Source organism: Cercospora kikuchii, assembly GCF_019650295.1.
Source record: "Cercospora kikuchii DNA, contig_00001, whole genome shotgun sequence".
In the NCBI taxonomy this organism is placed as follows: domain Eukaryota; kingdom Fungi; phylum Ascomycota; class Dothideomycetes; order Mycosphaerellales; family Mycosphaerellaceae; genus Cercospora; species Cercospora kikuchii.
The window spans coordinates 77,976-548,796 of record NW_025408582.1 but is presented as its reverse complement, the minus strand read 5'-3'; the positions used below and the strand labels follow the sequence as shown (position 1 = coordinate 548,796).

Here is a 470,821-nt window from a genome sequence, read left to right as displayed (position 1 = left end):
AAGGCGTATAGCGCAGTAGAAGTAGAGGCGATAGGTAGGAACCAACCGAGTTGATTGTGTTAGTTAGTTACAGGTTGCATCTCACTCCTGAGATGGGGCATCAGCTTAGTCATGTGACCTAACGTCACATGACCTATGTCACCTAATATGCTGTCCCAAAGTGTCTCTCAGAATGTCCAACTGGACTGCACTTTCCAACATACTCCTATAAATTCTTATATTAGTATATAAATAGAGATAGATAATTCTTATACGCCGGTCTACCTCTTTTAACTAGAGTAAGCAGCACGCTCTATATAGTTCGGTCGAGGGAAAAGCCTTCGAAAAACCCTCGCGTTCTCTTTTACTTTGCAGTCTGCGTAGCCGCTTCCTTCGTTCCTGTTTTCCTTCGGACAATACTAGGTTTCTAGCGAGTCCTCCTCTCACCAGGTCCTATCCTTTCCCTTCTCTCTTCCCCTTCCCTCCTATACCTCTGTTCTGGCAAGTGAGAACTGCTCTAGGATACCTTCTTGGATTAGCCATTTGGCCGTAGCATGCAGTCCTCTTTTTGTGTTTGCTAGGTCCTTCCAGTTTGTAGATCCTCCTTCTTGGAACAAAAGGTGTCTTCTCTCCCTCCACCTGGGGCAGAATATGCATACATGTTTTGGTGTCTCATGCCCCTGCCCACATTCGCAGTCTGGTGTGAATCCTGGGACTCTCCTTTTGGTGAGGTATTGCCTCATCCCAATGTGCTCTGTCCTCAGGAGTGTGACCATTGTGCTCTCTGGTCTGGTAAGTCCTTTGTGCAGGCTTGGTCCTATGGCAGAGGAGGTGGTGGTTCTCCATGCAGGTGGCTGTTCTCCTCCTGCCCTAGCCCTTCTTTCTTCCTTGTCCTTCTCCCACTTCCTGTCCCACTGGTGTTTTGCCCACCATGCCTTGCAGCCTGGGTGTGTCTGCATTGTTGTCTCTTGGCCTTGGACCAGCTGGAGGATTTCCTCCTGTCTGGTTTGGGTTGGTGTTGCAGGGTTCCTTGTTCTCCTTCCTGCTTGTGCTTGCCTCTGGATCTCCCTGCACCTGTCTTTGATGTATTGGTATGCAGGTTGTGTTTCTTGCTTTTTGGATGCTTGTCTGGCTAGGTCTTGGGTGTACAAGTGGAGAGGAGCAATGTTTGCTTCTCTCTCTAGGACAGCTGTTGCAACTGACTTGTATGCTCCAGTAATGTTCCTCAAGGCCTCCCTCTGGACCTTCTCAATAGGCTTGGTGAGGTTCCTGCAGTAGCCTTGTGTGCCCTCTGGGCTGGACCAGACTTGGCAGCCAAAGGTGATTGCTGGCCTTACCACTGCTGTATACAGGTGTCTTGCCAGCATATAATTACACTCGTTCCTACAAACTTATGTAAGGCAGGTAGACAAAGTCTGCCCACGCTTTCCCGCTTAGGGACACCTCTGCGCCTTTATCGCTTCGAGGGAGAGGCCCCAGGCCAAAGCCCCTACCCTACGCTCCATATACTGTTTGCTCCTTAAGCCTTGGTTATGCTCTTTCGGACTTCAGCGAACTGAAGACCGGTCGCCTCTCTTCCAAGACCGACATGCGCGTCCGTCCTCTCGGGCTGAGCAGACAGTGTCTCAGTCGCTGCCATTGCCCACCACGCCCCAGGAGAATGACTCCCTTCGCGTTACCATACCGCATCTCTTTGGCTATGGCCGGCCATGTCTCGCAGGCTTGCTCGAGCGTCTACTCCTAGCCAGGCAGCAGTGCTCTTGCGTTTCCACCCACTAACCAATGTATCGCCTCCTCCTCGCCTCCTCACGCCTTGCACCCCCTCCTTCTTGCCTCGAGTCTTCCCTTCGGCTCGCCTCTCTGTGTCTCCTTTGCCTGCTTCTCTATGTGGGCCTTCCTAAGTTTCCGAGCTCTTCTAGGTGACTGCTGGACTAGGTGTCCTTCTTTGTAAGGCTGTGCCCCGGGCAAAACCCTCCTACTCGCACCTGAGCAATCGACAGGCCCCTACGGGCTTCGTAGCGTTACTCCGAGCTCCATTGCCCGCCAACTAACGCCTCCCTTCTAGCTCTTTCACCTCGGCTCTTCCAAGTGCATAACGCATCTGCTTCCGGCCTTAACAACGCGTACGCTCTCCGAGTCCCCTCAAAGCCTTCCAGAGGTAGGTGGTTCGGATCCAGAGACTGCATATTGGGTGACTTGTTGTCCTTTTGGCTCCAAATACCCTCAGCTGAGGATTCCTCCCATACACCAGAGGTGTCCTATCGACGCCTAGGAGTTCCGCGGCTCTTTCGCACGCTCACGATTAAGCGGACCTGTTTCTAACGCAGGTAGGTCGTCGTCGGATGGTTTTCAAAACCATTTCGGTGGTAGTCCTCTGTTCGGAGTAGTCTTGGCGAAACCGCACCGGATTTCGCACTCCACCACTCCGCTCCACCATGCCGTGCACTTTGCCAGCACGGTCGAGTTGCGAGCTCGACCGCCTGTTTCCGCCTGCGGCCGCGTGGAGGCGTGCAATCGGTCTTCGCAGGCATAATTATTATATAGAAGAGACCTATTCTAATTCTAACCTTACTTATAGATACTTATTATAAAAGACTAAGGAAAAACATGAACGCGCCCCAGCAGGCGACGACGACGACGGCGGGAGGCCTCGAGGCCTCCCAACACGCGACAACACCCCCCGACCGACACCGCGACGTCGCGAGCAGAGGAGGGAGCCCGGGAGAAGGAGGTTGCGTCTCCAACTCCCAGGCGACCCAAACCCGCCCGCAACCACCTCCCTCTGGCCCGCAAGGCCAGAAAACCACTGCTAACACCGATACTCTGAAACTGACCATCCAAAAGAACCTAAAGACACTCACCGAACAGATCCAGAGCCACCTCGACTCCCAGTCGACCCTTTCCCCCTCCCCGACCCTTCTCCTCCTCCAGCAGGCCCAACAGGCCCTCCTCCACCACGCCCTCCGCCAGGAAGAGTCCCAGACTCTTCAAGCGATCCAGAAAACCCTCCAGAGCCGCCCAACACCCACCACTGCCACCCCAAAAACATGGGCCCAAACAGCCCAAATTGGACACACAATGCCAAGGCCCCAGCCTCAGGCATCTATGACCATCTCAGTGAAGATGGGAAACCAAGAAGAAAGGGAGACAGCAAAGAAGATGAGCCACGAAGAGCTCAGAAGGAAACTCGGAGTGCAGCAATTTAAGGCTGTGCAAAAACTCCCAAGTGGAGACCTCAAAGTCATCCTCCACAGAGAAGGAGAGAAAAGCAGGCTGGAAAAGGACCAATCATGGCTCAAGGCTGCATACCCAGGAGCCCAGGTGGAAGTGCCAAGCACTCAGGTGATTGTACACAGCATCAGGACCTCCTGGAAACCAGAGGATGCGAATAGCTGGGTCCAGCTGGACCAGGACAACCTTACCTGGTTCCCAGAAGGACTCAAGATCAGTAAAGCCTTCTGGCTTAAGAACCAGAGGGCAAGGGAAGAAACCAACTTCTCCTCAGTAGTAATGGCAGTGCAGGACAGGCAGACTGCAAGAGAAATGTGCAAGAGGGGCATTACTATTGGTTCAATGTGGTGTGTGGTGGAACCATACCACCCACAGCAGAGGATAGTGCAATGCCTAAAGTGCAACAGCTTTGGACACATTACTACCCATTGCAGGGCCACAGAGGATACATGTGGGAAGTGTGCAGGGAAGCATAGGACAGACCAGTGCAAGGAAAAGAAGGTCAAATGCTGCAACTGCAGAGGAGACCACAAGGCATACTCCCTCCAATGCAGCTACAAAGCAGCTGCAAAGGCCAAAGCAAGAGCATTCTCAGAGTGGTTCAAAAAACAATGGGAGGCAGCCTCAGACCCAACACAAGACAAGGCCGTAGAACCCTCAATCCTCAAGAGGAAAGCCTCACCAGCTGAGCCCCTACAGAGGGATGTCAGGTACAAGGGCAGGCCCCTGGGCACCACGGCAACAGCAATGGCAGGCAGGAAGCAGGCAAGCAAGCTCCACTTTCCCACTACACAGGAGAAAGAGGACACCCAAGGGGAAACAAGCACCCCCCAAGAAGACATGGACATTGACCCAATTGAGCTCCTCTCCCAGGTGTCCCATGAATAACCAAACCCTGACAATCTACCAACACAATGTCAACAGGTCGAACACTACCCAGACTCTGATCCTTAACAGCCAAGCAGCAGAAGAGGCAACAGTAATAGCACTGCAGGAACCATGGCTAAACACTATAAATGGCAAGACCAAGACGAAGAAAGGATACTTTGCAGTCCTCCCACCCCAACAGAATCCAAGGGTTGCACTACTGGTATCAGACAAGATCAGGACGGACAGCTGGACACCACTCTTCCACAACACAGGTGACTTGGTAACCATTCAAATCCAAACACCCGCAGGAACTGTCTCTATCCACAATTGCTACAACCCCTCAGGGCCAACAAGCCACAGGCAAGAAGGGACTATCCCTGCACTCCAAGAAGCCCTCTCAAAAGCCCCAAAAGACACAACTACTAGCCATGTAGTAGTAGGAGACTTCAACCTCCACCACCCAAAATGGGGGGGAAACACAACCCAGACCCAGCACTATATGGCAGACAAACTCATTGCAACAGCTGCAGAGGCCCACCTGCAGCTGGCCCTAGAACCAGGGACAATTACATGGGAAAGACATATGGCCAGCTGCCAAACACTGGACCTGGTCTTTGTCAGCCTCTCCCTCCAGAACCTGATCCAGGAATGCAAAGCCCTCCCAGAGGAAACACACAGCTCTGACCACATCCCTCTCAGGACAACCCTCTGCATCAACCTCCAAGGGCCAACAGGAAGAGGCCAGAGAAAGCAGTGGAGAGCCGCCAACTGGGCCAGAGTCAAGGACCTTATAGCCCAGGACATTGACCAACTCAGTCAACTCCCACTTGACACAAGAGAACACCTGGACACCCTAGCCTGCAGAATACAATCCTCCATCCAGAGAACTATAGAGGAGACAGTTCCAACAGCCAGACCATCAGGCTATGCAAAGATGGCGTGGACCCAGGAGTGCAAGGATGCTACAAAGCTAGCAAGGAGAAGGAGAAGAGAATGGAGGAACAGCAAGACAGAATGGAGCCACAAACAATACCTTGAGGCATCACATGCCAGGAGCAAGGTTGTGAGGAGAGAGCAAAACCTAGCGTGGAGAAGACTAATGAAAGAGGTTACAGAGGACCCTAAGAAGATCTGGAAAATGGCCAAATGGGCAAGAGAGGGAGCAAACCAAGGGCACCAACTGCCACACTTCCCAAGCCTAGCTAACACAGAGCATAATGGAGACACCAACGAGGGCAAGGCTGCAATCCTAGCAAAACACTTCTTCCCAAACCCAAGGGAGGCAGACCTAAGTGACATTCAACACACACAACTGCCACCCCAATTCCAGATGGAGGTGGAGGTCAACCTAAAGGAGGTAGAAGGAGTCCTCAGAAAACTGCCTAGCAACAAGGCCCCAGGACCTGACCAAATACCAAACCTCCTGCTCAAAGAATGCAGGGAACAACTTGCCCCAATCCTAGCTAAACTCTTCACTGCATGCCTGAGGATGGCATACCACCCTAAAGCCTTTAAGCACTCTACCACAGTGGTGCTCAGGAAACCACAGAAACCAGACTACACAAAGCCAGGAGCATACAGACCAATTGCCCTGCTCAACACAATTGCAAAGGTCCTAGAAGCTATAGTTGCCAAGAGGATGTCCAAAGAGACTGAAGACAGAAAGCTCCTCCCAGAAGAACAGATGGGTGCTAGGCCTGGCAGGTCTACCACCTCAGCATTGGACCTTATTACTGAACAAGTAAGAACCATTTGGAAGACTAGGCCTGGAGCAGTTGCATCAATGCTCTGCCTTGACATCTCAGGTGCATTTGACAAGGTCTCCCACCAGAGGCTGCTCCACAACATCAGAATAAAAGGCTTCCCAGGACATATTGTTGGCTTCATCCAATCATTCCTCCAAGACAGGACCACCTGCCTGAGGCTAGGAGGGTTCATGGACCAGCCAAGGCCCCAGAACACAGGAATCCCCCAAGGCTCCACCTTATCCCCAATCCTCTTCCTCTTCTTTGCCTCTACCCTGCTCCCAACACTGCATGAAGGGAACACCTCAGCAATGGGGTTTGTGGATGACTCCAACATCCTCACATACAGTATGTCCACAGAGGAAAACTGCAGGCAACTGGAGAAAGCCCACCAGAAATGTGAAGAATGGGCAAGGAGACATGGGGCAGAGTTTGCACCACAGAAGTACCAGCTCATCCACTTCACCAGGAGCAGGAAACACAACCTCAAGGCTACAGTCCAAATCCAGGGATTTAATGGGGAACCACTGCCTTCACTCAGGCTCCTTGGGGTATGGGTGGACACCAAGCTCAAATGGGGCCCACACATCAAACAGGCAGCAACAAAGGGAGCCCACCAGATGCAATCACTCCAGAGGCTGTGCAAGTCTACATGGGGAGCATCATTCCAAAGAGCAAGACACCTGTATACAGCAGTGGTAAGGCCAGCAATCACCTTTGGCTGCCAAGTCTGGTCCAGCCCAGAGGGCACACAAGGCTACTGCAGGAACCTCACCAAGCCTATTGAGAAGGTCCAGAGGGAGGCCTTGAGGAACATTACTGGAGCATACAAGTCAGTTGCAACAGCTGTCCTAGAGAGAGAAGCAAACATTGCTCCTCTCCACTTGTACACCCAAGACCTAGCCAGACAAGCATCCAAAAAGCAAGAAACACAACCTGCATACCAATACATCAAAGACAGGTGCAGGGAGATCCAGAGGCAAGCACAAGCAGGAAGGAGAACAAGGAACCCTGCAACACCAACCCAAACCAGACAGGAGGAAATCCTCCAGCTGGTCCAAGGCCAAGAGACAACAATGCAGACACACCCAGGCTGCAAGGCATGGTGGGCAAAACACCAGTGGGACAGGAAGTGGGAGAAGGACAAGGAAGAAAGAAGGGCTAGGGCAGGAGGAGAACAGCCACCTGCATGGAGAACCACCACCTCCTCTGCCATAGGACCAAGCCTGCACAAAGGACTTACCAGACCAGAGAGCACAATGGTCACACTCCTGAGGACAGAGCACATTGGGATGAGGCAATACCTCACCAAAAGGAGAGTCCCAGGATTCACACCAGACTGCGAATGTGGGCAGGGGCATGAGACACCAAAACATGTATGCATATTCTGCCCCAGGTGGAGGGAGAGAAGACACCTTTTGTTCCAAGAAGGAGGATCTACAAACTGGAAGGACCTAGCAAACACAAAAAGAGGACTGCATGCTACGGCCAAATGGCTAATCCAAGAAGGTATCCTAGAGCAGTTCTCACTTGCCAGAACAGAGGTATAGGAGGGAAGGGGAAGAGAGAAGGGAAAGGATAGGACCTGGTGAGAGGAGGACTCGCTAGAAACCTAGTATTGTCCGAAGGAAAACAGGAACGAAGGAAGCGGCTACGCAGACTGCAAAGTAAAAGAGAACGCGAGGGTTTTTCGAAGGCTTTTCCCTCGACCGAACTATATAGAGCGTGCTGCTTACTCTAGTTAAAAGAGGTAGACCGGCGTATAAGAATTATCTATCTATCTATATAATAATTATACTTCGCTAGTACTATATCCGTCGAAAGAGCCGCCTTAGCCGACTCGATCTCGTATAATTATAGTTAATAACTATAAGAGCGTTCTATATCCTTAACGCGCTCTATAAAGACTCGCCTCTATTAGTAGGCGCTCAACAAGGCAGCTTTAGACCCTTCGAGTCTTCTTACTTAAGTTCTTCCTCCGGCGGTAGTCCTAGAAACTTCTCGGGCAGACGTATAACCACCTTTGCGGCTACCGAAGGCATAGCAGCGGCGAAACCCTGTCTTTGTTAGAACATTCGAGGTGGACGTAAAAAACTCCGGCGGTGGCACTAGAAACTCGAGCTTTTTCGAGTCATCAACACGGCGGAGAAGTACCTCTTCAACAACGACAGGCAGATGGTGAGGTCTATCGACTCGTGAGTTCGCTAACTCAACGCCAGGATACAGGCTCTTCCAAAGTATTGTCGCAGCGCAACGCGATCAGAGCGATCGCAGGCGTTCTTCCGCGATCTCCATGCTCGTCCGGAGGCGATCACCCTGGCAGAACAAGATTGGCTAATGTCCCCAAACGCCTTAAATGCCATGGCACACATTACGGCTCCAACTTTTTGATGAATCTCTTCGAAGCGATTCTCGGCCGACAGTCCCCGGACATTCAACAATTCGTCGTGTACTCCTATATCGACCAGCACAACGTGGCCATGGCCGAGATCGTCTTAAGCCGCTTGACCAAGGGTTACAGTGGCAACGCTGGCGTTTCAGCTTCTACCCCCTTAGTACCAGCGTGGAGTATGGATACGAATACTCGCCAGAGCAGTGGGAGGAGGCAAAGGTCTTGGCTTTCGATCATATGCTCATGCGGGAGAATCACACGAAGCGTAGACGGTCCTTATCGTTAGCAACGAGGAACTCGAACAGGCCGAGAAGGAGTACGGCAGGGTGAGGTACTATTTACATTGGCAAATTGACCGAGTCGAGTGCTAGCTCCCTTTTCTCCAACTTCTCGAGCAGCTCTGAGCTTTCAAGAGGGCATACGATGTGCATTGACGCAGCTCTAACTGCTAGAAGCGTATGTTGACTTCGTGTGTCTCTGCAAGCTCATTATCGGGCGCTCCAGCTCTTCTCCCGCTCTCCTCGCGTTGTAGCATATGCAATCTTTAGAGCCGGGGAATACTACATTTGGCTGGCTCCCTTCTCTCCGACTTTCGGAGCAGCTCTGAGCTTCCAAGGGTGCATAAGATGAGAATCAAGCCAGCTTTGATTGCCAGAGGCGCATGTTGACACCGAGTCTCTGCAAAATCGTCGGTGGGCGCTCCAGCTCTTATCTCGCTCTCCTTGCGTTGTGACAGGACCAATTCTTGGAGCCCATCGTCGTGGCTGAGCGCTCTTTCAACGCCAATGGCACTCGAGCCCCTGTAGATAGAGAGACGAACCCAGACCTCAAGCTCAAGATCCTCGTCTGAAGCCGTGATCAAAATCGCCAAGCCGGGTGGGCCCGCCGATCTTCATGCCGACGAATGTCGCCGCTCGCCTATCACCGAAGACAGGGACTACTCTATCTGTGAGCGAAAAAGATCGTGCGGCATACTCTAAGGACGATCCATCCAACCTGTTGAAGCATACTCAGCGACGACTGAAGACGAGCGAGAAGAGGAGGATGGCGGAACCTCCGGGAGACGGAGAGTATATCACCGTGCGCCCAAAACGAGTAGCATCGCACGGCACCATCAACTACCGGAGCCTGCATCGAGGCACGCACACCCTGAATGCGACAAAGTCTGGGGCAGCGGGAGAAAAGAGCTTGGACGTAGTAGAAGAGGGCAGGGATAGTATACAACAAACGACGGCGGCGGCTGGTGACAATACACCACAGAGACAAATGCTAGCACAGATGAAGCAAGCGGAAGAGCGAGCAAAACAAGCGGAAGAGCGAGCAAAACAGGCAGAAGAACGAGCCAAGCAGGCGGAAGGGCGAACCAAGGAGGCAGAAAAGCGAGCGGAACAGGCAGGAAAACGAGCAGCACAGGCGGAAGAGAAATTGAAACAGCTGGAGGAAATAGTCGCGAAGGTACCAACAATCGAACAAATTACAACTATAATACAAGAGCAAGTAGCAGTGAGCATTCAGCAGCAAGTAGCAGCGAGCATTCAGGAACAACTGGCTAACGTAGCCGTACCTACTAATGGAAGTCGCTCGTATGCGGAAGTAGCCCGCACACCCCCAGACAGTCAACCTAGCAACATCCGCAGTCTCACGATGAGCACAACTCCATCAGCTTTTACAAACTCCCTCTACTGCACGATCGACATCTCGAGAGCCGACGAGGCCGAGAAAGCGAGGACCCACCCCGGCGCGGTCAGGGAGTGTATAGAGAGAGAGATGCGAGGAGTCGAAGGACAAGAACGGTGGCGCTGTGTGGCAGTTACCAAGGACCCACGCAACGCCGACCGAATCCGCGTAGCTTGCAGAAGTGAGGGCGAGTTGGCACAGGTTAAAGAGGCGATGTTGAAGACCGCAGCCGCGACACCGGGAAGCCGCGTGCTACGGGACCAGCTCCACCCAATCAAGGTCGACAATGCTAACCGCACGGCCGTGATCACCGAGACGGGGGACCTCCGACCGGGAGTGATTGAGATGCTAGAAAAGGAGAACGAGACCAAAATCGCCAAGATTGTATGGATCAGCCGAAAAGAAAGTATGAAGGCATATGGGTCGATGATAGTCTACCTAACCCGAGGCAACGACGCAGCACGCCTGTTACAAGAACAGTACTTCCACGTAGCAGGAGAATCGGCATACACCCGGGTTTGTGAACCGCGCCGACGACCAATGCAGTGCTATAGGTGCCAGGAGATAGGCCACATCGCACATACGTGCAACAAACCACAGAGGTGTGCTAAGTGCGCGCAAGAAGGTCACCGCCACACCGAATGCGACTCCGAGGGTTTGGTTCCAAAGTGCATCCCATGTGGTGGACCCCACGAATCGTACAGCAAGAACTGTCGAATACTGTATCCTCCTCCTGTCGCTAATGCCTAGCCCCTTGAAGGTCCTTTCACTAAATGTCGGCAAGCGGCGAGTGGTGCAACATAGCGTAATGAATGATACAGACCTCGAGGACTTCGGAGTCATCGCATTATCGGAACCTTGCTCGTTTGTGAGAGAGGGCAAGGTGTTGACCGCGCCGCTAGGCCATCCACACTGGACCAAGATGATACCTACGGAAACGCGCGAAGGCAGACGGGTAATTGGAAGTATGCTCTGGATCCGGAAGGGGATAGAGAGTGAGCCAGTCCCGGTGCCCTCTCCCGATATTACCGCAGCGCTGCTGCATCTACCCGATCGGTCGGTGTTCATCGCATCGGTCTACGTGGTGCCAGCCAACCCGCAAGCACTCGCGGAGACGATACAGCTCCTGCGGCAAAGCGTGGACACTGCAAGGAGACGGGTAACGAGGGAAAGAATGGATATACTTCTAACTGGCGACTTCAACCAACATGACCAGCTATGGGGTGGGGACGACATCTCACCTGCCCGACAAGGAGAGGCAGACGGACTCGTGGACTTTATGAACGACTCTGCGCTACGCAGTCTCCTACCGAGGGGTACCAAGACGTGGCAGAATGGCAAGCACGAAAGCACCATCGATCTGGTGCTCGCCTCCGAGGAACTGGCCGCCGCGCTCGTCCGGTGTAGGATTTATGGGACAGAGCACGGATCGGACCACCACGCGATCGAGACCACCATTAATGTCGACATGCCAGAGCATATAGTCCAGCCACGACTGCTACTCAAGAATGCACCCTGGAAGGAGATTTGTGCGAAGATTACTAGTACACTCCAGCCATTGGCCGTAAACATATACGGGCATGTACTAGTGGATGTACAGACGCAGGCCGACCAACTCATGAGTGCGGTACTTGCAGCAGTCCACGCACTTACTCCTGTCGCGAAACCGTCGCCGTATGCTAAAAGGTGGTGGACACACGACCTTACTAAGCTTCGTCAGATCTATACCCGTTGGAGGAACAGGGCAAGGAGCTATCGCAGGGCGGGCACCTATAGCGAACAACTCGAGAAACAGACACGGATCGCTTCTAAGGAATACCATGATGCCGTCCGTCAGCAGCAGAGGAGGCATTGGGAAGAATTCTTGGACGACACTAACAACATCTGGCAGGCGGCGAAGTATATGAAGGCCGATACCAGCCTAGGCTCCTCCCAGATCCCGCCCCTTACGAGGAGGGATGGGTCGATTACAAGTGGTAAGGGAGAGCAGGCGACCGAGTTGCTATCAACATTCTTTCCACCCCTTCCGCCCGTGATCGAGGACGAAGGGCAGCGAAAGCAGAGGAGGCCAGTCCATATGCCTCCGCTCACTATGGACGAAGTTGAACGGAGCGTGTTCGCAGCGCAGTCGTGGAAAGCAGCAGGAGAGGATGGGCTGCCGGCGGTAGTGTGGAAACGGGTATGGCCGGCCGTAAAGGAGAGGGTTCTAACACTCTTTCGAACGTCGCTAAGGGAGGGTATACTGCCGGCCCAATGGAAGACAGCCAAAATCATTCCACTAAAGAAACCTAACAAGAGCGACTATACAGCTGCGAAGGCATGGCGACCTATTTCGTTGCTCGCTACGCTTGGCAAAGCGCTTGAAGCAGTAGTAGCTGAAAGGATATCACATGCGGTCGAAACCGCAGGCCTCCTACCAACAAACCACTTCGGAGCTCGGAAGAGACGATCGGCAGTACAGGCGATCCTCCTGTTGCAGGAACACATCTACAAGGCATGGCGTAACAGGAGGGTGCTCAGCCTGATCAGCTTCGACGTGAAAGGTGCATATAATGGAGTGTGTAAGGAAAGACTACTGCAGCGACTCCAAGCAAGGGGCATCCCCGCAACGCTAGTCAAATGGATCGATTCCTTCTGCTCGGACCGGTCGGCTACAATCGTAGTTAATGGCCAGGCATCGGAGCGACAAGCGCTACAGCAAGCAGGATTGCCGCAGGGGTCGCCACTATCACCAGTCCTGTTCCTCTTTTTTAATGCGGACCTAGTCCAGCGCAAGATCGATAGCAATGGCGGTGCTATAGCATTTGTCGACGACTACACAGCGTGGGTCACAGGCCCCTCTGCAGAGGCAAACCAAGGCAGGATCCAGGCGGTTGTCGACCAAGCGATAGAGTGGGAACAAAGAAGCGGTGCCACCTTTGAAGGCGACAAGACAGCCTTTATCCACTTTACGCGAATACCGTGCCGAAGTAGCGTCCGACCAGTTCTGGTCAAGGGACAAGAGGTGGAGCCGGTGACCAGCACAAAGATCCTAGGAGTGGTCGTGGACTCGGAACTTCGATTCCAACAGCATATCGCACGAGCGGCCACTGCAGGTCTTACTGCTGCAATGGCACTGAAACGACTGCGAGGGCTGTCACCATCTACCGCCCGCAGGCTGTTCGAAACAATGGTGGCGCCAGTAGTCGACTACGCATCGCCGGTGTGGATGTACAAGTGTAAAGGGCGACTTGCGGCTGCAGTAAATCGAGTACAAAGAATCGGAGCACAGGCAGTCACGGGCTGCTTCCGCACAGTAGCAAGAGAAGTGGCCGAAGCAGAGGCAAGCATGCGCACAGTCCAGCAACGACACGCAGCCAAAGCCGCGAGCACATGGGTCGATATCCTCTCGCTGCCTACGACCAATCCGCTGTCGAAACTCAGGGTTATACCGACCCGGAGGTTCCGCTCCCCGCTGCAACAGATGTCAACTACCTACAAGGTATCGACAAGAGGTATGGAGAGCATCGCGCCATACACAGTAGCACCGTGGCACCGGCGACTAGCAGCAGATGCGAAGGAAACGACAGAGGAAGCGGTGAACGCTGCCAAACAGAGCGCAGGTATCTGTGTCGCAACAAGCTCCTCGGCGAGGAACAACATTGTCGGCGCAGGAGTCGCAATACAAGACACCGAACGGGGAGAGCCCCCATCCACCGTCGTCTCGACTACAGTATCAGCAAGGACGGAGCACAACCCGTACACGGCGGCCTTGATAGCGTTGGCAGAAGGCCTTGCACAAATACCCCTATCTACCGTCTCGCGGAATATATATCTCTTCTCAGACAACCGAGCAGCACTACAGGCAGTATGCCGGCCTAGACAGCAGTCAGGACAGGAAACCATACAACAAATCTATAAGAGCGCGTGGGCCCTGCAGGGCCACAATACTGTCCGGTTGGCGTGGTGTCCCACTCCAGAGTTTGAGCTTGGCCAAAAAGCAAAAGAGGCGGCGAAAGCTGCAACGGAGCCAGGTCAAATACCACAGTCGACCCGGCCAGCAGCTAGATCGACTGCTATTAGCCACTTGAAAGCAGAAACGAGGAAAAGACGGCAGCCGATCGAAGGCGTAGGAAAGCATATACGACGAATCGACACCGCGATACCTGGTCCACATACACGGATGGTATACGATCGCCTCGGAAGCAAACAAGCGAGCGTGTTGGCACAGCTCCGGACCGGAATGTCACGACTGAATGGTTACCTTCACCGGATAGGAGCTGCAGAATCAGACCTGTGCGCATGCACGCAAGCAACTGAAACCGTCGAGCATTTCTTATTCCGGTGCCGTCTGTGGGATGATCTCCGACTACAGATGCTACAACATACAGACACTATGAGGGGCAACCTCTCCTTTTTTCTCGGAGGAAAGGCAGCATCAGACAACGAGAAGTGGAAACCGGCAATAGACGCAGTCCTGGCGACGATCCAGTTCGCTATGGCTACAGGCCGTCTCGAGAGCTCATCGTACCAACCTTCCCCTAGCCAGGTGACGGCCAACCGAGACACATAGAGGACACAACGCCACCAACCTTACACCTACTACTACTAACCGTTTCCCCCAACGCACCCTCGTACTATTAACAAGACACGCTTCACTCGCTGAAGATGGGACAGTGAACACTTGGAGGAGCGACTTCAAGAGAGCTTGTGCACACTAACCTAGTACGAGTTTCCGGCAACATAGGACAGAAGGAGCAGGAGAACTGAGATAGGACAAACCGAATGGGCTATTTGGAGTTCAGGAAAATTTCCGGAAGCAATGTGATGACGTAATATCCGTAGTGTGCCCTTTAACGTGTTTGATAAGCATGTGAATCAGATAGGCATGTGCATCAACTTTACGAGGTAGATAACTTTGATTCTTGATATCTTATGCTATAGGTGTCAGAACTACCTCAAAGATGGATCAATTGAATGCTCAGAAGTTACTCTATCTAATAGACAACCTCTTGAGTTGTGTCCTTGGACACCACACTTGCTGCAGGTTGGTTTGGCTCTTGGCTGTCTCTCAATCTGACTAACCAACTCCATTGCTATTTGAGCCTGTGACTGAGCCATGTCTCTGGCAGCCAATTCATCAGTGTCAAGGCCAAGTGTTAGCTTAATCTTCTTCCTTGGGGCTCTATGAGACTGTAATTCCTTGATAATAGTCTTCATATTGTCATGTTCACCCTGGAGTAATGTCATAGCAGCCTGTGACCTTTTTAACCCTCTTGACAACCTGTCCACTGCCTCAATAATTGAGGTTGGTGAGCTGTTTTGATGCCTAGCAATCCTAGCCTTGATTTTGCCTGTATGCCTCTCAATCTGCCTTGGATTCTGAGGGGTATTCTGTGTATCTGATGAACATAGTGGTGGTGGAGTTGGTGTTTTGTAACGCAGTGTCAGCTTGGACAGCACAGCCTGTGGATCGAGTGGTAACAAGCCTGAGCCTCTAAAGGCACCTCTGATCGTGTTTGGAGTAAATGCAGCTTCATAGGCAGGCCTGAGTTGTGGTAGGAAGTCTTCTTTGATCAGGCTGTAGTATCCAACCATGCCAAGCCTTTGGATTCTGGCTGAATATGCCTTCTTTAATGGACCAAAACAGCCAACATCCAAAGGCTGTAGCAAGTGAGAGGAGTGTGCAGGCATACAGAGGGTAATAATGCCTTGTTCCTCACAGAATGACTCAAACTCTGGTGTCATATGGCTGTCATGGCCATCCAGAATCAAGAGCCTCTTCTGACCAACAGTTCTGTGCTTGGTATAGTCATCAAAGTGCTGAATCCATGCTATTCCATGGTTATAGGAAGTCCAGCCTTTAGGACTAACTCCAAGCTTCCAGTTTGGTGGTAGGTGTTTGAACCAGGCTCTGTTCATTTCCTTGCCAGAGAAGATAACATATGGAGGCACTGACCAGCCTTCTGCATTAATACAGGCAATGACTGTGTGCCACTGCGTTGAATCAGAAACCAAGGCCTTAGGTCGTTGCCTACGCTCTGTAGCAGTAACAACTATGGTATTCTGACAGTGTCCAAGCCTGAATCCACTCTCATCAAAGTTGTATATGTCGTGCTCTGTAATTCCATGGAAGGCTATCATGTTTTGAACCAGTGTAAACCACTCTGAGATAACCCCTGGATCCTCATTCTTTGCCCTTTGGCTTGATAACCTCCGTGATAGCCTTGTTTCCAAGCCTGGATAACGATTGACAAAGTTATGAGCCCATCTTTGGCCAACCTCTTGTCCATTCCGTGCCTTGGTTATTGAGGACGCCCAGCTTCTGATTACAGCCTGTGTTGGCGAGTAACCACGTGAATCTAGGTCCAGAATCTTCTGATAAACTACCTCCTCTTCTACCGGAGTCAAGGCTCTGTTCGTTGGCGGTGTACCAGTCTTTGGAGCCGTACCATGGAGTCTGCGGTTGACGGTAGAATATTTGACTCCGTAGGCGGCTGCAGCGCGTCGCACGCTTGGAAATCGACCTGACAGGTAATCACGAACAGCATTCTGAATACACTCTTCGTTTGGAGGTGCCATCGCGTAAAATGGTGGAATAATGGACGCGTTTAGTAATGGTGGTGGATACGAGATGGAAGTTGATGCACATGCCTATCTGATTCACATGCTTATCAAACACGTTAGGTGCTTAGCGCCGGGCGGAATAAACTCCATCCATCCATCCATCCATCCACCGAAGACAGCGATGCCACGACCGTATAGATCGCACAAGATCCCCGCCTGTGATGCTTGCCGGCGACGAAAAGTACGATGTGAAGTGGACGACGATAGTGCGACCTGCAAGCGTTGTCGTCGGCTGAGTCGCGCGTGTCTTTTTCTTCCGCCAAACGCCAGCTCGACAGGAGAAGAAGATGAGATCAACGAATCGGCGCCTCCTCGCGTTCGACAGCGGCGACGGTATCTCCCACAGAATGCTACAGCGCATCCTGATGCGACGCCAAGTGCATCTTCGTCAACAGCCGGCCATGTTGCCGGCGATGTACCAACAGCAAAGACAGCGATGCTCGTAGGACCTGCAGTCGCCGAAGACGTGCGCATACTGGAAGACTTTCTCGACGCGCATGGACTGCAAGAGAACTATCTCAATGGCAGCGGCAACGACGTTGGGGCAGGTCCGCCACGCCCACGCCACGGGCGGGTCACTGCGTACAACACGGTCTTCTCCAGCAACGGCAGCGAAGAAGCAATGGTCTATGTCACGGTGCCGCCTGGTCACGCCGGCTTGGAGCTGGCAAGACATCCAGGAAAGACGCAACTGGCAGCAATGCAGCAGCTGCTCGACATATCGACACGAGATGAGCTCGTCAGCTTGTATTCTCGCTTCGTTCACCCGCATTTCCCGATCGTAGACATGCACGCCGTGCGCAGTAACGCCGATTCAGTCACGAGCACGCTCCTCTGTTACATATACATGCTGGCTCTGCCCTTGTGGCACAAGTCTCCACTACTGGCCGGGCGACAGCCACCAAATTTCGGCCGCGTTGTGAATCTTGCTACTGCCGCATTGCAGAGCGACTTTTTGGTGCCGACCACTTCTACCATCACTGCAGCGGTGTTGGATCTCCTTGGCCGACCTGTTCGCACCGTCACGACGAACATTCTGACTACAGGGAAGATGGTAGCACTGGCGCACAGCATGGGCCTCCATCGTGACTCATCTCGATGGTCAGCTTCGCAAGAAGAGAAATCCTTGCGGAAGAGGCTGTGGTGGTCGGTCGTCATACATGACTGCTGGGGAAGCTATGCTCATGGAACACCTCCCATCATTTCGAGTGATCGCTACGATGTAGTCGTGCTCGATCCCGCGGATTGGGCGCCTGTCCATGATGACCTCCGCGCGAGCCTGATGGCAGTGCAGAACACGCAATTCTGCTACTTGACACGTCACTTGAGCGACCTATTAGAACTCGTCCATGGCTTGAAGACCCGATGGGAGGAGGTGCCAAGGACGCTGAGGAAAATCGAGTGTGCTCTCGATGACTGGGAGGCAGACTTGCGGCGACTCTGTAGCATTGACCTGCGCAAAGGTCCTCCCAGTGGCCACAGCAGCATGCAATTTTGCTTTCTGTCAGTCAGGTTACTGGTCCAACGCCTATATCTTCGCGCCGCCACCGCCCAGACTGCGTACCCTATCGACACTGAGAAGCAATATCGCATCATGTCACTACGGGAAAGCGCAATCACTATCGTGGACTACGTGAACATGCTCACGCCCGAGCATTTCTCAGAGTTCTGGTTCGCGCACTCATCGCATTTCTTGGTCTCAACCATCATCATGCTGCTTCGATGCATGATCGAAAGTCATGATCCAGATCAACTAAGTCGCTGCACGTCTAAGCTCATTCAATTCCGACAGACCTTGCAAGACGCTAGAGCTAACTACGGCTGGGACATAGCAGACATGTGCTTGGAACGATGCTCTGATGCAATCGAACGGGTGACACGATCTTCTGCTTATGGCCCTCCCTTCAACGATCATCAGAGCCTGAATACAGGAGCGACCGAGATGCCGCCGCCGCCGCTGCCAGATTTCGACATCTTGGACGCGGACTGGCTAGCCCACTCTGCTTCAGGGCTGGACACACTACTCCCTACACAGTCGCTGGACTTGGTATGGGATCGGCAGTGATGTTTCTGGCAGGACATGCTTTGTGTCAGTACACAGGAATTGTCAACGTGGCCACTAGGAACCCTTCCGAAGAAAACTTGTCTCGAAATCCGGACTACATAACCCCATTCAGCCTGACACGGGATCAGCAGAGAAAACTCTCGCTCCTTAGCCCTGGCGCGCTTCTATGACGCTCAATTCGTGGTCCACGTCTCGCCGCCGAATATTGAATCCACCTCGCCATCCAAGCCATTGGGTCTCCCAGGGACCTCGAAGTGTTGTGACCGCGATTGCTGCAGCCAGAAACGCGATGTTGAATATGCCAGCTTTGGACCACCCTCCTATAGCGTAGAGCCGATTCCCGATACTTGTCCCGCTGAGCTGGCCAATAAACGCTGCCACCGTGTACGCTACGTTCGTACGGTTGCGAGCTTCTGGTATAGATGAGTAAATCGCAGCTCTGTACGCGACGCTTGCTGTTTGCACCCCGAAATCAACGCCGATGGCCTGAATGATAGGACCCGCGATGCTCAGCTCGGCCGTGAAGGTTCCAACCAGCACGCCACAGACCGCATACAGCAGCCCGAGCATGACCGAAAAGTTTGGAACGAACCGGTCAATAACGAACCGACTGTAGAATGGTACACAAATAAGTGGAGCGATACCGATGAGAGCGAAAGCGCCAATCTGGATCGGAGTGTAGCTGTAAGGAGTGGACGAGAGGAGCGCTGTAAGAGTTGTCCAGTAGGATGCAAAGACTGCATTGGAAAAGAAGACCATGAGACGGGCATATGCCAGCACTGGCTGCGTTGTGACAAGTTGCACAATGCTCCATAGAGCTGGGAAGTATCTCAGCTCAGCTGAAGCAGGCGCAGGATAGTCTGGCATGAACCACCAGAGCAGACCAAAAACGAGAGCCTGCAATCCGAGAGCAGCCCAGTAGATGTTTCGCCAAACAGTGAATTGTGCGATAACTCCGGAAAGAAACCTCGGCAGCAGAGATCCCAGCATCAATCCAGAGAAGACGATAGAGATGGCCTCGGCTCGCCTGTGAGGTGGCACCAAAGCGCTGACCATGGGGATCATGAATTGCGGTGTGACCGACGCAAGTCCAGTCACGAAGCTCATCGCGCAGAATGCATTGAAGTTGGTGATGAGGCACAGGCAAAGCTAATCCACCGCTGCGAATGTGATGAGCGCCAGTATAATGGGCCTCAACCGGTAGCGATCGCCAAGAGTACACAGAAAGAAGATCCCACTTCCGTAACCTGCTTGTAACAACGTGGGTACCAGCGCTGCATGTTCGTACGAGATCTCAAAGTCCTCGGCGACCTTGTTCAGGACTGGGTATATGTAATACAAATTCGCTGCTGTGATCGTGCTCGCGAAGGCGAAGAGCAGATTCAAAGGCAGCGGCAGTCTATCTTGAGCTGCAGGACTTCGAACACGTGGCGGAGTCCACGCTGCAGCGCCTATGTTAAATTTTGAGAGCATGTCAGGCGGTGTGTGTCGTCTGTCAAGGCGAGCAAAAGAGAAGGCTCAGGACTGCACCAATCGACGGCTTCCCCATATGAAGTAGAAATCTGAAGCGGGAAGGCGGGAAAGCTGTTCGGGCGGGTGATCGAGAGCGGACAAGTCTTGAGACGCCAACAATCCGCAGGCAAGTGATGCCCGCACAGCAGGAGCCCAATTGCGCTTCCGATGACCAATATCTATGTCTATACTCTATCGATTCCTTCGCGACACCTCCAATGCATCTCAGCACTCGACGTCCAGGTCAGCTGCTGTTGGCCGACTTCCGCTTCTGGAGCCATTGGTAGAATTTCCTCACACATGCAACGCCTCCCAGCAAACTACATATCCCAGTGTACACGATCATGACACCGTATGGACCTCCGTAGGCGAACCCTGAGTCAGTCCCTAGCCCATGGCCGTGCAGACCCTCGCTCAGCGGCCCACTCGCAAGAGATGCTACTCCCTTCGCGAACACCATCAGCGTAATTAGGAACATGGTATCAACTTTGAAGCCCTCGTTCTTCAGGTCAATGGCGAAACCTGCCCAAGTCGCATTGTACGCCCCGCCGGACGCACCGAAGGTGACTGCAAAGATATAGAAGATCGGTTGCAACGTCGACAAGCCCCAGAAGACAAAGACGGATATCGTGCTCACAACAGTGGTGATTGCCAAGCTGATAATCACGCCGCGTTGGTCCACGACCCAGCCTTGTACAACAGTTCCAATGAAGGAGGAGCTGTAGTATAGTGCGACACCAAGAGGACCAGCGAAGCCGGGAAAGTTGTAGTACTTGGCAAAGGTCGGCATCCACAGACTTGGTAGAAAAAACCCAAGGGACTGCACGACCGTTCCAATGAAGTACCACCAGAATGGCCGATGAGCCATGAAAGCGAAGTCTTCCCGTGACAAGGTCTTCCAGGATTGTGTTATAGGAATTCGTGGCTTGATCCACACTGTTGCTGGGCCGAGAAGAACGACCTGTAGGCAGAGATCAGTATTGAAGTAGAGGGCAAGGCAAATCTCTTTATCTTACCACGACCACGGCGTACACTCGAAGTGCGACTCGAAATCCATACGAGTCAAGCAGCCATTGCATAAGGAACGGAAGAACGCATCCAGCTAACGGCGCTGCAGCCCAGACCACAGCAAAGGCGAATGCTCGTCGCTTAATGAACCATTCATCGATGATTTGCATTCCAGGAAAGTATGCAAGGACGCTGCCAATTGCGTAAAGCACGCCTTGAGTGGAGATCAAACCCGGCACATTGTTGCAGAAAGACGCGCCAATCAACGCGGCAGCAGTGATAACCAGCCCAGCTATCATGCAAGGCGTCCTGGCGTAAGGGTAGCGCTGCATTGCGAGTGCTAGGAACGGCGCTAGGAAGTACATAAGACCAAGAGTTGTTGTACCAATAGCCGAGATCCCTGTCGGATTGTTCGAAACGGGCGGGTTGGTCAGATAATAGTCTTGGAAGACGCCGAATGCATATGGCCTTTGGGAATGTCAGTGTAGTCTTTGAACTAACAGCCGCGCTTCTTACAATCCCCAAATGACCGCCTCAAAGAGAGATATGGCGAACAGGAAACACCAAGCTTGTCGTCCGCCGTCCGCTGGAGGGAGTTGTTGTAAGGATTCGTGCTCATCGTTCCCATTCTCCAAGTCTTGGCGACGTGGTTCTTCTGCTTCTGGTAGTCCCATAACGAAAGTCTAGGTAGTTCTACTAGAACTCTAAATGCTGCAAGGATGAAATCTCAAACGGAGAAGCTTGACAACACCAGGGCGTTGATTGTAACTTATTTGTTTTAGAGCTCTTTCCCGCCTTTGCTCGACTTTCCCGCGCGCGGCAAACTTCACAGCACTTGAGTCCCGCTTTGCCGCTCTGGTTTCCCGCTCCATCGCGCCCTACCAAATCAAAATGCAGAACGCAACTGTGACTGCAGGAAAATTTGGTTCACCATGACGCTTTTACCTCGGATGGCACATTCGACCAAGCTATCTTGGATCTGCACTCTGTTCTACATGGCATCATCTGTCATGCCTCATTTCTCTGCACAACCCATCCTTTTCCTGTAGCGAGCCTGACCAGCGCACAATCCGAACTTCTAGATCGCACCTGCCCGGTCTATACCGCTTGACTGGGCATCGGCGCCGTGCTTGTGAAAGACTCTCCGTTCGAAATTGTCGCGCCCGAGCTTCGCCTAGTCGTTTGTGCTTGTGGCAGGCGAAGACGATATGGTATCCAGGAACTGTTCGACAAAGCTAGCAAGTCACGTTATAATCGCAAGGGCTCGTCCAAATGACCGCTTCGTGTGGGCATTCCGGACGGCGGTGAATTTTATCAGCCTCTCATCTGACGTCTGCGCCATCGTTCTCCGAGTGGAGTGCGTGGTAGGAAGGAGACCGATCGATTTCTTTGAGGAGAACAGTCGGAACACAGCTTTTGCTGGTAGCTGCTTGTACAATGCCTTCGACAGGAAATCCTTGGCTGCTTTGATACACTCACTCAGTCGGGCCGCGGCGAATGCATGTGCATCGTTGAGCTGAATCCATTCTGACGACCTCAAATCACGTTCTTCAGAGTCCCCAACAACGGAGGAGTCTCAGTTGCGTACTAACTATCGAATAATGCATTCACCCCGCAGGCATCAACTTCAACTCCGTCGAAAGGCAGAAAGCTCTGAAGATTGCCATGCCCCGCTGATGTTTGCATATTTGTCCGTAATCGCGAGGACACTACGAGGCGGCTCTTCTGGATCGTGCGACCAGCAGTATGTGGAACCCGTCAAGCAATAAGTATAATCGCATCTGTCCGTACGAAGCAGCGGCGTAAGATTATCGCACCACTTGGAACATCCGACTCGGCCGTGAGACAAACGGTGGCTGTTATGGCGCATCCGGACCCGTGTGCACAACTCGTATGACCTTTGTCTCCAACAATCGACAATCGGCAAATGAGGCCAATGGCGTCCGATGACTGAATGAAAATCGAGATAACCTCCCAAGGTGAGAATCGTACGGCTTTGACGGTAGATCATGGCGACTGAGTGCGCCGGAGGAGCCTTGTGCCGGATTCTCGAGCTCGTAACATGCTGTCGATACTACACGCTTCGACAATGGTGGACAGGGCTGCTTGCGGCTGCTAAACTTTCTTTGTTCAAACATGGAACGGACTTCAGTCGGTACTCTGGAGGTGCGGCTCCCACAAACAGCATTGCTTTGTTGTTTCTACAGGATCTATACACCTCGGGGCCCCTATGCAAAATTCTGTACACCCTTCGTTTCTGGGTGCACAGTAATCTTCTCGTCCTGCGAGCTCGACTCGCTCAGCTGGGCGTGGTCGAACTTGCGTCCAGTCGCATCGTGTACAGCATCCCACTCCTCGACTTGATCGTATGGCACCTTCACCAACATGTGCGACTGTGCACCATCGCCGAGGTCGACAATCTCTTGACGCACTTCGTATTTCTTGATCTTGGGGATCCAGATGATCCAGACAACATAGTACGACGCACAAATGAGCAATATGGCGATACCCACCACAATGTACGTTCCATACCAGAAACTGACATCTCCACCAGTAGCACCTCCATCCGGTGGATACCACGGCATGATGATGAGGTACAACTGGACGAAAATGTTGAACACGAGAACGACATCCCAGACCCGGAAGGATGCTCTTGGGAGACCCAACTTCTTCCGGCGATAACGCAGGATGTAGAGACCAAGAGCCATTGCCAAGTTGAAACACGACGAAGGATAGACCTGCAGATCGGTGATAAATGAGAACGCATCTCCAGCGGGAACAGCTAAGATGACGAGCACCGTAAGAGCCCATTTGACGAAGTATGGTCCAGCTGGGGTGCCGAATGGCTTGGTTGAAGCCCAGAATTTTGGCCATGGAAGCACTCCTTGACGTCCGCACTCTCGAATCATGCGCGAAGATCCGATCAAGACCGTGAGCAGATTTCCGAACGAGCTAAGTGCGATGAGGAAATTGAGACCTCTCACAGCACCATGGTTGCCAAAAACCTTGGTGAAGAGTAGTCCAGCAGCGATAGTCCTGCCTGCGATGATCTCATCCTTGGGAATTGCAGAAAAGTATGCAACATTGGCCAGGATGTAGAGGATCGTAACGACCAACACTGCGGCAAATCCATTGTTGCGGATGCTCTTGACCGGGTTCTTGACCTCGTTGACCACATTGAAGGCATTCTCATACCCAGCATCTGCGTCTCGGTTAGTACTCTCATCTTCAGACACAAGAACTTCACGTACATGCAAAGATGATCTTGTACATAGCGTTGGTTACGCCGTATGCAGATGCATCCCCCTCGAAAGCGTTTTGGAATTGCGCCGTCGGGTTCTCAACACTAGTGTGACCTCCGAGCACGACCAGTCCGACAATGGCGATGAATATCAATGTAACAAGCTTGATCCCACCAATCACGTTGCTGATTCGATAGGACCATTTGGTATTAAACAAGACAGTTGCCACTGCTAAAGTGTAGCAGGCGACTGCAAGTCCCTTCGTCTCCCAGTCCTTCGCTTCATAGTCGCCGATCTTGAATAGATAATTGGCCATGACGACCGAATTACCAGAACTGAAGGACAGGATGACATTCTGGGTCGCAAAAGCTGTCGGAAAAAACCATTTTGGGCGAGGATACGCTTGTTCCAGGTATGCGACTTCGGAACCGGACCGGGATGGGAAATATGCTGCATATTCCAGGTACACTGACAGGGAGGATGCCGAAGTGAAGAACCCGAGCGTCCACATGATCAGACTGAGCCCTACGGATCCTGTGCCGCTCAAAATCGAGGCAGCTGCAGCCATTTGTCAGTATCTCGCTTCTGTCATCCTAGGGTTGCTCACATACGTGTTGAGAAGATACCTGACATGAATTAGCGAACATTCTACCGATCATCACAAGTTTACTCACCCGTTCCAACCATCTTCGAGAGATTCAGAAAGATGATCGTAATTGGCCCAACATTGTATCCCAAGGGTGATTGCGTTTCTACTGGTGCTCCGCTCGCCTCTTGGTATCCAACAGCTGAGCTGTTACCGCCTTGTTCTCCAATGTACTTGAGATCTCCATCGGAAACCTGAACATTGCCGCTGGCCGTCACGGATTGCGTGGTAGATGCGCCTCGATCAGCATCGTTACCGGGCTTGAATCGGTTTCTGAACAATGCTGACATCTCGAAAGGGTGGACGGCTCACTGCCGTGTGAAGATGCTGTGTGACCCGACAGCTGGAGGAGTTGCTCAGCTCATACAAGGATCGTAATCACAAAGAGAGGTAGCGAATATAAGGCTCCAGGCACAGTACCAGACTTTGGCCAAGCTGACAATCTCGTGGTCTCGACTGGAAATTTCACCATCGCACGCCATACATATGGAGCTCGTCAAACTGCTAGCCGATGATCTTCAACAGGAGCAACATTTCCACGTTGTGCTGCTTCACCGAGCACGCGAGAGAGATCCGATTGCGACATTACCGGGTACCCTAGGAAGGCCAATGCCATGGCCTATCGCTTCGCACGACAGCCAATGGTCGCATTGGCGGAGTGCTTGGCTCAGTCAAATGCTACCAGAGGATGCACACGGCAAGAGACGGAACAAGGACTGCATACTGATAACGCGAAACTAGCTCTTGGAGACATCCGTTGAGCCCTAGGTGTGCTTCAACGTCCGATCCGATTCGACTTTCCCCCACAGCACATCAGAAGTGGAAACAAGGTTACGGGGCTAGGGTTTCTGTGCCATACTGCCACGTGCGCTGCATTCTACGCTCGCGGGACCACCAACATGTTGGGAAGAAGCTAGTTGTCGGGCTGCATAGGATGAACCTCTCTCGGTCCGACTTTCCATCGGGCCATCGCATAGACATGCGGCAAAGAGTGAACTATTCAAGAGGCTTGTTGTTGTTGCTCCCTGCGCTCGCACTCCGGATCTTTGGCTCTAATGGGAACACGGAATTTTCAGGTGTCACGCCATCGTATATGCCCCATCTCGACTTCAAAGCCTCAGGCGTTGGCCAAGCATGCTCAGGGTCGCGTAGCCAAAGTCGCACAAGGTGGCGTCTGTGCCTGGTCAGTACGTGAATTTGGTGCTATCGGCCTGGTTGCAAGACTCACTGCTGCTCTGGGGTGTCCTTAAAGGCGTCCCGCGCGTGGAAAATAGACAGATTATTGGCGTACTGCACATCACCCTTCTTGAAGCCAAGAGAGACAGCATGCTTCTCTGCGAGGAAATGCAGGGCGTCGAGAGCTTCTGCCTGGGCTTCAGTAATAGCAGGAATATCTGAAGACCTGGGCAAGCCCCAGTAGCCGGTAAATGTCCTCCTCGCATACTGAATGATCAGTCGCTCCGGGGTAGATTCAGTGCTGGGTTGATAGTGAAGCAGCGGCTTCAACGAGTACTTCTCGCCTCTTCCACTGAAACTGTGACTTTGGTCAGAGAGGGACTTCTTGCAGAGTGAACCACAACATACTTCTCGCTCGCCCACGGCTCCGCCAAAGTCTTGATAAGATCTGGTCGCGTCCTAGCCAGCTCATTATAGACAGTCCAGGAGCTGGACAGCTTGCTTTCGCCGCCCTCAGCAGCTGTCTCAAGACATGCCAATGCAATCACGTCGCCGACATCGGTGTGGAAGACTTGTTTGTCAGTAGTGTAGGCAGGTGCACCGATCTTGTTGGCATCTACGATGGCACTCAGATCTTTGATGTGAGCCAACACAACATCTGCTGGTTTGCCATCATATTGGTGGTCTTGACGCGCTCTGATTGGGCCGACGTGCGAAGAAACTCCAGCGTAAATGATGATGTTCTCTTCGCGATCATGCTTTTCGAATGGCAGACCTCGAAGAACCTTGAAGCCGCGTCGGTTGTGAACTTCATCCGAAATCTCGCGAAGATTGGCGTGCAGGCCAGGCAGCGGGAAAGTGTCCTGGTTGATAAAGCCAAGCGGCTTGTTCAAAGCTTCGATAACGTTAGAGTAAGCCCAAGTCTCCAAAGGGAGAGGGACTGACATTTAAAATGGACCAACGCAACTTCGATCTCTTCTAGGTCTTTGGCAGTCAACTCATAAACGAAATTGTACTCCTTCGCAATCGTGCTGCCGTCCCAGACAAGATCCGACTTCAATTCCTTCGGAAAGTCTTCTGGAAGCTCGTTGCCAAGCTGTTCGGTCTCCTTACGACGTGCAACACGAGCAAGGTATTTGTCGAGATTCGGGGCATAGTCGATATCGGGCTGTCCAATGGGACCAGGTCTAATCACTTGGGCGGTAGCCATGGCTGCAGGCGTATATCCAACAAAGTATGGACATGGCGACAGCTCTGCGCGATGAGCTTGATGAAATAGAGGAGCGGTTGTCGCGATCGGAGTTGCATGTGGCGTCAACTGACCATGTCATCGCGTACCGATTGCGTGATGTCAAGGTTCGGCCCGAAATAGCTGGGGTTGGATGAACTATTCATCCGGACAGCAAGTGAATTGTTCAGCACAATGCGCAATGTTTCACATCTCGCTACCTTCACACCGAGTCCAATCAAGTGTGATTGGTCTCTTCATCACGAGTGGAGCTATGCATTGCCTCTGAGCTGGCAAGAGGACCTGAAGGCTCATCACGAGTTTGTGTGGCGATCTATCACAGCGATGAGCGAGAGCTTATCACATCTAAGCAATAGTGAGGATCATGTTTCCAAAGGACTTCAATTGCGGTGGCCTGAAGTGCAACCTCGCATTGAAGTAGTGTTCATCTCGTTCCCTCTCTCGACCTTCTTTGGCGAGATCTGTTCCGCACTGCACTGACCATTCGCTACGCTGCATTGCGTGCCTACTAAGCATGGCGTGCTACTGGTAGACGAGGTCCGGCGAAAACGCTTGGAACTACTCAATGTGGGTCGTGGCCACGCAGTTGCTCCACTCAAGATACATTGACAGCGTGTGCGGCACATACCTTTTCTCGTAATCCTTCGATCACGAGCCACATGAAGCCTCCACGTCTGCTCAACTCCTCGGCTTTTGTTTCATGAGCTTACAAACTCTTGTTCACGCCCTAGGCACACCCTACGCTTCTCCGGTAGCTGGTGAGGAGGACTTCTCATTCTCGTTTCCAGCGTCTTGCAGTCTACCTGTCGTGTCTTTTAGGACCGCTTCGATGAACAACGACTTGCCGCCTGGCCAAACGTCTGTATTGAGAAAATTGCCAATGACCAGTCCAGAGTCCGGCTTCCACAGATAAACATGTCGTCCCGAGTCCTGCGGCAAGACCCACAATTCAATGTCCAAACCTTTCTCCTCCATCAGCGAGTCAATTGTCCCAGTGTCTGTTTTTTGCTCCTTCGCGGAGCGCAGAATGTCAACGAAGCTTTCTGTCATGTCAGCCTCCAACTGGATGTTAACTTTAGTGCCGAGAGAATCGTGGCTACTCTTGTTGATGAAGTCCAGGACGATGTGGATGTGTCCTTGCTCGAGCTGCTGATATTCACAACCCGGCTCAAATTCGTGTTCGCTGTGCACGAGCATGATTGGCGCTCGAAGGAGGCCCTGGGGTGCTACCTTGTCCTCGATCCTGTCTCTGCGGAGTTGGACGAGCAGAGCCTCACGAGCGTCCTTCTTTACGAGGCTTTCGAATAGAGGGTCGAAGACCAAGTCGATCTCTAAACCCTGATATGTTCTGCGTGGATTTATGTTGAGCAATGACAGGCAATTTCCCCACCCTCCAACGAGCATGCCATTGATGGACCAGCATGCAACATTCCAGTTCCTGTATTCTAGGTCTTGCGGTCCCGCTTCTGCAACAATCAGGCTTAGACAGGCTACCGTGCCGTCACCGGCATTGCCTATGTTCTGCTCAGTACGCCCGATCCGAACCATGAAGATTTGCTCCTCCCTCGGTGTACCAGCAGGGCTCTTGACTGGCATCAGATCTCTGAGATATGTCTGCTGCGAGATTGATACTGTGCTTTCGGTGCTAGACACTTGAACTGGATTCTGCACAGGTAAGGTAAGATCAGGTTGGTGTTCACTTTCAGTCTGCAGTAGATCAGATGAGGCCAGATCGCCGAGGTCGCTCAGTGATGATGATGATAACGCGCTGCTCATTCTGGAAAGTTGCGGCGAGCTTTGCGCAGATGTGATGCGAGCTGGATCTTTCGGGCGCTGGACTTGTTCGGTAGTGGAGTGATCGATCGGCGTCAGACCTTTGATGAGTTTCTGATTGGGTGGTAACACCGCATCGCTGTTGCTGAGGACTTCATGTATAGGTCGTGCAATAGGGATGTTGCCCGATCTGTCCTTGCTTCGTTTCTGTCTCTCAGTTGATTTTGTTTGCTGGGGACCAGCAGTGGCTTGTAGTGGCTCGCGCTTCGAGGCGATCTTCAGCATGCGCAGGGGCGGATTCTCAGCTGCCTTGCGACTCGGTCCTGCCTGCTTGTCATCTGTCGAAGGAATGGCTTTAAAATCTTGTGAGATATCACCAGAGCCACGATGCTGGGAGTTCGTTGCCGACTCGTTGGGCTTGACAACCGGAATGGCGCCATCCTTTCCATCCTTCCTGTCGACATGAACATGAAGGTGAAGAGCCTTTGGCCTGTCCAGCAAGTGGTACTGCCCGCCAGGTCTGAGATCTTGAGATGTCACAGTCACATCACACTGCCGGGGAAGGTGGAGCGTAACTCGATGCGCACTGGGAGTCGCGCTGAAGTAGTGGCTGACACTGTCGAGCACGTCCTGCGCCATATGTCAGCAAAATTTATGATAAACGTTACGATGGAAGTGCGGACACTGACCTGATAGCTGTAAGGATCGACGGATGCCCATCTTCGAGTCGGTGGGCGCCAGACGGTGTCGATGGGAGTCCCAGGATGGTGTGTAGGGCAGAGACTGATCAAGATATTGTGACGGAGTGCCATGTTGTGTGTGATCGATGTGCCCTCTGGAGTCAACCGAGTATGTCGCGGCAGATTTCGCGATGCGTTCTGATAGCAAGTTTCAATGTACGAGGACGAGTGAACCAGCAAGCAGATAGACCTGTGTCAGACGACTGTGCCAGACTCAAATAGTATTCGTAGCCTCGTTTGGATGCGACGGAGAGTCTTGTTTTGTGTCTCGCGAAGAATCAGACAACGAAACACGGTCTTTTTGTTGCTCCTCGTTGCTTGCAAGAGCCTTCTCGACCCTTCGCACGTATCTGCTGACACTCTCAGAAAGGCGTTCCAGCACAAACTCGGCCTCGCTCTTGTTGGCCATCATGGGGCTTTTATCTCCAAGCCAATCCCATTCGACTAGGTCGTCGTCTTCCGCCAGCTCATTCTCCTCTTTATCGGCTGTAAAGCGGATCAGGCGAGTGAACTCGACCCATTCTTCGTAAGTATATTTCTTTTCCTTTCCTTTTCTCGTATCTTGAGACACCTGCTTGATCGAGTTGGCAAGTCTTTGAGCGAGCTCAGCTCTAGTGGTATCTTCCGAGGCGAGCTCATCGATGGTAGGCTGCGGAATCCCATTCTCTGGCTCGGGCCCATACGGCAATCCTCCCCTTTGCCTCTCCTCTAGCTGCTTTCTATCTTTCCTGGCCTGCATAAAAGCGACCACTCGAGGTTGTCGGTGGAGAAGCCCACGCCAGATCCCCTTTTGTGGCAGCACAGTAAAGTCTGCAATTCCAGATGTACCCTGTTTGAATTGCCGAACAATCGTGTCGGAAAGATCGCCCACAAGAATAGTCATCGTTGGCACGGCGATCAAGCTCCAAAAGACGAAGAAAGGGCGTCCCGCATTGCTTTTCGGCGCAAGATCGCCATACCCGATTGTTAAGAGCGATACGTAGCCAAAGTAGAGCGCCTTGAAATATGTCATCTCGTTCGCAGTGCTCTTCTCAGCTTGCCAGAATACGACGGCGCCGATACACCAAAGAAATCCAAATGCCAGCACTGACATCAAAAGTCCGTACCATTTCTTGAAGCGAGAAGTCGATCTCTGTATGCGACGCATTGCCTCGAATCGATCCTTTTCTGCCCTCAGTAGCACGAGTCTGGACGGTCGGGACGGGAAAACCCGACGATGCGGTGCCCAGGTGGTGGCTCTTCTGACAGCGGTCTTGCTGTAATGTTGGCGAGAGTCGTCACACGCTCCCCCTTGACTACCATCATCAGAACCAAGTCTATGTGGTAGTGATGAATTTCCAGCATCGGAATTTGTTGAAATTGTCGTCTGGCCAGTATTGTCTGCCGTACGCATACATTCCAACTCTAACGATGTCTTTGCAGTCCGATCTATAGTCCTCGCTCGTGTCCTCTCTTTGTGACCTTTGACAACATTCTCTGTTCCCAATTCGCGAACGAAGGCAGTGATACTTGTGATCATCAGACCAAGGACCACGATCCCGCCAACGGAATAAGGAAAGACCAGACCCCTGCCCACATTACTCTGAGGATAAAAATCACCAAATCCAACTGTGAGGATCGTCACATCCGAGAAATACAACGCATTCACAAAGCTCCATTTCGCAGACTCAGTGCCATCTGACTCGTCGTCTGTCTCAGTGCCGGGGCCACGTTCCACCGCGGAGAAAATTGCACCGCCGGCAGCCAGCCATACGAAAAACATCATGGTTTGCAGGATCAAGGTTCGCTGACTGTCGGTCAAAGTGAAGCGGTGGGGATAATGCCCAAGCCAGAATCCTAGCATGTTTACCATAAGACCCGCTGCACAGATGAGGTACGAGGTTGCCGCGAGAATTGCATACCAAAAGCCTTGCGTATAAGTCTGCTGCGGTCGGGTGGGGGGCGCGTACATCTGCATGCTAGCTGTAATACCGATCAGTATACCAGTAGCCGCAAACCAACAGATGATGGTGCCAGGTAGTGCAACGACATATCTTATCCGGTTGGTGAAGTTGCAGAGCAGGAAAAAGTTGCCCACGAAGCCGAAGACTAGCGAGACAATGTTGAGATTGTAGCACCATCTTGGGTCTGCAAATTCTTGACCATTGAGCTCAGGCACGAGTGAGGCGCTAAGACTGTCCCACGCGCACTCAGAGGCGCCTTTCTCGTTCACTCCTCTGACCAGACACATTCTCCAGTACGTCACCAGTGCCGCGATGGAGAGCACATTTGCGAGTGGTCCCAGGGTTGCTGCCAACAGCGGAATAGCCGTACTGGCGAACCACCAAGTTGGTTCGTCGTCGTCATTCCACGACCGCAGACTTGGCTTCCAAGATGCTTTTGGATGGCTACCTTCAACTCTCTGCGGCGAAGCAACACGCCTCCACTTGAGTGCAGAAGGTCCAACACCAGAGCTGCGGCGTCGCAGAGCATCGTGCCGGGCAGTGTGATGAATGCTCGAACGACCAGGGCCGTGACTGTCCAGACTTTCCGCATCGTACTCGCTGTGTCCAACACCCTCTGTGTCCGGACTCCTACCAGCTCGCTGCCTGGAACGCGTATCACTGCTGCTCCTCTCGTCCGGCATGATTCGGTAGTTCTAGTTGCTCGGCGGTTGATTCAATGCATGAGCCTCTACGATATCGGATTACCTGGTTCCATGGCATTGATACCACCAAAGATAGTGCAAGATCTGGGTGTTGACCGATAAGTTGCCGCAGCATGGAGGCGCCACAGAGCGGCGACCTTCGGAAGGCGCCGTGGAGGCTTCAAGGTAGCAGCTCAGCTCTGAAGGAGGGCCACGCCACCAGTCCTCGCATCTTCCAGATTGCTATACCAACAACAGCTTCGTAGTAGGCGCCGTTTGGGTTCGGCGCTTGCAAGGAAGAGTTGGAAGTTGGCAGCTGATGTCGACGATCGCGGATGAAGCATCGCACGGGCCGGACCACGTGCACCTCATTTCCCACTTCCATTCGTGTTTGGATCGCCTTCTTCTCCCCAGAACAAGTCCAACTCCTTGCATCGCTTCATACAATTCGTACTGCAAAGCATTACACTATTACGAGAACCCGACGGCTTTAGCCATGCCAACCCTACAAAACATGCCTCTCGGAAGCGTACGGGCCGGCAACCAGGCAGTTCCTCGAGAGTCCATCCAGGCAAAGCGGCCGATTCTGCTCTTCACGAGCAGAGTACACGTCTGCAGGGCGTTTTGCGTGCCTGTGGAGGAGGAAAAGTCCCAAGAGAGCGGAAAAGCTTGACTTGGTGAGCGGAGCTTGGCCCGCCCGCCCGCCTTCTGCACGGCACAACAACGTCACCAATGATCTTCGAACTCTCCCTCCGGCATCGACATTCAACGTGATGACCTCAGTACTCGCACGCGTGTAGCACAACTCGGCCGTGTTGCCGGATGCCATGTAAGGAGTGATGCTTCTGCTTCAAACCCAATTTCCATCCTGTTCTTCATCAATCACACTGCACGGCCCTCACCATCATGATGCCGACAACAGGAATCTCGTTTCTGCTGCTCTCGGGCATCGCGCAGGCTCAAAATGCCACTTTCGAGACGCCGGCAGGCAGCTTTCAGACCAGACTGCGCGTCGACAACGGCACGTACGGGCCAGAAGTCGAAGAAGTCCACTACTACTACGATCAATGGCCAATCGGCATCGCAGTCGCTTCTGATGGCCGCCTTTTTGCGACATACACTCGTGGCGACTACGAATACACCCTAGGCGTGGCTGTGAATGAGACCGCGGAAGAGCCCTACCCATCTGCGGAACTCAACCTTCCTCCGGATCAGCTCAACACCACATGGAATGGTATCCCTTTCGGATCCGGCAATGCCTCGGCCTTCATATCTGTACAAGCAATCTACATTACTTCTGCTGGAGGCGGCCGTCCCGAGACACTCTGGGCTATTGACACAGGTCGACCGACAGTACACAATGCACAGGGCGAGCCCAGCATGCCGTATGCTCAGCCGGGCGGGCCAAAGCTAGTCGCAATCTCGCTCGACAACAACACCATATATCGGACATACACATTTCCAGCCGACGTACACTACCCAGATAGCTATCTCAATGATCTTCGCTTCGACTTTAATCCTGATCTGTCGGGCACCTCTGGCCAAGGCATTGCTTACTTGGTTGACAGCAGCAACGAGGGCCGTCCAGGCTTCATCATGGTTGACCTCGGCACCGGAGACTCCTGGCGTCGACTCGACCAAGACGTCTCGGTCCTGCGAGGCTTCAATGCCTTGCCATCCTATCAAGGTATCCCCAAGTACATCGTCCAAAAAGGCCAAGCCACAACATGGCAGAAAGAAGGTCTCGATGGACTCCAGCTCAGCCCACATGGGGAGCGCATGTACTACTCGCCACTCTCAACCAACTATCTCTGGTCCATACCCACAGCCAATCTCCGTGTCCAGGACTCCGAGTGCGCCTCCGCAGAAGTCTTCGCACACGCCAATGTCTCCTCTCATGGCGCAAGAGGCGGGAACGCCAACGGTTTCGAGGGCGACTCCAATGGAAAGATCTACCAGCTGATGCCAGAGCAAAACGCAGTCTACTACTTCGACCCCACAGACGGACTGACCAAGCCGTTCGTGAGAGACCCCAGAATCTTGTGGCCAGATGGAGGCAGTGTGGGCGAAGATGGGTATCTGTATATCAACATCAACCAGCTGCCTTTCCAGCCAGACTGGAACAACGGAACGGATCTGAGAATTCAGCCTGGGGCCATCGTGAGAGTCAAGTTGCCGGAAGGAGGGAAGAAGATCAATGAATTGTACGATTACTGATAGCGAGTACAATTGATAGATCCACGTGATGCAGCACCGCTTACTTAACTCGACACGCGCCTCTGCGACGAAGCCTTCACTTGCTGAAGGCACGACGAGAGTTGCAGTTGATGAGCTCTTCGCTACAGCGTAATCACGTAGCACCTTCTCTCGGCAGTCGCATGGAGGGGCAGAGCAAAGCAGACGTTGCAGCCTGCCATACCAACCAGTGGCTTGTGGATATACTCAGCACAAGCACACGACACAATATTGATATAGCAACCGGTCTCACACAGGTCAAGGTCTTGTCGATGTGTCCTCATCCCTATCATCTACGACTCTTGCAACTACCGAAATGAATTCCATCCGCTGCGCCGGTGAAACCTTGTGCAGTATGGGATCTCATGAACTCGTGTCTGCCTGACATGTTCACCAATCCCTGACTAGCATTAGGTTCTGTCACCGACCTCAGGCGTCCGCCACGGCACAAAGCGTTGCAGATGCTCGGGCTGTGCGGAGGATGATCGTGCTGTCTACATGCCATTCGACGAGAAGGAGCATCCTCTGAACCTCACCACCTCCATGTAAGTGTGAGCGATAGGGTACGTTCAACGGAACGACTGCAATGGATCATCGGTCTTCGAAGTGCGACTCTGAGTGTGAATAGTCGATCTTCTCACCACATGGTGAGTCTGTGCATACGGGCTCTTTGCTTCGTTGACACGTGCAGGGAATAATTACTTCCGCTTAATAAGGCAAATACATTGTCCGACCGACAGCCGATCATTACTCAGCGGACTTGTGACATTGGCCTGTCCCAAGGTGACACCCTGCTTCCCCAGTGGCAAGAAGAAGGTTTGACAACTCGATTCAAGGTCTAGAACTATTGCGACTGTTGTCAAGTTTCAGCTAGACCGCACTCAGGACCTCTTTCGCGACTTCCTAACAAGCTTTAAAGATTTCATTGCCCGAACCAGCCCTTCCGTGATGCCTGCTTCGCCTGTATCAGCAGAGGAAGTCCTTTACGCCTAGCTAATTGCGGTATGGTAGACTCTGTGTCCGATAGTACCTGGAATCGTTCAAGTCGGTATGGACTCGCATAAACATCGGAGGTCAGGAGTGGTGAGAACTGAGAACGCTTTGGAGTCATTATCTGAGCACTGGGTCAGGGCTGCAGCCATTGATGCACTCGACGGACTCTACTTAAGACGGCTCCATCTCACTCGGTCTCGCAACAATTGCTGCGGACTCCAAGCAGCGCCCACATTAATCAAACACAGACCTCTCCTCCAGCGGCCAACATGAGAATCTCTCTCGCCATCGCTCAACTCACGCTGCTATTTAGCGGAAATGCCTCTGCCCAGGTTCGTCTTATGTCCATTTTATTCCCAAGCACGACACTCTCATTGACTGATACTTCCTCATCAGACATGTATCGTTGCCTCAGGGTCACCCAGTGGGTGGTGCCAGGCCACAAGTCCAGAGGGCTACGTGCTGGAGAGAACGCCTTGCGCATCTGTAAGTCTGATCAAAGGAAGGAACAAACGCTGAACGGTAAAGAGAGCTGACTTGTTTCATTCCGTTCTCTATAGGCGCATCCTTGTTCTAAAGCAGGACATCGATGTACCCTCAAGGCCGAGGCCGAAGAGACTCAAACGGACGTTCTGGCACACTGTGATGTTTAGGATCAGCAAAGATGGTACAGGAATATCGCACGCTCGCCTATTGTGATGGCGAGATTGATAAGACCTAGATCTTCTTCCTTCACGTAATACTGTGCCTCCCATCTGGCTCTGTGTCTTCATCGCTGCGATGTCTGATGCTGACCGAGACCGATGTTGTCTAAGTAGGTTTCGCAGCACAACAAAGACTGAGAGACGTAGGATCTGGTTTAACGTCCACTGCCTCCGAGCGATGGATTTTGGCAACGGAAGCAGGAATAACAATTCATCGCGCAAGAGGCCAGCCCTACAATTTGAGACACATGCGAGAGAGCAGATGCCTTTCCTTCAGCTCCTCTAGCACTCTCCAGTAATGAGATACACTGCTGTGTCGTGTCCCACCAGATCTTTCGTGACGCTTCCCTCCCTGCATCCCAGATCCTCCCCAGTCCACACATCAACAACGTTATACCTCTCACCGCTAAGCTCCGGTACCTCGGCCCAAACAGCTTCCATTTCCATATTCGTAGTCAAAGCATTATATGTCGCAACAATTGTTCCCTTGCTGGACGCCCCGGACCAGAACATGGCAGGCACAGTGCTGTTGAAAGTCCAATCGGGGTTGATTCCCCACTTGTAAGGCTTCGCCGGCTTGCCAATGACTGGGTCCTGGTTGAAGTCCAAGAGATAAGAGTTCTGCAGCAAGCCGATTTGCTCGCGGTTGAGCTTCGTGATGTCGGTACCGATGAGAAGAGGGCCTTTCATGATGGCCCATAGAGCGAAGTGGGTTCGTTCCTCGGCGGAAGAGAAGCCATTGCCAATCTAATATAGTCGTCAGTTTGGACTGGAATTTGTGTCTTCGGTAGGTATGCACAGTATCTTACCTCGAGCATATCTGGATCATTACGTCCCCAGAAGTCAGTATAGTCTGAGAGGAACGAGTTCACATTCAGGATCTCAGTGACACGGTTCCAGTCGGCTGGAATTGTTCAGTCAGCACATTCAAGCTTGCACATACCGTTTGCTTGTGAGCGACTTACGATTGCCAAAACCAATATCGTTGGTCGTTCTCCAAGAGCTACCAGTCTCGTTGCCCCAAGTCCAGACCTGATTTTGACCTAGGTGAACAATTATGTTAGCATGATCGTGTACAATGACCAACAAATTCTGCCAACATACCCCAGTTACACAAACTGTAAAGAATCGTCCGATTCTGCTGCGCCAGAGCATCTCGCATCGCGTTATATCTCCCTGCAGTCTTGCTTGTAGAGTAGTCTACACCGTCCTCAGGGAACTCAGTGGCACAAAATGGCCTAGTCTCCGGCCACTGGTAGAATCTGGTCTGTGGTGTCTCAGCAGTGCAAGTGCCGTTGACTTTGCCAATGCTGTCGAAGTTCGGGTCTGCGTTACAAGCGACGCAGTCGTCGAGTGATTCAGCCGTGGGATAGCAGTTGTCATACTGTACGAGATATCAGAAAGCTGACAACGAACTAAAAGTAGCCCAACACTTACCTTCAAGTAATCAACACCCCACTCAGCAAAAGTCTCAGCATCGAGAAGTTCATTTCCCAAGGATGCAGGATAGCTAGCACAAGTCTGAGTGCCGGCACTAGAATACATGCCATACTTGAAACCAAGCGCATGGACCTTGTCTGCAAGTCCCTTCATGCCATCTGGGAACTTGTTGAGATCTGGCATGATTCGATTCGTGACAGGATCACGGCTTTCTTTGACTGCCCAGCAGTCATCGAGGACGACATATTCGTAGCCAGCATTCTTGAACCCGAGGTCGACCATTGCGTTGGCAGCTTGCAGGATCTTCGCCTCGTCCACGTCGCAGAAGTAGGCATTCTGTGCATTTCTTCGTGTTAGTACAAGGTTATCACACTGGTGCTTTGTCACTCACCCATGAATTCCAGCCCAAGGCTGGTAATTTTCCAACGCCATTTGGGCGCTCAATAGCCAGAGCTGCTGGCAGCACAACGAGTGCCAAAGTCGCAACTCGAGACATTTCTGTGTGTTGTTCACTGCGCAGAGACTGATCAAAATGTCTCACAAGAGCAGTGTGATGTATTCGATAGTGTTGTCGTACGCCACTGAACCAGGCACATTATATATGCCCACATACCAGAACCAACTCGTCAATCTGCCCTCATGTGCCGTCATTACACGGAAGAACTTTCTATCGCGTCTCCAATTCTGCTCCAACCTGCCAATAATGCCGGAGCCTTGGATTCGCCCAAAAATAAAGTGTAGACGTCGAGCTGCCGCGAAGCTATGCGCTTGGCAAGATAGATCATTCACCCTTTTAGGCAAAGCTGCCTTACACATAGCCGGGACTAAGAATACGAGAATGTGGAGGACACATGGCCGCCCAGTCGCGATCTCGAACTCTATGTGTATGGAAAACGTGGAGCCGAAAGAACAATACCGAATGGCGCTATGGAATGGTTCTCATTTGACGACGTGCGCTGATCGTGAGGCCTCGCTATGTGGACCGGCATGGCCGCAGAAATATGGCGATGAGCATTGACATCGTGGTCGTTAGTCTCTGCTGAAGTGTCTCAGCAGGCGATGTTGTCTTTTGGCAGTCGTGCTACGCACTCCTTCTCAAACACTGTAAGCTGCCTCTTCCTTTTTCACAGAACAGCGTCAATGTGACGGAGGGCGGTGCGGCCATGCGTAAACAGATCTCGTGAATCCTGCAAAGTCTCATGAGACAGTGACCGATGTTCAGAGAAAAGTACACAGCAAGTATGTTTGACCTCGATAGGGAGAAATCTGACCTTGGCGCTGGTGTTCACAGCTATCCTGAGGCTGTTGTCAGAGCGGGCAGTTCTGTAACAAATCCTTCGAGTGAAGAGAACCACAGCAGTCATTGCCGGCACAGTGACTTTCTCCGTGACGGATCTTGAGGTGAATTCCTCAAGGGGTGGCGGAGGATCCAAGCCAGTCAATTGACGATTCAGGCCCATAGAGATCTTCTTGGCAGCCAATCCAGCTGACACGATTCCATCGGAAGTCACAGAAATGCCGGTGCTTTGTCTCAATGGGTCCGAACGCTCTTTCGTGACACCATACTCAACATCTTAAGATACCTCAAAAGGTTCTGCTGTATCGTTCTTCCGTACTTCAGCCACATCCCAGCATGATGATCTTGAAAAGGTGACATATGGGTCCGCTATTTTGTTGCGGCTTGCCTCGTCTGACAATTTGATAGATTACGCATATACGAAGTGTCTCCGAGGTCCGTTACTCTGTGACTAGTATCAGCAAAACATGCCACAACCAAATACTCACGGGGCCAGCGAAGACTAGCGCAGGTCTGAGCCTCTTTCGTGATGACTACTGATTAATCCGTTCAAAGGCAAGTGATTACAGTGCCCTCACAAGCAAGAGCCATGTTCTGAAATACGATCAGTGAGTGCAGGTCGCAAATTTCCGCACACGTGAGCTCGAAGTGCTGCTCGCTGTCCGGCAATGACTATCATAGTTATATAACAGAGTTGCTGGTCCTGCCCTCGTCGGCATGCTGAACCACGTGTAGGTTGAGAAGACTGTTGCTAAACGATCATAAGATCCTCATACTCTTCGTTCAAGAATACTCGCCGCACAGCTTCGGTGTTCCCGGGCGTAAAGGAAGTCAAGATTGAGATCAGCGTGTAACACTGTGAGTGCGCTCCCTCCTCTCGTGAGCTGTGCTTCGCACGAATAACAAACAGACCCATCGTGAGGCTCTTCACTGGCTCCTTGGGATAGTACGGCATGATAAGTGCTTCTGTGAATGGACGACTATCCGCAATGGCGCAGATGATGTCTCCGGGCTGTACAAGATGGTTCGGAAACTTCCATTGTAAATGCGCCACATCTTCGCGTGAAGCCGCCACGCTTGTCCCAGTCAGGTTGAGGACTTCGCCGGAGCCCCCGAGCTGAGTAACCACTCTGGAGATAGCCCAGCCGTCCCGATCACGTCTGGGACCGTTTTTGTTATGCCAACCTGATATTATGTCCAGTATAACAGCTTTGAGGTAAATTGTCGATCGATCGCGTGCGACTCTCACGATTCCCATTGATTGGGCCTTCGACGGCATGGCCGTGCGTATCGATTGACCTATCAGTTGAGGCTGTGTCTGGCTGGACAGCATGGGATTTCTCCAGTCTGGTATCCATGACGGAAGTGAACGAACCTGTGCCGGATCTGAATCCGGTCGTTGCACCGCAGCGTACAATAGCTTCACCGCCAGACCGAGATCGATCATTCGAAGGGCAAATAGACTGTAGTTTTGCTCTGTGGTCAAGTCATAGTCGATAAACGCGACGCCAGAAAATGGGCTCCAGAGTCCCACAAGTGCTGAAATGATATCGCGAGGGTCTGCACATTGGAATTGACCTAATGTGTCCAGCTCGAACAATAGATCGCGAGCACAATTCTCAAACAGAGTGCTGCCGTCTGCCCAGTCATCGAGTCTTGCGCCAATGAACCGGTTTTCAGTTGGACCACGAAAGAGAGACGAGGTCACCGTCAAACGATATGCGGTCTGGTCGGCTTTCGTGAACAGAGGAGTCTTTCCTATATCGTTGAGTGCTGATTCAAATACCTTCCAATCCAGCGTCCATTGTCCACACAGCAGTACTGCGCGGCGCGAAAGACAGATTTCTTGAATCACCCACCGCCTACTGAACCATCTTCTGCAAAGAAACGGCACAATCTTGTCCTCGATTCCATTCTCCTTCAAGCGTTCCAAGATCTCTGTCAGTTCTTCCGCTTCAAATGTGTGGCGTTCTCCCCACCGCGTGGTGCGAAGCAAAGCAGTGAATTCGGACATACGGGGACGTGTTGGCCTCAGAGAAGTTGGTAAACATCGCATCAGATCGTACTTTACATTTCGAAATCTGGCCAGAGCGTCTGATAACACCTGTGTGTAATGCTTGTACTTTAGTCTCGTGTTGACCATGGTGAAGACCTGCATTGCGATCTCGGCTTCCCCGTCCAGGGTGTCTTCTCCAAGCCACACGATGGTCCGCTCGGCCTTGGCGTATATCACTCGCATAATGGCAATCTGCGCAGTTTTCTCCCGTCCATAGGCTTGATTGATGCAGACAGCATCAATCCAGACACGGCGCGTGCAATATCGATGTCGAAGTCGCCGCAGAGCATCACGTAGATGAAGTGCAATGGTGAGGGCGTTGCCATCGAGAAGCAGATCTTCGGGACTAATGTCTGTTCCCCAAGTGTATGAAAGTGCTTCATAGCGAGGCAAGAACGAGTTCAGAGGTTTGACTGTCAAGCTGCCGTGTAATGGCGCATCACGTTGCCTAGAGGGAAGTAGCGTCAGCAGTCGGATGTGTTCCCTATCGTCGCTGAGTGGGCTATAGATGTAGGCTGCTGGATTCGGCATACTGGCCTGACCCAGAGCTACAGACACTTGGTTGTGGTGGGGATGGAAGTCAAAGTTAAGTCGCGTGTGTGTATGGAAGCGGAAGAGGGCTTTAGGTTTCACTTCGGCAGTCACGTGCTCAGCCACATCTGGTTGCCTGGACCCTGGCGCAGCTGTTTGGCCTCAACAAAGTAGACAAGACGACAGCACCACTCTCGCATACTCCTCCCTCAATTATCTTGTCCACTGATCTTTGCGCAACAAAACCACCGAGTCGCAACCAAACATGGACAAATTCCGCGCCTTCACCAACACGATCGGGTCGACGGTGACACCGTTTGCGACGCGCAGCCAGCAATGGATCAAAGAACAGACGGGCAATGCGGGCGAGAAGACAGAGCTGCCACACGACTACGTTGAGCTCGAGACGCGAATTGATGCGCTCAAGCTGACGCACCAGCGCCTGCTCGCGGCCACCAGCCAATACGCCAACGAGGCCTACGACTACCCGCCCAACGTCAAGGAGAGCTTCCAGGACTTGGGCAAGAGCATCAGTGAGAAGGTACAGCACTCCCTCATGTCCCTCTTGTCCAGTCTGCCGCTCTCCAGCGGTTCGCTGATCAGTATATTCACAGGTCAACCTCCTCTCCAAAGCCGGCACCGCCGCCGAAGCGCAAGCCGCACTGACTGCGCCTCCTTCCGCCAAACCTCAGCCAAAGACCTTCTCTCACGCCATTGCTCGCGCCTGCCTGTTCGGCTCGCAAACCGTCTCGACCGCCACACCTCAAGGCAGCACGGAGCCAGACCCGCTCGCGCAAGGGCTGGAGAAGCTAGCGATTGCCTCAGAAAAGGTGGGAGAGGCTCGTCTGGATCAAGACGAGAAGATCCAGGGCAAGTTCCTTGCGGGCTGGAGCACAACCCTCAACCAGTCGATCAAGGCAGCGGACAAGGCACGAACCGCGGTGCAGAATGCCCGGTTGAACCTAGACGCCGTCAAGTCCAAGGCTTCCGCTGGCGGAAAGCACGAGGAGAACTACACCGAAGCGCAACGCAATGCCATTGAGGCCGCCGAGGACACATTTGTTGAGAAGGTCGACGAGGCCACGAGCATCATGCGAAATGTTCTGGACACTCCCGAGCCATTGAGGAACCTGGTCGAGCTGGCCAAGGCACAGGAAGAATACCACCGACGCGCAGCAGAAATCCTGGAGGAGACGCTCAAGAATCTGAGTGAAGTGCAGCAGGAGCAAGAGGAGAACTGGAGGAAGGCACGTGACGGCCAATGAGCGATTGTGACACAGGAGTTGAAGTGTTGACGAGCTTTGTGTAGGGGCTGATTGATCGCAATGCCCAAGACTTTGAATGAGAACATGACCCTCTTTGCATTGACATGGAAGAGCGGAGACATGGGGACGACGGAGTCCGGAGTACTGGTGGCACCACGAGGTGCATTGACATCTCGATAGGTATGAAAGAGCGTGACCCTCTATTCCTCCTTCGCGCGACTCGCCAGATCCAGATCCACATGCCTGTCCTCGGCCGCCTCTGCCGCGTCCCCTCCACTCCTCTGCTTGCCCGGGTTCTGCGCCCTCCACTCCTCCACTGCTTTCCACGCAACTCGAAAGCCTTCAATCCCTGCCGGCATTCCGCAATAACATGCAGCCTGCAATATCACCTCTCGAATCTCCTCTTCGCTCGCACCATTGTTCAAAGCGCCCTTCACATGCGTCGCCAATTCTGTTCCACGATTTTGACAGCACAGCATGGCGATGTTCAAGAATGATCGCGTCTTCAGTTCCAAGCCTGGGCGCGTCCAGATGCTGCCCCAGCAGGATTCCGAGACATACTGATCACAAGAATTAGCAAGAGCGTATGATACTCATCGATGCTGAAGGATTGGCCTACCTCTTGCATGGCTTTTGCAAATGGGTTGTTCGCCGCCGCGAGAGATTTGTCGACATATTCTTTACCAGCAACCTGGTATCGCATTTTGATGCCTTCGCTGTACAAAATCTCATGGGCACGCTTGACATCTTCGGGGCTGTATTTGGAAGAAGCCATTACCGCTGACGCTCGTGAAGGATCGGGAGATGATATGAAGCTGTTGGCGCAAGAGTGCTTTGGTGGCAGCTGACTCGGTGTGTATACAGGTCTAGAGGACACGGACAATGTGTATGACCACGGCTAAAGGGCGACATGCAACACAGAAGAAAGCAATGAGATTCGAATGCTTGCAGAAGCTACATCATCACTGCTCCCGTGCCTCTGAAGATCCGTGTTGGAGCTTGCAGCTCTCGCTGCGATGTCGGAACAAGCTTCAGCAGGAGCTGTGCCCGCTCGTCCACTCCAACCTTTGGAGTAGCTTCACACTGCCATCGTCATAGCTTACTCTTGACTATGGACAAGACTTTGCTGATATATGGATAGCGGGGAAGCAGCACTATTAGCTCGGCAAGCTAATTGTCGTAGGGTCTGGCTGTCTCGACTACAGCAGTCAAGGCCTGTTTAGTTGTAAGTTGGGTTCACTGATATGCTTACGATCAGACAGGGTCGAATCCACTTCACACGACAGAAATTTTCCGAGTTCAACGAGTACAAGCGTTCGAGGACGACACAGGAAAAGCAAATATGCCTACTTCAACTTCGCCTCTCCCACAAGACTCACCTGATCAGGCCTACGTGACTGTCTCTCCCATTGCTGGAGGCTTCATCACTCTCTCAGACCACTTCTTTGTTTCACCCGCCGAACCAGGCGCGAAACGCACAGTTCCCTCTCTCACATTTCTGATAACCCATCCGAATACCCCAGGGACATCATGTCCACATCTCTCTTCCAACTCAACCAAAAACAACAAACCAATCCACACAATGTTCGACCTCGGTCTCCGCAAATCACCAACGCTCTACCCACCAGCTCTACAAACCCACATCGAAGGCCGGAAACCTTACAATCTCTCGCCAGGCGTAGCATCACAACTCTCATCCGGAGGTCTCGAACCCTCCTCCATCGATCTCGTAATCCTCAGCCACGTACACTACGACCACCACGGCGATCCAGAAGACTTTCTCAGCGCGAACTTCCTCATCGGCAACGGCGCCAAAGACGTCCTAGAAAACGGCCTCAAAGGAATGGGAAGCCATCAACATTTCGATGCAACTACTTTCCCCGCTGATCGAACAATCGAGCTATCAAATCCAGAAGAAGCACCAGAATGGAAACCTCTCGGGCCCTTCCCTTCCACACTCGACCTCTTCTCCGATGGCACAGTATACCTAATATCAACTCCAGGCCACCTGCCCGGGCATCTAAATCTTCTCTGCCGGATAGGCCCCTCGAAGTGGAAATTGCTCTGCGGCGACGCATATCACGACAGACGGCTACTGACTGGAGAAAAAGATATCGGGACATGGGAATCTCCCGAAGGTACGACATTGTGTATTCACGTAGATAAAGAGCAAGCGGCAGAGAGTATCCGACGATTACGAGAATTCGATGCGGCAACGGGTGAAGAGTGTGAGTTGATTGCGGCGCATGAGGAGGATTGGTGGGAGAGGAATAAGGGCAGACAGTTTCCAGGCACGATATAGGCAGGACTGCAACTGGCGTTGGTAGAGTTTATTCCCATGGGTATAGGGTCGAGTGGCTCTGCGCGGCACTGCATGCGCGAATGCCTTAGGAAAGTGCATAGCCGCGCATTATCGCTTCACCGGTCAGAAAGGCACCAATGAAAGGAAAGATGTAACACAGCCTTCGAGACGACAGGGGTGGAGCTTCGAGCTCTTCGGCGATACTGGATATCTATTGAACTACAACTTCTATTCACTTAACTACAACTTCTATTCACTTAACTCAGAGTATCTCACAACAGCGATCTGAGACCCTGTGCATCAGTCGAGAAGGCGACACCATGCCAAGTACACATACTTGTGGGGACGACAGCGTGATCGCAACTCAGCCTTGTATTGGTCAAACTATGTCCTCGAATGACCAAGACGAAACGCAGCTCCTCAGTCATCCCGCGAGAGTACGTCGCACGCGCGAATTGATACGTGCCGCGGATAGCCCTGGCACGCCTGGAGGCAGACGGAGTCACCGACAATACCCACAAGCATTGAATGGAGTGCCCACTTCACAGCAAAGGTCTCCCAGGCACAATCAGCAAGGAGCGTCACTCGCGTTAGATCCAAAGGTCCAGGGTGCTCAAACGAAAGCCGCCACCGCAGAGCCTGTTGATTCTGCTCCAGAAATCAATGCATGCTTTCTCTGCTTCCGAGATGATCTACTTCATTGGACTGTCATCGTAGACTTGGCAGGGATATTCGAAGGAAGAGAGTCCACAACACCGCCCATAGGCGCTGAGCAGATGTCGTTGGACGATGAGCGTCTTAAACTGGCAAACTACGAGATCCATGCTATGCAAGCGATGCGAGAAGCCGCGTACAGGGTACACGGCAGATGGAAACGATGGTTACCTTGGTACGGAATACGTACCGTGGAGGAAGTGAAGGTGAGTTCACGATAACTGCTCCAAAATCAAATCCGCTAACAACATACGTGACAGTTCCATTTCGACGACATCAGTAAGAATGACCGAGCTCCGGTCAAGATTACATTCCTAGACGCAGAAGCCATACGGGAACATGCTCAGAGAATCCTGGACGATGCCAAAGCGATAGTCCAGCACGGATTAGCAGATTCTCAATGCTGGGGACCGGACGATCACACCCAAGAGTGCTTGGAGGATCAAATGCTAGGCAAAGTCTGCATTTTTGATCAGGTACCTGGAGCTACTAAGCGGCTTCGTGGGTATCGCACGCGGCACTGGTTGAAAGAATGTATACAAAATTCCCAGCGAGCCCAAGGGAGAGTATTTCTCGAGCGAGGCTTCCTGCAAGAAAGCTTTGTATACCGCCGCCAGGTGCGCTGACCTTACCAGGCATAATCGCCAGTCAACTAATCGAGGCTAGGCCATAGGATTACCAGTCAATGCCGAAGCATTGGGCTTTTCGGTGGAGATGCGCGGCATTTATGTGACCATGGGATGGAATCTGGGCCGCATGAGTCGCCATGTGCGGACTGGCAGTGTATACACATTGACAGGGCTGGCGATAGTCTGGCTCGCTTCTGTGTTGTGGGCGGGTCCCAAAGGAGATTGGCAGACCGCATGGGCGTTTGGCCAACTTCTTGTTGCCTCTCTAGCTATGATCCTGCACCATACCTAGAGGACCGGGATCGTACGAGTCATTGATATTTCATCCCTATATACTAACAGCAACATTCCTCCGACTCGGATATCATCATTCCTCATCTGGCTCCTGCTTAATCTCTTCTCCGAGAATTGACTGCTGCTGCTGCTCTCGTTCTTTCTGCCTAGGCGAATGTCTCGTCGCAGCAGGTGGGCTCAAGGTATCAGTAGATCTCATGTCGAAGCTGTTCTCCCTCGATTCGCCCCAATCCGAACTCCCAGTGCTGATCGTGCTGTCTCGTTTGGAAGAATGCCGCAAGGAAGACCGAGGTGAAGGACCAGGACGATCTAAGTTTTCTTGCAGGATATCTCGGCCATGTTCGTCGTAGAGCAGGGTTTCTGTTGCAGAGAGACGAGAGGGCTCGTTGAGGGACGAGAGCTTCTTCGGCCGTCGGCCACCAACACTGCTGGCCGAGCTTCCTCGTCTCGACCGCCCTTCTTTCGTAGCTGTTGATGGACGAGAATCGCCATCAGGACCGGGAGTGGAAGCTCGAGAAGTGTTTCTGCTGTTAGATGCACTTCTCGATCCTGGAAGTCCGCCGTGCAGCAGGGACTCTTTTCTTCGTCGTTCTCCGCCGATTCGTGGTCTGAGTGCTTCGGTGGCGATCTTTTCTCGTAGAGCTAGTCGTTCAAGTTCTTGTTGCCGTCTTGTCTTCCGTCGACTGAATGGATTCATGGTAACATTATGCCGGCCTCGCCAGCCGGTCCACCAAAACCATCCACCTTCTCTCTTGGCAACCTCTCGCTTCCGTGCTCGCACAACAGATCTCAGTTGTGATCTTCGCGCATTCTCTCGCTCCCAGTACTCCATCCTGAATGTGTCCCATCCTTCCCGAAAGTCGGGGGAGAAGGGTTTGGGCAGCAGAAGCACTCGCAGAACGTCGCCAGCAGGCGCGATATCTTCTTCCAGCAAGCCATACTTCGCCGCATGGGCATTCCAATGCAGCGTTTCTTTGCCACTCCCTTGACCAGCCAGACTTTCAATATCCCGCGGCACAATCTGGAAGTTGACTCTTTCCTCGCGAAACCAGCCAGCAGGGTCTAGCAAAGCAAGCCATGAAACCATCTCGCGAAGTAGACCACCTCTCACAACAACGACTTTGAGGTTAAAACCCCGAAGGCCGCGGTTGGTGGTGCTGATGAACTTTCTTGGCCACCTCACGCCTCGTTCGTACATTCCTGTTCCCCAAAACAGCAGCAGGGTCACGCAGCCCGAACACCAACCCATCTTCTCGCCCGTCTCGAGCACCCAGTACACACTGCCTCCCACACCACTGCCATCTTCTCGCGGCCGGAAGAAGAGAAGGTAAGTAAAGGTGACAGTCCAAGCTACCAGTCCAACAAACAAGAGCAAATGCAATCTCAGCCTGGTCCGTAAACTGATATACTGCAATCGGAGACTACTTTCCAGGATGAGTAAGTTGAGGTAGATTTGCGGTGGACTACTGGGAAGTGCATCTCTGGGGTCATTGCTGTATGTTGGATGGTTGATCTCTGGAGGAATTGGAGCTGTGACGGAATTTCGCTTGGAAGAAGATGCTCGAGCGTTAGCAGCAAGTTGTTCTGCTGAGACGTCTGGTGGCGGAGCACCTTTGACGATGCGGTCTATCGGGTCGGACATAATGACATGGTCTGAGCTTGAGCTGGTCTTGGAGTGTCCCTCTTGATGAGATGGACCACTTTCGGTCTGGATTGTGCTTCACAAGTGGGCCGATGTGTGACTGAGGTGAGGGTGTCGAAGAAGGAGAGGTGAATATTGGTGCTGTGGTCCTTTGATGTGCGTGGGCAGGCTGCTCACCGCCCGGACTTGTGGTGAGGAGGCTGGAAGTGGAGTATGCAGTAGCAGCAGCTGGACTGGCCTTCGGTGAAGCATGTGCGTTCTGTGCTGCTCTGCACGTGGCTGGGCACGCCGGAGCGGAGACCGGAACAACCACTCGGCCCGTCCTCGCCGCCGTCTTAACTCCGCCGACCGCTGTCCGTGTGGGAGGAATGCTTCGTCATTCGCCGCCGGCTCACCACACAGAAGACAACTTGCGCGTTTGGTGCTACTTCACTTCAATGCTGCTGCCTGCAGACACAATTGAAATACCCCGAGGAGCGTGAACGGGCGATCGTGACGAGCAGACAAAAGTGGCTGCAGTCGCCCGCCGGACAGCAGCAGGAGCACATCTCCTCGCCTGGCCTGCACCAATCCACTCAACGCTTCCGAAACTCGCTTTGTCCCGTCTACTATCGCCACCGATAGCCCTTGCACGCAGACAACACTCCACCATGGCTACGGCATCCTCAGCCGACGACGATCGCTCTTCCTACCAGCCCCCGACCGCGCCCACAGGCAACCTTCCCAAGCCAATTCTCGCGCGTCAACGCGCCAAACAGGAAGCTGAGATGAACGGCACTGCGCCTCCTCCGAAGGCCTCGTATTTTCCACTTGGATACAAGGAGGCGTATTCGCAATGGTGGGCGTCGCTCACGCCGGCAGTGACTGAGCACAAGGTCATGTCGTTCATTCCCTACCTGCAAAGCCCGCCGACTGTCGCGTCGCCCTCTGGAAGCGCTCCGGCGAGTAAGAACCCGAGTACGATGAATCTGAGCGATCAACCGGCCTCTAGCGTGGATGACGGGTCCATGCAGCGTACTGTGAGCTCAAAAGATCCTTATGGACCGCGGAAATGGCAAAGTGAAATGGTACAACTGAAGGGCAAAGATCGCTACCTGAATGAATTCAGCGTTGAAAGAATAGGCGAGAAAGTCGACAATAACTTGGTCATGCTGCATGGATACGGAGCTGGGCTGGGATTCTTCTACAAGAACTTCGAGGGCTTGTCACGATTGGCGGGTTGGAAACTCTACGCGCTGGACATGCTGGGAATGGGCAGGTCAAGTCGGCCGCCGTTCAGCGTAGTCAAGGCAAAGGATCGCGAGGGCAAAGCTCGTGAAGCGGAGTCGTGGTTCGTGGATGCGCTGGAAGAGTGGCGTGTGAAGAAGGGCATCGATAAGATGACATTGATGGGACACAGCTTGGGAGGATACATGGCTGTGTGCTATGCGCTGAAGTATCCAGGACATTTGAACAAGTTGATCTTAGCCAGTCCCGTAGGGATACCCGAAGATCCTTACGCTGTCAGCGAGGAAGCGGAACCGCAAACAAGCACGATGCAAAACGAATTCACACAGGCTCAGGGAGAGTCTGCTTCGCGAAGCCAGCCCGCGCCGCCAAAACGCAAGATGCCGTGGTGGCTGACCTCATTATGGGATGCCAATATCTCACCATTTTCAATTGTTCGATTATCAGGGCCTCTTGGACCGCGATTAGTGTCCGGCTGGACAAGTCGAAGATTCGCGCATCTTCCTGAAGACGAAGCTCAAGCGCTGCACGATTACTCGTATTCCCTCTTCCGTCAACGAGGATCTGGTGAATATGCTCTGGCTCACGTTTTGGCACCAGGAGCCTTTGCACGATCACCATTGATTCGCCGCATTCAAGGCGTAGGACGACAATATCTCGAGCCTCATGCCACTCCAGCTCCTGACAATGCGTCATCACGAGATCCATCGTCGAATGCTGCAGTAGGCGCAGATGCAGCTGCGGCACGGGTTCGCGAAACGGGAGTGCCCATCACTTTCATGTATGGAGAGAACGACTGGATGGACGTCAAGGGCGGACACGAATCTGTCGAGAAGCTGAACGCGGAGAAGAAGAAAGCTCTGGAGAACGCGACTGAGAAGGAACGAAAATTGGAGAATGGCGACTACAAAGTCATTATCACGAGAAAGGCCGGGCATCATGTCTACCTCGATGGATACGAACAATTCAACCGCGACATGCTTGAGGAGATGCGCGATGTGGAGAGGAGAAAGAGGAGACTAGCAGACTTGCAATGACAATGCACGTCGCGATCATCAAGGATTTGAGCATTGCTTCCAGCGTGGGCGTTTCGGGCATTGATTGTGCACATTGACATGTGGGAGCAAGATATACATTAGATACCAAGTGATGGCGAACGGCTACTTATGCTAGCTGCGCGAGACGACAGTTCCCCACACTTCTCAACATATTCGGCAGTTTATGCTTGATTTCTATCACTATCACCTTTTCTGCGGCAAGATCGTCCATCCAGAATATGAGCCACTGATCCGAGTGAATGGCGAAGTCCACTCACACTTGGCGTGCCAAGGCTGTCTCCAGTCGCTTCCCTCTCCTTCCCACAACCCGCATCCCCCGTCCTCATTACTCTTCACCACGGTTCCAGAATTCTGACGATCACAGCTCGAATTCGCCTTGCATTCCCCAAATCCGGTCCTCTAGCTCAAAACAGCAATGGGAATCAGCTGAGATGTCTCGAAAACGCCACAACGGGGAGTCCGAGGGCCGTGGCGCCCGCCATCTGCACGTGTCACTGGTTGGATTGGAACGTGCGGCCAGAGACTCGTGGATGCCACGTGCAGATGGCGTTTGTCGAGCTCTCGTCTGGCGCGACTGGCGTGATAGTTGGGGTTCGAGACTCGTAATGCTGCACGCCAGTCTGCTGCGAGGATGGGGCGGTGGAGAGTTGCGCATTGGAGGGGTTGATGAGAGGATGGGTATATAGGTAGCCGCATCGTTGTGCGTGAGCTGGAGGTATGTTCTCTTTTCGAGCGAGATATTTTTCTACGAAGTTGACTGAGTCTTGTTGCAGCTTGGGTGTTCGAACTCAACAAGTTCAGGTTTACAAGCATCACAGGCTAGCTCCAATCAATCATCAACGCAGTCACATCTCCACCATGGGCAAGCGTCTCGTCCTCGCCATAGATGGCACCTGGGTGAACAGCGACAATGGCTACAACGCATCTATGTCCGGTCCTGGAGCCAAAGGCAGACTGGCATCACCTTCCAATGTCACACGCATCTGCCGGGCTGTCCTTCCACGATCCCCAAGCGGCGTACAACAGCTCGTCTATTATCAAGGAGGACTCGGCAGCGACGCCAATGCCTACTCTTTTGTGGTCGGCGGCTACCTTGGCAGCGGAATTGACGAAGCTATCCGAGAGGCCTACTCGTTCCTCGCCATGAACTACGAAGAAGGAGATGAGATCTTCCTGGTTGGATTCTCGAGGGGTGCATTCACTGCACGATCTGTGGGATCTTTGATCGCCGAAGTTGGACTTTTGACCAAAACTGGCTTGGAGTCTTTCTATCCAATTTTCAAGGATTGGGAGAATCAAAATATTGCTTCCTACGAGCCTGGCTACGAAAGCGCGGCTTGGCCAATTGCTGGGCGACCAAAGTTTGGAGACAAAGCATACAATGAGCAACTTGCTGGCAAGAAGCTGACAAGACTAAATATTCCTATCAAGGCAATTGCTGTGTTCGGTAAGCCAATATTTGATCTATGCATTGTGTGAGATCGTGTCAGCTAACGAAATCTTTAGACACTGTCGGAACCCTCGGCGTTCCAGACGTACGACCCTTCGGCATCAGCCTCTACAACAGCGCCAAAACCGAATACTCCTTCGTCAACACCCAAGTAGCACCAAATGTCGAAAATGCCTACCAAGCCCTCGCTCTCGACGAGCAACGATACGCCTTCGCACCCACAGTCTGGGAATCACCACGAGACTCCAGCTCTCATATGCTGAAAGAACTCAAACAATGCTGGTTCCCCGGCGTTCATACAACAGTTGGAGGTGGTTTTCAAGACACAAACATCTCTGATATCACACTGGCGTGGATGCTCACGCAGCTTTCGCAGTTCTTGGCCTTTGACGAGGGCTATCTCCTTCGACAGCGCAAGCAAAACGGAGACTTTTACATCGAGAAGAAAACTCCCGAGGAAGGAAGAGGGTACGGCTTGGGCCTCATCAAAGCCTCAGATGGTGATCTCTTGAATACAATTCTGGGGAGAAAAGCTCGCACACCTGGCGAGTATCTCTTGACAGATCCCAAGTCTGGCGAACAAATGCCCGGTAAACCACTCCTCAACACTCGCGAATTCATGCACCCTTCAGTAAGATATCGCATGCACAATGGTGGTCGTCAGCCATCAAGTGATCCGGAAGCGAAGTTAGGTGAGGGCGCATACGCCCCGAAACCACTGGCGGATTGGACGTATATTGCTGCGGGAGAGGACACTCCTAAGGGTATCAAGATCGATGCCAAGTGGGCGAAGGCACCTAAGTGGGTGAGGAAGTCTACGGGGACGTACATTGTTGAAGACAAGATTGTGGATGGGAGCTTGGAGGCTGTCCTGGCGGAGACTTGGAGTGGAGTAGGGAATTGGTTGAAGTTGTGATTGGGTAGATGCAGATTCCAAACGGGTCAAAATGGTTGCTCGCTTCCCGGTGTCCCACTTCAGCTCGCAGTGGTCGAGATCTCACTCCTAAGTCTAGGATCTTCGGACGAAACAAAGTTTCTACTTCATTCCGCCGACATCCGCTCATGTCTCTACTAATATCTCTCTTTCTCGGCGGTGGGCATAGGTATCCTCTCCAGCTTCCAGTCCTCACACGTGTGGCACCCGCAAGCTCCTCCCCGCCTGTTTACTTCGCGAGTCTGACATTATCCGTATACTGCGCCGAGCTTCTGTTGATCCTCGAGAATCCGGTCTCGCTGCGTATGCCGAAGGCGGTCTTATTATGTCTTTCAACGCACCTTGTCCATACAGCTGCAAGGATGTGCTACATTGAGCTCCGCTTAAGTTGCAATGCCGAGGACGTCTCCGCGTCCGTACGAGAAGCTTGCTCTAGCATACACTCCGTTTTAACCGGCATATACGAATTCAAGGAATACAAGCTCAAACTCAAGGCCTTTTCCAGGCTCTTCTGCTGAGATAAGCGTCCCTGAATTGGCTGCGACTAAGGTTGCAAATGCCAAGGAAGTGAGATGTGTTCTACGAATCAATGCCCCAATATAACTGTACACGAGAGGTTTTGCAAGCATAGGCCTTGAGACAGTTTGAAGAGATGTAACCTACTAATCAATGCTCCAATATAGGTTATGGACTTTACACGAGAGGTCCGACAAGAATAGATCCCGACACAGGCGCAAAAAAACGTACATATATCTAGAAAGAAGGGAGCAGGTATCTCTCAGAATCACTCTGCTACTCTACTGCACACCTCTCTACTTCTTAACAGAATCATGCGTCCATCTATCATCATGATCCCGTTAGTACTGACTGGGGAAGTTTTCGCCCTAGTCAGAAAAGCGAACACATGTCTTGGCTTCAACGGTTCGTCATATCGCAGCTTTTGCCAGACCTATATCTGACTGCTACTGCACAGCCGTCTGCAATCCGAAGAATGACAAGTGTTGCTTTAGATCTCAGGGTCTATACTGCCTTCAAGAAGGCGGAGAAAATAAACATCACTGTCACCATTGTCAAACCAAAGGGAGTAAGCTAAGCGTCTACTAGTTGGTGGTGCCACACTAAAAGCGTTCAGAAAAGTGTGATAGGGGGCAGAAATGTTGCACTCCGATGGTATGCAATTATTGGGATGGATCAGGTCTTACCTGTAACGATCCGGTCTGATAGCGAGCGAGCGAAAATGTGTCCGGTTTGGGGGCGTGACATGAATGCATTTCTAACACGGACACATCGACCGTCGAAGCTAGAAATGGATATACTTCTAGTATTTCGATGTTCTTGTCGAAGCCAGTGAGCAAATTATCAGAGCTGCCGTCGCTCTCAAGTTCCTCGCACGAATCGATATCCACGATCATTTCTACGCCGTCCGCTATACTATCACCCAACTTCATTTTCACCACTGTTTCCAGTATGCTGCCGACTCCCGCGCACTCCTGGATGAGATTCTCCGGAATGGCTTGTCGATCGCAGAAATTCATGACGAACAGCAGAACCGCTGCCGATCGCCGCGTGTCATGGACACGTTTGAACGAGACCTGCCATGTCGCTATCTGTATGCTCATGTGTAAGGATTACCTTGCTCGAATTTTGGCTTCCATAGTCCTTTCTTCTCCCTGGTCCTCAATTGGATCGCCTTCAGTATCCCATAGATGGTCCTGAGAATCGGTGCAGGCATACCAAGTCGTTCTGCCTCTCGCACTGGTTCGCCAACGATATTTTCGACTTCGATGAAGTTGCCCTGTTGCCTGTTCAGTCATGTTCTCTCCGGTAGCACAGACCAATTCAATGTAAGCAGAGAGAAGCCAGGCGCATACCTTCGCAACATCTTGACCCATACTAGGCCAGAACTCCGTGCCAGTCGGATCAACTCTAATAATTTCCTCTTCCACTCCCTCGGGCAAATCAACACCAGCAGCCTTCGCAACCGCAATAATCTCCAACATAGCAGGCCTCACTAAATCATCAATAACACTAACACTCATCCTCATCCTCGGCGTATCCATCCCCACAATCGCCGAAACACTATTATACGAAGAATTATACACCAATTTTCTCCACCGCGTAAACCTCACATCCTCATCAAAAGACCACTTCACTTTTCCACAAGCATTGTACATTTCAATAAACCGATTCGCTTCGGCAACAGCTTTTTCAGGCTCGACGCTCTGTCCCTCAAAAGGCCCACACTTCGTAGAGTCTGAATCATCATGTCGTATAACACCATGCTCAACTTCTGTCGCTCCGATCAACGAAACACCAGAAAGTACAACATTCCTCGGAAACTGCTCAATAACCGGCTTCTCAATATTCAATCCATTCTGCAGCAACAGAATCGTTGTATGTCCCTCTGTAACAGCAGATGAGATGATATCTAACAAAGTTGGGTTTATATCCGGTATGTTCTTTGTCGAAGCCACGAGGTAGTCGTATTTTAGTCCTTCTGTCGCAACGTCTGGTACGGTATTTCGAAGGATTGAAGGTTGGAACCCAGTGATGTTATGACCATGTTCCATGGAGTCGATCGTAAAGCCATTGGCCTTGACAGCTTGGTAATTTGAGCGGCAAACTGCTGTGACTTCTGCTTGGCCTCCTTTTTCCAAGGCATAGGCGGCCATTGCGCCGACTCCGCCAGTGCCGACGAGGAGGACTTTTGATTTTGGTGGTGCGGAGCCCATTGTTCTTGTCATGTGGCTGACTGCGCGAATTTGAATGTGTTCGCTTCGCAGAATTCGTCTTGTGAGGATTGATGTTGACATGTCGGGGAAATGGGTCGTAGGTGATAGCTTGACCTACCAACGTGCCACCGGCCCGGGCACGAAAGTTTGAGCCTGGCGTCGAGCAAAAGGCTTGGCGACAATAGATATAATGCAAAATTACATGGTCGGTAAGCAGACAGCTTAGTTGTTTCTGTCCTGTAATTATTGCAACTGCGGTCTCCCGCTGAATGGTGCAACCTACACAGAATCAAGAGCGCACGAGATCGTGCTCAAACCTGTTGCTCCTGGAGTTGCTACAGGTGGAATCTTCAATTCATCATTCAACAGATGCTCTTTTTCCGTATCGCCGTTCTCACGCGCGCGATCCCATGCAGTCAGCCCAACACCATCCACTATAGTGGTACCTGCACCAGCAGCAAGCAGGAACCTGATATATCGACGATGTTCCGTGGATAATCTTGTACAGAGACGGAGCAGATATGAAGGCTCGGCAGGGTCATTGATCATCCGCAGCGCACCCTCAACTTCTCGCACCTTCCCCCAAATACAGCCCCGAGAGGGCCTTCCGTATGCTGCCTCGAGACTCTTCGATCCGAGTGTTCTGGAAAGATCGAGCGAAGGGCGTCCGTGAGCAGTGACACTGCTTTAGCTGTAGCACCAGCAGTGCCACAAGGTTGCGTATATTGATTGCCGTCAGTAGGTCCCATCACTTCAGCTTTCTGTGAGAATCGTCGACTTGAGTCCTAGAAGAACAGGGTAGCATGCGGATTGTCAACATCGATATCGCTCGAATGCCATTCGCCGCGAGGCACGACAGAGCTCCTTTTTTTCTTCAATGTTCAGCGCTTGTAGATGTGCGACCATCTTGTGTTTGCCAGTGAAGTGCACATGGGACCTGATGTGGCGGGATCACGCATGAACGCGGACTCTTTGTATAAGAAATGGGAGCAAGCACCATCAAACATGATCCGTAGTTAAATGCTGCTTACATCAGGAACCACACAGGTCTTTGATACCGAGGCTGAGGGCATACAGTAGCTAACTCGAAGCTTGATGTGCCGGCGGTACAGTATCATGCGTCGTCTCGACCCAATAGCTTACTCTGCCTCAGCAGGAACTCCACTTTCGGCCGATCGATCTTCTCCTTCGTCAGTTGTAGTTTGCTGATTTCCAGGGGCCGTCGCCAGTCACCAGCCCTCAAAGTCCCTGAGAATGGATCCTTTGCTGGGTCATGCAGAATATGCTCCCACCACGTATGAACATGATAACTCTTGATAAGTTCTTGGATCAAGTTGACCTCCACAGCGCACCAAGCTCTAGTATAGTAGAGATCATCGACCAAGCTTATCATAGCATCGCACTGAAGGACAGCGAACGGGAGTGTATCGATTCCTCTTTGTTGTAGCTCCGGATCTTCTTGCATAATACAAGCACAATCTAGCCACAGGCCTATATTCTCTGGTACCAAGTCTTTACGATATTGTAGGAGAGCCTCGACAGCATTGATCATCCGATTGTACTGGACTCCATGTTCGTCATCAGGACTATTGTTATTTCCAAGCCACCGGTATGAGAAGAAGATGGTGAACGAACGCTCGTTGACCGGAGATGACTCATTGTCGACCAGTCGCGTTGCAGTCATCTCTGAAGAACTGTGCCTGAAGTCGCCCCAAACAGGAAGTTGTCCTCGTGCCTTGAAGTCTGAGTACATTATGAAATTGAAATTATCGAAGATGGCGGCTTTCTGAGGGTCGGCGATCAGTAATTTCGCATATATGTCTCTTAGAGGAGCCACGGAGGCAAGGTCTTGTTTGCGCAGCTCCGGGCGGAAATTCTCTTGCAGCATTGATCGATAATACCGGCGGACATTGGCCAAACGTAGGCGCACAGAGACCCCTTCCTCGACTTGCTCTGTGACGATCTCATGATAGGGTCTCTGACCATTTCCGCCGGCGTTACCCTGAGATCGGCCTGCGCTGCGTTCTAGACGGTGCCGAATGGACGCCCGTAAAGCATTAGAGACGATTCCAACCATCTTTCTCGCATCCTCGCTGTCACTGAGGACAGTGTAGTCTAGAGGACTGAAGCCTTGCTCATCGTACGTATCAAAATCCACGCCCGCCGAAGCTAGTAGCGACAAGTAACCAACGGTCTCATCGGTTGGCTTTTTGCAGATTGAGTGCACAGCGCTGCAGACGCCGACTGGTGCGCTCCATACATGGCGAGCTTTCTCCTGCTGACCGTTGTGCCAGAGAGCGTTTCCGTAGAAGAACCGCGAATAACCAGTCACAGTGGGTTCCTCTTCGGTCTGTAATCTCTGCGACGCTTCGGCCTGGAGCACCGCTTCTGAAGTGTTACCAGCTGCTATATAGCACAGTGTAAGACGGTACATTCCTATCTTCTGCCAAATGAGCGAGTGACTCACGGATGGAGAATGAGAATCATCTCTCAACAGTCTATCGTGAAGCTTCTGTGCTCGCAACACCCGCGCTTCCAGCTTGTCAAAGGCCTCTAGCAACAGTTCTGGCCGGGTGGGCGTTGTGGACTGGTAGATATTATAGATAGCCATGCCCTCGTTCCCGAGCGCACGACACATCTCGGCTTCTCCGTCGATCCCTTGCTGGCTGGCGATAACGTACTGCTGCTTGAAAGTGCTTCTCGCCAAGTCATACTGGTTGACGTGTCGGTAGAGCACGCCCAGCTCACCGAGAATTTGTGCACGTTTCAATGAATCCGGGTCCTCACTGGCTTGTAGCGCTTCGTGTAGAGTGCATATACCTTCCTTATGTTGTCCGAACCGTCGGCGAATTCCTCCGACCTCGAAAAGAACATCTTGCCTGCGCAACCTCGTTTGCGGAAGTTCCGATTTCTCGCAGATCTCAAGTGCCGATTGCAAGGCGCGTAGCTTCTCTTGCCATAATGCGCTCTGGGTACACTTAGCCAGTCGTCAATAGTGGAAGGAAGAAGAACTGGACCTTGTGATAGTGTCGCGCTCTGATCATATGCAGTTCAAATTGAGCCACATTATCTATGGCCATTCTCGTACTCCTCTGGTGTATGCACTGAGGCTTGGATGGAACTACTGTTGTTTGGCAAACGTCCATCCGTGAGTGAGATTCCGCCATCTCACGGTCCCAGCTCAGCTGCTACCCACAGCCCACTAGCCCTCGCTAGAGTAGTCGCTTACTCCACATGGACACGGCACTGACGTCAGGATATATTATATATCACGAAAGAGCAGCAACAGATGAACACCAGAAATCCTTCAGGATTCAGGTCCGCTGGGCATCCGGGGAGGAATTCGAATCATGCCTCACTGACAACTTCTGGGGGCGTTTGTCATTAGTAGCACTTCAAGATCTCTGAACCGCAAGCGCCAACGTGGGATTTGACTGGAAGACTGGAACTCTGGTGATGGAAACGAAGCATCGACTGCGATTTTCTCTCTTTGCCCAAAAGCCGGAGGCGCGTCGCCAGTGGGATGACCAAAACCGATCCAATTTTACGTGCCCGTCGCGTGAAGCAGACTCGATCCAGCACTCCACCCTCCGTCTATGGTCAGTATCGTTCCCGTACTCCAGTCGCTTTCTATGAGGTACGCGACCGCCTTTGCGACGTCCTCGGGCGACCCATATCGTCCCACCGGATACTGCTTGGGCATGTCTTCTACAACCTTGCCCCACTCACGCCCAAGCTTTGCGCCTTGCCTGTGACACTTCTCCGTCATGCCCGTAGGAATGGCGCCTGGTGCGACCGCGCAGACAGAGATATCTTCCGAAGCGTATTCCAACGCAGCAGTCTTAGTGAGCCCGATAAGGGCATGCTTGGAGGCACAAAAGTTGGCATTGAATGGTAACCCAGCCGAGCCCCATATCGAAGCAATATTGATGATATGACCCTTCCGCGGTGTTTGGCCCAGCATGATGCGAAGTTGTTCCTGCATTGAAATGAAGACTGCCGTAACGTTGATATCCATAATCGCTTGAAATGTAGCGACCGGAGCATCTGCAATTTTGCCAGATGGCATTGATATTCCAGCCGCGTTGATCGCAACATCGACGCGTCCATGCAACAGAAAGACTTCGGCGTGTAGTTCGCGGATCGAGAATTCATTTGACAAGTCGCAAGGTAAGAAACTCGCTTTTCCCTCGGCTGACTTGATTCTTTCGACAATTTCGTTGCCTTTGCTAATGTTGCGAGCTGCGACGATGACAGTGTAATTTCGTTGCGCAAGATGTTCTGCGATAGCTTGTCCAATACCTCCAGTGCCGCCGATGACCAGACAGACTCCCTTCGACATTTCGCAAGAGGTTTCTTGCGCCTTGGTTGACTAGGCGTTCGTTGGTGGTAGTCTTATGGTATAGACTAAAAGGCGGCTCGTCCCAAAGCGGCTACGCCATAGCCTACTATGAGCGCTTCTCAGGGTAGCAGCGAGTAGAGTATCGGCGGTCGGAGCTTATGAAGCCTTCCACGTGCAATCTCTGCGGCGTTCTCCATGGTGATCGAGAACCCGACACTCTGGCGATGGTGTCGTCCGAGAGCTGAGTTGAGTCGTTTGGTAACCCAATCCGGAACCAGACCAGAGTCAAGTGGCACTGTGATAGGCCGGGCTCGGCAAGGATAGCATGTTCGGCTTGAAGTCAAGCACTGAAGGAACTAGTATGCCCCTAGTGTATGCACTCGTCATCCCAATCAACTGTGACATCGCTAGCTGTTATCACTAACAACCAACTTCATGGCAGACAGGGAGTGGCGAGAAGCTTAATGCGCCGCCTTGTTGATGAGTTAGGTCTCGGAACCCGAAGTGCCGGTCAGTCTGCATGAGACAGCGAAACCATGCCAGTATGCCATCTCGTCGAATTTGGAAATTGTGTCTCGAGATGGTGCAGAAGTAGTGTGACGTTCAAGCAGATGCGATCGCGATATCAACACATCAATGCTTGCCTGTATGGTGTGTAAGGTTGCTGCCAAGGCACGCAGCGGAAACACTCTGCTACGCTAGATGTCGAGAAGTATCATGATTCAACAGTCAACGGCTGCCAATTGCTTGTTGTCGCTTGGCTAAGGCCAGGTGGTAAGGCGTGAAGCTCGACTGTGCAGAGACCAAATCGCCCTTGGCCCGGTGGTCACGAGTCAGCGCAGACGCACGGCTTGTTATCGATACCAAGTCTCCCATTGACCGAGCAATGGCTGCTGATTGCAAAGCTTGCGGTCTGCAATAATCGTGCCCAATGAGTGCCTGTAGCAAGGCTCGATCATAACTGTGTTCCACATGCGACACTTCTCATGCAAAGATGTTCCATGACTTATCGTGGCTTCTCTAGGGTGGCATGGACCAGGTGGGCATGCTGGAGAACAAGTCCAGACTGTCACATTCGTCCCTGTCATACATGAGGCATTTTTGTCGTGCAGTGCAGTGCGATGCAATGTCCCACCAGCATGATATATTACCAGGTACCACTGCGCTGGTAAAACAGTTGTAGATCGTGGTCCGTTGCCGTCAAAGTTTGGATAACGTCCCACTAGTCCCCGCGAACATTCCAGGTGCGTTGAGATCGCTTTCTCAGCTCAGTCTAATTGGCCTGCCTCGCTTTCGCGTACTTTGACCTGTCTGCAAGCAATAAATCCTGTCATCGCTTAACCGCAGCAGATCTGCCTGAGTATAAATGCCGTATGCCGAGAAAGTTCCAGATGACATTCTTCTACAAGGCTGATCCAAATTGATCACGCGAGTGCGACCAGGGCAATGATTCATGACCTCGTCGTTGTTGAGAATCCACTAGTCGAAGCAGCACTTGGAGAAGAAAATGATATTATTGCAGAAGAGGATGTCGTTGATGAAGAAGTCGCCGAGGAGGAGGCTGTCAAGGAGGAAGACGTTGTGAGGGATGCAGAAGTTGTGGACGTCGAAGATGTGGTCGAGCTGTCGCCTCCACATGCGGTAGTATTGCACCTGTACTCCGCAATATAGAACATCGTGCCCAGTAGCTGTGAGCATCTTCGCTTGCTCTCATACATCTTTGCCTCCATGTATTCGCATTGACCAATGCGGTCTCCCGAATCATCCCTGCCCTTGTAAATGTCAAACGTGCCGTTGACACTGTTGGTTGTATAGTTTCGCGAGAAGAAAAGTGGCTCGCCGTCGCAGACATTGCCAGTCGAAGTGAAGTTTGTCGAGATCGAGGAAGCACTGTGCTTTTTGACATATGAATGATCCTGTGCATGCCACAACTTGTCACAGGAGAAAGAGGTGTTGAAATCGGTGCCTTCAGTGATGACCTGAACACCGTCTTTGCAGGCGTTCATCGGGAATGCGCCGTAACATGATGTCGTGTTGGCGATGATAAAGTCTGCCCGAACGCCCAAGCTCTGAATTCCAGCGACGAATGCTGCGATGTATAAGTAGCGCATGATGTAGGAAGAACGTAGTTCGAAGGTGTTGTGATCTGTGCTGTTCGTGGTGTTGTCATCTGCCTGTATATAAGGCGACACACCATTCAGCGAGCTGAAAACTCGGTGCACAAGTGGAGTTCATTGTGCGGACTGTACGCAAAGCACTGCCCGCGTCTTACCGGCGGAGCAAAAATAAATCTCCATCTGATCATTGCCCGCCGCGAGGGGAATGATCCTCTGGCAGGGCCGTTGTTCTCAGCCGAGCAAACAAACCTCGTGTGCCGGCAGCTCACACGACGCGCATAAGTAGACGCACGGAATGAGTGATGCCGCGTCAGGCGGTTATACAGTGTTACGAGGCAAAACCCGCTAGCAGCCAGGCGTGAGAGAAGCAATTGTACGATCCGCCTGGGACTGCCCAGCCTTACAACGAGTCCATGGGACTGGTGCAAAAGACCTCATCGGCCGAGGGTCAGCCTGGCTGCGGTCCATAAGCTGATGGGCACTGCATCACCCAGCTGAAAACTTGTCCTGCGCTGTGGAACCCGGACGCCTAAGCTGAGGCGTCAGTCTGACCAGACGCGTCAGTCTAAGCAATTGGGCTGTGCAATCCTTCGGCTGCAGTGGACATGTCGTATCATGAAGAACGCTCGAGCCGTATGCATGTACTCGGTTCGCCCATCTGCTGTGGAGGCGCTGTGCTTGATTTCTGTAACGTTTGAGTGTGTCGCAGTGTACGCAAAGAAGCAGGAAACCGTTGTCGAGCCAGTAGCGATGGACGGAAGCCATCCGCTAGCGCCCGCTCAATTCCAGCCAATCATATTGTGCTTAGGCACGGCAAACCTCGAACCGGATCTCTCTGTAACGATACCTCTTCCTCCAAGTGCCACACCCTCCACCATCGCGGTATCTGCCTTCAGGAGACTCCTCATGAAAGCCCATTCCCAGTTGTCGATGTCTTGCAGCTGTCGACGATGATCTGCCACCGATCATTCCTCACGGGTAGTGGCGGCAACATGACAACGTGGAGGGATCGCTGAGCTCTTGCGGGGCATTGGCGACGTCGGCCATTGCATCGGCAGTATGAATGACAGCTGCCCCAGACTGCACCTTCGTGTGTAAGTCCTGAGCCATGGTCTTCTCCTTACTCTGATTACTCGAAACCTCTCTGCGCGCATTTGTTTCACCTAGAGAAAGATTGTACAACAGATCTGCAAACATGTACACAGCATCATTCGCCTTCTTCGAGGCACTATGGGAGGTAAGTAAGCTACTCTTCGTCATGCTTACCCTCAAGACAGTTTCACGACAGGAGATCACATCTTACTAACCACGCTTCCTCTCCAGGCCGGCATAACCCACGTCTTCGTCAATCTCGGCAGCGACCACCCTTCCATAATCGAAGCCATCGTCAAAGGTCAGAATGAAAAGAAGGCGCAATTTCCCCGTATCATCACCTGTCCGAACGAGATGGTTGCCCTCTCTATGGCCGATGGCTATGCTCGCCTTACCAACAAACCCCAATGCGTCATCGTGCACGTCGATGTTGGTACCCAGGGCCTCGGGGCTGCAGTTCACAACGCCTCGTGCGGAAGAGCACCAGTTCTCATATTCGCGGGTCTGAGCCCGTATACTTTGAATGGAGAGTACAGAGGGTCGAGGACAGAGTACATCCACTGGATTCAGGATGTGCCTGATCAGAAGCAAATTGTGAGCCAGTATTGTCGATACACAGGGGAAATCAAACGCGGGAAGAACGTGAAAGAGCTGGTGAACAGGGCGTTGAGCTTTGCAGTCAGTGAGCCGAGGGGCCCGGTGTACCTGTATGGCGCGCGAGAGGCGATGGAAGAGGAGATTGAGCCTTATACGCTTGATCAGAAACATTGGACACCAGTGGAACTGGGAGGGCTGAGTACGAAGCAATTGAGGGCCGTGAGCGAGGCATTGGTGGGAGCAAAAGAGCCATTGGTCATCACAGGATACAGTGGAAGAAATCCGGGAGCTGTGGAAGCCTTGGTCGCATTGGCGGACACAGTCAAGGGGTTGCGAGTACTGGACACCGGTGGAAGCGATATGTGTTTCCCAGCGAACCATCCCGCATGGCTTGGGTTGCGATATGGCGTCGACGAAAGCATCAAAACAGCAGATGTCATTGTTCTACTGGACGTGGACGTTCCCTGGATCCCAACCCAATGCAGACCTCGAGATGACGCCAAAATCTTCCACATCGATGTCGACACACTGAAACAGCAAATGCCAGTCTTTTACATCAATGCTATCGCCCGATATCGAGTCGACGCCGAGACAGCCCTAACACAAATAACAGCCTACATCAACTACAGCATGAAGGAGAAAGTCTCATCACCTCGGTTCTCAGAACTGGCAGAAGCACGAAAAGCATCACATCAAGCAAGACTAGACACAATCGCAGCGCAAGCTGTCTTATCAGAAGAAGGCCACTTCGGATGTCCTTACCTGATTCGACAAGTTCGCGATGCTTGTCCGCCAGACACAATATGGGCTGTGGAAGCTGTGACAAATGCAGCGTTCGTAAATGACCAAATTCAAGCGACTTTACCAAACTCGTGGATCAATTGTGGAGGCGGCGGACTAGGATGGAGTGGTGGTGGAGCCCTCGGGATTAAGCTCGCAACAGATTTCGAGAATGGCGGGACGAATAAGGGCAAATTCGTTTGTCAGATCGTGGGTGATGGGACGTATCTGTTCTCGGTTCCTGGGTCTGTATATTGGATTGCACAGCGGTACAACATTCCAGTCCTGACGATCGTGCTGAACAACCAAGGTAAGTGAGCTTCATTGTACCAGACTTGGTAGAGCTCCCAGAAAGTGCTTATTTGCTAACGATTCTCTTTTCACAGGCTGGAACGCACCACGCAAGAGCATGCTTCTCGTCCATCCCGAAGGTGAAGGGTCGAAAGTTGACAACAAAGCACTGAACATCTCATTCGCCCCGACTCCCGACTACTCTGGCATTGCCAAGGCTGCTTCGGGGCACAAAGCATGGGCCGGTGTGGCCGGCAACGCAGAACAGCTCAAGAAGCTCCTTCCCGAGGCCGTGGCAGCTGTGCAGAGTGGCGTATGCGCGGTGTTGGATGCACATCTAGATGGGCCCGAGGGAAAATATCCTGGCCCTGAAGCCACGCTTGTGGGGTAGGGAAGGATGGGATGACACAAAGCAAGAACAACCCAACCTTGCTCGCTACCCTGTACCCAATGTTGACCAGCGTGAATCCAGGTGTTATCGATATTACTTTCCATCCCTACTCACCACGTGCTGTCTGTATTGACTCGAAGCGGTAGATTGACCAAAATGTATGAGCCGTCTACGGAGACGGCATTCCGGCTGGACGATGCCAAGGACCTTTTCGAATACGCAAGCGCAAAGTCATGGCAATCAACGGCCTGACACAAGCTTCTAGGTCACTCATCCGTTCCGCATTCTGATCGGCCACATCGAGCGGCGAATACTCAGCCAACACAGTCGCCGCAGAAGACGACGAGGAAGCTTGGGCCACCGCTGCAGTGAACAAGACTTCTGGTCTGAAAGCAATTGGTCGAGATGCAGTGTCTCGGAATCATAGATCGACTTGCCGTCCTGCGCCCGGATGCTGAATCATCTGGCCGCAGCAGGTACGCTGCTCTCGTCCTGTGGATCGCAACAAGGCTCGGGTACTAAAGTACCGCATGATCGTCGAAAGATCACGCGCGAGGAGCTGGACTGGCAAACTGAAATGTGCGCCATCTTGCCCAATATTAGTTCTTATCCGTGGTGGCGTAGCTGTAATGCATACTCCCACGAAGGCAGACACGACAGCTTGCTGATGGGCTTGCTGACGCCGTGAACAGCTTGAAGTCATTTGCACAGTCTCAACGTGCATCTGGCCAACAGTAACGTTACCATCACACAGAGCATTCACGAACGAGGTCGCTGCCGTTGCACTGCTACGCATGCAGAGCTGAATATCTCAGTGACCGATCGGGAAGAAGCGAGCCACACGATACATGCGATCCGAGATCACCGTCAGAGAGTTAACCTCGCTTCAATCCCATCGGAGTGCAGAGCAGCGCATTCTAGTCACTCGCATGTGGCGTACTGCGCCTTGATGGTATGGTGTCGTATATTCGGATGGTGGCTGCCGCCCAAGCTTGAGCTGAGACGCATAGGCGGGGCTCTGTGCCACCCCATGGGGTGGGCAATCGCACTCGGAATCGACATTGCTGTCGACGGAGAGCCTTATGTTCATTCTCATGTTCGGAATGTAGAAACGTGGAGAGAGAAGTCACGTCTCCGACGGAGGTCGATGGCAGCAGGAAGTCCCCAAACAACGGCTTCGAAACACTCAACCTCGCCTCCTTGGCTTCTCTTCCGGCTACGGTGAGCTTGCAGCTGCTCTCGAGCCTCATCAGGTTGTAGACAAACAACATCCCACAGTATTGCACTCAAGTAAGCGAGGTGCTTCAGCCTTGCATTCGCACATGTTGGTCTTACTCCAAACTGCGGCGCAAATCAGTCCTGAATGCAAGCCACGAATGCGCCAGGAGCTGAATGCGCCAGGAGCTGAATGCGACAGAGGGGCGTATATGCGTCTGCCACGGAAGGCTGCGTTGCATCTGGTGCGCAGAATCTCATGCAGGATCCAGAGGCCGCCCTCCCATCTATAGCAAGGAGTTCGAGGATCACCGTCCGTATAGACCGACCTGCTCTCGCACACCTTCGCAATATCTGGTAGCCTGACTAGTTTCTTTCACAGACAATGACTTCTCCCTTGCAAGGCACTTGGATGTGGAGACAGTGTGCTGGATTTGGCAACCACAAATGTCTAAGCCCCGACGCCTGGTTTTGTGAAAACTGCGGGCGATCATACTGCGATCGTTGTTGGGAGCTTCAGGGACCGCACGAGGACCTCATTTACACCAGCGATCGCATACCCCACGAAAAGATCGATCAAGGCCTGTATCAATTCTATAACGACGTATTCTCGGCGCGACGGTCAAGAGAAGAGTCACTCAAGCTACACCGGAATGATGTAAACTCCTTGTGGTTCGGTCAGCAATACTTCACACAACCTTTTGAAAGCGTGAAATGACTGGCTGACTTGGGCAGAGGTGACGAGAGATCAACATGAGGGACACAAATTCAAGGACTGGGGCACATATGCAACATTGATGGCCAACAGCCCGTCCACCACGCCCCCTGGCAAAAGAAGGCCACCAAAATACCCGCAACTGATCTCCTTCGTTGGAGAAACTGCTGCGGGAAAGAGCACCTTGATCAAAATTCTTATCGGCCGTCAAGCTATGAAAACCGTAAACGACATGCCTGACATCCACTTTCCGTCGCCAGTGGTAGGCTCAGTAAGGGACGACACAGTTGCCACTTCCGGAGATGTCCACCTGTATGCTGGGCCAGCGACTTATCATCAGGACTTTCCTCATCTATACGTGGATTGCGAAGGGCTCAATGGAGGCGAAGGCGATCCGATAGCAAAGCAAGCGAGAGCCCCTGAGATCCTGGGGAACAGAGCACGCAGAGGTAGTGCTGATACAATTCACGCGACCCTAATAACACAGCTATCACGTGGGCCTTTCCAAGGTCGGATCCGGCCGCTGATTTGGGCGACGACTGAGAAGCTGAGGATGCGCGAACATGCAGTAACGATACTCTACCCGCGCCTGCTTTACACCTTTTCTGACGTTGTCGTTTTCGTGTTGGACAAACCACGGTCGGTGTGCTTCCGTCCAATGTGACTTCCTGAAGCTGACGTACCTTTTGAGTAGGACTTTTGAAGCTCAAGTGCTCATCAAATTGCTCGACTGGGCCGCTTCGTCGCTCGAAAACTCGGTCAACCAGCCGACTCTTCCGCATGCTATCATTGCCCTCAATGCTTCGGATCTTGCCATCCATGAGAGTGAATGGAAGACGGAAGCAGCCACGGACAATCTTCTGGGTCAAATCGATAAGGTGTTCACAAATGCCCATGAACTTCAGGCGCACAAGGAAAAATGGAAATATACACCTGGCGTTAAGATCGACTCGGTGAAGGATCTTATTGGAATGTATTACGCCTCCTTCACCGTAGTCCGCATTCCCAAAAAGGGCCGGTATAATCGCATGGAAAAGCAGATTGCCATCCTCCAGGATACGATTGATGCGCAATGTCGAAAGTCCCGTGAAGAGAGGAGACGACAGCGAAGACTGTTAAACGACGAGGACTTGAACATGTACCTACAGGCCGCTTTCGACCACTTCGCTTCGATGGATTGGGATCTGCCATTCAACTTCGTGAAAGTTTCTCTGCTCAACAATCCTTTGCCGGAGGACTTTACGGGACATATTCTCCAGCTCCCTCGCGCCCTTCAGCGCCATTTTCCCGACCAAGGTGGTGTCTGGCTGTTTGAACATTTAGCAAAGATTGTCTCGTCCTACATCTTCTTTGATTGTATCAAGCATAGACAAGGTTTGTGTGAGACTCACTCTATTCCTCACGACGCTGATGTTGCAAAGGAAGTATTGAAGATCACTTCGATTCGTACAAGGAATACCTGAAGGATGCGTTCGAGGAATTTTGTCAGAAATATTTGCCTTGTTCGTGGAAGTACAAAGATACCAGGTGCGTCAATGTCAGGGTCGGCCACACGAGCAAAGGTCATCAGGACTCGAAAGGAACAATTATTGGAAAAGGTCTCTATGAAACCGACCTCGCTGCTTCTACTGCTGATCAGGGTTGGCTTGGTGACGTCTATTTCCAGCTTATGGCCCTTCAGGATGCACTTCGACAATCGCAGAGCCCACATGAAGATCTGGATGCGACGGCGATCCTGAACTTTCACCAACGGCATCTCAACAAGGCGTTCAATCAGGTTCAAGGCGCAGAGCACTTCGTCAGTCACACGACCTGTTTTTCCTGCCTGATGGCGATACCTGAGTACACATTGCCTTGCGGTCATGTACTTTGCTCTGCGTGCAGCCGCGCGTATGGCAAAGAAGTCAGGCCCCATATTCGGCTCCTATCTGTCTGTCCGTTGCATCACGACCGGCCATTTATTACAGACCACAGGATCAACTTCAAGCCGGAACACGCCGGCACTCGTGTATTGTGCCTTGATGGGTACGTATACTCCATGCTCCGTGAAATCCCTGGTTAATTGCCAAGTGCAGAGGCGGCATCAGAGGAATCATCGAGCTCGCAGTACTTGGTCTCATCGAAAACACACTTGGATGCGGTTTCCAGATACAAGCCTTCTTCGATCTAATCGTTGGAACAAGGTGAGAGCTCGAATTTCTGAGCCGCAGCAAGAACTGACATGTTGTAGTACTGGAGGTATCATCGCATTAGGACTTGGGGTCAAGCAGGGGTCCGTGAATGCGTGCACTGGAATTTTCTTGAAATTGTGCGACCAAGCCTTCACTGAGCGAGAGTTCGCAGGCTTCGTTGGCCTAGAGCAGTTGACCACGCTGTCACACGGCAGTAAGTACAAGACTAAGCCGCTGCGGGGGGCACTTCAGAAGAGTTTGGGCGACCAGCCACTCTTTGGGGACAAGGACAATGCTTCAGTGTTTCCGATCAAGGTGGCCGTAACGGCGACATCCGGATTGGGTGACAAAGCGCTGATATTTACCAACTACGGACGACAAAGCTCTGCCGGCTCCCTCTACGATTTTGTAAGATCTGATATGCCTGAGCTTGGCTTGAAGGTATACGAAGCAGCGGCGGCGACCTCAGCGGCGCCCGATTATTTCAGGGAGTACTTCCATGAGCCGACAAGTTGCACCTACCTGGATGGCGCGCTTTACAACAATAACCCTGCACAGTTGGCCAACGACGAGCGTAAACTCATCTGGCCAGACACAGCAAAGAGTCATCCAGACTTACTTCTCTCGGTTGGCACGGGCAGGTCACGAGCTGGGGATTATGATGCCGATCATCCAAGAGGGTTCGTAGCCATACTTCCAACTGGAGCAATGCGTGACTGACTTTTCCTCGACACAGGTCGTTCGATCACACGGAAAGGATCAAGAATGCGACAAAAGGCCGTAGAGGCGGGTTGTTCAACATGTTCCGAGCAGTCGTACGTCTCAGCAACAGTTTTTGATTCTGTGTGTGTGGGCTGATGGGTCGACACCAGTACAAGCGATTTGAAAACATTCTTGATGCAGAAAATGCTTGGGAGTCATTTGTGAGATCACTCGATCTCGATCCTACGACCGATGCGCAGCGTTACACGCGACTCAATCCTGAGCTTGGAGAAGACCCGCCACCCCTTGATGCAAAAAGAGATGTCTCCCGCCTACATGAGCTGGTCAAAGACAAGCTTCGAGCGCCGGAATTCCAGTTCAGTGCTGAAATTGTTGCGCTCCAGCTCATCGCCTCTTCCTTCTACTTTGTCACAGAACAAATCAAAGCTGGGCAAGGGGCAAAAATTTGTCGAGGTATGAACTTTTGAGATCCATGAAATTATGACTGACCGTACCGTCAGGGCGCATACATTGCAAGTTCGAAGACCATAACAACGTGCGAAGTATGCGTCAATGGCTCGGTCATCAGTGTCGAGACAGATTCCGCCCGCACGTCACTGTTTCTCATCAACAGTTCCCCCAAGCAAAACAATCAGTACGATGCGCCGTGTTCATGATCCGTTGCGAATGCCCTGCTAAGGATTCAGTAGTTTGCGATCGAAGTTCAGAGCATAATCAAGGAAGGAATATTCGAATTCCGCCCTATCGAGATACCAATCAGCAACCAGATGTCAAGTACGACCATTGCAATGCAACTACGAACAAACTGCGGTCGCGAGGAAGAGTTTCCAATCAGCGGTTTCCCGCGCAACCTGATGGCGGAGGACAATGGTTGGTTTGGAGTCAACTCACCTTCTTCAGGCCCCTAGACTAACACAGCTTGCAGGAACCGTGTTTCGGACCCCATCTAACGTTGCGCATGATCCGAGCAAAAGACGACCAAGGCCAACCCCAGCGCTCAAAATCACCACGGACACGCCGCAGAAACTTCCCACGCTGTCTGAGTCGAAGGATGAAGGCAATGGTCGCACCCCACAATCCGGCTGGTCCAGCAAGCTGTTGCCGAACAGATTGAGCAAAATATCCACATCGTCCCGCTCCAGCATCAGCCCACGCAGGTCAACAGACCAAGCGACTCCTGGTGCAACGCAAAGCGCCACTGATGAAGACAGAAATGAGTCGTTAGTGGACGAGGATTTGATCAAGGCCATTGAAGCAAGTCGCTCTGCGCCGCCTTTGCTACGGACCACGACAGCGGAATACGAGGAGCAGATGACACAAACGCTCAAGAGGTCTCTGTTAGAGCAGTAGCGAGCGGCGCACTCTTTTATCGAAGTACATCGCCTCAGCAAATCTTGAATTTTGAAGACTGCGAGAAGCGAGGACAATCATGTAGCCGCGTCGTAGTACTATGTGCATGCTTCTGCTTTTTGATTGGAGTCTTGTAACATACTTTCATTTGCCGTCCGTATCTCCCCAGATGCTGTTCCGCATGCCAAGCACGTGTAGTCTATAATCACAAAGCGGCTAATATTCCCCGGACACCACCAACCAGGCACTTCCACACAGACAGCATCCCGATCCGACGTTCGCCAAGCAAGGCATTAGTGACGATCGCGAAGACCACGGTGCCTGCATAGGGCTAATCATCATCAGCAAGGGGGAGAAGATGGTCCCTTGCGTATCTCACCTCATCCACTGCACGGTATGTTTCACCTTAGGCGACAGGCCGAAAGCGGATGGCATGACTTCTTCGTAGCGTGGCCACCACGTGCAGCCAGAAAGACTATCGATTCAAGAAAATGGTCACACCACTCGAAACTGGAAGCTGAAAGCAAAAACAAAACCTTCCCACTGGGGTATCACAAGTCTATCTACAGTACCTGATTCATCTGTACAATTCATGTCCTTTCCGCTGGGTCTTTTACAACATGTTGACTCCCAGCCGTGCTCGGAGACTCGCATCTCGCAATTCCAATGCCATCCGTCGCAGTTCCAATGCCATCAATCGCGATTCCAATGCCATCCGGATCAATGCCCTCTTCTGCTTGTATAGAATCATGCCGTTGCTCTGAAGATTTCCCATTCTTACTCTCCTCGCCAGCAGCCGCTGAAGACCGCAATAGCGTCACTTGCTTCTCTTCTTCCGGACTTGCTGTCCGAACATTCCTGCTAGGATCACGCCTTCGCGGGAATCGCATACCAGGTTTTCTCAGATCGCCTTCGCTCCTTGTGATCCGTACCACAGATTGTGGAGTCGTAAGTCCTTGGTCGTAGTACTTTACAACAGGTGGTTGTTTCGCAAATGGATCTCCTGGAAGTAATCCCGTCATGCTGTCCTTCCTGTTGAATACTTGCTGTTCCATTTCGCGTCCTTTGCTGCCATAGCTGATGGGAGGCGAAAGATCTGTCAATTGATCCCGAAACTCATCGTGGTGGTACGGATCCCAGGATGTGAACGTGTCAAGACCATGGACATTCTCTTCTTCGCCTTCGGGTGCTTGCATACCAAAGACGAGGCTTTGACGGGTCAGCGCGTACACAAGAACATCCAGCCAGCCGTTGCTTGTCATCATGACTCCCACAAAAGTGAGTTCGGCATAGCCCACGCTGTGTCCAGTCATGATTCGTAGCCGCGCAACAACTGCTGGTAGCGTGCAGATCACATATACCACCGGGTAGATGATGACCGAGCGAGCAGCGGATTCTGCTCGCATCTGATGTTGTGACGAGACGTAGAAGAAGTCCTTGATTCTCCGCTGTAGGACGACGAACATTGTCGTGTATAATCCGACGACAGCGAATTCGGCTGCGACAGAAGTCAGAAAAGAGAGAAACATGTACACTAGAAGACCACTCACTGAACAGGATCCAGACATAGTGTAACCAGAGACGTTCATGCATATATTCTTCGTTAATCCAGCACCTGCATCTCAGATGATCAGTTATCAATGAACGACAAAATTGCCGAGCTGTCGCAAGGACTCACCACATCCCAGCGCGCATGTAGAAATCTTGAGGATGCATTATTATGCCTGCGGGTAATTGTCAGCTTTATTCGAGCTCAGCAGTAGCTGACCGGCACATACCAATAGTTGCGAGGAAGAGAGGAAATGCCCAGACTCCGGCGATCGAGATGAGAAAAGGTATGCGGCTCAAGCGGTAGTCGAAGATAATGTCACCGAACAAGTGGCAGGCCATTGCGAGTGTGAAGACGCAACTGCTGACATCGCCAGAGTTGAGGAACCACGCCTGAGTCCAGCATGACGGAGTGAGCGCAAAGATGCCATTGTCTGCAATCCACTGTAGGCTGAGGACGAACCCTAGAGCTTGCTGAAGGTCGGCGAAGAGAAGGTTGATGAGAAGGATCAGATACTGGTGAAAGCGGGGGAATGTCGACTTGTCTCGGCGAAACAGGCGATAGACGAGATGTATGAACAGAATAGCGGTCGAGAGTAGTGACAGCAGACCGAATGCGGTGATGGCTGACAGGCCTCGATGGATGACCGGAGGGAGTGGCGAGAGGCTCTTGGCTCCATTGGGCGCGTGTATGGCATCGGACGCCATGGTCGTGTATTGAATTGATGGGGTCGATGTCCTAAAAAGAGCGTGAAGCAGAGATTAAAAGATTAATACGAAGTTTGATCATTGCCGGCCTGCGAACAAAGATCAGATGATGTGGAATTTTCGCCCTTGTTGATCGAGGTACAGCGACTTCCTTCCCAGAGGGATGGATGAGGACATCTTATGTGCATGCATCCCGGACGCATGGACAGTTGTGCGTACCACAGTGGCGGGTTCAGCACTACGCGTTTTCTGGTCAAGAGCTCTGTGGCTTGCGCTAAATGTGCTAGGGATATGAGCTGGAGAGGAGGATTTTCTGACCAGTAGCAAAAGTCTGACGAGGATGCACCTGGACGAAGGGCAGTGGTTGAGCTCTTGCGGCCAGCATGAGCTACCGAACGACACATTTGACAGCGCCTGATCAAGCATCATGGCAGCATGTCGGCGGCTCGTTTGGGCTGAACCTTCCAGTTCGATTGCCCACTTGCGGCTCATCATGAGAATGCCACAACGATGGAGAAGTTGTGAATGAGTACCCAGGCCAGGCCTTGAAGTAATGATCTGCGGTGCATTTGTGTAACGTGCTGGAGACCCGACCGGAGCGTTGCGATGGGCCCATTGGGAGTGGCTAGTAGCAGGATCTGCAATAGACGACAAACGACTTGTGCAAAAATTGGGTAAGCTCTTCATACCGTGCTCCAGCGAGGCGCGGAACCTGTCAATTGTGAGCGCGTGAAGCGATGTTCACCAAGACAGTGGGCATGGGATCCTGGACCTTGGGTGCGTTGGAATTAGTATCATCCCGGAGATGCTGGGGCACTTATGCAGCCTGGTCCTGGTACCCGGCACGCGAGCGTCGAGGCATGTTCGTAAGGCACAAGGACTTCGGCGTTGCCTGAGAATGGCCAAAAGCACGACACTTTGCCGTATCGGCCAGGAAATCCAGGTCGGACGGCGATGAACAGTTTCACAAGGCGGTATTTGTCGTGGATGGGGAAAAGGCAGAGAGGGAGACGAGGAGAAGTGGCGTGAGCGAATGTCGCGTGCACGGCCACTCCCGACAGACCCGCCATTGCAATTCCACTTTCTTCTTCACACAACGAACAAGTCACATCTTCTCCCTCGGCGCTCTCCAAAACGAGTCTGGTATGGCGTTGGGTATCATTCGGGATAGATCATCGCCGCCAGTCTCCACGGAACACGTCCAATCGAAGACCAGAAGAATCGCGGAGAAGCGAGGAAGCGTCAGCAGCTTGCGACATGAGAAACAACAACACGGCATCCGTGGACATTCAAGCTGAACCTGTGAACTTTCCTCCTCACCGACGGACCGATCTCCGAATATTGCCCGGTCGTATCAGAAGGATGCCTGTACGATGGCCATGCCCCACAGCCTTCCATGCAGAATTGGCGTTGCTCGAGTGACAGAGCAGAAGGCATCCTGCATCCAGATCCTACGGTTGCTGGAATTGAAACTTGCTGTGGCTGTCGTTCTGCTTCATCGCTTAGATGCTCGTGGGAATGCTGCCTCTGCGTTGCCCATGTGTCTGACGATATCCTGGCGAGGCAATGGGCGAAACTGCTGTCAAAACCCTGCTATCCGGCTAGCCACGCCAATGAGGCTCATGTGAGTATGCCTGAGGCCTCGTAGATTTGCCTTAGGCCTCAAGGTTGTCAGTCTGCCTCTGCCTTGGTGCCTGATGATCCAGACAGTGTTCCCGCCTGGTAGCTACGAAGAACGTAGAGTGAAGACTGATCTGGAGTGACGTTGCTCCCTCTCAGGCCTGGAGCTGAAAATCGTGGGACCCGCTCGGATGTTCGGAGATATCTGGAGCCATTCGGATCCAGCTACAAGACGCACTCTCCGAGGTCGAATGCAAGATTGACATGTCCATACAATGTACTCCCGGATGACACTGATCTGTAGGAGACAGGCATCTCTCACCGCACTCGTCCATGGAATGTTGGGGGAGGCTCAGCGTCGTGGTCTCTTTCTTGGGAGGAGCCTGTTGTCAAAGCCTCTCTGTGTTACAGAGTGTGATGTTGCGCGGCCAGCAATGTTTGGGGACTTGCATGGACTCATCCTTATGCGTCAAAAGCTCCGTCGCTCGGTGCACCGAGGTGACTATGACGTTGTCCGGGCTGTATCAAAGCGTTAGCCCTACAATTAGCCCTACAATGGGGCTTCTATAGGGCTTCTACTCTGCAGATTTGCTCCACTATCGAGCGAAGGATAGTCGTCAGGGCTGCAAGGATATTACTGCCTTCTATCCATTGCTGCTCCAATGGCATACCGCGACTCCGGTCAGGCTTACAAGGGCTGCAATGCGCAACCTCCAATGAGCTGCTTTGTTTCCTTTACGAAGTCTCGGGACACAGAGCAGATGTTCTCTGGGCCCTATAGCGAGGAGCTATGGCGGATCTGCTTCGCCTCGACCTCCGTCACTGCGTCAAACAAGCCAACACAAGCTCGCTGTCGAACCATAAAAGGGATATGCTCTTTAACATGCAGGAGCCTTGTTAGTATCTGTACTCCACATGACGTCCGTCTTCTCGGACTGTTATATCCTCAGTTCTCGGTGAATATAAGATAGCAAATGGGGTTCTTGTGTGTACTCAGCGAGCCTTGAATATAGTGTGCGACCAGATGTGCTAGCGCAGAAGTGGAGGCAAGTTTGGAGAGCTCATAGGCTCATGTTCACGGTGTGTCGCGGCATCTTCGTTGTTGTGCCGGGATGGTAGGTAACGATCATCTATTTGAAAATCCTAGACAGAAGTTCCCGTGCAACTCCAGAGGTCAGCGACTGCTTGTATTCTCTAGTAGACCATGTCCTCAACCCCTCGCATGCGGACTTGTATATATGTAAACACCTTTGACCTTTGCTACTCCGTTCGTTCCTCGACCTCACCTACGCATCAACTTCCTCGATCCGATTCAACTCAACCACGATGAAGTTTCTATTGCTCGCTACCACCGCCTTCTTTAGCCTCGTCTGCGCCTTGTCAACAGCAGACAAAGATGTGGTCAAACATCTGGAGAAGAGAGAGCCGGTATGTTGCGACTCGGACAAGAACGGTAAACCGATTTATGTCGGCGGCTGCGAGTGGTGCGGCTTCGGGCCCCCTCCCAAGCGCTAAGATTGGTACTTCGAAAAACCTCGAGTGCTTCACTGGTATGTTGAAGGAGACTAGTTCCTTCCAGACCCGTGCAATATTGAAGAGTAACGCAAATACCAGAGCCCAGTCTCTAAATTTAGCCTGATTTGCTGCAAAAGAGACGACTATGCAATTGAAACGACCACTCTCGTGTTCCTTGGAGAGCCAACCCCTGCCTCTGGTTTGGATATCGTCTCCAGAGAAAGAGAAGGACAATCCTCACCCTTTATGCAAAGCATTCGTTGGAGTATCAACAAGCCTGCCAACCTTTGCTCGGAATCCCCATTTTGAACCTGTACCGCTGCTTCTTTCTTCCCTTTGGCGACTCAGCTTTTCTATGTCGCCCTTGATTGTCGAATGAATGTCGCAGTAGTAATTACCAGCCATCATTGGAGATTCCCGTGCCTGAAATCATCAAGTGGTCTTACTGCATTGGCAGGATCGACTGATTTGGCGGCGAGGCTCGACAGCACTTGTCTCACATTAACGTTCCTCGGTAACATAGAACGCTCATGGTTCGTCATCCATCATACTCATTTCGAATTCATGCTCAGCACTGGCCCAAACAAGGGTGAAAAGGGCTGAGAGAAAGCCCTTGTGTGTTGTATTTATCGTAGGGCTATATTAGAAAGGGTCACTGACCATGTTCACGGTGTCTCGCGGCATCCCCGTTGATTTGTTACTATCATGAGGTGCAATCGACTATTTGGGCATTTCCGAAAAGGAGCAGTCTTAGTGGCAATGAATGCATGTCTCCCGCACACCGTGTTTTTGTACACTCATTCACGGCACGATTGTATATAAAGACCCATCTTTTGCGACGTGTAATACCGCATTCTTCACCTCCCAGACTCACCTCTTCGTCAACTTTCTCGATCTGACTCCATTCAGCATAAAACCTCCAAACTCAACACATCGAAAATGAGATTCCTTCTACTCGCTACCACGACTCTCATCGGCCTCGTTTGCGCCATCCCAGCCACGGACAATATTATCGCCAAAGATCTGGAGAAGAGAGAAACGCCGCCGTGTTGTGCGCAGGACAAGAACGGCAACTATATCCACGTTAATGGCTGCGTTCCGTGCTACACCGGCCCTCCCCATCAATAGATTAGTGCATAGAAGGCCGTCGGGGGTCTGAGATCTGGTATGTCGCAAAGATATCACTTGGGCCCGAACTCATTTGCTTTTAGAGACTTATGCAAAGACTGGAAACCAGCCTCCAACTCCAGTTTAAAGTTGCTGCTAAGAAAAGGACTAATGCTATGCAACACAATGTTTTTCACGCGACTTGGACAGCTATCCAAGCGTGCTGGACGTGCGACTGCTATATAGCGCTACATATCGTCATTTCAACAATTTTTTTCCTCGAGAGAAGGGGAGGAATGTTCAATGATCTCGGTGCATAGCATTCATAGAGGTGTCGAAAATCAGCTCGATTTCTGCTCCGAACGCCATTTCTGTCGTGTAAAGTTGTCCCTTGCCGTGCGAGATAAGCATATAAGAAGACTCTGTAATTCGTCCTAACTAAACAGACCGCTTCGCGCCACATTCTGCTCGGTCCTTGAGGACTCTGTCCTCACGGTCGCTGTTGTCCGATTGTAATTGACTACGGCCTTTGACCTGATTGCCAAGGCTAGTGTTTGCAATTCAGGCCAACTCCTATCAATAAATTGAAGTGGATTCCTCTGCCGCCAAGCAAAGTCGGCCTGCCTAGGCAGTTTGTGTACCTCATTCACTCAAGATCTTTCCTCTGAATGTATTCTCTAGGCATGCTAAATGTTTAGAACGCGTGTGTCTCTACAAGACCTACAGTCGAACCGATCTCAATCAATTGCTACGTGCACCCTAGTGGTGGTCGATCAACAACTTGATCAACCTGTTAACGATTGTTAGTTAGCTGCAGTCATTGCCTCAAACGATTCGGCCTGAGCCGGACAACCGCAACTCCTGCCACAGTGCCACCCTAGGTCCAAGGGATCACAAGCGGCTTGTGTCATTCCTACTCTGGCCTCTCGAATCTCCGACAGACCCAACGCCAATTTTCACTAGCCTCAACGTGAAGGCTAGTCCGGCAAAGATCAGTAATCCACGTTCACAGCATCTCGCGCTATCGTCGGCCATTGCGTCGTCGAGACAAAGTCTTAGTCTTGGGATCCGAGATAGGAGTCTGCTAGCAACCCCCAGCACAACTCAGTTCACGTTCCCGTATGTCTCAAAGCACTTACATATATATATTAGAGCTGCTTTTGTCCTTTGCTACCCATTCCCGACTCTTCGACTTGTTTACCTACCTACCACCTTCCCAGACAGACATACCAGATCACGGTCTCTCCTGCCCAAAAATGAGGTTTCTCTTCATCGCCACGACCCTCTTCGGCCTCGTTTGCGCCATGCCGGCTGGCGAGAACCTCGTAGTCAAAGATCTGGACACGAGAGGAACATTACCATGTTGCGAGGGTGCTCGTGATCCTAGCTGTGTCGTCTGCTACAAGTAGGAGCGTCTTTCACTCTTCTATTGTTCCCGGATCCTGTCAAGAAAGAATGAGTCGTGAATTTGGTCATTGGTATGTCGATGGAATGCTTGTCAACAAGGCATAAGAGTTCTTGAGCTGATAGCAATAGCATACCTCTATCTTGGAGAATGAATCGATCTGCTTTGACCAACGATCATATTCGTTGCAAGGCGGTGCACTCCATGAAGCTTTGGGAGTGCCGTCCAGGTTCTTCATAGATACCTTCTGCGGGGGGCGGAGGGACAGATTGACATTGTACTACTATTCGAAAAGACAATGGGGAGGAAGCAAAATCGGTGGGCTCTGTACATAGCCTTAGACTGCAATCGCACCAACACCCCGCTCTTGGATCTGCAAAGTACTTTCTAGCAAGAACCTCGATCGCCTTGATGCCGACACATTCCAGCTGCGTGCGGCATCGTGCGTCGCAAATTACAACATGCTTTTCAAGAGAGAGGAAGTTTAGCATTGTGGTGTTGATTCATATTCTCCTACGGCAGTGCTGTTCCTGGACAGCCTGCTGTAAAATAGGACGTGCCAGCTCAAGAGTCTGTTTCGAAGTTATTCGAAGTAGCCCAACACACGTGCCGAACAGCTGATCTCGTGAAAGTAACAAATTCGCATGAGCCGGCAATGAGTCCGGCAAACTTGTCTAGCAACTCGGCAACGGGTCACATTTGTCTTTATGCGTGACCAAGAAATGAGAGCGTGGTGCTCTTGTTGTCTCTACGGTAAAATTGAACAGTCTCCGAGCAACAGAGTCGGCATTTTATGGGAAGAATCGGTTGTTAGACGTTATAGCTATCATGTTGGTAGCAGAGTACATCGCCTTCGATATCTAAAATCTCAGCGACCGTCACATTCCTCGCAAGACCTTTGGAAGGAATATTATCTTCCTTTCTTGCGGGTGCATCTGTGCTCAGTGTATAATAACCAGTGTAATCCGTTCCGTGTCCGGGGCCAGCTTTCTGCCATATCGCCCACAATCTATCGATTTGACCATGGTGGAGGTAGAAGATGGGATCTAACAGCAGAATTAGCACAAACAATCTACACTTTGAAACGCGTGCTTGGCTTACCTGCCGGTGAATACACGGTAGGCAGAACTCCACCAATATACCAATGTATAGTATCATGAGGCCCCCGCTCAAACGCCCTCGTGAAATTCCAACACGTTGCCTCTTGCAACACACCTCGCAAAAAATCTTTTCTCAGCTTATCTCCATCAGCACCATTTTTCCACCCAAACTCCCTACTCAAACAATGTTCCTCACCAGGACTCGCCTCTGGAAACTTCGGGACCATCATGTTCGCAAACGGCCCCGTAGTCACGCAACTCCCATTCAACATCGTAGATTCCCGCATCGGGTTCCCATCACCTCCAAACCCAAACGTTTCATCAAACACTGGTGATCTTCCCAGGTTGCTCCAATCCAAACTCCAATCCCAATAAGGCATCGAGCCCTGATACTCGCATTCGTCTCTCAGACTCTGCTCAAATACCGCTAGTAGCCATCGATGCCAAGGCAAAATCCTGCAGCGTGGTGCATTCCAAAAAGGTTCTCGTAGTGCGCGTATACGAAATCCATGTATCGACTGATATCTCTCCTGTCAAGGAAGAAGTGTGATGGGGCATTCCGTAAGCATTGAATGGCAGCAATATAGTTGAATTGCTCTCGTTGCGTCAAAGTCCGCCATTCACGACGGATTGTTGGGATTTTGCCGTTACTGCAGCGATCGATTGGGACGCCAAATGTCGATGTGAGAGTCTTGATGGTCGGCCAGGCCCAGAGAACGGCGGTAAGGGATACTGCCAGGAGTATCAAGATGGCCAGAGGGGCACATACTTGGCTGCGGGTTGCATTCGTACTCGTGGCATTCTTGTCTTCACTTGAGCCATTCTCGACTTCATCCTCAGACAGATCCTCGTTTGGCAACTTCTCGTAAGATTTTGTGATGCTGAAGAACCGCTTGATATCAAATTTATTTCGTGTCTGTTCAGTCATGTCCCTGAAGATCAAGATGCTGACCAGTATTGGTGATCTTAGTAATGATGATCGATTGAGAGGCAAGCTGATGCCTAAGCTCACGCAGATAGACCAAGTGAAATTTCGACGATCTAATCATGATAGTCGAGACTGCCGTTCATGACTTAGCTTCTGTTAGTCGGCCCTGGTGGCCGGCATAATAAAAGATCGCAACGATAGTGATCACTCATCTTGCGAATGCCCATGCTTAGTGTAATCAAAGGTTTCACTTCACTCCTTCGGCCGATCCTTTCCTCATCAGCAAAATCAGCAGGGTGGGACGATGCATTTCTAGAGCAAACCCTAGGGCAAACTCGAATGTCTCACCATGATACTTCTGGTCACTGCACACAAAACATGCTTCGTCTTCGTCATCAATCATGTCCGTGTTGAATTCGTGCATAAGCTGATCTCTCTCTCAAACCATATATCTGAAGTCCGGATGCCGATATCCCAGGTCTGCAATCTCCTCCTCGGTCAGCCCGTTCAGTCGACTATCCCGTCCACCACGCGCTCGGACGCGGTTTTCGTACAAACAGTAAAGCATGCCACCAATCGCCAAGAACAAGACCACGACTTGCGCGGACAAGTTGATGGTATGTCCAGTCGGGAACTTGGGCCCGTCTGTTGCCAGATATGTCCATGTTGCGACAATTCCGCCCAATGTGCCCAGAGTCACGATCCATCCGCCTGAGACTGCTCGAACAGCAGGACCTGGAGAGGTTGTTAGTAATTGGTTTAACGCTAAGATGACGCCATTCGAAGTGACACGACTTACCAGCCGCATTGTTCAAGCCCCACGAGAGGAACCCAGGCCCTCCCGGAAACGCGCCAAGTGCGCAAAGATAGACAGCACCATAACGAGCATTGGCTGACATGTCTGCACGGAGCATTGCGAAGCCCGTAATGCCCAAAGTGGTGAATGCAGCCAAGTACAAACCCCTCTGCCTCGTCTTGTCACTGATGAAGGCGATCAAAATGGCGATCGCAGAAGCCGACACATAGACTGGAACACTGTAAAGCTGTGCCCTCGTTGCAGTCCAGCCCAGATCGCGCAGAATAGTTGGCATGAAGACCGAGAGACCCTGGACTGTGATGTTGATGCAGAAGAATCCAGCTGCACAGATATAGTTGTTGATGTTGAGCAGAGCACGCTTGATATGGTGCGGCTTCACGACCTGGTTCGCATTCGCTCGATGTTCGATTCGCAATCTCTCAGCGGCGATGAACTTCTCTCGTTCAGTCAACCAGGTGGAAGTCTCCGGGCTCTGTGGCAAAATCAAAGGAGCCAGACCTCCGATGATCATTGTCAGCAGACCCTCGAAGAAGAAAATATTCCGCCATGTATGGATTGGTGCAGATTCCACTCCCCATCGAGGGATCTTAGCCAAACCTGCAGCGAGGAGACCTCCGAAGGCTCCAGCCATGGAAGCTGCACTGACGTAGATTCCCACACGGAAGTAGAGCTCCTTGCGCTTGTAGAATGCAGACAGGAAAAAAGCGATTCCGGGCATGGTGCCTCCTTCGAAGACTCCCAAAAATGCGCGAGCAACGCACAATTGGTTGAATGTGTTTACCCATGCTGTGCACATGGAGACAAGACCGAAGCCGACCACGAGAAGCGGGATGTAGAATCTGGGCCCGACTCTCTTGAGGATGATGTTCGATGGTACTTCGACCAGGCAGTATACGATGTAGAAGACACTGAGTGCCCAGTTGAAGCGGACTCCGTAGAGGTTAAGATCGCGTTCCATGCCTTGAATTCTGCAGTCCAAGAATCAGCATGGGCTCGAAGAAAGTATGCTCAAGCAATTCAAACATCTTTCGAGGGCATAATGCATACCGAGCATTTCCAATATTGGCACGATCGAGGAAGCAGAGGAGGTATAAGACTGTCACCTGTGAAACTTGTCAGCTTGCGCAATTATGTCTCCCGCATGTCCTGTCACTCACCATCGGCACAATCTGAAGATCCAGCTTCCTCCGAACTCTCGTCTCCTCCTCTTCCGTCCATGTGATATTGTCCTGCGAATATGGATCGACCTTCAACGGGACATCCTCAACCATGTCTGAAGCCTCCTTGTGGTCCGCCATCTTGAAAGTTCTGCAGAAACAGCAGTTGACAGAACAAACTGCACCGGACCGCAGAGCAGAAAGAAAAGAAAGCGAGGTCAACGCAAAGATCGACAGTGCACTCTCAACTTATTAAAATCGGTTCCAATTCGAGCAAGCGAGTGACCACTCCATTCTCCACGCCGCCAAAAACACCCCGGCATTCCAATCCTACGAGATGCCCCAGTTCTGCCGGAACAGCTGCTTACCTCCCTACGGCAGCGGGTTTCGCGTGGCGAATGACGGATGCCCGAGGCAAGCAATGCACGGCAATCAACATCCTGCACAGTCCAAGACACTGCCAAGTGCACCGAATATGCTGTACGATGGATACAAAGGGACAAAGTCGTCGCTTCCCACGTGTTGGCGTCGTGCAGAGAAGTTCGCGTGGAGTTTAGCGTGACAGGTGGCGGCTTGGCGTTGCGGAGAGAGGACCACTTCGCGTTCGCTTAGCTGGATCTTTCCCCGGCTAATGTGGAGAGCTCTCCCCTTGTGTTTTCTCTTTGGCTGTGGTTGTTGTGCTGGAGAAGTAGGGCTTCGCGATTCGAACTGCCGTTCCGACGTGGCGTCGAGGTTACAGATGCCTAGCTTTCTTGTTACCACCTCACCCTCATTTTCGCAGAATAACCGACCGGCAACCGTGTACGGGTTTTGAAGGAGATTGATTATTCATCTGGGTTTCTGAGTGGTTGTTTCGCGAGACCGGAGCTTGCAGCGAAGACATGGGTATTTGCTGTGTTTGATCCACATCGGTACGGTTGAGGAACTATTTTCTCGTTCCCCGGTCGTGCACACGGGATGCATTGTGGATGAGAAATGCTATTAATTGCTCGTGGCCGGTGTGATTGTAACAGGAGGATTGAGTATTTCTTGCTTTTCGCACTCTTGGCTGCTGGTGGTCAAGTCATGATTTGCGTGCTCAGGTTGCGGAAGGGCGTCCGGCTGTCGGAAAGCATGAGGCTCTTGCATTGGTTCGCGAAGCGAGGCAGCTTGGGAAAGGAGCGGCAGCGGTGCCGTAAGCCTGTAAGCCTGCAGTGTAGCATTCTGCTCCCATTCATCCACAAGAATGCCGCCCTACCTTCCAGCCTGCGCCAGCGAGCTCGTTCAAATGACGAGCAATTCTTCCCGCTCCTTGGTCCTCATGACAGGCATTGCCTTGTGTTGCATTGCAAGGATGTGAGGATGTCCTGCGCGCATCGTTTCGCCAAATTGCCTTGATCCGAATCCGAGGAGAGGCGTAGACGCGACGCGTCGGCGACCAACCCTCTGCGCGTCTACGACGAGAAGCAACACTCTAGTGCACGGCTATGCAACAGATACTCAATGGCTCGCCAGTGACTCCATCTGAAGCAAGCTGATCCGGACATCAACGTCACCTGAGGCATACTTCAAGACCGGCTCCTTGCCTGCACGCAGAAAGACTATCATCACGACACAGTACTCACCACGCGTGCCCTGATACGCCGTCCACCCGCCAATCTGCCCTCATACTCACCATGGAAGTCGAGTTTCGGTGTGTTATCTGTGGCCTCTACATCCACGGAGCAAACGAAACAGCTCAGTCATGGCTACAAGAGTTCCGCACAGGTATCGTAGGAAAATGGCAACTATCGCGAGAAGAATGTCACTAATCGCTGCAGTATATTCTTCTCCACAAGGGCTTTGTGTCACCGGCGTCGGTCTCTATAAGCAAGCCAATGCGGGCCACTTCACTGCTCCGACTAGTCGGAACCAAACATGGAGCACTATCGGGCCCGATGACGAGGTTGCTACCATTCGGGTCATGAGTCAACCACCAGCCGCGGACAACACGCACGGTTTTCTCCTTCATGCTTCCTGCTGGACGTTGCTTGAAAAATACGTCGCCCCACATGAGGTGGACATTGGCCGTCTGCTCGAGCTCTGTGTCTCAGTGCCGTATGCTGCAGAATGTCATGGACTGGCGTGGGATCATTGTTACGGAGACCTTATCTACAGAGATGAGAAATCGGGATACCCTTGGGAGGATATCTGCCGAGAGACGGACCCGGAGCACGAGCCACAGCCTCGAGCAAAGCGGTATCTCAATAATGATCCCTGCAAGGTTAACCTTCTACGGCTTCAAAAGGACCTGGTCAGCAAGCCTCCGAATGGACCGAAAGATTGCTCCTTTGTGGGAGATTGCTTCGCGCAGCTCCCGCTAGAATTGCGAGAAATGATCGCTGAACTACTGACTACACAAGAAGTCTTCAACATCCGAAGCGCTGCAAGAAGTTTTTGGCCAATCTTCGAGAGCAAGGCCTTCTGGAAGTCACGATTCCGATTCGGAGGCGACCGCGAGTTTTTGTTCGAGGCCCTCGAGCAAAAGGACAAGATTGACCTCAGAGCCCTTTGGCGAGTGACTGGGAGATTTCGAAAGAACTGCCTAGGCAATAGAAGACGAGTATGGGCCATTTTACAGACGATTGTCCCGCTGATGGATGCTCGCATCACCCCTGTGGCCCCAGATCAACCGGGCGTTCGGCAAGGTCCTGGGGCGGGGGTCTCTGGGCACTCACATGCAGACATTTCCACAGGGCCTCACGCAGTATATCGCAGAGGCTGCGCAATATTCCACAAACGAAGACTATATTGGCCTGAAAAGATCGTTCGCATAGCTGCCTCGCTAGCGGGCGCCGGCGGAGCCACGTATGTATCAGGCTTCCAGTTCCACACGGAAGATGGGCCGTCCGCCAGTGTAGGCTACTTGTCACCAAACCAACAAGCTTGCACTATCGATTCACAAATTGTGGGCTTCTTGGTTGCTGTAGACTCTGGAGGTCTGCGCGCAATCCGCGTCTTGACTAGCTCAAACCAGCAAACTCCTTGGCTCGGCGACCCGACTGGTGCTCCCGTCACGGAACGATTCATCGAGGCCGGTCCTTTCTTACAAGTCGGACTTGCTTTCGATGTAGGGGCCCAAAATTCTGTATGTGATGCTCCCTCGTTCTGACAAAAGTATACAGGCATTCAAGATTGTGTCTATCTACTTCGACACCGGCAGAAGTACAGACCCTTGGCAGACTGAGACAGGCGTCGTGAATCTCCGCAGAATGGCACTATGGTATCCCTGCGTACCACCATCTAGCCTTCATCTCGTAGACCAGCATCCTCACTGGACATCAAACTTTGAACCCGTCACCTGGACCACCTTCGGCGGCCCTCGAGGCGAACATCTCAAGTGCCTGACCAATGTTTTTGTGACAAGACGACTAGCTATCACCGAGATCGACTTCCAATTTTCCGATGATGCTCCGCCAGAATCTGACACAAGTCTCGGTCATTGCGGTTTATGCGATGCTGGAGAGAACTTCGAAATCCATGGGGCAGAAGGCGAGATCATCACATCGATCTCTGTTGCGTACGAGTCCGGTGACCTCTACTTCGAGCCGACAATCGAGGAAGACGTATTGGCCGCTATAAAAGTACGTCCCAACCTACCCGCAACACCTCAAAGCCCCACCAAAAAGCCAACCAAGTGCTAATACTACCACCTTGTAGATTGAAACCTCGTGGGGCATGAGCCACGCATTTCTCCCCGAGGGTACACGCGAGGAGGATTTCCATTTCAAAGAACTTCCGACGGAAAAGGACACTATCATTACAGGATTGTACTCGACTCAGGTACGTCTCCGAACGTTGCGTCCGGTAACGACAACGAGTTTGCTGACTGACTGTGGTAGCATCCGATTCATGGTTTCACTGGTTTAGGCGTCATCACGGAGACGCTGCCTGATATTTTGGCAGCGTCTGAAACAAACCCATGTATGTCTCAACTGCGCGAAGCTGAAGAGTTCGATACCTGCTCCGATTACGAGAGCATGGTTCACGCAGATGTCTGAGTTGAATTTTGTAGCGAGTAGTTTTGACGACGTGCTCATTCATCTATCGGAGCGACAACAACGTCCGCCGCTAATGCAAGCCTTCAATTCCTCCTCACCTTCTCACCTTTCCCCTTGCCCTTATTCCCCTGCTGTCCATTCCCCTTCGCCTTCTTCTTACCCGCCTTCCCATCAGCACCCCCATTCGTTCCTCCGACCTCCGCACCCTCATCCTTCTTATTCTCCTCCACCTCCAACAACTTCAAAAACGCCGGCGTGAAATTCTCCATCTGCCAAACATCTCCCACCTTGATTCGCATGTAATCAAACGCAACCGCAACTTTCATGTCCGATTGCAACTTGAATTTCACTGCTTTAGGTTTCTCATCCAGAGCTGAGCCATCATCATTATAGACTTTCTTGTTAGATGGGAGGTTGTACTGCTTCCCTGTGTCGCCTTCCGCTGTAGTTTGATCGGGGAATGTAGCAGCAGCATCTTCAAGAGGCCCAGAGGCCATTTCATCTTCGGGGTCGTTGACCACTTCGTCCGCGAGAGTGTCTGCAGCGGTATTTGTGTCCATTACGTCGCCGTCAGCTGTACTTGCTTCGACTCGTTCCAGGATCGGGAATTTCTGATATCGTTGACTGAAATGCGTCAAGATACATGCTCGGGCGTTCATCTTTTGCGCGATGTCTAGAGCTTCGGATGTTGTGCTGTGGTTCTTCGCTTCCGCATCGCCTTGTAATTCGTCGTCAAACGTAGCTTCATGAATGCAGACTGTGCTGCCCTTTCCAATTCGAGCGAAAGCTTCGCTGGGTCGACAGTCGCCCGAGTATGAGACTTTGAAACCGGATGGAAGTGTGACACTCACAGCTCTCGCGCCATGACAATGCTTCACCGCAACAGCCTCAAGTTCGCTTAACTGCAAAGCTTCAGCAGGAACGGTATGGGCCTCGAGTTTATCCTGATAATCCGCTGTGCTTAAGTTGCTTAGCTGAACAGGTGGAAGAAACCAGGACAATCTGCTGTGCCAACGCTTTTGCGGATCCCCAGTCTTGAGGGACAGAGGTGCGATGCGAGAGTAGCCGTAGTCTTCCAACTGACTGTATTCATATAGCCACTGCTGCATAGCGGCCTCCGAGATGACGGCCAGTCGGTCGCGAGGAGCAAGAATGTCTTCCCAGCTATCGGTTTGGGAAACGCGGTCTCCAGGTTTGCTGTCGTGCATTTCTTGATACCATGCTTTGATGACGCTGGTCGTCCCAAGTTGGTGATCGGCGTGCATATGGCTGATGACCAGCAATCGGAGATCTCGTAGGACTTTCTTCAGCTCTACAGGATCAAATACACGCTTTAGTTGACCCAGAGTGTTCTCTCCAGCATCAAACATTATGTTACCCCAGCCAGGCACCAGGACAAGTGTTGATGACACGTTACGGTACTTCGATGGCAGCGCTGAGCCAGTTCCAAGCGTGATGACTTCCGCATTGTCTGCTCCAGGAGGTAGAGACCTCATCCATTCCAGAGCATCATCACCAGGATTCTTCGCAGCCTCCAGAGCCTTTCTGGCCTCTTGCATCACCTCCTCTGGGACCTCCGCGGCGGCCTCTTCAACGTTCAGGGGAATCAAGGCCTCCTCAGGCTTGAACACGACCGAGGGTATCAGCTGTAACCTCTGCCCACGCACGGCGATATGTGCTTTCTCCGGTAGTGGTCGACTCTTCCTTGCTTCAGCGAAATCTGCATTACCGCCATACTGCTGCGTAGCATTGCCCTCCACATCATGAACAGGCACTCTGTACCGGTCTGGATCGACTCTTTTTAGCCTTGCTGTAGTACCAGCGACTCCATCCATGGCGATATGGTTCGGGCAATATTCTGCGGAGGAGACGATGTGCTCCAAATGCGAGAACTCGTTCATGAAAGCATGTAGTCTCTCGTCACTGGCCACATCCTTCCCGCACATCCACATCACGGCTCCTACACCCTCCATAACTTTCTGCTCTCGCCACTCTGGTCGCGCGATAAGATTGTCGATATATTCGGGACCAGGCAAATCGATGACAGCAACTCCACCACCCACTCGACGCGAATCCATGACTTCTTCCGGTTTCACCCAATCCCCTTTGTCATTCTGAACCTCTTCTCCCTGCGCGAGCTTACTGAAGTTATGCCCAGGCTTGACGCCTCTCGCTATCGCACGCTCTGGATGAAACTTGCCGCGCTGCATGTGATTTCGGAAAATGTAGCTGACTGCCTGCTTGGCAGGCTTCACGTCTGGCAGATTATTGATAAGAGCACCAGGCCAAGGCTTCCGAACCAGTACCTTCAGCTCGGGATTCGGAAGTGGGTTCTCTTTATCTCCAGGAAGTGGTCCGGTATATTTCTTGATTTTGTTTGTCTCGGGATCACGAACGAAAATCGTCGCGGGCAACTTGACTTGGGCAAGGGGAGTTTCATAGAGCGTGTCGAGTCGCCATGACGAATTGAACATGTCTCCCACGACGGCCTTGACGGTAAGATAGTCGCGATCCTCTTGCGTCAAGTCTCCAGTGATTTGCACCATGTTTCCGTCTTCTCCTGCGCGCATCTCATCAAAGCTTCTCTTAAGAGGGCTGATGGACGATGAACGGCTTTTATTCCCGTCCGAGCTGGGCGATATCGACATGGACCACACCTTTACATTGTCATCTGCCCAGAACGGCTGCCACTCAGCCTCTTTCCCATCCTGCTGCGGAAGGCCATTGTCGCGGATCTCATGAATATTGATCGGCATGCCTTTCCGGAAGACAAATCGCCTCGCAGTAGCAAGCGTGTGATTGAGATTCGGTGGGCCAAAAATCGTCAATGAACCTCCCAGATCCTTCTTCGCCTGCGCTTCAGCCTCAAGCTCTGCAAATTTATCTTCGCCTTCCGTAGCTTTTATCTGTTCAGCCTTCGATCGAAGTTTCCTCAGCGTCTCCTCCATGGAGAATTGAGCACTCGACGACAACGAATCAGCCAAGGTCAAGATCATACCAATCATGCCTCCAGTATTCGTCCATTCCGTCCTTCCAGTAAGAAAGCATTCCGAGACCTTGATCAGCCTCGCACCCATTTGCACACATGCTCTCTGTGTCCCTTCCGCAAGGCTCCCAATCAGGTAGCGCTTATTGTCGAAGTGCAGAAGCAGCGTGGTACCTGGCGTATCAGCCGTAGGCGTTGTAAGAATCTGTACATGTGATTTCCCCATTCTGTTGGCCCGGACCCAATCCGATCTGGCAAGAATCGAATGTCCAATTCGTGTTGGCGCTTTCAAGTTCTCTTTATGATGAGAGCGAAAGACTATGACAGCTTCCGGTGCGACTCTTCCAAGTTTGATTCTGTCTCTTGCGCTTTCTGAGTCCTGTGTATCATGATCTGTGGCGTTTGTTCTCGCGCCTAGCGAATGCCTCTTTCGCCAGCGACCGGTGGGTGTGTCGTCGGGATCGAAGCTTCGGTATTTGGGCGCGAATTCGGCTACAAGACTCTCATCGCGCGTCGTCTGTGCCGTTGCAGGTTCGGGTGTCTTTCGTTTCGGGGGCGAGCTGTGACCAGTCAAGAGCTCGTTCAGCGCTGAGACAACGACCGGTCGTGCTTGAGTGACTTCTGGATCGAGTGGAGTCTTGTGAGTCGAAGTGTGACCCGTCAAAAGGTCGTTCAGCGCCGAGAGAGCCTTTGGACGTGCCTGAGCAACGTCTGAATCAAGCGAAGTTTTGTGAGGTCGAGAAACTTTGCTCGGTCGGGCAGGATTGTATCGAGCGTAGTATCGCGAGGAGTGCGGCGAGATTCGGTAGATGGAAGCAGATGCAAATCGTGAAGTCGTAAAACTCGTGATGCGCCGGAGCGGATGCGATGTGGAAGCCAATGTGACGGCCTCAGGTCGAATATGATAAGGAAATCATGTACAAGGCGGCGCTTGATTCAGCAGGCCACGAAGGAGATAGTTGCTGGGGTGTATGATGTCGTGAACTTTTTTGGCGCACAGCTCGGGGGTTGCTTCACTTCGCGCCGGAGCCAAGGCCGATCCTTGCTACTTTCACCTAAGATGTTCGAGTCGCCGAGTCGTTTACTTCCATGTTGACACTTGTATATGCCACGATGTCAGAGAGCTACAATGCTTGCGCCACCTCTTGGAATGACAGAACAAATTTGACGCAATTGGCAACGAGCTGATGAAACAACTCCTTCGTGTGAACCGGCGAATTATAGGCGAGGATCACAATCCCATCTCAATTTCTTCGAATACACTTCCGCCGTACGTACGAATACATGACATGGCGACACCTATCCTAGCCCGTCTCATCTTACAGGAATAGCACACACAATCCGCAACCGCAAGCATCTATATATCTATAACAACACATCACGAATGCTTCCAATCCAAATCTACCCCGCATGCTCGACGATCTCACTGACCAGTTTCCCATCCTTGACATAACTGCGAATCTGCTCGGGCAGAGGAGCCTCGGTGCTATCGTCCTCGTCTCCCTTAGGCGGCAGAACAACATTGATGGAGCTGCACTTGCTGGTATACACCTCTGTCGCCAAGCTCTCCGCACCTAGGTAGATGCTCGCGCCGTCGACCTGATCAAGTTGAATTGTAGGAACCGTGTTGGTAATCTGAAGAGCAAAGTTGGGACACTTAATCACGTCGACGGACGAGACGAGCGTGTCGGCCAGAATTTGCAATCGTGGACAATTGTCGATAGACACGGCATTTGCCTTGCCCTTCAAAATGATGGTGGTATTTTTGCACTTGCTGATCAGAATGGACTGCGTCATGCTGACTTCGATCTCGATCGGCGCAGATGGGGAGTCGAAGTTCTCGACCAACCACTTGTTCCCGTCCAGTTCTTTCTTGCCCTGCTTCGGCGCAGCCTTGGCAGAAGAAGTGCTGTTCTGTCGCAAGGAGCCCGGCTTAGGCTTGATCTCAGGACCAGGACTCTTAGCCCGAGCGACCTCACCGGGCACGGCAGAGCTTGCGCGTAATGATGGGTTCTTGTGTGTCATCTGGCTTCGGTCCACCTTCTTCAGACCTGCTGTCACCGACTCGCCTCGGTTCAGCTGCTCAAACACTGCGCCCATATCTCCACCACTCTTTGCGGGCGCGGGCGCACCTCCTGGCGGCGGAGGCGGAGGAGGCACATTGTCGAAATTGGGCAGCGGTGGTGGAGGCGGCGGAGAGGCTGGTCCACCTCCTGGAGCAGGTGGAGCAGCGGTGCCATTCGTTGTTGGTCGCTCATCGACCTCGCGCATCGCCTGTGCTGGATCGATACCTGCAGCATTCCATGTCACACCCGTGGGGTAGTGCTTTTTGATGTACTCCTTGAGCGCATTCAGCAGCGCATAGTATGAGCGCACAAACGTCACATGTGCCTGATCTCCTTCCTTGTGTGTCTTGAGAATCCTGTTGCCGTACATCTGAGCGCCTCCAATCATCTCAGCGACGACATCTGCCGGCTTGCCATCCATGACGAGCCACTGCAATGTGCTGATGCCTTCTGCGATCATGGCCAGGTGCTCTTTCATAGGCGAACCACGGTTGCTATCCTTGATGTCTCCTGCTGTGCCCAGATCTTGCTGAAGGTCCTTGAGCAGGTCCATGAAGGTCTGCGATTGCGGATCCGGCCGCTTCGCCTTGGTAGTCACCAACAAGAATCTCCTCTGATCAGCAAAGCCCTTTGCGACTGCTGCTGCCTGCTCTTCAACCAAAGGATCCAGCCCTTTAGCTGCCTCTAGAAATGCATTCACCTCGCTGCTGATCAGCTCGTCCATGTCGCTGATGCGGGGCGGAAGAGGCTCTGCTGCCTTGACGGTCTGCTGTGAGGAGGATGGGGTGACAATGGGGAGCTCGGGGGCGCTGGAGGAAGGCTTGGTGCCTGCGGCAGTTGGGCCATCGCGGGCGACATTTTGTTGGGGGAAATCGTTGTCGTAGGGTATTTGGGCGGACGAAGCAATATCTTCTAGGCGCGAAGTTGCGGCCTCCAGCCTGCGGAGAAGCAAGTTCAGCGGGTTGTCAGATGGGACAATGGACACGGGGCTGGTAGCTGAGCCGTAGCGGCTCTTTGCCTTGCCGTCCATGGCGGCCGACATGCTTCACTTGGGGGCCGAGGTGAGTGTGATGAGTGAGGCATACCGTTTGATCAGCGTGGTCAGGTTGTGCATCCCATGTGCCGGAGCTGCCATGGTGACTGCTGGCTGCTGGTAGCCAACCAGAGAAACGCTCTGGACAAGGATCTCCTACCCAAGTGCGGGCAGGTGCAGTCCACACGCTTGCCAGGGGCGGAGTGGAGTCGCGGCGGCGGGGCGGAGTGGCGGAGGTCGGCGTTGGTCTGCAGAGGAGGAGCGGTGCGCGCAAGGCAGATGCGAAGTGACTTTGCCAACAATGTTCCAGAAGGAGCGTCGACGTCTCGCCGTCCCCGGTCTCAGCGTGGAACGCGCCTTTGTGGAAAGGCACAGGCCACGTGCCGATCCTCCCTGCTAGTCCTAATGCTCCCGAGCCGGCTTCCGAAGTCCGCTACTACATCATCTTCTTATCTTCTGTAGTAGTCTGGGAAAAGTCAATATCAACCAGATATCTCACTCACAGGTCGCTGTGTGCAATTTGATGCGTTCGCTGGTCAGAAGTTGTGGCAGCGGTGAACAATTCACCCAGGCAGAGAAGGATTAGAGAAAAGCCAAGTCGACGGGAACACACTGGGACTATATACCTTCAGCCATGGCCAGCACCAACGCATGACGAGCAACTTCACATGCTGCTCTTCTTCTGAGAAGTACCTGTGAAATCTATACACTTCGCTGCCCATGTCTGCTGCGATCAATCAGCATCCCGCAACCCCGGTAAACACAATATCAGACCAGCTTTACTGATCAATCTTAAGTCCGCCAAAGCTCAACACACGGCCGAGACATCTCCACAGCAGCACATTGGTTGTGATTTCTCTGCCAACATGGGGGCCTCTGGAAAAGATGCATCGGCTCTGGGGACCGACTTCTGCACTCTCGGCATGTTCATCATCGACGACATTTATCCTCCCCAGGGTACGGACCAAGACCCGAAACTGAATGTCATCGGCGGAGCGGGTACCTACAGCGCAATTGGCGCACGCCTCTTCTCACCGCCACCCATATCACGCTCGGTGGGATGGATCGTCGATGCTGGTACCGACTTTCCTGATGAATTGACTGACATTGTCACATCGTGGGATACTGGCGTAGTCATCAGACCAAGGCCAGCACCGACCACACGCGGCTGGAATGGATATTCGGGTAACCAACACAGGGCCTTCAAGTACCTGACCGAGAAGAAGCGGCTCACTGCGGATGATCTTACCGATGAGCTGGCTGCCTCAAAATCCTTCCACCTGATTTGCAGTCCGCTCCGGGCTATTGACCAGGTCAAAGGAGTTCTTGCCAAACACAAGGAAGCCGGAAGTATGGCGGATGCCAAGTCCACTATTTCCAACAACATCACATCGGAATCATTCGCATCACAGTCACTACCAATCTTCATTTGGGAACCTGTGCCCGATCTCTGCACCCCAGAAGAATTGCCAAACACGCTCGAAGCGCTCCACCACATCGACGTGATCAGCCCCAACCACGAGGAACTCGCTGCGATCTTCTCGTACACGCATCCCGACAAGCCATCGAAGAATGTTATCGAAGAACATGCCCAGCGTTTGCTAGACTCAGGCATCGGGCCGCAGAGGCAAGGCGCCGTACTGGTACGAGTTGGAGCGGAAGGTTGCTTCGTACTCGGGCCACATGAGAAGAGATGGCTTCCCGCGTACCACTCTGATGCGAACCGTGTCATCGATCCGACGGGAGGTGGCAATGGTTTCCTCGGCGGTCTTGCCGTCGGTCTGGTGCGAACGGGTTTTGATGTTGTTGAAGCTGCACGGTGGGGCAGCGTTGCTGCAAGTTTCACGATCGAGCAGGTCGGGATGCCCATTTTGACGCCTGCCACGAACGGCCAAGCGGAGTTGTGGAACGACGTGAATGTGCTGGACCGGCTGGCCGAGTATCGGAAACGAACTGCTTGAGACGTGCACCCTTGGTCGGACGACTCTTGATTGCTATGAACGCTCATCGTTGTTACGATCTGCCCGCTATGCGTTCAATCCTTATGCCAGGAAGGCAGCACGGAAAGCTGCATATATCACATACGCGTGGATCGTGGCCTGTGCCAGCGCGGAAGCAAGATTGCTGTCTCGGCTTCGTGCAGGTGCCTATATAACGCACAGTTGAACGAACCATTTCTCCGACGTCGCACCAATGGCCCTCTTACTACGCCCGTGTACAAAGAGGTCATTGCTCCTCCGCTTGTACTGTCACCTCGTTTCGGAACTCCATTTCGATCTCGATCCTCAATAAGAGCTGGACACTATCGAAATTCCAGCCTTCTGCCATGCTTGAGCTGCACTTTACAAGAACTAATAGCTGATACTCTACCTTCTCCATCTCTACCGAACACTTATACGTGATTCCTGTCCACTCGCGGCACTGCACAAACATGTAGTTGGCTTCGGAGGCAGAATTCCTCGTCCTCGACACTCCTTATCGGAGCAGGAGATGCTACAAGCCTTCATCACCAAGTGCAAACAAGAAGAGGCTGCGCGGACAGCATGGTACTGACTTCAGAATCTCTGTGCAATAGGTATGGGGGCCCCAAGCGGAGACTGATCTGGACAGACGAGCATAAGATCGGCAATACTATGCAGTCGCGCTTAGATCAACACTACATTGTCGCATGCCCCGAGCCTTGAGCTGTCGCTCGCGAGTGTCATAGTGCTCAAAATGGCTTTACGAATAAACACACGCCGACGCCCGACACGCGTTGGTCAACAGTTCACTTTTGCGCTTGCACATTGGATCTTCCTCTCTATCCAACAGCGACAAAGGAGCTGTGCACAAATATTCACACAGCATGACGCCCGCGCTTCGCTGGACGAGTCCTCACTTTGGATTGGATGATGCTTTCAATTAGCTCATGCATACTACGTTGATACTAAACAGAATGCTTCTCCACTATACACTATATTCACCATCGGTACATCCTCAGAAAACCCAGGGTGAATGAAAGCCTTTGTCATTGGATGCAGTGATTGACATTCGTATTCACCACGGACAGTAACTTTGTCAAGCAAGGCTGCTTCCCCCTTGAGGAGCTTATATATTTCCCTTCCACTCCGCACATCAAGCTGAACTCCAGAAACCCCAAGACCGAACACACGACAGAACGCAAGCTTGCAATACCACTTGGACACCGTTCACGACATCTGCACGACAGACTCACCCGTAACTCGAACTCGAAGTCGAACTCAAAACCTACCACTGCAATGGACCTCCCAACCAAGCAGCAGTACCTCTCGGACCTTGCGCCTCTAGTCAAGAGTTCATTTTGCTCGATCTGTAAAGAGGAGCCGATGCTGGAACCGACACAATTGGCGAAATGCCGGCACACTTTCTGCCACCATTGCATTTTGGCTTGAGTGCAGACCGCTAATACTTGCCCCACATGCCGCAAAGAGCTGTATGAGCCAGAGCCGGACGAATCAGACACCGAGAGTTTCACTGATGAGATTTTCGATGAGCTTGCGGCAATGGCAGGCATTGCGCTTGACGGGAGTGAAGCTGAAGCTGGCTTGAATGACGCTGGGGATGCCCACTTTCCTATCATCATCCTCGAAGGCTCTACCCTCTACAATCAGCTCATCAGCGAAGTCCAATGGAACCGCGAAGCCAACGAGCTACAGGAATGCGATGGAACTCGAGCCTTACCTTACCTGGTATCAGAAATACCGAGCTGTCTCGAGCAGTTGTTGGAACATCAAGCACGTTATACGTTCTCATGGAAGGGATCATTTCTCGCATATAGTCTCGATTACATGACCACGACCCAAGACGTAGCTGACGAGTCACCTTTGGATGCCACGGCACACCCCTTCAACATGTTTGCACGACAATTGCGGGCCTTCTTCAATCTGCTGGGACATGGACGCCTAACAACAAGTGTGATCTTGAGAGCCTGGCGTGAACACCAGGTTTTGGACGACGAATTCCAGGTTCGATTCACCGGAGAAGGCTCTGCAGGAATCACAAGCGAAGACGGGACCGCCGAGAACGAAGCAGCACCTATTGTCGGTGATGCAGAGCGGCCGATCCTTGCAGATGTTGTAATCCACGGCACATCACTCCACAGACTTCTCCAGGAATGTGTCGAAACGCCTCGCGATCTGACCACCTTCGTACGCACCGAACACTATCCGGAGAATATGCCCACTCTCCTGGACTCGGAGACACCAGCCTTGATCGACCAGCTCCTAACCTACGACGCCTTCTATTGCTTCGAAGACTGCTACTACACCCCTGGCTACAATTTCGACGGCATCTACACTGACGCCCACGTTGGTGTTTCTGCAGCTGCTTCCCAGCAGGCTCTGGAGCTGTTCGCCCAGAAACTATGGGTTTTCTTCAACGCTTCAGGGAACGAGGCGTTCACGACGAGAATCTGCGCGCTGGCAAAGCAGACGGGCGAGGATGTTGGGGATGACTTCACAGGCCATCGAATCTCCGGCTGGCAAGACGGTTTCGTGTCGACCAACGATATCGAACGCATGGAATGAGCTGGGCTCTCTCTACACGCCCAAGTTCATTGCCCTTCTCCGGCGACACGCTCTGAACAGTTCACCCGCCAATTGACTTCGCCACACCAAGAGCTGATTGTCACCAGCCCAAGCTAGGCCCTCGAATCTGGTTTCGAACACGCTGCCTCTCGGATGTTCCTGTTGTACGAATGCAAGCTCCATCCTGTAGGAATCATAGCATCTGCACGAGTAGACGCAGCTCACGAATGAATTCATAACTTATCTCAATTCTTCTGCTATGTAAGACACGTACCGATCAAGTGGATTTTCAGACCACAGATTGCTAACTCAGTCCCTGACCTAGGACCCACTCTCCAGATCATACAACAACAGTCTCTGTCTGTATTCACCTGAAACCATGGCATCACGTGTCATGCTGCAGGTTGACGATGGCTTTGTTCACTAAAGCATGTCGTTTGAATGCACGTGCTAACCAGAGATTGGACATTCACTTTCCCTGCTTCAGGCTGTCACTGCCATGCAGTGCTTATATCTTTGGCTCCCCCTTCTCTTGCGGAGATCAGAACGAAAACCCAAAACTCACAAGACATCAGCACTGCAGCAGCAGCACGAGCCCGCTTGAAGGCAACAACACCCGCGAAACACACAACACCAGTGCACAAAACACTCTATCCTTCAAGAAGAAATACATCGCAGGAACCGTTCCAATTCGCTACGACATTCATTCGAAGACTCGAAACATGTCGGTTCCTACGAGAGCTGAGTACCTTCGAGGTCTCGTGCCATTACCCCTCCCATTCCAGCCACCAAATGTGGATGACGGAGAAGACGTTGAGTGTCCGATATGCAGGGTGCCATACGAAGACGAACCGTCAACCCAGATAGTGGAGACGGTTTGTAAACACAAATTCTGCTATGATTGCTTGCTCAGCTGGAATCAAGAACACTCTAGCTGCCCTACATGCCGCAAAGAGCTGTATGAACCGGAGTCGGGCGCTGAAGACTTTGCCGATTTTCCCATTGAGGCCATGGAGATGATAGAGGTCATTGAACAAGCAATGGCTCTTATGGAGTTCCGCGAAGATCGTGTCGGGCACGATGATCGGGACATCCAAAGCTTCCTTGAAGCACACAACAACCAACGCAACGTCTCGGACGTCAATCAGCACGAGGCGGAGCGCGCTGCTGCCGCCGGACGCGATGCGTATCGCCCCGTCATCCTCGAGGCCGGCTACCTTTGGAGAAGACTCATGACTCAGATCCAACTGCTTCACGAATGGAACGAGTCGTGGATCCTCGCCGAGCTGCCAATCGAACCCGAACCCGTACCGGAAATGCCAGAATTCATCCAGGAACTGATGGGCTATGATGCTCGCTGCAGCTTCTCGTGCCATGATGCTGGATTGACATACGAGTTCGACCGCCTGTCAGTGCGTGGAGAGGCCGCGGGCGAGGATGCTTGGGACAGCCCTGCACACCCGCTGTACATATTTGCGCAAGCAGCTCGAAGCTACTTCAATTCTCCGGAGTGTGAGCAGGTCATCACAACTATTGCCCATTCAGCCAATCGTCGCGGTGAAGGTATGAGTGCGGAGTTGGATGTTTGCTTTTCTGGGACAGGGCCTGTAGCCCCCGCCAGTGAACAGCCAACAGGATAGGCGACTGTCTCTTGTCCAGCTTAAAGTGTTGATGAGACATTGGCGACCTCGCTGAGCTGTTCTGATCTGGAGAGTGGCTTTCTTACGCAGAACAGCACGCCCTGTTGAACGGGGCTATCAAGGCCGCTCCTGCATCGCGAGCAGATGAGAGGTACGGCGACTCAACGTATGAATAACTTCTCACATTCTCTTACAGGCTTCGGATCCTGTATTACGCTGATCACAGCACTCCATGGGTAGCTTAGCAACAGGACATCTAATACACAGTATCATTCATGTCTAGAATAAGTCTCTCGCTTTCTCAAATAGTTCTCCTCGCCCCAGATCGCTGATTGACCTTGAACAGCACACCGTCGTACAGGATTCTAGGAAGCCCACCTCTCCATACATGTCGAAGATAAAGGCATTGTACGGAGATATCTGATTCGCACGTCCTTTGTACACCGAACGAAAAAGCCTTGGTGCTCAAGCTTTGTCCGACTCAATGGTATGCAATACTTACTTCTTTCAGCTTTGTCTTGCAACGATCTTTGCAAGATCTATATCTTTGGCACCGACATCTCCTCTGAGATCGAACTTGATCAGATCAGAAAACTCAACTCAGTACTGCAGCACAAGCGCAGAACCATTCGAACGCGACAACAATCCCAAGACATCCAGCAGAAAAGATGTCGCTCCTTCGCGACCTGACGCCTTTGGCGGCCTCGCTCGAGCGGCTGCGCTTGGAAAACCCAGAAGACAGCGAATACTGCGAGTCTTGCCACGAACCCACGGTGGAGATCGCTCAGACAATATGTGGACACAGGCTCTGCTATGAGTGCTTACAAAGCTGGATTACAGACCCCGTTGAGGCTCGCCCATCGTGCAGGACACGACACTTTGTGCCCGACAACGCTCGCACAATGTTTCCAAGAGCTAGGCCTCTGGAGATCGCGGAACCAATTCCGGACCTTGGCGAGGGCACATATGTGCCTGGTATAGGCACGTATGTCACGATTGACAGCAACAGGACGCTCTTTGCAGAACCTCGAGACAGATCCGACCCCGATGCCGATCACATAATCCTCGACGGTCATGCGGTCTACTACTACGTCTGCGATTACATCCGCTCGGCTAGCGCTGACAATACCTGTCTAATACCAGTGTTCTGGGATGAAGTGTTAACCCGCAACGCTCGCTATACGTTCTCTCGACGTCGCGGAACTTCAGAGTTCCGCTACGAACACATGTCTGTGAGAACCTACGGCCGTGCCGTAACGCACTTGGACATTCCGAACCATCCCATGACCATCTTGGCGCACCAAGTGTCCAGCTTCTTCAACACTCCTGGAAATGGGCCGATAGCAACCAGCATTGTCAACCGAGCGAGGACTAGAGCACCAGTCCCAGCAATTTGGGGCCGAGAGTACGATGTTCGGATCGATGCTCAGACACTTGCCCGACTTGCACTACCTGCCACTGACGACAGCAATCTCATCGAAGGACAAGACGGATCGGCTGAGGCATATGATCTCGGAGGCGACGGTGGAACTCGTGCTGGCGATAACAACGACGCGACCGAGGGCGGGGTTCGACTGAGTAACAGTAGCTTCTACGGCAGCTGGTATGACGACGACTCCGACAGCGAAGACGAGTCGTCAGGGTTCGACGAAGGTGATTTCCCATTCCGGCTCGAACCCGTAGTCCTCTCCGGGTCTACTCTCTACAACCTGTTGCGAGAGTTGATCCCTCTGGAAACTAACCCTGCACTGCAAGCCCCTCGTTTCATCGAGCAGATCCCGATCCATGACATTCGATACAAGTTCACGCAGTTCTGCAGCAGAATGCAGTATGCCTACCGTGGATGCAGCATGAACCGCGAGTTGGCTGGTCCGCTTCCGGGGCCAATGTGGCAGATGTGGGCGGACGAAGTGGAAGACTGGTTTGATGAAGAGCCAAGCGGAGAGTTTCTGACGAACTTGTTGGCGACTGCGGTGCGACGTGGCTTGCAGGAGGACGATGAGTACGAGTTCACGTTGTTTTAAGGGCTCGGCAGATGTCTAAGAAGGACGCTCAGCAGGCTTAAGCCCTTGACAAGATTGTAATTGACTCACCTTTGATGAACTACTTTGGGGATCTATGACAATTTATGGGGGCTGACGGGGATAAACCGGCCCGGGACATCGCTGGCGAGGTCTGAAGGACCACGCTGGCTCTGGCGCGCTCTTCTTTAGGTGAATAGATAAAAGGAAATTGTTCAAGCAGTCTAATCGAACATTGTCGATCGCAAATTCTCTTGAACTCATGTAGCTCTCCACATCACATCTGGCTGATCGCTCCTCACGGTACGGACTGCTAATGCCATCCGCTAAGCACGCCGATCATCTGGCATCCCAGTGCTGCTCAGGCCTCTGTATTAGATTCGAGAATGGAAGGTCTCTTCCATCAATCAAGTCGAAATAGTTTATCAATGGATGATATACCACGGTGTATGATGCTTGTAAACGATACAATTGTCCTTCGATCGACACCCTTGCTGCATCAATCGGGAGCAGGTCCTGTTTGCTCAAGCACTTGCCGGCGAATCTCGGTGACCTGACCGTCTCAACTCGACGTGCTGCATAGATACTTCTGTGCCACAGTCTTCCCCGTGCCCGACTCAGGCAGCTACGAGTACTTTCCGTGTTCGGACAAAATGGTTGTCAATATACGGTTGTTTTGGTGGGAGCCTCTCCATGCGGTAGCGGCAAACTCATTGTGTTAGTACATCGATCATGCCCAAAGCTGGACAATGCAGTTGTGCGACCTTTGTCAAAGAAGTTTGTTCACTTGTCGCCCAGCACTATTCGTCAATCTACTTGTGTTGATGGCCATTCTCGCAAGTATAACAGTAATGCCCGTCTTCTCTTCTACTCTCGAAGTCTCCACAAACTAAGACACTTACTCGAAGACCACCTCACTAGCACGAAAGACCCGAAAACACACAGAGCAAGAAGTCACATCGAACCCAATTCGAAGCTTTGTCTGTAGCAGCGACCATGAGCACTATCAATATCTCCGCTGGCGGAACCCTTCCAAAGATGTTGCCCAACGATACCAACTCAGCCGTTCACCTCCGTGCCATGCTTCAAGTCGACGGCTTCGACGATCCCCTATCGATCCTGGGTCTCTATTACGAATCTAGCTTCACAGAGAAGGACATCATCGTCGCCTTCCGCAAGCTCGCCCTCGTCCTACATCCGGATAAGTGCCCAGATGCAGGTCAATCTGAGCTCCACGTCCGCCTGTTTCAAAAGCTCGAGACAGCCAAAGAAGCTCTACTCAACAGCGATGAACTGCTTGAGCTCGCACCGGAACCTCTGGCAATCCATGAAGGCCCCGAAACCCTCCGGATCAGAATATTTGACGCGAGAGAGAAGCTGAAAGCTGCCCGCGCTGAAGCTGAAGCATACAACAGGCTGCCACCAAAGCTTCAACGCAAATACATTCGAGCTAAGCTTGTACGCGAGTTCGAAGAAGCTGGCGCCCATGCTCATGAACTTCGAAAGGAGGGCAAGCAAAGTGAAGCTCACGAAATTCTCACTGCTGCCAAGGAGAAACTCGCCGGATTCAATCGTGTAGACGAATATGGCGAGCGAGTTTTCCTTGACCCGTCACTCAAAGATCACAACTGGAAGAAGAATCTTCTCAAGGGGAAGACCTCTCCTACAACAGGCGTTAGTCTCGAGTTGAAGAAGCGGCAGGAGCAACTCTTCGTAGCCAGAGAGTTCGACGAGATGTACAAGATCGCTCCCGAGCGGCTCGACCAGACCGAGGAGGAGATGTGGGAGAGATGGCTTGACCAGGACTTAGAAGGCTGGACCAGAAAGGTCACCGATGCTAATGGTCAGTCATGGTTTCTGAACAAAGCTGATCTTGAGGCCGAAATGCTCGAAATTGCACAGCGAGTTGCGGATATCAGATGGATAGAGTCCTCCGACGGATGGGAAAGGTGGCTTTATTTGGAGGATGATGAGGACGACGACGAGGAGTGGTAAAGTAGCGTCAGGAGCAGCGTAGGAGTATGGAAAATTACAAGCGTCGGTCCAGCGCAGGTAGCTGGCCGCTGGAGGGTAGACTCTGGTTCGAAGAGGCGGTCTCAATCCCTTTCTAGGTAGATAGGTCCGAAGTCCGGCCAGGAAGAAAGCAATCAAATACCTTCTCACAATAAGATCGCTTGTCTCAGACTACGATAGCTCCCAGTAACGTAAGTCGTTGCATCGTTGTTCAGCCTCTGCTCGTTGAGAGACTTCGCTGAGTACGCTCTTAAAAGTGTTGGCGGAGCGTGCGCAATAGCTGCATTCGGAAGCCACGCTATAATCGTGTCTCAAAACTATGCCAATGTTCAGCGGTCTTTTTGTCGACTGCGAGGGAAGTCCAGCTGCAATTCAACCTCCAGGTACGGTCTATGACACTTTTCTAGCTGTAGCCCACTTCGCACGGAAAGATTCAGGAGATGGTGGGCCGGTCGGCGGCTGCCACCCATCCGTCGGTCGCTCGTCATCCGCCATTCACCACAGGCATTGCGGACTACCTCTTCAGCTGCCGTTCGCCAGCTTCTTGTCCGTCCAGCTTCATCTCCCCCTTCGGATTTATTCAGACAGGAACACGAGCACCGCTCCAGCGCAAGCACTAGCAGCTCGAGCCTGACAGCGACTTCTGCGCGACCCCACGCCGCACTCAACCAGGCTGCAGCGCACCCGTGCGCTTACTAAAGCTCAATTCTCGACTCCCAGCACTATTTCTGACACCCGCAGAATATCAGACTCCTTTTCCCTCACGACTCGAGATCAACAACATGGCGCTTCCGACTAAGGCAGAATACCTGGCAGATCTTCGGCCATTGGATGAGAACGAATGCGTAAGTGTGGTCGCACCAAGGCATCTCCGATCCTCGAAATTTCCACTGACTCCCTTTGGTAGGGCATATGTCTCGAGCTGATGTCTCAAGCCGCGAAGCCAACGCAGACTCAATGTCGCCATACATTTTGCTACGAATGCATACACAGATGGCTTCAAGATCAAAGCAGCTGCCCTTACTGTAGAGTCGACTTGTATCAGGCAATTCAGGAGAACAATGAGCTGATCACCTTGGGACTTCGGAGCATCGATCATGGACCTGTCATACTTAGCGGTGCGACCCTCCACGACGAGATATGTGACTACATACGGATACATCGCATGAGAAACGATCATATTGTCAGCGAGAACCCTCTGTCGCCATTGTGGTACGTCCCAGACGTTCCAAGTTTCGTTGACAGCTTGTTGGACCACAACGTGCGCTGCACTTTCACTTGGCGTTCCGCGATACAGATTTACGGCTTCGACCACCTTTCCGTCAATGGAGACATCGCTCCTGACCTCACTATTCGAGCTGTGGTTCATCTTCTGAACGTACTCTCGGACCAATTGCGGAATTTTTTCAATGCAGTGGACAACGAAACATTCACGACCAAATTGGTCACAGTAGCCCATCACGCGGCAATGAGCGAGCATGAGGAGTTGGACATCCGCTTTCGTGGCAAAGGATTTGCAAGACTCGCTCTCGACCCTGACAAAACAGAGGCGTCTCAAGTCCAGATGACCCACGCGCCTGAGCCACCTGCTTCTGGATATTGCGACGTCTATATCCCAGGTGTTATTATTCCGGGCCAAGTCATGCACAGACAGCTAGGTTACGAGATCGACTCGATGGCTCGGCTTAACAGGTTCTTCTTATTCGTCGAAGCACCTCGCCACCTCCCGTTCGCAATTCCGGACACACCAGACTTCATGGACCAGCTCTTACAGCTCGACGCTGGCTACAGCTTCAAGTGGTGCCCAATGACCCGATCTTTCAAGCTCTTTGGCGTTATTCTACCTGATGGCCGGCTCACGGATGACGTGCCACATGCCTTGCAGCCATTCACGGATGCTGTGAAGACGTTTTTCAATGCGGTCAACAATGTCGATTTGACGAACAAGGTGGTCCAAGAGGCACGAGAGGGAGATGAATGTCAGACTCACTCTGACTGGATGCGCCGCGATCAGCCGATCATGTTGATATAGCATGGTCAGGACAGGCGCTGAGCGCTATGAATTGAGCAGATCAATGGCACCATGTCTTTCTCAGAGGGATGAGCTTGGTGCACTGTTCTATAGCCAATGTTGAAAGGCATGGGATGGAGTAAGGGGTACAGCTGGAATTTACAAGGCCGCCGAAATAGCAGCGATGAGCTAGCTACCTTTCGTTGAGAAGGCGTTGATCGATCGTCAGGATCACTCACTTTGCGCACTTCATAGTACACTCGCTACTCTCAGACAAGGAGTCAGCAATACCCCCGTGTTCGAACGTAATCAACTCTCCTTTCTGATCTTCATACGCGGTATCTCCAGCCGAGCACAAGCCCGATGTATGTTCAACGCTACGATACTGTTCCCCCTCTTTGTTCTCCACGGATCAGCGCACGAATGCCATTGTCCTAATCAATCTTTATACGTGGACAATAGTATTCTCAGGCGTTTGTAGCGGTCTCTATCATCCTCATATATAGATCATCCTCACCTCCTGTATCGTCTGAGGTATGCCCTATTCAAACATAAAGCAACAGGACTAGCTCAGCGCACCCTGTTTACTCAACTTTCGATCCTCGCATACACCACTACGACACACATCATGGCTCTCCCGACGAGAACGGGTTTTCTGTCGGGCTTGCAACCCTTGGTCTGCGATGTGTGCTACCTCGCGATGACTACACCAGTCCAATTACCCTGCCGGCATGTATATTGTCAAGACTGCATTTTGCCATGGGTGCAACAAAGCAACTCCTGCCCGAGCTGCAGGACCGAGCTTTATGTTGAGGATGCACCAAGATACTACAACAATGTTCTCGACATGGCGACCGCTGTAGCGCCAATTGTTTGGGACGATCGGGACAACTTCTCTGTGGCGAATATCGGAATCCTTCGTCGAGACATCCCAAGTTTCGGCGCCATGACTGATGACGAGATCAAAGGGCTCATCCCAGGCGATTTTGGCCCGATGATCGTCAGTGGTGCTGTTCTGCATGAAAGTGTCCATACACACATACGTTTGAGACAGGAAGTCAACAATGCGTTGTGCAACAGGGCTGAGACCACAGCCCGCCATTCGATCCCACAACTGCCAGACTTCTTTGACGACCTGCTAGATCACGATTTGCATTACACTTTCACTTGGCGCGACGAGCTACAGGCGTACTGCTTGGACTACGTGACATCAAACAGAGAAACTTATGAACGCCTCAAAAGAACTAAACGTCCTTTGCAAGAGTTTGTGCTGGACTTGGGAGACTTTCTTAATGGACTCTGAGCTCAACGGCATGATCAGAAGTATTGCAACGGCATGGAAGAGGGAGGGGAAGGGTTTGGATGAGGAGTACGCGAATCGCTTCTACACACGAGATTAGAATGGGCTCAAGAGGAGCTGGCATTGACTAATCCGTATCACATCTTAGGGCACCGCTGACCGACTGACATCCGTTCCAAGAACGTAGTCGATGATCGGTATTGCTCAGGATTCCGTACACACAAGAGTCGACATGTCTCACATGCAATGCCAACATCCAGGACCAGGACGGGGAGGCTTTCGAAGTATCAAACTTCCACGACTGGAGCCCGGTTCCACAGTATGTAATAACTTCGTCCGTTAGTTAGCAATCGATCACTCGTCCCATCCTCAATACCTTTCCTCGTCTTACTCTCAACATAGCTCTTCTACTGTGACTCAGTCGTCCCTATGGCTGACAGCCCATATTTCCGCCACCATGATATCACTCTGCCTGGATGCGTAGCATCAATCTCATACCGTCCACTGGGATAGTTCTAGAGAGGAATTCCACAGATGGCGCCGATTGTTAACTGGAATGAGCCTCCGATACTTGCCGACGGCGAAACGGCAATAAGTAAGGAGAAAGCATCAAGGGCGCTTTTCAGATAAGCTCAACAGTGGCACGAGTGGACCTTGGGCCCTAACCGGGGTTTCGCTCTCTCCCCCTCTCGGTCTGGTGGACAAGACACCTTGGATAGAGATCACAACATAGAGATATAGGCACGAAAAGCGTATTTTGATAGCTTCGTTGAGAGGACATTATTGGATACATGAAATCAGAACTACTCCCTATCCTGCTACCCAGCAGAACCATTATCTATCTTTTCTGCCGAAAGGTTGCAAACAAAATCCTCCCCTCTAGCAGACGTACAACTCCTCCAAAACAGCAGCCTTTTCCCACGCAGTTAAAACCCTGCCCCGTTTCTTAGCCTCCCAAAGCAAGTCAAAAGCCCAAGTCGATCGAACGCAATACGCCAAATCATCACCGATATACGGCAAATGAACGTCTAGGTACGCGCGAAGTTCTTTGAGACTGAACCGTCTTTCCTTGAAGTATCCGGGCCAGAATTCCACAGCTGTGAGGTATAACTTTGGAAACGCGTGGCGCGTGTTCACGACTTCTGGAATGCGGAGAAGGATATTACTGTCCTTCTTTCTTGCAGTCACAGTGCTCAGAAAGCCATTGTCGTTGTCCTCGGGTCTTGCAGGCAGAGAATGAGGGAAATCGGGCAAAGCTGACTCCTTACGCGCTTTGATGTCGAGGTAGTACTGACAAAGTTCTTCTCTACTCAATGGAAGATTGAACTTGGCAGCTTGTGCTGTCAGATCGAACTTTGATCCGATGTCATCCGAATATGTGTAGTCGACAATGTCCATGAACTGTCTGACTGTCCTGATGTAGCATAACTTTTGCGTCACAATGTCATGTGTACTGAGCTCCCAGATGTGAGTGTCGATGTAAGTCTGCACGAGCGCTGCTCCGACGGCCTTCAGGGTGTTGATCAAAGCGTCGGGATATTCTTGCCAGGTGACAGTGAGTTGCTTAGCAGGGCGTTCGCTTTCTGGGAAGTACTTTATTGCAGCCCCGATCTCGGATGACCAGTTGATGAGCCATTGGAAGACTACTCTGTCTATGCTGCGGAAAATGTACTTCGGTTCTTTCCAGATGCCGCGCTTGGAGAGATACCAGAAGAGAAACTTGCAAAAGCTTGGTTCCTGTGGAGTACCATTGTAGTATTGCGCGTCCACTAGGCCTTGGTATTGTGCTGGAGCGGCTTTGAGGAGCGACTTTTGGCTCTCGTCGATCACATCACGGAAGGATGAAGCCACACCGCGACAGCGTTGGATTTCTCGTGGTGGAAGATGGGAGACGATCCCGAGCATCAGCTCTGCTGGTAGACTCAGGATTGTTGTCTTTGCATCCTTCTTGGCAATGGAGGCATGCTGCTTTTCAATGTGATCAGCATCTCCACGAGCTTGGCTGGGCTTTTTGACAGCGTCGTGGTCGTGGAACGGAAGCAAGGTGAAGATGTTGCTTGGGAAGGAGTCCATCTTGACGGTCTGAGTTCGTATGCCGGCTATCCAGCAGCTGGCGCGTGATATATTTGTTGGTCGTGGGTGTACTGCAGTAAATTGTTCTCGGAAGAATCTCGTTTCGATGCAGCAGGTTATTTTGAGAGATTATAACGATGATGCGTGCCCGCGGAGGCTCTAATGTACCCCAAGTGGGCATTGTGTAAACAGAACACCTCTGGGGACGAGGATAATGGCATAGTCTCAGCGCAATGGAAGAGGACAAAGGGATGGTGCAGACACAAAGACATGATACCGAACGTACAAAAGACAATGGATTGAAACATCCACCACTAAAAATCCGCACACAACGAGCCGTCTTATCGTGAACGGCCGTATGCCCTGAACGATGTCCGAGATTTATTCTTACGGCATCGGAGACCAGCATGAGGTCCCAGCGGTCCGAATGGGTAAGGTAGCTTCGATGTTGAAAGGCTAGAGAGGTTGCAGTATCGTTGCACAGGAACTGTGGCGTCAATGACCTTGAGCATATAACAGTTGGAATTCGCCCATGTTCATTCTATACGTATGTTCCATGCTGACGACCAAAACCTCCTCCATCAATGCAATCTATCCCAGAAACCTGTTCCTCATATACCACCCCAATCATTAATTCATCAACATCGTAAAAGTTCATAATATCATAACACCCAGAATCCAATCCGAACTCTCTCCCCTCATACCATAAATCAATACTTACGTCCCACCCACAATAATCCTCAACAACCTCGGCTGCGGACTAGCAACCAACCCACTCTGATCCCACTCCCCCTTGAGCGTAACATCATCATAAGCAAAAGCATACCCGCGGCCCTCATGTTCAATCTCATGCACGAACTTCGAATAATAATTCTTCGGAGGCATATTGCTATTCGGTCCACTCTTCGGCGTTCGGTAATAATCCTTCGGACTCAGTCCAGGTTGGACATTACCGCCTTTGAGGAACAGTGTGCTTCGATGGAAAGCGGCGCATAATCGAGGGACGACGGCGAGATGGACGCCGTTGTCACCGGATTGGATGCCAAAGGGACCGGTGTTGCAGCCCATGATATCAGATGCGGTGGGTTTGGCGTAGGGGCGATTGTCGCCTTTGCATTGGAGGAGGTTATCTTTGACGCGACAGGGGACCTTTCCGGCGTCGGTTTGGGTTTCGATGATGAGGTCTTCGTTGGCGTATTTGGTCCAGGCATTTTCGACATAGCGGTCAAAGTAGCCTTTGAAAGCGTCTGGCTTTTGGGAGATGAGATTTGAGGGAGCGAGGACGCGGACGAGTTTGTTCTTGGAGTCGCGGTAGCAGAGTTGGTCCCAGGGTTGTTTGTCTTTCTCAGCTTGTGTTTTGAGGACGTCGCAGAGGTGGTCGGCTGCGTTGGAGGGAGTGCCGAGGATGGAGTGTTTGGCGTTGTTGGCTTCTTCGAGCTCGATGCCGAGAGGTAGGCCGACGAAGTCGACTGCGGTGATGTCGGCGTAGAGGCCGTATGCTGCGGCCCAGGAAAGCTCTGCAAAGGCGTAGTTCCTCTGAGAGTTCGGATCCGCGGCATTGACTGCGGCTGGCTCGACGAGACCTGGTCCGTTGGGCGTCGCGACGACGAAAAAGTCCAATTTGCCGTCGACAATCCAAACACGGGAACTCTCAATGTACCCGGGAAGCGTCAACGTCAATGTTGAATTGGGCTTGCCTAGAGGAATGGCGATGGATCCTTTCACCGGCTCAGGCGTTGCTGAACTGGTGGTAGGGTTCATCCACTTGCCATCCTGGCCAAGCATGACGAGAGCACCTTTGGTGTCCAGACCGGAGACGTAGACGAGTAAGTTCTCGCTCGGCCACTTGTTTACGATGCTGAGAGTTAGAACTCCGTTTGCTGCTGCCTTGGAAAGCTCGTCAGCATCGGGAGGAAGCGCGGTCCTATTCGTGCGTGTGCTGTTCGCTGCTGCCAAAAGTCTGGGAGGTGGAAAGGGTATAAGGCGTCCAGTTCCGCTTGTCAAAGTGGTGTTGCCGGTGTTATTGTTCCTGGAAGGAGTTTCGATGACATATGTCGTGCCGTTGGCATACTGTCCTACGGTTCTGACATTGCCGCCCAGAAGAAATCGTGGAACCTCTTGTCCATTCCAGGTGGTAGCATTGAGTGTATTGTAGTCGCGGACCAAGACCTCAGGTGTGAATGTTTCGTTGCCTCTGAATGTTTCATTGCCTGTGAGTGTTTGGTTGCCTAGGGATGTTTGGTTCCCTGCCCATGGCTCATCGCGAACGAAGAGTGGTATGGCTGCTGCTGTATGTGACCAGGGCAGCAAGAGTAGCAGTGGTAATGACAGAAATTTGTGCATTGTTAGCATGCGCATTCAGACTGTTGGAATGATTGTACTGACGATCTGGAGTGATGGAGCCTGCTTTTATGTGTTATGGTTGACTCTTCAGATGTGGCAGACGAAGTGGCAGGTTGCGTTGTTCTGGACTAGAGGCTGTGATGTGAAGAGGAAATGAGATGGCAGGTCTTTAAAAAATCGCAGCGGCTGCACGCCATATATTCGAGAGCGCAATACCGTTAGGAGTGCAATGTCGAGAGGCGTAGAGATTCAGAGCCTCGTATCACCTTTGGTCCGTAAATACGCCGCGATGTCTTTGCATCGAGCGATGGCTTTCCAATACCATGAACACAAAGGCTTCGAGATCACGCGGAAAGACGAATCTGGCAAGCCTGTGGATACCGCTTCATGCAGGGCCGTGACCATCGTGGCGAAGATCTTGGAAACGATTGTGGATTGGCACTCGTGAACACATATGACGCACAGTGGCAGGGAAAGAGGCTCCCCGTCGCTATCGGCAGGCAATGTAACGAGTCTGGTGAGCGTTGTCGCATTTATCGTTGCTGGGTGATGGCTATTCCAGACTTCGTGGTGGGACTGGCCGGTGCAACGGAGGTAACGTCTAAACGTGTCGACATGCGAGCAGATTGATCGCGCCAGCTACCCGCCATGGCTACATAGTCCGCGCATAAAGTCTTGAATGAGCAATCCAGCAAGGCACCGGGACACCAATCAAATGCAGAAGTTTGGTTCAATCCAGTCCTGGTGTCAGAAAGGTGAAGTCAAGACAAGTGTAGGATAGTTGGCGGGGAATTGATGGCGCAATCTCCCATAGCCACGCGGCTGGCCGACCGTTGAACGGTTCGTGGTCGGCATGGATACGGCCAGGCCTCGATCGCTGATGGCGTAGTGTCTCAGAGCAAGGCCACGCGGGTGTCATGATCGAATGGCTGTCGACTTCGAGAAGTGCTTGGCTTTCTGCGTGATAATCTGCCAGTGCTGGCCATGCCGTTATGACAGCCACGGAGCCAGAGTTCGTTCAGTGCTGCGTGAAGCCACTCGCTGAGATACGAGTAAGACATTCCATCCTCTGCAGTCGTTCGTCTGGCTCTTCTTCCGGCGAGGCTATCGTGGATGCTGAATGCCAGGTTTCTTGCAATCATGTTCCTCACTCCTGCGACAATACTCATCCATGGCAGGATCTCACTTCGCGAGCTTGAGACTTGATCATCCTGGAAAGATCTTCACGACATTGCGCGTTCAAGAGGCGGCCATTGGTGCAGATACCCGATGATCTGTCGATAGACATGGAATGAAGTTGTATCAAGGAGTGAAGAAAGGGGAAGACGCGTGGAATGAGGTCATCGTGCTGGTGCCTGCCAAGCCACGTTCAATGCCTCAAATGCTGCCTTCCCAGACACATTCAACAGAACCTCGCAGTTCCACGAGCGAAACCCAAAAAATCGCAGCCAAAATGCCTTCAGAAGAAGAACTCGCAAAGACAGTCGAGTCCAAGACGGTAAGAAACCCCACAACATCCCTCCAGATGATCCCGAAGTATTTCCTGAGCTGACCCACCCGTCCCCAGGCAATCGAAGCCTTGGATCCGACTCACGAACCCGAGCCATCCGACTTGACAGGACTGGGCACACACTTCCGCAGCACCTTCGATCCAGCGCTGAAGAAGAATGCGCCAAACCTTCCAGACACTGCCATCGCTCCTGCTCCGGCCTCTGCGAAGCAGAAGCTTCAGAACACGAATTCGACCATGACTACGGCTCAGTTGCAGAAGGCTGCGCAGGAAGGAGATCCCAATGGGTTGAATAAGCAATGAGGGAGCAGAAGAGGGAACGCACAGGCATATGGCGATATGGAAGCATGAAATACATGGGTATGGGCAAAGAGGTATACATGAATTTGGAAGGGCCGTAATGTCACACGCCGGTCAAATGACGGTTTGAGATGATCACCATACAGAGGAGCTTCGAAAGAGCTTTGGGACACAGGACCTGCCAATGGTCTGGATGTAAGCATGGTCAAGTAGAGCTTTGCCGAGATGCACAATGCTTAGAGCTCTCAAGCTATGTACACGACATCGCCTGCAGCACACACCTCGCCTGTCCGCCACCTCAAGCCCCTGCGCGGACAGCTTGCTCGGCTGTCTAGGCTATGTCTTGAGAATTGATTGCGAAGCATGAGACGTCTTGGAGAGAGCACACACGCAGCACTGCGTACACTAGCGATCTCGCCAGCGCACCGAGAAGGGAAGCATTTGTCGGTCTCGCACCAACACAGGCATCAGCTTCCGACACAGCGCACATGGTACATATCTTGCTGGAGCAACGTCTTGAAGTTTTGTAAAGCTCAGCTGAGAAGCTCTCAGCCCACCACCATGGGTTGACGCATGGCGCTCGTCTTGCAGCAATGTGGCTGGCTGAATACCGAATTGATGATGGCAGACGAGCAGAGAATTCAGCAAAACCAACATTCGATACGAACTGACTTGCACTACTCAGCAGCATACGATACATTGGACATCAATTTGACAACACATCCCAAAGGATCACACTATCACAAGATCGACACAGTCAAGTCAGTTCTCAATCAGGAACATCAAGCTCGAGCCACAACGCCACGTCGAAATGCACGATTCTGTCACCGCCGCTCGCCAAGCAAAAACAACAACTTCCACTTCCAGCAATTGCTCTCATCTTGAATGCAGAGTGGTTGTATTTTTGCTTGATTTATGCAGCTCCCAGCCATCCGCTCTCGCCAATGGCTTCGCTTTCACCTGCCCGATGTCACAGCACATGGTCTGCAGGAACCAATGCAGGACCCATCACACGCGTGTCCGCCGGGTGGTGAGCCCTATGGACGAACGCAGGACGCGATGGAGATGCGTTGTCGGCACCTCGCGCCTTCGACGTGATGCGAAATGCGAGCCTGTTGCTTTTGACGCGAGCTGAGTTGAAATGTGCGTCTGGCGCACTCGTCGGGTCTCGAGGGTTGGCGATGTGTTTCTGATCTGAATACGCGTGCTGAGGGAGCGTGTGGGCTTGAGCAGAATGTATACTGCGTTCGTTGGTCTGCTGTGCGCTGCTGCTTTAGTGTCAGCTGGCAATCATCCTCCAGCTGGCTACCACGACGATCAGTATGCGCCAGAACACGGCCAAGATGGGCATGAAACGGCGACAGCCAGAAGCCATGCCGGGCACGAATATGGTCCTCCACCTACCTATCCAGCCAGTCCCGAGTGTCCAACGTACACTGTGACGAAGACGGGTCGTCCAAAGCATATCACTGTGACGATCTCATCTACGATTGCCACAAAAGTCACCATAACAGAAGGACAGAAGTATTGCCATCCTACAACAGCCACCGTCACCGAGCATCCGCAATGCTATCCCTCGACAACTACTGTCTACAAGGAGAAACATGGAAACCCATATACCACCACAGTCTGTCCCGACAAGCCATGCCATCCCAGCACTTTGACAATGACGGCTGGCAGTACAGTCACCAGCACTAGCTACATTACGCAGCCTGCTGCAACAATCACAAATACCTTTACAGTGACTTCCGGCGGAACAATTACGAGCACCAGCTACATCACCCAGCCGCCTGCAACAGTCACGAGATCTGAGGTCTCTACGATTTACAGCGATCGAACAATCACGACAGGAGCACCGATCTGCGGAGGTGGGACGACGTACATCAACAAGTACAACGCTACGATTACTATTCTCACCACAAGAACTCTGGCCAACACGACTATCACATCTACTCTGTACTCGGCAACATCGACCTCGACTACCACGGTAGCCACCCAGACTGTCACTTCTACAAACTTCTCCACAACGACCAATACTGTGACGGACATCTCTCTCGTCTACTTGCCGAGCGTGACAACGGTGACAGCAGGAAATGGCACAGTGACGGAGACTCAGTACTTTCCGAGCGGCACTGCAACAATTACTTCATACCTCTTGAACGTGAGCACGACCACAAATGCTGGATCTACAGAGACGCAATACATACCCAGCGGCACAGGAACAGTGACATCGTATGTTTTGAGCGTGAGCACCACCACGAATCCCGGATCTACAGTCACGCAATATTTCCCAAGCGTAGTCACAGTGACCGCAGGCGATGGCAACGTCACAGACACAGTCTACGTCCCAGGAGGAACAGCAACCATCACCTCCTTCTACCCATCAATCACCACCATCACCGAACCCGGCCAAACCGCCACAATCTACCTCCCATCAAACGACACCCAATACATCTGCTGCAACAACACTGGCGGTGGCGGCGGCGGCGGCGGTGGCAACGATGGAGGCAACAACAACAACGGCACCAACACCTACAACCTCATAGTCGGCTACCTCGAAACCACCTACCTCTCCCTCATCGACCGCTCCCTCACCAACATCACCGAAACAATCTCCAACCGCCTCCGTCTCGACCTCCAAAACTTCTTCTCAAGCCCCAACTCAACCTTAAACCTCAACGCCACAATCTCCCTCAACACCACCGACCTCAACTACCTCAACCGCACAATCAGCGGTACAATCATAAATTTCTTCGGAGATGAATTTAATAATGGTTCCTCTCCCATAAACGAAGCAATACGAGTTGAAATCAACGATACGCCTTGGTGGGCGATTGTCATTCTTGTGCTTGTGATTTTGATTCTTTTGGGGTTGTTGCTGGGATGTTGTTGGGCGCTGTGTTTTGGGGGAGGGAAGGGGAAGAAGAAGAAGAAGGAGAAGGAGAAAGAACATTCGCCTCCGCCGGTTGCGCCGCCGGGAGGAGGTGGGAGTTTGTGTATGAGGTGTAGGAAGCCGAGGAGTGTTTGTGGGTGTGCGGAGGGGCCGCTTTAGAGGAGGACAAAAAAGAAAGTGGGGATGAAGAGGTTGAAAATGGGTGCGGATTGGCATGATGGAATGAGGACACGATGTAATGGATGGGTGATGAAGACTGGTACTGCGCATTATGATACCCCGAGATTGATATACCCTTTTAGCTATTTGCGACAAGAATGACTTACTGGATCTACGTCTCTAAAATGACTTCCTGCAGCCGACGCTCTGTCTATTGGGCTCACTGTCGCACTGCAAAGCAGACGTATTTTTCGGGCGTCCTCCTTGATATCTGAGCGCACGAAGCCGCTCACCATGGATCGCGGACATTGTGAGTAGCTCGAGCTTGTCGAAGCGATGCTGACAGCTTCACGACGTATGAGATTGGTGTCAGATCTCGTAATTTTTAGCCTCGTGCGCATGGTGTGCTTTAACATGGTCTCACTTCTTGTGACATCTTGGATCTCATTCTCAGGCTGTGTAATATCCGCTCAGCACATCTTCGTACGATCTAATCCTCCTGCCGTGATAATGCAAGATGTCAGGGCTAAATAATGTTCATTTCACGTTGATCCGATGCCTAGTAGTTTTGACCAAAGAAGAGCAGCTTATTGATTGTTGGAAAGCGCGACTGGAGCTTTCGATTTGAACAATACACTTCTGCATAATAAAGTTGAGTACTTAGTGGCCAAAAGTCCCCTGGCTAGCTTTAGCCAAATGCTTGTTGTCCTTCTGCCACTGCCTCGAGTATTTCAGCCCGAAGCCATGCTCAAACACATGTCGAATAGTCTCAAGTGGCATGCCCTTTACATCTGGATAGCAGAACACGATGAAAACCCAGCCAAAGAAGCAAATACCGGCGTAAAATCCAAATGCTCCCGAAGGTGTGATTCCTTTCATCATAGACAAGAAAGTCGAGGCGATAATGATATTCGTAGACCAGCAAGTGACGGTATTCAGCATAGTTCCAAGAGCACGAACTTCCAATGGAATCAGCTCGGTCCCGATCCAAGCAATAGTAGCAACACCAGATGAGTAGAATCCTACGTAGCAGATAATCGTGACGAGAACCACAATTCCCGCCCAACCTGCGTCGTCCGTTTCGAGCTCGAGGGTGCTGAGGTTGATGGGAATGTAGTGAAATGCGATCGCAGCGATCATCATGCAAATCGACATGCCTGCGACTGAGACGACCAGAAGGATGCGGCGTCCAAATCTGTCCACCAATACCAGGTTCACTCCGGAGAAGATCCAATTGGTGCCGGAGACGACGATGGCGACTGCCGTGGCGTTCTTGAAGCCGACTATGGCGAAGAGCGTGGCGGAATAGTACATGAGAGTGTTGAAACCGCCGAGCTGGGAAATGGCCATGATGAGACATGCAGTAAGAACGGCACGCGCGGTGGCAGGTGTATTGAAAATACGCTTGAATACCACCCAGAGAGATTCCCGTTCCAAGCTTGAAGTAGCCTCCTCGATGGAAACCTCAATGGAACGGATTTTCGCGATGCGTTGCTCGTGTGTTGAAGTTGGATAAAGTCGAAGAAGAACTGCTTCAGCAGCATCCGTCTTGCCATGGGCCACGAGTTGACGAGGTGATTCCGGACACCAGAACAACATGATTGCCAGCGCGATTGCTGGGAAAGCTCCGATACCGACAGTCCCTCGCCAACCTTCGCCTGGTACTTCTGCAAGTCCAGCACCGATTGCACTGGCAACGAGCTGGCCGAAGGTGACACTCATATTGTTGAAAGCGATCATTCTACCACGGTACTTGGCAGGTGCAAGCTCACCAATGTAAACAGGCACGATCATCGCTGCAGAGCCGACTCCCAGGCCAACGACGAATCTTCCAACTGCGAATTGAGCGACGGAGTAAGCGGCTGTTTGTAGAACTGTGCCGATGACGAAGACAATACAGGCTCCCCAGACTGGCCATTTACGGCCGTGTCTGTCAGCTGCGAGTCCGGCAAAAACAGCACCCACGAGAGCGCCGCCTGAGGTGAGGGATGTAACGAGTTCTTGTTCGCTGGAGGAAAGTTCGTGGCCGAGAGATGTACCGATGCTGACGAGGACCGAGGAGATGTATCCAGTATCATAACCTAGGCCACCCTGGTGTCAGTACTCGACCTGGACTGGATTGTGGGACAATGTTGCACGTACCGAAGAGGAAACCACCTAGCGATACAGTGATGGATATGAGCCATGCGGCTCTTGATGCCGCTGTCGCTTCAATGCCGGAGAGCGCCGTGATTTCATCGAACGTCTCACGCTCCTTCAGGTCTTCAATCTGCTCTTCTGTGGTCCACTGCTGCCCTTTCTTCTCATCGTGGGTAGCCATGGTGTCTCAGCATGCGAGAATATGCTGGAGTCAAGGTATGCAAAGAATGTAAGGGAATTGATCCTAGTTGCAGGATCCAAAAGGCTGGAGTGCTTGGAGATAGAAAGAGTACCAAAGATCTGGACTTCCTGGTTGTATTTAAGTCCTAGTCGCCCAACATCGTGGCAGGCACACGTTGCCAATGCCATGAACGCCACACCCCGCTCGTGGCCTCGTGGAGTGCACTCAATGGCAAATTTCTCCGCAAAGATAGCCTGGTTCAACATGCGACAGCCAAGGCTTCCCCAGATTTGACCAACGACCCCATCTGGAGGCGGGAAGAACCTTCGTCATCTGTGTTGTCAGAGCTTTGGGAGTAGTCTTGGTATGGAGAAGAGTGGATGAGGATATGACAGCCGAGTATGACCCTCAGTTGAGATAGGCATCGTTCGCCGCCAGTCGCCGACCAGCTTCGTGATGGTAGAAAAGCACATTCGTACCGTAGTGGCGTTTTGCAGAAACCGGAGTGGAGTGCCGGCTTCAAACGTGGCTCGGTACTCCGCGGGGAACCGCACCTCTTCGAGCCGATCTGGAACCTGCAACGCTCAATCAGATCTGAAAGGCAAAGGAGCCCGAAATTCCATGACTACCCCCGAGCCCCATCCTCCAAGTCCGCGGCGATAGGTATCGCAATAGAGAAGTGGCCGCTATTGCAGAACATTTCACCGCTTCCAAGCTTGGTAAAAGAAGAGCCATAGAGTTCTTCCTGACCAACTTCTTATCAATTCCTAGGTGGCGATAGTGCTTTTATCTTCTGCCCTAATTCCAGGTTCCACGTACATTGGAAAAGCGCTTCCAGCCCTCGCAAGCTTATAAAAGTCTCCGAGCCGCAACACTTCCAACTCTGCTCGTCATACGAAGCGGGCGATACTTCCAGCAATCTATGCATCGTCTCGAATCCTCTCCAGCCTCTTACACCATGAAATTGGTAGTTTTGCATTGTCGGACCCACATGATCTCTATGTAGTACGGCTTCTGCTGAATAGTCCGCAGCAGGGTCTCGATGAATACCCTTCAAGAAATCTTCATCACGAGGTGGGATGTACCACTCTTGACCTGGAGCCGCAATGCCGTGCAGTCGATGTTTTTCCCCACGTAGTTCACAACATCTGCAAGGTTCGCAAGCCCGATGCGTCCATTATGAAGAACATAATCCACATTATTTTCCTGCGATGCGATCTTGTATTTCACTCTGGACTGCACTTCCAATTCGAGTATAGTACTCAGCACATTCCGAACAGATTTCTCGTTCTCACATACATAAGGGATCTCGAATGTGATGTGATCCCGGCCATAATCGCTTTTCGGCTCGACATTAAGAGGTCCCCTTCGTGGCCAGATCTCCAGGGGACCGGTGGCTTGAGCGAATAGCATCTCTTGCAATGGTGGTCGCAGACTTTCGAGCAAGTACCATTCAGCGTCTGTTGGGGGTGTTCGGAAGATGGTTCTGTCGATCGTAAACTGGAAGCCTCAGTCGGCATACACGATGGGAGCGCTGAAGACATTTACGGGCTACCGATGGAAGATTTGCAGGATCATTGCGAAGAGCGGATTGACTCTGCAGCGATTTGGGATGGGTCCAGGCTCTTGCTCGAGGAATAATTGACGATGGAGGGTTGGATACTGCTTTGCTACTGGGAGAGCGTTGAAATATGCGAGAAAGACGTGGGCGAGCTGTTCGGCATCGAGGTGGCCTAGGATCGATGCCAGAAACTCAGAGGTGAAGAATGCTTCTGAAGCTGGAGACCTGGAAGGAAATCCTTGGCCAGAAGATGACGTATCCATCTTGAGAATTTTCCTGCGCTGGATGAACGATCTTGACTGGCCGCCCGTGCGAAAGCAAGACAGGTCGCGCTTCCTACTAGTCGCTCCGCACCTGCGAAGTGATAGTGAGAGACGAAGCGGTCGTGATACAAGGGAAAAGGGAGTTAGTGGGATTCGTGTGCAGACAGACATGAATTTCTTTCCCCAATGCTCGGTTGAGTGATCAAAACTGGATCCCTCTGTATGGCGTGAGTGCCGTGGCCTCCAAATCTGTTAGTTACAATGGCCATACCGTGATGTTTCACTGGACACGTTGAAAGTTTGTATTCTAGGCATGGAGCGCACACAAGTCTTGATACAAAGGTTCCCGAGGGCCTGCCTGTAGGCTAACGCTTATGCGATCTCATTAGACCATAAACTTTCCTCTTGATTGTTCTTTAGGCCAGGTGGGAGGTTTTCCTGATCCCAAAGTGGCCTGAAGGTATAACCAGACCTGTCTCGTCTCAAGGGCAGCCTATTTTGCGCGGCGTGTTTTGTGCAGTAGTTGCTGATTGATTCTTGCGGCCTCTTTGTGGTTGCTAGAGTCCGCACCTGATGACGAGCTTTCGTCGTCCAATCGTCCGTCAATCGTCCATATCTTTCAAGCGGATCAACAGCTGAGGTTTGACCAGGTCGACCTGATGTGTTCATCAAGAGACTGGGCACTTAGGCATTGGCCTTGCACTTCTGAAAATGCCCTTCGACAAATTGTTGAGCAAGGAGTGTTCACACGGCATCAGTCTCATGAGTAGCACCTACATACTAAATTGTGCATGACGTGAGACTCCCGTTGGTCGATTGATCGAACCAGAGGTTCGAGGAGTTTCGAAGCAGCCCTTTCTGACTGACAAGTGTCCATTCGGAGAATTTGATTACAGATTGCAGTGCCAGTAGCGACAGCGCGAATCCCACTCGCCGCTAGAAGAACCTGGCCACGTTGTCTCTATAGCTAATGTGGGTGGCTGCAAGGTACACACACCATGCCTCGTTGTACATATTACCCGACGGCTTCCTTGGGTCGTACCAATTAGTGACATAACGTGTTATGCGCCGCGTACTGTCCGAATGTCCGAGATTGCAGCGTACCTCTAGCGTCGCACGTCTTCTCTGCAGGGATATGTGCATAATTGAGCTGCCCTCGTGTTCTGAAAATCCAACGCTCGGATATTCTCGTGTTCTAGGTAGTTTGGCATATTTTGATATTAACTCCCGCTGTCCAGGGTCATGTACGTCTACCTCGAGCTCAGCCATGTTAAGCTTAATCCTCCTTCACAGGCCATGCTGCTAACACGATAATCTCACAAGCCTCGAAATGCCTACAATCACTTGTCCTCGACTATCGTGGAAACGCTTCGATGCCCCATTCGGCACATTTGACTTTTGTAGTTTGGAATACAATCTGTCACGCGCAAATATGATTCAACAAATCTAAAGGCCCTTCGTGGCTCTGCTGTTAAAAGGCTGTCCTAAGTCGGTTTCCATAAAAGTTGCAAAGGCCCAGTAAGCGAGACGTACCATGCTATACGAAACTCAAATGCAGAACACAGGACGTAACTCAACGACGATCGAGAGTTCACCTTGAGCCAACAGTAAGAAGCCCATGATTTATACAGAGCTCCCCTGGAAGACGTCTTTCCCTGTGGACTGACTAGGGTCGCCTCAGTTTACCTGCAACGGCATGCCCTGCAAAGTAGCCAGCAAATATGCAGCCCGTGTCTTACAAGCTCCAACTCCAACACTGGCGGAAGGTGCTCGTATTCTGGCTACCGTCGCGGGTGTTGTCAGCGTTCCATTTGAACCAGCTTGAAGTGTTGTCAAAGAGAGATCTTGCTGCCGAAGCTTGCAAGTTTGATGCTGTTCTGTGCGGAAGAACGCGTGGCAGAACTGCTCGAGGCTCATTCACTTCCAGTTGTAGAGTGCATATCCCTACATCGATTTCAAGAGACGACTCTTCCATCCAGCACGGAAGCGCACAAAGCTTGGCGGTTCGGGCGTGGTCATTCTCGAGCATCGGTGCCTCTGATACAGATTCAACTCGTTAACAATGAAACACCGCCTCTCCGTCAATAGCGAGAGACTCGATGCACTCGAACAATGCAACAAGGGAGCAGGCGCTTTCTATTGCCCGACGGTATTTTCACCTCGCGTTCGACTAAGCGTAATACAACCACATCACTCAGCTTCGTGCACCTCTTCCAGCTCAGCGCGTGCTTTGGGCGTCGAGGAATGTGAGACGAAACTCAGTCTTATAACATGGGTTCTTCCCACTGAAGTCCTCGCGTGGTTGAGGTATCTAGAACGTGATTGGGCTACATAGGGCAATCATGAGAGGCACTCTGAGTGCGACACAAGATGTACACAAAACATTGCAATTAGTTCTCAAGAGACGCATACCAAAATCCAGTCCCCATCTTGCCAAGGTTCATGCATTGAAAGGCCTCCTGCCCCGGCCCTACCCGAACTCTCCACATTTGTGTTGGGACTCCCCTACTACCCTGAGGCGGATCGCTCTGCCAGTGTGATATCAAGACTCCGTTCCCGTCGAGAAAAGCCTTGAGGTGGACATCAATATTCCCCGTCTTCGGAAAGTTTCGCGCATGGATTGAATATTCGGCTTTATCTGTGATTTTCCTGGTTGTTCCGAGCCCGAGGCTCAGGACGTAGTGTAGGCTAATGGCGTCTCCGTTGATGAGGATAGCTTCAGGTTTGATAGGGCCACTGCATGCATCGGCGATAGTTTCAGCCGTCAGGCACGACAGGGCTGTGAGGAGCACAAGGAGCTTCATTTCTGTTGATGCTAATCGATGGGCGAGAGTTGTGATGAGCGGGCGAGTTTTCTTGTCTTAAGGCGTGTGAGATGTTGTAGAAAGCCACTATGATGAGCACACAACATTTATACCGGAGAGCAAGGCAGAGCTTACGGATGCGCTTACAGTAAGCTAACACGAAGCTTACATGCCGAGTAGGGAACTCCCAGGTAGAATTGCAGGTCTAACTCAGGCGCGAATAGATATAGACTCGGAGTGACGCGCGTGTTTCTGCATGGAATCTACTCTTACACGTGCATTTGAGCATATCTGTGATTGATCTCGTGTACCGAGCCATTTTTCTTTGGGATTACTACGCCATTAGTCGTCATGTGTCCACAGAATCATGAAAGCCATTCGACCTCAGTGCCCATAGTAATAAACGTTACATTGTCGACTATATTCTATGGAGCTGACGCGCGAAGCGAATCAGACAGATACTGTGATATGGTGGCCATGCGTCCCTAGTGCTGCCTCCTATAGCCTGGCGAGACTAGGTCGGACCCCGTATTTGTAGTGCCCAGCCATGAGTTGCAGCATCACCCAAAATGATACAGCCTTCATAGCGTCCCGGGCTATCCCAGATAGGCCCAGGCTCCGCAGCAGGGACACGAAACTCGTGGACCCTAATGGGTTCCGCAGTAAGAGGATTGTCCTCCGCTCTAAACTGCTGCAGAAGGACCGTATATGCAGTGAAGTAATTGTTTGTGAACGACAGAGTGACTTGCCGGCCTACCGTCGGGTCGTGGAGAGTGGTTGCGGACCTGAGGTTGTAGTCGATGCGAGGGAGTCCTCCAGCTTGGAATCCGCCGCTTCCCTGTACCCGATTATTTATGTTCCGGGTAACAACAACGCGACCGAATGTATTGATGAACTGCGATGGCACAAAGAATGTCCAGGGGAAGCAGTGAGGACCTCCAGTTGGAGCCTGAAGGGACAGAGTCGCCATTGATATTTCGAGGAAGAGAAGGAGGACCTGTCGCTCTGTTTAGTGTACCATATCAAAAGTGTAATGCAGCGATGGTATGAAGAGTACCTTAGAGAATCCGTTTACAAGCATTGTTGATGGCTCAGAAGAGTGTATGAAGACTGCGTTGTGATAATAAGCTGTATACAGAAGGAACGGTGATTGATGTAGGGCGCTGGGGCTAGTCGCAGTTCAAGCTCTTTTACTTTGCTCGCGAGTCTGGCATCAGTCGAAAAGCTGCAATCGACTGCTAGGTGTCTTTATAGTACGAGGAAATCCTCGTAAGACGTAGAGCAAGTGCAGAGCAAACATGGTGAAGTCAGCAGTCATCTGTGCGTGCCGAATTAGGAATACACATGGTGTTACGAGGGACAAGTCGACAAAAGCGAGTTCCGATGAGCGCTCGAGCGACAGGGATGTATGGACAACAGGGCGTAGAAGTTGTTCCGGCGAGTCCGGATGCTAGAATAGCCTGCATGGCACCTAAGTCAGGCCGTAATTTGAGTTGCGAGGGAGTGTAAACGTGCAGCACTCTGTGCAGAAGTAATAAGCAAACGGCTGCGACAGGGTCACATCAAGCTGCAAGGGACTATCCTGCAAGACGTTAACAGGTAAGCTCGGGCCAGCCTTGGAGTGTCAATTGGTGTGGAGATGAATCCGAATGAGAAAGCCTGGACAACTCCGAAGTTTGCAACGTAGCAAGCGATTAGCGCTGTGGCCGAATAATGAACATGCCTGCACTAGCCCGCCATTTCATCAAAGCTTCATAGTGGTCAGAACTGTGGTTCTTGTCCATGTGACAAAGCTTTCTGTGCGGGCGAAATGCGGCAGAATAAAACCTTCGGAGCTGCAAACAGACCTGGAAGTGCATAGTACCTATATGTGAGAAGATGCCATCAATAGGGGCACAAAGCTGGAAGGGAAGTGCTTCTCCGCAGCTGGTCTGCACTAGGTCTCTCCACGACATCATAGGATGCACTTGGGTTCTCACGCATGAGGAGGAAGGGAGTGTGCCCTGCAGATATCGACAATCTGAAGTGCGGTACGCCACACGGTCTTGGACCTGAGCAGTCTTCCGCAGCTGATCACTAACGAAGTCGGGTATTGATGCTTCAAGTGTGGGTCTGATGCGGCCAACATGGAATATACTCAGGTCTGGGAGGAATGCTACTGACAGCATTTTCTCTTGCTCATGTCCAAGTGGTCCTTCACGGTGCATGCACTCGTTTCCCGACTCCTAAGAGCGCTACCTGGCGAGCTGGACCGAGATCTCCCCGCGATTTTGAACTGGATTCGACTTGCGACTCCGCTATGGATTGCAGGAGCGTAATTAGCGGCGACATTGGTCTGTCCTGGTCTGCTGCATAATGGCGCGGTGGCGCCGCGAAATTGAGATGATGGGCGGAGCTACCGTCAAGACTTGTGACGCTGTCCTGGACTCCAAAGCACACTTGCAATGAGTGACGAGATCGTAGATAGGACTGGAAGCAGTTCCTTCCGTGTGTGCTTGAGGCAAGATGCGGGAAGCAAAGTGAAGTCAGAAGTTAAAGCACAAACAAAGCGCCAAGAGGCCAAGGCCAAAAGTCGTGTTCGTCGTGCGTCTCTGACTCTCCATCGCAACGCCACTTCACTTCACTTCATTCCTGCCACGCCATCAAAATGTCAACCCAAGACCCAGCGCAGGAAAATCAACATGGCGAAAGCTACGAGGAAGAGCATGTGCATACCGTTTATGAGCAGATTGCCTCCCACTTCTCGTCCACCCGCTACAAGGTGAGCACCGCAATCTCCGCAATTTCCCATTTGGTTCATGAGACTAATTCTCGCTCTTAGCCTTGGCCCATCATAGAACGCTTTCTCAAGTCTCTTCCGTCCGGCTCGATAGGTCTCGATATCGGCTGCGGCAACGGCAAGTATTTGGCTGTGAATCCGGAAATTTTCATAATAGGCTCCGATCGGTCTGTCACCCGTCACCATTCCAACAACTAAATGAAGTGCAGTATGCCCATGTACATATGCTGTATAACTTTTAGTACACAGGCTGATACGGTGAGTCTTCTTCCTCTCCAGATCTGCAAACCTCATCTCCATCGCGCGCCAGCACCAGCCCCATTCCGTCTGCATCTCCGACATTCTCTCCCTTCCTCATCAACCCAAATACTTCGACTTCGCAATCAGTATAGCCGTCATCCATCATCTTTCAACTCCAGAGCGTCGCATCGAAGCCGTGCAAGCTATTCTCGAAACTCTGAGACCCGGTGGGCAAGCTTTGTTGTACTGCTGGGCATTAGAGCAAGACGGCAGTCGAAGAGGATGGAAAGAGGGAATGGATCAGGACGTTATGGTGCCGTGGGTGAAGAAGACGAAAGGCGTGAAGGAGGATGAGACGTTCTTGAGGTATTATCATCTGTATCGGAAAGGGGAATTGGAGGGCGATGTGGTTGCTGCGGGTGGCAAAGTGGTGGAGGGTGGGTACGAGAAGGATAATTGGTGGGTTGTGGCGGAGAGAGGTTGAAGGATCGGAAAAAGGTCCAGTATCGAGAGCGATGGCTCGCGAGCGGTGGAGGGGAGGCCGGCCCAGGCATCTCGACTATGCTGCTCAGATTGCTTTCCCAACCGGGCCCGATCATGACATTGCGAGGACCTTGTGTTTCAAGCGGATATCTGCTACTATACACTGTCGGCCGCTTGGTCATTGTGCCACTGACGTTTTGCAGCAGGCTGAAATAGCTTACAGCCAACGCGGCTCCAACAGGACAGATTGCACGCACTGTTCTTCTCCCGATGTCGACGCAATGAATCAAACTGTACTCTTGCCGCGGCGACCTTTCCGATCAACATTCTTGATAGCGCATGACGATATTGCGTGGCCTTTTTCCCCGTTGGAAGAATATCGAATTGAGACATGTGTGGGCTTGTGTCTCGCACCAATTAGGCTTAGGGCGATTCCCAACTGGGCCACCTTGCGGCGTTTGACCTACGGCACTGAGAAAATACCCTTTCGGTCTCATCCTTCAATACGAGTTTCGCCTTTCTGGGCACAAGTGACGTTCCTTGTTTGCTTCAAACGCCACTTGTGTGAGACCCCAAGCTGTTAGCATGCGATTGACAATGCTATAAAGTCGTCTCTCACTGACCATAACCAACCGCAGACACATAGCACAAGATGCTCACTTGCTTTGCAACGACACAGTTGCAATAACCATAGCGTACTACTCAAAAACACGATCACGCACTTCTCAAGACTTGGGGTTTTCTCCCTGGCAGTTCACAACATTAGCCTCTACAACACTCGAATCAGAAGCAAAACTTCTACGACATCCACAAGCTTGAACTTTCGGCACAAGACCACATATCCCTCACATCAACCCAGAGTGGGATACCCGAACAGACCGAGCCAGCTCTTCATTCACCTTCCACCGCCAGCGATGGCACTTCCTACACGCCCGAGACTACATGTCCAGCATGGCGCCTGCTGACTGTGGCATATGTCTCCAGCCACTGACACAGTCGACTCCACCACCTGCCGCCATTACTTCTGTCGCGGATGTATCCGGGACTGGCTCCGCTCAAATAATACTTGTCCTACGTGCCGAGCAGAGCTGTTTAACGACGGTGCTCCGGGCTCTCGAGCACAGGAGCAAGCTCATGAAGAACAGCCGCGCCTGGGGCTCAACGAGGGCACGCCAGTTGTCCACAGCCAAGATGGACAAATGCAGACGCCTGGCGAGATACTTGAGATGTTGCGTGCCATTGGTCTGGAAGGAGAGGAACTGGAGATGCAAGAACACCTATGGAACGAGGCACGACGACCTTCGACGCAGTCTAATGACAGGCAGCGACCGGTGGCCAGCCTGGCGACAGGACAGGCACTTGGTCTGTCACAGTCAGTCTCTGAACGCAATGGCACGCGACCTGGCATTGGGCTTCAGGAAGCTGGTCAACGACGCCAAGTACAATCACTGAGTGAGCCCGCGGCAACGATATCCAACCTCCACAGTACCGGAATGGCGTCTCACATTCTGGGAGACACCGTCGAGGAACAAAGTAACCAGCAGCCTTCGGTCGCAGGAGGACAGACGACGACCAACGGCGACCAGAGTGGACAACGCGTGGAGCCCAACAGTGTACTGACTCACGTTGAGATTTCCGCACTCTACACTCAGCTTGGAATGAGCAGATCACAGATATTCGTCTGCGATTCCGCAGCCATGGACCGGCTCATGCACCGTCTACAGCCTGAACAAGATGCGCAGCCCGAGTGGTATACAGAGATTACAGACCGCGATGTGCTCTACAGTTTCAAGCTCAGTGATGCCATGTTCAGACTCTACAGAATCAGCTTCGACACACCTTCGTGGTCTGCTCGTTTGCCAAGTGATCAAGAGCGGAAGGACTTGTTGGAGTCACTCTTTGATCATCATTACGAATGGAAGAGCAAAATAGACAGCTACCTACGCCGTGTGGCGCCCAATCTATTGGATGGAGGAGTCCGACGTCTGATGCAGGAGGAGGCTGGAAATCCACTGGAGGAGCGCCCATTCAAGTGCTTTTGAGCTTTTCTTGAGCAAGGTCCAAGGTCAAGCGCTTCGGTAGGCAATGGTGCGGTGGCGAGAGTCTTATCGGTTGTCAGACGCAAGATGGCCGATGAAGAATACAACGAAGGCGCCACTGCCTGACATCTGTGATCCGGTCCAGGTTGTGCTCGTTGAATGGGACTGACAGCGGGCGATGCAGTAATCTGGCTGCAGGATGGGCAAACGACATTCTGAGTATCGCCTTGGGGCCGAACTGGGCACGGTTTGGGAACAGATATGGATAAGTTGCGCCGCTAGCAATCAAAGCCGTACGGTCCACGGGGCCTGGAATTTGTCGTCCATATTACAGTGGAGTTGTCAACCACAAGAGTTATGGAATCAATCAAAGGCAGCCTTTGTCTCAAGTTTCTTCTTTGTGTCGTCTCTACTGATCAACTTCATCGCAGGTCTTTTGTCTCACCGCCGGCAGACCAGAACTCCAGTCGATCAACATGGTGAGTCGCGAGATTGGTACTTTCAAAGTCAGCCGGGTGAGTCACCTGTTGAGATGAAAGATGCATAAACCTGCTGGGATATCTAATCCTCTGACATTGAGCATTGAAGCAACCAGTTCTTCAGCCCTCCATCCGACTCAACCCGATCATCGTCACTGTCCAACAAAGGCAGGTCGAGCCTCAGCTGCTGCGTAAATCACAAATCCACAGTCTTGAAGGCCACTCAATGTCAGCAACGGATCGACACATCTAGAAGGCCTTGCTACAATACTCACACAAATACCGTCCGTCTGGCCACATTCAGAACATGCCGAGGCGTCGAAGAGAAAGACATCCAGCCTTACGCTCGATGATCAAGGATGCTTGCCCACCGCGCAATCATTATATGCCTGCTTGTTGTTTCGACTTATTATACTGAATCATCATTTTCACATACCCGGTGTAGCCCTCTAGCCGACCAAGCAGACTCTACTCTTACTTCTGTATAAAGATAGTGAATAGGATGGTAACTCTCCGGGAAATCACCTGATTGAGCCAATCACTTATCTCAAGGTCTATTCACCTGCCCGGCCACCTTTCCGCCTACTAAAGAGCTGTCTTTTCTCTCCACTAGTACTCCGACCCCACCACTCGAATCCCAGCTATTTCACCGCAAACGATCCACCGGCTCGAGAACATCACAACGACAGCCCTTGAAGGTGTCGACGAGCATCGATTCCTTCTGCATCTGCTCCGCTTCCCATCCACAAAATGTCTCTGCTTTCTCGCAGGGACTACATGTCGCAGCTGGCCATCGAGGACTGCGTGAGTATTTTCAGCTAGCAAAAGTCGCGTTCAAGATCCAACAGTTGTGTTTACTGACTGCTTTCAATAGGACATCTGCCATGAGCCTATGACCGACCCAGCTCGCACCAACTGCCGGCACTTCTACTGTTTCGAATGTCTGAAGGCTTGGCTGGAGTCGAACAACAGCTGCGTAAGTTCTCCCTCTACAGGCAACGTCGACTGGCGAAAGAGATCTATCATTTATCAATGAATGAACACACACTGACCGCTTTCGACAGCCAACATGCCGAGCCCAGCTGTTCGAGGAGATTGAGCCAAGAACTGTGCAAGACGCCGAGCAGCAAGGTGATAGAACACAGACCTTCCCCGAGATACCTGCTGGGCAGCGTATGGAAACAATGCGCAACCTCAACGAGATGATCGCACGCCTGAGGATCCCAGAAGCAAGCGTCTCTAGACTTGAAGAACCTCAGACACCAGCGCCAGCGGTCGACAGAGCCACTGAGCAAATAGCTGATCAACCTCAATCGCTCGGGGAGATGGGTCGCGTGCACCGCGATCATCGAGCTGCGGCTCCCGCTGACGAGGAAGGAGAGCTAAGTTACGACGCAATTGTCGCATACTCGCAGGAGTTCCAGGCCCGCGCAGAGCAATCGCCGCCTACGGTGACTTTCGAGGGCTTTGCGATGAGCCGTCTACTGGAGCGGCTGGTACCTGAGCAGCATGCACGACCAGACTGGCATGAACAGCTGAGGACCCGCGCAGTACGCTACACGTTCACAGTCGAGGATGAAGTCGCCCGTCTCACTCGTGCCAGCTGTGACCCGCCCTCGTGGGCTCGCGGCATATCCTACAACCCGGCCAACCGTCCACTCGTGTCGGCTTACTGTGCGCGGCAGAGGGAGTGGTTCAGGAAGGTACGCGATGTATTCAGGAGTGTGTCGGCCGAAACATTGTCCAGAGAAGTTGGTCGCCTCATGCAGGAGGAGGTCGATCATCCTCTCGAAGAGCTCAGACTGCGAATAACGTGCTTGTAGAAAGGCATGAGAGGGAGACTGCGGAGCGGATTGCCCGCAACAACTTGTGCATATCTTGTGCAGGGAGCGGCAGATACGACACGAGATGCCCAAAGAGTCTAGACTGCACCAGGGGGACGTCAACAAGCAACAAAAAACAAATGTTCTATGCCTCAGCCGTGGAGCACTGGCGTGTATTGAGCGACTGGGCTTGATGATAATCGTGGTTTCCTACAGTACGCAATGAGCCGATCATAAACAACAAGGCACTGACAAGAGTCTGGGAGGACCGTACGACCTTGATGTGAGCTTTCCATGGATGTTCTAGACAGAGGTACGATAGCACGAAGGAAGAGTGGAGCAAGATGATGACTCGTGCTCTCAAAGCCAACTGAGGCAAGGACCCAGAGCAGTCTTTCGTAGATTTCACCTCCTTCACAAGATCTTTCGACCAGATCATGTGTATGGAAGGTATCACACATGATGCCTGTGTTATCTGACCTCCCGGAAAATCAGGCTCTTCACGATCATAGCAAACGTGCAGCCTTCCATGTTTCACATGCCGTCTTGAGATGTGTCTCACAAAGATCGCTCACTCTTCAGGCAAACGCAATGCGTCGTCGCCCTAGGAACAGATGTCCTTGCGACTTATCTTTGCGAGATCTGTGCAGTGTTCTGTCTTATGCTAATTGGGGCGATGCGATGTTTGGAACCATATTTTGGTCACAGCTTCCAAACAAGCTTCTGCAGCACCGCGAACATGCTCCTAGACGGTAGACAGTCATGTCTCTAAGATGCCACGTCAGTGAGACCTTGTCTCTCCTTGTGCACCATACTTGCCATCCTTGAGGATATAAGGCCTGCCGGCTCTTATTGGCAATCATTCAGAAAAGTCAAGAAAGTTGCTTTCCAGCACACCCATCAGCGATTTGCAAGTATTCAATAACGCCGAACAAGACACTACAGCATACAAACATCACTGCCACAAGATCCCACGACGGAACTCCTAAGCACACAAGCAATCCACAGCATCACAAAAGCCTCATAGCAACACACATCAAATCAAGCCAACACACACCAGTTCATCCTACCCTCGATCAAACCTTGAATCAACGATGAAGTGCTGGAAATGCATCGCCGACTTGGATACCCCTCGTTGTAAGAAATGCTTCCGGGCTTTGGATCTTGGCCCGCCGTCCCCTTGTGGACATCGAATTTGTTGCGGATGTGTGAGAGTCTGGATCTGGCTCATGGGAGAGGAGACATGTCTTACGTGCAGAGCACTGCTGTATGGACACTACGGGCATAATCTCGCCTGAAAACAGTGCCGCGAGCAGGTTGAGATATCAGGAGGGTATCGTCCTTATCGATGACTGCACAATTACGGGAGAATGGGACTAAAGGAGCTTCGAGTAGGTCTTCAGGGGCAGGTTTTGGCAGGGTCGAATCGGCGAAATGCTCAAGAGCTCATTTCTGCGAGCCCAATTTGTGCAAATCTGTTCGCAGGCCGAATTCGCCGGACGAGGAGAGGCTTGTTGTTAGTACTTGTTGGACAACTGCAGAGACTCGACCCGACGCTCTTCAATGTCCTCATCGAACAGTACGGCCGAAAATTTTGGAGAACTTGAACAACGCTTTGCGTATTTCACCCTACTGAATAATGCTGTCCGGCCAAATTTTAGTCAGGTGCCTGTACGATTGCCTGAGCTTAATGCTTCATACACATTGCAGATTGTTACCAGTGACGCCAATGCCATGTGCTACTTGATCCTACCAGTACCGTGTGTAGAAACGTGGGGCGAAGCAATATGTTGCTGTGTAATGTTGTACATGCTCAGGGGCTCCAGTCATAATCTGGAGTTCGTTGAAATGGTTAAGGCATTCGTCGATGCGCGTGACTTCTCCGGGCAACGCAGGAGGGCCTGGTTGGACCTACGTGGGCAATCTCGAGGGCTGCTTGACACGCGTAGCTCCGGTGGCTTGAACCGAGAGATTTGTTGCCTCGTGCAGGGACCCGCTGGAATCACGCTCCAGTAGCGAGCTCTCCGAGAGGTTTTCCTGCGAAAGGGAATGATCCAGGATGTGATTAGGTGCGAGAGGGTGAAAGTCATGTGTGGACGTTGGGAATGTCAGAGGTGAAGGGTAAGCTTCAGTTCCACAATTATGGAGTATGTAGCCTCGCCCTCATCGTCCACGCACTGGGATCGCTCAAAGTGTCTCTGAGAGAGTCTGAGGTCTCTATTGTCGTACTCTTGAGCATCGATATCCAGCGGTGAACGGGAGCAAGATGTCACGCTCCTTGTTTCCGTCACGCTTCGGTTCACCGGCCGTCGAATTCTAGTCTTCTCAAAGTCATAGGTTGGTGCACAGCCCTGATCAACAACATCTGCCATGTCACCGCCCTGACCGCCGCGCTCGACCTTGTCGGCCCGGTCAGTCATCCGTCGAAAACCATTGTTTCTCCTCTCCGCTACCACCAGCGCCGCCGCCAGCAGCAGCGCTGTCAGCGCCATCATCATCACAACACCACGAGAAGTTTCTCCTTTGCATCACAACACCTACACCACCCGCGCCTCGCCTTCACGACCGCCGAACCTCCCTCAGACGCCAGACTTCGACTGCACTTCCATCAAATCTGGTCTCCGAACCGACGCCATCTCACCGTTCCGAGATGGCGGTTCCGACGCGCGAGGAATACATGTCCAGGCTAGGCCAGGAGACTTGCGACATTTGCTACGAACCGATGGAGGTGCCCACGCGCACTACCTGTCGACACTATTACTGTCTCGAATGTTTGACGACTTGGCTCGAAACGAACAACACATGCCCTTCATGCCGCACCACGCTGTTCAGCGACCCCGATATCGATGAAAGCGACGATTCAGATGACGAGGAGGATTCAAGCGATGAGGAAGATTCGGAAGATGAAGATGAGGAGGAAGGAATGGACATCGAGGCTGGCAATGGCCAGGCTGCACCTGCCGACGGAGAAATCTATGGCTCAGATGAGCGAGACCACTCGGATTACCTCAACTTCTACAGAGCATTCCGCGCTAGAGCTGCTGCTGAGCGCCACGGCTCACCATCTATGGGCGTGGAGGACGCAGTCCGTTCCCACAGGCAAGCAGTACAAGAAGAGCTCCGCAGGATAACTCGCACTGCCGTGTCACACGAACCCGCCCAGCGACAACAAGAGGAGCTCGCGAGCCGGCAAATCGAGACTGCCATGAAGCCGCCAGTGCATCTGAACCCCATCTCTGTCACTCGCTTGCTCTTGGGCTTGGCCCCGAAGCATCAGCCACTACCGCAATGGTTTCCCGAGATACCTGATTGGGAAGTGTTGTACGTATTCGAGTGGCTTGCCAGCGGGTCTCGCTGGTGGTTCGTTCGTATAGAGTACAACGATCCCCCACGCTTCGCTACCATGAGCGCCTACAGACGAGTGTTGGAAGGAATCGATAATCGGAATAAACACCAGGAATGGGTGGAGAGAGTGTCTAGTTTCTTCTTCTCTGTGAACCGCAGCGATCTATCCGAAGTGGTGGAACAGCTCAGAGTCGAGCAAGGAGATGCTTCGCTTCCACCGCGACAGCACGTGAGTCATGGGCTACAAGTTTGATTGGAGTTGGCTGCCGAGAGCCCAACACACACGATGGCAGAAAGAGCGTATTGGACCTAGCTTTGCCCAGTAGACCATGCCAGCATAGATACAATCATACTTGCTCCTGATTTTGATTATCGTATCTCCGCCTTGTGCAGCGTAGCTAAGGCGCCCAGTCTCGACAAGCAAAGCAGACGTAGAGCTAAGTTCGCAAGAGAGATCGCAAAGTGATCGTAATTCCCTGTCTTTGGTTAGACAGCAAGAACAGTCGTGCTCATCACCCGACTTGCTTTCCGAGAGCCTTCGACAAAACCTTGCGCGAAGCCATTGGTAGAAGACGCCTCAAATACAAAACGGCGAGCTCCGATCTCGAGGCTGTATGATGAAGCAAGGATCACCCTATCTGGTCCATGTGTGCTGCATATGCCGACTTGTTTCTCTGCAAGCAGCCGCTCACCGTCTGACTCCAGCAAACGCCGTAAGCTAGGAAGTCTTTGTCCGTTCAAAGGAAGGCGCGTTTGCTTTTGATTGCTCCAAGGCAGCATCTTTTGGACTACGAACCTTTATTCAGTTCGATGCAGTCTAGCAAACTTCGGCAGCTCAAGCACTATTATACCTTCTCTCGATCAACCTCTACATCTCATCAATACAATGTTCGTTGTCAAGCTACTGCTCAAGCTCGACACTGTCAATCCATTACACAGACATACTGGCACAAGATAGAGACTCGTTACAACAACTCAAAACCTATTTGGTGTTCAACAATGTCCTTACCAACTCGTGTCGACTTCTTGTCCCGCTTGAAACCACAGACTTGCGATATCTGCTACGATGCCATGAAAGAGCCAGCCCACACCCCATGCAGCCATGTCTACTGTTTGAAATGCCTGCTGGCTTGGCTCGAGAAGCACAACACTTGCCCCACGTGCAGAAGCATCCTGTTCGAGAACCTGCCCAACGACGACGAAAGCGACATCGACGAGAACAACGAGACGGAAGAAGATTCAAACGCCAATACCGCAGAAACCAACGAGGTACCTGGCGTGCCACCACCTGGAAGCATAGAAAGATTCCACTACGAGATGACAGCAGTCCTTCACGAGGTCGAAGCTAAGTTGGACGCCAACCCAGAGCCACGAATTGCAACTTTCGACGCACAAGCCATGGCTCAAGTTGTCGCTGCCTTTCGAATCGATCAGCGCTTGCGCGATGCATGGATGGAAGAGATCAAGAGCTGGGATGTAATGTACACATTCGTCGACAGAGACACCAGCCACGTTTGGACTTTCGATCACATCAGCTACGATCCTCCATCTGATCCGAATACATCGGAAGCCGCTCGCGGCGAGCAGAGAGCTCTACTCGCTGATCGCCATGTCATGTGGGCGAAAAAGTTATCAGGGTATCTGAACAGCATTCCTGCCAACGAATTATTCAATCGGGTCCGCGTCGTCAGAGTGCTTGTTTCTTACATGCCGGAATTGACTGAACGGGAGCTTGTGGCATCTCCGCGAGACTGAGCTTCACGATGAGACATGGAGGGCAACTGGATGGCAAGGACGGATTGTAGACAGTGGAGGGGTGTTGCATGATGCGTTGAGATCCGAATCAGCCAAAGAAGATCAAAAGCGGGCATGGTTGGAAAACCTAACATGATCTATGCTTGCATATTCAGACTCATAAGGATGATGGTCAGCAGTTGATGCTGCTGGAAGAGACTTGTTGGCAGAGCATGTAGCTGGAATGCAGAGATAGGCTTCTCAGCTGTGACTTACGGACTCTTGGCCTCACAAACAGTTCTCGCAGGCCTCTAATGCATGAGTGATCAATAAGCGCTTGCAGGGAGAGAAGATCAATAATCAGAAGAGGTTAAATAGGTCATTCGATGATATGCCGAGCCCTTTTAGCGTGCAATGCCCCTGATCTATTACTGTCTTTTGACTGTTGTTTGTTGCAGCCTTGACAAAACCGACTTCACGGTGACCCTGAATGGGCTGGAGACCTGCAGCTGTCGATCAGGTCACGGATACTGGCTGCACACTCTGACTCTGCAATGGTGATTTTTGAAACTCCTGCATCGCTAGCGGATCACATGTGAAACCTGGTTGAGTAATCGTACAGTACGTTCGTCGCTGCTGAGCAAATCTGGTCATTTTTGATTACTATAGTGACTAGAGCATGTGAACTCAGCAGGGGTCCGAATCTGTACTAGGAGAGCGCACAAACCCTACAATCAGGGCCGTATCGTCTAGCAGCACAACCACTATTGGCGCTGCTCAGGCTATAAAGCGGTAGTCTGTCACATTTCCTTTCTGTCGAGAAGCCAGCAGTACTATCAGCACTCCCGCAATGAAGTCAACCACATTCACTCTCCTCTTCGGCCTCGCTGGCACAGTTCTGGCAACATTTCCGGATGGATTCCCGTACGAGTGGTGCAATGATGGTGAGCTACACGGGCTGTCACTCAGCCACCCACCAGCCTCTGCTTACATTTATGATAGGTTGGGGTGATCCCAATCTGGTCTGCGAGAACGCTAAATATGGTGCTGTCTGCGTAAGTACCTTACTTCAGAGACACTTCTCGTGTCTTGTTCGGGATCGAATGTTTCGGCGAACTACTGACTCGATACCTTCGTTCGTAGTGTCATCCAACGATCCAAAATTCATTCTATCACAGACATCTTCCAATAAACCTCAACCTCTATTATGCCGGCGCACGGGCTGGTAACCCAACTTGTGGAGAGAATGGGCATCTACGGTGCTCAAGATGAGATATCATGAGAAGAGCGCGGTCATGGACTGTTTTTAGCTGAGTGTTGCTTTCTTAAAGGTTGGACATTTTGCGAACTAGCCCGATACAGTTGATACTATATCAGCAATAGTATATGAGGAGCGGCTCGTAGGCTTGATACCAACTAATGGATGGTACAACGAATCGATGGCAAATCCTCCACCAGTGTGTCACAAGGTGTACTGATGAAGCAGCAGGGCGTATACCCATGTGTAGATCTCCACCCGTTTCTCCTGGACAGCAGCAAAGGTGATGCCAATGTGGCTGGAGAGGGGACCGGAAACCACTGAGAGGATCTGTGGGGATGCTTCTCCAGTCCTGCATGATTTTGAGTGTGAGGCACATGGGCAATAATGCTCTGCCCCAAGGCTCATACGCAGGGACTGGAGCCCAGCATGCAGGAAAGGTCATATCTCACCTATTTCTCGCGGTCGAATCCGTGGCATATCCATGGCTACGGCCATTCTCGCATGCTGAGGAGTTGCCATTTCTGTAGAGTATGTTTGCTGGTAGACTATTGACGGTACAAGTCTCTCACTGGAGTGTGTGAAGCTTGGGAAAGATTGTTTGCATAGACTATTCGCGATAAGACACGACAGAGAGTTATTAGGATGGCTTCACTTCTCCACGTGCCGTTACACTCTGTGCTACTCTGCCTCAGTGAACCATAAGATCGCGATATCTCTAGCAACGGCTCACATGACTTCTTTGGCATTCACTTTTCGACAAACGCTGCCTCTTCCAGACTACGAAGTTCTCTCCTCTTGATATTGCAACCTACCGAACAACAAAATCTCGAGCATCCAAGATATTTACCATCGAGCGCCAACAACGGGCACAAATTTGCACAGTCACCAAGCAGACAATCAGCCTCCCGGAATCATTGCAATTGCCTTTCTTGGGTGTAAACATGGCATTGCCGTCCCGGACCCAGTTCTTGTCCACGTTGCAGCCACTCCAGTGCGACATTTGCTACGATGAAATGCTCGAGCCGACTCGCACCCCATGCGGACACGTCTATTGCTCAGAATGCCTGCTAACTTGGCTGGACGAAAATAACACCTGCCCAACGTGCCGAACGAAGCTTTTTGAGCAAGACGATGACGATGAACTTGATGATGAGATGGACGACGAAATGGGGGAAGATGACAATGGCGATGAGGATGATGGAGTTGAGGAAGAAAACGATGCGTATATGGAACGGTTCGCATCCAAGGTGACCGCTAGGATAATCGAGCTCGACACTGGAATGGAGAGACCGGCTTCGCACTGCATCGCAAGAACTGTAACATTTGACTCGGCCGGAATGGCTGCATTGCTGGCCGCACTGCGGACTGATGAGCGAGATTGGTCCCACTGGTACAATGAGCTCGATGATTGGGACGTCAGATATACGTTTACGGTTCGTGTGGGATATCTTGTCCATGGAGCCGACACCTGGAAGTTCGATTACATCAGCTACCCTACGCCATCCGAGCCTGACACAGCAATGTCTGTCATTCGAGAAAAGGCATGGGCTCAGGCCATGGCTCACATCCAGTGGGCACGAAAGTTATCCGGCTACCTCTACCGCGTACCGGCCATCGAAGTTGAAGGTGCTTACCAGGCACAACTTCGAGATGGTGCAGTACCAGAATACAGGCTCATTGCATACCCACGCCAAGACAATTTCTGATGGATGATGAAGCTTGACTGACGCAGAATGAAGGCCAGAAGACGAGGACAAGAGAGGAGTCTGCGGGCTATTGCATATGTTAGGACGTTGCAAGGAATCTGTTTTAGCGGTACGAGACTTTCCCTGGGTTGCTGCGAGAGTGATAGTGGGAGGAGCGTGTGGAAGACTTGTTTCCGCCGCTATTGAGCGATACCACGTGAGGCTGTGCAGATGCTCAAGGAGCTGAGAGTTTGACGTAGCAACATCGCAAGTTTTCCTGGTCCTATCCTACAATGAGCAAGATAGGAGGCCTTCCAATTAGACCATAAGCACAGACTGACAACCTTTTCCGAAGACTCAGAGGCTCCGCAGACCGTGAGATCTTTCAAGATCAGGAAGGTGCCGCTATCAAGCATATGAGATCTGGGTTGTGATAGCGAGGGATGTGCGCTCTCCGGGCACATGTGAAGCATTCCATGCCTTTGCGCTTGTCCACAGGCGTGATGGAGTAGCAGAGAGCTATTCAGAGACTATTGGCACATGTACTATAGGATCTGTTTCACAATCAGCTTCTGCCTCATATCGGTGAATGCGATCAAAGACCCACCTACTCGAGTCTGCCACTCACAAGATGTTCATTCACCCAGCGGCAAGGTTTTCTTTCATTATAGGCTGAACCAACATTTTCCTAAACCTCCAACTTTCTCACTGCAACAACCAGAGCCCGAGCTCCCCACTGCGGCAATCCGCTATCTTCAGTCTCGAGCATTGCGCCGGGACTGAAGCATCGCAAAATATCCAAATCGTACAAGCTCAGCAGATCCTCAGCCATCACAATGGCTCAACCCTCTCGGCGCGACTACATGTCAAGTCTTGTCCACGACGACTGCGATATCTGCTACCAGCCTATGACCGAGCCCACTCGCCTCTCCTGTCGCCATTACTTTTGCCTCGAGTGCATTCGGAGCTGGCTGGATGGAAACAATACTTGTCCGTCCTGTCGAGCCCAACTGTTCGAAGAACCTGGAGAACCAAACGATGGGTCACCAGGAGAAGATGCGCCAGCGCGTTTGACGATCGTCAGCGAGAGCAACAACACCACACGAGTCGAAATTCGAGCCGAACGAACCCGACCAGAGACGCACGAGGAATATCTGAATCGTATGGATGGGATCAGAGCCACCATTCGTAGAATTCCAAGGACAAACAGACCACAGACTGTCACACTCGACTCCACTGCGATGTCACTTATCCTGGCATCCGTGCAGTCTGAGCAGTACACTCGACCAGATTGCACTGACGACTTGGGAGACTGCGATATTCAGTACACATTTACGACAACGGAGGGCGATGGTGTTTTGTGGACTTTCGACCACATCAGCTACGTCTCCCATTCGCGATCGAGGGCCACCACTCCAGCCGAAGTCGAACAGATGACGATGTATGCCGAGAATCGGGAGGAATGGACGCGGTTGGTGTCGAGGTACCTCCTCAGCGTAGACCCGCTGAAGTTGGACAAGCTGGTCGAATTCTTGAGACGAGCAGACATTGGGCGTCTGCCACATGCGCGCAGGCTCGTGGTATCTGTTCGATATTAGCGATGGAGTCGGAGCAATGAGAAAAGTCAGGACGGAGTGATGGCATGAAAAGTCGAGGAGGTCGACTATACCCACCTCGGAGGCGTTAATTGCCTCGAAAAGGGCATATCAAAGTCTTTCTCGCTCTGCAGTACGTGCGGCCATTGAAACGATGCCTGACACAAGGCAGTGGCAGAGACTTCGTGCGAGGAAACTGAGCAGAGTGGATCGGTCGCTACGCGACGACTTCATAAGGTGAGGCAACGATGCAGCAGGAGTCAAGAGCTCGCTTGAATAAGCTCGAGTTATGAGCGAAGATGGATGCGGTTCCGCTCCTGGGCCATGAGCTATAGATTCCAGTATATCATTAGCCTGTGGCAAATTTGCGGCAGGCCTGCATCTTCCCGCAAACACAGCCCTACCAAATACCCTTGAGTTGTGACTTATGACCCTCCCAGTTCAAACTACGGCGGACTACTTTCGTTCATCCTACCAAAGCGGAAGTCTGAGTTACCGGACTGTGTCCCAGATACAGCACTAGGAAGGCCAGCGCGTTAGGTAATCGCCAAATTCTGGCTCAGGCACCCAGATTTGGAAGCGCTCGTCGTAGAGATTTTGATTGTATGACACGCATCGGCAAGAAGGAGCAGCTTCTTGTCCAGGATCTCGCAGCTGTGAGCTCAAGCATTTGCGGCAAATGACAAGGTCGGCCGCCCGCTGTGCCACCAGAACGTCGTTGAATTGATCGAGCAATTCCCAGACCTTATCTCTGTCCTGCTCGACTAGCTTGCGATACGCAGGTACCTTCAAGAGACTGTGCAGGTGGATCGTCTCCAGATGTTCAGCCACTTCGAGAGCCTCGGGAAGCAGCGTGTTCTGTCGAATGTGCATCATGGTCTCGAAGACCTCCGCCGGATCGGTTTCGCTGCTGGCTACCCTCTTGAATTTCTTCATTGCTGCATTTGCAAGATCATGAAGGAGGTACTGCCACGACTTTAGCTGCAGTCATCACACATAGTCAAGTACTCCGCACCTTGTGTGCTGAGTTCGTTATCTGCAACTGCAATTTCCAATTCTCATCCTGATCGGACTTGTGCTCTGCAGTGTAGATATATCGTAGAACATGTTCCACGGCATCCGGATCATCGTCTCTGAGCTGAATCACCTTCTGCGTACTCTCCTGTATGTTGTTCAGTACCGCAAGAAGCTCCTCGTTCTCGCCACGTACACTGAAGCCGCTGTCTGGGTCGCAGAGCTTCTTGAAGTACTCCGACTTGGAGCAGAGGATCAGCTTGTGACAGTAGATCCTCCTGCCGCTGAAGCTGATGATCACGTCTGAGAAGGTTGGCTGATTGAAGAGATCCGATGTTGAAAGAGACATGGTTGTGGCGTTTTCGGGGCTGGCCCGCGAGGTCCTTGTACCGAGGCGATAGAATCAGAGCTCGCTGGTAGCTGCAGAAATCAACACAGCCGATGTATTGAATGAGTCTGAAGTGAAGTGTCAAACGCGACGCGACTTGGCCACGGTTTTCCCGAACCTGGAACCATGACACGCCAAATTGTGATGGCTCGCGTTCGGGTGCGATGATTCACGATGCATCTGCTCGCATTCCAATGTCATCAGAGACTGCGCAGCACCTGTGAGCCAAGCGATATGGAATACCATTGTTATGATGGCAGTACGAGAGCGAAGAGAAGGAGAGGGAGAGGGTGACAGTCTGCCAGTGACCGGAGAGGACACCGGGCCGATACCATCAATGCCAAGACATACTCGGCACGTATCGGTACGACATTCGACCTGGATGAAAACATCGGCAAAAGTCAAACAGTGGGCGTGAATTTCTCCTGCAACGGCCCAAGTATGGCCAAGAGCAACACGCCCTCCAAGTGGCTTTGCCATAGGATGTCACGCCCACAGTACGCAGGGACGCCCCATGGGTAACTCCACGACACTACGGGATGTGGAGAGCAGCTGTCGGCATAGAGGTAGGGTTCTTCAACAGCTTTCCTCATCGTTCACAGCTTTCCTTCGGGCACCCATCTTGAAGACGACTGGCAGCAACAATGGGTGATATTGGCGTTGACTCTGAGAGGAGGCCAGACTGGGCCAATCTTGCTGTCCTCCACCGTAATACCTTGCCACCACGTTCTAACTTCTTCCTGTACAACAACGAGCAGGATGCTCTATCAAGAGACACAGCGAAGGCGAAAGCCATCTCATTGTCTGGAACCTGGAAATTCCATCTCTCCAACTCACCTCTCGAAGCTCCATCTGGATTCGAAGCAGCCAGCTTTGACAGCTCAAAATGGGCCGACATCGCCGTACCGGGCATGTGGCAGCTTCAAGGCTTCGGACGGGGACCGCAATACACGAATGTGCAATATCCGTTCTTCGTAGACCCGCCATATCCGCCATACACGGACAACGAGACGGGCTCGTATCTCACCACATTTCAAGTGCCGAAAGACATCCAAGACCACCAGCTGAGACTTCGATTTGAGGGCGTAGACTCTGGATTCCACATCTACGTCAATGGGAAGGAAGTCGGCTACAGCCAAGGAGCTCGCAATCCATCTGAGTTCGATATCACCGATTTCGTAAAGCTGGGCGAAGACAACAGTCTTGCAGTCCGCGTCTATCAGTTCACAGATGGGTCCTACATCGAAGATCAGGACCAGTGGTGGCTTTCGGGAATCTTCAGAGACGTCTTCCTGCTAGGCTTCTCCAAAGACGCCCGGATTGAGGATCTCTCATTGCAGACTCCGCTCGACAAGGAGTATCGCGATGCCACGCTCGAGGTCCAGGCGATTGTCACTGGCAGCGGAGAGCTCACTTTCAGCTTGTCTGACGTATCGGGCAAATGCGTCGCTTCCAAGTCTGTGACCAAAGACGAGAAGGCAACTGGAACAATTTCTGTGTCCATTCCGGTACAGGACCCTCACAAATGGACTGCGGAGACACCGTATCTCTACAACTTGACAGTATCACTTGCGGGACAGCATATTGCCCACCGAGTGGGTTTCAGGCAAGTGGAGCACAAAGACGGCTTGATCAAGGTGAACGGAAAGAGAGTTGTGTTCAAGGGGGCGAACAGACACGAGCATCATCCTCTTTCTGGCCGCACTGTTCCATACGAGTTCATGAAGCAAGATCTCTTGTTGATGAAGACTCACAATCTTAATGCCATCAGAACATCTCATCAGCCCAGCGATGTCAGGCTATACGATCTGTGCGATGAGCTTGGTTTGTGGGTCATGGACGAGGCTGATCTGGAATGCCACGGCTTTGAGACGATCGCAGACGCGGCTCTCGCTCCAGCAGAGCAGGCCCTGCCATTCTTCGAGCGACAAAGTCTGACCAGAGGCGAGGCCGCGAAATGGACTTCAGACAACCCAGTCTGGCGAGAAGCCTACCTCGATCGCGCACAGCACCTTGTTCACCGCGACAAGCTGCACCCATCTGTGATCATCTGGAGCCTGGGCAACGAAGCGTTCTACGGGCAGAACCACACAGCAATGACTGAATGGATCCACAACTACGACCCAACGCGACTTGTGCACTACGAGCCAGATCTTGAAGCCAAACACGTCGATATGCACTCTCGCATGTACCCAGAAATTTCTGATATCATTAAGTTCGCCGAGGATAAGAAAAGCGACAAGCCGCTGGTTCTTTGCGAGTACATTCACGCAATGGGTACTGGACCTGGCAACATCAAGGAGTATATTGATGCTTTCTACAAGTATCCTTCTCTTCAAGGTGGCTGGGTTTGGGAATGGGCCAACCACGGTCTTCTTACCAAGACCAAAGACGGCAAGGAGTTCTACGGATATGGTGGTGACTTTGGCGACTTCCCAAACGATTACAATTTTGTCATGGATGGCGTGCTCAATTCCGATCATACCCCACGCAGTGCTCTCATCGAGTACAAGAAAGCTGTGGAGCCGGTGCAGATCGCTTCGGCTTCGTTCACCGAGGTGGAGATCATTAATCGTCTGGACTTCACTACTTTGGATCAGTTTGATGTGACATGGACGACCATTGATGAGACTGGCAAGGAACAACAGACTGGAAACCTTGAGCTGCCACAGGGTGTACAGCCTTACACGACTTGCAAGCTCACCCTCCCAGCCAAAGCTACGGATACCTCGCGGGAGTCGTTCATCAACCTGAGTTTCAAGCTCAAAGAATCTGCAACTTGGGCTGAGAAGGGTCACGAGGTAGCATTGCTACAGGTGCCACTATCTGGGCCAAGTCCTATCAGTGTAGGCTCAGCGGGCAATGCAGCGCTGAAAGCAGAGGGAACTGCCACCTCGCTCTCTGTCACAGCTCAAGACTCCCAGTGGAGCATCGACTTAGTTCGTGGCCAATTGCAATCGTGGAAGAAGAACGGAGAAGAAGTCATCTCCCAGCCTTTGGAGCCAACGTTTTATCGCGCAGTCACAGACAACGATGCACCTCGTGATGGTAGAGATTGGAAAGATCGGCTACTTCATCTCGCACAAGTGCACACCCGTGAAGCAAAGTGGAGCCAGGCCGAAGACGGCAGCATCGTTGTCGATGTGGCGCAAAAGTTCGCCCCTCCAGTCCTATCATGGAGCATCGACTTGCAAACCCAGTACACCTTCTCGCCCTCTGGAACTGTCAAGCTAAACGTCAAAGGCAACCCAACAGGCCAGAATTTGCCCAAGACCCTACCACGCATCGGTGTCACATTCGGCCTACCACAAGCCTTCGACGACGTTCAATGGTTCGGCCGCGGCCCGGGCGAAAGCTACAAAGACATGAAACTCTCCCAGCCCGTAGGCACATACCCCTCAAACGTTGCGGACCTCTGGGCCAAGCCAGACTTCCCACAAGAAAGCTCAAATCGCACAGACACGCGCTGGGTGAAACTTTCTTCTCCAAAGACCAGTTTGACAGCACAATTTGTCAAGTCGAAAGATGGTGACGAGCGACATCTCTTCGACTTCCAGGCTTCGCATTACGATGTGAAAGATATCGATGAAGCACAACATCCTTATGAGTTGGAAAGCAAGAAGAAGGACTACGTGATTTTGAGACTAGATGCTGATCATCATGGTTTGGGTACTGGATCTTGTGGGCCGAGAACGTTGGAGCAGTATGCTCTGAAAACTGAGCCTTTTGAGTTTACGGTGGTGTTGAGCTGAAGATCTTCACGAGGAGTGCGTCTGTGAATAGATTAGGTAGCTTCATGAATAGCCCATTGTATATTTCCTCACTCTCGGCACGGAAGTGCTCAGTCGAGTCGCTCGGTGCTCGGAATCCGTGCCTTGCGCGGTCGCGTCTATTCATGCTCAGGACTCCCTGTCTAGTGCTCCCTGTCGCCAACCCGAATTCGATAAACTAAGCAGAAAAGGGTATGAAAAGTTCGCGTCGCTTTCGCGTTTGGCCAGGGAGCTGCAACCGAGCCAATGGAACAACCATCGTAAAATAACCAACAACCTCAATTCTGTCGCCCTGCAGCATTCAGGCACCAAAGTACCAGACAATCGGTACCATTGAAAGCAAGAAATAATCGGAAATACCCAGCTTCGCGACTCCACAACAACCAAGGTCCTGAGTTCAACCTTCTCCGCGCGAAGCATTGACACCATTCTCAACACGACCGCAATGGACGTCATTCGACCTGCAGGCAAGTTCGACCCTCTTCACGAGTACTTCGAACAAGAAATACACGCCCATGACCACGACAAACAGCAACAGCTGACCGGCTTTCCCAGGCCTCAATGAAAAACGCTGCATTGTCCGCGAATACCTCTCCCTCTACAACAACATCATCACAATAGGCACCTATTCTGGCCCTTCACAACTCACCACAGCCACAGCAATCAAAGCCCTCAAGCGCTGCATAATTCAACATCCCGCTTTGAGCACCACAATTCGTTATCAGCCAACCGAGAAATTCGAACTAGTGCGTCCAGCGAAAGTCGATATTTCCCAACATCTTCATATCGTAGACGACATCGGCGAAGGCAATGCCTTCTTACAAAACATTCTGGATCGTCTCCATAATGATCCCATAGTCGAAGATGACTACATCCCACAGTGGAAAGCTGTGGTAGTGAGGTTGGAAACGGGATTTCACCTGGTGTTCTCATGTTCGCATGGTCTTGCGGATGGGAGATCTGGACAGGCGTTTCACGCGACATTTTTGGAAACGTTGCAGAATCTGTCTTCTTATGATCAAGACATTGATGAAGATACGATACTACCGACTACGAAACAATGGAATCCTTTGCCCCCGATGGAAAAAGTCGGAAATTTGACGATTTCGTGGAAATTTCTGTTAGGACCGCTGGCGAATGAGTATTTTCCAAAGGTGGTGACGCGGATCTTGGGGTTGGTGGAGGATAAGGTGGAAGACTTGTGGTTAGGTGCGAAAGGGAAACCGACGTTGCCGGAGGAAGGAGAATTGCTGGCTACGGGAGTGAGAGTAGTTTCTGTGCCAGCGGAAGTGCTCGAACTTGTGCTTGCGAGGGCGAGGATGCATGATGCGAAGCTGACAGGTCTGGTGAGCTTTTTGGTTGCGAGGGCATTGGCCAGGTCGTTGCAGAAGAGGGGGCAGAACTATTCCTCTTTTCTCGCTGCTCTGCCGATTGATATGCGGAGAGCGCTCGGGAAAGGGCAGGGACAAATTGCCAACTACGTCTCGAACATCGTCGAGACGATGTCCATTCCCTCCACGAGGGTGTCTGATCAAGACTTGAGCGATGTCGAGTGGCTTCAAGTTCGGAACACTACTGCGCGACTGCTTACCGCTTCTGGAACGCTTGCAGACCAGCCAGTTGGATTACTGAAATACTTGACGAACTTCCGAGGATACGCACTCAAGAAAGCAAAAGCTCCTGCAACTGAGTCTTTTGAAGTCAGCAATGCCGGGGTATTCGATGGCATTGGAGCCGCCGAGGACGCCTCATCACAGTGGCGCGTAGATCAAATGCTTTTCTCGCAATCGGCGAATGCTGGTGGTCCGCCGCTCAACTTCAATCTTGCGAGTGCGAAAGGTGGCGATTTGACGATCACTGCTACTTGGTGGAGGGAGATGCTGGGAGTCAGAGACGAAGACGCATTCGTGCAGGACGTGTGCAATGCTGTTGTTGAGGACATGAATCATCTGGGGTCTTGTTGAGCTCTGGGGTGTGTGCTTACCTCAATCTGACGAATTGCTCAGCAGGTGGTAGCAGTCGCATCTAAGAACATGGGACGGCAGGGATGAGCGATTTAGCGCGCTGGAGATGCACGGTCTTACAGCATGGGCATCCGATGCGAACGAGTGTTTTCCACCAAATCTTTACCGGGAAGGGCAAGTCCACAGCTACGCATTAGCTTACACTGTCCGGATGTCCAGGTTCCACCTTGTGCAGACAAGGAACATTCACAGCTGTGAACATCACCCTGAATTCATGGCTTGCCATATTCATAGTCAAAAGCAATCCTTCGTTGCGTCTTCGACTACAATTTGGCAGAAGCATTCGCCACCTTGACTCGGTCAACTACCTTCATCTTCGCACGACCATTGCTGAGGCATACTTTCCCACCCTTCACCTGAGTGACGAAGCGGATGCTCTGGAAGCCATCGGAGTCCACATCGCCGAGCGCCCAAATCTTGGTCACAAGTGTATCTCTGTCAGTGTGCGTTAGCAGAAGTGCGTCTTCACGGCAGAGACGACGATGAGAACCTACCCAGCCTTGACCGGACTCGCAAACCTCGCCGCAAACTCCTTCAAATTCTTCGGATCACTACCACCCAAGACCTTCAAGAGGACAAGAGCTGCGACATTGAAGCTGTAAAGTCCATGCATGATAGCCCCGCCGAAGCCCATAGCTTTGCCAGGCTCCGGAGTTGCATGAAGCGGGTTGTAGTCTCCATTCAATCGATAAAGATGCGCTTGCTCAGGTGCAACGATGGACTCATACGACGCTGTCTCGGATCTTCCTTCTGGAGGAGGATAACTCTGACTCTTGGGACCTGATGGCCCACCCCATTCACCTTGGCCGATGAAGAAAGCTGATCCACGGACCCGAGTGTAGACTTCTCCCGTTTCGGCATCTACGAGATCATCTTGCGATTCCAGGACGGAGCCGACTTTGCCTTTATCGTAGACGCCGAGTGTCTTGGAGCGAATTTGGAATTTTTTGCCATCTGATGTTTTAGGCAGAGGTTTGAAGAATGTCATGTGGCGCTCCCCATCAATTACACGTTTGAAATCGAGGTCCGGAACGCCTGGAATCTTGGGGCGACCGCTGTTCTGAGCGGCGTAGAAATCGACTACATCGTGGGCTGTTCCTTTGAACGGGAGCACGATGGGAAAGGTTGGGAAGGCTGTGAAGTTGGGATGCACTTCCTTGTGGGCAGTTAGCGCCATCACACCTTCTTCGTGAGAGCAGTATGACTGGTTGAACTCACATAAATCAAATGCAGCTCATCAACTGTAGCACCAATACTGTGCGCAAACAACAGAAGATCCCGTGTCGTCCACGAGACGTCCTTGGGCTTTGATTCGTGTCCCGCGCCGGCTCCGCTCATAATGTTCAACACCTCAAGTTTTCAGAGCTTCGATAGCTGATAAATCTGAAGCAGTATACTCTTCTGGATGTTTGGAAAGCAGCTACGAAGCAGAAGTGTAGTTGGGAGTAAGATTGAAGGCAACGCTTCTCATGCCGAGGCTGATCAGCGATGCTTCCATCTTATCCGTTGCAGGCTGATCCTCTTGCGCACGAAAGTTGAGGTTGCGAGCACTTCTATCACTAATCATCCTCCAACATCCGGATGGGGCTTCCCCGCAAGACCTTTGTCAGCTCCGAGCCAAATTGTGTGGAGAAGACTCAGCGTTGCGAACTTCCGAACTATCGAACACCAGAGGCACTGTTCGCGTGCATTTGTCAACGAGACTTACCAGCAACAAGCTCACAGCGGCTTCAGTACCCAACACGAGCACAGCAACACAAGCGTCACCACCAGCTTTGAAGATGCCGAAAAGAGCATGTGGCCAGCAACGTCAGAACATCGGCCCTTCCCAAGCGATACAGGATTTCATTCTGGCCGAGCGGGCAAAGAATTACTACGTGAGACAGGCGATCACTCTCGGCCTCCAACGAGAGGACAGCTGACTGCCAACACGAATGTCAACAGATCGAATGCCAAGAAACCGGATTCACTCACCTACAACACAGTAGAATGTCAATCCTTTCCCGGTTCGAGAGATTTTGTATGCCACGGTCAATTTGCGACACGAAGCTAAGCACCCCAGGTGAAGGAAGCAGTTCACATCAGTAGTGTGAAAACCATTCTAAAGGCATGATCGATCACGTGCTATAGTGAAAAGTCTTGGCTACTGCTCTCAAGCCATTCGTGGATTAAGCGCCTGCTGTGCCTCACTGCTACATCAACTTCACGTCCTTGGTCGCCAACGTTTTCTGACCACTCTCTTCTTACCACAAATGATCCGCCACTTTCAGACGCGCCACTTCGGGACACCTTTACGAGTTTTCTGTTCAACAATTACACACGATGGACCTGGAAGCCAATGGCCGCCGCTTCCATCTGCCTGCTGAGTTGATTGGCCTCATTGTTCACGAGCTGCGTGGAGAGATGTCAGATATTCGAAATGTACGCCTCGTGTGCCGCAGCTTCGCGCGCAGCGCTGCTCCGTACATCCACGACATATTTGAGTCGCCTTCGCCGTTGTTGCCCGCTCCCGGCAATGACTCTGGACAGAAAGCATCTGATACATGGCCTTTGGCTGATCCACCGGGCCACACGAGCGTGAAAGTATTGACGAGCTTGACTTGTTGCCCACTCAGGAAACTCGATGACTCAGAGATGCTCAGGCTCCGAGACTTGATCTGGGCGCCTGACGAGTTCGTTGAAACCGATAGACCCAGCGCAACCGACGGCCGATTCGCCACGTTTTGGGGAGTCACGGAAGAAAGTCCTACAAAGTTGTGGCTTGTCCATCGTAAGTACTGAAGCTCGCCTTGACGATCGATCCTGCTAAGTGTTCGTGCAGAATGGCCAAGCAAGGACGTCTACAAGGCGTATTGCCAAGGCACATATGCCGTCAATTTGGCACGCTGTCTTGAAGAGCTAGTGCCTGGATGCCTCCTAGGATCTTCGACAGAATTTTGCATCCTTCCTAAAGCACGCAGAAGACAAGAACCATTCCGCAGTGGGTATAGCGAACTTCGTACGCTGTATTTCAGATCCGACATGTCCTATGAGCAGCGAAGAGCTTTTGAGAAAGATATGCATATCGATCCGCAGTGGCGTGAGCGCAATCCACCTCTGCCGCTTCGAAATGGTTTATTCTACATTTATTGGATTCATGGCCTGCGATCGTACAAGGAAACATCAGCCGTGGCTGCTAGGTTGATCGTCTTTTGGGACAGCGCTGAGAAACCAGAAGCTTTACTGCAAGCTGTGAAGAATGGGGAAACGTGGCAACTTGGTCTAGGCGCAGTATTGGAAGAGGAAATCCTAGCGCCCTTTGGACTGCTCGGGATAGAATCAGAGCGCGGCATCTTCACCTCTGGTCCATTCGCGTAGCGTACGAGTGAGATACACGATCGATTGGAATACTGGAGCCTCGATATTCTTGCGTTTCCCTGGAGAGTTTGAACATTCTCAAGCATAAAATTTTGAGGATATGCCTGCTCCCTGCAGCGTCATTGCAGGTAGTGCGGTTGCTGCGTGCCTCGGAACCTTGCCCGGAATGGTGACGGTCACTCGCTCTGGCGGCGCAGCTTTCTCACGTGCGGCGCCCGTGGACCAGTCTTGGTGTGCTGGGCCTTCCGTTGTAAGGTAGAGAGCCAGCCCGAACCACGCATAGCTTTCTGGGTTCTTGACACTGGCCTGATTTTCGAGCGGCTCGAGAGGTGCGGCAGCATCCCACAGACCGAGGTACATACAGTCTATACCGCCATCGGTGTTGGTGGCTCGCTCCACCCAACCCTTCTTTTCTTGAGGCCAGCTGTGTCGGTATGAGCATATCATCGTCATCATTTGGCAAGTTGTGTGATCATACCTGGGACTTGGTTTCTGGACCGTAACACCGTTTTCTTTGCGCCGTTCTTTCATGGCAACGCGTCTTCTCGCGTCTGGGGCCTGTTCGACCCTCGCATTGCCCACCACTGTGGACCAGGTCAGCATTTTCCGCAAATAGTCAACACGGAAGTGCTTACTCATGTCCGGAAATGCAATGTGAAACATCTCGTGGTACCAAGTCAATGCCTTTGTTGACAAGGTGTCCAGCTGAGTACCGACCTTCTGTTCGGTGAGGTCGACCTTGTCAAGTGCAGCTTTGCTTTCGAACAGAGCGGGACACAGAACGACTATAGAGCCGCCCCATGCGTATCCAGTCTTGGGGGCTGTGCCCTGTCGGTATTCAACACCATCATGGAGAGTCCAGCCTAAGTAATCCTTCTGGGCACAATATGTGGGACCACCCCCCTGAGGATCGTTCGGAAACAGTGTCTTGTAAGCGGACTTTTGCAACTCGAGGTAACCCCCCAGTCCGGGTAGCGGCGAGAGATAAAATGGCCAGGACTGAACAGAAGTCAGCGTCGCATTCAAGTCAGAAGTCTCGATAAAGTCATACTTGATTCGGATCTGGTCGACAATATTAGCTTGGGAACTTAGGCCACGGGCGACGGCGACGCACCTATCAGCTTTGGCTTTTGTCCTTTCTTTGTTGGAGCAGGAGACAAGTATTCTTGAATTGTGATCTGCTGGTCGTTACGCAGCTTGGGTTTCCCATCTCCATCGAGTGCTGGCTTGTGGGTCATGGCATGATACTCCATGAACGTGCTGTCGCAATACAGGAAGTTCCGCTCGTCCGGAACAATATTCTGGTTTATTTCATCGTCGACATCTTTGAACCACTCTGCGTCACACTATTAGCTCGGGTGACCGCAGATAACTCTGGGGATGCAAACTTTGGATCTGGTTAACCTTGGCTAGATCAAGATCTTTTCGACCTTCATCGTCGCCGTTGTCATTCAAATTAACCGCGAAGAAGGCTCGGAGAAGTTTTTGAACCTCATCGCTGGAGGACTTTGGTTCCTGTTTCAGCTCCTCGACTGCCTTTGAGCTGAACTGCTGCATTTCCTCGAACATATCATCAAGCAGGCCATTGCCTCCCACTCTCCGGTATTTGTCGCAAGTTCCCTTTATATTTCCTGTAGCGACGCGGAAAGTATCGTCGAGCGATGGTGCTGCCCGTATATGTTGTGTGAAGAGAAAAGCAGGCGCAAGAGAAAGCAGTAATTGCCTCGACTGTTTCATTTTGTCGAAATTGATGGTGATGTCTAAAGCTGTGACTCTGAGTCCTCTGTTCTTCTTATACATCTCAGTGTTGCAACTCACCTCGGGATCTCACGAATCTATTCTGGTCAATCGCAGCAATAATGGCATTTCAACAGGCGCCGAAACCAGTGCCGCTGTTCCACCGAACTGTACCAACACTAAGAGAACGGAGCATACTATTATAGGGACGAGGCACAGCTACATTGCTACTATATCCAAATCGGGACGCATTACCATTCGCTTGCGACTTTCGAAGCGCCATCTTTGAGACCTGCGCCGCATGCCTGCAGACATATGGCCGGCCTTGGCAAGCGCTTAAGGGAGACCAACAACCCCATGCTACAGATGTCCTTTGCTGGTCCGCATACTGCAGTGGAGACCAACAACGTCGGACTTGATGGATTGAAAGCGGTTGTTGTTGATTGGCATGCATGCAACCCTTCTTTACTTACGCCGCCATCAAGAAGCGCTTCTCATCCACGCTGCTAGGGTCTCCACATTTGCGGCTATGCCGCCCTAACAGGCAACAAGTTCTTTGGCATGTTTCTCGGCCCAGCGCTGTAGATATAATGGTTGTAAGATCTACTGCAATGCAACAACGGACGCAACTGTCTTTCTCTCGCCACAACACCAATCATGGCATTACTTGTACTTGTTGTTACAATGATCGCAAGTTGCGCCAACGCTATTGACCTAGCCCCATTACCCTCCAACACTATCACTTCCTCGGGCAAAGTTACCCTGTCGCTGCCCGGGCCACCGCTCAAAGCAGTAATACCTACTTGCTTTATGACCACTGTTCCTTTGACGACGACATGCAACATTGGAGTTCACACTCTGCGAAAGCGAGAGAACAGTCCGCCGCCCCAGAAAACACTGGCTCCAGGCTTGGTACCTTTGAAGGCCATAGTACCGCAATGCTCCACCATCTTCACGTCTTCCACCACCTGCCTGGCTGGTGTGCACCCTCAACCAACAATGGATCAAATACCAATCACAATCACCCGAACCACCAAGATCGACCAAGCTGCAGAACCTATCGTTACAACAATGAGCACTGAGGCGCATATCAGTGTCAGCATCCCTCCAGCCACAGCGACTTCAGCGAATTACGAATTTTTCTTCACGACTTCACTACGGGACCGAATCGTGGATACTGCGAACAAGTTCTGTACGAAGTCTCGAAGACAAATATCAAGAAGAGCCACTTTAGCTTGTGCACTGCCCGAAACTGCTAGCGCAGAGTTCGAAACAGAGCTGAGAACTTTGATCGATGAGACAACATTCGCCCTTCCGTCAACTGATATGCTGGGCCTACTACCAGAATACCTTCGCTCTGAGCAAGCTTTTAACACCATGATGGGCAGTGCCGCTGTATTATCGATCGTGGGCCTGTTCAAAGCCGGAGTGACCCTACAAGGCAGCTTACAGGTACTACCAGCTCCGATGCAGTCCATCATCCATGGAGATAATCCTACAGCACCTGTGACATCCTCAACAACATCTACCTTCCAGCCTCCCATCATCGCAACACCAGGGCCACCGAATTCTATTGCCCCGACGCTTGAGTCCGAGGATGTGGCGTTTCTTACCGAATACCTACAGAGGGTGATCAATCTTCCCGTGCTCGTTACCGTGAGAGGCTCCGCGCCTACGATCACCAAAGCTTCCGTCACCGCGACTTTAACTCAAGCTCCACCCGTGCTGGCCTCTCCAACATGCCACAACGGAGGCACTGCATTCCGTCTCGAGGATGTCGAGGAGAAGATCAGCTCCTTCTGTAGCACAGCTTCGAAGCAGTCTTGGACAGCAACTCAGCTTCCCGCTGGAGCCACGGTGTCAGCGTATCCGAATTTATTCTCAGGTAGGTGCCAAGTACACATCTAAAGGCCCACCTGAAACTGACAATCATTCCAACAGGCGGCCAGGGACAATACAGCTTCGACGTTGCTGCAAGTGAGAAGGAGAAGAGTCTCTATCTTGAAGCCAAATTCCGTGCTGATGCTTGTTCTCCTGGAGCAGCGCAGTCTGTTGATTTCAGAAAAGATAAGTCGAAGTGGTGTACTGATCACTTCTTGAAAGTCCTGAACGATTGTAAGTCTTCGATGGTATCGACGATTTGGTGCCACCTTGTGCAGAGGAGTAGCGAGGCTGACTTGATGCGCACCTACAGGCCAAACTGTCAAACCAGATTCCAATAGTGAATTCTGGAAGACAGGAGGGACGAGGAGTGAGGACTGTATGCAATGGACGATTGGCCAAAGTCAGGAGTGAAAGAAGATTTCATGTCACCGCTTGCTCAAACCTTTTCCGGCTCGGATTCAGCGCGAATCTGTAGGACACCGTGCTACCAACTCCGACTTTAGAGAGCAGCAATACACCAAGGCTGTTCAACAGTGCCTGTCTGAAGAGAATTCGGTAAAAACTGCAGGTCCTCTGGTCTGCTTAAAGAGTCTACAACAAAGCCGTATATGCCGGAACAGGACGACTAATTTGCCACCGCCGAGGAGCTCGGGCGGTTGCTGAGGTCAGGAGATGCGAGCAGTTGTTTGCAAGCTATCCTATCCTCGACCAAGACATCTCCTGCCGATGACTGTGGATGCTGTCCATGCCCGGCCTGGTCATTGAAATTCAACATGGGCATGATGTTCTCAGCTCACAGCCTGAGCGGCTGATTCAGCTCAATCTGCACGCCGACCGAAAGCTGAGGCACTTGCTTATAATTGCTTCCTCTCAGCTCTCTCCTTGTCTCCTGCAGAGTCTCAATGTACGACGGATTCGGATTGCGCTTCATTGTCTCCAGAAACGCCCAAGTCATCGCGCCGCAATTTCTCCCAGCGATGTAGGCATCCTAGTTCTCACAGTCAGCCAAATGAACGTCCAAAGCAGCTCTACGAAGCAGAAAGGTAGAAGAAAACAATCATACTCACCGCACTCGTCTCCTCATCTCTACACCCCGAATACATCGTCACGAACTTATTCTCCCGACTCCAATCCCGTCCCGTCGTATCAGCTTCCAATCCCGGAGACCCATGATGATGCGAATGTTTGAAGCCTTGGAAAAAGCTGTTGGCATCACCGAGCATGTGTTTTGCTGCTGCGACGCTGTTGAGACCATAATCTCCATTCAACAAAGCATTTGCTTCCATGACTAAATTCACTCCAGCTTTGATGTTGTTCATGACGGAGATGTTGCCTTCGTCATCGGTGCGGTACACATATGGCAGCTCGACTGCGGAGCCAGAGTGGCAGCAATCGAGTATGATGAATAATGTGCTGTTCGGAGGTAAAGCGGAGACGAGGATTTGATGGAGTAGAGTGCTGTTGATTTGGCCTGCGCGCTCAAAATCCACAGGACAAATTGTGTCGTCATAGCCTGTCGTTCGATTGTCATCGGGTTCTTGTCCGCCGTGTCCGGAGTAATGCAGGAAGTTTGTTGTGCCTGGTGTGGAGACAAGCCAGTTCAGTGCGCGGAGCATGTTGGCATGAGAAGGGTATGCGGGTCCGGAATGGTCATCGCGGAGGACTACCTGGTTTTCTTTCCGATAGCCACGATATGAGAGGAACTCAGCCATGTTCTCGATGTCGCTGTGGCAGCCTCGAAGTTCATGTTGGCTGCCAGTGTAGTTGATCCCAATGAGGAGGGATTTCTTGAGAGGTTCTCGATCCATGGTGACTGTTTCGAGCTTCTCGAGCTCAAGGTCAGCGATTTCGTCGAGGTAGCGGTGAGCAGAAATGTTTGTTGGTGTGCTTTTGAGAAAGAGAAGGTGTGATTGGGCTCCAGGACGCGTCAGAGCTGTGGTCGATGGCTGAGGCTAGATCTCAAACTTGAAATAGGCTTTCGCAAGAACTATTAAGCCGGATGTTTCTGAGCTTAATAAGGCTAAGCTTATTTCTAAGCAAAGATGCAAACTGGAGAATATCTCTGCCCATTGTAATATCAATTATTCGCGGCTTCGAAAGCTGATAGCACCAAGCTTTCAGAATTACGAAGAGGCTCCACAGGCAACAGGAGCAACGCACTCACTTCGTTAGGAACGGGCTGACGCAAAACTACAGATTTCGCTGTCTTTGCCCTTGAAGGACAGACTTACTGTTCGCTCGCCGGTCACACTAAGGCTTCCTTGGTTACGGGATCAACGAAGACGCGCCAGAAAATTGCGTTGAGCCAATGAGAACGTGCCATTGCTGTTCGTGTCGATCGTTTGAACACACATCAATAGTGTGGGAGAATTATCGTATGTATCCTCAGGAATAAAGCCACAGCCAGATGACAAAAGCCAGCGGAGCTGAATAAGAAGGAAAGCAACTTCGTCCATCTTGCATCCTCGGTAGACGTCGCGCCTCATGGGGAGGGAGGCGAACGCATATGCTTAATTGGATGCTGTTAAGGAGAGACAGTATTGTGTCAGGGATCAAGGAAGTAACGGTGAGACCTGTGAGAAGTAAAATCGCTCGCTCGTTGATAATCGTGTCAGCTGTGCTGTGTACCAGCCATGTCTGAAAGGCGATCCCTCGCCAGTTGCTCCCGAACGCCTCGCTAAATCCATGTCAAGTAGCTCAGGCGCCTACCCTAAGGTGCCAATGCTGATGTGCTCCTCACCTGAACCACTTCAAGACAAAGTAGACGAAGATGATGAAGATGACCACTCCTCCCCAGAAGATCCATTTGTCTTGCTTGGCTCTCCGGCTCACCATACGAATGGTGTCGCCGCTGATGCCGAGCGTCGTCCCAATGTCATACAGTTTCCTTTGCGTACCCTTCAACATCTCTCTTTGGTCTCCCAAGTCGCCGAGGACAGCCCTTCCGCGTTCCAGATACTCGTCCAGCGTCGCATTGGCCGTCCCGAAAAAGTTGTTTTCTCTCAATGCATGCTCTTCTCGCCCCTGGTTCGCACCTAATCCGTACGGACTTTGGTAGGAGCTGTAACTGTTGCCTTGCTGTCCAGGCACGAAATTCGGGTTGTTCGTTCGAAACAAGGGATTGACGTTCTCCCCTCTCCCGGTCATCGCATTGGCAGCGACGTTCTTGTCTGAGTATGGGTTCTCTGGTGTTTCGCTTCCTCCGCCAGTATACCCTCGTCGACCAAACAGCTCTGATCTCTGCTCGACATGTTGTTGCTGCTCGCGCTCTGCTTTGAGCTCTGCAAATCGAGCCTTGAAGTCGAGGAGATCGGAGCGGAAGTTTGCGATTCGTTCGCGGCCCTTCTCGGCCTTCTCCGGAATGAGCTCGCTATCAAGGGATTTCTGGTAGTCGTCCAATGTCCGCGTGAAGCTGGTGAGGAGTGTTGTGATCTGGCCTTGGAGCGCAGCGGAGTTGGGTGCCGAGTTGGAGGCGAGAGTGTCTAGGTTGGAACGAAGAGATTTGGACTGGCGAAGGGCATTATTGTAGAGGGCCGACATGGTGAAGAGGCGAGATGGTGTTGTGGTTACATGGTGGAATTGTTGGGTGTTGTTTGGTGCGGCATAAATTTTGTCAAGAAGACGTGGCAGGATCGGCGCGGTGTCACGTGCTCTTGAACTTCACTTCACGTTGAGATCTCGTTGCCCTTTGCTATCGCCAGCACCGGTCAACATATGTACACTGGTTTGCATTTCCTGAGGACGCTGCTTCCTATGTGGCGGCCTCTCCTCCTCCGCTGCGACCATCCGATCCTGAGCGCCGCCTCCTCCTTTGTTGCCGTAAAAGTTCCCCAAAATCCAGAGCATTTCCGGACGATCGTACCATCTTGAGCACCGCGTTATGAGCTCATTCAATTGTACCTAGAGAGGATGAGGATAGAGTAGGTGTCAGATGCTGGCAAAGATTTTGCAAAAGATGCGAACGAAGCACTGCCGCTTCCAGCTTGTTGAGGATTCTGGTCTATGCAGAGGGAAACGTTACGAACACAGACCGACAGTTCTCGGAACCACCCACGAACATGCATCTGATAGAGTTCATTCCGGGTGATCATGACTTTCAGTCCTCCGCTTCATCTTTGCTCGCAGCCCTTTCACGTGAGTGGTATCGCCGCAGACCTTAGGTCCGATATGCATGAGTGCTTACAGATGCCAAGGAGAGCACTGGACGGTCAGTAGCCCGAAACAGGTCACAGCATTCGTTGTTGATTGAGCATGCAGGATTCATACTCTGCTGCCCGACCACTTCCCGCCGGATGCCGTTCTCGTCCCTCGTTACAAGGACACGTGTGAAGGGCTACATTTCCCGAAGAGGACATTGGTCGACACATTGGCGTGCAATCTTGACCGTTTGCATTTCGATGCACGGAAAGAATCGAGAAGATTGTCCTCCGCCCGTCGTTTACCGTCCCGCGCAGCTCGAACTCAGATCTATCGGAGCCAAGCCCCAACTCCATACAGACACGGGAAGTCTAATAGCCAAATAAATCTCGGCCGACAGGATGCGGCCCTTAGGGCTCTGGGCTTAAGCCTTTCAACGGGCTATGCTCTTTTATTCATGATCGGCATGATACAATCGCGGCATAGAAGGCAGGAGGCACTGTCTTCCAGCCGCAGATCGGACAGCTACCAAGCTCAATCGAGCTGAGTTCGGCTTCAACGAGCCTAATTTCATCTCTTCGAACAAGCAGTGTTCCTGTACTCTGTTGCAACACTGCCCAGAACGCGGATCAGAAGAGAAGGACGCCATGTCTCTCAACCGTGTGTGTGCAGGCGGTGCTTCCAGCTCATGTGGTAGGCCTGGTGCTATAAGAACGATACTCCAATGCTGTCCTTCATTACTAAAACATTGCACAGTCGCAAGTATCCAGTATCCGACTACCATCAGCCTTATACTTCGACCAATCAGTATTCGATATGCGCCTCTTCGCTCTCCTGGCTCTTCTGTCGGCACTTGCCATGGCACAAAATAAAGCTCATGCGCCAAAGAACGCACCAGCAGGCGAGAACGCAGTTGCAACCGAGGGAGAGGGCTCTCCTAACGACCTAGAGAATGCAAAAGGTGGTGGACGCGCAAAAGGAAATGCCAAGGAGCACTGCCGTCTCATAGAAGTTTGCAGCGCTGATAAGTCCGCGGACGTGTTGTATCAGGCAAGCATTTACATCTTTCCACCTTGGCCCCGCACTGAATAGGATGCTGACCATACATCAGTAATGCATCGACGCACACCATTGCAACGCGAAAGCCAAGCTTCCCGAGGTCAAAGGAGGCCAATCATGCGATACGAAAAATGGCGAGTATTGCAAGATGGGAAAATGTGTAAGTGCATCTGTGCGGAATGTGCAAAGGGTCGAAACTGATTGGCACGCAGCTACCGTATGATGATAACGGAAAGAAAGCTATCAGATGCTACAATCGATGCTGCAAGAAGCTAAACTGAATAACACCTGGCTTTTTGAGGAATGCAACACCTTATGGGCAAATATACGTGTAAGCTACTCACATTTGACATTGAGCCACAACGCCATTTGCTGACCAGACAGACATTCGCGCGCAGTCACTTCAAGAGCGCCAGGAATATGGTCGCTGTTTCCACTGAGGCAACAATGATCTTTTTCCAAGTATCGAAGTTTAATGTCAAGAGAGTTCTGAGGCCACCACGTCCTCAAATCCATTCTCTCATTGCGATAAATACTACTACATACTCCCACCGTTTTTCTCTGGACAGACAATTGTTTCACACATCACAGCTCTACTGAATCTCGCATAGATCACTCCAACAAATTACAGCCTCGACATCGATACCCCAAGCCAACTACAATGTCTGGAAAGCTTGTGCCTTACCCCGAGACTGCGGCCTCGAAGGTCTTCGCAATGCCAGAAGTCCTCGGGTCGATCCTAGGACACCTCGATCCTGTTGAAATTGCTCACGTACAGCTAGCTCACCCTCACTGTCTGGATGTAGTCAAGAACTTTCCGCATCTCCGTCGCCAATTCTTCCTTGAACAGGATCCGCGGGCAACCGATGGCGGCTTTCAGCTTAATCCGATCTTCGAGATGGTATTCCGCATCTTTGGATGGAGCATGGGCCCGACCGAGGTCGTGCGTCGGTATCCAGAAGAGGCAATTTTGCGGTATCGCCCCAGCCTTCTTCATCTTTGCCCAGATTGGAAGGATGAGTTTCGTTGCTCTATCAGGCAATCCTACAAGCGTGTACTACTAGACGAGAACGCATGGCGTTTCGTCCTCGATCTGCGGCCTTTGTTGCAGCAGACATTATTTGCCAAGGCAAGCCATCCGGTCTCGATCTTTCCGATTTGTGACCGCGATCGCGACCTCGTTCCGTATGGCTACGTGGATGTTGTGGAAGGTGCGAACTCTGTCTTGGACGTGTTGAGGATGGTGCTTGAGCAGGAAATATCTGACAGGGTGGTATACAAAGCCGCAATGCCACGTCATGAGAATCATGACCGACATTTGAAACATGCACTTCATGATGCTCGAAGTGGACTTGGAGATCTTGCAGCTGCTCTGTACCGCCTTTGGCAGTAAGAGGAGCTGCAAAAAGGAGAGAACAGAAAAGCAGACTGTATGAAGAAAGTCTTTGGCCTGGCACCGGAACATTGACCTTGAACACAATGCTAGATGAGAAAGAAGCCGACAACACAATCAAAGGCTCACAGCCGGAATATTGACGATCACCTCGAAACCTCCTGCTCCCTTGGCAGGCGCAATCTCGTAATTCATCGATGGAAGAAAGTTTTGGCGGGCCTTCAAGCAGTTGCAGCTCGCAGAAACGGAAGTTAAGCAACAATGTTCACACCGCTTCCTCCATCTGCGGATGTTCTTACTTACATTTCAGGAATGCTCCCGCAGCAGGTACCAGGGAGGATACAATGTTTCGGAAGCTGCAGCAGGAGTCGCACATACGTCACTTCTCAACCGATGGAAGTGCTTTCCGCTTCCCAAAATTCTCCTCCTGCACTCTTTGCGACGTCCAACAGATCGATCACAAACTTGGCATGTCCTCTCAGGATTCCATGATCACCCCGATGCTGACGAAGTGCTGCGGCGATGCAATACAAGATGGACCGAACCACTCCATCATGACCACGCTAAAATACGATGCCATCCCGACAGCTTCGCTCGAGGCAAAGGAGGCTTTTCGAGCGAAGGGAGAGGGCTATCTGCTCGAGTTAAAGATCCGACTGAAGAAAGAAAGCGGAGATAGCCGAGCCAGAGATAATAAGAAAGAACCCGATTCCACACTCCAACAACTTGCTGCACACTATGACACCAAGTAGAGATCTGACTGGTTTGGCCGCGCCAAAGCGCAACTCTTCCACATGGCCAGTTCGATGCTCTCTCCGTCAGGAAGCCAGCAGACGCGGGTGCTGCAGCGCCACACCGGGTCGGACACGGGATGGTCGAATTGCTAGAGGCTTGGGGGACTGGCAGTTGTCAGGAAGAAGTTTGCTTACAGCCGGGCTCCGCGCCTAGCATCGAAGACAACTTTGGCAGAACACCGCTATGGTTTGGAGCAAATGCGCTCCGGATTACTGCGTCCTAGGGATGAAGATCCGCTTCTCCACAAGACCGCATATCTGAAACCTGCACGCATTCGCTTTGACCGCGATACGCTTGAGCGCATCAAAGCGGTACAGCAGCACATCCTTGACATTTTCCCAGTCAATTTTCCGTACGGTGAAGATGGAACATTGTTCTTTTCGAACAAAGACGCCATGCCTTACGACTGGGACTGGCAGTCACTGTACTCGCTAGCCGCTGAACTTCACAAGCGCATAGACGAGGATCGCAACTGGGACGAGGATACAGAGGATGAATTGGAAACGACGTGCAACGAGATCTTTTTCCAACAGGCAGTTCGGTGCAGTGGTCTGGAGGACAGCGCAAATGTGACATCACACACGACTCTTGTCCATCATTAGGAACTTCGCGTTGCCACCCAAGCCCTGCATGGTCTCCAACAGGGCAGAGCCAGATGCTCGAAGTCCGGACTAACTCTGATTCATCATGCTATTGACTCGCCCCACTAGCAATGAAGTGTGTCAAAGGGGATTACGAGTGACTGAAGAGTGCGCGTCCACGCGTATCGAGCAGTCAAGCTTCTTTTATTGGTCGAAGGCTCGCCAAAACTCGAATACATTTCGAACGATATATTCAATCATTTTCTCCCAGGAACAGGCGACCTGATATCCTCAACCAAGCTCCTGGTCACGGAACAGTTTCCCATCATCGCATGGTATCTGGAGGTGGTACTGAACCACCTTCACATCCCAACAGAGGTCCTCTATTCCAGGTTGGGGGCAGGAGAGTGCGAAAAGGTGGTCAAGGGATTCAAACAACCAGACAACCCGGGAGATATTTGGCAACGGAGATACACTTCGCAGATGGCGAGTATGAATACGACTGAAATCTCCGATGACTTGTCGCCCACCATGACACTCAGTGGGAGCCCAGTTAGCTTGGCCACGCCAGCGAAGGTCTGGAGAAAGAAGCCCTAGGCGAGATGTGGGGCCTCTTTGAATAAAGAGGCTTATGCAGCCACAATGCTCTCATAGAGGGCTTCAGAGACGCACCACTCGACCTCGCACCAGAAATGCTGGAGGACATCGACCAGAAGCGGGAGCAGCGTAAAATCGAATACGCAAAGATGAACAATGCCTATCAGCATCCGCTCACCCTTGAGCGTGAAGCCAAGGCCCTTGCCAGCAAGAAATACCACTGGAGAGATTGCAACTACTACGCTGTAAATGTGTCTGTCCTCCGCATCCATGAGTCGAGTGACACACACATGCACGCTAGAGAGAACTTGATTCTGAACTCCAACGATTCACTGTGCACTATGACGCCAAATGAACAATCAACTGGTTTGGCCGCACCAGAGCGCAGTTGGAGATCGAGGCCGTGAACGAGATGAAGCGACTCTCTGGAGATAAGCTTGAGCCGAATATGCTATACGTCACCAGCACGTATGCATCGTCGCAAACCGAGAAGTCGAGCTATACCTCGCAGGTCTCATGCGATGTCCGAAACGGTGTTGTGATCTGCACAAACCAGAGGAAGGATTTCGACAAGACCCTTCCGCCAGCAAGGCTGGCAAATACAGACTTGATAGCGCAGCAGGACCTGCGTAGGGCAGAGGCACGGTCCAAGGCGCCAGAGAACCTGAAGTATGTATGGAGATATCACATCACGAATCCAACTACGCTCTCCATTATCAAGAGCATCGGAGTCGGCATCGAGACTGCAGCAACCTTTGCCCGCGATACCGAACAATTCTGCGAGCTGCTGGCCACTCCAAATAGGAAAGGAGTGTGCTATATGCTGAAGGACTACTGCTCGACATTTGGATGGAAGTCATTCGAGAGTGTCACAACCATGTTCGACGCATATGTTCAGAGCTTCGATATGCTCTTCACGCTCTGCGAAGAGACGAGCGTGAAGTGAGACCTTCAGCAGTGGTTGATGATTACCAAAGTCGCTGTGGATGGGTCTGACAGACACTCTCGCTTCATCCTTGAAGGTTTCGACGCAGGAACTGAAAATTCCGACGGGGCCAGAGTGGAGAGCAACATGATTTTCGAGACCGAACAAGTTGAACAACATCACCCGATATTGTTACCCTGGTGTCGCATAGCAAGCAGACAGTGAGCACTGGTCACAGATTCCGTCACACTCTCTCTCATCGATGGCCATGAGAGAGAATGGAGCCCTGGGAGGTTATTCCATAATGATAACCTCAACTCATGGTTTTCTCAAGCGGTGCATGGAGCTTAAGAGCGCTGGTCGGATGATGCAGCTCCGAAAGCATGGGTAAACAAACCTCCAGAATGCCGCCCGCTGTGCTGTTGATGGTCAGAAGATCGGTGAAGCCGATCACTGGATGAGTGAGCTCGGTCGCAAGATCGACGCGAAGAGAGCCGAAGTCGACGAACGCGATGAGATCAACGAGGCAGAAAGCTCTCCCTTCGCTCTCGGCGCGACTCTGGTGTCCATCTATCGCCAGCAATCCCGTCTGTTCTACGACTATCTCCGCGATACCCTGCAGGCCGAATGAAATGCCTATCTGCCACAGGCACCGCTTCCCGCAGACCAAGTGCCAGACAAGCCGAAGACATACAGCAAGAAGTCTTCGGTGGAGAGGGTGGTTTCCTGGCGACCGCATTTCGAGAAGATTTTCTACGAGCTCATGCGCTCTCCGCACGGCCGCGTCTGCTTGGCTCCCGCCGGAAAGCAAAATAGAAACTCGCCCCGGGGTTCGCGCCTTCAATGCTGCGTTCGCTGCCAGAGGGCTTTAATTACGTCTTTGCTCCTTGTACCTCTGGCTTCTGCGGCGTAGTCAAGCTATTCCGTATACCGAAGAGAGGCAGGCCAACAACTCAAGTCGCGGGAGATGAAGAAGTGGGAGTGCTTCACAATTGTCATTTTTGCTGTCCCTTGCTAGCCTGGATGGATATTTTGCTTGGGAATGAGGACCGTTGTGAATGCCACATGAGCACGGAGTCTTGCTCTGAGTTTTTGCTAGTTGAGATGTCTCTCGTGCGCGGTACTTGAGAACGACGCTCTGCCGCATGATGGCGTGGTCGTATCCCGTGTACATGGAACTCCACCTGCAAATCATAGCGATGAGGCAGGCGGACGATCCCGTGATGATCCAGCGGTGGGACCTCCTCGAGAGCAAGTTGGCCAAGAGAGCACGCGCGGCTGGCGTGAAGGACAGATGACTGTCGCTATGGGACGACCCAGACTGTCCACACCCATTCACCCACATTCGACATTCCTTTCTTTGGGAGCATGGACCAAGACGATCAGCAGAGAGCTGTTCGCGTCGCCGACGCTCTCGACAATCCTTCTGGCCGCGGCAGCACTTCCGTCTATTTCTGATGCCTTTACGACGGCACCACCAATTCTTCTTGCATCTCACCCTGGGCCCTTCGCATCGATCCTGGCCACGTTTCGCGATACATGGACACGACATTCGCGACATGAAGCTGCATTCACATCATAGCGTTGACGTCTTTGACGCCTCCGCCCTGCACCTTTTCTTCAATCTACTCCGCAAGCGGCGGGTAATCTCACATCTAGACCATGCGCAATTGGCGTTCAGGACAGATGGCTACAGTCTTTGTCGCTGTGGAACGGGTCGAAATATCTGCATCCACGTCTCGTGCGGAGATCATGTTGCAAAGCGCTCTGGTACCTCTAGTTCGCGTTATCTGATGTCCGTGGACACGCGATGGCTGAGCAAGTTTCGCTAGGCCTAGAGAGTGCCGATTTTGGCACTGAATCTCTGACAGAATGTCGATTGTCCCTGCTGCTGGTGGTAAGGATGTGGGCCAGTGTCATGAAGTTAGCTTTCTGGAGCGTGCAGGACGCAAAGCTCGGTCATGTGAACTCGATGGTGATGGGAACGCACCTGAAGCACGCGCTGGCATTAGATGCCCAGGAATGGATCATTCGTGTGCTGGTACGATACGAACCAGATGTTAGCAACATCATCACAGCCTTGGCAAGCGAAGCACATACGATCGATATCCACGGCACCATTGAAAAAGGCTTTGTCCATCAGCCATTGACCGGACGAAGCCTGCACACTCCCGAAATGGCCAAGGCGGCTTCCGATGTAGTGCCCAAAACGTACAAGCCACAGCACGATTCCGGCGCAAACCACAGCTCGCCATGGGCACAGGGCGACAATCACGACCTTGGCGAGATCGCTGTCAAGCAGCTGATCATCCAGACAATTGGTGATAAGGGCGCATGCTGCAAGAGAGACATGGCTGGTGAAGGCAAGACCGCATATGGCCTGGCAAAGTTCAAGATCTTCGATTGTGATCTCGAGCTGATCTTCATCTGTCTTGACTGTTGTCGGCACGCGAAGGACCTGATGAAGGAGGGGCATTTTGTTGCCGACGATTTCATCAACCGGCGTCGGACCAAGGTCAGCGCCGTCGAGATGGGCCTGTTCGACAAGACCAAAGGCGACAATGTTGCGGACATGAAGAAATATGTCGCGAGACCAGGCCAGCATGCGGCACAGGACGGTCGCTGTGGAATTTGCCAAGAAGAAATCGCAGCGAACATCGGTTCCACGACAGCCAACCTCTCAGGATGGAACCACCAATTCGCTGCTTTCCAGGACATGATTATATGCTACAGGTGCCATGAGAAGGAGAGAAAGGGCTGCGACGACAAGAGAGACTGGTCACTCGAAAAAGTGCGCAAGTTTTTCGCCGAGCGTGACGCTAGGACAGCCGTGCAGCGGCAAGAAGTGGAAGGAGACTGCTTAGTCTGCCACAAAGAAACGGCCAAATACGACAGATACACCTCTACAATGCCCGGCTAACCTGTCGTAACGCATGAGGCTTGCAAATTCCGTTTCATCGGCTACATTCGCTGGCATCTCGCCGTCAAGAAAGTCGAAGACATCATGACTGATGTACTGGACAAGACCATTGTAGCTGACTTTGCACGTGTGAAGCAGAAAGACCACAAGAAGCCCGCCTTCGAAGTCGCATAGGCAGACAGAAGTGAAAATGGCGACAATATCATCTGCGCAGCTTGCAAGAGAGGTGATATTGGCTACGAAGCGAGGAGAAGTCACAGCACAGTTAGGCAAACGGGATCAGGAGATCGTTTTCTGTTGCAGCCTCAGTGACCACCTTCGTGGCCGTTTTACACCACCCCAGTTACAGAGAATACAGCCAAGACAATCACGTGATTTTGCTACGCATCGGTAATTGTGCTACTCTCCCACTAGATCTTAGGGTTTCAGTTGCTCCTTCGGCTCCGCGGATCGCGCCTGGCGCCAGGCTTTGATCAGGTTATTGCCACATCCGATGGCGTCGAAGTTGTTCTGGAGACGGAATGAGTTGAGTTTGGTAGCTCTGTCTCTGCCGTGGTGTCGTTCACTTTGAATGATTGGTCGTTACCTTCAGCGGCACAGCATCCGCTCCAATATGCGGAGATCGTACATCGTCATTCGCTGCAATCAGTAATTTCCCCTCTGAGCGGCAGCGCCCTTTGTTCGCAGAGCCGGGGGCTACATATTCAGTGCGATCGGAACTCACTCACACGTCTGTTCTTTGTGAGTAGCGTTTACTCATTCGCGCTCCATACCTCGGTAGGCTTAGAATGTTATACTGAGCGCACAGCCTTGCCGTACTAAATCAGAGGATTTTTCGAGAGGGGCTGAAATGGCAAGCGGCGATGACCCAGAACGAGCGCCATTCTTCAACCTTGGAGTCTAGTTGTGTGCTTGGACAGAGTACGTGTGAAACACGACTCTTGCACTGCTGTGGCTGTGAGGGAACGGGTTGGTGGTGCAGCGACTGGAGGAAACGTCTGAAACGCGATCCTTTGGGTGGCTTCTGGTGGTGGTGTAGCGAATGAAGGAAACGCGTGTGACGCGATCCTTTCGGTGGCTTCTGGTAGTGGTACAGGTGCCAGGTATTCAAGAGGCAGGCGAAGGAAACGTGTGAAACACGATTCTTGCTTGCGCTGAGGATGGTGAAGCGTGGTATGTGGTCGATGTGATGCTAGTGCGAGCGTGCGGCTGGTGTTGGTTTGTTGTGAGAACTGCGCTAAAGTCAGTAGCAGATGGTGTCAGCGTTTGGCGAAGCTCTTCGGCTTTTTAAGTGAAATGTGAAGTGGTTCCAAAAGGTGCCCGGACAATGCCTTCGCCAACATTGATTGGGGAACGTTGGGATCTGACAGAATTTTAACACGGAATACACCCAAGTGAGACTTGACCGCATAAAGTGAAGTATTGATGTGTGCATGTACTTACCACCACTTCTGTTCTGCTGGCTTAAAAAGCTCCATTGAGCCCACAGCACACGGCACACGGCACACGACAACTCCTCAACATCGTCCTCGTCATCTCCATTCGCCGAGTTCTCGGCATACCACAAGTGCACAGCCGTGGCCAGCACGGTCCCACCCGTAGCCTCTGCACGTTCCAGGTCTCTCAGCGCAGTGGCTGCGTCGAGGTCTACCTCTCCTATGCTCGAGATGGATGCGTCTATGTCGGTGCGACATCTCTTTGGAGGTGCTTTTGTCCCCTCGATTGGCATGAGTGCGCTCGCTGGAAGCGTTGTCTTGACCTTGGACTTGCCGGCGCGGCGTCAACAACCGTGGAGCACGCTCTCGAATATGAAGTCCAGCCACTCCGGCAGTGGGGCACTTATCCGCATCCCATCGCCAATGATGGCATTTGCTTTTGCATGCCCCTCTACGAGCGTCGGCCAGAGTGTAGAGACGTGCTTGCCCTTGCAGAAATCCTGAGAGCAGATGACGATGCGGGTATCTGAGCTCCGCATAGTGCAACATTGAATCAACGTGGATCGGTGCCCAAGAATCCGATGTTCTCGCCCACCGCGCCACCTACAATTGTGCAGTCAATGACATGGACTCTGCCCTCCTTACCTTGGCTACCATCCACACTCTAGACACGAACACGTGAATGCAAGGGCGCAAGAATGCCCTCCAATAGGCGCTTCTGGTCCTTGTAAAACGTGGTCACAATGATGTCCTCCTGTTCGAACTTACCTTTTTCAAGGAGTCAGAAGATTGTGCGCAAGACTATGACTGCTGTCTGAACATTGTACCGCGATGTGCTCCCTTGCATCATTTGAGATTGCATCATTTGAGGAACGTAATGAAGGGCTGCGCGGCGTTCTGGGGAGATCGTGATGGAGGATATTGCCGTGTTGAACGGGGTCTTGCTGCGGGTAGCCAGCTGCGCCATGAAAGCTTGAAATCTCGCGGCGTGTTCTCGTCCACGAACCGTCGAGCCATCGCTCAGCTTGCCATTATATGAGGTTGAGTTTATAATGGAGCTGATGCTGAGATACATGCGGTATTGCTCCACCAAGGTGATCGGCCGGAGTCCTGCATTGATCAGACGTTCCATGAGTGACATGTTGCCATACTCCAAGAAGATGTTGCGGAGACTGAATATTGCAGGCGGTAGTTGTTTCGGGTCGCCAATGATCAATACACGATCCAACTTGCTTTGAGCGGCAAGCACGATTGAATGGACGGCGCGAGCCTCTGTCATCTGGGAAGACTCGTCCATGAGGAGCGCTTGCGGCCTGAAGCGTCTCAGGAACGGGCCAGATGCCGCAGCTGCGGTGGAGAAGATGCCCTTTGAGGTCGCCGCATACCCGACCTGCAGAGTACGAAGTGCATCGTGGGATGTGCTGCGCAGATTTTCGAGATATTTCTCGTACTCATCCTCGCTCTCCTTGTCTTCTTCGGGAGGGCTTGCAAGCTGATCGTGAGCGGATCGGAAGCTGCGTAGCTGGTCGCCCTCTTCTTTCCAATATGGTCGGCCGAGGCGCCCATTCTCACGCGCCGTAAGGCGTCGGCGGATCGTCTGCTCCAGAGAAAGAATTCTGGTATCGTCTGTATCGGACTTTACGCCCGAGTCGTTTCAGCCAAGTCCCCCGTCCACTGTACCTTGGTCACATTTGTATCCCTCGCTGAAGGCTGGCCAGATTCGAAGGAAGCCTTCAGCCTGCTGGTCTTGCTTCTCCCCCGCCAGTTTTTCAGCCAGGACATACACAGCAGCGTTAGACTCAGAACGGACCCAGTACTTCATCTTGGACTCCTCTAGCAATTCATTGATGGCGGCAACCAGTGTAGACTTGCCTATGCCTGGCAGGCCGATAATGACCGTGACGCGGTGTTGACAGAAGTGCAATACCGCCGCGCTTTGCTCGCTGTTTAGGCGCCGCTCTGTGCAAACAGCGCGGATTCTGGCTCTCATGTATCCGTTAACGGAGAGTCTCTTGTTAGCTTCCAGCCAAGAGTCGCTCAGATCCTGCGCGAGTACAAGCCGCTTCCAGAAACCCAACTTGCTCCCATCTTCCATTTCGGAACTAGTCTGCATCAATCGTAGGACGCTTTTTTGCAATTTTTCGACTAGGGTCCCAATATGCCCGAAACGAAAGTGTGATCGCAAGACACGGCTCTCCATCACGTATCCGCCTGGAGTCTGCGGACACTTCATTCTGAGAGCGCAATGGCTCTCAGCGTACTGCTCACCAGAATGGACAATCCCGGTCCAAATTTCTGTTTCATTTTCTTCCACAAGGGTCACCTTCATCTCAACTGGCTCCTTGAGCTCCGGCGCTAGACCTTGACCGCTTCGAGCGCAGCACCACCGGACGCGGCTTCTTCCTGTGTAACTGCAGATCGGAAGTCCAGCAAGACAGTCCACATTTCGGAACCAGTGACTTGGTCAGAAATGAGCTCCGCTTAATGTATGCCATTGAAGGCCTTGCTCGTCAGGTCCTGGGAGTACTCGTGCTCGAAGTAGTGGCAGTCAAGAACACTGCAGATATATTGTCGTTCAGACAGAAAGCTGTTCTATCCGCTCAGAGGACCCGAGATCGGCACGTGATGCAGTGGCCTGGGAACGGTCTGCGCGTCCTCTGCAAGATACTATTCTTTGTTTGGCTTTTTTTTTGTAGTGCATCACGATCCGAGGTCCTGTTCGCGAATATCTTGTCAATGAATGCCCAGTCTGCACAGAACCCCTCGCAGCAGAACCCCGGCTCCCAATTATCACCACTATCTTCGACCAACCGTGTGAGGGATGGCGCGAACGACGGAATGACTGGCACGGGCATTGACGCAAAAAGTGGCCAATACGCGTCAATCACACGATCGTAGTCACAGTTTCCCGGTCTTGTGACGATGATTTGGAGCTCTTATCCCTCTCCAGTCAGGTCCCGCACCTGCTGAAGTGTCTTCTGTGCCGCCAGCGTCTCCGGTGTCATACCCGCAACCGACCGCGTTAATCCGATTCGTGCGAGCTGCCCCCCCTTCGAACGATGAGACTGACTGTTTCGTCAGCTCATGTCCTGAAATGATGGAAGGACGCCAGTCTTCGCTTGATCGATCTCGGTGAAGGAACTCCATTGAAGATGGTGCAGCTGCCTTGGGAAGTCTCAGTAGTCGATGTGCTGCAATGTACATAGCTTACATCACGTGCGAACAGGAGCTCGCCGTGCTTCAGATCGTAGCTCTTAGTCTTTCGGGTGTTGTTGTTCATCCACGTCGCCACGAAAAACAACCGAGCTTTCAGAGGTATCACATACATCCCGTACATCTCTGACCCACTTCATACAGCCGCACACTCCAGCTGCCCTTGCCTAAGAGCTTCAACACGATTGATTCTTGCAAAAACATGTGGTGGCCGACCATGAAACTTCTGTAATCTATATGTGAGCCTGGGCCAGGAGGATTGTAGATGCATATGCTCAGTTGCCTGGAAGAATCCGGAGGCAAGTGCGATTGTCCCTGTCAGCATTCTGTGAGCTACCATCACCGACGCCTCTCCGGAGCATTTGAGTATCCGGTGCTCATCCAGGCAAGGTTGGCGAGAAGCAGCACGATCGGTAGCTTTTGGAGCGTCTCATGGCAGGCGGAATCGCTTGGTAGCCACATCAATGTCTCTGCCGTGATCGGGCCTTCTCCCAGGGCCGTGTGCGTGGCTTGGTCCGAACATCTGGTTCGTATCGCACCAGCACACGAATGGTCCATTCCCGGGCGTCTGATGCCAGCGCGCGCTTCAGGTGCATCCCCATCGCCATCGAATTCACATAGCCCAGCTTCGCGTATTGTGCACATTTCTCATACTTGGACACGTCTACTCTAGAGACCGACCACGCTGAGACTGGTGAAACTGCCACCATACCGATCGCGCCGCTGTTGCGCTCCACTCTACTGAAGTATATTCCGAAGCTCTTCAGATCCGCTTCGATGACGCTTGGTATCCGTACTAACGTCTCTGCAGTGATCGGCCCTTCTCCGAAGACCGTGTGCGTGGCTTGGTCCATGTGAGCAAAGTACGCGTCCGAATGCTCTTCGGGCGATTTGGAGAGGATGAAGTCTCGCATTTCCCGATCGAAGATGGTGCATCCTTGCTCCGTTGCTTGTTGGCGACGTACTTCGAGGCATTTGCGAGAGACGTCACGAAAGAAGTCTCTTCGCGAAGCTTGGGTTGTCTGCTCGCGTTTCAGGAGTTTCTCGTCGAGCTCAATCAGCCCAATCGGTCTGGGTGCGTCTGAGGGCAGGGAAAAGTCGTCCACGATACTGTAGCAACAACTTTCAGAAACATCTCGTCCATGTGCTCGTAGAAGTGTTTCTCGATGCGATCTCGAATCGTGCTGAGATTCATGGGCCTGCTGTTCGAGATCGACTGCTGAGCAAAGGGTGTTTCCATGAGCCCTTTGTTGATGCGTCGCTGACTTGGCAGATCGAACGGGAAATCTGATGCCACCTTGATTATTTTGAAAGCATTGAGATCGGAGCAGCTCAGAGTGATACGGGTCTTGGGCTCGGGCATTTCAGAAAGTGGCTTGAGGTGACCGAGTCCTTTCTGCTCCAGCAAGCTCACATACTTTGATGTGCTGTGAGCTCTTGGACTTCCTTGGCATCAAGATCTTGTACAAGCTCATCGTCATGCTCGCTTTCCATGTTCTCTGGATATTGTGAAGTGGCCTCGTCTCCACTGGCTTGCGAAGGCTCAGCTTCGATCGGCGTCGGAGTGGTCTTCCTACGCTTCTTGTGCGGCTCGGTTTTGACCAAGCGAGCGGCATTGACGTCCAGCTCGGCCAGAGCTCTGGACTTGGCCTTCGTTGACTTCCTCAGTGCAGCAGGCATCTTGGTGGTCAGTCGGGAGAACAACGTGTGAAACACGACTCCGTTGAGATCGGGAGTGCTTGGGATGCGAGAGGATATGGAAGAACGCGTGAAACGCGACTCCGATAGAGCCAGCAGAGCTTGGGAGAGGTCTGTGGAGTACGTGTGAAACGCAATCCCCGAAGAGCCAGGGGTTCTTGATATGTAGTGCAGGCTGTGGAGTACGCGTGAAATGCGAAACCGTCGTGCTTAGGGAAAGTCGTGCTCTGCCATCAAGTCGATGCACCTCACGAGAGACGGTGCCAGTGCGTGACTCTGCGCTCTCTGAGAGCGTCCCGTGGTGCGGCAACGGCAAGAATGAGGCCAGTAAGCAGAGGGCTTCTGATTGCGCGAGAGAAGACGTGTTCACCAGAGACCGCTTCCATGTCAGGCATGGGACGTCCTGATCGAGGTTAGGAAGGATTCTGAGCTTGCTGCAAGTGGTTGCCTCGGAGTCCCAGTCGCAGGCATTGGGTTGACAGAGAAGTGTGAATGCGCCCGGAGTGAAGTGTTCTTGTTCTAACAGAAGGTAGGGTGAAATGCGGCGCTCGACTTCGATTGAGGCTGCAGTGCTGATGTTTCGACAGAGACTCTCCCAGGCATGTGAGAGGTAACATAGGTCCAGAAGATGTAATTTGCAGTAGGTGATGAGGTTTGGCGGGTGAAACCAGCTGTGTTGAACACAGCCGAGAAGCAGAAGAAGGAGAAGTCGTCCAGGAAGCGTCCCTATCGGAAGCCAGGGCGTACGACTGCACATGCAGCGCCGTCTGAAGGAACCGCAATAGTTTCCCAGGCCCTCGCTCACCTTTCATCCTCTGTGCTATGAACAGAGGGAGCAGGCACCCGATCGGAAATGCGCTACAGCCATTCGTGCAGTCAGTCGAGACTCCGCCTTCTCCGGCGAAGGACGCTCATGACTCGCGCATGCTGGGTGCAGCTGATCGAATCTGGTCGATTCTCCAGCGCAATTCACTGTCTGGCGGAGGTGTGAATGAATGCAGATTTTGTGTTTCAAGTTGAAGTGTTGTTGTTGTTGTTGTTGCTGTGAAGTGGGAGAAAGTAAAGTTCAGTCCCAGAGCTTTCCGTGCCAAGTCCAGCTCCTGCCCCGGCACGGCCACCCGAACCAACCGCCTATTGCACTCCAAACAGTAGACAACAAGACATATATCGCACAATGGCCGCCATCCCGCCGGTGGTGCGCGGCGAGTTTCTCTATCGCGACGTGTTGCTCGCAGACGTTGGCGGCGAGCTCAAGCGCCATCCACGAGCATCCGAGTCCGAATTGAAAGCTCTCCTGAACGGCAAGAATGTCACAAAGGATCAAGTAGGCCATTGGTGGGAAGCACAGCTAATCCACTATGGCTTGCAGCGCAGCAAGCAGAAGGATACTGCCAAAGTCAGGTTGTCGCAGGCTTTGGCGCAAGGCAAGTTGAAAATGCAGCCTCCGCATCTTGCCGATATGGAGGCGCGGATGAAGAAGGAATATGCTGCTGCTGTGAGAAAGGCGACGAAGTCGAGTTCAACTCCTAGCGGCAAGGGGGCGAAGCGCAGCAGAGAAGAGGAAATGGAGTCGAGTTCTAAGAGGACGAAAGTGTCGGTTCGAGTCGGCGATGTTTCTATTGACATTGACCATGGTGATACCGCATCGACCCAGAAGCAGAAGAAGAGCGACTCGACGACTAGGATGACTAAGACGGCCAAGACTGTTGCTGCGCCCAAGAAAGCGATCGCTACAAATGCAAGCAAAGCATCATCGAGCGTTCCAGCAACGCCGAAGAGTTCCAAGAAGCCGCCCGAAAAGAGTCCTTTCTCCAACAACAACCCGTTCCAGAGATCCGCATCTGACTCAAAGCCGACACCTGCTATCAAGCCAAAGGCACCTCCGGTCAAGAAAGAATCAAAGGTCAAGTCAGAGCCCGGTGCTCCCAAAGCAAATTCCATGCGCCCGGCATCCTCCAGTGTAAAGCACGAAGGCTACCTATTCGACGAAAATGCCATGGACACTCGAGTCGACATGCCTCCCGAGAAATGGGAAATCACAGGAGTGTATTCAGTCCACTGCCCTCAAATCACAGAACAACTCCCCAACGAGGAGCCAAACCTGCGCCTCTTCATCGAAGTCAACGTCGAATCGGGCACTACCTGGGGCGGCTTCGAACTCGCTATGAAATCTGGCGTCATCAAAATGGACGAAATCGACTTCAATCGGAAACTAACATTCGGCTGGCGAGCGCGAGATAGCTGGGACAATACTCTTCGATTTGGAAAGAAGTGTTTTGGCGAGATTGAGTTTGACGGCATGGGCGGCGCGTATGGGGTCTTTCACAGCATGTTCAATGAGCCTTGTGAGTTCACTGGGAAGCGGAGGCCTGGGCCGCGGTGGTCGGGCAAGAGTGTGTACAAGTACGAGCAGGAGTGGGATGCCTTTCCCAAAGAGGCTTATGGTCGTTGAGTGAGGCCGGGACCGCTTGTCTGGACTTTTCGTTCTTGGATAAGCCGCTCGATGTTCGACAACTCGACATCTCTTGATGATCAAAGTTGAAGTATGCTGCAATACGAACGCAGGCCATTCACCAGTCGAGCTTGGAGTCAGTCTCATTGTCGAATCTTGTCGGCAATCCGAAATCATTGGAAGAGACCGGAAGACTGCGCTTCCTTCCTCGTATAGCAGCCAAGAACTCCCCACTGAATCGAAGCACATGGACAAATGTCCAAGTTCAAGTTCTCGTGTCCTTTCAAGATCTCTCCCAACAACTCACTGCAGTTGAACTCCGCGCTCATCCTTTCCACCCCATAGCAAGTCACATCCTCTCCGTCGGTGCTTCCACTGGTCGCCTCTCACTCGAAACTTCGCTCATCACATGCGAAGGCTTAAGCTCTGCTGGCTCAGAGCCAGGACTGTCGACATATCCAGGACTTCTCCACCCAGCCGGCGCATGACCCTCGCCCAGAGCGACTGCAGAAGCATTTCCCATCAACGCCTCTTCCCTTGCCTTCTGACTCTTCCGCAATCGTGCCCACAGCCACGCAATAGTCCCCAAAGCTATTCCCAAAGGCACTCCTAGAGCAACTCCAACTCCAATCGCCGTCCCACGCTGAACAGTATCCGAATCCACATTCGTCCCGGAAGCTGAAGCTGTGACTGTAACAGTCTCTCGTATCGTCTGAACCTCAGTAGCATTATCATCGTTCGTCGTCGTCGTCGTGCTCGTCGACGCACTTGTCGTCGATGTCGATCCATCGTCCAACATCGTCGTATTCAAAGGCCCCAAGAAAGTCGGAACACTATTTTCCGAAAAATCATACCCTTCTCGATTTGAACAGCAATTCCGTGTTCTCGTATCATTAATAAACCCGCAACAATACAAATTCTCCGATTGAGGTGTATAGCAAGGGGTGATGACTGCGTAGTCGGCTCCATAAACTGCCAAATCCATAAGCGTCAGTCCAAGCAAGCCACATCCTCTGCTTTCAAATCGTCCAATGCGATGCTGATCAGCTGAACTTACAACTCATACACTCATTCTTACATCCCAACCAATTCTTACTCGTACAACCTCCTTGGTACAGATATCCTGCAGTCGTGCTCATACAGAAGCCGTTCGACAAACAGGGATCGATATTCGGCCAGCTACCAGAGCTTTTACAGCAGGGACCTGGAGATGTAGAATTTACGCCTGGGCAGGGTTTTTGATCAGTGGCTTCGGAGCCGTCGGGAGCGTAGCATGTTTGGGCAGAGGTGAGGAGGGGGAGGGTGGTGAGGAGGAGGATACTTCGAAGAGAGGCTGTGAGAGACATTATAGGATTGGAAGGGAAGAATGTTAGGGTATCATTAGGGAACGAGAACAGTGTGGTGATGTCGGCCGAGCATATGATAGAGGTTCTCGGTGAGTTCTGTGAGTGATTTTTGGCGTGGTCACATAGTGCTTCCTAATTCCGTGTGAAGCTTGCATGATGCATTAGCATACAGGATTCGAGCCCGAATTGGAAACCATAGAGTGCGATGATAGGATGCTGGCTTTCTACGCTTTGGAATTAGTGGAGTCCATACGCGAAGAAGCCCTATATAGCCGCAGTATTGCCATTTTCATGAGCCGAAAAGCACGTACATGGAAGCCACTATATGCGCCGGCTCGAAGGTGTCTTGGTGTGTGAATATTTGGAGGAAGTGACCGCGATGGCTTCTGTCGGGCGGACGCTATAGACTTGCCGGTGAGAGAAGAAATATACACTGGCTGCGTGCATCTGGCTTTCATATCTCTGTGCTTCGCGGCAGGGATTACGCCCGAAGGATTCTGTCAAAGCACTGAACTGCTTTTAGCATGAGACTTGCGATGATCAACACATGCACCCGAATATGACCCTTGAGCGCAATGGACAATGCAATGCATTGATTGGTGTGACGTTCAAGTTCGTTGGGAAGCACTTTCTTCTCGTCCGATCGGAGTTCTAGACGGAAGTCCATTGTCGCTTTCGGCACATTTTCGTTGTACCAGTCTTGCCCGACATTCGATGCTATGCTATATTGTCAGTAATACGAATATGATGTTGAGTGTGAAAGAAGGAACCTGAAAGACTGAGGGAAGGAAGGACAGTGCTTGTTGTTGGCCTTGTTGCCTGACACATGCAATCTCGCGTAGAAAGCTTGACCTCACCGGCCGCGTAGTTCTATCCCTTTTTTGCAACATGGCAACCATCAACGTTCGACATCATCATCGAGATCTTTCATCACCAAGAAGCGCACAAGAAGACAATGCATACAAGTTGCCCAGGCTGTTGTGCGATACACGTCAACAACGCTCATACGAGATATGGGTGATAATGCTCGACATTATCTCGAACTGCCATCCGAACTACGTCGAAAGCCCGTACCATTGAGACATGCTCGCAGTACGCCAATTCTGAATCGTCAAGGCAGTGCCTTTGCGGACCCACCGCGCTACGAGGATCTATTCTATAGCGATCCGTACGCCGAGCACTCTCGACCAAAGAGCAAGCATGAACCTGCAATTTCAGAACAAGAAGTGGCTCCGGACTTTGACCAGCAGCTCAAAGATCTAGTCCTTGTAACAGAAACAACCCATGAAGCCAGCGAAGCCTCATCTGTACATGGCAGACCAGAGCCGGAAAAGGCTTCGACGAAGCTCAATCACTTCAGACTTGCTGTTGGTACTGCTGTCAATGATGCAAAGCACTTCGCCGGTGGCTTGATCCCTCATCCGTACGAGGCCACGAAGCATTATTCCATTCTCCGACACTCTCTGAGTGTTGTCTACTACCGTGGATTGACGACCAGAGCAACAATCACCATCTTCTCGGATCGCGGGATTCCTGCTACTCGACAGCTCTGGTTGCAAAAACGAGGCTTCTCTGGCAAGACAGGCCTGGCTCTCGGTGCAGCAATGGGGGTCAAGTCAGCTTGGATTGATGTCACACCTATGGAAGAAGTCACTTCGGATCGATTACCGTCAGCTGATGAACGTGCCTGGCAACGAGACATCACCAAATTTCTCTCAAAAGTGAAAGACACCAAATCTGTGCAAAACCATCGACCACGCGAAACGCTGATCGTTCGAGTTCCTTTCGCATGCCAGGACGGATACTTTCGCATTGTGCTCTGCGACGGAAAGAAAGTCCTGTGTCCTTCTCCAGTTTTCCGTTGCGCGTCGACTTCTTGCGATCCCAGTGTCTTACGTGGAGCGAGCCTGCGAACATTACCGCTGGAGCTGGGGATCAAAGCAGGGGCAGTAGTCGCTGGCAGAGCCACTGCGGCTGCGTCGGCTTCTCACAAAGCAATCGGACCTACGATCTCGCTTGCCCGCAGCGTCACGAAGCTGGAAGCAGTCAATGATGTTCCAATGCATTGGCTGGGTATACGATCCGAAGCAATGCTGGAGAAATGCGAAGAGTTCGGCAGAGGAGGGATCTATATTCGGCGATGAGTATTGACAAGCCTTCGTCGCCGGCTCCCACTTCGAGAATTCTGGTTCATCATCTATCTTCTAATCATGATATCATAGACTGTAATGGGAATCAATTCTAAGATCTGGAAACCTCGGCGAAAGCACTCAGAAGCGCGGCCACTTCTTGCGACCCGTTCTCACTCCAGAAATCTGGCCGACTCATCTGATGCATGGCAAGTTGATAGCAGCCATTGAGCCCAGCATCGCCCATGCCAGAATTGGCATTCATTCGGATCCCGATGGACAAGACCAGGAACACCAGACATCTTGCTACGCGCAGGGTGTATGTCGTATAGGATGCAAGCATGTCTTCCACTGCCGGATGAGCCTCCGTCGTATGGCTTGGCAGCATGTAAATCGCATTCAGACACACCCTGAAAGCTGATCGTTCTATGGGCAGTGTACGGTTACTGAAATATTGGAAGACTTGCTCTGCCAGTGCTTCCGCCTGTGTCTGTGATGGCGTTGGCTCTGAGACGAAGTGACCAAGATTGCGAAACGTATCGGTATAATCTGACTCTCCAAATGGATCGTCCATGCTCCAGTCTGCACTCTGGTCGGCAGGTGCACAAAGAGCTTCCCCAAGACCGCCGAACGAAGATACGGAAGATCGACGGGAGATGTGATGCCCGCCTGGCGAGACTGGTGTTTGCAATGTCTGGTTGTAAACGTCGGCCCACTGAGATACTGGAGGTGTACGCTGTGGCCCGTGGCCGTTGATGTTGAGCGTCGATGCGCCTAGGGCATTCCCATAATCGAATGCGGAGACAGCAGAAAATGGATCTGGCGATGATGCTCTCGATGTTCCTGAGAACAAACTTGGACTGGGAGACAGCGCCAATGGAGATGACGGATTACTGCCATGCGGCCCCGTGACCTGTATTGTTGGTACATTCGGTGACAAGAAGTCATCACTCATCGACATGTCATCCATGCCACTAGACGCGTGGGGCATGTCAGCACTAAAGCTTGTATCCAGATGTAGAGCTGGTGGACCAGGACGCGGATTCCAAGAAGAAGCCTCTGCCTGTTCGCTGGCTGTTACTGCCGCCAGTCTGGCCTCAAGCATTCGGACCCGATCTGCCAGCGCCGCATGTTCTGCATTACTGCGAGGCCTGTCAGCAAATCGGCCTCAAACCTCGAACATCAGACTCCGCCTACCTGCTGCTCCGCTCCCTCCGCTCCTCAGGCTTGGTGCATCGCACGTTAAACCTAGCGCAGGTAGCGCAAGGCTGATTACCATCGCACCGGATCTTACGCCTTCGACATCGTTCGCAAGCGACGATCGCAGTTTTGCGCCTCTGCCGATTGATCGCCTGGTTGTCATACACCGGATCGCCAATCGTTGCTCTCCTCTGCAAGGGTTGCTGCACTCCATCATCTCCTTGCGGATCGGTCTCCGGCGAATAAGCTGCAGTCGACATATTGTTGTTGGGTAGGGCGGCCTCTATCTTTCAAGCCTGAACAGGTGATCACTTTTCGCTGCTGCGGCTCCTGCTGCTGCTACTGAGGCATGCAAGCATTCCACTTCGTGCCTCGCAGTCCATGTACAGTGCAAATATCGACGATGATCCACAATCATTCTCTTGCAACAGTTGAATTCTGTGCACTTTGTCTCTTTCTCAGTAAAACAGAAAACGCACTGTCAAGGGAACCTGAGGTTGCGAATAGAGTCCTTCTAGAACAGTTCCAACAGACGAGGGTCGAGGGAGGGGTGAATGCTGGATGAGCTTACCCCAAGTACATGTTTACCTCTTTCTGGCGCCGTCAAAGACCGGCTTTCGTCCCGGGCGGTAGACGTTACCCAAAGGTGGTATTCCGCCCGCGTGAGGTAACGGAGGAGAGCATGTTTCCGCCAAGCATTTTGAGGCAGTGCAAGCCGCCAAGATCGTCAAGTCTTTGGACTGCTTGCTGAAGTTCGCGGAGAAAGGCGAAAATGGGCGCCACTTGTGTAAGTTCCAGTCGCGGGAGAACTTTCTGCCTCAAATACAGGCTTTCTGTCGCATGATGTGTGTTGGGGGCGGACAAGGTATACAGTACACTTTTGTAGCATGGAAACTATGATACCTCATGGCCAATAAGCGAAGTCCTGCTTGCGATGAAATGGTGTGCTAAGCACAGTGTAGCCAAGGTGTCAGTGCCCACAAGCCCAGACGTAATTAATCAAGTGTCTCTCGGGAGGAATGCCCACAAGTGACGTGCAATATCCGAGGTTTGCAACGCCCGTGCAACAGTGATGTCGTCGTCGATGTTCGTATTGAAAGCGTGAGAGTATTACTCAACAGCCGAGAAAATTTGTGGTTCGCAGCTTGTGGCAGCAGGGACGGACATGGTACTCCGCAGTCTCCGCTATCACATCCGCCTCGCGAGGTGCCACAACATGTGAAGCATTTGCTCGGCGAGAGGGGTGCAGTAGTACTCGCGGAAATCTTAGCAGTTGCATGCTGGAATGCTTGCGCGGGTGGAAGGCGAGACCAAGCAATGTAGTGCAAGAACAGAAGTCACGGCACATTTTGAGGTGAAACCATCACAACTACTACTGATAGAGCAAAGAGAGATTGTAATTAAATATTGTTTTGATTGTTTCGAAGTCTGTGGTACATGATGAGTCCTCCTTCTGACGGACTTTGTCTCTTTCTCGTCATCTGATCATTATCCGTCGTAAGTCTATGTCTAATTTTTGATGTTATATCTTTCTTTATGCCAATCTCCAACCAAATGCCGCTATGCTATTGTCTTGATCGTTGTTGTTGTTGTTGTTGTTGCCTCAGGCTCAAACCACAGAGATTTTAGCCTTCTTCTCATTCTCAGCCTCCTGCTCCTGGGCCTCAGCCTCAGAGGCCACGTCCTGGCTTTCCTTCTTGCTGCGGCGCAGTCCCTTGATCTTTCGAGAGATTGCGTGCGTTCCGCGGCTGAGTGGCCTGTAGATTTGGACAACTGGCCAGCCGAAAAACTTGGCAAGGGCCGCGAACCATGCATCGGGGAACAGGCGGACCAGAATACCCCATGGCAGCGACAAAGCACCCAATACTATTGCTATGCCCCAATCTCTGCCGTTGACACGCTGAATACTGAATGCTCTGCCGCCGACGTACATGATCATGACTTGACATCCGATCATGATGGCCAAAATTCCGATGAGGAAGTAGTTCTTGAAGAATCCAACGAAGATGTTGAACTTGTTGTCCAGACGCCTGTTGTTAAGCATATTGAACACTTGGAACCAGACGAATGTGTTGAAGACCACGGAACGGATCTCGCTGCCGTCAGATGGAACCTTGAGGATGCTGGGCCCGACGTAGTAGAGAATGAAGGTCACGATCAGCTGGTAAATTGCTTGACCGATGATCATCTTCCACATGATAGTGCTGATGAGAGGTGCTGATCGCTTAGCTGGCTTGCGGTCGAGGATTTCTTCAGTTGGAGGATCGGATGCGAGGGCGAGTGCTGCCATCGAGTCCCTGCGAATTGTTAGCGATGAATCTCAGTGAAAGACGCGATTGATGACTTACATGATAAGGTTGATCCAGAGCAATTGCACAGCAGTAAGCACAGATTGCATGTCGGCATTGGCAACAGCAGAGACGAAAGTGATGATGACAGCGGTGATGTTCACAGTGATCTGGAACTGCAAGAACTTGCGAACGGCGTCGTTGACGGCACGTCCCCACATCAAAGCAGTCAAAATCGATGTGAAGTTGTCGTCCATGAGGATAATAGCAGAGGCTTCCTTGGCGACTTCGGTTCCGGAGATACCCATAGAGAATCCAATATCGGCAGCCTTGAGGGCAGGACCATCGTTGGTACCGTCACCAGTAACAGCGACGATCTCACCGAGACGGCGAAGACCGGTAACCAGAATACGCTTGTCCTCGGGAGAAGATCGTGCAAGAACCTGAAGCTTTGGAAGGACTTCATCCATTTGCTGTTCGCTGAGTGTTCGGAAGACAGGGCCTTCCATGACGAGGCCGCCAGTGTAGATACCACAGTCAGTTGCAATAGCCTTAGCAGTTGTAACGTTATCACCAGTGACCATACGAGTGCTGACACCTGCGTAGGCACACTTGGAGACGGCCTCTGGGACACCTGGGCGAACTGGATCCTGAATACCAACCAGGCCATCGAAAGTCATCTCCTTCAAGACGAGGTCCATATCGGCAGAGTGTGGGTCGTTCTCGACAGTGCAGCCAGCTGGTGGCCATTGGGTGAAGTCGCGGGAGATCAGAGCGATGGTGCGAAGAGACTGCTTGGCGTAGTCGTCAATGATGGCCTCAATGCGCTCACGCTCAGCGCTGTCAAGTGGAATGAGACCAGCAGACGTGACGATGTTTGTGCTGTGACCAAGGAGAATCTCGGAGGCACCCTTGATGAGCAAGCGGTAAGTTCCATCAGAAAGCTTCTGGACAGCACCCATGCACTTGCGAGCAGAATCGAAAGGCATCAATTGGACGATGTTGGCGTTCGAGCGTTCCTCTGCGACAGGGCCCATTCCGAGGATACGGCCGAGGGCGAGAAGGGCAGTCTCGGTCTTCGAACCAACGAAGGTACCGTCGTCAGCCTCAAATGCAGTAGAGTTGATCGCGATAGCGTCCACGATACGGCGGCGCTCTTCCGTGCTCAGTTGCTGGGCAAAAGCGGTGGTGGTGGTCTCATCACCGTTCTTGTTCTTATCATCGAAAGAGCGTTCGCCGAATGTGCCAGTGACCACAGTCATGACATTCGTAGTCAAAGTACCAGTCTTGTCAGAGCAGATAGTCGTAGCGTTACCCATGGTTTCGCAAGACTTCAAGATACGGACCAAGTTGTTCAACTTGACCAATCGAGTGGTGGCGAAAGCAAGAGCCAGAGTCACAGCGAGTGGCAGACCCTCAGGAACTGCAACAACGATGACTGTGACCGCGACGATCAGAATATCGAGGAATTGCGAGGCCTTCTCGGAACTCGTCCGTGGGTTGTCAGAGAGTCCACCGAGGAAGCGGAAGAGCAGGACGAAGAACAAGAAAGCAGCCGCAGACGTTCCGAGTTTGGCGATAGCAGTGGCGAGACCATCGAGCTTGACCTGGAGTGGTGTTGGTGCCATATCGACACGCATAGCCATCAGAATCTTGCCGTAGGACGAGTTGACACCGACAGATGTGGCGACGTATGTACCGATACCCTCGAGAACTTTGCTGCCAGAAATGATGAAGCAGTCCATATCCTTGAGGTCAGTGTGTCCCTCCTCGAGCATCTTCATGACCTGCTCGCCACCGACTTTCTTGAGAGCGTCGGATTCTCCAGTAGCAGAAGATTCGTCGCACTTGACGTTGTGACCGCCAATGAAAATGCCATCGACTGGAACCATGTCACCAGGCTCGAGGTGCAGAACATCGCCAGCGGTAAGCTCCTGCACTGGGATCTGAATCGACTTGCCAGATCGAATGACCTTGATCTCTCGCTTGTCCTTCTTTGCATTGAGTTTGACGAAAGCGCGTTCCTTTTGATAATCGTTCAAAGAGCCAACGAGGACGACGATGATGATAGCGATACAGATAGCGCAACCTTCGATCCAATCGACCGGAGGTGGTGCTCCAGGGGGATGATATGCGCCGAATGTTTCGTAGAGTCCAAGGGCGAGGGAAATAGCAGCAGCCACGGTAAGCAGGATCAACACCTTGTCGTTATATGCGATCCACATCAGCTTCCAAAGTGGGTTAGGCTTCTTGTCAGGGAGAGCGTTGTTGCTGAATACATTCAGACGATCTTGGTAGGTGCCAGATCCCTTCGATGTGGCGGCCTCTCGAGCCGTAGGTGCAGGTGTAGACTCATTCCAGCCGAGTGTCTTTGATTTCTCTCCGTATTGTGTCGCTTCTTCGAATGTCACTTTCCCATCAAGTGTGCTCTCGTCTGCACTCAAGCCCGTTTGTAGGTTCGTCCGAAGTCCTCGCTCGATGCCTTTGATACCACCGAGAGCAGCGTATGCGTTCAAAGATTTGGGGTTGAGCAGCTTGTTGAGCTGACCAGGGGAGAATGCGAACTTGTTGTCCTTGACTTGAAAGTCTTTTTCCGTGCCAGGATCTGGTCTCAGCGCATCTTCCCGCACTTCGTGACTGAATATGCTTGAAGCGCTGCTTCCCTTTTCCCCATATGATGTGTCTGGCACTTTGAGATTCGAATATTGTGTGCTTCCGCTCAGTCCACTCGTTGATCGTTCGCGACCATGCCATGTTGGTGTTTGTAGCATCGTAGGAGAACTGGGGGCTCGATCTCTGCTACCAGGTAGAGGAGTCGTGGGCGTGGGCGTAATCTCGTTGTTGTTCGTCTCGTTATCCGGCGATGTCTCGACATCTATGCGTGGTAGTGGTGGCCCCGCCATTGTGTCGGTGTTGATCAGAGTCTATGCCCTATGGCGGCCTCTGGTATGCACTGCCGTAGTACAAGGCAACTTGATCGTGTTGGCGGCTCAGAGGATCAGTGTTGCATGAGTATACATAGTTAAAAGAAACGTCCCTGAGCCACCTACTTCACATGAGACTCGATCGAGGCGCAGCACAGCCTTCGCGCTGACAGCGGCGACAAAGGCCTTGGTCCATAGCTGCGCCCGTCCTCATACCCAGGAGCCTAACAGCTTGGCAGTATCGGAGCCATCGACGTATGCTGCAGACACGGGGGCAAATTCCGCTTAGTTGCTAGGGCGCAACCGCAGACCGTCGACAGCTGGGTTGCAGGCGCTAGGATGCGCGAAACGATCGTAGCTCACGGCGGCAAAATTCTTGCAATCACGGCGTCCAGGTCAGGCGAGGAGGCTCCGCCCAGCGGCGGCCAAGACAATGATGTTGCAGAGTCAAGTCGAATTCGGCGCTAAAAAACGGGCTCGGCACCGCACATGCAGCACACCATGTCTGGACGATCGAAAGCACGTGATGTGTATCTTTGAAGGCCTTAGTACTGGTTGGATGGCCTGAGTGCCTCCGGTACTGGTTGAGGTAGGATCGTCTTGGCATCCCGCTCTCTTCCTTTCCTGCATCAATTTGGCGCTCCGTTCTGCAGTCCGCCCGGGCATAGACCCAGCGGCCACTATGCATCTAGCACCACAATTTTCTGCTACCGTCCAGTATGGAGCACAGGCCGCACGGTCTAGATACCTCGTGGCGGGCTCGTGGTGCTGTCAACCCCGCATGGAGTGCAGGTGAGACCTCTTTGGGGTGCATAGACGATGGGGTAGTACAGCGGTAGTGGCGACCCTGCCGTACCTGTGACTCCGTCGGGAAGCTCTTTGCAGTATCTTTCTACCGGAGCATGTGCGGCGAGCGGCATTTGAGCTGCCACATGGCGCAAAAGATACTGCAACTTTCATCCGTATAAGGTAGGCCGCCGATCAGTGTTCCATTATCTCTTCCATCAGTTGGCGGCCTCAACTTTTCACTGAGTGTGGGTCGACTATTTTCTGTTCAGCATCAGTTTGCACTGAGACACAGGCCTTCGAGAAATTATCCACCGTCTGGTGGTACACCGCCAAGATGGGTCTCACGCTCCATGCCAACAATACCGATGACCCTCCAGAGGTCAGAAACTGGAAGGTCCACATGATTGCCCTCATCGCGTCCATGGGCGCGCTGGCTATGGGCTACGATACGTCTGTCATTGGTGGAACCATGGCATTGGACTCTTTCCGCCGCGACTTTGGTCTTGTCGATGTCACTCAATTCCAGCGCGACACACTGCAAGGCAATATCGTTTCGACCTTCCAAGCTGGAACCTTCTTTGGTGCACTCTTGACTTTCCCTGTTGGTGAGAAGATTGGCCGCAAGAATGCCATTCTCATCGCATCTATCATCTTTCTCATCGGCGGTTCTATCATGGTGAGTTGTGATTGCATATGCTGATTTGGCAATTGCTGACCTCAGTCTAGACTGCTTCAAGTGGAATCATCGGTCTCATCTATGCTGGTCGCGCCATTGCCGGTTTTGGCATTGGTATGGTCTCTCTCCAGGTTCCCGTCTACATCGCCGAAACGTCACCCCCCTCGATTCGTGGGCGACTGATAGGTATATTCGAGATATTATCCCAAGGAGGTGGCATGTTAGGCTTCTGGATCAATTGTATGAGAGCTTTCCCCTCGTTTGAGTTGCTGTATTAACAGTGTTTGCAGACGCGGTCAACCAGACCATCTCCAGCGGCGGTCAAGTCCAATGGATCGTCCCTCTCGGCCTCCAGCTCCTGCCTGGCCTCTTGCTCGCTGTTGGCATTTTCTGGTGCCCAGAATCACCTCGATACTACGTCAAGAAGGACCGATGGGAGGACGCTGCTAAGACCCTCTCTTGGATCCGCAATCTTCCCCAAGACCACGAATACATCCAACGTGAGCTCGACGACATCCGTACCCAGCACTTGCTCGTCCAGCCACCTTCAGGTCTCAAGAACCCAAAGCGTTACTACTTCCAGCGTCTCTTTCAGAAGGGCACCCGCAACAGAATCGGTATCGGTCTTCTCCTCATGGCCTTCCAGAACTTGACAGGCGTCAATATCATTACCTACTACAGTCCTAGAATTTTTGAAACCTTGGGAATTACAGGCACAGACACCAAACTCTTCGCAACAGGTTTCTACGGCGTAGCTAAAACCCTCGGCATGATCATCTTCTCCGTCTGGCTCGTCGAACGTCTCGGCCGTCGTCCAGGTCTCATCTGGGGAGCCTTCGTTGGCTCACTCCCTATGTGGTATCTCGGTGGCTACGTCTTGAAGAACGATCCCACGAAAGCTGCAGCTGCAGGTGAAGTTTCTCGATCCGGAGCAGGTTATTTCGCCATGGTGTGCGTGTACCTCTATGGATTGATCTATTGCGCAACTTGGCAAGGTATCACTTGGGTATACTGTTCTGAGATCTTCCCGCTCGATATCAGAATGTTGTGTGTTGCTATCACGACTGCGGATCAGTGGTTGTGGTCCTTCATCATTTCCAGGACGACGCCATATATGATCACCTCTCTCGGTTACGGGACGTACTTCTTCTTCGCTGCATTGATGGTCTGCATGGGTGTATGGGCATGGCTTTTCGTGCCAGAGACCAAGGGAAAGACGTTGGAAGATATGGAGCCCATCTTTGGTGCTCTTCCTCCTCTCAACACGAAGGCACTGGAAGAGGAGGGAGATTCGCCCGATTCTCCTACCAGAGAAATCAGCGAGAAGTTTGGCGGGAATGTCTCGTATCTCGAGACGACAGATCGACGAGAGGCAAGAGGCCGAAGATCAAGATCCGTGACACCTCAGCCAATCGCCAGAGTCATGAGCTCGTAGATGATGAAAATGCTGAGAAGAGAGAGAACAGCACATCTGAGCGATTCAAGCTGGGCTGATGATGAAAATGATAACGAGTAATGAGAGCATGTGATTTGGCCCCGTATTCTTATGCATATTGCACTTGGCGTGACTGAGTGATTGGACTGTACATAGATGGAAATAGAAGAAGCAAAAATCGAATAAGGTCAGAGGCCAAAAATAAGCTCATCACCAAGCTCGTGCGTGAACTGTCGAAATATGTCTTGTTGGGGTGAAGGCCCGCTTGGCCATTCAAAAGCTTTCTCGGCAAGGAAGTCTTCGATAAAAGGATTGCCGAGTGGGTCGCTGGGTTGTACTGCATCGTCCTGGAAGAAGGAGCCAGATATAGGCCATTCGGGTCCAGGATTGTTTTGGTATGCATCTGGAGCTGTAAGTGTTGCGGCATCAGCTCCAGTGACGGCTAACACTCTAGCTGGCATCAATGCGGCCTTCGCTGTGAAAGACGCGTTGTGAGTCGTAGCGATGGAGTTCTGGATCTTTTCCAGCCGTCGCAGATAGTCCTTCGCTGAGACGTTTCCATTTGATGCCATGGTACTGAGCAGACTGAAAGCCATCTGTACGGCCTCTGACAATTTTGCGGCAGGCTCCATAGTTCCTGCGATGATGAGTATAAGAGTCGATGAGAATATATAATGCGAGTCGAAGTATCCGAAGACAGCCAGATTGCCTTCAATAAAGAGTCTCGACAGAAGATGGTTCGTAGACATGGCAGATTGCTTGCATGCATCTGCCAGAGCCAGGGTGGTCGGTGAGAACGAATGCGACGGTGTTGCATTGGAGCTTTGCAACTTTGTTGTGAAGATGTGCAACAGAATTGGCCTTGTGGTTTGAATGATGCATAGATGGTAGTGCATGTGCAGGGTATAAAGGTTTCTCGCAGAGTTGTCGGCCTGGATTCGCAGCTCGCTTGGTAACTCACTATCCCACTTGCGGAGCTGATTAAGCACCCGATGAACGCGACGTACGAATGTAGTTGTGCCATGATTAGGAAGACAATAGACGTCGGTCACTGATCACATGCTTAGTAGAGCGTTGCTGAAGTGAATGGTGCACTCACATATGCTGCCAGTGATCCTAGAAAGCTTAACGTGAGCACAAAGATGCTTGGGATCATGGAACTCCTGCTGCTCATCGGGAGTCAGACTCGCGGAAGATGGCATTTCCACGTCGATGTCCTCATCTCTGATTCCAAGCGGAAAGCCAAGTTTCGACGAGATCAATCTGTCGAATAGGTATAACGTCCACCAGATCCGGCGCCGATGTTCTTGGTCCTTGCGAGATAGCCCAGTTGTGGTGCTTCTCGATCTGTGCAAGCCAAGACTAATGCTTGATCGAAGTGCAATACCGCAGTAGACATGAGCAGATTGAAGTCGGCCGATGCAATTTGCATAGAATGACTTTGGGGATTAGTATCATTGCCGCGACGTGAAGTGGAAGAGCTCACCAAGAGAAGCAGCACTTGAACTTGTTCAACAGATGGATGCTCGTAGTCATCTTGCAATAGTGCAATGGCCTGGAGAAAGTAGGCAGTTCCGGGAACATCCTTTCCGTTCGTGGGCTCGGCATGATAGCAGGAGTACAACTCCCCCAGTGCCAATAGAGCGAAGAGATGACATCCCCAAAGCAGATCGGAAGAATCATTCAAAGCATAAGCGTCGTCAAACTTTATGAAGAAAGACTTCTTCAGGAACAATTGGTAATTGTTGCCGATGAAACGATCGACTCTGCGTATGAGTAGGCTTGCTCTGACTCGATCTGGCAATTGGTAATTGGAGCTCATCTGTCGGTTGAACATGGGACCCGAAATGTGATCTGGTAAAGCACTGTGGGATACTACGTCCTGGCTTCTGTCGATACAGTGCAACAGCCGATCGCTGAAAGCCGTACATGATGCCTCGCCAGCGAAAGGCAGGGCAGAGTTCGGCGACTTTCCGTGACGAAGCTCAAGAAGAATGTTTGGCAGATCAGCGTCCGCAGCTGCATTGACTTCTGTTCTCTGTTCGGCAGCGCTGGTATTGTCTTCCGCCAGAGATGGGCAAGAAGCAGAGGGTCCTACTTGTGCCTTCAACTCACGTACTTGAGCTTGCAGCTTTTGTATGTAACTAGAAACCTCTCAGTCGCAGCCATAATTACAAGACGTGACTTGAATACCTCTCTTGTACCGTTACTTGTCGGTCTCGACTTGGAAAGTCGCATTGCGCAGCGACATTTGCCTGCTGACATGACTGACAAGGTTGCTCGCCCGAGCACTTGATTTTGTGTTTGTGGCAGCGTTTGCATCTGAGGGTTTCTTAGTGATCAGGAACTCTGCCGGGAGATATGTCGTGAACAGACGCCACTGCGCGTTTGCGTCTTTTAGCTGGACGTTCGCCGCTGTTCATGTTGATGTTGTGTTGGCAGTTGAAGATGAGGTCTGAAGTCTCAAGATTCAAGGTGAACGTCAGATGCAGGAGCCGGTGCTTAGTCAGCGTTTTCCGACAACATCGATTTGTGAATTATCTTCTTTGCCACAGTTGAATATGGCATACGAGATAGGAGTTCTAAGAGCGGTCTATGTATATCTATTGCTGAGCGGAGTTCTGCGTCACCACATCTATCGTCGCTTCTGAATTTATGTGTGCTTTACAATCCACTCATCCTCCGCGAGCTCTCGTGCAGTACAGCGCTTCTCCGGCTCCCATTGCAGCATCTTGTCTATGAGCCGTAGGAAAGCTTCCCTGTCCTCGAAGTCCTCGCTGAAAGCAAGAACAGATTCTCTTTCACCCATCGACCTCGATTCTGGGATCGGGATACCTGCATTCCATTGACCTGATGGTGATGACGAATTAGTGACTGTGCATGGATTTTCCAAGGACTGTTACAACTGATATACTTACCACTTTCAGAGTAGAATTCGCTTCTGAGTTGTGAGCGTGCGAGGAAAGCTTCTGGTGGGTGGCCGAGTAGTGCGATCATTTCAGCGAGATGCGCACGCCCGCGATACTTCTCGGCCTCTGGATCGTGACCAGAAAACAGAGTTTCGCCCTCGAGCATGCCCCACGCCTGTTGTCAGACTCCACTGTTAGCCTGTTCATGCCTCGTCCCTCAACGAGCTACTTACCAAGCATCCAACATTCCATATGTCGACACTGTACGTCCATGGAATATCCAATATGACCTCAGGAGCTCTGTATATCTTCGGCTGAATATTCTCGCGACGCTCAATTCCATCATCAAGTGCTATGGCAGATCCAAAATCGCACAGAACGGGCCCGCCAAAGTCGCTCGGCAAGTTCAAAGGGCGCGTTAGATATATATTTCGCTCGGGTAGTTCTTTCCTCGGAGAGGGCTCTGTCAGTTCCTCTCGCTCGAACTGCGCGAACACGTCTTTGTCGCACCCTATCAGTATATTGGACTCTTTTATGTCCGTGTGCGCCACTCGGCATTGGTTGTGCAATAGGTCAAAAGCATGAAAGAGGCGTTTCAGAATGAACGCCAACATCGGTACAGGTAGCCGGTTCACGGGATTTCGACCTGTAGAGTCGGCAACACTGTCCCAGAGAGCTTCATGGACGACACAGTCATGCTGAGTTTCCGGTGTCTCGATCCTGAAGGAGTCCAGGAGTGTACGAACTGCGGATCGGCCGGGATGCCACCATGGGGCATTTTGAATCCTCTTGTAGACATCGAGTTCGGTGGCCATCTGCGAGCCCATGAGGTCAGATCGGATGTAGACCTTGACGGCGACATGTTTCCGCTTCCTGGGAATGGTCAGCAACATGTATGCCAATTATCGGTGGCAGGCATGTGCGAGATGTACGTGAGATCCCGGGCGAGCCACACAGTCGAGGTTCTTCCAAAGCCGAGTTTGCCCACTATCTGATAGCGGTCTCGAAACGTCTCTCCTATGCGAATCGGGTAGAAATGAGATGGAACGTAGTCTGGTAGCGACTCCTCATCGATCGTGCTGTCTAAGGTGATGGGCAGGAACCCATTCTTCGGGAACTCGAGGGGTTTCCACGGACGCCCGAATAGCGGGCTCCACAGGCGACGTAGAATCGACATGAGTCTCTGGAGTTCCAAGCTGATTTTCGCAGCTGTTATGTCGATACCTGGCACCGAGCTCTCATCACGAATGTTGGAGTGAAGCAAACATTCTGGTGAGTGATGGAAGTTCGAGCGCCAAGGTGAGGTCGGACATGAGACCTGGGAAATGTACGAGGGACGCTGGCGCTAAGTGCCAAACGCAGATGGAGCCACTTGGTATTGAGATGCAAAATGTATTTGCGACCTACTGTAGATGGATTTCCTCATTGATGTCCCGACATGAGGTCGCAAAGCGGAGCGGAGCCTCAATACGATATGTTCCTTCGGGCCTGAGGCACCACACATTGGCATGTTTTCAGTTTCATTCCATAGCTCTTCTGATATGCCTAACCACTCAAGCTCTCTTCAGGCTGTTGTTCTTACGATGTCCGATGCCGAGAACGATGGCAACCCTCGTCAAAACAAACGGCCAAGTCGTCACCGCCGCAACCCAGTCATTCAAAGTCCAATTCGACAACACAGCCCATTTCGCCCAGCCGCCAACCGCCTGCGCCATCGAGTGCGTGTACAGCGCGTCAGACATCAAGATGGCCCAGCACAGCAACTTCCAGACCCGAATATCGTCCACGTATCTCATGACGACGGCCTCAAGAAAGACGATCACGGCCCAGCCGCCTCCGAGCTGCGTGTAGATAAAGTTCGTGGCAGTGTCGATGGAGGCCACATTCTCGCGAGTGAGGGCTTTGACGTAATCTTCTGGTTTCACCAAGACCATTACTACGCCACCAAAGGCGAAGAGTGATTCGACATTTGTTAGGAGAAATCGATAGATGGAGGGCAGAACTGCCGAGGCTTTGGTGATGGGTGTGGCTTGTGACATATTGTGGCGGTGCTGCGCCTCACGTCTCGATCTTGTCTCGTCGTCGCGTATCGGCCTCGCCTGCGTACGTGCGTGAAGAATGCTTGGTTCAGCTGGCTATGGGTTCGATCTCAAGACTTCAGCTGTCGTGTTGTGGCTTAGGGAAATGTCTTCTTGGGTGTGGAAGAAGGAGGTTTCGAGTGGAAGCCGTCAGCATCCGGCAAAGACATTGCTGCGACCGTGCGCCGAATCCTGTCACGTTGCTCGGTAAGATACGAGGCCCTACATCACGTTTCTTGCTCGAGGGAGGAACAGTTCTCAAAGTACCCAAGGCATCAATTGAGTGCCTGAGAACGATCAATTCTTGTCGAATGCAGCTGAAGGGGCCGCTACCAGAAGGCAGCGTCGCTCGGCAACGCTGATACGTCCGTTCAACGTCACCCGTTCACGATACCATTACCCTCCACGAGCTTTATCACAACATAGCATCTTCATGAGCCATCGCTGCTACAGGATATGTCAACATGCTCTTCACAGCAGTATATGTCGCCGGACTCGACGAGACTCGGGGTATCGTGAAAGGAAGAGCCGGGGGTATCTCATCTCAGAGTGATAATTGCCGCCAGAGACGCCGTGTTAGATGAACACTTCGACATGCGATTCATCTCTAACCATTGAAGCTGTTGGGACTTCTCAAGCTCGGAGTGTAAACGCCCCCGACATGAGGAGGTGCAAGGAAACACGAAGATATTCTTGCTCTTGGCTCTACTATGGGCAAGTCCGCCGTTTCTCGCGGTCTTATATGGCCGTTGGGGTCGTTGCGTTGTCCTGGCGAGGTAGGATAAGTGGTGAGGATCCATACATACTCGTGTTGATCCCACATTGTGTCAACTTCTGCGACATACATTGCGCATCATACTGACAACAGAGACGCGGCCGAGGGTTACCACCGAGAAACTAACACAGCCGCCGATATCAGAACAGACGAACATCTGATAACGCAGGTGAACTTTCGCAAGAAAGGAAGTAATTCAAGCACCTGACAGCAAAGTGAATGAACATCAGAGGACATCAATCAAAGCAAGGCGAGTCACCCTCCCGTAACACAGCTGATCATTGACTACCATACCATCTAGGGACAATCCGCGCACTTGCAATACATCGCAACACCCAGACTACCAGATCAAATTTACCACAGCGATACACAAGATGAGACTAACATTAGTGATCGGAATTGCGCTGTATCATGCACTACAAAACACATACGCGAAGCCCATTCCCAGCAAAATCGAAGCAGTTTCTGTTTGGAACAAGCCCGCTTCCCAATGGTTTGACATGCTGACCCCATTCGGACTGAAGGAAAGCAAAGAGGACAAGAAGAAATCAGACAAGGAAGACAAAAAGAAGAAGAAGAAAGAAGAAGAAGACGCCAAGCCTGTGGAGTACCATTGGTATACAGGCGATGGCACTGTTGCCGCTGGCTGGCCAGATGAGGATGACTGGAAGAGCTTCGATGATCTGTAAGTGACAATATACTGAACGACTGATGACAACTCTGTTCTGCTACCTCTTGCACAAGAACGATGCGATTGCTTCAGAATTTGCGGAGCTTTCAAAAGCTGCAGAACTCCGAACAACAAAAGCTGACAAATCCCACAGATGGGACATCAACTTCGCAGCCTACATCTCCCTAACCCCCAACACTCCCGACGAAACCTCCGACCTCCACGCCTCCATCCTCTCCGTCTCCTCCTCCACCGGCGTGGACGCTCGCTTCATCCTCGCCACCATAATCCAAGAATCCAACGGCAACGTCCGCGTCGGCACAACAGCAATGGCAAACGCCAACCCCGGCCTCATGCAATCCTACGGGCCCTTGTGTTCCGGAACTTGCAAAGACATACCCACCACAACTCGTTGTCCATCATCCATGATCGAACAAATGATCAAAGACGGCACAGCTTCGAATTCTGCGGGGATGGGTTTGCAGGATTTGATTGAGAAGAGTGGAGTGGATGATGTGAGTAAGTATTACAAGGCGACGAGAATGTATAATTCGGGACCGAATAGTATTCCAGAAAATGGGGATTTGAGTGCGGAGAGTGGGGCTGCCACGAGGACTTATGCTTCGGATGTGGCGAATCGGTTGGTGGGGTGGGTGGCGAATGGGACGGAGGGGCAGCAGGTGTGGTAGACGTGGTGTGAGTGGTTAAACAGCTGATGAGATGAGAGGTGGCTGGTGTGGTGTGATGAGTGATGATGGGAGTGGTTAATGGTGGTGGGCACGGAGTGTATGGGAATAGTGGCTTTTGCGAGGAGTTCTGGAGTTAATGGACGATTACCTTCTGGGACACACGACTTTCGGGGATTTTTGGACGACGGCTTTCACGACGATGATGCACCAGCATACGAACGAAAACGACAGTGAATGAGGTCAAGATGGCTACGAATCATGACTTGTACGAAATAACATAATTTGACTAATGTGGAGGATGGGGTTGGGGCACTGAGGCGTACGATGGCATCATATATCTAATCATAATATCAGACACGCAATGCTTGAGAGGATAGACCGACCATTTTATCTTTTTCTCATCAATCCGCATCGGGCGCTATACAATTCTCAGGTTGGGCGCCTAACTCCTCGCTCATGGTGTCGCGTACGAATCTACGCTCTAAGCTTTACCAGCATGCAAAGCTCCAAATTGCACGAGACAAAATTCGTCCTCAGCTCACCAACTCTTCCAACCATCTAAACGCTCACAGACTTCTCCAAAAGGAACACAATCCGATTTACACACCGTCCCTTCCTTAGGCAACTCTCCTTTGTCAAAATACCTCTTCACATGCTCCCACATGCAATCCGAAGGCGGGAAGAGTGCCCCGTGACCCACGGAATCCTGCTCGAGGAACACGCTGCCTTTGTATCTCTTCGCCATTTTCTCCGCGCTTTTCGCCGGAGTCGCAGGATCCAGGCGGTTGTTGACGAACAAGATTGGTACATTTTCTGCCTCGAAAGGGCCATCGAAGCGCCATTTGGTGCGTAATGAAGACGGCCAGGACCAGCAAGCAATTTTGAAATCAGCTTGTAGACCGGCCACTTCGGAGCCGAAGCGGTCGGTCAAGTTTGTAAGATACTTTTGAAAAGCGGAGAATTGGTCGTAGCGATCTGAGACAGGTTCAGGACCATCGCCGCAGTGGACTGAGGGTGTAGCTTCGCCACCGAGGTATTGCTGTGCGAGAAGTTTATCGCTGAAGGCATCTTTGGTAGGAATGGGCCGTTGCCAGAAGGGCACGCCGGGGTTTTGTTCTGTTGCGACATCGTTCAAGAATTTGGCGAAGGGTCTGAAGAATAGTATGGGCTGGTAGGTGGTAGTCATGAAGCCTTGAATCACAACAGATCTGGTGATTGGCGTCGCTCGACCGTCGCCGGTAGCGTACGCCGGGACTTTCTCAAGCAGATCCAGCAACGCGTTGAAGCGTTTCTTGATATCTTCTGGACTCTTGTCGCTTTCACGATAAAAGGCGCAGTCATTTTTGCCGTAGAAGCAGGATTCGAAGAAAAATTCACGTATAGGTAAGTGGTCATCGATTGATCCTTCATATCGATCGACCCAATTGTCTGCGTCCAAGTTGGCGTCCAGGAGCATCCGGTCTACATGTTCAGGGTACATGGCGGCAAAAGTCTCGCCCAAGAAGGTCCCATAGGAAACACCATAGAACTGCAATTTCGGCTCAGGCTCCTTGGCTTGCTCGTGGAAAGGCTGTTGGTCGTCGCCGCTTGCGTTCAGCGTTCTGCTGTCGCTAGCTCTCTTATGCGACTCAACCTTCTTGACAATCTCCAGCAGATCTCTTGCTACGTATGCCGTAGAGATATGCTGCCTAATATTGTCCCCATTCGGGTACCTTCCATTATGGGTGGATGCACAAAGCTCACCGCGAGCCCTTTCTGCAGCCCAGTTGAATTTGAGCGCGTACTCACTCGAAGTCAGACCACCAACCGCCTCCTTCTGATCATACCAGACTTCCGCCTGCACGGCATCTTCAAAGCAATACGTATTCGGCTCACTTCTGAAAATGCCTCGTGGATCAAAGGAGAGAATCTCATAACTCTTCGGGCCTTCGAGCTTTTTCTGCACCAGCTCGGCGTTGTCTAGCACCCACAGAGTACCAGGACCTCCAGGCCCACCCGGGTTCGTGATGATCGTCCCGCCGTGATTTGGATCGGATGTTGGCACGCGAGCCGGCAGCCGGATGATGGGTAATGATACATTGTTCGGATTCGACTCATTCCTCCAATCCAGAGGAACAGTGAGTCTCGCGCATTGGAATTTATCGCCGTAACATGGCTCGTATACGAGCTCCGTCGAGCTATTCAGACTCGACCAGTCGAATCTGGCTTCTTTCGAGGCAGAAGTTATGTTTGAGGGACTTCCGAGATTCCAGTACAGCGGCGTTATTGCTTGCGCTAAATTTAAGAACGGGCACAGGAACAAGAGTCCTACTCCTAGAAATGTCATGCTGTCGCATCAGTGAGAAGAAAAGAAAGCTGCTGAAGCTCAAGTTGAAGGTTGGTCACAAGATAAGAAGTCGTGCGGTGGCCGCCGAGCCTGCCGATCTTTTCTGCCTTACAGCACCCATGCTGGCCTCAAATGACGAAGGTTTACTGCTCCCACGGGAGTCGCGTGACTGACAACTCGTCGATATCAACAAGGGAAATGCTCAGGGACATGGAGTTGTCGATGGAGAGTTGATGGAAAGAAGGGTCTTTCGCTTGAATAATCGTTATCTGATTGATCCGGCAACCAGTTTTCTGTGCAACTGCAGTTTCGAGACAAGCGCTGCAAAGCATCAAGCTAAACCTAAGTTGCTCTAGCGTTTTAACTGCGATCGAACTCTCTCTCCATGTCTCTCGCTGTTCAACATCAACCATCATCCCAGATCTCGCATACGATTATGAATGAGCAGCATGACTATGTTCGGTGGATTACTTACTATCGTCAATACAAGCGTGCGACTGACGTGGTGACCGAATGACTCCGAAGCACATTGCGACTAAAGAACATGCACTCGCACATCACCGTGCAGCGCGATACTTTGGAAGCTCGCCCTCTGAATGCTGAGATCGAGCCATTCAGCATGCAGTACCACTATTCGAAATTAGACAAAGATTTGGAGACGCCCTGAAAGTCGTGATAATCGAAGGAGTTGGGATACTGTACAGCTACCTACCTTGCCATTCTAGTCTACCGCCTCGACGTTCCTCTTCGTGTTCCAATGTGCCTCACTGCTTCTCTTCAACATCAGTCTCCTCAAGTGGCTTGTTCAATCCGACCCTCTCCATAGTCGAGATTATCTCATGCGTACCCGACCCGGTGACTTTACTGACTGAGTTCTTCCTGTCCGTATCAACGACCAATCTGATCAAGTCGGGTCGCATGTAATGTCCTCCAAAGTCATTCAAAGCTTTGCTCAGATGCGTCTCGTCGAGATCAATATCCACAAACACAAGTCCTTCGAAGTCTTCTGCAGGTTTTTTGATCAAAGCTTGGCCGTCAGGGCCATAGATTCGTGTGTTGCCGTTGTAGATGTGGTTATCCTCGGGCTCGCGTCCGGATGGGGTCTGGAGCTTGACACCCTCTGCAGAAATCGTCTGGAAAGGAGCGAGGGTGAAAGAGCCGGTCTCGATGGCGTAGGCCGGAGTCACAATATCAGAGTTCGCATCACTGATGTTGGTGTAAGGGTCTGGATACTTGAGGGTGCTGGCGTGAGGGTACAATGGCCAGGCAGCGACGTGGACTTGTTCGCCGAGCGAGACGGCATAGGACTTGAGGAACGGGTTCATGTTCTCCCAGCAGTTGAGGTGACCGATGCGACCGATTTCGGTGTCAACGACCATGGAGGTAGTATCACCGGTGCCGTCGCCGAAGACGAGACGCTCGACATGGGTTGCGCGGATCTTGCGGCGGTGATTGATGACATTGCCGCGACGGTCGATCATGACTTGTGTTGTGTAGAGGCTGTTGAGATCCAGCTCGGAGTAGCCTAGAGAGACAAAGATATCATTCTCTTTAGCGGCCTTGCGGATACGGTGCATCTCTGGAGAGTCGGAAGCAAGACTGTTTTCGCGGTACTTCTTCAACAGTGGGAGGCTTTCCTGGTAGCTGACGCGCCACATCCTGATTGATTCGATCAGCTTCCTTTCCTGATCGGCGAAGACCACTTGAGGACTTACCAGTATGGGTAGCCTGGGATCCAGAGCTCTGGGAAGGCGATGAGCTTGCAGCCGGCTTTGCCTGCTTCATTGATCCAATGGATGGTCTTTTGAACGGATAGCTCGAGGTTGAGCCAGCCTGGCTCGGCGTTGACTGCTGCAGCCTTGTATTTCTTGATTGTTGCGACCATGGTGGGCGTGGTAGAGGTCTGTAGAAGACGATTCGATGGAGACGATGCGAATGGATGGGTGTCTGATGCTGAGCAGCTGTTGTCGCATCTCCAGCGGTCTTATATATTGCTTGCAGACAGGCATAATGGAGGTGGAAAGGAGCTGTTGCGGAAAAGTATGATAGCATTTTCGTAACACTGGCCTCGATGACCTTCACTGTCTCACCCAAATGCGGAAAGTGGTTTGTCCCGTCTGCGCATACAGTGGGCCAGCAGTGCTAGGAATTGCGGAAACGTGGTCGTCTGTCTAGGGCTCATGCCAAGGGGCAGCGCATGTCTGAGAGGGCATTGCGTCTCTCTTGTCAGACCCCTGTCAGGGCTTGCTTTCGTAATGAGGAGTTGTGGAGCATGCGTATGCAAGACTGCATTTGCCACCGTGTTGATCGAACCATCATCGGACACATACGGGATCGAGAAGAGCAGGTGGTACACCGAGGATGCCTTGATCTGTTGATGCATTGTCACAATTTGATCCTTCCGTACATACTGAAAGCGCGTGCTTGATTGGCGACAAACTTGCTGAATCATCAGAAATCCACAGGGCGCTCTCGCGGTGGTAGTGTTAGGCGTGATAAAGCTGCGAAGCATCTTCCATTGCTTCTTCATCTGCTGTACATCTATCCATTTTGCTCAAATATGCGCATGTGAGCGGGTCGCGGCGCGTGATGGTGTCCCAGCTTGATCGCGGAAACTTCGATATCGTTTCCGAAAAGGGACGTGAAAGCGGCCGATTTGCGCTGTAGAAGCTGCTGTTCAGGCGGGTCTATACTGGTGCATCGCGTAGACGGTCACCGATGGATGATGTTCAGGTGAAGAAAGAGCGAAGGAAAGTCAAAGTCACATGCACGAATCTCAAATTGGCAAGTGGGTCCTCCACTTCCACTTCTCACGACCACCACGTACCTTTCACATTCACACGCAAATCACCGAGAACACCGCCACTGCAATGTCTTCCAACGTCGGTCTCAGCACGCCGCGAGGCTCGGGCACGTCCGGCTACGTGCAACGCAACTCAGCCAATCTCCGACCACGCGACGATGTCAAACCCTACCCCACCGAAGTCGACTCGATCAAGCACCGACAACGACAGCCGGATAAGGAGATTCTAGAGCATGAGAAGAAGCGAGAGATCGAGGTGAAAGTCTTCGAACTGCGGGACAAGCTGGAAGAGGAAGGGTAGGCACACCAAAAGCTACGACGAATGACAAATGCTGATGGGGGACAGTGTCGACGAGGACGAGATTGACGACCAGTGCAATGCCCTGCGGAAGAAGCTGGAGAAAGAGCAGAGTGCGAAAGGTCCGAACGCCAAAGGTCTCAAGTCACATCAGGTCCATGAGCTTGCGCGTGCGAAGATCGACGAGAGTGAGAGGCTACGAAAGGCGCTCGGCATAGGGAAGGACTACGAGGAGGGAAGCCACTGGCGCAAGCAAGAGGAGAGGAAGCTTGAGATGGAACGTGAACGCGCAAAGGGCGAGATTGGCCGCGATCGAGACTAAGTGCACAATGGCATTGATCTGCCCAAGGGTACATGGCACGGCGCTCCAGAACCTTTGTCCGCATCACGTGGTTCTGCCTTGCGCGATCAAAAGGTCAAGGTTGGTATTTGTTGGTTCTCTCACCGCCATGAGATTTCAGTGGAGTCGGCATGGCATCCGCCATTTGAGGCCTATCAAGTCGGTGCCACCTTTGAAGTTCGCTGCTGGCGGCCTACGATGGTTTCATCGAGCTCTACTTCGAGAGCTGGCCGGCCACTCCTCTTCGAGGCTGCAGCATGATAGGAGGCGCGATCGCGCCACAAGTCGTGACGCTCGTCGGTGCCGATATAGCGACTAGCCCCACGGCTTTCACATTATTGGCATGTTCTGATGATGCGAGCAATCTTCTTCATCGAAGCGCACCAAGACACATGCTCAGGGCTCCCAGAACCAGTTTGCGAATAAAGGGCGACCAGACACCGCTTCGAGCAGCATTGTTCTCCTCGCCATCACATCGACGCAGCAAATTCCAAGCTACGCAGAAATGCAGTGCTACTTTACACAGTACTGCTTTAGTGGCACCTCAGAAACTTGATTATGATGACGGGGACTCGCTGCTCGGATCGTGACAAAAAACCTGCGATTCAGGGACGTGACAAACCAGACGAGATCTTTTCTTTGCGGCTCGCGTATGCCACGATGCGTATGAGACAAGCGATGGCATCAGCGACCACCTCCCAAGTCTCGTCCAGCGTGACGGTACTCAACGAACTGACGTATGTCACGCGCACAACCACAGCCACTGTCATTCAGCCTTCTCCCCCGGGACTCAGCTGGTTCTGGACCACGCATGAGGGCCGAAGTATAATCATATGGGTGAGCCAGGACACATCTTCGTGGCTCACTGGACCAACCACTATCCCCAGCAGTCCACCGGCATCTACAGAGACATCAGCAAATGTCACGTCCCTTCCAGGCATCGACGTAGGCCCCGAGTCTACAAGTACGTCTCCTCCCACTACGCCTACGGCGAAGTCTGCTACCCAGGCTGTTGTGATCTCCCTGAGCACAACGATTCCTGTTTTGTTGGGAATCTTCTGCGCCTGGTTCACGATCAGACGCAGAAGGAAAAAGAGGCCGATCATGAAGACAGAGGACTCCGAGAATGATGAATACGCAGCTGTTGAGACGGACGGTGCAGTAGTCAGCGAGTTATCCGATGTGAAAGATCCACGAGAGGTTGAGGACACGGGTATTTTGGAAATGCATGTGCCTCCTGTCGAGCTTGAGGGTGATGCACCAGCTCAGGTGCTCAGATCTGATCGTGAGTTTCCCGAGGGAGTGAACTGGTCTCGCGAGACAGTAGGTGCCGTTCTGAGTACAAAGTGAAGATGGAGGCGGGGCGCCCTAGTGCCGCACATGCATTAGTTAGCGCGACTGCATTCTCAGGTTTGCCACATCCGCTGCTCACAACGAGTTTCTTCTTGACACCTTCAAAACATTAGCGCCTGATCACACAACTCGTCGCGCACGATGGCCGCACCATCAGATAAGCCGCCGTCTGCAGACAAGCCCGCGACAATGCCGTCTGCTTTCCTCATTCCGGAGCTGCTCGAAAACATTATCATGCACCTACCGCTACGCGACGTTCTGCTCTGTCAGCGCGTGAGCGGTCACTTTCGCGACCTGGTTCAAGGCTCGAGTAACATCAAGAAGGCACTGTTTCTGGAACCAGCGGCGAGCAACACAGTGGAGCTCTGCTTCGGAGTTCCATCAACTTTCCGGAACACGCTTGTTGAGCACGTTCAGATAGAACATTGGAAGACCTCGGAACAGGGCCAGATTGTCTGGCCGCTCTTGAACCCGTTTCTGGTGTCGTAAGTCGAACAACTTGTTTTCAAGCTTACACACTCGCTGACGTGCCGCCACAGGCTTTTCGAGACAAAGAAGCGCGCCTGGAAGTGGGCGGCACTCGATTTATTCGCAACGCCCTCATTCAACCCCGAAATGAGGTTCTTGAGGAGGCTTGATAGTTCCTTCTTCGATTTGCATGAGTCACGCGCCGCAGACACAGTGAACGCTGGCACCTCGACTACACCGGAGCTATCAGCTAAGAGCCTGCCGCCAATGCTAATCACTCACCCGCCTTCCAGAAGCCTCGCGGGCGAGTGGCAGCGGCCAAGTAACATTGTGGATGATACAGCAGATGAGTGTTCGCGGGTGGGTGTACGATTTGATGCTTTACTCAAGGCTGCAATCACCGGAAGGAGTGCTGTGGAGAGAATATTCTCCGCGAGGGGAGTGGCGCTAGCTGGTGCTTCTCATTGGCGTATTCTTCCGGAGAGCGCGCTTGACCGCGTCTCTGGATGGGAGATGCTCGCTGTGCTCAACAAGACGGACCCAGGAGAAATGAATAAAGAGATCAACCGCATTATGGAAGCACTCAAGAAGTGGGACCACGTTGGCGTTGGGAAATCAGAGGGAGAAGATGAACAGAAGGAGGCTTTTGCCTGGGAATTGGAGGATGTGGAGCAGGACAACCCCTTTGAGACGGTCACTGTGGGCTCTGGCCCTTGGTAGAGATGACGTATCGAGAGTCACGATTTGTACTGCAAAGTGTGTCTCCACGAGTGTGCAAAGTATCGGATCATGTTGTAGATGGAGCGCCGGACGGGGAAGATGGGGAGAAGGTAGCCTTAGCATGGGAATCCGAATCATGAAGTAGGGGGGCCTCTTCAATTCCATGACCGTGTTGCTACGGCTGAGAACTGGTCCCGTGAGACAGTGAATGTAGTCCTGAGCGCACCAATTGGTGAATCACGCTAGTGGCGGACATTCATAGTTCGGGCAAATCGTACTGTTGGGCCTGTCCGCTTTGTCACTAACAACTAACTTGTTCTTGAATACACCAAAACATTGTCACATCGTCAACCATCTCAATACCGCAAGATGGCGCCGCCGCCGCCTTCGCAAACGGCGCCGACCAAGCCATCGCCGCTCAGAATCGCAGAGCTGCTCGAACAAATCATCCTGTACCTTCCGTTGCGCGACATTCTCCTCTGCCAGCGCACCGACACTACCTTCCGTGGCGTCGTTCCAGGCTCAAGTCAACTGAGGAAGGTGCTATTCTTGGAGCCCGCAACGAACAAGCCTCTCGAATACTGCCCCCCATACTACGAAGATGATGGTATAGATCATGAGCAGGAATCCGAGGACTGGTCGAGATGGAGGAGCTCGGAGAACGGTGAGGCTATTAACCCGCTGTTCAATCCGTTCCTGATGTCGTGAGAGCAAATCTTCTACCACTGACCCAAGACATATGCTGACTCCTCGAATTAGACTCTTCATCACAAAGAAGCGCTTCTGGCAATGGGCGCCTTTCGATGAGTTCACTGATCCGTTTTCTACGGATCGGGAACATATCTCTTTAGCTAAGGACAGTCGCCGCCTCATCATAAGCGAGCCAGGAATCGCACAGGCAGCAAGAATCCGCACACCATACCTAGAGAAGACGATGGACAGCTCCTATCGAGGCATGCTGATAACCCATCCGCCCTGCGCGAGCCTGGAGGCGCACTACGTCGATCGGAGAGTGAACGACTTGTGGAGAGATACGTTAGTCGACTACTCGGGCATCGGTGTGCGCTTCGGCCAGCTTCTCAAGACAGTGGGCAGCAGAGTACGCCAGCGCCTAGCGGTCTTCGCGACTGGCAAGTCGGTCCAGAATACACATATCGAAGTCCACGACGCTCAACACTGGCGCTTCTTTCCAGAGAGTGTACTTGACCATGTCACTGGCTGGGAAATGCTCTCTCTCATGACCAATAAGGAGACAATGCATGACGATATCGATCGCATCATCACAGCACGCAAGAAGTGGGACTATGTCGTAGATGGAAAGTCGGGTGATGAGAATGAGCAACAAAAGGGGCCTTTTGCATGGGAAGAGGAGACTGCCAATCAAGGTGATCCCTTCGAGACGATGGCTGCAGATTTTGGAGCGTGCTTGAATTCATGGTAGAGTGCAAATCATACATTGGAGCAGGGGAGCGGCGGAAATGGTCTTACGGAGAGCGGATCTCCGGGTTTGCAAGTATATGCTGAAGGGTCTTGGGCAGGATCATACAGCTTCGACGGAGGCACGATTTGGGGAAGGGCATCTCCAAGATGCTGGCATACACGAAGTTCCGCGGGTCTTCCACAGCTGAGGGACGTCGGATGGAAAGACTGCAAGATGGAGGGCTTCGCACTGGAATTCGAAGAATGAAGCAGGAGAACCCCTGTGTAACGACGGTTGTGTCGCGGGGGAGAGACCTTGCTGCATAAAAATTTGAGTGCCACTCTGAGCGCGAAGTGAAGTGAAGCGCGCTAGTGGCAGAGCTGCATTAGTGAGCGCGGCTGCGCTGTTTAATTTCTCGCCTCAGATACCCACAACAAGTTCGTTTCCGACGACTTTCAGTCTCTCCACCTCACCCCCCATCACGCAACTCGAGCCCTCGCAATGGCGACGACGGGCCCTGCGCTCGAGTCACCGGCAAAGACGTCGCCACTCGTGATACCGGAATTGCTTGAGAGCGTCATCTTGCACCTCCCGCTGCGCGACATCCTCCTCTGCCAGCGGACCAACACTCATTTCCGCGACGTTGTGCAGCGCTCTAGCAACATCAAGAAAGCGATTTTCTTGGAGCCTGCGACGAGCAAGACTATCGAACTTGGATACGATCACGCCGTCCGACCGCTGTTCAACCCATTCTTGATATCGTAAGAGATATCCCATGTCCTTTGCTGCACGTGGCCGCTAACTTGACCCACCAGGATCTTCGCCAAAGAAGAACGCTTCTGGGAATTTGCGCCGCATGATACATGGGTCTCTGGCGAATGGATGGATTGCGGAGAGGAACTTGGTGGTGCTATATTCCCTGACCATAAGCGCAACCTTATCATAAGTGAACCGTGGATCGCAAAGGCCGCCGAAATCTGCACGGGAGATGTATTGGACATTTCTGGACGCTCCTATTCACGGATGCTCGTCACTCATCCGTCGTTCACGAAGATTGAAACAAGATCCTGGGACCGCAAATTGGGTGTCGTGACGAATGCTACGGTGGTTGAGGATTCCAGTACGGGCGTGCGATTCGGGAGTGTTCTCAAGGCAGCACGTCCCGCATTGGATCGACAGCTGCGTATGAGCACGGAAATAAATCCTCACGACCCGATGCAGTTGAGTCTGGCTGGTGTCGAACGCTGGCGATTCTGTCCAGAAAGCGTGCTTGACCACGTCACTGGTTGGGAGATGCTCGCTATTATGGACAATCAGCTTCACATCAACGAAATGAACGATGAGATTGATCGCATTATTCGACGGCGGAAAGAATGGGATCATATCGCGGGCTGGACTTCGAAAGACGATGAGATTTATGGGAGACTGTGCGTTTGCGAAGATGGGGAGTGGAAGGCACGAATTCCTCTCACTGAAGACGACGAGTGATCCTGGGCTATACTTCGACACGTGGTAGAGTCTGCGCATTGTGAATGGCATGCTTCGCTTGAGGGAGGATATATCGAGGCTCACAAGGGTGCCCTTCAGATTCCATGCCGACCTCGCCGTAGAGCGAGGCAATGATAAGAACAGTGTCTCGTCGAAGGATGCTAGACTTCAGATTGTTGTACTGTGCTCCCACCGTCGAGCAGAAAGAAGGTTGTTCGAGCGAAGGAAACAGTAGCCTAGTTCTGCATCAGCACGCTTTGCGTAGAATAAATGATGAAGCTTGAAAGTCAAGAACGAGAAACTTCTTGATACATTCTACTTCAATAAACTCCAAACGTCATGATACTGGCGACATGATTCCCAAAACCCTGTTCCAAAAAGCCTGCCAGACACAAAACCGAACAACAATATATCTTATGCCATACACATCAACAGAATTGCTTCCTCGTATGTGCTCATTCACGCATCTTCATTCGCGACAAAAGCGAGTCAGCAGCATCACATCAACAAGTCTTTCCCGCCTCGTTTACCATCCCATGCATTGGATCATGGGCGCACCCATTTCCATCCCAAACGCCGCCAACCCCATCATGTCCGCTCCTTCGAGCCTCCGCGGCCCTGCCCCAAGATGCGCCCAAGGATTCAAGCCCTGGACCTGCCCATTGTTCATCCATCCATTTCCCCAGTTATTGAATTGCGGCGAGAAGCGAATGCTGGGACGACTTCTGTGATGACAATGTCTTCCGCGACCATATAAGTATGCATACATGATGTCACGGTCGTAATAGCCTCGAGAGTAACCATTTTGCCAAATCATGCCGGGATGGTAGCCACCGTAGCCACCGCCGTAGCCGCCATTGGACCAGTATGTCATGTATTCTTCATCGTAAGGGCCGCCGAACATTTGAAAGTGTGTGGCAGCCCAGGGATTGAGGGCCATAGCCTTGATGAGCTTGGTTGTGGGACAGGTATGTCCAAAGGCTTTGAGTTTTGGTGAAAGTGGCGAATGGCGGGTTTGATTATGCTTATGATCCGTCTTGGTACAATCGCTTGTAATAACTCTTGGAAGTCGTAACTTTTTGCGTGTTCCCGTTTGAGTAAGGAGCGAACTGAAAGTCGGAGTCGAAGAACTAGAGCAGAAAAAGAGACTGTGAAATGTCGGGGCGTGCTCCTTTTATGCGCTCATGTCACGAACGCCTTGCGGGCGGGATTGCCTTCGTGCCGTGTGCCACGACCGACGGGGATGCAGGTCGGCCGTGGGATGAAGGCAGGCCAGTAGGACGCCTGCACGGAACTGGTCACTGTGTTACTGAGGGCCTGCGTTCCCCTCCACTTCACCATCCTGGATGACACGTGTTGGCATTTGAAGTGTCATGATCGGGTAACTGTGCGGGCATCAGCGGATGCGGCAGATGAATCTGGCGCTCACAGAAGACCAATCGCCATGATCATGCGCTGGACAAAGCTGTTCGCCTTGTGCCAATCCGAACCGGTCAGTTTGGCTGTTTCTGGCTTATGGCTAAGCGTGAGACATAGCCCGATGTGGTGGGATTGTGGCTATTAAACAGCGATCTGCGCTGGGCATCCTTGTTTGCTGCTCTGAAGAGGAAGGAGTCCTGTTGCCATACCTCATGTGCACGGCGGATCCGGCATTCGTGCGCCATGACTGAAGCATGACCACTTTGCATTGCCACGATGAGGACCTAAATGCCTCGGTCGGTCAAAGTTCCGTCTTGCATAGTTGATTGTTTGCTACTTTGGGGCGAAGTGACTGCAGGTATCCGTACGACCCTGTCGGTCATTGCCAAAGCGCGAGCCTGGCCGAAGTGGCAGTGCGTCTGGTGCGGCCTCTCAGACATGACGGGAGCAGACAGAGTGGCCTCCGTTGTAGACCCCCCGCGCTCTCCAATTGTTTTCCATGGCTCTTCGGGCCACGCGCGTACGCGCCTGATAAAGAACAGCCGATCCGTCGATGGAGGCACAAGGCAGTGGTTGCGCAATGTGGCGAGACTTCCTAACTTGCTCATGCGGTATGCTGTACACCGCTCAAAGACGTGGCTGGTTCAAAAGACCCAAGCCATATGAGGAACCGTGGATCTGACTGTTCAAGCACAACACCTTCCCACACCAAAGCCCCACATGATCGCGAAACGCCTGGACGCCTTTTCGTCAGCGTCATCAAAACGAAAACATTGCCCTGTAGATGTTTCACGGGTCGTCATCATCTCTCAGCCCAACGACACGACGCTCAGCAAGCTCGATGATCCTCTCGTTGAGGATGTCGCGCTGAAATCGTTGCGCGACCTTGCTGGCGGCCTCCAGCATCTTGCCAGTGCGGTCCTTCATGAGTGAGGCGATCTCGAGCGCCTTCATGCCACGTTCCTCACCCTCTCGGCACTCAGATGCGAGGAGCTGCAGCAAAACTTTGTCAACCTCGCGCTCCATGACGCCCAGCTCCGTCTTCTGTTTGGATGTCGCGTTTGTATTTTCGACCAAGTCTTGGATCAGAGATAGTTGAAGAGAACTGCGAACGTATTGCTCTTCGAGACCTTGCACGAGAGCGACTTCCTTGTCTTCCTCACTATCAACCGCGACATGCGACGATACGGGTATTCTGAACTCGAAATCGGACAACAATGGTCGTGGAAAGTAGGGATACTGTTCACCACCCTTCAGGATGATGCAATGGAATCGATCGCCAGCGACAGCGACCGGCCAGTAGCTCTCTTCTTTCTTCCCATCGGCCAGACGATCCATGGTCCTAGTATCGAGAAGTGGAACCCACTTCGCTTGTCCTGGCCTCCGCCAGTGCTGCAAAACGAGTAGAACGCCGTCGCTGTCGTAAGCGCAGGGATCTCCCCTATCGCTGAAGAAGACGCTCTTGAGTTCTGCGCCTTCAGGCAATGCGAGTATGTCTTCACTCTGGAAAGTCTCATCTCGCTTGACGTTCTCAATCGTGTAGAGCAAACGCGTCGTGCCATCGCCGCCAACAGGCCCGTTGCCAACAGTCATCACATAATCCCGCCAGCTTGCACAGGTAACGGCTGGGGTGGACTTTTGACGATAGACCTTCATCGGCAGACCGAACAAGCTGTACACGCGGACGAGGCCGGCTGATGTAGTTGCGACCACACAAGTCTCGCTGAGCGACAACGACGTTACCTCCTCGCCTGGCGGCAGCTGTGTTCGCCAGTCGACTCGAGTCGTCCAAGTCTCGTGTGGCCTGTAGTATACAACAGCCGGGTGATCTCGTGCAGGCGGACACGAGAACAGTGAACCCTTCTCGTTGAGACAAGCCTTGTCGTACCGATATGGATCTGTAAAGTGAAAGTCTCGATGCTCTTCGCGATCGTAGAACTCGACAGTTACAGTATGATGCGTCTCTTGGTCCACCGTCCAGACAAACCCAGTAAGGTTCAGACACAAATAACGTCGATTGCCTTTCCAGGGCGTGCTGCCTGGCTGGAATGACTCGTGGATCTGCGGTTGCCAGGCACCATATGCTGCTTGACGCTTCGCCTGTGGCTGTTTGATCGAGTCTGCTGCACGTTTCCCGTAGCGGTTCGGTTCTTCGGCATATCCAGCTCCATCGTCGTCCTCGATGAAATTGTCTTCACCATCCATGGACATTGCGTCCGGGTCGAGGAGCAAGTCCAACTCATCTCCTTCGCCTCCTCGCCTGTGGTCACTGGCCTTCGCGCCGTTCGAAATAGGCCTCCGTGCATTGCCAGAGACTTCGCCTAGAGGATCGTTGCTGAGCGGAGCCGACTGCATGCCGACTTTGAGCAGATATCTATGAGACTCTGGCACAAAGTCTTCTCGTATGAAGAGTTCGCCATTGCTGTTAGTGTATGAAAGTACGTTGTCCTTGGGGTGGAATTGCACATCCAGAATGACATCACGAACATCGTTGTATGTTTTGAGGACTCGCTGAGTCCTGGTATCCCACAGCACGAGGTTCTTGTCCAGATCTGCTGAGATGAGGAGTGCACCGTTCTTGGACCAGGCTGTCGCTGTGATCGCGGCTTTGTGCGCACCGCTGAAAGCCTTTTGCCGTGACCAATCGCTACGAGAGACAACTTGCAGATCTGTACCTGGAATTAGCGCTGTGGACGAGAGCCGAATGGGGAGACTTGCCTCTTGTTAAGGTAGGTACAACCCATGCTCTTCCATCAGGATGCCACGCCGCCCTAATGTTAGCCTCAGAATCTGACCGCTCCATTCCAATCATGCCATCCACACGCTTCACAAGTTGCGGCTGCTCTGAGCTCAGAGAGTACATGTAGATCATGCCATCGGTGCAGGAAGCTGCTAGTGTGGTCCCACTGACATCGAATGAAACTTGCTTGACAGGTCGTAAGTGGTCGCGAAGTACCATGATGTTGGTCATGTCGCTCGTGTTGACAATTTTGACATCATGCTCGCTGTGCGGAAGTCAGTATTGAGGATCACGACCATCTGAATTCAACTTACTCGCTGGCAACCGCAACCCATTGCCCATCGGGACTAAGTGCAAGATCTCGCACAGGCGCAGTGCAACGCACGAGGACTTCATCCATTCTTTTGGTGATCAGATTGTACTTGGTCACTTCGCCTGTCTCGGCTCCAATGATAAAGAAGTCATTGGAAGCGACAACGGCCAGGTGGTTCTCAGTGGTAACATCAATGATCGCAGGCTCATCGTCCGAGCCATGGTCGAAGATTCGTACTGCTCCATTGAGGCCCGCTGTGATGAGCTGCTTCCCGTTTGGCGTATAGCTGAAGAAGGTCGGCCCCGGGGCGTCTGCGGTATCTTTCAGTAATGCATCTTGACTCGTAGTCGTCAAACTCACGGGCTGGTCTTCCTCGCAGTGCCGCCATGTTGTGTTGTTGTTGGGATGTGGAGGAAATCTGGAAGGGAGGTCTGGCTGAAGACGCGACACGCGTGGAAGGCGCGTCGAAAGTGGCGGCCACTCCCGCGTCGCGCAACCGCTGAACTCATTGGCGCCAAACACCGCACAACAAACACTTACCGCCCGACAACGACAATTTGCGACAGTCTCTTCAACGGTCAGTATCAACGTCGCGGTGACTTCTTGTTTCCCATCTGACAATCCAGCAGCAGCTTCAGCACTACACTCGCATCCAACATCCACGGACAACCCCACCAAGATGAGCGCTCAGGACGCAACCAAGGCTGAGGAGGGTGCCGACACTCAGATGGACACTGGCTCTTTTGACAAGGGCAAGGGCAAGGCCGCCGCCATGAACGAGGCCATGGACGAGGATGACTCGGAGAACAGCGAGGAAGAGGTAGGTTTGCGACTGGACGACTTGATCTGACGATGAAGCTAATTCGAGTGCAGGGCGAGGGTGAGTGCGGTACCATCAATGACGCGGATCGGCACGATGACTAACTACTGCGAACAGGCGAGCCAGAGGACGTTGATGAGGACAACATGGAGGAGATCGATCAGGACAACATCGTTGCAAGCCGCACTCGCGGCAAGAACATCGACTACGCCGAGGCCGCAAAGGAGCTGCCTGAGGAGGAGGATGAGGATGACGACGAGGACTTCCAGGACGACGACGCCATGGAGGAATGAAGAGTCCTCAACTCCACACCTCGATCTCTACACATCTTGCGAACCACGTCGCAGTCGCGGTAGGGTGCGCACGTGCCACTGGATGCCCACCAGAGTCAGATCTAACTGCCATCCAGTGCGCGACACATGTCTTGCATATCGGAGCACAGCAGAATTGCATACCTCTTGACGAGTATTCAGACTGTGCAAAAATTACATGAGCATTGCGAGAGGGTCCAGCAGGGCTCTAGACTCGCCCACGAGTACAGCATCGCATAGCAGAAAACGAAAAGTCATCATCTGAAATGATCTTCACCTCGCTGTCCCATCATTTGCTCGATGTCCTTGCAATGTCGTGTTCTGCAGAGCCAGCTGATCTCCCCACCTGTCACTCGAGTGAAAGAAAGTGTAGGCAGTACATCGGGATTTCGCGAGCTGGTCGACTAGTCTCGACGATCGACCCTGGGCGGCGCTCTCATGTGAAAGGCGAGCTACTGTGAGTCGGTTCGTCGCACCTCGCCCGTTTCTGCTTCCCGTGGCACTCCTGCATAATTGTACGAAGCGACTAGAGTGTATTTGACATGTGTCCGACATCGGGCTGAGGGGCAAATTTTCCTGCGGTCGCGAATAATCGTCGCGGAGGCATTCTGTCTGGCCTCCGGTTCTGTGTTCCGTATCCTCCCGATCTCCGCGTTCACTCGAACCAGCAGTTCCCGCCGAGCATTTTGCCGTTGCAGTCAGCTCGACGGATGGACGACCAGGGAGAGTGATCGCCCATCGCTGGCGTCGAAAGTACGAGACATGATGCATTTATGTGTGTCAAAACATTGGGAGAGGTCCCCGCCGTCATGATGACTTGCGGTGATGCGGCTGCAAGGCTGCATCGCAGAGGCGAAGATGTGCAAAATGGTGGTGGGAGCGAAGAATGCCATATGCAGGTGGTTTATGTTCAAGCATTTCCTATATCGAGCCTTTCATGTGGCAGCGATAAGGTGGCCAGGTCCGAGTGACAGGTGCGAATTACTCCACGGAAAAAGGCGAGGGGGCATTTCCGGCCAATGGGCATGGGAGGGAATAAGCTACGGCGAGAGAAGCTCAGCGCTGGCGGCACGATATGCAAGGCAATCTCACGGCACTTGCACCCGCTGAAGTCATTGTGCTCGCAGCGAGATTCAGTTGGCAAATGAGAACTCGGGCCTGCGCAGCGACAGGCGCGAAGGTGGCCGTCAAGCGTGCAGAGGCGACTTGGGATGGTGGGTGCGAGGACCACTAAGGCCGTGGCATGCAGGTTGAAGCTGCGAGGCTAAATGCTAGCTCGTCGCTGGCCAGGCTGGGGAAGGCCAGGGTAGCACAGAACAATTATTTTCCAGAGCTGTCTGTATGGCCGAGCCTACGTGGAGTCGGTCAGCAGTCTCCACGTCGCCTCTCACGTCGCGGAAATGATGTGCACACAGCGCAGCCCACCATGCGACGGCGACCCAAGCACGCGGGTGGCAGTGATGGAGGTGAAGAGGGCGAGTCAGGGAGGCCGTCTGGAGAAATTGGGAGTTCGGCAGGTGGCCGAGGTGAGGTGGGATGTCAGTGTCATCCATTGAGAGAGGCGTAGCGTGGTCATATTCGTTGAGCAGACGGCTTCTCGCTGCACCCATCGCAGCGCAGTAGTCGGCCAGCAGCACAGCAGCCACCGTCCGAGCCGAGCAAGCATTTGCTGTCCAGCGGCCAGCAGGCGTTGCCCTGAGCAGCAGCGACAGCGGCTGCTTGGAGGAGGTGGAGACGGTATAATTGCAGTTAGGCGCATTTCACTCGATCCCCACTGCACAACGGCTTGGTTGTAGAGAAAAGCCACTGTGCCCGCGCGCAATCACGGTCTTTCTTCCTGCTACCGCTCCCTCTCCTCTCCCTCCGGCACACTGCACTCGCACCGCACACCCTGCTGCCGCTCCCTCACCGCACTTCTGACGGGTAAGTCACTTGAAACGCCGCGGCGACTGCTGCTGCCTGCCTCCGCCATCGTTGGTCGTCCATTGCCTGTCTGCGCGCCTTGCCACGAGCCCGGAAAGTGTTATTGCTCTGCCACGTGCACCCGTCTGCGACTCGCGATCTGCCTTGCTCCCCCACGAAAGGCTACATTCCGGCTGCGCATCGCTCGATACGTTATCTCGGTCGCGAATCAGCGAAACTCTGCTTTCTTCTTTCCCCAAACCGGAAGCCGCCGAGCACAGCGATACAGTCGTCGACATCATCTCTCCGCAGATCCCGTTTCACCAAGAACCGCTGCACCACGACTTGGCTCTACCTCCAGCGAGCTTTACCTTCTGCACCTACCCTGGCCGATCCCGCATCTCGACCGCTTCCGCTGCTGAAATTCCACCTGCTCCCCTCCGCTTCTGCCCGGACTCCCGTGAACGTGAAAGAAAGCACATTCACCCATCTGGCCATTATTGTCACGAGCGGTGGCGTTCTCTACATACCTTCTCATTCAGCACTAACTCCTTCTCCCACCACATAGCGCTGCACACACGCCCTCACACATCACACCACCCGATAGCAGACACGAGCTCTGTACACTGCCGATCCGCAACGAGCGACACCTACCCCATCCTCGAACCATTCGGCATTACGCCGATAGAATGGGTCGAGTCTCCTTCGCCGACGATGTAAAGCCACCAGCCGACGACCACGAGATTGAAGAAGAGCCCGTCAATGTCTATCCTTACCAGAACACCCCCGAGAATAAGTCATGGGCTGGTGCGCTGCCATTGAAGCAGGGTCTCTACGACCCAGAGCTTGAGAAGGATGCTTGCGGTGTCGGTTTCGCTGCCCACATCAAGGGCAAGCCGAGCCACAAAATTGTCACAGATGGTGAGCATTGCGTTCCGAGGAATGGTATGTGTGGCGACAATAGGCTAACGAGTGGTAGCACGCAACCTGCTCTGCAACATGACCCACCGAGGTGCGGTGGGTTCAGATGCACGAGACGGTGATGGCGCTGGCGTCATGACTTCCATCCCACACAAGTTTTTCGTCAAAAACTTTGAGCGAGAGCAGGGTTTCCAGCTACCAGAGCTTGGCAAATATGCTGTGGGCAACGTTTTCTTCAAGCCCGAAGAGGAGGCATTGAAGGAGACGCTCGCACAATTCGAAGACATTGCGGACCAACTCGATCTGCGGGTGCTTGGGTGGCGAGAGGTGCCGAAGGACAGCACACTCCTCGGCCCAGCAGCCAGCTCGCGAGAGCCGATCATTCTGCAGCCTTTCGTTGTCTCCAAGTCTGTCTACGGCCAAGGGAAGGAAGTTCCAGCCGACTTCAACGAGAAGTACGACGAGCAGGTGTTCGAGAGACAGCTGTACGTGCTCCGAAAGCGTGCGACCCACATTATTGGCCTGCACAATTGGTTCTACATTTGCTCTCTGAGCAACAAGAACATTGTCTACAAGGGACAACTTTCGCCAGTCCAGGTGTACGACTACTACCATGATCTGGTCAACGTCGATTACGAGGGTCACTTTGCATTGGTGCACTCTCGATTCTCGACCAACACATTCCCATCTTGGGACAGAGCCCAGCCACTCCGATGGGCAGCACACAACGGAGAAATCAACACGCTTCGAGGCAACAAGAACTGGATGCGTGCCCGTGAGGGTGTGCTCAAGTCCGAGTGGTTCGGCGATGACCTGGAATCGCTCTATCCAATTATCGAGGATGGCGGCTCTGACTCCGCTGCCTTTGACAACGTTCTGGAGCTGCTCACCATCAACGGTGTGCTTTCTCTCCCAGAAGCCGTGATGCTGATGGTGCCTGAGGCATGGCAGGGCAACGAGACCATCGATGGTGCAAAGCAAGCCTTCTACGAGTGGGCAGCATGCATGATGGAGCCTTGGGACGGCCCAGCCCTATTCACATTTTCGGATGGCCGCTATTGCGGTGCCAATCTCGACCGAAATGGTCTGCGTCCTTGCAGATACTACGTCCTCGACGACGATCGCATCATTTGCGCATCTGAAGTCGGCACCATCACCATTGATCCATCTACCGTCGTCCAAAAGGGCAGACTGCAGCCAGGACGCATGCTGTTGGTCGATACGCAGGCAGGCAGAATCATCGACGATGCTGAGCTCAAGGAGACTGTGTCATCTCGCCAGGACTTCCGATCTTGGCTTGACGCACAGCTGCTTGTCTTGCCAGACATTTACAAGAAGCTGTTGGACAACGGCACAGACCTGTCCTTCAAGCTCACCGAAGACACGGTCAATGAGGACCCTCGACTGAAGGCATTTGGCTACTCTCTTGAGCAAGTCTCTCTGCTTCTTGCTCCTATGGCTGCAGACTCCAAGGAAGCTCTTGGATCCATGGGTAACGATGCACCATTGGCCTGCTTGGCACAGCAGCCACGTCTGCTCTACGAGTACTTCCGCCAGCTGTTCGCGCAGGTCACGAACCCACCTATCGATCCTATTCGTGAGGCGGTCGTCATGTCGTTGGGCTCCTATGTCGGTCCACAAGGCAACTTGCTCGAGATCAACAAGGAGCAATGCCACCGACTGTACCTCCCATCGCCAATGCTCTCGGTTGAGGAATTCAACGCCCTCAACCAGATCCCGTCTGTGCACCCAGACTGGAGTGTGGCTACCATCGACATCACCTTCCCCAAGAAGGAGGGCATTGCTGGTTACTACGAGGCTCTCGACCGCATCTGTGAGGCTGCTGGCGAGGCCATTGAGAACGGCGATAAGATCATCGTTCTCTCTGATCGCAAGACTTCAACCGACCGCGTTCCTGTGTCTGCTCTTCTCGCCACCGGTATGGTTCACCACCACTTGGTCCGCAACCGATGGCGTGCTCAGGCTGCGCTCGTTGTCGAGACTGCTGAGGCTCGTGAGGTGCACCACATGTGTGTCCTCGTTGGTTATGGTGCTGACGCAGTCTGCCCATACCTCGCCATTGAGTGCATTCTCAAGCTTGATCGCGAGGGCCTGATCCGCAAGAAGATCAGCCCAGAGAAGCTCATCGACAACTACAAGCACTCTTGCGATGGTGGTATCCTGAAGGTCATGTCCAAGATGGGTATCTCGACCCTCCAATCCTACAAGGGCGCCCAGATTTTCGAGGCTCTTGGTATTGATGACTCTGTCGTCGACCGCTGCTTCACGGGAACTGCCACTCGTATCAAGGGTATGACTTTCGAGCTCATCGCCCAGGATGCTTTCGCCCTCCACGAGAAGGGTTTCCCCTCCCGCGACATTCGCGAGATTCCAGGTCTTGCTGAGACTGGAGAGTACCACTGGCGTGACGGTGGTGAGCCACACGTCAACGACCCAGTGTCGATTGCCAACATCCAGGACGCTGTTCGCAACAAGAACGACAAGTCCTACGAAGCTTACTCTCGATCGGAGTATGAGCAGATCAAGAACTGCACACTTCGTGGACTTCTCGACTTCGACTTCGAGGCTACTACCCCAATTCCAATCGAGCAGGTCGAGCCATGGACCGAGATTGTGCGCCGCTTCGTCACCGGTGCCATGTCGTACGGTTCCATCTCCATGGAGTCTCACTCCACTCTTGCTGTCGCCATGAACAGACTTGGAGGCAAGTCCAACACTGGTGAAGGTGGTGAAGACCCAGAGCGATCTCTGCCAATGGAAAATGGCGACACCATGAGATCTGCCATCAAGCAGATTGCTTCCGGACGATTCGGTGTCACCAGCAACTACCTTGCCGATGCTGATGAGCTTCAAATCAAGATGGCTCAAGGAGCTAAGCCTGGTGAGGGTGGTGAGCTTCCTGGACACAAGGTCTCGGGCCCTATCGCCAAGACCCGTCACTCCACCCCAGGTGTCGGTCTCATCTCTCCACCACCTCACCACGACATTTACTCCATTGAGGATCTGAAGCAATTGATCTACGACTTGAAGTGCTCCAACCCACGATCACGAGTATCTGTCAAGCTTGTCTCTGAGACTGGTGTCGGTATTGTGGCGTCTGGTGTCGCCAAGGCCAAGGCTGACCACATTCTGATTTCTGGACACGATGGAGGTACTGGTGCCTCGCGATGGACTGGTATCAAATACGCTGGTCTACCATGGGAGTTGGGTCTCGCCGAGACTCACCAGACTTTGGTCCTCAACGACCTTCGTGGTCGTGTCATTGTGCAGACTGATGGTCAGCTTCGTACTGGCCGCGATGTCGCACTCGCTTGTCTGCTCGGTGCTGAGGAGTTCGGCTTCGCTACTACTCCTCTTATCGCCATGGGCTGCATTATGATGAGAAAGTGTCATTGTAAGCAAGACTTTTTCCTTTCTCCCCACTCTCTGAAGGCAATGAGTCGCTCTGTGGTCGACAATGTGCGACTCACGAACGATCGTTGCACTTTCAAATTCAGAGATATCAGAACACATACTGACTTGTATTTTTAGTGAACACCTGTCCAGTTGGTATTGCCACCCAGGATCCTGAGCTTAGGAAGAAGTTCAAGGGTACGCCAGAGCATGTGATCAACTTCTTCTACTACGTCTCGAACGAACTGCGTGCCGTCATGGCGAAGCTTGGATTCCGCACCGTCAACGAGATGGTCGGACACACTGAGATGCTCAAGGTCCGCGAGGATCTTCGCAACGCAAAGACTGAGAACATCGATCTCAGCTTGATCTTGACTCCAGCCCACACCTTGCGATCTGGCGTTGCTACCTACAACGTCCGCAAGCAGGACCACAAGCTTCACACTCGCCTGGACAACAAGCTCATCTCCGAGTCTGAGCTGGCCCTCGAGAAGGGTCTCCCATGCCGCATCGAGTGCGATATTGTCAACACCGATCGTGCACTCGGTGCCACGCTTTCTTACCAGATCAGCAAGCGCTACGGCGAGAAGGGTCTACCAAACGACACCATCCACGTCAACATCCGTGGTTCGGCTGGCCAATCTTTCGGTGCCTACCTCGCTCCTGGTGTGACCCTCGAGCTCGAGGGAGACTCCAACGACTATGTCGGCAAGGGTCTGTCTGGTGGTCGCCTGATCGTGTACCCATCCCGCACGTCGGTCTTCAAGGCGGAAGAGAACGTCATCATCGGTAACGTCTGCTTGTACGGTGCTACTGCCGGTACTTGCTTCTTCCGTGGTGTTGCTGCTGAGCGTTTCGCTGTCCGCAACTCTGGTGTCACTGCCGTCGTCGAAGGTGTTGGTGACCACGGTTGCGAGTACATGACTGGTGGTCGCATTGTCGTTCTCGGCAGCACTGGTCGCAACTTTGCTGCTGGTATGTCTGGAGGTATTGCCTACGTTCTCGACCTGCACAAGGACTTCGAGGGTAAGGTCAACCAGGAGATGGTTGAGCTTTCTGGTCTCGAGGACCCACATGAGATTGCCTTCCTGCGCGGTCTCATCGAGGACCACCATCACTACACTGGCTCTGAGCTGGCTGCCCGCATCTTGCTCGACTTCAACCGTGCCCTGCCACACTTTGTCAAGGTTCTTCCAACTGACTACAAGCGCGTCATGGAAGAAGAGGCACAGAAGAAGGCCGCCGCGGCAAAGGCCGAGTACCCTCTGCCAATCCTCCCAGGCAATGCCGTCCGCAACCTCCACGAGACCTCTCGCGAACACGAACATGCTGCTGAGAAGAAGAAGGCCAGCCTGGGCGATCTCGAGGAGAGTGTTTCCGATGCCGCCCGCGAGAAGAAGCGATCGCTTGTTCTTGACAAGACCAAGGGTTTCATGAAGTACCAGCGCCGCGCTGAGAAGTACCGCCCTGCGAAGACCAGGACCCGCGACTGGGCTGAGCTCAGCAGCCGTCTCAACGAAGACGAGCTCAAGTACCAGACTGCTCGATGCATGGACTGTGGTGTGCCATTCTGCCAGTCTGACACCGGTTGCCCCATCTCCAACATTATTCCAAAGTGGAACGAATTGGTGTTCCAAGGTATGTTGCTTCCTATTACTAACGGTCGTGCAAGGCACGCAGGCGAGATTAGTTTATGCTGACGTCGCGTTTAGGTCAATGGAAGGACGCCTTGAACAGGCTGCTCATGACCAACAACTTCCCAGAATTCACAGGTCGTGTCTGCCCAGCTCCTTGCGAGGGTGCTTGCGTTCTCGGCATCAACGAGGACCCAGTCGGCATCAAGTCGGTCGAGTGCGCCATCATCGATCGCGGTTTCGAGATGGGCTGGATGGTGCCAACACCACCTAAGATCCGCACCGGCAAGAAGGTTGCCATCATTGGATCTGGTCCAGCTGGTCTTGCTTGCGCCGATCAACTCAACAAGGCCGGTCACTCCGTCACCGTCTATGAGCGCTCTGACCGCGTCGGTGGTCTGCTCATGTACGGTATCCCTAACATGAAGCTCGACAAGAACGTTGTTCAGCGCCGTGTCGACTTCATGGCTGATGAGGGCATTGAGTTCAAGACCGGTATCTTCGTTGGCGAGGGCGACGTCACTATGGGCTCGCTGCGCAAGGAGAACGATGCCGTGGTTATGGCCACTGGCTCGACTCTTGCTCGTGATCTCAAGATCCCAGGCCGCGACTTGAACGGTATCCACTTCGCCATGCAGTTCTTGCACAAGAACACCAAGTCGCTCCTCGACTCTGAGCTTGCCGACAACGCTTACATCTCCGCCAAGGGCAAGAACGTCATTGTCATTGGAGGTGGTGACACTGGTAATGACTGCATTGGTACCTCCGTTCGTCATGGTGCCACGTCGGTCATCAACTTTGAGCTTCTGCCACAACCACCGGCCCAGCGTGCCAACGACAACCCATGGCCACAGTGGCCTCGTATCTACCGTGTCGACTATGGTCACACCGAGGTCAAGACCCACATGGGCCGTGACCCACGTGAGTTCTGCATCATGTCCAAGGACTTCGTCGACGATGGCAACGGAAACGTCAAGGGTGTCAACATCAAGCGCCTGGAGTGGACCAAGAACTCCAGTGGTGGTTGGGACATGAAGGAGATTCCAGGCAGCGAGGAGTTCTTCCCAGCTGAGCTCATCCTCATCTCCATGGGTTTCTTGTCCCCAGAAGACAAGGTCTTCGAGGGCCAGATCGAGCTCGACGGCCGCAAGAACATCAAGACCCCACCAGGACACTACACCACCAACATTGACGGTGTCTTTGCCGCTGGTGATTGCCGACGTGGTCAATCGCTCATCGTCTGGGGTATCAACGAGGGCCGCATGTGCGCTCGCGACGTCGACTCCTACCTCACTGGCGTCGGCACCATGCTCCCGGTCACTGGTGGTATTGTCAAGCGACCACCATATGAGCTCCTCTCCAAGCAACAGGACGCGCCAAAGGAGCTCATCACTGCCGCCGCATAAATCAGCGGTACAGCAGACTGAGACGAGTTTACTTTTCAGCATTGATGATTTACCTCGCACATACGGAGCGGTTTTCAGGTCTTACTCCGCCGCTACAGATACCCTTTTGAAAGCGTTACGAGGAATTCATAGAGGAACATTGGCACGGGCTTTGGCGAAGCATTCCGGGCCTATGCATTAATCTTTCACAAGCGGATGCACGTTGTGTACGATGACGGGAGCGGATCACTACGACATCGGAATTTGCGGGACGAAAGGGGAAATTAACTTACGATCTTCACGATTTTGACAAGAAACAAAAGAGCAAAAATGAATCGATGTGAAATGGGGATGGGTCTTGTATTTGACTTTTTATATGCTTTTGCACATATCTATGATTTTGATCTCGATTCTGATTCTGCGTTTGGGATTGAGAAGTAACTTGATTTCGCTGCATGAATATACATATTTGCACCAATATTGAACGCCCTGGCGTCGCTTGAACTATAAAACTATAATACACGTTCGTGATCGGTCGTGATGTGTGTGAGATTGTAACAGAAATTCCGCTTTGCCGTGGCCTTGCATTCGCTGCTTTCAGCAGCATAGAATAGAACAGCACGGCATGAAAGAGTAAACCACCCACCAGAGCTCAGAGAGAGCGAAAGCGAGCTCTCAATTCCCCCATCCAATCAGTGTTCCTCCTAATTTTGAAATTCTGTCCGTTCATTATTACAATTTGTTTTCTACGTCCGTCTTCTTTTTCCATGTTCGTTCACTTCACTTCCTCCCTTCCTTTCCCTTTTCCGCAACTCGTAGACTCTGAACTACCCGATTGTCGAAAGTGTATGCGATGAACCATTATTGTTTGGGATCACAGAAACTCCACCTCCTCCATTTCCGGACATCCCGCCCTCTTCTGCCATATTTTCACGCGCATTGGCTAAATCGGCTAGTTTTTCTTCTTCGGAAATTGTGCGGTCTTCTTCTTGGATTCCGTTTCCGGGGCGGGGAGTAGCGAGATTTGTATTCGTGTTCGGATTTGTAGTCGTAGTTGTACTGTTACTATTTCTTTTTGATCCCGGTATCACGGGAGGTAAAGCTGTAGCTGTCGCTGCTGAAGATGAGGATTCGGGTCTTTTGGGGTTTGTTGGACCCATTGCGGTAAGAGAGGGTCGTGCTGAGGATGAGGATGCGGGTCTTTTCGTTGGACCCATTGCTGTGAGGGAAGGTTGTCTGTTGAGGAGGTTGTTGGATTGTTGGAGGAGGGCGCTGAGGCGAGGAGAGAGGGTTGAGGTGGTAGGTGTTGAGTCTGAAGCTTTGTTTTGGTTCACGGGTGGTGAGAAGAAAGAAGCTGGAGGTGGGGCGGATGTTGTTGCTGGAGAATCGATTGTGGAGATGCTGCGGCTTGAGGTTGTAGAGGTGTCGTCGTCGTAGTCGGATGAGGTTGTTGTGGTTGTGAATTCCTCGCTTCCAGGGGAGGGATCGATGTTGGGGCGAATTGGAGCGGAGTTTGCGAGGATTGCGGTGCTCGGGCGAGTGAGGAAGGGGCCTCCTTGTTGGGAGCGAGGACGACCGTGGAGTTCGAGATCGTGGACGCCGGAGGCCTTGTCGACGTACTGGAGTTTGGCTTTGATGGGCTCATCTGGTGGGTCGTGGATTTCGAGGCGCAGTTGGTTTTGGTGATCTTGATAAAGGATGTCTGGAGTTCGGGCGTCAGTGCCGGAGTCGCGGTAGTTGCGTGTTGCGGTTGTGGCGGAACTGCGATAGGTCATGGGCCGTTGAGATCGTGAGTTGGACACTCTTTCGATGATGGGTTCGAAGGATGTTTTGGCGGCGAGGGCGTGTGAGTTGTGGGATGATCTTTGGATGACAGGCGGGGGAGCACCGTCCTCGTCGTCGAACATGTAATCGCCATCGCCCGAGTACTTGGCCTTCTCCAAGTCTGAAGGAGCTTCTCGCGGAGTGTTGATAGTTGCGAAGTCGTGCCTTTCGGCAGCCTGAAGAGGGGCGCTGATTCTGATACTGTCTCGAGAGGACTTCTTGGAGCCGAGAGAGCTGAAACTCGATGTGGATAGTCTTGTTGCCAGACCAACTATCCCAGGAGCACAGCAACAGATTTGGCTTAAGTAGACTTCAATGCCGCTGTACAACCCGAGAAAGCTGTAGCTGTAAGTTGTGTTGAAGGTTGACGTAAAATCGCGGACGTGAAATATCCTGACAATACTGATTGCAGTGACTGCAAGGCCGACCAGATAGACAAACAGGATTCTGTCAACGCGTCAGTAAGTTTCTCACAGCTGTACTGCATATCGTTTGACTCACCCGATTGTAGTCCAGAGTGTTGTCTTCATCCTGATTATACTTCTGATAGGCAAAAGCAAGACGAGCACATTGAACCCAATGTCGACTGCGGCCAATACCCAGAGTAGGATTTGTCTGTCAACGCATTGACCTTGCAAGTCTGGATCCTGCAAAGAGTTCCACTGCGATGCTATCGGCCGGCATTGAGCGATGACGGAGACCTCGAAGCTGATCAAGGCAGCTCCCAGCACGCCCAAGGATATCCACCAAAGTTTCCGCAGACCTCCAGCAGTCGGCCAAGTTCGGAGGTAGAAGAGGACCAGTGATATTTTTGTGCTAAAGATAACAAGCACGTAAAGTACGCTGGCAATGTAGAACCACTATTCCTGTCAGCTTGTCCATGTACCTTCACTCCATTCCTGCCCACCTTGGTAAAGTCCACGACATCACTGAGGCTTGATGTCCAGATTTCTTTGCCCATGCCGTTCTGCAATGTGAAATATCCTGCCACGAAGAAGCCGACCAATGGTGCATAGCTCGCGACTGCCACAAAATCATCCCATCCGAAGCCTGCTCCGGCAAGTCGTGCCACGAGTCTCGCAATTGTGAAAATGGTAGCCACCGCGAATAAGACATAGGCGACAATGGATAACAGCTGGGATCTATCGCGTGTCGAAGTAGCGCATCGGGATGCGCGAAATCTGGAAGAGGCCAATTGATCCGAGAATGGGCAGTCGTTGACTTTCAAGCATTCCATCATGGCGTTCTGTACTTCCATGTTCTCGCAGAAACATGGTTGCGAAGGTTGGCAGTCGTAGGCATTGAAGACTGTGCTTGTGCATTGAAGCTATGATATGTCTGGTCAGCGCGTCGCGCGTTTCTTGATGCCGTAGGTCCAACACGTACCACACACGTCGACAACCCGCTCACAGCAGTATCGTCTACCAGTGTCTGCCCAGCGACCTGCACGCCCGTGAAAGCCACAGCCCACACGAGCAAGACGGAGAAGCCATCTTTGAACCTCATCTCGAGGCCCAAGAGTCCATAGACTCAAAGCCGGAGGAGACTGCGGAGGATGTAGTGAAAGAGTAGCAATCGAACCTCACATAAGCGGATGCACAACACAACAAGCCATGATCTACTACTAGTAGTATGCAGTCAAGCAAAGACCTACCTTTCACATCAATGATGTCTTTGTGTGGCCCCTCCGCAGCGCGAGCACACCGATTACATGTCTGCTTCTTCGATCTGGCAGCAGCGAACTGTGCGCCGACGACTCATGTCGAGCGTTAGGTATGAATGCGTGGCGTCACGGAGGAACGCCGATCACATGGTTGGCTGGGTGGTTGTTCTTGACACGCGGAGCGATTGAAAGCTGATTATTCCGGGCGTGATCGTCAGAGTGAGAGCCATTGAGTTCGTTCACAGTAGTAGAGCTTGTAGTCTTCACATCTGCAGTCGGAGAGTGAGGTCTACTGAACCAGACGCGTAGTTCTTGCGGTTGAGACTGGGAACCCCAGGCTGTGGATGGTGTTCCTGACGACTCGCAGCGTGCATGTCCGGCAGCCTTCCATCACTCGCGCAGGCCGTGCCGACACAGACAAAGGCTTGTTGACGAAGAAGCGCACTTCCTGACTCGAGGTGGCAGTCGATGATCGTGCGTGGTAGGTCAGGAACGACGTCCAGACGTCAAACTAGGCAGTTTTCAGCTAGCAACACGTCCAAATCCACGACGTCCGCAGAATCTCCGCCATCGCAATTTCGCTATTGGACTTGACGCAGCCAAAACATCGAATCCACCACCATCTCCGCCGTGTTCCTCGACATCCTCTCTTGGGGCTCCGCTCCGTCCTGCACACGTCGACTCGCTCTCTCCCATTCGCCCATCCGTTTGCACTTGCGCAGACTCCTCCCAGCATCACCCCGAATCTTCACAGCAGCCCTCTGCAGACGACATGGGGAGACTTTCTCGTCGCCGCGGCCGCGCTCGGTCATAACCACTCTATTTGACAACTCCCGTCCCCATACGCTGGCAGCCGAGTGCGCCACAAAACATGGTGCTGCTGCTCAATTCGGGTCTGCCGGTGCGTAGTGCGACCGTCTAGGCCTGCCTGCGGGACTTGCCCTCTTTCTGTGTCTGGGCAGGCCCGCTCTTCTGCGCTCTCACCTCTCAGCTCGTGCTGGTGCGGCGCGGCCGTTGAGGGATTGCGACTATTGCTGCAGCTCGACGGAGATCACTTCTGTAGGTTCCTTTGATGATCACGCATGGTTTCCTTACTGCTTCTATTCTCTCACCTCTGTACACTGCAGCACCGATGACAGCCTTCGCATGATGCGAAGTAGGAGCATACCACGAGCCATCGGCGCAAAGGAACGAGTGACGCAGCACGAATAGCGGAAAGCCGAAGACGTCCGGAGGAAAGAGAGAGGAGGACACGATGGCGGCGACAACGTACACCTTTTCGCCCGTCACAGACACGGACCGCGCAGGCGTGGTATGGGTTGCTGCGATCCTGTCGTTGATGTTCACCGTCATCACTTTGGCCACGCGATTCCAGATTAAAGCGCACGCTCTCGGGAAAGATGACTACCTCATCGGACTATCAACACTCGTGGCTATCGCGCAATACATCGCAATCTTTGTCGGGTTAAATCGAGGTGTGGGACGGAGCAGCACGTTGCTGACGGAAAGCTACGCGCAAACGCTGGGTCGCTCAGTGCTGACGAGCGAGATTCTGTTCATTGCGAGCATGATGCTGAGCAAGTTGAGCGTGGTGGTGTTCTTGAAGAGACTGTTATCGCGGGATCACAGTGCTGCGTGGATGGCCTGTCAGGTGGCCGTTGCTCTCACAGTGGCATGGGGAGTGGGAAGCGCGTTGGGGATCAGTGTTGAATGTGGTCCGAATCGCATTCTCTACGGCCCAACGCGATGCGTGCACAAGGTGAGACAGTCGCAACGCAAGGCGCTCACACTCACACATGCTGATGGAAACATAGCTCCTTCGCTGGGAACTCGTCATCAGCTTCGACGCCGTCCTCGAATGCATCTACGTCGGCCTGGCCATCTGCCTCGTCTGGCCCCTCCAAATGAAGCGCCGAATCAAAACCACCGTCGTCTTCGCCTTCGGTTTCCGCCTCATCTGCGCCGTCTTCGCCGCCCTCCACGGAGTCTGGATAGATAAATACGTCAACTCCGACGATCCCGGCCTCGCAATCGCAGACGTCCTCGTCTGGCAACAAGTCTGTCTCGGATATAGCCTCATCGCAACCACAATCCCCACAATCAAAACTTTCGTCCGAGGATACAATAAAGAGCTCGGATACGATCCTTCTTCAGAAAAGAGAGGTCTCGGTGGAGGATACAATCTCGGCAGTCTCGTGCGCTCTATCAATCGTACAGGACCCGAAAGCGGTTCGGGAGGCTCCTCGAGACAGCAACGAAGCAATGCTTCGAGAAGTGGACAACGAAGTTTTGCTTCACGAAGTCGACAGGATCAGGAAAATGGAAATTATCAAATGGGGCCTAAGAGTGGGGATTATAGGGTCGGAGCTTTTCATGATGCTGCGAGTAAAGGGAAGAATGCGAAGAGGCCGCCGAGTGGGATCTTTGAGAGTGATGAGGATCCGATTATCAGGAGGGATGTGAGTGTTACTGTGGAGACAGAGAGGGCTTCGAGGACGAATTCGGATTTGGGGGTTTGAGTGTAGATGAATGACAGATGTTTTGTGTGTGTTGTGTGTGCGAATTGGATAAAGAGCGTGGCGTTGGGTGGCGTATAAGCCGCTTGGGACATACCATTTGGTTTTGAGTAATTGAGTTGCAGTGCAGATATTTCTACAGCAGATGAACGATGCATTGACATACGAAGAATAGAACAGCCAGAACGATGCATAGGCCTCATTCCCTTCACTGTCTCTCCTCCTTCTCTCTTCCCTTCTCCGTCCTACCTTTCCTTGCCTACCACTCAAACTCCCACCCCTCCCCCAGTGGCCTATCCTCCTCATACCCCTCCGGAATATCATCTTCCTGCCACTCCATAATCTCAAACATCCAATCTAATCTCTTCAATAACTCCATCAAAATCCCAAACCCGTCTCTCCCTTTCTTTTTCTGCTCTTCCTCCTTCTTCGTTTCCTGATCCAAAACCTCTTGAATCTCCACTCTCAATCTCGATTCTATTTCTGGACCGTGACGAGGTTCTTCTCCGTAGGTTGTATAATATCTCACAGATAGAAGTTTGAGAGTTTTGAGGTTGAGAATTATTCTGTAGCGGTTGGGCCAGGTGGCGCCGTAGCCGCAGAGGGAGACGGATTGGATTTGTGAGATGAGGGAGGGGGGCGTTTGGGAGAGCCAGTGGGAGAAGGCGCGGGGTGGGGAGGGTGAGGATGATGTTGTTGGTGGTACGCTGTTTGACGAAGGAGGCCAAGGAGAGGATGGGTCAAAGGCAGGAGGATATAGTCCGCCTTGAGCTTTGTAGTATGGACTGTTGCGATCGCGGAATAATGGATTGCATTCTTTTCTTGGGGAGAATTCGTTGTGGATGAGCCAGAATTCGTTTTCGGCGTAGAAGATTGGGATGGCTTCTTTGCGGATGAGACGGGAGACTCGTGTGATGGGTGGTTGAACTGGTCGGCATTCTTTGCTGTCGTCACGGATTGGTGGGGGGTATTTCAAACGTCGGGAGCAGAGTGAATCTCGTGGACTTCTTCCTATGGTCGTTGAGCGGTGTTTGCGATATTTCTTTCTAGTTTTCTCCTGACAGCGGCCGATGAAGAAGGGGTGGCGTGCGATTACGAGGTGGTGGTAGATTTGGAGACGGAGTTCTGCAGAAAGGGAGAGGAATGGGGATGATTCCGGGGTTGGTGTCTCGTTGGTGTGGGATATGGATGTCATATTCTGCGGTTATCTTGTCGAGCGACGCGAACATTGAGGATGTGAGGGGGCTACAGAATCTTCTCCACAGAGCTCCTGTAAGAACTGAAGTTGGAGTGTCGGCGGGGTGCTTGGAAGTACTAGTTAGACTCAAAGTATGGAAATGCGAAGTGTGCTCCGAAGGATTCAGGCACCACTCGAGAGCCGCTGGCGGCCTGCGTCCTTCGCCAACATTGTTTTCTCACCTCGGCGGCCTCAAGTTTTCCCCTGGGCGGAAGCGGCTATGCTTCTCACAAACCAACAAACGCTAAGCACTTTCAGCATTCGCTTGCACAAAAGTCCAGCTTGCCATGATATGCAGCAACCTTGCTCTGCCGTCAATTTTGGTACGAAAGCGTCGCGGAAGTCGTTTGCAGGGTTCGCTTCATGCAACACGAGGTTCAAAACCAGTCACTCGGGCACCATGAAGCCGGTTCAGAGGCCGTCCGATATTTGGTTGTGGCGCTGCTCATCATGAGGGCGCTGTTGGAACAGAAGAGAACGCTCGAGTTGAGTCCGACTGTTGTTCCGCAGCTTCTGTCTTTGTTGAGTAAAGTGAAGACATGTCGTAGCCTGAGACCAGAACAATGCACCAGATCTCGAGTTCGCTTGCTCTTCGATTGCGTTACGATTCTTCAGGGTCATAAGACGGCCATCGCCAGCATCGGATCTCTGTTCCCATCACTGCAACAGAATCAGAGAAGAACGATCGAAAACACCATGCCGCCGCGCCATCGCCACCACGGACAGCAGCGTGAGATATCCGTCGATGAGTGGTGCCGTCAGTATTATGGCACGGACGTAAGGCGCATCGCTCTTTCCACAGACTTCCTCCTCGTTGCTGACTTGAACTCCCAGATTCCGACTCTCAAAGCTGAGCTTATCCAACTTCGCCGTCGCGTACTCGATGGAGAAGACGAGCTTTCCAACCAGAGAGCAGAGATCAGAAGAGTGAAGCAAGAAAGAGATCAGTTGAAGGCAGAGAAGTCGATGCTCAGGCAGGAAAAGGAGCAGTTGAGAAGGGAGAAGGCGGTACTGAGTGGGAAATATGAGAGTCTGAAGAGGAGATTGAGGGCTTTTGGATGGAGGGTGTGATGCAGGAAGGAGAGTGGGTCGAAATGGAAGGTGCGACGCTCGCCCGTGAAATGGGCTTTGATAATTCTCCCCTGCGCTTGTGGCAATGGCGAAAGTCGAAGAAGGAGTGTGCCAGTTGAGGGTTGTACTTGAATGGAGCATAGGAGATCTTCTACTCTGGCTTTCCTTTGCCCGGACCGCGATTTGGGACAGAGACTTGTTCTTGTCAGCCATACATAGAATGAATAGACCGTTCCGCTTCTCAAGACTCCAGTAATGCTCTAAAATCCGGCCTACCTCGAAGGAGTTCTGCGTGATAGTGCTACTTGCGTTAAGGATCGAGATGACTTAGTTGAGAGTGGCGGCCAAAGTGCATTGCGAGTTTGCGGAAGTCTTCTGCATACTCAGCTCAATCCACAGGCCGGAACAATATCCATTCTGGCTCATTGTAGAGCCCTCTGGAACTTTTCACGGTTCCCTGCTGTGATGTCTGCAACCAAGAAGTGACGGCGTACCCACTTTGGCCCGAGCGATGGGGTGACGCGGAAATTGGTGACGTCGCTGCTAGGAGGTCGTCACTTGCAGTGCAGTCGGGCAGCCCATAACGCTGCGTCAGACAGTATCGATATGAGAGAGCAGTGTTTTTCGGTGTTCTGTCGGCGGTAGTAGATTATACACGTCTCCATGGCGATGGCGATGTGCTGTCTGACTTTTTCTTGGAATGCCTCAGGTTGTACCACGCGGACGAATTAGGTTTAGCGCGATGATCTCATAGCCCGTCCTCAGAACATTCCATAGATTCTGGAGAAGAAGTGAAGGTGAAGATGCGGCAGAAGTGATGCCTCTGGCTGCCTGTGAACAATTCGATGAGATTCTAATCAATTGATTCAGACTGCTGGAGCGGTCGCGTGGCGTCTCGTCAATTTTGGCGGTGTCTGGAGGCATCCAGAGGCGACTGGTGGCTAGGAGAAGCAGGTGGAAGCTCGTCGAACATTCTCAAAAATTTGGCCCACCCGCAGCAGCTGCAGCAGGTACAAGAATCATCTTCGCCGCATTCAACTTTTCACCCACACAACATCACACATATTCGACTCTTACCTCTCCCACGAGTCTTTCTGCGCACTTCACACACCTTCTTCTAATCTCATCACCAACCCGAACACCCACATCCGCTTTCGACACACGCAGACACAATGGCACCAGCCATCGGTATCGATTTGGGTACCACGTACTCGTGCGTGGGTATCTTCAGAGATGACCGCATCGAAATCATCGCCAACGACCAGGGTAACCGCACAACACCCTCGTTTGTCGCCTTCACAGACACCGAGCGTCTCATCGGTGACTCCGCGAAGAACCAAGTCGCCATGAACCCAGTCAACACAGTCTTCGACGCCAAGCGATTAATCGGACGCAAGTTCAACGACCCAGAGGTGCAAGCCGACATGAAGCACTTCCCCTTCAAGGTCATCGACAAGGCCGGCAAGCCTGTCATCCAAGTCGAGTTCAAGGGCGAAGAGAAGACATTCTCCCCAGAAGAGATTTCATCCATGGTCCTCACCAAGATGCGTGAGACCGCAGAGTCATACCTTGGTGGCACCGTCAACAACGCTGTTGTCACTGTCCCAGCATACTTCAACGACTCGCAGAGACAAGCAACCAAGGATGCTGGTCTCATTGCTGGCTTGAACGTGCTCCGTATCATCAACGAGCCAACTGCCGCTGCCATTGCCTACGGTCTCGACAAGAAGACCGAGGGCGAGCGCAACGTTCTCATCTTCGACTTGGGTGGTGGTACCTTCGATGTCTCTCTTCTCACAATCGAGGAGGGTATCTTCGAGGTCAAGTCTACCGCCGGTGACACACACTTGGGTGGTGAGGACTTCGACAACCGTCTAGTTAACCATTTTGTCAACGAGTTCAAACGCAAGCATAAGGTAAGTCAAAGCAATATCTGCCATCGTTGTTGTCCCATGAACATTTACTAACAATTCTATAGAAGGATCTTACCGCCAACGCTCGTGCCCTCCGCCGTCTCCGAACTGCTTGCGAGCGTGCCAAGCGCACTCTCTCTTCCTCTGCTCAGACCTCTATCGAGATTGACTCGCTGTACGAGGGTATCGACTTCTACACCTCCATCACTCGTGCTCGTTTCGAGGAGCTGTGCCAGGACCTGTTCCGTTCCACTATGGAGCCAGTCGAGCGCACTCTCAGAGATGCGAAGATCGACAAGTCTTCCGTCCACGAGATCGTCCTCGTTGGTGGTTCCACCCGTATCCCCAAGATCCAGAAGATGGTTTCCGACTTCTTCAACGGCAAGGAGCCAAACCGCTCCATCAACCCAGACGAGGCTGTCGCCTACGGTGCCGCCGTCCAGGCTGCCATTCTCTCCGGTGACACCTCCAGCAAGTCTACCAACGAGATTCTCTTGCTCGACGTCGCTCCGTTGTCTCTCGGTATCGAGACTGCCGGTGGTGTCATGACTCCTCTCATCAAGCGTAATACCACCATCCCAACCAAGAAGTCCGAGGTCTTCTCCACCTTCTCCGACAACCAGCCTGGTGTGTTGATCCAGGTCTTCGAGGGTGAGCGTGCCCGCACTAAGGACAACAACTTGCTCGGCAAGTTCGAGCTTACCGGCATTCCACCTGCTCCACGTGGTGTCCCACAAATCGAGGTCACCTTCGACGTTGATGCCAACGGTATCATGAACGTCTCCGCCCTCGAGAAGGGTACCGGCAAGACAAACAAGATCGTCATCACTAACGACAAGGGTCGTCTGTCCAAGGAGGAGATCGAGCGCATGTTGGCCGAGGCTGAGAAGTACAAGGAGGAAGATGAGGCTGAGGCGGCCCGCATCCAGGCCAAGAACGCCCTTGAGTCTTACGCCTACTCGCTCCGCACCACCCTCAGCGATCCAAAGACCGAGGAGAAGCTCGAGGCCTCCGACAAGGAGACCCTCAAAGCCAAGATCGACGAGACTGTTTCTTGGCTAGACGACAACCAGACCGCCACCAAGGACGAGTACGAGAGCTCGCAGAAGGATCTCGAGTCTGTCGCCAACCCAATAATGATGAAGCTCTACGGTGCTGGTGGCGAGGGTGGCATGCCAGGTGGTATGCCAGGTGGTGCCGGCTTCCCAGGTGCTGGCGGCCCAGGCGGCGCTGGCGGTGCCGGAGGCGATGACGGCCCAACCGTCGAGGAGGTCGACTAAATGCATCATCACACCACACGCAACATAGCTTGACTGTCGTTGTTGAGAGCATTTCCTCTTCTGATTCGATATGATACCACTGGAGACTTGCATGGCATGGCGTTCATACAGGGTTTTTAGAGCATGATGACATGGGACTCATGACTTGGGATGACATGGAAAAAAGCTGCGCCCTCTTCATTGGGGTGCTTTTCCTTGACTGTAATGTAGCTGTTGCAGTGAATGCTTGATAGAGAAGAGATCATTGAGCTGAAGCTAGCAATGAAAAAGAAGTTCAAAAGAAATATCTTGTTCCGTTTCATTTTCCTTTCTATTCGCCATTATTGTTTTGCATCGCTTCCATCGTCATAGTCAAATGTGCTTGTGTGATCGCCTTGCTTCGCTTCCACAGCACGACTGTGAGCCATCACCCATGCTGCTGCACGTATTTGAGCCTGGAGACACTTGCAGAGTCTCTGCTATCATCCCGTCTGTCTCTTCCATTCTATCTCGTTCGTCCTGGTATGCATCGGAATCTCGACCGCTTTATTTCCACGACCTTTCCATTTTGCTATTTCTTACCGCCATGAGCAACCTTTTCTCGCCTCGATGGCTCGGCTCTGAGCTACCATCCTCGCTGCTGAGTCAATTTCAGTGTGGAGCCAATTGTAGAGTTACTGGCATAATATTTTTCTTTTGTCACTATGTGACCTTCGCCAATGTATATAAAGTTCAAGATGAGATGGCTTTGTCCTATTCCGTCTTCCCCACCGTTGATTTCCACATTTTGCAGGTTTGGCCAATAATTTAAATCGGTACATGGCCATGTCTTTCTACGAACGAGTTTGTCTCGCCACAAGAGCACAACTGTGAGCCACCATCCTCGCTGCTGAGGAAAGTCCTAAGAGTGGGGGATTTGCGGAGGTACAATCGTTATTGCACTGTCTTCCGACTTTTATTACTTGCTGGAGTGGGTAGCATGCACTTCGATTTGGCAACTCAGAGTGTACTTTTCGGCCAACCTGATTCTTTCCATCAGCGCAAATGTGAGCCACTGCCTTCGCCGCTGCACAATTTTCAGCTTGGAATCATTTCACAGAGTCAACCTGATCGTGCTCTTGTGAGTAGTTCTATCACTCAGGTCTGAGGCTGTGCCTATCGCGGAGCGGATCTTACTAGCAGTAGCTCTGCGCTTTCGAGGTAGGCTCTGTTTTGGCCGATGTGGAACTTGAAGGCCGTAGAGCTGAAGCATTGTGCTGAGCAAAGAGAGGTATCTGCTCCGATATCACAAGGAGTGCAATGGTCTCTCCCCAGACAATTGCCAGACAGCACAATTTTCTCTGGCAGAATGGAGCATTCGACGCTTACAAGGCTGGCCAAGGCCAAAAAGTGCGTCCTAGATATTGCCTAGAGATATGCCCGCAGGTATAGCTTCTTCTGAATTAATTGGAAGGTCTCTGCTCCTTGAGCTAGCCCTGGGACGAATTGAAAAAGCGGTTGCGACCTTGAGCTGACATCTCCCAAGCGATCGCTCGAATGCGCGCTTTCTCTGGTGAGACTGACGCTTCCCAGCCCACGAGGCTGACCACGGGCTTGACTTTTTCAGAGAACAACTGCACAAGGGCTGGCATCGCCTTCTCCGCGAGAGTCCAGAGGGCTACAACATCTTCCCGTCGGCTCTTCTACCTTTCCCTATACTCCTGCACCCCATCCAAGCTCCTCCCATTATCCCAAAACATCACCAAACCGCCTTTGATACCCTCTCTTACAAGCGGATTCTTCTCCCCTCCTGCATCCGACACCCCGCCCGCCACGGTATCATACCCACACTTTCGATAGAACTTCTCAGTCCCTTCCGCTCCCACGACCGAACATCCCACTCCCTCGGCTTTCGCTTTCTCGAAACCCCAAGCTGCGAGCTGCTGTCCGTGTCCTTGCCCACTCGCAGAAGGGTCTACGCCAAGGAGTGTGAGATCGTATACTTCAGCGCGAGAGCCAGTCCAGAAGTGAGCGCTGAAAGGTGGGAATTCGGACATGATGTTTGCTCGTGAGCGTTCTTGGGCACGGTTGGGATAAAGGAAAGACTCGAGGTAGTTGAATGCCGACATGGCAGATTTTGATAAAGCCTGATACAAAGTATCTTGAGGCTGATGTTCTCGCATGCGGGTCCAGTGAGCTATGCCGGTTATGATTTCTTGAGAAGGCGAGCTTGAGCTTTGTTCTGATGAGGTGGTTGGATAGGATACGAGGAGAAACTGATCCGTATCTTGGCTCGCCCAGACGTTACGGAGTTTGTGGAGGAAATGGAGGTACATGTCTTCTGGGTACTGATCTCGATAAGGGTGGATGTATTGGCCGAATAGCGGTTCGTCTTTGAATGCTCGGGCAAGGCATTTGGATGCTGGAAGCAGGTCCGAGTAGGTTGCTGGTCGGATTGGCATTTTGGCGACTAGACTATTGTTCTTGTTACGATTTGACGACTAATGAAGTCTGCGTGTGCACACAGAGGTCAATGATATTCCGAGATCAGATGGAGAGGCAGACCACTGCCGGAAAACATAAAACGACTCTCGTACCTCCACCTTACGAAGTGTAGCTAAGGCGCTCTGTGTCGACAAGCGAGACAGCTGCGGACTCCAGTCTGCGCGAGAGATCGCTGAGTGAGCGTATTTAAGTGCCTTTCGATCCTCGTATCTCCGTCTTGTGCAGCGTAGCTAGGGCGCTCTGTCTCAACACCAGCAACGCATCTGCGGAATCATATTCGTGAGGGAGATTGCAAAGTGAGCGAGTTTTCGTTTTGCAGTTCGCAACTAGGCACATCACGGAATTTCCGATGCATGGAAGCAATGCGCGGAGGTCCCGGAAGACGCCAAGCTTGGTGACAGGACCCTGTTGATGCTACGATCACATGGTACGAGTGCCTGAATGAGATGGTCTCGATCGCTGGCGAGGAGAATGTCGAAAGTTTGTGCTACTGGGTCTTGTGTACGCTAGAGGTGAAGTTCGGTGATGGCGCCAAGACTTGCTTCCGGCATCGCGTGAAGCTGTCGCGAACACGCGAAAGTCCGTCAACTCTGGACGTTGCTCAGCTACATTTCGTCCTCCACATCTCACAATGGGCTGGCTATGGTCTTCGAGCACTGGCGACGCTGCCAAACAGCCTTCACCGACTGAAGCACAACCTCCAAGTAGCAACGACAATGCAAGCTCGATAGCCTTGACAGAAGAACAACGTCTACGTATCTTCGGCCGCCCATCACCTACACCATCTTCCTCTTCGACCACTCAGCCGACACGAGAACAAGCCGCCGACGCCGAACTCGACGCCCTCATCAAAGAATTCTCCTCCTCCGACCCAACAAATCCCACCAAAGCCCTCTCAGCCCTCACAAAAGTCGAACAACAAGACCAGCAACAAACAGAACGCACCGCCCTCCCAGCTCAAACCTACCACGAACCTCCACCAACCTCACGCCTCCTCCCCGATGGCAGCCTCGACATCTCTCCGTCGGCAATCCTCCCACGCACAATGTCCTGCCGGCAACAATTCGACCAAGCATTCTACTGCCAATCCCTCGGCGGGAAATTCAACGACATCTATCGCTATGGACATCTGAGAGCTTGTTCGGAGCAATGGGGTGCGTTTTGGTTTTGTATGCGGACGAGGACGTTGCCGGATAAGGAGAAGGAAGAGGCGATTGTGCAGTTCTATCAGGAGAGGGATGAGAAGAGGAAGAAGGAGCGTGGAGGGAGTAGCGAGGATGTCTGGGAGTTGAGGACGAGGGCTGTGGAGAGGGCGTTTTGGAGAGATCCAGATGAAGATGTGGAGGGGAGTCAGCAGGGAATGGTCAAGAGTGGGAGGGAATGAGATCGGTGTTAGCATGAACGATATGAATCTGAAGAGCAATGGGGCACACGATGGAGCGGAGGTGCAAGTTCGATACAAGCCACGTGCAAGTCGTATCTCTTGCAGCTCTCTCGCGGCGCTACTTCGCATCCTCGCTAGGCTGATCTCCGATCCCGGGTCAGCTACTATACACATCTGGTCTGCCACTGGACTCACGCGTCGAGCTCCTAGTCGATCTCAATGATCTCCTGCTTGACCTTGACCTTGACCGGAGGCTTTGCCGCGGCTTTCTGCTTCAGCTTCAGCTTACGCTCGAGCTCCGCTTCTCTTCTCTCCAGCTTGATCTCCTCGCGACGAAGGCGAATGTTGCGCAGTTCGACTTCGTCCTCATCTTCACTCTCCTGCTTGGCAACCTGGGTGTACTGATATTCGACTTCGACCACCTCAGAGCGCTCCTTCTTGACCCCTCGGTTCTCTTCCGCTCTGTCCTCCATCAGATCCAGGATCGTACGTGGCTTACGGCTTGCTGGCAGCTGCTCAGTGTTGTTTGCGAATGTCGGTGAATCAGCCAGGCTGAAATGGCCTCGGTGCGCGGTCTGCTGGAGGTAGAGGGGCTCTTCACTGGCGCCGTGAATCATCCTCGAGGGCTGCGGTCTAGGAGGGGTAGTAGAGACTCGTAGGGGACTGCTTAGGAGATCCATGAGTCCTCCACTATCGCTTCGGTGATAGGTCTGAGCGGCGGTATTGCTGTGAGGAAGAGTCGGTGGCGCCTCAGTAATGAACGCACTTGCGCTGTCGTTATCCGGTACTGTGCCTTGGGGCTCCAAGTAACCAGGATCACGGGTTGCGTATCTACTCGAGGCCGGGACGGGGCCCTCCAGGATTCCCGACTTGGCCTGCGCAGTGTCCTGATTCTCAGAGGAATCGAATGAGACAGGCTGATTCTTCGCCTTTCCTGTGCGCGACTTCCCATTGCCGCTGCTCAGCGTCTCTTTTGCACTAAGCTTTTCCTCCATGTTGACGATCTCTTCGTCATCCTGGTCCAGTGGAAGAAGCGGTTGCTGAGGGGTAGAGCCTTTTGCTGGCAGAATCTGCTTTGCACTGAAGTCTTGCTGCGAAGTCTCCTCGCCATCCTCTTGCCCATCTTGTGATGACTGGTTTGAGACTGGATCATCGATGAGGACCCGCATCCACCGACCATCTCGCTGCACATAGCGCCACTTCTCCTCCTCCGGCAGGTTCTTGCACCCTTCGCAATAATTGTGTGCACTTGATGCTGTCAGTGGATCTGCATAGCTGTTCGAGAAGATGACATAATTCATCGCATGTTCATTGAGCTCAGAGCAGTCGAGGCACCCTTTGGCCTTCTTGGCACGAGGCATGTCTAGCTCCTCGGCCCCGTCTATTCTGGGCTCAATTCGAGCTGTTCTCTTCCTGCAAGTATTGATGCAACGGTATGCGGGACACTTGCGAGTCTTTTGTTTCGGCGCCTTCACGAAAGACCCTGCTTCGAGCTGGAGTCGTACATTTTCAGCTTGTTCTTCGCGTGCTGCGAAATCGTGATCACGCACTCTCGAATATCTGGCGGGATCACGTTGTAGGTGGGTAAGCAGATAGCTTTCTTCGACTCTGTGCATAAGATCTAGCACTTCGTCAGTACCGGACTCCTGCTTCAAATGTCCCAGACATACCCCACGACCTCAGACGGAACTCAAACCGAATCTTCCAGCCATTCTTGCTGTGAACGCGCTTGAAAGACGATCCATCACAAGGCTTCTCAACGAGAGCGTTCTGCATCTCCAGTCGACTACAGATCGTTAGCTGAGAAATGATATATTGGCTTCGATGATCGGCTGACCTTTGATCTCTGCGCGAGATCTCTGCCTCTGCCGGCCAATTCACATGGCCCTTCTGTACAACGACAGTCAAAGTACCAGGATTGTCATGATCATCAAATGCATCCTTTCGAATCGGATAGGGTGAAAATTTGTCCACTGTAGCAGCACTTTAGCCCAAACGCTCCATCACATACATAGCGACCACGACGTACCTTCCAGATCCGAATGCCTGTCGAACTCAGGCACTTCGTAACCATTTCCATCCTTGCCCTCCAAAATGAACTGCTGTCCGCCGATCACTGCATCGACATGTTTCCGATAGTAATCAAACTTTGGCTCATTGTCGGAGTGGAGAGCCTTTGTTGCCCTACTGGCAGAGTCCCACCATTCATACGCGCGATGGTAGCCGACGCCAACGCCGACAAGGACTGCGGTCGCAGTCCCAAAGTCGTAGTCCGGCTCAAAGCGCACTACAATCTTATATCGCTGAGTCGTGTCTTGATTGACAAAGCAAGAGATCTGTCGAGCTCGATATTCTGCTTGGGTCTCGCCGGCATACAGGACGGAGCTCTTCGCGTCAACCTCCTGATTGTGAGGAAGTTCTGGGAATCTCATAGGTCGTTGAGGATTGTTGTCGGCAGGTATGAGGTAGACCTCGATACCGCTTTCGTGCTTCATGGCTGCGTTATGATTCGCGAAGCAGGTCGTGCTTGATCAGTGTCGATGTTGTTGAGCGGTGGGAGGTGTTGTGAAAGAAGGTTGTCTGGAAGAGAAGAGGGTGGAAGAAGCTACGTTGCGGGTCCTAGTAGTTTGCACGTGCAAGCACGTGAAAATGAGTGAATCGAAGTGAACGGTCCCGAGCCCGAGCTGCTCACTCTTCAGGCGGTCTGAAAGAGAAGGCTACTCGAGCTCCGATGATCATCGTGGAAGAAATATTGGGTATGTTGAGCTCACTTTCTCAGAAGCTGCTAAGTGAGCCAATATAGCAGAGGCGCTTCATTGTCGCTGTAAGCAGAAAGATAATGAGTCGTTGAATACTACTCGACATCCGGCAGTGCTGTATGACAGCGAACGTGAGGCATACGAGTTAATCTCTAAGAGACCACCATTGCTCTGAGCCGTAAGATCTGGATGCTACCCAGCATTCAGTCTTAGCTGAAATAGGAGGCAAACGGCTTCAGGTGTAATCTCTGGAAATTTAGTGTTCGTTAACCAAAGCAGAGTATCAGATACGTTTCATTTCGTGAGATGCCATATGACTTGACATTTTTATAAAGGAACAGAAACAAGGAATATGATCTGATCGTCGTCGCCGCCCGCCGCCGCCCGTCCGCCCAGTCCACCGCTCCTTCAAGCCTCCACGCATTATTCAGACAGGCTGAATAGACAAATTCCCTCCCGAATACTCGCGTATACCGATGCACCCAAACGCAATTAGCATCTTCAACCTCTCAGGGTCGCCAACGAGACGCTCCGTCACGGGCTGAGGCAGCTTCTTGCCAAACACCGAGCATGCAAGCAAAGTGTAGTAATCCTTGATGTCCTCAGCTTGACGATGCAGCAGGACTTCCGACCACGCTGCGGTGTCGACACAGAGCATGTTCAGCTCGATTCTGCTTCCGTTATCTCCGATTTCCTCCTGTCTGAATACGAAGTCGCACTGTGCTCGAATAGCGAGGTAGTTGTGGAAGGGGCGATGAAAAATGAGGTCGACTTTGGCCTCAATGCGGCAGATTTTCGCCGCTTCGATGACTGCTTGAAGAGCTTTGACCCAGTATTTAAGATGAGGTCCGGCTCGTTGGTAGTATCCATGCGGCATGCCATCTGTTTTCTCGTACACACTCATGCTCCGCCAGTCCTCTGCGTCGTAGAAGACGTGAAGGCGAAGATGCAACTTGGTGCACAGGTTCTTCTCATGCTCCAGCCACGGGATGAGGACTTCTCCAAAAGTGTGCAAGTAGCTGGGTTCTCGGAACTGGAACAATACCTTGTTCGCAATGGCCGCAATGAATCGATTGAAGAGGATCTGCTCCTGCTTGATTGTGCCCTCGCTTTTGAATTCGGCTAGTTCGAGGTCCTGAACCTTCTCGACGAATGCAGGAGCATAAGTGCCGATAGGAGAAGCGTCCCTCACAACCAGATGCTGCTCTGTTGAGGACGTGCCAGATAATTCGGACAGGCTGATTTGGCGAACGGTCTCCGGCAACTGCGTCTCCGAGCTTCTACCCCTGATGACATCGAAGAACGTCTGCTTTCGCAGTTCCGCCGACAGGTCGCTTGCAAAGTCGTCGAGAAATAGTAATGGCGGAGCCAAGTCGCTCCTCTTGGGCTGGGGCTTTGGCCCTCCGGGATGTCGTCCGTCAGGACGCGACTTCCTATGCGGTTCGTCTTTGTCTTTGTCATGGCTTGCGTTGCCGCCGCTTTGTTCTGGTAGCATGTTGGTGCGCCTCGCGAGGCGAGAAGTGTGTGCGGACGAGTACGAACGACGAATGGCGGAATATAGAGGTTCTGCGGCACTCAAGTGAAACAGTGGAGCCAGCAGGCAGCAAGGTTGGCCGCGCGTGGAAGTGAACAGACATACCATCGGTCATATTCGCTTCCGACTTCACTTCCAATGCGACATTTGGACAGTCCCTCTTACGCCGCGAGTCTCCTTCGGGCTCGCCTTCAAGTTTGAAAGGGCTATCTCGTTACCTTCATGACCGACAACAGCATCAGCGCTGTCCCTCGCCTGTACAGTACCGAGTCTCCGGAATGCCTCGTGTCCTTGACAGATACCGCGCTGAGCACTCCCGCCACATCCTCACATCACTCTCCGGCTAAACGGCGCCATCGACATCACCGCCTTCATTTTTCAGCCAGGCCGAATCTGTCGAAAGTCCTTTCTCTCCGCCATAAGCCGATATTGAAAGCCACTTGATATCGAGATTTGCTTGGGGAGAGGACTGCAGGTCTGTCGGAGAGCAGTTCCCAACTCATTGATCTCCGCCATGAATCGATTTTGAACGCCATTCGGTATAGAATTTGGCGAGACGAGGGCCTGCAGGTGTGTCAGAGAGCAGGTTCCAAGCCGGTGATCTCCGCCATGAACGAACACTCAATGCCACTTAATGTTGAGATTGGCTGGACGAGAGGACTGCATGTGTGCCAGAGCGCATGTCTTGAGCCCTTTCTCTCCATTATAAGCCGATGTTGAACGCCGCTTGGTATCGAAATTTGCTGGACGGGAAGACTGCATGTATGCCAGAGTGCGTGTCTTGACCCCTGCCTCTCCGCTATAACTCAATAACGAAAGCTACTTGTTGTTGAGATTTGCTGGACGAGAGGCCTGCATGGCTGTCAGAGAGCATGCATTTGGCACTATCTCTCCGCTATTGATCGACGCTCAATGGCAGTTGATCTCTAGATCCGTTGGATTCTACCACGGCTTGTTTCTTAGAGAGAGCTTTCTGACACCTTTCTCTCCGCTTCGGATCAAAGCTGAATGCCAGGCAATCTCCAGAATCACTGGATCTAAGGACTACGCCATTTGCAGAGAGCATACCTGGAGCCGTTTGCCTCTCGTTCTAGTTCAGACTGAACGCTAAACGATGTCCAGATAACTTGGCTCAGAGCGAGGTCCGTCTCCCAGAGAGCGTTTCCTGCGGCTGTTCTCTCCGCTTCAATTCCAAAACAAAGCTGTCCACATCTATGGCCCTCGATATGTGAGCTATGAGCGTGTCTAGATCATAGAACTCGAGCACTCCTCCGAACGAAGTCTGCAACTCTTCCATGGCCCTACCAGCGTACGCTCCACGCGCCCCCTGCATGTCCTTGAGAGCTGCAAGCACTCCCGCGATGTCTGGGAGGTCCTCAGTCCGCGGCAATACAGTGCGTTCGTCGGAAGTAGTCATTGTGTTGGCGTAGCGGAGGAATCTTCCAGTACTCTCGATAAGTTTCTTGACAGCAGCGAGCTCTTTCGCATCAACGGACCTCTTGGCCACTATATCAGATGGCCAACCGGCCAGGTATCCCTCCAGAAAGAACGGCAAGCCACTGCGATTGACGAGCGGAGAGAGCTCGTCCTCGAGACGCAGTACTGTCCGAGGGCGCTCTTGCGACTTCACAGCATTGCTGCCTCACAGCCACTGTCGTTTGTGGACAATACCCATACGGCAAAATGCCTGCACTGCCAGCTGGGACTGGTCTGAAAAGCTATGAGCGCCCCGCTCATCGCTTTCTCTGCACCACGTTGCATTCCACACGGCTCTCTGAGCCTCCACAATTGCTTCAAGACTACCGCGCCGCACTGCACAAACGTGTCACTCGTTACAAGACAAACCACTCCAATCACAGTCTGATTCTTCCACCCGCACACATTACAAGACCTGTCCACGGACTTGCCCATCGCGGCTCTGCCGTTGACTCCCCCTCACTTCACCATGGATCCACTCAAGCTTCTCCTCGTCAGCACGATGTGGCTCATTCTGGACGTGCCCGCATACATCAACCCACTTTTTCGTGTTGCTCTCCCATCCGTGGAGGCCCTCAGCCAACTCATGGCTCTCACTGATCTTGTGTTCTGTCCTGGTCTCCTGGAAGTCCTCCAATCAGCGGCAACCCCGTTAATCAGCTGGTTTAAAAATCTCCCCACCAACACACCTGAATCATCATGGGGTATCTACTGTGTGGTGCTTCGCAAACCTGGCCACGTACCACTACTCTACTTCGGCTCTGGCACTGGCGTCAGCAGAGAAGGTGTCAAGACGCGTTTCGGAAACTACCTTGGCCTCCATCTTTCAACCTTGCCAACGTGGGTCAAGGCTGCACTGAATGATGGATACCTCATCGTGCACCTCGCCCTGCTGGCCCACTGCCCCATTCCAACCGTTGTACTGATCCCGGCGCTACGCTCCTTCATGATCTGTCTCGAGCCGGCTTTTCCAAGAGTCTGGTGGAGATAGGCCATGAGAGGGATCCTGCACCGCGACTTAGCAAAGTAATCGCCAACCTCTTCCGAGAGACTTCGACAATCCTCAAATGATTGCCGTCAAGCACACTGTTTTCCGAATAACGAACTGCTGGCCAGCTCCCAAGGGTAAGTACGGCAAGAAAGATCATTATCACGTTGTTAGGAGATATTGTTACATTTACGATTCTCTCTAGATAGTGAGAGGGTTCTCCGGCACCTAATATAGCCTTCCCATAAGTCTTAGCGCCGTAGGTTATTGGAGCAATTACCGACCTCGTCGAAGAGCTTTAGGCTATCCTCAAAGTATTACTAATAAGCGCACCTTTCTCTGCAGGAATAGAGACTGCCTAGCCCACAAGGTTAGCGACGGCTAAGAAACTAACCCAGACGTGTTAGAGAGACATAGCTAAAGTCACGACTCTCTCTTAAAACCGAGGGAGCTCCCTGCTTCTCAGTGTAGCTATACGCAAGGATGATTCGGTCGTGTCTCAGCGGAGCGATATCATAGCCCCAGGTCTAAGGAAATTTGGGCCAGAGACTCCAGACCAAGGAATGCAGGCATTTTTCGACTTCCGTTTCTCGCACCACCTAACCGACGAAGATGCGGAGCAGCTCATCGTCGAGCTTCAGGTGAATACTAAACCAGCCAGAATGAAATCAAGTCGTCGCTGACATCGAACTAGAATGCCCACCCAACAATAGATAGCATGACGCCGGAGTTTTGACAACGCCTGGGGAGGGCTGTGGAGGCCAGGTGCGAAAGCACTCAGCAGAAAGTGCTGTGGGCGGCCGTGGTGGACAGAGTTGTCGGACTTGAAGTTCAGTCCTGCCAAATGAGATTGTCCGAAAAAGCTTGTGGGCGCAGCGCTTGACTTGCGTGAGACTTACACCCCTAGAAGTCCACCACGTCTTGGGGATGCCAGAGAGGATCGAGTTTGATAAAGCTGGAAGGGCTGTGCGCAGGAAGCAAGTTCAATTTGTAGACGCCGGCTGGTGTAGTGAGGGTGCTGAAGTCAGTAGTCCGACTTGTTGCTGTCTTGCTGCCTGTGCCAAAGCTTTGCGAATCTCGGTACTGTCGTTCTGTCTCGTTTCTCTGCAAATTCTAGGCTTTCCCTGCCGCCAGACGTTCAAGCAGCATAGCAATGCGGTCAAAGCAGAGCGGGAAGTTAGCAAAGGCTGCGTACTGGCACTGATAGTAATAGTGATTGCGAAACCCTTCCTCTTCACAAAAAGAATATCTACAAAGCTATGATCAACACATCTCCTTCCATGGTATCAATTACCTCCTCAATTGCTCTACGCAACTTATGCTACCGTGTCTTTACGATTGGCTTGTCAAGTGATCAACAGCCTAATTGATAGTCAGCACACCGAACATCTCAGACGGAACTTTCTGTACTCACCCTATTAATGTCATAGTCAAACTGTTCTAACGCAGCGAGTGCTTGTCCTCGCGGATAACCCATACCAGTAAGCCTTTTCAAGATCGGATCATCATGTTCCGTGCCAGGAGTGAGAGCACCGCCTCGATCGGGCACGTTCTTTAGCGGCTGTGCAGTGAGGGAGCCGGCGGGAAACGAAGGCTTCGAGGCAGCTGCTTGCGCAGCATTCGAGCTGTCACCGAAAGCATTGCTCGACGAGTCGCCCCAAGGATCACTAGCATTGAGGCTCGTGTCAATCTGCTTACTGTTGTCCAACCCTGAGAAGATCGCATCCCAATCATCCTGTCCATTCGCTGAGCTTGGTTGTCCTGCCGAAGTGCTGCTCGCCATTGTGGAAGCCCCCAAGGCCGACTGCGAAGACGAAAAGCCAGCAAATCCGCTCGAGCCAGCACTATCGGACATCACGCCACGACTGGCAGCTACAGGGGTCTGCTGCGACGAAGCCATCGTGGTAGTCATGCTTGCTGCTGGAGAGTCAAATGTGGCGCTAAACTCGTCTTCTGGCCCATTATGACCAAAGTCGAAGTCATTGCCAGTCTTATCGGCTTCTTTGGCCTCGGCAAGGTCGTCAAAGTCATCGAAGTCATCGAACGCGCCTTTAGATGCTGCAACCTGTGCGGGTGCGGCGGAGCTTGTGCCCGTACTTGGAAAGGGGTTGCTGCTGTTCGATGTCGCGGGCGGTGTTCGCACGGGTGTGTGCTTTGAGGAGTCTGGTTCAATCTCCGTGGCTGTCGCCACAGCTGGCGTTGAGCTCTCAGCAGGAGGAGGACTTGTCGGGTTCTCTCGTGACGGGAGCAACCCAGTAAATTCCGCTGGGAATTGATTCTCATCAACGCGCTCGCCACTGCCGCCATGTGAGACTTTACTGCTGTCTTCGTATGCAGGCGGCGATTGCTGAGCTTCCGCAGAAGGCAAAGGCGTGGTGGCAGAGAGGGCTGCCGCTGCTGTCGCTGGATCCTTTGCGAGATCAGCATTTTCGGGTGGCGATGATTGACCGGGCGGAGGAGATGCGGCAGTGAAGTTATCATCAAAGCCACGGGCATCCTCGTCGTCGCTGCTATCACTTTCGCTATAATCCCGCTCCAGTGTTCGGATAGGTGGGAACTCAGATCCGCGAGCGGCTCCATTGCTTGGGACTGCGAAGGGATCTTCACTTTCTGCATCCTTCGATTTCTGGCTATCGCCAAACCCTGCAAACGCCGACTCAAAGTCGTCCTTGGCTGCAGCTGGTGTCACGGAGCGTGACGCGACAGGAGTGTCCTCTGCAACAGGGAATGCACCGGGTACACCCTCAGATGCGGCAGTGGAAGGCTTGGGATCTTCCGTGAAGCTGCCAGGCACATTCAGTGAAGCTGCGCTGGGGCCAGACAGAGTCTCACGAGGCGTCTCAGTCCCTCCCGCCCTGCTCGGTGGTGGCAGAACCTTTGTAGAATCGTTGTCAGTTGCGCTGTCCTTCTCCTCGGGAGGAACGATGGGCAGTTGAGAGGCAGAGAATTGGCGATCTTGAGGAGGCGGGGGCGGCTCAGAAACAGGTGGAGTTTCGTGCGTTGGTTCGGAGGGTGGAGGCGTTGCTGCTGGAGTGTGCTGACCGATTGATGACACGCTTTGTACGGAGTCAGACATACCTGCAGCCACGGCAGCACCAGCAACAGCACCGCCAGCCGCAGCTCCTGCGGTAGGAAGCGATCGACCGACGAAGCTCGTTGCGGGCGGAGTGCCTGTTCTGCTACCAGCCTGGCCTTGAGGGGCGAAAGCGCCCGGAGGACCGAACAAGGCATCGAAAGCGCTGGGCGTTGGTCCGGTCGATTGCGGACTGATCGCTCGGGCCTCACCACCTTCACTGCCAGGCTTACGGAAGAATGGATTGTTGGCGCTCAATGTGCTTGCAGGGCTCGCCATTCCAGGGCTGGCAACGCCAGATTCTGTGACAGGTGCAACAGTCTCCGCTGGCTGGGCTTCTCGTTCCGCAGCTTCGCGCTCAAGGGTTGCCTTTTCAGACAGTATTTGATCCCGCGCACCCTCGCTCGTGGCGAGCTGCTTCTTGTTGATACTCACCATGCCCTTCTGCTGCCTCGCATCAAGCTTGAGTTTCTCGATCTCTGGCTTCAGCCTTGTGACTTCCGCATTGACTTCCGTTAAACGCTGCTTGAGGGCTGCGTTCTCTCGTTGGTCTGCCTGCAGCTGCTGTGACACGGTTTGGTGCTGCGTTGACAAGTCTTGGTAGTTGCCTTCGAGCAACGCCAGCTCTTGACTGAGCTTCTTGGTGGACTCTCGCGAGGTGGCCAAATGTGTCTCCAGCTCCTTGACAGCGCGGACCTCTTGCTCAAATTGGGCCCTAAATTGCTGCAAGCGGACTTCCAGGTCACGTTTCTGTGCATTCGTCTGATTCAGCTCAGCTTGAGTTACATTCTTCTTGCTTTGAGTTTGCTCCATCTGTCCACGAAGATTGCCGATCTGGTTACTCATGTTCGCCAGCTCAGTGGTGTCGCTGGTAATCTTGCTGGCCTCTGCAGCATGCGTCTCGTTATCGCCCAGCAAGTCGTCATTGGCAGTAGGTGCAGTGGGTGCGCGAGCAGCAGCGCCTTGATTCGATCCGAAGGAGCCTCCCGTGTTTTGCTGTGCCAGCGTGGCACCGAACGCAGAAGACGGAACAAAAGGCTTGAATACACTGGCAGGGCCTGCGGCGGGTGCTTGAAACCGGCTGGGGCTGCTCGGAGTCGCCGGAGAGCCGCCAGCAAAGGGGTCTCGTGTAGCAGAAGTACCTGTACCCTGAGGTTGCAGTGTAGGCGCTTGAGGCTGAGCAGGTTCGTCTAGGCCGAAGAGGTCATCAGCAGCCGACTTTGGCATGGCAGGTTGCTGTGCAGCATTATCGAAAGCTGGCGCTGTGGATTGTGTCTGCTGTTGCTGTGCTCGCATGCTGGGAGGAACAAGTGCGGGTGGCAAGAACGCTGGCAATGGGGGCGGGTTCGGCCCTCTCTGCTGCCTGATCAAATACATGGCGACTGCGAATTCGTCCTTGTTGAGCTGGCCCTCGCTTTTGATATCCGAGAGGTCCCATATCTGTGCCAGAGATTCTTCCGAAAGCCCAGAATTGGAAAAGAACGACACTGCTTGTTCGCCCGTGATGATACCACGTCCTGCAGGATCGATAGTCGCGAAGAACTGATCAAACTTGGCCTTATCTGCAGGTGTGATCAACCATGGCTGCCCAGTAGTCTGCGCAGCGATCGGCGGAGGAGCACCGAATGCCGCTTGACGTGCCAATGGACTCTGGGCACGCGCTGTCCCGGTCGGCTGTCCGCTGAGTTGTCTCGGGATTGGTGCTTGTCCAGTGCCCTGGCGACTGGGTGGAGGCCCGCCTCTTCTAGACGCAGCTTCATATAGGCCTTGCGGAAGCGTAGCAGGTAACGCTGCCATCGCTCTCATCTTCATGCTCGTCAACAGATGCATGGCCACAATGAACTCAGTCTGATCCAAGGCACCCCTTTGCTGACGATCTGCGAGCATCCATATTCTACCCAATGTCTCGTTCGGCAGCCCAGCTCTTTCGAAGATGGCCTTCGCCGTCCCGCCATCAATGAGTCCATTCTGAGCTCCTGAGCGCTCAAACAATCCCGAGTACTGCTGCACCTTGGCCGGATCGAGCGGAGGCACGCGGCCTGGAGCCGAGCCGGATAACTGGGGTTGTTGAAAGGCTGCGGGAGCCGGACTCGGTGGTGCTACAGGTGCGCCGCCAGGTATCGCGAGTCCTTCGAATTTAGGGATTGGCCCAGGCTTGAAAGCCAGCTCATTGCTCGGCGGCTTGCCCGCTTGATAGTGTCCAATCAACCTCAACACCATACAGAAGCCTGGCTTTGACAGAAAGCCGCGGTTCTCGGTGTCCGCAATCTGCCATATCTCGCCGAGGACATCGGGGGAGACTTTCGTTCGTTCGAAGAAATTGACGGCATTCTCGCCCGTGACGACGCCGAGCTGATCCTTGTCTGCGTGGTTGAAGAGGAAAGCGAAGGCGCGCTTCTCGTCGGGGCTCAGGTTAAGGATAGAGTGGTCTGATTGGTTTCTGTCAGCTTCCTGTCATAGCTCTCTCCCAGCTCGAGCATTGATGCCGCGTACCGGACTCGGACATGTTGCCTAGCACTGGACATGTAGCTGGAGCCGCGCGGTCATGCAAGGACGGGAGCAGGCGGCGGCCACGCGCACTCGCGAGCGGTGTATGTGATTGTCTAGAGGAGGAGGTGGTTGTACTCGAAGAGGAGGCGAAAGATTGGTACAAATGCACGTGGAAGTGGTGGAAACGACCGCAAGTCCCGTTGGAGCATGAGCATGGGATGGCTGGCTGACAAGCGTGAGAGCTCCCGCGGTCGGATCATCCAAGCTCCCGTGCTCCATGACGAACTTCGCGTCGTCCAACCTCATCTCCTTCATCTCCCACGCGCACGTGCTGATTCACCAATCATCACGTTCACGTCTTTGGCCACGCCCTGCATCGCATGCCGCCCTTCTAGATCTGATTTGGGAGGTAGCTTCTAGCGCTCACATAGCAACAAAGTACGAAGAAAGCTTCCGGGCAAGAACACAAACGACGACTATCCCAAGCAAGTGAGCCGAGCCACTCTGAGGTCCATTTGGACGTCTAGTGCCCTTGACAGCGTGGAATCTGTGGAGAAAGGCGACTGACGGCTACTGTGTCCCAAACAATAGTTCTAATTCCATAGCTTCCAAGTGTTTTCACACCTCATTTACGCCTCAGACAGCAGAAAACTAACTATGATGTGTCGTACCGTTGCACCCACTGGCAGTAGTGAGCACTCAATCGCAGCAATGACAGGACAGCAGTCCTCATTTGCACCCCAGCACTTTCACTCCATTCCACTTCAATCACATGCGACTTTGCTCTTCAGGGCTTCACATGCCGATTTTCAGCCTAGCTGATTGCGCACAAACCAATTCAACTTTGACACAACATCAGACCATTCCGACCATTTGTTCTCAGGCGTCGCCTTCGAACAACAAGCCCTTCACCTGCACGTATCATCGCCGCCAAAAATGAAGCACAAAGACGGTATCGAGTGTTATCTCAAGGCACGAGGCGCTAGCTACGACGAGCGCAAGTTCGCCGAGATACCGCAAGATGTCGACAATGACAATGACCACCGCATGCACAGCGTGGTCCTCAAGACACGGAACAAGTTCAATGTCGTGCTGAAATTTTCAGACACTTTCGACATGTCTTCTGCGTCGCTGATGCACATGCTTGTAGCACTCAAGGCGGCAAGTGGCCAGCGGCACCTGTTCAACTGCATCTTGACGAAGAGGAGTGTCAGCTCAGGTGTTGCTACTGTCTGGTCAAAGAAGGACTTTGGCTTTACATTCACCGGCTGGGCAACGGAATCCAGCATCATCGCTAAGGCAAGAACATTTGCGAACTACAATCTCGATCCTGCTCGATGCGATATGCTCATTTCTGTACAACGAGGTCACGGAGTATGGACAGATGCTACTAAGAGGTATGCTTTCACTGGATACCACATCGTTCTCGTAGGCTTATCCCTGGCAGGAAACATCCAGAAGACCCAGAAGAATGGGACCAGATCCGTGGCGGCTCGTTTGCTCCACTTTCTGGTGAGATGGGCGCCGCCTATGTCTTCCGCTTCACGCCTCAAAGTCGAGGTATGACTTGACATCCAATTCATTTGAGTTTATCTGCTAACAGGTGCAGTGACTTATGGCAAGACAGTCCAAAAGTGCCGCTTGCCCCTTGCGAGACCTGTGTCAACCAGAACTCTTGCATTTGCTGCAGATCCGGGGTTTCGCGCAGACGTGAACCGTGCTGCGGCGTTCCGAAAGCGTGTCAAAGAGAAGGGCGGAACGACTGATCAGACGATACTATCTTCCGACTCTGGAGCACTCGTGTCGTCCGAGGCTGCATCTACGTTGAGATGCGACGCACCTTCGGATGGTACTGTCCAAGGAGTTTCGTCGTCTACATCTTTGCCCTCAGACAAGGCAGCTGAAAGTCGGCCCTCAACTTCCATTCAGATCTGCTCTTGTCCAAAAGTGCATCGGACGAGCACAAAGCAAGTAAAGACGAACAAGTTCATTCCTCAGTATGGGGGAAAAGCTTCAACCAGCATGCGTGAATGGCCGGATGATTTGGCACAGGATGAGTCCCCATCACCAGCTGGAGACACGCCTCCAACCCATCTGACGGCCAGGCACGACGGCGATGCTCTGGAAACAGCTGCAAAGCAATGCACGAGCTGCAAGAAATTCAAGGCACCGCCATCGGGCAAGAAGATTACCTATCGAAGGTCGCGAGGCAGATACATGTGCGTCCCGCGCAATGCACCCAATGAAGTCGGGCCAGCGGATACTGTGTTACGTCGGACAGTGTCCGAGACGGATTCTCCAGCACGACCAACTTCAGAGCCTGATCTTCCACTCGCTGATGGTATAGACGCAGACGCGGCGTCGGTTGCTGCTCCCTCCAGTACGTCTGAAGAGCACGAAATCAGCCAGTCTGAAATAACGCAGGTAGTCTCAGAGGAGCCAGCCGCGCAGCCTCCCAATTCTTCGACGCCGGTGACCGCAAAGACTCCTGGTTCTCAAGCAGATGAGACATCGCTTGATGAACCCAGTATCACTTCTACGAATCCCATCACAGTCGTTGGCACAGAGGCAACAAAGCAGCCAGCTTCAAATAAGCGCCCAGTTGAACCATCAAACGAGCAACCTCCAGCCAAACAACCTCGCATCGAAGAGAGCACCATTCCTCACAACGAGAATCAGAGTGTCTCAATCAAGACCGAACCAGAAGCCGACACAGACATTCAATTCGTCACAACCCAAGACGCATCCAAGACGAGGCGCGAGAAGCGCTTGGAAGAGGAGATTGCCCGTACGCAGCGTGAACTGAGACAAATCGAGCTTGAGAAGAAAATGGAGGAACTGCAGCGTCAGCTAGCAGCCGAGCAGCGCCGCAAGCAGAATGCTACGCCTATGATCCAGGTGAAGCAGGAGATTATTGAGCTTGATTAGATGTCGGAGGCGCCTGAAGCCTTACCCTGTACTGCATATCAGCCAGTCTGAATACTGGACCCCAAAAAGGACCAAGTCCACTCGGACTCAATATCAAAATTGTTCCAGATCGATGAGGAATACAAGCCTTCCTGCCATATCCTCATAACTGTTTCTCTCTTTCCGTTCATCCAAGTCGTCGGAAACGAACGCCAGTAAACACAGTGTTCTCCAAAGACCGCAATGCCTCCCATCTCACGACGATCTCTACGGCCAAAAGAGACCCTTGATACATTCTTGAGAGACATGACTGCATCCACGACTCTGTTTCTAGATAGCCAGGGAGGTCTCTGGCTCTCGATATAGCCTTGATATGTATTTTGGCGTCGTGAAGTAGCGGAACAACCACCATTCGCCGTAGTAAGCTTCGAGCTATCTTCAAACGATTGCGATCAAGCTCACTATTCTCCAGAGAAGGAAATGCTTCTCAGCTCAAGAGATCGAACACGACTAGAAAGATTCTTGCCATATCGTCCGGAGACATAGCTGTACTCACGACTCTCTGAATGGAAAGGTTGCTCTCTAGCTCTCAATTTGGCTTTGTTATAGAATTTGGCGTCGTAGTCTTGCAGAACCATTATCACCTTCCTCGGAGAGAATTAAACTAACCTTAAACATTTACGGTAAAGCGTATCTTTCTCTGTAAAAGCAGAAACTGCCTAGCCCACAAGACTAAACACGGCCCAAAAACTGTCCTCAAAGTGTCTTGGAGATACATCTGCATCCACAACTCTCTCCAAATATCAAGCAAGCCCCCCGCTTCTCAGTCTAGCAACGAGACAGGCCACGAGATTACCGATGAAAATACATTCGCAGACGGCTAGCTGTACCTGCGATTATTACAAATTTGAAGCACTGATCAGCCATCACCAAGAGCCCAAAAGGCGGTCCGGAAGTGCAGAGAGTGACAGAGAAGTTGCGGACCTTGCTCTTAGACAAGCCGATGGTGGTGACTAACGATTAGCGTAATCTGGCTCTACTGAATCTTCTAGGCTAACAACTGTTTAATACGAAAGAGGAGCCGTGTCTGGCCGTATCTTAGGGAAATGATATTACGAACCGAAGTCTGAGCGATTTTAAATTAGAGACTCCAGACTATGGAAAATGGGCATCCTTCATTTTCATTTTTCGCTGTACAATCTGAGCGATAAACATGCGGAGCAGCTTATCGTGAAGCTTCAGGTACGGAAACAGATATTCCGCAAGTTACTCTTTCCTTCTTTCTATTGAGTTCTACTTCTCACAGACTATGCGATGCGACCCAAATCTTCGCGTGTATATATGATGACATGCTATGCATTCACATCTATTCTTGACTTCCCACTTCAATACTCCATCAACCTCAACTTCTTTCCCACCTCCCTCCTCGCAGCCGCTTTCTCACTCGGTCTCTCCCCAGCTTGCGAATCCTTGGCCTTGAGAGCCTGCAATAACATTCCTGCGTCGAAGAAGCCGTCTGTAAAATCAAAGTCAGTACACCAAACTCCCATCTCAAAACGAAAGGGAAAGGGAAAAAGGGCGCAACTCACATCCCCCCAACTCATCATCACTAACAACCTCACTCTCCACCTCCGGCGTCTTCTCTCTCCCCACTCCACCGCTCTTCCCCTCGCTCCCCACACCCCCATCCACCGCCCTCCCACTCCTCTTCACCTTCTCCTTCGGCCTCAAATTCTCCGCCTCCCTCGCACGACTAGCATTCTTATCCCCCACAGTCCCCCTCCTCACCGTCTGCCTCAACAACTTCCTTATCTCCAAGAAATAACTCTCCAGCGCTGCGATATACCGCTTCGTTTGTCGATGTTTACTACTCGCGCAGACCGAAATGGAATTATCTTTGATGATATATCCAATTCCGAAACCTTCGCCAGATGTGGGACCGAAGCCGAAGTGTCGGAGAGAAGGGTTTCCGCAGTTGGAGGTGGAGAGGATTGTATTGTTGATTTTGTCCCAGCCGGGGTCGGCGAAGATGGCCGGCATGGTGGGCTGTTCGCGGGGACGGGAAGGGGAGGATTTGGCGCTTTCGGAAGCTCCGCCGTCGTTGGATGTCATGCTGGTGCGTTTTGTGGGAGAGGCGGTAATGTTATCGCTCGGGTCGCGTTCGGAGGTTGGGGAGCTCCAGCCGTTTGTGCTGGCGCCTTCGTCGTCGGAGAGAATGTCCATTTCGCCGTCGACGGAGCGTTGCCAGAGACACATGAGGGCGTATAAATGGCGATCGAACCCTTGGGCTTTGGCGCAGTCTTTTGTCATGGCGGCGTGTTTTTCCGTGGCTTTCTTGAGTGCTTCGACTTTCTTTTGGGGTGGATTCTCGGCCCAGAATGCGCGGAGGAAGTCGACGCTTTCTTGCGTGACGGAGCGGATGGCTTCTGTTCGGCCGTGGAAGAAGGCTTTGGTCATTGCTGGTTCGTAGACGCTTTCTACGCGCCCGTACATGCCGTAGTATGCTGCCTGGAATGCCATTTGTACGAATGCATCTGGAGAGAAGCCCATGGATGTGATGAAGTTCTTGCCGTACTGTCCGAATTCAAGCGTCTGGAATTCGTTTTGCTGAATCAAATCTGCCAATCGAGTCTCGGCGAAGCGCAATGAGATTGCCAGCTCGGGCACCATGTCCCATTCGAGCTTGTGAGGTGTTGTGCTTACATCGCCAAAGCTTTCGGGATCGCGCTTCGATGGATCCGGAGAGGTCGATGCCCAGAGTGAAGGTGCTTGGCCGTTGATAGTACGGGCGAAACGCAGAATTGTATCAGTGTACACGTCTGAGGCGAACCGGAGTACAGTGTGGCCATCAACACCGGTATGCTCGAAGTTGATTCCAGCACTTCCGTTCTTGCAGACGATAATTTGCAGCTTGTCGTACCAACGATTGGTGCAGGTTCCGACTTGAACACCTCGTTCGACCTCACTTGTACCACAGAGCATGTTCATGCAAAGCTCGGCACTAGTTGTGGGCTCGGTGTAGTCCAGGCAGAGAATGAACAGTGCGGAGTCGACAATGTTGAGGCAGTCGGCATTGTTTGAACCCTCATCTTTACTGAAGAGCTCGCGCATGCTGGACCAGATCTTGCGATTTTCGGTAGTCAAGACACCCACGGCACCCTTCGCGGCATCGCTGATTGGTAGTTGCTCTGCATCATCATGAATGACCTGCAAATTGATGCTGACGTCCTTCTCGGACATGATCAGATCATTGTTATCGTCGAGCACATCGAACCAGTAAAACTGTCCTCGGCACATAACAACGATGTGCTTCGCAGCTGGATCCTGGCCGATTTGGCATCCATGGTCTGTTGGTATACGTGCTGTGCCGAACAGTCGCGAGTACTGATACATGTCCAAAGGCTGGCCTCGTACAGTGTCCGGTGGCAACTCCTCTTTGCGGACTGCGCGAACGAACGCTAGTGCGGAGACAACCAATGAAGCAGCGCGAGTGACTTGGTTATTGCGAGCAGGAGTGGGGTCATCTTCGAGCAAGAAGAACGGGTTCAAGTTGAGCACCACCGGATTGTCGTAGTTGAGATAGCTGTCATACCAGAACTGCTCGATGTAGTTGCTCTTGTCTTTGGCGTACTCCTTCAGCTTGTCTTGCAGCTGTGGGCCGTCTGTGCGGAGAAATTCCTGAATTGCCTGCTCTGTTTGGTGGTGCTCCCGCGCTGTTTGTAGAGGATCCAGTGACGCCACGTACTTTCGACATGTCTGTTCGAGGTCCGGAATGGGGAGCTTGGGTAGACTGTCTTGAGCAGCAAAAGTGATGCCTGGCTTTGACTCGGGATTCTTATCATGAGCCAAAGGGTCTTGTTGTTCTTTGGTAAATGCCTGTGTGGCGTCTTTCGCGTTCTCATGCGATCGTTCGGCCATGATGCCGGAATCTCTTCTATCAGCCCGAGAAATCCTCTCGTCTATCGAGGGAAAGGTTCGAACTGGTGACATGACGAGTGTAAGCATGGGGCAGAATGAGGGTGTACTAGCAATACAAGGACGAAACAAGCGTGACGATCGACAAGCCACGCAGAGAAGTCCGGTAGAAGTAGTGACAATCTTGCTGATAGTAGGCCGGCATCGAGAAAGATGTCAACGTTTGGGGGACCGGGTGTAGGAGAGAAGATGGAAGGCGTGACCGAGAGTCTTATCCATGGGGCAAGGGAGGACTGGATATCAAAGGCAGCCCCGCAAAGCAGTTAGAATCGAAATACCGCGCGCCAGGCCTTGCACATGATGGTGATCGATGGTGAGACTCCCATGATGGCTGCACGTGGGTGGATCGCCGTACCGCCGAGGATGCGAATGCGTAGCTTTCACAGGACATAAAGAGGAACAAGCTACCCACTGACCTTCTGGAACTGCTCACGGCGAGTGTTTGGCAGCGATGGCGTTTCTTGCAGACCTCGGGATTCCCCAAACGGCGCTGCGCAGGCGGGTCCGCTTTATTGCCGGTTCAGACGAGGTGTTGCGGGTGCTCCGTTGGCACGGGCAGTGCTCTACCTGGGCCAGTTGCGGACTGCGGACTGAAGGAAGTTGATTGTGTTGGAGGTCGACGCTAGAGCTAGTCTGCAGGAGGGAGGTTTGGCGAGGAACCAGGGTAGCTTGGGGTGTCGGCTGGTGACTATGTCATGCTCCGGTGGACGATTAGAACGAACAAAGAGGCGGCGGTCTTCCAAAGGGAGCATGTGCACCTGGCCAGAGCCGCTTATATTGCGGGCGACATGGTCACTTTTCTGGGCGCGGCGAGCGAGTGACCGTGATCCAAGGCTAAACGGTGATGACGTTGGTCCAGAGTCCGCGGGCGAGAGGAGAAGTTCACGCCAAGCGTCGCGTGGTTGTGAGCCGCTCAGGCACGCGTCGCGCTGTTCGGCTGGACTCGGCCAGAAACGAGACTTCCATCCTCCATCAGCCCGACAGACAAGCAACACCAGCATCGACAACAGGCACGCCGCGTGGGTGCGGCAGCTATGCGGGAGTCCGACACATGACGAACTTGCTGCTGGTCCTGCCCGACTTCGACATCCACCCCTACACCCACATTCTGCCGTCCCTCGAGCGCGCGCTGCTCACCACCGCCGACCTCATCTCCCTCGATGCGCTCGATGTCGCCAAACGCGCTCAAGTCCCGCCGGGAGAGGTGAAGAAGCTGGCCGGTGCAGTCTTGAATGCGCTGCACAGTGATGCCGCTTCGTTCAAGTCCTCCCTCGCCAAAAGTGGCCCTGCGTGGAGTGGGTTGCAGTCGGGCAAAGACCTCATCGACCGATGGACGGCCATAAGCACTCTAGACGACGTCTTGGACGCAGCGCTTGGCGGAGGCATTGCGCGTGGCCATTTGACAGAGGTTGTAGGCGAGAGGTGAGGCGATGCTCTGCTCCGCAATGTAAGTCACGCTCTTTCTGACTATTTCCTTCAGTGCTGCTGGCAAAACCCAATTCCTCTTGACTCTCCTTCTCGCTGGACAACTTACTACACAAGATGCCGAGAAGCCAAAGTATGGCACATCTGTACTGTACATATCGACAGAAGCACCACTCCAGACCACGCGACTTGCACAGATTTTGAAGACGCATCCCAAACTGGCCGAGTTGCCGATTGAAGAGCGTCCTTCTCTAAGCAAGGTTCACAGCACTCATGTTCACGATCTCGAAGCACAAGAACACATCCTCCGCTATCAGGTTCCCGTTGCTATCAAGAAGCACAACGTCGGACTGCTCGTAGTCGACTCCATCGCAGCTAACTACCGCGCCGAGTTCGATCGAGGAGCTCGAGGGAAGCGGAGCTCGGAATCGCTTGCCAAGCGTGGAGCACAGCTTGCGCAGACTGGAAGCCATCTACGAGCACTCGCCCGCATCCACAACATTGCAGTCGTGGTGGCAAATCAAGTCGCAGATCGCTTCACGCCAGAGCCTCATCTGCACGCCCCAACACAATCAACACAGACTTCACGACCAAGCACTCCATCACGGACGACCAATATGTACCCAGAGCTGCCGACCCAGGGCACCACAACAGGCCTGCTCTCCACCGACGATCCGCTCTCGCTCGACCACCAGCAGCGCTTCTTTACCGGCTGGGGAGACGATGAATGCGCCACAAACCTGAAGACGCCCAGTCTCGGTGTGACATGGACCAATCAGCTATCGGCAAGAATTGCTCTGCTCAAACAACCCATCTACGAGGATAAAGTCTATGCTCCTGGTGATGAGCGGAATCTGATCGGATGGAATCGTTCGTGCAAGATTGTCTTCAGCCCGTGGTGTCCGGAAAGCAGCACGCCATTCGAAATTTGGGAAGGGGGTATTCGGAGTGTCAAGAGCGCAGGAGAGACAGCAGCACCTTCATAGCGGTGGATGTGCGGTTTTTAAGGCTTGCTGACTGCTGACACGCAGAAGATTAGACTATAGTCAGCGCAACATTCGTGAAATGACTGTCTGGCCGCCTATCGATTCTCCTTTGCACAACAGTAAGCAGCGGCCACTGCTCGGCATCATTTCTTAGAGCGCGCTACTGGGCGTTCAAGCATAAGTATCAGTAATCAGCCCGACTCGAAGGTGGATAAATCCGTCAAATGCCTGAAATTCTCCACGCTACGAACAAGCAGTGAGTGAGATGCTCGCATACTCCCATCTCTCTCATGTGCGCCATGTGTCAAGAATCTGTAAAAGAGTGCGATGTCTCGGCTCGATTGTAATACGATCTTCACGGTGAGACTGAATGGTCCCATTCTGCTTGTCCCGCTGTACAGCCGGCACCAAAACAGCCTGATCCAGACCGTCAACATCCGAAAGCAGTTCTTATAGTGCTTCAACAGACTTCACTTGCCTTTTCTTGGCTGTCGTTCACTCCAGACATCTGTTCATACCAGTTCATCTGCAGTCACAGACCGGGCTTTGTCGAAGATCGGGACAAGTCAAAATTTGATCAAAATCCGGAAATCCAATCCAAGATGCTCAACATCCTCACCGCCAGTCTCCTCGTGCTCGGAGCACAAATCGCTTCTGCGATTGACTTCTCCAATTGGGATCCTCAGCCTGGTCTTCCTGCAGAATTCCGACCTTTTCTTGAGGCGTAAGTCAAGGAAATTAATCCCTGGCGTCAGTCCCGCGACAGAGCCCCAATACTGAATGTTCATCGCAGCCTCGTCAACGCAGCCGAACGACGCGACGTAACCACAGGCTACACAGACTACTTCCCTTCCGATGGCATGCAAACCACGCTTACAATCCACTGCGTTGGCGCAGCGCGGATTCAAGCATGTAAAGAGGGATTTCTTGTGAATGGACGGGAAATTGTGGTATGTTGGCAGACACCAAAGTTCTTCAACTGGAGACCCTTTTGGCATGTGAACTGATTTGATGGGGTCTTTTTGTGAATTTTGCAGCATTTCCCCAACACCACCTTCGTCGCCGAAAACAACAATACCGCTACAGTCTACGAATCGCATGGAAGAATTGAAATGACGTATCCCGAGCCGGCGGGGAATTGTTCGCAGCAGTAGTGAGTTCTCTCCGCCTCCTCCCTCTCAGCAAACTCACAAAAGCTTCAGCACAACGAAGTGAGAAGTAGAAGTCTGACGTTGTGGAACCAACAGCTACAAGACACAGTATACCATTTTGAAAAAGGAAACCGAGCAGACTGTCGAGGCTCTACCAAATTTGAGTCTGAAGCCTGAGGCGCAGGTTTATTGGTATCATGATGTTTATGTTAATCCTGCCACGCTGGTGACGGATATTCCTTGTGATAGTCGGAAGTAAGATGGGAAACGGTGGGAGTGAGAGAGTTGGGAGCAGGGAACGGCCGACGAGGAGAATGAGCGGGTGGAGTTTTGGGGTGGAGGGAGGGGTGATATGAATGAGGTCTGTTCGATTTAACGACAAAGGGATGCTTTCCCGACGATCAAGTCGTGGCGGCCGAGGCTGAGGTGTTATTTACAGAATGCGTAACGTGGCGTTGATAAGTGGAAGAAAATCAGAATCGGATGGAGGAAAATATGATCGACTCATGAAGTGAAAACTTCTGAGTGAGATTGTCAAACAACTCGGAGTTGTTTGTCGCAAGGTTCTTTGCCGCTCTTGAGGATTAGCGATGGATGTGGCGAGGCAAGGAATTCTCTTTATCTTCTTGGGGATGCCTTTGCCCAGGAGTAGATCAACGATTCGTCAGCGCAGTGCCGCTAACTATTTGAGATGAGGACGCGGTGGGAGATCATGTCCGAGATCGACCCGCGTGAACGGCGAGGAGATGATAGGGAGAGGAGAGGGCAGATATGAGATGTGGTTGGAAAGGAAAGTGGATCGATCGGGTTCTGCGTTCTGAAAAGGTCTTACTCTTCGAAGCTCTGAAATTCACGCCTGCGCAGTGTTGTCTGGACTTGCAGTGCTGATGGCGGATACAGAACTCTTGTAGCTGTCGTTGGATATTTCGAATATTCCCATTCCATACATACAGCGTGAGCAGAAATTCACTCCCTATATACGGCAAAAATTGTCTGAGAACAAATCCTTCTGTGCCAAAATTCACCCATGGTTCAGCTTCAGTATGGATCACAATAATCTGCTGGCTGGATCACAGCCTCAACCTCAATTGCACGACAGTTGCCATTCGTGCCCGGCTCGCCAATAAACACCTCGGTGTTGTCCGAAGGGTCAGCCGCCCGGAAATTGCACCGCAGCAGTTGCGTTTTGATCCCGTCCCGCGTCGAAGTACACGCCAACCGGCCGTTCACGAAACTGCATTTGAAATTCGCAGCGAGAGCCCTGTCGGGAGTCAATCGAAGGCCATCGAGGTTCCCACCGCCCGTGTCGGCCCGTGGCGCGACTGCGTAAATGTAGACGGTTTCGTAGTTGCGGTTGCGAATGATGCCTGGCACGCTGGGGTTGGCGGTCTCGAAGCCGTAAATCAGATCTGCGGAGTCGAAGATGAGTGCGTCCCCGTCACCGAATGCGATGGCGCCGTTTTCGGATGGCACGACAGGCTTGAAGCATGTTTGTGTTGTGGGCTCTGGGGGAAGTACGGTTGATGTGCTGGTTTCCGTAACGGTTTTGGTCTCTGTGGCCAGTGTATTGGTGATTGTCTCTGTCACTTGTGTCGTGGACGTCTCAGTCAAGGTTGTGAGATCTGTTACGACAGTCTTGGGTGTTATTGTAGCGCAGGAGCCAGTAGTGACAGTAATAGTCTTGGGCTTGAGCGTCGTCGTTGATGGTCTCACTCCTAAGCAGGAGCAAGCTGCAGCAAAGTCGGACGCATTCGGACAGCTCTTACAGAAACGTTCGGGTGTTTTACTTGTTCTGCTTGTTGTTGGGCATTTGCTCGGTCTGACGTGCCTCTTTTCCAATGCTTCCTGGGTTACAGTAACAACGGCAGACTGTGTCACAGTCACAGGGGAGGGCGTCTCCTCGCTCGTAACGGTGTTGGTAACGGTGGTGACTTTCGATACGGTCACGGTTATCGTCGTCGTTTTCGTTGTGGGACCGGCAATGACCGTGCATTGAGCGGCGGCAGTGTATGTGCTGGGACATCAGAGGTTAGGGAGGAATATAGCATAAATAATCGAAGCACATACCTTGAACATAGAGTGACTGTTGCTAGAAGATAGGACGAACAGGCCTTCTTGCCATTGCGGTCTGAAGCGATCTGTGATGCTTAGCTGCAGAACTATCAAGAAGCACTAGTCGCCGTACCGCCTTGCTACATTTTGAATTTCGACATTGCTGGCCATAAGATCTCTTCAGCAGCTCCACATCGGACTCATGACTGGCCGCGACGTAAGCAATGAAGCAGAGAACTATGAGCGTCACGGACCACATTGCCTTGGCGACTGCGAGCTGTACGACGTGCAGATGACAGCGAAAGGAAACATAGCTGCATATATGTACCGACAAGCGAAGCAGAAAGCCACTGGCCTGCGGGATTAGATCAGGCTATCCTCGAGGCTTGACCTGGAAATGGGTGACGAGTCAAAAGCTAGCTGCATGTGGCTGGCTGGGCCAAACCAGATACTCCCTTTTTCACACCAGTCATGTACTCTTCAACAGATAGGCTTTCGCAGCTGTCATCCAAGATTTCTGGCGACTTCGCCCTCGCTGTTACTCAGTGGGATACAGGCAGCGAGTTTTGTGAGAGTTGACAGTGAGCAAATTATACTGAACGCGCGAGGTAATGTTCAATTCCGAGGTACTGAATTCGATGTCAGTATCTTGGCACTGCACGTACGTCTCACATTGTAGTCCATTTTCGTAACAGCTTTGAATCTCAATTAGCGAGTGGCGCGAACTCTGTTGCAAGACTGAAGCTAAATTGGCAGCACCTTCGGTTTAGATGTGGAAGCAACGCCCAATAGCGGAAGTAACAACTACGTGCACCTCTGCCAGGCGGTAAGCCATGAGCCACGCTTGTACGTGTTTACACAAGAACACCACGGAGGAGGAGGATGTTCGATATCCACGCCTCCTGCGGCACCGATGTCCTGGCGGGCCGCGGTCTAGCCTATTTCGTGGCCTAGGTTCGGTAGTCAATGCAAGTGGCGTATACGCTTGACTTGATTACCTGCTAGCCGACGCCCAAAACTTTCCACATCTCGACCATGGTCGGCTGATGGCAAGCCAAAGCATCAGGATTAATCAGGCAGGTGCTAGGAGTTTTCCCCTCACCCACATTTCGCCAGCTGCCCGTTCTCTGATCTCGCAAGGAAATCGTGTCCATCACTCAATTCGGCGTACTTATCGACGGCACGAGCAGAAGATGACGCCATCTTGGTTCTACGTACTGCTCGCTGCAGTCAATATTTCCACGACCGCGGCGACGAAAGATCGCGGCTCGTCGTGCTGTAGCAAAAATCCATATGCCGCTCTTCGACCTCTGTCTAAAATCCCGGCAATCGCTTCGTACTGCTCATCAAAATATCCTCCCCCTACTACCACCACAACTACTACGGCACCAACAGTCACTGTAACAGTCGTTACCGGAAGCACAGTTCTGACCACTACAGTTGACACCAGAGTAAGGCTAGAATAGAACCGAATCATGTAGAGTTGGGTGAGCTGAGCCAAACAGACAAGCACAGAATCAACAGTCACCACTTTGACGGAAGCCTCCACTACTACGACCACTACCACGACCACCATTCTCACAACAATCACCGTGGTCTCCCCGCTGCCGAATGTGAAACGCAGCGCACCAACACCCGCCGCTGCTCAACTCAAATCGTTCACCCGAAACGGCGCCTCGTTCATGAAGACAGCATGTTCATGCATTCAAACACCACGAAAGACAACCAAGACTGTCACTCCTACATCTACAGTACGAGTTGTCTCGACCAGAACTTCCGCGGTCACGGCTATCGTTACCGTGACTACGACACGCACTGAAACGGTCACTGACACGGTGACGACCACGGAGACCAGCGAGACTGTCTCACAGGCCACTGTCACTGTGGGACCCTGCCCAAATGGAGCACAATTCGCCTTCACCTCAACAGGAAGACGGGGTGTGTATGGTGTCTGCACAAAGGCTGCATTCCTACGTATGTTGAAATCCTTTCACTCCATCTCTTCCACAGAAAGACAAGACCGAAGCTTTTCCCGGACTTCAGGCTCTCAAACTTATTTAGGGCTCATGAGTTAACTATTCTCAGTCCCCATCGGCAGGGAAACGACAACGAATATGAGCCAAGGACCTGGAAGGGCGTGTGCTTTGGCTTGTGACGATGCTCAGCCTACAACAGGTCCAGGACGTTGTCTAGGTGTGCAGTATCAGACGACATTTAACGAATTCCTCACGATTACTTGCACTCTTCAGACAGAATCGGTGACAGTTCTTACTGCTAATCCTACGCTGGAAGCAGCGATTGCGATTGGATGAATTCCGTAGGTAAGTGTTGGACGTGGGGAACATTCGGGAAGAGAGGTCGAATGGGTTTGGTTTATTTACGAAGGACTTGATAAGTGATCCGAGTGCGATCAATCCAGTCGGATATTTGGAGGGTCAGCGAATCAAACAGAAAAATCGATAGAGCCCCGGCGTTCGACAAATAAAAGAAGGGAAACTTCATGTGATTCAACTGATGAGCGGTCCACTAGTTGGCACGAAGAGTGGAGATTCTTGCCTGGATGTGTTCATAACCAGGGACAGCGGTCAGTGGCTGTTCGTCCGCAGCCAGGCGTCATTTCTCTCAACTTGTATCTATCTTAACGAATCGAACCAGTCGTACACGCGACAGCGCTGAGACACAGCCATCGATGCCTGACGAGACAACACCAGTACTGTTTTCATGACCTCGGTTTTGATTACTACGAGATTCACGACTCCGATACGAGCTTCTTGCGTCAGAATGCCCCATGGCGAAATCTATTCACATTCACTTAAATATTCTAGTTCTTGCCCTTTCTCTTTAACCGCTGGGTTGTACCTGGAGCTGATATGCTGGGTACGCTATCAGAGCAACATTGCCATGAGCACAGCGAATGTGGCAGCCATGTGAGCATAGAGTGCGAGGGAGAAGCACTCGTACAGAGTCAGCAAGCCCACAGAAAGAGGCGATCCCATGCTGAAGAAGCTGAGACAAAAAATCATGAGACTACGGACTGCGGGTGGTATGACCAGCCTTTGGCTATCTGGCGAGGCTTCACCAGAACTTGTATTCGTACCATAAGATGTGAGGAATGTGAGATCCATCAACCGCCATCGGCTGCCTTTGCATTCTTATCTTCTTTTCCTGTTCCGCTCTCAATGGCCCCTTTCTCAAGTCACCACACGGTCTCCTCTTGCTCAATTGGAAACAGAGTCAGATTCCCTTCGCCAGCTATCCTAGACAGAAGTGGAAATCGAGGCTTTTCTGACGATCATGACCCTCCTCGCCGCACCCGCTTCTGTCGGATCCGCTCAATCGGATCGGTGTTGCCTCACTATCATGAGTCGTGGTATGCACAACTCGTTGTAGTATTCTGAACACATGAGCAGCGACTCTGACTTCATACAGACTGATGTCCATTGGGCCAGAGGTTGGCTACTTGTCAAGGCCCTGAAGAGGTGTGCTTTCGTCTGGGACTTTTCTGTTCCGCCATAAGCAGAGCTTCGAGGTGACTTTTCTTTCTTTTCTTGAGAACTCCACCGGTGCGCCGGTTCAGGAAGTGATTCCGTGTGCACGGAATTCCATCTACTGCTACGGATTGTGAAAAGAGTCAATCGAGAGGAGGATATTAAGAAGAGGCCGGCTGTGTGTCATTTCGTGGAGGAACCTTCGATGCCATATATGAGGAGGGGCCATAGCATATAGTGTTGGCGGGATGCTGGGGAGAAGACGTACTAGACGAGAGAGAGTGACATGCTTTATTCGTACTTTCGGTATCGACCTACGAGGCATGCTATAAGCTAGACGGGTAAAGATGATTGATAATCGTGTCCGGCCAGATGATGTATGCTCTAGCAGTTACTAAGAATTAGATTTGTACGAAAGATCCGCTTCTAAATCGTAGATCAAGCTCTACAGTTCTGTTCGGGAGATGGGCATCGTCATGAAGTCTTATTCCTGCCCTAAGACCGCGGTCTTAACCATACTAAATAAGCTCTTGACCTGGCATGGCTATATCACGGCTGCTACTTGACGCGCGATGATTAGCGTACCCGGATCCGGTTTCTCCGCTGGAAGACTTAGTAGCGACGCTCACCCTCATGCACTAGCAATACCCTCCGCTGCTATTACGTTACGGTTGGCATGGTAAAAGAAGACAAACTGAGCGAGATGGCGAAGTCGCAAGATAGAGAGGGCATCTAACAACTACATAAGTACAGAAAGCGATTGATCGACGGAATTTCTACGGATAATATTGCTTAGAGGCTAGCGCAACAGGTGGTCAGCGCTAAGCGCATGCTGAGGCAGCTAAAAGACAAGGAGCAACGATGGCGGTCCAGAAAATGGAAGCATGAACCATCAACAGCACTAGGAGCCGTAGATTTTACGACAGTCAATAGGGGAATGCAAGATCCGGATCTGGCAATGCTCGTGCTTATCATATGTATTTATTCCTGCTCTTCTCCACCAGGCCCACCGTCTTTCTTCGACACATCCGCACTTGACCATTGTTATACATTCAGCTCTCCTCGTTCAATCTACACCACCAACGATGGAGTTTAAGGTTCTTTTTACGATGCTTGGCCTGTTCTCTACCTTCATCTCTATGGGAACTGCTCAAGATGTTTGTGCGCCGCTTTGTTGCTACAACGATTACGGAATCTGTGCGTGCCTAGATTCAGTTCCCTTCCAAACGTCCCACTCGACTCACTAACACTGTACGACAATAGCTTGCTGTCGTCCAGGTCAGCAAAAGGTCGGATGCGGCCCAGTAGGCACCGGAATAGAGCCAAAGGTACGTCACGTTAGCGTGTCCCCAGGAGTAGAATAACTTCGAGACTGACATATATGGTGTGCGTAAAGGCCGAATGTCGATAGCTCCTTCTTGAATGGCGAGTCGGCCTCGACCTAAAAGGGGTATGGATTTTGCTGCTCCAGTGGCTGACGTTGAGCTATTATCGCCATTGCCATTGTCTATTCCTCTCAAGCACATGGATCATCGTCGTTGATCGCACGTAGCAACTTTCTTCGACACAAATTAATCGAAGCTCCTCACTTGTTTCCCATCTGACTTCGATTTACGCTAATGCTAGAAACTCAGTGATTGTCCGCCATGGATGACGACCGCTTGCTGGTTGAGAATCGTAAACTTGGAGTTGTTGTACGTGCAGTTGTGGCCAGTGGTACCCGGCAGACGCTCTCAAGTTGAGTACTTTCTTGATATGGATTTTCTGCGGTTCTGGCTCGTATCCTGTGATGTCCGAGGAGGAGTTGGAGTTGGCTGTGGTGTTGTACGAGCTGTCTTCCCCTTTCCTGCGGATGCGTAAATGAAATTCTGCATGGTTGCGTTCATCTCAGCAATGTTCACCGCATCGTCGAATATCGTGTGCTTCGTGAACAGATGAACATCGCGAAGTACGTCTCCGAACATCGACTCAACCTTTTATTGTCGACCATGAGCGACGGTGTGGAAAGCTTTCCACAAACGAGAGATTCGAGAGGCTACAACAGCGGGCAAAAATCGGTTGAAGCGCAGTCGCAAGTTTTGAGTGGTTTTCTGGCAGGCTAAAACAATGGGATAGATGGGTTCGTTTGTATCTGCGATTTTTCGACTTTGTTCAATATCCTGAGTCTGCAGGGCTTCTTGCGCTGCTTTTGCTTGGATTCTGTGGACATTGCGCAAACTGCGAAGAACCATGGACAAACTCTCTGCTATTGTTTGGAACGAGTTGTGGAGATCAGCGCCATCTTTAGCGGCACCGTAGATTGTTCGTGGCGTTTCCACGATGGTTATGATGGATGAAATGACGCCCCGTACTGTCATAGCTTCTGCTCCAGACATGTTGCTGGAGGAATGAGGATAACGCTCCCAAAAGAGAAGACAAGTTGCCAACGTGGGCTCTAGTGCGGATGGTATGCGGGCCTGGGATCTAGAAACTGGTAGACCGGTATTGTTCAACCAATATGGCAGCTTGTTCATTTATGTATCGAAACCCAAGGCGTTGCCCAAGTGATTGAGCAAAGTTTCGGCGTTCATTTTTCGTTCTGGAGGGCCAAGTGTCCACGAGAGCGGAGACCACCGTTGCTCGTCTTTGAGGTTTGCTGCAGATCGGTCTTTATAAGCAATCGTACTAGCACTTCAGGATTTGCAAGTCGAGCCGCCCAAGAGATTGCATTGCGCCCATCAGGACCTGGCTCTGCAACCGCAGACCTGTCCACCTTGGCAGGCATCGCGTTTGCCGTGTACAGATCCGCTGCTCTGACAGCATACAGCAGAGACATCTGGCCGTCGAGGTCTTTGGTATTCTTTTCTTAGCCGTGGAATCTGAAGGAGCAGAACTTTGACAGCCTCGGTAGCGCCATATTCACACGCCCACGACAAGGCATCCCGGCCCCGTTTGTCCAGTTTAGTGGATCTGTTTGCCCGGCTGACCGAAGTTGAGTGACTGCCTTCGAAGATAAAGATGCGCGCGCCCAGAAGAGCGGAGATTGCTCTAGGTAATATCGTGCATTTACATAAACCTCTGGCACTCACAACATTCGCAACATGCTTGATATGTCCTGTGCGGTCTGGACATGGCCTCTCTCGAAGCATTCGAAAAGGCGGGCAGCAGCTCTTATGCAGATATACCTGGATAATTCAAAAAGAAGAGCAATCGAACACAGTTCTACACTAAGTAGAATTTGTGCGATGTGGTAGGCAGGTGATACGACCATGATTTCTTCTTGACATCGCTGAACTTCGCTGAAGACGATCTGGAAATGTCAGATAGCATGTTACTTCTAATGATGCAGGCTCGCCGACACAAGACTCGATTGAGTTTCCCCAGACTTGGGCAAGCACTGCTGCACTGAATGATGATTCAAAAGTGATCGTCCTTGTGGACAGAATGTATGCCTCCATCAATGGGGCGGTGTATTCGTTTCTAATAGATGATTACGGAAAAGATTGATTGATCAAGTGAAAGGTACGAGACTTTCCAATGCACAACGCAATCTGAATTGCAGAACAAGAAATGTTCACGTGTTGCGTATGACGCAAGCTCACTGTCAACAAGCCATAGAGCTCAGCTAAGGCGAACAGGTCTATACCGATCTCGATATCCGAGGGAGGCAACCTGACAGAGAGTTCCGAGCAATCCACAGACTGTACTGCCGGAGCGAGGCCCTACACTGTGATTGATGCGATGGATGCTGAGGTCGATTGCACCAGTGATTGCACCACCCAGAAATAAAGACTAACACGGCAACGAGATTCATCATGAACAAAGCAAGAGTAACGGAAGGAAAAATGGGGAAGTAATTCGCCAGCGCTGCTAGGAAGTCAGCTGTAGACTTGCGCTAGGAGGTTGAGCACATCCTCCTCGGCTCCTTCGTATTCGCGATTTGAATTGAAACAAATGTCCCTGTCGCTGCCGAGAGGCGCAAGGATATAACCTTCAGGCTACGTAGCGTATCCTATTCTGTTACAAAGTAAGATAGGCTCCAATCTCTTACTGCGAACGAGATCAAACATAAAGACCATGTCCATGGAGACTACGCATGCGTGTTCCTCTGAAGTGAGCCCTTTCAAGTGCAGAGCACAAGGTCAGGGTCAGTCTGCTCCAAAGTCATGCGTGCACTTCCTTTGTCTAGTTGCACAGTCCAGAAGAGTGGTCAAGGAGGACACAAGATTGATCATAGCAGAACGAGCTTGAAGAGAATCACACGAGATTGGGAACGCCATGTGATGAGAGCAAGCCCGCAATTCCCCAGTCGATGACTATGCATTTTGCGTAAGCAGCGGACAATCCCTCTCTGCTGAGCCCGTGTGCACTCGCCGTCGCGTTATGGCCCTTTCTCTGCATATCGGAGAACACTCAGATCCCAGTCATGTTGCAAAAGCGGCAGAATTCATGCCAGGATGGCGTGATTCAACGTGGCGACTCCGGTGAGGGCCAGATACGAGCGGTCGCCACTTGAGAGTGCATGTCTACTGACTAGTGCTTGCAGCAGTACTGTACAGCATGTTGAAATCCACTGAGGGCGCTTGCCCATTATGGCAGGAGAGCAGATGTTCAACTTCGGCAGCGTCTGACTACTTGGCGCCGGCGAAGCTGAATCCCTGTATCGTAGGGAGCAGGCGGCGTTCTCGAGGTAGTCGTGGAACCTCTTGAAGGTGTCATTGGTTTGTGTCATTGCATTGAGCGGGGCCCAGACTTGTCAATACACCACGTTCTTCTCAGAAAAGGCCACAGGTGGTTAATTTACCAACTGAACGTGGTGGGGGCCTCGGCCGAGAAATGAAGGTTCTGGCCGCTCGAAGCTCGCGGCGCGGGCCGTTGACATCTTGGCCCTGCCGAACCTTGATTGAGGCTCGAGGCTTGAGAATGCTTTTGGTCACGTGTGGTTTGGCGACATCAAAGTGGCTCTCAATAAGGCGCCAGACTCCCGAGACAGGACTTGATCGTGTCCCTCCTATCCACAAAAGAAAGCTGATTATAATATATGGCTCGCCATAACTGGTCATATCAGGCCACTCAATGTGGATATGCAACTTCGCTGGAACAATTCTGGAGCAACAGCAATACTGCGGGCTATACAAATGATTGGCTCGGCTCGTGCTCCATCATGTGTCCCACTTACGCCCAGGCCATGCAGTCGGTCGCCTGAAAGAGAACTTCAAGACCGTGCCTTCAGAGGCGCTTGGCTACCATAGGTACGCGTGGCTTCAGCAGAACTGTCTCGGTTGCCGTCTGCCTCGTTTGCGAAGCTAGGGATTAAGCCTCGCATGCAATTGAATGGTTGTCCGCGGATGCACGACGTTGCGGAAGGATCAGACCCCTCCCTGGATCTGCACCGTAGCCACAAAGGATCCCAATGTGGGGGTGTGAACCGTTCGGCCTCGTGTTCAGGGAAAAATCATCGTCAACTGGAAATTCCAATATTTCCATGTGTCAGGGCAAATGCCATAGTTACGCTGGTCGCGATGTCTGATAAAGCAGAGGAGTTTGTTGGCGGTCATCTCGCTTCTGTCTGCAAGCAGGAAACTGCCAAGCCCTCGGCGGTTCCGTACTCCATCTGCAGCTCGCCGGCAGAAGCTTCGCAGCGTGCACGAAATTCCCGCCTCCAAAGTGGCATCCCGACGAGACTCAGCCATCCAACAGTGCTACGTGTCCTCCCTGTGATTGCACCGCCGATGTGCTTTAGATCCTTCGCCTTTGCATGGATCCAATCATGTATAGATAACGATTAGAATCATGTCGGCCTTGCGGAAGGGACCGATATCTCCGGTGAAGGTGACACTTGAAGACGATGACGATGCTGCTCGTCTCAGGCCTCCCATACACATACTTTCTTCTTGGGCTAAGCTGTATCGGCTATATCGTCAAGGTTGAGGTCGCTAGCACAAATGTGAACAGATCTGCATCGACAATCGGGCCAGTCAACTACACAACGGGATGCACAAAAAAGTGTCTGCGAACAGACACCGAACGCTGGAGCGTGCGCTGCTGCTGTTCATCCCAGGAGATGCATTGCAAAGTACGCGAATTCTCAGAGTTTGATGATTGAACGCATCTTGCTCCTTCGTTCAGCCGCATATGTATCGATGGGACGATCTTCCCTTGCCTTGCCACAGCTTACTGTTGTGAACGCTCCAACGGCGTGCACGGTCACACTTCCGCCGGTAGGGTTGGCTGCGCAGCGGCTGCTGTGGCAGGTGTCTGCCGTTCAAGACCTCTTTCGTACGCCTATTGGGCGAGAAGCTGCTCCATCGCCAAGAGACTTTTTTCGAAGCGCTCCTTCGTAAGCGTTGGTCCGCAAGCTATGATACTTAGCAGAATGCAGTTTGTGGCCATCGTGGAGGGGTCGCTCTATTCACAGAATCAGGAGTGCGAAGTTCATGCAGCCATATTGCGTACTAGTCGGCAAAGCTGAACCCGTGGTTGCCCAGCGCCCAGCAGTGGACATGAGCCTAACAGATTCAAGACATCCTGCCAACTTTAGCGAAGCTTAGCAGGTGCGAATTTGAAGAGCTGCACGACTCATGCAAAGCAGTGGAGCACGATGAACCAAGTAGGCATCCGGTGTACGCAGCTGCTCCATCCGCTCTAGCTTCGCCAGTCCGCACGACGATTCCGGCCTTGGTTCCAGACAACTTTTTGCATGTGTCGGGTGTAATGGACCGATTAGTGTGTCCTGCATACCTGTCTCCAAGGCTTTGTCATATTATGAGCAAAAAGCACTACTATGCTGCTGTCAATTGAATTCCCACGTGCGTCGCTTCTATGGAAATGAGCATAGGCTGAGAGGCTGTTTCGTTTGGACGCTCCGACTCGTCTGTTGATCGATCCCGAGATTGACTGCTCCGTGTGCCTCCAGAGCAACAAGGTTGGGGTGATTGACATTACATTAAGATAGCCGAGAACATGGTGTGACCACCACTTGAATCTGCTGCAACTTGTAGCGTGATATACGCAAGTAGCAATGCGTGCGACATTTGTGCTCCAATTCAACTTCGGGGTACTGGGATTGATATTTTCTCTTTCCAGAAATTGACTACTGTACGGTCATGCATGCCACACTAGCGCTTATGCTAGTTCGACATTTCTGTGCTCCCTGCGTCTGTATGCAATAAGTCGATCAGGCACGTGCTGGCCTTAACATCCTGCAGGAACCAGATGGCACGGCTGGGAACTGAGGCTGATAGGTGTTCATGCAAGGTGATAAATAGGTGGTATATGAAGTCGACGTATACATAGTTGGGAGCAAAGCCAACTTGACTACGGAGTGTCTCATGTAAACTAGTGAGGGTTCACACGGCTTGCACCGGCTGACGCTCGGATCTCCGATTGCACTACCATACACCCCAATCGATCAGTAGAGTACACTCTGAAAGAAGCAAAGACCATTACGTGGAGTGCAGTAAACTCACATTCGACGAACTCAAGCGATGGACGAGACGTACGAGCCCGAAAATGATAGGGCTGCACGGAGGCGATTGCAGAACCGTATCGCACAGCGCAATCATCGTAAGCTGCAGCAATGGACTTGGCTATTGACTTCAAATTCGTCTTACTCTTGCATAGGTAAACGCAAGGCGATGAATGCCCAACAGCGAGACACGAATCCACTCTCACCTTGCAGACAGCAAGGAGAAACTGAGAAGCTATGGCAGCAAGATATTACAAGTCAAAGTCAACAAATGTCTGATATTGCATTTGACTTTCAGCAAGACGGTTCAGCGCCATCAGACTCAACAGATAATGGGCCGCAACTGACAAATTCTGATGCACTATCTCAAAATTATCTCGAAATTTTTGATGGCCTGATGCAAGAGCCAAATGAGTCGGTATGGCAGTCAAAGCCGGAAGATATTCGGGCTCCGGAGGTGGGAACGACCCATTGCGTGCCTCTCAGAGCATCGAACACTCGACAAGAGCGTAAAGGCCCTGCGAATGGCACAATAGAACACTTCAATCGTGCAGGCCAAGGACGCTTGGACACCGCGCATGACCCACATCATCCTTTCATGTTGTCGTCGAGCAGAAATTCGTCCAACAGATCGTCACCATCGACTATGCCAGGGTTCTCCGGGCATGTAACGGGCAGCGGCGATTCATCATCTGACACCTCCGGTGAATCTTTTGCTATCGTCGCCACTAGGCGATCTGAGCGAGGTATGAACACCGTAACAGCACATGGTCGTAAAGGGCTACGACCATCAGGTTCTTTTGCACGTACGTCACATCATTCTGCCCCCGAGACTACGAACATGAGGCCACCAAGCGAAAGACGACTGGATGCATTGGCGAGAAGTGACACAAGAGACGACGATCATGGCCAGACATGTCTACACATTGCAGCGAAAAAGGGTTCAACCTCCTTGGTGCGCTATCTATTGAAGAATGGCAGCATCCCAGATACGGTAGATGGAGCAGGAATGACACCTCTTCACCATGCTATAAGAGGTCGCCACAAAGGGGCTATTTGTGCACTGCTGCAAGGTAATGCTGATATCGAAGTCGCCGATAACAGTGGTCGAACAGCGTTACATGTTGCTGTGGAAGAAGAGCAGGATGATATCGTCGTGTTGTTGATCAACGAGGGCGTTGATCCGCAGGCACCTGTGTTGAGAAAGCGCTGAGAACTATCATGAGACATGGGTAACAGAACAGAGATAGATAAAATATCAGGAGTCCATCCAGTCAGAGACTCAGTGACATTGTGCAAACCATAACATGCATTATTTGCTTAACATCTATCTGACATGTGATGACAGTCATCGACGCATGTCAGCATCCAGACGAGCGTAGCTGGAAGCGAGACAATCGAACTAGCCGGATAGGGCTTTCGTCGCAGCAGCAAGGAGATTGCTTTGCAATGAACGCACCAGTATTATCGTACTGCATTTTGGAGACAAATTTCGGTCCACAAGGCTTCAATTTGCGTATCAATCACTAGAGACTATGCATCTAGAACATCCGGAGAAGTCTTTTCTTGGTCATCGTACCAACACCCTGGAAGTGCTTCAATCTTTGCAGGGAAAGATCTCGTGGGGCCAAGCGGGAGCCGCAAGGAACGACTTCAGAAGTAAGATCCCATTGGTTCAGGTATGAAGCACGTCTCAACACGTTTAACGATGTCCCTCAACAGGCGATGTGGTCACAAGGCCCAGTCTACGCATGCTAGCCGCCATAGCAGAAACACCCATTGGCGACGATGTCTTCCGAGAAGATCGAACAACTAGCAATTTCGAATCTCACGTCGCAAACATCACAGGCCGCCAAGCAGGAATGTTCGTGGTGACGGGGACAATGGCGAACCAGCTCTGTCTGCACGCACTTGTCACTACACGACCGTGTGGAATTCTCACCGATGTGGAATCGCACAGCATCAATTTCGAAGGAGGCGGGCCATCGATCTTGAGCGGAGGTATGGTACAGGCTGTGCGGCCGTCGAACGGGCTATACCTCCGCGTACAGGACCTAGAGAGACATGCTATCGTTAATAATTCTGATGTGCATAAGTGTCCCACTGGTATTGTATCGCTCGAGAATACTGCTGGTGGAATCATACTACCGCTGCGCGAACTACGGCTTATCTCGTCCTGGGCGAGAAGACACGGCGTGAAAACGCATTTAGATGGAGCCCGACTATTCGAAGCAGTTGCAGCTGGAGCTGGCTCGCTGAAGGACTATTGCGAATTGGTCGATCTGGTCTGCCTTGACTTTAGCAAGAACCTCGGGGCGCCAATGGGAGCCATGGTTCTTGGTGATCTCGACTTGATTCGCTCGATGAGGAGAACGAGAAAAGCTATTGGTGGGGGCATGAGACAAGGCGCAGTAATCACCGCTGCGGCGCAAGAAGCATTGTTTGAGAATTTTGGGCGCGGGCCTGATATCGAGGTTGCCACACTCAGCGATGTCCATATAGTTGCCAGACTGATTGGCGAGCAATGGGTGCAAAGAGGAGGAAGATTGCTCAAGCCAGTAGAGACAAACATCGTCTGGATGAATGTGCACGATTTAGGAATGGACAAGCAGATGTTGGCTGAGCGTGGGAAAGACTTTGGGGTCGTGCTTGACAGCTACAGGATCGTCTGCCATCACCAAATTGATGCTCGAGCAGTCGCGGATCTGCTTAATCTATTTGACGACTTGTTCGGAATTAGGACGAACAGCAATATGAGCGTAAAGGGACCATTTCTGGCATCTTCACACGAAGTGCCTGGGGGGCTGAGCTTTTGGGATGATGTACTGTAGCAATAGAGTTCATGGTGTGACCGGTAGCATTGGAATGCGTCTGAGCGTTGTGTACCTGGTGGACAATAGATTGGTCGATGTTCAAAACCTTCCTCATTGTTTCATGCGTGCTCTGGTACCCAAAAGGTTCGCTTCGATAAATTCCTCCGCCAACTTCAAATGCCTGCACTAAGATTCTGACGAGAGACGATCAATTGGATGCGCAATATCCCGTCTTCTACATCCCCTCTCGCGTCTACAATCCATTACAGTAGAAGAATGATTCAATGTTGTGTTGTCTTCAGCGGTATATAACATCAATCGTTCAGACATCATTAGGTTGGTCTTCGTAGTTGAAAAGCATAATGTATGACTGCAGACGCCTGTTTTTGACCCAGTCTAGTTCTATGCAACTCGAAGCGTGGGAAGCTAGACGTGCTTGCGAAGGAACTGAAACCCATCAATGACAGCACTTGTATAGCTTTCTTTCTTCCTCCTGTACATGTCAAATAAGTGCGGTGCACCTTCAAGAAGAGCCAACCTCGTCGATACTCCTGCATCTATCATCGCATCGTAGGTCCTTTGTGTTTGCTGCCAGGGAACATGATCGTCGTTGGTACCGTGGATGAGGAACGTAGGTACTGTGTAATTGCCCCTTCGGACCTGTGCCATTGGGCTGATCGCATGAATTTGATCTAGCGTTGGTTGTGGCGAGTCCTCAGGCAGCCGATCCTTGGACATGCCATTAATGAGGACTGGCAGCGCTTCTCCATGCCAATTCATCCTCAGAACGATGCGGGAGCGTGCATCGTCAACAGACATCCAGCCTCCCAAAGCACGTTTCGCTGGATCCGGGTTATAGCCAACTATGGGTCTCTCAGACAAGCCTTCGCGAATGTCATATGGATCCAGTGAAATCGCATGTTGGCCGAATGGATGATTTGGTCGATGCCAAAAGGAATCCTCGTAGTCTGTCGCACAGTAAAACGCAAGAATGGCTTGTGGAGGAGCGATATTTATCTGTCTGGCGGTCCAGCCAAGCGAAAGAGCCACTTGCCCTCCGGAAGACCAGCCTACAGCCACCACGCGGCTGCCGTCCGCTGAAACGTCTGGATAATTTGCGAACTTCAGCGTAGGCAGAACACGCCTCGCCCACACCAGTGCATGGCAGGCATCTTGCATCGGTCCGTCTTTCAGCGTCACTTCGGGACACAGCCTGTAGTCAATACTGACTGGTAGGAACCCTGCATCAAGGAGTATCTCAGTCTGGTCGTCGCGTATGTCGCTGCGAGTGGACATTACATGAGCTCCGCCATGTATCATCAAAGCTACAGATTGTATGTCAGTATTGTTTGATGGTATTGCACCCAGTATCGGCTTACAGGTACAGCAGGATTGGTGGTTACCGACCAACAGGTAAAGGGCTTCCAGCATTGCGCAAGTTGCTCGAAAGGTATACATCCGCCTCTAGTTGAAGTCCATCCTTTTCACGATAGACAAATGTCTCTTTGCTGATCTCCTCGGAGGATATTGATGTGTGCGACGAATCCGAGCCTGCAGATGACAATGGGACTGGTGCCGCATATCCAGATGCTGAAGAGCTCACTGATGGGGCGTACGAAGCTCTTCGCTGCGGCGCTGATGGTTGTATTGCGCCAGCAATGTTATCCGCGAGATCCTCGACACTTGAGATCGAGGCGAATGTCTGATGTGTCATGCTGAAAGCAAATTGCTTCTTGATCTCCGAGAACAACTCAGTGGCTAAGAGTGAGTCAACACCTAGGTCTTCTAGGGCGGAATTTGATGCAATTCGATTTAGTGGAATCTCCAGAATCTCTTGCAGCATTTCTCGAACTTTGACCAGGATTCCGGCTGACGGAGCTGAGATTGGGCCTTCATTGACAGTAGCAGATGTCGTTTGAGCTTCTCGGAAAGGGCTGATAGTAGCATCGGAGATTGTCTTTGGCACGAGAGGCGCGCGAGGTGCAATGGACTGGGCTGCAGCGGATTTTACTGCGACTGTACGCTCCACGGCATCCTCCCTGCTCTCGGTCGGTGCAGTGTTCTCCACCCTGTTCAGGCTGTTCAGCCTCCCAAGAACCTTCGACAGCGACTTCACCGAGACTTTTTGGAATTCGATAGCCTTGACTGCAAAGACGATGTTGCCAGACCGACGCTCAAAGCCAAAGATATCGCAGGTCAATCGCTTCGGCTCGGGGATATCATATTTGCCATAAGCGACCCATTCATGACCAGACTCTCGTGCTTGAAGTGCGAACTCTTCAGTGAACTCAATGTCACCGATCCAATTGCATACCCACATCTCATCGCCTTCTCCGAGAGCAAAGCAATTCGCCAAGACACCCGACACTTGAGTGAAGCTGTCCATGAGCACCGGGTCACAGACTCCCAGGCCCATGTTTGCAGCTCGAGCTTTGGGCAGAGTAATGTACGCAACGGCTTCTTTGCCCAGGTTGTAGATACTCTGGATACCGCGATAGTAGTCAAAGTAGGTGACGGCCGGTCGAAAGGCACGATACACTGTAGATCCTTTGTAGCCAATTGCGTCGGCGGAGCGTTCGATGTCATGGCATCTTGAGAGGATCAAAGATTGCAGAGACTGGAGCGGCCTTATCACACTCTTGTGGGAAGACTGAGACAGAAGCGCAATAGAGCCGTTCGCGTGTGTCGTGCTCGCTTTCGTGACACCATCAGCTTCGGTTGTCTCGCTGTACAAGGTGAAGGACCATGACAAGCTCTCATTATCCGCACGTAGCTTCAGGAACACTCTGCCACTTGGTTTTAACGTGAGCGGTGAGCACATCTCCAAACCAGACAGACGAGGTGAAAGAGCAGTGTCAATTCCCTGTAGGAGACGAACTGCTCCTAAGACGAATTCCGTATACATTGATGCGGGGCAAAGGCATTGATCTACTACTTCGTGCCCTTTGGTTCCAAGCTGATAGAGCTCATGGCGTGGGTTAATCTCGAATTCGAAGACACTCCGACCATTCTCCGGAGCGAGACTGCCAGCTGGATCTAAGCACACGATGAAGTCGTCTTTTCCAATGCATTTCGGAGGCGGAACGCTTTTCCAAACTGGACTGTTTGGTAGGTACTCAAGCCAGTGACGCGTTTTTGCAAATTGGTAAGGAGGGAGGTTGATAAGTCGATAGTCCTCGATATGGCTGGAGTGAAAAGGCCAGAACTGGACTTTGACGCCGGCCTCCCAAAGTCGACCTGCCGCATTACAGAGATTCAGTTGGGCATTGGCATCGTAGCGCAGATTGGTGGCAATGTACTTGTGAGACTCTTTCCTCAAAGCTGCTCTCTTGATCATTAGCACGACGGGCGATCCAGAACCAGCCTCGAGCCAGGTAATGCCGCGATCTCCGGCCTGAGATTCAAGTCTGTTGACGGCGTCCATGAAGAATACAGGTGCAATCGTATGTTGTGCGATCTTGATTGGCGTGATGGCGGTGTTCCATCTGTCGTTGTCCGAGTCGACGCAAGCCTCAATCTCCACGCTGGGAGTATGGATTTGAAACTTCTCAGCGACATTCAACAGCTCACTCGACACGGGCTCCATGATGCGTGAGTGGTATGCGTGGCTATTCTCCAGGCGTTTGGTTCGCAACCCACGAGCAGTGGCTGCGCCTTGGATTTCCGAAACTGCATCGTCTGTTCCTGCCACAACGAAACTCTGTGGCCCGTTGTAGCATGCAACTTGCGCTCCTCGATCTTCAGAATTGTGCTTGCTTGCACTCATAACACTGTCCAATTCCGCTCGAGGTCCTTCTACTACGAGCATCGAACCGTTCTTGGGCGGACTACAATGTCGGATGAGCAGTCGAGAACGCTCAACGACGAGCTTGATGCCGCTCTCGAGGTCGAGCGCGCCCGCGACACAGAGCGCCGTCAATTGACCAAAGCTGTGACCAATGAGCTTATCAGGTCTAAGTCCAGCATCGATCCATGATTTGGCGCATGAATATTGTATGGCGAAGAGGATGCAATGCAAGGTAAGCAGGTCGTCAACAGGACCTGTATCAAAGATATCTGGGAAAATCACGCGGGCTCGGCCCAGCTCGCGTTTGCAGACTTCTTCGCAATGTGCCTGTGTGAAGCATGAATTAGTTTCGTCAAAACTCGATGTATGGTGGAGCACTGACCAAATGTTTCTGCAAGAGAAGAGAACTGTCATACAAGTCCTTGGAGATGTGAGCAATCCTCCCATCCTGCCCGCCGAAGCACAATACGAGCATTCGTTTCTTGTTCAAGTAGCTGTCACCGCTTTCCAAGGCTTTCGTTATTAGTTGATCCGATAGATCCTGGATTGATGAGCTCGTGAAGCACACCCCGTGCTCGAAATCCCGGTTCTGCTTCACAGCCAAGTTATAAGCAACATCGCGGAGCTGAAGAGAGCTATCGCTGGAAATTTGCTTCCTCAATTGCTCGCAATACGCTCGAACGCTCTCCGTGGTCTTGCCTGAAACGTAGATGGGGAAGTGAGTCCAATTCTTAGGCTGATGCATCGAGCGAAACGGTTCTCGAACCACAAGAGCTGCATTGTTTCCAGAGGCACCATAATTGTTGATCAAAGCCGTGCGTGCAACTCTACTTTGCCACTGCATCCGTTTTACTGGAATGTCGACATGATCCGCGCCAAGAGGCTCGATCTTTGGGTTAAGCTTTCTGAAATTAGCCTGTCCAGGGATGATCCGTTTCTGTATCATGAGTACCGTCTTCAGCAACGATGCTGCTCCGGACGAAGCTTCGGTATGGCCGATATTGTCTTTGATCGAGCCGACGTAGACTCTGTCCACTCGATCTGTGCTTCCAAAGGTGTCCCGGATGCTCTTGAACTCGATGGGATCGCCAACCTGTGTACCTGTGCCGTGTGCCTCAACATACGTGACATCGCTGGGGGATGTGTTGGCCATAGACAATGCCTTCTCGTAGAGAGCCAGTTGCGACTTTCCATCAGGTACCACAATAGCGGAGCGGTTGTCCCCCCGATTGACGGATGATCCAGTGATGATGCCAAGTATGGGATCTCCTTTCGCAACGGCATCTTTGTACCTTCTGAGGACAACGTAGCCTGCGCCCTCCCCACGACAGTATCCATCAGCACTTTCGTCGAACGCTTTCGATTTGCCGGTCGGGCTCAGAAATCCAGCACCAATCAGATTCTGAGTCATGCGTGAGCTCGTCATGGCACAAACGCCTCCGGCCAAAGCCGCAGAACAGTCTCCCGTCTGCAATGCTCGACACGCAGTATGAATAGCCACAGCGGCAGCCGAGCATGCAGTGTCGGTCGTGATGGATGGGCCAGACCAGCCGAAAAAGTGGCTGATTCGTCCTGCGATGAAAGACCTCAAGGAACCCGTCAAAGAGAAGGCATTGATAGGATGCGAAGCGATATTACAGTCATAATCGTCATTCGCGACGCCAACATAACACCCAATGTCTTTGTCGAAAGCATCAGCACGAAGGCCGCAATACCCTGCAGACTCCATAGCCTCGTACGCCACAGCCAGTGACATGCGCTGCTGAGGATCCATAGACTTGGCTTCCCGACCAGAAATGCCAAAGAATTGATGATCGAACTTGTCCGGCTCTCGGACATAGCCTCCATAGTACGGGCCTTTGGGATCGCGCTCGAGACGCTCAGGGTCAAATCTTTCTTTTGGAAATTCTTGAACGACACACTTTGCTTCTCGGATGATCTCCCAGAGTTCTTCAACTGAGTCGGCCTCGGGATATCTACATGACATGCCAATGATGGCGATGGCGTTTTCAGGTATGTCCTCATGGTCATCTCTGGAGTTTATGGAGGATTCTGTGGAAACTTGGGTTGGGATGGGAGAGGGCCTCGGTTCAGATGACTGTGGCATTGCCACCTTTTCGCCTACCATGATAGGAATTTTCCCTGTGTGGGTCTTCAGCCAAGAATCAAAGACAAGGTCCCATCGAGATTGCGTTGTGAGGATCGATTGAAGAGCAATAGTATGTAGCTTCCCGGAGACGAGAGGGCGACCGTCCGCGTTGGAGAGCAGCGTACTGTTCAACGCATCAGTGGTTGGAAGCTGAAATCGCTCATCTTGTTCAAAGAGTCTCGAGAGCTCTTGCAGGCCAAGCTGATGCTCTGCGCAATGCCAACGTCCTCGGGGGAAGAGTGGGAGATATGAGATCTTGGAGCTTGCAAGCTCTGTCAAGAATGCGGCTGTCTCATGTTCCCTCACAGTTATGGTCGCCGTATTGCAGCCAGTGCGACAGGATATGTAAGCCTGCTGTAGTTAGCTTCTTTCTATTCATCGCACTATATGGCTGTAGCCTCACCCCACTATGTAATTCGAGAATTTGATCGAGTCTATGCCATTGTTGATCTGATCTTAATCGCACTGCAACAGCGCAAGATATCCTGTGCTGTATGGCGTCGAGGTCAATCCACGCACCGATGCACATTGCCAATCGGATGGCTTTCGTCGCAAATTCTTTAAAGTGCCGCTCGTTAGTTGCGAGTGAAATGCAAGCCGCGGTGAGAAAGCCAGTGCATAATCCTTGGACGTCGGATATCCCAGAGACGGCGGCATTTGTGTCTTCGGAGCTGTGAGTGAGGTTGACGAACTCGATGACTTGTAGCACAACAGTCATAGTCGTCATGATGATATTGTTGGTAGTCGTGGGTTGCAGGCTCAAAAGGATATCGGGATCCCTTTCACCAGACAGAACTGAAACCATGTCCTCGAGCTGAGACCTGCCAGACAAGTGTTCCAAGCTTGGACATGTCTCCAGAACAATTCTCCATAATTCAGGCAGCCCAGAGATCGCAGATTTGAGAATTCGAATGTGTCGTTGCTCCGCAAGTCGTCCTCCGCCTTCACGAACATTTGTCGTGTGATGTTTCCTTGCGGGCCGAATAGTAATGGTTGGGCAGTGGCAATTTGCCCGCTACGAAGTCGTCCATCATCCATCTGCGCAGCGACAGGTTTGCAAGCCATAGCGAAAGTATGTTCCCAAAGTACGAGCTTGCCGGATCAGCCAGTATCGCGACTGCAGGTATGCAGAAGAATTGGGTGCGAACAGTACAGCTTAGGCATCACGTGTCGACAACGTGCTCCATGTTGCTTCCGTAAATGGCTAGTCCGGTCTCGTTGATCGCACTTGTGCAGTACAATTTGAGCCAAAGTGGGGCTGTCAGCTCCTGCTGACAGTGAAAGTCAGCAAGCTAATTTGTGTTACCTACAGCGCCGCGAAGCTGACGAATGAACAGGCTCTACGGATGTTTACTGCATCTACGGTGCGATGCAGGAGCAAGCATGGTGCACTGCTTTGGAGTCTAGTCTGCCGTGGATCGAGATTGGAATGTTTTGCGATTCGCAGTCAGCAGACTTATCAGCTCAGCTGATGGGTTGCAAAATGATCTGATAACGACGTTAGCAATTGCAAGGATTCAATTCTCACGTGTGTTCCCAAAATCATAATACCGCGCAGGGGGTGGGGTGAATGATTGCACCTTCCACGTATCCGTGGACGTAGGACGCCGAGGGTGCCAAGGAAAATCGCACACATCTGCCAACAGCACGAAAGGAAGATGTTGCTCGAAAATCTTTCCACAATCATGCATTGGAGCATCGAGCTTAGTCTCCTGCTTCTGCTGGTGGCCGTTGTCGTGCGAGCGTACCAACAGCAGCTCGCACGAACAAAACCATGGCCTGGATTCCCGCTGATCGCATTGGACGGCTTGGATCCCGCGACAAGCTGGACAAAACATTCCGCTGAGACATTGGCGCTTGGCCGTAAGCTCACCAACAATGGATTTTACCAGATCATGACGGGAAACGGCCCGAAGATCATCGTTCCAAATCGATTCCTGGAAGAAATTCGAGCCAGCAAAGAGATCGATGCCAAGAAAGGCCTCGATGCGCAGAAAGCGTTCTCCACGGAGCACTTTTGGATATATTCTGGTATGATTGGCTTTCGAGCAATGCGTCTCTATCCAGGGCCGATTCGGCATGTAGTAACCGGGAAGATATCGGCTGCCATGTTCGGAATGACGAAAGAGATGGCTGTAGAGACTGTCGAGGTAATCAAAGCATCGATGCCTTGGAGAAAAGAAGGAGCGCAGGAATGGCGTCCCGTGGCCATGCAGCCAGTGTGCGAGGAGATTGTTGCTCGGCTTTCCACTTTGCTCTTTTTGGGCCAGGAAGCCTGTCGAAACAGAGCCTGGATCGATATCGTGCGCAGCTACACATCCAATGCGTTCAGAGCGTCTGGAAGGCTTCGCGCATGTCCGCCGCTTTTGCGAACACTCGCTCATCGCTTTTGGTTCGCGGAAAGTAAAATCGTGCGCGCACAGTGTGCGGACGCCGAGGCGACGATCCGGCCACTGATCAAAGAACGTCAGCGCTTAATTGATGCTGGGGAGTACGAGACATCGAAAGTCGGCGACTCGCTGGGATGGTTATTGCAGTCGAGTCAGCGTTATGGCCAGGAAATTGATGCAGTCGGTGCTCAAATGCTCCTCACGTTGGGAGCTGTGCACAACACAACAGAGACCATGCACGCTGCAGTCCTCGATCTGTGCAAACATCCTCATGTTGTCCAGCCACTGAGAGAAGAACTGGTAAAGGTCTTGGGAGAGGAGAAGACCTGGAGCAAAAACGTCTTTGCGAAACTGACGCTAATGGACAGCTTTCTCAAGGAGTCGCAGCGAATGATGCCGGTAAGTTCAAGCGTAGATGGGCGATTTCCGACAGGCTATGCTGATTCAATGCCTCGAAACTCCAGAATAATATAGGTAAGATCACTAATCGCGATATCAGTCTGATGAAATACCGGCGCTGATTTGAAAGCGCAGTTCCCCTCCGCCGCATGGCAACGCGAAATGTTGAGCTTTCAGACGGCACAATCTTACCCAAGGGGGCATTCGTGACGTTCGCCGGGCAGAATATGGACCCAGCCATCTTTCGGGATTCACATGTTTTCGACGAGCATCGCTTCCTGCGTCTTCGCGGAGCACATAATGATGGCAATCAGTATACTGGTCTCTCGACGACGATCATCCAATTCGGCTACGGCTCGTGGGCTTGTCCAGGTATGGACGTATCAAGGACTTTCGATTGACAATTGAGGCTGATCGGTGATGTTTCCAGGCCGATTCCTCGCGGAGACAGAGCTCAAGCTGGCGCTTGCATTCTTTCTGATGGAATTTGACGTTGAGTTGGATCCAAATACCAAGGAGTACATTCACCACTCGGCGGGCGCAAATTTGTCGGACAAGCTCGCCACCATCCGCGTTCGTCGGCGAGACAGGAGGGAAATGGATCTGACGGCATTGGCTAACAGTGAAGACTGATTTTGGGCATTCGAAAGTGTGTACATATGATAGCGATGCACTTGGTGTGAGGGAAATTCGGGGAGCAGCATTTCGCATCGGCGTCATTGGCATGCAATCTCCGTTCCAGTCTTGGCGGGACATTTAGTTCAATCATCACGTCCATCGCGAGCACTCTTCAAGAGACGTCGCAAGCCTCAGCTGCACTCTTCAAATGTTGAAAGTGTCCCCACATCCTCATCCTCAGCCAGTGTAGACTGCTAGTGATGGAATCCGAAGCAACTTTTGATTACCGTGATGACGCCGCTCAGCATGACCTACTTGTCAGCAACCGTCCCACGGCGGCTGCGTTCAGAATTCGTGGCGGATTGTGCTGTCTGCAGGGGCACGCAGCAGGCCAAGGACCCTCAGGAATCTAAACGTTCGGCCAGATATATCCTGCTGGAATGAGTCGAGACTACTAACAGCGCAGTTGTTCAACATACCGGCGGGCAAGATGGACTACACCACTCGCATCCTCTCTCAGCCACCAGCGGACATCCACAAGCCCGTCATCGTCGACGCAGATGCATCTAATCAACACATCACCTGGGCCGAATATGCCTCTGCCGTCAAACGAATCGGTGTATTCTTGCAGCAGCTCGGTCTCTCCGATCAAGATGGGCTGGGACTCCTCGCTCGCAACGATATCTGGTACTACGTTCTCGCCGATGGCGCCATTGGGGCGGGCGCCACGTTCGCGGGCATCCCGCCGGCAGATACCAAAGACAAGCTCGTCACGTATCTGCGTGTGGCGCAGATCAGATGGTTGTTCGTGGCGCCTGAATTCTCCCAGATTGCTGAAGACGCCGCGACAGATGCGTCACTGGCGGAATTGAAAGTCATCATTTTCGATCCTCCGGGCGCGACGCAGGCACATGGCTCGAAGTTGGCGTTCAGCTCTTTCCTCGATGCTGATGATTCTTTATGGACGAACCGGAATGCGTCTTCGAACAGCAGAAAACGCATCGCGTTGCGTATGTTCACCAGCGGCACGACGGGCAATGTGAAAGCTGTAGAGCTCAGTCATGCTGCACTGGTGGCGAGAATTGATGCTCGTGATTTTGTGCCGTCACCAGCAGATACTTCGCAACTGCAGTACATCAATCTTTCGTCTGCGGGTGGACAGATGATCTGCCAGCGTGCTTTCGCGGGCTATCTGCCGGCATATGTTTCCAATTACGGTGACGAAGTGAGCATCATGGACAGGATTCAAAGGTGGAAGATATCAGTTGTGCAAATGCCGCCGAGAACGATGGAGCTCATCACGATGACTGTGCGAGCTGGCAAGCGATCGGCAGACTGTCTGAACTCGCTCAGCACCATCATCGTAGGCGGAGCCAGCTCACGGCCTGAGGGCGTCGCAGAATTCGCCTCCATTCTCCCCAAACACACATGTCTCAGATCGGGCTATGGCTCTACCGAATATGGCATTGTGGCCATGACCCCCGCGAGTCTGGACAAGCAATGGAGACCCGGTCCAGGATACGTCGGGTTCCTGCCACCAGGCACCGAGCTGCAAATCATCGATCACGAAACCCTCCAAGCCCTGCCCTCTCATCAGGAAGGCGAGATCTGCGTCCGCGGCGAGACACTATTCAGCGGATATTGCAACAACCCCTCCGCTACGCAGGAAATCCTCCTCGACGACGACAATGGTGGCGCGACGTGGTTCCGAACCGGAGATCGCGGGTATCTGGATCCCAAGAACCAACAGTTGGCGCTGACTGGTCGTTTCAACGAAATGTTCACTGCGGGGCTTGCACGTATCGTTCCTGCGGAAATCGAAGCAGAGCTCATGAAACACGTCGCAATTGACGACGCTGCCGTCGCAGCGGTACGGGCGCGCGATGTAGAAGGCGACAACGAGTGTATCGCGTATGTGGTCCGAAAAGCAGAGTGTCAACCTTCCGCTTCGGATGTCTTTAGGTTCATTGAGAGCAGGCTGGGAGCGGCGAAAGCGCCGACGGGAGGTGTGATTTTCTGTGAGTCGATTCCTCGGAATGGAATGAAGAAGGTGATGAGACATCAGTTGAAGGGGTTGGAAGCCCTGGCTGGGTCCCAAAGGTATCTGGAGGGGTCGGCGCCTGGTTCGAGGCGCGATAGTGGGACTACTAAAGGTGTCGAGGGCTCGACGAACGACTTGGAAGGCGTTGCTAGTGAGCCTGCGAGGAAAGTCCAGGAATGCAACACGACAGTCAAAGTGCCACAGACCAGCAGTGCAGAGGCAGTGTCCGGCACGCAGACTGCTAATGGCACAAATGACTTAAAAGCGAAGCGCTGGGACCGTACGTGATCTTCGAAGACGAATCTCTTTCTCTGCTGATGTAGTATACATAGATCGTCTCACTCGAGAAGCCATTCATCGGAAAGGAAACTCCATGATTTCGTCTGCCAAATGCCTCGACGAGCTCGAGCTCATTTCTCTCGGAGGCGGATTGCCCTCGACAGAATACTTTCCCATCCATGCAGTTGAACTTCACGTGCCTTTTGCCTCTGCCCGTCCCTCCCGTCATGTGCATGAGCGAAGATCCGCGGCACTACCGATCGGCAAGCAGGACGTCGCTCAAGGCAGATCGCAGGTCGACATTTCGACAGCACTGCAGTACGGACAAGCGAATGGCATCCCGCAGCTGCTTCAATATGTGACTGAGCACACCAAACTCGTACACAAGCCTCAGTACCAGGACTGGGGCTGCATCATGACGAATGGCAACACTGCAGCGTTTGACATGTTGCTCCGCATGTTTTCGCGTCCAGGTGACTGGATGTTGTCGGAGGAGTACACATTTGTGGCGGCTGTCGAAACGGCAGCTCCACTCGGAGTGAAGACGTCGGCGGTAGAGATGGACGGGGAGGGAATGCGTGCAGAGGATCTCGACGAGGTGCTGAGCACGTGGGACTACGCTCGTGGGCCCAAGCCGTTCTTGGTGTACACCGTTCCCACCGGGCACAATCCAACGGGCGTCACTCAAACTGCGCAGCGGCGAAGACAAATCTACCGGATGGCACAAAAGCACGATCTGCTCATTGTGGAGGACGAGCCGTACTACTTTCTGCAGATGCAGGAGCCGCACGAGAAGCCGCTAACGCATCGGGAAGAGTTCCTGCAGTCTCTCGTGCCGTCATACTTGTCCATGGACACTGACGGGCGGGTGGTGCGCATGGATTCTTTCTCCAAAGTCGTGGCTCCCGGCATGCGCGCAGGGTGGGTGACGGCGCCGAAGCAGATCGTCGAACGATTTCGCCGGCACGCGGAGCTGTCCACGCAGGGACCGTCGGGCATGAGCCAACTCGTGCTCTACTCTTTGCTGCAGTCGCACTGGGGCCATGAAGGCTTCCTCGACTGGATGATGCACCTGCGCGTGGAGTACAGTGCACGTCGCGATGCCCTACTGGCCGCCTGTCAGCGACACTTGCCCGACGGGCTCGTTACGTGGAATGTACCGCGAGCCGGCATGTTCCTCTGGCTGCGCATCCATCACGCAGCGTGGAAGAGCGCGTCGAATGGGCAGAGCCAGGGCACCGCAGAAGAATTGGAGGAGCGGATGGCAGAGGCGGTATTGCGGCACAAGACGCACCTGCTGCAGGGGTCGTGGTTTCGGCCGGACCGCAGGCAGAAATTGACGGGCGTCTACTTTCGGGCGACATTCGCGGCAGCGCCGTTTGATAGAATCGACGAGGGCATCCGCAGGTTGGGGGCGGCGGTGAGAGAAGTGTTTCAGCTCCCTTGAGCAGGACTCGGCATAGACCTCTGCTCAATATTGACTATGTCTAGGGCAACCTTAATACGAAGCTTTCGGAAGTAACTGGCAGAGAAGGTTAGGGACCTCGAGTTGTCTCGGTTCCGATAAGTATAGGCAAATGTCCAGACACTTACTAATTAAACGATATGAGCTACAGTTGCAGGAAGGCCTCCTCTGCGGGCGTCCCTACTAAATGCTGCTAAATAATGCTGCAGCCGACTGAAATAAGGTACACAGCAGTGCTTCTATAATCGTCCTTAGAGCAAGAGAAATAACAATAACGACATGTTTCGATTCTGCTTTCTGAGGTCTTTCATATAACACTAGACTGTCAGTGGGGCGTATGAATTTCCCTTCTCTTTACGATGTTCCAACCTCCTTCTCACGTTTGATCATGTTATCCACGCCCGTCTTCGTCTCGGTATGCTCCTTGCTCATGTGGCCCTGCTTGATAAAGACACTAGCCAACATCGTCAAGCCTGCAAGACACGTATAAAAGATGAAAATGTTGCGAATACTGTACGCATACGCGGCTTCCACGGCGTCTCGCTGTGCAGGCTCCGTCAATGTCTTGACTTGCTCAACATTCGCTGCAGCCTTATCGCTGGAAAACTGATCGAGCAGATCCCCCGTGATGCCTGCCCGCGCGAGCTCATCCTGCCGCGTCCCCATGCTGTTTTGGAAAATCACCCCGCCGACGACAACGGACACGGACGTCGCGAGCGCGCGGAGGAATCCCAGCGATGCGGTCGCGGACGCCACGTCGGCTTGCGGGATGGTGCTGTGGATGGCGAGCATGGGCGTTTGAAACAGAAGCGCCGTGCCGGTTCCTGCGATTATTTGGAATCCGATGACTTGGGCGATGGGCGTGTGGGTCCAGAAGTAGATGTACAGTCCTGTGCCCAGCGTCATAAGGCTGACGCCTAGCCAGATAATCTCGCGATAGCGGCCGGTGCGGTGGATTACGATGCCGGCTGCGACGTCGGCGGCGGCGGCGGTGCAGGTTAGCGGGAGGAGGAGGATTCCGCTGCGGAGTGGGGAGGCTTCTTTGACGGATTGGAAGTAGAGTGGGAGGTAGTATTCGGCGCCGATGTTCACCATACTGTGGCCGATTGCGAGGAGGATTACTGCGTTGTTGGAGAGGAGCTTAAAGGTGTCGAGTGGCATTAGAGGGTATTTGGCTCGCTTTTCGCTGTAGAGGAATAGGCCGATCATGACGGCTCCAATGACTAATAGACAGATGACTGTTGCGCTGTTCCATGGGAAGACGGAACCGCCGAAGTTGAGGCCTAGTAGGAGGAGGATAGAAACTCCGAGGAAGGAGAACATGCCGAACCAGTCGATTGCTGCGAGGCCGTCGCGGAGTTTGGTACGTGGATTGTGGACGTCGAGGAAGAGGAGAAGGAGGGCGAGCGAGAGGCCGCCTTGTTCGGGTCATGTTAGTTTACGAAGGTCTTTAAAGGGAAGCCGCGTAGAGACATACAAACTGGAAGATTAATCCAGAAACACCACCGCCAGCTGACCAGTTCGGAGAAGGCACCACCTAAATCGAATCAGCCAGAATCGCGTGCGGGTGTCAATGAGTTCGAAATACCGATCAGTGGACCAGCAGAACCAGCCAGAGCCCAAATACCGCCCATGAGTCCAAAGTACAAAGCTCGCTCCCGCAGACTAAAGATATCACTAATCGTAATCGCAGTCAACTGGAAGAGACCTCCTCCCGCCACACCTTGCAGCGCACGAGCAGCAATCAACATCCGCATATCTGTATAACAGAAAAGACAAAATGTTAGCGACCTGCACCTTGCAACATTCCATCCTTAGGGAGAAAAGACCCACTGATAGCTAACGCAGCAATCAAACTCGCCACAGCGAACAAAACCACACTCCCTAACAATGCCGGCTTCCGCCCCCAAATATCACTCCCCTTCGTCCATAGCAGTCCCGCAACTGCGGTGGCGAGCAGATACGCGCCGCCAAGCCATGTATAGCCTGAAGCAGAGCGGAGAGAGGACGTAATAGTCGGGATAGCGGTGGCGATGATGGTCTGGTCGAGGGCGGCGATGAAGAGTACCAGATAGAGAGCGAGAACGATGGACCAGACTTGGAGTTTGGAGCGGTGTTTGAGCTCTTCGGTTTCGAGGGCCTCTGGATTGGAATTGGAGGGACGCTGGGAAGTCTCGTCTTCGCGGGAAGACGGTCTGGTGGTCTCGATAGGTTCGACGACGACGGCACCAGCGCTGGAAACGGTTTTGATGGTGCTTTCTGCTGTGGGAACGTCTCCTTCCTGTCGTTCGGCCATGATTCACGACGTGGCCGGTCTGGGCACCGTTCGATACGGCAAGGGACAAACCGCAGCAAACAAAAATTTGCCCTGCGAACGGCAGTGGGGAAGGTAGTCGTCGGCGCCTGCTGGATCCTGGAACCGTGAGCTGAAAGGAGCTGAGCTGAGGTGCGGGAAGGATTCGAGGTGCGGAAAGGATTCGAGATGCGGCTGGCAGGATTCGCCCACACTCGATTCCGGGTTCGGATGACACGGTCACATTCGATTAAGCCGTGCTGCGGCCAATCGCTGGCAATTAGTCACGGGCTGGCGCGTATGCAGGGGCGATCACTATATGTATGCGTGTGGCACGGCAGGCTTCACTGCAACAGGAAGCTCGAAAGGCGCTTTGCTGGGATGGCTTTGTTTGGACGTGGGTTCGCTTAAGAGTGGGACCGTGTGGTTGTAACGCTATCAATATTTACGGAAGCCATAATGAATGCTGGTCAAATTCTGGGCAGATGATAAATTCATCCCTCATTGCGACCTCGGGATTTGGACTATTCAGCGAGCCATCATCCACTGTAGTGGTGGATGACTACCAGTCACCGATTGTCACCATCAAGATGGGCTGGCTTGGGTTGTGGCTTGGTGTGGTCATCAAAATGTTCAGTGCATGACTACAAGTACAGCCTGCACGTGGGGGAGCACTCTTGCATACAGACCGACTGGACTTGATTTCTCTTGAAGCTTCAATGGACCCCTGCCGAATTCTTTCAACCCATGCTCGATTGAGTGATTTCATTGTTTAGTGGGATGTCAGCAATTCCACATGTCAGCGCTGACGGTCAGCGGCGAAACTATACAGGCAACCACCACTGTCAGCACATCAGTGTCAGCATTTTATGTTTGCATAAGCCTCAAGGGTATCAAACTGTGGCTTCTGTCAGCACATTGTGACGATGTTGTGGCTGAAGCGCGTGCTAGTCACGTTGGTCGTGCTTGCCGCGGAAGTAAAGGTAAGGCAATGGCTATCACAGTTTGGTGAAACTAGGCCGTACTCAGTATCAGTGAGTTGTCTCCACCGCTGTATCGAACTGACTTTCCCTGGAGCCCTATCGTACCTTCGTTCAGAATCATGTCTGGTGACATTGGGAGAAGCATCTGTGTGATCGGCGCTGGCGGTCTTGGTCTCGTCGCTGCCAAGAATCTCCTCGAGCAAGGCTTCGATGTTACTGTCTTCGAACAAGCCAATTATGTCGGTGGCCTCTGGCATGCGACGACAGACCCTAACCAGACATCTGTCCTGCCTGAGAGCAGAGCGGTCTTGACGAAGCATTCCGTGGGTGTTGATCAAAGGATTATGCTTGCTATTCCCACTAACGAGAACTCTGCAGTGCGCGTATACGGATTTTCCGATGGGTGAGGATGTCGACAGATTTCCGACAGCTGCGCAGATGAATGCGTACCTCGAATCATACTGTGATCATTTCAATTTGAGACTGCATATTTGTTTGAACACTAGGGTGACCAAGGTGATCCGAGACGAAAGCAACAAGAAATGGCGTCTGGAGTTGCAGAAGGGTGGGCAGTCCAACAACCAAAGAGGTACTGGAGAGTTTGACCGGCTCGTGTTCGCGACTGGAATCCATTGTAAGCTCAATTGGCCTGATTTGAAAGGACGTGAGTATTTCGCGGGCGATATTCTTCACGGCCTGCGAATGAAAGAGCCATCTCGATACAGAGGCAAGAGAGTTCTCGTCATTGGCCTCGCCCTCACGGGAGCCGACTGTGCGCGCCATCTTGCAAGAGAAGGGGTAGCCAAGGTGTCCTGCAGCCACCGTAGACAAGTTCTGCTGGTGAGTACTACCGCTGACCGCTGGTAAGATGATGCTAACTCGTTTCCCAGATTCCACGAGTGGTCAATGGAAAATCATTGGCGCAGCCAATGCGTGGGAAGTTGCAGCACAGCCGCATTGAGACTCTGGCGCCTGCAGTCGGGAGGATGCTTACGAGAAGACGACTGAGAGGACTGCAGGATACTTCGTATCCAGAGATCAAAGATACCCCAATCTTGGACCGAAATGCGCGTCAAGACGTTCACATCGACTCCCGAATTCCGGTGTACGCGGAACACTTGATTCCGCTCCTCAAGAATGGGCAGATGGAATCAGTGGTAGGCGTGGCTGAAATTGTCGGTCCGCGTTCGGTGAAGCTCGTCGATGGCACCATTCTGGAAGATATCGACGCCATCATTTGCGCGACAGGCGCGAGGACAGATGCTTCTGCGTTGCTTCCGACAGACTGCGATCCTGCAAATGCCGATTTGGCGCCAGAAAGATTCTCCATGATCCCAAAGGCATCGAGGAAAGATCATCCGGTGCTCAATTTGTATCAGAACTGGCTGTCGCTACAGCACCCGCACTCACTCGCTATTCTTGGCTACGCGGTCCGACTGCAGGGCTCTCTACCCTTGGCGGATGTCGTGTCGATGGCCATGGCCCAGCTATGGAGTGGCGGATACCCAATGCCATCGCAATCGGAGATGGAGCGTAACGTGGATGCCCATTTCCGGCACGTGGCAAATCTCTTGAAGCATGGCGACGTGATGTTTCCAGGTCGCGTACCGGGCCTCGAGTGGGAAATGTGGCACGATAAAGTCGCAGGCGCAGGCATATATGACCATCTCGGCAGTTGGTGGAAGTGGCAATCCTGGAGTCTGTGGTATCATGATCCGCAGCTGTACAAATTGCTTATGGACGGCAATCCGTCGCCGCATCTATTTCGACTCTTTGACACGGGCCGGGGCCGGGGAAGGAAGTGCTGGCTTGATGCGCGGTGGGCTATTGAGGAGGCCCATAACGCCGAGGAGCGCGAGATACAGCGTTGGCAGGTCCGGACACCAGAGAAGTCAGAGTATCTTGATTAGAAGACTGCTGGTCGCGATAGATGATAGATTTGACGCTTGCATTCGGAATTCTAGGAGTTGGCACGGATGAGATTTCCCACGCTTTTTGCAAGTAACTCTCCATCTCGTCATATCCTCGCTGAAACCGCTCGCAAATCTTCCTCTCTTTACTATTTCGCTTGACATGCCCAGCACCACGTTGTCGTATGAGATTTGACCAACATTCGTTGAGAAATGACGAGTAATCATTCAACGTCTATCAAAGCCTCGACAGCGGTCCGTCGGCCTTCACGACTCCCAGACTTGCCCTGGTGATGTCCTTGACTGAATTGCATCCAGCAAGCTTCATGCATCGTACGAAGTCCTCGTAGAGCAATCGAAGCATGTGATCCACCCCTTTCTCGCCATCATACTGCACATGGGTCAGCTGGAGAAGTCAACAATCACGGTAGGCGAGTACTTACCGCCAGAGCCCACAGCGCCGGCCTGCCGAGCCAACAGCATTCCGCTCCCAGCGCGATGGCCTTGAAGATATCCGCGCCCGTCCTGATACCGCCGTCTACGTGGACTTTCAGTCGTCCATTTGCAGCTTTGACACATTCTGGAAGAGCGTCCAATGTGGCGGGTACGCTATCGAGCTGTCGTCCACCATGATTGCTGACAATAATGCCAGCACACCCCATCTCGACTGCTTTCTCAGTGTCTTCGGCAGTCAAGATGCCCTTGATCCAGATTTCCATCTTGGTATTGCGCCGGAACCAAGCAATGTCGCGCTCCCAGTTCTGAGTTTCGTCCAAAGTGTCCTGCGCCATCGCATCGTTACTCTGCGCCTGGATGCGCTCGGCGGTCCAGCCAATGTTTGGGAACCCTTGATCGGAAGGGATGCGAAAATCATCTTTCCATTCGCGAAACCGTACGCCAAGCGCGGGCGAGTCGGCTGTCAAGAAAATTGCTTTGCAGCCTTGCGCTTCGGCTGCTCGAATCAATTGCAGAAGCATCGTGCGGTTCTTGAAAGGGTACATTTGCATGGCATAGGTCATCTCCAAGTCGACTGCTCGACCAGCCGCACAAATTTGATCGATCGGTCTGCTTGCCAGGCTTGCGATTGCCATATTGACACCTCGCCTCGAGCAAGCTCGTGCCGTTGCCAGCTCGGCGTCTGGGTGCGCGATGAACTGTATTGCTGGCGAGATTCCGATGGGAAAGCTGATATTGCGACCTAGGCATTCCACCGCAGGTGTGCATTTGGAGACGTCTACGAAGACTCGCGGCCGGATGCGATATTTGTCGAAGACTGACGAGTTTTCGTGGACTGTGACCATGGCCGTTGCTCCATCGTTGTAATAGTCTAGGATTGATCTCAGCCTGAATTGTCATTCTGGAGCAGACAAATTGCGAATTGGAACTAACTTCTATGCACTCGAGGAAGCTTGCGGTCTGCCACTTCTTTGATATCCTGAATGCACATGACTCGCTCTTGTGTAGCTTCATGTTTACTCACTGGCGGCTTGCCTTTGATCACCTCCATGACTCCATCTTTGCGCGCAGCTCGCTTCTCCTCCAGCACTTCCATTATGGGAAGGAGTTCCTTGCACAGCGAGCTCTTGAATTACTCGACGCTTTCAAAATTGACAAAGCTATGTCTGTAATAGTCACTAGAATGCATGTTGTATGCTTGCCAAGAGTACGGGTGTCGAGTGGTCTCCACGGCTTTGGGCTAGCTGTGTTTTGCTGACACGCTTGCTGACCTGACCTAAGCATATTGACGGGGCCAGGCACTACTCAACGCAGCGTCCGAACGCAGCGCAGCATACCATCATTCGATGATAGCAATCCAGGATGTCGAACGGGGCGCATTCGCTGCCGCTTGGAAACTCTCTACCAGCCAACGACAAACACGTACGAAAAGGTGCCTCACTTGTTGCACTCTATTGAGCTGACACCTCCGAACAGGCCGTCAGTGTTTCTTTACCCACATGGGACAATATTGTTCGATACATGCAACAGGATCGGAATATACATGAAAAGCTACAAAGCGACTATCCCAGGTAAGGAAAGAAATTATGCTCAAGCAGAGTTGGCATTGACTGAATCACTTAGATTTTACCAACATGCCGATGTGGAAATCTTGAACAAGGTCGTTCTGCAGCGACTTCAAGCTGCGCCAGCGTACAAATGCGCTATATTCCCATCTCTCAATGGTGCACGCCGCTGCGAACAGTACCTTCTCACAAAAGCCACCGCTTGTGATGAGCGACTTGCACCTACCCGAAGCATCTCGTTTTTTCTTTCAAAGAACGAGATTGGAAATGATGAAGTCGCACGCTGGGCACAGTTCACAGCGGTTCTATACGACCAGAAACTTGCGGAATCAATCGTCGAATTCTGGGGGTGGTTCGGAGACGGCATATCCAGTCGTCATGCCATTTTCTGCTCAGAGAGGTTCAATCTCATGGAAATCCTCACTACGCCTCAGAATGAGCTATTGCCATCACCGCCACCATCGCCACCTGCATCGGAAATGCTCTGTACCTCACAGAAACAGGTTGCCACCACACCCTGGCCGCCACCGGCAAGCGAATCAGCGAACGAAATCAGGAAACTGATTGCAAAATGGGCGCAACCTATAGCCGAGATCGATGATCTCCTCGACTGGCAGAAAGATGTGTGCTTGTTTCCAAAAGGAATGTGTGCTATCAGCGCGGTCGCGCGAGCATTGGTTCCCTCAGCAAACACTGGCGCCTCCGAAGCAGTCGTGTTTGGCTGGCCTTATGGGTCAACGCCAAAATGCGTGAATCTTTCTGGATACGAGCGTTTCACGTTCTATTCCCAAGGCACCTCCAAAGAGCTCGATGTGCTCGAAGCAAAGCTCCAGTCAGGGTCTCGGATTGCCTGCTTGTTCTGCGAGGTTCCATCCAATCCGCTGTGTGCCATACCCGATCTCTATCGGATCCGCAATCTGGCCGACGTGTACGATTTCGTGGTGGTCTGCGACGAAACGATTGGCACATTCGTCAATGTTGACGTGCTTCTTCTTGTAGATGTCTTGATCACGAGCCTGACAAAGCTGTTCAGCGGAGCTTGCAATGTCATGGGAGGTAGTGTGGTGCTGAATCCCAGATCAAAGCACTACTCGCACCTTCGTTCTACCTTGGATGAAATGCATGAGGACCTCATGTTTCCCAAAGACGCCGCAGTGCTGCTACAAAACTGCCTCAGTTTCCCCGAGCGCGTCCAAATAGCCAACCGCAACGCCCTCGCGATTGTCGATTTCCTCCAAAAGCAGCCGGCTGATTTGATTACTCGGGTGAATTATCCCACCACTGTCGCTAGCAGGCATCTTTACGAGCGATATCGCCGGAAGCCATCAGGCGGATACGGTTCTCTGATCAGCGTCATCTTCAAGGACCCAGCGCAGGCCCGAACATTTTATAACGCCATCGATCTATGCAAGGGACCAAGCTTCGGTGCAAATTTCACGTTGGTGTTGCCATACTCGCAACTTGCGCACGCGTTTGAATTGGATTGGGCAGAGTCACTTGGAATGCCAAAGCATATCATCAGGATCAGTGTCGGACTCGAAGACAAGGATTTGCTGACCAGAAGGCTTCACGACGCGTTGCGGGCTGCAGAGGTGGCGCAATAAACACTGATATCAATGCCTGATGACTGATACTGAGGTGTAAACGGCTCGCTATATTCTATGCATCCCAAGGAAGCAGCACTATAACGGTCGATCATAACACAGAAAAGGCTCCAAAGTGATTTCAAATTCCGTTGCAACTGTATTAGGAAGAGGGCTGCACGCTAGCAACATCATGCAGTCCACCACAACGGACGAATTCGTAACTTCTCGATCACTTTCGCATTCTTCGTCACCGCTAATTGGACCTGCCATAATCTTCTCGCCATCTCGTTGATGGTCAACGTGCGATTACCGAGCACCTCATCCACACTCAAGACGAGCCCCTCAGATCGACACTTGGCAACTAAATTCATCGCTGAGAAGGAATCTCCCAGACTTGCAAACTCCTTATCTTTTGGCAAGGTTTCTGCATCTTCTATGCTCAGAGCCTCTTTCCACATTTTGTGAGCACGGATCTGCACTTCTTCTGTAGATGCTAGAATTTGGGTCTGCTCCTGGCTTGCTTGTGCTTGATCTGCTTTTTGTGATAAGTTCTCGGTAGAAGTGTGTGGAGTCGCCGTCAGGATACTTTCGACAAACTTCTTCACTCGTACGCGATCCATCTTGTCCGAGATCAGAAGAGGGATACGTTGAACGACGAGCCATACTTGTGGGACCATGTATCCTGGCAACTTGAGAGCCATGTATCCTCGAATTGTTTCGATCTCCGTTGTATGTTTTTTGCTGGGTGCCAGTTCAATCTCGTTATTTCGTGACTTGTTGTGCTCTTCAGTGTCTAGCACAACAACAGCGACGAGTTTCTTGACATAAACGCCCGTACTTGGAAGAATCACCACGGATTGCCGTACGAGCTCATGGGAAGAAAGGTGGTGTTCGATGTCCCCGATCTCTATCCGTCTTCCATGGAGCTTGATCTGGGTATCTTTGCGACCAATGAAGCTGACAGAGCCATCTTCGTTGAACTTGGCAAGATCACCGGTCTTGTAGAACCTTCGGACTTTGCGAGACTCGGTTCTCGCCCATTGTGGATTTTTGATGAACGATTTACGAGTTTGTTCACTGTTCAAGTACCCTCTCGCCACGACAGGTCCCTCGATCAATAGCTCGCCTACTCCGCCAATAGGTAGCAGCATGTCATGGTTGCTGCTATCCGCAATCCACAAACGAGCTCCGTAACCTCTTCCAATATTGTTTGCTCGACTATCGATCGACAAATTTGTTTGTGAAGTGCACCAGATGGTACACTCCGAAGGTCCGTACATGGCTCGAAGCGTAACTCTGCCGGCCCAAGTGATCAAATTTTCTTGCAAAAGCGCTTCGCCTCCCAAAAGCAACGTCTGTAGGCCTGGTACATTCTCTGGTTTCAAGATTCGCGCGACGCTGGGAACGAGGCAGGCATTGTTGACATTCATCCTTTTGATCGCACCGGCAAGATCGTTGACTCGCTCGTGATCAGATGGAATGCAAATGCACCCGCCTTGTGACCATGTGACGAATATATCTCCGAAGCTGAGATCAAAGATATATGCGGCAAATTGTAGAACGCGTGAAGTGCTGTTCATGTTCATCGGGGTTGCCAAAGCATTCACTGCCGTGCAGAGCTGACGATGCTCGATCATAATGCCTTTCGGAGAGCCGGTCGAACCGGATGTGAAATGCAAATATGCCAAATCGGAAGGACGAACAGGATTTCCTGTCAAGTATGGTGTCTCGGGCGCAGCTGGAAGATTGTCCAGGTAGACCTTGTCGACGCTTACAATTCTAGTTTCCGGAAGGAGGTCTTGGAATACATGCTTGTCGGCTGGATGCACGAGTATCAAAGAGGCATCGGCCGAGTCGAGTATCACCTTCAATCGCTCGACCGGATATGTTGAATCCAACGCAACGAAAGCCCCTCCAGCTTTGAAAACACTCAGCATTGCGATCAATGCGGCGGAGCATTTCGGGAAGCAGATTGCTATTGAAGTTTCTGGCGTATCGACGCCAAGTTGTGAGTTGAGATGATGGGCCAAGTTACTGGAGATTTGCTCCAGCTCATCGTATGTGTAATCGCCATCACCATCCCAGGAGCAGATGGCTGGCGCGTCTGCGTATTGCTGCGCAACCTTCGAGAACAGATCGTGAAAGCAAGAGCTCACAGCTTCTGGCTCATCTCCATTCCAGTCTCTCATCTTCTCGATATCTGTTGCAGAGGCCGTTTGAGGGCGCGCACATTCTTCAATGCCTGCCATTGATTCTTGGTGCTGGTGTGATCTTGACACTATAGTTAGTATGGATGTGCCAAGAAAATGCTATACATTAGCCACCAGGTCAACTTGCAAGGTCAGGTCTTTTCCTCGATTGCCTTCGACTCCCCTCAACTTCTCTGCGACCGATCCGGCCAAGGTGTGCTTGGGTAGGCTGACAGCTAGGGCTATGTAAGCCACACCTAAAATGGTAATTGTGGCTTGACCAAGATCCACCCGCGTGAAGCTGAAAAAAGTGTCAGCAAGATTGGAGTCAGCGTCAGCAGCCCGGTGGATCGACAGAAACTCGGGTTCTCCTGACAATCCGTGAAACAAGGACAATCAATTTGTCGGCGGTGCATTGGTGACTAGACTGGGGCTTTGACTTTGTGCACCCATGCTACAGCGCGACCTCCAAAGAGGGACCGAGCAGTTGCTGCCTTGCACAGTTTTTATTCTTCGTGCTTCTAAAGGCCGTGTCTCGAAGCGGGCACCTTACATTTGAGCATTTATTCGCAAAATGGGTTCTATCAGTAACCCTGTCCACAGCACGGTCATTGTGTTTACTGCGCAGGATTTCGAGGGTAAGTTTGTGCTTTTTTAGAATGTCTTGGCTCGGTATTGACAGCGTGACATCACATTCAGCCCGATTCGAGTGCCGTTGGTCGCAGAGGGACTCATTCAATTCGGCGTCGCACGACGCCACCGCGTTTGACAATGTCGACATTTTCGTCCAACGACTTCCTCAGGGTTCTGCGGTTTCATGGCCAGAGCACTACGACAGCCCCAGGATTTCTGTAACGAGCTCTACGGGCAGGACCAAAGAACTCCAATCGCAAGATCTCGGCTCTGAACATGCCAGGGAATTTCTCACCAATTGTCTCAAAGCGGCCTACCAGGATTCTGAGCATCGGATCGTGGCGCGATTGATAGTGCCCCGTGAGACAGGACACATCACTCGTGCAGATATTTTGGCACAAAGACTTCTTGGATGCGATGTAGCGCAGTACGTCGCAAGCTTTGTAAAGCCTCTCCATTATTTCCAAGGTAGTTCGAGCAACTATGAAAGGCTAGAGGGCGCCTTCACTACAGCCGCTGGAGCAGTGTTGCTCAGCAACAGCTACATGAAGGCACAAGCACGAGCCAGTTCAGAAGAGATTCAGGAAACGACCAATCAAGGCGACATGCTCCGTCTACTGGACAGCGAGCTTCGCAATCGTCTGTCCATCCAATGGTTGACAGATTCTCCGTTCTGTAAGCGTCGTCCGACTCTGGCATTGATCGAAGGCGGACTATTCAGTCCAGAAAGTGGAGGTACAGGAGGTAGCATATACGAAGCCGCGATAGCTTTGGGCATAGACCTGGTGGTGTGCGATAATTCTGGCCACTGGGTGACTGCACCAAAGTATCGACACTGGTACAAAGAATTCATACCACTGCAGTGCCCACTGCATCCAGGACCGGATTTCGCAAGCACCATTGTGAAAGCGGTGCGCTCATACGAAGGTCATCTCGATGGCATCCTCACCTTTCGCGATCACTATAAATGGCCGACAGCCCGGGCTGCATGTGAACTTGGACTTCCCTCAGCCCCTCCAGCAGCGTACGAGATTGCAACAGACAAGTTCAAGACTAGCGTCGCTGCTGGTCACAAAGCGTTTGTCGCAAAGAGTGCAGAGGAAGCCCTGCAGATTGTACAAAACCATAAGCTGAGCTTCCCACTGATCACGAAACCAACAAATGGGTTTTTGTCCGAAGGCGTGTCTCGGGTCGAGAATATCGATGAGCTTCGGGTTGCAGCAGAATCTGTGGATGTAGCTGAGCGACACGGAACCGAGTTTGTCATCGAACCGTATTGCGACGGACCTGAACTTGATATCAATATGGTCCTTTGTGACGGCGTAGTGTGCCTGTTTGAAGTATCGGATGACTTTCCCAAGGGCGGCGACTCCAACGGGCAGGCAAAAGTCAAGTCATTCATCGAACTTGCGAATTTGTTGCCATCCGCACTTCCTCAGAGCGAACAGGCTATCGTGCAGGAGTCATTGCGCAAGAATCTTGTCGACATTGGCTTCTCGAGCGGCTTCTTCCATGTCGAAGCAAGAGTAGAGAACTCATCAATGGAGTACACGAGGGGTCAAGACCAGATCCTGGATTTACGAGCGCGCAGCCCGCCGCTACAACCTTCTTCTACGCCATCCTGCTGGCTTATTGAGGTGAATCCCCGCCCACCCGGCATTCAGGCTTCCGAAGCCGTGAGGTACACATACGGCATCGACTACTTCGGTCTCGCCCTGCTTTTCGCATTGGAAGATAAGCAACGGGCCGTACAACTGAGCCAGGCTTTTGCGGATGGTCCACAATATTGGTGCGAGATGGTATTCATTCCTGTCGAGCAAGGCGGTACATTTGACTCGGGAGACGTATGCGAAGAGCTCTTCGGTCGACGACCCGATCTTGCAAGGCAGATCTGTGGTTCATTTTGTTTCCTGAAGCAAGGCTCCAAGGTCGCCGATCCTGCAGCGACTGGTGTCAATTCGTGGGTGGCTTATTTCAATGTTTTCTCAAGGCACAGTCGGCTGGATGTGCTCAAAATCGCAGACGAGGTACGACGCGAGGTCCGTTTCACAATACTTTGACAGCGATGTCATGGGATCAATAAAGCATTCAGCTGTCGTCAGACGGAACTGGAGGAAGCCTCAAGTATGGCTAGAAACGATCCGCAGAAGAATAGTGAATCGTTGAATAGTGAAATATACTGATCTCATTTCGTGCACGACATGTTCGTTCATTCCAAGCCGACAGACTGTGCCTCGCACATGGAGTAGTACAGCCTGTTGGCACGAAGAAGTTCCTCGTGGGACTTCACCTTAACAAGATTGCCTTTCTTAACTACAAAGAGATCCAGCTGTCAGTATGTCACACCGCCATCGATCGGCTCCTGCAACACACATTATGTTGCCACTGCCATAGGCGATTTGTGCTCCGTGATAGACTCAGGAGAAAAATAATGACAAACAGAGCTCCAATTGCTTCGCTTGATAGAATGGAAAAAGGAGGACATCATGATGAGAATTCCTGTCTTGTAGAGCAAGAAGCAAATACATGCTATGAAATTTTGGAGCGTGCAGTACCACAGTCATGGCGGCTGGAAATTTGACGCTGACAATACTTCCGGTTGCGACCGTCAGGGAAGGTGACAATTGAAGTGATCAGAAGGTCTGAGGTTGATACTTGTAGTGAAGTGAAGCTTTTGGAGCCGAAGGAACGCTGATCGTACGTTCATATCACGTCAAGATGAACATCGGAGACAAATGTGACCTCAGCAATAAAATACAGATTCCTCTAGGGAATGTATGTGCCCTAACCCGGTGAGTAACCCGGAGTTCTGCCCTGTGACTCTGCACTAGTCAGCGCGATAGTCTCAGATGAGAAGGGAGTAATCCCTACCATCCAGATTACTACAAATTTTCCGACCGATATATATTATTGCAGTAGGCTGCATATCCCTTCATTTCTTGTTCGCTTGGTCAATTTCCTGCTTATCCGTCATAAAGCCGATACCATTGCCACACACATTGCCTGTCAGTCTACAAGCAAACCTCTCCTTCACGTTCTCAAGATCTACTATGTATCTGCAATCTCTGCTATTGCTTTGCCTTGCAAATTTCGGATTGGGACAAGACTTAATTCCGTTGGGTCTCAAATGCAGACCAGAGTAGGTTCTCGGTAGTATGTCTAGACCTCAGACAGTAGAGTGTTGGTGTTCTGTGAGCTTTTCCCTTCGAAAGTAGGAGCGTATACTTCTAAATATATACACGATAAAAGACTCGCAAGGATTTGTCGATTCTTAAGCGTTCGCTTCTTCTCGGCGAAGCTGAGAATCAATGGCGATTATTGCTGTGTGCTGCCACCATCCAGATCGACTCTTGAGAGCTGCTCCGACCCCCAACTTGTGACTTGACAGCGTTAGAAAAGACCCCAGAAAGAACACTTGAGCTTTTCGCGTTGATCACGATAAAGAAGTAGTCTTTCCCCAGCATTCTACTTGCCCATAGTATTTTGCGACGCTAATGAGCAGCTCGTTCCCTGCAGTATGGTGTCAGCCGGCAGGAGGCCATGCTTGCTCTATAACAGCTTTGTAAGGCAATTTAGCGTCAACTACATGGTGACATTTCAAAGATCAAAGGTCATTTTGCATTCGAGCAGCTCGAATAACCTTGCCTGGAGGATCCAAGAAGAAGCCTGCGGTGGGATACATCAAATACTGCAAGAAACACGTCAACCATACTGAGGTCTTGATATGCTTGAGACAACACCGCGAGATCTTGATCATTGTGGAACGGCTGATGATCGGAAGCCGATATTCTTGCCTGATACGGGTTCCAGGGGTAGAAAGAAGCGGCTGTAGAGGGCACGGCGAAGAAATGCTTCAACCCTTTGATTGAGAATTATATGACCACGCATTCCGCGCATCTTTCCAGCGTTGATGTGAGTTGTGCAAAGTCTGCTTTTCGAAACCGAGGTGAGCACCTGCTGCCGATTATGTTGCCCCCAAACTTTGATGAGTAAACCCGAATATTCGCCCTTAGGCTCTGCGCTACTTAGCGCGCTGTCTTGAAATTAGCAAAAACATAAGCCGGATCACCCAGATTACAACACGTCTCCTGGCTGCTATTTGCAGCACTACGGTGCACCATCTTTCTCGCCGTTCTTGTTCACTGAGCCCATTTGCTGCTCGTCCAATCTACCACCGAGATTCATCGCGCAGGCATCGACGTCATTTTCTTCGCTTCCACGACCAGCTATGCGTCTCCAATCTCTGCTATCGCTTTGCCTTGTGAATTCCGCCTTGGGACAAGGCTCAATTCCTTTTGGTCCAAAAGGAAGACCAGAGTAGGTACCATCAATAAAGTCTTGAGATGTTCAAACACTGATTAACTTTTCAGCATCCACGCACAATGTTGTTGTATGAACACCATTTTTACATTGTCGTTTCGTCTGATCGCTGACGCTTTCGCAGATGAAGTTGTGAACCATGATCCGAGTACAGTTTGCTGTCTTTGCAATAGCGATCTCTATGTCGGCGGCCACTTGACGTACCCTGAAGGTTCCAATTGCCCGGCAGATAACAGGGCTTGTGGTCCGGCCTGCACTTGGAATGATACTTGTTGCTGTAAGTGATTTCCGGCACGAGTGCAAGCTGTAACGCTTATTCGCAACCCAAAACTGACGCCGCCATTCAATTTGCAGGGAGGCAAGATGAGGAGAACGGCAACGCTGCCAACTGCTACTGCTACGGAAAATGGACGGCCAAGACGCTTCTCGTTCATGCAGCAGAGAATTGTGGGCCAGAATGCCCTGCGGACTATTCGCCATCATAAGGCTAAGATTCCATTCTTGCGCCCAGCTCACCCGGTAAAGGCTGGTAGAAATTGCGTATTTCAGAAACGCAATCTCGATTTCTCTATTGAGGACGACGTTGAAGGATATGGACCTTCGGGTTCTGCTTTAGCAGCTGACGTTTGAACGCTCACCGAGACGGGTTGGTATGTTCCGAGGAACGCCAGGTCAGTATTGGCTCATCTGCGATGTGCGATAGTCTGTCAGGCTCAGCCGGACACTGCCTGTCAAGGCAGATGATGAATGCGAATGGCAAAAGCGGGGTGTCTCAGTTCGAAGCTGCGAAAAATGGAGGATCAATCGGACGCAGTCTTTCACAGCAACCGATAATCAGTTCTTCCACGACTGCATCGTCTGGTCCCCTTGAGCTGGAGCGAACACGCGAGGACCGAGTTTCTAATGACGACAAGTTGATCAGGCCATTGCAGCTGCTGAGATGATGAGTGTTGGCACTAGATATAGGGGAGATGGGGCGCCTTCCATCCAAGTGTTGCCAGATAGTAACCTTCTTGCCCTACGATGACAATTAAATCGCCGGACCTTGGCGATAAAGAGTCGTCACCTCTTTGGCATGTACCTGGTGCAACATACAACCAAGCATGTCAGGTCTAAGGCGATTAAGTGGCTTTTTGAAGTATTTTCTTCCATTGTATGACCACTTGAGTCTTCAATAACAAAACTTCCAGACCATCTCCGGTATATACGGAATTCCAGATCTTGTTGTAGCTGGCACGAGGTCGCGGAAGTCTGTGGTGTTTTGGAAAGACTGCGTTAGAGCCACGTCACGCTGTATCACGCGTCATCGTGAAGATGCGGAGCTCTGGGAGATGAGGTCGGATAATATCCGATCGCAGCTTCGCCCTTTTCAGGCACGATTGTGTGGTCAGATGTCGCATAGACGAAACATGATGCGCAGAAAAGTGCACACGCAGTGCAGTCTCAGTCGAGGGACGCATCAAATTTCTGCTTACAAATTGATGATCACTTGGGCGGCTCGAGTCGGGCAGCTGCCTAGCCGCATTGGGCCGTCGCCGCTGGATCTTCCGCACTCTCCATCATCCTGCGGGAGGTAGAAGATGGCGCGAGACACCACACGCGTCCGCATTTATCTCTCTGGGACTAGTCAAAGCACCCTTCGATGGGTCGAAGAGATGATATCGGAAAGGCCCATACATGGTATCGCCCATAGTGGGCGGCAAGATTCGGATTCTTACAACACAGCTGCCGTGGCCCGGATGTGAAAGCTTCAAAGGCAATCCCGGCAGTGAGACTAGGAGCTTAACGTGTAGCCTTCATCGTCTCCTAGGGCAGCGAAACAGCCGCTCACCAGACTTCCCAGGGAATTCCGGTTTGACTTCTTCTGAAAGGTACTTCTTCCGATCGGCCGGCTTTAGATCCCTTGCGTTTACCCAAACAAGGCAATACAACGGGCAGTGAAGTCCGGAATTCACTCCGAGCCTGAATAAGGCAATACGAGTAAGATACGAGCCTGCAACTCTGCAATTCTGTATCGCGAATTCCATGTCAATAGCATGCGTCACCGCGGAGTCACCTAGGCGAATGTTAGTATATGTTATATGCCCTCTGTAGAAAACAACTCTCTAACTCGATACCAGAAGCTTTCAAGAAAGCTACTGAGTTCCCTCTGCCGTACATTCAAATACTACAATCCCTCTCCCCACCCCGTGTTCCCTTCCTGCCAAAAGAAAGAAACAAAAGGGCTAGTTAGTCAAACCCACCAGCAGCCCCCAACAGGAAGACTGCGACATCAAGAAAAGCACGCACAATGGCCCCAACGTCCATCACAGTCCTCTACCCTCAGGGAATTCAATTCGACATGGACTACTACAAGTCCACGCACATGCCGCTCGCGCAAGAAAAATGGGAAAAATTCGGGATGAAATCTTGGAAAGTGCTCAAAGTCAAAGAAGGCTCTCCATACATCGTGCAAACGATTCTGGAATTCGGAAGCGCGGAAGAATGGGCGGCGGCGGCGGAATCGCAGGAAGGCAAGGACGTGTTGGGGGATATCAAGAATTACACTAACGCCGAGCCCATCCTTTTGGTGGGCGAGATGAACTTTTCGTCTTAGAGGCCGTGTGTACGTGGAGGGGGGCCAAAGGACAATGTGACTTGTGGGCATCGGGGGTAATGGCTCAAGTCTTCAACGACTGGAGAATGTTTGTGTCGGCAGACTTGAAAGCAAATGGTCCGCTTGGAGAAGCACATTTTTCCTAGAACCATTTTCTCTCTACGACCTTTCCTCTCCATTCACTTTGAATCAGTCCAGCACCTCCACCGTCCTCTACCTTCCACTGCTCGATCCTCACCCTCGCCACCCCCATAACCTTACTATAGCCATCACTCGAACCTCCGCCAAAGCCCTTCCCTTTACTCCCAACCTCCCACTCTGATTACCACCCCTCGAACCGTCCTGTTTTGACGCCAAGATAATTCTCCCCTTTCACGTCGCCATCTTCTTTAGAAGCCCAAAGCCTGCTTCGTTGGACTCACCGAGACACTCAACCCCTCGACCGCAGCAGAAGCACCTGCCGCGGCAATCAACCTCTTGACAGTTCCTGCTGCCCGTCTGAGTAGCACTTGGGGGAGCATTTTGGAGAAGTGAAATCACGAGGTTCATCGACAGAACTATGGCTATCGTGAGCTTAGCATGCTGATACGCAAAATAGCTCGCTGACGAATATGCGGTAGAAATGGTGCGCACTTGGCTCACCTCCTATCCATTATGGTCGATTGATATGCGTGATGATCCAGGAGAGCAACTCCATATTGCGGTATGAAGCCCTGGGGGACACCGAGTATCTATGGATGAGCTCCCACAAAGTCCTTTGCCCAGGAGTTGAAATTATCCAGCGGCGCATCTGCCTCCACCAACGCCCATAGCTTCTCAATCTTCTCCACCGTCTCTGTCTTCAGCGGTCCAGCGTTCAATGTCTCAAACGTCCGTTCCAACTGACCCGGTCGACGCGCCCCAATGATTACCGCATCACCCTTCTTTGGATCCAGCTGAGAATGAAACGTCACCCAACGATATGCCAAGCTTTCGCTCGTCTCTCCCACTTCTTCCGCCAGTTTTCGCCACTGCTTCAACCCTTCCACGACGACTGGTTTATTGTAAAGTGAATTGTACATCTGCCCAGCGAGTGTAGATGCATCGAAACGACCGCCCTCGCTATTCCTCGCAAGCTTCTCCGGGTCCTTGGCAAAGAATCCTCCGGCGAGCGGCGAATATGCATAAAATGACATTTTGAGCTTACGAAGAAGCGGGAAGAGGTCTTTCTCGATCGTTCGCGCAAAGGCATTGTAGTGGCCTTGGTAGACGCTTGGGATAATGCCGCCCGTGGATGCGGCGTATGCGTGAATTTTGCGGACGTCTTCGAGCACGAAATTGGATAAGCCAAACCGCTCGAATCTCCCCTGTCTGTGGAGCTCTTGAATTGTGTCGACAGTTTCCTCGATGGATGTGCCAGCGTCTGGTGCGTGGAGATAGTAGATTTCGACTTTGTTAGTCTTGAGGGAAGACAGAGACTCGTCGATGCCTGCGGTAAGTGAGTCTCGAGAAAGCGCCTTGGGGACGAAGGAGGGCGATTTCGTGTCGATTGCGAAGGATTTGGAGGCGCCGATCTCCCCCAAACGCTTCTCACTGTCGGTGTACACACGAGCAGTGTCGATAATCTTAACATTGTTCTTCTTGAGCACATTCAAAATGTGCTCCAATTCTTCTGCGGAATTGTCGCCAATTTGGTGGGATCCGAAGACATAGGTAGGAGCAGACATGTTGTGTAGTTATCGCTTCCTCACTGGATAGGGGGCTTTTTTTTGGTTTCCTGTGAACCTTGAATCGAGTGACCTTCCATCCTTTATATGGTCGTGTAGCGCTCTGCTAGCGATTCCGTGCCCGTAGACTGTCCGAGGCAAATGCTTTGAAATCAATGTAGCCGCACTAAAGACGAATAGCAAGATCTCTATGCTTACTGACTGAGCTTATTAATTGAGAAAGCCATTTCCTCGGGTCAATGTTGTCTTCAGAACTTGTGCCGATAGTGCTGAATTGGACTGAGAGCATCTTAGTCAAAAAGGACGGAAGTGCAGACAGGATTCGGACTCGTCCGCGCTTGGCACTATCACGTCAGATCACTAGTATGTGGACGCGTTTGATTTGTTCAGAGACAGCTGTAGTCTTCGAAGCGACCCGGTTCTAGCAGTCAAGGCCGCAAAATAGCAGGTAGAAGAAGGACAAAACATTGTCATCTTCTACCCGCGAAAGCATTACTACGATATATGGAACGAGGAGTGAAAGTACGGGCCTGTCGTAGGCTGTTGGAGAGCTTGTAGTATTCCGACGACAACAAATTAATATCTTGCATTGGTCGTCCTAGAGCATTAAACGGATCTTAGAATTTTCGTCCCGCGATCCGATCTCCAGCTCGTATCAGCTCGTACAAATTTCCTGTCCTCGACGTTATGTGTCTAGCTCGTATAACCTCGTATGACATGGCTGTCCTTGGCAACACAGCCTGCCTCCATGTCGACCTAGCATAACAACGACAGGACAGGCTCTACTCGGATACCGGAATTGATTGCAAAGAACTTGTCGCACGAAAGTGATGCCTAGTCGTTCCGTTTCCATGCCCGTTGTGTTTCGTTTCTCTGCATACGCTCCGGCGCTGGGCTAACTATTAATTGTCGACACCTTACGGTATTTCCGGGCTCCAATATCAAGGTTCTGGAGAAGCGGACAAGGACCATTACGTGCACCTAGTGCACATGTTGTGCTGCCAAGCACTCAAAGTGCACCGGAGCTCCACTTATAACATACACAACAGAGTACTAGGATGTTTGACGTTCACGTGCATAAATCATATACAATAGAATGCATTTGTGCTGACAACGGAGCATAGCAATGCGGAAACGCCGAGTGCATTGCTAGTGTAAGGCGAGTAAGAATAGAAATTGTTTAAGAGCAGCATCGCAGGACAGAATTGGGCCCAGCATTTGTTACTTGATTGCATTTCCCACTGCCAACCCAACAGAAGGCTCGATACGGTTCTCTGGGTCAAGACATGGCCCCTCTGATGACTGGCCTGCATGGCTCCGAAGTTCGGCGGAAGAAGTTCAAGCCTTCTCACATGTGGTCCGACGTTTACTACTTTCGGCGGACGAAATTCATCGTGTACCAGGCCTGCACTATGTCACTTGCAGTATGCTCCGGAGTTTCGAACGTTGCGACAACGCGCTACCAGGACCGACGTGACGACGTAGAAGAGAAAAATCCAAACATCAGCGTAGACGTGGATGATCTGAGTAATATACGTCTAGTGCTGACGGTTATCGGCGGTGTCTGGGGACTCATATTTGGCATGGCATTCCTTTTCGATTTGTGGTGGCCGGAGCGGAGAGAATCCAAGCTTATGTCACTCAGCTGGAAGCTTAGTGCGATACTTGGTACTCTGGCGCAACTCGGGGCAACGCTCGCCACGACAGCTGTCATTGCTAGCGGAGACGTCGACATCCAGGGACAGGACCAGGCCCTTGCCGAGAGGCTTCTTGCAGCTTGGCCTTCTCCAAACTATCGAGAAGATGGAGCGGCTATAGCGACTATTGTCATAACGTGGTTTTGTCTAGCGTTCATGGCTGGCAGGTATGTTGAGCCCGACGCCGACAAATGATTCTTTCTAATGCTTCTATCAGCACTGCTGTGATGTGGAAAAGCTATAGCCTTTGCGAAGAGTTTGGACCTTTTGCTAATTGCAGAAGAGACTGGACACAACCTATCGTTGGCATGGTTAGTAATGGAGCTGGCGAAGCTAGATTCGATCGACATATGTCAGAGCTAGAGGCAGAAAGCTCTTGAGGAGGTGTCGCTTGTCAGATGTCCTGGACCATTGCATGCTTGTGCTGCCATCAAAGGTTCGTTGATGCCTCTACAAGCGCCTACGCGCAGAGCATGTTATTCCTCATGACTTGAGTATTGAGCGCATAATGTCGGCTGACCTCTCGAACATAATCGGATCGGTGGCAGCGTGATCCTGCAGGTCGCGTAAGGATCGGCCAGGCTCTAGAACCAAGGTAGTAACGAATATCAAGCCGAGTATTTGCGCACCTCAAGTCGTGCCCGCAGAAGCTTGATCAGCTCTATTGCGATGGCAGAAATATCAAGCTCGAAATGATGTTCCGCACAATGGCCACTCGCACGAGGCATAGTAACGACGATTTCTTTCGTACTAGAAGTATAGGCATGCTGCGAAAATTCGGCGTAGTGTTCGGTAGTGTAATATGCCCCAGGTACGATAAGAACGGTGTGTCTCTTAGGTGCCATGGTGACGATGATCCGAGAATCCCTTCGTTACTAGCTAGCTGATAGCTGGTAATTAAGCAGTCATAGGTTGGGAACGAGTGAAAGATCCACATGTCTCCTACTTCCTCACGGTGCCATGGCGTTGCGTTGATGGGGTAGCAGGAAAACGCCGTCGTGAGGACTTAGGACTTGTCGTCCGGTTCTTGCTCCATCCCCAATTCGAGTGACACACGGGGAAAGAAGAGTCGGACTTTGCCACATCGCGGCTTCCATCTACTGTTGGCAATATTGTGAGGTCAATTATCGCATAGGTGCAGCTTGATGCACCAAAGTGCACACCAAGTGCAGTCTCAGTCGAGCGAGCTATGTTGATGAGCAACTGAGCTTGTTGCGACCTAGGATCTGCGCTTGTTCAATGAATTAGAAGACTGCTGCTGCCCTAACGTGGCTCTCCAACGACAGAGCGCGGAAGCTATTAGTGGGGCGAAGTTGCAGAATGGATGGATTTTCTGCGAGACCTAATGTTGTGAGGCCGGTGATGTCTGCGCCTTACAAAACACGTCGATTGACCTCTTTTACTATCGCGTTGGCCGAACTCTGCGTCTTCTACTGGCTGGAAGGAGGCCTCGATGGTCGGTAGTAAAACGTATAGAGCGCCGAGTTGTTTTGCTGTACGGACGAGGCCTAGTTATGGCTCGTGGTATCTGTAGACAACATAAAAAAAGCACTATCCAGAGATAGCATGTGTGTATCTGTGAAGCGTTTTGGAATGAGTGTTGGGAGTTCACTGCCAAAGGTCGCCAAGCTCTGCTATCTAAGCGTCGCTCCATCCTTTCGACGTAATGGTCCCGTGCCCGGCGTGGTTAATCACGGACCGTAACACTCATCTCACTGCAAATCTGACTACTACTAGAGTGTACATGGGTATAGAGAAAATGTGGGATAATACTTCTTCAGTTTGCTGAAGGCACCATATCGCGTTCCAAGCCAGACAGCTCTAGTAGACAAACGTTAGAGTTACGCTTTCATATCTCCTCGGGTAGTAAACTCACTCAGCAGTCGTCGCTCTCACCTGCACTCTCGAGGCAGTTTTTACATCCTCCTGAGACTCGGCTCGGTTCGGACCCATAGCCACGTTGTACTCCAATTTAGTAACCGAGTTATCCTCACTCGTGACAGTGCATGGTTGCCATCCTGTCTCAACGTTGGCTGGAGCCGAGTCGAAATGGCAATTGCCTGAGAATTTTGGCATGTCGCTTTTGATGTCCATATTGTACTTGACTTCTGTACATGCTGCGTCGTCAAGACATGTGCTTATGGAATTTGTAACGTGCCATTGGACTAACTGTCCAGTCTGAGGGTCTCTGGCAGGGGGTTTGACGCAGTAGTCGGTAGCTAGGGAGCTAACCACGAGAGATAGGACGGTCAGGAGGACAGGCTTGAGCATCATGATTGAGAAGAGGCGCAGATGGCAAACCAGGTGAGTCCGGCTGATATTTTGGATCTTCGGCAAGTGAAGTAGAAAACAGAGGGATAGCAAACTCTGCCCAGAGGGGTTTCTAGATTTGTATATTGCGGCAGCCTTTTGTGTTGCCTTTGGTTGCGGCTAAGATAGGATATTGTTGCTGCGAATGATCGAGCATGTTTACGCGGTTTTGCCGTGGACCTGTACATCCTATCAATCGAGATCGTGCGACATGCGTGGCCGCGTTGTATATGTCGTATTCCTCGAGAGTTTCGCGCCCATCCGACCCCGCCGAGCCAAAGTGCTGCCTTTCCTATGCTATCGAGGCACTGCGGGGAGCGAAAAAGATCGTGCGGCATACTCTAAGGACGATCCATCCAACCTGTTGAAGCATACTCAGCGACGACTGAAGACGAGCGAGAAGAGGAGGATGGCGGAACCTCCGGGAGACGGAGAGTATATCACCGTGCGCCCAAAACGAGTAGCATCGCACGGCACCATCAACTACCGGAGCCTGCATCGAGGCACGCACACCCTGAATGCGACAAAGTCTGGGGCAGCGGGAGAAAAGAGCTTGGACGTAGTAGAAGAGGGCAGGGATAGTATACAACAAACGACGGCGGCGGCTGGTGACAATACACCACAGAGACAAATGCTAGCACAGATGAAGCAAGCGGAAGAGCGAGCAAAACAAGCGGAAGAGCGAGCAAAACAGGCAGAAGAACGAGCCAAGCAGGCGGAAGGGCGAACCAAGGAGGCAGAAAAGCGAGCGGAACAGGCAGGAAAACGAGCAGCACAGGCGGAAGAGAAATTGAAACAGCTGGAGGAAATAGTCGCGAAGGTACCAACAATCGAACAAATTACAACTATAATACAAGAGCAAGTAGCAGTGAGCATTCAGCAGCAAGTAGCAGCGAGCATTCAGGAACAACTGGCTAACGTAGCCGTACCTACTAATGGAAGTCGCTCGTATGCGGAAGTAGCCCGCACACCCCCAGACAGTCAACCTAGCAACATCCGCAGTCTCACGATGAGCACAACTCCATCAGCTTTTACAAACTCCCTCTACTGCACGATCGACATCTCGAGAGCCGACGAGGCCGAGAAAGCGAGGACCCACCCCGGCGCGGTCAGGGAGTGTATAGAGAGAGAGATGCGAGGAGTCGAAGGACAAGAACGGTGGCGCTGTGTGGCAGTTACCAAGGACCCACGCAACGCCGACCGAATCCGCGTAGCTTGCAGAAGTGAGGGCGAGTTGGCACAGGTTAAAGAGGCGATGTTGAAGACCGCAGCCGCGACACCGGGAAGCCGCGTGCTACGGGACCAGCTCCACCCAATCAAGGTCGACAATGCTAACCGCACGGCCGTGATCACCGAGACGGGGGACCTCCGACCGGGAGTGATTGAGATGCTAGAAAAGGAGAACGAGACCAAAATCGCCAAGATTGTATGGATCAGCCGAAAAGAAAGTATGAAGGCATATGGGTCGATGATAGTCTACCTAACCCGAGGCAACGACGCAGCACGCCTGTTACAAGAACAGTACTTCCACGTAGCAGGAGAATCGGCATACACCCGGGTTTGTGAACCGCGCCGACGACCAATGCAGTGCTATAGGTGCCAGGAGATAGGCCACATCGCACATACGTGCAACAAACCACAGAGGTGTGCTAAGTGCGCGCAAGAAGGTCACCGCCACACCGAATGCGACTCCGAGGGTTTGGTTCCAAAGTGCATCCCATGTGGTGGACCCCACGAATCGTACAGCAAGAACTGTCGAATACTGTATCCTCCTCCTGTCGCTAATGCCTAGCCCCTTGAAGGTCCTTTCACTAAATGTCGGCAAGCGGCGAGTGGTGCAACATAGCGTAATGAATGATACAGACCTCGAGGACTTCGGAGTCATCGCATTATCGGAACCTTGCTCGTTTGTGAGAGAGGGCAAGGTGTTGACCGCGCCGCTAGGCCATCCACACTGGACCAAGATGATACCTACGGAAACGCGCGAAGGCAGACGGGTAATTGGAAGTATGCTCTGGATCCGGAAGGGGATAGAGAGTGAGCCAGTCCCGGTGCCCTCTCCCGATATTACCGCAGCGCTGCTGCATCTACCCGATCGGTCGGTGTTCATCGCATCGGTCTACGTGGTGCCAGCCAACCCGCAAGCACTCGCGGAGACGATACAGCTCCTGCGGCAAAGCGTGGACACTGCAAGGAGACGGGTAACGAGGGAAAGAATGGATATACTTCTAACTGGCGACTTCAACCAACATGACCAGCTATGGGGTGGGGACGACATCTCACCTGCCCGACAAGGAGAGGCAGACGGACTCGTGGACTTTATGAACGACTCTGCGCTACGCAGTCTCCTACCGAGGGGTACCAAGACGTGGCAGAATGGCAAGCACGAAAGCACCATCGATCTGGTGCTCGCCTCCGAGGAACTGGCCGCCGCGCTCGTCCGGTGTAGGATTTATGGGACAGAGCACGGATCGGACCACCACGCGATCGAGACCACCATTAATGTCGACATGCCAGAGCATATAGTCCAGCCACGACTGCTACTCAAGAATGCACCCTGGAAGGAGATTTGTGCGAAGATTACTAGTACACTCCAGCCATTGGCCGTAAACATATACGGGCATGTACTAGTGGATGTACAGACGCAGGCCGACCAACTCATGAGTGCGGTACTTGCAGCAGTCCACGCACTTACTCCTGTCGCGAAACCGTCGCCGTATGCTAAAAGGTGGTGGACACACGACCTTACTAAGCTTCGTCAGATCTATACCCGTTGGAGGAACAGGGCAAGGAGCTATCGCAGGGCGGGCACCTATAGCGAACAACTCGAGAAACAGACACGGATCGCTTCTAAGGAATACCATGATGCCGTCCGTCAGCAGCAGAGGAGGCATTGGGAAGAATTCTTGGACGACACTAACAACATCTGGCAGGCGGCGAAGTATATGAAGGCCGATACCAGCCTAGGCTCCTCCCAGATCCCGCCCCTTACGAGGAGGGATGGGTCGATTACAAGTGGTAAGGGAGAGCAGGCGACCGAGTTGCTATCAACATTCTTTCCACCCCTTCCGCCCGTGATCGAGGACGAAGGGCAGCGAAAGCAGAGGAGGCCAGTCCATATGCCTCCGCTCACTATGGACGAAGTTGAACGGAGCGTGTTCGCAGCGCAGTCGTGGAAAGCAGCAGGAGAGGATGGGCTGCCGGCGGTAGTGTGGAAACGGGTATGGCCGGCCGTAAAGGAGAGGGTTCTAACACTCTTTCGAACGTCGCTAAGGGAGGGTATACTGCCGGCCCAATGGAAGACAGCCAAAATCATTCCACTAAAGAAACCTAACAAGAGCGACTATACAGCTGCGAAGGCATGGCGACCTATTTCGTTGCTCGCTACGCTTGGCAAAGCGCTTGAAGCAGTAGTAGCTGAAAGGATATCACATGCGGTCGAAACCGCAGGCCTCCTACCAACAAACCACTTCGGAGCTCGGAAGAGACGATCGGCAGTACAGGCGATCCTCCTGTTGCAGGAACACATCTACAAGGCATGGCGTAACAGGAGGGTGCTCAGCCTGATCAGCTTCGACGTGAAAGGTGCATATAATGGAGTGTGTAAGGAAAGACTACTGCAGCGACTCCAAGCAAGGGGCATCCCCGCAACGCTAGTCAAATGGATCGATTCCTTCTGCTCGGACCGGTCGGCTACAATCGTAGTTAATGGCCAGGCATCGGAGCGACAAGCGCTACAGCAAGCAGGATTGCCGCAGGGGTCGCCACTATCACCAGTCCTGTTCCTCTTTTTTAATGCGGACCTAGTCCAGCGCAAGATCGATAGCAATGGCGGTGCTATAGCATTTGTCGACGACTACACAGCGTGGGTCACAGGCCCCTCTGCAGAGGCAAACCAAGGCAGGATCCAGGCGGTTGTCGACCAAGCGATAGAGTGGGAACAAAGAAGCGGTGCCACCTTTGAAGGCGACAAGACAGCCTTTATCCACTTTACGCGAATACCGTGCCGAAGTAGCGTCCGACCAGTTCTGGTCAAGGGACAAGAGGTGGAGCCGGTGACCAGCACAAAGATCCTAGGAGTGGTCGTGGACTCGGAACTTCGATTCCAACAGCATATCGCACGAGCGGCCACTGCAGGTCTTACTGCTGCAATGGCACTGAAACGACTGCGAGGGCTGTCACCATCTACCGCCCGCAGGCTGTTCGAAACAATGGTGGCGCCAGTAGTCGACTACGCATCGCCGGTGTGGATGTACAAGTGTAAAGGGCGACTTGCGGCTGCAGTAAATCGAGTACAAAGAATCGGAGCACAGGCAGTCACGGGCTGCTTCCGCACAGTAGCAAGAGAAGTGGCCGAAGCAGAGGCAAGCATGCGCACAGTCCAGCAACGACACGCAGCCAAAGCCGCGAGCACATGGGTCGATATCCTCTCGCTGCCTACGACCAATCCGCTGTCGAAACTCAGGGTTATACCGACCCGGAGGTTCCGCTCCCCGCTGCAACAGATGTCAACTACCTACAAGGTATCGACAAGAGGTATGGAGAGCATCGCGCCATACACAGTAGCACCGTGGCACCGGCGACTAGCAGCAGATGCGAAGGAAACGACAGAGGAAGCGGTGAACGCTGCCAAACAGAGCGCAGGTATCTGTGTCGCAACAAGCTCCTCGGCGAGGAACAACATTGTCGGCGCAGGAGTCGCAATACAAGACACCGAACGGGGAGAGCCCCCATCCACCGTCGTCTCGACTACAGTATCAGCAAGGACGGAGCACAACCCGTACACGGCGGCCTTGATAGCGTTGGCAGAAGGCCTTGCACAAATACCCCTATCTACCGTCTCGCGGAATATATATCTCTTCTCAGACAACCGAGCAGCACTACAGGCAGTATGCCGGCCTAGACAGCAGTCAGGACAGGAAACCATACAACAAATCTATAAGAGCGCGTGGGCCCTGCAGGGCCACAATACTGTCCGGTTGGCGTGGTGTCCCACTCCAGAGTTTGAGCTTGGCCAAAAAGCAAAAGAGGCGGCGAAAGCTGCAACGGAGCCAGGTCAAATACCACAGTCGACCCGGCCAGCAGCTAGATCGACTGCTATTAGCCACTTGAAAGCAGAAACGAGGAAAAGACGGCAGCCGATCGAAGGCGTAGGAAAGCATATACGACGAATCGACACCGCGATACCTGGTCCACATACACGGATGGTATACGATCGCCTCGGAAGCAAACAAGCGAGCGTGTTGGCACAGCTCCGGACCGGAATGTCACGACTGAATGGTTACCTTCACCGGATAGGAGCTGCAGAATCAGACCTGTGCGCATGCACGCAAGCAACTGAAACCGTCGAGCATTTCTTATTCCGGTGCCGTCTGTGGGATGATCTCCGACTACAGATGCTACAACATACAGACACTATGAGGGGCAACCTCTCCTTTTTTCTCGGAGGAAAGGCAGCATCAGACAACGAGAAGTGGAAACCGGCAATAGACGCAGTCCTGGCGACGATCCAGTTCGCTATGGCTACAGGCCGTCTCGAGAGCTCATCGTACCAACCTTCCCCTAGCCAGGTGACGGCCAACCGAGACACATAGAGGACACAACGCCACCAACCTTACACCTACTACTACTAACCGTTTCCCCCAACGCACCCTCGTACTATTAACAAGACACGCTTCACTCGCTGAAGATGGGACAGTGAACACTTGGAGGAGCGACTTCAAGAGAGCTTGTGCACACTAACCTAGTACGAGTTTCCGGCAACATAGGACAGAAGGAGCAGGAGAACTGAGATAGGACAAACCGAATGGGCTATTTGGAGTTCAGGAAAATTTCCGGAAGCAATGTGATGACGTAATATCCGTAGTGTGCCCTTTAGGTGCTTAGCGCCGGGCGGAATAAACTCCATCCATCCATCCATCCATCCATCCATCGAGGCACTGCGGTGAGCAAGGTTAATAGCGGGGAACAGCGACAGCCTGCCTCCGCGCTACTCCGTAGCTCGTGTGGCGAAGACTGACACTGGCAAGTTTGCTTCGCTAACGTTCGCACCACGGCATTATACGTGCAGTCTTAGTCGAGCGACGTATCAAATTTCCGCTTACAAATTAATGAGCAACCGACCTGTTCGACGCGAGCTGATGCCTAGCCGCACCGGGCCGCTGCTTCCGGCGCTAGCGAGTTCCCTCAGCATAAAAACTTCCGTTTCCTTCGAAACCTCTCTCTTCTTCATACTTACCTTGCTATGCAAAATGTGCACACAGTATACAACTTCCGCCCGAAAGCAGAAGATCGTCTCAACCTGGGAATCCGAAAACGTTCCGATGGAGTCTTCTCACGTGCCCAGAATACGACTACCGCCGAGGTCGGAACTGAGATCTATGGTGATTGTCTGCAAAATGCACTTTTGTCCACCACAACGTTCGTCAGCGCGTCTGTTCGAGCCTTGCCAATGCAATCAATTCCATACCTTGGCATTCTATATATGGGTCCGCGCCCCGTAATCGTGGTAGGCAGCAGCGTTTCCAGCTATTCGAATGGCTATGTTATGTTATGTTATGTCATTCAGTATAGCTATGCACAGATCTATCGTCCGTATGAGCTGTCCCTAAACGTTGACCTTACGTTTATACTCTCGTATGCTGCCTTGACTCAAATGTTCCCCAAATCGGTTTTGCAGGAGTGTAATAGGGGTAGCCACTCCATAAGAGCACTGTTAGACATCTGACGTGGGGCCCTGAGGTGCAAACCTGCCCGTACTCTTCAGGAACGTAATGGTGGCCCGCACCATGTCCAGGTTTGGCCGCCATTTCTCTCCATCTACTGGTAGTCCTGTCCTTGGATCTTTCTTTCTACTCTTCCCGCCTAGCAGGAAGGACACATCGCCCCATCTGTCGCCAGCAGCCTCTCGCAATGCTCCTCGCGGAGAGGCCCACAAAGGGCAATAGAGAATAACGTGTTTGACGGACTCCACGCCTCTCCCGCATTCGCATACCGCGCTTTCCAGTTGACGCGTGCGTGCCAGGTATTCTCGGAGATGGGCATGTCCCGTTCGTGCTTGTGCTAGTATTCCTGCATCGTCGCGCGTCAGCGCCCCGTACAACTGCAGCGTATGTCTTCCGGGCAGAGCACTGTCGATTGCGTATGTATATCTCCCCCATGCTAGTGCTTCTTTCGGCACGTCGGCCTCGATCGCTGATCGGAGCAGCCTAGAGGCTTCAGAATATTCCCGTATCCGACGTCCGGGTTCCATACTCAGGGTATGTTCTGTCGACGTAGTTTCTTGGGCCGCACAATGTGCCTGCTCATTCCCTGCGATTCCCCGATGTCCAGGTATCCACAGCAACTTCACGTGGATGCCTCTCTCTCTAACAAGTTGGATCTCCCGGAGCGTTGCTAACACTACCTCCCGCGACCTCTTCGATTGACCACCAGTGCCGATCCGCCGTAGACCTTCTTGACTGTCTGACACAATCCATACGCGAGTATCCGCCTTTTCGACGTATCCGAGCGCTATCTTAATCGCGTGGATCTCCGCACTAGTGGCGGTGCATGTCGTTTCCCGCCCGATAGTCTCTTGGTGGACGACCTCGTATGATGGCTTCCCCGCCACGCGATAGCACCTGACCACTGCGATGCCAGCCCAGCCGTTCCGCACCGACGCGTCGGTATAGTACAGCTGATGCTGAGATAGAGTAGCCAGCAGGCGGCCGTGGAGGCGGCGTGCTTCCGCTTCGTCGCACACCTGCACCACGTCGTGGACGTCGTGCCATGGCGGCAAGGCGTACGGCAGCCTCGGAGTGATACCAACTCCTTTCTTCCCCTGGATGGCCTTGTAGTATTGGGTCCAGATTTCAAAGATCGGGCTTCTGCGCCGGTCGTTCCTTCGTTCCATGTCGTTCATAATAGACCACAGCGGGTGTTGCTGCGGCAGCGCTCTCACGTCCAGCGCGTGCTTGCCCGTCTTCCTCGCCAGTCGTGTTTCCACCGCCTCCAGCCCTGCTTCATCTTAGAGGACGCCGGAAGAGACTGTGCGGAAGGCACCAATGATCGCTTGCGCCCCTATGCGCTGGATCCGTTCGAGCCGGGTGGTGTGCTGTTGTACGCCGAGCCTTCCCCGAGCGTACCACGTGGATGCCGCATAGTCGGTCGTAGTGTCGATTACGCTTCGGTAGAGCTGCCGCATTTGCTTCGGCCGGAGGCCTCGCAACCGCCTAATAGCCAGACACTTTTTCGTCGCCGTCGTAATGATCTTATCCAAGTGTGCTGTCATGTTCAGCCGGGTGTCCAACGTCACCCCTAGGATTTTAATAGCCTCCTAGGTTCGGATCGTAGAGTCGAAGAAGTGCAGGACGGTGTCCGCACGTGCGTCGGATGCTGTTCGTTCAAAGTGGATAAACCCGGTCTTGCTTGCTTCGAACGTCGCTCCGCTGTCTTCAGACTACTGCTCCGCCCGTCGCAGCACCTCCGCCTGTAGTTTCTCGGTCGTCTCTTCACAGTTGCCGCCGGTCCGCCATGCTGTAAAGTCGTCGATGAACCCGAGCGACCCACCCCGCTTATCGATCTTGCCTTCCACTAGGCCAGCGTTATAGAAAACGTACAGCAAGGGAGAGAGCGGGGACCCTTGCGGTATGCCAGCGTGGCTGATAGGCGCGCATTCGGACGTGTAGTTGCCTATTACGACGCTCCCCGTCCGATCCTCACAAAAACTGCGAATCCATCGGACCATCTGATCTGGAACACCTCGCTCTCGCAGACGCCGGGCCAGGACTGTAGGATGCACTCTATTGAAGGCTCCTTGCACATCGAATGTCACGAGGGAGAGCACGCGCTTTCCCTTCCACGCCTTATAGATCTTCTCGACCAAGACATCCAACGCTTGCTCGCAGGACCGCTGCTTCCGCGCGCCGAAATGGTTGGTCCGCAGCAAGAAGAATCTTTCCGTAAGGTATGACAGCCTCGCCGCAACAATGCCCTCGAGGCCTTTGCTAATGGTCGGTAATAACGAGATGGGCCGGTTTGCCTTCGGCACCGTGTAGTCTGACTTGCCCGGCTTTCTCAACGCAATGATCCTGGCCGTTCGCCACGAACGGGGGACGTAGCCCAGATCCAGCGACGTCTGGTAGATCTATCGTATCCACGGGATGACAAATTGCAGGAGGCGCCTCCAGATGTCGAATGTGATTCCGTCTGCTCCGGGCGCCTTTTTCGGGTTCTGTCGGAAGATGGCCTGGCGTATCTCTTCTGCTGTAATACGAGGGAATTCCCGAGGCATGCCCAGCTTCTGCGCCGGCGCTTGTAGTTCGCTCGCCGGGCCACACGGTTTGGGTTCTGGCGGAATAGGAAAGAACGTTGCCATCAACATGTCCGCTTTCGCTTCGTCCGTCTCCGCCACGGTCGTATCCTTCACTAACGCCGGGACGACGTTCGTTTGGTATGCAGTGCGGGCGTAACTATTCGCCTTCCAGATATTGTTCGGGTCTGCGAGAAATTCTTTCTAGTGTTTCCGCTTCTGCTTCTCTATATATCGGAAGTATTCTCTGCGGATCTTCTGGAGAGCTTGCCTTGCCTCTGATGCGTCCTCCCCTCTCCGCTGCAGAGTTGTCACGTAGTTCCGAGATGCTGAGAGAGTTTCCCGCAGCAGAGAGAGGTCGGGTAACCACCATCTCTTTGCGTGCGGGGATGGCTTCGCTCGTGGCACGTATTAATGAATGACATCCTTCACTATGTGTATAAAGCGTTCTGCAGTATCGTCCAGAGTTTCTTCCGTGGCCGCCGCAGGCAGAAGGACTGACTGCAGCCGTCGTGCTACCTCCGGGCCGATTTGTGACCAGTCGGCCCTCTCCGGCATCAGGCGACTCGGCCTCGACTGCGGCTGTAGCGCTCGGGTAATAAACTCGATCTCGATGGCTCTGTGGTCGGAACCGTAGTCGTGCTTATGGGCACGACACCACAGCAACCGATCTACTAGCCCGGGACTGGCTAAAATAACATCGACTGTCGAGTGTTGGTTTTTGCCGACATGTTGCCAGGTAATGGTTCCCGCAGGGAGCATGGATTGGAGGCCGAATTCCTAAGCGAAGTGCACGATCGGTGTCCCCTCTGTCCTTCTTCGCTTTACGAGAATGTCCTGCCCTCCCTAGAGAGAATGGTGTCGGTTGAAGTCTGAGCAGATCAAGATCTCGATCGTTCTGCCCCATCTGGCTTGTGCTTCGTCTATAGCCTGGCGGACGTATGCCAGCTTCTGGTATATTGCCTTGCGCTTCTCGATGCGACTGTCCCCTTCGTTGGGGTCATAGGCCGACACTACGAGTACCTTCCCTTCGGACGTTGTGATTACCGCTGCTGTGATGTCGTGTGATGGCACAGGGACTTGGATGGTCGACATGCTGGTGCTAACCCAGAGCATAGAGCGGTATGCGAACTGGCCGGGGCCATACTCTCGGTGCACTGTCGGAGTGAGCGGCCTCCATTTCTGGTGGCTCCCACACCGCACCTCTCCCGTGCTTGGATCTGCGTGCAGATGCGGCTCCACGACCGCGAGGACCGCAAACTGAGAGTACGCTTCGTCACTCAACATGCTCCACTGCATATGCTTCTGCCTGCCGACGTTGTAATGAAGGACCTGCAGGTGTTCCATCATAAATTCAGTACTGCATTTCCCATCTCAATTTCCCCAGCGGGTGTCGTCTCCTGCGTCGATAATTGTTGCGCCTGGGCAGCGAGATACCGTCTGTAGTAGGGGTGCCGCTTGCATGCCCAATCGGAACTTCGATGCTCGCCTGCACATACTGCACACTTCGGAGGATCCCGACTCTGGCAGTCTCGCGTTTGATGTGGACCTGTACACTTCCCGCACCTTGTAGCCCTCCGGCACGCTCCTTAGAGGTGGCCGTACGCGTTACAGTTGAAGCATATTTTGTCCGCTGTGCTCGGTTCGTAGCGGGAGCAGAACGCTCCGTACGCTCCACCGCCGAAGAGGGCCTGACCCGCCATAAGCAAATAATCTGCCGCCACTTTGTTCTTCAACCAGATTACGAGGGAGCCGGTCCTCTTCCTCGGGTCTATCTTGCTAAGCCAGCTTGCCTTCATTGCCGTGAAGTCTATGTCGTCCCTCCGATTGTCTACCGCGAATTCTGCGCACACCTCCCTGCGGAGGCTGCGACCTCCCTCGACCGTCGCATCGAGGACTGCCTGCTTCGACACTATGTCGCATTTGACGGGATACCACGCATCGCTCTTCATATAGGCCTCCGGCATCGCGATGTTCAGCCAGCCCGAGTGCTCTTTGGCCTTGGCCGTATCCGCTTCGCTCGCGAACACTATGTTAATCCTCTCGCTAGGCAGCTGCCGAAGACACTTGATCTTGACCCCTTGGACCGCCGGCGTGGCATCGATGCCCTGTTGCAGACCTGCCATTACTAGCGCGAAATCCGTCTTCTCGCCTCTGAAGCGTGTAGTGTTAATGGTAATCGCGCTTCCGTCATCTTCGACTCGCAGCCTCTGCGAGTGCATTACCCGGTCTCCCCTCGGAGGCCGAGTGGCGTCGGCCGTCGGTGCTGCTTTCATTCCCGTTGTCGCAGCCGTCGCGTAGGTGGCTCTGGCTGGTTTGCTCTGCTGGAGGAGCTTCCGCATCGTCTCGATCTCGCTGCGGAGAGCACCGATCTCCTGCCTCTGCTTCTCCACTTCTTCTTGCCGGTCCTCATTTTGATCGATCAGCTGCACGATGAGCGTCTTGAGGCTCTGGATCTGCTCCGTTACCGTCCTTCCTCTCGCGGCCTCGCTTAGCTGCTCTTCGGCCCTCCTCTTCTTCGACGCTTCGACCGGCTGGTTGAACTGGAACACCGCTCGAGCGCCTCGGGGCGCCTTGGCTGCTGCATGATTCGTCTTCTTACCACGTGCCCTGGTCACTACCTAGTATCCCTCTTCATCCACCGCCCTTCCCTCCGCCTCCGGGCTTGGCACCCCCGCGGCGATGTCGTCAAGTCCGGTCGCGTACTGGACCGGCGCGATCCGCCCGACACCGACCTTACCCCCCACCCGAATGCATTCATCACTCTCTTCAGTACTGTTGTTGTTCATGTCGTTCCCCGTCGCTGTAACGTCCCTCCCTCCATGGGGAGCCACCCGGTGAGGCGAGCCAACGTACACAAAAATGCAGCGCTCACCTTTGCCGACGAACTTGCGCGTCAGTCGGCCCTGGAGCGTCACCCTGCGCCACATTCTTCGCCCACTGCCTTGAGCATTACAAGAAGGGGGTGATGGTGATCGTGCTGGAGACCATCATGTAGATGCTGCAAATCGACTCCTTAACGACTGGCCCCTGCTACACCGTAGCTGTCGTATTGCTTCCAGCTCTCGGAGGGCGGATACTGTAGTCCATGAGGCAATTATTATGTTTACTGCTTCAGGAAGTGTCTGAGCGAAGCGTTGTGCAAACCGAGAGTTTCTCCGTTCGTCAAGGCAGATCTACAGTCCGTCGGTGAACATGAGACTTGTAATCGTGCTGACCTCAGTCCATCGGACATGTAAACCTGTTTCAGCGCTATGCTGTCTCCAGATATGCTGTGTGGTGGAGTGTAGCGCAAGCCGCATTGTTGCGCGCTTCTCGATGTTTCTGAAGCCACGTGGGGTTGGCGCTTCTGCCTGCTGTCCGCTTTCGGACCACTTTTCGGGTACCTGCAGATCCCCCAGAAGGCAGATCCCCCAGAAACTCTGCTTCCTTCTTCCCGTTCCTCCACACTACTTCCATACAGTAGTGCAGAGCATATGGACAAGGCCAGCCTGGCGCTGGCCGAAGATGCGTGCTCTGGCGTAGAGAGATCTTTCCGCGCTCGGTCACAACACACTAATGTTCCCCGCACGACGCTCCAGCATCGCGCGCGCGGCCGCCCGTCACTGAAAGCAAAGGCGGAAAGCCAGCAGTACCTCGATCGGTGGGAAGAGAAGGCGCTGGTCGCCTTTCTCGTCCAGCAAGACGCTCTTGGTCGGCCTGTGCGGATCAAGTATGTAGGCTCGATTGCGTTCAGTCTCGCTCGCCGGCGGACGCCTTCGAAGAGGCCCAGCAAATCGCCGGGCAAGAACTGGCCGCAGCACTTCTACAAGCGACATCCGGAGCTGCAAGCCAGTACGGCGAAGGCGCTCGATTGGAATCGATACGAGATCCACGATAAAAGGGTGCATTGGTTCGACGTAATCGGGCAGGTCTTGCAGGATCCGAATGTGTTGCGAGGGAACGTCTATAACATGGACGAGACGGGCATCATGCTTTCCCAGCTGGGCTCCGTCAAGGTTCTGGTAGGTAAGGAGAATTCCCGCAACTGCAGAGGTGCCCGTGTCCAGCGCGTCACGATCACGGCCATCGAGTGCGTGAGCGCCGATGGCAGATATCTGCATCCTATGATCATCCGGCCCGCTGCCACTCACCGATCCAACTGGAGTACGTGGCCTACTCCCGGATGGCACTACGCATTCTCTGACAGCGGATACACGGACTCATATCTCAGCTTGCAGTGGCTGAAGCTGGTGTTCGACCCCCAGACTAAAGAACGTGCAGGACAGAAACCTCGAGTGCTGATTTGTGATGGGTTCGGGACGCATGAAACTATCGAAGTCCTAGAGTTCTGTTTCGAGAATAACATTACACTGTGTCGCCTCCCATCTCATACATCTCATAAGCTGCAGCCCTGTGACATCTCCGTGTTCGATCCGCTCAAAGCAGGCTATCGCCGGAGACGCCGTTGGTCTTCACCCACATCGACATCTCTCTGCGCAATCTAATATTTGGTCATGATTACATCTGCTTACTGGATTAGGAGTTCGCCGGATACTTTTCAATAGCCGCTGAGATCGCCACACTACGTTGGATAGCAGAGAGGCAGACGTGCATAGCTAGGCTGAATAACGTAACGAAACGAAACGAAGGGAGGGGTGTTATATCATGCAGTCCATATATGCTGTACTATGCACTGGCCCTTTTGCCGATCGCTGAAAGGACGTCGACCTCTCGAGAGCATTCGACTCCTTCGATTTGGAAGAGGTTCTGCTCGTAGCCGAGCCTATACACAATTAAGGACCACGGGACCGGAACAAGGACCACGGCACCGGAACAAGGACCACGGCACCGGAACAAGGACCACGGCACCGGAACAAGGACCACGGCACCGGAACAGAAACGTGCCGATACCGGCAGCGCCCCGGGGCCATAGACGTGGAGAACGAGCTGCTAGGTAGATCTAGTAGCCAGAGGCTGCAAACAATATACCATCCGACTAGAAAAGCCGTAGAGCCTGTACACATTAATTCGATGACCCGCACTAATAGCCGGCACATGGACATCGGCTCTTGATTGCGTATCTATGTTTGTGTTCAACTTGGAATTGGAGCCTCCCTAACACTCTGCCATTGCTATACTGCGGCTAAAGAGCGGCTTCTGGGTGAAGCTCAATAGCCGAAGTAAGTATTCGGCTCCATGTTGTATCATTCAACTCGATAATATTTCCGTCAGGGTCCCTTAGGTACGCATATTTGGCCGGATCGCTTGGTGCCCAGCCCGCTGGTGGCGCGAAGCTTTTACCTCCGGCGGCAACTGCACGCGCCAGTGTCGCTGCAACATCATCAACAGCAATAGCAAAGTGCATAAACGAAGCTTGAGCTTGTGGAACGCCGATTGTCGGGTATGCATCGGGCATGAATTGAAACAGCTCAAGACCGAATCCGTCTGGTAATTCAATGTAGCCGATCAGATACTCGGTGTCTTCTAGATTGAAGAGCAGCTGTGTGAACTGCTTGTCGTTCAGGTAGTGGTTGAGAACCCGCTTGGCTTTGAAAGTTTCGACGTAGAAGCGCGTGGAGCGCTCGATGTCAGAGACTCGTATAGCTAGGTGTTGAGCCGCCATAGCTACGACTACGGCGATGCTGCATAGTCAAGTCATCTTAGAGATGTATATTCAATGCTCTTCGTTCTTAGCTTACCTGCTAGACCTGGAGGGTCAATGTAAGTAGTACGGGCAAGCAGTATATCCGTAAAAGAATGGTTAATGTATTCACAGATCTGGATTCTAGGAAGGGAGTTCTACCTCCAACAGAAACCGCGACATATATATGTAGGCAAAAAGTAGAACGGTAACACTAACTGCCGCTCTGCCCGGAAGCAATGACATTACTGTTAGCTAACGCGATACCAAATCGGGGCAGACCCACTTCGCTAATACCACTTCAGAGGTACAAAGACCGACCGAACCCCTACCTCTCAACCTGCTTATCAACCATCGCTTACGCATGTCTGTACGAACCTGCGGAAAGGGTCCGAAATGTCTGAATTTATAGGAATTCTCGTTTTAATCTATTTTGCCTCCAGGATATCCACGTACCAGTCTTATTCAGATCCAACGCTACTAGTTGCGAACACACGAGTCTGAGATTCAACATGACGCAGGATACACAACAAAGGCTCTCCATTCTAGTTGTTGGGTCCGGAATTGGAGGGCTAACTTTTGCAATTGAGGCCTGTCGAAAGGGTCATCATGTTCGGGTCTACGAGCGAAGGCCGAACTCAACTTCAACCGGTAAGCGGACGCACCACGCGCAATATGGTTACCTCAAGGTCTCACCAACTTTAAATGCAGGTGAGATGATTGTGATCTCAAAGTCTGCCCTTCGACCCCAAACAAAGTGGCCCGACTTCGTAGAACGGCTGCGCCAAGTCGCCTCGAACGCCCAGGCGATCTTTAAGAGATGGGACGGCGCTGATATTGCACCCTTCATCCTGGGTGACTCGACTGGAGAGTCTCTCCTTATCAATCGTGGAGAACTTCACACAGTGCTGCGCAAATTTGCCACCGAACAAGGCGTTTCAGTTGAGTACGACACAGCGGGCGAGGAATTCTTCGAAACCAAAGACCAAGGTGGAATCATTTTAAAAGATGGCCGGAAGTTTACTGCGGATCTAGTCGTTGCTTCTGATGGAATAGGCTCCAAGTCGTGGAAATTATTTGCTGGGACCAATACCTCCCCCGTCAGCTCTGGATTTGTTCTGTACAGAATCACGTTTCCCGTGGAGGAAGCATTGAAAAGCCCTCTTGTTGCTGAGAGACTTGGACATGCCCTCGATACGGGATTCTTCTACGCTGGTCCAGACGCGCATTTCATAGCGGGCAGGATTCGAAATGAGGCAACATGGATGCTTACCTGCAGGGTATGTGTGATTTATACGGTTGTAAGTCTTCACAGTCCTGTTATCAAGTAATGACACCACCTAGGATCACAATAGCGATGCCAAAGAGAGCTGGTCCAAGCCTACCACGATCGATAATGCCCTTGACGCTGTCAAGGGCTGGGACGAATTTGTCCCAGAGATGATCAAAACTACGCCGCAAGGCTCGGTATTTGACTGGAAAATGATGTGGCGTGACCCACAGCCGCAATGGGTATCCGATGGTGGTCGGGTCGTTCAGCTAGGTGATGCCGCGCACCCATTTCTGCCGACTTCTGGTGCTGGTGCCACCATGGCAATGGAAGATGCCTTCTCTCTAGCTACGTGCTTGGATCTCGGTGGAGTTGATAACGTGCCTTTAGCTACGTTAGTACACAACAAGTTGAGGTCTGTGTTAATCTACACATCGCAGGTAGCCAACTAAGGGCGCCCAAAGCTAACCGAGATCATGTGACAGGTTTGAGCGAGTGTCTTGTGCCCAGAAAATGGGGTTTAAGAATCGCGAAATGCTCCACAAAACGGACTGGGAGTTTATATCACAGCACCCAGAGGTGCTATCCAAATTATTCTTCAGGAACTGGATTAACAACCACGATCCAGAGGAATATGCAATGGATAATTACCAACAATGCGCAGAGCACATTCGAACGGGCGCGCCTTTCACTAACACAAATCACGTCCCGGGCTACAACTACAAACCTTGGTCAGTCCGTGAGCTCTTAGAAGCTTCCGCTAAAGGCCAGCTAGTCGAAGATGAGGGTGATTGGTCATGAGATTTGTGGAATATGAAGTGAGCTTCTCGCATCACAGAGGTGTCGGATGTAGCTAAAAGCTTCGACGAAGAGAGTAGAACTCTTTCAAGTAGCTGTATTCATTCTCTAAGAGGATGGCACAATTCTTCCACATCTCTAGTCGGCCCATTCTAGCGCATAAACGCTTTGATCACGGTAGGCTGATACTCTTAATTGGCAATTATGAACTTTTTCTTAGCAAGAGCTTCAGCGCATCTTTCTCCGATCACTATTGTATCTACAAGTGCATACTTCCACCCCCTATGAAACACCAATCTTGCTAGTGCATTCATAGCACTATGATGCTCCATCTTGAACGACGAAGCCCATGACTGTCATGCTCTTCTCCACAGCTCAACTATTGAACATTACCGGAACCGCACACAAGGGGAAATTGAACGTTGCCCTTGCCATGTCAATCTGATTGCGCCTTGTGCCAAGCTACGTGAACCATGCCTTTCCGCTACGATGGAAGCAATTTGGCTCGCTGATGGGTTGCTCTAACTGGCGACGGGTTGCGCTCGCTGGTAGCGAATTAATATCGCGGCTGTTACGTCCTGCCGGTCCGTCGGCAGCCTAACCCTAATCTGATATGGGGTTGGCCTGGGAAGTGTCGATCCTCGCAATGTCCTCGTGGTATATCAGAGAAGGTCCTGAAAGGTTTGTAACATAACCCTAAGAGAGTTGTATTGAGTTGAGCACGAGGCTCCTATCCTACGGTAAAGAGCGTTGTCTATATAGTACCTTGCCTTGGCGCGATTGCCCTGATCACCGTGATCATGATTTGATTTGATTTGATTTGATTTCATTCATTCATTCATATTTCTTACACCGATGTGGTTCCCTTGCGGGTCCATGCGGGAGTTGCTACTTATTCGCTGAAGAGAAAAACCGTGGCCGGGGCCCGGGTGAAAAGCTCCTTTACCTTTGTTGTTCGTCTTTCACGCCAGGGAACTGCTCGAACCGTGAGCTGCTTCTCCTGCAGCCCGGGCAGCGTCAGTCGTCGACGTCGCGCCCCTCTCTCCTTCCTCGCCGGCCCCTCTTTCTCCACATTTCCTGCGCCAGACTAAACTGCGGAAGAATGTTCTGTTCCAAGAACCACGCAGTTACTGCGCGGAGCCCCTTCTCCGTCGATAGCATTTCGAGATAATCTTGCGTCCCTGCCTCCCGCGTCATCTTGTCGCGATCCCGTTCGAAGCGGGGACAGAACAGCACAATGTGTTTCGCCGTCTGCCGCGCGAACCCGCACGGGCACGCCGGGGATTCGTAGCCGGGTACCCTTCGGCGGTGGAGGTAGTCATTCAGCCCGATGTGTTCTGTCCGTAGAAGCCCTTAGGATTGCGATAGGGTCGGACATGTCCCCCATCATAAGGACCCCTATCTCAGATTACGTCTTTCTTTCAGGACGCCTGCCTTATCCTAAGATTTGCTCCATAAGCACACAGCACAGGCTCCGCTGGTGGCGACACCACCTTGCATAACGAACAAGGCTCCCAGTGCGAGTGGGCCAGCGGCTTCCTTCTCTTTGTGTACCGACATGCGCATCCGTCCTTTCGAGCCGCGCAGACGGTGTCTCTGTCGCCGCCATTGCGCGCTACGCCCCGCGACCGAAGTCGTTTCGCGTTACCTGCCCAGGTCTCCCCGAAGCAGGCCGACTATGTCTTGCCGTGTAGGATCGAGATAGCGCCCCAGCCGGCAGCGAAACCTCTTTGCCTACCCGACTAACCAACCCTATGCTCGTTGTTTATACAAGTCCGCCACAGAGGTGGCCTGTCCCCTCATCCTGCGAGCAGGATGTGTGGCTTCTAACCCACATCGGCGAACAAATCCTCTGCCTGTGGCAGTGGCCTGCCTCCTCACGCTGATAGCCAGCGTGTGCAGCTTCTACACTGCAAGTAGGAACAAGTCGGCTACCCTCGCCAGCATTTTGCTAGTCTCAGAGCGCGTATAGGTCAGGGGTGTCCTGTCTCGTGCCTAGCTCGATTACACGTCCACCGGTCTTATCGTCTTAACAGCTGTGCTGTCCCCATACCTTCCTCTTGAAAGCTGCCGCGCGACCAGCAGCTTAGGGGCGACAAGTGATGCACCGGCTTCGGGCCTGGTTCGACGTTCCAGGTAGGCAGGAGTCGGATGGTTTTCGTACGCCACATCCCCTGGTTTTGTAGGTGGTTTTCCCTTGTCGTTCTGTAGCCTCCTGTCAGCCTGTGCTCCGGAGGTGGTAACTCTTACCTCCGCTCTAGAACTCCATCTAGCCATAGCTGCGTATTCCATCGACAGGCGACACCTCCTAAGCTCTCACTTAGTTACCTCAGTGCGAGTGGGGTAGATGGAAGTGCTAGATAGTAAGTGTAGCTGAGGTCAACGCCGTCGCGTTTGCTCCGCCGGCTTCCGCACGACGGCCCCTCGCGCGGCGGCGAGACCTTTTCCCGTCATTATCCAGGACGAGACCTTTTACGTGTCTCTGGCTAGGACAGGCTGCTTTTACGGCCATCCCAAGGCCATTTGATTTGATTTGATTGATTCCTACACGGTTGCAGCCGCCACGAAGGCAGCTATGCCCGGAAGCAAAGGTGCGGCGGTCTGCCGACGCCATCCCAAATAGAGATAGCCCTACTTCGCTAATGTTACCGTAGTAAACAAAGACTAGCCGACCCCTTCACCCTCACTCTGCTCCTTAACCACTAACCTGTCCTTGCCGCCAAGCTCTTCCAGGTAATAGTGATCTCTCTGCTGATTGCTATATACTAGGCTCCTCGAGGCTGCGCCTCATCTTTCGCTATCCGCGTACCTACTGTCTCCGCCCAGTGCTCGACATCGTCTATTCCTCCCCAATCCCAATCTGCCCTAGGATCTGCGCCTGTTCTATAAAATAGATAGTCTTTGTGGCTAGCTTGTAGCTATTCAGGATATTCCGGAGGTTGGTGCGGCCAGGAAGTCCGCCGAGGTGCTCCTTGCGCAGGTCGCGCAGTCGGCGATACGTTAGAACTACGTGTCGGACAGTTTGTCGTCCTTCGCGGCAGTTGCATATAGAGTCCCGGACGCCGGAGACGTTGCAGTTGAAGAGGAAGTCCTAGAGCCCGATTTTCTCGGTGCGGAGCTAAACAAGCAGCGCGCTTTCCTGCTTGGACAAGCCGCTATAGAGTTGGAGGATTCTCTTGCTCGGGATTAGAGTATACCTGTACGAGGACCTCCCTGTCGTTCCCGTACGCTATATAGCCTGCCATTTCCTCTTAGCTTCTTCTCGATTCTTTCGTCTCCGCGTAGATAGGACGGCATAGAGTTCCTCGGGCTAGGCGGCTCTATCGGCCGCCTCGCTGCTATCTTACCTTTCTCTCCAGCCTATAGCTTCTTTAGCTGCAATATCGGCGGCCTTATTTCCTTTAATGCCCTTATGGGAGGGGATCTACCGGATTGTAACGGTATAACCTTTGTCCTGTAGTACGTCTGTTCGGCAGGCGATTTGCTTTAGGATAAATACTCCGGTTCGTCCTTTAGCGCGGACGAGTGAGCGTATCGCTGCTTAGTTGTCGGTCTAGATAGCGACCTGCTGTTACGTCCTGCCTGTCCGTCGGCAGCCTAACCCTAATCTGATATGGGGTTGGCCTAGGAAGTGTCGATCCTCGCAATGTCCTCGTGGTATATCAGAGAAGGTCCTGAAAGGTTTGTAACATAACCCCAAGAGAGTTGTATTGAGTTGAGCACGAGGCTCCTATCCTACGGTAAAGAGCGTCGTCTATATACTATCCCTAGAGAGCGGTTAGAGCGCTTTCTCCCAAGCCGCTCTTTCTGCTCCGACTGAGCAGCTGTCCATCACGTGACAGAGCAGCTCCCTTTGCCAAGCCCCTGTCTGCTCCAGAGTGTGAAGCGAGTGGCTGTGAGCGTTCCCTGTTCAAACCGTAACACCTGCCTCGGGCCTAAGGAGTCTTCTAAGGTATTTTGGGCGATCTGTAATGCGAGCTTAATGCCTTGCAGCTCTGCAGCGTATACGGTCGATATTGTGTCCATCCCTATATACGTCCTCTCTATCTTGTTCGCGGTTAGGCACACGGCTGCCGCTCCTATATAACCTCCAATCCCGCTGCTATTAGTATAAATACAGATATTCTCTACCTTTTCGCTCTCGATATTATGCCTGTTGCGTGCTTCTTCTATATTGTCGATATAGATAGTCGGGCCTGTCCGCCAAGGCGCGGCGACGAAGGGGGGTATATGCTTGTTACGTCCTGCCGGTCCGTTGGCAGCCTGACCCTAATCTAATATGGGGGTGGCCTAGGAAGTGTCGATCCTCGCAATGTCCTCGTGGTATATCAGAGAAGGTCCTGAAAGGTTTGTAACATAACCCCAAGAGAGTTGTATTGAGTTGAGCACGAAGCTCCTATCCTACGGTAAAGAGCGTCGTCTATATAGCACCTAGTCTCCTGCATGCTCACCTTGATCACTGTGACCACCGTGATCAGTGATCGCTGATCGCTCTGCTGCTCAGTGATCACTCACGTGATCCTCAAACTGATCGCAGCCACTCTGCCTGATCAGTTCTTGGCTGTGTCGTCCAATCAAACCGTAACACCATCCCCTCCTTAGTCAGCTTCGTCCCGAAGCTTAACCTCGTCCTTCCTTTTGCCTGCGAAGACCGATTGCACGCCTCCACGCGGCCGCAGGCGGAAACAGGCGGTCGAGCTCGCAACTCGACCGTGCTGGCAAAGTGCACGGCATGGTGGAGCGGAGTGGTGGAGTGCGAAATCCGGTGCGGTTTCGCCAAGACTACTCCGAACAGAGGACTACCACCGAAATGGTTTTGAAAACCATCCGACGACGACCTACCTGCGTTAGAAACAGGTCCGCTTAATCGTGAGCGTGCGAAAGAGCCGCGGAACTCCTAGGCGTCGATAGGACACCTCTGGTGTATGGGAGGAATCCTCAGCTGAGGGTATTTGGAGCCAAAAGGACAACAAGTCACCCAATATGCAGTCTCTGGATCCGAACCACCTACCTCTGGAAGGCTTTGAGGGGACTCGGAGAGCGTACGCGTTGTTAAGGCCGGAAGCAGATGCGTTATACACTTGGAAGAGCCGAGGTGAAAGAGCTAGAAGGGAGGCGTTAGTTGGCGGGCAATGGAGCTCGGAGTAACGCTACGAAGCCCGTAGGGGCCTGTCGATTGCTCAGGTGCGAGTAGGAGGGTTTTGCCCGGGGCACAGCCTTACAAAGAAGGACACCTAGTCCAGCAGTCACCTAGAAGAGCTCGGAAACTTAGGAAGGCCCACATAGAGAAGCAGGCAAAGGAGACACAGAGAGGCGAGCCGAAGGGAAGACTCGAGGCAAGAAGGAGGGGGTGCAAGGCGTGAGGAGGCGAGGAGGAGGCGATACATTGGTTAGTGGGTGGAAACGCAAGAGCACTGCTGCCTGGCTAGGAGTAGACGCTCGAGCAAGCCTGCGAGACATGGCCGGCCATAGCCAAAGAGATGCGGTATGGTAACGCGAAGGGAGTCATTCTCCTGGGGCGTGGTGGGCAATGGCAGCGACTGAGACACTGTCTGCTCAGCCCGAGAGGACGGACGCGCATGTCGGTCTTGGAAGAGAGGCGACCGGTCTTCAGTTCGCTGAAGTCCGAAAGAGCATAACCAAGGCTTAAGGAGCAAACAGTATATGGAGCGTAGGGTAGGGGCTTTGGCCTGGGGCCTCTCCCTCGAAGCGATAAAGGCGCAGAGGTGTCCCTAAGCGGGAAAGCGTGGGCAGACTTTGTCTACCTGCCTTACATAAGTTTGTAGGAACGAGTGTAATTATATGCTGCACATCTACAAGGCATGGCGTAACAGGAGGGTGCTCAGCCTGATCAGCTTCGACGTGAAAGGTGCATATAATGGAGTGTGTAAGGAAAGACTACTGCAGCGACTCCAAGCAAGGGGCATCCCCGCAACGCTAGTCAAATGGATCGATTCCTTCTGCTCGGACCGGTCGGCTACAATCGTAGTTAATGGCCAGGCATCGGAGCGACAAGCGCTACAGCAAGCAGGATTGCCGCAGGGGTCGCCACTATCACCAGTCCTGTTCCTCTTTTTTAATGCGGACCTAGTCCAGCGCAAGATCGATAGCAATGGCGGTGCTATAGCATTTGTCGACGACTACACAGCGTGGGTCACAGGCCCCTCTGCAGAGGCAAACCAAGGCAGGATCCAGGCGGTTGTCGACCAAGCGATAGAGTGGGAACAAAGAAGCGGTGCCACCTTTGAAGGCGACAAGACAGCCTTTATCCACTTTACGCGAATACCGTGCCGAAGTAGCGTCCGACCAGTTCTGGTCAAGGGACAAGAGGTGGAGCCGGTGACCAGCACAAAGATCCTAGGAGTGGTCGTGGACTCGGAACTTCGATTCCAACAGCATATCGCACGAGCGGCCACTGCAGGTCTTACTGCTGCAATGGCACTGAAACGACTGCGAGGGCTGTCACCATCTACCGCCCGCAGGCTGTTCGAAACAATGGTGGCGCCAGTAGTCGACTACGCATCGCCGGTGTGGATGTACAAGTGTAAAGGGCGACTTGCGGCTGCAGTAAATCGAGTACAAAGAATCGGAGCACAGGCAGTCACGGGCTGCTTCCGCACAGTAGCAAGAGAAGTGGCCGAAGCAGAGGCAAGCATGCGCACAGTCCAGCAACGACACGCAGCCAAAGCCGCGAGCACATGGGTCGATATCCTCTCGCTGCCTACGACCAATCCGCTGTCGAAACTCAGGGTTATACCGACCCGGAGGTTCCGCTCCCCGCTGCAACAGATGTCAACTACCTACAAGGTATCGACAAGAGGTATGGAGAGCATCGCGCCATACACAGTAGCACCGTGGCACCGGCGACTAGCAGCAGATGCGAAGGAAACGACAGAGGAAGCGGTGAACGCTGCCAAACAGAGCGCAGGTATCTGTGTCGCAACAAGCTCCTCGGCGAGGAACAACATTGTCGGCGCAGGAGTCGCAATACAAGACACCGAACGGGGAGAGCCCCCATCCACCGTCGTCTCGACTACAGTATCAGCAAGGACGGAGCACAACCCGTACACGGCGGCCTTGATAGCGTTGGCAGAAGGCCTTGCACAAATACCCCTATCTACCGTCTCGCGGAATATATATCTCTTCTCAGACAACCGAGCAGCACTACAGGCAGTATGCCGGCCTAGACAGCAGTCAGGACAGGAAACCATACAACAAATCTATAAGAGCGCGTGGGCCCTGCAGGGCCACAATACTGTCCGGTTGGCGTGGTGTCCCACTCCAGAGTTTGAGCTTGGCCAAAAAGCAAAAGAGGCGGCGAAAGCTGCAACGGAGCCAGGTCAAATACCACAGTCGACCCGGCCAGCAGCTAGATCGACTGCTATTAGCCACTTGAAAGCAGAAACGAGGAAAAGACGGCAGCCGATCGAAGGCGTAGGAAAGCATATACGACGAATCGACACCGCGATACCTGGTCCACATACACGGATGGTATACGATCGCCTCGGAAGCAAACAAGCGAGCGTGTTGGCACAGCTCCGGACCGGAATGTCACGACTGAATGGTTACCTTCACCGGATAGGAGCTGCAGAATCAGACCTGTGCGCATGCACGCAAGCAACTGAAACCGTCGAGCATTTCTTATTCCGGTGCCGTCTGTGGGATGATCTCCGACTACAGATGCTACAACATACAGACACTATGAGGGGCAACCTCTCCTTTTTTCTCGGAGGAAAGGCAGCATCAGACAACGAGAAGTGGAAACCGGCAATAGACGCAGTCCTGGCGACGATCCAGTTCGCTATGGCTACAGGCCGTCTCGAGAGCTCATCGTACCAACCTTCCCCTAGCCAGGTGACGGCCAACCGAGACACATAGAGGACACAACGCCACCAACCTTACACCTACTACTACTAACCGTTTCCCCCAACGCACCCTCGTACTATTAACAAGACACGCTTCACTCGCTGAAGATGGGACAGTGAACACTTGGAGGAGCGACTTCAAGAGAGCTTGTGCACACTAACCTAGTACGAGTTTCCGGCAACATAGGACAGAAGGAGCAGGAGAACTGAGATAGGACAAACCGAATGGGCTATTTGGAGTTCAGGAAAATTTCCGGAAGCAATGTGATGACGTAATATCCGTAGTGTGCCCTTTAGGTGCTTAGCGCCGGGCGGAATAAACTCCATCCATCCATCCATCCATCCATCCGTCCTTCCTCTTGTTTCCCTCGTTTCTCAAGAATGTCTTCCCCGTCACCCTATACTTCCGCAAGTCGTCTTCGTCGTGTTGCCCTCGCAAAAGAAGTTGCTGCGAACGGTGTTGAGATGGCTCCCTGCACTCGCTGTCAGACCGCTCGTTCCTCTGCTGGCGAACCCGCACCTCGCTGTATCGTGGGTCCCCGTTCTGGGAAATGCTCCGAGTGCATTCGCAAAGGTTGCAAGTGTGACGTGAAGATTTCCGCCCCCCAGTGGGAGAGTCTTCGGGACACTCGCGATAAGCTCCGTCGCGACATCGAGCAGATTGAAGAGGAGGAGATAAAGCTCAAGATGAAGAAGGTGCAGCTCCGCAAACGCCTTCGCCTTCTCGAACGTCGCACCGACGATGCGATCGGTCAAGAGCTGGATGGTCTCGAGGAGGCAGAGGCCGCTGAGCAGGCCGCCCTCCTGGAATTCGAATCCGGCGTTGAGGCATCTTCTTCGTCTGCTTCCGCCCCCGAGGCTAGCCTTGAAATGCCTCCCCTGTGGTGGAACCTCATGTCTCCTGGTCTCCAAGGCTTTGTTCCCTTTGACGATTTGTCTTTTTCCGAGTAAGTTTTTCCCCTCGTTCGTTTCGCGGTTTTCCGTGTCGTGCTGATCTCTTTTCTCTCTAGGCTACTGAACCAAGAGACCGCGGTTCAATGAGCCTCTTCGGGGTTGTCCCTCCGAACTAGTCGGATTTCGAGGAGTCCTCCTCGCATTCCCGGTATGCTGTTGTCCGAGCCATGGTGTTCATCTCACGGCTGACCTTGTTTTTCTTTCTGCAGTTTCGCGCGTAGTGGCCTTCCTCGCCACACTCGTAGCAGGTGAAGCCTTTGTTCTTCAGCTTCCTTCCTCGCGTACGTTCGGTAGCATCCAACTCCATTGGATCTCCATAGTCAGGGTCCTGGCTTCTGGCCTTGAAGCTCCCTCTTCCGCCTCGTGCGGGTCTCTGGTATCCAGGCTGTACGAATCGGTCGTATTTCAGCTCCTGGAGTCTCTCGTCGATTTCCTTCGCTGCTTTGATCATTGCACCAAGCGTGGTCATGCTGGAGTTTCGGGATAACTCGGCCTTGACTGAGTCCTTCAGTCCCAGGTAAAACTGCGAACGATAGGCAGCGTCGTTCCACTCGAGATCGGCCTGATATCCTTGGAATTCTGACGCATAGGCGGCGACAGAAGTGGTTTGTCGGAGTTGTCGGATATGGCGATCGGCGTGTGCCTCCTCGTTGGGTATCCCGTATAGATCATTAAGTTTTTCTTCGAACTTATCGTAGCTGTGGAAGATTCTTCTGGTTTCCGTTTCTGGTTCATCATCTGAATTCTGGCAGACCAGCCAGTCCTTCAGGTATGCTCGGAATCCTCTGGCGGCTCTTCCTCGTAGGAAGGATGCGGCATACAAGACCTTGTCGGCCTCGCTATGAAACTGGTGCGCGTTGAAGTGGAGGTACAGCTGAACCTGCAGCTGGAAGCTCTCCAACTTCTCCTTAGTCCCGTCGAACGTCTCCGGCGTGGATATCTTAGGTGCGTGGGTTGACTCGTATGAGCCCGCTGTGCTCATAGTGGGAGTCGATTGTTTCCCGCTTCCGTTAATCGACATGTTGCTCATTCGTTCCGTGATTCCAGTCGATAGCTGTTGTCGTGATGGACTTCTCGTGTCGGCGACGTCCTGAGTCTTTCTTGACATTGATCGATAGCGCTTCCCTTCGGCTTTTGGTGCTCAAAGTTGTTACGTCCTGCCGGTCCGTTGGCAGCCTGACCCTAATCTAATATGGGGGTGGCCTAGGAAGTGTCGATCCTCGCAATGTCCTCGTGGTATATCAGAGAAGGTCCTGAAAGGTTTGTAACATAACCCCAAGAGAGTTGTATTGAGTTGAGCACGAAGCTCCTATCCTACGGTAAAGAGCGTCGTCTATATAGCACCTAGTCTCCTGCATGCTCACCTTGATCACTGTGACCACCGTGATCAGTGATCGCTGATCGCTCTGCTGCTCAGTGATCACTCACGTGATCCTCAAACTGATCGCAGCCACTCTGCCTGATCAGTTCTTGGCTGTGTCGTCCAATCAAACCGTAACATATCGTAATAGACTTCTCGTATCGGTAACGTTCTAAGTCTTTCTTAATATTAATCGATAGCGCTTCTCTTTAGCTTTTAGTACTTAAAGTTATTATATTCTACTAGTCCGTCGGTAGCCTAATGTTAGGTTTATCTGCGGGAGGCTGACGACCTAAGATCTCACTAAGCAGAAGCTTAAGCTCGATCGGGGTTTGAGCTTGTCGGATGAAGTTGAAGTGTAACGAAGTTGGGATCTCAATATTCCAATCAGTGAGATAGAACAGTGAGTTGTACGCGATGACTATCTAGAGAGGCGATACTCATCGCTCGCTATATACAAAGGAGAATCCCAGATGTTCTGGGATCGCTCGAGAAGTCGTGATCAATCATCACCTCGAGTGAGTATTGATCACTTCAGCACTGCCAAGGAATGATCGGGTGCAGCCAGGCCCTCGTTGCCTCAGGCACCCTGTTGTTGTGCTTTCCTTGGCCCGTCGTGTCTTCCCGATCATCCACTCTGGAGTGAGTGGCTTTCGAGTGGGGCGCTGCCTGAGCCAATGAGCGTGGAGGTCGAGGCGGCTGTGCTCTCGAACCGTAACACCATCCCCCTTCTGGCCTAGCTTCGTCCCGAAGCTCTGAGGTCATAAGGTTTGGGTAAGCTGCTTCTTGTTTTCCAAAGATGTCTTCTTCTTCTTCCCGCAACCGTCTTCGCCTCTACAAGGAAACTATCGCCTTTGGTTCTCCGTCGGTCATTCCTTGCGACCATTGCTTTCTGAACGGCCACGACTGTATCGTTATGGAGGGATCGTATCGGCTGAGATGTGCGGAGTGTGTAAAGCGGGGTCGCAAGTGTGTGAACTTGTCATGGGAGTCGTTGGACCGGACTCGGGAGGAGTATCGAAAGAAGGTTGAGAAAGATGAGGAAGAGCTCGCTGTCATTCTAGCCAGGCTCATGCGCAACAAGAAAATCTTGAGGCAGGCGGAGGAGCGGGCGAGAAAGAAGGCCCTGTGCCTGCAATCTGAGATGGAGGAGTCTGGGGAATTCGTCGAGGACGAGGACGTGGATTGTCCAGCGGCGGATGCAACAGTCGGTCTTTCTCCCGCCGTCTGGTCGTCGCTTGATTTTATTAACAACGCGATCGACCCTTCTGGCGTTGTTCCTGGTGGTACTGCCCTGGAGGCCGGTGGCAGTTCGTAGGGTTGGTTGGTCCTATGCTTTCCAGAGGAAATCGCTGATGAGCTTTTGGCAGTTCGTGAGGTTCCTTCGAGGTTCCCAGGTACTTTCGGACTCGTCGTACCCTTTCCATTTGACTAGGAACTTCTGGCCCCTTTGGTCTAGGATCTTTTCGACTTCGAACTCGTCTTCTTCTTCCGGCTGGAAGTGGAATGTTTCTTGGCATGGGGTTTCGGCGTCAGCGGGTTCCAGTAACGATACGTGGAACACTGGGTGGATCCTTGCATCCCTTGGTAGCTTGAGTCGGTAGTTGACTGGTCCTTTGACTTCGTCAATCAAAAATGGTCCGACCTTGACGTGATCCAACTTCTTGGTCTTCTTTCTTGTCTTCAGATTTTTGGTAAGAAGATAGACCTTATCCCCCTTCTTAAGCTGAGGTGCCATTTTTCTTTTTTCTTGCCTGGACTTGGCGACTGTCTTTTGCGAGTCTTGGATGCGGTTTTCGAGTTGTTTGTGTATTTCTTTCATGTCTTTTGTTGCAACCATTGCTCTTTCAGCTTGGGGATGACTATGCGGGTTTCCGAACAGGTTCGGATTTCGTCCATAATTCGCAAAGAATGGCGTAGCCTGCGTAGTCTCTGATTTGTGGTTGTTGAGTGCTATTTGTGCCATGGGGAGTAGTGTAACCCAATTGTCTTGTGCGTGATTGATGTAGTGTCGTAAGTATTGTTCCAGGGTTTGGTTCGTCCTTTCCGTTTGTCCATCTGTCTCAGGATGATAGGCCGTAGATAGTTTGTGTTTGATTCCGATGGTTCCGACCAGTGTTTGCCAGTAGTTCGATGTGAATAGCTTGTCTCTGTCGGTAATGAAGATTTTCGGGAATCCGTGGTATCGTACTAGCCTGTCCATCACGAGGTATCCGAGTTGTTCCGCCGTATATTTTTCGCTTGCAGGTATGAAGTGTGCATATTTGGTGAGTCTGTCGACCATGACCATGATCATATCAAACGTGTTTTCCGTGACCTTGTCCTTCGAGGGCGGGAGCTTGGTAATGAAGTCCATCGTGACTTCGTCCCAAGGTTGTTGTGGCGGAGTCCTAAACTGTATGTGTCCGTATTTTGCATGTCGTTCGGCCTTGTTTCTTTGGCAATGCTCGCAGCGCTTTATGTACTTAAGCACTTTCTGTCGCATCTGTGGAAAGCTGAAACTTCTCTGGATGAGTTCTACAGTCTTGGTCGCTCCTGGGTGTCCTTTCGACGGGTCGTCGTGATGTTGTCGTATGCATTCTTCTTCTCGGTCCTTTGGTACCTGGTACTTTCCTTGTAGTATTGGAAACTGTTCCTCGGTGTCGTTGAGGATTCGCACTATGTTGTTGAATTCTTGTGTTTTGGCACTAAGGCTTCCGTCCGGGTTGGCCTTGAGAACTCGTTGTTGTACGGGTTCTTTTCCTTCCATGTAGTCGACTCTTCGACTCAAGGCATCTGCTCTACCATTCTCTTTTCCTGGAGTGTAGCGGATTTCGAACTTGTACTGTCCGAGCAGTTCCGACCAGCGGGCCTGTCTTCGGGTTAGTACTTTGGTCGTAGTGAAGTAGGTTAGATTCTTGTTATCAGAAAGAATCGTTAGTCCTGGTGCTCCTTCCGCGTAATAGTTCCAGTGTTGCAATGCTGCAACGATAGCTAGCAGTTCCTTGTCGTGAACATCGTAGTTTTGTTCCGCGGGTGACATTTTTCTTGAGTAATAAGCCACTGGGTGTCGTTTCCCATCATGCATCTGTGTGAGGCATGCTCCTATGGCTAGATCCGATGCGTCAGTCTCGATGTAGACTGGTTCTTTCGTGTCAAACATCATCAGTACTGGTGCTTCGCAGCACATCTGTACTAGCTTGTCGAATGCTCTTTGATGTTGTTGTTCCCATTTCCATTTGAGGTCCTTCTTTGTAAGGTCTGACAGTGGTGTGGCGATCTTGGAGTAATCTTTGATGAACTTCCGATTGTAGTTGGCTAGTCCAAGGAATGATTGCACATCCTTGACTGTCTTCGGGGTTGGCCACGTCTTGATAGATTCGATTTTTTCCGGGTCGATTGCGATTCCTTTAGTATTGATGATGAAGCCAAGGAATTTGACTTCCTTCTTATGGAATTCGCATTTCTCGGGTGCGGTCCGGAATCCTACTCGGGAGAGCCTTTCGAATACGCCTTGTACTTGTCGTTTGTGTTTCTCGAGAGATCCTTTAGTGTAGACAAGAATGTCGTCCATGTATGCGATGACGCATATGTCGAGCAGATCTCTGAGAATGTCGTTTACCATCTCCTGGCAGGAGGCTGGCGCATTGGTTAATCCCATTGGCATAACTGTGAACTCGTACAATCCGTAGCGCGTTCGAAACGCCGTCTTCCATTCTTCGCCTTCCGCCATGCGGATAGCATAGAATGCGTCTCGTAGATCGATCTTCGTATACCAGTCTGATCCGGTAAGTCTGTCCTGTGATTCTTCGATGTTGGGTAATGGATATCGGTTCTTGATCGTGATGTCGTTGAGTTTCCTGTAGTCAACGACGATTCGTGTCTTCCCGTTGGGCTTTGGAACGCCGAAGATAGGTGCGCCTGCACTGGACCTGGATTTTCGTATCCAGCCCTTGGCTAGCATCTTGCGTAGCCATTTATCTTCTTCTTGGAGCGCATGTTCGGATTTCTTGAATAGTGGCACGAATGGGGGCTCCGTTCCGGGTTTCAGGTTGATCCGGTGATCCCATGTCTGGTGTTTAGGTAAAGCAGTGATGTCTTCTACCTCTTCAAAGAGTTTCGCCCATTTTTGATACTCCTTGGGGATATCGGGTTCCGAGGCCGTATCCTTCGATGGTGCGTTACTTCCATCTGTTCTCGTGACTTGATTGCTCTCCTTGCCATCGTGAGTAACTGTCCGAGTTGGGCTCGATCGTTTCGTAGCTCCGGGCGACTGGAGTGTCATTTCGTTGATCTGTCTCCTAGCCTCATCTATCAGTGAACTCTGTCGCTGCATAGGGTCAATGTCGATAACGCAATTGCATTGTTCAAACCTGAGTACTCCTCGTCTCCAATCGATGATTGGATTATGCTTTCTCAACCAAGGTATGCCTAGTACGATATCATGACTGGCCATGTCAGTGATGTCTAAGACAATTTCCTCGTGGTGCTGTTGGATAGCAAGTGGTAACGGAATGGTTTCTCGTTCCACGCTTGGTAACGATGATCCGTCGACTGCGATCAATTCGTACCCTTCGTCCTTCGATTGGGTAGCTATCCCATATCGCTTCACAAATGATTTGGAGGCAAAGTTCCCGCTCGCTCCAGAATCAATCATGGCTTGGACCTTGTGTCCGTTGACGGTAATGTTGGTGCGAAAGACTGATGTTGATGCTTGAGCGCTTTCCGTGTTGCAGAACTCTCTTTGGACGCTCATTCCTTGAGAGTCGATCCTTTTCCCGACTGGGTCTCGATGGTAGGTGTTCTATACCATTCTCGGATCTGATGTGACGTGTATCTGATCGTTTCGTGTATTGTTTTCTCCTCTGGTGTTTCGATGCAAGCGTACATCGATTGACATTGTTGTATCTTGGCATATTGTTCGGAGATTCGGCGTATGTTTTCTCGTGCTGAGTTCGGCACGATTTCTTCGCTCGGTGTGACATATCCAAATGGTGTGATCGTGCTTCCGATAGGGACGAGTTCTTGTACGAGCGACCTAAAGTCGTACTGTACAGAGACTCTTGGTTGGTTCCAGAGCTTGATGCGAAGCTCCTTGAGTGCTCGATCAAATTTGGTAGGGTGTAGGTATCGCTTTCCACCGATTCTCGGGAATGTGTCTTCCTGTCGCATAGCCAGGAATAGCATAACCTTGCGCATTATTCCTGCTTGGGTACACGTGAATGTCGTGATTTCGTCATCCGGGTCTGATTCTTCATCGGATGATTCTTCCGATACGTCTTCTTCGTCTGCGGACGAGTCTTGCCCTTCCTCCTCGGAGTCGATTTCAGGAGGGTTATTCTCTTCGTCTTCTTGGCAAGGTTCGTCGTTGTTTTCTTCCTCGGCGAGTCTGAGGTGTGGTGCTAATTCTTGTAGCTCCTCTGGAATAGGCAAGGGCCTACTTCCGTCATCATATCGCCGGATTGGAGGGTCTTCTTCTCGGATTGGTTTGGTCGGGAAGAAGTTGTTCTCCCTCTTGGAAGAGATGTGGGTTTGGCATGCGTCATCGTAACAGAATCGCCAGTGAAGGCTTCCGTGTCCGTGACGCTCTTCCCAGCGGATCTGTGTTGGGATGCTTCGTCGTTGCATCATTCCAAACGTCCGTTTTGTCGTAGGTTCTTCGACCATTGCGTCCCTTAGAGCCTCGAGTTCGTTGGTTGTCCTGCTGTACTGTCGAATCAATTCTTTGAATCGCTTGTATTCCTGGTCTGACCACAGTCCGGTCTTCGAGGTGAGGGGATGCATTTCGTTCTCGATCTCGCTTATTTGTCGGTTGAGTCGTTCGAGCGATATGAGTTGGTCGGTTTCCGAGGTTCCTTCCTCGTTCTTTCGTTTCTGGGATATCATGCCTAGAAGTCGGATCTCCTTGGGAGACTGGTTGTCGTTATAGCCTCCTCGTCCTCCTTCTTTTCGTTGCATCGTATTGATTGATTGTCGCTGCACCATATTCTTGGAACGACAATCCCTCGCGAAGTGGCCTGGTTTGCCACAGTTGTAACAAGTCTTATCGCTACCTTGTTTTCCTTTTGGCTTGCCCTTCGGCTTGCCTCTTCCTTTGATCTTACGACCTTTCTGGGTTGCGTCGAGTTCCATCGGTTGGGGTCCGTAGTAGGGCTTGTTTTGATTGTTGTTTGGTCTATGGCCCTGTCGTCTTGGTCCGCCTGGGATGTATCCTGCAACTCCAGATATCTTCGAGTCGTATTTCCTTTCTAGCGCTCTCTCGTAGAGGCTATCGTCGATCTCGATTGCCTTTTTCATTAAGACTTCAAGGGTGTCGATGTTCGCGCCCAATCCCATACGGGTGAGCTCATCCTTGACATTTTCCTTGAGGCCTCGTCGGAACATGACTTGGAGGGCTTCGTCGTCCCATCCAATCACCTGGGAGTATTCCTTAAACTTCGCCGCGTACTCGGAGGCCGATGTGGTTTGCTTGAGATGTTGGACAACCCGAACAGCAGTGCTGATCTGGTTGGAGATTCCGAACAGCTCAGTCATCTCCTTGCGGAACTTGAAGAAGTTGTTGAAATATCCGTCTTCGTCCTCTCCCTTGTAGAGATAGTCTTCCAGGTGAGGCTTGAACCAGTTCTCCGCCCTCCCCCTCAGGAAGGTGGAGGCAAAGAGTGTCTTGTCCGATTCCTTGACTTCGTTGAACCTGAAGTATAAGGCAAGTTGGTTGAACCATGGTTGGATCTTGTCGCGGTCTCCCCAATAGAGATCCGGCTTGGCGACCTTCAAGTCCTTAAGGTCGAGGGTTCCGTTCGTGGTTCGGGAGGATCGACTCGTTCCTACTTCGCTGGGGGCGGGAGTTCCCCTAACACTTCTGTCGTTAGACATCCTTAAGGGCGTACAAAGCTGTTAGGTTTATCTGCGGGAGGCTGATGACCTAAGATCTCACTAAGCAGAAGCTTAAGCTCGATCGGGGTTTGAGCTTGTCGGATGAAGTTGAAGTGTAACGAAGTTGGGATCTCAATATTCCAATCAGTGAGATAGAACAGTGAGTTGTACGCGATGACTATCTAGAGAGGCGATACTCATCGCTCGATATATACAAAAGGATTCTGCTCATGCTTCTGAGCATACTGATCGCGCTGATCAAGGTCCTGATCATTCTGCTCAGTGTGATCAGTGTGATCAGTGTGATCAGGATGGTGTTGGTCTGAGCGCCTCTGATCATTGGATCCTTGGCGTATGCCTCAGGCCCCAGCGCCTGCTCGGGCTGAGCCTCTTGTCACATGAACCGTAACATTATAAGGATTATTACTATCCTTTAAACGCTAATCCGAACGCGAATAATTACCTTAATTAACCTTCTATTCTAAATAGAAGAATTAATAAACTAGAAGGATCTTGTCACGGGCTAGGCCCGTAGACATAAGACTGCCTGGAAGTCGGCGGAAGTTAGTAACGCCGACCCCGGCTCACGTGCGCGGGAAGCACGGGAGCGCCTGCACACTTATACGCTCGAAGAGAGAAAGCTCTCCCTTCCTCTCTTCGAGCTACGTCCTGTCAAAGAGGGCTACCTATAGGGTAGCGCAGTGTCTATAAAGCCTGTCCGTAGCACTCCGTACCTATTGTGACATCACCTACCTTTCCTGCCTGTCTCCGCCCGTGACACTACGTAGCTCCTACCCTTAGGTGCTGTCGCACTTCCGATGTCCCAGCGACCGTCGCCTCCTCAGGCGGTAGATCAGCCTGCCGACCTAACCCAGTATGTACAAGAGAGCCCTACCGAGTGGCTCTTCTACCTCCGCAACCTCGATGCCTATATTTCAGGCCTCGAGGAGGAATTGCAAAATGCACGCGAGAGCGCCCAGGGAGCGCAATCGCTAGCCTCCCGATACCAGAAAGAGCTGGAGGATAAGAACGCTATTATCCAGTATCAGGGACAAGAGATTGAGGCCGCCCGGCGCCAGGCCTTCGTCGCTGAGGCCGAGAGAGATAGGGTGTTCGCTGCTGCGCGCGAGAACCCTACGCCTACCGTACCTACGCCCGACTCTCCACCTGCTTCCGCTACCGCTAAGGCTGTTCAAGATGTTGCAGCAAGAGAGACTACGCCTGCTCTTGCCACACCTTCCAAGCTATCTCTTTCCGAACGACTCCCCGACCCGGCCCAGTTCAACGGCGAAAGGAAGGACCTCCGCCGTTTCGTCCAGCAGATTTACGCTAAAATGACTGCCAACCTGGACCGCTTCCCCTCCGCTGCCTCCCGCCTTACGTACGTTGCCGGCCGCCTTCAAGGCGACGCGTATAACCTCCTGCTACCGAAGATGAAATATGGCGTGCCTCAGTTCGTCGACTACCCGCAACTCCTCGAGTTCCTCGAGTCTGCCTATGGCGACCCCGACCGCATCCAGAATGCCCAGAACGCCTTATACCGCCTTAAACAACGCAACCAGGAGTTCAGTACCTTTATCGCCGAATTCGATCGACTTGCCCAGGAAGGAGAAATGGCCGAAGAAGCCCTAGCTCCGCTGCTTACTCAGGCTATCTCCCGTGAACTCCAAGATATGCTCCTACATAATGAAGCCCCTACGCAGGAGTACCGCGCCTATACCCGACACCTACAGAAGCTCGATAACCGGTACCGCCAACACCAACGCCAGACCGAACGCCCCCGCCTACCGACGAACTCGAATAACCGTACCGCTATGCCCGATAACCGCCCCCGCACTCCCCAGCCTACCCGTCAAGAAAAGAGCCCTGTTGCGAGAGCTAAGAACATAGGCGACCCTATGGACCTAGACGCAGGTCGCAAGACCGACAAAGAGCTTGGGAACTGCTACCGCTGCCACAAGCCCGGACACCAAGTCGCCGGCTGCCCTGAACCCGACCGTCGCCCCCTAGCTATTCAGAGGCGCGACGCTGAACGCCGCCGCACAGCTGCCGCTATATCTCCCTCGAGAGGCCGATCCCCGCCGAGCCCGCAACGCACTACTTCTCCCCCCTCCCCTCCGCCGTCGGAAAACGGAGTACGCCTGGCTTCAGTCGCAGCCCGGCGTTAGGTCCGCGCAGCCCTGTTCTGCCTGAAATTATCCGTGTCTCCCGTTCCTCGATCGAACCACTACTTGCTGTTCCGTATAAACACGACCGATCTACGTCACCGAAAATCCCGTTCTCAATCTCCCTGCAAGGGAGGATTGTCTCCGACTATGCTTTAGTCGATACTGGTAGCGAAGCCTACGCAATGATGGACCTGCAATGGGCTAAGGCCCAAGGCCTTAGTATTCAACCTCTAGAGAAAGAGGTTATTATGCTTCCGTTTGACGCCGATAGCAACGCCGAAGGGGTAGCTATCCGCTATGGCACCTGCTGTATGCTCCGAATTAACGACCACCTAGAAGAGGAGGTCGTTTTCCGCCTTACCGAGATAGGAGGTAGCCCTATTATCTTAGGATACCCGTGGCTTGAGGTCCACGATCCCGATATTCGCCCGAGCCGCTCTACCCTCCAGTTTAGGAGCGAATACTGTAAGAAGCACTGTTCTGTTCCAGCCGAGTCCCGACCTGTCCAGATGTATACGAAACGTCTTCCCCGGATCCAGGAAGGGAAACGCCAGACTGTCGACGTATTCAAGATATCGTTCCAAGCTGCTACGAAGTACGCCGCCCCGCCTATGCAACAGAGAGGATACCGCCTCTGCTATACGACGATCGAGGACCTACAGTCGATATTCACCTCCGAAGAAAAGGCCGATATCGAAGGACAGCTGCCCGAGTGCCTCCGTGACTTCAGCTCTATATTTTCTCCGAAGCTAGCCGACCAGCTTCCCCCGCACCGCCCGTACGACCACGACATTAAGCTAAAAGAGGGCGCCGAACTGCCATTTGGCCCTTTATACGGAATGTCTCGGGACGAACTGCAAGCTTTAAAGGAATGGCTAGACGAGAACCTCCAGAAGGGCTTTATCCGACCAAGCTCTTCCCCAGTCGCCTCCCCTGTCCTATTCGTTAAGAAGCCCGGAGGTGGCCTACGGCTCTGCGTAGACTACCGCGCGATAAACGAGCTTACTGTTAAGGACCGATACCCGCTCCCGCTAACGACCGAGACTCTGAACAACCTAAGCGGAATGAAGTACTTTACGAAGATCGACATTATCTCTGCATTTAACAATGTGCGTATGAAGGAAGGGCAAGAGTACCTTACTGCATTCCGGACCCGTTTCGGACTATTTGAAAGCCTCGTTATGCCTTTCGGACTCACCGGCGCGCCGGGAACCTTTCAGCGGTTTATTAACGACACTCTGCGCGAATTCCTCGACCAATTCTGCTCAGCCTACCTAGACGATATCCTGATTTATAGCCGGACCCGGGAAGAACACGAGAAACACGTCCGAGCTGTCCTACAGAAGCTGCAAGATGCAGGACTTTACGCAAAGCTATCGAAGTGCGAGTTTTTCCAACACGAGACTAAATTCCTAGGGATGATCGTTGGCCAAAACGGCATCCGGATGGACCCCGAAAAGATTCAGACAATCCAGAACTGGCCCGAACCGAAGAATGTTACCGACGTCCAGTCCTACCTAGGGTTTGCGAACTTCTACCGTCGCTTTATACGTAACTTCTCGAAAATCTGCCAGCCGCTTACAGCTCTTACGCGCAAGGACACACCGTTCGCCTGGACTCCCGCTTGCCAGAAAGCCTTCGACGACCTAAAGCAAGCCTTCGTAGAAGGCCCGATACTCGCCCCGTTCGATTGGACTAAGGAAGTTATCGTCGAGACCGACGCCTCCGACTACGTATCCGCCGGGATCCTCTCCCAATACGATAACGAAGGAATACTACGACCTATCGCCTTTTTCTCAAAGAAGCATAGCCCTGCCGAATGTAACTACGAGATCTACGATAAAGAGCTGCTCGCTATTATCCGCTGCTTCGAAGAGTGGCGCCCTGAACTCGAGGGAGCCGAACACCCGATCAAAGTCTTGTCCGACCACAAGAATCTGGAATACTTTACGACGACAAAGCAACTTAACCGCCGGCAAGCGCGCTGGTCCGAATTTCTGTCCCGTTTCCGCTTCCAGATTACCTACCGACCAGGGAAACAAGGGCAAAAACCCGACTCTCTAACCAGGAGGTCAGATGATCTGCCTAAAGAGGGGGATGAACGCCTACAGCACCAGAGCCAAACGATTCTGAAACGAGAAAACCTCCCTGCCCCTAGGAAACAAAAACGAGTATCGTTCTCCGACCAGGTTACGATCTATACGCTGCCTACGCCGGAACCGCAGCTATACGCCTTCCCAATCCGAACAAGGGAACAGTCCCCGCCGAGGGACGCTGTTAGCGCAGTACAGATCCCCGAAGAGCTCCAGGAAACGATAAGGCAAGGATATCGAACCGACGAGACCCTCTGCGAGATAATAGACGCAATACGAGAAGGGAAAAGCCGTTACCCGACGATCCAGCTCGCGCAGTGCGAGCTACGAGAGGACCTGCTCTTCTACCGAAACCGACTCTACGTACCGAACAACGAGGAGCTTTACGACCAAGTTCTCCGCCTCTGCCACGAAACCCCAGCTGCCGGACACCCTGGAAGAGCCCGCACGTACCAGATCGTATCGAGGGATTACTACTGGCCAGGTATGAGCGCGTATATCCGCCGCTGGGTCCAGAACTGCCATGTCTGTAGTAGGATTAAGCCTAGCCGACAACGTAATCGAGGACTCCTACAACCGTTACCGACACCCGACCGTGCCTGGGATTCGATCTCGATGGACTTTATTACACACCTGCCTAAGTCCGAAGGGGTCGACGCTATCTTCGTAGTCGTCGATCGCCTTACGAAGCTACGCCACTATGTCCCATGCCTTACGACCGACGGCGCCGAAGAGATTGCTCGCCTGTTTGTTAAGAATATCTTCCGACTCCACGGGAAACCGATCAACATCGTCTCTGATCGGGACGCCAAGTTTATGTCTGACTTTTGGAAACACCTTACGCGGAAACTAAGGATTACCTGCTCCCCGTCGACTGCCTACCACCCGCAGACAGATGGCCAGACCGAGAGGCTAAATGCAGTCCTCGAACAACACCTGCGTGCGTACGTTTCGTACCTACAAGATGACTGGGTAGAATGGCTACCGCTAGCGGAATTCTCAGCGAACTCAGTATTCTCCGAAACTACCGGCTTGTCTCCGTTCCTAGCTACCTACGGTTTCCAACCCCTCCTAGGAACCGAAGTCCTACAGCATACGACCGACGCCCCTGCGAGTCGAGAAGCAGAATCTTTCGTCGCAGATATGAAGGCGATTACCGACTTCCTAAAGGCCGAGACCAGCCTCGCACAGTCCCGATATGAAGAGGCTGCAAATCGGCACCGTAGCGCCTCACGCAAGTTCTCTGTTGGAGAAGAAGTCTGGCTCGACGCTAGGAATATCAAGACCCTCCGCCCTACGAAGAAACTTGACTGGAAGAACCTAGGCCCGTTCCGCATTCTTGAGGTCAAACCGTATACCTGCCGACTAGACCTGCCAGCGACGATGAAGCTGCACCCGGTGTTTAACAACGATCTGCTTACTCCTGCCGCGAACAACCCGCACGGCTATCAGCGTACGCCCCCGCCGCCGCCCGTTATCGTCGACGGGGTCGAGGAATGGGAAATCGAAGAGATCGTCGACTCGAAGGTCGACCGCCGCGGCCGCGGTGGCAAAGAACGACTGCGTTACGTAGTAAAATGGAAAGGCTACGACGTACCGACTACAGAACCTGCCGATACGATTATCGAGGATGTGCCACACCTCGTCCGGAACTTCCACCGCCGGTACCCGCTCAAACCAGCGCCCCGCCTAATGCCAGTGTAAAGAGCAAAAAGTCGGCACGACGTTGAGACACCGCAGGTGCTATCAACGTTATGCATAGCCCGTCGAGGGTTCGAACCTCGAGCGTCAAGCACGGCAACCGAAGAGACAGACGTTGTATCTCTCGGCCCATACCTGTGCCCCAGACCAACTGGACGAGCTGACTAAGCACAATTCCTGCCGCCATATAATGCCTGAAATCCGTTGGACGCCGAAGACTTGCGCTAGCATACGGCTGCAGCAAGAACCGCCAGAGGTTATACGAGCCCACTTGGGTCGAAGATCCACCCGCGTATACAGACCCGGAAAAAATCACGTGACTCCTTGGCACGCCCGCCTGCTCCGCCCGCTACCCCCTCCGACCTGTCGCGACCCGAAGGTACACCTAACGCCGCTGCCCCCCGAACCGACTCGAACGCGCGACCCTAAGGAGATTGACCTCCCCGCCGAGAATGGCCATATCTCGCCCGTCGTCGCCGGGAAAATTGTCCCGACTTCACCGCCCACCTGCACATGACCCCTGCTACGCGCCTACACCTCGAACCGCTCGAAATCCGATACTTGGTTCCTGCCCCCACCGAGGATTGAACCCGAGACCCCAGATTCCTGCTGGACAATCATAACCACTGCACCACGGAAGCAACCTGAATTCTGAAGAGTCATATTGGATCCAAAATCCTCTGCCTGCGACCAATCAGACAAACTGACTACAGGGGTCCCCTCCGGGGGTTCCTGTAAATTGAGGGGCTGCATATGAGACTGGCCTGACCACCCAGTGACTCTAGTGCAGTAAGAGGGCCGTCCTGACCACGAAGAACTGTGTACAGTAAAGCTCCGGTGTTGTCTTTGGATCCTATGTACTAGTCGCAGCAACGATGGTGGATTGGGTTCCTCGAGCGGGCTGTACATACCAAAGGCGATACCGTGGAAGGCTCCTGCTTGCAGGGGCTAACCTGTTTGCTCCGCTGTTACAGAGTATCTGTCCTGTTTTGTTCCGCCCTCGGGTAAGACCCGAGGAAGAGGAGCTGCACGCTGCCTAGGAAGGGAGTGCGCTGCACTCACCCTATTTTGAAAGAACGTGACCCGGAGCGTCACTGCTAGGAAGGGAGTAATGTCACGGGCTAGGCCCGTAGACATAAGACTGCCTGGAAGTCGGCGGAAGTTAGTAACGCCGACCCCGGCTCACGTGCGCGGGAAGCACGGGAGCGCCTGCACACTTATACGCTCGAAGAGAGAAAGCTCTCCCTTCCTCTCTTCGAGCTACGTCCTGTCAAAGAGGGCTACCTATAGGGTAGCGCAGTGTCTATAAAGCCTGTCCGTAGCACTCCGTACCTATTGTGACATCACCTACCTTTCCTGCCTGTCTCCGCCCGTGACAGATCTAGTAAATATAAAAAGAGAACTATATACTATAGTAAAGTAGCTTATCTAAGAAGGCGTCCTAGAGTAGTTCTTACTTACTAGAAAGAAAGTATAGAAGAAAGAGAAGAAGTAAGTGTCACGGGCTAGGCCCGTAGACATAAGACTGCCTGGAAGTCGGCGGAAGTTAGTAACGCCGACCCCGGCTCACGTGCGCGGGAAGCACGGGAGCGCCTGCACACTTGTACGCTCGAAGAGAGAAAGCTCTCCCTTCCTCTCTTCGAGCTACGTCCTGTCAAAGAGGGCTACCTATAGGGTAGCGCAGTGTCTATAAAGCCTGTCCGTAGCACTCCGTACCTGTTGTGACATCACCTACCTTTCCTGCCTGTCTCCGCCCGTGACAGTAAGAAAGAGAATAATAGATAGATAATTCGTATACGCCGGTCTACCTCTTAACTACTAGAGTAAGCAGCACGCTCTATAGATTTCGACCGAGGGAAAAGCCTTCGAAAAACCCTCGCCTTCCTTTTACTCTGCAGCCTGCGTAGCCGCTTCCTTTGCCTCTGTTTTTCCTTCGGACAATACTAGGTGTCTAGCGAGTCCTCCTCTCACCAGGTCCTATCTCTCCCTTCTTCTCTCCTCCTTTCCTCCTAGTCCTCTTTCCCTGCCAGCGAGAACTGTTCTAGGACCCCTTCCTGGATAAGCCACTTTGCTGTTGCATGCAGTCCCCTCTTTGTGTTTGCCAAATCCTTCCAGTTTGTAGATCCCCCTGCTTGGAACAGGAGGTGTCTCCTCTCAGCCCATCTTGGGCAGAACATGCATACATGCTTTGGTGTTTCATGTCCCTGCCCGCAGTCACAGTCTGGTGTGTAACCTGGGACTCTCCTCTTCGCGAGGTATTGCCTCATCCCAATGTGCCCTGTTCTGAGGAGTGTGACCATTGTGCTCTCTGGTCTGGTGAGCCCTTTGTGCAGAGCTAGTCCTACAGTGGAGGAGGTGGTGGTTGCCCATGCAGGTGGCTGTTCTCCTCCTGCTCTGGTTCTCCTCCCTTCCTTTTCTCTCTCCCACTTCCTGTTCCACTGGTGTTTTGCCCACCATGCCTTGTGACCCAGGTGTGTCTGCATTGTGGTCTCTTGGCCCTGTACCAGTTGGAGGATTTCCTCCTGCCTGGTTTGGGTTGGTGCAGCAGGGTGCCTTGTTCTCCTCCCTGCTTGTGCCTGTCTTCTGATCTCCCTGCACCTGTTTTTGATGTATTGGTATGCAGGCTGGTTGTCCTGTTTCTTGGCTGCCTGTCTGGCCAGGTCCTGGGTGTACAGGTGAAGGGGGGCAATGTTTGCTTCTTTTTCCAGGACTGCTGTTGCAACTGACCTGTATGCTCCTGTGATGTTCTTCATTGCCTCTCTCTGGATCTTCTCAATGGGTTTGGTGAGGTTTCTGCAGTAGCCTTGTGTGCCTTCTGGGTTGGACCAGACTTGGCAGCCAAATGTAATGGCTGGTCTGACAACTGCTGTGTACAGGTGTCTTGCTCTCTGGAAGGATGCTCCCCATGTGGATTTGCACAGTCTCTGGAGTGATTGCATCTGGTTGGCCCCCTTCTCTGCTGCTTTCTTGATGTGTGGGCCCCACTTGAGTTTGGTGTCTACCCATACCCCAAGGAGCCTGAGTGAGGGCAGTGGTTCCCCATCAAATCCTTGGATCTGGACTGTGGCCTTGAGGTTGTGCTTCCTGCTCCTGGTGAAGTGGATGAGTTGGTATTTCTGTGGTGCAAATTCTGCACCATGTTTTTTTGCCCATTGCTCACACTTTTGGTGGGCTTTCTCCAGTTGCCTGCAGCAGCATATAATTACACTCGTTCCTACAAACTTATGTAAGGCAGGTAGACAAAGTCTGCCCACGCTTTCCCGCTTAGGGACACCTCTGCGCCTTTATCGCTTCGAGGGAGAGGCCCCAGGCCAAAGCCCCTACCCTACGCTCCATATACTGTTTGCTCCTTAAGCCTTGGTTATGCTCTTTCGGACTTCAGCGAACTGAAGACCGGTCGCCTCTCTTCCAAGACCGACATGCGCGTCCGTCCTCTCGGGCTGAGCAGACAGTGTCTCAGTCGCTGCCATTGCCCACCACGCCCCAGGAGAATGACTCCCTTCGCGTTACCATACCGCATCTCTTTGGCTATGGCCGGCCATGTCTCGCAGGCTTGCTCGAGCGTCTACTCCTAGCCAGGCAGCAGTGCTCTTGCGTTTCCACCCACTAACCAATGTATCGCCTCCTCCTCGCCTCCTCACGCCTTGCACCCCCTCCTTCTTGCCTCGAGTCTTCCCTTCGGCTCGCCTCTCTGTGTCTCCTTTGCCTGCTTCTCTATGTGGGCCTTCCTAAGTTTCCGAGCTCTTCTAGGTGACTGCTGGACTAGGTGTCCTTCTTTGTAAGGCTGTGCCCCGGGCAAAACCCTCCTACTCGCACCTGAGCAATCGACAGGCCCCTACGGGCTTCGTAGCGTTACTCCGAGCTCCATTGCCCGCCAACTAACGCCTCCCTTCTAGCTCTTTCACCTCGGCTCTTCCAAGTGCATAACGCATCTGCTTCCGGCCTTAACAACGCGTACGCTCTCCGAGTCCCCTCAAAGCCTTCCAGAGGTAGGTGGTTCGGATCCAGAGACTGCATATTGGGTGACTTGTTGTCCTTTTGGCTCCAAATACCCTCAGCTGAGGATTCCTCCCATACACCAGAGGTGTCCTATCGACGCCTAGGAGTTCCGCGGCTCTTTCGCACGCTCACGATTAAGCGGACCTGTTTCTAACGCAGGTAGGTCGTCGTCGGATGGTTTTCAAAACCATTTCGGTGGTAGTCCTCTGTTCGGAGTAGTCTTGGCGAAACCGCACCGGATTTCGCACTCCACCACTCCGCTCCACCATGCCGTGCACTTTGCCAGCACGGTCGAGTTGCGAGCTCGACCGCCTGTTTCCGCCTGCGGCCGCGTGGAGGCGTGCAATCGGTCTTCGCAGGCGAAAGAGAATAATAGAGTCTAGTAAAAGAAGAACTTACTAGAAACCTAGTATTGTCCGAAGGAAAATAGGAACGAAGGAAGCGGCTACGTAGGCTATAAGGTAGGAGGAATACGAGGGTTTTTCGAAGGCTTTTCTCTCGACCGAAAAATATAGAGCATACTACTTACTCTAGCTAAAAGAGATAGACCGGCGTATAAGAATTATCTATCTATCTAATTACCTTAATTAGCGCCCTATCCGCCATCGTGGTTTCAAGGCTTCTGATTATGTTGATACTAAATAGCAGGACGTAGTTTGATTGAGAAACGGCGTCTTACATGGCTTACAAGCCCCGTAAGGGGCCAAGTAAGTTTGCAAGGTGTATGGAAGCCGAGGTTTACATTGCTAGAGGCAGCACGAGGGGCTTTCGCAAAAGTGCACACAGGCACGGCTCTGGGGAGGCGCTGAAGGTGCTTCAGACCTTGCAAAATACGATGGAATCTCCGGAGACTCAAAAGACATTGCTGTCTCCTTGCCTCCTCGAGACGCTTTGCAATGCGAAAATAAAAGGTGCAGTGTGGCTTGTGTTCGGCCTGAGCCACACGTCGCAGAGACATGCCAGCGTATGGCTATGCTTGTAAGCGACGAAGATTGTCCTTCAGTGGATTGGTTGACACTGTGGGAGCATGCTTGTGCTTTGCGGCTACTCTTTCGAAGGTCATCTATCTGGGTGACTACGCCATAAGCGACTTCACAGTCTTGAGTACAAGCACTAATACATCAACTGGCTCCCAAAACTTTGCTACGATGCTGAAAACCACAGGCTCCATCTTGACAACATTCTCGTAACGACAGATATCCTCTTCGTGCGCATCGAATTCCTGGTGTTGTACCAAAGATCCAGATGGCCCTTGGTCGCGTTGGAAGCTCTCAATGACTTCAGTGTCTGGGGTAAGCAGATGATTATTCCCTGCTCTACCAATCTTCATAGCCTGTACTGTTATGATATCAATCTTCTGCAATGCTGCTAGCAACTTTGCGTAGAAACTATCCGCCGCATCGGAACGAACAAGGAAATAGAGACGATCCTTTGCTTCTTCCCCAGCTTGAGGATCAAACTCCGAACCAGCCTCCTTGTAATATTGGTCGTAAAGGAACACAAACAGACCTGATGAAGCCAGATCTTGTAGCATATAGATTGTCGCCTCCGGCTCGTGCTCTGGTTTCGCATTCTCATAAGGTGTCGTTGATAGCTCTCCCGTGTAGTGCATCTGGTTCAAAGTCAACAGGTGCTCGAAGCAAGAAGCCTTTCTCCAGAGGATCTGCATGAGTTCGTCCACGACCGGCCGCAGTCTGAACGCACGTGCGAACCTGAAGGCCTGTAAAGAGAGGTCGAATTCCGTCTCGGGTGTATAATATCGCGTAGGGTGCGATCGCGCTGGCTCATACTCAATCCAAAGTTGCGCCTGCAGAGCTCGTTCAATCGCCTGCGAGTGATGCTAACCACGAATTAGTGTGTCGATCTGTTGACGATATATTCCTGAACTTTACCCGAGTTACGGTCAACGCATAGCTTTCCGGGTCCTGTTCAGCGTAGCTTTGCAACAGTGTTGATTGGGAAACATGCACGCTCGCTGTCTGGAGTCAGCTTAAGCTCAGGCGCCACGTAACAGACATACAGAGTCCCACTGTCGTTCCATCTAGGGATAGCACAGCAATTTTGTGGTCACACCACGGGGCCTTTGGTGAACATCTTAGGCGCACACCTTCAATGTTGCATAGAAAAACTTGGCCGGGAAGGTCATGATTGTCGAGGCATGTCAACACCCATTCGCTCATGGAATTCGTTTCATCAGTATCCACCTCAGCGTGAAACTCGAAGAAGACCATTTCACCTGGCGCAACCTCGTGCCAAATTATGTCGCTTTCTGAAGTAAAGCACCGCATTCCCTTTTGGATCCTCCGTCGTAGCAGAGTGCCAGGCGGCCAGCTGGTTTTTGCAGTATTTTCGATAGCCCATGCTTGGCGATAGTGTATGACTGAGCCTCGAGCTTCAACACAGGTGAGGTAATCATCGACAATAGTGGCGACCATAATGGCAAGCAAGTATGGGCACTTGGCTTTGAGGTGTAGGGTCGGATGAGTGCCTCATATAGAGACCTCATGGCGAATGGCGAATACCCGGAAACACAGTTGTCGGCCTCGAACGCCGTATGAAAACATCCATGTGGATCAATCCGCATGGACGGATCTCGCTTCCTGCTCTTCGTCCTGCATCAACTCTACCCAGCTTATTCATTTTGGAGAACTGCTCCGTGGTCAGGCAAAAGTGACTACCAAATCATTACGAAGAAGTCAATCACCGCTCTCTGTCTACTTGAACCTCGACAGCATGCCATCCTTGGAGTCACGTCTACAGGGCGCGTACGAGAGTCCACTATGGTCCTTATTCAGTTCCCTCATGGACTTCAGAAGTATACTGATGTCTTATCTGGCCCCAAGCGACATATCATCATTCTGCTATGGATTCATGCTATCGTTAAGCAAAGCAGAGAAGAAGCGATATTTAAATCCACTAAGAGAGATGGACCATTACCAGGACTGGCTGTCAAGAAGGATCAAAGAAGGCTTTTTAGTTGTGATGCTAGGCCCAATGGTCAGGAAGGTCATGGACCGAATCTACCGCCCAGATCTTTTCTGGCGTAGTCATACATCCACTGCGACATTCGAGGTGTACTTCATCGTTACGCCTACTAACGCTTACGCGAAGTCCACATTAAATTGGATAATGTACGGCAGCTGGAACGGGCGTAGCGTATTGCATCCATCTGCGAAAGACCCAACTGCAGCAGCCGATGTTGAATGGCCATTGTGGAACTCCAGATGGCGACAAGACACTTTCGTGTGCCCTTTCGGTGACTTCAAGTCGGTTTTCCCCGATTATGAGCTCCGTTGTCGTCCAAACGAGCCGGACTACTGGGTTAAGAATCCGATTACTACTGAGTCTCGGCTGGATATTAGCTTCTATGTCGGATGCGGCCATAGACAAACAAACACGGGTCCCGTGCAGGACCGCCGGGTATTCTTGAATGCACGTCAGCTCAAGAAAGGTGTGGACGTCAGAAAACGTGCCCCCGAAGAATCCCTGGTCGACGCAATCCCACTTAGTACTTTCCTTACGGAGTTGACGATGAACTTTGTGGAACTTCACGCAGACTATCAAATGACGCAGCACTGTGTCCAAACTGTCGACCGTTGGGATGTCCATCGTCCACGTTTGACTCTACAACACCCTAGAGCGTATGGAATGCCGGCAGACGACAGCGATGACTATGAGTTTCTAGAGTCTAATCCATTCGAGAAAGACTATGTGAACACCACGATCTGCTTCTGGACAAAATGGGGCGAGCTTCTCATCACATTCAGTCGTGGGCGAACAGGCGAGTGGGCGAAAGGGATTGCGATGCACATGTCTGCCGAGGAGGAACTAGATTCTGTGATTCTTCCTGATTACATGCGAGACTATGAGATCGATGTTGAGCAGGTCTCGGACTCAGAGGATGACGAGAGCCATGATCAGGTGTCTGACTCGGAAAGTGAGAGATCAACTGATCGGGACTGTTGCTCAGAGAATGGGGCAAGTGTCATTCGTGACCACAGTTCAGAAGACGGGGACCGTTAGATTTGATAATACGACATTCTCAATATTGCATTCTGTTAGGGAGTCGTTGCTATTCAGGATTTTAGTGGAGCCTTTTAGGGCTAGTCCGTGCTCGACTGCGAGCGCAGTCACATTGCGAACGATGAGGTAGTACGATATACTGATCGTAGTAGCTTTCCAAGACTATAAAATGCACTTCCGGGATTCCGGACTTCCTGGACAGCCGTATTAGCGCAAACCGATTCCGGGAAATCGAAAACGGTGGCTTCGCAATTGGCATCGCCGGGGATTTATGCAGACGGTGCTTTGCATATACCAGACGCTAGCAAGCACATTGAAGCCGCGCCCTCGGTGCTTGGGCCGCAGAACTCAATCAAGCGATTGTTATGGATACTATCAAATCATGCCTCCGAGCCTTCAAACCATTTCTCTACTCAAGAACGCAGCAGTACGTCCTCAAGTTCGAAATCACATACGATGTCGCAGGAATGGACTCTAAGGATATTCGCGAACTCAGCTACTGGTACTGCGACCACCATGAGTCGCTTTGCTATTCTCAACCGAACTCCATCCAACGGTGCAGCTTGCGCGGCGGCTTGTTCACTTGCACAACAGAGATGCGCTTTGATGGGGGTAGTAATGCTGTGTCGAGAATGGTGGAAGAGGTGCTGGTGCTATCAGGGATGGAAAGAGTGGAATTAGAGCCGCACATGGTGTTGTACCAGTCTCAAAGCGTACACAAGTTGCCTGCAGAAGCGCTGTATAATCATTCGCACACTTGCTCGTAGGGAAACGAGTCCAGTCCGAGGCTTCTCCCTAGAGAGCTGATCAAGCGTAATCAGGACTTTGATAACAGGAGGGAACCAATTCTCATATTGGGTGGTCATTCTTGCAACTGCTATAGCTTGTTTACGCGACATCGTTGTATGGACATCTATTTGTGAACTTATTTCTGACTTTTGGCTGGAGTAGCCTTTGGATGGCATGTACATTGCATATAGTCCATGAATCGTCGTACGAACAAGGCAATTCTGGAAGTCAGCCCACTCCCGTATCTACTGAATCAGTCCTAGTTGAACGCGTCCCTCAAGTCTCTGTAGCAGGTTCCTAATGCTCTGATACGGTCTGATAGAATGTCAGGCCGCTGTGCTACGCTCCTAGCTTGGGCAGTCTGTCGAAAGGCTCGGATTGTAAAATTTAACTGCAGTAGTGCAGGTGTAGCCAGTACAGTACGACCGGGATTGCTGAGCTCGCAAAGACCTATTTCTATGTATGTAGTAGTCGCGCTCGAATGTGGCTCATGCACTGGGCCTTAACGGAAAATGTGAACGGCAATTGCGGAGCCAAAACCTGGAATGTCGGACCCATCTCTTGTTGCCTGCTCCCATGCTTAGTGCCTTTCCGAGCAAGTTCCCCAGTACTGGCCCAAAAGAGTGGATTGTTTCCGTCTACGCCTGGCTCCGCTGTAACACCTAGAGCATGCGGTGGAGGATCGACCTGAAAGGCTGGGGCGGTACCAGAGACATCCATCGGGTCTATCGCTTCAGGTTCGTCAAGGATTGGAGGTCTTGCTCTTCGAGATCGCATCCGTCTGCGGACGACCGCTGCGTTCTTCGGCCCTGCGGTACTATGATCAGCCGAACTTCACGACCCCCCAGGCCTTTACACAGTCACTGTACCTTTCGCTGGATCCGACGGGACTAGCTCCTGTGTCTCTGCTCTTCTTATAGATTGGCTCATATGTTGATATCGTTCTACATCTTCCGCATCGGATGGAACTGCTCGCTCTACTCGTTCCGTTGTCGTGGGTTGGTCCTGGACGAGTGGTAGTTCTGGCATCGAGCTCGGTTTAAGCGCCGGAACGTGCACATCGAAGCAATGCTCGAGCATATCCTGCGGTGAGGAAAGGGAGCTGGAGCAAAGAGGATGCATACATTTCTGTGGCCAAGATCGAAGCTCCAGTATGTGGCGATAGATGTGGCGTCTTCTGGGGCCTTTCGATCTGCATATGAAGCCTGCCCAGCGCTGGTAAGGCTCCTTGGCAGTGTCTCCTAGGCACAAGGGACACTGTCCAGGCCATAGGATCACGCCTGTAAAGACGAGTCTATCGCATCGCAAGGTGTCTATTCGAGACAAATGCCAGTCACAATGGTCCGACCAACTCTCCAGTCCGCCAAAGATTTTGCAGCATGGATAGCAATAATAGTATCTCTCTGGAAGTTGGTCCTGCACGAAAATCCCATGTGATTCATGGAAGTGATCGAGCAAGTCATCTTTTCTTTGCTGCGGCTTCATACAGTACCTAGGCTCATCAGGTCCTCTCCAACGGCAGAGAGTGACGCCACGGGATTTGTGCTTGCCAAGATGATCACGTATAGTAGCGAGTCGTCTGTTCGTGAAGTTGAAGCTGCAGCCCCGCCACCAGCATCGCCCTGCGGTGTTTTGTAAGAATTCCACTTGTTTTCCTTCCACTGCGCGGCTTTCCAAGTGGACGAGATGGCATGCCAAGACGTGACTTTGGCGGGATTCGTTTTGTGATCTTATGAGGTTCCGACCACAGTATGGACAGAGTGGCTGACCCTTGGGTATCTCACGCAAGTCTGGGTAGGTCCGTCCTTCCAGGCGGCCTTCGCGTGCTACGTGCATTAGGATCTGCACCGCTCGTTCGAAGTCCGGTGCATCGCTCGAATCATAGAGCTCCCGCGCCACTGCGGCCCGATGTTTGTCGTGTTTCAGTAGCACCGATACAGCCCTCGATGGTGCTGAACGAACAACGCCTTGCCGGAAGGAAGTGAAACTAACCCCATCGCTGATCAAGCATTCAGTATTACGGTATGTGCTGGCCATGCTTTGCAGCGATTCCATGAGCTGGTGATCTGGATCCCTACCATTGACCAGATCCTGCATGTTCAGTCCAGATATATCAGAGAGATAAGAGAGGAAGGTGTCGTCACTTTTGTGGCCCATGTGCTTTCGCCGCTGAACGGCTGAAGCGAAACCTGTCAAAGTCAGCCGAGTGTAAGAATGGATGTGCTACTGACGTACGATCAAGAACACTGCCAAATCCTCGGCGAAAGGCATACGGAGTGAGGCGATACTCGTAGCCCGCACGCGTCCCGAGGCCCCTTAGCATGTACTGCAAATCTGAATATGTCCAGATTTGCTTGTCATGGACCATTCCCTCAGCTAATCGCCTCAAAAGTGGTACTTCGTGCATTTCCGGGCGGATGGGTATCTGGGAGAATGGCTGGCCTGGAGGCGGGCGGTATTTTTTGAACAGGTCTTCAACGCAATCGACATCTTGCAGTGCGCCATCTGCGATTGCTAAGGCCAACAATTGTCGCATAGGACACAAGCTGGGTTCAAGCTCATCATTGCGTAGAACCATGGTGTATCTGTAGAGATCCGATTAAATTTACCACCTGGGCTTGCTCGTGGAATCGAGGACTCACGCCTGCTTTTCTACACCTCGTGCCCATTTGCGATTCCTGATGCGGACTAGGCACCCATACACTCGACTTCCGTCATCGTCGAATCCGATAACGACAGTGAGGTCTTTATAGAGTATACCCTCGTTCGTCCCTTTGTAAATGCTCGACTCCACAACCTCTCCGGGACGCACACCCATGAAGATCATAATTAGGATAGCTGTGGAAAGCTGAAGACGTGCTCTGCCCGGATAATCGTGAGAGTCTAGGGTCCACGGGAAATGCAGGATGTCGACACAGGTCTTTCGGTCTGCTAGTGACTTCTTCTGACCTTTTGTGGACAGCGATTCTTCACGTACCAAAGCGTTCCGGATGAACTAGGATGCTTTAGCTATTGCACACCTGATGCGACTCCTGAAATTCATACTTGTCGTATCTCATTGCGCTCATTCCCGAGATAATTATAGTTGAGGTGCCGCCGCACGACTTGTTCCAATCTGTGCCACTGCGTCTCTATTGTATATGTTGTCGCCTTTGCCTCAAACTTGCCCTTAGTAACCGAACGTGCAAGGTGGAGTAGGAAAGCTTCTATCTCTCTAGGCTTAGGAACTCGAGTGAAGGGTACATCGGCTGTTATAAGAGAGGGTATGTAATCGGCGCAAAATCTTTGGTAGCTTGTTAACTTCTGTATAATTAGTAGCGTCGAGTTGCTTGCTCCCTCCATCGTCGCAGTATAAGCTTTATTGCGTCGTTATTGTGGGAAACAGTTCTCGTCTCATAGAACGTGCTCAGGTCCTCTGTGTCGTCTAGCAGTTTTTGCAGATCGAGTGGCCTTGTAAGATGCAGGCACTACGTTCTATAGATTAGTAATAGTATATAGAGTATAAGAGAGCAAGAGGAAGCGCGCAGAAAGCGTACAGGCCTCTATGTGCGCCTTAGGCAGGACCTCAGAGTCGCACACGTTTAGGATAGCGGGTCTCTGTTAGCATAGTTCTCGCTCTCGAAGCTCAGTCTCTAGGCGAGACATGGATAATGGCCTGAAATCGATGTTGTTTAGCGTGCCAAATCTGGCATCCTGACTTCCGTTCACCCTCTTGCACTCCGAGCATCGGCCTTTTCCTAGAATCCGGATCCAAAGCCTCTAGCCTAGCGACGAAGAACCTTAGTCGTAGTACCCAACATCAAAGAATTGGGCATTGAGGAGTGGTAGCATGGGGACAGCGCAGGCCATTTCCATAATGCTTTTCCCGGATGTCGATACTCGTGTCCTGGGTTTATTGTCGCCCATCAAAACTCGCGGGGTCTGCAACCTCGATACATCAGTGTAGCAGTTGAATGCCTTTCTTCCAGCTGTTTACCTTGTTGGGGCATCTGGTGCACACGAATACCAGAGCCATTCAGAAGGTCCTGCATTGCACAGCGCGGCGACTGACTGGATCTGATCTCCTTCGGGGGCTCAGCTGGCGCAATTTTTGATGGCCACCCTCGTCGCTGCGACGAGTTCATTTTTCATCAGTTCACTGGCGCTTTGCCGGTGATTGGAGAAGGATGTTGCGATATCGACATGGCACTGCTGCCGACACGAAGCGCTGAACGGCAGTTGAAGCTCGACATGGAGGTGGTGCTGACGCCGCTGCCGTCGATGTGTGCCGCGTCGAGCATCTGCGGCCTTCACGCTGTACACGTCTTCCACCTTGCATCACCGTCGATACCCTCCTCTTTCCACCTCATCGTCACCACCACCGCCGCCATCGCCACCGCCGTCCACGGCAAGTTCCACCTTCGCCGTCCTTCTCGAACGACACGTTCGCATCTCGCCTCTCCGACTAAGCTTTTGCACCTGCGTCCGAGGCCATCGTCAGCCGCGCTCCCATGCCCGCCAACCAGTCACATGGCTCTTATCAGACACGAGGCCGCAAGAAGCAGGCCAAGACATGCACACAATCTGTAAGCTGATAGCCGGTGCAAGCCACACCACCACGGCCAAGATGAGATCGTCGCGCCCCTTCGCACACTGCAGCCAGTGGGAGCGCGCGAAGGGCGAGTAGCTCAGCAAAATGCCTTGGCTCGTTTGCCGTGGCTCAATGCTCGAATAGGCAGGACGACCGGACATGTGAGTATATATCGAGAAGGTCTGGAGGACCGTAAAAAGTGGGTAAGAAAGAGCGTGTACACCACTCCATACTGTCTGTCCTTCGACATGTTCTCCTTCGGCACCCTCAGTGCTGTAGCGGCGCTGTGCGCGACTGCCGTCAGCCAGCAGGTCAACCCCACCATCGCCCAGATCAATGGCAACAGGTACATCTCGCCAATCAGTGGTCAGAATGTGACCGGAGTGCGTGGACTGGTCACCGCAAAGGGACCTGATGGCTTCTGGATCCGCTCCACCACGCCGGACAGAGACGACAGGACTTCCGAATCCATCTACGTCTTCGGACGAGCAGTCCTCGGGAATGTCACTGTTGGCAACATCATCACGCTCGATGGACGGGTCACAGAGTTCCGATCGAGCCCAGCATACATTCCTTTGACAGAGATCGATCGTCCTCGGAATATAGTGACTGTCTCGACTGGAAACGCCGTGGTACCTCTGGTTATTGGGCAGCGCGGACTCAATCCTCCTGTAAGTTTTCTCAGCTCGTGGAGACATCGCTTTACTAACACGTTGTCAGACCGAGCAATACAGCTCTCTCGACAGAGGTGACGTCTTCGGTGTGCCAAACAACCAGAGCTTAGTCTCAGTGGCGAATCCAGTGCTGGACGTCCGCAGATTTGGCCTTGACTTCTGGGAGAGCCTGAGTGGAGAGCTTGTCACAGTCCGCCGGCCGCGGGCTGTGAACAGGCCTAACCGATTTGGCGATACCTGGGTTGTTGGTCAGTGGCACACTACTGGCGAGAACAACCGCGGTGGCCTTACTGTGAGAGATCGTGATGCCAACCCAGAGGCGATCCTCATCGGCACTCCTCTTGACGGCAGTGCAAACCCAACCAACACGCTCCTGGGTGACTCGCTTGAGGAGATTACCGGTGTCATCACTCAAGGCTTCGGTTTCTACAGAATCCTCCCAACCACGAACATCAAAGTCGTCTCATCAAGGACTCCAGCTCTGCCACCTCCAACCAGACTTGAGTCCAGCGGGTCTTGCAACGGCCTCACTGTTGGTCAGTACAATGTTGAGAACTTGCAGCCTGCTTCAAGCAATCTGCAAGATATCGCGTCTCACATTGTCAACTACATGAAGACTCCAGATATCATATTTCTGCAAGAGATTCAGGACGACAACGGCCCTGTAAACGATGCCATCGTCTCTGCAGATGTCACACTCTCGACTCTCCGCGATGCTGTCAACACACTATCTGCAGGCACAAACTACAGCTTCGTCGATATCGACCCGGTAGACGACCAGGACGGTGGTCAGCCAGGTGGCAACATCCGCACCGCATACTTCTACAAGCCCGACCGCGTCCGCCTGGTGAACGGCACAGCAGGAACCAGCACCCAAGCGAATGAAGTCCTTCCAGGTCCATCGCTTCGCTACAACCCAGGCCTCGTTGACCCAACCAATGCCGCATGGACCGCATCTCGCAAGCCAATTGCAGCGCAATGGGAGACAGTCCAAGGCTACGGCCGTGGCGGCACCTTCTTCACCTTCAACAACCACTGGACCTCCAAGGGCGGCAGCTCTACCCTTCATGGCGACGCTCGCCCACCAGTGAACAACGGCATCGATCAGCGTAACCAACAAGCTCAGGTCCTCGGCTCTTTCATCCGCCAAATTCTCAGACAGAACCGCAACGCAAACATCATGTCTGCCGGTGACTACAACGAGTTCCAAGTTGTCCAGCCTCTCAAGACATTCACCTCGGTCTCTGGGTTGGAGGATCTGGATGATGCCGTTGGCACGCGAGACGAGGAGAAGTATACCTATCTTTTCGACATGAACTCGCAGGCGCTGGACCACATGTTCGTTTCTCCTCGTTTGGCATCGCGGGCCAGAAGCCAGATTGAGCATATTCATGTCAATACTTGGACTACAGTAGACGCGCAGGCCAGCGATCATGATCCTACTGTGTCGAGGTTCAATGTTTGCTCGTAGAAGGAAGAGGATGGCATGGTATGATTAATGAATAAGCATGCAGATATCAAAAAGTTCGCAACGACAGTCGTTTACCGAACTGTAGAACATATACATGTACAGCTTTACTTATCGCTGCTGCTTCACATCTCTGAGCAGCGTCCTCGTTGTCCTTCGCGCCAAAACATTAAGCGCGAAGCGCGATACCTCCACGGCCCGCCTCATGCTCTTCAATCCTCCCGGCACCTTCGGCACGAAGTCGTTGTCCAGCACACCGCTTCTGAGACACGTCAGTCTACGGGAATGCATTTACCCTTCGCGGACCTTCCACTCAACGACAATGCAATGCAGTCATTTCTCATCACATTTTGACTTTTTGACTTTTTCGACATCGAAGCAGCCACTATCACGACTCGCCATGGCACGACACGACACGACATACAGCACGGCCAGGGGCCACGACGAACCCGACGTATCGGTAAGCCGAGCGATCGATGCCGGCAGATTTGAGTTTCGGGACATGTCTTTTGCGAAAATCTCGCGCGATGCGCGCGGGGGTGAGAAAGTATATTATTCGGCGAGCGGCAAAACACACACACATACACACGGTCACGGGCAGAGTGTCACATTATTTTATGGAAGCCCCGTGTCGTGTTTTAGCTTTTTTTTTTCTTTTCGGTGTTCTGGGATCTATAATGCAATGGCATGTTTTCCCGAAGGACGATGATGATGATGATGATGATGATGATGATGATGATGATGATGATGATGATGATGATGATGATGATGATGATGATGATGGGAGATGTGTATGTGTGTGTGTATGTGTATGTATATGTGTCGGTGAAGACAGCGAGGATTTATTCCTCGTTTTCCTTAACAAGCGTCGAATAGTTGAGCACAACCTGTATTGCACGCCGCAAGGTCTGGGCCTTCCGGAAGGCTGTTAATGCATGAATTCAAGCAATCTATGCACGCCTGTTCATCTATCATATACTTGTGTTAGAAAGTTTCGTTGCTGATGTACCGACTACTTTTCGTCCTCTATCTAGAAGAGTATGCCGTAGAGCTTACCTGGAGTAGGAGCCGGGAGTTGTGCCGAGGGGCGGCCTAACACGGTTGTTGCGAATAGGCTCGCCCACGCAAGGATGTAGAATTGCATCTTGAAATTTCGTCTTGAAGAGGATGTCTCTTGTGCTTCCTGTATCGACCGTGTAGAGCTATGTTGGAACGAAATAGAAAGAAATTGTTTTTCGCAAGATAGGGAGTGTCTGTCCTGTATTTAACCCCTTCGGCCAGCCCGGATCAACCGTCGTCGGACGTCCGACTGGTGCACTCGTAGTTGATCTACTAGGCTACTATAAAGAGGGCTTCCGAGACAATGTGACGCGCTCCTATGAGACGAGTACTAACGAGGCAAAGACTTTGCTATTGTTTACTGAACAATAGCAGGGTGTTTGCGCCAAGCTAGACCGTCGTTTCTGACATTACTAATCGGCATTTGGGCTTTGAGCCATTGTAGACAATAGCTTGGGTTCCTTGAGAACGGCTATTTGCCGGCTACTATAATTTAGTTTTGGCGTGTGTGTGTGGAAAGACCGAGAATCTCTTCTTTCTATAACGAATGGGTTGTGGTCGGTCGTCGTTTCTCTCTACGGATGCTGATTTCAAAACCCTTTTTCCTTTGGTTTTAATGTTTTTGCCAAAAAACCGCATCTTACGGGGCCATGCTCTACCTCGTTTGGTTGTTCTTTGCGACAACAGCAAACCTCGTCATTAACGAGTTTAACCAGGAGTCGTCAAGAAGCTGCTTAGCGGTACATCTCCTTTCAGGACACCACTGCAACAATTTCCGCATAAAAGCCAAGAAACTCGTCTTGTTATCGCCACTCAAACGTGTTTCTAGCGTCTCTAACGAATAGTTTTCCGGAACAGCAGTCGTAGCCTTCCAACTTCCATCTTCGCTAAAGTATTTCTGTGACGTTTGGCTACGTTGCAGGAACTCTAGAGGCGGCAGACCAAGAATCGCAACCATTTCTGCGAGATGATACTCGTTCAATTGATCGCCGTTTGGGCCGCGAGCGCTGAAGAGGTGTTTGCCTTCGAAGAGAGACCAGACCTGTGGATGAATTAGCAAGTGATCTAGATCGATAGCATAGACATAGCATGGAGTACATACCATCCCTCCTACATTCCAGATATCGACTTCATACGACCATGGGATGTCGAGGATGACTTCAGGGGCTCAGTAGACGTATGGCTGTATGTCGTAAGTGTAGGATCTCTGACCAAAGCGAGCTTCGCCAAAATCGCAGAGGACTGGAGGGCCGGTCTTTTTCGGTATTCGGAGGCCTCTGGATTCGTAAATGATTCGATCGCCGTCGATTTTGCGGGAAATGAGATCTTTCATTTCTGCTTTTGCGAAGGAGTCGAAGATACTGGAATCTTCGACGCGGAAATGGATGTTTGATGCTTGTAAGTCTATTGCCACTCATTAAAAAATATACTAACTCGTAAATCGGGCGGAATCTTGTTGCCTTACCTGTATGAATCATCCTAGCTTCACTGTGCAAGCAATCCAGTGCCAACAGGAGATACTTGAGCACAGCCTTCAGAGCATCCTCCGACAGCAATTGATTCGGCATCAATTGCTGCAGAGTCTTGACACTCATTCCTAGTGGTTCGTGAATCATGCATTGGTACTCATTACTGTTCGCTTTGATTGTGAAGCTGTCAAGTAACTGTCGAATAACCAATGCGCCCACATTTTCAGTTGTGAGAGAGCTCAGATGCTGATACGCAGCGAGCTCACATTCGGCAGACGCACTTCCCCGCTCGCAGGCTTTGAGGGTAACGTATCGGTGTGCACTACGGCTTCTGATCAGCGGTTGTTCATTTGACTGCATCAAGACGAACGATGCCTACTGAAGATCTCGACTCAGCCATACTGTAGAGTGAGCTCCATATCCCAGCTTTCCAATAATTTGATACCGTAACTGAAACACCTCGCCTATACGGACTGAATAATAAGTTTCTGCGCTGTACCACTCCCAATTCTCCTCTTCCAATTTCTCGTCGCTGGCTAGTAGCTTGAAGCCATTGGGGGGGAAATGCTCTAGAAGGTAATGAGCTGGATTGTCCAAAAAAGTTACCGATCCAGCGAGTTGAGGAAAGCGTCACTGAGTGGTGAGTACGGGTGAGATGTTGGGCGAGAGGGCGCACGAACACTCTCGGAGGCATCCCTTGGCGCGGCGCGATGATTGCATGAGTCCCGACAATGAAGTTGCGAAGGTGGAATGTTTCGAGTGGCGCGAATCCCTCACTGATTGGTCGGGTCTCGCGCTGGGGTCACGTGTCTAGTCAGCAGTATTTGGTGCAGTACAGGCATTGGGCAGTGGTGAAGATTGTGAGACTTTGTACGAAAAACGGCGAGTGATGGTAGGTTGAAGATGCGTTGTTTTTGCAACTCTCTGTGAAGTTTGTCGACTATGACAATGCGGCTTGCGCATATGGAAGCAATGCCGGCTCGGCTCTGAGCTGAGGCGTTGCAAGCCTATTCTGAATGTTAGTATCTGAAAGCTGCTGCTTGGGGCGGACGACTTACAAAATTCCATCAACCAGACTGTTAGTATAGTCCTGCAATGTACTCCCAATGTTATCATTCATGCCCTTAGCAGTCGTCTGAAAACATGTGGTCCAGCTCGCTCTCGACACCTTGACTTTGCCGCCATTGTTAAGGGCATCGAACGCGAGCGCAAAAGCTGCAGCATCAATCGTCATCGTGAAGTGCAGTACTGGCCTCAGTGGGCAGCGGTCCTGCACCGATACCACAGTGGCACCAGGAAGTTGAGCATTCTTCTTAAAAGGCGCCACGACAGAATCGAACTGCGACCAGATCGCCGAGGTTGGGACCAGAGCTCGGAAGTCCTTTGCGTGGAGGGCTTTGTAGTAGTTGCTGCCTTTACCTTGTTGCCATAGAGAAGCTTGACATAATCCGCTCTCGCAGATGTGATCGAATAAGGAATCGTTGTTGAGGAGTTCGATACCGGAGAAGTCGGGAGAAAGTGCAATGAAAGCTCGGGCGACGTTTCGTGTGCTAGGCCAGTATGCCAGTGCCCATTGTGTGTTGGGACTGCCTTGACTGTGAGCAATTACAGCTGGCTTGAGGCCTCCAGACAGAGATGATAGATAGTGGAGGTTGTATGCAACGTATTCTGCGCTGATTTGCATATCGCCCATGCTGCGGTTGGCTGGATTGCGTTAGTTGCGTTCCTCAGAAAGGTTCCATGTGCATGCTCACGCAAAGTGACATAGCATGCCGTATACTTCTTGGCTTTCAGAGCTGGGACATATCCTCTACCCCAAGTCTCTTCTCCCGTGCTCGCTGTGCCGTGTACGAGCAGTACAGGCGGAGAGTCTTTCGTCGGGTTTCCATTCGGGCAAGTTAACGCGTTCGCAAGCGTCTGAATCGGTACTGAGAAAGGCGCATCGCCTGGAAACACGAAGCTCGGAGCTGCGCGCTTGGCGACTGGAGAAGCGGAAGTGACTGCGGAGAAGAGAAGAGCGGGAAGAAACCCGCTGCTGAGCAACATCTTTGACAACTGTTGTTGGCAACACAAAACGTGTTGTCTGCCGCCGAGCGCGATGGAATGCAAAGCCCGAAGCGGGCAGAGACTCTACACTGCATGCCTTGAGAGCGGGGACAGCGAGCACTTGATATTCTGAAGCAGATCCCCATGCCTACTCATGTGCCCGACTTCCCCGTCAAGTCACCTTTCCAAATAAGTCTCACCTGCCATAATAGCGCACCTTGCAGTCGCCACGCAGTGTGACCCGCACTCTTGCAGCACGAAGCGAGCCATTACTGCAGACGCTTCCCTCGTTTCAAGCGCGTGCCTTTCCGTGATGAACGCTTCGAGCACCGGATCAGGAAGGCAAGCATAGAAGTGAAGTCCGCGCAAGGATCAAATGACTTCGTTTAGGGAGTGGTCACGCGTTTGCTTGAGCAGATGACTGGTTGACAGTGATTCGAGTCTCATCTTAGTAGCATTTGGGCTGCCGCTGGGGGCTTGGGAAGTGTGGTTGGATGGGAAGTTGCTGGAGCGAATGAGGTTGGAGGAGTCGCGATTTTGTGAGAAAGGGTCGGCGGGAAAAGACGCCGTGGTTTCCGCGTTCGGAGTTGTGGGCGAGGACTTGGCGGTATGGCATTCTTGAGGGGTCATTTTTGGTTTGTGGTATTCATTCTGGGGATTCGGACTGCAATCCGGTAGCAATGTAGCTGTGTTGCTTTGCCAGTCTGGGTGTGTAGAAGGGGAAGGATGTTGATGATGGAAAGAACAACCGCATCCCACCCTCGCCTTCACCCCACGCTAGCCTGGGCCAGTCCAGACCAGCTGACACCCCGCACACGCTCACGACCTCTCGCTGACCGACGAATACTCTTCTTCGAACTTCCGCTTACCACAATCACAACAAAACCAGAAGCAAGATATCCATCACAGTCCGCCAAGACTCCACATCTCACCAGCAACCTCCACAATGCATCCTACTTGTAAGGCTTGCACGTTCACCAGCTCACAATCGCTCAAAGCTGACGGGATTTGTCTTGCAGGCCCAAAGTGCAGCGCTGCCGTGACTGGCGGGAGCAAGTCTTGCTCTTCTTGCGGAGCGGTGAGGTTCAACAGCTTGCGAGATTCGAGGGCGTACTGATCATGTTGAACAGAGCTGCCCACAGTAGAGACCATGATGTGACTCCAGACTGAGCAGGAAGCACGGTGATGATGAAGTGAATGATGAAGACACGAAGGAGATGAAGTGACGACAAATGACACGAGCAAATATTTTCCTTTGTCAGAAGTAGTTTGATGTAGCTGTGTTCAACTCAATTGGCACCCTTCTGCTTCGACCACTGTTCTGACGATTTTTCGATCTCATTCTGGTGATATCGTCCTTGTCCATGTGCTTGCACCATGTCTCGATCATGCACTCAATCCCAGCTCCGAGCATGTCGTCAGGCTGCCGGCCCATTTACCTTGACTCCCGGCGTTGGCATGTCTCGTTGGGATGATTGCTTGTACGCACCGGCTAGGCAGCCTATTTGGTGAGCATAACCTGATGCTGGAAAGTGCTGACGACACGCACAGCCATCTTTAGCGCGTACTGTCACCATGTGATGCGTCAGCTTGATCCTGGTACCCGGGAAGAGAACAACCAGATTGATGATACTAGCGTGTCGACATGCGTGTAATCATTCTGCCTTCTGCTCGCAAGTACGTATTTCCTGTTTGATATCGCTGCTCTGACGTGCTCCACTAAAACAGTAGACATTGTGATACAGACAAATCATTAGATTACGATCTCTTGCATGAGATGTTCTGTTGTCGGTCCTCGCGGACATTTCATCTTTCGTTCTTGCTTTCCCTCGCTCGCGTTGCGAAAAAAGATTCAACTCTGTCCCGCCCTTTGCCAGTCCCATTCTGGTTCTGTTACCTTTACGCCCGACCCTCAGCCATCCTGACCTGACCCGACCCATGACTTCCATCCGAGACTCCACGCTAGGGTAACGACATAACGCTGCAACAATATTCCTCGTAAAATGAAAGTCGAATATGACTGGTGTGATTGGTGTGATGTAGTTCTTGAGACGGGTCAGCGCTTGTGCTGAAGATTCGTGCGGAGCCTGCTCACCTGATGATTCTATTCAAACGCATCATGAAGCCTTTGTGGTGCAAGGCCGGCAAGTCTTCAGCTTGCACTTTGCGCACTCAAAGATGAACCAGTGAGGGCCAGAGTGGCACATGTTGCAGTTCCAGAGTATCAATGTGGTGTCTGACTTGATCATCTTAAATGTGTGTTCGCACTTTCCGGGCTTGGCCATCTGGAATCGGGTCAGTTGATAGTTTTCTTCTTCAGTGGGAAGTCAACACCTACTTTTGAAGCTTGTGTGGAGGTCTTTTGAAACACTGAATGCTGGCACACCGACTCCTGATGCTGAGGTGAATTGACTTTGCTGAACCTGGTATCCGGTATGCTGAGTCAGGCAGATCGATAGATGCGTCTCGTTGAGGTGGTTGTATGCAGGTAGCTTCGGCCAATGGCTGGTATGGAAGAGTAGTGAGGCCTCCTGTTCCTGAGCTGATCCGGAGTGTTGGATAATGGAGAACTTAAAACGCAGAGGCGACCGCCGGGTCTATATAGCAGATGTCGAGAAGAACCGATGCAACGACTCGACGAGGTTGCTTCTGATGTCTCTGCGCTCGATCGCTGGGTGTCCTTTATGCTACCCAGTGGTCAAACGCCAGGCGAAGCCAGTGACAGCTCTGGCGCACACCAGCGATGTCGAATACAGACAGTGAGGGATGGATTGGTAAAGAGGCAAGATCTGGTGATACCATGGAGGGCTGCACTCGTGCGACGTGCTGGCCCTTATGCTGGCCCGCTGCAAGACCGTGGTCATTGCGGGCCAAAAGCAGCAAGCAGATCGAAAAAGGTCAAGAGACTAAGGGCGGACGTGGCTCAATCCCTCCCCGTCGCCGCGGCTGTGGGTTGCAGTGCTTTTGTGCAAGATCCCTGCGGGTAGGGCAGAGGGCCAGACTGCTTTGAGCGGTGGTGGGCGGGCGCGCGTGAAGTGCCAGAGCAGAGCTCTTCGAGAAGGGCGTAGTCAGCGTCGATCCAAGACTTTGCGAATCGGCTGGCGCTCCCAGCTCCCGGGCTCTGGAGTGCGAGGCCGCCATGATCAGAGTTAAGGTTTAGCTCCCAGATGAAGCGACTCAGCGGATCTCGGGAGCCTGCTCGACCACCAGAGCTGTGGCCATGGCGATGCCGCCGCCTGACTCTGCGTAAATCCCGCCCAACGCCGCGGACCAGGCGGCGGTGATGCCCTCGCGTCGACTTGTCCGCCGTGCTGCGCGCCCATCTCCACTGCGGTCCACGAGGCCAGCGCCGCGGCAGGACGTTTGAAGAAGAGGTTGAGCATGGGCGGGCTGCCGCAAGGAGCTCCTTGCAGGAGCCGTTGCAGGCGCCACCGACGCCGCCAAATAGGGCCTGTCGATGCAGAGCCGACGCGCGCGCTGCTGCACAGGCAGGTTGAGTCGCCGGCGGGGAGTGTTTGCGCAGTGTGTGATGAAGAGACGTCGGCAGCGCACGCCTGCGTCGTGCATCACTCCCACGGACAAAGTGCCGACTGGCTGCGCAGCGTGTCAGCTGTTGCGAAGCCAATGCGACCTCGCGGCTAATCGAAAGTCTGCTAGGCCTAGCGTGCGCTTAACCTCGCCGTGTCTCGACTTCGCTCCACCTCCACCATGTCGTGCCATCGCCTACGCATGCCGTCCGCGCCCACGATCTGATATCTGATCCATCACAATCCTCCTCACCACACCTCCACCCAGGTCATGGCCAGCGATGTCTCCAGGAGGTGCCGACGCGCTAGGACACGCCGACCATCCACCACCGGGCGCGATGTGTGACGCACATTTTCCTGCTGCTCGTGGCCAAGGAATGCGAGAGCCCCACCGTCCTGCCTCACGCGTATGCAGTGCAGTCACTTCCACTGCGTGGGAACTACATACGCGCGCACGCTGCTGGACATGTTGCGATTGCCCGGTGCCCGGCTGCGTTCCTGCTACCCGGTTCAAAACGGGCATCTCGAACTGCAGCCACACCGAGACTTTGCCTAATCTTCGCGAGCCACGCCCTCAACCGCCGGCCTGTCATACTCAGGCGCCATGCAAAGCCTCGGGGTGCAAATTGGAGTTCGGCGTCCCAAACGCCCAGCTCCTGGATGGCGCATTGACAGACGCAGCCATCACCTGCAATCGTGGCGCGAAGAGGAAAGCCCATCTTTGACGCATCCAAAGATTAGACAAGCGCCAGAGATCTTCCTGTTCGCGGGTATGGCGCTTTGCAGAAGTAACCCAAACAACGCTTATGCGTCCTATGCGCAAGGCCGATGTGGGTTGGCCCTGGAGATCCTCGGCGATGGCATCACTTGCTGAGATTTGTCCTGCCGTCATTTCCTCACCACCGACTGCTGGCTTGTCACATTTCTCAATCTGACTTCCTCATTTACACGTCTCACTGACCGCTACAAGCATTGACATATATTGGCAGCTCTGAGATGATCAAATGCAGATGCATCACCTGGATCAGGCCGTACACGACACATGCCTTGCTTCAGACATACGCATCATTCTCCAATCGCCACATATCGCGGGAAACATGACATTGAAACAACTGTCAAAACGCATGACAGCATACGCATGGCCAAGGCTGCCCGTCACTTCCGCCTGGAGTAGGTGTAGTTGATCTACCTGCGATGAGCCATCCACTTCGGTGACACCGAGACAAATCAACGGGTGTAACGTCTTACCAGCTCGGCGGGGCCACTAAGCACACTCACACACAAACCTGCCATGGCGGATGAGGCTGGCAAACGACATCCCCACTGTGTCGCGCAGATCGCATTGCGCAACGAAGGACACTAATGCAGGTACGTTCTGTTCTACCCGGTCACCGGGTCATGTCTATTGCTCTTTCCAAATGAGTGCGACGTGGAAAAACTGTTCATGGGAGAAATGTTGCGAACGCCGACATCTGGAAGGCATCTGCCGCGACCCTTGCCAGCAGCCATTCGATGATGTGCTCGTCCCGTCTTGTGCCTCGGCCTTTGCCAATGATGTCGCAAGGATGAACGTTCGGCGATCAGCATCCCTGTGACGATGAAGCAGATGCTTAACTTTCAGCAGTTACATATCTCCATATTCGTCACTTGCTACCAGAAAAGAGGACTTTTAGATCCGATGACAGCGGCACATATTCGGTCTGTCGCCAGACTTCTCACTTTGATGAAGAGACGATGCTGCTTGCACCGCTTGCGGACATGAACGCGAAATGGCAGGCATCATGAAGAGCTGTGGGCTTAGCTGTCAAACGCGACCCGGCGCAGATCGGATGCGATCGATGGGAGTCGTCCCAGGGAATGTAACACTGGGCATATAAGAGCTGTCGGCACGTAGCAGGCATCAAGGCATTGAAGAGGCGGTCTTTGCCTCGAGAAAACTTCACTTTGGGAGTTGCGGAACATCAGTGGATACTTCTCCGGCTCGGTGTCGCGCGTCTTTCGCAGACTTTGGCAACAGCGACGATGTTGGAGGCGTGCGGGAAAACCGAGCAAGAGAGTTGGTTTGGCAGAGAGAATTGCGATTCAGTGCTGACTACCTGCTTCCAGCAGTCCAACGTCCACCGCTCCCCTCGAGGATCAGATGTGCGAGATTTCTGTTCTCGCGTGCAGTTTGCAACAGGAAATGCTGCTGCTTCATGCCTTCTGCCCCAGTGAGATCCATGCGCAGCTTGACGTGACCGCGCCCTTCTCGATAATAAGCCGACCCAAGTGCGGGATCCCTCCTCCCCATGTGCTACACTCTTGCTCTGTTCGTGCCGCTCGCTCCCGCCAGAGGAACTTGGCAGGCACGCTCATTGAAGAAGCGGGCCACGCGTGCGCTGGAAGCAGGCGTCCTTGATCTCGATACTGCTCAGAGAATAGTTCTTACGAATGAAGTCATCATCGAATGCAACCTCGTCAAGCTCATCCCGCACCGCGCTGAAGATTCTCGGCGAATTGTGGGGCGTCCTGAAAAAAAAAAGAGATTCTGACGTCGGAACAAAGGGGACGCTTCTTGTCCATTCCGTATTCAACAGCTCGGAAAAACTCGGGAATCTGTTCAAACAAGATCTCAAATTTCTCGTCGAGCTCGTCTTCGATGCATTCGTGGATGCAGTCGAGAAGGGTGGACAAATGTTTGTCGCTGGAGTTTAAAGCGATTGCTACCGCTGGGCTGTGCAAGGGAGCGCTTGACTCGAGATGGCCAATCTTGAAGTCGGCTTCGCAATCCTCGAGACAGAAATTGAGGGTTGTTGGATCGGCGTGCGATGCGGTGAAGATGGTGGCGAGGGCCATGAAGTAGGTTTTTGGAGATGAAGCAGCGCATGGTAGGTGATGAAGTGGCTGTTCGCTGCGATTATGTGATCAATTGAGCGCTTTCGGACATGAGCTCTTTGATGCTTACAGCAGTATCGAATATTCTCGACTTTGTCCCAGTTTCAGTGTCAAGAAAGTTTGTCGGTGGTTGTTGTGTTGTTCGTGTGTTCGCTGAGGTTGTTGTTGAAGCTGGAACAAGTGATGGAACGCAAAGAGGCTGAGAGCTCTGCGTTGTGTGGATCAGAATGTGAGCAGATGGGTAAAGACGAGTACGAGTACAATGCGGAAGGCGGCGAAGGCTGCATTGGCAGTGTAGGTTTGTGCTTCACTTCACTTCACTTCGCTCCAGCTCGGAAGTTGACGTCACATCTTACAAAAGACATTGAGCTGATTGCAAGATGATAGCCATCAACCACGAGCTCTCCTGAAGCGAAGACATTGCCCTGGAAGTTAAAAAGGCTATTCGCAACAGCTTGTTGCGTTGGAAATATTGTGGGCTGCCGAGAGATGGTGAGATCTAAAGTGAAGGGACGAAGATTTATTTTGCGTGGCTTGCAGCAAACACACTTTTGACCGGCTGAGCGGCCAATGAGGCAAGATAATGTTTGGAAGGCAAGGCTTATTGTGCTTCACTTCAGATGCGGATGGGACGGAGAACGCAAGGTTATGATTTCATGCCTTGGTCATTTGCTATTTTGTACGCGAGCTTTGAAACCAGGTGTATAGGTTGCGTGAGAGGTAATGGGTTACCATGTCGCGAACTGATATCCTGATGCGGCATCAAACTTGTCGCCTGTGGCCATTACCCTTAATGCTCTCTCATCGTCGTGCGGTCTGAGAGATCGGGCACTTCATGGCATATCGGCGTGAAGAGCGTGATGAAAAGAAGTTTTTTTTTTTTTTAGAGGTTCGAGGCACTCCTGCCTGGTCCTTCTTTCTGGAAATGACACACACACACACACACACACACACACACACACACACACACACACACACACACACACACACACACCATCGGAGCACACGAACAATTCTTGTCAGGTCTCTCACCAAACCCGCGAACGCCTCATTTAGCTTCTCTCCAGATTTTCCCCACATGCTCCTCAAACTTGCCCTTCTCTCCTCCGTCTCGCAGGAAGCAGTGAGTTTTTCGTCCGGTGCGGCCCATCTTCTTTTCCATACGGCCCATCTTATTTCCCATGCGACCCATTTTCATCCCCATGCGATCAGGAGAGCAGATCTGCTCACAACCTTCGCCTTTGATGTGGGAATTCTTGGGATTAGTGCTGCTGCGTGTGAAGGTCTTGCCGTTGGAGGTAAATGTATTCTCGTTGGTGATGAAGGGTTTGCGGTTAATGAAGAAGTTATCGTTGTTGGAGAATTGGTTGTTGGAGAAGAAGTTGGTGTTGGAGAAGAAGTTGTTGTTGGAGAAAGAGTTGGTGTTGGTCAAGGACTGGTCGTGGCTGGAGGTCTTGGCCTCGGTATAGAAGAAGAAGCTGTCCGAGTGAGAGCGAGCGAAGTTGATGATGATAGGGAAAGTGATGTGAACGACCAGAGCGATGCAGGTGATGATAGGGACGATGTCGAGGATCATTTCGGTCCACGAGCGGGCTGTGCTTCTCGATGGGGTGGATGCCGGAAGAGCCTTGTCAGTCTTCAGTGGTGAAGGAGAACGGCTAGCTGATGCTCACAAGATTGTTTAATCATTCTTGTGATGCTGCAACCAAGTTCAGAGACAGCTTTGTTATTGATTGTGATTGTGGCTGTGGTTGTCGTCGTGCGTGTGTTGGCCGAGCCTGTCAGATTGGATGTAATTATGACATGCAGCTGGAAGTGAGCTGTCGCGCGAGGCTACCGTTTTTATTGATTTGCATATTCGAATTGTCAGAGGTGGCTAGGATTGCAGCGAAAGTGCAGGGTCTGCGGTTCACTTCACTTCGATGGTCTGCCACGAATTTAGGCTTTGTTCATGGGCTGCGAGCCACATAAGGGCTTCTGGGAATATGTAAAATAGTCTCAAAGCTTTCACTGCGAGTTGTCAGAGCCAGTAGGTTTCATTGATGTTTTCCAGAAGTTGTATCGCTGTTGAGACAAGGGGATGAGCTTTGTGACGAGCGGCATTCTCTTGGAGAACGCAGACCAGACCAAATTTTGGTCGATGGTATGTGATCTCTCAGGAATCGATAGCATGGTAAAGAGGCCCATCTGCAGATCGATGTACATTCGTCGTACAGCATGAATTGCTGTGGGACAGCTGCACCTTTTCTCTCCAAGATTGCCAAGACGTAGGCAATGGAGCTGTCCCGCGACTTTCGAGCAGCACTCCAGTTCTTTTTGTTCACTACCACTGGCGTTCTACAACTCATCATCTGCAATCCATTAATATCATATTCCAGACGCTTTCAATCAGTACAAATTCTGAGGCCTGCGGTTGTTGCGCCATGGAAACGCGAGAAACAGCGAGCGGTCGTTTCGCTCCGCGTGGTCATGCATCCTTATGCCCTCTGTCCTTGCCACTTTGCATGCACATACACGCCTGATGTACGTCTCAAAGGTACCTCAAGGAGATTCTAGGCCTCTACATCAACGAAATTTCGCGTCGTGGCGGCAACATGCTCGTTGGAACACGCCCGGCTGCCATACATCGGAGGTCTATCACGTATTGCTGACGAAGGCGAAGTCCTGCCTCCTGTCGGAGTTGTCAATACATCTTTCTTCGTCTACCGTGGGTCGGAATATGGGATCCAATATGCATGTGTCCTTGCGTCGTCTCAGCCACGACGCCATGCAGCCACGGCATCGCCGATTCGCCGCATCACTTTCGGTCATGCCGCTGTGGAACAGGGCGAAGCTGTCAGCAGAGCCAAGCGAGGAAGCAGATATGCACACAGCTTCGTCCATCTGCTGGATCGTCCTTTTCGGTCTCGACATCTGCACGAATCATCCAACATGTCGGGTGCCGAAGTCGTTACTACTGTTCAACTTATCGATGCCTGCATCGGCATCACGAGGACCATCATTGACATAGGAGAAGCGGCACGAGACGCCCAAGGCCTCCCTGACAGGCTTAGAGAGCTTTTCGAGAGACTGCCTGCTATTGAAGATGTTCTCGAACTGGCACGCGAGAATCACGGCAATGTCCCCGATGGAGAGAGGGAGAGCGTCAAGCCTATGTTGAAACAGTGCAACACTTCCTTGGAAGAGCTGCGAATGATACTCTGGAAGGCTTTTCCAGGAGCTGGTGAGAACTATGGCAAGCGAGTTGTCAGGGGCACAAAGACCGTCATTCTCGGCAGAGAAAACAAACTCCTCAGGCTTCTGGACACGATCCTAGGAAATCTGAAGCTACTCGAACAGATGAAGATCTACGACATTGGCGATCGGCTGCAAGCCCTGTCCGAAACAGTTCAGAGTCTGGCTGAAGACAACAGCTCTGGGTACTACAACACGCACAACGGTTCTGGTGACCAGAACATCCATCAAGGGTCTGGCAACATGTACAATCAGAGAGGGGGAGACCACAGCACCTTTCATCAGCATTTCGGTCAGTCATAGCGCGTGGTCCTTGTACACTGCGATCAAGTAGCAACGTCAAGTCTGGGGTTCAAAAGCATTAGCATCATGTCAAAATTCTCAATGCGTATCAGCTCTCGCGATCTGTCGCCCATACTGACAGCTCTTCCAGTTGCACCACTGACGGACACGAACAATCTATGTCTCCAATCATTGGCTTTCCCAGATATGGAGACTCGAGGTGACATCGACCCGAAGGCTGATCAAACATGCGAATGGATATCTCAGCATGCGACGTACTTGGAATGGAACAGAAAAGGAGGGTTTTTATGGATCAAGGGTAGGCCAGGCACTGGTAAATCGACCCTGATGGAATACCTTCGAAAGGCAACCCTCCCAGACCCGGACAACACCGGCCAAGGCGAAACTCTTGTTCTCTCATTCTTCTTCCACCGCCGAGGCCACGAGCTGCAAAAGACACCTCTTGGCCTTTTTCGTTCGCTCTTGCACCAGATATTACATCGTAACCGGGAACTCCTGGCGCGCTTCATAAAAGAAACGCGCTTTGAGGAAAGATGTCGGACCGAGGGCGAACCGGGCAAAGGCAAGAAATGGGAGTGGACAACGCCAGACCTTCAGACAATTTTCTTCGACTGCGTGCAGCGCACGGTAAAAGTCCGCAAAATCCGGCTGTATATCGATGCACTTGACGAGAGCGGCGAGAAGGCCGCCAGAGCCCTTATGGAAGACCTTGGGCTGCTCCAGACAAGAGCTGGACGACGCTTGGAGATTTGTGTCTCATGCCGTCCATGGCCGAATGTTGTTCGCGGCTGGCATTACTGCATCAATGTGGTTGAAGAGAATGCACAAGATGTTGAACAGTTCCTGAGACTAAGGCTAAGGCCATGGATAGTCCCGTCTTTGGAGATTGAAACTGAGATTGCCGACAGAGCCTCGGGCGTATTTCAGTGGGCAGTCGTTGTCGCGAATCGAGTCTTATCGATGCACGAAGCAGATACCACGGATATCTTGGCCCATGTAAGAAAGACTCCCGTGGATCTTGACGACCTTTACCAGGAAATATTTAGCCAGCTGAAAGACGAGGACAGGAAAGCCGCATCTCGTTTATTCCGATGGATCACCTTCGCGAAAAGGCCTCTGTCACTCATAGAGATCCGTCATGCCGTCGCTATTGACGCCAACTCAGAACTGCATTCCTCTGAAGACTGTCACTCGTCAGCGCACTGGTGCGACAACGATGAACAGATGCGCGAAAAGTTGAAGCGTCTGTCTTCTGGTCTAGTCGGAATTGCTGATAGCGACGGCATTGCGACTGTCCAGTTCGACCACGAGTCCGTCCAGGACTATATGATAACTCGTGGCATCATGTGCCTCCAGAATCCGCAGTCCATGTTTCCGGGTGCCAGCATCCGTACGAAATCAGAATCGGTCTTGTCCATTGTCTGTTTACGTTACCTGGCCTGCCCCAATATCGTGCAAGTATGGCGTGAAGTCCCGATAAAGACATTTCGCTTCGCAGAATACGCGACGGCCTCTTGCTGGGTCCATGCGTCCTGCGCAGAGATCGAAGGTCACTTTGTTGAACACATCCTCAAGATTACACAGTGGCCCGAAATGAAGCTTGCTTATAGAACGTACATGCTGGGCCCGAGCATGTCTTTTGATCTCCCCTTCACTGTCTCTAAAGGAGCACTTACTATGCAACACTTCGCAGCCTACCACGGGCTTACCAATGTTATTGAGCAAATGATTCCGAGAATGTCAAAGGACAGCCGGATTGTGAATCGCATACGAAAGCGTGCTGATGGGATCGACGTGAGGGACCCGGAAGGTCGAACCCCGCTATGGTATGCTGCTTCTAAAGGGCACGTGTCAATACTAAAATTGTTACTGAGTTCGCGTCGAGTGGACGTCAACGCAAAGGACAAATACGGAACATCGTCACTAGGGGCTGCAGCACTCGAAGGCAACTACGACTCGGTACTGTTGCTTATCAAAAACAAGAATATCGATATCGAGGCTAAGGACTTTCGCGGCCGAACACCATTTGCTATTGCAGCAGAGGAAGGACATGGAAACATAGTTCAGCTGCTTCTAGAGACCGGGAAGGTCGATATTGAGTCCAGAGATAACACCGGTAGGACGCCCTTCTGGGCTGCAGTATACATGGGCCATGAGAGCATAGTCAAGCTGCTCCTAGAGACCAGGAAGGTCGATGTGGAGTCCAGAGACAACAGCGGCAGGACACCCTTCTGGTATGCAGCATACATGGGCCATAAGAGCATAGCCCAGCTGCTCCTAGAGGCCGGAAAGGTTGATATCGAGGTCAAGGATCAGCATGGTCAGACACCACTTGTGTTTGTAGCGCGTGACGGTCACGAGGACTTGTTTCAGCAGCTTCTAGAAGAGAATGCCGATGTTGAAGCCAAAGATAAGCACGGTCAAACAGCGCTTGCGAATGCAGCATACTACGCCAACATAGGCATCGTTCAACTGCTCTTGAAACACGTGAACGGCAATGCTGAGTTGACCAAAAAGTTGGTCAATGCTGGAGACCCCGACGGCTGGACGCCGTTGATGGCGGCAACGTGGAGCGACAGTCCGGAGATAGTGAGGCTGCTGCTTGAGACCGGCAATGTTGACGTCAATGCCACCGCTATCGATGGCAAGACAGCTCTATGGATCGCGGCATCCCACGACCATGAAGAAGTGGTACAGGTCCTCCTATGGACAGGGAAAGCGGACATAACCGCACGGTGCAAGGATGAACGCGATCAGTGGTTGACACCTCTAGAGGCAGCAGAGATAGAAGAACATGATGGTACAGCAGACATTCTCCGAGAGTACGAGAAAGAGCAAGGCTCTAATAAGAGGTGAAAGATAGCAACGATGCGAGACGATTTGTCGTTCTGATGCTCCAAGAGCGAGGCCCATTTTGCGTGATCTTGGATGCCGTCCACAAGTACTGCGATCGAGATACCGACAGTGCCGCTTCTCAGAACCCTCAGCCTCCGAGTATCTTGATTTGATTCATCCCAAGACCATGGAAATACGGAAACTAAGGGAAGTCATTGATTAGTCGTGCACGAGGTCATAAAATCAGTGCCAGCCGACTTTCTCCTCTTTGCACTCTTAACCTTCAACCGTACGCACTTCTGCATCAGTGTTCGTCTTCTTTCTAGCGCTTCTCCTGGCGGAGAGCGGGTATGCGCAACAAGGTCAAGCAGGGGTACGTTAGTCTACTCAAAAGGAAAGGTCCAATACCTTGGGACATCGTGACTAATCGAGTTACAGACATGCGCCGTAGCAGACCAATCGTGCAATGTGGAAGTTTCTGGAGGAACTATGGGAAGCGGATGTCCTGCGGTAAGGAGTTTTTTTTTCTGCCAAACGAGCTAGTGATCCGAGACAAATTTTTTTTCTCGTCTACGAAAAGCGTGCTGACAGCTATGGGACAGAGTTGAGCTCCTCGTGTACGAGGGATGGGAACAGGTGCTTTTTGGGGATTTCATGCTCGTAACTTTCAGCGAAAGAGGAGCTGATCGATGGGAAACATGGCTGAAGATAGCGAAGAGGCAGGGTTGCAATCGTAACGCGATCGCTTTCTGAGCGCGCTAGGAAGAGGCGGGTTACAAAGGGAGGCGAAAGGAGGAGTCGGAAGCAGATTCAACGTATGAAGCCTTCAGGAAAGACTCACTGTGTGATGATTCGAATGTCAAGTACTACTCTCGAGAGGCTAGAGAATCTGTTCTCAATTGCATCCCGAACATCGTGAGCATTGAAGACGTTCCCGAAAGCCTTCTGTTGTCGTGAGTGGCATTACAAGCAGGCTGGCATGGCCACAAGCCAAGCGATAGCCTGACTCCGTGCGATGCGCCACATTGACACAGCCTTAATTCTCATCGATGCGACGAGAAAATAGATAGGACGTCTCGTGAATATCCTCGATCCCGCGTGGTCCTTGCATGCTCACATCAGGGCGTCGGAGCCATCAATGCGGCCCAGCAAGCAGCCTGACAAGTACCGAAAGCGGAATTGCAAGCCAGAACGGCGAGGACAGCAGCGGGAGGAGCAGCCACTCCGAAGACAGCGCCTGCAGCGGAGTAACATGCTACGACGACTGCAGTACAGCCTGCTTGACAAATTCCGTAGGCCGCTGGGCCAGCGTGAGCTGTACCAGTGAGAGTGGAAGCAGCCACGAGGCAGATCTTGAGGTTGGAGATGCGCATGGTGTGGGTGGAGGATGTCTGGTTGCCTGACTGGCGGTGAAATGGGCTTCTGCGCAGCGAATATCAGTCTCAGGTCCAGAGGGTTTTTTTTTCAAAAGCTTCACGCTTACTCTTCTGTTACCTTCGAGTGAGGATTGATTGGGAGTGCTTCGACTTGTGCGGGGATGGTCGCCAAAGACTTCGATGGTTTGTGGGTGTTGTGACATAGCTGAAGAGGGATGTGAGGGGTGTCATCAGCCCGCTGGCCTCTGCAAGAGCCGGTGAAGGTGTGCGAACGCTCGCAAACGCTGCAAGACATGCATGAGCAAACAGGTTGCAACAGTGAGGAGGGGTTCTCAGAGTGAGCGGCAAGCTAGGTGAAAAGGTGAGCATCGTCCTCGCGTTGTGCCTCACTTTAGAGTATGTGGCAAAGCAGAACCACAAGACTATCAGAGGGAAGCATCGGGTTTTGTACGAAATTTATGTTTTTTTTTTGGATTGGCGTGGAGTAACTGTTCGTGTCGCCTGAAGTACGGCCTAATCGATCGCTTCGTTTCGCGCTGCGTCCAAGTTTCTCTTGATCTTATGTTGGAAACATCTTGTTGCAAGCAGACTGGCACTCGTCTTGAGCGACAATGCAAGCCTGAAGAGCCGGAAAGACGCCAAGACCATGAGGTAAGACGAAGGGATAGCCAGCAGCTATGTCACAGGTTGCTGTCAAGCCATTGCACCTGCTTCGACAGATAGTGTGTGCTTTGGAGCTGTTCTCATTTGAAAGTAACAGGTTTGCGAACGCCAGGTAGAATTTGAGGTTGAAGGGCCACATGATGCCAAAGCGGCCTTCGTTATGGGAAGAATGTGGAAGAAATACTGCATCCACAGAGCTTTTGAATGTTAAGACCACAGTGCGTCGAGAAAGATTTGCAAGCTTGTAGTAGTTGTTTTGACTGTTTTCGCGTTCCCGCTGAAGGTCCTGCCTTCGTGCTGTTCAGGTGTTCCGTTATTCCGTGACAAAAGGCCCTGCCTTCGGGCTGCTAGCGGTTCTGATGGGGTACTGGAATCATCCAGATCATAGACAAAAGATATAATAGATTCCGTCATGTGGGGAGATAAAAAGAGTGCCAGTGATACGCTGCGGAGCTCCATGCATCTGCAAGACACGCAGAATGAGTTGCACAGCAACGCGGATTGTGTTTGATATCACATCTTAGCTTTTGCGACATTCTCAAAGCTCGACTTGCGGTATCTCAGCATGCGGTCTCAGAGTGACACTTGGGCCTGCTGCCAAGCTCTGGTTCAACTGACGATCATGCAGCAGCAGAACCGCGCGAGACCATATCTGCTTTAAACAGGTACGAAAGGAGCGATTGGCATCAATGTGAGTCCCCCGTCCTCGAACAACATGACGAGAAGCTATCCTATGCCTTGACATTCGTGGTTTCTGCATTGAGCCCGCGTTCTGGGAGAATGGCAAGTGTTTGAGTTAAGCAAGACTTCTACTCACTCTGCTTCGTATATGCAACCCGGTGAGGGCCTCTTCGAGTTCGCCCTTCAATGCCGGCTCCGCCGTGAAGACGTCCTGAGTGTATCGTCTTGGCCATCCAGAATGTTCACCTCCGGAGCCCTCGTCATGAACCTTGTTCTCCGCTTGGCATTACTGTCTGCATACCGGTATCTGTCATCTCAGGATTTCAATGTGTCTTCTGATGCACTCTCGTGGAGCTTGCCAAGCGAGCCGAGAGGGTGTTGTGTGTCAGTACTGACATGGATGCCGGAGGCTGAAGTGTTTTCGCGTCTGGTGACACGTGACTGACGGAAGGGCTCGGGCCGCTTTGTGCACGGTGTGCGCGAGGAAATGTGGGATGTGGATGCGATGTTTCTGGCGGATGCTGGAAAGTTCTCGGAGGCAGAGACGTGAGTTGTCGTCCTCGCCGCTAGCAGCCTACCCACTTTTGCAGAGACCAGACAGCCCACCCAAAAGACATCATCACCTGCACGCGCCTTCTTCGCAAATTTGTCGTGTTGTCATAATCCGCGTTGGGTTTCTTGTGCAGGTACAGCGCAGCTAGACACCACTTGTGAACGCCTAACTTTTTTCAACACCAAACATCACTTTCCGCTTTTCACCACTTCAACCCCACCACGCACTCGCACCCCGAGAGCTACCACAGACCACACCGCATACGACATGTCTGTCGTTGGGTGAGTACTGCTGCATCTTTCACTCGTCACACTGACAGCGCTGACATGCGCCAGATTGGACTTTGGTACGCAAAACAGCGTAATTGTGAGTCTCACCGATGCACCTCCCCGGCATCCCGCTCGTACTGACTGTTCTGTAGGCTGTTGCGCGGAACAAGGGCGTCGATGTCATCACCAATGAGGTCTCCAACCGGGCGACACCGTATGTACACAGCCTCATCGAATCGCATAGCACAGAGACTGACAATCTTCCAGCACCCTCGTGAGCTTCGGCTCAAAATCCAGATTCCTCGGCGAGGCCGCAAAGACGCAGGAAATCTCGAACCTCAAAAACACCGTCGGCTCCCTCACGCGACTCGCCGGACGCACGATCAACGACCCCGATGTGCAGATTGAGCAGGAATTTGTGTCGGCACCACTCGTCGATGTGGACGGCCAGGTTGGCGCCGAGGTGACATATCTCGGTCAGAAGCAAAAATTCACAGCTACACAATTGATCGCCATGTTCTTGACCAAGGCACGAGAGACCGCATCGAAGGAGCTGAGATTACCGGTCAACGATATGGTCATTGCTGTGCCAGCTTGGTACACCGATGCTCAGCGCAGAGGCATCTTGGACGCCGCAGAGGTTGCAGGCCTCAAGGTTCTTCGCCTGATCAACGAGACCACTGCGACTGCTCTTGGATACGGTATCACCAAGCTTGATCTGCCAGGCCCAGAGGAGAAGCCACGCCGCGTTGCGATCGTCGATATTGGCCACAGCAATTACACCTGCTCCATCTGCGAGTTCAGGAAAGGAGAGCTCAAGGTCGTCTCGACTGCCTACGACAGGCACTTTGGAGGTCGTAACTTCGACAAGGCTCTCATTGAGCACTTCCGCAATGAGTTCAAGGAAAAGAACAAGATCGATATCTACGAGAATCCCAAGGCACGCGTCCGTGTGGCTGCAGCAGTTGAGAAGCTGAAGAAGGTTCTTTCCGCAAACGCCATGGCACCAATCAACATCGAGTCGCTGATGAACGATGTTGACGTTCGTGGCATGCTCAAGCGCGAGGAGCTTGAAACGCTCGTCCAGCCACTTCTCGATCGCGCTCATATTCCTTTGGAGCAGGCTTTGGCCGATGCCAAGCTCACCAAGGACGACATCGACTACATCGAGCTGGTCGGTGGTTGCACGCGTGTGCCTGCCCTCAAATCGATCATCCAGAACTTCTTCGGCAAGAATCTGAACTTCACCATGAACGCAGACGAGGCCATTGCACGAGGATGTGCCTTCAGCTGTGCCATCCTCTCCCCAGTATTCCGCGTCCGTGACTTCAGCGTTCAGGACATCGTGCAATACCCAATCGAGTTTACATGGGAGAAGTCACCAGATATCCCAGACGAGGACACCAACCTCACCGTCTTCAACAAGGGCAACGCTTTGCCATCGACGAAGATCCTCACTTTCTACCGGAAACAACCATTCGACCTCGAGGCCAAGTACGCCAAGCCAGATGCACTTCCCGGCAAGCCAAACCCATGGATTGGCCGCTTCAGCGTGAAGGGTGTCAAGGCAGACGGCAAGGATGACTTTATGATTTGCAAGCTCAAGGCACGCCTCAACTTGCACGGTGTCTTGAACGTGGAGCAGGGCTACTATGTGGAGGAGCAAGAGATTGAGGAGCCTATCCCAGAGGCCAAGGATGGCGATGTGAGTAAAGTTCGAGTTTTGCGTTCTGCATTTGTTTCTACAGAAGAGGAGGAAGCGGCGATGATGGCCACTACTGCCGATCTCGAGAAATTGCGACTTCATGCAGACGAGCGCGCGGCGAAACGCCAGAAAACCGAACCATTGCTGACGAATCGACAGGCAATGGAGACCGACAAAGCGAATGGCGAGGCCACCCCACCTGTCAAGACCCGCAAAGTCAAGAAGCAAGTGCGCAAGGGTGACCTACCGCTCTCTGCCGGCACAGCATCCCTCGACCAGCAGCAAAAGGACCTCTTCCTCGAGAAGGAAGGCCAGATGATTGCTGAGGACAAGCTTGTTGCCGAAACCGAAGACCGCAAGAATGAGCTCGAATCACAGATTTACTCAATGCGCGGCAAGATTGACGAGCCATACACCAGCAACGGCTACTCAGATTTCGCCAGCGATGAGGAGAAGGACAAGATCCGCGCCAAGTGCGATGAGCTTGAGGTAAGACAGATTGCCAATTGGAACTACGCGCAATTGCTAACATGATCGCAGGACTGGCTGTACGAGGATGGCGAGGATGCTACCAAAGCCCAGTACATTGCCAAGTACGAGGAGCTCCGCGCTACCGCCGCAGTGGTCATCTCCCGCTTCAACGAGAAGCGCCAAGAAGAGGAAGAGGCACGGAGGAAGATTGAGGAGGAGGCTGCTGCCAAGCGAAGAGCTGAGGAGGAGGCCAAGCGTGCCGCCGAAGCCGAGAAGAAGAAGGCAGAGGAGGAGGCCAAGAAGGCTGCAGATGCAAAGCCTGATGAGGAGATGAAGGACGCTGATGCCGCCGATGGCGAGAAGCCCGCAGATGTCGAGGAGGCATAAATCATGCGATGATGGGACCGACGCGATACCAGGCGCCCCTTCTTCTTTATGGCGAACGAAACAATGAATGATTCGATACATGCATAGATGTGGCTCTCTTCGGCGTTGTCTTACAAGGATGGAGCAAGAGCGGCGATGGTGGACGGCGAATGCTTGGTAATGATTACTCGCATAGCTATGATGGATGATGAAAGATGTCGTTGTCGATGGAAATGGCATGAAGAAAATGGGAATGCATTCTGACTTTTCATTTGTGGTTGACTCTCCGTTTTGCAGACTTCTGAATGGGCGAGGAGGCTAGATGATGTTTATAGATTGTAGACCTTGAAAAAATGGCATTTGCAGTGATGAGTGATCGTACTTGTTCTTCTAATGCTGAAACCTATGCGTGCGGATCCCGAGCGAATGTAGGCACGTGAGGCGTGCGTGCTGTAGTGCTAATCGATGATTGGGAGTGCGATTCTGGTGCTGAAGTGAAGTCCTAATGGATGCAAGTGAAAGTGAATAATCCCTCCACTGATGACGATGCCGCGTTGGACTTGCATCTTCGTGATCAGCCATCTTCGCTCTGTCGCGCGATGCTTGCAGATCGACACTCCAACCAACAATTGACTCTGTAACGTCGCCGGACATTGAGCTTTGTATGAGACCACGACTGTGAGCTTGATCGCAACTGTCGACTGCTGTTACCGTCTCATGAGAAGGTAAGCGCGAGCACACGCGACTTGCCCATTTTCCTTCACAAGCACGAAGTCAACAAGCACTTCGCTTTTCCTTTCCGTCACAGCGACACCGCAACAAAAATGCTCTCACTACCACTTATCCCTCCGCAAGAGGACCACTCATCCTTTTTACGCGCTACATACCGCCCTCGCGCCGAATCACCGCCTCCGCAAGCCGGCCATCACCCACAACAAACACACCGCGAACGCCAACGACGCGATGAAGAACGCAAACTGCACCATGCGCGGAGTCCACTCGCCATCCTCGCAGCCGACGAGAAAGCTATCGAAACGCGAAAACATGCCGTCCGCATGTTCGGCTCCCAATGGATTCGTCCGCCGGGCGTCGCGAAGACTTTACAAGCTATGAACGAGGAACTGGCCGAACGACTCGAGCAAGATGAACTGGAACGACAGGAACGTGGGATGATGGATATGCAGGCTCAGCAGCAGCAAGCGGAGCTCGATGCTGAGGCAAGAGAGCATGAAGCGGCGGAAGAAGCTGGGGAGGTAGAAGAGGAGCGAGATCTGGATGATGATATTCCAGAGGCTGATGCTGAGGCTTCGACAGCGGATGTCACGTTCAATGAGGACAGTATGATGGAGGGAAGTCAGATGGCACAGAACGAATACGATGAGCAGCAGTATACGAATCTGGAAGAGGCGGAGTTGACGGGCGCTGCGCAGGATGAGGAGGATTTGGGAATGGAGATGGAGCGCGATTTGGATGATTCTGTTCCTGAGGCGGGGAGCTATCAACATACGGATACTGAGTTGGAAGAGAGTGATTCTGATTCAGAGTTGAGGTCTTCGTTTGTGGGGAGGCCAGCACCTTCTTCGGCGAGGACGTCGAGGACGCCGGCGACTGCAGAGCGATCGATTGTGGAGCCTCCGATGTTGGGTTTGCAGGAGAGGATGAGAGCACAGGTGTCTGCGGCGGATTCTTTACCGAGAAGTCCTGGGTCGCTGAATTTGTCGAGTTCAGTATTGGACAGCTCGATGATGGCAGGGAGCAGTCCCGTGGTTCAGCGTGGAAATAATGGAGCGCGGCCTCGCGCTGCTCGTGGTAGGAGAGGACGGTATAGCTGAGTGAGTATGAAGAATCTGAACAAAGTTGGTGCCTACCACTGTTCCTACCAGACGCCAAATTTAAGGACATCGCTGCAAATGTGTGCTCTGTAAGTATATGTATTACACGCCCCCATCCCTCTGACCGCCCTCAAAAGAAAGAAGTACTTCGAAGGCGTCACGACTCACGACAGATCCAAAAATTCCAAAGCACTTCACAAGAAGTAAACACAAGATAACAATCTCAACATGGCCAATTTCCACCACCACACCACCCACCAAGCCAACCAGGCTCCACAAGTCGCCCCTGCGCACCGCATCTCGGAGCAGAGACCTTACCAAGCTCCGGACTTTGACTACGCTCAATGGAAGGTCCTTCGCGAGCAGTTTGGTGCTTCGCATATGGTGCCTCAGCATGCGAGAGTCGTCTCCAAGGTGCCAAGTATGGAGATGCCGGAGGTGAGGAGGTTGCGGCCTCATAGAGTTGAGGTTGTGGTGGATGTTCCCGCGTCGCCGATGTGGGTTGAGGACACACAGGGGGATGTCGATGTTACGACTGAGCCGCTGTTGTGGATTTCTCACACCGCGCAGTGGGATGAGGAGAGGGAGTGGTATGTTGATGGCTCTGGTTCGGAAGTGGGGTCTGAGGCGTTGGAGGGGGAGATGGAGGAGGGGAGTGTGGTGGAAGTGGGGATGGAAGGGGAGGGAGAAGAAGATGTTCGAGGCTCTTCACCCGTCTTGCCTGATGGGAAGCGGAAGAGGGAGAGTAGTGCTGGAGTGCAGTGGGTGGAGGACACGCATTGGGATGCGCCGGCTTTCAAGCGGTGGTGTTCTGTTCAGCGAACGATCGATCTCACTGGGAACAAGGAAAGGGCGGAGATTATCGATCTCACTGGGGAGGACTAGCTTGGGTTGTCCTTTCGTTCTGCTTTGTACTCTCTTGGACTGCTTTTCTGGCAGCACACTGACTAATGTGGCGTTTAATGGTAATGGAGTAATTTGGAACTTTTGGGAAGATAGATAGAGATAGACTTGGTATCAGCTTGTTTGAAAATCAACTTGCACTCTCCTGTCTAACATCGAGATAGACTGTATTGTCGGAGTGATGTTCCTTGGTGACGGTGCTCATGGTACAAGAAAGAAACAATCATGCCATAGTCATCGTCCGCCGTCGCTGCAGAGTGTAAGCTGCTGGGGCCCCGAAATGGGGGAACGCCTTTCGTTCTTGTACTGCCAATAATTGGAAAAGGCACTCTGGCGTTCCTCCATAGTGCCGCGTGGACATCCAACGTCACGAGACTGGCGCTCGTGCATCATTTGACGACCTCAAAAGCCCAAGAACGCCACCACGACTGCTCTCTACATGATATTTCTCGCCTTATCCGTCCTTCCCGCATCCTTCTTTCCCTCATCATCCATTTCTCTCGCCCTCTTCAACAAACTTCTCGTCTCATCCCTCCTCATCTCCACCTTCTCCTCAAACCTCCCATCAGAATTCCACTCCTCTTCTCCGCCCAGATACCTATACACAACTCGCGAATCCTTCCCCTTGCATTTCTCATCTCCACAAGCCCCCTCATAGACCCCCAATCCCGTCTCTCCCAGCGCCAACTTCACGCCTTTCTCTTTCGCAGCCGCAACCGCCAGCCCAAAATCCTTCTTCATCAGCTCTACTCGAAACCCACCCTCGTAGCCTTTCGATGCGGGAGCATCAGGACAGATCCCCGGAACAGGACACCAGTCATCGCAAATACTACTCTGTGCAGTCGAAGTATGAAAGATGTTCGCCAGAACTCGAGGGTCCATGCCGGATTTGATGCCCAAGTTCATCGCTTCGCTGACGGCGATGGCTATGAGGCCTGAGCAGTAGTTGTTGCAGAGCTTGGCTGTTAGGCCTAGTGAAGGGCCTCCGGCTGCGAAAATGGAAGATTCTTTGCCCATGAAGGAGAGGAGTTTGTTGAGGAGAGGGAGGTCTGGAGAAGTGTTTGAGCAGCCGAGCATGAAGGTCAAGGTACCGGCTTCGGCGCCTTTGACACCGCCGGACACCGGGCTGTCGTAGAAGGTTGTGGAGGGAAATTGTGATGCGAGGGTGAAGCGGACAAGGTTGGAGGATGCAGTGTCGATTGTCGAGCAGTCGATGAGGAGTGCAGGGGTGGAGGAAGATGCAATTACTCCGGAAGAGGAATCGAGGTAGACGGATTTGACGTGTGAGCCTTCGGGGACCATGGACAGGATCAGATCCTGCAATTGTGCATATTATGATCAGTATGTGTGGACGACGAATAGACAAGAGGGTCTTGGGAACAGAAGTGTGCATACGGACTTATCTGCCACTTCTTTCGAATCACCACAAGCGTGGATTCTTGCTTCGTCCTCTGCTACGAACTTCTCTACGCTTTCCTTTACCACATCGAACACGTAGAATTGTGTATCCTTGTTCATCTTCTTAACCAGATTGAGTGCCATTGGGTATCCCATTAGCCCCAGGCCGATCCAGCCGATGCTCTTTGGGAGTTCTGCCATGATGGGAAAAGGCTGAGGCTTGGTGCTGAGTTGGAAATCGAGCTCAGCCAAATACTCTACAGCTCCAATAGTTGGAGTCTACCTTTTGTAGGCGCGTCTCTTGCTTAGCACGCGAATGAGGGGCGTCGGTAATAAGCCCCGCGAGTTGCTCCGAGCTCGGAAGCTGGAGGTGACGTCTGCGGCTCGGCTTCAGTAGAGTCCATTATTGAGGTTTTATTAATGCATGCATGAGCGTTCTGGTGTTCATCACTGGCGAGTCCAGTATCGCCTCATCCTACTTCGCTCATTGTCGTATCGTCGTCTCGTTGGCTGTCGCCTCTCCCTCGGCTCGTTGTAGCCTTCTCCGTCGACGAGCCTCTCGTCCCGCGAGGAGTTTCGATGGCCCTCATAATGGCATCTCCATCTTCCGGTCCCAGCACATTGTCCAGAATGTTGTGCGCAGCTTCAGCCACCTCATCTTCTATGCCTGCCTCGAAACAGAGCTGTTCGCTGAACGCAACTCTCGTGAGACTGACCAGAAATTTGTGATACCCGCCATGCACTGCGTGCAGCTTTGGCACAATCTCCAGTGTACCTTCATAGGCACGGATCAGATGATGAAGAATACGTACCACCATGTTGATTGACGCAATGATCAAGTCGTGAGCCTCAGGAATATTGTCCGGATTTGGCGGCATACCAATAGTAGGTTGTGCTTTGTACAGGCGAGCCATTTGTGCGTCCAGGAACCGCACAAATCTGCCGACCGCACTACGCTGTTGCACCAAGAGCAAGCCTCCATGATCGGTATAGCACATGGCACGGAACACCTTGATCACCTCCAATCGCAATTCCATGATCTCCTCGACACTGTAAGGAGCTTCGTCAGAGGGCGCTACCGGGGTCTCGAAGAGTAGGTTCGTGAGTCTTTCGACGGTGGCTCGCTCAAAGTCCCGCTGCTTGCTTGTCTCTGATGAGATGGCACCGAAAGTCAATTCCCTTGTGGATGTCGAAAGCATCTGCAGAACTGATACGATCTGGCTGATAGGCTGCGCCTTCCCGAGCATCTGCAGCGTGAAGGCGAAGTCAATGGTACTCCAAAATGTCTCGCTCTTGCCATCGACCAAGGTCGCTGCAAAGCAAAGCGAGTGAAGGAATTCCATCACACGCTCCACATCGAGCTCTTCGGCCAACTCGTCAAACGCTTTCATGTCCATGCTTGCAGCGAATGTCGGATTCTTGGCTGCACGTGAAAGTGGCACCGCAATGAAGTCTATTGTTCGACTGCAGAGTGGTATAGCTTCCTCCAGTAGTTGAACTCTCACGTTCGCTCGCTCTGTCCGCAATATGAAGCGCAGCAGGTCCAAGAGGAGGTAGAAAGGAGCGAAGAACTTGTCTTCGAGGCATCTTGCCCAAATCTTGAGCAAGGCTCGACAAGCAATCAGTGGCAGAGTGCAATCTTCGGATGTTGAAGCATAGGAGATGTCGTGAATGAACATTGATGAAAGTGTCTTGCTGGGGTTCGAAGGAAAGCTATACTTAGCTAGAGACTCGACCGTTGCGTCGTGCCCTTCGTGTGGGCAGTGGTTCAGAATGAGCTGCATGAACTCGTATCGCGTGTCTTCCTTGACGACAGGCTCTGCACCATTAGAGCCAAAAGATGCCGCCGTCTGCTCCGTGCTTTCGGTGCGCAGCGCTTGTGGTGGTTGAGTAAAAGAAAGCGCCACAGGACTGTCATGTGTTGGTCTCTTACGCTTCGCACCAGCCTTGGGTGTCTGCTCTCCTCGGGATCGATTTCGATCGAAGCTTCGGCTCGGACTGGCCAGTCGTACCTCGTCATCATCGAAACCATCACCTCGAGCTGCCTTTCTGCCCTTTCGAGGCGTGCCTTGCTGGGTGGCTTTGGATCGAGCAGGGACATTGCCTCGTTTTGCCCGCTCAGACTCACGGGCAAGATCGTGCTGCAAGAATCGATTGTCCGTCTGCATCTTCTCCCGCTCCTTCCGTTGAGCCTCGATCTCAGCTTTGGCTTTTGCTGTCTCTTCCGCATGTAGTCGTTGCATTACAGCCAGGCGGGTCTCGTACTGCTTGGCCGCCTTCTCCTGGTTGCTTCGTACTATTGCAATCTCGCCCGCTTTCAATCGTGCCTCTTCTCTCGCCTGGTGTTCCGCTTGCCTCAGCTTGGCTTGTTCAGCCTCGAGCTCTGCGATTCGAGCTTGCATGGCTGACAAGTCCATGGCAGGACCTGCGTGTGCATTTCGGACAGTCTGTCCCTGCTGCCATCTGCCAAAGGTCTGGCTGGCATTCAACTCTTGGTCTGCGGCGGCAAAGGCTGCCGCCGTTTCCGGGTCGAGTTGTCTGCTGCCATGGTTCGATTTTTGCTGCTGCTGGTACTGTGGTTGAGCAGGAGCAGGCCTTGACGCTGGCTGAATGACCATAGACGGTTCATCCAGATCGATGACATCCTCGTCATCGTAGCCATAATCCGAAGACGGTGGTCGTGGAGCGCTGGCAGGCGGGGCGCTGGGGACTTTCGGCTGACTAGGCCGCGAGGGTTGTGGAGGTCGCCATGGCAAATTTCTGTTTACACTGCCGGGGCGATTGAGGCTTGCAGCGGTGTGTGCTTGCTTTCGCAGAGGTGGCGGAGCGGTGGTCACGGACGTAGCTCGAGTGGCCTGGGTGCTTTTGAGGACGGCCTCTTCCTCGAGCTTGCGGAGGGTGTCGGCGGGAATGGCGGCGAGGTCATCGTCGCTGAAGAAGTCGTCGTCGTCCATCGCATCGTCGAATACAAGCCATGTCTTCGCCACCGTCTGTCGAGCCGAGACAGTCGCGGAACGGAAGTCGACGTTGTGTTGCCATTGGAGACGCGAAACTGACGCGAGATTGGTCTGCCAAGAATTGCTGCCTCGCCTCAGCTGCCCTCTTCGCTTTGCTCCTGTCTCGACATCGACACCAAAAGTCGCAAAATACATCCCTCTCTGGAATACTGCCATTTCTACTGATCAAAGTGGATGGCGGACAAGTGCTCCAGACAATGTTCTGCACTCAGAAACGAACGAGCCAGGACTGGCATTCCTCATTCATGACAATGTGTCTACATTGGAGTGAGAGGACACTGACAATGACCGGAAACTTGCATTTCACTCTGATGCTACTGTATTTGCAGACGCTAACTTGACTCTTCATTCGTTTCTCCATCGATCTCACACCTTACAAGCTTAGTCCGAGCGTCCCAACATGTCCTGCTCCACCTCGCGATACAAGTTCTCGAGAGCAACCTTCCTACACTTGGGTGTCTTGACCTTGGCGTAGTACTTGTACTCCGACCAGTCGTTCTCTCTCCGCAGTCGTCTCAGCTCGTCGTGGAGTTGGCATTCCATCTCCTCGATGCAGTCGGCGCAGATCTGCTTCGCACCCTCCACCAAAGCGATTTTGGAGTTCTGGGAGCAGTAGCGGGCGTAGCAGGTCGGACAGGTAGTGGGGACTGATGGCGAGTTGCCGACTACCTTGTCGAGCTTTTTGCAAGCGGTTTGGAAAACTCGCTTGATCTTCTCTGAGCCAGGCATGGTTTGCGGAAGCGGACGAGCGGGAAGCTTGCTGGTTTGATTGTTGTCCGTGTTTCTGAGATTCGCCAGTGCTTCTGGAAATGAGCAGTGATGATTGAAAATGGCTGGTGTATGCTCGTTGGCTTGCTTTGGTGTGATTTCGAGAGAGTCGTGATTGTGAGAAATATCACAGATGAGTCTCGAGATGAGTGTGAATCTTGCGGTTGTGAGGGAACACTTCAGGGTGGCAGTGTAATATTTATCGCTGCGGAAAGGCTGACTCGAGACCAGTAAGGACAATGAGGCCACCGAAGTGTTCTACCAAGGAAGATTTCAGGACACTGGAAGAAATCATCATGTCAACGTGCCGGCAAGAGCTTGACCTTTGTTCCCGAGGAATATAGTGAATGGTGTACATTCACCAAATTCACTCTTGCTGGTGTTCGTCGGCCTTCACCAGTACACACATTCACTGATGTTCGCAACACTGCGGATTGAGCCATTCTCTGCGGCAGTTGATGTGGTCCCGTGCACAGCAATCGGTATATGCAGCCTCAGGCGCTTCTCCACGACTTTGGTATGAGACCTCAACGAGACATCCGGGACTTTTCGTGTACTGGAAATGCTTGGTGCATGCCATGGAGATTCCAAAGCTTCCAACTCCACACAGATGGACATCTTCGATACTGCAGATCTAAACCCGCGGCCATTGGTCGTGCAGACCCAGCGTTGAGGTTCCCGAACGGTACCTGGAAGCCAAAAAGCCATATCCAAGACAAGGTTTCAGCGATCCAAGAAATGTAAGACAAAAAAATTGTTAACACATCGCTTTCGACAAATACACAAAATGCAGGACTTTGTTCACATCGTTCTCACATCAAGCGCACTGTGACGAGGCTTCGGCATAGCTGAAGTGTTCGCAAAACACACTCATTCTGCAGCGATGAACTCCATCTACCTCCTCGCTCTTCTCGGCCTCGCAGTCGCAGCGCCAACAACACTCTATACACATCCTCTCATCAGGAAAGGCGCTGCTCACGAAGGCGATATGACTTGGAAAGAAGGCGATTTCTCCGGCAGTACACATCTTCCCCTCCCACCTCCTTCCTCTTTTGCTCCACTAACATCGTTTTCCTCACCAGACGCCTGCGGCATCCCTCCCTCTTTACCAGCCGTAGCACTCAACGCTCCCACCTTCGACGCGAGCACTCCCGGCGGAAACCCCAACGCGAATACTCTCTGCGGACAGAAAATTCGAATTTGGAATTTGGCTACAGGAGCGGAGACTTATGCGACTGTTGTTGATCGCATGACGGTGCAGGATGCAGGTGCGATCGATGTTAGTCAGGAAGTTTTCGGCGCTTTGGGGATTGATTCGGGGATGGGGAGGTGTAGGGTGGGTTGGAGTTTGTGATTGTGAGTGATGAAGCATTGAGGGCGGGTTGGAAGGGGGGATTTCGCAAAGGGAGGAATGATCACGACTCATGATGAATGAAAGGTTTGATTCGTCTTCATGCTGTAATTGTCTTCCCGGTTGACTTGGCGAGCTATGCCAACAATAATTGAGTGCATCGAAGACTGTGCCAGCTATTGACATCGCGAGATGTCTCCTTATGAAAATTTACTATATCTTCAACTCTTGCACTGATTTGCATTTATGCCACATAGTTCACTTCCTCTCAGCCATCACTTCTATTCTTTACGCGTCTAATCTCTCACACCATACGCGTCCGATCCCATCTCATACAACCGACTTATCGCCCTTCCCACTGCAAACCCCACATCCGTCTCCCCAGCGCCACCAGTGGCAAGACTAGCTTCTTGTAAACCTGTCGCAGACCATTCCGTCTCTCCAATGAAAGTGCTCATCATGCTCGACGAAGCTCCGCCTCCAGCTTTGACTCGCATTCCTTCGGCGAGTTTGTTCTTGAGCTTGCTGTCGACAGGCACAATGTTCGTGAAGACTTCGGCGAGAGGAGCATTGCTGTGGCAGATCACTCGCGTGCCTTTCTCGTAAGCAAGATCGATGAGGGTGATGAAGCGCCGGACGAAGTCTTTCTCGTTTGACTGGAATTGTCGGAGACCGGAGATGTAGAGTGTTGTTGTTGAGGAGCAGAGAGCGTGGTAGTCTGCTGAGCTGAGAGGTCGTTCGCAGAATTGGTGAAAGGATCCCGTAACCAGATCGAATCTTCTTGATGCATCTGTCGTTGTTGTCATCGCACTGTCGTTGTCGTTATCCTCGGAATTCGCCACCACACCCTCAACCTCCAATTTCCGACTCCCATAAACCGGAATCTCCACCCTTCGCAACTTCTTCCCCTCCATCACCTCCCTCAAACTCCTCTCAAAAGCCCTCTCATCCACAAAAAACGTCTCTCTCCTCCCAACCATCCCACCTTCCTTCGCAGTCCCAATTCCACTCATCCTATAGTCCTCCCTCCCACCCACCTCCCAAACCTCACACCGCCTCTGCACCTCCCGAATAAACGGCAACACAACATCCCGATTCAACCCATTCTCATACAACCCCTCCGGATGCCGATTACTCGTACTAACCATCACGCCTCCAGCTTTCCAGATCGCTCCGAATAATCTCCGCATTATCATCGCGTCTGCGATGTCTGTTAATTGAAATTCATCGAAACAGAGGACTCGCGATTCGGCGAAGATGGCATTTCCGATGGGGATAAGAGGGTCGCCGGAGTAAGAGGGGGAGTTTCGGGCGATGTGGAGACGTTGGTGGATGTCGTTCATGAAGCTGTGGAAGTGTGTTCGGCGACAGGTTATTTGTTTTGGGAGGGTGGAGGCGAAGAGGTCTGCGAGGCGGGTTTTGCCTGTTCCGACGGGGCCGTAGATGTAGAGGCCTCGCGGGGGAGGTTTGGGATCTTGTCCGATGAGAGGAATGGTTTTTGGGATTGGGTTGGTGGCGAGGAGTTCATCTTGGAGGTTTGCTAGGCGGGTTATGAGGGCTTGCTGGTGAGAGTCTGGACGGAGACGATTTCGGGTTATAAGGCTTTGGTATGCCGCCTCTAGGGCGCGTTTGGTCATTGCGATATCATGGTATGAATGAGTGGATGTTGAAGGTTGGCGGGTGCGGTTGCTTCACTTGAGGTCATAGATGTCAAGGTTGCGGCTCGGTCCGAGGGGCACGACATGGAGGCATGGCAGTGTTGTTTTTGCGCATTTTTAAGAGATTTCAAAACGACTGCGATGGTACATTGCTCGTCATGAAATCGAAGCTTCTGTTGCGGTGATCTACAACACTGCAATCCTGCTCTCCGCGGCCTCTGCCCATCGTCACTGCATTAGATTTACTCTATCTGATATTTGGTGCCTTTGTCCGTGCCCTTGGCCACAAATGTTATTATGCTACTACGCTGCCCCTTGGGCTTGCAATTCCATTTTGGATCATTTCCAAGCACATGGGTCCTCCGCCTTGTCTTCTACAAGATGCTGAAGTCGGGTGCTGTTGAGCTAGATGATGTTTTGTATGTACAACTGATGATATGCTGCTGTCGGATGTGGCCGACGCACTACTCGTAGCGGTAGCAGAACGGTCCAGCAAAGGTATCCATGAGGTCGCGGAATCTCTGGTCTGGAGCGACGAAGCCAAATGGAAGCATGTCGTCGAGCGTCATCTCTGGGCAGTCTGGTGCAGAGCAGCCAAGAGTGCCTGTACCACGGACGATGAACTGGCGGTTCCAGATGTCGAGATTTTGCCAGATAGCCCAGACCTTGTCGACTTGGGCGTGATGAAGGAAGAAAAGAGGATCGGCGGGCGAAGAGTAGAAGTCCATCATGGAACCTCCAATTTGCCAGTGGCCACCACCGTGAACGCCGAACTCATTGTCGCCGCACATGCCTTGGGATAGACACTGGAAGTTCTCGACGTAGATCTGTTCCAGGATGAGAGTGGTCAGGTTCTCGTAAGTGTTGTAGCGGTTCGAGAACCAAGGGTTGATGTCACGCTCCAAGCAGCGTGGATTGTATTGGAACGAAGAGTCAACATTGTCTGCGTTTGGCAGAGCGATAGGTCCGAGATTGACTGTGTAGTTGCTGAATGGGCCTGATTCCACGCAGCCGCCGCCAGTACCAGGAGGGTAGGTGACATCTTGTTGAGCAAGCCATGTGTCTGCACGACCGGGAACGTATTTGCCGTTACCTCCCATACTGTAAGCGTCGCCATTGAACAGAGGGGAGTCTTGTGGAGCTGCGGCGTCCTCGGCCCAGTTCCAGTATGGCATGACGCCTTCGTATCCACAAAGATTGATCAGATCCTGCTCGAGGAAGTAGGTGAATGCACGATGCCAAGCGAAGAAATCAGCGGTATCGTGGATATTCATGGTGTAGTTGATGTGAGTAGCAACGTATTCATCGAATCGTGACTTGACACCGGGATAATTGGGGCCCTCCAGGTTTGTCATGTGTGTTGGTGCGTGGTTTTGGAGGCATGTCACAGCATCCGTGAAGCTCTTGCGCGTTGCCTCTGAAAGCGTGCGCCATTCCCTTCGCACACTGGCGCTGTCATATGTGCATTGCGCGTTGCTTCTCCCGGCAATGTTCGATTGCATCGTCTCGTCCGCGTATGTCGAGATGTTTCGGAAAGCCTCGCCATTGGCAATCTGTGCAGATGTGAAGTCATTGAGGCTGGGAGCCTGGGCTGCAGTGAGAGCTGCAGTGGCCAGTCCGGCCACAGTCGTTGAGAAACGCATTATAATTAGAGGTAGAGATCGGCAGTGGAGGAGTGCGAACAACAGCAGAAACGAAGGTGGTTGTTGAACGAAAGAAGAGAGGTCGCAAGGCACACGACGTGCGTCGAGAGGTGTAGGGTCAAACAGGAGCGGCAAAGGAGTGGTTGGACTTACCGAACATTGGCGCGCAATGTATATGGAGGTCGCTAGGAACAGGCTCGGCCAAGCTATTGAATATGCAGCAGGTGCATGGCCGAATCGTGGTTCAGCATTTCTGATCAAGCCTCTGGTTGCTACACGCCGTCGCTCGCGAGTGGCGTGAAGACAGGCGAGATGTGCTCCACTCCTACGTGCTGGGTGCGTGTTCCTGCAGATGGAGCAAGGGTGTCGCGGACAAGCTTTGCTATTCCCAGCGTGTTTGGTCGCACAAAGGCCATGCGAGGACGGAAGAGGCTAGCAAAACAGTGGATAGCGATACAGATTCGGCGGGGCACGTCTCGTATTGGGTGCCGACAGTCCTTTCGCATCGAGGCTTGTGGTTGTCTCGGTTGTGTAGATGACGGTCTTCGCGTGGCAGTCATGGCTGGCGGCAATGTGGCGTGACAGGGCCGGCAGTATTCAGCTCACGAGGTGACTGCAATGCCAGGCGGAGGCAGTGTATACCGGAGATGCTTCGACGGGCGCGTCAGAGAAGGGCCGTTGCCAATCGTATCTTGTCTTCGAAATGATGAAGGCCGGGAATCATCCAGACAGCACAGCTCCACTCCTGGCACAATCTTTCCGCTGCGGAGCCCGCTGGTCGACGATTTGAGCTGGATGCGCGACCTGCTTCCGCGAGAACCGTCACCGTGGGAGCACTTCAAGGCTGTCAGGTGTCGTTGGCACCGCAAACACCATTGTCAGAACATGGCATGTGTCGGCGATGATGGAGCAGTCTAGAGTGTGGTGAGGCTGAGTCGCGAAAGAGACTTTGGTGCCTGTTGCGCGCGCGTTGCTTGTTCGGTGGCGGCATGACCGCATCGCCGACGAGCTTTCGTGAGCCTTTCCTTGCTTCACGTGGCTGTGCTCGCCTTTTACCAGCACTCCAGCACTCCATCATGTGGCGCTGCGGTCGTACAGGAAGTCGTTGACTGCACCTTCCTTCGTTGTTCCGTTCGCTTGGGTAGCTGCGACATGCGACATGCGCCTCTTCTTGCTGCCCGTATCCACCAGACGGACCCTCATCTACTGCGAACGCGTCCAGGAAGCTGCCACGGGAGCCGGAACAAAACCGCCGTTGCAAGAGCGCATCATCACCAAGGCAGCGACGACATGGGCGAACTGGGAGAAAGCTGAAAAGGGCTGGCAGAAGCAGACGACCGTCTACGCCAACAAGCTGTTCCGGCGCATTCCATTCGAGGAATGGGGTCTCAAAACCATCCCGCCTGCAACCAAGCAGCGCATTGCAGATATCGATCAAGGCAATCTGCAAGTTGAATGCCTATATCCTGGTGCCTTCCTGAACGGCAGCAAGGTGCCCGAGATTCTGAAGAGACTGGCAACGGAACGACAGGGACTCCACAGAAAGAGGATATGGCAGTCAATAGCTTTGATGCCAGTCGTGGCGCCCTTTGCCTTGGTCCCCGTGTAAGACACATGTAGCACCGTGGCTGAAGAGCTAGGCGCGTAGCGACGACAATGGCTGACGTGAGACAGTATTCCCAATCTCCCATTCTTCTACCTGGTGTGGAGGGCGTGGTCGCATTACAAAGCTCTCTACGGCGGTAGACTGCTCGAACACCTCGTCGCACACAACCACATCAAAATCGCTCCCTCTGCGCAAATGGACCAGCTTTACGCCGCTGGTCTGATCTCCCCGAGTCGAGAGGCCACCCGCGGCGCTCCGCAACCCAACACCGAGGAGATCAAGAAGATCGCAGACGTAGTCGAGGCGCAGACACAGAACGGGACAGAAGATGCCATGCTCCTGCAAAAGTGGAATGGCAAGTTGCTGGCAGAAGGTTTCAAGCTTCCGGAAATGGAGATAGAGATCGAGCGCGCAGTCGAGCAGGTCGAGCAAGCTATCAAGGAAAGCAAACTTGAAGGTGATCTCCAGGCCAAGAAAGAGGAGCTTCAAGAAGTGATCGAGAAGAAGACGCCAAATGTACAGGTGAAAGAGACGAAGCAATGATACACGACCGCCGGCATGAGGGTAATGGTTGGAAGCATGAGACGATAGACGACACATTGGATATACATGGCAATACCACACTCGATCGATACCCAGCACTGTACCGAGAATAATGGACCTCGCTTGCTGGATGCGATCATTTTCATACGCATGGCTGGAGATTCACGAGCTTGCTACCAGCTGTCAGCATGGACGGCGGAAAAAGATAGCCACGGCAAGCGCGAGACGAGTGAGACCGCAACAAAAATCGGCCGCGAAACTGTAACTCCATCAAAGACCTTCCTCGTTCCTGGCGCACGTGCAAACGCGGCGTCTTGGCTCTTGGTTCACAGAAACATGTGCAGATCCCACGCGTCCCGCGCTGCACGATGTGGCGTCGAGTGAGGTGCACTTCGCAGCAGCTCTGTTGGAGCTGTGCAGTACCAAGCCAGCCGCATCATCCAGAACCCCGCGTCCCGCGCGAGCTTGCGAGAACATTGCCGTTATTCCCACAATTCCCACTATGCCAGGGCAGAACAACGCCATCTTGCACTCCGCCGCATTGTGGATCAGCGGGCGATCTAACGACTCTACATGCCGCTGTCAAGGTGCAATGTCGATTGGATCAGCAGGTCAGACATGACTGGGCAGAATGCCTCGGAAGAGGATTCATGGTAAGCTATATTTCTTAGTTGTTCCTCATCCGTTGACCTCACCTCTTCTTACTCTCCTCCCTTCTCTATTACCCCACTCAGGTAAAGCCATCTTGCAGCAGTTCGATTGCTTCTACGCGACTGTCGCAAACGCAAGACTCGATTGCAAGGTTCACGAAGTTGAAACATCCCCACGCCCAAACTCGAAAGCGGCGACACAATGCCAGGACGACTACAAGATCGAATTGCCATCATCACAGGTTCCTCCTCGGGCATAGGTCGCCAAACAGCTTTTCTCTTCGTGAAAGAAGGAGCCAAGGTCGTATGCGCAGACCTGCAGCCTGGGACATGGCGTGAAGATGCTGCGCAGAACGGAGAGTCAGATGGTCCTACGCATGAGCGTATCACAAAAGAAGGCGGGAGTGCCATCTTCGTCAAAACCGACGTATCAAAGCCAGAAGATGTGGAAGCTTTGGTGGCAACTGCAGTGAAAGAGTATGGAAGACTGGACATCATGATCGTAAGTCGACCATTCTCCAGAACACCTTTGGAAAACATCAAGCTGGCCAGAATGAAGAAGAAATACTGACTTGGGCCAGAACAACGCCGGCTTCGCCCTCGAATCCCGCAACCCCCAACCCATCTGGGACATGCCCCTCGACGTCCTCGACAAAATGATCCCCGTCAACATCAACGGCGTCTACTACGGAATCAAATACGCTTCTAAACAAATGATCACTCAAGAACCCCTCCAACCTTCTGGCGACCGCGGATGGATCCTGAACGCCGCTTCTGTCTACGGTCTCGTCGGTAGCGCTCACGCTTCTGTTTATTGTACGACGAAAGGTGCGGTGGCGAATCTCACAAGAGCTGCCGCGTTGGATTGTGCGCCGTATCGGGTTCATGTCAATGCGGTTAATCCGGGGTATGTGCATAGTCATATGACGGATCCGTTGTTTGCGGCGCCGGAGGTTTTGAAGGATATTGAGCCGCTGCATCCTTTTAGAGGACTGGGCAGGCCGGAGGATATTGCGAAGGCGTATCTGTTTTTGGCGAGTGATGATGCGCAGTGGATGAGTGGGGTGAATATGAATGTTGATGGAGGGTTTTTGGCGAGGTAGGAGATGGACGAGAGAGGAGGCTGGTAAACGTGTTCTTCTGAACGGGCAAGTTTATGCGTTGGTTACGAGGAGTGGGTTAACATAGCGAACAATCCATTCACGATCACGACACGTATTCGCGGCTCTCGTTGCAGTTGGGAGCGTTTCTAGAAGGCGACGCTGATAATGGGGCGCAGCATGTACTTACTACAGGTGCAGCGGAGTACTGCATACAGCGCAGTGCAGGTTTCGCCGCTATCAAACGCACATCGGTCTATCAGCCTGCTCTGTTTGCATGAGAGGGGTTCTGCAGGTGAGTACGTCCTTCACCTTTCTGCCCTTTCGGTTTACAGCGCAAAAGACTTACAATTGTCGGACTTCGCAAGGCCGCAACCAATAAGTTAGCTTGCTCTTGTGCGGGACAGTCCATTTGGAGTACAGTTCGTACCAGGACGCAATCATCATGGCGCTTGAAAAAATATATACCTCTGCATAGGCACTTTGGTCCTCTACTGCTTATGCTCGATTCCGACCACAGGTCTTTTGCTAATGGAAATGCATAACTACCACAGAGTGTCAGATCATCATCGACAGGCGACAGGCACAGCGCAGAATGGACTGTCCACAGACACTGCAGCGACGGATCAGAGCTTTCCGCCTGACGAAGAACAGCCCGGTTCCAGCATCCAGGTAGAGAATACTGCTGACGATACGCAATCGGTCCCAGACCAGCTTCACCAGGAAACAAGTACAGCTGGAAACGAATCTGTCACCAGAAATGCAGCGACAGACCAACGCTCGGCGCAAGAGGAGGACCATTTTGGGCCCAATCCTGAGGCGGACGACGCTACGGATAAAGAAGACAGCTCGAAGACAACACTGATGGGGAAGTCATCCACTCCCAGCAAGATCCGCAATCGCAAGGTTATCTGGTGCTCTGTTTGGTGGAGAGCGTTCTTGGCGGCTGGTTTTCTGATCATGGCAACTGTAGCGTCGTTCGTCACATTGGCTCCCTATCAAGGACATCCCCTGCCTGATTGGCCGTACAATATCACCATCGGCGCCCTTCTCTCCATATACTCTGTCGTACTCAGAGGTACCGCAACATTCTTGCTCGCAGAAGGTCTCTCCCACTTGAAATGGCGATGGTTCGGGAAACACGAAAGGCCACTGCACGGTCTCTCTTTGCACGACGAAGCTGCGCAAGGTCCCATTGGTGCTGTAACGCTGCTCTGGAGACTTCGCTTTCTGCCGAGCACCTGGCAGTGGCTTGGATGTTTACTCCTACCAATTACTCTTTTGGCTGGGCCTTTCACACAACAGGCCCTACAGTACGCTTCCTGCAGTGTGCTGGCCGATTCATCCACTCCTCAATACACAATCCCGCGGAACTCTTTCTTTTTGTCTGGTGCCTATCGTTACGACAGCTTCCAGCTCGACCTGGCACAGCAAGTTTCGATCAATACTGGAATAAACGGCCCCAGTCACGTCGACGTAAAGTGCGAGACTGGAAATTGTACTTCGAAATCAATATACTCGTCCATTGGCTTTTGTGCTAGATGCGAGGATTAGAGTTACTACGCTAACTTTTAGAAGCTAAAACTCTTATCTTAAGCTCAAATTTGGCCTACGGATCTTTACCGATTACTAGGGTAAGTTATAAATTATTAGACGACCTTATAGAACAATAGATTCGTAATAGTAATTGTCCGATATTAGCGCTTATAAATCCGCGGCGTAACTACTATCTTAAGCTAGAATAAGAAGTCTAGGTCGAGTTAAATAAGGCTCTATATAATATAGATCCTCGCCTGCGAAGACCGATTGCACGCCTCCACGCGGCCGCAGGCGGAAACAGGCGGTCGAGCTCGCAACTCGACCGTGCTGGCAAAGTGCACGGCATGGTGGAGCGGAGTGGTGGAGTGCGAAATCCGGTGCGGTTTCGCCAAGACTACTCCGAACAGAGGACTACCACCGAAATGGTTTTGAAAACCATCCGACGACGACCTACCTGCGTTAGAAACAGGTCCGCTTAATCGTGAGCGTGCGAAAGAGCCGCGGAACTCCTAGGCGTCGATAGGACACCTCTGGTGTATGGGAGGAATCCTCAGCTGAGGGTATTTGGAGCCAAAAGGACAACAAGTCACCCAATATGCAGTCTCTGGATCCGAACCACCTACCTCTGGAAGGCTTTGAGGGGACTCGGAGAGCGTACGCGTTGTTAAGGCCGGAAGCAGATGCGTTATGCACTTGGAAGAGCCGAGGTGAAAGAGCTAGAAGGGAGGCGTTAGTTGGCGGGCAATGGAGCTCGGAGTAACGCTACGAAGCCCGTAGGGGCCTGTCGATTGCTCAGGTGCGAGTAGGAGGGTTTTGCCCGGGGCACAGCCTTACAAAGAAGGACACCTAGTCCAGCAGTCACCTAGAAGAGCTCGGAAACTTAGGAAGGCCCACATAGAGAAGCAGGCAAAGGAGACACAGAGAGGCGAGCCGAAGGGAAGACTCGAGGCAAGAAGGAGGGGGTGCAAGGCGTGAGGAGGCGAGGAGGAGGCGATACATTGGTTAGTGGGTGGAAACGCAAGAGCACTGCTGCCTGGCTAGGAGTAGACGCTCGAGCAAGCCTGCGAGACATGGCCGGCCATAGCCAAAGAGATGCGGTATGGTAACGCGAAGGGAGTCATTCTCCTGGGGCGTGGTGGGCAATGGCAGCGACTGAGACACTGTCTGCTCAGCCCGAGAGGACGGACGCGCATGTCGGTCTTGGAAGAGAGGCGACCGGTCTTCAGTTCGCTGAAGTCCGAAAGAGCATAACCAAGGCTTAAGGAGCAAACAGTATATGGAGCGTAGGGTAGGGGCTTTGGCCTGGGGCCTCTCCCTCGAAGCGATAAAGGCGCAGAGGTGTCCCTAAGCGGGAAAGCGTGGGCAGACTTTGTCTACCTGCCTTACATAAGTTTGTAGGAACGAGTGTAATTATATGCTGCTGCAGGCAACTGGAGAAAGCCCATCAAAAGTGTGAGCAATGGGCAAAAAGACACGGTGCAGAATTTGCACCACAGAAATACCAGCTTATCCACTTCACCAGGAGCAGGAAGCACAACCTTAAGGCCACAGTCCAGATCCAAGGATTTGATGGGGAACCACTGCCCTCACTCAGGCTCCTTGGGGTATGGGTAGACACCAAACTCAAGTGGGGCCCACACATCAAGAAAGCAGCAGAGAAGGGGGCCAACCAGATGCAATCACTCCAAAGACTGTGCAAATCCACATGGGGAGCATCCTTCCAGAGAGCAAGACACCTGTACACAGCAGTTGTCAGACCAGCCATTACATTTGGCTGCCAAGTCTGGTCCAACCCAGAAGGCACACAAGGCTACTGCAGAAACCTCACCAAACCCATTGAGAAGATCCAGAGAGAGGCAATGAAGAACATCACAGGAGCATACAGGTCAGTTGCAACAGCAGTCCTGGAAAAAGAAGCAAACATTGCCCCCCTTCACCTGTACACCCAGGACCTGGCCAGACAGGCAGCCAAGAAACAGGACAACCAGCCTGCATACCAATACATCAAAAACAGGTGCAGGGAGATCAGAAGACAGGCACAAGCAGGGAGGAGAACAAGGCACCCTGCTGCACCAACCCAAACCAGGCAGGAGGAAATCCTCCAACTGGTACAGGGCCAAGAGACCACAATGCAGACACACCTGGGTCACAAGGCATGGTGGGCAAAACACCAGTGGAACAGGAAGTGGGAGAGAGAAAAGGAAGGGAGGAGAACCAGAGCAGGAGGAGAACAGCCACCTGCATGGGCAACCACCACCTCCTCCACTGTAGGACTAGCTCTGCACAAAGGGCTCACCAGACCAGAGAGCACAATGGTCACACTCCTCAGAACAGGGCACATTGGGATGAGGCAATACCTCGCGAAGAGGAGAGTCCCAGGTTACACACCAGACTGTGACTGCGGGCAGGGACATGAAACACCGAAGCATGTATGCATGTTCTGCCCGAGATGGGCAGAGAGGAGACACCTCCTATTCCAAGCAGGGGGATCTACAAACTGGAAGGACTTAGCAAACACAAAGAGGGGACTACATGCAACAGCAAAGTGGCTTATCCAGGAAGGGGTCCTAGAACAGTTCTCGCTAGCAGGGAAAGAGGACTAGGAGGAGAGGAGGAGAGAAGAAGGGAAAGATAGGACCTGGTGAGAGGAGGACTCGCTAGATACCTAGTATTGTCCGAAGGAAAAACAGAGGCAAAGGAAGCGGCTACGCAGGCTGCAGAGTAAAAGGAAGGCGAGGGTTTTTCGAAGGCTTTTCCCTCGGTCGAAATCTAAAGAGCGTGCTGCTTACTCTAGTATTAAAGAGGTAGACCGGCGTATAAGAATTATCTATCTATCTAATATAGATCCTCTTAAGTATATACGTACTTTTAATATTAAATCCGTACCTATACTCTATAGGATATAGATCGTATCTCTATGTCACGGGCTGGGCCCGTAGACATAAGACTGCCTGGACGCCGGCGGAAGATAGTAACACCGGTCCCGGCTCACGTGCGCGGGAAGCACGGGAGCGCCTGCACACTTGTACGCTCGAAGAGAGAAGGCTCTCCGGTGCTCTCTTCGAGCTACGTCCTGTCAATTCGGGCTACCTATATGGTAGCGCAGAGCACCTGAGCCCTGTCCGTAGCAACTGTACCTGTGTCAACCATACCTATCTTCCTGCTAGCCTCCTCCCGTGACACTACGTAGCTCCTACCTTTAGGTATGGCTGTCGACCGCCCTCTACCTCCGTTCCTCCCGGAAACCGAGTCTCAGTTCTCTGAGCATGCCGCTACCCACCCGTCCCTCTGGTACGCCTATTTCCAGTCCGCCTACCGCTATATCGACGAACACGATAACGGCCAGGATAAGCTCGCGAACGAGCTTGTCCGCGAACAAATCCGCGCTTCCGAGACCCAAGAAGCCCTCCAGTCCGCCCGTACTGAAATCTCTCAACTACGTGCCGTTATCGACTTCCAGAAGAGCTCGTATGAAGAGAAGGAAACGAAATTCCGCGAGGAACTGCTCTTAGCAAAGATAGAGGTCGAGAGAGCCCTCCAACTCGCCCAACCTATCGTACAAACCCCGCCGTCCCTACCTGCCGACACGCGCGCTAAGAAGAGCGCAGATCCTACTCCGCGAACGACTCCGCCTACTCCTGCCGCACCTACCGAGTCTAGCCAGCGATCTGAGAAGCTACCCGACCCAGAGAAGTTTACCGGCGACCGCAAGGACCTCCGCCGCTTTGTCTCTCAGATACACGAAAAGATGTTCGTAAACTGCGACCGCTTTGCAACGCCCCAGTCTCGTATATCCTACGTAACAAGCCGCCTCTCTGGGATTCCTTACTCTCAGATCCTACCGTATATTAAGGACGGGATCTGTCAACTTCCAGACTACCAGAACGTTCTTCAGATTCTCGACAACGCCTATGGAGACCCGAACCGTGTTAATAATGCCCGCGCCGACCTGTTCCGCTTCCGCCAAACTAATAAGGACTTTGCTGCCTTCTTCGCCGAGTTTCAACGCCTAGGACTAGAGGCTGAGATGACCGAGGAATCTCTCTCGACGCTCCTCGAACAAGCCGTTTCGAACGAGATTAAACAGATGCTCGTCCATAGTCCTCCACCGACGCGAGAGTACCTCAAGCTCGCCGCACACTTGCAAGGCCTCGAGAACCGTCGCCGGTACTACAACCAAACCCCTGCTATCCCGAACCCCCGCACCTTACGACCGACTACTCCGCCTGCTGCCCGTAACGAGAAAACCTACGCCGCTGCTATTAAAGAGAGGTCGCCCGATCCTATGGACCTCGACCGGTTTAAGAGGAACCAGAGGACAGACAAAGAAACCGGAAACTGCTTCCGCTGCCACAAGCCAGGCCACCAGGTGAAACACTGCACCGAACCGGACACCCGCCCTTCCTGGAAACAGTTTAGCGACGAGCAACGACGCGCAGAGAAGCGGCGGGCTAACGAGACCACCCGCACCGCTTCACCCCCCTCCTCTCGAGGACGATCTCCCCCGCAGTTACCTCTTGCCCGTAGTCCGTCTCCGAACACGTCGGAAAAAGGCGTACGCTTGGTAACAGTCGCTACCCGGCGTTAAGTGTGCGCGAGGCCTTACCTGCCCCCGCAACTAGCTACCGACCCTGCGTTCTACCCGACGTTGTTCGGAGTAAGAAGCATTGTTTACCCTCTGAATTGTCTTCTGGATCCCCGCCTACTGCTCCTAACCCTCTAAAGAGAGAGGCTTTCCGTATTTCTGCTACAGCGCTTAGGGTGCCACATAAGTTTGACCGCTCCGTTTCCCCAAAGGTTCAGTTTACTACCACCGTTAACGGCTCTGAAATCTCCGACTACGCCCTACTAGATACCGGCTGCGAGGCTTATGGCCTTATCGACCTGCAGTGGGCTACTGAGGTAGGCCTACCTATCCAGACTCTCGAGAAAGAGGTCTATATGTTGCCTGTCGACGACCAGGAGGGAGAACGCGAGTTCGCTCTTAAGTACGGCACAGTCTGCGCCCTGCGAATCGGCGAACATACCGAAAAAAATGTTGTCTTTCGCCTTACGAAGCTAGGCGGCTGCCCGATGATTCTTGGCTATCCTTGGATGGAAGGCCATAGCGTGAATCTTAGCCCCGCTAACGCTACTCTATTATTTGACAGCCCGTACTGCCAGTCACACTGTAACGTCTCACTAGTCCCCGCTAAGGTTAAGGTCTATACCCGGAAGGTCCCCCGTTTAGCTACCCGGAGGAAGAATAAACTCGTCGACGTCTGTAATATCTCCTTTCGAACCGCAAGCCTCTATGCTGCACCGAAGTACCAGAGGAAAGGCTACCGCCTCTGCTATACGACGATCGAGGACCTGCAGTCGATATTTACCTCCGAAGAGAAAGCCGATATCGAAGGACAGCTGCCCGAGTGCCTCCGCGACTTTAGCTCTGTGTTTTCTCCGAAGCTAGCCGACCAGCTTCCTCCACACCGCCCGTACGACCACGATATTAAGCTAAAAGAGGGCGCTGAACCGCCATTCGGCCCCCTCTACGGGATGTCTCGAGATGAACTACAAGCCTTAAAGGAGTGGCTCGACGAGAACCTCAAAAAGGGCTTTATTCGACCAAGCTCCTCCCCAGTCGCCTCACCTGTCCTGTTCGTTAAAAAGCCCGGGGGTGGCCTACGACTCTGTGTAGACTACCGCGCGATAAATGAGCTTACGGTTAAGGACCGATACCCGCTCCCGCTAACGACCGAGACTCTAAATAATCTTAGCGGCATGAAGTACTTCACAAAGATCGACATTATCTCTGCGTTTAATAATGTCCGTATGAAAGAAGGGCAAGAATATCTTACTGCCTTCCGGACCCGTTTCGGACTATTTGAAAGCCTCGTTATGCCTTTCGGACTCACCGGCGCGCCGGGAACCTTTCAGCGGTTTATTAACGACACTCTGCGCGAATTCCTCGACCAGTTCTGCTCTGCTTACCTTGACGATATCCTGATTTACAGCCGGACCCGAGAAGAACACGAAAAACACGTCCGGGCTGTCCTGCAAAAGCTGCACGATGCGGGTCTTTACGCAAAGCTATCGAAGTGCGAGTTTTTCCAACACGAGACTAAGTTCCTAGGGATGATCGTTGGCCAAAACGGCATCCGGATGGACCCCGAAAAGATCCAGACAATCCAGAACTGGCCCGAACCGAAGAATGTTACCGACGTCCAGTCCTACCTAGGGTTTGCGAATTTCTACCGCCGCTTTATACGGAACTTCTCGAAAATCTGCCAGCCGCTCACAGCTCTTACGCGTAAAGACACTCCGTTCGCCTGGACTCCCGCTTGCCAGAAAGCCTTCGACGACCTAAAGCAAGCCTTCGTAGAAGGCCCGATACTCGCCCCGTTCGATTGGACTAAGGAAGTTATCGTCGAAACCGACGCCTCCGACTACGTGTCCGCCGGGATCCTCTCCCAATACGATAACGAAGGAATACTACGACCTATCGCCTTTTTCTCAAAGAAGCATAGCCCTGCCGAATGTAACTACGAGATCTACGATAAAGAGCTGCTTGCTATTATCCGCTGTTTCGAAGAGTGGCGCCCTGAGCTCGAGGGAGCCGAACACCCGATTAAAGTCTTGTCCGACCACAAGAATCTGGAATACTTTACGACGACAAAGCAACTTAACCGCCGTCAAGCGCGCTGGTCCGAATTCCTGTCCCGTTTCCGCTTCCAGATTACCTACCGACCAGGGAAACAAGGCCAAAAACCCGACTCTCTGACCAGGAGGTCAGGTGATCTGCCTAAAGAGGGGGATGAACGCCTACAGCACCAGAGCCAAACGATCCTAAAACGAGAAAACCTCCCTGCCCCTAGGAAACAAAAACGAGTATCGTTCTCCGACCAGGTTACGATCTATACGCTACCTACGCCGGAACCGCAGCTATACGCCTTCCCAATCCGAACAAGGGAACAGTCCCCGCCGAGGGACGCTGTTAGCGCAGTACAGATCCCCGAAGAGCTCCAGGAAACGATAAGGCAAGGATATCGAACCGACGAGACCCTCTGCGAGATAATAGACGCAATACGAGAAGGGAAAAGCCGTTACCCGACGATCCAGCTCGCGCAGTGCGAGCTACGAGAGGACCTGCTCTTCTACCGAAACCGACTCTACGTACCGAACAACGAGGAGCTTTACGACCAAGTTCTCCGCCTCTGCCACGAAACCCCAGCTGCCGGACACCCTGGAAGAGCCCGCACGTACCAGATCGTATCGAGGGATTACTACTGGCCAGGTATGAGCGCGTATATCCGCCGCTGGGTCCAGAACTGCCATGTCTGTAGTAGGATTAAGCCTAGCCGACAACGTAATCGAGGACTCCTACAACCGTTACCGACACCCGACCGTGCCTGGGATTCGATCTCGATGGACTTTATTACACACCTGCCTAAGTCCGAAGGGTTCGACGCTATCTTCGTAGTCGTCGATCGCCTTACGAAGCTACGCCACTATGTCCCATGCCTTACGACCGACGGCGCCGAAGAGATTGCTCGCCTGTTTGTTAAGAATATCTTCCGACTCCACGGGAAACCGATTAACATTGTCTCTGATCGGGACGCCAAGTTTATGTCTGACTTTTGGAAACACCTTACGCGGAAACTAAGGATTACCTGCTCCCCATCGACCGCCTACCACCCGCAGACAGATGGCCAGACCGAGAGGCTAAATGCAGTCCTCGAACAACACCTGCGTGCGTACGTTTCGTACCTACAAGACGACTGGGTAGAATGGCTACCGCTAGCGGAATTCTCAGCGAACTCAGTATTCTCCGAAACTACCGGCTTGTCTCCGTTCCTAGCTACCTACGGTTTCCAACCCCTCCTAGGAACCGAAGTCCTACAGCATACGACCGACGCCCCTGCGAGTCGAGAAGCAGAATCTTTCGTCGCAGATATGAAGGCGATTACCGACTTCCTAAAGGCCGAGACCAGCCTCGCACAGTCCCGATATGAAGAGGCTGCAAATCGGCACCGTAGCGCCTCACGCAAGTTCTCTGTTGGAGAAGAAGTCTGGCTCGACGCTAGGAATATCAAGACCCTCCGCCCTACGAAGAAACTTGACTGGAAGAACCTAGGCCCGTTCCGCATTCTTGAGGTCAAACCGTATACCTGCCGACTAGACCTGCCAGCGACGATGAAGCTGCACCCGGTGTTTAACAACGATCTGCTTACTCCTGCCGCGAACAACCCGCACGGCTATCAGCGTACGCCCCCGCCGCCGCCCGTTATCGTCGACGGGGTCGAGGAATGGGAAATCGAAGAGATCGTCGACTCGAAGGTCGACCGCCGCGGCCGCGGTGGCAAAGAACGACTGCGTTACGTAGTAAAATGGAAAGGCTACGACGTACCGACTACAGAACCTGCCGATACGATTATCGAGGATGTGCCACACCTCGTCCGGAACTTCCACCGCCGGTACCCGCTCAAACCAGCGCCCCGCCAAATGCCAATGTAAAGAGCAAAAGTCGGCACGACGTTGAGACACCGCAGGTGCTATCAACGTTACGCATAGCCCGTCGAGGGTTCGAACCTCGAGCGTCAAGCATGGCAACCGAAGAGACAGACGTTGTGTCTCTCGGCCTATACCTGTGCCCCAGACCAACTGGACGAGCTGACTAAGCACGATTCCTGCCGCAGTATAATGCCTGAAATCCGTTGGACGTTACAGACTTGCGCCAGCATACGGCTGCAGCGATAACCGCCAGAGGTTACACGAGCCCACTGGAGTCGAAGATCTTCCGCGCACCCAGACCCCGAAAAAAGTCACATGACTTCTTGGCACGCCCGCCTGCTCCGCCAACTACCCCCTCCGACCGGTCGCGACCCGAATGTACACCCAACGCCGCTGCCCCGAACCGACTCGAACGCGTAACCCCGAGGAGATTGACCTCCCCGCCGAGAATTGCCATATCTCGCCCGTCGTCGCCGGAAAAAATGTCCCGACTTTATCGCCCACCTGCACATGACCCCTGCTACGCGCCTACACCTTGAACCGCTCGAAATCCGATACTCGGTTCCTGCCCCCAACGAGGATTGAACCCGAGGCCCCAGATTCCTGCTGGACAATCATAACCACTGCACCACGGAAGCAACCTGAATTCTGAAGAGTCATATTGGATCCAAAATCCTCTGCCTGCGACCATTCAGACAAACTGACTACAGGGGTCCCCGCCGGGGGTTCCTGTAAATTGAGGGGCTGCATATGAGACTGGCCTGACCACCCAGTGACTCTAGTGCAGTAAGAGGGCCGTCCTGACCACGAAGAACTGTGTACAGTAAAGCTCCGGTGTTGTCTTTGGATCCTGTGTACTAGTCGCAGCAACGATGGTGGATTGGGTTCCTCGAGCGGGCTGTACATACCAAAGGCGATACCGTGGAAGGCTCCTGCTTGCAGGAGCTAACCTGTTTGCTCCGCTGTTGCAGAGTATCTGTCCTGTTTTGTTCCGCCCTCGGGTAAGACCCGAGGAAGAGGAGCTGCACGCTGCCTAGGAAGGGAGTGCGCTGCACTCGCCCTATTTTGAAAGAACGTGACTCGGAGCGTCACTGCTAGGAAGGGAGTAATGTCACGGGCTGGGCCCGTAGACATAAGACTGCCTGGAAGTCGGCGGAAGTTAGTAACGCCGGCCCCGGCTCACGTGCGCGGGAAGCACGGGAGCGCCTGCACACTTGTACGCTCGAAGAGAGAAAGCTCTCCCTTCCTCTCTTCGAGCTACGTCCTGTCAATTCGGGCTACCCATATGGTAGCGCAGAGCACCTGAGCCCTGTCCGTAGCAACTGTACCTGTGTCAACCATACCTACCTTCCTGCTAGCCTCCGCCCGTGACACCTACTTCTATACGAGACGATATACTTAATACGTGTCTGTTACGCGATATATAGGAGCATCTAAACTCTATAGAAACAAGCTTATCGCTTATCCCCTTAGCGAGAGCTAGCTACGAGCTCGGCGAAGATAAATATAACGGACATTAATATACGGCCTATCGAGACTCTACGACGGAGGCGTAGCTGTCTTTGCTATCACTTCGACGTAGCGCAAGATTGGGCCGCTGGCATAGCTGCAGTCTTCGCGATCTGAAACTCCAGTCCAAATACTTATCGAACCTCATCCATGCTGAGGCTGCAGCGTATCGCACTCGTCCTAAGTCGAGGCAGGATACGATCGAGGATCCAGGGAGCCGACAGTAGTCAGATTGCTGCTTCGTCATCGTGGAAGACTATCAGATCAGAAAAAGACTCGTGCCCATCCACACTGCTGTTGAAGCTCACCACTACCCGCCAAGTTCGGCAATATGATCCTCCCTTCAGCGCGGATCCCGTGAACAGAAGATACTTGAAACGCATTCAGGATCCGTCGCAATCAAGTCATCAGTGCTCCTCGATCGTGGCTCATTTCTATCAGTCCGAGGTCACTGGGCAGACCGTGTGCCTCACCCGTGTCCGCTTACTTTGCGCAGTTAGAGTGGAAGCTCAAGTTCGGGCCTGTCAAGCAAGGCAGACACCGTCTCCTTCCCAGCTACCAGGTTCATATTACACAGCGGCGGAGCTTACCCACAACGGCACTCATTTGGCAGGTCCAGGTATGAGGAGCTTGAAGTAGATTGGCGTGGATGAGCAATACGAGGTCCATGCAAGGAGATCAGCACTGGACACGAAGACATCTGGCTGCACGGACTGTGTCTCCGATTACTGTACGATGATCTATACCCGACGGCCGCGCGTAACGATACCACCAGTGGTATGCCCGATCGCACACACAAGTCTGACACGCACATTGTGGCGGCGAAGTGCTCAGACCAACATGCCATGGTACAGTCTCCGCGCTTTGCAACTTGTTGGTATTACTCATGGTTACGAGCCGAATTCTGATCTGCACGATCCGCATGCAAGTCCTGAACGTGGAAGATGTAGTTCTAGTGTACCTTTTTGCAGTCTCGTCTGCATGGGCTACCTTGCACTGATTTGAAGCTGATTAGTAAGATATGTTTCCCTATTCGCCAGGCCAAAGCTTTCGCAGGAATAGCCGCACCTGCACAGCTGCAACTCGATGCTCGTAATGATGCTCGCGAGAGGCTTGCACGCACTGCGGATCTTACATCTCCTCGATGCTCGCCACTGCTGTCCCATCCGGCTGGTGGTCCTGTTCATCCAACAGCTAGTCCGCCTGGTGTCGCCGATTGCAATCGCGGCCGTCTCATCGTTCAATCTCCTCCACTCCAATTACTTCCTGCCTCGGAATCTTTTCGTAAGGCAGGGCGAAGAGATGGTCTAACGCCCATGGGCCCATGCAATCTCTCGCCCGGCCAAGCATGGTTGACTAGTCGATTTCTTGTGGTCGAGCCACCACACAGCGTACGTCGCCACCTCGATTCGTCTCGGAGCTTCATTACGAATCGCCCACTCCCTGTGTCCAGCGTGCTGCTCGCAAACCCTGCTCTTCTCAAGCTGGCGACACTGCTTTCAAGTCCCTCTGACTGTGCCTTTCTTCCAGAGGAATAAAGTCTCCATCATCGCTATGTCGTGGGCGGGTAAAGACCTGAGTGCCTGTCTTGTCAACTCCGCTGCTGACAGCAGTCCGGCCAGAGAGCCCAGTTGATGGAGCCGTACTTGCACCTGTCGATGCCACAGTTTGGCCCATAAGCTTCGGCCAGGCGCGGCGAAGGAGATTCCGGATGCCTGGCATACAAGCGCAAACGATGGCAGTATGCAATTCTACGATCGTCCAGAACCCGGCTTGTTTGTAGTCATCTGCGATAATTGTCAGCGCAACTGCGAATGTCGTTGAAGGGAGTGGTGCTCACGTGTAAGGTTCTCGGAGTCGCCAAACCTGACCAGTAATCGGAGCCGCAAGATACTGACAATGGTGACGAAGAAACCAACGCCTGTTCGCATGGCAAAGTCAGTAAGAGAACAATCAAGTCCTTGGAACGGAAGCCCGTACCAAACATGAGCATCACCAGCAACTTCTTGCGAATGTTGAGATCCATCCTCCACAGCATTGGGATGGGGAGTCCGACAACGATGACATCGAGCACGATATTAAGTGCTGCCGCCGCCCAGGACTGGGCGTTGATGTTGTTACATGTCCCAGGGTACTCTTTGGTCCATCGAAGCCACGCCTGAGAGGTCAATGTCAGTACTGAACGCCTCGAATGAATTGACTGCAAAGCAGCACTCACCAAATTCAGAGGTCTGCACTGAATCATGGTGATCAACAGAAAGGTGATCAGGTAAGCGATGTTGAGTCCAAGCGCTCCAAACACCAGCCAGCGGAAGCGCTTTGATTGAAAGATGCGCAGGTACGTGAGCAGCATTGAGATCTTGATGATTGGCAACGCGATCACGTACATCATCTCGTCGAAGTAGTAGACCTGTGCCAGCATCAGCATCCTAACCCATGTCCCGGCCGAAGACACACTCACCTTGAGGAGCTGCGTAATATTGTCAGGATGGATCGTCCATACATCTCGTCCCATGCCGAGCTTGGCCAGGTAGCCGGACAGTACTGATATTGGGATCATCAGGATCCAGGCGAAAGTGATCACAGCATCATCCCACCAAAGGTCATTGTCGATGCGAGCGCCTCTTTCGCAGGGAAAGGTCACCTTCGAGAGCATGCGCATGAAGAAGGCTGTTGTGGCAAGCGCAGCTCCAATGTAGGTGCCGATGGGAATATCAGACACTTCGCGGACGGGTCTTTGGCACAGTGTCTCGGTGACATTCTTTGCAGCTGATTGCGGTCCGTGGTCAGCATTACTTTCAGAACGCTATAGGGTCTCCCACTCACTGAGTTGCTCACGAGGAAGGCAAGTCTCTCGAACACATCCTTCGACAATGGCAGTATTCGTCGCATTAGTGCAGCTGGCGGTCAGGTCGAGGTTACCGAGCGAGACACCAGAGGCAGCGACAGCCTGCGCCAAGCAAACACGCTGCGAGATATTAGTACAATGCACCCAGCAACCAAACCCCCGGGAACAAGACTCACCGCACATTGCGGCATCGTCTGCAGCAGCTGCAGCGCCCGAGCGAGCTGTTCCTCCTTGGTGGCATCCTGCTGACTGGCGACCAGAGCGAAAAGGTGCACGAAAAGCACCCAGAAGAGCTTCATGGTCGCAGACAGAACGGCAGCCCGTGTCGACTGCGCACGTGGAAATCGTAGTCAGTGCTACAAAGTGTGAAGAAACCGCCTGGGGAAAGAGCTCCATTCGTGCTCAACTATGTACCAAGGAAATGCGTAGCAAGATTTGCGTAGGCATGTCAATATGACTTTCTTGGTATTGCACGTCCAGTGTCAACGCTCTTCTTAGTGAGCATCCGGCTTTGCGGGAATGCAGCTAGTCTCACTCATACTCGTGGCCATTCAGCCTGAGCAGCATCAGTATGCCTACTTCTGCACTGCCACATGGGGCTCCGTTTTCGGTGAATGCCGAGCTGTCATTCCAAGGAGATGTGACAGCGCCTTTTGGACTCGGACGGGCCGGTTAGCTAAGACGCTTGTCTTATAATCCTGGCGATCGCCTACGAGCCAGACTACCAAACTTGGCCAAACTAGCAAGTGCCGGTAACTATACGCGTCCCGAATACGCCCCGAGAGATTCACCGCACTTAGTCCGCCACATAATCGTACTTAGTTGCCCAACTGCTGTCTGATGATTGAGATGAAGGAGGGGGTCCCTTATGTAGATCATCATACAGGGGCGATAGTCTATGCGTTTCTCAAGGCGGATTTAATGTCTCGCGGCGCATGGCCGTCGCTTTCATCGTGTGACATCGGCGAGCCTCTCAACCACTTTTGAGATGTTTCTGGGATACTTCACAGCAGCCCTGTCCTTGGCGACATTGGGGACTGCATTCCCACGCGTCCATGGCGACTCACATCTGCACCGCAGACAGGCAGGAAACGACACCGGCTACGAATATGTGATTGTTGGGTCTGGGCCAGGAGGAGGTCCACTTGCAGCACGCCTGGCCATTGCAGGACACAGGGTTCTACTAATCGAAGCTGGAGGTGACTTTGGAGACAACGTGAATCAGACCGTGCCAGCCCGGAACCTTCAATCAGGTGAAGATCCAAACATCAAATGGGACTACTTTGTCACCCATTACAAAGATGTCGAGCGCCAGAAGAAGGACATCAAGATGACCTATCGCCTAAGCGATGGAAGCTTCTACCACGGTCTGTACCCTCCAGAGGGGGCCGAACCACTTGGAATCCTCTACCCACGTGCCAGTGCCCTCGGCGGCTGTGCTGAGCACAATGCTGTCGTCACCACCTACCCCCACAAGAGCGACTGGACCTATCTGCAGACATTGACCGGAGACGACTCCTGGGCGCCAGAGAAGATGCGGGAATACTTCAAGAAGCTCGAGCACGCCCAATATCCAGTTGGTCCTGGCCACGGAAAAGACGGCTGGTTCCACACAAGTCTCACGGAGTTGACTTTGGTCGCCGCGGACTTCAAAGTTCTCTCGATTGTCCTTTCAGCAGCTTCGGCACTTGGCAAGGTAAGCATTGGGAGCTCAGTCCGCATTGTCTCGTGCCCTGTACTAACATTCCCCGCAGTCGGACCTCATCAGCACTGTCCTGAACACTGTCACTGGCCTTGCCAACGTCCTTCTCACCGATCTCAATGCCGACACTCCGGATCGCGATCAGCAGGAAGATCTCTTCCAGATTCCACAAGGCATCGATGCTGGCAGCTCCACTCGCAGTACTCCTCGCAAGTTGATCTTGGACACGGCAAACGCTGTCAACGAGGATGGCTCTCGAAAGTACGTGCTCGACATCAAGCTCAACACGCTCGCGACGAAGGTCCGCTTCGACAACAGCACCAAGCCTCGTGCGATTGGTGTCGAGTACCTCGAGGGCAAACAGCTCTATGGCGCAAGCGCCTACCCCACGAGTGGTGGTAGACCCGGATATGTTGCTGCGGGCAAGGAAGTGATCATCGCTGGCGGTACCTTCAACACCCCGCAGCTGCTCAAGCTCAGTGGTGTCGGGCCTCGAGAAGAGCTTGAGAGATTCGGCATCCCAGTTGTTCATGACTTGCCAGGAGTTGGTACCAACATGCAAGATCGGTACGAGATTGCCATCGTCGGGCAGGCTGAGACCAAACTCTCAATCTCCAAGGACTGTACTTTTGGATACGAAAGTACGGACCCATGTTTGGACCGCTGGCAAGAGGGCAACAGCGCTTTCGCACGAGGCCCATACGCCACGGGTGGTGTGGCTGTCGGTGTGACCAAGAAGTCATCTGGCGCCAGCGAAGACGAGGATCCAGACCTCTTCATCATTGGAGCGCCAGGTCTCTTTGGAGGATACTATCCAGGTTTCGCGTACGATGCAGTTCGTCCAGGCAATATCTGGAGCTGGCTCGCCCTCAAGGCGCACTCTCACAACAATGCTGGCACAGTCACTCTGCGCTCTGCTGACCCTCATGACGTTCCACAGATCGACTTCAACTCTTTCGACACCGGGAACACCACTGACGGAGGTGATGAGAAGGATCTGCAAGCCGCCACAGAAGGACTCATGTTCGGACGGGAGGCATTCGACAAGCTCATCCCCTTGGACGGCACCTTCACCGAGATTCAGCCAGGCCGGAATGTGACTGGGGAGGACGGACTCAAGGAATGGGCAAGGAACAATGCCTGGGGTCACCATGCCTGCTGCTCTGCTCCAATTGGCGCGGATGGCGATCCGATGGCCGTTCTAGACACCAACTTCCGTGTTCGTGGCGTCGATGGGTTGAGAGTCGTGGACGCATCAGCGTTTCCAAAGATTCCAGGGACGTTCATCGCCTTGCCAATCTACATGATCAGTGAGAAGGCGGCCGACGTGATCATCAACGGCGACTAGCTGTGAGCTGGACGAGTCACTGTTATTGCTGCGAGGAGTGGCCTGTAGATGGGAAATGTAGCACCAGAAAAGCATCTTAGATATTGTGTATTTTTAGTGGCGGCTTCCGCAATTTTTGTCTTGTATTCTGTTCCGCATTAATTTGTGCAGAGCAAAAGTCCTCGTGGTCGAGCCTGAGACTGGATGACCTGTTAGCTCAGCTGTTCTCTGTGATCACTCATCAGCCAAGGCTATTGCGCATCGCTGCGGCACTGTCTGAGGCTATGCCAGAAAGTGGATAATTTCCGCGTGGCTGAGTAATGCCTAGGGAGTCAACATGACCGTGATCGGAACAGCCGGTTTCAGCCGCAGATGCTTCGGAGAGAACCCCGAGGACGGCCTGGTGCTAGAATGGCGTCGGTGTTGGAAAGCGTCGTCGACGGGAAATCAGGAGCTGAAGACCGTGGATTCTTTCATTCGAATTCTCCGCAGCTTCGGTCAAAGGTAATTGACAACACGGACGAATTGACGCCACTTTCCCAGCGAGTCATTCACCTCATATGGTAGGCTCACTGCTACTGGTCTCCTTGGTGCAGCAATACCGGAAGGTCAAGGGTTTGGTGACTTCGACTTGTGCTAAAGTCACAACGTATTGATTGCGGGACGGAGCGAGTGCAGCTTTGATTGAAACCATTCTCCTGGACAGAAGGTCTAGGTCACATTCTCGCTTTAGTTGAAGATCGTGCCCACTGGGCATGCATGGATGCCAACCTTTGGACAGGAGTTCTCGCATTGAGATTCACGGCACTCATCGAGATCCTACCAAGGCCTGACCATGCTCATGCCTTGAATTGAACGTGTAGAGTTCAGCAGTAACGGAAATCAATTCGCAGCCCTTGTGTCACCTGAATAGCATTTCGCTGTCGTTGGAAGGCTTCCAGTCATTCGAGATCAGCCTACCAGCAGCCGTGAGCGTCGTGCAACAGAAGAGGCCTATTTCGATCTGGCTCAATCTGTAGAGTTCCATCTGTGATTGCCCTCCTTTCATTTTTTGGCATCGACCCCTCGCATTCAGTAGGTCGTCGGACCTGCTCCACATCAGCCATGGTCGAGAGAGCCTGCGGCAGAGGAAGTGCTGCTTCGTTGGCCCCGTACCTTGGAAAGTCCTTCGAGATGGCAAATTCAGAGGAAGCAGCTTGTCGAGGAGATCTGAGACTGTATCTCGTGTCACAGCCAATGACATTCCGATTTTTGGCCAAGTTCCGCAGACATAACCGGCGAGGAGGATGATGCACAGCCTTTGCTTGCATCTACATGTCCCAAGGATCCAGGTTTGCATTCAGTCGGTATTTGCTGTTCAAATCGCTGCACATACGACTATTGGACCATTTCTCGAACATGACTCTGACCTGGAATGGGCTAAGCATGCGGGGCCAGATTCGTGGAAACAGGAAGTACCACCACCAGCGTCCTGTATAGACCTCAGAGTTCCGGATGAAAGCACTGTGCAGCTCAGCGCGACCCTGCTGTCGGGCTCGTCGCTCTGTGACCTCTCCGAATTGGAACACATTGTGCATCAGTTCCACTGCATCCCGGCAGTCTTGGCGTCTTTGCGCATCAAGGTGCTCTGGATCTCGCGGTAGACACTTGACTTCCCGTAAAGCTGCGTCAAAGATATCCGTTCTCGCTCGTTGCACGCGATAGCCAATTTCGCCGGCTTCCTTGGGCTTTGACCTCACGGAAATTCTTTTGGTGCGCCGCAATGCCTCAGAGTTCACTTCAATTTCAGTTTCCAGCCATGACTGCAACTTGGCGCGTGATGAAGGAGTCGTCATGGAGGGATTGCTTTTCAAAACAAAGAGTCGTGTAGCGGCGGTCTCTATGTTTATGCGCTGCCCTTGTGCAGAGTGTGCACACAAAAAGCTAAGGAATATTTGAGCTCGAGGTCCCAGTACTGTGCTTTCCATGATGATTGTCGGTTCCAAGTAAGGTAGTTGTCGTTGATAGCAGGAACAAGTTCTGTGACGCAAAGCAAGGCAGGTGTACAACCCTGCAGATTCACGCGTCCCCGGTGGCACAACAACACGACTTGGTGACGTTTGGTAATTTGGCCAAAACAGAAACTTGGCGGGTCTCTCTCCGGCGCCTATCGCCGTATGATTGCATTGTGTTACGGAGCCGATTTGCTGCCTAAGAATTGCAAGATACGTGTGCGACCTTTACTCCCGATCCACAAGCTTCTCGATTTTGCACGCTGAAACGGAAAAGAAGCCATCAAAATAATAGAGCAGCTCGCAAAAGTCGATACAGTGCTGAGTATGGTCATCCTCCGGAGCTACAGGGCCAACGCTTCCCAGTAAACGCGTGGGTCGAGGCGACAAAACACTTCTTGGCCAAGCATAATCTCATGCCTCTGCTTGACTTTAAGGATCCCAACGTGGGAAACTCGCATCCAGTCCATAAGCGCTGTTTCCCGTCTTGCAAGCGACAGTCATCGCGATTTTGATCATACTGAACAACGGTTTTGGCAATGGCAGCCAGACCGGAGCAGTAGAGAGATGCCACCACCATCGGCTATTGTAGCGTCCATGAGTTCCAGCGAAACAATTGTACAACTCAGCACGTGCATGCTTTCGACCTCGGCGCTCGCTGGCATTTCCATACTGTAACCAGTTGTGTAGCACTTGGAGAGCATTCCGGCAATCCTGTCTTTCTTTTGCGTTCAGATCTCTTGTGATCATACCATTGCGCAGGAGATGAGACAACGAGGGCCTCAGAAGTTGTAGCCTTGATCGCCGAACGAAGAATTTGATTGCGGATATTCTCCAGGCAAAGGCGCATTCGAAGAAATTTGAGCCAGTTGCAAAGCCTCGGAACTGATTCTGTTCAGTCCGCTTAACCACGCAAGGAGCTTGGTTTGTGAGGAAGGTATCGTTATGGTTGGATCGTTCCTCAGGACAAAAATGCGCTGATTCGCGATGTCCAAATCTGCGCGCCAATTGCTTTCCGCTTGCGACAGCAAGAATGCTCGGAATGTGCGTGGGTGAGGTGCCGACGAGCCGGGTAGGACCTTCTTGGTGACCGATGCTGTTTTCTTCATAGTAGGATTTTCCGAGTCTGGACCACAGAGCGTAGATGATTTGTATGAGAATGAGAAGGAAAGCAAAGGTTCTTGGTTGCCAAAATACCAGAGTAGTCTCAACTGCATGCTTCGGTATACGCCCCTGCATTGCGGGTCTGCTGTGCAACGTCGATACGACTTTGTGACGTCTTGGAATTTACTCCAGAAAGTGCTTGGCGGGTGTGTCGCTCCTCAATCTTGAATCTGAGTCTGCCGACCAGCATTCATCCTAGTGGTAGTGAGTATGTCCGGGCGTTCGATCACGGTGGCGGACCAGTGTTAGGCGTATATCAGGATTGACGAATATATTTCAATAAACTCCTTCCGCAAGCATCAGCTTCACCATTTTGGAAGTGAAGCAATGTAGGGCAGGTGCGCATTGCGTAGTCGCAAATGGACGAGATCCTCGTCTGTAAATAAGCGGGCAGACCGGCGTCAGGATCTTTGTCTGCACAGAGCCCGTCGATTCCCCCCTTTTTCCCTTTCCAAGCGTAATGTATCGCAATGCAGCCTGATCGCAATATCCCTACTTTGCCTTGAGGGCATAACGGATTCATGCCTTGAAGACGACGATAATGCATGAGCGGATCAAGCCATGTCTCATTACCGATACGTAAATGAATCAAGAGGACGTTCGCACCTAACCCGTGTACATCGAAGCAAAGATCAACGGAGGACAAGCAGTACATTTTCAAAGCTGAGTCGACGAGTGGTATACGAATCATGACCAAGGCGAGACGGCACTTTCTGATCCTCAACTCGATCAGTCTAGATAGAAGTGCCATGTTGGGAAGGCAAGAAGAACTGACAGCATTGCCACATTTGGCAGGAGCAAGAGAAGTGCGTTGAGCTCTGGCACCATTGCTCTTGCCAATGGGTTCTGATCACGCGTGTCAGTGTTCAGTGGTCTACAAAGACTACCTTGGACTACGTGCCGCTCCTGGAGGTGGTAGCAAAACGTGATGACAGCTTGACATTTGGAGATCTATCACGCGGTCTCAACGAAGTCTATCATCGCAGTATTGCTGGATGACACTGAACTAGAAGCTCACAAGTCTATAGTCGACACTGCGACCATCAGCATAGATCCACCAATTTTCGCGTAAGAGTACTGCGTTGCCATCTTACAAACTAATCGCCCAGCGTCGCTTCTGATATGAATTACCGCATTCACTTGCGGCCCGTGCGCGCCAATCTCACGTGGAAAGCTTGTGATCGATGGCCCGTGGGTGTGACAAACACCATTGCGGCCCACGTGGCCCTCCTTTTCGACTTCTCGCTCATCACGTCTCCAGCAACCTGCACTGATTGCAGCCCGGCAACGACCACACACTTCTCGACTCCATCAGCAAAATGGCTGATCAAAACGGCTTCCGCTCGCCAGCCAGCTTCCATCAACACGCCATGTCCTATGACTACCCAATCCCGATCAACTGGGAGCCTCCCATCGCGAATAGTGCTACTCGACGAGCCCAGCAACAAACGCTCAACGCTAAAGTCGTTCAGAATGTGCCCCTACACGGTCCTGAGCATCCACTCGTCGCCATCACAATGACCGCTGAGGGCCACAGTGCCCTTCGTCGGGCGGTCGAAGCCAGTGGGCTACGCTGCCAGCCAACATGCGGCGCGATCCCGGAAGTGTTCGAGCTGGGACTCGCTCCTCTCGAGCGCGAAGGCACCATACCCGCAAGACACGCACGTGCATATTTTCTCAGGAACTGTGGCGACTTCGACGATCAATTCGCAACCAACGACGACGAATCTATCCAGCATGCTCACCCCCTGAGCTTCGACTTCGACACCCTCAACCTCGATACAGTACTCGGCTACCTACGTGTCTGGAGCATCTACGCCGGCACTGAATGTGTTTATCAGCTGGGAGTTATCACGAACATACTTGGAGTTTACGACTTGCAGCTGTACAACAGCCAGCCATCGAAGCGACCAACGCATACTATCTTCTATGTACGGCACTGTCTGTGGGATGGAGTGGTGGGTAAATTCGTGCAATTGTGGGAGCCTCTTGTCCAGGAGCAGGGCAGCATAAGAGCAACATCGGTGGCTGCACCAGCAGACGCATCATCACGATTCGTCGATACTACGTCTGTCGGGAACGCCATCGGACTGGCAGGCCCTCCTTCGAGCCATACGGCCTCTCCACAAGAGCAGTCCCTGCTGGCTGGTCTTCACGGGCTCATGCTCAATGCACAGAGCCCTAGTGTCCTCACATCCTCCAAGAGATCCGGCATGCCACAAGGCGATCCAGTGTCATACAACTCGCTGTCAAGTGCAGCAGGCGCAACGCTTCCTACAGGATTCTCGATGCATTCTCACTCGAGCAAACTGACCGGCGGTGTGGAATTCATTGACTACACGACTTCGAAGCCGGACGGACCAGATCCACACGAGCGCCCTGGAGGTTGGTATGGCAGTGATGGTGTCTTGCGTCCAGAATGAGAGTGATATGTGCAGTGAGTGGTGACTCAAGACCGGCGTAGGTCGCTGGGGTCAGAGCCGGCACAAGATAGACGACGACCACATGCGCCAATGGCGTGGAAGTTCTACTTCTGGGAATTACTGGCTGGCGGCTTCCTTCATGCGTATTGCCGATGACTTGCCTTTCTTTGTCCTTATCAAACTGGAGAAGACTTAAACAAAGTTTTGCGGTATGCCTACAGGTTTGGCGATAAGTCGGTCTTCGGTTTCTGTGACTACGGAGTCGTAACTCTTAGTTCCACTAAAATCGCTTGCAGTATCGACACTCGCGGCTTGTGGGACGGATGAGGAGCGTCTAAACTGGGCCATTGTCTTTCTTAAGGCTCGAGGAGAATTTAGAGTGATGCGAAGCTTGCTTGTAGAGGACTTTCTTTGGACTTTGTCCCGTCAATGAGCCAGGGTTGCGAATACAGGAAAGGAGAAGAGCAAAAATACGTGGTGGCCGGTTAGTGTTACGCTTCCGCTTGCGCTAGACAGATCGTACCTTCGGCACCTTCTCTCATCTCTTGTGATTGCAACTTTGTTCGATTGCTTACGAAGGCCAGAAATTGATGAAATGTAACGTGAAGTATAGTGCTCATCCTATTGTCTGTACATGCCGTGCTCCAAGAGTTGAGACCGAGCTTCTGTTCACGATGATCAGAGTGCACTGCTGACGGACCGATCATTGTTTGAAGTCTACATGAAGATTTGCTACCCTTCATCCCAACGGTCGCCGCAGCGTTTCGGTACATTAGTTCCTATACAACCCTCCCAGTGATCGATCTGGACTCCAAGCTCTAGCAGATGCGTTGCGGGCCGTTGCCCTGTTGAGCGTCGTAGTAGACAAAGCAGCCGTATTTGTCCTTAAACTCTGGTGAGCAAAGCCAGTATTCCCCGGTCGACGAGTACGGATCCATGGAATCATAGCTGATAGATGGATTAGCTGTGCGATACGACTTTTGGCGTAAGAAAAAACCAGCTTACAAGTAGGTGCTTGCCGAGAAAAAAGACTCGAAGCTGCGATCCACGCCATTGACGTGGGAGGTGGCATCGCTCTCGAATTGCTAGACCAAAAAAATCAGTATCGGTCTAGGGACTGTTTCAGAAGTGTCACTCACGCCGCTGCACGAGGCATCACAGTTGGCCTGAGTAAGACCGGGCTGACGATTATCATTGACGACCCCGTGTCGGACTTGGACAGTGCAAGCTTGTGCTGCAGAGAGCATGCCGGCAATGGTGAAGAGCGAGATGCAGGTCTTCATCTTGAGCTGAGTCTTCGTTGCGATGGTTCGTGGCAGTGCGAGGACTGTAAATGATCTGCAAATGAAGGACAGGCGGTGGGAAGATGAGATGAAGAGCATTGTTCTTCGTGTGAGATGGGCGATTATATAGACCTCTCTGTTACGAAGTCGCGTATCGTCGCATGTTATCGGGGGGCACTAAGGGACCCTCTCTCGTATTGTCGGGCAAAAGAGGATACAAAACTATCTACACTATCGAATGGTACTATATAGGGGCTAGTATACAGGGTCTGGGGTCCCGGGTATATAGGAACCAATATACATGACTCACAGCAGGGCCCAGTGGAGTGTCAGTTCACAACACTCCCCTTGACAGTGCACTGGGGCTGTTCAATCCACCTCCTCATCCCAATCATCATCCTGATCATGTGCAACTAGGGCCAAGGCCTTTGAGTCTGAGATCTTGTTCTCAGAGACCACCTTTATTATTCCTTGGGCCATTTCCAAGTATGGGCAGATTGAAACATAGTGCCCAGCTTGATTGCATAGCTTGCATCTCAGTCCTTGTCTGTCAGACATCTTGCTGTCTGATCTTCTTCCTCTGTGAGATGATGATCCTCTTGATGATGCAGCTCGGGCTGCAAAGGCCACAGGTGTGCTGCCTGCAGGCATGCTCACCTCTTTCTCCTGAAGGATTGAGAGTATGCTTTCAGGTGACAGTGAGGGTTGACCATCTATTGCATCTCTGATGGTAGACCATTGTTCTGGAAGCCCAGACAAGAGTACCTGTGCTCTTGCCTTTGGGTTTATGGCAGCAGCCATTTCAGGTTGGGCAACTTTGATCCTTTTGCCAAGTGCCTGAAGGTGTGTCCATGCTCCATCAATGCTCATGTCCTCTGCCTTTTGGAAACTGAAGTACTGCTTCAGAAGTTTCCTTCCTGTAGCTTGGTTGTCTGCATACTTCTTCTTCAGCTCTTGCCAAACCTCCTTTGCAGTTTGGAGTTCTGAGACCAGCTCTTCATCATCCTCCCCTATGCACAAAGATATCCACCAGATTGCTTTGTACTGTGACTTTGGGGTGATGGGTGTGTGTGTCTCATGGGAGATTGTGTGATACAGGTCTTCTCCCCTCAAGAAGATTTCCATCCTTCTGAACCATCCTTCTGCATTGTCCTTGCATAGGATTGGGCATGGTCTTTTCTGAAGTCCGGAGGATTTGTCTTGAGTATCCATTGTAGTCTTGTAGAATTAGTATTGGGTCAGATGGAAAGTTGTCCTTCTGTCCCAAGGAGAATCAAAGCGGGGAAAAGTCAAATGATTGCAGGGTTCTTCCTATACATGGGTCACCCTCTGTCCCTCCTCAGATTAGAGCCTCCTGTTGGAATGATCCGGCCATCAAGCAGCCGTGCTTTCCTGCTGGCATATGGGAATCAAGGGAGCATACCACTTTGGCACCCTCCAGCTCAGGACTTCCTGTAGCTATCCCATAAGACAAAGGTAGGTTCATGACTCCTCTTGATCCTGGATTCACCATTGGCCTCCAGAGGTAGTGAGAGGTTCAGGCAGTCTCTGAAGTGTTATGAGCCATCAGCAGTCCATGTCAGAACTGCCTTGCAACTGCTTCCTCCCTGAACATAACATATCTGGTATAAACCAAGCCTTTGGTTACTGCAAGATCTTCCTTTGAGAGTTGGCAAGTTCTCCCAGCACCAGAGATAAGGTACTAATCCAGACAGCTTGGGGTGCAGTCTCTGAAGTGTTATTCTGCCAACAGCAGGTTTGGTGTACTGCAGGTTGCTGTTACACTTTCTGCAGCCCTCTGTTGCAACATCCTCTCCCCTTGTTGTCTGTCTTGGTGTCCTCACTCTAACTATCATTCCTCAATGCTCTTCTCTCTTCTGCATTTGGTCTCAGCTGCAGGTGGGCTGGCTGCAATTCTGCATGCAGCTGCACCGCTGTTTTCAGTCCCTCAGCTAGGGTCCATGGGGTCCTACACCCAGTTGCAATCTGGGACTCATGTTTAACCATGGAAAGGGTTTTGCTCCTTCTTTATACAGGGGCACATTGTCCTTTGTCCCTGAGCACAGAGGGCACAGTCCTTCCTCTGTGTGCCTGTCTTCACCCGCAGGCTCCTGGCGCAGTCTCTGCTGCTACTGTCCCTGTTTATACAGCCACAGCTCGGGCTGTTTCCTTACTCTTCTAGCTCGGTGTCTCGCTGTTGCCAATAGCGTTCCTGTTGTCCTGCCTTCGGCTTCCGTACTCTGTCGGTGAACCGCGCCTCGCCTTCTATCGGAGCTTGGAATACAATAGCGCTAACCCGGGCTCATAACCTGTTACGAAGTCGCGTATCGTCGCATGTTATCGGGGGGCACTAAGGGACCCTCTCTCGTATTGTCGGGCAAAAGAGGATACAAAACTATCTACACTATCGAATGGTACTATATAGGGGCTAGTATACAGGGTCTGGGGTCCCGGGTATATAGGAACCAATATACATGACTCACAGCAGGGCCCAGTGGAGTGTCAGTTCACAACACTCTCCTCATTTCCCGCCAAGAGGTCTAGTGGTGACTTTTCTAGGTAGATGGGCGGTACTGCTGCTTGCAAATACCATTCTCTCATCGTTTAGCTGTTCAGTCAACCGGTTTTGTTGGCCATGATCGTACTCGGGATCATTTGATGTCGAGAAAGGAAGTCGAGAGATCTCAATGTTACCCGAATAGGAATGCGCAGACGTGACCCAAATATGCGCATAAACCGCTTCTGGAATCTACACTGTCGATCAAAATCTGAATGTGCGGATTGCAGGTACTGAATGTCGTTAAGGATGCAAGACGCAGACTTCCAGCAGGCGCCGCAGGTCTTGTCCCATGGCATACCAGGACATTGGTCGGGCGAGGCCATGTGGAAGCTGCCTTGCACCCTCGCTGGCGGATGCTCTGCGACTTTGCGGTCAGAAGTTCAACCCTAGCACATGTCTTTGTTTGGGTGGCTTCCAGCGGAGCATGAACGCTGAGCTCGGCCTGCGATGCCATTCAGGCAATGTTGATGCTATAAAAAATACTGCACTAAAGCTCCAGGCCTAATGTTACCAGAACACGAACAAACGAAAGTTGAGCTTGCAAAGCTGAAACGACGCCATACCATGCCATGTCGTCGAAGCATTCCCTCGTTCCAGCATGCGGTAATACAGAAAGATCAACGAGATCGAAGCTGATTACCCTCGGGCGATTCTTGCGCGCAGCATTCTTGGTCCGAGTCTCAATCGTGGCGTCACCCTACAAGCTCGAGAGTCCTGTCCGCCGTATCCCGCAGCCCAGTCGCCTCCGTCTTCCCATATTTCCTGAGGGATCGACTGAACGCCAAGCAGAAGCTTGCTGACTGCTGTAGCGATTTGTCAGTATGCGGAATTGGCGGAGTCGCTGCACGTGCACCATTTGATATGCACGCATGACCATTTTCTCCGGAAGCTTGAAGGACCAACGGCGTGGAGGAACCCAGCCCAGCTGCCAGGATCACAGGCCTGTGTCCTCGGGAAGTCAGAGTCGAGCAGAACCTGCAGGACTCTTCGGCTTCCGTGTAGGCGATCATACGAAGCTCAGTGTTTCTCATCTGACGCTGACTTCATCTTGTACTGTCGAGTTTGACTCCAACATCTGCATTCGTGGAGACAAAAGTGTATGGCGTGCCTAGGCGGAACCGTCAGGCCTCGAACCGACAGTCGAGCGACACGGGGCTAATTATAGCGGCCGGCTGAGTAGGAGTGTCTGCATGCCGCGAGACAGTGCACCGGAGTGGCCACGAGGTGAGGTTGGGAGGCTACGGCTCTCAGTGTAAAGTACTGTACCGGATTTCGACTTCCGGCCGGAGAACATGATGAGAGTGCGGCGTAATCGTGCCTGACCTGAATCATGGGGACGTCGTAGAACTCGGGTATAATGCCCCTCTTTGTAACCCGTCTCCTCGCCGGTGAAGCTGGAGGTGAAGCTGCAGCGGTTGCAGAACAGCAAGAACGGGATCCGAGGTGGTGCAGCTCGTCTCGCATTCGGCTCCACAACAGCAATCCTCCGCCAAGACGACAGCAACCTCCAAAACGAGACCGCCTCGCCCTCTTCCTGCTAACAAACTAACAGCAACCGCGAAAATGTCTTCAGAACAACCCGCCATCACATTCTACGACATCGCATCAGCCCCACCCTCACGCACCTTCGCCGCCAACCCATGGAAAATCCGCTTGGCTCTCAACTACAAAGGCGTCCCATACAAGACCCAATGGACTCAAATGCCCGACATTGCCGCCGTGCGTGAGAAACTCGGCGTACCAGCCAATCGCACCAACGCCGACGGCACACCCTACCACACTCTCCCCGTAATCGAAGACAAATCCACTGGCAAGCTTATCGGCGACACATTCGAGATCGCCCAATATCTCGACATGACCTACCCCTCCAAAGAAGGCAAGAACCTTTTCCGTCCCGACACCATCGGCCTCGTGGCAGCCCACAACGCCCACATCGATGGGATCTTCACCAAATATGCCATCCTCTGCAGTAAAATGCCCTTCGACCCCAGCGTAGCCGAAAAAGTAGGTGCAATGTTCGCCGAACGCGCAGCAAAAATGGGGAAAGACATGTCAATCACCCCCGAGCAGCGCGAAGCCTTGATCGTTTCCTTCGAAGCAGCATTGGGTGAGCTCTCCAAGGCGTATCGTCACGAAGGCGGAACGACGGATTATTTCTGGCTCCCAAAGGGAACGAATGCAGCGCAGAAACAGAGGGGTCGAACCGCCAAGCCGTTCCTCGATGGTCAGGATCCAGTGTATGCAGACTTCATTGTTGGCGCCTGGCTGAAGATGTTCGAGGCGACTATGCCGGAGGAGGACTGGGCGCAGGTGAGGACGTGGCATGGTGGGCTGTGGGGTAGAGTGGTTGATGAGTTGAAGCCATGGGCTGAGATGAAGTGATGCGGGCAGCTAGTGGCTATGAATGAACGACAGTAATGAAGGAGATAGAAAAGAGCAGGCAAATTATCGATGCGCGCGGGCCGATAGCCAGCTTGAATTCGAGCTTCTTCACTATGCACGGGTCGAGAAAATGCTCTTTTACGCGGGTCAGTCAAGGCGTGGGAATATGGCTTGTCAGCGGAAGTAGCAGCAAAAGTTTTGAACGACTTATCGTAGATTCTGTGTATCTCTGGATCGCTGGTCCGATTCCTGTCTGACTCTGCGCTTGTCTGTGGAATGTCCACTGATTTCTGTTATCCCAGCTCCCTCGCAAGCATTCCAGACTCTTTCGAACTAGTCTTTCCACTTCGGCAGCTTCATCGTCCCATGCTCATTCAAATGCTTATGCATATCAAACGCATTCCACAGCAAATGCGGCTCATGTCCCCAACCCTTTCTCAAGCACTCAAACTCGGCCTTATCAAAGTAGTCCTTGAGGATAGGGTAGTAATCAGGGTGTGCACACTTCTTAATGATCTCCCTAGCTCTTTCTTTGGGTGACATGCCTCGCACATCTGCAAAACCTTGCTCTGTCACAACCACATCGAGATCGTGCTCGGTCTGGTCAACGTGCGTGCACATCGGTACAATGCAGCTGACACCGGTAGGATCGGTTTTCGAAGGTCGCGTGGAAGGAGTGTGCATGATGGAGTATTTCGACGATCGAAGGAAATCGGCGCTGCCACCTAGTCCGTTCAGCATGCGGGAGCCCATGACACAGGTGGAATTCGCGTGAGCGTAGATGTCCACCTCGACAGGTGTGTTCATGCCGATGACGCCCAACCTGCGGATGATCTCAGGCGAGTTCGAGACTTGCTGGCTTCGCAGCAGAAGCTTGGGCGCGTAGTCCTGGTATCGCTCGTAGAAGCGGTGGAAGCCATCTGGTGAAAATCGAATCGAGGTCGCAGTCGCAAAGTCGAGATTCCCAGAATCGAAGAGATCCAAGAACGAATCCTGAAGCACTTCTGTCCAGACTTTCAAGTTCTTGAAATCAGCTCCACCACTTGCCAGCCCACCTACGACAGCATTCGCGATGTTGCCAATTCCGGATTGAATAGGCAGCAGGTTCTGCGGAAGTCGTCCATGGTTAACCTCATGCTTGAGGAAGTCGATCAAATGGTGTGCGATGGCTTTTGAATTGTCGTCCTCCGGAGCATTGGGTTGCGTCTGGTCCGCATAATCCGACTCCACGATAGCCACGACACGCTCGGGGTCAACGGGAATGTGCGGGGTGCCGATGCGATCTTCTGGAGACATGACCAGGTACGGCTTCCTCCTCGGCGGCAAATCGGTCATTGTAATGTCGTGGAGACCTTCAAGATTTGGCGATGCGGTGTTGACCTCGATGACAATCTTGTCGGCCATCTGTATGATCTCCGGAGAAGCTCCCACTGAAGCTCCAGGAATAATACCACCATCTTCTGTGATCGCCGACGCTTCCACAATAGCGACATCCAATCTGTTGTTCTCCTTGTGCTTTGTATAATACCCATACATCAAGTCCACCGGGAACATGGACAGATGTTTGTCGAAGAAGTTGATATTGCCATTGTTGATGCCTTTCGCGATCTCTTTGCCCACCTGATGCGGAGCCCTCCGCTCGATCATGTTATTGCGAGCCCATCTGTTCTCGGTTTCTGCTCCACTGGAAGCCCCAACGAAGAGGTTGTATTTGAGCTTGCCCTGCAACTTTTCCTTCTCGACATGTTCGGCCAGCGCAGTCGGGACCTTTTTGGGATAGCCGACGCCAGTGAATCCAGACCATATGGAGCGGGAGTCAGCAGAGCAGACTACGTCCGAGGAAAGGCGAAGACAAACCCTATGTATGAATTGTGCGGGAACAGGTCAATCAGATCCTCAGCTTTGGCGAGCTTGCTCAGATAAGACGGTCTTCGGACTCTGCTCTTGAGCAACGCGGAGGCTGCCATGACGGGCGGACAGGCAGAGACAAAGTGTTGCTCGGGAATGAGAGAAGGACAAGGAAAGGAAGAAAGCAGCTCACTTACCAGTGTCAATGGACGTATGATGTCTGTCCCAGCTTCGTACCGCGTCGCATGAGGTCCACAATGCTCAAGAGCAGCCAGCCGGGCAATTCACGGTCGATGCTGCTGTGCGGGAGTGTGCGGATACGGCGAGAAAGATGGCGAGATGGTGATGTCAGTCGCACGGACGATAAGGACGTTATCTCGGCTATGTCCAGCACGCTGCGAGTGCTCCATTCGGCCGTGATGCTGTGCTACGACGAGGGCAGGAAAGTCGTTTCTTCTGCATTGCGCATGTGGTGGAAGAGAAGAGGATCGCGTGTGAGACGCGTCGCCGTGACACCGCTCCCTGCAGTGCCAAGAAAGTGAAAACACAAGACCTCTGCATGCTCTCCAACACACCCACCATGGTCCGTACGCTTGCGACAACTTGACACAAGAGATGCCCAGGCAAGCCTTCTAGCATGCACTGAATTCTGCTGCTTGATCTGCGGGTTTGACTTGCACACAGAGTGCCGCCGGCCCTTCTGCCGTCTGGATGAATCTCCGCCGACATGCTGGAAGGGATTTGTGGTCTGGAAGAGTTGTGATCATCGACGACATATGTTCTACCCTGCTTACTTGAACAGGTAATGCGAATTCATGTTCGTTCGAGGTCGTGATTGATCGAGACGAGCCGAATTGCCACCTGCGCCAGGAAAGATGCTTGGACGATATACTACACAGCCACTTCGGCATGTCACCGACCACTTGTCAGCGCTCAAGCAATTTACAATATCGCAACGGGCCTCCCTGGATCCAGCCACATCACTTTATCCGCAATTCTCTCGTCCTCAAAAGCCTTCTTCAGCTTATAAAAGTCCTCAGTGAAATGATCCCAAGCCTCATAATGCATCGGGACCAAACAATCCACCTTGAGATCGCGAAACAACCTCGCCGCAGACTTCCCATCCATCGTGATCTGGTACATTCCCGACTCCGGGTCCTCAATATCACAGGGTGCCTGCGCATCCCCAAGGTTCATGATGGCCGCACAAATGTGGTACTGCTCAGCGATACGTTTCAACTCGGGAATATACACTGTATCGCCACTGAAATAAATGGCATTCGGAAGACCAGAGTCACTGAAACCAAAGGAATTCCCGCAGCCCTCGTAACCCTCGACGCCTGTGATGAGGAAACCGGTACACTCGTCACCCTCTTTGTGCTTGGCCGGAGTGGCAATAATTTGGAAAAGTTTCCCTGCGATGCGCACCTGGTTCAGTTTCTGCCAGGGTTCGAAGCCGTGCACAGTAGGGCGAGGTGAGAGCTTCTTCGCGCCGTCCATGGTGGTGAAGACCGGTCTGCCGTTGAGGAGCTGACGACCGAGGTCATCAAGGTTGTCCGGATGGTCCTCATGGCTCAGGAGAACCCCATCAATGACGGGCAGCTGATCGAGGCGCAGTGCTGGGTCTTCACGTACAACGAGGGCGAAATCGTCCGTTATTGGAAACTCCGTGCCCGCTGGTGAGAAGAAAGGGTCCGTGATCATGTTGACTCCATTGATGTCGAGGATCGCAGTCGCTGTGCCGATATGCGTGATGCTCAATTTGGGTGCCATGGTCGATGGGTAGGATCCGAAAGGCCTTGCAGCTCAACATGCAGGAAATGGCATGCAGGGACGAATATTGGCCCATTTTAAAGCATAACACGATTCGGGACAGGAGAAGACATTTCGTTTCCCCAATCTCTCATACCGCCTTCGATTCTGAGGCCACGTAATGCATACAGGCCCTGGTACAAGAAATTCTATCGACCTACGAGGAGGGAAATCCATGTCTAAGGCATCGGCAGCGCTTCGGAGAAGCTTTTGACATTGTTTCCAGTGCTCAACGCGCCAGAGTGAGTTGCAGCTAAGTAGAATGTCTTCAGCAGAATAACGGGGTCTTCGGGGTCTTCGGGGTCTCTGAACTTGCTGACCAAAGCAGGGCCCTCATCTTGGCCGCAATTGGTCCCGTCGCTCCTTCGCACAACTATACTTTGCACTTATGGCGGTGCCAAATTCTCCAGGATGTGTCAATAAGGTGGTCTTAGCGAGTCGAAACCTTGGGATAGTTGCCTCCTAAAGAAAAGATCTCCACCCGGTCTAGCTCCGACGTCCACTTGTGATGCCAGAGAGCTTTTTTTTTCTGCAGCCCTGCTGAGCACATTTCAGCCATGGCGTAAGTGCACATCGTCGCATTTGCAGGAGACACGACGAACTCACCGAGTAATAGACGAGCAAGTTTCGAGACTCCGGAGCCCTACTTCGATATCGGCACCTATCAGTGGCTCGTGACCTCCGGATCGAAAGACGCACAGCTATGGGCCAATCGAGGATTCATCTGGGCATGCTCATTCAATCATGAGGAAGCACTGAGATGCTTCGAACGAGCGGCAGAAGCTGATCCTTCATGCGCCATGGCATACTGGGGCATTGCATACTCGATCGGACCCAACTACAACAAGGTAAGGAAGACATCCTTCTTCTCCCAAAGCTTGGCCATGGTAGAAATGCTGACTCGCATGCGCCTTCACGCAGGCGTGGAAACTGTTCGACAAAGAAGACCAACTCATATCCACAAGGAAAGCCAATGAGGCCATTTTCCAAGCTTTACAATTGACCGGCAATGCCACATCTGCAGAGCAAGGACTGATACGCGCCCTCGCCGCCCGCTTCCCGCCCAACAACGACTCTCCAGACGACTTCGCATGCTTCGATCGTGCGTACGCTGATGCTATGCGGCCTGTCTATCAGGCCTGTCCCGAGGATGTGGATGTCGCCGCCTTGTTTGCAGAAGCACTGATGTGCATGACTCCTCGTAGCCTGTGGAACCTTGACACTGGCGAGCCTACAGGTGACCATGTTATCGAAGCGCGCCAGGTTATCGAGGCAGCTTTCACCTCAGCCAAAGGCTTCAATCATCCCGCACACTGCCATCTCTACATCCATCTGCTAGAGATGTCGCCCTTCCCGGAGCTGGCGCTTCCTGCGGCCAATCGGCTTCGCGGCATGGTTCCTGAGGCGTCTCATATGCTGCACATGCCAACACACATCGACGCCGCCCTTGGAGACTATCGTCGCGGCATACGTTCAAACGAGCAAGCCATTATCGCTGATGACAAATACTTTGCCATGACGAATAACTCTATTTTCTACCAAGTCTATCGCGTTCACTATGTCTCGGCAAAGCTCTATTCGGCCATGATGAGCGGTCGGCTTCAGGATTCAATCGCGGCGGCAGACAAATTGGATAAAATTATTACTCATGAACTCCTGACAACAACGAAGCTGAACATGGCGAATTGGGTCGAAGCACAACTCGGGAGCAGAGCCCATGTACTGATTCGATTCGGGCGCTGGGAAGACATCCTTCGCTTGGAACTCCCCGCAGACCAACGCCTCTACAGTGCGACGACTGCAGTAATCCACTACGCACAGGGCATTGCATTCAGCGCACTGAGCCGCATTCAGGAAGCAGAAGAATCACAGCAGAAGTTCGAAATAGCTCGATCCATGGTTCCTTCAGGTCGCTTCAACAGCCCTCCAGTCCGGCAGAACGACATTCTCGGAGTCGCCTCTGCAATGCTCGCTGGCGAACTCGAATACCGCAAGGGAAATTTCGACAAGGCATTTGAGACGTTGCGGGAAGCTGCTCGCCGGGAAGACAATCTCGCATATTCCGATCCACCACCCTGGATGCAGCCCGTACGTCATGCCCTGGGCGGCCTCTTACTCGAACGAGGCCGCATCGAGGAAGCAGAGCGTGTCTTCCGAGAAAATCTCGGGCTTGCAGAGGACTATCCTCGTCGCAAAGCAAAGCTCAACAACGTCTGGGGTCTGCACGGGCTGCACGAAACGTTGTTGCGAGCGGGCGCGAGGGCGGAGGCGAAGATGATACAGCCAACGCTCGACGCGGCATTGGAATTCGCCGATATTGAGGTGAAAGTGTCGTGTTACTGCCGCCTTTCCGTAGCTTCCAACGGTGGGTGTTGTGAATGATGAAGAAGTATGTTCGTAAAATTGGTGCTCAACCTGTGATTCGCGCTACGATATCGATGAGGCATCAACAGGCTCCCTAGATATGCTGTGCGGAACCGCGCTGCTCATCACGAGATCCCAGCTGCCATTAATTGCAATGCGTCTCTTCGTGTGTTGTAGAGAATGTCGTGAGTTGTGCAGTGTATTTGTTTTGAATCAAATTCGAAACTTCGTGTGCATGTTCTCATCACGTCGAGTGGCCCACGATGACATCCAGTGCCCGCTATCGAAAGTAGCAAGGATGTACAGCGTTGAAGGGGTGGAGATGGACCTCGGAGATGCTTCAGGGAGGATATATACTTTTCGGGCTTGGCGGCGGTGACTTCGCGTTCTTGGAGTCTGCAGGAGGGAGGGCATCGGACTTCTTCCACTGCAGATCCGCCATGTCTACAGAACACGCATCACCGAGCGCAGCTCGTCGAAGGCGACCGCAAATCCTGCTGGCGTGCTCCGCCTGTCGGCAAAGCCACGTCAAGTGCGATGGTGCCACGCCCGTGTGCACGCGCTGCGCTGCCACCGCCCGGCGCTGCACCTATCTCCCTTCTCGCCGCGGTCTGTGGCGGCGGACCTCCCAGCGCCCACCGACACCGTCTGCTGCTCCACTTCCTCCAAGTCAGCCCAGCAATGCAAGTGAAGCAGACGTTTCCCCCGCCGCCGCTCCTCTGGCCTTTTCTGCAGGAGAGCGAAAGCACTATGTCGGCCTCTACTACGCCCGCTTCCATGCTGCACACCCCCTGCTAGTGCCGCGCGCGCATTTCCAAGCCCAAGACTATCCCGACGTCCTGGTCACCGTCGTGTGCCTCGTGGGCAAGCACTGTACGCACTTCCACCCGTCGGAAGGGTCAGAAGCCGATGCCATTGCAATGGTCGCCGATGCGCACGATGCGGAGAGCGGCCATCGGATCCAGGCCTTTGTCTTGTTGGCTTGGATCTTCATGGGCTCCAACGACGTGGCCCACGTGAACGACTGTCTCGTCCGCGCCACTGTCCTCGCACGACAGTCCGAGCTAGACACTCTGGACCGTCGTCCGCCGCAAGAGTACATGTCCGGTCTCCGGCGCGAGAGCCTGCTTCGGACGTGGTGGGAGTTGTACTCCGTCGATGCGTTGGCTGCGCTGCAGCAAGGCCGACCGCCCAAGCTGGACTCGCGAACTATCGATGCCCTCCTCAACGTGCCCTGCACCGAGTCGCAGTACGAAACGGGTGAGCCAGCTGCTCAGCCCTTGTCCTACCACGACTTCGAACGCCGCGCATTCTTGTCCAATCCACCGAAGTTCCCTTCGCATTTCTATCGGTGTGAAGCCATCGGTATTGTCCGGAGCGTCTTACCCTTGTGCAGGAGAGAAGAGTCTGATGCGCAAGCCGTCGACGCTGCCAGCAGTGCTATCGCAAGTTGGACGCTTCAACTCTCCGAAACCTCTCACCCTTTGTCTGACACGCTTCTGGAATGCGATCATCTACTCGTTCAGGCACATCTGCTAGTTCAAGCGGCAAGTATCTTCCTCCACTTCCCGCGAAGCAATCTCCCCAGCTCGAAGCCATCCGCCATTGATGCCATCTGCCTGGCCAGGGCGCCTCAATCAGTGGAACAGTCAACGATGCACACCGCACAAACACTCGCTGCTCTCAACGAGCTGTGTACCATGGCGTCCATTGTGCCACTGCGGGACAACCATTCACCCCTGGTCATTTCCCCTTTGCTCCTGGGCTGTGCTGTACAACTTTCAGTCGCATCAAGATGGGACAAAGAACAGGAGGAGAAGATTCACCAGTGTCGATACCGTGTCGCCTTGCTGCTTAGTGCACTGAGGCGTGTGAGCAAGGCATGGCCGGCCGTGGAAAGTGTGGTGCATCTCTTCGCGCCGTTTGCCGACCTGATGTTCCCAACACCCAATGAACGTCAAGGGAGGCTAGCAAATTCCGCCTCCAGCAGTGACACGAATGCCGTGTCTACCTCTGATCGATCCGCTCTTGATGGACATCAGCAGGACCCTGCCATGCTCGCAGAGTCTGCGCTGTTCGAAAATGCTTTCGACAGCGAGTGGTTCAACTTTTTCCAGTGCATGGCAGAAACAGGCAATATGTAGACGCCTAGACGATTCCAGTGCTGGGGTCTGCAAATCATCAAGTGATTACAATATGCAGAGTCTCCTGACGCCGACGGCATGTCGCTTGGCAATACAGGTAGAATACGCTGACCTCCTCAACTGGTGTTTGCGGACTCACCGCAGCGGTTCCACGGACGGGCTGAGGATCCGACCAGAAAGGATGACAACAAAAATCAACGAAACGTAGCCGTAAGTCCGACATTATCAATCAAGGCTGAAACCATAACATCGCCGACTCAATCATTGAACACGGTTCCCGGAATCCGGTATTTGAGGGCTCCGCGTGACATATTGCTCATTTCCTGGCGCTGCTCCTTTGAGACGTCACCTTCTGACAACTACCTCAATCATTCTCGGGCATTAGCAGCCTAGAACAGCCCGAATCGTGTCTTAGGAGATTTCCCTTGCTTGATATATCTCTCGCCGAAAGGAAGAGGAACACCGCCTTCATTGGTTTGCTTGTCTCGAAAGGTCCCACAATCCCCTCAACATCACGTCGCCATTCAAATCTCGAAGCTCCAAACTCTTTGCCGATCCAATTCAAGATGCCACCCCATCCGCCTCTCCAAGTCCTCTTTCTCGCTTTTCAGCAGATCAACATCCTCGACCTGACTGGACCCTGCGAGATCTTCGCCCTCGGTAAAGCAAAGCTCACCATCGCTGCGTCTAACGAGATCATCACCACGTTCGAAGGCATGTCCCTCAGACGAGATCGTTCTCTCACCTCTCTCCTTGAGACGAACCATGATGGTTCACATTCCACATCCACTCTCCCCCCATTGGACAGCTTCGACATTCTCGTCATCCCTGGAAGCCTACTCACCGCCACCCTCGCTGCAATAAAAGACGACCCCGACATCTGCAAAGTCATCTCCAGATGGTCTGAGCTCGACCGCTCGGCGACTTCCCCAAATGGCTGGAACAACAAGAAACCCCTGCTCACGATCTGCGGCGGAGCACTCTTCGCCGGCTCGATTGGTCTCTTGGGAGGGAAGACTTGCACGATGCATTATTTGGACAACAAAGCACTTCAAGAAATCTGCGTGAAAGCGGGCGAGAAGGCGAATGTAGTGAGGAAGAGGGTCGTAGATTCTGGAGAAACAAAGAGTGGTATGAGGATTTTGACATCTGGTGGGGTCACCTGCGGGATTGATGCGAGTTTGTGGTTGGTGAGTCAAATGGTAGACTTGGATACAGCGAGGGGGATTGCGAGGATTATAGATTACAAGTGGGAGCTTGACAGTGAGTGGCAAGTTACGGAGGGGATGATTGTTTGATTTTGCGATAGAGAGCCTCTTCGCTCGCTATCAACCACATAGGCAGAAGAACGGTGAGCCCGTCTGTGCTGTCATGCCTAGCTCCATAGATAATTGACTGCATACGATCTCTCCTCTCACTCCTCCCGATCCGCGACCACAAAACGCTCAATCTTTCGGACGGCCCGATAGCTGAGTCTTCGAGATGAAGATTAGGGCCCGAACAGTGCGACTTGATAACTATACCGTCGCCGATAGTCGTCCAGATCTCGACAACTCGTAGAAATGCGCTCGAACACAGCGACATCGGCTTGTGCACCATCCTCCTGCTGTCCCATAGCATTATGACCACAATGCAATGTATGCTGCAAACTCCCAACATGTCCATCAATCATACCGCTCCCCAAGATCGCCCGATGAAGTTTCGTCCATGTGTACGCGCAGTGCAAGTCGTGATAGTCCTGGCCTGGAGTAATGTATAACAGCGAGGGACCGCCATTCGTGCGGATGCTGTCCAACGATACAGCTTGAGTTACATTGGGATCTTGGAAATAGGTCCAGTTCCGGAGTGATAGGAACTCTTCCTCAAGAGCAACATCGTGACAGAGATGATGCACCCAGGCACCGGGGATGACATCGTAGGTGCAATCACGTTGGAGGGCTTCGCTAGGAATTCGGCCGCAGTGGCGACCATCGGTATGCGCCCTTGTTTGCAGAAGCCGGATAGCATAGGTCCCGCTCACTGTGTCGAAGGTGGCAGCAGCCATGAAACCAAGAAATAGAAGTGTGCTGGTCATGAGGATCGCCCAGTATCGTGTGTGCCTGCGGCACTCCATCATGACTGTACGGCCTTGTTCCGTATATTGAGGCGAAACGCTGGCCGCGTTATCTCTCGGGTGTCGCACTTTCGTGGCCCTCTCCTCTCTTCTTCAGAAATGCACACCGCTTCATCGATCACTCCAGAACGATTTTCGTAATCGAGAGTTACATCGTGTGATTTCATAAACGCAGCTTGCTCGACAGCTGAGACGAACACACGGTCATTGGTACTCCACGGGGGTACGACTCTAGCAGGGTAGTGGATGTGAAGGAAAAGTTTGCGAGACTGAGAAAGGTCCACTAAAATGCTTGATTGAGCACGGAATTTGCACGGAGTAGCGATAGCATCTGACGTTACCATGAGGAACGCTTGTATTACGACGATCGTTCTCCGCGGCTCTTGCGGCCGGTCCGGATGAACAGACGGCTGACAAAGTTACAAGAATACCTTCTGGGGCACATTTTGTCTTCACTCTGAGAGCCCGAGATGGACAAGGATATCCCATGAGCTGCGAGGCCAGTGATGCCAAGAGAACAACAGGGCGCCCATGCTCTATGCCGCAGACATTACTCTTTTCGAATCGAGGCGCCGGGCAAGATGTCTATCTCACAATGCGTAGAGCTGCGTACTACATGGGAGACATCCAGCACATTTCTTGGCGGTGAGTTACGACGAAAGCGACGGCCGTTCATGGGTCACCAGATTCGTTCCATGGTTACCCGTTTCTGAGAAGCACGCTAAGACCAGCATTCAAAATGTCGCATGATCACAAATTGTGACTTTTCCGACAGGCTCTGCTGGCCTTGTGATTGTCACCCCTCGATCGCTTTGGCACGCAGTTTGTTGTTGCCAAGAAGCAAAGCGGTGTTCATGAATGCATCGTCATTGGATCTGCTTGCCTGTGCCGACAAAGTATTTAATGCATCCCGATCGAGACCCCTACGAGGTATTTGGTTGAAGAATAGTATCGTTTTAAGCGTCTCCTGGGTTGTTGATCGCTTTGGCCTATGCGACACTCCCATTCCACAGCCGTTCTTCCCACATCTTCATTGCCGACGATAGAGTAGAAAGTCATGGGTCTCCCGCCATACCACTTCGTCCCTCTCCCACAATTCTTTTGATGTACCAATCTCGAGTTCGGTCGTAGTTCCTGCATCTATGTAACGTGTTGAAGTCTGCTTCCCATCTCTCAGTGCCATCCGGGTCTCGTTTGTACTCAACGAGGTACAGCGACACATCACTCTGACACATGAGCTCGACTTTCAGTGCCTCGATGCAGTGATCGATGTGGGTGCGGATATAGTGTCGCGAGTGGTTCTGAAATTGCGAAGGCAGCAACAAGCCGGAGCCGGTGGAATTGTAGTGACCCAGCCACACAAATTTCCGGATCATGTCCTGTACACTATCAGGTGCGAAACCACGAGTAGTATGTGCTGGAAACATTACCAGACAGTGTATCTGATGAAAGACTTGGATTTTTGCTTGAATTCCTGTCGCAGGAGGGGGAGCTGGCTGAAATTGTTGCAACGGACTTTTACTCAGACTACTCAGCTTCTCTACTGGCACTGTTGTTGGCAAATCTAAGCAGCATTAGTGACAGCAACGTCGGCACGCCATGAGATGTCGCAATTTGCGCTGATGCAGCTTACAATCATATAGAGCGACCCATGCACGATCTCCTTCGGCTGTTGGCGCACCTCTGAGTATATTTGTATCGTCGGAGAAGGGTACGTTGATCATTCTCGTCTGGTACTCAATGGCGTCCAGCATAGGCGCTGGGGTATTGTATGTTAGCTGATGTCTTTACAAGATCTGAGTCCACAATACGTATACCAGCACTTACAGTAGGGCGAGAGCTGCTGAGCACAAAGTTTGTCGCTAATTCGACGACCGTCCGAGCACCAATAGAGGAATACGTTGATCGAAAGCAATAGTATCGCTGTTGCGGCGAGTGTGGCAGTCAGGCAGGTCCATCGACTCTTCTTCTGCCCTTCTCACGACAAGTTTGGCCCATTGATGCCATAGCGTTGTTCTTTGTCAGTAAATGGACAGCTTTCTATCAAGGTCTCGGAGGAGTCCATATTCCAGGCAGTCATCTTAGGTTGATCCACTGGAGGTATACTATAGCAGGACAACATTCCTCTCTATGCTCGCAACAATATATACTGCCCTATGTTATTCGTCTTGTCGATTGATTGCTATTCCATGCTTGATGCTGTCGCTCTAGAGACCTGAGGCTGGCAGCTTAGTGGATGCGGGAATGGCGCGATCGCTTTTCCCTAACACGGTATCTTGCTCGCTTGCCTGGACAATTTAACTTCTACTACGATTCAATCTTCGTAGGGAATCGTTTTAACGTCCAATCTATGATGCCCGCTAAATGCTCGCGGCCGCGACACTTAAGCAGTTACGTCCCGCTCCCGTTATACTATATTTATTTGTTATAAAGTAAGTAGCAGCCCCTATAGTCTCTACTTAGAGGAAAACTATAACAACCTATAATAAAGCATTTATACCTTATTATAACCGTCCTTATAGTAATTAGTATAAGCTAGGTAATACTTATCGAAGATTATTGTCACGGGCGGAGGCTAGCAGGAAGGTAGGTATGGTTGACACAGGTACAGTTGCTACGGACAGGGCTCAGGTGCTCTGCGCTACCATATGGGTAGCCCGAATTGACAGGACGTAGTGTTACGGTCTGGTTCCGCAGGAACACCACGGACCAATCACACCCGGGATGACCCTGGTGGAGACAGCGCCTGGGACCAAGACACCCAACCACGTGACCTACTCTGTTTGGTGAGAACCACCAGAAACAGAGGAGGATGCCTCTGCAGAGGGTCTCTCTCTTGAGACAGAGGCAGGACAGAGCGATGCTCTGTCCTAAGGGAACATCTCCTTTGTATTTAGCAGCGATGAGTATCGCCTCTCTAGATAGTCATCGCGTACAACTCACTGTTCTATCTCACTGATTGGAATCAAGTGAACCTTCCTACTTCGTTGCCTCCCTCTAGACTACCCGACAAGCTCAAATCCCGATCGAGCTTAAGCTTCTGCTTAGTGAGATCTTAGGTCATCAGCTCCCGTTGATTAAAACCTAACAGCTTTGTACGCCCTTAAGGATGTCTACCACGGGAAGCTCCAGGGGGAATCCCGCCCCCAGCGAAGCAGGATCCAGCCGCAGCAAGCCAGTCCAACCTCCAAGACCGACTCCACCAGATGACTCCGACGATGAAGATAGTGGCCCAAGACTGAGAAGCTTCAAACCAGCGAAGCCTGACCACTTCTATGGAGATCGGAACAAGTTCGACGATTGGGTCAACCAGATGGACATGTTCCTCATGTTCAACCCCGTCGAAGGAAACCTCAAGACTGTCTTTGCCAGCACGTACCTCAGAGGTAGTGCACAGAACTGGATCAAACCCCACCTCAAGGTCTATCTGGACAGCGAGGGACGACAGGATCCCACCGGCATGTTCAGGGACTACACGACCTTCAAGATCAAACTTAAGGAGATCTTCGGATCTTCGAACGAGGTAACCCAAGCGATCAGGGTTATCCAGCACCTCAAGCAACGTACCTCAGCATCCGAATACGCAGCCAAGTTCGAGGAACACTCTCAGGTGACTGGATGGGACCAACAGGCGTTAATGACGATGTTCAGACGTGGACTCAAAGACTCGGTCAAGGACCAGTTGATGAACCACGGAGGAACACTCGACACCCTGAAGGATTTGACCGAAGCGGCTATAGAGATCGATGACCGGCTTTACGAGAGAGCACTGGAACGCAAATACGACTCCAAGGTTGGAGGAACGGCCGGGTTCACCCCAGACTATGGGAGGAACCGCGGATACCATTCCAAGCCGAATAACCAGTCCAACAAACCATACTACGGACCCCAACCAATGGAACTCGACGCTACCCAGAAAGGTCGAAAGATCAAAGGAAGAGGCAAGCCAAAGGGCAAACCCAAGAAGAAACAAGGTAGCGATAAGACTTGTTACAACTGTGGCAAACCAGGCCACTTTGCGAAGGATTGTCGTTCTAAGAACATGGTGCAGCGACAATCCATCAACACGATGCAACGAAAAGAAGAAGGACGAGGAGGTTATAACGACAATAACTCCCCTCAGGAGGCCCGACTTCTAGGCATGATACAACGAAAATCGGAAAAGACACCAATCCCGCCAGAATGGATTGCACGAGAAAAGAACATCGAGCAGGACTACGTAAACCTCGATGAACGACTTGAAGAATGGGATCGATTAATCGACCTAGTCCGCGAAAAGGAAGACTCGCTCAAAACACAAGGACAAGAACGCACCGAGTCAACCCACAAACTTCGCGACTTCCACAATAGAATCGTGGGAGAAAGGAACAAGGTTGTCCAAGAAATAAATCGACAGATCCGAGCAAGTCAATTTTCCGATAGCACCCAGAGAGACGTAAGGACCTTCGGTATGATATCTCGGAAGAGAGAGAACGAGGCGACTACCGAAGAAGACGACCAACTCATACTACTCGATCGGCTCAACCGACAGATAGGCGAGATCGAGAACGAAATGCACCCCCTCACCTCAAAGACCGGGCTGTGGTCAGATCAAGAATACAACCGATTCAAGGAACTGGTCCGACAGCACGGAAGAATCACCAACGAACTCGAAGCATTAAGGGATGCAATGGTCGAAGAACCTACGACAAAACGGACGTTCGGAATGATGCAACGACGAAGCATCCCAACACAGATCCGCTGGGAAGAACGTCACGGACACGGAAGCCTTCACTGGCGATTCTGTTACGATGACACATGCCAAACCCACATCCCTTCCAAGAGGGAGAACAACTTCTTCCCGATCGAACCAATCCGGGAAGAACATCCTCCAATCCGGCGATATGATGACGGAAGTAGGCCCTTGCCTATTCCAGAGGAGCTACAAGAATTAGCACCACACCTCAGACTCGCCGAGGAAGAAAACGACGACGAACCTTGCCAAGAAAACCAAGAGAATATCCCTCCTGAAATCGACTCCGAGGAGGAAGGGCAAGACTCGTCCGCAGACGAAGAAGACGTATCGGAAGAATCATCCGATGAAGAATCAGACCCGGATGACGAAATCACGACATTCACGTGTACCCAAGCAGGAATAATGCGCAAGGTTATGCTATTCCTGGCTATGCGACAAGAAGACATATTCCCGAGAATTGGTGGGAAACGATACCTACACCCCACCAAGTTCGATCGCGCACTTAAGGAACTTCGTATCAAACTCTGGAACCAGCCGAGAGTCTCTGTACAGTACGACTTCAGATCACTGGTACAGGAACTCGTTCCTATCGGAAGCACGATCACACCATTTGGATATGTCACACCAAGCGAAGAAATCGTGCCGAACTCAGCACGAGACAACATACGCCGAATCTCCGAACAATATGCCAAGATACAACAATGTCAATCGATGTACGCTTGCATCGAAACACCAGAGGAGAAAACAATACACGAAACGATCAGATACACGTCACATCAGATCCGAGAATGGTATAGAACACCTACCATCGAGACCCAGTCGGGAAAAGGATCGACTCTCAAGGAATGAGCGTCCAAAGAGAGTTCTGCAACACGGAAAGCGCTCAAGCATCAACATCAGTCTTCCGCACCAACATTACCGTCAACGGACACAAGGTCCAAGCCATGATTGATTCTGGAGCGAGCGGGAACTTTGCCTCCAAATCATTTGTGAAGCGATATGGGATAGCTACCCAATCGAAAGACGAAGGGTACGAATTGATCGCAGTCGACGGATCATCGTTACCAAGCGTGGAACGAGAAACCATTCCGTTACCACTTGCTATCCAACAGCACCACGAGGAAATTGTCTTAGACATCACAGACATGGCCAGTCATGACGTCGTACTAGGCATACCTTGGTTGAGAAAGCACAATCCAATCATCGATTGGAGACGAGGAGTACTCAGGTTTGAACAATGCGATTGCGTTATCGACATTGACCCTATGCAGCGACAGAGTTCACTGATAGATGAGGCTAGGAGACAGATCAACGAAATGACACTCCAGCCGCCCGGAGCTACGAAACAATCGAGCCCAACTCGGACAGTCACTCTCGATGGCAAGAAGGACAAGCAAGTCACGAGAACTGATGGAAGTAACGCACCATCGAAGGATACGGTTTCGGAACCCGCTATCCCCAAAGAGTATCAAAAATGGGCAAAACTCTTTGAAGAGGTAGAAGACATCACCGCTTTACCTAAACACCAGACATGGGATCACCGGATCAACTTGATGCCCGGGAAGGAGCCCCCATTCGAGCCACTACGACACAAATCCGAACACGCGCTCCAAGAAGAAGATAAGTGGCTACGCAAGATGCTAGCCAAGGGCTGGATACAGAAATCCAAGTCCAGTGCAGGCGCACCTATCTTCGGCGTTCCAAAGTCCAACGGGAAGACACGACAAGTCCTCGACTACCGGAAACTTAATGACATAACGATAAAGAACCGATATCCGCTACCCAACATTGAGGAATCACAGGACAGACTTACCGGATCAGACTGGTATACGAAAATCGACCTACGAGACGCATTCTATGCTATCCGCATGGCGGAAGGCGAGGAATGGAAAACGGCATTCCGAACACGCTACGGACTCTATGAGTTCAGGGTAATGCCTATGGGACTAACCAATGCACCAGCCTCCTGTCAGGAGATGGTGAATGACGTTCTCAGGGACCTACTCGACAATTACGTTATCGCCTACATGGACGACATACTCATATACACCAAGGGCTCCCTGCCGAAGCACGTCAAAATAGTCCAAGAAGTCCTCCAACGACTCATGAACGTAGGATTCCGGACCGCACCCGAGAAATGCGAATTCCACAAGAAGGAAGTCAAATTCCTTGGCTTCATCATCAATACAAGAGGAATCGCAATCGACCCGGAAAAGATCGAATCTATCAAAACATGGCCGACTCCGAAGACAGTCAAGGATGTACAGTCATTCCTTGGACTGGCCAACTACAATCGGAAATTCATCAAAGATTACTCTAAGATCGCCACACCGCTGTCAGACCTTACAAAGAAGGACCTCAAATGGAAATGGGAACAACAACATCAAAAGGCATTCGACAAGCTAATACGGATGTGCTGCGAAGCACCAGTACTAATGATGTTCGACACCAAGAAGCCAGTCTTCATCGAGACCGACGCATCGGATCTAGCCATAGGAGCATGCCTCACACAGATGCATGATGGGAAACGACACCCAGTGGCTTACTATTCAAGGAAAATGTCACCCGCGGAACAAAACTACGATGTCCATGACAAGGAACTGCTAGCCATCGTTGCAGCACTGCAACACTGGAACTACTACGCGGAAGGAGCACCAGGACTAACGATTCTTTCTGATCACAAGAATCTGACCTACTTCACTACGACTAAAGTACTGACCCGAAGACAGGCCCGCTGGTCGGAACTGCTCGGACAGTACAAATTCGAAATCCGCTATACTCCAGGAAAAGAGAATGGTAGAGCAGATGCCTTGAGTCGAAGAGTCGACTACATGGAAGGAAAAGAACCCGTACAACAACGAGTTCTCAAGGCCAACCCGGACGGAAGCCTTAGTGCCAACACACAAGAATTCAACAACATAGTGCGAATCCTCAACGACACCGAGGAACAGTTTCCAATACTACAAGGAAAATACCAGGTACCGAAGGACCGAGAAGAAGAATGCATACGACAACATCACGACGATCCCTCGAAGGGACACCCGGGAGCAACCAAGACCGTAGAGCTTATCCAGAGAAGCTTCAGCTTTCCACAAATGCGGCAAAAGGTACTTAAATATATCAAGCGCTGCGAGCATTGCCAAAGAAACAAGGCCGAACGACACGCGAAATACGGACATATACAGTTCAGGACTCCGCCGCAACAACCTTGGGACGAAGTTACAATGGACTTTATTACCAAACTCCCACCCTCGAAAGACAAGGTCACTGAAAACACATTCGACATGATCATGGTCATGGTCGACAGGCTCACCAAATATGCACACTTCATACCTGCAAGCGAAAGATACACAGCAGAACAACTCGGATACCTCGTGATGGACAGACTGGTACGATACCACGGATTCCCGAAAGTCTTTATTACCGACAGAGACAAACTATTCACGTCAAACTACTGGAAAACACTAGTCGGAACGATCGGAATCAAACACAAACTATCTACAGCCTACCATCCAGAGACAGATGGGCAAACGGAAAGAACAAACCAGACCCTGGAACAATATTTACGACACTACATCAATCACGCACAAGACAACTGGGTTACACTGCTCCCCATGGCACAAATAGCACTCAACAATCACAAATCAGAGACTACGCAGGCTACGCCATTCTTCGCGAATTATGGACGAAATCCGAACCTGTTCGGAGACCCACATAGTCATCCCCAGGCCGACAGAGCAATGGTTGCGACGCAGGACATGAAAGACATCCACAAACAACTCGAGAGTCGCATCCAAGATTCACAAAAAACAATCGCCAAATCCAGGCAAGATAAAAGAAAAATGGCACCTCAGCTTAAGAAGGGGGATAAGGTCTATCTCCTCACCAAAAATCTTAGGACAAGAAGAAAGACCAAAAAGCTGGATCAAGTCAAGGTCGGACCATTTTTGATTGACGAAGCCAGAGGGCCAGTCAATTACCGACTAAAGCTACCAAGAGATGCAAAGATCCACCCAGTATTTCACATATCTCTGTTAGAACCCGCCGACGCCGAAACACCATGCCAAGAAACATTCCACTTCCAGCCGGAAGAAGAAGAGGAGTTCGAAGTCGAAAGGGTCCTAGAGAAAAGGGGTCAGAAATACCTTATCAAGTGGAAGGGATACCCCGAATCAGAAAATACCTGGGAACCGAAATCCAGTCTCGGCAACTGCAAACAGCTCCTCCACAAATTCCACCGGAAGAGGGAATCATAGACAAGGAGCAATTTCCCTCGGAAACGACCCAGCGAGGACATCGGACCAGGGAATCTCAGAATCAGGACCACAAACTGCCTCCCACGAATCCAGAGGCATCTCAAGCATCCCGTGGAGAAAAGGGAGCTCTGGAATCTCGACCGTGGGCTCCTCGGATAAAGCTTCATCGAGTGGAGGCTCTCCGGCCTCCAGCTCGTCCAGCGCTTCGCCGGTCTTATCCTCCGCCCTTCGCTCAGCAAGGCGCAGTTGCTTCCGAAGGCGAATCTTCTTCATCCGGCGATCCTGCAGACGCTGCATGATTTCTACCTCCTCCTCCTCGAGAGCCTCGATCTCCCGACGCAACTTGTCACGCGCCTCCCGGAGACGCTTCCACTGAGCATACGACAGGCTCACGTCACAACTTTTGCAGTTCTTCCGAACGCACTCCGAACACTTCTTCGACCGCGCACCCAGGATACAGCGCGGCCTCTCTTCACCCTTCTTCACACGGGCCTTCTGACAGTTGGTGCAAGGCGCCATCTCTATTCCCTCGCTGGCAAGATCGTTCGCTAGCTCTTCACGTTCGATGGTGGATTTTCCCCGGATACGGTTTTTGGATCGGGAAGGAGAAGAGGAAGACATCGCGCTGAAGGTGACGAACACTGACGCGGGGACCTTATTAAGCTTCGGGACGAAGCTAACCTAGATGGGGGATGGTGTTACGGTCTGGTTCCGCAGGAACACCACGGACCAATCACACCCGGGATGACCCTGGTGGAGACAGCGCCTGGGACCAAGACACCCACCCACGTGACCTACTCTGTTTGGTGAGAACCACCAGAAACAGAGGAGGATGCCTCTGCAGAGGGTCTCTCTCTTGAGACAGAGGCAGGACAGAGCGATGCTCTGTCCTAAGGGAACATCTCCTTTGTATTTAGCAGCGATGAGTATCGCCTCTCTAGATAGTCATCGCGTACAACTCACTGTTCTATCTCACTGATTGGAATCAAGTGAACCTTCCTACTTCGTTGCCTCCCTCTAGACTACCCGACAAGCTCAAATCCCGATCGAGCTTAAGCTTCTGCTTAGTGAGATCTTAGGTCATCAGCTCCCGTTGATTAAAACCTAACACGTAGCTCGAAGAGAGGAAGGGAGAGCTTTCTCTCTTCGAGCGTACAAGTGTGCAGGCGCTCCCGTGCTTCCCGCGCACGTGAGCCGGGGCCGGCGTTACTAACTTCCGCCGACTTCCAGGCAGTCTTACGTCTACGGGCCCAGCCCGTGACAATTATCCTATACCTAGACGGCTTAGAGCGTATAAGAAAACTAAACCCTTTAGTAAGCTATTTTAGCGTCGTAGCTAGATATCGTAATATATCTATTCTATCTAAGGTATAGACACTTTTCCTATTAGCTAAGAGATACGTCTATGTTAGGTTATGAGCGGGATGCTGATGACCTAAGATCTCACTAAGCAGAAGCTTGAGCTCGATCGGGATTTGAGCTTGTCGGGTAGTCTAGAGGAAGGTAACGAAGTAGGAAGATTCACTTGATTCCAATCAGTGAGATAGAACAGTGAGTTGTACGCGATCACTATCTAGAGAGGCGATATTCATCGCTCGCTATATACAAAGGAGAATCCCATATGTTCCTCCGGGTCTGTTGTGTACGTGAGAGACCCGGTCCGCTGCTCTGTCGAGAGAGCGAGAGATCCGTTCCTTCATATGCAGGAGGATCTCTCAGGGTATGAGAGATCCTTCCTTGTCCCGTGACCGGGCGCAGCCGTGTGTCCACGAAAGATGACTGGGCAGGGGGAGTCGTGACGGTCAGAACCGTAACACCATCCCCCCTCTAGCTTAGCTCGTCCCGAGCTTCCGTGCTTATTAGCCTCAGGATTCCCCTCGTCATACCTGGTGGTAAAGATGTCTCTTTCTTTCCCTTGCAACATCAATCCTACTGACGCGCCGTCTACGAAGAAACGCAAACGCCGTGCCATTCGAATTCACCAGTTCGGAGAATACGCCATGAAGCCTTGTTCTCGCTGTCAAGAGAACAACTTGGTGTGTCGGATCCATATTTCGTCGGGGAAGTGTTCCCACTGTCATGCCAGCAACGCGAAGAGGTGCGACGCGCGGATAACAGACTCTGAATGGGAACGCCTCGGGAAACAGCGCAAGAAGCTACTGTCCGAGCTGGATCAGGCGAAAGATGCGCTCATGAAGGCGCACGCGAAGGAGATGCGCTTGCGGCGGCAGTTGGATGCCTTGGACCAGAAAGTAGAGGCTGGTCGTGCTCTTGAGGAGCGGGAGCTCGAGGAGATGGAGGAGGAGGAACGTGCCATGGAACAGGCGGGTGTTCTCCTTGCTCCCGGGGACTCGTCTGGTCTTGCTCTTAGTCCTCTGACCTGGAGTGCTATGGATGGTTCCGCGGATTCCGCCTTCTGGGGTTTTCTCGACGGAGTTGTGGCAGAGCCTGCCGACGGAACTGCTCAAGGAGTGGCCGGCAGTTCGTAAGGTTCGTCTCCGGCTCCCAGGTGTTGTCGGATTCGTGGTACCCTTTCCATTTGATGAGGTATTTCTGATTCTTGTAGTCCAGGATTTTTTCGACTTCGAACTCGTCTTCTTCCTCTGGTTGGAAGTGGAATGTGTCTTGGCATGGGGTTTCGGCGTCGGCGGGTTCCAACAGTGATACATGGAACACCGGGTGGATCTTTGCGTCTTTTGGTAGTTTGAGTCGGTAGTTGACTGGTCCCCTGGCTTCGTCAATCAAAAATGGCCCGACCTTGATGTGATCCAATTTCTTGGTCTTCTTCCTTGTCTTCAGGTTTTTGGTAAGAAGATAGACCTTATCCCCCTTCTTTAGCTGAGGTGCCATTTTTCTTTTGTCTTGCCTAGACTTGGTGATCGCTTTTTGCGAGTCTTGGATGCGGTTTTTGAGTTCGTTATGAACGGTTTTCATGTCCTCTGCCGCAACCATTGCTCTTTCAGCTTGGGGATGACTATGTGGGTTTCCGAACAGGTTCGGATTTCGTCCATAATTCGCAAAGAATGGTGTAGCCTGCGTAGTTTCTGACTTGTGGTTGTTCAGTGCTATTTGTGCCATGGGGAGCAGCGTAACCCAATTGTCTTGTGCGTGATTGATGTAGTGTCGTAGGTATTGTTCCAGGGTTTGGTTCATTCTTTCCGTCTGTCCATCTGTTTCTGGATGATAGGCCGTAGATAATTTGTGTTTGATTCCGATAGTTCCGACTAGTGTTTTCCAGTAGTTTGATGTGAATAGTTTGTCTCTGTCGGTAATAAAGACTTGCGGGAATCCGTGGTATCGTACTAGCCTGTCCATTACGAGGTGTCCGAGTTGCTCCGCTGTGTATATCTCGCTTGCGGGTATAAAGTGTGCATATTTTGTGAGTCTGTCGACCATGACCATAATCATATCAAACGTGTTTTCCGTGACCTTGTCCTTCGAGGGCGGGAGCTTGGTAATGAAGTCCATCGTGACTTCGTCCCAAGGTTGTTGTGGCGGAGTCCTAAACTGTATGTGTCCGTATTTTGCATGTCGTTCGGCCTTGTTTCTTTGGCAATGCTCGCAGCGCTTTATGTACTTAAGCACTTTCTGTCGCATCTGTGGAAAGCTGAAACTTCTCTGGATGAGTTCTACAGTCTTGGTCGCTCCTGGGTGTCCTTTCGACGGGTCGTCGTGATGTTGTCGTATGCATTCTTCTTCTCGGTCCTTTGGTACCTGGTACTTTCCTTGTAGTATTGGAAACTGTTCCTCGGTGTCGTTGAGGATTCGCACTATGTTGTTGAATTCTTGTGTGTTGGCACTAAGGCTTCCGTCCGGGTTGGCCTTGAGAACTCGTTGTTGTACGGGTTCTTTTCCTTCCATGTAGTCGACTCTTCGACTCAAGGCATCTGCTCTACCATTCTCTTTTCCTGGAGTGTAGCGGATTTCGAACTTGTACTGTCCGAGCAGTTCCGACCAGCGGGCCTGTCTTCGGGTTAGTACTTTGGTCGTAGTGAAGTAGGTTAGATTCTTGTGATCAGAAAGAATCGTTAGTCCTGGTGCTCCTTCCGCGTAATAGTTCCAGTGTTGCAATGCTGCAACGATAGCTAGCAGTTCCTTGTCGTGAACATCGTAGTTTTGTTCCGCGGGTGACATTTTTCTTGAGTAATAAGCCACTGGGTGTCGTTTCCCATCATGCATCTGTGTGAGGCATGCTCCTATGGCTAGATCCGATGCGTCAGTCTCGATGTAGACTGGTTCTTTCGTGTCAAACATCATCAGTACTGGTGCTTCGCAGCACATCTGTACTAGCTTGTCGAATGCTCTTTGATGTTGTTGTTCCCATTTCCATTTGAGGTCCTTCTTTGTAAGGTCTGACAGTGGTGTGGCGATCTTGGAGTAATCTTTGATGAACTTCCGATTGTAGTTGGCTAGTCCAAGGAATGATTGCACATCCTTGACTGTCTTCGGGGTTGGCCACGTCTTGATAGATTCGATTTTTTCCGGGTCGATTGCGATTCCTTTAGTATTGATGATGAAGCCAAGGAATTTGACTTCCTTCTTATGGAATTCGCATTTCTCGGGTGCGGTCCGGAATCCTACTCGGGAGAGCCTTTCGAATACGCCTTGTACTTGTCGTTTGTGTTTCTCGAGAGATCCTTTAGTGTAGACAAGAATGTCGTCCATGTATGCGATGACGCATATGTCGAGCAGATCTCTGAGAATGTCGTTTACCATCTCCTGGCAGGAGGCTGGCGCATTGGTTAATCCCATTGGCATAACTGTGAACTCGTACAATCCGTAGCGTGTTCGAAATGCTGTTTTCCATTCCTCGCCTTCCGCCATGCGGATAGCATAGAATGCGTCTCGTAGATCGATCTTCGTATACCAGTCTGATCCGGTAAGTCTGTCCTGTGATTCTTCGATGTTGGGTAATGGATATCGGTTCTTGATCGTGATGTCGTTGAGTTTCCTGTAGTCAACGACGATTCGTGTCTTCCCGTTGGGCTTTGGAACGCCGAAGATAGGTGCGCCTGCACTGGACCTGGATTTTCGTATCCAGCCCTTGGCTAGCATCTTGCGTAGCCATTTATCTTCTTCTTGGAGCGCATGTTCGGATTTCTTGAATAGTGGCACGAATGGGGGCTCCGTTCCGGGTTTCAGGTTGATCCGGTGATCCCATGTCTGGTGTTTAGGTAAAGCAGTGATGTCTTCTACCTCTTCAAAGAGTTTCGCCCATTTTTGATACTCCTTGGGGATATCGGGTTCCGAGGCCGTATCCTTCGATGGTGCGTTACTTCCATCTGTTCTCGTGACTTGATTGTTCTCCTTGCCATCGTGAGTAACTGTCCGAGTTGGGCTCGATCGTTTCGTAGCTCCGGGCGACTGGAGTGTCATTTCGTTGATCTGTCTCCTAGCCTCATCTATCAGTGAACTCTGTCGCTGCATAGGGTCAATGTCGATAACGCAATCGCATTGTTCAAACCTGAGTACTCCTCGTCTCCAATCGATGATTGGATTGTGCTTTCTCAACCAAGGTATGCCTAGTACGACGTCATGACTGGCCATGTCTGTGATGTCTAAGACAATTTCCTCGTGGTGCTGTTGGATAGCAAGTGGTAACGGAATGGTTTCTCGTTCCACGCTTGGTAACGATGATCCGTCGACTGCGATCAATTCGTACCCTTCGTCCTTCGATTGGGTAGCTATCCCATATCGCTTCACAAATGATTTGGAGGCAAAGTTCCCGCTCGCTCCAGAATCAATCATGGCTTGGACCTTGTGTCCGTTGACGGTAATGTTGGTGCGAAAGACTGATGTTGATGCCTGAGCGCTTTCCGTGTTGCAGAACTCTCTTTGGACGCTCATTCCTTGAGAGTCGATCCTTTTCCCGACTGGGTCTCGATGGTAGGTGTTCTATACCATTCTCGGATCTGATGTGACGTGTATCTGATCGTTTCGTGTATTGTCTTCTCCTCTGGTGTTTCGATGCAAGCGTACATCGATTGACATTGTTGTATCTTGGCATATTGTTCGGAGATTCGGCGTATGTTTTCTCGTGCTGAGTTCGGCACGATTTCTTCGCTCGGTGTGACATATCCGAATGGTGTGATCGTGCTTCCGATAGGAACGAGTTCCTGTACCAGTGATCTGAAGTCGTACTGTACAGAGATTCTCGGCTGGTTCCAGAGTTTGATACGAAGTTCCTTGAGTGCGCGATCGAACTTGGTGGGGTGTAGGTATCGTTTCCCACCAATTCTCGGGAATATGTCTTCTTGTCGCATAGCCAGGAATAGCATAACCTTGCGCATTATTCCTGCCTGGGTACACGTGAATGTCGTGATTTCGTCATCCGGGTCTGGTTCTTCATCGGATGATTCCTCCGACACGTCTTCTTCGTCTGCGGACGAGTCTTGCCCTTCCTCCTCGGAGTCAATTTCAGGAGGGATATTCTCTTGGTTTTCATGGCAAGATTCGTCGTTATTTTCTTCCTCGGCGAGTCTGAGGTGTGGTGCTAACTCTTGCAGCTCCTCTGGAATAGGCAAGGGCCTACTTCCGTCATCATATCGCCGGATTGGAGGATCTTCTTCTCGGATTGGTTCGATCGGGAAGAAGTTGTTCTCCCTCTTGGAAGAGATGTGGGTTTGGCATGCGTCATCGTAACAGAATCGCCAGTGAAGGCTTCCGTGTCCGTGACGTTTTTCCCAGCGGATCTGTGTTGGGATGCTTCGTCGTTGCATCATTCCAAGCGTCCGTTTTGTCGTAGGTTCTTCGACCATTGCGTCCCTTAGAACTTCGAGTTCGTTGGTTATCCTGCTATACTGTCGAATCAGTTCCCTGAATCGCTTGTATTCCTGGTCCGTCCACAGCCCGGTCTTCGAGGTAAGGGGATGCATTTCGTTCTCGATTTCGCTTATTTGTCGGTCGAGCCGATCGAGTAGTATGAGTTGGTCGTCTTCTTCGGTAGTCGCCTTGTTCTCTCTCTTCCGAGATATCATACCGAAGGTCCTTACGTCTCTCTGGGTGTTATCGGAAAATTGACTTGCTCGGATCTGTTGATTTATCTCTTGGACAACCTTGTTCCTTTCTCCCACGATTCGATTGTGGAAGTCGCGAAGCTTGTGGGTTGACTCGGTGCGTTCTTGTCCCCGTGCTCTGAGCGAGTCTTCTTCTTCGCGAACCAGGTTGATTAGTCGATCCCATTCTTCAAGTCGTTCATCGAGGTTTATGTAGTCTTGCTCGATGTTCTTTTCTCGCGCAATCCATTCTGGCGGGATTGGCGTTCCTTCCGATTTTCGTTGTATCATGCCTAGAAGTCGGACCTCCTGAGGGGAGTTATTGTCGTTATAACCACCTCGTCCTTCTTCTCTTCTTTGCATCGTGTTGATGGATTGTCGCTGCACCATGTTCTTAGAACGACAATCCCTCGCAAAGTGGCCTGGTTTGCCACAATTGTAACAAGTCTTATCGCTACCTTGTTTCTTCTTGGGCTTGCCCTTTGGCTTGCCTCTTCCTTTGATCTTCCGACCTTTCTGGGTAACGTCGAGTTCCATTGGTTGGGGTCCGTAGTATGGTTTGTTGGACTGATTATTTGGCTTGGAATGGTATCCGCGGTTCCTTCCATAGTCTGGGGTGAACCCGGCGGTTCCTCCAACCTTGGAGTCGTACTTGCGTTCCAGCGCTCTCTCGTAGAGCCGGTCGTCGATTTCAATAGCCGCTTCGGTCAAATCCTTCAGGGTGTCAAGTGTTCCTCCGTGGTTCATTAACTGGTCCTTGACCGAGTCTTTGAGTCCACGTCTGAACATCGTCATTAACGCCTGTTGGTCCCATCCAGTCACCTGAGAGTGTTCCTCGAACTTGGCTGCATATTCGGATGCTGAGGTACGTTGCTTGAGGTGCTGGATAACCCTGATCGCTTGGGTTACCTCATTGGAAGATCCGAAGATCTCCTTGAGTTTGATCTTGAAAGTCGTGTAGTCTCTGAACATGCCGGTAGGGTCCTGTCGTCCCTCGCTGTCCAGATAGACCTTGAGGTGGGGTTTGATCCAGTTCTGTGCACTACCTCTGAGGTACGTGCTGGCAAAGACAGTCTTGAGATTTCCTTCGACGGGGTTGAACATGAGGAACATGTCCATCTGGTTGACCCAATCGTCGAACTTGTTCCGATCTCCATAGAAGTGGTCAGGCTTCGCTGGTTTGAAGCTTCTCGGTCTTGGGCCACTATCTTCGTCGTCGGAGTCATCTGGTGGAGTCGGTCTTGGAGGTTGGACTGGCTTGCTGCGGCTGGATCCTGCTTCGCTGGGGGCGGGATTCCCCCTGGAGCTTCCTGTGGTAGACATCCTTAAGGGCGTACAAAGCTGTTAGGTTATGAGCGGGATGCTGATGACCTAAGATCTCACTAAGCAGAAGCTTGAGCTCGATCGGGATTTGAGCTTGTCGGGTAGTCTAGAGGAAGGTAACGAAGTAGGAAGATTCACTTGATTCCAATCAGTGAGATAGAACAGTGAGTTGTACGCGATGACTATCTAGAGAGGCGATACTCATCGCTCGCTATATACAAAGGAGAATCCCAGATGTTCTGGGATCGCTCGAGAAGTCGTGATCAATCATCACCTCGAGTGAGTATTGATCACTTCAGCACTGCCAAGGAATGATCGGGTGCAGCCAGGCCCTCGTTGCCTCAGGCACCCTGTTGTTGTGCTTTCCTTGGCCCGTCGTGTCTTCCCGATCATCCACTCTGGAGTGAGTGGCTTTCGAGTGGGGCGCTGCCTGAGCCAATGAGCGTGGAGGTCGAGGCGGCTGTGCTCTCGAACCGTAACAGCAGAGTAGTAGTCTAAAGACAGCGGAGCGACATTCGAAGCAAGCAAGACCGGGTTTATCTACTTTAAACGAACAGCACCCGACGTAGGTACGGACACCGTCCTACACTTCTTTAACTCGACGATCCAGCCCTAGAAAGCTATTAAGATTCTGGGAGTAACACTAGACACACGTCTAAACATGACCGCACACTTCGATAGGATTATTATAATAGCAACGAAAAAGTGCCTAGCCATTAGACGGTTACGAGGCATCCGGCCGAAGCAAATGCGGCAGCTATACCGAAGCGTAATCGATACTACGACCGACTATACGGCATCCACGTAGTACGCTCGGGGAAGGCTTGGCGTACAACAGCACACCACCCGGCTCGAACGGATCTAGCGGATGGGGGCGCAAGCGATTATTAGTGCCTTCCGCACGGTCTCCTCTGGTGTCCTCTAAGATAAGGCGGGCTTGGAGGCGGTAGAAACACGACTGGCGAGGAAGACGGCCAAGCACGCGCTGGACGTGAGAGCGCTGCCGCAGCAACACCCGCTGTAGTCTATTATGAACGATATGGAACGAAGGAACGACCGGCGCAGAAGCCCGATGTTTGAGATCTAGACCCAATATTATAAGGCTATCTAGGGGAAGAAAGGAGTCGGCATCACTCCGAGGCTGCCGTACGCCTTGCCGCCGTGGCACGACGTCCACGACGTGGTGTAGGTATACGATAAAGCGGAAGCACGTGTTACGGTCTGGCCCTCGCGGCCACCCGCTGGCCAGTAAGGAGAGAAACGAACACGGGAGGAGCCGTGCTCACTCGCCAAGGAGTGAGCAGAACGAGCAGAGTGAACGGAGTGATCACTCGGGTCACTGCGGTCGCAGTGATCAGGATGATCACATAGGTAACAAGGAACTATATAGACGACGCTCCCTACCGTAGGATAGGAGCCTCGTGCTCAACTCAATACAACTCTCTTGGGGTTATGTTACAAACCTTTCAGGACCTTCTCTGATATACCACGAGGACATTGCGAGGATCGACACTTCCTAGGCCACCCCCATATTAGATTAGGGTCAGGCTGCCAACGGACCGGCAGGACGTAACAACTTTGAGCACCAAAAGCCGAAGGGAAGCGCTATCGATCAATGTCAAGAAAGACTCAGGACGTCGCCGACACGAGAAGTCCATCACGACAACAGCTATCGACTGGAATCACGGAACGAATGAGCAACATGTCGATTAACGGAAGCGGGAAACAATCGACTCCCACTATGAGCACAGCGGGCTCATACGAGTCAACCCACGCACCTAAGATATCCACGCCGGAGACGTTCGACGGGACTAAGGAGAAGTTGGAGAGCTTCCAGCTGCAGGTTCAGCTGTACCTCCACTTCAACGCGCACCAGTTTCATAGCGAGGCCGACAAGGTCTTGTATGCCGCATCCTTCCTACGAGGAAGAGCCGCCAGAGGATTCCGAGCATACCTGAAGGACTGGCTGGTCTGCCAGAATTCAGATGATGAACCAGAAACGGAAACCAGAAGAATCTTCCACAGCTACGATAAGTTCGAAGAAAAACTTAATGATCTATACGGGATACCCAACGAGGAGGCACACGCCGATCGCCATATCCGACAACTCCGACAAACCACTTCTGTCGCCGCCTATGCGTCAGAATTCCAAGGATATCAGGCCGATCTCGAGTGGAACGACGCTGCCTATCGTTCGCAGTTTTACCTGGGACTGAAGGATTCAGTCAAGGCCGAGTTATCCCGAAACTCCAGCATAGCGACGCTTGGTGCAATGATCAAAGCAGCGAAGGAAATCGACGAAAGACTCCAGGAGCTGAGATACGACCGATTCGTACAGCCTGGACACCGGATACCCGCTCGAGGCGGAAGAGGGGGCTTCAAGGCCAGAAGTCAGGACCCTGATTACGGAGATCCAATGGAGTTGGATGCTACCGAACGTAGGCGAGGAAGGAAGCTGAAGAGCAAAGGCTTCACCTGCTACGAGTGTGGCGAGGAAGGCCACTACGCGCGGAACTGCAGGAAGAAAAACAAGGTCAGCCGTGAGATGAACACCATGGCTCGGACAACAGCATACCGGGAATGCGAGGAAGACTCCTCGAAATCCGACTAGTTCGGAGAGACAACCCCGAAGGGCTCATTGAACCGCGGTCTCTTGGTTCGATGACCTAGACACAGAGAGATCAGCACCGCAACCACGGAAATACGAAGAAAGGACATACCCAGGAACGGACGACGACAACGGCTCGAAGGACCAGTCAAAGAGGTCAGGGAGCCCAACATCACGCAAGGACCGGTCCACAAACCACGCTCTCCGACAGACCCTCGTTCAGGTCCGTGTTGGAACTCGACTCAACGAGGTGACGAATATCCTCATCAAGCTTGTCGTTGTTCGCCTGACGAACGGTCTTGTTACGCGCGATGCGACGACGCAGATCCTGGATCTTTTCCAGGAGGGCACCCATCTCGTCCATGCTTGCGACCAACTCTTGCTCGTCCGCGGATATCTTGGCAGACAGCTTGTCAACGACGGCGTCAAGACGGTTGATGCTCGAAGTAACGCAGGGACGACCAAGACGCGTACACTCGCTGCATGCCATGATAGAGAAATCCGAGATGAAAATGCAGTTTCGGCCGCGATTGTGGCAACGATCGCAGGGAGATATTGCGGGGAACGGGTCGTTTAGAATCTTCGCAACACGATCAAGGCGACGATGTTTGGAGGAGGAAGAAGACATGTTGGACACAGAAGATGACGAAAGATGGAGGGGCGGACCGGAACCATAAGCTCCAGGGACGGAGCTAAGCTAGAAGGGGGATGGTGTTACGGTCTGGCCCTCGCGGCCACCCGCTGGCCAGTAAGGAGAGAAACGAACACGGGAGGAGCCGTGCTCACTCGCCAAGGAGTGAGCAGAACGAGCAGAGTGAACGGAGTGATCACTCGGGTCACTGCGGTCGCAGTGATCAGGATGATCACATAGGTAACAAGGAACTATATAGACGACGCTCCCTACCGTAGGATAGGAGCCTCGTGCTCAACTCAATACAACTCTCTTGGGGTTATGTTACAAACCTTTCAGGACCTTCTCTGATATACCACGAGGACATTGCGAGGATCGACACTTCCTAGGCCACCCCCATATTAGATTAGGGTTAGGCTGCCAACGGACCGGCAGGACGTAACAGCACGCCGCCTCCACGGCCGCCTGCTAGCCACTCTATCTTAGCATTAGCTATACTATACCGACGCGTCGGTGCGGAACGGCTAGGCGGGCATCGCAGTGGTTAGGTGCTATCGCGTGGCGGGGAAGCTAGCGTACGAGGTCGTCTATTAAGAGACGATCGGGCGGGAAACGACATGCACTGCTACTAGTACGGAGATCTACGCGATTAAGATGGCGCTCGGATACGTCGAAAAGGCGGAGACTCCCGTATGGATTATGTTAGATAGTTAAGAAGGTCTGCGGCGGATCGGCACTAGTAGTTAGTCGAAGAGGTCGCGGGAGGTAGTATTAGTAACGCTCCGGGAGATCTAACTTGTTAGAGAGAGAGGCATCCACGTGAAGTTAATATAAATACCTGGACATCGGGGAATCGCAGGGAATGAGCAGGCATATTGCGCGGCCTAAGAAAATACGTCGATAGAACGTACCCTAAGTATGGAACCCGGACGTCGGCTACGGGAATATTCTGAAGCCTCCAGGCTGCTCCGATTAGCGATGGAGGCCGACGTGCCGAAAGAAGCACCAGCATAGGGGAGATATATATACGCAATCGACAGTACTCTTCCTAGAAGACACACGCTATAGTTATACGGAGCGCTAACGCGCGAGGACGCAGGAATACTAGCACAAGCACGAACGGGCCATACCTATCTCCGAGAATACCTAGCGCGTACGCGGCAACTGGAGAGCGCGGTATACGAGTGCGGGAGTAGCGTGGAGTCCGTTAAATACGTTATTCTCTATTGCCCTTTGTGGGCCTCTCCGCGAAGAGTATTGCGAGAGGCTACTAGCGACAGATAGGGCGATGTGTCCTTCCTACTAGGCGGGAAGAGTCGAAAGAAAGATCTAAGGACAGGACTACTAGTAGATAGAGAGAAATGGCGGCCAAACCTAGACATAGTGCGGGCTACGATTACGTTTCTAAAGAATACGGGCAGGTTTGTACCTTAGGGTCCCACGTTAGATGTCTAATAGTGCTCTTATGGAGTGGCTACCCCTATTACACTCCTAAAAAACCGATTTGGGGGACATTCTAAGTCAAGGCAGCATACGAGAGTATAAATGTAAGGTTAACGCTTAGGGACAGCTCATACGGACAATAGATCTGTGCATAGCTAGACTGAATAACATAACATAACATAACATAACATAACATATATATACACACAAAAATGAGTCCACTGCCTGCCT

The 470,821-nt window shown here is 52.3% G+C and overlaps 149 protein-coding genes across 152 annotated transcripts; 78 read left to right on the top strand and 71 right to left on the bottom strand.

The window, feature by feature from the left end:
* Positions 1 to 16,621: 16,621 nt before the first annotated feature.
* On the top strand, positions 16,622 to 18,565 carry CKM354_000016500 (uncharacterized protein; the record flags this gene model as incomplete). Its single annotated transcript, XM_044795249.1, has 1 exon — positions 16,622 to 18,565. One exon carries the CDS (start codon positions 16,622 to 16,624, stop codon positions 18,563 to 18,565), a length of 1,944 nt encoding a protein of 647 aa, XP_044651184.1.
* Positions 18,566 to 18,712: 147 nt separating this feature from the next.
* CKM354_000016400 (uncharacterized protein) lies at positions 18,713 to 19,672 on the bottom strand (the record flags this gene model as incomplete). The annotated part of the gene is made up of 1 exon (XM_044795248.1): positions 18,713 to 19,672. One exon carries the CDS (start codon positions 19,670 to 19,672, stop codon positions 18,713 to 18,715), a length of 960 nt encoding a protein of 319 aa, XP_044651183.1.
* A 649-nt stretch (positions 19,673 to 20,321) lies between these two features.
* CKM354_000016300 (uncharacterized protein) lies at positions 20,322 to 21,759 on the bottom strand (the record flags this gene model as incomplete). The annotated part of the gene is made up of 3 exons (XM_044795247.1): positions 20,322 to 21,038; positions 21,094 to 21,553; positions 21,602 to 21,759. 3 exons carry the CDS (start codon positions 21,757 to 21,759, stop codon positions 20,322 to 20,324), a joined length of 1,335 nt encoding a protein of 444 aa, XP_044651182.1.
* A 1,554-nt stretch (positions 21,760 to 23,313) lies between these two features.
* CKM354_000016200 (uncharacterized protein) lies at positions 23,314 to 25,263 on the bottom strand (the record flags this gene model as incomplete). Its single annotated transcript, XM_044795246.1, has 4 exons — positions 23,314 to 24,287; positions 24,337 to 24,885; positions 24,939 to 24,953; positions 25,002 to 25,263. The coding sequence occupies 4 exons, from the start codon at positions 25,261 to 25,263 to the stop codon at positions 23,314 to 23,316; spliced, it is 1,800 nt and encodes a 599-aa protein (XP_044651181.1).
* A 706-nt stretch (positions 25,264 to 25,969) lies between these two features.
* CKM354_000016100 (uncharacterized protein) lies at positions 25,970 to 27,359 on the bottom strand (the record flags this gene model as incomplete). The annotated part of the gene is made up of 4 exons (XM_044795245.1): positions 25,970 to 26,147; positions 26,202 to 26,513; positions 26,558 to 27,044; positions 27,095 to 27,359. 4 exons carry the CDS (start codon positions 27,357 to 27,359, stop codon positions 25,970 to 25,972), a joined length of 1,242 nt encoding a protein of 413 aa, XP_044651180.1.
* A 777-nt stretch (positions 27,360 to 28,136) lies between these two features.
* On the bottom strand, positions 28,137 to 29,983 carry CKM354_000016000 (uncharacterized protein; the record flags this gene model as incomplete). Its single annotated transcript, XM_044795244.1, has 2 exons — positions 28,137 to 29,801; positions 29,861 to 29,983. The coding sequence occupies 2 exons, from the start codon at positions 29,981 to 29,983 to the stop codon at positions 28,137 to 28,139; spliced, it is 1,788 nt and encodes a 595-aa protein (XP_044651179.1).
* A 142-nt stretch (positions 29,984 to 30,125) lies between these two features.
* CKM354_000015900 (uncharacterized protein) lies at positions 30,126 to 32,537 on the bottom strand (the record flags this gene model as incomplete). Its single annotated transcript, XM_044795243.1, has 1 exon — positions 30,126 to 32,537. One exon carries the CDS (start codon positions 32,535 to 32,537, stop codon positions 30,126 to 30,128), a length of 2,412 nt encoding a protein of 803 aa, XP_044651178.1.
* A 906-nt stretch (positions 32,538 to 33,443) lies between these two features.
* Positions 33,444 to 34,754, top strand: CKM354_000015800 (uncharacterized protein; the record flags this gene model as incomplete). The annotated part of the gene is made up of 1 exon (XM_044795242.1): positions 33,444 to 34,754. One exon carries the CDS (start codon positions 33,444 to 33,446, stop codon positions 34,752 to 34,754), a length of 1,311 nt encoding a protein of 436 aa, XP_044651177.1.
* A 1,997-nt stretch (positions 34,755 to 36,751) lies between these two features.
* CKM354_000015700 (uncharacterized protein) lies at positions 36,752 to 38,405 on the bottom strand (the record flags this gene model as incomplete). Its single annotated transcript, XM_044795241.1, has 6 exons — positions 36,752 to 37,216; positions 37,279 to 37,373; positions 37,435 to 37,512; positions 37,574 to 37,853; positions 37,907 to 38,245; positions 38,301 to 38,405. 6 exons carry the CDS (start codon positions 38,403 to 38,405, stop codon positions 36,752 to 36,754), a joined length of 1,362 nt encoding a protein of 453 aa, XP_044651176.1.
* A 1,552-nt stretch (positions 38,406 to 39,957) lies between these two features.
* CKM354_000015600 (uncharacterized protein) lies at positions 39,958 to 41,793 on the bottom strand (the record flags this gene model as incomplete). Its single annotated transcript, XM_044795240.1, has 1 exon — positions 39,958 to 41,793. One exon carries the CDS (start codon positions 41,791 to 41,793, stop codon positions 39,958 to 39,960), a length of 1,836 nt encoding a protein of 611 aa, XP_044651175.1.
* Positions 41,794 to 42,058: 265 nt separating this feature from the next.
* Positions 42,059 to 43,058, top strand: CKM354_000015500 (uncharacterized protein; the record flags this gene model as incomplete). The annotated part of the gene is made up of 2 exons (XM_044795239.1): positions 42,059 to 42,334; positions 42,408 to 43,058. The coding sequence occupies 2 exons, from the start codon at positions 42,059 to 42,061 to the stop codon at positions 43,056 to 43,058; spliced, it is 927 nt and encodes a 308-aa protein (XP_044651174.1).
* A 200-nt stretch (positions 43,059 to 43,258) lies between these two features.
* CKM354_000015400 (uncharacterized protein) lies at positions 43,259 to 43,833 on the bottom strand (the record flags this gene model as incomplete). The annotated part of the gene is made up of 2 exons (XM_044795238.1): positions 43,259 to 43,618; positions 43,678 to 43,833. The coding sequence occupies 2 exons, from the start codon at positions 43,831 to 43,833 to the stop codon at positions 43,259 to 43,261; spliced, it is 516 nt and encodes a 171-aa protein (XP_044651173.1).
* Positions 43,834 to 44,400: 567 nt separating this feature from the next.
* On the top strand, positions 44,401 to 45,360 carry CKM354_000015300 (uncharacterized protein; the record flags this gene model as incomplete). Its single annotated transcript, XM_044795237.1, has 1 exon — positions 44,401 to 45,360. The coding sequence occupies one exon, from the start codon at positions 44,401 to 44,403 to the stop codon at positions 45,358 to 45,360; it is 960 nt and encodes a 319-aa protein (XP_044651172.1).
* A 386-nt stretch (positions 45,361 to 45,746) lies between these two features.
* CKM354_000015200 (uncharacterized protein) lies at positions 45,747 to 46,995 on the top strand (the record flags this gene model as incomplete). The annotated part of the gene is made up of 3 exons (XM_044795236.1): positions 45,747 to 46,280; positions 46,335 to 46,691; positions 46,741 to 46,995. The coding sequence occupies 3 exons, from the start codon at positions 45,747 to 45,749 to the stop codon at positions 46,993 to 46,995; spliced, it is 1,146 nt and encodes a 381-aa protein (XP_044651171.1).
* Positions 46,996 to 47,070: 75 nt separating this feature from the next.
* CKM354_000015100 (Nem1-Spo7 phosphatase regulatory subunit SPO7) lies at positions 47,071 to 48,639 on the bottom strand (the record flags this gene model as incomplete). Its single annotated transcript, XM_044795235.1, has 1 exon — positions 47,071 to 48,639. One exon carries the CDS (start codon positions 48,637 to 48,639, stop codon positions 47,071 to 47,073), a length of 1,569 nt encoding a protein of 522 aa, XP_044651170.1.
* Positions 48,640 to 49,289: 650 nt separating this feature from the next.
* CKM354_000015000 (uncharacterized protein) lies at positions 49,290 to 50,903 on the top strand (the record flags this gene model as incomplete). The annotated part of the gene is made up of 1 exon (XM_044795234.1): positions 49,290 to 50,903. One exon carries the CDS (start codon positions 49,290 to 49,292, stop codon positions 50,901 to 50,903), a length of 1,614 nt encoding a protein of 537 aa, XP_044651169.1.
* Positions 50,904 to 51,641: 738 nt separating this feature from the next.
* On the top strand, positions 51,642 to 53,290 carry CKM354_000014900 (uncharacterized protein; the record flags this gene model as incomplete). Its single annotated transcript, XM_044795233.1, has 2 exons — positions 51,642 to 52,371; positions 52,431 to 53,290. 2 exons carry the CDS (start codon positions 51,642 to 51,644, stop codon positions 53,288 to 53,290), a joined length of 1,590 nt encoding a protein of 529 aa, XP_044651168.1.
* A 1,633-nt stretch (positions 53,291 to 54,923) lies between these two features.
* CKM354_000014800 (uncharacterized protein) lies at positions 54,924 to 56,040 on the bottom strand (the record flags this gene model as incomplete). Its single annotated transcript, XM_044795232.1, has 2 exons — positions 54,924 to 55,103; positions 55,180 to 56,040. The coding sequence occupies 2 exons, from the start codon at positions 56,038 to 56,040 to the stop codon at positions 54,924 to 54,926; spliced, it is 1,041 nt and encodes a 346-aa protein (XP_044651167.1).
* A 1,114-nt stretch (positions 56,041 to 57,154) lies between these two features.
* Positions 57,155 to 59,120, bottom strand: CKM354_000014700 (uncharacterized protein; the record flags this gene model as incomplete). Its single annotated transcript, XM_044795231.1, has 2 exons — positions 57,155 to 59,008; positions 59,058 to 59,120. The coding sequence occupies 2 exons, from the start codon at positions 59,118 to 59,120 to the stop codon at positions 57,155 to 57,157; spliced, it is 1,917 nt and encodes a 638-aa protein (XP_044651166.1).
* A 464-nt stretch (positions 59,121 to 59,584) lies between these two features.
* CKM354_000014600 (uncharacterized protein) lies at positions 59,585 to 60,382 on the bottom strand (the record flags this gene model as incomplete). Its single annotated transcript, XM_044795230.1, has 1 exon — positions 59,585 to 60,382. The coding sequence occupies one exon, from the start codon at positions 60,380 to 60,382 to the stop codon at positions 59,585 to 59,587; it is 798 nt and encodes a 265-aa protein (XP_044651165.1).
* Positions 60,383 to 61,828: 1,446 nt separating this feature from the next.
* CKM354_000014500 (uncharacterized protein) lies at positions 61,829 to 62,053 on the top strand (the record flags this gene model as incomplete). Its single annotated transcript, XM_044795229.1, has 1 exon — positions 61,829 to 62,053. One exon carries the CDS (start codon positions 61,829 to 61,831, stop codon positions 62,051 to 62,053), a length of 225 nt encoding a protein of 74 aa, XP_044651164.1.
* Positions 62,054 to 63,694: 1,641 nt separating this feature from the next.
* Positions 63,695 to 65,650, top strand: CKM354_000014400 (uncharacterized protein; the record flags this gene model as incomplete). Its single annotated transcript, XM_044795228.1, has 3 exons — positions 63,695 to 63,736; positions 63,823 to 65,278; positions 65,355 to 65,650. 3 exons carry the CDS (start codon positions 63,695 to 63,697, stop codon positions 65,648 to 65,650), a joined length of 1,794 nt encoding a protein of 597 aa, XP_044651163.1.
* A 1,600-nt stretch (positions 65,651 to 67,250) lies between these two features.
* Positions 67,251 to 71,824, top strand: CKM354_000014300 (uncharacterized protein; the record flags this gene model as incomplete). Of its 2 annotated transcripts, XM_044795226.1 has the most annotated exons (12): positions 67,251 to 67,542; positions 67,601 to 68,029; positions 68,090 to 68,219; positions 68,275 to 68,954; positions 69,002 to 69,605; positions 69,656 to 69,763; positions 69,811 to 70,431; positions 70,488 to 70,566; positions 70,624 to 70,927; positions 70,975 to 71,108; positions 71,164 to 71,344; positions 71,400 to 71,824. In XM_044795226.1, 12 exons carry the CDS (start codon positions 67,251 to 67,253, stop codon positions 71,822 to 71,824), a joined length of 3,987 nt encoding a protein of 1,328 aa, XP_044651161.1. The 2 variants fall into 2 exon arrangements, with proteins under 2 accessions (XP_044651161.1, XP_044651162.1); XM_044795227.1 differs by having other exon boundaries at positions 67,601 to 68,219.
* Positions 71,825 to 72,414: 590 nt separating this feature from the next.
* On the bottom strand, positions 72,415 to 74,080 carry CKM354_000014200 (uncharacterized protein; the record flags this gene model as incomplete). The annotated part of the gene is made up of 4 exons (XM_044795225.1): positions 72,415 to 73,322; positions 73,375 to 73,439; positions 73,503 to 73,548; positions 73,603 to 74,080. 4 exons carry the CDS (start codon positions 74,078 to 74,080, stop codon positions 72,415 to 72,417), a joined length of 1,497 nt encoding a protein of 498 aa, XP_044651160.1.
* Positions 74,081 to 80,537: 6,457 nt separating this feature from the next.
* Positions 80,538 to 81,338, bottom strand: CKM354_000014100 (uncharacterized protein; the record flags this gene model as incomplete). The annotated part of the gene is made up of 3 exons (XM_044795224.1): positions 80,538 to 80,773; positions 80,829 to 81,213; positions 81,330 to 81,338. 3 exons carry the CDS (start codon positions 81,336 to 81,338, stop codon positions 80,538 to 80,540), a joined length of 630 nt encoding a protein of 209 aa, XP_044651159.1.
* Positions 81,339 to 82,194: 856 nt separating this feature from the next.
* On the bottom strand, positions 82,195 to 83,870 carry CKM354_000014000 (uncharacterized protein; the record flags this gene model as incomplete). The annotated part of the gene is made up of 4 exons (XM_044795223.1): positions 82,195 to 82,490; positions 82,555 to 83,540; positions 83,620 to 83,675; positions 83,730 to 83,870. The coding sequence occupies 4 exons, from the start codon at positions 83,868 to 83,870 to the stop codon at positions 82,195 to 82,197; spliced, it is 1,479 nt and encodes a 492-aa protein (XP_044651158.1).
* A 1,514-nt stretch (positions 83,871 to 85,384) lies between these two features.
* On the top strand, positions 85,385 to 87,748 carry CKM354_000013900 (uncharacterized protein; the record flags this gene model as incomplete). Its single annotated transcript, XM_044795222.1, has 5 exons — positions 85,385 to 85,475; positions 85,529 to 86,817; positions 86,873 to 87,331; positions 87,408 to 87,530; positions 87,590 to 87,748. 5 exons carry the CDS (start codon positions 85,385 to 85,387, stop codon positions 87,746 to 87,748), a joined length of 2,121 nt encoding a protein of 706 aa, XP_044651157.1.
* An 83-nt stretch (positions 87,749 to 87,831) lies between these two features.
* On the bottom strand, positions 87,832 to 90,960 carry CKM354_000013800 (uncharacterized protein; the record flags this gene model as incomplete). Its single annotated transcript, XM_044795221.1, has 1 exon — positions 87,832 to 90,960. One exon carries the CDS (start codon positions 90,958 to 90,960, stop codon positions 87,832 to 87,834), a length of 3,129 nt encoding a protein of 1,042 aa, XP_044651156.1.
* Positions 90,961 to 92,135: 1,175 nt separating this feature from the next.
* Positions 92,136 to 93,935, bottom strand: CKM354_000013700 (adenylate cyclase-binding protein; the record flags this gene model as incomplete). Its single annotated transcript, XM_044795220.1, has 2 exons — positions 92,136 to 93,738; positions 93,886 to 93,935. The coding sequence occupies 2 exons, from the start codon at positions 93,933 to 93,935 to the stop codon at positions 92,136 to 92,138; spliced, it is 1,653 nt and encodes a 550-aa protein (XP_044651155.1).
* A 764-nt stretch (positions 93,936 to 94,699) lies between these two features.
* Positions 94,700 to 95,794, top strand: CKM354_000013600 (uncharacterized protein; the record flags this gene model as incomplete). Its single annotated transcript, XM_044795219.1, has 1 exon — positions 94,700 to 95,794. One exon carries the CDS (start codon positions 94,700 to 94,702, stop codon positions 95,792 to 95,794), a length of 1,095 nt encoding a protein of 364 aa, XP_044651154.1.
* A 1,296-nt stretch (positions 95,795 to 97,090) lies between these two features.
* On the top strand, positions 97,091 to 98,377 carry CKM354_000013500 (uncharacterized protein; the record flags this gene model as incomplete). The annotated part of the gene is made up of 2 exons (XM_044795218.1): positions 97,091 to 97,145; positions 97,281 to 98,377. The coding sequence occupies 2 exons, from the start codon at positions 97,091 to 97,093 to the stop codon at positions 98,375 to 98,377; spliced, it is 1,152 nt and encodes a 383-aa protein (XP_044651153.1).
* A 722-nt stretch (positions 98,378 to 99,099) lies between these two features.
* CKM354_000013400 (uncharacterized protein) lies at positions 99,100 to 100,017 on the top strand (the record flags this gene model as incomplete). The annotated part of the gene is made up of 1 exon (XM_044795217.1): positions 99,100 to 100,017. One exon carries the CDS (start codon positions 99,100 to 99,102, stop codon positions 100,015 to 100,017), a length of 918 nt encoding a protein of 305 aa, XP_044651152.1.
* Positions 100,018 to 100,685: 668 nt separating this feature from the next.
* On the top strand, positions 100,686 to 102,041 carry CKM354_000013300 (uncharacterized protein; the record flags this gene model as incomplete). Its single annotated transcript, XM_044795216.1, has 1 exon — positions 100,686 to 102,041. The coding sequence occupies one exon, from the start codon at positions 100,686 to 100,688 to the stop codon at positions 102,039 to 102,041; it is 1,356 nt and encodes a 451-aa protein (XP_044651151.1).
* A 993-nt stretch (positions 102,042 to 103,034) lies between these two features.
* CKM354_000013200 (uncharacterized protein) lies at positions 103,035 to 104,033 on the top strand (the record flags this gene model as incomplete). The annotated part of the gene is made up of 1 exon (XM_044795215.1): positions 103,035 to 104,033. One exon carries the CDS (start codon positions 103,035 to 103,037, stop codon positions 104,031 to 104,033), a length of 999 nt encoding a protein of 332 aa, XP_044651150.1.
* Positions 104,034 to 104,833: 800 nt separating this feature from the next.
* On the top strand, positions 104,834 to 106,083 carry CKM354_000013100 (uncharacterized protein; the record flags this gene model as incomplete). The annotated part of the gene is made up of 2 exons (XM_044795214.1): positions 104,834 to 104,896; positions 104,959 to 106,083. 2 exons carry the CDS (start codon positions 104,834 to 104,836, stop codon positions 106,081 to 106,083), a joined length of 1,188 nt encoding a protein of 395 aa, XP_044651149.1.
* Positions 106,084 to 106,909: 826 nt separating this feature from the next.
* On the top strand, positions 106,910 to 107,462 carry CKM354_000013000 (uncharacterized protein; the record flags this gene model as incomplete). The annotated part of the gene is made up of 3 exons (XM_044795213.1): positions 106,910 to 107,062; positions 107,117 to 107,266; positions 107,325 to 107,462. 3 exons carry the CDS (start codon positions 106,910 to 106,912, stop codon positions 107,460 to 107,462), a joined length of 441 nt encoding a protein of 146 aa, XP_044651148.1.
* A 779-nt stretch (positions 107,463 to 108,241) lies between these two features.
* CKM354_000012900 (uncharacterized protein) lies at positions 108,242 to 109,435 on the bottom strand (the record flags this gene model as incomplete). Its single annotated transcript, XM_044795212.1, has 1 exon — positions 108,242 to 109,435. The coding sequence occupies one exon, from the start codon at positions 109,433 to 109,435 to the stop codon at positions 108,242 to 108,244; it is 1,194 nt and encodes a 397-aa protein (XP_044651147.1).
* Positions 109,436 to 110,152: 717 nt separating this feature from the next.
* Positions 110,153 to 111,778, bottom strand: CKM354_000012800 (uncharacterized protein; the record flags this gene model as incomplete). Its single annotated transcript, XM_044795211.1, has 1 exon — positions 110,153 to 111,778. The coding sequence occupies one exon, from the start codon at positions 111,776 to 111,778 to the stop codon at positions 110,153 to 110,155; it is 1,626 nt and encodes a 541-aa protein (XP_044651146.1).
* A 1,453-nt stretch (positions 111,779 to 113,231) lies between these two features.
* Positions 113,232 to 113,591, top strand: CKM354_000012700 (uncharacterized protein; the record flags this gene model as incomplete). Its single annotated transcript, XM_044795210.1, has 2 exons — positions 113,232 to 113,276; positions 113,346 to 113,591. The coding sequence occupies 2 exons, from the start codon at positions 113,232 to 113,234 to the stop codon at positions 113,589 to 113,591; spliced, it is 291 nt and encodes a 96-aa protein (XP_044651145.1).
* A 1,231-nt stretch (positions 113,592 to 114,822) lies between these two features.
* CKM354_000012600 (uncharacterized protein) lies at positions 114,823 to 116,640 on the top strand (the record flags this gene model as incomplete). The annotated part of the gene is made up of 1 exon (XM_044795209.1): positions 114,823 to 116,640. One exon carries the CDS (start codon positions 114,823 to 114,825, stop codon positions 116,638 to 116,640), a length of 1,818 nt encoding a protein of 605 aa, XP_044651144.1.
* A 660-nt stretch (positions 116,641 to 117,300) lies between these two features.
* Positions 117,301 to 118,960, bottom strand: CKM354_000012500 (uncharacterized protein; the record flags this gene model as incomplete). The annotated part of the gene is made up of 2 exons (XM_044795208.1): positions 117,301 to 118,721; positions 118,783 to 118,960. 2 exons carry the CDS (start codon positions 118,958 to 118,960, stop codon positions 117,301 to 117,303), a joined length of 1,599 nt encoding a protein of 532 aa, XP_044651143.1.
* Positions 118,961 to 126,235: 7,275 nt separating this feature from the next.
* On the top strand, positions 126,236 to 127,091 carry CKM354_000012400 (tRNA (carboxymethyluridine(34)-5-O)-methyltransferase; the record flags this gene model as incomplete). The annotated part of the gene is made up of 3 exons (XM_044795207.1): positions 126,236 to 126,349; positions 126,410 to 126,534; positions 126,647 to 127,091. 3 exons carry the CDS (start codon positions 126,236 to 126,238, stop codon positions 127,089 to 127,091), a joined length of 684 nt encoding a protein of 227 aa, XP_044651142.1.
* A 1,198-nt stretch (positions 127,092 to 128,289) lies between these two features.
* Positions 128,290 to 129,132, top strand: CKM354_000012300 (uncharacterized protein; the record flags this gene model as incomplete). The annotated part of the gene is made up of 1 exon (XM_044795206.1): positions 128,290 to 129,132. The coding sequence occupies one exon, from the start codon at positions 128,290 to 128,292 to the stop codon at positions 129,130 to 129,132; it is 843 nt and encodes a 280-aa protein (XP_044651141.1).
* Positions 129,133 to 130,358: 1,226 nt separating this feature from the next.
* Positions 130,359 to 131,431, top strand: CKM354_000012200 (uncharacterized protein; the record flags this gene model as incomplete). Its single annotated transcript, XM_044795205.1, has 3 exons — positions 130,359 to 130,412; positions 130,483 to 130,584; positions 130,673 to 131,431. The coding sequence occupies 3 exons, from the start codon at positions 130,359 to 130,361 to the stop codon at positions 131,429 to 131,431; spliced, it is 915 nt and encodes a 304-aa protein (XP_044651140.1).
* Positions 131,432 to 134,081: 2,650 nt separating this feature from the next.
* CKM354_000012100 (uncharacterized protein) lies at positions 134,082 to 135,029 on the top strand (the record flags this gene model as incomplete). The annotated part of the gene is made up of 1 exon (XM_044795204.1): positions 134,082 to 135,029. One exon carries the CDS (start codon positions 134,082 to 134,084, stop codon positions 135,027 to 135,029), a length of 948 nt encoding a protein of 315 aa, XP_044651139.1.
* Positions 135,030 to 135,775: 746 nt separating this feature from the next.
* CKM354_000012000 (uncharacterized protein) lies at positions 135,776 to 136,531 on the top strand (the record flags this gene model as incomplete). Its single annotated transcript, XM_044795203.1, has 1 exon — positions 135,776 to 136,531. One exon carries the CDS (start codon positions 135,776 to 135,778, stop codon positions 136,529 to 136,531), a length of 756 nt encoding a protein of 251 aa, XP_044651138.1.
* Positions 136,532 to 138,712: 2,181 nt separating this feature from the next.
* On the top strand, positions 138,713 to 139,477 carry CKM354_000011900 (uncharacterized protein; the record flags this gene model as incomplete). The annotated part of the gene is made up of 1 exon (XM_044795202.1): positions 138,713 to 139,477. The coding sequence occupies one exon, from the start codon at positions 138,713 to 138,715 to the stop codon at positions 139,475 to 139,477; it is 765 nt and encodes a 254-aa protein (XP_044651137.1).
* Positions 139,478 to 140,292: 815 nt separating this feature from the next.
* On the top strand, positions 140,293 to 141,054 carry CKM354_000011800 (uncharacterized protein; the record flags this gene model as incomplete). Its single annotated transcript, XM_044795201.1, has 1 exon — positions 140,293 to 141,054. The coding sequence occupies one exon, from the start codon at positions 140,293 to 140,295 to the stop codon at positions 141,052 to 141,054; it is 762 nt and encodes a 253-aa protein (XP_044651136.1).
* A 516-nt stretch (positions 141,055 to 141,570) lies between these two features.
* Positions 141,571 to 142,414, bottom strand: CKM354_000011700 (uncharacterized protein; the record flags this gene model as incomplete). Its single annotated transcript, XM_044795200.1, has 3 exons — positions 141,571 to 142,017; positions 142,067 to 142,213; positions 142,262 to 142,414. The coding sequence occupies 3 exons, from the start codon at positions 142,412 to 142,414 to the stop codon at positions 141,571 to 141,573; spliced, it is 747 nt and encodes a 248-aa protein (XP_044651135.1).
* A 683-nt stretch (positions 142,415 to 143,097) lies between these two features.
* On the top strand, positions 143,098 to 146,205 carry CKM354_000011600 (uncharacterized protein; the record flags this gene model as incomplete). The annotated part of the gene is made up of 1 exon (XM_044795199.1): positions 143,098 to 146,205. The coding sequence occupies one exon, from the start codon at positions 143,098 to 143,100 to the stop codon at positions 146,203 to 146,205; it is 3,108 nt and encodes a 1,035-aa protein (XP_044651134.1).
* A 463-nt stretch (positions 146,206 to 146,668) lies between these two features.
* On the top strand, positions 146,669 to 148,187 carry CKM354_000011500 (uncharacterized protein; the record flags this gene model as incomplete). Its single annotated transcript, XM_044795198.1, has 2 exons — positions 146,669 to 146,690; positions 146,779 to 148,187. The coding sequence occupies 2 exons, from the start codon at positions 146,669 to 146,671 to the stop codon at positions 148,185 to 148,187; spliced, it is 1,431 nt and encodes a 476-aa protein (XP_044651133.1).
* A 323-nt stretch (positions 148,188 to 148,510) lies between these two features.
* Positions 148,511 to 149,585, bottom strand: CKM354_000011400 (uncharacterized protein; the record flags this gene model as incomplete). Its single annotated transcript, XM_044795197.1, has 3 exons — positions 148,511 to 148,682; positions 148,742 to 149,403; positions 149,466 to 149,585. 3 exons carry the CDS (start codon positions 149,583 to 149,585, stop codon positions 148,511 to 148,513), a joined length of 954 nt encoding a protein of 317 aa, XP_044651132.1.
* Positions 149,586 to 150,569: 984 nt separating this feature from the next.
* CKM354_000011300 (uncharacterized protein) lies at positions 150,570 to 151,604 on the top strand (the record flags this gene model as incomplete). Its single annotated transcript, XM_044795196.1, has 2 exons — positions 150,570 to 151,017; positions 151,069 to 151,604. The coding sequence occupies 2 exons, from the start codon at positions 150,570 to 150,572 to the stop codon at positions 151,602 to 151,604; spliced, it is 984 nt and encodes a 327-aa protein (XP_044651131.1).
* Positions 151,605 to 151,682: 78 nt separating this feature from the next.
* CKM354_000011200 (uncharacterized protein) lies at positions 151,683 to 153,404 on the bottom strand (the record flags this gene model as incomplete). Its single annotated transcript, XM_044795195.1, has 6 exons — positions 151,683 to 152,028; positions 152,083 to 152,188; positions 152,240 to 152,603; positions 152,656 to 152,666; positions 152,719 to 152,940; positions 152,993 to 153,404. 6 exons carry the CDS (start codon positions 153,402 to 153,404, stop codon positions 151,683 to 151,685), a joined length of 1,461 nt encoding a protein of 486 aa, XP_044651130.1.
* A 594-nt stretch (positions 153,405 to 153,998) lies between these two features.
* CKM354_000011100 (uncharacterized protein) lies at positions 153,999 to 155,636 on the top strand (the record flags this gene model as incomplete). Of its 2 annotated transcripts, none has more annotated exons than XM_044795193.1 (3): positions 153,999 to 155,226; positions 155,283 to 155,456; positions 155,536 to 155,636. In XM_044795193.1, 3 exons carry the CDS (start codon positions 153,999 to 154,001, stop codon positions 155,634 to 155,636), a joined length of 1,503 nt encoding a protein of 500 aa, XP_044651128.1. The 2 variants fall into 2 exon arrangements, with proteins under 2 accessions (XP_044651128.1, XP_044651129.1); XM_044795194.1 differs by having other exon boundaries at positions 154,719 to 155,226.
* A 382-nt stretch (positions 155,637 to 156,018) lies between these two features.
* CKM354_000011000 (uncharacterized protein) lies at positions 156,019 to 157,033 on the bottom strand (the record flags this gene model as incomplete). The annotated part of the gene is made up of 2 exons (XM_044795192.1): positions 156,019 to 156,213; positions 156,293 to 157,033. 2 exons carry the CDS (start codon positions 157,031 to 157,033, stop codon positions 156,019 to 156,021), a joined length of 936 nt encoding a protein of 311 aa, XP_044651127.1.
* Positions 157,034 to 157,961: 928 nt separating this feature from the next.
* CKM354_000010900 (uncharacterized protein) lies at positions 157,962 to 158,765 on the bottom strand (the record flags this gene model as incomplete). Its single annotated transcript, XM_044795191.1, has 1 exon — positions 157,962 to 158,765. One exon carries the CDS (start codon positions 158,763 to 158,765, stop codon positions 157,962 to 157,964), a length of 804 nt encoding a protein of 267 aa, XP_044651126.1.
* Positions 158,766 to 161,082: 2,317 nt separating this feature from the next.
* Positions 161,083 to 161,743, top strand: CKM354_000010800 (uncharacterized protein; the record flags this gene model as incomplete). The annotated part of the gene is made up of 2 exons (XM_044795190.1): positions 161,083 to 161,632; positions 161,691 to 161,743. The coding sequence occupies 2 exons, from the start codon at positions 161,083 to 161,085 to the stop codon at positions 161,741 to 161,743; spliced, it is 603 nt and encodes a 200-aa protein (XP_044651125.1).
* Positions 161,744 to 162,806: 1,063 nt separating this feature from the next.
* Positions 162,807 to 163,211, top strand: CKM354_000010700 (uncharacterized protein; the record flags this gene model as incomplete). Its single annotated transcript, XM_044795189.1, has 1 exon — positions 162,807 to 163,211. The coding sequence occupies one exon, from the start codon at positions 162,807 to 162,809 to the stop codon at positions 163,209 to 163,211; it is 405 nt and encodes a 134-aa protein (XP_044651124.1).
* A 671-nt stretch (positions 163,212 to 163,882) lies between these two features.
* On the top strand, positions 163,883 to 164,733 carry CKM354_000010600 (uncharacterized protein; the record flags this gene model as incomplete). The annotated part of the gene is made up of 2 exons (XM_044795188.1): positions 163,883 to 164,032; positions 164,176 to 164,733. 2 exons carry the CDS (start codon positions 163,883 to 163,885, stop codon positions 164,731 to 164,733), a joined length of 708 nt encoding a protein of 235 aa, XP_044651123.1.
* A 2,155-nt stretch (positions 164,734 to 166,888) lies between these two features.
* On the top strand, positions 166,889 to 167,632 carry CKM354_000010500 (uncharacterized protein; the record flags this gene model as incomplete). Its single annotated transcript, XM_044795187.1, has 1 exon — positions 166,889 to 167,632. One exon carries the CDS (start codon positions 166,889 to 166,891, stop codon positions 167,630 to 167,632), a length of 744 nt encoding a protein of 247 aa, XP_044651122.1.
* A 2,217-nt stretch (positions 167,633 to 169,849) lies between these two features.
* On the bottom strand, positions 169,850 to 171,163 carry CKM354_000010400 (uncharacterized protein; the record flags this gene model as incomplete). Its single annotated transcript, XM_044795186.1, has 2 exons — positions 169,850 to 170,694; positions 170,749 to 171,163. The coding sequence occupies 2 exons, from the start codon at positions 171,161 to 171,163 to the stop codon at positions 169,850 to 169,852; spliced, it is 1,260 nt and encodes a 419-aa protein (XP_044651121.1).
* Positions 171,164 to 172,742: 1,579 nt separating this feature from the next.
* Positions 172,743 to 173,961, bottom strand: CKM354_000010300 (uncharacterized protein; the record flags this gene model as incomplete). Its single annotated transcript, XM_044795185.1, has 2 exons — positions 172,743 to 173,391; positions 173,696 to 173,961. The coding sequence occupies 2 exons, from the start codon at positions 173,959 to 173,961 to the stop codon at positions 172,743 to 172,745; spliced, it is 915 nt and encodes a 304-aa protein (XP_044651120.1).
* A 1,192-nt stretch (positions 173,962 to 175,153) lies between these two features.
* CKM354_000010200 (uncharacterized protein) lies at positions 175,154 to 176,431 on the top strand (the record flags this gene model as incomplete). The annotated part of the gene is made up of 1 exon (XM_044795184.1): positions 175,154 to 176,431. The coding sequence occupies one exon, from the start codon at positions 175,154 to 175,156 to the stop codon at positions 176,429 to 176,431; it is 1,278 nt and encodes a 425-aa protein (XP_044651119.1).
* Positions 176,432 to 178,790: 2,359 nt separating this feature from the next.
* Positions 178,791 to 179,921, top strand: CKM354_000010100 (uncharacterized protein; the record flags this gene model as incomplete). Its single annotated transcript, XM_044795183.1, has 1 exon — positions 178,791 to 179,921. The coding sequence occupies one exon, from the start codon at positions 178,791 to 178,793 to the stop codon at positions 179,919 to 179,921; it is 1,131 nt and encodes a 376-aa protein (XP_044651118.1).
* Positions 179,922 to 180,018: 97 nt separating this feature from the next.
* On the bottom strand, positions 180,019 to 181,366 carry CKM354_000010000 (uncharacterized protein; the record flags this gene model as incomplete). Its single annotated transcript, XM_044795182.1, has 2 exons — positions 180,019 to 181,048; positions 181,104 to 181,366. 2 exons carry the CDS (start codon positions 181,364 to 181,366, stop codon positions 180,019 to 180,021), a joined length of 1,293 nt encoding a protein of 430 aa, XP_044651117.1.
* A 1,349-nt stretch (positions 181,367 to 182,715) lies between these two features.
* On the bottom strand, positions 182,716 to 186,297 carry CKM354_000009900 (uncharacterized protein; the record flags this gene model as incomplete). Its single annotated transcript, XM_044795181.1, has 2 exons — positions 182,716 to 183,403; positions 183,455 to 186,297. 2 exons carry the CDS (start codon positions 186,295 to 186,297, stop codon positions 182,716 to 182,718), a joined length of 3,531 nt encoding a protein of 1,176 aa, XP_044651116.1.
* Positions 186,298 to 187,441: 1,144 nt separating this feature from the next.
* CKM354_000009800 (uncharacterized protein) lies at positions 187,442 to 189,218 on the top strand (the record flags this gene model as incomplete). The annotated part of the gene is made up of 3 exons (XM_044795180.1): positions 187,442 to 187,783; positions 187,834 to 188,023; positions 188,074 to 189,218. The coding sequence occupies 3 exons, from the start codon at positions 187,442 to 187,444 to the stop codon at positions 189,216 to 189,218; spliced, it is 1,677 nt and encodes a 558-aa protein (XP_044651115.1).
* A 188-nt stretch (positions 189,219 to 189,406) lies between these two features.
* CKM354_000009700 (uncharacterized protein) lies at positions 189,407 to 191,641 on the bottom strand (the record flags this gene model as incomplete). The annotated part of the gene is made up of 5 exons (XM_044795179.1): positions 189,407 to 190,269; positions 190,318 to 190,657; positions 190,705 to 191,362; positions 191,412 to 191,540; positions 191,595 to 191,641. The coding sequence occupies 5 exons, from the start codon at positions 191,639 to 191,641 to the stop codon at positions 189,407 to 189,409; spliced, it is 2,037 nt and encodes a 678-aa protein (XP_044651114.1).
* A 230-nt stretch (positions 191,642 to 191,871) lies between these two features.
* On the bottom strand, positions 191,872 to 193,304 carry CKM354_000009600 (uncharacterized protein; the record flags this gene model as incomplete). Its single annotated transcript, XM_044795178.1, has 4 exons — positions 191,872 to 192,068; positions 192,137 to 192,302; positions 192,361 to 193,000; positions 193,060 to 193,304. 4 exons carry the CDS (start codon positions 193,302 to 193,304, stop codon positions 191,872 to 191,874), a joined length of 1,248 nt encoding a protein of 415 aa, XP_044651113.1.
* Positions 193,305 to 193,680: 376 nt separating this feature from the next.
* CKM354_000009500 (uncharacterized protein) lies at positions 193,681 to 194,166 on the bottom strand (the record flags this gene model as incomplete). The annotated part of the gene is made up of 1 exon (XM_044795177.1): positions 193,681 to 194,166. One exon carries the CDS (start codon positions 194,164 to 194,166, stop codon positions 193,681 to 193,683), a length of 486 nt encoding a protein of 161 aa, XP_044651112.1.
* A 1,188-nt stretch (positions 194,167 to 195,354) lies between these two features.
* CKM354_000009400 (uncharacterized protein) lies at positions 195,355 to 196,339 on the top strand (the record flags this gene model as incomplete). The annotated part of the gene is made up of 2 exons (XM_044795176.1): positions 195,355 to 195,665; positions 195,805 to 196,339. 2 exons carry the CDS (start codon positions 195,355 to 195,357, stop codon positions 196,337 to 196,339), a joined length of 846 nt encoding a protein of 281 aa, XP_044651111.1.
* Positions 196,340 to 196,877: 538 nt separating this feature from the next.
* CKM354_000009300 (uncharacterized protein) lies at positions 196,878 to 198,665 on the bottom strand (the record flags this gene model as incomplete). The annotated part of the gene is made up of 1 exon (XM_044795175.1): positions 196,878 to 198,665. The coding sequence occupies one exon, from the start codon at positions 198,663 to 198,665 to the stop codon at positions 196,878 to 196,880; it is 1,788 nt and encodes a 595-aa protein (XP_044651110.1).
* A 764-nt stretch (positions 198,666 to 199,429) lies between these two features.
* Positions 199,430 to 200,550, bottom strand: CKM354_000009200 (uncharacterized protein; the record flags this gene model as incomplete). Its single annotated transcript, XM_044795174.1, has 2 exons — positions 199,430 to 200,324; positions 200,381 to 200,550. 2 exons carry the CDS (start codon positions 200,548 to 200,550, stop codon positions 199,430 to 199,432), a joined length of 1,065 nt encoding a protein of 354 aa, XP_044651109.1.
* Positions 200,551 to 201,535: 985 nt separating this feature from the next.
* CKM354_000009100 (U2-type spliceosomal complex subunit CWC21) lies at positions 201,536 to 202,088 on the top strand (the record flags this gene model as incomplete). The annotated part of the gene is made up of 2 exons (XM_044795173.1): positions 201,536 to 201,765; positions 201,815 to 202,088. The coding sequence occupies 2 exons, from the start codon at positions 201,536 to 201,538 to the stop codon at positions 202,086 to 202,088; spliced, it is 504 nt and encodes a 167-aa protein (XP_044651108.1).
* Positions 202,089 to 202,766: 678 nt separating this feature from the next.
* On the top strand, positions 202,767 to 203,456 carry CKM354_000009000 (uncharacterized protein; the record flags this gene model as incomplete). The annotated part of the gene is made up of 1 exon (XM_044795172.1): positions 202,767 to 203,456. One exon carries the CDS (start codon positions 202,767 to 202,769, stop codon positions 203,454 to 203,456), a length of 690 nt encoding a protein of 229 aa, XP_044651107.1.
* Positions 203,457 to 203,600: 144 nt separating this feature from the next.
* On the top strand, positions 203,601 to 204,647 carry CKM354_000008900 (uncharacterized protein; the record flags this gene model as incomplete). The annotated part of the gene is made up of 2 exons (XM_044795171.1): positions 203,601 to 203,944; positions 203,999 to 204,647. 2 exons carry the CDS (start codon positions 203,601 to 203,603, stop codon positions 204,645 to 204,647), a joined length of 993 nt encoding a protein of 330 aa, XP_044651106.1.
* Positions 204,648 to 205,016: 369 nt separating this feature from the next.
* Positions 205,017 to 206,088, top strand: CKM354_000008800 (uncharacterized protein; the record flags this gene model as incomplete). The annotated part of the gene is made up of 2 exons (XM_044795170.1): positions 205,017 to 205,351; positions 205,407 to 206,088. 2 exons carry the CDS (start codon positions 205,017 to 205,019, stop codon positions 206,086 to 206,088), a joined length of 1,017 nt encoding a protein of 338 aa, XP_044651105.1.
* A 480-nt stretch (positions 206,089 to 206,568) lies between these two features.
* Positions 206,569 to 207,555, top strand: CKM354_000008700 (uncharacterized protein; the record flags this gene model as incomplete). The annotated part of the gene is made up of 2 exons (XM_044795169.1): positions 206,569 to 206,828; positions 206,883 to 207,555. 2 exons carry the CDS (start codon positions 206,569 to 206,571, stop codon positions 207,553 to 207,555), a joined length of 933 nt encoding a protein of 310 aa, XP_044651104.1.
* A 526-nt stretch (positions 207,556 to 208,081) lies between these two features.
* Positions 208,082 to 208,459, bottom strand: CKM354_000008600 (uncharacterized protein; the record flags this gene model as incomplete). The annotated part of the gene is made up of 1 exon (XM_044795168.1): positions 208,082 to 208,459. One exon carries the CDS (start codon positions 208,457 to 208,459, stop codon positions 208,082 to 208,084), a length of 378 nt encoding a protein of 125 aa, XP_044651103.1.
* Positions 208,460 to 209,763: 1,304 nt separating this feature from the next.
* Positions 209,764 to 212,415, bottom strand: CKM354_000008500 (chromatin-binding protein CTF4; the record flags this gene model as incomplete). The annotated part of the gene is made up of 4 exons (XM_044795167.1): positions 209,764 to 211,643; positions 211,693 to 211,979; positions 212,029 to 212,338; positions 212,388 to 212,415. The coding sequence occupies 4 exons, from the start codon at positions 212,413 to 212,415 to the stop codon at positions 209,764 to 209,766; spliced, it is 2,505 nt and encodes an 834-aa protein (XP_044651102.1).
* A 291-nt stretch (positions 212,416 to 212,706) lies between these two features.
* Positions 212,707 to 213,140, top strand: CKM354_000008400 (uncharacterized protein; the record flags this gene model as incomplete). The annotated part of the gene is made up of 3 exons (XM_044795166.1): positions 212,707 to 212,847; positions 212,901 to 212,916; positions 212,965 to 213,140. 3 exons carry the CDS (start codon positions 212,707 to 212,709, stop codon positions 213,138 to 213,140), a joined length of 333 nt encoding a protein of 110 aa, XP_044651101.1.
* A 2,609-nt stretch (positions 213,141 to 215,749) lies between these two features.
* Positions 215,750 to 222,435, top strand: CKM354_000008300 (glutamate synthase (NADH); the record flags this gene model as incomplete). The annotated part of the gene is made up of 4 exons (XM_044795165.1): positions 215,750 to 215,981; positions 216,040 to 219,396; positions 219,534 to 221,033; positions 221,108 to 222,435. The coding sequence occupies 4 exons, from the start codon at positions 215,750 to 215,752 to the stop codon at positions 222,433 to 222,435; spliced, it is 6,417 nt and encodes a 2,138-aa protein (XP_044651100.1).
* Positions 222,436 to 223,241: 806 nt separating this feature from the next.
* CKM354_000008200 (uncharacterized protein) lies at positions 223,242 to 225,744 on the bottom strand (the record flags this gene model as incomplete). Its single annotated transcript, XM_044795164.1, has 4 exons — positions 223,242 to 224,685; positions 224,740 to 225,098; positions 225,146 to 225,565; positions 225,625 to 225,744. 4 exons carry the CDS (start codon positions 225,742 to 225,744, stop codon positions 223,242 to 223,244), a joined length of 2,343 nt encoding a protein of 780 aa, XP_044651099.1.
* A 1,412-nt stretch (positions 225,745 to 227,156) lies between these two features.
* Positions 227,157 to 228,420, top strand: CKM354_000008100 (uncharacterized protein; the record flags this gene model as incomplete). The annotated part of the gene is made up of 2 exons (XM_044795163.1): positions 227,157 to 227,660; positions 227,716 to 228,420. The coding sequence occupies 2 exons, from the start codon at positions 227,157 to 227,159 to the stop codon at positions 228,418 to 228,420; spliced, it is 1,209 nt and encodes a 402-aa protein (XP_044651098.1).
* A 256-nt stretch (positions 228,421 to 228,676) lies between these two features.
* On the bottom strand, positions 228,677 to 229,612 carry CKM354_000008000 (uncharacterized protein; the record flags this gene model as incomplete). Its single annotated transcript, XM_044795162.1, has 1 exon — positions 228,677 to 229,612. One exon carries the CDS (start codon positions 229,610 to 229,612, stop codon positions 228,677 to 228,679), a length of 936 nt encoding a protein of 311 aa, XP_044651097.1.
* Positions 229,613 to 231,897: 2,285 nt separating this feature from the next.
* CKM354_000007900 (uncharacterized protein) lies at positions 231,898 to 233,918 on the top strand (the record flags this gene model as incomplete). Its single annotated transcript, XM_044795161.1, has 2 exons — positions 231,898 to 232,641; positions 232,704 to 233,918. The coding sequence occupies 2 exons, from the start codon at positions 231,898 to 231,900 to the stop codon at positions 233,916 to 233,918; spliced, it is 1,959 nt and encodes a 652-aa protein (XP_044651096.1).
* A 1,661-nt stretch (positions 233,919 to 235,579) lies between these two features.
* Positions 235,580 to 236,338, bottom strand: CKM354_000007800 (uncharacterized protein; the record flags this gene model as incomplete). The annotated part of the gene is made up of 1 exon (XM_044795160.1): positions 235,580 to 236,338. One exon carries the CDS (start codon positions 236,336 to 236,338, stop codon positions 235,580 to 235,582), a length of 759 nt encoding a protein of 252 aa, XP_044651095.1.
* A 674-nt stretch (positions 236,339 to 237,012) lies between these two features.
* CKM354_000007700 (uncharacterized protein) lies at positions 237,013 to 237,765 on the top strand (the record flags this gene model as incomplete). Its single annotated transcript, XM_044795159.1, has 1 exon — positions 237,013 to 237,765. The coding sequence occupies one exon, from the start codon at positions 237,013 to 237,015 to the stop codon at positions 237,763 to 237,765; it is 753 nt and encodes a 250-aa protein (XP_044651094.1).
* Positions 237,766 to 237,971: 206 nt separating this feature from the next.
* On the bottom strand, positions 237,972 to 240,260 carry CKM354_000007600 (uncharacterized protein; the record flags this gene model as incomplete). Its single annotated transcript, XM_044795158.1, has 3 exons — positions 237,972 to 239,386; positions 239,436 to 239,738; positions 239,795 to 240,260. 3 exons carry the CDS (start codon positions 240,258 to 240,260, stop codon positions 237,972 to 237,974), a joined length of 2,184 nt encoding a protein of 727 aa, XP_044651093.1.
* Positions 240,261 to 240,951: 691 nt separating this feature from the next.
* CKM354_000007500 (uncharacterized protein) lies at positions 240,952 to 242,019 on the bottom strand (the record flags this gene model as incomplete). The annotated part of the gene is made up of 1 exon (XM_044795157.1): positions 240,952 to 242,019. One exon carries the CDS (start codon positions 242,017 to 242,019, stop codon positions 240,952 to 240,954), a length of 1,068 nt encoding a protein of 355 aa, XP_044651092.1.
* A 1,984-nt stretch (positions 242,020 to 244,003) lies between these two features.
* Positions 244,004 to 244,525, top strand: CKM354_000007400 (uncharacterized protein; the record flags this gene model as incomplete). The annotated part of the gene is made up of 1 exon (XM_044795156.1): positions 244,004 to 244,525. One exon carries the CDS (start codon positions 244,004 to 244,006, stop codon positions 244,523 to 244,525), a length of 522 nt encoding a protein of 173 aa, XP_044651091.1.
* A 1,329-nt stretch (positions 244,526 to 245,854) lies between these two features.
* On the bottom strand, positions 245,855 to 250,101 carry CKM354_000007300 (uncharacterized protein; the record flags this gene model as incomplete). The annotated part of the gene is made up of 3 exons (XM_044795155.1): positions 245,855 to 245,884; positions 245,937 to 250,024; positions 250,089 to 250,101. 3 exons carry the CDS (start codon positions 250,099 to 250,101, stop codon positions 245,855 to 245,857), a joined length of 4,131 nt encoding a protein of 1,376 aa, XP_044651090.1.
* A 920-nt stretch (positions 250,102 to 251,021) lies between these two features.
* On the top strand, positions 251,022 to 253,013 carry CKM354_000007200 (uncharacterized protein; the record flags this gene model as incomplete). Its single annotated transcript, XM_044795154.1, has 3 exons — positions 251,022 to 251,482; positions 251,533 to 251,645; positions 251,695 to 253,013. 3 exons carry the CDS (start codon positions 251,022 to 251,024, stop codon positions 253,011 to 253,013), a joined length of 1,893 nt encoding a protein of 630 aa, XP_044651089.1.
* A 1,364-nt stretch (positions 253,014 to 254,377) lies between these two features.
* On the bottom strand, positions 254,378 to 256,910 carry CKM354_000007100 (uncharacterized protein; the record flags this gene model as incomplete). Its single annotated transcript, XM_044795153.1, has 2 exons — positions 254,378 to 254,508; positions 254,582 to 256,910. The coding sequence occupies 2 exons, from the start codon at positions 256,908 to 256,910 to the stop codon at positions 254,378 to 254,380; spliced, it is 2,460 nt and encodes an 819-aa protein (XP_044651088.1).
* Positions 256,911 to 258,018: 1,108 nt separating this feature from the next.
* CKM354_000007000 (uncharacterized protein) lies at positions 258,019 to 259,378 on the top strand (the record flags this gene model as incomplete). The annotated part of the gene is made up of 2 exons (XM_044795152.1): positions 258,019 to 258,389; positions 258,448 to 259,378. 2 exons carry the CDS (start codon positions 258,019 to 258,021, stop codon positions 259,376 to 259,378), a joined length of 1,302 nt encoding a protein of 433 aa, XP_044651087.1.
* A 602-nt stretch (positions 259,379 to 259,980) lies between these two features.
* On the top strand, positions 259,981 to 260,788 carry CKM354_000006900 (uncharacterized protein; the record flags this gene model as incomplete). Its single annotated transcript, XM_044795151.1, has 4 exons — positions 259,981 to 260,102; positions 260,172 to 260,328; positions 260,416 to 260,531; positions 260,626 to 260,788. The coding sequence occupies 4 exons, from the start codon at positions 259,981 to 259,983 to the stop codon at positions 260,786 to 260,788; spliced, it is 558 nt and encodes a 185-aa protein (XP_044651086.1).
* Positions 260,789 to 261,567: 779 nt separating this feature from the next.
* On the bottom strand, positions 261,568 to 262,840 carry CKM354_000006800 (uncharacterized protein; the record flags this gene model as incomplete). Its single annotated transcript, XM_044795150.1, has 3 exons — positions 261,568 to 262,543; positions 262,597 to 262,667; positions 262,715 to 262,840. The coding sequence occupies 3 exons, from the start codon at positions 262,838 to 262,840 to the stop codon at positions 261,568 to 261,570; spliced, it is 1,173 nt and encodes a 390-aa protein (XP_044651085.1).
* A 5,205-nt stretch (positions 262,841 to 268,045) lies between these two features.
* Positions 268,046 to 268,444, bottom strand: CKM354_000006700 (uncharacterized protein; the record flags this gene model as incomplete). The annotated part of the gene is made up of 1 exon (XM_044795149.1): positions 268,046 to 268,444. The coding sequence occupies one exon, from the start codon at positions 268,442 to 268,444 to the stop codon at positions 268,046 to 268,048; it is 399 nt and encodes a 132-aa protein (XP_044651084.1).
* Positions 268,445 to 275,051: 6,607 nt separating this feature from the next.
* Positions 275,052 to 276,347, top strand: CKM354_000006600 (uncharacterized protein; the record flags this gene model as incomplete). Its single annotated transcript, XM_044795148.1, has 2 exons — positions 275,052 to 275,175; positions 275,239 to 276,347. 2 exons carry the CDS (start codon positions 275,052 to 275,054, stop codon positions 276,345 to 276,347), a joined length of 1,233 nt encoding a protein of 410 aa, XP_044651083.1.
* A 408-nt stretch (positions 276,348 to 276,755) lies between these two features.
* On the bottom strand, positions 276,756 to 283,070 carry CKM354_000006500 (uncharacterized protein; the record flags this gene model as incomplete). The annotated part of the gene is made up of 4 exons (XM_044795147.1): positions 276,756 to 277,654; positions 277,737 to 280,443; positions 280,499 to 282,616; positions 282,669 to 283,070. 4 exons carry the CDS (start codon positions 283,068 to 283,070, stop codon positions 276,756 to 276,758), a joined length of 6,126 nt encoding a protein of 2,041 aa, XP_044651082.1.
* Positions 283,071 to 283,950: 880 nt separating this feature from the next.
* CKM354_000006400 (uncharacterized protein) lies at positions 283,951 to 285,687 on the top strand (the record flags this gene model as incomplete). The annotated part of the gene is made up of 4 exons (XM_044795146.1): positions 283,951 to 285,054; positions 285,120 to 285,129; positions 285,190 to 285,426; positions 285,485 to 285,687. 4 exons carry the CDS (start codon positions 283,951 to 283,953, stop codon positions 285,685 to 285,687), a joined length of 1,554 nt encoding a protein of 517 aa, XP_044651081.1.
* A 475-nt stretch (positions 285,688 to 286,162) lies between these two features.
* CKM354_000006300 (uncharacterized protein) lies at positions 286,163 to 289,439 on the top strand (the record flags this gene model as incomplete). Its single annotated transcript, XM_044795145.1, has 2 exons — positions 286,163 to 287,993; positions 288,046 to 289,439. 2 exons carry the CDS (start codon positions 286,163 to 286,165, stop codon positions 289,437 to 289,439), a joined length of 3,225 nt encoding a protein of 1,074 aa, XP_044651080.1.
* A 372-nt stretch (positions 289,440 to 289,811) lies between these two features.
* CKM354_000006200 (uncharacterized protein) lies at positions 289,812 to 291,753 on the bottom strand (the record flags this gene model as incomplete). Its single annotated transcript, XM_044795144.1, has 4 exons — positions 289,812 to 290,875; positions 290,935 to 290,994; positions 291,046 to 291,216; positions 291,291 to 291,753. The coding sequence occupies 4 exons, from the start codon at positions 291,751 to 291,753 to the stop codon at positions 289,812 to 289,814; spliced, it is 1,758 nt and encodes a 585-aa protein (XP_044651079.1).
* A 1,099-nt stretch (positions 291,754 to 292,852) lies between these two features.
* Positions 292,853 to 294,643, top strand: CKM354_000006100 (uncharacterized protein; the record flags this gene model as incomplete). The annotated part of the gene is made up of 3 exons (XM_044795143.1): positions 292,853 to 293,056; positions 293,112 to 293,573; positions 293,624 to 294,643. The coding sequence occupies 3 exons, from the start codon at positions 292,853 to 292,855 to the stop codon at positions 294,641 to 294,643; spliced, it is 1,686 nt and encodes a 561-aa protein (XP_044651078.1).
* A 238-nt stretch (positions 294,644 to 294,881) lies between these two features.
* On the bottom strand, positions 294,882 to 296,150 carry CKM354_000006000 (uncharacterized protein; the record flags this gene model as incomplete). Its single annotated transcript, XM_044795142.1, has 3 exons — positions 294,882 to 295,034; positions 295,087 to 295,970; positions 296,033 to 296,150. 3 exons carry the CDS (start codon positions 296,148 to 296,150, stop codon positions 294,882 to 294,884), a joined length of 1,155 nt encoding a protein of 384 aa, XP_044651077.1.
* A 311-nt stretch (positions 296,151 to 296,461) lies between these two features.
* On the top strand, positions 296,462 to 298,268 carry CKM354_000005900 (uncharacterized protein; the record flags this gene model as incomplete). The annotated part of the gene is made up of 3 exons (XM_044795141.1): positions 296,462 to 296,521; positions 296,576 to 296,670; positions 296,723 to 298,268. The coding sequence occupies 3 exons, from the start codon at positions 296,462 to 296,464 to the stop codon at positions 298,266 to 298,268; spliced, it is 1,701 nt and encodes a 566-aa protein (XP_044651076.1).
* A 170-nt stretch (positions 298,269 to 298,438) lies between these two features.
* Positions 298,439 to 300,439, bottom strand: CKM354_000005800 (uncharacterized protein; the record flags this gene model as incomplete). The annotated part of the gene is made up of 1 exon (XM_044795140.1): positions 298,439 to 300,439. The coding sequence occupies one exon, from the start codon at positions 300,437 to 300,439 to the stop codon at positions 298,439 to 298,441; it is 2,001 nt and encodes a 666-aa protein (XP_044651075.1).
* Positions 300,440 to 301,098: 659 nt separating this feature from the next.
* On the top strand, positions 301,099 to 303,132 carry CKM354_000005700 (uncharacterized protein; the record flags this gene model as incomplete). Its single annotated transcript, XM_044795139.1, has 1 exon — positions 301,099 to 303,132. The coding sequence occupies one exon, from the start codon at positions 301,099 to 301,101 to the stop codon at positions 303,130 to 303,132; it is 2,034 nt and encodes a 677-aa protein (XP_044651074.1).
* A 4,550-nt stretch (positions 303,133 to 307,682) lies between these two features.
* On the top strand, positions 307,683 to 307,988 carry CKM354_000005600 (uncharacterized protein; the record flags this gene model as incomplete). Its single annotated transcript, XM_044795138.1, has 1 exon — positions 307,683 to 307,988. The coding sequence occupies one exon, from the start codon at positions 307,683 to 307,685 to the stop codon at positions 307,986 to 307,988; it is 306 nt and encodes a 101-aa protein (XP_044651073.1).
* Positions 307,989 to 308,719: 731 nt separating this feature from the next.
* On the bottom strand, positions 308,720 to 309,694 carry CKM354_000005500 (uncharacterized protein; the record flags this gene model as incomplete). Its single annotated transcript, XM_044795137.1, has 1 exon — positions 308,720 to 309,694. One exon carries the CDS (start codon positions 309,692 to 309,694, stop codon positions 308,720 to 308,722), a length of 975 nt encoding a protein of 324 aa, XP_044651072.1.
* A 1,286-nt stretch (positions 309,695 to 310,980) lies between these two features.
* CKM354_000005400 (uncharacterized protein) lies at positions 310,981 to 311,771 on the top strand (the record flags this gene model as incomplete). Its single annotated transcript, XM_044795136.1, has 2 exons — positions 310,981 to 311,558; positions 311,609 to 311,771. The coding sequence occupies 2 exons, from the start codon at positions 310,981 to 310,983 to the stop codon at positions 311,769 to 311,771; spliced, it is 741 nt and encodes a 246-aa protein (XP_044651071.1).
* Positions 311,772 to 313,124: 1,353 nt separating this feature from the next.
* On the bottom strand, positions 313,125 to 313,665 carry CKM354_000005300 (uncharacterized protein; the record flags this gene model as incomplete). The annotated part of the gene is made up of 2 exons (XM_044795135.1): positions 313,125 to 313,212; positions 313,268 to 313,665. The coding sequence occupies 2 exons, from the start codon at positions 313,663 to 313,665 to the stop codon at positions 313,125 to 313,127; spliced, it is 486 nt and encodes a 161-aa protein (XP_044651070.1).
* An 8,476-nt stretch (positions 313,666 to 322,141) lies between these two features.
* On the bottom strand, positions 322,142 to 323,065 carry CKM354_000005200 (uncharacterized protein; the record flags this gene model as incomplete). Its single annotated transcript, XM_044795134.1, has 2 exons — positions 322,142 to 322,772; positions 322,842 to 323,065. The coding sequence occupies 2 exons, from the start codon at positions 323,063 to 323,065 to the stop codon at positions 322,142 to 322,144; spliced, it is 855 nt and encodes a 284-aa protein (XP_044651069.1).
* Positions 323,066 to 323,839: 774 nt separating this feature from the next.
* On the bottom strand, positions 323,840 to 324,343 carry CKM354_000005100 (uncharacterized protein; the record flags this gene model as incomplete). The annotated part of the gene is made up of 1 exon (XM_044795133.1): positions 323,840 to 324,343. The coding sequence occupies one exon, from the start codon at positions 324,341 to 324,343 to the stop codon at positions 323,840 to 323,842; it is 504 nt and encodes a 167-aa protein (XP_044651068.1).
* A 239-nt stretch (positions 324,344 to 324,582) lies between these two features.
* On the bottom strand, positions 324,583 to 325,782 carry CKM354_000005000 (uncharacterized protein; the record flags this gene model as incomplete). Its single annotated transcript, XM_044795132.1, has 2 exons — positions 324,583 to 325,603; positions 325,700 to 325,782. The coding sequence occupies 2 exons, from the start codon at positions 325,780 to 325,782 to the stop codon at positions 324,583 to 324,585; spliced, it is 1,104 nt and encodes a 367-aa protein (XP_044651067.1).
* A 2,336-nt stretch (positions 325,783 to 328,118) lies between these two features.
* Positions 328,119 to 328,598, bottom strand: CKM354_000004900 (uncharacterized protein; the record flags this gene model as incomplete). The annotated part of the gene is made up of 1 exon (XM_044795131.1): positions 328,119 to 328,598. One exon carries the CDS (start codon positions 328,596 to 328,598, stop codon positions 328,119 to 328,121), a length of 480 nt encoding a protein of 159 aa, XP_044651066.1.
* A 530-nt stretch (positions 328,599 to 329,128) lies between these two features.
* CKM354_000004800 (uncharacterized protein) lies at positions 329,129 to 330,687 on the top strand (the record flags this gene model as incomplete). The annotated part of the gene is made up of 4 exons (XM_044795130.1): positions 329,129 to 329,267; positions 329,328 to 329,896; positions 329,961 to 330,301; positions 330,372 to 330,687. 4 exons carry the CDS (start codon positions 329,129 to 329,131, stop codon positions 330,685 to 330,687), a joined length of 1,365 nt encoding a protein of 454 aa, XP_044651065.1.
* Positions 330,688 to 341,662: 10,975 nt separating this feature from the next.
* CKM354_000004700 (uncharacterized protein) lies at positions 341,663 to 342,181 on the top strand (the record flags this gene model as incomplete). The annotated part of the gene is made up of 1 exon (XM_044795129.1): positions 341,663 to 342,181. One exon carries the CDS (start codon positions 341,663 to 341,665, stop codon positions 342,179 to 342,181), a length of 519 nt encoding a protein of 172 aa, XP_044651064.1.
* Positions 342,182 to 358,751: 16,570 nt separating this feature from the next.
* CKM354_000004600 (uncharacterized protein) lies at positions 358,752 to 359,964 on the bottom strand (the record flags this gene model as incomplete). The annotated part of the gene is made up of 3 exons (XM_044795128.1): positions 358,752 to 359,516; positions 359,569 to 359,651; positions 359,748 to 359,964. The coding sequence occupies 3 exons, from the start codon at positions 359,962 to 359,964 to the stop codon at positions 358,752 to 358,754; spliced, it is 1,065 nt and encodes a 354-aa protein (XP_044651063.1).
* Positions 359,965 to 360,409: 445 nt separating this feature from the next.
* On the top strand, positions 360,410 to 361,699 carry CKM354_000004500 (uncharacterized protein; the record flags this gene model as incomplete). The annotated part of the gene is made up of 1 exon (XM_044795127.1): positions 360,410 to 361,699. One exon carries the CDS (start codon positions 360,410 to 360,412, stop codon positions 361,697 to 361,699), a length of 1,290 nt encoding a protein of 429 aa, XP_044651062.1.
* A 2,270-nt stretch (positions 361,700 to 363,969) lies between these two features.
* On the bottom strand, positions 363,970 to 365,315 carry CKM354_000004400 (uncharacterized protein; the record flags this gene model as incomplete). Its single annotated transcript, XM_044795126.1, has 4 exons — positions 363,970 to 364,110; positions 364,481 to 364,677; positions 364,724 to 365,073; positions 365,131 to 365,315. 4 exons carry the CDS (start codon positions 365,313 to 365,315, stop codon positions 363,970 to 363,972), a joined length of 873 nt encoding a protein of 290 aa, XP_044651061.1.
* A 1,991-nt stretch (positions 365,316 to 367,306) lies between these two features.
* Positions 367,307 to 369,203, top strand: CKM354_000004300 (uncharacterized protein; the record flags this gene model as incomplete). The annotated part of the gene is made up of 2 exons (XM_044795125.1): positions 367,307 to 367,729; positions 367,779 to 369,203. 2 exons carry the CDS (start codon positions 367,307 to 367,309, stop codon positions 369,201 to 369,203), a joined length of 1,848 nt encoding a protein of 615 aa, XP_044651060.1.
* Positions 369,204 to 370,914: 1,711 nt separating this feature from the next.
* Positions 370,915 to 372,422, bottom strand: CKM354_000004200 (uncharacterized protein; the record flags this gene model as incomplete). 2 transcript variants are annotated; one of them, XM_044795123.1, is made up of 6 exons in its annotated part: positions 370,915 to 371,301; positions 371,362 to 371,426; positions 371,472 to 371,663; positions 371,725 to 372,056; positions 372,108 to 372,297; positions 372,377 to 372,422. In XM_044795123.1, 6 exons carry the CDS (start codon positions 372,420 to 372,422, stop codon positions 370,915 to 370,917), a joined length of 1,212 nt encoding a protein of 403 aa, XP_044651058.1. The 2 variants fall into 2 exon arrangements, with proteins under 2 accessions (XP_044651058.1, XP_044651059.1); XM_044795124.1 differs by having other exon boundaries at positions 371,362 to 371,417.
* Positions 372,423 to 372,668: 246 nt separating this feature from the next.
* CKM354_000004100 (uncharacterized protein) lies at positions 372,669 to 373,774 on the bottom strand (the record flags this gene model as incomplete). Its single annotated transcript, XM_044795122.1, has 3 exons — positions 372,669 to 372,735; positions 372,787 to 373,432; positions 373,483 to 373,774. 3 exons carry the CDS (start codon positions 373,772 to 373,774, stop codon positions 372,669 to 372,671), a joined length of 1,005 nt encoding a protein of 334 aa, XP_044651057.1.
* Positions 373,775 to 381,223: 7,449 nt separating this feature from the next.
* Positions 381,224 to 381,751, bottom strand: CKM354_000004000 (uncharacterized protein; the record flags this gene model as incomplete). Its single annotated transcript, XM_044795121.1, has 1 exon — positions 381,224 to 381,751. The coding sequence occupies one exon, from the start codon at positions 381,749 to 381,751 to the stop codon at positions 381,224 to 381,226; it is 528 nt and encodes a 175-aa protein (XP_044651056.1).
* A 1,355-nt stretch (positions 381,752 to 383,106) lies between these two features.
* On the top strand, positions 383,107 to 386,568 carry CKM354_000003900 (uncharacterized protein; the record flags this gene model as incomplete). The annotated part of the gene is made up of 2 exons (XM_044795120.1): positions 383,107 to 383,701; positions 383,843 to 386,568. 2 exons carry the CDS (start codon positions 383,107 to 383,109, stop codon positions 386,566 to 386,568), a joined length of 3,321 nt encoding a protein of 1,106 aa, XP_044651055.1.
* Positions 386,569 to 390,087: 3,519 nt separating this feature from the next.
* Positions 390,088 to 392,652, top strand: CKM354_000003800 (uncharacterized protein; the record flags this gene model as incomplete). The annotated part of the gene is made up of 6 exons (XM_044795119.1): positions 390,088 to 390,101; positions 390,156 to 390,186; positions 390,242 to 390,303; positions 390,357 to 391,794; positions 391,954 to 392,283; positions 392,335 to 392,652. 6 exons carry the CDS (start codon positions 390,088 to 390,090, stop codon positions 392,650 to 392,652), a joined length of 2,193 nt encoding a protein of 730 aa, XP_044651054.1.
* An 803-nt stretch (positions 392,653 to 393,455) lies between these two features.
* Positions 393,456 to 394,463, top strand: CKM354_000003700 (uncharacterized protein; the record flags this gene model as incomplete). The annotated part of the gene is made up of 1 exon (XM_044795118.1): positions 393,456 to 394,463. The coding sequence occupies one exon, from the start codon at positions 393,456 to 393,458 to the stop codon at positions 394,461 to 394,463; it is 1,008 nt and encodes a 335-aa protein (XP_044651053.1).
* Positions 394,464 to 394,691: 228 nt separating this feature from the next.
* CKM354_000003600 (uncharacterized protein) lies at positions 394,692 to 395,348 on the top strand (the record flags this gene model as incomplete). Its single annotated transcript, XM_044795117.1, has 1 exon — positions 394,692 to 395,348. One exon carries the CDS (start codon positions 394,692 to 394,694, stop codon positions 395,346 to 395,348), a length of 657 nt encoding a protein of 218 aa, XP_044651052.1.
* Positions 395,349 to 395,801: 453 nt separating this feature from the next.
* Positions 395,802 to 396,965, bottom strand: CKM354_000003500 (uncharacterized protein; the record flags this gene model as incomplete). Its single annotated transcript, XM_044795116.1, has 2 exons — positions 395,802 to 396,683; positions 396,762 to 396,965. The coding sequence occupies 2 exons, from the start codon at positions 396,963 to 396,965 to the stop codon at positions 395,802 to 395,804; spliced, it is 1,086 nt and encodes a 361-aa protein (XP_044651051.1).
* Positions 396,966 to 397,234: 269 nt separating this feature from the next.
* CKM354_000003400 (uncharacterized protein) lies at positions 397,235 to 399,718 on the bottom strand (the record flags this gene model as incomplete). The annotated part of the gene is made up of 1 exon (XM_044795115.1): positions 397,235 to 399,718. One exon carries the CDS (start codon positions 399,716 to 399,718, stop codon positions 397,235 to 397,237), a length of 2,484 nt encoding a protein of 827 aa, XP_044651050.1.
* Positions 399,719 to 400,162: 444 nt separating this feature from the next.
* Positions 400,163 to 400,510, bottom strand: CKM354_000003300 (uncharacterized protein; the record flags this gene model as incomplete). Its single annotated transcript, XM_044795114.1, has 1 exon — positions 400,163 to 400,510. One exon carries the CDS (start codon positions 400,508 to 400,510, stop codon positions 400,163 to 400,165), a length of 348 nt encoding a protein of 115 aa, XP_044651049.1.
* Positions 400,511 to 401,432: 922 nt separating this feature from the next.
* On the top strand, positions 401,433 to 401,903 carry CKM354_000003200 (uncharacterized protein; the record flags this gene model as incomplete). The annotated part of the gene is made up of 2 exons (XM_044795113.1): positions 401,433 to 401,568; positions 401,632 to 401,903. 2 exons carry the CDS (start codon positions 401,433 to 401,435, stop codon positions 401,901 to 401,903), a joined length of 408 nt encoding a protein of 135 aa, XP_044651048.1.
* Positions 401,904 to 402,196: 293 nt separating this feature from the next.
* Positions 402,197 to 403,537, bottom strand: CKM354_000003100 (uncharacterized protein; the record flags this gene model as incomplete). Its single annotated transcript, XM_044795112.1, has 1 exon — positions 402,197 to 403,537. The coding sequence occupies one exon, from the start codon at positions 403,535 to 403,537 to the stop codon at positions 402,197 to 402,199; it is 1,341 nt and encodes a 446-aa protein (XP_044651047.1).
* Positions 403,538 to 404,022: 485 nt separating this feature from the next.
* On the bottom strand, positions 404,023 to 405,201 carry CKM354_000003000 (uncharacterized protein; the record flags this gene model as incomplete). Its single annotated transcript, XM_044795111.1, has 1 exon — positions 404,023 to 405,201. One exon carries the CDS (start codon positions 405,199 to 405,201, stop codon positions 404,023 to 404,025), a length of 1,179 nt encoding a protein of 392 aa, XP_044651046.1.
* Positions 405,202 to 406,360: 1,159 nt separating this feature from the next.
* On the top strand, positions 406,361 to 407,350 carry CKM354_000002900 (uncharacterized protein; the record flags this gene model as incomplete). Its single annotated transcript, XM_044795110.1, has 2 exons — positions 406,361 to 406,806; positions 406,876 to 407,350. The coding sequence occupies 2 exons, from the start codon at positions 406,361 to 406,363 to the stop codon at positions 407,348 to 407,350; spliced, it is 921 nt and encodes a 306-aa protein (XP_044651045.1).
* An 852-nt stretch (positions 407,351 to 408,202) lies between these two features.
* On the top strand, positions 408,203 to 409,103 carry CKM354_000002800 (uncharacterized protein; the record flags this gene model as incomplete). The annotated part of the gene is made up of 2 exons (XM_044795109.1): positions 408,203 to 408,502; positions 408,582 to 409,103. The coding sequence occupies 2 exons, from the start codon at positions 408,203 to 408,205 to the stop codon at positions 409,101 to 409,103; spliced, it is 822 nt and encodes a 273-aa protein (XP_044651044.1).
* A 13,014-nt stretch (positions 409,104 to 422,117) lies between these two features.
* On the bottom strand, positions 422,118 to 423,785 carry CKM354_000002700 (uncharacterized protein; the record flags this gene model as incomplete). Its single annotated transcript, XM_044795108.1, has 7 exons — positions 422,118 to 422,425; positions 422,479 to 422,559; positions 422,619 to 422,796; positions 422,857 to 423,048; positions 423,100 to 423,407; positions 423,465 to 423,606; positions 423,663 to 423,785. 7 exons carry the CDS (start codon positions 423,783 to 423,785, stop codon positions 422,118 to 422,120), a joined length of 1,332 nt encoding a protein of 443 aa, XP_044651043.1.
* A 689-nt stretch (positions 423,786 to 424,474) lies between these two features.
* CKM354_000002600 (uncharacterized protein) lies at positions 424,475 to 426,536 on the top strand (the record flags this gene model as incomplete). Its single annotated transcript, XM_044795107.1, has 2 exons — positions 424,475 to 425,182; positions 425,241 to 426,536. 2 exons carry the CDS (start codon positions 424,475 to 424,477, stop codon positions 426,534 to 426,536), a joined length of 2,004 nt encoding a protein of 667 aa, XP_044651042.1.
* A 4,453-nt stretch (positions 426,537 to 430,989) lies between these two features.
* Positions 430,990 to 432,093, top strand: CKM354_000002500 (uncharacterized protein; the record flags this gene model as incomplete). Its single annotated transcript, XM_044795106.1, has 1 exon — positions 430,990 to 432,093. The coding sequence occupies one exon, from the start codon at positions 430,990 to 430,992 to the stop codon at positions 432,091 to 432,093; it is 1,104 nt and encodes a 367-aa protein (XP_044651041.1).
* An 818-nt stretch (positions 432,094 to 432,911) lies between these two features.
* On the bottom strand, positions 432,912 to 433,376 carry CKM354_000002400 (uncharacterized protein; the record flags this gene model as incomplete). Its single annotated transcript, XM_044795105.1, has 3 exons — positions 432,912 to 433,041; positions 433,099 to 433,178; positions 433,233 to 433,376. The coding sequence occupies 3 exons, from the start codon at positions 433,374 to 433,376 to the stop codon at positions 432,912 to 432,914; spliced, it is 354 nt and encodes a 117-aa protein (XP_044651040.1).
* Positions 433,377 to 437,499: 4,123 nt separating this feature from the next.
* CKM354_000002300 (uncharacterized protein) lies at positions 437,500 to 438,318 on the top strand (the record flags this gene model as incomplete). The annotated part of the gene is made up of 1 exon (XM_044795104.1): positions 437,500 to 438,318. The coding sequence occupies one exon, from the start codon at positions 437,500 to 437,502 to the stop codon at positions 438,316 to 438,318; it is 819 nt and encodes a 272-aa protein (XP_044651039.1).
* Positions 438,319 to 438,651: 333 nt separating this feature from the next.
* CKM354_000002200 (acetyl-CoA hydrolase) lies at positions 438,652 to 440,285 on the bottom strand (the record flags this gene model as incomplete). The annotated part of the gene is made up of 2 exons (XM_044795103.1): positions 438,652 to 440,176; positions 440,245 to 440,285. The coding sequence occupies 2 exons, from the start codon at positions 440,283 to 440,285 to the stop codon at positions 438,652 to 438,654; spliced, it is 1,566 nt and encodes a 521-aa protein (XP_044651038.1).
* Positions 440,286 to 441,108: 823 nt separating this feature from the next.
* Positions 441,109 to 441,939, bottom strand: CKM354_000002100 (uncharacterized protein; the record flags this gene model as incomplete). Its single annotated transcript, XM_044795102.1, has 1 exon — positions 441,109 to 441,939. One exon carries the CDS (start codon positions 441,937 to 441,939, stop codon positions 441,109 to 441,111), a length of 831 nt encoding a protein of 276 aa, XP_044651037.1.
* An 839-nt stretch (positions 441,940 to 442,778) lies between these two features.
* Positions 442,779 to 444,360, top strand: CKM354_000002000 (uncharacterized protein; the record flags this gene model as incomplete). Its single annotated transcript, XM_044795101.1, has 2 exons — positions 442,779 to 442,826; positions 442,900 to 444,360. The coding sequence occupies 2 exons, from the start codon at positions 442,779 to 442,781 to the stop codon at positions 444,358 to 444,360; spliced, it is 1,509 nt and encodes a 502-aa protein (XP_044651036.1).
* A 422-nt stretch (positions 444,361 to 444,782) lies between these two features.
* Positions 444,783 to 446,486, top strand: CKM354_000001900 (uncharacterized protein; the record flags this gene model as incomplete). The annotated part of the gene is made up of 1 exon (XM_044795100.1): positions 444,783 to 446,486. One exon carries the CDS (start codon positions 444,783 to 444,785, stop codon positions 446,484 to 446,486), a length of 1,704 nt encoding a protein of 567 aa, XP_044651035.1.
* A 566-nt stretch (positions 446,487 to 447,052) lies between these two features.
* Positions 447,053 to 447,784, top strand: CKM354_000001800 (uncharacterized protein; the record flags this gene model as incomplete). Its single annotated transcript, XM_044795099.1, has 1 exon — positions 447,053 to 447,784. One exon carries the CDS (start codon positions 447,053 to 447,055, stop codon positions 447,782 to 447,784), a length of 732 nt encoding a protein of 243 aa, XP_044651034.1.
* Positions 447,785 to 447,975: 191 nt separating this feature from the next.
* On the bottom strand, positions 447,976 to 448,599 carry CKM354_000001700 (uncharacterized protein; the record flags this gene model as incomplete). The annotated part of the gene is made up of 1 exon (XM_044795098.1): positions 447,976 to 448,599. The coding sequence occupies one exon, from the start codon at positions 448,597 to 448,599 to the stop codon at positions 447,976 to 447,978; it is 624 nt and encodes a 207-aa protein (XP_044651033.1).
* Positions 448,600 to 470,821: the final 22,222 nt, after the last annotated feature.